The 514,660-nt window shown below is 46.1% G+C and overlaps 4 protein-coding genes and 1 long non-coding RNA gene across 5 annotated transcripts; 1 reads left to right on the top strand and 4 right to left on the bottom strand.

Moving 5' to 3' along the window:
- Positions 1-241: 241 nt before the first annotated feature.
- Positions 242-50,799, bottom strand: LOC119707937 (collagen alpha-1(VII) chain-like). The gene is made up of 55 exons (XM_038153599.1): positions 50,672-50,799; positions 48,963-49,143; positions 48,295-48,454; positions 47,511-47,604; positions 46,340-46,513; positions 45,239-45,399; positions 43,741-43,870; positions 41,629-41,745; positions 40,974-41,129; positions 40,183-40,299; positions 37,021-37,167; positions 36,340-36,459; positions 35,549-35,707; positions 33,196-33,324; positions 32,816-32,965; positions 31,940-32,077; positions 31,414-31,560; positions 30,587-30,706; positions 28,350-28,496; positions 28,002-28,184; positions 27,488-27,627; positions 26,287-26,410; positions 24,952-25,095; positions 23,723-23,913; positions 23,228-23,296; positions 22,571-22,651; positions 22,464-22,490; positions 22,219-22,263; positions 21,540-21,608; positions 21,367-21,444; positions 20,574-20,600; positions 20,364-20,417; positions 19,645-19,716; positions 19,351-19,401; positions 19,134-19,169; positions 18,589-18,624; positions 18,303-18,338; positions 17,730-17,762; positions 16,627-16,689; positions 16,285-16,344; positions 15,539-15,574; positions 14,272-14,334; positions 12,216-12,260; positions 11,918-11,989; positions 10,857-10,910; positions 9,612-9,650; positions 9,425-9,460; positions 8,603-8,728; positions 7,957-8,073; positions 6,436-6,540; positions 2,922-3,006; positions 2,545-2,756; positions 1,676-1,711; positions 839-883; positions 242-307 (listed from the first exon to the last, which is right to left on the bottom strand). Exons 1-55 carry the CDS (start codon positions 50,739-50,741, stop codon positions 242-244), a joined length of 5,373 nt encoding a protein of 1,790 aa, XP_038009527.1. The 5' UTR covers positions 50,742-50,799.
- Positions 50,800-71,792: 20,993 nt separating this feature from the next.
- Positions 71,793-85,710, top strand: LOC119708606 (UDP-xylose and UDP-N-acetylglucosamine transporter-like). The gene is made up of 10 exons (XM_038155181.1): positions 71,793-71,996; positions 76,242-76,355; positions 76,836-76,938; positions 78,107-78,156; positions 78,740-78,821; positions 80,735-80,795; positions 81,189-81,298; positions 81,469-81,544; positions 82,202-82,277; positions 83,457-85,710. Exons 1-10 carry the CDS (start codon positions 71,920-71,922, stop codon positions 83,707-83,709), a joined length of 1,002 nt encoding a protein of 333 aa, XP_038011109.1. The 5' UTR covers positions 71,793-71,919; the 3' UTR covers positions 83,710-85,710.
- A 3,031-nt stretch (positions 85,711-88,741) lies between these two features.
- On the bottom strand, positions 88,742-94,078 carry LOC119708297. The gene is made up of 4 exons (XR_005259020.1): positions 94,019-94,078; positions 92,357-92,476; positions 89,662-89,801; positions 88,742-89,378 (listed from the first exon to the last, which is right to left on the bottom strand). It is a non-coding gene; the product is annotated as an uncharacterized LOC119708297 (long non-coding RNA).
- A 1,027-nt stretch (positions 94,079-95,105) lies between these two features.
- LOC119707938 (leucine-rich repeat and guanylate kinase domain-containing protein-like) lies at positions 95,106-139,359 on the bottom strand. Its single transcript, XM_038153600.1, has 17 exons — positions 139,195-139,359; positions 137,026-137,133; positions 134,725-134,806; positions 132,384-132,484; positions 131,220-131,301; positions 128,420-128,544; positions 125,451-125,594; positions 122,899-122,979; positions 122,214-122,300; positions 119,468-119,574; positions 113,576-113,695; positions 108,534-108,630; positions 106,422-106,535; positions 101,123-101,324; positions 99,896-100,003; positions 95,294-95,433; positions 95,106-95,126 (listed from the first exon to the last, which is right to left on the bottom strand). Exons 1-17 carry the CDS (start codon positions 139,357-139,359, stop codon positions 95,106-95,108), a joined length of 1,884 nt encoding a protein of 627 aa, XP_038009528.1.
- A 7,856-nt stretch (positions 139,360-147,215) lies between these two features.
- Positions 147,216-464,477, bottom strand: EXOC4 (exocyst complex component 4). The gene is given in 19 exon segments (XM_038153051.1): positions 147,216-148,335; positions 148,337-148,490; positions 169,920-170,079; positions 171,755-171,933; positions 176,320-176,461; positions 189,800-189,978; positions 193,933-194,088; positions 201,478-201,614; positions 221,461-221,680; positions 293,278-293,374; positions 359,905-359,993; positions 364,479-364,624; positions 405,963-406,140; positions 411,332-411,575; positions 420,983-421,092; positions 423,603-423,787; positions 439,390-439,584; positions 445,289-445,478; positions 464,355-464,477. Coding segments are annotated over 19 exon segments (3,051 nt in total). The 5' UTR covers positions 464,441-464,477; the 3' UTR covers positions 147,216-148,131.
- Positions 464,478-514,660: the final 50,183 nt, after the last annotated feature.

The following is a 514,660-nucleotide window of genomic DNA, read 5'->3' on the forward strand; positions in this document are numbered from 1 at the left end:
TAGGCTGGAAAATTCCTCAAAAATCATTAAATCCAATCTTTAAATTTTGGATTTCCGCCTGAGCATGGCAGATGTGTGGGAAACTGCTGGAATTTGGGAACAAAACCCCCAGGAAGGTTTGGGGATAAAGGTGGGAATGTGGCAATCCCAGTTTCCATTGATTGTCCTCTCCATGAGTGTATTCTCAACTGCCTTTCCCTTTCCAGACCCTCTCAGCACTGGGAATTCTGGTTTCAAAGGATCAGGAAAGCCCCATCCCTACCTTTTCTCCTTTGTCTCCACGGCCTCCAGGAACTCCCATTTCTCCCTGGAAAACAACCAATCCCAAAAATTCATTATTCCAAGGAATCTCCCCTTCCCTCTTTGCAGCAGGTGGGTGCTGGCCTCATTCCTGCTCCAGTTCTTGGCAAATATCCATGGAGGAATCCCTGAATTCCAGCACTCACATTCCCACAATGGATTGGGAATTCTCCTGTGCAGTGGGAATGCAGAGGGAAGAGCACAAATCCTGAGACAAAGGCCAGGGATAAGTGACAAATCCAGGGTTTCCCTATCCCAGGATACTGTGGGTGTTGTAGAATTCCACAAATTTGAAGGGGACAGGAGGAATAACCCCAAACTGACTGAGAATTCCCAAAACATAAATCCCATGTTTGGAGCAGCTATGAAAGATTCCACCCTGGAATTTCTGCTCATCACCAATGGCAAAACTGGTGATGTCATCTTGATTTTCCTGATTTTTTCCCTGTGATTCCTCAGTTTCCAAAGTGAGACAGCTCTGGGAAAATGGATCATTATCCCGGGAATGCGCATTAAAAAGTGGGATAAAAGCACTGACCTTTGGGCCGGGGGAGGAGGGATCTGCTGGACCACTTCCCTCCTTCTGCAAGGAAAAAAATGCAATGGGATGGGATGGGATCCGTGGGATGGGATGGGATCCGTGGGATGGGATGGCATGGGATAGGATCCATGGGATGGGATGGGATGGGATGGGATCCATGGGATGAGATGGGATGGGGTGGGATGTGATCCATGGGATGGGATGGGATCCATGAGATGGGATGGGATAGGGTGGGATGGGATCCATGGGATGGGATGGGATCCATGGGATGGGATGGGATCCATGGGATGGGATGGGATGGGATCCATGGGATCCATGGGATGGAATGGGATAGGGTGGGATGGGATCCATGGGATGGGATGGGATCCATGAGATGGGATGGGATGGGATCCATGGGATCCATGGGATGGAATGGGATAGGGTGGGATGGGATCCATGGGATGGGATGGGATAGGGTGGGATGGGATCCATGGGATGGGATTGGATCCATGAGACGGGATGGGATGGAATAGGATCCATAGGATCCATGGGATGGGATGGCATGGGATAGGATCCATGGGATGGGATAGGATTCATGGGATTGAATCCATGAGATGGGATGGGATGGGATGGGATCCATGGGATGGGATGGGATGGAATAGGATCCATAGGATCCATAGGATCCATAAGATCCATGGGGTCCATGGGATCCATGAGATGGGATGGGATCCATAGGATGGGATGGGATCCATGGAATTCATGGGATGGGATCCATGGGGTAGGGGGGGATGGGATGGGAGAAAGGAGCAGCTGTGTCCTCTCTGGGATAAGAGCAGGATAGGAGGAATTCCACACCTTAATTCTCCTTGGATGATGAGGGCCTGGATATGCCTTGGATTCAAAAAGAAGAGAGGGAAGTGTGAGAGCAGCTGGAAAAGCTTTTCCTTGAGCCATGGAAAAGACACCTCTGAGGAATGGGACGTGAGAAAGGAAGTGGGGAATCCCAGAGGGAAGCTGGGAGCTTCCAGGGATCTCCAGGATCCTTTGGAGGGTTCCTGGCTGGATTTGGGGTGGCTCCAGGCTCCCCATCTGCTGCAGCCTGGATGGGACATCTGGGAGCTGCCAGGACCAAGGCATTTCTGAGCAATTCCTGAGGAATTCCAGGCTTTTGGCAATGGCACAGGCGTCCCACTTCAGCCCTGGAATTTCTGGAGAAGGTGTGGATGAGCTCAGCTCATTCCTCCTGGGAATGCAGGGCGAGGGTCACTCCCTGCTTTCAAAGAAATCCATTCACAGCAAAATCATCCTGAATTTTCCATCCTTAACTCCTGGGAATAGGATTTTTTGCTCCTAGATTTTATAAAAATCAACTTTTTTTTGTTTTTGTTTTTTTTTTTTTTTTGTTTTTTTTTTTTTGTTTTCCCCATTTCTGGCATCTTGTGTTAAAGATCCCTGGAATGTCCAGGTGTGTCAGGAATGGGCAGGTCTATCACCATCCCCGACATTCCAAGGGGATTCCAGCTGTTCTGGAATCCCAAAACCCAGATTATTCTGTTCCCTCATTTCCCTGGATAAATTAATGGAGAAGGATCTGTTTGTCCATAAAAATTGGTTCCTGCAGCACCCGTTTCCAGCTTTATTTCTGGATATTTATCCCTAAATTTCTACATTTTCATCGTGTCTTTGCCCAGGTGGGAAAATAAGGATCCACTTCCATTGCTCACCGTGGATCCCGACGGGAATTTCTGAGCTCCTGGAGCCCCGGGGGGATGAGCTGGTGGTAGAGCCTCCAGGGAAGGGGCACTGCTTCCTCCTGGATCACAGGGATGGCTCTGGAATGGGATCCTGATGGGGTGAGATCTCCTGGATCTGAGCCTTGGCATCGCGGAGCCGTTGTCGGAATTCCCATTTTCCTGTGGGAAGGGAAACACAGCACCTGATATATGGACAGGGAATGGTTTAAAACCAACGGAGGGGAGAACTGGATGGGATGGGAGGAAAAAACCCCTTGCCCAGGGAATGGGAAAGGTTTCCTGGAGAAATTGTGGATTCCCCATCCCTGGAAGTGTCCAAGGTGAGGCTGGAAGGGGCTTGGGAGAACCTTGGGATAGTGGAAGGTGTCCCTGCCCATGGAACTGGATGGGCTTTAGGATCTCTCCCACCCCATTCCATGATTCCATGAATTTCTAATTACAATATTAACGCAAATTAACCAAATTTATCTTTCCCAACCTTAACAATTCCATGGTTCCGTTTTCCAGTTTATCGCCAGGCCACAAATCCATGACTGTTTCAAAGGAATAAAACCCCACCCAAAATATTCCAAAATTGAAATAAAAATCCCTCCCTGCTCCAGCCATTCCCGGGCAACTCCGTGTTTATTGCACCTGGAGCATCCAATTGGAATAAATGAATGCCAATTAAGGGCCATATGTTAATCAGCCCCTCGGTGATAATTTGGAATACTTAAGGCACACAAGGTAAAGCAAATAATTCCTGACCTAGCTCCTAAATTGTTCCTGCTTTCCCATAGCAACAGTAGGAAATGATCCATTGGAAAAACCACAATATTCCTATCGACAATATTCCCAGCAATTATTTCCTGAGGCAAATATTTGGGGAATATTTGGATCTGGAAGCGAAATTTGAATTTATTGGCCATAAATGTCTTGAGATCTTCCAGGAGCACAAGAAGGAGAAGGAAAAGTCAGGATGTAGCGCAGTTATTTAAGGATATTCCCATTTTTTTTTTCTTTAGGAACAAAGATCTGGATCCACCTCCAATAATTTCATGAATTTTTAGATGGTTTAAGCAGGGAAAATAAATCCCAAACTTCCAGGGAATGTTGGTGAATGCAGTTCAGTGAGGTTCTCAGGGATGTTCATCCTGTTTTCCTGGATTTTCACAAACCACGGGATAATTTGACCTCATGGATAATGAACCCAGCAAATTTCTGGCTCAGAAGGGAAAAAAAAAACCCCAATTCTGAGCCAATTAAACCTGGAATTCTTTACTGGAAGAGGATGAGGGAAAAAGGGATAAAAGAGGGATAAAGGATAGGCTGGCATGGGTAGAACCCATCCCGGGTGGGATTTTTTGGGATAAAGGAAGGAAAATCTCCCAGAGGTGGCACCATGGGATTGCACCACTGCTCATTTCCCAGGGAATGGCTCTAAAATGCTCCACAGATCCTCGTGGAGGCGATTCCAGAGATTCCAGAGGTTGCCAAGACCTGGCTGAGGTTTGGAATGGATCCCATTTGCTGGGAAATTGCCCGGGGAAATGAGATTCCATTAATTCTGTAATTCCGCTGTAATTTTGGCAGTTTCCTGCTCCAGGAATGAGGCACTTCCAAGAAAAATTGGCTGCTGCTTCCTTGAGGAATGATTTGTTGCTGGCAGGAAAAAAAATAAAAAAAAAGGAAGGAAAAGAGGGAAGGGAAAAAAAGGAGGGAAGAGAAAAATGTAAATAAAAGGGAGAGGGAAAAATATTCCTGCAAAAAAGGAAAGGGAAAAACAGAAAAAAAAGGACAGGATTTCAGGGAGGAAAATGAAACCATTGTGGCTTTATCCATATGGAAATGAGGGGGATTTATCCAAATGAACTCTGGAAAGAATAAGCTGAAATCCAGGGATGGAGGAGCAGGAATTTTTGGGATGGTCCCATAACTCCAAAGCAGTGGCTCATCCAGGGATGAGCATCCAGCCCTGCTCTGGACACGTGGATTTGGGCTCATCCTGCTCTTCCCAGCGGTTGCTTTGCTTCCAATTAACTCCTGCCAGGAATTGCTCCTCAGGGATGGAGCTCCTGGCCTGTTCCAGGCTGTTCCAGGTGGAAATTTGTGATTCCTGCTGCTGCTACTGGGAAAACAGACAGGGAAACAGGCAGGAAAACAGGCAGGAAAACTGGCTCCATCTCTCCTTGGCATGGGATGTGGGAGCTGCTCCTTCCCTGCCTTTGGAATCTGCTGTTCCCTTCTCATGAGGATAAATGGGATTTTACTCCAAATGCAAGCGAGGAAAACATCCTCAGGATGCAGATCCCATCCTGCTGAGAGAGTTTGGAGTGTCCTAAAAAATTTGAGGGAGTTGTTCTGTGTTTATAAAGCTCCTGATAAATTTGGGATCATCAGGAGCTGGAGCAAATCCCGAGAAATTCATGGAGCTGCTCCAGGGCTGGAGCCCCTCTGCCCTGGAGTCAGGCTGGCAGAGCTGGGAATGTTCCCCTGGAGAAGGGAAGGCTCCAGGGAGAGCTTCCAGCACATTGCAGGGGCTCCAGGGTCACTGCAGAGGGACTGGGGACAAGGCCTGCAGGGACAGCACACAGGGAATGGCTGCCAGTGCCAGAGGGCAGCCATGGATGGGATCTTGGCCATGAGGAATTCCTGGCTGGGCTGGAATTGCCAGAGCAGCTGGGGCTGCCCCTGCATCCCTGCAGTGCCCCAGGCCAGGCTGGACACTGGGGCTGGAGCAGCCTGGGATGGTGGAAGATTCCCTGTCCGTGGCAGGGGGATGGAATGGGATGATCCTTAAAATCCCATCCCACCCAAACCATTCCAAAACCGATGGATTTGGGCTCCACCCCCTGTGTTCCTCCAGCTTGACCATTCCCAGGAGAGGGAATTGCTGCGTCCAGGAGGGAGAGCAGAGCCCACGGATGCTCTCGGCACATCCCGGCGTCTCCAGAGCCGCAGCTCCCACTCCAGGATTTTCCGATGGAGCCGGGAGCCCTCTCGTGGCTGCTGAGCCATCGTGACTCCGGCTCCGTGATTATCCCTGGAATTCATTTCCCGAGCCAGGGCAGGGACAAAGGGACGGGAGCAGAAGGAAGAGCTCGGCAAACGGGATAAACCAGAGCGGGATTTCCTGGAGCAGGATCTCTCCAGTCACTCCCGTCTTGCCATCCTTAAAAATATCCTTGCTGATGCTGTTCCTGCAGCTCCAAGGAAGTATCCCAGGGATTCTTCCCTCTGCTTTTTAAAGCTGGTGCTGTCCTGCCTCTGGGTATTTCCAAGAATTCCATAGGGATGTCCAAATTGGAGAGTTCTGGCTTTGGAGAAGGATTTGGGAAGGGAATCTCTGTCCAGGAGGGCAGGAAAACAGAGGGAAATGGGATTTTAGGGATCAGAGAAAATCCCCAAATTCCTGCCTAGACCCTAAAATCCTCCTCTTCAAGTGACTCAGATGCTCCAGAGCACAGCAGGAATATCCTGGAATATCTGTGGAATATTCTGAGACAATATCCATGAATTTCCATACCCATGGAAAGTGGGAAGGCAAAGGGAATGCCTTGCAGGAGGCATATTTTAAATTCCCTCTTTGGAGTCTGCATTATCCCTGTTTAAAAAGTCTTGGGAATCATCAACTCATCAGTCAACCAAGCTGGAATAACACAAGGATGGTGTGGCCAGACGGGATCAGATAAAATGGGATTATCCTGGTTTTCCCCAAATAATTGTGGATTTAACCCACAAAACATTTCCCGAGGGATTTTTGTCACTGCTATCAGCCTCCTGCCCATTCCAGGAGCTTTGGTGTTCTCCAGGGATATGGAGAAGCCTCCTCAGGATTAAAATTTGCATCCTAGTCCATCTGAAATCCTTGGAAAAATGTACCTGGCTGGTGTCCTGCTGGGCTTGTCCTCCCAGCCTCTCCTCCAAGGGCTGCAGGAGATCCAGGGAATGGTTTTTTTCAGGATGTGGTGGGGGCACAGCCAAGCTCTGCAGAGAGGGATGGATAAATACCAACAAAATTCCATTAATTACTGGAAAAAATGTAAAAGATGGACAGCAGGACCCTTTCCCCAGCCCTGACACTGATCCATGCAGAAATCCTTATCCTTTAATTTCATTTTCCATTGCAATAAAATAGGGGCAAAACTCAAAATTCCAATGACCTGTCCAGTCAAGCTCTGGGAATTTTAACTCCTTTGCACCCATCCAATCAGCGCCAATGGAAAAGGAAGGATTCCCTGAGGGAATCCTCCCTGAGGGAATGAGGAATGCTGTGATGGTCCCAAATCCTTTTTTCTGGTTTGGATTTGGCTCCCAAAGCTCAACAGAGACAGTTTTGGGGTCTTTGTATCCCAAATCCCAACTTTTGCTGGCTCTGGGGTTGTGTCTCTTGGTGCAAACCTCCCCTCTCAAGCCCCTAAAATGTCCTAATCCAGATTGGAAAAATCTGGGAAGAACCTGAGGACACGAGAGGAGCCTGGGGCTGATGGGGAACATCCTGTCCCACCTTGTCCAAGTCTCTGAGGAACTGGATCATCCTGATCCAGCCAGAGGGAGATGAACCCCCAGGAGATGCTTCCCACAGGAAGCCCAGCAAGGAGAGAAGCCTTAAAATTGTGGATAAATTCCTGATTCCCATAAATAGGAGCTGTTAATTTGGATGCAGGTGGCTGGAATTTGTCTGGTTACTCCAAATGAGGGCTCTGGAGCCACAGAATCATGGAATGTCCTGAGTGGAGAGTGATCCACAGGCATTATCCAGTCCCAGGACATCCCAATAATCCCACCCTGTCCCTGGGAGCGTTGTCCAAATGCTCCTGGAGCTCTGGCAGTCCCAGCAGGGACCATCCCAATCCATCCTGACCATGGGACTGGATCCATCCCTGCCAGGGCAGGAGACACTCCACAGAATCCCAGGATAGAAAAGAATTCCAAGACCATGGAGTTCAACCTATGCCCAATCCCCATCTTTGTCCCCAGCCCAGAGCTCTGAGTGCCACCTCCAGGAGTTCCTGGGACACCTCCAGGGATGGGCACTGCAAACCTCCCTGGGCAGCCCCTGCCAAGGCCTGACCCCCTTTCCATGGGGAAATTCCTGCTGGTGTCCAACCTCACCTCCCCTGGCCCAGCCTGAGGCCGTTCCCTCTCCTCCTGTCCCTGTTCCCTGAGACCCCCCAGCTGTCCCCTCCTGGCAGGGACTCGTGCAGAGCCACAAGGTCCCCCTGAGCCTCCTCTGCTCCAGGCTCAGCCCCTGCCCAGCTCCCTCAGCCTCTCCTGGCTCTCCAGACCCTTCCCAGCTCCGTTCCCTTCCCTGGACACTCTCTGTGTCCTTCCTGATTGGAAGAGCCCAGAACTGGACACAGTAAAAACCCCAATTTCATCTTTCCTGCTGTTTATTTTCACCTCAGGGAATCCTCCAGACAGTGGCACCTCCGGGGCCTCCAGCTCCAGGCTCTGTCCTTCTCCTGTCACCTCTGTGCCGGCCGGGACACGGTGGGAAGTGTCGGACACGAGCGGATCCTGGCACACCAAAACAAGGGATTGGTGTGACAGTGACAGCCCTCAGCTCCCAGAGCCACACCCATCAGGAGCTGGATCCTGGTGGCTTCATCCCAACCTTTCCCAACCTTCCAGCACACTCTGTCCCACTTGGTGACATTTCTGAGCCAAGATAGGGGTAAGTGGGCAGCAATTCCTTGCTGGCCACATCCAAACTTTCCTTCCAAGGAATCCTCCTCCCTCCCTGGGATCCCTTTTGCTGTCGAGACCCCACTCATGACCCCTTTTGGTGCCTCCAGCCCCACACCCACCACTCCAAAAGCTCCCAGAGGGCACAAGGACACTTTGGTGGCTTTGGGAATGACTCCTATGGACAACAAAGCTTGGTAGATTCCTTCATTCCCATTAAAAAAATTAATGTTTTGTATCCCTTTATCCCAAAGATCCCAGATCCTGGTGCCACAGCCTCTCTCTCGATGACAGAGGTGACCCTGATGCCTTTGGTGGCTCGTTCCCATCTCCCTCACTCCCTGCAGGTGACGTGACTCACGGTGACAGGCACGGCTGCCTGGTTTTCCATGGAAGCTTTGCTGGTCCTGGAGCCAGCCCGGTGCCACAGGAGCCCGTCCAGCCCGTCCCGCAGGATCGCGTCGGAGAGGTCCCGCAGCAGCGCCAGCTGGAACCAGTGCACACCAGTAAGGCAGCCCAGTGCCACCCTCCTGTCCCCAGCACGTGGCAATGCAAGAGCAGCCACCCCAAAACAAGCAGGGACAGCTGAGGGATGGTTTAAATAGGTTTGGGATCAAGGAGCTGATCCATGGAGCTTTTGTGGGGTCTGTCCCCATCCTAAATAAAAACCCCACATTTGTGGCCTTTCAGGACTTTAAGGGGACTTAAAGAAGAGGGAGAACCCCTTTTCCCATGGGAATATGGGGACAGGACAAGAGGGAAGGGTTTTGCACTGAATGAGGATTTAGGTTGGGTATCGGGAAGGAATTTTTGGGTGGGAGAGTGGGGAGGAGCTGGAACGGAATTCCCAGAGAAGCTGTGACTGCCCCATCCCTGGAAGTGTCCAAGGCCAGGTTGGATGGGGTTTGGAACAACCTGGGATAGTGGAAGGCGTTGAGGTTGGAATTAGAGGGGCTTTAAGGTCCAAGTGTCACTGTCACAGGGGCCTCAAAGCCACCATATAAAATGGCAGCAAAAAAAATATCTGTCCCAGAAATATTTAAATATAACCTGGAAAAGCAAATGGAATGAACCTTCCTGGGATTGCTGGGGGAGCAAATGCCACCTCCAGGATTCCAGAGGGAAGAGACAGAAAAGCCAAATTACAACCCCTGGTCAGGGGGAAGGACGAAGGATCTCCTACCTTGATCCCGTACGCTTCAAAAAGCCTCTCCAGGTCCTGCAAGGGGAAAGAAAAGTCCCAACTGCTCTCCAGGAAGTTTCTCCTGGAGGTGGCTGATGACCAAGAGGACACACTTGGTCCATCCCAACCCAGACAGAGAGGGAGGTGCTTCCAACATTTATATGGTGATTAATTTTGATTGATTTACCTTCATTTCCACTTCTCTTCCTGGTGGGCCGGGTTCTCCCTTGGAGTAAACGAGATCAGCTCATTAATTCTGTCATTTCCATGAGGAGCAAGAAGAGGAAGGGGGGTAATCCCATATCTGGCCCTTTGTCTGCCACCAGCCCGCTCCATAATCCTGGATAAATCCCATTTAGGGGTTTGAATCCCACCCTGCTCCTTCCCTCCTCCACCGGACACAGGCACAGATGGATTTTTTGGGAAAGCCTGGCCCATGAGCAGCATCCAAGAGAGGTTTGGGCCAGAGCTTTGCTCCGTCCCCTTCTCCGCCTCTTGGCCACAAACGTGGGGGAAAGGAAAGATTGTTGAGGTCCCTCGGTGCCACCAGTGCCACCACTGCAGAGGACACCGAGGAGGATGGTGGCCAAGGTGTCCTCGTGGCTGGTGGTCCCTTCTGGAGGTGGCCGTGGTGCTGGCGGCCCCACACGTGGCTGGGCCCAACATCTCCAGCGGGATGGGCTCCCACAGAAGGTCACAGTGATGGAATTCCATCTCCAGGCGAGAGATCTTGGATCGTGCAGGGATTAAGTCATGGATGAGCGTGCAGGGGTTGGGAAGGTCCAGCCTGGAGGCTCCCGGGGTGAGGAACATCAGCTGAGGTGGGGCTGACCTGCCTCTCTGAGGGGCTTCATTTCACTGAAATCCGGGTTCTGCATCGACAGATTCCGGTGGAATGAAGGGCACCAGGAAGGCTCTGGTGGCATCTCCAGCCAAGGGTGTGCCAGGGAGAACTTGGGATGCCTCTTCCCTGGATAAGTCTTTGCTTTTCCAAAGGTCTGGATCTCGTGGCAACCAGGAAATCTCCCTGTCCCCACCGGGGCTGCTTCCTGCAGCGTTTTCCTCTCCATTAAGGAAGGAGCTGTTCCCACCTCTAAAGATCTTGGATATGTGGGATCGAAAGGCATTCCTCCTTCCACCCCTTTCCCTGTGCTCTTCAACTTGTAGGAGGAGGAAAGGAAGGAACAATCTGTGAACATTCCAGAAATTCATCCTGTTTGACTCCTGAAGAACATTCTTCTTCCCAAAGAAGCTCTGTGGAGATGTGGGACACGGCCCCGGAGCCACCACGAGTTCCTGAGCCCAACCCAGGAGCTCTGCTTTGAAATCCCAAACTTTTGGGGGGGTCAGAGGAGACCTGAGCTGGGTTTTCCTCCTTTCTGACCTGCCCCAGGTGGTGGCACCACCACAAAAGCGTGGACTCAGGACCTACCTTTGGGCCTGGGGGGCCTCTTTCACCTCTCAGGCCGTCCTTCCCAGGATCTCCCTGAAAACCAGCAGGAATGCGTTAGTTCCCCCCTAAAATTCCCACTTCCTGGGTGCTGATCCCAAACTAACGCCACCTTTTCCAGAGGGACCAACCAACCCCTTCTTGTGTCTCCCTAATTCCCATTTTCAGGTTAAATTTGGAGCAATTCTGCTCTTCACTCCAAGTCTGACCTCCAGAAGGGCTCATGTTCCTGGGAGTTTTCCTGCTTTTCCTGGCTTTTCCTTTGCTATCCCACCTGGAATAATGGAATTACCTCTCATGCAACCCAAATTTTGCTTTTATTTCCTTGCCATCACATCTTGGCTGAGGAAGCAACACCATTTCTTTGGGAAAGCCTGGGATTGGGATCTGTTTGGGATCCATGGGGATATTTCCTGCAGCTTTCCTCCCAGTCCCACTTTTCCTGTGACTCAGGACATGAATCCTGCAGGCAAATCAGGAATTTGGCAGGAATGGCTGCAAAGGAACCATCTGAAGACACTTTGGACCTCTGGGAATGAGTTTTTCCTCCCAGCACAGCAAAATTTCTTGGGAATTGCCGCTGTGGCTGCTCTGCCTCGTGCCCTTCCCTGTCCCCACAAAATAAACAGCAAGAATAAATAAAATTTAAAAAAAAAATAAATCATTAAATAGAATAAGCTAAATAATTCAATAAAATAAACAATTAAATAAATTAAATAATTAAATTACAAATTTAAACTTTCAATTCTTGTTGAAATGGCCACAGGAAAAATGGTGGGAGAGGGGGAGGAGTTGCTTTGATATTTTTGGGAATCTCCCAAATAGGATTTAGGTAAAGTCATGAGAAACTTCGTAATATTTTCCCTGATTTTTTTTTCCCACGGGGATGAAAAAAGGATGGAGTGAATCCATCTCTGCTGGATCTATCCATGTTGGATCCATCCAACCCCAATCTGAAGAAATATTTATTTATAATGCTGGGAATAAATAAAAACTCTCCCAAAATCCACCCTCTCCCAGCTGCTCCTTCAGGGATTCCTTACATCCTTTCCAGGCTCTCCTGGATCTCCTTTTATTCCTTGCTCTCCAGGTCGTCCTGGGATTCCAGGAGGACCCTGCAAGAAGAGATTGAGAGAAAAAAAAATCTCAAACAGAGCCCAAGCAGCAGCTCAGAAAAGGAAAATAGCAAGGAAAATGCAATTTTTCCCACAGGAAAGGAATATTTGGAAGTGGATATTTCCAAGTGAGGGCTCCCATTGGGATGGAGAAGGGAAACAGAGCAGCCCCTAAACTCTCCAGGGCAGGAAATGATAATAATAGTGAGAAAAATGGAATTATTACCCTGATTCCTCTCACTCCTGGCTCTCCCGGGATTCCAGCTTCTCCCTAAAAGAGAGCAGCAGCTTTCCAAATGTTTTTTCCATCAAGTGGCAGGGATTTTATTGCACTTAAACCTGAAGGAAATGGTTTAAAGGGAGAGAACCAAGTCCATCAAACATTCCAGGGGCTCTAATGGAGGTTAAATCTCTTTAGCCCTGCTTAATGCTTGGAAAACTGGGCTAGAGGCAGGTTTTGGGATATCTGGGATGTCTTAAATTAGGGATGGTGTTTTACAGCATTCCCATAAATGAGGAAAAAGGGGCACAAGGTGTGGGGTGACCGGAATACTTAAGTTTAGGGAAAGGATGAGGTGATTGCCACCAAACCCCACTGTTCTGAGCCGCAGGAATGTTTGGATAATGATTTCGGGGACAGGGTGGGATTGTTGGAGTGTCTTGTGCAGGGCCAGGGGTTGGACTGGATGATGTTGGTGGGTCCCTTCCAACTCGGGATATTCTGGGATTCCATTCATGGCACTCTGTTTTCAGCATCTCCCAGGGGAAAAAAAAAACCAAACCAAAAAACCATTTTAGTTCTTTTTTTGGCTTTCCCATTCCAGCCTTTTGGAATGTGAAATCCAAGATAAAAGAAAGGTGAAGAGGATTCTCCACAGCCTCCTTTAAGGACAAATAAACAGGAAATAAAACAAACAAGGATCAACTTCAGGACAAATCCAAGGGTTTCATTTTTGAGCTGCTGTTTTCCTGGCACCTTGGGAAGTGGTGGGAGCACCTTGCTCCCAGAGGAGCCTTTCCTCCCTACAATGCAAAAGTGCTGGGTTTTCCCAAGGTTTTTACCATCATTTCCTACTCAAATTCAGAGCTCTTGTTCTGGAATCACAGCTCCAAAGGCAGGGCTGTTGGAATGCAGCTGCTGCCTTTTTCCCCAAGATTTCCCTGCGTGATCCTATTCCACTTGACATCCAGGGATCAACCCAACCCTTGGAGCTGCAGAAAGCTCTTCACTGACTGTGGTCAGGAAAGGTCTTCCAGGAGCAAAACTGGGAATTCACAGGAGGTTGAGAGGACACAGAGGCAGGACAGGTGACCCAAAATGACCACAGGGATATTCCAATCTGATCACGGGGATATTCCAAACTGGCCACAGAAATATTCCAAACTGACCACAGGGGTATTCCAGGTCATGTGACTTCGAGCTCAATGTATAAAAATCCGGTTTTCCAGGAGCCAGTCAGGATCTTTTTGAGAGAAGCCATCCTATTTTTGTGAAGGGACATCTTGTTTTGTGAGGGGCCACCTTGTTTTGGTAAGGGCCCATCTTGTTTTTGTGAGGGGCTACCTTGATTTTTGTGAGGGCCCATCTTGATTTTCGTGAGGGGCCACCTTGTTTTTGTGAGGGCCCATCTTGTTTTTGTGAAGGGCCACCTCATTTGATCCCAGGAGGGAACTCTTAATAGGGTTCCTATTCCATTTCCAGGGACCAACCCAGCCCTCGGAGCTGAGGGAAGCTCTTCACTGGGGTCAGGAGAAATTTCCAGAAGCCTGTTCTGATGTTTTTGTGAGGGCCCACCTTGTCTGGCCATAAGAGGGAAATATTTGGGCAGTTCTGTGGGAGCAGGGAGCTGGGCTCCATGATTTTGATGGATCCTTTCCAAGTTGAGATCATCTGAGGCTCGGAACCAGAAGCGACCCCTCAGGGCTGGTGTGGCTGCACCTCGAGCTAAATCCACGCCAAGCAGATGTGACTCAGTGACAAAAATCCTGATCAAAGAATCCCAGAATGGTTTGGGATGGAAGGGACTTCAAAGCCCCTCAAGTGCCACCCCTGCCATGGCAGGGACACCTCCCACTGTCCCAGGCTGCTCCAAGCCCTGTCCAACCTTTTCTTGGACATTCCAGGGATCCAGGGGCAGCCCCAGCTGCTCTGGGCACTGATGCTGAATAACAAGGAAGAAAAGCTGTCCCTTGTTTGTCATTTCAGGGCAGAGCTGGGGTTGTTGGTTGGTGGGTCCTGAGGGATCAGCAGCTCCATCCCCCTGGATCCTGCCTTTACTCACATCTTTTCCTCTCAGCCCGGCCTCTCCTGGTTTTCCAGGGAATCCTGGCTCACCTCTCTCCCCCTAAAGGAAACAAGACTTGTCACATTCCTGTCCTGCATTCCACAGCCCTCAGGCACTGAGGGGCAGATTCCAGCAGCACATCCATGGTCATGGAGTTGCTTCCACAATCCTGGATGAAGTGTGGGCTCAGAGCATTTATCCTCTGCTAGGAAGGGCTGGGATTGTAGGATTTGTAGCATTAATATTTATTTTATTTTGATTTATTTAATAAAATATGTTTATAGCATTTCAGTTTATTTAATTATAGTGTTATTATTATTTTTATAGGATTATTGGGCTTGAAAGCATCCAGCTCTAACCTCATCTATCCAGACTCCACAGTCATCCCTGGAATTCACTGAGGACAGAATCAGTTGAGGTTCTCCACCTCCAGGAGCAGCTCAGATTAGCAGAGACTCGAGATGGATCCAGTCTTGGACACAGGATCAGTTCCCATTCCACGTTATAATTTTTATTCCCATTTAAATCAGCTGAGCTCTCCTGGATGGGTCCTCATCTGCTCTGTTTGATGTTTGTCCCACAAGGTCGTGGATTTGATCCCATTTCCTTAAGAGCTGGACTGGATGATCCTTGTGGGTTTCTCACAACTCAGAATATTCCATGAAATCTGGGAAATTTGTGACAGCACCTCTCCAGGCCTTCTCCCAACCCAACCACCTTTCCTTGCCTCCACTTTGCAGCCTCATTAACACGTCTCGTTAACAGCTCCTGGCTTGGCTGCATCCCATTTATCTCTTGTGACATCCCATTTCTCCATGCTGGAAGCTGATCTGGTTTAAATGTTCCATTCACTGATCTACGGAACAATCCCCAAACCCAAACCCTCCTCCAGCCAAGTCTGGGTAGATCCCTGCTTGAGGAATGCCCGCCGTGAGACACTCACTGAACAAATTCCACAGGTGGGATCTTTTCCAAAAGTTTCTTGGCTGGTTTTGAACTTTTCCTGGGAAAAGTCCTGCAGGTGAGGATTAGCAGGAGTTTTTTAAGGCCGGATCAAAGATGTTGGAAGGAACCTCTAAGACCACTTGGTTCCACCCCCATCCATGGGCAGGGACACCTTCCACTATCCCAGGGTGCTCCAAGCTCCAGTGTCCAACCTGGCCTTGGACACTTCCAGGGATCCAGGGACAGCCCCAGCTGCTCTGGGAATTCTGTGCCAGGGCCTGCCCACCCTCCTGGGAAACAAAGCTTTCCATGGACTCACCTTCTGACCTGGCTTCCCAGACAACCCCACATTTCCCTGCAGAAACACAGAAGGAGTGACACAGGTAAGATAATTCCAGGTAAAATCAGAGAAGGGGAAAACAGGGAATGTCCCACGAGAGATTGTGGGACACTGTGCCAAGTGCACCCTGTCCAGAGGTGTCTCCTGTCTCCCCCACTTTGAAACCATCAATATTTTGGGCTTCCCACCCCTCTTCCAAAGATATTTTGGAAGTATATTATCCATAATATTGGGATTTGCCAATTTTTGCTGGATTAAAATGAACGGGATTGTGATGTCCCTGGAGAAGGGAACAGCAAGGATTAATCCAACCCTTCCTGGACATCACTGGAGTCATATGGGAGCCACCAAGACCCTCCTAGACACAAAAGTCAGGAAGATGAAGATCAAGGTGACTTTCAGGAGGGGAAATAACTGGAAATTCCTTGGATTCTGGCCACAGAATCACCAGTTGAGTGTTGACCACCTGCGTTTTCCTCCAGTCATGAGGAATTCTCCACATTTTGGGGGATCCCACCTTTGCTACTCTCCTGAGGACAGAGCTCATGACCCCATCACCCCAGACCTCCACAGGGTCACCAGCCTGCTTCCTTGTCACCTCCCCAATGTTCATCTCCTCAGGGCCAAACAAATCCATGGAGGTGATGGAGAGATTTTGTCCCTAAACCTCCTGGTTTGTCCCCTGGGCCCTTCCCATTCCACACCCACCCCACTGTCCCACTCACCCTGTCACCGATGTCTCCCTTCAGCCCAGGCTGGCCAGGAATCCCAAATCCTGGACTTCCCTGAAAAAACAAAGGGATTCAGGGTCTTGCCAAGGCAGCTTTTCCAAACCTCTCCAGAGCAGGAAAAGCCAGAGCAGATCCAAGGTACTTCCATCCCCATGGATAACCAGGGAGCTGAGCATTTATTCCCTCCTTGATTTCCTTTCCAGGAGCTTTGGATTTCTACACATGGAAGTCTTCCCCTGGATTCCTCTGGGAGGAATTCCATCTCCCTCAGAGTTTCCTCGGTGGCCACAAACAAAATAAATCCTTTTATCCCTGAAGGAAGTGCAAGGCCATCACCTTCTCCCCTTTTTCTCCTGGGATTCCTTTGTCTCCTTGTGGTCCAGCTGGTCCAGGATCTCCCTGGGAATAAGAAACACATCTGAAACCAGGAATATCCTGCAGGAAGCCAAGCCCTGCTCCCGTGAATCTTTAGGGCTGCATTTTGCACTTCTAATGCACACTAGAAAAAATTCCTTTGCCAAATCCACCCAGCCATCCATCCATCCTGGATTTATAAGGAATTTTTTCCATGACACCTGCTTTCTGCCATCCAAAACTCATCACAGTTGTTGCCACACTACATAGCACCATAAACGCATTTTTACTGGTTTAAAGTTTTTGTCATTTCCCTGCAGGTTGTCAGTGAAATATAATGAATAATAATAATAAAAAAATTAGATATTCCAGGCCACATTCCATCACAAGGCCACAGCAAAATTCCTAGGACAGCACTTAAGCTCAGCCTAAAAGAAAAGAGGGATTTTTGCCAGCCAAGGTTAAGCAGTCTGGGCAATGGGACCAATAAAAGGAGGTGATTCCAACATCGAATCCCAGCAAAAAAAGTCAAAATCCATTGTGTCTATGGAATGAGGGAGGTCTGAAGCACTGTAGGGAATTTCCATGGAAAAGCCACGGGGAATCAGTCCTGCAGTAAATCCTTCTCACAGAGAGAAGGTTCTTGGCAGGGTGGCAATGAGAGAGCAAGACTGAAAAAAAAAAAGTTTAAAAATTCAATTAAAAATATTCCAGATCATGTTCCACCTCAAAGCCACTGAGAAAGTGATTGGAACTCTCTAGAGCAGCTGGAAAATATGGACAATTCAGCCAGGGAACAGCTGGAAGTGTCTTCTGGGATTGGGCTGGATCTGCACTTGAGTGATGTCTCCCCTCTGAAATCCCAAATTTTCCCCTGGACTAAGGCTAGAATGGGAATACCAGGTACAAAATGTGAATAAAAGCAAGAGAAATATCCCCGGGACAAGACTTTTCCAAGCTCTCCTCTCCTGTCAATCACAATTGGATGGAATTCAGGAAACATGGAACAACCTCTGCTTTTCCTGGAATAGATCTTGCCTTTTCAAGCAGTGTTAATTAATGAATCAATTAATTAACAGACTTACCCTGACACCTTTCTTGCCAGGAGGTCCCGAAATCTGAGGGGGAGAAGAAGAAATCACAGAAATCCTCTGTTTAAAAAATTTAATTTAATTTAATTTTAAAATCTCCTTTTCGTGGTACCTTTTCCAAAGCAAGCAAGGAACCTTATGGGATAAAAATTGCTATGGGATAAGAATTATTATGGGATAAGAGATCTTATGGCACACAGAGGTGGCCCCATGGAGGTTTCTCCTTAAAGCTGGAATTTGGGGGGACACGGAGAGCTGTGGGTGTCCAGCAGGGCTCATCCCTGTGGATGAGGAGCTTGGGCAGGGACAGGCCTGGAGCACAGGGATTCAGTGCTGGGAACTTTCATCCTTGTGTTTCCTGGAGAGCAGTGGAGCTCCTTTGAGGGGACAATGGGAATATTGGGAATACAGGAAGTGGAGCAAGGGAGAAGCAGACAAATTTGGGAGGGAAAAGGTCAGGGTGTTCTTCCCACGGTTCTGTGGGACACAACTCTTGGAATCCTGGCATTTTGGGAATGGAGCTGCACAGCTGAAGGACAAGAAGGGCTCTACACCACTCCAAGTTACCTCCAAGGCTGGAGCACCTGGAAATCCTGGATTTCCCTGCAAGGCAAGAGGAAGGAATGGTGGCCAATGGAATGAAGAATGTGAGCCAGGGGAAACTTTTTTATCATCCCTTTCCCACCATTTATTCCTTAAAAGTGCCCAAAAGTCATCTCAGAAGCACAAGAGCCAAGGAGAGGGGAGAAGTGAGCTCAAGGATATCCCTGCTGGATCCCACAGGGAACAAGCTGGGGGAAATCAGGATAATTGCACCTGAGCTGGTCAAACGTTCTCTGACTGTTCCACTCACTTGGTCTCCCTTCTGCCCTGGAGGTCCTGGAATTCCCTGGAAGAAATCAGAAGGGAATTTCCACCAGAATGGAAACAGATCCAACATTTTTGGCTCCTGCTGCCATCCAGAGGGGGGGAGGGAAGGATGGAGCTCTTCAATCTAATTTTCCATTAATACAGGACAGCTCTTCCAGCCTGGGACTCTGGAGTCTCCCTGGCCACAAAAGTGCCATTTATTATTGAAAATATCCCACCTTGCTGCCATTCCAGGTCTCTCCTTGGCAGCCAGGAATTCCACAGTCCAGGGAGTGGAAAATTATTCCCTTTCTTTGCTTTTGAGCCTGGAAGGCTCCAGGTCAGGCTGGTGTGGTTGAAGATGTCCCTGCTCAGTCCAGAGGGTTTGGACCAGGTGGCCTTGGAAGGTCACTTCCGACCCAAACCATTCCATGATCCAATGATTCCCACAGGAATTATTATAATGATTAATTATGATATTGGTTAAGGGCAGAAAATTTCTTTGGAACCTGAATTCCAGGCCTGAGAACTCAGGATTTCAGCACCCACCTTTGGTCCTGGTGCTCCTGGAGGTCCCATCATTCCCTGAAAACAACAGAGGAAACAGTGAAAGCTCTGATTTTAAACTCCAAATCCTCCCTTTTCTCACCCTTTCCACGAGGAACCATGGGATTCCAAGGAAAACCTAAAAATTGGAGGAGACTTTGGAGACTGAACACTCTGAGAGGATTTTAATGCAAATCTCACTGCAAGGTTCCCAACCCACCTGCTCTCCTTCTTCCCCCTTCACGCCAGGAATGCCAATTCCTGCCATTCCCTGCAAGGAAAGCACAGAATCCTCAGGAATGCTGATCCCAGAGCACCCATCCTTCCCAGATTTCTGCTCCAGAGTCTTTCTTAGCAAAACAGGAGGGGAGAAATTTCCTTTAGAAATGTTTGGCTCTGAGCAGAGCAAGTAAATTCCAGGAATGTTGGGACATCCCAAAATGCCTCCCCACAGGTCTACCCTGCTATTCCTGTCATTTTCCCCCCGGGCTGAGGGATTCAGGAAATATCCAACCTTTTCTCCTTGTGGTCCAGGCAGTCCAGGAGCCCCATGGAGCCCCACAGGGCCTGGCAAACCAGGTTTTCCCTGGAAAGGAAGGAACATCATCAGATCTCTTTTTTTTCCCCTCCAAACTGGAAAGGTTTATTTTTAATTCTGCAGAGAAATATTTCTCCTGATCTGTCCATCCGAGCAGTTCCTTTAAAACTGAGGAATTACAGAGCTGTCTGTGCATCCCCAAATTTCCTTTTCCCGCACAAATAAGTTAGGAATCCCTGGCTTTACTCAGGAAGGGGAAACAATGGGAGACAGAGGCTGGGAGCACACGTTGGTCTGGAATGGTGAATCCAGACCCATGGAAAGGGCTGGTTTATGGGATATGGCTCTCCAATATGCCAAAACCAACCAAAAACAGATCCAGGAAGGATGGAAAAACAGCACAGGGATGTTACCCTTCAGATGGAGCCATTTGTAACATAGAAAATTCCCAAACCAATCCTGGTGTCTTTCATTCCCAGTATTCCTCCATGGACTTCTTCTTGTATTTCCCCTTGAACTCAAACTTCCCACACCCCAAACCTCTTTGTGGGGGAAAAACCTCCTTGCGAATTCTGGGAAAACCACCCTTCCCTGGTTTTGGATCTGCTGCCACTTCAGGCCATTTGCTGTCCCACGCTCTTGGATCCACACTTTTCCCTCCTGCCCCAGTTTTCCCCTGATTTCCTGGGACTCACCGGCTCTCCCGTGTCTCCTCTGTCACCTTTGAGGCCACTCCTCCCACGGGGACCCTGCATGAAGCACAGGAAAGTCTCACTCCATGATCCCTTCATGGATCTCCATGGAATTTTGGGAGGTTTGGAAGCCAGAACTTCCTGGGCAGCTTGGAAGTAATTATAGAAAAAAGGCTTTTCATCCCAAAGGGAAAGCTGACCTCAGGTACTCACCCTGATTCCTGAATCCCCTGGTTCACCCTGAAATGCAAAGGACAAGGAGAATTCCCATGGGATGGGCATTTAGGGGCTCCTCACCAAACTTCATCCCAGAAAAAAAATTCTGCAGTCTGACAATCCAAGAGAGCAAAATTCCCACTCCCACCAAAAGGTAGAGCTTTAGGAGAGGTCTCCAGACACCTCCACCTGCAATATTTGGTGTTGGGTCTCCTTTTCCTGTGCTGATAACTCAGGTTTAGCTTTTCTATGTTTCCCATTCTGTGCTGCTTCAGCGTGTGGGGCTGGGTTCATATTATGGGATGGGGAGCTCTCTGCACAGAGCAGGGAGACAAAACAATTCCTGCTCCAGCTGGGACCAAGGACAAATGAGCCAAAGCTCAGACCAGGAGCACAAACAGCGTGGGCTGCAGAGAGACAAACAAGCAGGGTGGGAGTGCCTGGGCTAAAGCTGGAACGGGACAATGAACTGCAAGGTGCCAATGGAGCAGAGCTGAGCCAAGGGAGAGACCCCGGGAGCGCTCGTGCATTTTGGGACCATGTCAGTCCATCTTGGGTTCATTTTGGGACCATTCTGGTTCATTTTGGTTCATCTTGCGTTCATTTTGGGACCATTTTGGTTCCTCTTGGCTGCAGCCCTGGCTGGGCTCTTGTGCTGCCCAAGGTGCATCCATGGAGGAGATCCTTTCAGTAAATCCCCAATTTATTCTGTAGCTCTGCCCAGCCTCTGTCCTAGCTCAGCCTTCACAGGGCATCAGTGGCACATCCCAGAACTGTGCTGCCAACTCACCTTGATGGAGATTCCTGGTGGCCCTGGAGAACCTGGCGGCCCTGGAACCCCAGGAACCCCTGGTTGCCCCTTCTGTCCCTGCAACAAGGGAAAACAGGAGAGAGAGGGATTTGGGATCTCTCCCAGCCCTTGGGAAGCTGAAGGCTCCTCCACACCTGGGGTTTGATACTCACAGGGGGGCCAGGCTGCCCATTCCGGCCAGGAATCACCTCCACTCCTCCCAGCACATAGCCTGGCTCTCCCTGTGGATAAAGGCACCTTGGGAGATCCAGGAGCAGATGGGGTGATTTAGGGGCAATTCCATCAACCCAAAGCACCTGGTACCCAAAACCACATGGCCATGACCTGAGTTTTGTTTTCTGGCATGGAAAAAAAATTAATCCCAAGGAAAAAATGGAAGTTGGCTTTCAGCAGAATCCATTCCTGATCTTTATTTGCATAGGCAGCTCAGGGGGATGCAAGGAAAGAGGAGGAATGAAGACTGGGAGAAGGGCAGGAAGCTCCTCCTGGGGTCTGCCCCCAGTCAATATTGAAATATTTTAGTGTCCTAAACGGATTAAACCAGGTCTGTTAATAATGGAAACTCAGAAAGGCAGAATGACCCCACCCTCACCTGCCATTAATTAACTAATTAATTGTGCCCAGAACCTGGGATTAGGATTGAGCACTTTACTCCATAAAGACATAAAATTCCTGAGGGAAACTCCCCAAGATGAAGTCTGGCAATGCAGGATTAGGTAGACACAGCTTAAAAATTCACGTTTGCCAGAGATCCCAGTGAAAATGCTTGGAAAAGAGAGGTGACAACAAAGAAATGAATTTTTTTCAGTGAAATCCAGGAATGGAACTCACTCTGTCTCCTTTCGGCCCCGCGGGTCCTGGATAGCCTGGAGATCCCTGGAATGAAAAATAAATTCTGCAGTATTAAACAGACAAACAGCCCCAAGACCATGGGTGCTGATCCCTGTCAGTGTCCCAGGCCAGGCTGGACAGGGCTTGGAGCACCCTGGGATAGTGGGAGGTGTCCCTGCCCATGGAATGGGATGGGTTTTAAGGCCCTTTCCAACCCAAACCACCCCAGGATTCCAAATACTCACAATTTCACCTTGGCTGCCAGGGAGCCCCTGCAAAACAGGACAGAGGGATACTGGTCACTTTTTTCTGGAATGGCCCTTTGGAGGAATTTGTTAGAACCAATCCATACCATGATTCCAGGGGGACCTGGAGGACCCGGCCGGCCCGGCCTGCCCGGCAGCCCAGGAATGCCATCCTTCCCAGGGAGACCCTAAAAACATGGAAAAGAACAGTGTGCGGGGGGGAGACCTCAGACATGCAAACTCAAACAGCTTCAGGCAGCACCCTAACACTTGAGGGCATTCCCAAATCCCAGAGCTAATCCCTTTTCCTGGATTTTCAAAGCCAGCATGGAGCAAGAGGAGCAAAACACCAAGAGAAAAGATCTGAGGGTGATTCTTTGCTCAAACTCTTCCTTGGTCATAATTTGGTTGCATTTACTGCCAGAGGGCATGGATGAATGGGAAGGAACTGGGAAGGAATTTGGGAAGGAATTCCTGGCTGGGAGGGTGGGGAGGCTCTGGAATGGAATTCCCAGAGAAGTTGTGGCTGTCCCACCCCTGGAAGTGTCCAAGGCCAGGCCTGGACAGGGCTTGGAGCAACCTAGGATAGTGGAAGGTGTTGAGGATGGAACTGGATGATTTTTCAAGTCCCTTCCAACCCAAACCATTCCATGGCTTCATGATATTAATTATCCAAGTGGATCATGCTGTAGGGCCATTCCCTCAAGAGCTGGACTCAATGATCCACGTGGGTCCCTTCCAGCTGAGAATATTCCGTGACTCACCCGCTCCCCCTTCTCTCCCTTCGTAGTGTGGGGGTCATAACCCCTGTGAGCAGCTGAGCCCCTGGAGCTCTTCCATGGAAAAGAGAAAAAAAATTATCAGGGAATTAATATCCAGCAAAGGATGGCAAATAAACCAGGGTGACCAGGAAACACAGACTAAAACATTTTTTGGCTTGGGCAAGAAAAAGGGAAAAGCAAAGTTGTGACCATCCTGCAGAATTCTCAGACATTTAAAGTCTATTCCCATGAATTTATAATGTGAATTTTTAAGATATCTAAGTGTTCTGCAGGGGCTTTATCCACCAAAACATTCCCAGCTCTATCCTGGCTTCCCCAGTTCCACTCTCTGGATTTAAAAGGTTTCTTTAGGGCTGGACAGTGAGGTCAGGATGCCCTAAATCTGCTCTGATTCTGCTCTGAAACTTCCCTCAGGGAAGATTTTCCTTGTGTCTGACCCACTCCAAGCTGGATTTACTCCCATGAGTAGGAACTCACCTTTCCCAGTGGGATTTGGGTTCCTGGAAGCTGAGGATCAGAACAAATGGCTTCTATGAGTTCTTGGAGGATTTGGGGGAAGTCATCGAAGGTGCTGACGTAGAAAACGTTCTGGGGGTTCTGCTGCAGCAAGATCCTGTGGAGCTCCAGGGGGTCAGCTCCTGACACCCCCACAGCAATGACACGGAGCCCTGGAATGACATGGATTCCACCACTTTTAATCCCTGGGATCAGAGTTTCCAAACCCCTACCCGGTAAAAAACCTCTGGTGGGATCAGGTAGAACCCACAGAGAACTGGGTGTGAGTCACAGCACACCAAGACAAGTGGGCAAGAGAAAAGAGAAAGGATAAAGGAGGGAAGGAACCAAGAGTGCCCTCAAAGTGGCTCCTCACAAAGTGCACCACCCTCAGCATCCTGGAAATTCATGGAGAACCAAGGGAAACCCAACTGGGCAACCTCAACCCCCTGGAAATTCATGGAGAACCAAGGGAAACCCAACTGGGCAACCTCAAACCCCTGGAAATTCATGGAGAACCAAGGGAAACCCAACTGGGCCATCTCAAACCCCTGGAAATTCATGGAGAACCAAGGGAAACCCAACTGGGCAACCTCAAACCCCTGGAAATTCATGGAGAACCAAGGGAAACCCAACTGGGCCATCTCAAACCCCTGGAAATTCATGGAGAACCAAGGGAAACATAACAGGGTAACCTCAGTCCTCTGGAAATTCATGGAGAACCAAGGGAAATCCAACTGGGCAATCTCAAAACCTCCTGGGAATTCATGGAGAACCAAGGGTAACTCAACTGGGTATCCTCAAACCCCTGGAAATTCATGGAGAACCAAGGGAAACCCAACTGGGCCATCTCAAACCCCTGGAAATTCATGGAGAACCAAGGGAAACCCAACTGGGCCATCTCAAACCCCTGGAAATTCATGGAGAACCAAGGGAAACACAACAGGGTAACCTCAACCCTCTGGAAATTCATGGAGAACCATGGAAACAAAGTGGAGTAACATCAACCCTCTGGAAATTCAGGGAGAACCAAGGGAAACAAAACGGGGCAACCTCAAACCCCTGGAAATTCATGGAGAACCAAGGGAAATCCAACTGGGTAACCTTAACCCTCTGGAAATTCATGGAGAACTGAAGGAAACACAACAGGGTAACCTCAACTCTCTGGAAATTCATGGAGAGTCAAGGGAAACACAACTGGGAACTCCTACCCAAGGCATGGGCTGCTCTGGCTGGGGACACCACATCATCCTGGGATTGTCCATCGGTCACGAGCACCAGGAGGTGAGGAAAACCCGGTCTCATCCCTCTGGAGGGCTGGAATAATTCCTTTAGCACGTAGGATATGGCATGGCCTGAGCAGACAGGGAGAGACAGGGTGGGAGTCTGGATTAATTCCACAGCTTTGGACTCAGCATCTCCTTCCGTTGGTGGAGGATGAAGGGAATTCCTCAAAAGTGGAAAGCCCTGGGTATGGGAAAACGTGTTTTGGAGGATAACAGCAGGAAATCAGCTCGGCTGGAATGGTTCTGGTGGAATCAGGAGATAGCTTTGGAAAAGGGGAGCCAAAATATTCAGGAAATTGAAGCACTTTTCTTACACTTCTGGAATAAAATTCACAGAATTCCCATTTTCAAATATCTTTGGAAAGACCAAGAAAGTTTCATAAAAAAACCTCCCACAGACTGAAATGGTCAAGAAGCTCCCAAACACTATGGAAATATTCCTACACGGAGTAAAATGTCTTTATTAACACAAATTCCATAAAAAGAAGGATTAGAGGCAAGGTTAGCCAGGAACTTCCAGCCTGACCAATTCCATGCCTTCTTTCCCTAAGCAATCCCACAAAACTTCCTGTATTTTTACTTTTCCTGATTTTTTTGTGCTCTTGTCCAATACCAGTGAGACAGGATGAGGGATTTGGGCGCCTCAAATGTGAAAAATTCATTGAAAAATCACAAAACTATGGAATATTCCAGGATGGAAAGGATCCACAAGGATCATTGAGCCCAATTCCTGAATGGTCTATAGGGGGATCAAATCTTGGAGTTACTGGCACCAGTTTCTAACCAACTGGGTTAAACAATTAAATTAAAATTAACCATCTTTAATTTACCATTCCTGGTTGTGTTCCTCCAGGGAACCAGGTATTCCCAGTGCCCAGCTGGGAATGAGCACATGGAAAGTGTCGTCCCTCTCTGAGCTTTTTAAATGAGACAAAATATCTGGATTTCAGGGATGCAAGAATGCTTCAAATCAGCCATCCTCATGTTTATGGTGTAAAAACCTCCCTCAAGTGCAGGCAAAATCATAAAATAATGAGGAAAACCCAGGGGGAAAACCAGGACATGGATAAAGCACCAAGTGGTTGGAAAAACCACTCCCGAAAATCAAATTTAATCCATTCCTAAATTTGAAACAACTTTGAGCACGACATTCCCACCAAGGAAATGGCTCCGAACCACTCAGATGAATGTTTTCCTTGACTTCCAGGTTCTGTCCTGGGCCAGAAGGATCATCCCAGGTGTCCAAGTCCCCTCCCAGACCTGTTTTGGTGTTGCCTCCGGTGTAGCTCAGCCCCTTGATGGCTCCGAGGGCTCCGTTGCGGTCGCGGTGTTGGCTGAAGTGAAAAGCTGCCCTGGGCTCCTCGCTGTACTGAGCAACAGCAACCTGCCCAAAACAGGGGTTAAAATCCCCAAACGCACAGGAATCGGGACAGACTGACTCCAGGCAGAGTGTGGTGCACCGGGAATGGGAAGAGGTTGAATTCTCTGGGAAAAGGGAGTCAGATCCTCACCTAAATCAAATTTTTTTTATGTTCCCTGAGTTATTTGTTGACCCAGGGGGACATCATCATTCACCTAAAACCTCCAAGCAGAGTCCAAGAAATTTCCATTTCCTGCTCAACTTAAACCAAGCTCCATAACTTTTCCTTCCTAATTTAGATTAAATAAATGACCCCAAATAAATGAGGAACTGAGTCTTCCCCTTGGCTTTGCTGTCATTAAATCCTTCAGGCTTCATTTGCCCTGGAGGTGATTCCCATCACGACCTGGAGCTTTGGTTCTCTGTTTGTTGGAGGAGGGAGCTGCTGGGACATCCTGCAATTCCCACTTGGATTTCCAACCATTCCCACTCTGGATTCTTACCTGTCCTCACTCTGGATTTCCCAACCATTTCCCCAACTCTGGATTTCCCAACCATTTCCCCACTGGATTTCCAACCTGTCCCCGCTCTGGATTCCCACCTGTCCTCACTCTGGAATTCCAACCATCACCACTCTGGATTCCCAACCATTTCCCCACTCTGGATTTCCCAGCCATTCCCCAACTCCGGATTCCCACCTGTCCCCACTCTGGATTCCCAACAATTCCCCACTCTGGATTCCCAACAACTCCCCACTCTGGATTCCCAACAACTCCCCACTCTGGATTCCCAACAACTCCCCACTCTGGATGGGGTCAGAAATGGGATCCAGGAGGGGAATATGCACCCAACAAATCTCTGGGCTAACCTAGACAGCATTTCAGGTGTGGAATTTGCTTTATTCCCAACGATTCAGTCTTGGAAAAATAACCAAGAAATGGAAATCTACCCAAATGGGAAAGCTGACATTGAGGAGACTTTAATTCCTGTTTTCTTTTGTTCTGCACAGGTCTTTCCCTGGCCTTTCTGCTCCATAACTCCTGGGCGAGCAGACTCTGCTCCAGGAAAAAAACTTCAGGAAAGGGAATAAGAAAATCTTGCCTGTGTCCCTTCAGGTCCAATCTTGGGGAAATAGGAGACGATCCGGAAGAGGAAATCCTTCACTTTATTGAAGTTGCTCTGGCCGATACTCGAGGATTCATCCACCAGGAACCCAACGTCTGCCTTGAGCTTCCCACAAACTGCAGAGGGAAGAGAGGAATTCCGTAAGCCGAGGGGTCCTGAAGCACACTCCCTGGGTTTTTTGTGTTCAGAGCAACAAAACAAACCCCAAACCTCTTGTGATGGCAATTTTTGGGTGAGCAGCACCACCTTCACCCCTCAGGGTAGTGCTGAGGCCTTCACTGCATTTATGGGGTTTGGGCCTTCCCTGATGTGCACACTCATTATTCAGGGAATAAAACCTAAGATAAGTTTTAGCTTAAAATTAAGTTTTGGCTCCTGGGATCAGAGAAGATCTTGGTCTCTAAGCTTTGGATCAGAGAAGGTCTTGGTCTCTAAGCTTTGACTATTTCTACATCATCATCATCATCATCATCATCATCCCCACACTCACTTGGCCCAGGCAGGGTTGTCAGAGGTGCCGACACCGTGCTGGTCCAAACTGGGGGCTCTGGGAGTTTTGTACTGGTGGGCACTGGGAGAGGAGTGGTCCCCACACTGCTGGGAGATCCAGATGGAGATTTCCTCGTATCCAACGGTGCTGCTGGAGCAGTTGGTGGCTCCCTGGGAGCTCCTGCTGTAGGATCCAAACAGAAAAGGTGAATTTTAAACCTCTTTTGGCCTCTCCAGCAAAGAGAAAAAGGGTATAAACCCCAAAAGTCAGCCTCAAGAGCAGTTTCCCCTGGAAAATCCAGGTCTCCATCCTTTTCCCTGGAAAATCCAGGTCTCCCATCCTTCAGACCTGTTTGTCCAAGCAATGTTGTCTCTGGTCCCTCCGAGTCTCCAAACATTGGTTTTATGGAAAACAAATACGTTTCCTTGGAGCTCAGCCCTGTCACTCGATAGGATCGGGAAGCTGCTGGTAACAATTCCTGGGAAAGAGCAGGAGCTGTGGAAAACAGGAGGAACGTGACTGGGAGCCAGAAAAACACCGAGTAATTCCCATTTCGGTGGCATCACTGTTGGCAAACAGCAATTTGGGGATGATTCCCTGGATTTGGAGAAGAGGCAAAAGCAAATAATTTACAAAGTGCAATGGTCGGGTCCTAAATCAGATGAAATCAGGTTGATTTTGTGCATTGGAAATTTGGAATTTATGCCAAAATTTAGGGAATTTGGTGCAAGTGGTGCTCAAGGCTGAGAGAGCAATTTCTATCCAGTGGTTCTTATGGATAGAAACAAGATTATTTTCTGGGAATGAATGGAAAGTTTGATGAAAAATAAAATCAAACTTGACTGAGCAATTTGGTTGCACACAATTCATAGTTTTGATTTAAAATAATGATAGGGGAAAAAATGTCATAATAAAGATTGACATTTCCTGAGTGCTTTACTTTAGAAATAATAAATTATGAATTTGACAATGTTCAAAGTGGAATTTGTACCTTTTTTTTTATCCTGAAATAACATTTTATGTCAAAAAAAACACCCAAAAAGCTCAGTTTGTACGGCAAGAAATAAAACCAGTGCAAATAATCTGCTCCACTGTCATCAACTCATAGAATTAAGGTTGGAAAAGATCTCCAAGGATCAAATCCAGTTTGCTGTTCTCAATTCTCCACAAAACTTTTTGTAGGGGAGGTTTTCCTCCTTTTAATAAAATGGTAAAATCCCTCTTGAAATTTGACTTAAACTCTTGTGCTTTCCTCTTTTTAGGAAGTCGAGTCAAAATAGCCATAATTGGTTTATTTTGTCTGGTCCACAGGGGGAATGATCCCAAGTGGAATAGAAAGGGATCCAATTTTTTATGGGACAGGCTGGATGGAATCAGCAGGGGAAAGGGCATTAAATGAGCTTAAAAAGGAGCAAGGAAAATGCACAATAAAATAATGTTTATTTAGGGAAAAAAATCAAGTTGTGTGAAGGAAAAATAATCAAGACAAAAATATAGGGAGCAAATTTTAAATTGCTTTTATACCCCAATGTTGGCAGTCGGGATAATTAACCAGAAAAAGTTGGGATTACTCACTCAGGAGCATAAATTTTATCCTATGGAGAAGTGGAGTCAGGATTCATCTGCTGGTGATGGGAAATCAATATTTATGAACCCATTCCAGCTGGATCGATGGAGGGAGGGCACAGGGGGACTGTCAGACATGGGATTATCCACTCCTGATTCCCTGACAACTCTGAAATCAGGGATTTCTGCATCCTTCCAGATCAATATTTGAACAGCACAGCATGGGAAGGGGAACAGTTGCTTGAGATCATTAAAATCACCCCAGAGATCCAAAGGTTCTGTTCCCAAATCACTTTTCCATAACATTTATCCCCAAAAAATGCTGCTGTGACTCATCCTGAGTGACACAACCTGCAAGTACAGAGCTGCCAATCCTGAAATATCCTTGGAATTTAAAAAAAAATAAATTAATGCTCCTGGTAGCTCCAAAAGCACTGCAGGGAGCACAGGGAATTCAGCTGGATTTGGTTTCTTTATTGACTTTGGACATGAACTGACCCTAGGAAAAAAGTTTGTGGTTGAAGCCACAGGGACAGGGAACTTCAAATTCACAGAGGATTTGATTTTAGTCCAATCCAGGAAAAAATCATGGAGTCAGTGCTTTAAAAGGGCAAATCAATTGGGAAAAGGAATGGTGAGGAATGATTAAGGAATTTTTAAAAGCCCTTGACAGCAGAGCAGAGATTTGAAACAGATAAAAATGAGGTTTTATGGATGACAAAAATCCACCTTTTTTTTTTTTTTGGTGGATTTGATGGACAGGAAGGGACACAGATAATGCCAAAATTCCTTTTTCCTGACCTATTCCCACCTCTCCTTTTTTTCTTCCTCCCCATTTGCAATGGCCAAATGGGACATTTTGTGAGCCTCCTCCAGCTCCCATTTTCCCCTCTTTTTCAGCCAAATGGAGAAGCTGAGATGAAGGAACCCACGGAAAAACCCCCAGGGCTCTCCTGCTGAACAGGATCCAGAGGAGCTCAGGAGATGGATCAGGGTTTCCTTCCCACACCAAATGTTACCTGAGGACAATCCCCACGTCAGTAAATAGAGGGATGCTCCAGGAACAGCATCCCAGGACAACAAAATGCTGGAATCCGTGGCCTCCTGCACGGTGAATTCCGTCACTCTGGGCAAATCCACTGTTGGAAAAGCAAGGGACAAAGCTTAGGGGACATTTGTGCCTCCCAAATTCCATGATTCTAGTGAGAGGAAGGAGTTCCTCCAGCGTTTCAGGTGTTTTCCAAGAAGCTGAATCAGACCAGGTTCTCATATGGTGGGAATTGGGGGAGATTTTGTCAGATCTTCAGTCTGGACTTTAAACTGACTGAAACTTGGGGTTTTTGGGATGGGTAATGAAGTTTTTCCTGTGATTTTTTTTTTCCCCAGATGCTCCCTGAAATCCCAGTGTTGGCTCCACATCCCTTATTTTCTCCTTGGTTTGGTCTCAAACCTGCCTGCTTTGGCACAACTCATGAGGGATGTTGGCCTTTACCTGCTGGAAAAGGTCAAGATATTGCATAAAGAGGGAATTCCAAGTTAACGTGCCACAGAAATGGGAATTGTTGGCAGGGGAAGACAGGGAAATCCCAATATTCCTCGGTAATAAGTAGAAAGGATCAATGTCTGTTTTTTGGTGGGATCTCAAAAGAAACAAGGCTGAGTTGGACAGGGCTTGGAGCAACCTTGTCTAGAGATAGTGCTGGAAGTGGAGGATCTTCAAAGCCCCTTCAAGGCCCCAAAACGTTCTGGAATTCCAAGAATAAGGAATCTATCAGCCAAAACTGCTCTTTTTCTTTCACTCCCCTGCAGAGATGCTCTCATCCCAATCCATGAATCCCGTACTCACAGGTTTTGGCCGTGAGGACCGTGGGGTTTCCCTCCTGCCCCTTTCCCACTGCGGACACAGAGACGGTGTAGGTGGTGTTGTCCTTCAGTTTGGGAATTGTGAAGGAAACTGCCTCTGCTGGGACCAGCTGGGAGGATTCCGAGTCACCTGGGAGGAGACATCCCAAAAAATCCATGGTGTCCACGGAAAGGGAAGTGGAACAGCCATTGTTACAGCAGCTTCACACACATCTGACAGGACCTGGCCAGGGAGGAGGCTGAGGAACTCATTTTCCCCACGGGGAAACTGAGGCACAGGCAGCAGAGAGATCTGGTCACAAATGTGGAAAGGAACTAATTCTTGGAATTCCTAACTATATTTATATCCTTGGTTAGAGCCTAAAGCTTAGCTCAGGACTCGTTTAGAGGAGTCCAACCTGTCCCTGTAGGCACTGAAGTCCTCACCTACGGAAAAAGGAATTTCCTGAGCCAAACCCCCCATTTTTATAGGTTCCTTGTGTTCCCTGACCAAGGATTGGGATTCTTACCATTGGATGGCTCCCAGGATATCTTGTAGTGACTTATCCCAGGAAGCCTTTTCCAAGCCAGCTTCAAAGTGTTGACTCCAGTGTCGGTAACCCTCAGGTCCTGGATGGCTGGGATGGGGTTGGAATCTCCAGGAGGAGCTGGAAAAATGAACCAGGATAAGATTTCAGCTCGGTCCCAGAGCAGCACCATGGCTCCAAGCTGTGGTGGAGGAGAAAAATATGGGCATTCATTCAATATCTACTTTCCAAACATCATCCAGGATGCCAGGCTGAAATTCCTAATGGATCCATGGAATCCAAGCTGAGGAACCCCATCCACATCTCTCACCGCCCACACCACACTGGTGAGACACAGAGAGACATGAAAAGAACTCCAGGAGAGGATGGATCATCCAGACACATCTTCAAATTCCATGAAAAACTCACTGAGATGGACTCAGGCGAAGAAGACACGGAAAGGAGCCAGTTGGAAGAGGCAGAGCCACAATCCAAGGATTTCCCAAAACCTCAAGAGTGCAGGCTGGTGAGTGACCTTGGGTGGTGCCTGCGGGGAGGCTCCTGCATTCCTGAGGTCCTTTTGGATAAACAACTCCGGGAATTGTGTTGATAAATCCAGGACTGTCCAACATGCCAGAAGGACGTGCCACTCCCTCCCATGGGAACACCCATGGATTATTGCCACCAGCAGTGAGGGCTGCCAATGCCACCACCATCCACAGGATATCCTGAGCTGGATCCACCAGGATCATGGAGTCCAGCTCTTAAATGGATGAACACGAGGACTGAACCCAAAACTGTGGTGTTTTTACCACCAGGCTCGGAGCCAATCCAAGCTTTGCCTCCCAGCTGGAGGAGGGTTTTTGCAGCAGGACTTACCCGTGTGGTGGGTCAGGGCCACCTCGGGCCCCTCGGTCCTGCTGAACACAGCCTGGACACTGACCCTGTACAGGGTGTTGGGCTCCAGGTGGTCAATCCGATGAGCCAACACTCTGCTGCCCAGGTACCGAGTCCTGGCAACCTGTTTTCCTGGAAAAAACAGGGATATTTCAGAGCCTGGAGCTCACTTCCTTCCTCCAAAGGAAATTGCTGCATTGCCCAGAGCTCTGGGGATTATCTCCGTAAATAAAACCATGAAAACAAAGAAGAGGAAGGACCTCCAACAGGACAAAGTTTCCCAGCTGTGGGATCTCTTTCCTACCCCCCAGGAGCGGGCCAGGAATTTGGGAAGGTGCCTGGAATGTGCTTTCCCTGCTCACCTTTTCCTGCTCCCACGGGGCTCCAGCTGAGTTTGAATTTGGTGGCAGCAGCTGTGGCACTCCAGGCCAAGGACAGGCACGTGCTGGTGTGGGACGTCACCTTGAAGTTGGAGACAGATCCCAGAGGAGCTGCAGGACGGGGACAACATCAGGAGTGTGCTGATTCCTGCCCACAGGCTCTTCACTGACACGTTAATGAGTCAAAATTATATCAAAGAGTTGAAAATGGCCTCTTTGTTTATCTCTGTCTCCTCATTCTCACCTGGAGAAACACCACTTTTTACTCCTTGAGGTTGTGAAGGAGCATGTTCTGCCCTAGATCCAGAGGGAGCAAGGCCAGGACAGGCCAGGGTGATGGGGACAACATCAGGAGCATCCTGATTCCTGCCCGCAGGCTCATCACTGACACGTTAATGGGTCAAAATTGCATTGAAGGGTTAAAAATGGTGTCTTTGCTTATCCTTGGTGTCTCCTCATCCTCACCTGGAGAGACACCACTCCTTGAGGTCATCAAGGAGCACGTTCTACCCTAGATCCAGAGGGAGCAAGGCCAGGCCAGGCAGTTCAGGGATCCATGGAGTCAGGAGATCCATGTCCCAGTTCCCCAGGTGAAACACCCACCCAGAGCTCTCCTGGCTGTGAAATATTCCCTGTTCTCTTCCCCACAAGGGTCAGACCACTTTCTCCATTTGGTATTCCAGGATTTCCAGTCACCTGCTGCCACTTTGGAACCTTTTCCAAGAATCCCACCTCTGCTTTTGGATCAGTGGTGCTGCCTCTCCCGGGCTCCCAGGGCAGCAGAAGTTTGAGAGACATGGACAAGGTTTGTCCATCAACTTTCCCTATTTCACACAAAGGATTTGCAGCTGCTGCCTCTTGTCCAGGGAATCTGATCTCCCAGAAGGATTCCTTTGGAATTATGGAATCCTTTGAGGAAGGAGACAGCCCTTATGACCAAGCAAAAAGGACTGCATTAGGATGTCCCACCCTCTTCATCTTCCTGTAGATAGGAAGCTTAGGTTTCCTACAGCAGATCTTTCCCAGATTTCCTATTCTTCAGATTTATTTTTTTTAATGGATTCTAACAATGTTGAGGACTCAATATTGGTGTGAATTTTGGGATAATTTGGAAGCTCAGTGAGTGCAGATTGGGCACGTCACCACTGGGGAGGGACTTTGGATAAGGGACAGTGGCTTTAAACTGAACACAAGCAGGTGGAGGTTGGATTTTGGGAAGGAGTTCCTGGCTGTGAGGGTGGGGAGGCCCTGGCACAGGTTTCCCAGAGAAGTTGTGGCTGCTCCATCCCTGGAAGTGTCCAAGGCCAGGTTGGATGGGGTTTGGAGCAAGCTGGGATAGTGGAAGGTGTTGGAACAAGATGGGCTTCCAACCCTTCCAACCCTTCTGAACCTTCCAATCATTCCAAACCTTCCAACCATTCCAAACCTTCTGAACCTTCCAACTCTTCCAACCCTTCCAATTCTTCCGAACCTTCCAACCCTTCCGAACCTTCCCGCTCTTCCAATAATTTCGACCCTTCCAACCATTCCGAACCTTCCAACCATTCCAATTCTTCCAAACCTTCCAAACCTTCCGAACCTTCCAACCATTTCGAACCATTCCGAACCTTCCAACCATTCCAATTCTTCCAAACCTTCCAAACCTTCCTACTCTTCCAACCATTTCGAACCATTCCGAACCTTCCAACCCTTCCGAACCTTCCAACCATTCAAATTCTTCCAAACCTTCCAAACCTTCCTACTCTTCCAACCATTTCGAACCATTCCGAACCTTCCAACCCTTCCGAACCTTCCAACCCTTCCGAACCTTCCTACTCTTCCAACCATTTCGAACCATTCCGAACCTTCCAACCCTTCCGAACCTTCCAACCCTTCCGAACCTTCCAACCCTTCCGAACCTTCCTACTCTTCCAACCATTTCGAACCATTCCGAACCTTCCAACCCTTCCGAACCTTCCAACCATTCCAATTCTTCCAAACCTTCCAAACCTTCCTACTCTTCCAACCATTTTGAACCATTCCGAACCTTCCAACCCTTCCGAACCTTCCAACCATTCCAATTCTTCCAAACCTTCCTACTCTTCCAACCATTTCGAACCATTCCGAACCTTCCAACCCTTCCGAACCTTCCAACCATTCCCACTCTTCCAATCATTTCAACCCTTCCAACTCTTCCAACCCTTCCGAACCTCAACCAGTCTGGGATCTTACAAATCTGAAGCTCTTCCCAAGCCCGGAGCACAGGAACGGCCCCAGTCAGGGACACACGAGGTGGAACCAGGTACACAGAGGTTACGTCCTGTAGTAGCTACTCCACCATCCCACCTGCACTCACCGGTCCTGGCCGAGGTGGTGACCCCGGGGCCCTCCCCGGAGCCGAAGAGCACGGACAGAGAGATCACGTACTCGGTGTCAGGGGCCAGGCTGCGGAGCTGGTGGGACGTCACCGACCTGCCGAGGGACAGGTGACGGGGACGGTCCTTGCCAAAGAATTCTTTGGAAGAGAAAATAAAACACAAGAGGAGAAAGAGGCTGGAGAGCAGCTCTGTTGCGTCCTGGGAAATCCACCGTGCTCCCTCTGCTGGAGGACACCTGCTCCAGGACAATTCAGGAGGAATTTCCTCATGGAAAGGGTGCTCAGGCGTTGGCAGGGGCTGCCCAGGAAGGTTGGGAGTCCCCATTCCTGAAGGTGTCCAAGGAACAACTGGATGTGGCACTTCCATCACAAGGTGGGGATTGGCACAGGTTGGACTTGAGGTCTTTTCCAGCCTCAGTGATGCAGGGATTCCATGTGTTCACCAGGGCAAGGGAGAGTTTTCCTGTGGTTATTTAGTTTGGAATTTTAACACCTATAGGATCCAAACCAGTTGAGAGGAACTGAACCCAAACCATCTAACATCCAGGGGCCACAGGAAACTGGGAATGCTCCCTGTCTCCCTCCTGGGGACTCACTGTGTGTGGGGCTGGGGCCAGGTTGGTACCTCAGAGCCAGGAATAATCCCTGGCTGCAGTTGACACTCTGGAATTGTGGGAGAGGCTGCTTGGAGCAGTTCATGGGCTGGACCTGCCCTACCCCCACCATTCCTGAGGTTCTCCCACTCCAGGGAGAGCAGAGACGGATCTCACCTGGTGTTGGACCCCAGGCCACCCTGTACCCGGTGGCTCCCATGACTGAATCCCAGGACACCAGGAGGCTGTTGATGGAAATCTCGCTCACTTTCAGCATCTGGACAGTGCTGGATGCCACTGCAGGAGAGAAGAGTTGCCCAGTTCAATTGAGGTCCCAACAGCTTCAAAGACGTCTGTCACCCTGATTTTTTCAGATTTTCTAAGCCTTCTGATGTTTACATTCTTGTAACGAACTTTCTCACACACTTTCTGTAAATAACTCATTGTTTTGCATTCTTTTATGGGAGAAGAGAAATTTGATAGACTGTTGGTTTGTCCAGTGTCATTGGAGAGGTGGCACTGTCACCCTCCAATCCACTGTCACTTTTAGAAATCTATAAATAATAAATAATAAAATTAGAAATTAAATAATAAAATAATAAATATTATTTTACTAAAATAATAAAATAATAAAAATAATAAAATAATAAAATAATAAAATAATAAAATCAGAAATTAAAGAATCCTCATTTACCTTGAAAAAAACCAGCGTGTCTGCTTTGTGTTATTTCATATCCTATAGTAACAGACGTCCCCAAACCCAATGACGCAGAGAAGTGACAAAAGTGACACCAACTCTGTGCCAGCACCCCCCACGTCTGCAGGGGCTGAATGCCACCCCTGCTGCAGGACACTCACCTGTGGTGGCTTTGCCAGTCACCACCGGTCCCTCGATGTCCCCAAAGATGGGGTTGATGGTCACCGTGTGCTCCATGCCCGGCTCCAGCCCCTGGATCATGTAGTAGCTGTAGGAGCTGCCGAGGGTCACGTCCTGGATGCTGCCCTCTGGGAAGGAAACCGTGTCCTCTGGCTCAGCCCCTGTCCCCTGCCCGTGTCCCCTGGCTCAATCCGTGTACCCCGGCTCAGCCGGTGTCCCCTGCCCATGTCCCCTGCCTCAGCCCCTGTCCCCCGGCTCAGCCCATGTCCCCTGCCCGTGTCCCCTGGCTCAGCCCACGTCCCCTGGCTGTGTCCCCTAGCTCAGCCCGCGTCCCCTGACTCAGCCCCTGTCCCCTGACTCAGCCCCTGTCCCCTGCCCGTATTCCCTGGCTCAATCCGTGACCCCCGGCTCAGCCCCCGTCCCCTGCCCGTGTCCCCCGGCTCAGCCCACCCCACCCTGTGGCACACCGGGACCACCCTGGGTTGGGGAAATAATCCGCACCCACCCGGGAAGAGCTCAGGGATCAGGAGGCAACTCACGGATTTGCAAAGCAAAGGGAATAAACCAGCAAAACCCCAAACCGGGCATGTTGGGGTCTGGGAGGGATCCCATAAGGGGTCCACAGCCTGCCCAGCCCGGGGTGACTCCGTGCTGGAATCATCCTGCCTTCCCTGCACGAACTGAAGCCAGCGATGCCCCAAAGCCCAATTTTAATGTCCTTGTTCTGAGCTAAACCCAGCTCAGCTAAACGTGCCCGGCAGGAGAAGAGCTAAACCCGAATTCCTGCGGATCCACCCCGATTCCCAGTGGCAGGGAGGCGCAGGCAGCAGGATGTCAAGGAAAACCTCTAAAAGAGGGAAAATGCCTTTTCCAGTTTGGTCACTGGATGGTGCCACGTCCCCATTTTCTGTTCCAGCAGCACCCGGAGCCCCATCCCCCTTTTCCCACCTGCTCTCCACATCCCCCACCTCCAGTTTGTGTTCATCTAATCCTGGTTTTAAAAGTCAGACGAGGAAAACCAAACCCCTCCCGTGCTTGGGACCGGCAGCAGGGTCCGGATCCCATCACCACATCCCTAAACCCGGGATGGGGTGGAATTTGGGAACTGGACGAGAGGCCAGGGGGGGCTGCCCTTGGGATTTTTTCACGCCTGGAATTGGGTTCCAAGTGAAAAAGCAGCTGGAAATTCGGGGTGGAGGGGATGTGGTTGTCCCACTGTCCCCTCAGTGTCCCTACTCCCAGATCAAGCTTCATTCCTAGCTGGGATATTGGGCACAGCCTGCTGAGGTTTGGGTTCATTACAAAGCCATAAAAGCTGTTTCATGCCTTCCCTGTGAAGGTTTTCCCCTCCTGGTGACCTTTGGAGCTGTTCTCCCACTAATCCCCACCTTTCCTGGCGGGAGATGTCTCCTTCCACCATAACCAGGGGAGCTGAGGGAGAGGAAAATGTGGTTTTTGTTCACAAGGCTAGAGCCCAGGTGTTGTGACATCCCTGAGCCCCAGAAACATCCATCTCCCAAGGCCAAAATCTGCCATCAAACTGGAATTTCTCACTCCTGCTCCCCCTCCCATGGAAAATACCTTTGGGTTCAGGGCAGGAGAAAAGCTCCAGCTGCAAAGGTGGATCTGTCTCCAAACTCCCAAATTTGCCTAAAAATGAGGATTCTGGGGGATGCAGCCTGGTTTTAGTGCTGCAGAGAGAAAAGCCACGAGCACAGGCACTTACAGGCTGTCCCCCCAAAAATCACATACTCAGTTGCCCCCCGCCCCCCCCAAAAAGGGGTGACCCCAAATACTCAGGGCTGTGCAGCTCTGCAGAGAGGGTTTTCCCAGCTCCTCTCAGCCATTCCAAGGCTCCTCAGGTCCAGTAAATCCATGGAATAATAATTCCATGTAACAAGGCTGGATATCCACCAGCCTGCTCCACGCAGAGCCACAGCAGGAGCTTTTGTATCCATGGCAGAGAAAACTCCACTGGTCACAACCCCCCCAGAAAAACCCCAATTCCCTCTGGACACAGATGGAATCCAATCCAATCCAAAGCGCATCCAACACCTTGGGAATCTCACAGCTCCCATCTTTCCATGCCCTGCTCACTGATACACAGCCCAGCCCTGTCTGTACCTGCTGATGTCCAGGTGAGCCTGAATCCCACCCCATCCCTACCTGCTGATGTCCAGGTGAGCCTGAATCCCACCCCATCCCTACCTGCTGATGTCCAGGTGAGCCTGAATCCCACCCCATCCCTACCTGCTGATGTCCAGGTGAGCCTGAATCCCACCCCATCCCTACCTGCTGATGTCCAGGTGAGCCTGAATCCCACCCCATCCCTACCTGCTGATGTCCAGGTGAGCCTGAATCCCACCCCATCCCTACCTGCTGATGTCCAGGTGAGCCTGTGTCACACTCATCCATTCCAGGTGAGCCTGTATCCCACCCTGTCTGTCCTTGCTGATGTCCAGGTGAGCCTGAATCCCACCCTGATTGTACCTGCTGATGTCCAGGTGAGCCTGAATCCCAGCCCATCCATACCTGCTGATGTCCAGGTGAGCCTGATCCCCACCCTGTCTGTCCTTGCTGATGATGTCCAGGTGAGCCTGCATCCCACTCATCCATTCCAGGTGAGCCTGAATCCCACCCCATCCAAACCTGCTGATGTCCAGGTGAGCCTGAATCACATCCCTGTCCTTGCTGATGTCCAGGTGAGCCTGAATCACATCCCTGTCCTTGCTGATGTCCAGGTGAGCCTGAATCCCACCCCTGTCCTTGCTGATGTTCAAGTGAGCCTGAATCCCACCCCTGTCCTTGCTGATGTTCAAGTGAGCCTGAATCCTACCCCATCCATACCTGCTGATGTCCAGGTGAGCCTGAATCCCACCCCATCCATTCCAGGTGAGCCTGAATCCCACCCCATCCATTCCAGGTGAGCCTGAATCCCACCCCTGTCCTTGCTGATGTCCAGGTGAGCCTGAATCCCACTCATCCATTCCAGGTGAGCCTGAATCCCACCCCATCCGAACCTGCTGATGTCCAGGTGAGCCTGAATCCCACCCCTGTCCTTGCTGATGTCCAGGTGAGCCTGAATCCTACCCCATCCATACCTGCTGATGTCCAGGTGAGCCTGAATCCCAGCCCATCTGTACCTGCTGATGTCCAGGTGAGCCTGTATCCCGTTGCTCCCCGCACAGGGCTCCACCGGGCCTGGAGCGTGTCCGTGGTCTCGTTCTGCAGCAAGAGGCTCTCCACGGGCAGGAGCTTCACTGGAAGGAGGACAGGGAGGAAAATTTCAGAGCATCCATTTGGGAGTGGAGGGCTTTGCCGGCTGTTCACGAATGTTCCTCCAGCTCAGCTGGGTGAAGGGAACACCTGAAAGGAGGTGGCCGGGTGGGACTGGGCTCTGCTCCCACGGAATGAGGGAATGGCCTCAAGCTGTGCCAGAGGAGGTTTACATTGGATTTTGGGAAAAACTTCTTGATGGAAAGGGTGGTCAGGCACTGGAATGGCTGCCCAGGGCAGTGGTGGAGTCACATCCCTGGAGAGATTGCAAAGCCACCTGGATGTGGCATTTGGGGACGTGGCTGGGGATGGTTGGATTCAGGGATCTTAGAGGGTTTTTCCAGCCTAACGATTCCATGAGAGGGATTTCCAGGAGCTCCTGCCCAGGGGCTGAAGGCATCTCATAAACCAGAGCTAGAACAGCCCAATCTGTCCCTGTCCCCTGTCTGGGACCAAACAACTTTGTGAAGTTGGGTGCAAAACAGGAGGGAAAACCATCTCCCACATTCCCCCAAACTGCAGGATGGCACCGAGGGTGTCCATGAGGGAAGAGTTAGGATGGAATTGGGAAGATCCTGGTGCACGAGGGCACCAACTCTGAGGTGAGGACACGACAGCTGGGGACAAAAAGGACCAACCACAGGGTCCCAGCTCTTACGTGTCCTCCCCAGAGCAGCCACGGGCTGGCTCGGGCCCTCAGGATACACGGCGTAGATGCTGATGCTGTATTCCCTGTCCTCCTGCAAGTTTTCCAGCAGGTGGGAAGAGACATCACCCCGCAGGATCTGCTCAAGGGTCACCCCGGGCTTGTTGGCTGCAAAATCAAGGAGAAAAGGGATGGTGAAGCCTTCCCACGAGGCTAAATCCCACAGGGAGGTCTTCACACCATGGAGACGGCTCAGGGGCGTGGTTGGAGTCTCCCAATCCATGTGGTGTTGCTTGGAATTCTGGCTGTGCTGTCTCAGCCCTCAGATCCCACAGAGGGGAGTGGGAGGCATCCTGAACTCATCCCAAATCCCCACCAGAGCAGGCACTTGAGAGGGAAAAGCATCTGGATGTGCCAGGGCAAAGAAGGAATTCACACCGTCATCCTCAGCTTGTTCTTCCAAGGAAAAGTCCTTCCAAGGACTCTCCTCTATCCTGGAAGAACCACAATATTTGGAAAAGTCTATCCTGGACTTTTTCCAGAGTCATGCCAGGAATTCACAGGAGCTTCCCTTGGATCACTGCTCCTTTTAAAGCAAACGCAAAGAAAAAAATAAGAAAAATCAATTAAAAATTGATTAAAATTAATAAAAATTAATAAAACTCACCCCTGGGGATGTAGATCTTGTAGCCCTCCAGTTTGCCCACGGGAGGTGTCCAAGCCACCCTCAGGCTGAAAAGTCCTTCTTCTATCACACGGAAATTGGTGACTGGAGGCACAGGAGCTTTGGGGACACAAGAATAGGGCAGAAATGGAGGTGGCAGTGCCGGAATATTGGAAAAGATCCTTGGAAAATCTTTTGTCTTCAGGGACAGAGAGACACAAAGAGGAGAAGCACCAACTCTGACTCCTTAATACCAACGGTCCCCCCCTACCAACTCTTTTTCCACTTGAAAATAGGGACGAATCATCCCAGGGCAGAAAGTTTGGGAGTTTTCTCTGGGAATGCTGTTGGGATCTGAAATATCCTCTCACAAGCAGAGGAAATCTACCCTGGGCAGGGGAAACTCCGCAGTTCCTGCAGACTGAGCAGGAATCAAAGCCATGAATCAAAGCCTGCTTGGCTCCCACGGCCACAGTTCCAAGGGAGAGGAGCCCATTTGGATCCAGCCAGCCATGGCAGACGGATTTATGGCTCCTGCCTCTGGCTTCGTGTTGGGGATAATAAGAGGAGAGATCAAATGGCTTTATTTCCACCCATAAAGACATTCCATCTTCTTCCTGGCAAGTACAGATGAGTCAAACCTCATTGAGGAGCTTTATTTATTCATCCTGTCAGAGATCTTCCCTCAAGAAGACAAACAATCCCAGACGTCGCAGGGGGTGCGGGGAGGAACAAAAGGCAGGGAAGAAAGGAATAATTCTCTACAAAACCCCTCGGGCAAAGCAGGATTGGAGCTTCATCCAGGCAGCAGAGTGGGATTAGTGAACCCCTTAAACTCTGAAAATCCCTAAAAGCAGAGGTGATGAAAGCCCAGTCTCACTTTCAAATGTTCTCCTGACATATCCCGTATCCCTTCTTGGGAATGGAGATTCCTGCTTTGGGTGGGGACACCACTCAAAGTCACCCCTTGAGGGTCAGCAGAAGAGATCTGCCCCTGGACATTGGTCTGGGTGAGTGACATCAATCTCTACTTCAATAATTGGAGTGTTTTCTGCTAATTTCATTACAATTACTTTAATATAATTACTTCAATATAATTACTATAGTATAATTACTTCGATAAAGTGCATGATTCTGTCCTGTCCTGGTAGATTTGGCTTTTCTGCTGTGCAGTAAATAATTCTGATTAAGATCTTTTCAGCTACTCATTTATAATAAGAAATCATTAATTTTAATATAAATGTTATATAATAGAAATAAACCTGATTTGCCATCTTTAATCCTTGCACAAAGGTTCAACCACACCTCTATAATTCCTTAGATTTAATCTGTTGACAGTCTGGGGTTGGGATTGGATCCAGCCCCATCCAGGCTCCTCTTGGAGGAGTTTTGAAAGCCAAGGAGCTTTCTGCACCTCAGGACTTAATGGAAGCTTCTCTAATAATCTTTGAAGCTCCAAATCCATCCATCCATCCATCCATGCCTCCATCCATCCCACCATTCCATCATCCATCTATCCTGCTATCCATCCCACAATCCATTCCTCCCTCCCTCCCTCATCCATCCATCCATCCAGCCTTCCATCCTTCCATCCATGCCTCCATCCCTCATCCATCCATCCAAGCCTCTATCCATCCATGCCTCATCCATCCACCCATCCCACCATTCCATCATCCATCTATCCTGCTATCCATCCCACCATCCATTCCTCTCTCCCTCCCTCCCTCATCCACCCATCTCAGCATCCCACCATCCATCCCACCATGCTTCCATCCCTCATCCATCCATGCCTCATCCATCCACCCATCCGTCCATCCCACCATTCCATCATCCATCTATCCTGCTATTCATCCCACCATCCGTTCCTCCCTCCCTCCCTCATCCATCCCACCATGCCACCATCCATCCATCCACCCATCCCTCCATCCACCCATCCCTCCTCCCAAGCCTCCATCCCTCATCCACCCATCCCTCCATCCCTCCATCCATCCTTCCTTCCAAGCCTCCATCTCTCAACCCATCCCACCATCCATTCCTCCCTCCCTCATCCCTCCCTCCCTCCTCTCCAGCTCTGGGATGGGTGTTTTCCACAGGGATGGCCCAGGGGACACTCACTCGTTTTCCCTCGGGTGGCTGCTGGCTCCCCGAGGGCCCCTCCGTAGCTGGCCCTCACCGTGAGCACGTATTTGGTGCTGGGCTTCAGATGTGTCACCAGCACCGTGGTTGTGTCCCCATCCACCTCCATCTGTCACACAGGGCGACAAGGGACACTGTTACGCCAAAGATGAACCACAGGTCACCTTCCACACCTGCTCAAGGTGACTTCCATGAGCAGGAGGCTCTTATGACCCTCACCCAGATGTTGTGATCCTCAAATTGTGGAAGAGCCCACGGAATAGCCCAGGAAAAAAAAATATGGAGAGTGCATTAAGGGTAAAGGTGATCTCAAGTTCCTTTGAAGAAAAGGAAGGAAAAACAACCAAGAAAGTTCCTTTTAAGCTCAGAGAAGGAATTTTTGATGTAACCTGAGGGCAAGAGATGGAAACAGAACTTCAGGATCTCATAATAACAGGCAAAACACAGAAGCTGCCAAGGATGATCATTCCAGTTAAATGCAATTTTAATAATTAATACAATTAATAATCTCCACCTTAATAATTTAAGCTTTCATAGCTTTGTTCTATTATTAGGAATCAAAGCTTTTAGGGCAAGTATCTTCTACCCTTCAGTCTAACTCCCAAACTTTGTGCAGTGTGGGATGAGCTGGAGCACACAGCAGCATCCCTCACACAAGGACATGGAAAATCCCGAAATCCATGGAGATCTTACCAGAATGAACAACTCTGGCAGCAGGAGGGGCAGGAGATGATGCCAGAGAGGTTGGATGGGACTGAGTGGTGGCATCATAAAGATAAGGAGAGAAAGGATTGGATATTGGGAAGGTTGAGCGCCATCTCCTAACCAAGCATGACCCCACAACATTGGGAAAGGAAACCCAGCACTGGGAATTGTAACTGGTGGATCCCACGATGGATCCACGCCCATGGTGGATCTACAGCTTCACATCAACCCTCAGGAATTCCCACCAATTCCGTTGTGACCAGGATGGCTGCGGGACATGGTGTCACCTCCTAACTGGGCTGTGCCCTCAACACGGGATGAACCCCCCCCCATCTTTGGGAACTGAAACTGGTGGATCTACATCCATAATGGATCTACAGTTTCACTTCAACCCTCAGGAATTCCTGCCAATCCCGCTGTCCCAGGATGAGGATGAGGCTGAAGGATCCAGGATGGCTGAAGGACATGGTGCCACCTCCTAACCAGGCTGTGCCCTCAACACGGGATGAACCCCCAACTTTGGGAACTGCAATCCAACACTGGGGACTGAAACTGGTGGATCTCCACTTCCACTTCAACCCTCAGGAATTCCTGCCAATCCCTCTGTGCCCAGGATGGCTGAGGGACGTGGTACCACCTCCTAACAGGGGTGTGCCCTCAACACGGGATGACCCCACAACATTGGGAACTGAAACCCAACATTGGGAACTGAAACCCAACATTGGGAACTGAAACCCAGCTGGTGCCCTGGAAAATGGGAACATGACCCTACCAGCCGCTGGTGCTCTGGCTCCGGCTGCCCCGGTGGCAGCGAGGGGTGGACATGGACACGGTACCCTGTCACCCTGCCCGTGGCTGCCACCCACGAGAGCCTCAGGGAGCTGTGGCCGTGCTCGCTGACACGCAGCTCCCGAGGGCCGAGGATCTGCTCAGCTGCAAAAACACAAAGGAAAGAGGTCGGATTGGATTCCACCACATGTGAAGTTCATGCATGGAGTCAACACATTCCACACAGAGAAAGCCATGGGTGTCACTCAGGTTGGGAGCACAGGGACACCTGGGATCTGTTTCCAGACAGGAGATGCTCCAACAGGAAATTTTTTGGCCAGTTTTTTTGACAGCACAAAGCAAGAAACCAAAATTGGTTCTGGCTACACTTTCCCAGTGAACTCCTGGTTAATGCACGGGGCAGCAGCTCCTCCCTGCCCTTCTCCTTCCCAACACTGGAGGAATCTGCCAGGAAGCTTGGACTCTCCATGGAATGTCACAGGAAGCCTGGATTTTCCATGGAATGTCACAGGAAGCCCTGAAGTGCTGCAGAACCACAGAAGAAACAAAAAAAACCCCACCCTTTAAAGTCTCAGGTGAAATTCTCCCCATTTCTACCCCAAGCTTTGAACTCAGCTTCTCATGAGTTGGTGAGACAAAAAGGGGCAGGAATTCAGTGCCATCACCTCTGGATTCACTGCAGTGTCAGGATCTCTCTGGAAATCTCTTTGGACACCTCTTTGGATGTTCAGCAGGGAACGGAGCTCTTCCCCAGACCTCAAGCTGTGCTGCCAGAATTCCCTGTGACAATCCCACAACAAAATACCCCAAGGAGCAGAAGTGCTGCTCCATCCCATTGCTGCTCCTTTTGTTCGATCCAGCATCAAAATCCCAGGATCTGGTATCCCTAAACAAACCATGGAGAGGCAGCCACAAGAAAAACACCCAGGACCTCTGTCCCAAAGCAGGAGCTGCTCATTCCTCTAGGATCACCCAACTCCTCCAGCTGCCTCAGAGGGATGTGGGAAGTTCATCCCCATGGAAGCACATCCAGAGACTGGTTTGAGCAGATGGAAAGCAGGATCAAGGGAGAACCTGGACACACCTTGCACCCTCTGCTTGACAGGACGTGGTGGCTCCGAGGCGGTGAAGCAGAGCCTCCGAGAGAGTTTGGGAGCCACACTTGGGAGCAGCTGGAAATCTTCCACGTAAAGCACGTGCTCCGCAGTGGGATCTGAAGCAATCCTGCCCAACTCGTTCTTATCAGCATCCTTAATCCCTAGGGGAGGGAAAGAGTGGGAAAAGAGGACATCAAACACCATCCATGGGGCAGGGCAGGCTTTGGAAACGGGGAGCAATGTGCTGGGCTTTGAGTTTGACACCAATTTTGGGTGTGCTGCCAAGGAAAAGGAGGGAACAAGGAATGGGGTATCAAGCTGGATGGGGGAAGCACAGGAAGCCTCTCCCACCAGGGAAAAGAGGTCATGATTTCTCCAGAGGTTTCATAGAGATTGTGTCAGTGCTGCTAATGGGCTGAGAGATGGGGAAAAAAGGAACAGGGCACGATCCAGCCTTGTCCTTCCCATTGGGTACAGAGACTTCCTGTGCTGAGCAGACAACAGGATTTGGGGAGGCTGTTTGAAAATTCCAGGGTGTTCCTGTGGTTGAACAAAAAAAAGGGGGAACAACCCACCCAACAAACCAATCCTTCCCCAGTTTTCATCTCACATTGGTTCAAATCTACCTGGTTGCTCTTTGTATTGAAACCCCACCACCATTCCTGTCATTCCCTGAAACATCTGGGGAAGGGAAGGATTTGGCTGGTGGAATTTCACTCTCGGGGATGGGGGAGCAGTGGAACCTTTCGTTGCTCATGGAATTATTCTGAGGGACATTTTTGAGTCAATCTCTGAGTCCCATTAAGAGAAACCTCCAGAAGCAAAAGCATTTTCAATTGTTTGTTTTTTTTTTTCTAAATGTCACATCAAAACATTTTGACTTTTATGGAACCATTTATTGAACCCCTTCTGAATTCCCAAGTGGCTTTGACAGATACAAACCCACAGATTCTTACTGAATAAATCAGTTATCGACAACAACAACAACAACAACAACAATATCCAAGAACACAACAATTTTCCTGGACTTGCAGTGGTTTCCAAAGGCTGACCTGGGGCTGGGAGTGGTTTTTAGGAAGAGGATGTTGTGAATCAGGAGTATTCCCCAGGGAGAAGAACGAGGGTTGGTCACACAGAGGTTTTGGTGGCCACACGTACCCACAGCAAACACTGTCACGCCCCCATCCTGCAGGATCCGGGCTCCCTCTTCCACGGAATCGCTGGATTTCCCATCCGTGATCAGAACCACCACCTGCAAGGGTTGGGATAAGAGCCAGGGGAGAAACAGGCCCAACATCAGGAGGTCATGGTGAGAGCTGTGGGGTTTTGCATCCCTGAAATCCCTCTCTTGGAATTAAATCCTTCAAAAACCCACCACCTCTGGGGAAACTCCCACGGAATCATTGCCATGAGCTGGGAAGGAGCAGAGCTGCTCCTCTGAGGATCTTCTTGCATGGCCCTCCTGCCTTCGTGTCTCATCTCTGCTCAGGACAGGAACCCCAGGAGGAAATTCCTGCCAGCACAGGGAGAGGATTCATCCCTACAAGTCCTCATGAGCAGCTCCCAAGGGAGGACTAGGTTTGGATTGGATACTAGGAAAGAATTCTTCCCAGTGGAGAGGGACAACTTGCAAGATGATGGAGCGATGGGACAAAGTGGGAATGGCTTCCCACTGCCAGAGGGCAGGGATGGATGGGATGTTGGGAAGGAATTCCTGGCTGGGATGGAATTCCCAGAGAAGCTGTGTCTGTCCCTGGATCCCTGGAAGTGTCCGAGGCCAGGTTGGACAGGGTTTGGAGCAGCCTGGGATGGTGGACCGTGTCCCTGCCCATGGCAGAGGGGTGGCACTGGATGATCTTTGAGTTCCCTTCCAACCCAAACCATTCCAGGATTCTGGGATGACCCAGCTGCTCCCTGGACAACACCTCAGGAGCTCACCCACCTTTGCTGCCTCCTCTCCCAGGGTGTCCTGGTGGGCCAAGGCCCGAGCTGCAAAAGCCAGGGCTGATCCTGTTTGGAGGCTGCTGCCTTGGAAGGAGAGATCCTGAACTGCATCCAGCGTTTCTTTGATGGTCGCGTAATCCGTGAGCTCCACACTCATCCTGGGAATGAGAGATGGGGGAATAAAGAGCAAGGGGTGCACTGAAAATGGCCACAACCAGCAGTAATGTTGACATTTAGTTTGCAGCTGCCCAGAGCAGCTGTGGCTGCCCCTGGATCCCTGGAAGTGTCCTAGGCCAGGCTGGACGGGGCTTGGAGCACCCTGGGATAGGGGAATGTGTCCCTGCCCATGAAAGCTGGAATGAAATGGTCTTTAAGGTCCCTTCCCACCCAAACCATTCCATGGATTTAACCCATGCCAAGAAGATCTCCTCACAGTGGTCAGGGAATGCATGGAATGAGCTCCAGACCCTGGTACCACAAGCCAGGATCTAAAACCTGGAATTGGAATGTTAAACCCATCCTTCCTGCCCTGAAAGAATTCCCTGTGGATGACTCTGCTGAGGGTTCAGCTCTTGCTCAGAGGTTCCCCAGAGCTGCAGAAGCTCTTCATCCATGAGCTGGATTCCAGGAATCCAGGAGTAGCTGGAGGAGGATGCTCAGACCCACCTTGGTGTCTCCCCATACAGAGCCAGGCCCAGCTGGACGCCTCCTCTTCCCAAATCCGCATTCTCGAAGGATCTGGCCACGCTCCCGATGAAATCCTGGAGCAGCTGGGAGCTCCCCTTCCCTGCACCCTCCGACTGCCCCACGAGGAACAGGACCTTGGCCACCTCTGCTGTCCTGCAGGCTGGGGGACGAGAGGGACAGGGAGGCTCATCCCACACCACGGAATGAGGGACACCCCCCAGAGCCACCTGAATTCCCAGGATACCGAAGGGAAGGAGATGGAGAGACCACGTTTAGGTGCTGCCCAGAGTGTTGTGCTCTCCTTATTTCTCCTTAATTTCCTCCTAATTCCATCCAATCCTAATTTGGATGTTCTGACCCAGGAGAAGCTTCTCATCCAGAGATGCCCCATCCTGGGAAGTGTCCAAGGCCAGGACGACCCGGGATAGTGGAAGGTCCCTGTCCATGGCAGAGCTTCCTCCATCCATCCTGATTTCTGAGAGTCTTCCTCACCCCACCCTCATTTGCATCCAGAGATAATGAGGAGGAAAACAACAAATAAGGGATTCCAAAGGGTGGCATGGTGCCCTTTTCCCTATAATGAGACAATCCCAGCTCAGCTCATCTGGGGGCTTTTCCTTTTTTTTTTTTTTTTTTTTTTTTTTTGGGCAAAACTTCCCAAAAACCCTGGAATTCCTGCTTGGATCAGGCACCTGGAGCTGTCATGGGAAATGTGGGATGCTGAAGATATTTGGATCAGTACCTTCTGGAGAAAATCCCACCCTGGACAGCTCTATTAATCACAGGGGGATAGGATGGGAGCTGGAATTTTCCATGCACCTCCAGAACAATCCCGTTCCATCCATCACGGCTTTGCCAGAGACATCTCCAAAGGCTGATTTATTGCCCTGCTCCCAGCCCAGAATTAAACAGCATTAGAGTCGAGTTTCTTGGTTAATTGATGGACAGCAGCTTAATCAAGTTAATTTCCGAGCTGATGCTGAAGATTCCATTAACTCCTTGTTGAATTTAACGGATTTAGATGGATTTGCACCTCCAGACCTGGGGGTTGTTGGGAAAAGGAGGATCCCACCCAGCCTGGGACAATTCTGGGAGCTCTGGATTCCCTCTGGAGGATGCTCCCAAGGATCTCCCTCCTGAGACCAAAAATACACCCTGGGTCATCCATGAGGCTCTTCCCTGGAATTCTTTTTCCTCCTGCTTTTTGGATCCAGCCCCTCATCCCCAAGAGCTCTTTGTGGGCTTGCATGGAGCTGGGGAGGTGAACCCTTGTGCCATCCTGACTCCCTAAAAAAACAGGAGAAGGATTCAAGGCTTCCTTAAGGTTTTTCCTCTCCCATTTCCTGCGTGGTGGCTGGAACCAGGTCTTGGAATTCAGAGGGGATTTGTTTTCCCTTTTTCCCTACTTTCCTCTGGAGCAGGAGCTGGAGCAGAGGCAGGATGCTGAGCAGAGCCCTGATTTCTCCATGAATCCCAGAGCAGGGATTCAGGCCCTGAATTCCTTTGGAGGTGCTCTGTTATCCACATGATCCCAACCTAAGAGGATCCAGGAGTTAAAGGCACCACAGCTCCACCCTGACAGATCCATGAGTGGATCCATGCCAGGAGCAGGAAAATCGGCTTGGAAAAGGGATTTTACTCCCCAAAATGTCCCAGGTGCTGCACCCGTGGTGTCACTTGTCACTCACCTTCATGAACAGCTCCAGCTCGGAACAGCCCCGTGGCCACCGCCAGGACGAGGATCTGGGCACACAACATTTCCCTTGGGAAGCAGCTCCCGGGAATTCCTGGAAGTCAGCACAAAGCCTGGAGAGTCCCTCACCTGCAGAGGGAAAGAGGTTGGAGCTGGGGCCACCTGAGGGTGACGCTCCCGCCCACCCTCAGTGCCAGGAAAAGCTTCTGTCCAGCTGAAAAGGCTCCTCCTGTCTTGGAAAATTTGGATTAAGATCCATAAATCCTTGAATTCCTTCATTTCTTTGCTAATGCTGAGATTTCAGCTTTGCCCCTCCTTTCCCAACATCCACCTGAGGCAATGAAGCCCAAACGGGAATATTGGTGGTGAGATAAAAGCAGGAGAAACTTCCCACTTCAGTTAATCCGTGAGAAAAGCCAGGAAAATCAGGAATCACCAGCATCCAACCCTCATCTCCAGGCTCCTAAATCCGGGATGAACTTCCTTGAGGATCCAGCCCACCATGCCAGAGGAGTCTGGAATTTTGGTTATTGCTGGTGGTTTAATGACTCCCCAGAATTGCTGCAGAATTCCCCATCTGGAAAGCAGGGAATTCTCCCTGTGGTGCTGCCAAAAGGAATTTCATTCTTTTTTTTAATGGGCAATCAAATATTCTTCTGCTGCTCTGAGCCTCACCTGTTCCCAGGGAAGCGTGGACAACATCCAAGGTGGAAATTATGGATTCAGGGAAAAAATAAATCTCAATGGCTTCACCCAGCTTTGTTCTTTTCCAGGGATTTCATTCCAATTAACACCAGGGATTAATGAGAATAAGGAGTCTGTCTAAGATTCCTGTGACAAGGAATGTTCCAGGAGTTTGGGTTGGAAGATTTCAGCATGGAAGCATCCAGGGGAAAAGCAGGAGAACACCTGGTGAGTCCTGGGAATGACATCCAGACCCTCCTCTCCTTTATCCCGGTCCATTTGTGGGGTGACTCCCCACAAATCAGATTTTCACACTAAAAACACCTTTTAAAGCCAAATTTCGAGGCTTTTCCAAGCAGAAAATTCCAGCTGGGTGTGTCTTGGGAAGATCATCTCCAGGCAAACCCTTCCTCCCTCTCCAAGAAGCACAATTGGAGGGGGAAAAAAAAGTCAGATTTGCCCGTGCAGCTGCTGCAAACAGCAAGGGAGGGGTTTGGTGCCCTGAGCTGCAATTCCTGCAAGAAATCCCAGTGAAGGTTTGGGGTGGGTGACTCCAGATGGGAATTTTGTTGGGGATCACCGCTCATCAGATGGACTCATGGAATAAGGAACGGGATATCTGCAGTTTTGTCACCCTGCTGCCACGTGGGGCATCCAGGGGGTGATGTTTGTTCATCTGTTTTCCCTTAGAAAAGGTGGAATGGGATGATACATTCTCAAAAAGGAAATATCTCCAGGGAAGCAGGATTCATGGCCAAGGACAGGAGGGGATTTGTGGGAAATCGTTGGATTTGAAGGAGGTGGGGGTTAAAAAAGGGGGTAAAAAAGGGGGTTGGAAAGTGATGGATGAAGAGATTGAGTGCCTGGCTGGCAGCCAGGGCTGCGCTGCTCTGGTTCCTCCAGCTGGAACTTTTCCAGGTTATTCACATTTCCAAGTGCTCCTGAGTGGAACAGGAGCCGGGACAAAGGAAACAAAGATCCCAAAGGTTCTGCATCCCCTGGGAGCCTCCTGGGTTTGGGACAGGAGAATTCTCCCAGCAGCAATCTGCCGCCGTTTCCCTGCCTCCAGATTCGCTTTTGCTGGAATAAGGACATGGAAGGAGGCAGCAAGGAGAGTTTGGGAATGGAATTCCCACATTCCCATCTCCTGACCCAACGCCCCGTGGCCAGGTAGGAATTGGATGGGCTTTAAAGTCCCTTCCAACACAAACCCCTCCGTGATTCCCTGCTTTATGGGCAGGGAATGGGAGAGGCTGATCCAGAGGCATCCCCTGCCCAGTCAGGAAGGGATCCCCCAGTCCCTGAGCTGGAGCCAAATCTGAACCCAAATCTACAACTTTTCCCATTAATTTAATTATTAATTCCACAGAAAGGTGAGGCCTGAGGTGAGAACATCCCAGAGCTTCGGCTCCACCTGCAGATGCCTCATCCCAAATCCCGAAGAGTCACACTCTCCATCCATCCATCCATCCATCCATCCATCCATCCATCCATCCATCCATCCATCCCCTGGGCTTTCCACTCCCAGACAAGCCATGCTTGGGAAAACTGGGTGACCCCAAAAATGACCAAATGACACCCAAAAAACCAGTGATCCCAAAAATGACCAAATACACCCAAAAAACCAGCGATCCCAAAAATGACCAAATGACACCCAAAAAAGAAACAAATGACGCCCAAAAATCCAGTGATCCTAGAATTCCAGTGATCGCCAAAATGACCAAATGACACCCAAGAAGTTTCAAGTGAAAAGTTTCAAGTGACACCCAAAAATCCAGTGATCCCTAAAATGACCAAATGACACCCAAAAAGGACCAAACGACACCCAAAAAATCCAGTAATCTCCAAAATGACCAAATGATATCCAAAAAGGACCAAATGACACCCAAAAATCCAGTAATCTCCAAAATGACCAAATGATATCCAAAAAGGACCAAATGACACCCAAAACCCTAGTGATCCTAAAAATCTAGTGATCCCAAAAATCCAGTAACACCCAAAAAGTAACCCAAATCCAGTAACACCTAAAAAATCCAGTGATTCCAAAAAGGACCAAGTGACACTCAAAAATCCAGTGATCCCAAAATGAGCAAAGGACACCCAGAAAGGAACAAATGACACCCAAAACCCCAGTGATCTTAAAAATCCAGTGATCCCAAAAATCCAGGAACACCCAAAAAGGACTGAATGACACCCAAAAATCCAGTGATCTCCAAAATGACCAAATGACACCCAAAAAGGAGTAAACAACACCCAAAAACCCAGTGAACCCAAAAAGGACCAAGTGACACTGAAAAAGGACCAAATGACACCCAAAACCCTAGTGATCTTAAAAATCTGGTGATCCTAAAAATCCAGTAACACCCAAAAAGGACTGAATGACACCTAAAAAATCCAGAGATCCCAAAAATGACCAAATGACACCCAAAAATCCAGTGATTCCAAAATTCCAGTGATCCCAAAAAAGACCCAAATGATGCCCAAAAACCCAGTGATCCCAAAAAATCCAGTGACACCCTAAAAGGACCAAATGCCACGCAAAAGAGCCAGGACGTGTCCCCCTATCCCTGTGCAAACCCTCCAAACAGAAACTCCAGCCCTTCCCGAGGTTCCTTGGAGCTGCAGGAAAATTGGGAAGCCCCAACGTTCCCTGTCCCTTTCCTCCTTTCCTGTTCCTCCTCCCAGATGCAGCGGTCACAGGAAGCAATTCCTGCAAATTCCACCCAAACCACAAAGAGCCTCAAAGACTTCTGAGACAATCTAGGAATCATCTCCTGGTGGTTGATTTCCTCCTCTCCCTGGATGAAAACCACTTCCCTGCAATTCCTGATTGCAGCAGAATTCCCGTTATTTTGGGCCCGTGATGGAGAGCAGCCAAAAAAACCAACAACAACAAAAAAATTGTGAATCAAAATGAAATTTGAGAACATCATTCCAGCATCCACAGGGGAAGCTGGGAATTGTGAGTGGATCTCAGTCACCACCACCACTGGTGCTCCTGGGGCAGGAAAAGCTGGATTGGGAAAGGAGCAAATCCACAGCTGGATGTGGATTCCAGACACTCAATCCCTGCATCCATTGCCACGATGCAGCAGGAAAGGAGAATTCCACCCTGGAATTTGTGAGTTCTCCAGCCAGGAATGGCCCCAGACCAACCCTTCCTGCTGCTTCTCCCACATCCCACCAATATATCCATTTTGTTGGAATTATAACCATTCCCAGGGGATTTGCTCTGTTGTTGTCCCAGCTTTGATCCAGGACTTGCTTCCAGCCACCTCACACAGAACAAGGTCAGAGGGAAAATCCATCTCCTTATCCCACTGGTGGGAAGTTTTCTGGGATCAGATTCTGCCCACTCCATGCTCAGACCCCCTGGATGCATCAAAGGAGCAACAGGAATTGGCTTCTTCCCAAAAACACTTCAAAAACCCCCAAAACAAACCCATGGGAACTCTGGGAATGCCAAGAGAGCCGAAGGAGCATTTGAGGAACACCCTCAGGAACATGGTGGGATTTTGGGATTGTCCTGGGCAGGACCAGGAGGGTCACTTTGGTGACCCCTTCCAGCCCTGGATATTCCATGATGCTCTGGAATCTCCTTCCCAAGCTCTCCCTGAGCCACGTCCCACCAGGGGAGGTGAAAAGCCATCCCAAAATTCCAATTCCAGACACGTTTGGGGCAGCTCAGGCCCTCCTGGGGCAGCACCAAGGGGTCCAAATTGTGCAGCACGGGAGGAAGCTGGGGCTGCTTCTGCCTCCTCATCCTCTTCATCCTCCTCATCCTCCCCATTGGGAGCTGCTGCTCCTCAACCTCTTCTTCCTCCCCTGTCTCCCCATGTGGTGCTTCCTCATCCTCCTCATCCACAGCTGCTTCCTTCTCATCCTCCTCTTCCTCCCCATCATGGAGCTGCTGCCTCCTCACTCTCCTCATCCTCCCCTTTGGAAGCTGCTGCTCCTCATCCTCCTCATTTTCCTCATCCAGAACTGCTGCCTCCTCATCTTCATCTTCCCCCATCACGAGCTGTGGCCTCCTCATCCCCCTCATTTTCCTCATCTGGAATTGCTGCCTCCTTATCTTCCTCATCCTCTCCTTTGGAAGCTGCTGCTCCTGATCCTCCTTATCCTTCTCATCAGAAGCTGCTGCCTCCTCATCCTCCTCTTCCTCCCCCTTTGGGAGGTGCTGCCTGCTCATCTTCTTCATCCTCTCCCCCTGGGAGCTGCTGCTTCCTCATCCTCCTTATCCTTCTCATCTGGAGCTGCTGCCTCCTCATCTTCTTCATCTTCCCCATCAGAAGCTGCTGCCTCCTCATCCTCCTCTCCCTCAGGAGCTGCTGCCTCCTCTTCCTCCCCATCGAAAGCTGCTCCCTCCTCATCCTCCTCATCCTCCTCATCCTCCTCATCCTCCTCATCCTCCTCATCCTCCTCTTCCTCCCCATCGAAAGCTGCTCCCTCCTCATCCTCCTCTTCCTCCCCATCGAGAGCTGCTCCCTCCTCATCCTCCTCTTCCTCCCCATCCCAAGCTGCTCCCTCCTCATCCTCCTCTTCCTCCCCATCCCAAGCTGCTCCCTCCTCATCCTCCTCTTCCTCCCCATCCCAAGCTGCTCCCTCCTCATCCTCCTCTTCCTCCCCATCCCAAGCTGCTCCCTCCTCATCCTCCTCTTCCTCCCCATCGAAAACTGCTCCCTCCTCATCCTCCTCTTCCTCCCCATCGAGAGCTGCTCCCTCCTCATCCTCCTCTTCCTCCCCATCCCAAGCTGCTCCCTCCTCATCCTCCTCTTCCTCCCCATCGAAAACTGCTCCCTCCTCATCCTCCTCTTCCTCCCCATCGAGAGCTGCTCCCTCCTCATCCTCCTCTTCCTCCCCATCCCAAGCTGCTCCCTCCTCATCCTCCTCTTCCTCCCCATCCCAAGCTGCTCCCTCCTCATCCTCCTCTTCCTCCCCATCCCAAGCTGCTCCCTCCTCATCCTCCTCTTCCTCCCCATCCCAAGCTGCTCCCTCCTCATCCTCCTCTTCCTCCTCATCCCAAGCTGCTCCCTCCTCATCCTCCTCTTCCTCCCCCTTGGGAGCTGCTGCTTCCTCTTCCTCCTCTTCCTCCTCCTCCTCCGGCCCCTCTCCCTCCTTCCCCTCCGCAGTTCTTTAGCTGCAACCCGAGACTGAAGAGTGGGGGAAAAAAACCAAACCAAACCCCAGGGAGCCAAAACCCGGACGGACAAACAGACACAGACAGACAGACCCTGCTGCTCACCCGGAGCCGGCTCCCAGGACCCGGAGCATCCCCGGGGGTCCCTCCAGCGGGAATCCGCGGCGGAGAAACTTCCAGGGGCTGGGGAAAAGCAGGAATTTTGAGGCGGGAGGAGGGGCTGCTCCAGGCGGGTCCCCCCCTTGCAGCTCCCGTTCCTCCCCGCAGCTGGGATGGATGGATGGACGGACGGAGGGATGGATGGACGGACGGAGGGATGGATGGACGGACGGAGGGATGGATGGACGCGGAGGAAGAATGGGGCAGGCAGGGGATGCCACCCCGCACGCTCTGGGCAGGAATGTTGGAATGGAGAGGGGAGAGAAAGGGAGGGAAGAGGGGAAAAATGAAAAGATTTTTACCTCGTGGGCATAAAATGAGGATAAAATAACTGGGATGTTTGCAAGGGAAGGGGCCGGCGCAGGGAAAGGGGAGAAGTTTGTTCCCAGGGAGATAAAAACTCCAGGTATCAGCACCTGGAGAGGGTGGAAAACACCAGGCTTGGGGTGGGAAAGTGATTTATGGTTCAAATGTGGGAGTCTGACATTGCTGGGGGGCTGGAGGGGCACGAGTGGGGACAGCACAAGATAAATCCTGATTTGTCCCCTCTCCCCACAGCAGAGATTTCTGAGGAATTGTCTCCTGGATGGAGAACTGGAGGCAGTGAGAAACTGAGGCAGGGAAGGGAGTGCAGGCTCCAATGTTTGGGAAATGACCCCAAAAGGGACACAAGCACCACCCTTGGCTCCTTGGGGTGGGGACAGTGGGGTGACCCCAAAGCTCAGGGTCAGGTGGGCAGGGAATGTGTGGGACACATTCCATGGAAATTCCAGGGGAGGGAGATCGGCTCCAAACAGGATCCCAGAATTAATTGGAATTCTCACCCTCATGGGACCAAACAGGATCATGGGAATAAATCTGAATTCTGCCCTCAGCTCCAAACAGGATCCCAGGAATAAATCTGAATTCTCAGCTCTGGCTCCAAACAGGATCATGGGAATAAATCTGAATTCTCACCCCCAGTTCCAAACAGGATCATGGGAAAAAAATCTGAGATCTCCCCTCAGCTCCAAACAGGATCCCAGGAATAAAACTGAGTTCTCCCTTCAGCTCCAAACAGGATCATGGGAATAAATCTGAATTCTTCCTTCAGCTCCAAACAGGATCCCAGGAATAAATCTGAATTCTCATCCCCAGCTCCAAACAGGATCCCAGGAATTAAATGGAATTCTCACTCTCCTGGGACCAAGCAGGATCATGGGAATAAATCTGAATTCTCAACCCCTGCTCCAAACAGGATAATGGGAATAAATCTGAATTCTCCCCTCACCTTCAAACAGGATAATGGGAATAAATCTGAATTCTCAACCCCTCAGCTCCAAACGTGGATCCCAGGAATAAATCTGAATTCTCACCCCTGGCTCCAAACAGGATAATGGGAATAAATCTGAATTCTCCCCCAGCTCCAGCCGCCTCCTGCAGCCAAACCTGGAGCTGCATCCCAAGGCAGCTTCCAGCCATTGGGAAAACCCCAATCCAGCCACCCCTGGAGCTCCCACCACACAAACAGAGGAGATTTCAGCTCAAGTAAAAAAAAAAATTAGGAAGAGTTAGAGACCCCATGTCCCAAAAACCCAGCAGTTTTCCTGCTTGGAGTAGGGGATGTGCAGGGAGGATTTCCGTGCCCGGGGTGCCGGGAATTCCAGAGCTGCTGAAGAGCAGATCTCACCCTGGTGGGTCCCATCCATCCCTGAAGATCCTCTGGCCAGGAGCTAAACGGGCCAAAAAGGTCAAGGACAGAGGAAAAAGGAAAACCAGGAGCCTCCAGGGTGAACATGGACACAGTGGCTTGAGATGGAAAAAAAAAAATTCCAGGGAATCCCAGCCCCACCTGGCTCCAGGTGAGGCCAAAGGATCTGCACAGCCCCGTTAATAAATGAGAGCCTCAAACAGCTGTTAAAAGAGATTTAAATCATCCATCAGCTTCCAGGTGCTCAAATATCCACGGGTTTAGAAGTTGGGAGAGGTGGAATGTTGCTCTTCCCTGCAGGGAAATCACTTGAGCTGATGTTCCCCCACTCCAGCAGAAAATCCCAGGAATTAACTGCTTCCTGCCCGTAAATATCCACAATTTTTCCTCCCCTTCAGATCATTTTTGCATCCAAGCTCTCCAGGATTACTCCAGTTTTAGGGATTGATGCCGATCCCAGGCTTCAGAGGAGCACTCCATAAAATCAGGCTTAACAACTGAGCCTAATTAAACCCTACAAAGCTCCTAAAGCCCTGAATGCCTCGTTAGGGAGCTGAATGGGCTTAATTGCAATTGGGTCTGCATTCAGCGAGTTGAATCCCCCCCAGACCCGGAGTGGGGCAATCAGGAGGTCTTTGTGCAGCTCCAACACAATTCCTGACAGGATTGGGCTCCCAAAATGCTGCAGGATGAGGAGTTCTGGTTTTAACCCAGGTCCAGGGGGGGTTTAACCCTCCAGGGGTTGGCAAGAGGTGGAGATGTGGCACTTGGGGACACCCTACAGCAGAAGGATGTGGAACTGCTGGAGCAAATCCAGAGGAACCCATGGAGCTGCTCCAGGGCTGGAGCCCCTCTGGAGCCAGGCTGGGAGAGCTGGGAATGTTCCCCTGGAGAAGGGAAGGATCCAGGGAGAGCTTCCAGCACATTGCAGGGCCTGCAGGGGCTCCAGGAGAGCTGAAATTTGGGAAAGGAATGGAAGGATGGGACCCAGGGAATGGCTGCCAATGCCAGAGGGCAGCCATGGATGGGATCTTGGCCATGAGGAATTCCTGGCTGGGCTGGAATTGCCAGAGCAGCTGGGGCTGCCCCTGCATCCCTCCAGTGTCCAAGGAAGGATTGGAGCACTCTGGGATAGGGGAGGTGTCCCTGGAATGAGCTTTGAGGTCCCTTCCCACCCAAACTGCTCTGGGATTCTGGGATTTGGGACACTCAGAATCCATCCCGAGGGATTTTGATGGGAAATGGGGATGGAAAAGAGAAGAAAAGGGAAGGGAGACCCTTCATGGCTTCCTGAGATTCCAAGTGAAGGCCCTGGGTCCAGGAATGTCTTGGAGAGGAGATGGATCCAATGTCAGGCTGGGAGAGCTGGGAATGTTCCCCTGGAGAAGGGAAGGCTCCAGGGAGAGCTTCCAGCACATTCCATAATAATAATTCCAAAATAACCAGAGCCGCTCCTCTGGGTGAGATTTTAAGCCTCCACTCCAGATTTTATCTTCCCTGTAAATACAAAGCTGCAGGATTTGATTTCATGCAAGGAGGGAGGCAAACTATCCCTAAATTTGCATCATCCTCCTGAATCCAAGTGTCCCAAGGAATATTTAAGGAACTCCCCAGATCTCTTTTTATTTTTTGTCCCTTTCCAGATGTTTTTTGCTCCAAGTCAAATTTGCCAGCCTGGAAATTCATGAGAAGGTCACAGTGTAAAAACCCCAGGAAAAAGAAAAGAATAAATCTCATTTTTCCCCCCTTTGCAGAATTATTTTTTTTTGCACAATTCCAATCAGACCCAGAATCCCAATTGTGTCCTCACTTTGGAGGGCAGGGACTACAACAGAGTTTCCCCCCCATTTTTCCAGAGATTTTTCCCATTTTTCACTCACCTGCTGCATGGGAGACAAAAGGGGAGCACCCAAAATTCAGCATTTTTGGGATGTTTCATCCTCTGAAGCCTCATCGGAGATGGAAAGGGAGCTGAGCACTCTGGGACACGCTGGAAATCCTGCAGATTCTGGGAAAAAGCACCCAAAATTCAGCATTTTTGGGATGTTTCATCCTCTGAAGCCTCATCGGAGATGGAAAGGGAGCTGAGCACTCCAGGACACGCTGGAAATCCTGCAGATTCTGGAAAAAAGCACCCAAAATTCAGCATTTTTGGGATGCTTTATCCTCTGAAGCCTCACTGGAGATGGAAAGGGAGCTGAGCACTCCAGGACATGCTGGAAATCCTGCAGATTCTGGGAAAAAGCACCCAAAATTCAGCATTTTTGGGATGTTTCATCCTCTGAAGCCTCACCGGAGATGGAAAAGGAGCTGAGCACTCCGGCACATGCTGGAAATCCTGCAGATTCTGGGAAAAATCAAGGAGCTGGGAGTCAACCCTGCTGCCTCTCGTGCTGCCAGGGAGCTGCAGCTGGTGCCAGGGAAATATTCCTGCAAAAGCAGCAGATGTTGGGAGCCAGGGATGAGGGAAAGTGATGGGAGGAGGTCGGGGTTTGTTCCTCCAGGGATAATGGGAGTAGAAGAGCAGGAAAAGCTCCATCCTTCCATAATCCAGGGATTTCCTGGATGCACCTTGGAAGTGTTTCTATTCACCACCTTGCAGGAATATTTAAATTTTTAACCATTGATTTTTTATTTTTTTTTTTTACCTTCTCCAAGCCCTGTGGTGATGATTCCCACAGGTTTTTATCCCACTTTTTATCTCCTCTCCTCGGTTTCCAACCTCAACCCTTGGCTTCATTTGTTGCCACTCAATTCTTGCACGAGGGAAAATCCCAAAATTCCCTGGAAGGAGGCTTTGGGTCGGGCCTGTTCTCCCAGGAATCTCGTGATGGGATGAGGGGAAAAGGCCTCAAGTTGTGCCAGAGGAAGTTCAGGTTGGATTTTAGGAAAAATTCCTTCACTGTCAGGAATTGGGACAGGTTTTCCAGGGAAATGGTGGAGTCTCCATCCCTGGAAATGTCCAAAAAAAATTCCGATGTGACATTTGACAACGTGGTTTAGGATATTCAGGGTTGGACCTGATCCTGGAGGTCTTTTCCAACCGAAATCATCCCATGGTTCCATGATTTGGGTTTTTAAAATCCGGGAGAACGGCTTGGGAATGCTGTCTGTGCATCGTGGCAAGATCCAAAACGACATCAAAGCACCGGCGGGGCCACCTGGAGCGCCTGTGGGGCTGGGAAAACCTGGAAAACCCACAGGAAAATGGGATTCCCTGGAGGCTGAGCGCACGGAAACCCTGGGGGCCAAGGGGACAAAGGCAATTTATGGGAAAATTGAGGAATTTGTGGACAACTGGAGGAATTTATGGGAAAATTGAGTAACATATGGACAACTGGAGGAATTTATGGACAACTGGAGGAATTTATGGAAAAATTGAGTAATTTATGGAAAATTGAGTAATTTATGGGAAAATTGAGTAACATATGGACAACTGGAGGAATTTATGGACAACTGGAGGAATTTATGGAAAAATTGAGTAATTTATGGAAAAATTGAGTAACATATGGAAAACTGGAGGAATTTATGGACAACTGGAGGAATTTATGGAAAAATTGAGTAATTTATGGAAAATTGAGTAACATATGGAAAACTGGAGGAATTTATGGACAACTGGAGGAATTTATGGGAAAATGGAGTAAATTATTAAAAATGGAGTAATTTATGGGAAAATTGAATAATTTATGGAAAACTGGAGGAATTTATGGAAAACTGGAGGAATTTATGGAAAAATTGAGTAATTTATCGATAACTGGAGTAATTTATGGGAAAATTGGGTAATTTATGGAAAAATTGAGTAATTTATGGAAAACTAGAATAATTTATGGACAACTGGAGTAATTGATGGAAAAACTGAGTAAATTATTAAAAATTAAGTCATTTATGAAAAATTGAGCCATTCATGTAAAAATGGAGTAATTTATGGAAAAATGGAGTAATTTATTAAAAATTAAGTAATTTTCAAAAAATTGAGTCATTCATGTAAAAATTGAGTAATTTATGGACAACTGGAGTAATTTATGGACAATTGAAGAGGGAAAAAAAGACCGAGGCAAACAGGGATCACCCATAACCCACCCTAAACTCCCACCAGAACCAGAAATAAATCTCAAATTCCTCATTTTAGGGAAATAAAAAGAGGAGGGAGGGGCTGTGCTGGCAGCTGAGGGGTTAAACGTGGAGCTACCCATCCCCAGCTCCATTCCCAGCTCCTTTCCCAGGATTTATCACCTTCAGGAGGCCACCCCTGTCTGGATCCGATGATCCTTGAAGGGAATTCAGGGAAAAATTCCAGGCAATGGAGCAGCAGGAGAATAAATTGAATTTTCTTCCCTTGTTTCTCTCAGCTGAGGATTCTGGGACTGCCAAAAAAAAAAACATGGGAACAAATTCGTGGTGGGACCAAGAGCGGGGGTTTTCAATTAAAGGAAGGCCAATTTAGATTAATTAGGGGTGCTTTAGAATGAGGTGTGAGGGTATGCTGGTCCCAAGGGAAAAGGGAAAGGAAAGGGTCCAAGGAATTCCTGGATGTGGCACTCAGGTCGGGAAAAGTTTGAATTCCCAAATTTTCCAAACCCTCCACGTCCTGCAGTGAACTGAAATTAAAGTTTGGTTCCATGAGATCAGGAAGAGCTGGAATTCCCAAATTTTCCAAACTAAAATTTGGTTCCATGAGGTTGGGAAGAGCTGGAATTGCCAAATTTTCCAAACCCTCCATGCCCTGCAGTGCTCTGGAACTAAAGTTTGGTTCCCTGAGATTGGGAAGAGCTCGAATTCCCAAATTTTCCAAACTAAAATTTGGTTCCATGAGGTTGGGAAGAGCTGGAATTCCCAAATTTTCCAAACCCTCCATGTCCTGCAGTGCTCTGGAACTAAAGTTTGGTTCCATGAGGTTGGGAAGAACTTGAATTCCCAACTTTTCCAAACTAAAATTTGGTTCCATGAGGTCGGGAAGAGCTCAAATTCCCAAATTTTTTAAACCCTCCATGAGGTCAGGAAGAGCTCAAGTTCCCAAATTTTCCAAACCCTCCATGCCCTGCAGTGCTCTGGAACTAAAGTTTGGTTTCATGAGATCGGGAAGAGCTGGAATTCCCAAATTTTCCAAACCAAAATGTGGTTCCAAGAGATCGGGAAGAGCTGGAATTCCCAAAAATTTTTAAACCCTCCATGAAGTCAGGAAGAGCTCGAATTCCCAAATTTTCCAAACCCTCCATGCCCTGCAGTGCTCTGGAACTAAAGTTTGGTTCCCTGAGATTGGGAAGAGCTCAAATTCCCAAATTTTCCAAACTAAAATTTGGTTCCATGAGGTTGGGAAGAGCTGGAATTCCCAAATTTTCCAAACCCTCCATGTCCTGCAGTGCTCTGGAACTAAAGTTTGGTTCCATGAGGTTGGGAAGAACTTGAATTCCCAACTTTTCCAAACTAAAATTTGGTTCCATGAGGTCGGGAAGAGCTCAAATTCCCAAATTTTTTAAACCCTCCATGAGGTCAGGAAGAGCTCAAGTTCCCAAATTTTCCAAACCCTCCATGCCCTGCAATGCTCTGGAACTAAAGTTTGGTTTCATGAGATCGGGAAGAGCTGGAATTCCCAAATTTTCCAAACCAAAATGTGGTTCCAAGAGATCGGGAAGAGCTGGAATTCCCAAAATTTTTAAGCCCTCCATGAAGTCAGGAAGAGCTGGAATTCCCAAATTTTCCAAACCCTCCATGCCCTGCAGTGCTCTGGAACTAAAGTTTGGTTCCATGAGGACAGGAAGAGCTCGAATTGCCAAATTTTCCAAACTAAAGTTTGGTTCCATGAGATCAGGAAGAGCTGGAATTCCAAAATGTGGGAGGCAAGAGCAGAAAAATTGGAGAAAAAAGGAAAAAAAAAAAAAAAAGACACAAAGCCTAGAGAAAAACATTTCAAAATTCCAAATCCAAACGTGTTTGGATATAGATGGCTCTGATTCACTTTCTGGACAAGGAAAAGGAAAAAAAGGAACAGTTAAAAATTATAAAAATCTCTTTTCCTCCTCTTTGCGCGTTTTTAGGGAATTTTAATGGAAAGATTCCCATCAATCACCTCTGGAAAATCTCTTGCCTAAAGCATGGAGAGACAAATCCACTTCAGGGAGGTTTTCCAAAAGGAAAAGCACTTCAGGTTGGAGTTTTTCCAGCTCATTTACAGGGATGTCAAATTTAACAACCTTAAGGAATGGGGAGAGGGTTTAAAACAAACAAACAAAAAAGTTATTTCAAATTTCCCCCCAAAATATGCCTGGAGTTTTTAGGCTTTACTATTTTTGACAAGTTCCAACAGACACAGGCAGTTGGAGCAGCGAGGAGAAATTGGAATTCATCCCTGAAAAAAAAAAGCAAACCAAAAAAAACAAACTTGGCAGAGGAAAAAAAAAAGGAATAAAAAATTCGGGGGGATTTAAAAATTGATGAAAAGAAAGGAGCCTGGAACTTTGGGCCAAGGGAAAAATACAGGAGTGAAAAAAAAAAAAATCTCCTGGATCTCGTGGAAAAGGAAATGTTTGGGATAGCAGGAATTTCTCCTCTCCATCCAGAGAAACAGGGATAATTTCTGGAATGCTGAGCTGAGGAAAGCTCCAAAAATGAGACATATTTTAGCAAATAACTGGAATTCCTGGGAAAAAAAATCTCTGGGAAAAATCCCTCTCTGCTGAGGAGGGAACAGCAGAAGAGTTGGGGGAGCTGGAAGTTTTTGATGGAATAAAAAATCCCAAGAACAATTTAAGGGGAGGAGACTCAGCCTTTCAAAGGCTCCTAAAAATCTCTCTTTTGGTTTATTTTGGTTTTTTTTAAGTGACGTGATAGAACCCCAAAAGGGGGAATTTAAAGCCAAAAACCACAAAATCTTCCCAAGAGAGGAAGGAAAACCTCCTCCAGCTGCAAAATTCCAGGAGCTGGGGCATTTCCAGTGGAAGTGGGGTTGTACCTCTGGAATTCCTGCTGTGCACATCCCCAGAAAAAGGTGAAGGAGCTGAGATGGGAAGTTTTGGAGCTGAGGGATTTAGGACAGGAGGTGGCTCCCACCAGGGCTCCGGGTTGGATCAGTTTGGGATTCAGGCACCAAAAAGGATTTAATTTTCCCCCATAAATCCTCACCCCTGCCACAGCAATAAAACCGACGGGGAGAAATCCAAACCCCTGGATCTGTTCCCTGTTTTCCCCTCACGATGGGGCTGAGTCTCTGTTTGTGTCCTCAGCTTGGCTGTGCTGGAACCCTGGAATGGTTTGGGTGGGAAGGGACCTTAAACTCCTCCAGTTCCACCCTCTGGACACTTCCCAGCATCCCAGAGTGCTCCCAGCCCTGGCCTTGGACACTTCCAGGGATCCAGGAGCAGCCATGGCTGCTCTGGGAATGTTCTGTGAGAGTCTCCTCACCTAAACCCACAAAAAGAAAAAAAAACAAAACCAAATAGCAGGCTGCTGAAGAGCTGAGGGTAGAAATCCCTAAAAAAAACCCCAATCCAACTCAGCCTTCCAAATCCCACAGCTGGCTGTTATCCCACTAAAATCCAGGGTGTTTTTCCCTCTTTTACCCTCCCTTCATTTCCCAGAAATTTGGGATGAAAACCAGGGAATAAAGCCCCCAAAAATCCCCAAGTTCACCCCAAGTATCATTTCCCAACTGGTTCCAAATCTCTTTTTTATCCTCAGGGGAATTCAGCTCCAGGGAACGAGGACAGGTCCAGCCTTGTCTGCAGAGCCCAATCCCACAAGGAATTCCTCATCTTTCCCTGGGAAAAGCAACAGGATTGGACTCAGGAATGGGAAGGAGAGAAGCCAGGTAAGGGATCTGTCTTGGTTTGGAAAGCCAGGTGTCTGCTAAGGAAGGCAGGAGCCTCCCCTGAAATGGAAAATGCAAACGCCCTCCCTCTGAATTATTGTAGTTTTGAAATTAAGGGGCTCTCAGGCAAAGATATGGGAATGGGAATAACAGTTCTTTACTAGGGAAATTAAAAATACAAATATAATAATACAAACAAAAACCAAACCCCTGCCAGAGTGAGAGCAGGAGCTGAGCCCTGTGGGTCAGGGTGGTGGCAGCAGTGCCATTCCATGGTGGCTCAGCCCTCCTGCAGGGCCAGCTGTGCTTCTGCTGGAGCAGGGATCCTGCACAAGGCTGGAGTTTTCCTCTGCAGCTCCAGGGCTGCTGGAGATGGGCCTGCTCTCCCTCTGGCAATGCAGGGCAGCAGAAAGCTGCTCCTCTGGGAATGCAGGGGGCAAAGGCTGCTGTGCTGCTGCCAGGCTCAGGTTGGATCCAGGCAGGAATGCTTGGCTCCTGCCCTGGGCAGAGCATCTCCCATGGGATGATGGAATTTGATCAGCCCTGCAGGGACACTCAGTGGCCATGGACAGCAGAGATCTCCTGGAGGGAGGATTGGCTGTGGGACAGTGTCACTGTGGTATTTTATGAAAATCCCTTTGCCGGGATTTATCTCTTGAGAATCTAAGAATCCACAGAAAAGAAATGCAAACAATAATTAAATAATTATAATAATAATTATCTGATGGCTTTGGAATGTGCTCTGGAGGTTGTTCACCAACAGGTGCATCTTTGACTGGCTCCATGTGAATTTTGTTTTCTGAATGACCAATCACAGCCAGCTGAGGAGTCAGCCAGGAGTTTTCGTCATCATTCTCTTCCAGCTTTCTCATCTATTCTTTTCTCTGATTCTTTAGTATAGTTTTAGTAGAGCATTTTTAATGGAATGTAATATAATGTAGTATAAAATAATGTCATGTAATACAATGTAATATGATACAATGTGATATAATGTATTGTAATATAATATAATGTAATGTAATGTAATATAATAAAATATAATATAATATAATGTAATATGATATAATGTGATATAATGTATTGTAATGTAATATAATATATGATAATATAATGTAATATAATATAATGTAATTTAATGTAATATTATATATTATAATCTAATCTAATGTAATATATTGTAATATATTGTAATATAATATAATATAATGTGATATATGATAATATAATGTAATGTAATATAATGTAACAATGTAATATAATATAATATAATATAATATATTATAATATGATATAATATAATATAATATAATATAATATAATATAATATAATATAATATAATATAATATAATATAATATAATGTAATGTAATATAATATAATATAATGTAATGTGATATAATATAATGTAATGTGATATATATTATAATGTAATGTGATATAATGTAATATGACATGATAATATAATATAATATAATATAATATAATATAATATGATATAATATAATGTAATATAATATAATATAATGTAATGTGATATAATATAATGTAATGTGATATATATTATAATGTAATGTGATATAATGTAATATGACATGATAATATAATATAATATAATATAATATAATATAATATAATATAATATAATATCAGCCTTCTGAGACCATGGAATCAAGATTCTCATCTCTTCCCTTGTCCTGGGGACCTCCAAACACCACGGAAGAGATGAAGAACCCTGTGCCACGAACAGAGACAACTGCCCCACCTCTGACAGAGGGACAGAGCACACAGCCCATTTCCAGCCTGACAGGTCTCACCTCGCTGGGGTTCAGGAAAACCATCTGGAGATGTCTGAGTGCATTTTTTCCGTGCTGTTTATTGAGTTTTTAAATCCCGCCAAAACCCAGGATCAGCCTCCCAACACTGGGAACCTTCAAGGTGCTCCAAACCCAGGAATCGTCAGGATTCATCTCCTCCCAGCTCCTAAAATCAGAGACAGGAAGCAGAAAGTCCAGGTCGTTCCAGGGATGGAATTTCCACAACCTCTCCGTGTCACAAAGCCGAATTTCCTGGTGTTTTATCACATTCTGCCCCATTTTAAATGATTTCCTGGAGATAAAATGAGAATTTTTCACACAGGACAACGCAGCTCTGCCTGCTTTCCCTTACCACTGGGTTTGTACCCAAAGGAAAAACCTAACATTGATTTTTTTTTGTGGAATGGAGGCTGGGAAAAATAGCAAACTACTAAAAAAATCTGGGGTTCTGAATTCCCTGCTCCCATTTTCTCACTGATCGCTCAAACTGTGGTTCTTGGGCAGAGCTGAAGGATTCCTGATCCTGCACCCAACATCCCAAGAGGCCACAATAATGGGGTTTTTTTCCTTAATTCCAGAAATCAGGATCTCAAATTGCTGCCAGGGCTTATCCCCAAAACTTTGGAGTGCCATAAGTGAAGGTGAACTGATTCTTAAATTACTTTATATATATATATATATATATTTATTTATTTATTTATTTATTTATTTATTTATTTTTATATATATACATCTACATATATATATTAAAAACCCCAAAAATATAAATATATAAAATATACATCAATATAAATAAAAATATATAATATATTTTAAAATATATATGAAATATATATAAAATATAAATATATATAAAAATAAATATATTTTTACCAAAAATATAATATATAAAAATAAGTAAAAATATAAAAATATTTATAAATATAAGATATATAAAATATATGTAAGTAAAATATAAAAATAAATATAATATATAAAAATAAGTATATATAAATATTAATTTTTTCCTATTTTCTAACATTATTTTGTCATTTATTTGGATGCCACACAGTTGATGTGAACTGAGCTACATATGAATTTAATTTAAATTTTAATGGCAGAGTATTTTATTATTACATCTCTCTCCACAACTCCCTGACAGGAGGATGGAGTCGGGCTCTTCTCCCAAGGAATAAGGGACAAGACGGGAGGAAACGGCAAAAAAAAAACCCCAAAAGCTTCCTGAGCTGACATTTTGGGGTCATTTTCACACTGGAGCACTTCAAATTTGTTGTGTGGCTTTAATGCAGTTTAGAGCCAAGGTGCTGCATTTTTGTGGCAGCAAAACCACCTCAATTCCTCCCAAAAATTTCCCTTTGAAGCTCAAAAAAAAAAAAAAAAGCAAAATTAAAAGGCCAAAAGTAGCAAGAGCTGGTTAGTGAAGGGAGCAGAAAAAAATCCATCCTGCTGACCTGTGCAGAGCTGAGGAGATGGAAGCAGAAAAGCCTGGAAATGTTAAAAAAAGTGCCAGGAAAGGCCAGAAATTGGCTTTATTTGCTGCTAATGAGCCAAGGTGCTTTTTAATTAAAAAGAAACCATTTAAAAAGGTTTGATGGAAGATCAAGGAAGTCACTTGGAGGGTTTCTACCTAGAGAGAGGTCAGAAAACACCAAATGATTTAATCAGGTGAGGGCACAATGAACTTTTGTTAAATACAGAGCAAGAGCTTTGGGTTTCCAGGGACTCACAGAACCCCCAAAAATTATTTCCTGTCACAACATCCAAGCCAAAATACCTGGAAATGTCACTCAGGAGGCCCCAAATCCCCAGATTTTGGTATGACTGCATCAAGAGACTGCAGGGTTTCTACCTGCAGGCAAAACCCTGGAGATATCCAAAAATTTCTGGCTCTTGTTGCTTCAGTTTCCAGGTTTTCAAGTCCTGAGCTCCAACCAATCTCCGTTTCCAGCCCCAAGGAAAGAATTTGGAACTTTGGGATGTTCGGTTTGGAGTCAGAGAGCTGAAAAAGTCTCACAATGAGCCAAAAAAAAAGGAAATTCTGGGAGTTTCACCCTGTCTTGAGCAGCTTTGAGCAGCAGAGGAGCTGCCAAGGTTTCACTCACATTCCTGGAGGTCAGAAAAATGCAGCGCTTCATTCTTGGACTGAGCTGGGATTTGTTCATGGGATTTCACACCTGTGGAATTCAAAGGTGAAAAAAGAGATGAGGGTCTGATTCAGCTCAAAAATGGATTGAAAATGAATCATCTGCAGGATGGAATTCCCACTCCTGAGTCAGTGTGGTTTCTACTGATCACAGGGGGTTTGACTGATGATTTTAGGAGATTCCACGAAACCACAGAACTGGAAATTTCACCTAAGATGGAATTATGGAATGTTTTGGGTGGAAAGGGATCTCAAAGCCCATCCAGTGTCCAGGGACACCTCCAAGTCACATCCAGCCTGGCCTGGGGCACTGCAGGGATGCAGGGGCAGCCCCAGCTGCTCTGGCAATTCCAGCCCAGCCAGGAATTCCTCATGGCCAAGATCCCATCCATGGCTGCCCTCTGGCACTGGCAGCCATTCCCTGGGTGCTGTCCCTGCAGGCCTTGTCCCCAGTCCCTCTGCAGCGACCCTGGAGCCCCTGCAGGCCCTGCAATGTGCTGGAAGCTCTGCCTGGAGCCTTCCCTTCTCCAGGGGAACATTCCCAGCCTGGCTCCAGCCCTGGAGCAGCTCCATGGATTGCTCTGGATTTGCTCCAGGTGCTGCTGCTGTTGGATCCAGACCTGGATGCAGAATTCCAGCCAGGTCAGTCTCTCCTGTTGCTTCCATCCCTGCCCAGCTCTCCCAGCCAAGATCACTTCCACACTCATCCCCAGCTCTCCACTCTCGGAAGTTGCTCCCTCCTGCATAAAACCAACCAAGTTTTCCCAGAATTTCCTCATCTTGGAGTACAGAGTCCTGCAGCATCCTCGTGCCTCTTGAGTGAACTCAGTGATTGAATCCCACCCCAGTCTCCCTTTCCCAGGGAATTTCCCTCTATTCCCAGCCCTCCCAGCCTGACATTGGATCCATCCCCACCCCAACTCCGCTCCAGGAAGGAATTTTGGGACCTGGGGGCTTCACTGGGAATCTCGGGACTCCAGGAAGGGTCTCCCTTCCCTTTTCCATCCCCATTTTCCATCAAAATCCCTCGGGATGGATTCTGAGTGTCCCAAATCCCAGAATCCCAGAGCAGTTTGGGTGGGAAGGGACCTCAAAGCTCATTCCAGGGACACCTCCCCTATCCCAGAGTGCTCCAATCCTTCCTTGGGCACTGCAGGGATGCAGGGGCAGCCCCAGCTGCTCTGGCAATTCCAGCCCAGGCAGGAATTCCTCCTTGCCAAGATGCCATCCATGGCTGCCCTCTGGCACTGGCAGCCATTCCCTGGGTCCCATCCTTCCATTCCTTTCCCAAATTTCAGCTCTCCTGGAGCCCCTGCAGGCCCTGCAATGTGCTGGAAGCTCTCCCTGGAGCTTTCTCCTCTCCAGGTGAGCACTCCCAGCTCTCCCTTTCAATAATAATTATTATTTTGAACAGCGAGAAAATTCTTTGGCACCGCATCCTTAGGAACTGCCTCTAACTGGCGTTTTGGGGTCACTGAACAACCCCAAAAAGTCAATTACGGGCTGCTCCTCACCACAACCAGCACTGGAGCCGCGCCTCCCCCTGACGCCACCTCAGCGCCGCCATTACACCCCTCACCCCAGAACTACAACTCCCATAGTGCCCCGCGGCAGAGCGCCCGCCGGGAGCCGCACTGAGGGGGCGCGGTGCCTGCCGGGAGTTGTAGTCCCCGCAGCGGCGGGCGGGGAGCGAACTACCGGCGGCCGGAGGAAGCGGGGGCGGCGGGGCCGGGCCGGGATCGGGGCTGAGTCCCGGGATCGGGATGCGGCCGCGGCCCGGGACTCCGCCTCGTTGCCCGGAGCGACACCATGCACCCGGCCGTGGCGGTGGGGCTGGTGTTCGGCGGCTGCTGCAGCAACGTGGTGTTCCTGGAGCTGCTGGCCAGGTGCGGGGCCGCGGAGAGGATTTGGGGGGGATAAAGGGTCAGGGGAGCCCATTGCAGGATCGGGGTGAGGCCTCGGGGTGTGTGAGGGAACGGAGCGGCAGCAGCGGTGCCAGGGTGGGTTTGGGGTGCGGGGGCACCCGCGGCTGGCACTGAGGGGATTTCACCCCTCAGGCCTTGGTGCCCTCATGGAGGAGCCCAGAGCTGCATCATCGCCTTGTGTCCCCTCTGGATCAGGTTTTTGGGGTGTTTTGGGGATGTCCCCTGCGTGTGGGGGACAGCCAGTGTGTGTCGGTGACCTGTGCGGGCACGGGCATGTCCCCTCTCCGCGGCACACGGAGCGGTGTCCCCATCCCGGGCAGCGCTGAAATCCCAGGGACGAGGCAGGAGCTGGCCCTGGGGACAGCAGGGAATGTTTCCACCTGGAAGGGCGAGCTTGGAGTCTCGGAGTGTTTTCCACCTGGCATCGTCACTCGCTGCAAAGTCACCGAATCCCCTTGAATTCCCAGATTGGAGGCTGATGTTCTTGGGGATCTCACCTTCCTCTCCCTGGTGTTTTTGGGGATCCCACCTTCCTCACTCCCCCGATCTTTTTGGGGATCTCGCCTTTATCACCCTGGTGTTTTCAGGGATCTCACCTTCCTCACCCCGATGATTTTGGGGATCTCACCTTTATCACCCTGATGTTTTTGGGGATCTCACCTTCTTCACCCTGATGTTCTTAGGGATCTCACCTTCCTCACCCACCCCAATGTTTTTAGGGATCACCTCACTCACCCCGATGTTTTTGGGGATCTCATCTTCCTCACTCACCCCAATGTTTTTGGGGATCTCATCTTCCTCACCCCCCTGATGTTTTTGGGGATCTCACCTTTATCACCCTGGTGTTTTTAGGGATCACCTTCCTTCCTCTCCCTGGTGTTTTTAGGGATCTCATGTTCCTCACCGTGATGATTTTGGGGATTTCACCTTCCTCAGTCACCCTCATGTTTTTGAGGATCTCACCTTCCTCACGCTGGTGTTTTTGGGGATCTCACCTTTATCACCCTGGTGATTTTAGGGATCTCACCTTCCTCACCCCGATGTTTTTGGGGATCCCACCTTCCTCACCCAATGTCTCTGGGGATCGCACCTTTATCACCCTGGTGTTTTTAGGGATCTCACCTTTATCACCCTGATGATTTTAGGGATCTCACCTTCCTCACTCACCCTGATGTTTTTGGGGATCACCTTCCTCACCCTGGTGTTTTTAGGGATCTCACCTTTATCACCCCAATGTCTCTGGGGATCTCAGCTTCCTCACCCTGCTGGAGTTCTGGCTGGAAGGCTTTGGGAAAGGGCTTGTCACAAAGCTGGCAAAGCCTGACTGGGAAAAAAGTGATGCCTGAACTGGTTTGGTGTGTAAAATCCCAGTGAGTCAGCGTGGGGCTGCACCCCCTGAGCCCTCAGTGCACTCCAGCTCCAAAACCAGCCCTTAATCCCTCCCAGCCCATCAAAATCCCAGATTATTAGGGGGAAAAGGGACTGCAGAATCCAGCAGCTGGCAGATTTGCTCCAAACTGGGATTCAGGTGCACAATCCCTGGATAAATCAAGAAGCAGTTCCTGGAAGAAGAGACCTTGTGTGAGGAGTTGTTTTTCCTCTCAGGGATTACTCCAATCTCTGCCTTTCCTGCCTGAGTGACAGAGGAGGAATGAACCCTTTAGAAGCAAAAGAACCTTTGGATTTGGCTTTTTTTTTGCCGCTCATGTGTCCTCCAAGCAAACCTTAAACCAAACCATCTGGCCCTGTTCAAAGACTGAATTACTCAAAGGTGACTGAAGCCCAGGGGAGCAAATTCCAGAAGCCCAATTGCAGCCATCAAGGAAAAGCTGCTTTTCACACAAAACCTTCTTTCAAGCAGCACCTCTCATCCACTTTTAAAGTTCCTCCATTCCTAACAGCTCGATTCCTGTGCCTTTTACTTGCCCTGCTCACCTTTAGTCCCAAAATTGGGATAACACCAATTATTTTGTCGGGTTTTGGAAGGAAAAGTTCCTCCTGCAGATGGATATTGATATTCCCAGTATCCCAACTCTGATATTCCCATAACAAGCACAATCCTGGAGCGGGATCCCAGGAAAAGGCAGTGACCAGGCCGGTGAGGAGTAGCAAAGGTGATTGGGAAGAAATTTACTCAGGATTTACAAGGAAAGTAAAGGAATGAGAATTGTTTAGTCTGGAAATGCCTGAGGGCAGACAAAAGACTTTAAATGTGTGGAGAGTGGCTGCAGGGGAGAGGAGAGAAATATTCCTGCTGGGCTGTGGAGGCAGAACAAGAAATCTCAAATTTCTTGATTTTAGGGGCTCAAATTGCTGTGGAAGGGATGTAAATCGGGCCCAAAATCAGATTTTCTCCCTTTCCATGTGGTGAAGTGGGAGAGAGAGCAGGGCAATTCCTTGCTGGGAGGTTTCTTTCCAGTTGTCTACAGCTGAAGCAGATCTTGGGTTGGTAGATCCAAATTTATCTCATTTTTTAGGTGGATCTGAGTGAGGATTGTGAGGCAGAGAAGGAGCCCTTTCTTAGCTGTGTCTCATCAGGCAGCACGGAACCCTGAGTGCCAACACTGCTGATAAAATGGGGTCATGTCCAGGGCTCTGGGGTCTGGGAGGAGGCAAAGCCCAGCCTTGGCTTATCCCAGTTTCCAGCTCCTTGTGATCCCCTCTGGAGGTGAAAGGCTGGAGATAAGGCTGGAGATAAGGTTTGCAATCCTGGAGCTTCTGGCTCTGCTTCAAGGTCTCTTCTCTTTCACCCAGCAACTTTTGGACCTTTCAGCCTCTGGGTTGAAGTTTTATGGATAATGAATTTTTATGGATAATTTTTCTTCTGGAAGAATGTGGGAATGGGCAGAGGGAAGTGCCTCAGGGTGGTGCCCATCCCTGGAAAAAGCAGGGAAAAGGGGATTTTTCCAGGTGCTGTTGGGTCAGCCCAGCACACCCCTGGTGCCTGCTGCTCCTGAGAGCTCTGTGGGGTGACAGAGAAGAATTTGGAGGAGACAGCTTGGGAAATTCCTGTTTTCCAGGGCATTGAATCCTACAAAACTGCATCCAGGGCCAGCGTGTTCCATGAGGAGCAGGACTCTCCCAGGAATGCTTGAAAAAAAAGGGAAAGATTCCCTAAATCCCTGCATCTGCCACGAGCTTTCTCATTATCTGCCCTGTCACAGCCTCCTCTGAGCTTCTGCTTCCCAGGAAATCCTTCCCTGCTCCCTGGAGCTCCTCAGGGAGGGTTTGTTTGAGTTCCCTGGTGTGGAATTCCTGTTCCCACTGGATAAACATTTGATTTGCTCGGTGGTGGTGGCATTCCTGCGCTCCTGGGTCCCTCTAGGGGGGACAAAAAGGGACTAAGAGGGTCCCTTTTGAGCTCTGATGCAATTTTGTGGGTTTTGAAGCCTGGTGGAGTTGGTGTCACATTAAAAAGATCCGTGGATGTCACGTGGGATTTACTGCCAGGACTTCTTTGGGCTCCTGGGAGGAGTTTTGGTCACTTTTAGAATTCACAACCAAAGGGTTTTTTGGCATCCAGAAATCCCAGGGGAGCTGAAGCTTTTTTAGAGGAAACTGAGCAAATCTGAACCAGGGACACTCTGCCAGCACAGACCTGACCTTGGCACTCCCCTCCTGCAGCAGGAATGAGGAATATTGAATGAGGAATATTGAATTTCCAGCTGCATTTTCCCCCTGGAAAAGCAGATTACCTCAGATCACCCGACCTCTAACAAACACAGCAGCTTTTAGGGAAGGACGGAGTCCTCCTAAAGCCACTTCCTGTGGGAAAGAGGGAGATCCAGCGGGTTTTTCTTTCACTTCCTGACCTGACTGACCAGTTCCTATTGGGAAATGTTGGAGGAAACACCCTGCAGGTGTTTGCACAAGCTCAGGTGGATAAACCCTGAGTAAAACCCCTCCAGGGTGGGTCTCTTTCTGGGAAAAGGGACGGGATTGTGGGGAAAGGGACAGGATTGTGGGAAAAGGAATAGGATTCTGTAAAAGGACAGGATTCTGGGGAAAGGGACAGGATTGTGGGAAAAGGGACAGGATTGTGGGAAAAGGGACAGGATTGTGGAAAAAGGGACAGGATTGTGGGAAAAGGGACAGGATTCTGGGGAAAGAGGATTCTGGGAAAAGGGACAGGATTCTCAGTCTTTTGCTGGATGCCAGTGTTAGTTCTCATGGATGGCTCTGGTGCTTGTCTCTCCCTGCCTGCAGGCAGTTCCCAGGATGTGGGAACATCGTGACCTTCTCCCAGTTCCTGTTCATTGCGGTGGAAGGTTTCATCTTCGAGGCCAACTTCGGGAGGAAGCGCCCGGCCATCCCCATCAGGTACAATCCCAAGGTTTTCCCAAGCAGGACTTGTCTGGATCTCCTGGATCTCTCTTATCACCAAAAAGCTTTTCTTAAAATGGATTTTCCATTTATCCTCTGGAAATCCCATCCATCCTGCAGCATCTGCAGAGCCACACTGGGAAGCTGTCAGGATAAAATCCACACTCACTTATCGGGAATTTTTAAGGGAAATTGCCATCAGATCCTTCCCTGTCACAGGAACAGGGCAGAGTTTTGCACAGGGAAGAGTTTGTTGTGCTTCGAGAACTTTTTATCCCTGGGATTTGGTGTGGTGGGAGTGGGAAGGGAAAGTTTTCCTGGAAAATCACCCAAATTCACATTTCTCCACCGGGGACGAGCTCGGTGACAGAGCCGAGAGCTCGGCTCTGCTCCAAACCTCTCTGTGCATTCCTGAGGGGTCTCTCAGCATCTCAGGGAGGTTCCTGCACATCTCCCAGGTACTTTTCCCTGTTTCAGGAACTATTTCATCATGGTGGCCATGTTCTTCACCGTCAGCGTGGTCAATAACTACGCCCTGAACCTGAACATCGCGATGCCGCTGCACATGATCTTCCGCTCGGTGAGCACCATCCTCCTCCTCCTCATCCTCCTGGGGCTCCCATTCCATCCTTTCTGCTGGAATTATCCCTGCTCCGTGTGTCCTGAGAGCACCAAACCCCTGTGGAGATCCTGAATTCCAGCTGCTGGGAGAGCAGCCTCGCTCCAAAGCTCAGCTCCAAAGGTTTCACTTGATGGTGTTGATCATTAAATTCCAGCTTAATGGACAGACAGGGAAACAGGCTCAGGCAGGCTTTGGAATTCCAGAGCTCAGGGGGAAGTGACAAAACCAATCCCAGACTCTGGTTGGCCAAAGGGATCCAGCTTTCCCTGCCGCCAAGGGGTTCATGTTATGGTCTTGAACATTGCAGGTCAGAGAGCATGGATTTGGGATTTGGGATTTGGCCTAATTCCACCTGCACAGGTCTTTGCTTTGGGAAAAAAAACCATTAAACTGCATCCAAACTTAAGTGTGGATGAGTGCCGGGCTAAAGGATCTTTTAAACCCCAAGGAAATGGAGCCCCAGCTGTTGGGAATAACAAAATCTCCTGATGGGAGCTCTTTTCCCACAGCACATCCTGGGGGTGGAATATCTGGAATCAGGAGAGGTTCGAAAGGATAAAACCAGCCCACACTGAAGGAGATGTGTCCCACATGAGCTGAGAGGGGTGCTTCTGCTCTGCAGTCAATCCTGGAGCTGGTCCCAGTTAAACCAGTGGGATTTGGCCACCTTCTGGTCACACACTGGAAAAAAAGAAAGGGAAGGTTCCCTGGCCAGGAGATCCAATCCTTGTTCCCAGAGCAGCCAGCTCACCTTCTCCCCTTTTCCTGGAGGAAGGGACTCAGAATCATGGAATCACCGAGGCAGGAAAAGAACTTTAAACTCATGTCCCAGCACTGCCGAGCCACCACTGCCCCATGTCCCAAGTGTCACATCCACAGGGCTTGGAAATGCCTCCAGGAATGGGACAGCCCTTTCAAGGCAGGAGTTTTCCCAATGTCCAACCTCAAGGAAGCTGTTCCGTCTTCCTGTCAGTTTTCCTGCTTCAAACTTGGAGTTTCTCTTCTTGTTCTGGCATCTACCACACTGAGTTTGCAGTGTCCCTTTGGGATGAGCATCCCAGGCTGGGGAATTCTGGCCTGCTGACCTCATGTTTTGGTTTTCTCTTCTCTTTTTTTTTCCCCCCAGGGTTCTCTCATAGCAAGCATGGCTCTAGGGATCATCATCCTGAAGAAAAGGTAAATCACAACCTCCATCTCTTCAGGGAATGCTCTGGATTAAATCCTGCTGAGTGTTTTGTGCCATCACTTTTCCTGTTAAATATTCTGCTTTTAGTGATGGGAAACTGGGACAGAGAGCATGGCATGGAGGCTGGAATAGCTCCTTCTGCATTTCCACCTCTCCCTCCTTTCTTGGCTGGAATTACGGGGCTGGGGAGAGATTTTCCACAGCTGCAGCCTCTTCTGGAAGGGCTCCTGGGGGATGCTGTGCTGGCTGTGGCTGGGGTGGAGCTCAGTGCCTCCCTTCTGCTGGGGATTGTGGCTCCAGCAGTGCTGATAACACGCTGATAACACGCTGATAACACATTAATAAGATGCTGATCACTCTGAGCTGTGCCTGCACAGGGTCAAGGCTGGAGTTGTGGGATAAACTGGGATGAATGCGGGGAGAAAAGCTGCTTCAGGTGCTGAGCTGGAGTCAGCTCAGGGTTAGGAAGTGGCGGTGTGCCTGCTATCCCAGATTTGGAGCAGGAATGCTGGGAAGCAGGGGATGGACACCAGCCAGGCGGGGTTGGTGACGTGTCCCTTGTCCCCTGTGCAGGTACAGCGTGTCAAAGTACAGCTCCATAGCCCTGGTGTCCCTGGGCATCTTCACCTGCACCCTCATGTCTGCAAAGCAAGTGGTAAGCATGGGAAGGGACAGGGAACCTCAGCAGTTCCCTTTGCCTGATTTTTCATGGAGACATGAGGTGTCTCCTGCATCTGCTCCCCAAAAGCTTTTCCTCCTGCTTTTATTTTCCTGTGGGACTTCATTTAATTGCAGGTGTCTCCTCACCTGTTCACACTGCTTTTTGCTGGGAATAAACCTCTGGTTTTTTGCCTCAGAGGTATCCAAAAGAAGCTGCTTTTCCTTGCCTTGTGTGGCAGGCAGGAGCAGGTGAATCCTTAACAAAAAGCCATCAGAAATCTTCCCTCTTTCCATCCCACAAGAGATTGTTGCCTTTCAGGCTGGATTTTTCCTCTTGTCATGCAGCCTGACCCTTAAATAAAGTGCCTGTGCTTGGAGAGCAGCAGGGAGGGAAGCAAATCCATGTGGAACACACTCAGGGCTTTTCCTGGGTCAGCACCCACGGCCTGACCCTGTCAGCTGATGACAAAAAAATGGCTCAGAGTGGTGGCCAAGTGAAAATTGGCTGCACTTAATCCAGCTCAGAGAGGTTGGAAATGAAAGGGAGCTGTCAAAGCTCCCAATTCCCCATCATTTCAGAGCTTTTCACCCTCAGAAGGGCTGAGGGAGGGCTGGGCTCTGCAGCCTTGGCTCTGGTCATCCAGATCAGCTCCCAGCAGGGCTGGAGTTTGTGGCAAGGGGGAATAAATCTGATTTTCCCTGAAGCACGGGCAAAGAGCTGAGGCAAGGCCAGCTGGAGTTGTGCCCTCCGCCTGATCTCCTCAATTTCTTGACCATAAGCCTGGTTTTAGGCCTGGCTTTAGCTCCTGATGGGCTTGGCCAGGGCTCTTACTGCTTCCTAGACAGTCATCTCTGGGAATGGGGACACAGGAACCTGGGAATGGGGACGAAGGAACCTGGGAATGGGGACACGGGAACCTGGGAATGGGATGGGGACACAGGAAGCTGGAAATGGGGACACGGGAACCTGGGAATGGGGACACAGGAACCTGGGAATGGGAACGAAGGAACCTGGGAATGGGGATACGGGAACCTGGGAATGGGGACACAGGGACCTGGGAATGGGATGGGGACACGGGAACCTGGGAATGGGGACACGGGAACTTGGGAATGGGGACATGGGAACCTGAGAATGGGATGGGAGCACAGGAACCTGGGAATGGGGACATGGGAACCTGGGAATGGGATGGGGGCTGGGGACACAGGAACCTGGGAATAGGATGAGGACACAGGAACCTGGGAATGGGGACATGGGAACCTGGGAATGGGATGGGAGCACAGGAACCTGGGAATGGGGACACAGGAACCTGGGAATGGGATGGGGACACAGGAACCTGGGAATGGGGACACAGGAGTCTGGGAATGGGAGTGGGGACACAGGAACTGGGAGTGGGGACACAGGAACCTGGGAATGGGGACACAGGCAGCTGGGAATGGGGACACAGGCACCTGGGAATGGGATGGGGACACAGGAACCTGGGAATGGGATGGGGACACAGGAACCTGGGAATGGGGATATGGGAACCTGGGAATGGGGACACGGGAACCTGGGAATGGGATGGGGACACAGGAAGCTGGAAATGGGGACACGGGAACATGGGAATGGGGACACAGGAACCTGAGAGTGGGATGGGGACACAGTAATCCAGGAATGGGATGGGGGCTGGGGACACAGGAATGTGGGAATGGGCTGGCTTTGAGGGCTTGAAAAGCAACACTGATTATTTTTGTAGTTAAAAACGTTCAGTCTCATCAAACCAGGCTGTTCCTTTCAGGAAAAATCCTGATTTGATCAGACTCTGCCACTTTTTTTTTGTTGGAGTCTCTGCATTCCCTGGAGCAGAGTGGGAAGCCTGGGAATGCTGCAGGGACCTGGTGGCTCTTGGTGACTCTCGTGTCTCCCTTCAGGCATCTGACTCCAGCTTAAATCAAGAGGATGGACCCCAGGCTTTCCTCTGGTGGTTGCTGGGTATGTGAGGGCCACATTCCTGGGATACTGGCAGGATTCTTGGAATTCTCTTGGCAAAATCAGCCCTGCTTGGAGCAGAGAGGGAGAGGGGCTGGGGCTGCTCCAGGTGTTCCTTCAGCACAAGATTTCGTGGAGGAGGCTTTAAAATATTGTTTTCTACCTCCACCCTGGGTCTGTTGGGAAAATGTCTTTGGGAAATCTGGGGTTGATTGTTATCAGTAGTGGCACAAACTGCATCCCTGGTATTTCCAGAGGTTTTTATCTCCTTATCTCTTGGAGAGCTGTAATCAAACCCCAGAATCGTTATCAGTTTTCTTACCAAGCCTGGGTGGATGTTTGGTTTTTTCCCCAAATTTGGTGAGCTGGAGCTGCAGAGCTGTGCTTCCCTTCCAGGTATTGCTGCCCTCACCTTCGCCCTGCTGATGTCTGCCAGGATGGGGATTTTCCAGGAGACACTGTACAAGAAATTTGGGAAGCACTCCAAGGAAGCCCTGTTCTACAACGTGAGTCCCTGGGGCTCTCCCTGCTCCAAGGTCCCTTCCACTCCTGCACTGGGCACAAAAAGGATCCCACACTGCCAGGGTGGAGCAGTGAGGAGCCGGCTCTGATCCAGCTGGGAATTGGGGTGGATTCCCATCCCCTGATCCCACCCTGGATTTGTTTCTCCCCTCAGCACGCGTTGCCACTCCCTGGATTCCTGCTGCTGGCTCCCAACATTTACCAGCACGCCGTGCTCTTCAACCAGTCTGGTGAGTGCTGTGCTGAGGGATCCGTGCTCCTGGGCCTTCCCATCCTCTGGAAAATCCTCTGGGAAGTTCCCTTCCCGCATTTGTGCACGCTGGCACCTTGGGGTGTTCCAAGCCTTTTGGATTTTGAGGAATTTGCAGGAAGGAATTCAGCTGGGGCTGCCCCTGGATCCCTGGAATGTCCAAGGCCAAGCTGGTCGCTTGGAGCACCCTGGGACAGTGGGAGGCGGCTCTCCCCAGAGCAGGGGGTGGAATTTAAGGAACCATTCCATAATTCCATGATTAAAGCCCAAGTTTCTTACTAATTCCCACACACCAGCCACATCCAAGAGTGGTCCCTGGGAAAAGGAACGTGGTAGCTCAGGAATGGGAGTACCAGGACCTAATCCTCAGTAAGGGATGTAAACATGGACTTGCTGGGGTTTTTCTGCTGGTGCTCCCCAGGATTTGCTGTGGGAACAGAGTGGATTCCTTCAGCACTGACACAGGAGAGCAAGACAGAGCTTTTCTCCTAATATTTTTCCTTATTTTCCCTTCTTCCCTCTGGAATGGCAAGCAGAAGGGCTGTGTAAGGCTGCAGGGAGTCCTGGGTCATGGTCAGTCCTGGCCAGGAGAGAGGCTCCTCCAGCAGTGACCTCATCCCATCCTTTCTCCCGGCAGAGCTGTTCCAGGTGCCGGTGATCGGCCTGACCCTGCCAATCATGTGGTTCTACCTCCTCATGAACGTCATCACCCAGTATCCTTTATCCGTGATCCCACCCTTTGTGGGGCGGCACAGCAGGATTGGGGCTGGTTTCCTAAATCCTTGGAGGCTTCCCCGCCCTCGGGAGCAGCTGGTGGTGGAATTCCAAAAATACAGGAAAAGGGAACTTCTGGTTTTTAGGTTGGACTCCATGATCTCAAAGGTCTTTTCCTGCTTGGTTTGTTCTGGGTTTCTGGGACTTCTGCTCCATGGAAATGGAGGAGTTCGGAGCTTCCAACTCGGCCATGGCTGCTCCAGTGGGGGAATCCCTGAGTTTGGGGTTTCCCTGAGTTTGTAGCGTCCTGTTCCAACCCATCTGATCCCAGGAGGGAATTTCCCCCATCCACAGCAGGCTGCCTATCTCCCTGCTCCTTCCCATTCCCAAAGGGAATCCCCAGTCTCCATCCCTGCTGTCCCTTACCTGTTTCTTTCAGGAGGAGCTAAATCCTTGGAGTCCTCCCTGCTCTCAGGAGCTACTGTTGGTGTGACTCCAAAAATACAGGGAGACGGAACTTTTGTTTTCAGGTTGGATCTCAAAGGTCCAAAGATCTTTTCCAGCTTGGTTTGTTCTGGGTTTCTGGGACTTCTGCTCCATGGAAATGGAGGAGTCTGGAGCTTCCCTTGGCTCCTTGGCCAGGATTGTCACCCTTTGCCAACACAGTGGGGAAACCGGGAGATTTGGGATGTCCCTGAGTTTGATGTGTCCCGTTCCAACCCAGGAGGTAATTTCCCCCATGCAGAGCAGGCTGCCCATTCCCAAAGGGAATCCCCAGTCTGCATCCCTGCTGTCCCTTACCTCCTGCTCCCAGGAGGAAAATCCTTGGAGTCCTCCCTGCTCTCAGGAGCTACTGTTGGTGTAACTCCAAAAATACAGGGGAAGGGAACTTCTCTTTTTAGGTTGGACCTCAAAGGTCCAAAGATCTTTTCCAGCTTGGTTTGTTCTGGGTTTCTGGGACTTCTGCTCCATGGAAATGGAGGAGTCTGGAGCTTCCAACTCAGCCCCGGCTGCTCCAGTGGGGGAACTGGGAGTTTTGGGATGTCCCTGAGTTTGTAGCGTCCTGTTCCAACCCATCTGATTCCAGGAGGGAATTTCCCCCATGCAGAGCAGGCTGCCCATTCCCAAAGGGAACCCCCAGTCTCCGTGCCCTGCTGTCCCTTACCTCCTGCTCCCAGGTACGTCTGCATCCGCGGCGTCTTCATCCTGACCACGGAGTGCACGTCCCTCACCGTCACCCTGGTGGTGACGCTCCGCAAGTTCGTCAGCCTCATCTTCTCCATCCTCTACTTCCAGAACCCCTTCACGGGCTGGCACTGGCTGGGCACTGCCTTTGTCTTCGTGGGCACCCTGATGTACACCGAGGTGTGGAACAGCCTCGGGCCCCTCCTGGCGCGCTGCCGGGGCGGGAGGAGGCCCAAGGAGGAGTGAATCCAGGGATTTTTCCGCAGGGACCTTTTTGTTGTTTTCCAGGGCAGAGCAGCAGGGAGCCCCGCCAGGGGGGTGTTTTTATAGCAGGGGAGGTGTTGGCTGTGCCAAGCTCCTGGGAGAACGGGGAGCCTCCACTGGGAACGTGGGGAAGGGATCGTGGAGAAACAATCCGGGTATTTTTTGCGAGTTGGCATTTTTTCAGGTGACCCCTTTTGCTTCCAATTTTTCCTTTTTTTTTTTTTTTCATTGGAATAACCCTTTGTAAGGAGAAGCTGATCCAGAGCTTTGTTGGGAACCCAACTTCCATGCTGTTGCTTTGGATCAGCCGGACCCTGAGCCAGTTTGGTGCCGTGCTTTAGTTGTCCCGATATCTGGAGCTGATGGCTGAGCCCCATTCCAGTGGGAATCCCTGATCCCTGTGCTGGGAGGATGTGGGATACAACCCCAACTGGAGCTTCCAGTCTGCCCAGTGGACCCTGAGAGGGCTGGGTTCCTCTCCCAGTTCTCCTCCCATCCCTTGGGATCAGCGTCCTCATGGCCTTTGTGCCAGCCTGGCACAGGCTCCCTGTCCCTCAGTGTCACCCCCGGCTGGTTTTCCTGGAGCTTCCCTGCAGTTTTCCTGGAGCAGCAGCTTGTCCCCGTGCTGGTGCTGCTGTCCCTGCTCAGCTGGGACAGTTGAGGCATCCAGGAGGGATGAAGGGGGTTTGATAGCAAAGGAAAAACGATGGAAAAAAAAATCCCAAAGTGATGGAAAGGCAGCACCTCCCTGCCAGGCATTCCCTGAGCCAAGGTCACTTTTCCAAAAGTCCTTCTCTCTATTTTTACTGCTGATTTTTATCAGCTGCTTGGGATAATCCCCTTCCCAGCTTTCCATGGCCTCGTCCTTGCTGGGAGGCAGAGTGGGAAAAGGGAAGGGCTCCATGCTGTGCTGGGAGCACTGCTTTAGCCCCAGCCCCAAATCCCAGTGTGGGAAAAGGGAATTCCATCCCACCCAGAGCCAGCGTGGTGCTGCCAGGACCTGCAGCTCCATCCCGACATGCTGAAGGATTTTTTTTTTCCCAGTTCCCATTTTTCCTGAGCCTGAAAAAGCTGAATTTCAAGTGCCATGGGATTTTTCCAGGGGTTTTGAAGATGGGGAGGCTGACCTGGTGTAGGCCAGATGATGTTCCAGCTGTTTGTGGTGGCTTCAGGAAGAACCCAGAGAGAGGCAAAACCTTTATCCCTGATTTTCATCTTCCAGGCTCTTCACACGGAGCTTCAGCTGGGATTGGGGAGGTGGGGAAGCCAACAGAAATTTGGGATGAAGGATTTTAGGAGCAGGGAGTAACTGGTGAGGTTCTTCAGAGATCAGACACGGCGGGGAAACACCGGAGCTGTAACTCAAGGTCCGTGGGTGTTTTATCCAGGGATTGTTTTATCCAGGGATTGTTTTATCCAGGGATTTTGGGATCCAGGGATTGTGGGATCCAAGAACTAAGCAGAGCTGACACAGAGCTGCTCCCAGGTGTAACATTCTGTGCTCCTCTGGGTCACTCCTCCTCTCCAGGACCTTGCACGTTGTCCCTAATTCCCGCGGGACGCGGGAATATTTGGGGGATTCGGGCACTCCTGTTTTTTTTACCGTGTGCTTTTCACTCCCAACACATCAACCATGGGTTGTTTGTTGCTGTCAGGGGCATTTTTTTAACTTCCTGGCGCGATGAGTGCGTCTGGAATATTTATGGAGTCGCAGGAGTGGCAGCAATTCCCTTCCTGCTGGAGGACAGAGGAGGAAAGGTCCAGGCAGAAGGGCCTAATTAGCCGAAATTAATTAAAGCCAGGCTCCCCCTCCAGGCTGGGGCTGCTGATTAGTTTGGTTTTAATGTTTGTGTAGAGCTCAGAGCACCTATTTTTTAGCAGAGGCTGGAGAAGGGAAGGAGCCCGACCGCTTTTGGGGTGGCTGGTTGGGTTCAGGGTGGGGTTTGGGTTGGTTTTTTAAAGTGAAATAAATCTGTATCCTCTTCAAAGGCTGTTGGGTTGGTGTCTCATTTCATGCTTTGCTGGTGGCTGCAAAATTAATGGAATCATGGAATTGTTTAGGTTGGAAAAGCCCTCTGAGATCATCCAGCCATTCCCAGCAGTGCCAAGGCCACCACTAATGAAAGTCCCCAAGTGCCACATCCACTGGGCTTTGGAGTCCCCCAGGGATGGGGACTCCACTGCCCTGTCCCAACCTTTTCCATGAAGAAATTTTCCATGAATATCCAGTCGAAGTAACAACTCACCATTTTTCTCTAATATGAGAGAAAATAGGAGAGACTCGGCCTGGCTGGGTGGGGTTCTGGAGGAGACCCCACCATCAGATCCAAGTTTCCCTAAATCCAGCATCGATGGGAGCCTGGAGCAGCTGGGGAGGAGGAAATTCGGGATTTGAGGTCTTGCAGCAAGAGTCAAATCCTAACAGCTGTCCAGATTTGGGGTCCCAGGCAAGATTCAAATCATCAGAATCTGAGGTTCTCTGAAAAGATGCAAAATCTCAAACCAGAATTTGAGATTCTCCAAAAAGACTCAAAATCTCAAACCATGAGAAATTGAGGTTCTCCAAAAAGGCTCAAATCCTCAAATCGAGTTTGAGGTTCTCCAGGAAACTTTAAATCCTCAAAACATCAGAATCTGAGGTTCTCCAAAAATATTCAAATCCTCAAACCCTTAGAATTTGAGATTCTCCAAAAAGACTTGAATCCTCAAAACAGAATTTGAGGTTCTCCAAAAAGGCTGAAGTCCTTAAACCATCGAAATTTGAGATTCTCCAAAAAGACTCGAATCCTCAAAACATCAGACTGTCAGGTTGTCCCAAAACCTCAAATTCTTAAATCAGAATTTCAGGTTCTCCAAAAAGATTCAAATCCTCAAGCCATCGGAATTTGAGGTTCTCCCAAAAGACTCTAAATAAAAAAGAATTTGAGGTTCTCCAAAAAACTTTAAATGCTCAAAACACCAGAATCTGAGGTTCCCCGAAGAGATTAAAATGCTCAAAACCATCAGAATTTGAGGTTCTCCAAAGATTCAAATCCTCAAACCATCGGAATCTGAGGTTCTCCAAAAAGACTCAAATCTTCCTCGGAATCTGAGGTTCTCCAGAAGGATTCAAATCCCCAAAACATCAGAACCTGAGGTTCTTCAAAAAGTTTTAAATCCTCTGTAAAACTCCAGGCTCAGTTTGACCCTGACCCACTTCAGGTGGGACTCTGCTGTAATCCAAACTCTTCCCTACCAATAAAACCAGAATTCCCGGAAAAAAAATCTGGGAAAAGGAATGGAAATATTAAAAATACAACCAAGGCAGAATTGCCTTCAACCTCAGCCAGATGTTCCACACTTCAGGGTGCAGGGAAGGGCAGCACAATCCAGATGTTTTGGGAAGGAACTTGAATTTTGGGTTGGGAATTTGAATTTTGTGTTGGGAATTTGATCTGTAGCCTGAGAAAGGAGCCTGAGAGAGGGAACAGCAGAAAAGCTGAGGGAGGAAAGGCAAGAAACGGATAATTTGTGGAGTCAGCTTCTCCCTGGTGGTTCTCAAATCCCTTTTCCGATTTCCATGCAAGGGCTGCATTCCCTGGCCCACGTGTGGGATCTCACAGGTGGAAGTTTTGGGAGCTCAGCTTTTTTTGATTGCAAAAGAGGAGATTATTTTCCAACATTATTCTCTGAAACAAATGCAAGCGAGCCCCTGCTCGGGGGAAACAAATAATTTCTTTTTACAGCTGGGAAATAAGATGAATATTTATCCTCCACCTGTATCCTCATCCCTACAGAATCCAAATAAAGACACAATTCCTGCACTGGGAAAAGTTCAACGTTTCCTGTAAATAGGAGAAGATTCAATCACTGAGGTCACTCAAGAGGCACGAGGATGTTGCAGGATTCTGTACTCCAAGATGAGGAAATTCTGGGAAAACTTGGTTGGTTTTATGCAGGAGGGAGCAACTTCCAAGAGTGGAGAGCTGGGGATGAGTGTGGAAGTGATCTTGGCTGGGAGAGCTGGGCAGGGATGGAAGCAACAGGAGAGACTGACCTGGCTGGAATTCTGCATCCAGGTCTGGATCCAACAGCAGCAGCTCCTGGAGCAAATCCAGAGCAATCTATGGAGCTGCTCCGGGGCTGGAGCCAGGCTGGGAGAGCTGGGAATGTTCCCCTGGAGAAGGGAAGGCTCCAGGGAGAGCTTCCAGCACATTGCAGGGCCTGCAGGGGCTCCAGGGTCGCTGCAGAGGGACTGGGGACAAGGCCTGCAGGGACAGCACCCAGGGAATGGCTGCCAGTGCCAGAGGGCAGCCATGGATGGGATCTTGGCCATGAGGAATTCCTGGCTGGGCTGGAATTGCCAGAGCAGCTGGGGCTGCCCCTGCATCCCTGCAGTGCCCCAGGCCAGGCTGGACACTGGGGCTGGAGCAGCCTGGGACCGTGGGAGGTGTCCCAGGACACTGGATGGGCTTTGAGGTCCCTTCCCACCCCACCATTCCATGATTCCATGGTTTGCTGCAGGATTTTGGGTGGATTTTCAGTCCAGTCCAGCACTCACCTCACTGAACTGCCTTGGCCAAAAAAAAACCCCAGAAAATTTTGCAGCTTTGGCTCTGGGCTCCCTGTGCCCCAGGGCTACGGAATCCCTTCTCCTTCTGCCAAAATCCACCGTGAAAATCTGGAGCCTTGGAGGAGCTGCTGATCTTCAGCTTGAGGATCCTCCTCCTTCCAAAAGCTTTGGAATTTGGGGCTCCCTGAATCTGAATTACTCACCCTGAGCTGCTCGGTGCAATTAATCCAATTTAATCAACAAAACCCTTGGCTCTTCCATGGCTCCAGACTGGGACAAAATCCCATTTTCTGTGCAGGGAAAAGGCTCTGAGGAGGAACCTGCTGAGGCAAAAGGCTCTGGAAGTAGAAGGTAATGAAAATTAATCAGGACAAACGTTAATTCAGGAGTTTTATTGTCTTGTGAAAACCCAAATCTTCACTCACTTCCTACCCCTTCGGCTGGTTCTCAATAATTCTCATTTTTGCTGATGACTCCTCTCTAGGTTCTCTAAATCCACTTGCAAATTAAATAATTGCGACTCAACCGCATTTTATTTTTTAAAAAAAACCCCAACTCTGAACTGGTTTTCACTCCCAATTTCCCTCTGAACATTTCACAAAATCCCTCTTTTAAATAATTCACCAGCCCTTCAATACAGACAATATTATCAGAAGCCCTGGTGCTTCCACACCTCAATTAAATCCATAAAATTAATGGAAGATACAATTCCATGCTAGGAAAAAAAAATCTCCACCATTTCCCAGCTGAGAGCGCCCAGGGAAATAATTTCTGGCTTTGGGAAATACAGAAATTACTTTTTAATAAAGTTATAAATAAATAACCCCTTTTTTTTAATTTTTTTTGTTTTGGAGAGTTAATCAGAAATGGATTCAGCAATAATATTTGATAGGTTTTGCAGAGAAAGAGATGAAAAGCAGGGCTGGAAAGAGGCAGTGCGACAGGAACCGGGCTGGAAGTGGCCGTCAGGGGTTGCTGCTCTTCCATCCAGGTGGGATTGGAGGCAGGACAGGTTTGGAGCGGGAGCCGGGCACAGGAGAAGACCCCGAGCTGGCCTTGGTGCATTTCCTCAGGAGGCTCCCACCAGCCCCTTCAGCCTCTGCAGGAATTAGAGAAGGAAAAAGGGTTTATTCCAGTGAAAAGTGAAATTTTACCACAGATTCCCAGTGGTTTTGGGGGAATATCTCCACCTCATCCACTCTAATCAATCACTTTTTCTTTTTTTGTTAAATATTTGGAATTGTGGAAGCATCCAGCATTGGGTGGGGCTTGGAGCACCCTGGGATGGTGGAAACTGTCCTTGCCCATGGCAGGGATGATTTTGAAGGTCCCTCCCAGCCCAAACCCTCCTGGTTCTGTAATTCCATGGATGTCACTCCAACCTTTGGAGGTGGACACTCCTTTCCTGGATGCAAAGAGGTGCCTCTGAGGGATGGGAAGCTTGGTCCACAGAATTTGGTCCGCTTCAGGTGTTTCAGGTAGGACAAAAATGTCTTTCCTGGCATGCCTGCATTCCCTGAACCTGTGGGGGGAAAAGATTCCTGGATTAAAAGAGGAGGTTTAAAAGATTCCTGGTTTAAATCAAGAGTTAAATCAGAATTAAGTCAAGTTTTAAACTTGATTTAAAAGAGGAATTAAAAAGGAATTGTTTTTACTGATGTTGCAGCCCCACAGATCAGCTGAGAAATAAACCCCAGCACCTCCCATCCCACAAAACCCCATCCCAATCCTCTCAGAACTTGGGGAGCTTGCAAAGGCAACACCCACAGCTCTCAATTTTCACTTCCTGATTTAATTAATCAGGGCCAATCAAGAGGCTCAGCAGCAGATCAGGACTACATAGTGTAGCATAGTATAATATACTATAATATAGTATAATGTAATATAATATAATGTAATATAATATATATAATACACATAATAGAAATTATATTATATTACATTATACTATATTGCTTTATACTATAATACATTATATTACATTATATTATATTACATTACATTATATTATATTATGATATACTAATCTCCCAAATACAAATCTCCCAAACGCCACTCAGCAGCAACTGTGCTAATCACATCAAGAGGGAATAACTCTGGTTTAAAATCCGTATTTCCCGCTCCAATTTTGGTTTTAAATCCATATTACTCCAACTCTGGTTTTAAATCCATATTTCCCACTCCAACTCTGGTTTTAAATCCGTATTTCCCACTCCAGTTCTGGTTTTAAATCCGTATTTCCCACTCCAGCTCTGGTTTTAAATCCGTATTTCCCACTCCAGTTCTGGTTTTAAATCCGTATTTCCCACTCCAGTTCTGGTTTTAAATCCGTATTTCCCACTCCAGTTCTGGTTTTAAATCCGTATTTCCCACTCCAGCTCTGGTTTTAAATCCGTATTTCCCACTCCAGCTCTGGTTTTAAATCCGTATTTCCCACTCCAACTCTGGTTTTCCACACCTGCACCAAGTTTCTTTCCACCCCTTTTCCCCTACAAATCTCGTGGAAATCCCTTCCTGCGGGTAAAATTCCCACCTCGTTTGATCCCACGAGGCTGATGAGGATGATGATGGTTGAATTAGCCTTCATCCCACAAGGATGATGAGGATGCTGCTGGTTTCATTACCCTCCATCCCACATGTTTAATGAGGATGATGATGGTTTAATTCACCTTCATCCCACAGGTTTAATGAGGATGCTGCCGGTTTAATTCGCCTTCATCCCACAGGTTTAATGAGGATGATGATGGTTTCATCACCCTTCATCCCACAAGGAGGATGAGGATGCTGCTGGTTTCATTACCCTCCATCCCACATGTTTAACGAGGATGATGATGGTTCATCCCCCTCCATCCCACATGTTTAATGAGGATGATGATGGTTTCATCACCCTTCATCCCACAAGGAGGATGAGGATGCTGCTGGTTTCATCACCCTCCACCCCACATGTTTCATGAGGATGATGATGGTTCATCCCCCTTCATCCCGCATGTTTAACGAGGATGATGATGGTTCATCCCCCTTCATCCCGCATGTTTAACGAGGATGATGATGGTTCATCCCCCTTCATCCCGCATGTTTAACGAGGATGATGATGGTTCATCACCCTTCATCCCACATGTTTAACGAGGATGATGATGGTTCATCCCCCTTCATCCCACATGTTTAACGAGGATGATGATGGTTCATCCCCCTTCATCCCACATGTTTAACGAGGATGATGATGGTTCATCCCCCTCCATCCCGCATGTTTAACGAGGATGATGATGGTTCATCACCCTTCATCCCACAGGTTTCATGAGGATGCTGCTGGTTGAATTACCCCTCATCCCGCATGTTTAACGAGGATGATGATGGTTCATCCCCCTTCATCCCACATGTTTAACGAGGATGATGATGGTTCGTCCCCCTTCATCCCGCATGTTTCATGAGGATGATGATGGTTCGTCACCCTCCATCCCACAAGGATAATGAGGATGATGATGGTTCATCCCCCTCCATCCCACATGTTTCATGAGGATGATGATGGTTCATCACCCTCCATCCCGCATGTTTAACGAGGATGATGATGGTTCGTCACCCTCCATCCCCCATGTTTAACGAGGATGATGATGGTTCGTCACCCTCCATCCCGCATGTTTAACGAGGATGATGATGGTTCGTCACCCTCCATCCCACAAGGATAATGAGGATGATGATGGTTCATCACCCTCCATCCCGCATGTTTAACGAGGATGATGATGGTTCATCCCCCTCCATCCCGCATGTTTAACGAGGATGATGATGGTTCATCACCCTCCATCCCGCATGTTTAACGAGGATGATGATGGTTCATCCCCCTTCATCCCGCATGTTTAACGAGGATGATGATGGTTCATCCCCCTTCATCCCACATGTTTAACGAGGATGATGATGGTTCATCCCCCTTCATCCCGCATGTTTAACGAGGATGATGATGGTTCATCCCCCTTCATCCCACATGTTTAACGAGGATGATGATGGTTCATCCCCCTCCATCCCGCATGTTTAACGAGGATGATGATGGTTCATCCCCCTCCATCCCGCCCCGCGGGGGCTCACCAGCTCTCCGGGGCGGCCTGGGCCAGGCTCAGCTCCCGCAGGGCGCGCCGGGCGCACCAGGACACGGCTGGCCCGGGTCTGGGCAGCGGCTGGGGCTGCTCAGAGTCAGGATCCCACTCCCTGAAACGACCCAAAGATGAACAAAATCAACTTCTTTCAACAAAGCAGGGGAGGGCAGCTTGCTCTGAGGGAAATGGAGAGTTTTTATTTATTTAGCACAGCCCAAGTGGAGTGATTTTAATCAGAAATTGAGATTTTCTTCAATTTAGCACAGCCCAAGTGGGGTGAGGTTCATCAGAAATTGAGATTTATTTTATTTAGCACAGCCCAAGTGGGGTGAGGTTCATCAGAAATTGAGATTTTCTTCAATTTAGCACAGCCCAATTGGGGTGAGTTCATAAGAAATTGAGATTTATTCTATTTAGCACAGCCCAAGTGCAGTGATTTTAATCAGAAATTGAGATTTCCTTCAATTTAGCACAGCCCAGGTTGAGTGATTTTAATCAGAAATTGAGATTTATTTTTTTTTCAATTTAGCACAGCCCAAGTAGGGTGAGGTCAATCAGAAATTGAGATTTATTTTATTTAGCACAGTCCAAGTGCAGTGATTTTAATCAGAAATCAAGATTTTTCTCTATTTAGCACAGCCCAAGTGGAGAGATTTTAGTCAGAAATGGAGATTTTTTTTTTTCTATTTAGCACAGCACAAGTAGGGTGAATTTAATCAGAAATTGAGATTTTCTTCAATTTAGCACAGTCAAAGTGCAGTGATTTTAATCAGAAATTGAGATTTTTTTTAATTTATCACAGCCCACGTGGGGTGAGGTTCGTCAGAAATTGAGATTTATTCTATTTAGCACAGCCTAAGTGCAGTGATTTTAATCAGAAATTGAGATTTTTTTCAATTTAGCACAGCCCAAGTGGGGTGAGATCAATCAGAAATTGAGATTTATTTTTTATTATTATTTAGCACAGCCCAAGTGCAGTGATTTTAATCAGAAATAGAGATTTTATTTTTTTTTATTTATCACAGCTGAAGTGGGGTGAGGTCAATCAGAAATTGAGATTTTTTTTTTTTTATTATTTAGCACAGCCAAAAATGGGGAAGGAACCTAAAAAGTGGAAAGGAACCCTAAAAATGGGGATGGAACCTTAAAAAGGGGAGGAGGAACCCAAAAAAAGTGGGGAAGAAGCCCTAAAAATGTGGAAGGAGCCCTAAAAAGGAGGGAAGAAGCCGTAAAAAGTAGAGAAGAAACCCTACAAAGTGGGGAAGGAACCCTAAAAATGGGGGAAGGAACCTAAAAAGTGGAGGAGGAACCCTAAAAATGGGGAAGAAACCTTAAAAAGTGAGGAAGAAACCCTAAAAATTGTGATGAAACCCTAAAAAGAGAGGAGAAGGAACCCTAAAAATGGGGAAGAAACCCTAAAAAGGGGACAAGAAGCCCTAAAAAGGGGGGAAGGAAACCTAAAAAGTGGAAAGGAACCTTAAAAAGGGGAGAAGAAACCCTAAGAATGGGGGTGGAACCTTAAAAAGGGGGGAAGAAAGCCTAAAAAGGGAGGACGGAACCCTAAAAAAGTGGAGGAGAAACCCTAAAAAGGGGGGAAGAACCCCTAAAAAGGCATTTTGGGTTAATTTTATGGATAAATTGGATTTCCCGGTACCTGTGGGAGTGCAGCCCCTGGCGCGCTGCAGAGAAACGCCTGTGCAGAGACGCTTCTTCCTGGAGAGGAGGAAAGAGAAAAGGAGAAATTGAAACGGAAAATTGAAATGATTCTTGGGTTCCCATGGTTTGGATCCTCCTTTCTCCTGCTAAAATTCCAGGGGGTTTGTATTTATATTTATGTGAATATTTTCTTTCTATTTTATTTTGATTTATGTGAAATTTTTTTATTTCTATTTATTGTGTTTCTATTTATGTGAATATTTTATTTCTATTAATTTTATTTCTATTTATGTGAATTTTTTCTTTATATTTATTGTGTTTATATTTATGACAATTATTAAATTTATATTTATTGTATTTATATTTATGTGAATATATATTTATTTTACTTATATTTATGTGAAATTTTTTATTTCTATTGATTTCATGTATATTTATGTGAATAATTTATTTGTATTTATTGCATTTCTATTGATTTTATTTATATTTATGTGAATATTTTATTTCTATTGATTTTATTTCTATTTATGTGAATATTTTATTTCTAGTTATTGTATTTTTATTTATGTGACTTTTCATTTATATTTATTGTATTTATATTTATGTTATTATTTTATTTATATTTGTTTTATTTTTATTTATGTGATTTTTATTTATATTTATTGTATTTATATTTATGAGAATTTTTATATTTCTTTTATTTATATTTATGTGAAATTTTTTATTTATATTTATAGTATTTATATTTATGTGAATATTTTATTTCTATTGATTTTCTATTTATGTGAAATTTTTATTTCTATTTATTGTGTTTATATTTATGTGAATATTTTGTTTCTATTTATGTAAAATAATTTATTTCTATTTATTGTATTTATATTTAGGTGAATGGGGAAGGAACCCTAAAAATGGGGAAGGAACCCTAAAAATTGGAAAGAAACCCTAAAAAGGGGAGAAGGAACACTAAAAAGGGGAGAAGGAACACTAGAAATGGAGAAGGACCCAAAAAAATGGGAGAAGAAACCCTAAAAATGGGGAAGGAACCGAGAAAGGGGGGAAGGAACGCTAAAAATGGGGAAGGAGCCTTAAAAAGGGAGGAAGGAACCCTAAAAAGTGGAGAAGGAACCCCAAAAAGGGGGGAAGGAACCCCAAAAGGGGAGAAGGAACACTAAAAATGGGGAAGGAACCCTAAAAGGGTGAAGGAACCCTAAAAGGGTGAAGGAACCCTAAAAAGGGGAGAAGGAACACTAAAAATGGGGAAGGAGCCGCTTACCACAGAGCCTGGGGGTGCCGTCAGCAGTTCCAGGAGGTCTCTGGGATAGCTTTTGGTGCAAGGCTCCGAGATGTTGCCGTGGGACGGAGCCTGAGCGCGCGGAGACGGCTTTTCCTCGGGGAAGAGCTGACTTCCGGAACCTGGGGTGGGAAAGACAACCCTCAACAAAAATATTCTGGACGCCGGCAGGAAGGAACATTTCCGTTCTCATTTTGTATCCCTGGGAGAGGCCGAGGCCAGGCTGGATTGGGGGTTGGTGGTGGTTTTGTGTGGAAGAGGTTCTACGGCGACTTCCGTGAGCCAGAGGGAAGTTTGGGAAGAGGATCCATGTTTGATAAAGGGATCCATGTTTGATAAGGGAATCCATGTTTAATAGGAGGATCCATGCTTGATAAGAGGATCCACGTTTGAGAAGAAGATCCATGTTTGATAAGGGAATCCATGTTTCATAAGAGGATCCATGTTTGATAAGGATATCCATGTTTGAAAAGGGGATCCACGTTTGAAAAGGGGATCCACGTTTGAAAAGGGGATCCACGTTTGATAGGAGGATCCACGTTTGATAGGAGGATCCATGTTTGACAGGAGGATCCATGTTTGATAAGAGGATCCATGTTTGATAGGAGGATCCATGTTTGACAAGAAGATCTATGTTTGACACGAGGATCCATGTTTGATAGGAGGATCCGTGTTTGATAGGAGGATCCGTGTTTGATAAGAGGATCCGTGTTTGATAAGAGGATCCGTGTTTGATAAGAGGATCCGTGTTTGATAGGAGGATCCGTGTTTGATAGGAGGATCCGTGTTTGATAGGAGGATCCGTGTTTGATAGGAGGATCCGTGTTTGATAGGAGGATCCGTGTTTGATAGGAGGATCCGTGTTTGATAAGGGGATCCATGTTTGATAAGGGGATCCATGTTTGATAAGGGGATCCATGTTTGGGAAGAGGATCCATGTTTACCCCTGAAAGAATTTCCTACCCAGGTCGTTGACATAGAAACCAAAAACCAAAGAAGGATAAATGAGAGAAACTGCAGCTGCCTGTTCCAATGAGCACCTTGTTTGCCTCTCATGAGCAATGAGTAAAGTGTGAACTGATGAGCTGTGTAAGAATGCATAAAAAGCATGCATGCTGAATAAAAACAGTTTGAAGCCTTCTGAAATGGAGTGGTTTGCATTGTCTCTGTCTCATATATGGCAATTTTGGTTGGCTAATTTGAGATTTCCCCGCTAATGAGCGCTAATTAGTGCTGGCTAATCACCAGTGCGCTCACTGGATGTACTCACCTATTTCCTGCTGGGAGGCAGGAATAGGAAACAGGAAAGGCAAAGCAGCCTTAAAAGTTTCAAAAGGTAAAAAGAGAAATTTATAAGCAATAACTAAAAGGAAAAAAAAAGTAATCAGAATCAAAACAAAACATTTAGGATGCTTTTCCTCCCCCTACAAACTTTTCTTAATGACAGTGTAAAGAAACAAAACCTGAAATTTCAGTTTGCTGCTCTCCAGTTTCTCTCCTCTTTTGTAAAGAAACAAAACCTGAAATTTCAGTTTGCTGCTCTCCAGTTTCTCTCCTCTTTTGTAAAGAAATGAAACCTGAAATTTCAGTTTGCTGCTCTCCAGTTTCTCTCCTCTTTTGTAAAGAAATGAAACCTGAAATTTCAGTTTGCTGCTCTCCAGTTTCTCTCCTCTTTTGTAAAGAAACGAAACCTGGAATTTCAGTTTGCTGTTCTCCAGTTTCTCTCCTCTTCCACAGGTGTTTTTCACAGAAGCGTACACAGCTTTTCAGGAATTAGAAGCTTTCTTCCATCACTTCTGTAAATACCTCCCATACAAAGCCACCACAGGTTTGGAGAAACCTTGGACAGTGGAAGAGGATCCATGGGCTCTGCCCATGGCACCCAACTCCCTCCACACAACTCAGTTTTTAAAACCCAAATGATTTTGAATAATTCAAATTAATTTAAAATTAAAAATAAAATCTGTAAACTGGGATCAATCCTATGTATAAAATCACATTAAATATGAAATTAAAGCACAGAAATAACCTTATAAATATTTTTGTTTGGCATTCTTTCCTCTGGGGGCTCTGGTGTGCCAGGGAAGTTGTGGATTCCCCATCCCTGGAAGTGTCCAAGGCCAGCTGGGAGCAGCCTGGGATGGTGGAAGGTGTCAGGGTTGGAACTGGATGGGCTTTCAATTCCCTCCCAGCCCAAACCATCCCTGGATTTTAACAGTTTCCAATCACTGGACCCCATGGATAAAAGCTGCCGATGGAAGTACAAAGCATTATCAGCTCCAAAAATCGTTCTATTAAAAGTTTTTAAAAAGAATTTATCTATTTTCTCCCTGGATTATTTTTTTTACTCTGTACACCAGCAAAAGATCTTGCCCAGCAGTTCATTAAAAAATTATTATACTTAATATAATAATTATATAATTAAAATAATATAATTAAATATATTATATAATTAAAATAACAATTATAAACCTCCCACAAGGAATCTTCCCCCTCTCCAATTTCACTAAAAAACCTCCCTTTTAAAGACAACCTTGGGGCCAGGTTTGGAAACTAAATCATTCCCCACAGTCCACGAGAAGAGAGGATCTCCAGAAACAGAGGAGTTAAACTTATTTAAACACCCATAAACGGGGCTCTGAGTGGATTTAATGGCGTGCAGTAAATTTAAAAGTTGCTTCATGAGCAGCAGGATTGCCAAAATCTTGCGGTGGTAATGAAGTTTCTGTAGTGACAAGTGACTCTCTGGAAGAGCTGCTGAGGAATAAAAAGTGCTTTAAAGGAGCTTCAGATACTTAAATCTATCTCCAGAAATACCAGCATTATATAAAAATAATTTCCTTTTAATCCTCAGCCTTTTTTTTCTTCTTTTCTAATAATCTCTCAAGGGTTTGGTGGGGTTGGTTGCCTTCGAGACAAAATGTCCCCAGAGTTTTCAAGGCAAGAAAATACAATATTATAGCAAATAAGGCAAGGAAATCACCTTTTTCACTTCAGATGGGCGTGGAAGTTCTGGAAATTAAAATAAAACCTACTTAATTTAAAGCTAAATAAGAATTTTTCAGCCAAGTCCTCACTGCTGGAGCTCTGGGAAGCCACACTGTGTACAGAAGCTTTTCCTGTGTCCGCTGGGAAATTAATATTATCCATTCCTCCATGATCCAAAATTACACGAAATTATCAACTGATGGATATTGCACGGGCCTTTATTAAAATTTCCAGGCATTTTGCCCTTTTTTCAGCTGCTTTTATTCGCAGCTTCCCCAGCCACACAGGCTGTGGATATTGGCTCTGTGCTCCCGAGGGATCCGATCCTCCACCCTGCTCCAGTGGATCTCAAATGGAACCAAACCCACAAACCATGGGAATTCCTGGAGTCAGAGGGAAAAATTCCTAAAAATGAGCTTTTTAATTCATCCTGCACATCCTCTTTTTAACCATAATCTCCTCTTTGTTTGTTTATTTTTTTAATCCACTGAAGTTCTTCTCCCTCCCTTTTTCCTCCTGGAGCAAATTCCCTGGCTGCAGCATCAAGGAATTGGGGGTTTGGGGGTTTTTGGTTCGTTTTTGCTGTGTTAATTTAGGAATTTCCATCATTTAATACATTTAAGAATTTGGTTTTGATTTTCTTGTGTTAATTAGAAATTTACATAATTTCATCAATTTAGGAATTCTAGGTTTCTAAATTTAGGTTTCTGGATGGAAACGCCATCCAGAGCCCAAAACCATCCTCAGAAGAGTTGGAAATCTATTCAGAGGCCAAAAAGGAGCCCAAAACCATCCAGAGCCCAAAACCATCCTCAGAAGAGTTGCAAACTCCATCCAAGCCCAAAACCATCCTCAGGAGTCAGGAAACTCCATCCGAGCCCAAAAAAGCATCAGAAAAGTCAATGTGAGCCCAAAAAAAGAGTCAGGAGACCATCCAGAGCCCAAATCCATCCTCAGGAGAGTTGGAAACTCCATCCAGAGCCCAAATCCATCCTCAGGAGAGTTGGAAACTCCATCCAGAGCCCAAATCCATCCTCAGGAGAGTTGGAAACTCCACGTGAGCCCAAAATCATCCTGAGAGGAGGCAGGAAACTCCATCCAGAGCCCAAAAAAGCATCAGGAGACCATCCAGTGCCCAAATCCATCCTCAGGAGAGTTGGAAACTCCATCTGAGCCCAAAACCATCTTCAGAGGGGTCAGGAAACGTCATCTGAGCCCAAAACCATCCCCAGGAGAGTTGGAAACTCTATCCAGAGGCCAAAAAGGAGCCCAAAACCATCCAGAGCCCAAAACCATCCTCAGAGGAGCCAGGAAACTCCATCTGAGCCCAAAACCATCCTCAGGAGAGTTGGAAACTCCATCTGAGCCCAAAACCATCCCCAGAAGAGTTGGAAACTCCAACTGAGCCCAAATCCATCCTCAGGAGAGTTGGAAACTCCATCTGAGCCCAAACCCACCCTCCTGGAGGAACCATCCTGGGAGAGCCATTGCAGAGCAGCTCGTGGAGGTTCCAGGTCTCCCGGGCTGCATCATTTGCAGATTTCCATCAATCACTTACCAAGACATAGGAATATCCTGCTGCTAAAGCCGCCTTACCTGCCCTGTTCCTGGAGCCTTGCATGTGCTCCAAAACGTCCGGTGGCTCCATGCCCAGGTAGACCCTGACAAGGTGAGTCAGCTCTGTGAATGCCTCCTCCAGCTCATCTGCAGACAGGGAAAATCATTTCATGGCAGGGAGAAAAGAAACGGAATAAAAACCAACTTTTCATCAGAGCGAAGATACAAATCACACGAGTTTGACACAGAAATATGTTTTTAACTTAGCCAGAAAATACAGAAATGCGCTGTTTGTCACAGAAATACATTTTTAATGTTTCTTGGGGAGAAAAAACGTTCATCTTCATAAACAGCACATTGAAAAAAAAAGCTGAAATTCAGGCTCTGCACTCTCCTAAATATTTTCCTGTTGGTTTATTTCTTTAATATTTCAATTACAAGGGGGCCATATTTAAATTGCAAGCTCTGTGCGCCACATTTACAAATTCGCAATATTTACACCACGGTGCTGCAGTTTAATGTGGTGAACAGCAAAAGCCACCTCTGCAAAAGGAATGAATTACAGAGGGATTCCTTCCAGAAAGGATTCTGCTGCTGGAACCCTGGCTGCTGAGAATTCCAGACTTTCTGTGCTCCAGGCTCTGACCCCCAGGAGAACACTGCACTGACCTGAGGCCCTGGAGAAGCTTCCAGAATGGAATGGCAGCACTGGGATTGTGGGTGTGGGATTTGGATAGAAGTGTGTGATATCACAGGGGGAAACTCAGAGTTTAAGGGTTTAGAATGCAGTGATAGATGTAAAACAAGATGGAAGTTTTTGGGTGGAGGCTGCTCTTTCTTATTCTCCTTCTTCTCCATGGGCTTGGGTGGTTTTGTGCAATTGGATAAAAAAGTCCCCATTGCAGGCACGGGTGGTTGGTTATTGGGTTAAAAGATAATTTATAACAATTATTACAATTACTTACAATAATTTGTGATAATTATTATAACAATTTATTATAACTGGGTGAAAATAATTTAGGTGCCATTTCTTAATTGGACAGTTTATCTTTGTAGAGAGAGATGGGGCTCCATTTTTAGTTTGTTATTGAAGTGCTGCAGAACTCAGGGTTTGTGAGACTGTGACACAGACAAGAACTAATAAACTAATAAACAAGAAATATCATCTCACACCTTTAATCCCAACCCTGGCAATAAGAAGATAAACCCAACAACTGCTGTCCCTCCAATCCTAATCATCCCAAAGGAAATCAGCAATTAGCTCACCCGTGTTGATGACGGCATCCAGGTACCCAGGGCACTCCTGGTTGATCTGCAGGTACATGTCCACCCTGTTCACTGCCTCTTCAATCTCTGGCCTGCTGAACAGCCCTGTCCTCCTCAGGTGTTCCCCGTATTTCCATTTGTCCATCGGTACCAACAGGATGTACCTGGGTTTGAAGTGGGTCCTCTTCAAGCTACGGACGCCCTTGAAAGTCAAGCAGAGGAAAAAAGTGGGATTTTCTTGAAACTCTTTGTGGAATTTGGAGCTCAGTTTTTTTCTCCCTGAAAATAAACCAGAGAAAAACAGTAGATATTTTTTTCCCCCCCTTGAAACTGTTGGTGGAATTTGGAGCTCAATTTTTTTCCCTAGAAAATAGACCAGAGAAAACTGTTTTTTTTTTTTCCTTGAGTGTTTGTCCAATTTGAAGCTCAGTTTTTTCTTACTGAAAATAAAGCAGAGAAAACAGTGTTGTTTTTTTTTTTTCTTGAAAATTAGCGTTTGTGGAATTTGAAGCTCAATTTTTTCTGCTTAAAAATAAAGCAGAGCAAACAGTGTTTTTTCTTGAAACTCAACATTTGTTGAAGCTGGAACTGAGTTTTTTTCTCCTTGAAAATAAAGTAGAAAAAACAGTGTTTTTTTTCTTGAAATTGAGTGTTTGTTGAACAAGGAGCTCAGTTTTTTCTCCTTGAAAATGAAGCAGAGAAACACAGGGGTTTATTCTTGAAATTGAGTTTTTGTTGAATTTGGATCAGAAATAAATCAGAATAAAGCAGAAAAAAAATCATAGGGGTTTATTCTTGAAACTGAGTGTTTGTTGAACTTGTAGCTGAGGTTTTTTTTTCCTCTGTTTATCCCAAATTGCTGCCTGGAAGTTGCTCTGCAGGCATTGGTGGCTACCGGAGCAAAAGGGAAGCGCTGCAAACATTTAATTTAATTTAGAACAGAGCTGAGCGTCAGACTCGCAGCAGCCTCCCCGCAAGCGCAGGCTCAGCAAGATTTGAACTTTTAAAAACTGCTGTGAGCCTCCTTTATCAGCCCAAAAAAATCCTCCCGATTAAAGGGAATGAACAGCTCTACATTTTCAGTCTCAGCCCACGGCCCATAATTAAAATTTCCTTTAATGCTGCTAAATCACTTTTGCTCTGAGCCCCGTGGCAGATGATGGACTCAGCACCTCTACTGCCACCCATAACTCACAATTATTGTTTCTCAGAGCCCACAGTGACACAAAACTCGCCGTGGGGTGAGGTTTTAGGTGACAGTGGCTACGAATTAACAAAAACTATGGAAAAGAGCTTGCAAATGGCAGGAAGGGGAGGATCTGTTCTCCGGCCAGGTTTTCTAAATCTCACAAAATCTCACTGACTGGAAGGAGCTCGCTCCAAGAAGGCGACATTTCAGTCAAGTTTGCGCTTGAAAGATTTGTTAATTCCATGGAATCATTTTCTTCATCTACACCCTCTGTCTCTGCCTCTAGATTCCAGCCAGCCGCAATCAAAATTTGCTCGGGAAATTCACGATTTATGCCAATTTATTCAGCAACCTCATTCACTGACCATATCTATTCTTAATATTTAAACAAATACATTATTTTTGATAGTCTGGAGGAATGCCTGGCAGCAGCATCTAAGTGTGCTCCTGTTGACACAAATCCTGAAAATCAAATGTATGCAATGTGCAAGCTGCTGTTTTACGTATGTTGATATTTCTGCTGATTTTGGAATATTTGAGTGTAACTGCATTGCTGTGACTGCATAACTCCTGTGTGACCCCAAAACCTGGGAGACAAAAAGGGGTTTTAGCTGCCTGCTTTGGCAATTCCCTGTAAAAGTTAGTTTTAAAAGGGGTTTTAGTTTTAAAAGGGGTTTTGGCTGCCTGCTTTGGCAATTCCCAGTCAAAGTTAGTTTTAAAAGGGGTTTTAGCTGCCTGCTTTGGCAATTCCCTGTAAAAGTTAATTTTAAAAGGAGTTTTGGTTTTAAAAGGGGTTTTAGCTGCCTGCTTTGGCAATTCCCTGTAAAAGTTAGTTTTAAAAGGAGTTTTGGTTTTAAAAGGGGTTTTAGCTGCCTGCTTTGGCAATTCCCTGTAAAAGTTAGTTTTAAAAGGGGTTTTAGCTGCCTGCTTTGGCAATTCCCTGTAAAAGTTAATTTTAAAAGGGGTTTTAGCTGCCTGCTTTGGCAATTCCCTGTAAAAGTTAATTTTAAAAGGGGTTTTAGCTGCCTGCTTTGGCAATTCCCTGTAAAAGTTCTGTTTGGGGCCCGTGGTGTGGGCTCAGCTCCTCATGAATAAACAAACACCACGTTCCTCTAAGCCCCATCCCCTAAATTATTTGCTAACACATCAGCTCTGGCGAGGAAGTGACAGCTTGAAAAATTCCACCAAGGCTTCATCTCCTATCGTTCTTGATTGGGAATTTAAGGCCAGACAAGGAGCACGCTCTGTGCCCATCAGGGGAGAGCCAGGCTGATTCACACTCTGTCCAAACTGAGGGCAAAGAGGAGCTGGAAATACCCCAAGATGAAGCTTTGTATTTGCCCCGTGGCAGGGAGGAATGATGAATCTGACTCCATGTTCTCAGAAGGCTAATTTATTATTTTATGATCTATATTATATTAAAGAATGCTGTACTAAACTATACTAAAGAATACAGAAAGGATACAGACAGAAGGCTAAAAGATAATAATGGAAAATTGTGACTCTCTCCAGAGCCCCAACACAGCTTGGCCCTGATTGGTCATTAAGTCAAAACAATTCCCATGAAACCAATGGAACAATCACCTGTGGATAAACAATCTCCAACCACATTCCAAAGCAGCAAAACACAGGAGAAGCAAATCAGATAATATTGTTTTCCTTTTGCTCTGAGGCTGCTCAGCTTCCCAGGGGAGAAATCCTGGACGAAGGGATTTTTCCCAGAAAACATGAGTGTGAAAATGAAGTTATTAATTTGCTCTTCAATATCAGCTGAGCCACAGGCACTCCCAAGCAGCATTGCAGCACTAAATTGTCACTAATCTGAGCAAGGAAACACTTATTTTTTAGCGCTGCTGTTATTTGTATATTTAAATGCGAGCCAATGGATGTGCATGGATTTATTTTGGGCCCAAACTCTTCATGAACACCAAAGTACTCAACTGAAAATCAGATTTTTGATCAGTTTCCCAAACAAAATGATCATCCTGTAATTAATGAAATTTAAAACCAGAATGCTTAGCTCAGATTCTTGTACTAGCACTGCACTCTCCTACATTTATTTTTCTCTCTGTTGTTTTTTCAACTGAAAGTGGATTTTTCATCACCAGTTTCCCAAACAAAATGATCATCCTGTAATTTATGACATTTAAAATCAGAATGTTCAGATTCCTGTGTTAGCACTGCACTCTCCTAATTTCTTTTTCTCTCTGTCGTTTCACTCAACTGAAAATTGGATTTTTCACCACCAGTTTCCCCAAAAAAATGATCATCCTGTAATTAATGAAATTTAGTATCAGTTTTTGATCAGGATGCTCAGCTCAGGACCCTGTGTTAGCACTGCACTCTCCTCAAATTCTTTTTTATCTCTGTTGTTTTACTCGGTGCCACATTCCAGGCACTCCGTGGAGCCTCTCATTTTGGAATCTCACCTAGAGGGAGCTTGTTTTGAAGATATAATTTGGAAGGAAATGCAGAATGTCTTTCATTTTTGTCACCTCACCTAGCTAGTAAAGGAAATATAAGGGAATGAGAAATTTAATTAGAAAATTAGCTAAAAATTTCAGCTTTTGGAGTTTTGACTTTTTTTTTTTTTTGGGACCCAGCCTCCTACTGTGGCCCAGCTCCTGAGCACCTGACAAACTCTGAGAGGATAAAGCAACCTCTCAAAAAAAAATAAATTGCAATTTTCAATAGTTCTGCCCCAAATACTGTCCCAAACCCTCTGTGGCTTCATCAGCAAAGGAGAAACAGGTTTGTTTTGTTTTGTTTTTTTTTCTTTAGGGGGGATCTGGACTGGTTCTGCTGTAGGGTGGAGATGGGTGAGAAGCTGGAGGTGCTGGAATGGTGCCTTAGGTTGGAAATTCAGGATGTGGCTGGAGGTGTGTGTTCCATCCCCATCTGTCAGAGCTGGGGCAGTTCTCTCTGTCCATGGGGCAGTTTCTTTATCTCTCCCACAGCCAATCCTCCCTCCAGCAGATCTCTGCTGTCCATGGCCACTGAGTGTCCCTGCATGGCTGATCAAATTCCATCATCCCATGGGAGATGCTCTGCCCAGGGCAGGAGCCAAGCATTCCTGCCTGGATCCAATCTGAGCCTGGCAGCAGCACAGCAGCCTTTGCCCCCTGCATTCCCAGAGGAGCAGCTTTCTGCTGCCCTGCATTGCCAGAGGGAGAGCAGGCCCATCTCCAGCAGCCCTGGAGCTGCAGAGCAAAACTCCAGCCTTGTGCAGGATCCCTGCTCCAGCAGAAGCACAGCTGGCCCTGCAGGAGGGCTGAGCCACCATGGAATGGCACTGCTGCCACCACCCTGAGCCACAGGGCTCAGCTCCTGCTCTCACTCTGGCAGGGGTTTGTTGTTTGTACTATTTCATTTGTATTTTTAATTTTCCTAGTAAAGAACTGTTATTCCTATTCCCTTATCTTTGCCTCAGAGCCCCTTAATTTCAAAATTATAACAATTCAGAGGGAGGGGGTTTGCATTTTCCATTTCAGGGGAGGCTCCTGCCTTCCTCAGCAGACACCTGGCTTTCCAAACCGAGACAGATTGCCACCAATACCCTGACCCACAGGGTGTCAGGTAATTTCTGACTCTGTCAGTGGTTTTTTTTTGTACTATCACATTTGTATTTTAATTTTCCAAGTAAACTCTTATTCCTATTCCCATATCTTGGCCTGAGAGCCCCTTAATTTCAAACTGACAATAATTCAGAGGGAGGGGGTTTGCATTTTCCATTTTAGGGCAGGCTCCTGCCTTCCTCAGCAGACACCTGGCTTTCCAAACAAGACAAATGGGAAGTGCTGAAAAAACAGGCCAGAAACAGGAAATTTCAAAAGCAGACCAACAGAGGCATCCTTCTGACTAAACCAAGGTTGGAAAAGCCCTGTAAAATCATTCCCCCAGCACTGCCAAGGCCACCACTGACCAACGTCCCCACGTGCCACATCCTCGAGTTCCTTTAACAACTCCAGGGATGGAGACCCCACCAGTGCCTGTTCCAATCCTTTATTATCCTTCCCAGGAAGGAATTTCCCCCAATATCCAACCTGAGGCCGCTCCCTTTGTCCTGTCCCAAACCCCATGAAGAAGTTGTCCCCCCCAGGTGACGCTCACCTCTATTTCCAGGTGGACACAGGTGCCCAGGCCCTCCCTGGCTATGGATTCCACCGTGTCTCTTGCCAGTCCGTAGCAGTGGCCGCTGTACTTGTAGGTTGCCAGAAATTTTCCCTGAAATTCAGAACAAGGATAATGCCAAGGGGAATATCCCAAGGGAAAAAATTTCCTCAACAGAGTGAATCACTTTGGAGTTCCCTGATTTCTCTCCCTACAAAGTTTCTTCCTGATTAAATTGGTGTTAATGAGGGCACTGAGAGCCCAAAATCACCATTAATGAGGGCACTGAGAGTCCAAAATTAGCATTATGAGAGAGCCCAACATCAGCATTAGTGAGCCCAAAATCAGTGTTAATGAGGGCACTGAGAGCCCAAAATTAGCATTAATGAGGGAGCCTAAAATCAGCATTAATGAGGGAGCCCAAAATCAGTGTTAATGAGGGCACTGAGAGCCCAAAATTAGCATTAATGAGGGAGCCTAAAATCAGCATTAATGAGGGAGCCCAAAATCAGTGTTAATGAGGGCACTGAGAGGTTAATGAGAGAGCCCAAAATCAGCATTAGTGAGCCCAAAATCAGCATTAATGATGGCAATGAGAGCCCAAAATCAGTGTTAATGAGGGCAATGAGAGGTTAATGAGAGAGCTCAAAATCAGCATTAATGGGGGCAATGAGAGGCCAAAATCAGCATTAATGAGAGAGCCCAAAATCAGTGTTAATGAGGGCACTGAGAGGTTAATGAGAGAGCCCAAAATCAGCATTAATGAAAGCACTGAGAGCCCAAAATCACCATTAATGAGGGCACTGAGAGGGTAATGAGAGATCCCAAAATCAGCATTAATGAGAGAGCCCAAAATCAGCATTAATGAGGGGGCCCAAAATCAGACTTAATGAGAGAGCCCAAAATCAGCGTTAATGAAGGCACTGAGAGCCCAAAATCAGAATTAATGAGGGAGCCCAAAATCAGCATTAATGAGAGCATTAAGAGCCCAAAATCAGTGTTAATGAGAGAGCCCAAAATCAGCATTAATGAGAGCATTAAGAGCCCAAAATCAGTGTTAATGAGAGAGCCCAAAATCAGCATTAATGAGAGCATTAAGAGCCCAAAATCAGTGTTAATGAGAGAGCCCAAAATCAGCATTAATGAGAGCATTAAGAGCCCAAAATCAGTGTTAATGAGAGAGCCCAAAATCAGCATTAATGAGAGCATTAAGAGCCCAAAATCAGCATTAATGAGAGCACTGAGAGCCCAAAATCAGCAGGAAAGAGCCCCCATATCTGGGCTTGTGCCCTGGCCATGGATCATCACGTCCCAAAATCCTGGGAACAAAGTGCTGACAGCATTCCTGGGTTCTCCCTTCCCTCTGGAAAGGAAAACCCAAAGCAAGGAGCTTCCTTCTGGTGGATTGATATCAAAAAAGGGAGATTCCAAGGAAAAGGAAGAAGTGCAACACATCTGCAAGGGGAACGTGGAATTGGCTGAGGCATTTCCAAGCTCTGCAGCCCTGCAGAGATGGAAGCAGATTATTTTTATGGTTTTAAAATTAAACTCCTTGATTTTTGTTCTCATGAAGGGCCAGCTCAGTTGTTCCAGGCTCTGCTGGCTTTCCCCTTTGGTATAAATACAAATAATGGGCTCCGTTGGGGCTTTTCAAGGCAAAGTTTTGTTGCAAAAGGCATCAAAAAGAGCAGCTGGAGGCAGAAATCCTTCAGAGAAACCTCACTCCTTTAGGGGGGATTTGCTAAACTTCCGAGGAATTCCCTGCAGGGTTGCTGGAAAATGTTGAAAAAATAAAAGCAATAAACCCCACGCTACATTTGTGCCTGAAAGTAAGTTTATTTCTACATTATACTGTTATTTAAACGTTCCCCACTGGCCATTTTGCCCATTTAGTGGTTTCTATAAATTCATTTACAGGAGGAAAGGCAGCACAAATCTACAAGAAATTTGTGGTTTCTGTCCATGAACTCAAAACCACAACTGAGAGTGAATAAACATTCACAGCCAGGCACAAACCTAACATTAAAAATAAAATAAATCAGGCTTGGACAGAGAAGTTGAGTTCACTGCGGGAGCAGGAAAAAGCGACAAGGACAGGAGTCAGGTACTTACTGCTTCCACCATTTTGTCAAATTCTTCTTGAGAAATGAAATAATAATCAAATCTGTTTTCTTCCCCATAATAAGCTTTCCTGGTGGTGTGGCAGGGCCTGGGAGATTTATGGGAGAATGAAGAAATAACCTGGTTTCAATCCCTGCAGCAGCTCTGGAATAGCAGTGAGGAGAGGGGGGGGGAAAGCAGGGAAACTGGAAATAATTTTATTTTTAAGCAGCAAAGAAAGATGAGAAATAGAGAGAGGCGCAAATCACACCCCTGAATGCCGTGTGTGGGAAAGATCAACCCATAAATACACCAAAAAAAAGTGAAATGTAACGTGGTGTTTTGGCTATAAATCCCTCCCCAGGCCGGGGTGGCCGGAGCTGGGGCTGTCACAGAGCCTGGGAGTGGGAAATGATGAAGCCATTCTTTTCCCGACTCTGGCAGCTCGGGCATGATATAAAATCCAATCCTAAATGTGGAAAAGGAGCTGGGATGAACTGGGAGGGTAAGAAAGAGCTCAAAAGTCCAGTTTTTAAACAGATGCCTAATGGAGAGGGGGGAGACAATCCTGGAAGTGGGGAGCAAAGTGGGATAAAAGGCAGGGAAAGTTAAAACTCAGCTACCTCAGCTTCACAACAGGATGAAACACTAAAACCCACAAAAATCCCCCCCAAACCAGGTAATTAATGCAGCTAGCAGTTTATTACTGAAGTATTCAGTGGGTCTGGGTCTGTTTGAAAATCAGATTTTTCTCCTCATTTCTGCTTTGCCTTTAAAGTGGGAAAAAAGGGATGGAAGGGAATTCCTTTCCCTGGCACCCCATGAGGATAAACCTCAGCTCCCTGAGCTTCCCAGCAGGATAAAACATTAAACCCACCAAAAAACCCCAAAAATCAGATAATTGATGCAGGTAACAATTTGAGCCTGAAGTATTCAGTGGCTCTGGGTCTGTTTGAAAATCAGATTTTTCTCCTCTTTTCTGCTTTGCCAATAAAGTGGGAAAAAGGGAATTCCTTTTGCAGCCATCCCAAAAGGACACACCTCAGCCACCAGGCCAAAACACTGAAAACCCATTAAACAAACCCAAAAATCCCTAAATAACCCCCCCAAATCCTCAGATAATTAATGCAGGTAACAATTAGAGACTGAAGTATTCAGTGGCTCTGGTTCTGTTTGAAAATCAGATTTTTCTCCTAATTTCTGCTTTGCCATTAAAGTGGGATAAAAGGCTGGGAAAGGAATTTTCTGCCATTCCATGAGGACAAACCTCAGCCACCAGGGTGAAACACTAAAAACCCACCAAAAAACCCCAAAAATCAGATAATTAATGCAGGTGGCAATTAGAGACTGAAGTATTCAGTGGCTCTGGGTCTGTTTGAAAATCAGATTTTTCTCCTCATTTCTGCTTTGCCTTTAAGGTGGGGAAAAAAGGGATGGAAGGGAATTCCTTTCCCCGGCACACCATGAGGATAAACCTCAGCTCCTGGAGCTCCACACCAGGATACAACATTAAACCCACCAAAAAAACCCCAAAAATCAGATAATTGATGCAGGTAACAATTTGAGCCTGAAGTATTCAGTGGCTCTGGGTCTGTTTGAAAATCAGATTTTTCTCCTCATTTCTGCTTTGCCATTAAAGTGGGATAAAAGGCTGGAAAAGGAATTCCCTGCCATCCCATGAGGACAAACCTCAGCCACCAGGGTGAAGCACTAAAAACCCATTAAAGTACCCCCAAAAACCCTTAAAAAATCCCTCAAAAATCCCCAGTTAATTAATGCAGGTAACAATTAGTGCCTGAATTACTGAGTGGGTCTGGTTCTGTTTGAAAATCAGATTTTTCTCCTCATTTATCCCAAGGAGCTGGGCTGGAAATCAGTAAAAATTCAGTGTCAGCCTCAGAGGGTGGCACTTTTTTCCCCCCCAAAACTGAGAGTAGTGAATTCCACACAGGCTCTGTAAAATTCCCTGATTTTTTTCTGGGATAGCACAAAACACGCCCAGCTCCAAAGGTCACCAGCCAGATGGTTGGAGGGGCCAATTTCACTTAATTTCCTGCAATTTTTCCCCATTTCAGCCCTTTTTAATTGCAGGGCCATGTTAATAATCCAGACTGCCAGAGTATCTTGCATAAAATCCATTTTTTAATGAGCAGAATGTTTGAAATTTCCAGGCAGAAAATTGCTCAAATCTCCCCTGAATTATTCAAAACACAACTTTGCTTTCTGGTTGCAATTTTCTGCAAATTTTTTACATTTTCTCCTCATTCAGGGAAGTTGTAGGGAATAAAAGACACAATGTAAAAACGCCCCTTAAAAACAAAAAAATACCCTCACAGAATGTTTGGAAAATTCCAAATGGGGTTGAATTTGTCATTTCTAAAATATGGGTTTGAATAAAGGGGGGGGGAAAAAGGAATTTTTACAGTGGCATAACAGATTTTTTCCCTTAAAATAGAAAATGAAGGGATAAATTAGTGGCATAAATAAATGGGGAAGAGCAGCTTTTTGGTTTTGATTTCTTTAATTCTTTGTTGCATTTTTTTTGTTTGTTCGGGGTTTTTTGAGATTTTTTAAAAGGGTTTTTTGTGGATATTTTAGGTTCTTTTTGGGATTTTGGGGTTTTTTGGTTGGTTGGTTTTGGTTTTTTGGAGGGTTTGGGTTTTAAGGTCTTTTTTTTGTATTGGATTGTGGGTTTTTTTATTTCTGCTTGTGGGGTTTTTTGGTTTTTTATGGGTTTTTTTCTGTTTTGGTCTGTGAGGTTTTTTTGCTTTTGGGTATTTTTTATTACTTTTTTTGTTTGGTTGGGTTTTTCTGTTTTGGTTTCTGGGTTTTATGCTTGTTTTCTATTTTATTTTTTTGGTTTGGTTTATTGTCTCTTGGTTTGAGATGTTCATTTCTTTGTTTTGTTTTCATTTGTTGTTTTCTGGTCTGATTTTGTGTTTATTTACTTTGTTTTAATTTGTTTTCTGGTTTGGTTTGTGATTTTTCATTTGTTTGTTCTGTTTTAATTTGTTTTCTGTTTTGGTTTCTGGGTTTGATGTTTGTTTTCTATTTTGGTTTGTTTTGTTTTTTAATTTTGATTTTAATTTGTGATTTTAATTTGTTTTGTTTTCATCTGTTTGTTTTATGTTCTGATTTGTGTTCACTTGTCTGTTTTAATTTGTTTTCTGTTTTGGTTTGTGATTTTGTTTTTTTATTTTCATTTGTTTGTTTTCTATTCTGTTTGTGTTTATTTGATAGTTTTCTCTTTGTTTTCTATTTTGGTTTGTGATTTTCATTTGTTTTTTTAAATTTTCATTCACTTTCTACTCTGTCTGTGTTTATTTCTTAGTTTTGTCTTTGTTTTCTGTTTTGGTTTGTGATTTTAATTTGGTTTTTTTAATTTTCATTTGTTTGTTTTTTATTTTGTTTGTATTTATTTGTTAATTTTATTTTAGTTTGTTTATTTTCTGGTTTGCTTTGTGATTTTTCATTTATTTGTTCTGTTTTTGTTTGTTTTCTAGTTTGGCTTGTGATTTTCATTTGTTTGTTTTGGTTTTGTTTATGTCTGTTTTGGTTTCTGGGTTTTTATGTTTGTTTTCTATTTTGGTTTTCTAATTTTGATTTGAATTTGTGATTTTAATTTGTTTTGTTTTCATCTGTTTGTTTTATGTTCTGATTTGTGTTTACTTGTTTGTTTTAATTTGTTTTCTGTTTTGGTTTGTGATTTTGTTTTTTTATTTTCATTTGTTTGTATTCTATTCTGTTTGTGTTTATTTGTTAGTTTTGTCTTTGTTTTCTATTTTGGTTTGTGATTTTGTTTTTTATTTTAATTTTAATTTGTTTTCTATTCTGTTTGTGTTTATTTCTTAGTTTTGTCTTTGTTTTCTGTTTTGGTTTGTGATTTTGTTTTTTATTTTCATTTGTTTTTCTATTCTGTATTTATTTGTTAATTTTATTTTAGTTTGTTTATTTTCTGTTTTGGTTTGTGATTTTTCATTTGTTTATTTTGTTTTCATTTGTTTTCTGGTCTGATTTATGCTTATTTATTTATTTGTTCTGATTTACTTTGTTTTCTGTTTTGGTTTGTGATTTTGTGTTTTTTTTATTTTAATTTGTTTGTTTTCTATTCTGTTTGTGTTTAATTGTTAATTTTATTTTAGTTTGTTTATTTTCTGGTTTGCTTTGTGATTTTTCATTTGTTCATTCTAATCTGTTTTCTGTTTTGGTTTCTGGGTTTTATGTTTGTTTTCTATTTTAGTTTTTTAATTTTGATTTTAATTTGTGATTTTCATTTGTTTTTTTTTTAACTTTCATTTGTTTGTTTTCTATTCTGTTTGAGTTTATTTGTTAGTTTTGTTTTCATTTGTTTGGGATTTTAATTTGGTTTTTTTTAATTTTAATTTGTTTGTTTTCTATTCTGTTTGTGTTAGTTTTGTTAGTTTTGTTTTCATTTGTTTGTTTTCTGTTTTGGTTTGTGATTTTGTGGTTTTTTAATTTTAATTTGTTTGTTTTCTATTCTGTTTGTGTTTAATTGTTAATTTTATTTTAGTTTGTTTGTTTTCTGGTTTGGTTTCTGGGTTTTATGTTTGTTTTCTATTTTAGTTTTTTATTTTGATTTTAATTTGTGATTTTCATTTGTTTTTTTTTTAAATTTTCATTTTTTTGCTTTCTATTCTATTTTGGTTTATTTGTTAGTTTTGTTTTAGTTTGTTTTCTGTTTTGGTTTGTGATTTTAATTTGGTTTTTTTTTAATTTTAATTTGTTTGTTTTCTATTCTGTTTGTGTTTATTTGTTAGTTTTATTTTAGTTTGTTTGTTTTCTGGTTTAGTTTATGTTTTCATTTTTTTGTTTCTTTTGTTTTCTGTTTGCTGTTCACCTTCCAAAAGAATTTAATAATTTAAACAGCTTTTCCCTCATTGACTTCATCACGCAAGCCTTGAGAAGACACAAAACCACACCAAAATTCTTTGTTTTTTAACTTCTTCACACAAAAAAAACCCCAAACCAAACCAGCACCAATTCCAACCTTGACCCTTTGGTGCTTTTTTTTCAGCTCGGGGAGCAGAACTTACCCAAATCTGAGGAAATTCTTGAATTGTCTGCAGATTTTGAGGGACAGTTGCCTCCGGCCGCCGGCCACGGGGCCCAGCAACACCAGCATGGGGTAGGGCTCATCAGAGCCAGGCAAAGTGCTGCGAGGAAGGACAAGAGAGGCCCCAAATCACCATAAAAATCAAATTTCAGCAGCTTTTTAGAAAGCCTTGCAGAGATTTTGTCGCCCCTTCAACTCATCTCACCTTGTAGACGAAAATTGAGGGGCTCTAAGTGTAAAAACGGCACAAAAATCTGCATTAAAGGCTCTTTTTTTAAGGGAATAATGTTATTTTTGTTCTGATTTGCAGCCTTTTCTAAAGGGCTGGGGTTTGCTGAGGAGTTTTTTTCCAGAGGTGGGAATATTTTAATGGAATAATTCCGGAATTAACTCAATCCTACAGATTTTTCCACTCTCCTGTATGACCTCGTTGACTTCCATGTCCAGTGAAGGTGTAAAAATTCCTCAATTAAATAGAAAAAACCCCACTCAGATCCTTCAAACTTCGCTGAACAAACTAAAACCACAGAAAAAGGACCCAAAATGCTGCAAAAATACAAAATTCTCTATTTTCTCCATGCTGAGCTGAGGATTAAAGCCTCAGCTTTTCCACTTCCAGCTGTAAGTGGGAGAATGAAGTCAAATAGAATTTTAAATTAATTTTTAATTTTTTTTTTAATTCACCTTTAAATCTCAGGTAGATTTTAAGATTCACTTGGAAGTGTGGCAGGAATAACTGAAATAATTTCAAATGCGGTGGTTTTTAATTGATAAGTAGTTTAAACTGAATTTTAAGTGACAGAAAACTGCCTCTGAGTCCGTTTAATGGGATTTTAAACAGGTGAACAAAGTCACTTGAAAAGAGAATATATGAAAATGAAAATTAATAAAAGAAAATAATATGAGAAAATGAAAATATAAGAAGATAATATGAGAAAATGAAAATATAAGAAGATAATATAAGAAAATAATATGCAAAAATATAAGAAAATATAATATATTTATATTTAATAATATATTTATAAAATAGAATATATTTATTTTAGCATCCCGCTCACAAATAACTCATTCTTTAAGAAATAAGGACAACATTCCAATATAAGCAAGGAGGAAAAAAATTCCCAAAATCATGGCTTTGCTCCTATTTTGGGAGCAGCAAAGCTGCTCTGTTCCCCAGCAGGATATATGGAGATAATTAGCACAAAAAGCTGATTAGCACAATTTGTTAAAATCCTGCAGAAGGTAAAAAATACACTTTAAAAATTCATTCTGAAATAACCATTTCAAAGGTGAGAAAAAGCTGAAGTGAGTAAGGGTCCAAAATTGATCAGGATGTTGCAGAAAGGGGTTTTTTTGTTTGTTTTTGTTGGTTTTTTTTTCTGTCTCAAGTTCATTCTTTTTGTGAATATTCCTGGCAAGGCAGGGCTGGGAAAACAGAACTTTGATTTTCCACATAAAATCCTGGAATGGGGTGGGTTGGATGGGAATTTAAAGCCCATCTCATTCCAAACCTCCCCAACATTTTCCACCATCCCAGGGACGAGCTCCCTGAGCTCCATCCAGCCCAGCCTTGCACACTTCCAGGGATGGGGAATTTTTTGGGAATCCTGTGACAGGGCCTCCCCAGTCCTTAAAATAGAGATTTTTTTTTCCTTCTCCCTACACAGGACATGTTCCAGGCTTGGAGAATGCAGAATTCCTCTGGCATCTTTCCTTCTGCGAGGAAATGTTACACCAAATAAATCATCCCTTGATGAGATCACGCTCAAAATTCAAATTCTCTTCAATCAATTCCCAATTTCCCCCTGTCCTCAGATTGCTGGGATTTAGGATTTCATCAGGAGAACATTTCCATCATCCTGTCCTTCAACACATTGAGAACTCTTTGGTTCTCAACACTGAAAGTTTGAGGTTCCTACAGCTGGGAAGAAGATTCTGGAAGAGTTTTGGGCTCATAATTCAAATTTATTTGTCTTTGTGGGCACTGCTGTGAAAGATTATTAAGTTTTAAGACCAAAAGGGATTACTTTGATGATCTAAGTCATCATTCCACTTGGAATTCCCAAGTTGGTTCCTGTTCCAGGCTTGGAAAATGCAGAATTCCTCTGGCATCTCTCCTTCTACAAGGAAATGTTACACCCAATAAATCATCCTTTGATGAGATCACGCTCAAAATTCAAATTCTCTTCAATCAATTCCCAATTTCCCCCGTCCTCAGATTCCTGGGATTTAGGATTTCATCAGGAGAACATTTCCATCATCCTGTCCTTCAACATATTGAGAACTCTTTGGTTCTCAACACTGAAAGTTTGGGGGTTCTACAGCTTGGAAGAAGATTCTGGAAGAGTTTTGGGCTCATAATGCAAATTTCTTTGTCTCTGTGGGCACTGCTGTGAAAGATTAATGAGTTTTAAGGCAAAAGGGATTACTTTGATGATCTGAACCATCCTCCCCTCATTCTACTTGGAATTCCCCAAGTTAGCTCCTGCTTCAGGCTTGGAAAATGCAGAATTCCTCTGGCATCTTTCCTTCTACGAGGAAATGTTACACGTCAATAATGTCCCAATGAATCATCACTCCACAAAATCATGCTCAAAATTCAAATTCTCAATTTCAATCAATTCCCAATTTCCCCCTGTCCTCAGATTGCTGGGATTTAGGATTTCATCGGGAGAACATTTCCATCAACCCTGTCCTTCAACACATTGAGAACTCTTTGGTTCTCAACACTGAAAGTTTGGGGGTTCCTACAGCTTGGAAGAAGATTCTGGAAGAGTTTTGGGCTCATAATGCAAATTTCTTTGTCTCTGTGGGCACTGCTGTGAAAGATTAATAAGTTTTAAGACCAAAAGGGATTACTTTGATGATCTAAGTCATCATTCCACTTGGAATTCCCAAGTTGGTTCCTGTTCCAGGCTTGGAAAATGCAGAATTCCTCTGGCATCTCTCCTTCTACAAGGAAATGTTACACCCAATAAATCATCCTTTGATGAGATCACGCTCAAAATTCAAATTCTCTTCAATCAATTCCCAATTTCCCCCGTCCTCAGATTCCTGGGATTTAGGATTTCATCAGGAGAACATTTCCATCACCCTGTCCTTCAACACATTGAGAACTCTTTGGTTCTCAACACTAAAGTTTGAGGTTCCTACAGCTTGGAAGAAGATTCTGGAAGGGTTTTGGGTTCATAATTCAAATTTCTTTGTGGGCACTGCTGTGAAAGATTAATAAGTTTTAAGACCAAAAGGGATTATTTTGATGATCTGAACCATCCTCCCCTCATTCTACTTGGAATTCCCCAAGTTAGCTCCTGCTTCAGGCTTGGAAAATGCAGAATTCCTCTGGCATCTTTCCTTCTACGAGGAAATGTTACACGTCAATAATGTCCCAATGAATCATCACTCCACAAAATCATGCTCAAAATTCAAATTCTCAATTTCAATCAATTCCTAATTTCCTCTGTCCTCAGATTCCTGGGATTTAGGACTTCATCGGGAGAACATTTCCATCATCCTGTCCTTCAACACATTGAGAACTCTTTGGTTCTCAACACTAAAGTTTGAGGTTCCTACAGCTTGGAAGAAGATTCTGGAAGAGTTTTGGGCTCATAATTCCAATTTCTTTGTCTTTGTGGGCAGTGCTGTGAAAGATTAATAAGTTTTAAGACCAAAAGGGATTACTTTGATGATCTAAGTCATCACCCCACTTGGAATTCCCAAGTTGGTTCCTGTTCCAGGCTTGGAAAATGCAGAATTCCTCTGGCATCTTTCCTTCTACAAGGAAATGTTACACCCAATAAATCATCCTTTGATGAGATCACGCTCAAAATTCAAATTCTCTTCAATCAATTCCCAATTTCCCCCGTCCTCAGATTCCTGGGATTTAGGATTTCATCAGGAGAACATTTCCATCACCCTGTCCTTCAACACATTGAGAACTCTTTGGTTCTCAACACTAAAGTTTGAGGTTCCTACAGCTTGGAAGAAGATTCTGGAAGGGTTTTGGGCTCATAATTCAAATTTCTTTGTGGGCACTGCTGTGAAAGATTAATAAGTTTTAAGACCAAAAGGGATTACTTTGATGATCTGAACCATCCTCCCCTCATCCCACTTGGAATTCCCTGAGTTCCTGTTTCCAGCCCGATACCTGCAGTTCCATGAGATCATATCTGAATTAAAAACCTTCCAGTTGTGGAGAACTCTTGGCAAATTGTTCCAATGATTAATTATTTTAATTGTCAAAAAGAATCATGATCTGAATGGGTTCCCCCTCAACAGCCAGGTACCAAAAATCATCCTGTCCTGGCTCGACAGACTGGAAATTAATTTAAATTTCTGCCCCCATGTCACTGTTGTCACTCTGAGCAACATTTTGAAATGTCACCTGCATCTCTAGAAGGGGAAAATACCCATAATATTCACTGGTGTGTTACCACAGAATTACAGATAAAATCACAAATTGAGAGAGAGAAGAAAATAATAGGAAATTCAATGTTTTTTGTGCCTGCAGGACAGGCAAGAATAAAAGTTTTTGCTTTGTTTTCAGGTTTGATTTGCAATAATAAAGATATCACTAATTATTAAAATTAATTATAACCTGATGGAGAAAGAGAGATGCAAATGAACTCCCCCCAATCTGGTTCCAAAAAGCATTTTAGGGTGGAAAGGGCAATAATCATTAGGAAGATTTCGTTAATGACTCTGGGGTGCTTTCCAGCTGAGCATGAGCCAACATTGGAGGCATCAGTAACAATTTTTGGGGCTGGGCTGATGTTTTTGTGTGCACAATTCCTGTGGCAGAAGGCAGAATTCCTTCTTTCCATCAATCCAAAATCCACTAAGCAAATATTTAAACACAGCCCTGGAAAAAAAAAATCTGTGCCTTTAGGTTTTTTTGTTTTTTTTTTTTTAAGAAGAAAAATAAGCCAATTTTGTGGGTTTGTTTTAAGAAATCTCCATCCTTGCAAAAATAAATATATCTTTGGGATTTTGGGAAGGCTCCTGTTTGTTGTGGATGATCCCAGAAAACAGAGTCACGGTAAAAATACAAATTCCTGAGTTACTAAATCCTGGATTTTTCCACCAGGTTACTCAGTTGTGAATTGATTCAGCACCAAAACGGAGCATGGGGCACAAAGGTTGATATCAGTGCCCGCTGCAACCAAAATAACAGCAACAACAACAATAATAATAATAACAATAAAAATAATAATACACCTATATTTATAGTGGGTTACATCAAATTATGTGGGAGAATTTTCCAAGAATTCCTCAAGTATCGCAACAAAGCGGCAGAGCAGCAAAAAATTCCATTTTTTCAGAGGAAAAACAAGGCTGGGAGAAGTCACCTGGGAATGGTGAGCCTGGAAAAAGAGCATCCCCCTGCCTCTCCCTTCCATGCTTTTCATGGAATCATCTCCTCCCTCCAGTAAATTTCCCCTTTAGAACACAAAATGTGCCCCAAAACCCCCAAATAAAATAATTTCATCCCAAGAGGATGCCAGCAGTGGGGAGGGAAGGCGTCGGCAGGAGGGGAAGGAGAAGTTTTGCAGCTCTCTGCTGCCTCCAGGGATTTTTCCAGTGCCTTTGGGCAAGGGGAGGAATTCTGCATCTCTCATTTGTGGTGCAAGTGCCCATCTGCTCCAACAGATTGAGGAACGGGAGTGGAGCTGTGGACAAGCTGTCTCAGACTTTAGAGGTGAACAAAGAGCTTCGTTTCGTCATCAATTCGAACCAAATCAGATTTGCCTCGTCTCCAGGCTGCTGGCAGAATCCTGCAAGAGCTCTCCTCGGGAAAATTGTCCCTCTGAATGTGACAAAATCCTGCTTTACTTGAGTGCCACCGTCAGGAGCAGCTGTGAAACGAACTCACCTGCTCAGGACTCCCTGGGGCTGCTGAAGGTTGTAGAAAAGCTGAGTCCTGTGATCTTCGGCAGCCACAACTTCAGGAGGAGGATCCTTACTATTCACAGCGGCCACCTGGTCCCAAAATTTAGGGAGGGGGGAAAAGGAAGGAGAGGAGTGATGGAATTGTTTCCCGGCGCAAAACTCTTGGCTGATCACCGGGAATAAGGATGGCTTTGTACTCCTGAGGGTCAGGATTTGTGCTGGGCTTGGCTGGGATTTTCCCTGGGGATTAAAGGATGATTTGAGGGATGGATGGAGGGAGGGAGGGATGATGGATGGAGGAATGGATGGAGGAATGGACGGAAGGATGGAGGGAGGGATGGATGATGGATGGATGGATGATGGATGATGGATGGAGAGATGGATGGTTGGATGGATGATGGATGGAGGGAGGGATGGAGGGAGGGATGGAGGGATGGATGATGGAGGGATGATGGATGGAGGATGGATGGAGGATGGATGGAGGATGGATGATGGATGGATGATGGAGGGATGGAGGATGGATGGAGGATGGATGGATGGATGGATGATGGATAGATGGATGGATGGATGGATGGATGGATGGATGGATGGATGGATGATGGATGGATGGATGGATGGATGATGGATAGATGGATGGATGGATGGCAGCCAGACACAGCTCACCATCTTTAATGTAGTCAACCTTTTCCCTGAAGAAAACAGGATGCCACATAGGATGCAAAAGCAGGTTTTAATTATCCATTAATTTGCATCCTCTCAGTGCTGGTGGAAGGGGCCAAACTCAAAGCCCTGGGGACTGAAGTCACTCCTTTATCACAGGATGGGCATTACCAACGTGAGCAAACTCCTGACAAGGCATTCCTGTCATTCCTGGGAGGGAGAGCACTCAGACTCCAAGGATTCCCTCCATCCATCCTGCTGAAAGCTCTGCTGACCACTAATGAGCCGTGGATTTGGGGGTTATTAAGGCCACACACTCAGAAATTAAGGTCGAGGACAACTGAAGCAATTCCAGGGGGACAGGAGACATAAAATTCCCACAGTGAGACCAATCAGCCTTTGGATTAATCAAGAGGAGGTTGGAACAAGCTGGGATGGTGGGAGGTGTCCCTGCTCATGGCAGGGGTGGGACTGGATGGGCTTTGAGGCACCTTCCAAGCCAAACCGTCCTGGATTCTGTGAGAATTTCCCCAGGGAAATAATTGGTGGAGTCACCAACTGCTGGATTCCCCAGTGCCGATCACTTTTAGGATTTGGCTGGGCCATTTTGGATTGCCTGTGCTTTTCCCAAGCAAGGTTGGACCAGACAATCCACGCCAGGATGATCCATTTCCAGCCTGGAATGCCCTGGCTGGAAACACTCAGTGCTCAGAGCTCCACGTGCCCATATTCAGGGGGAAATAATTTAATTTTAGCTCTAATTTGGCTTTTGCTCTGAATTAGTGGCTGGGATCCTGGGGCACATCAGCTGGTCAGGGGTATCCTAAAGGAAGGATTATTATTATTAATGTTAATATTATTGCAAGACTGTTCCACAGTGAGAACCAAACGTGGTGAGTCGGACAAGCAGAAATTCCAAACTCCACTCCTGATCTAACCCACGTTCCTGGACATCCATTTTGTGTTAGTGAGACACAGAGCTGCTGCCTCCAAATTCAGTTTGCCGAGGGAATTCTTGAGGCTAGAGGAGGCATCCTAAAATAACATGAGGAGAGGATTTTGTGGAGCAACTTTTGTCACTCAGAAATTAAATTCTGGTCTAAATCAGTCACTCAGGGTTACTTTACAGTCCATAGAAAGGAAAAAAATTTCATTAATATATTCAAACTGATATCGAGAGGAAAACAGGCTGGCACATAGGACAAAGAATGAGATCAACATTTTGGGTAAAGAACACCCTGGTGTCATCATCTGTCTGCTCAGGATGGAGAGAGCCTGGCACTAAACAAGAACCCCAACATTTCTACAGATAAAGTTGAGAGTGATGGATTTCCTGAAGGGGTCATTTTAAAAAGGATAATTCCCTGAATTCCAGCAGTTCCAGCATGGCTTGGGCTCATTGGGAAGGCTCCTGATTTTGTGGATGATCCCAGCAAACAGAGTCACAATAAAAATACAAATTTCTGAGTTATTAAATCGTGGATTTTTCCATCAGGTCACTCAGTAATTAATTGATTCAGCACCAAAATGGGGTGTGGGGTACAAAGGTTGATCTCAGTGCCTGCTGCAGCCAAAATAATAATAATAATAATAATAATAATAATAATAATAATAATAATAATAATAATAATAATAATAATAATAATAATCCACATATATTTATCATGTATTCCACCAGATCATGTGGAAGAATTTTCCAAGAATTCCTCAAATATCACAACACAGCTGCAGAGCAGCAAAAAAATTTCGTTTTTCAGAGGAGAAACTGGGAGAAGTCACCTGGGAATGGTGAGACTGGAAAAAGAGCATCCCCCTGCCTCTCCCTTCCATGCTTTTCATGGAATCATCCCCTCCTTCCAGTAAAACACAGAAATTTCCCTTTATAAAAACACAAAATGTGCCCCAAACAGCACCAAATTCCAGGTCAGGCACCACTGCAGGGAAAGGTTTCCAATCCTACAGAATTTCTGTCCCGCAGGATTTTGGGGGAGGAGGTTTGCTACAACTGCAAGCCTGGATTTTGTATGATTTATTCAGAAAACTTCCAGAATGAAATGATGTTTGCTTACCTTTTCTTCCACTGAGACCTTTTTGAGATCCAGATCTGTGACTTGGAGCAACATGAAAATCGCCGAGAGCCAATACTCATCTTTCTCCTGAGGGGAAAAAGTTTCCATTTTGACAAAAAAAAAAATTACTTAATTTCATCCAGCCAACATTGAATCCAAATCAGCTAAAATTAAATTTGCCTTCATACATTGCAAAAGAAAAGGTTTTTTTTACCCCTGGAGGGTGTCAAGACACTGCCCAAACTGACCCTTGACAACTGCAGCAAGAGCTGAGCTGTTCAAAAGTTTGTAACCACAATATTCAGAAGGCCAAAATTGGAATTTAAAAATGGAAAGGGATTTGATCAGACTTTGCTTAGGAGAAGGAAAAACCTTTCCGATCATGGAAAATCAGGAACAGTCTATTTCAGGTCCTTTTCCCTGCTAGTTTTATTGTGTGCCACGACAGACCAGCCTCGTAAAAGCCAATAAAAACCTGGCAATCACAAGAAAAAATTAACAACTCTTAATATTTTGTTTTCTTTTTGGCGTTGGGAATGACTGTAAAATTCACACGAAATTTAGAAATCACAAGGGTTGGGATAGAATTCAGGAGAAATGACCTGCCCACTTCTAGAGACAGAAACTGAGGCTAAAAGGATTCAAACCAACAGGTTTAGGTTCTCATTTTTCGGTTCTTTCTTACCTGTAGAGGGTTTTTTAGAAGATTTAAATCCCTGAGGAGAGGCAGATCTTCAATCCATTGAAGCTCACTCAGCTCAGCCACCTGAGCAGGGACAGAAACAGAGCATAAATCAGCAGCAACAGAATCCAGGAGAACGAGGCAGGGAAAATGAAATATTTTAATGCCTGCTCTTCAAGTCTGAGCATTAAAAAAAATCATTCTAAATCACAAAAGGGGTTTACATGTTAACTGCACTCAACGAGGCACTTCCAGGCACAAAAGGAGATGACTTGGCTTTTAGCTGGAGCAGCAGGATAATCCACACAGCAATTTCCAAGCACCTGCATTTTTCCAGTTCTTTCAAATGTCAAGCCCTAACACATTTGGCTTTTTATGTGCTGATGTTATTGCTTGAGTGAGGCAATTCTGCAGTTAAATTCATGCTCTGGCTGGGTAGTTTTGTTTTTTTTAAAAAAAAATCCTTTTAAGAGTTTCTTTTCACAGAAGTTCAAGTTCATCCTAAAGAACTTGGTTAAAAAAGGACCAGGATTTTTGTCCTTGGACGTGTCCAGAGGGATAAATCAGGGAATCCAGAGGGTCCAGCCTATTTGGGGTCTCAGCTGTGCACAAAGGAAAGCTGGGCACTCAGTTACTGGGGTTAATCAAGGTTTGTGTGGCTCAAAGCAATCTGGTTTTCTGCTGAATATGGAATCAGGGAATCACTGTGGAATGGGTTGGGTTGGAAGGACCTTCAAACCTTCAAACCCATCCAGTGCCACGGGCAGGGACATCTCCCAGTGTCCCAGTGTCCAGCCTGCCCTGGGACACTTCCAGGGATCCAGAGGCAGCCCCAGCTGCTCTGGCAATTCCAGCCAGGCAGGAATTCCATCCCCAAATCCAATCCAAATCTCCTTTAGTGTAGAACCCTTTTCTCCTGTCTGTGTTTTTCCATGTGAAAAGCCTCTCTCCATCTCTTTCACAGCCCCTTTTAAATCCTGAACCTAAAACCTCCAGATTCTCCCTAATTCACCCTCAATCCTTTTAAAGTGCCTAAAAACATAAACCTCAACCCCAGCCTGCCCTAAACTCACTTTGAGACAAGAAAAACCCCACCCAGGACAGTTTTGATGAAGTTAAATGCGATTTGAGAGAATTTTTTTAATAAATCCCAGAATTCCAGCCACCAACAGTTGGAAAATCACTGAATGTTTCCAAGGGACACATTTGCAGCTGAACCCGTTGTGCCCATTTTGTAAAAAAAATCAAGAATTTAAGATCAGTCTGAGTGGTTGTGAGCTGAAGTAACTCCCTGTGTTAATTAATTAAAACTCCCCTTTAAATTATTCTTCAGAAGGCAACTTTCAAAAAAAAAATTCAAAAAACTCATTGAACAGTTTCAATGACATCATTCAAAGAGGAAAGTTTTGATGAGGTAAAATCAAGGGTGTTTATGTGCTGTAAAGAACAGTGGAAAATAAATAAGGCACTGGAAGTGGGGTTATTAACGTTAATAACAAGCACACCATTAGAGAGTTTCCTGTCTGCTGCAATTGAGGCACCTTTAAATGTCAACCTGAACACAGGCAGAAAAAAGAATGCTCAGTGACTTGAATTAAATCCACTTGCAAGGAGAGAAAAATGACAGAAAATGTTCCGCTGCTGCTTTATATTTTTTGTTTTCTTAGATTATCTTTTTTTTTTTCACACGTCTTTGATGTCAAAGTGATTCATGAATTGATTTTTTTTTTCAGTTAAGGATGCTGGCAGATCAATATCAAAATTATTGTGGATATTTGGCTTGGCATTCAAAATTCCAAAGAGCTGGATGGTGCCATTGTATTTGCAGTACAGAAAATTATGCTGCATAACAAAATCCACTTTTTAACAGAGTTCTTGCAGTTCTGCTTTGCAGGGAGTTTCCAGCTGAGAGCTCAGAAGAATCTGTGGTCATAAAATTGGGCTGAGAGGAATTAACAACCCCGCCTGAGGGCTGGCAGCAGCAGAGCTGTGGTGTCAGTAAAGATCTTCTGGAATAGTCCAGGTGGAAAAGCTGCAGACTCATCCCTGCCTGACCCACCAGGGGAGCACTGCAAATTCCCAGGGTGTGAGAGCACCAAAGTGGGACCTGAGAGAAGAGAAAGCCACCTCAGATGTGAAATAAGGAGGAGAGGAATCAACTTCACCTGAGTGAAGAGAAAGCCACCTCAGATGTGAAACAAGGGTGAGAGGACACCAGGAATCAACTTCACCTGAGTGAAGAGAAAGCCACCTCAGATGTGGAATGAGGGTGAGAGGAATCAACTTCACCTGGGTGAAGAGAAAGCCACCTCAGATGTGAAATAAGGGTGAGAGGAATCAGCTTCACCTGAGTGAAGAGAAAGCCACCTCAGATGTGAAGTAAGGGTGAGAGGACACCAGGAATCAACATGGGAAACGCCAAAAGGAAAGATCTCAGCTTTTCTAATATTCACTTCCTGCACTGCTGGAAGATTTTTTGGAGCCCTTCAAGGAATGGAGTGTTAAAAAATGAAAATATTCTGTGCTGTCAGAAGAAGCCGAGCTCAGTCTGGTACCTGGTTATCCTCCAGGTTGATCACCTCCAGCAGGTCGTGCTCCTCCAAGCCTTGCAGACTGTTTATTTTATTGTTGGACAGATCCAGCCTCTGCAGATTTTTCAAGCTCTTCAGCCCATTCACCTTCTCAATCTGGTTAAAGCTCTAGGAAAAAAAATGAAAGCAGAGAAACAGCAAATAAACCTCTATGAAAAACAACATTTCTGAGGGGGAAAAGGAGTTATTTGTTGGATTTGAGGACTTTTTGTCATGGATAAACCTGTAAAAAATAGGCTTTTATGTATTAGCCTCATGCACATCCTGATATGTCACATTCCTGCTCATGGAAAAAAGGAATCAGCTCTCTCCTGATTAGTTTATCTCCAACTCACCTTGAAGGAACAACAGCAATAAAAAAGAACTCTAACATTTTTTAAAAGCTGCAATTGGCCCAAGAACACGCTTGTCACCATCCAGCTCAAAATTTAGAATGCAGAGATGCATGGAAAATTATGGAATATATATACATAAATACATTGAATTTCCCTCTGTAATCATGGCTCGATTTACACTTGTGATTGCAGAATAAATAATGAAAAAATTAAGGTGGGATAGAGAGGAGCCAGGCTGAGGGTTGGGAATGTTCCCCTGGAGAAGGGAAGGCTCCAGGGAGAGCTTCCAGCACATTGCAGGGCCTGCAGGGGCTCCAGGAGAGCTGCAGAGGGACTGGGGACAAGGCCTGCAGGGACAGCACACAGGGAATGGCTGCCAGTGCCAGAGGGCAGCCATGGATGGGATCTTGGCCATGAGACAAGGATGGGATGCTCCCAAAGATGGGATCTTGGCAATGAGACATCCCTGCAGTGCCCCAGGCCAGGCTGGACACTGGGGCTGGAGCAGCCTGGGACACTGGCAGGTGGCCCTGCCATGGCAGGGGTGGCACTGGGTGACCTCAAAGGTCCCTTCCCACCCAACCCATTCCATGGTTCCATGACTCGCTGATGAGATACCAAAATCTCTCTGGAATACATAAATCCATGTTAATGCACATCAAGTGAAGGCTCCATTTACTGTCAGTGACAGCACAGAAATGTTTCAAAAATAATAATTAAAAAAACCCCAATTTTCCTGTAAATTCTTCCAGACTTTCCCACACAAAACACCCCAAATTTCTGAGAACCAACCCTCAGAGTTTATTCAAACAAGGCCCTGGTTTCTCACTGGTTTCATTCCTCAGGGCCTCACAAATCCAACTCATTTCTGCCACAAACTCCAAGCAGGGAGAACAATTCCATGCTCATCCCTGTCCCACACATTCCCAGATGGCCTCTCCACAGGATTCTTCCTCCAGAACCTTGCAAATTTCATTTTTCCGAATTTTCCTTTTTTCCAAATTTTCCTTTTTTTTCCCCAAATTTTCCTTTTTTTTTCCAAATTTTCCTTTTTTTTCCCCAAATTTTCCTTTTTTTTCCCCAAATTTTCCTTTTTTTTCCCCAAATTTTCCTTTTTTTTCCCAAATTTTCCTTTTTTTTTCCCAAATTTTCCTTTTTTCCATCAGCCTCACCTTGTGCTAGAAGCTTGGAAGCCTCATCTCCTATTAATAAATATTTAGGAAATGTTGAAATAAATAAGCCAGCTGACTCTAATGTTAATCCAGTTGTCTGTCCTTGGCATTTTTCCTGACTTTTAAATGTTTCATTAGGTTATTATTAGCATGGAGGCTTCGTTAGACCTCTGGTTAATTTGGCACAGCTCGGAGCTGGAATTGCAAAATGCTGAGCCACAGAAAATTCTGTGGAAAAAAGAGATTTGGGGGAGGAACACTCAAAAACTTCAGAACTTTCTGCTCTTTTTAACCTAAAAAGCTCAAGGGGAAATGGGAGAGAAAGCTGAATCACTGGGAAGAGAGGGGATAGTAATAATAGTAATAATAATAATAATAATAATAATAATAATAATAATAATAATAATAATAATAAAGTAAACGTTATAAATATAATTATAATATTAACATAAATATAAATATTTTTCACTTTTATTACAAAGTAAAAGCTGTTTAAAAGCAGCCTGTTGCTTTTGGAGCCACTGGATTGCATTAAAAAGGGTTGTGTTTCTGGGCAAGATTTGTGTGATTAATTTAAAAATATATAGTGCAGGTATTTCTGATCATTTGTTATGTGATTATTGCCATAATGATTATATTTTAAAAATAATTATAATACAATAATACACATTAAATATATAATGTATAATGTGCAGTATAAATAATTTATAATATATATATTATATATATTATATATTACATTATTTATATAATATAAAATAATATAGAATATGAAATATATCTTATACAATAACATAGAATGTTAACTATATAATAGAAATAATATAGAATATTAAATATATCATATACAATAACATAGAATATCAAATATATAATATAAATATATAGAATTTTAAATATATCATATACAATTTAATATTAGATATGTAATATAAAGATATATAATAATAAATATATCATATACAATAACATATAATATTAAATATATCATAAAATAATATAGATTATTAAATATATAATATATATTTAGAATAACATAATATTAACTATATAATAAAATAGTATATGATATTAAATATATCCTATAAAATAATAGAGAATATTAAATCTATAATACAGAATAATGTAGAATATTAAATCTATAATATACAATAACATAGAATATCAAATATATAATATAAAATAATGTAGAATATTAAATATATAATATGAAATAATATAGAATATTAAATATATCATACAAAATGAATAATAAATTAAATTTATAATATAAAATAATATATATAATGTAGAAATATTCTCTTTATTATATTCATACTTATTCTGCTGTATTTATTATTTGTTGTTCGATATTTATTATTCCTACCCAGGCGCTGATCTCTGGGTGAGAGGCAGCAGGAAAAGCAGCAGGACGAACGTTCCTTACCAGGTCGAGGATTCGGATGGGCAGGTTCTGCAGGCCCCTGGTGGCCCGGAGCCTGTTGTGTGACAGTCCCAGCTGGCTCAGGCTGTGACACTCCTCCAGCCCTCTGATCTCCTCGATCTCATTGTCTGCGCGCAGCTCTCAGGAAAAACAGGGAGCCCAACGCAAAAGCCGAGCAGAAATCCCGGGATCAATTAGGTAATTAGCAGTAATTAGGTGATAAATTAACAAATTGGGTTTATGGGGCGGGGGCTGGACAGGAAAGGATTTATCCTGAAGGGGTTGAAATCCCACTGCTCCTACAGAAATTATTCCAGTTTTTATTCAAGTTGTAATTTTATGGGGTTTTTCCAGTTTAAATTATACCTGGCCATCTGTCCTGAGAGGAGAAAGTGTATTTTAAATTAATATTCCAGTTAAAAACAGCAGTGCAAGTAATTAGAATTAACAGAACTATTGAAATTCCCTCAACAAATTTGACAACAGATCCAGCTCCAGCTCCTTCTTGAACTGGATCAAGTGACAGGAACCTGCCTTGGATCTGTCCTGAGAGGAGAAAGTGTATTTTAAATTAATATTCCACTTAAAAACAGCAGTGCAAGTGTTTAGAATTCCTCTCGGCAAACTTCAGCATTGACAGAACTCCTGAAATTCCCCCAAAAAAGAACCTTGGACAACAAATCCAGCTCCAGCTCCGCCTTGAACTGGATGGAATGAGAGGAACCTGCCTTGGATCTGTGCTGAGAGGAGAAAGTGTATTTTAAATTAACACCACAGTTAAAAACAGCAGTGCAAGTAATCAGAATTCCTCTTGGCCAACTTCATGAACAGAATTCCTGAAATTCCCAAAAAAAAGAACCTTGGACAACAAATCCAGCTCCAGCGCTCCTCCTGGAACTGGATGGAATGAGAGGAACCTGCGTTGGCTCTGTCCTGAGAAGAGAAAATGTATTTTAAATTAAAATCACAGTTAAAAACAGCAGTGCAAGTAATCAGAATTCCTCTTGGCCAATTTCATTGACAGAACTGCTGAAATTCCCTCAACAAATTTGACAACAGATCCAGCTCCAGCTCCTCCTGGAACTGGATCAAGTGACAGGAACCTGCCTTGGATCTGTCCTAAGAGGAGAAAGTGTATTTTAAATTAACACCACAGTTAAAAACAGCAGTGCAAGTAATCAGAATTCCTCTTGGCAAACTTCAGCATTGACAGAACTGCTGAAATTCCCCAAAAAAAGAACCTTGGACAACAAATCCAGCTCCAGCTCCTCCTGGAACTGGATGGAACGAGAGGAACCTGCCTTGGATCTGCCCCAAATCAGGTGGAACTCTGCCCCAGGGCTGTGATTCGTTGCTCACTGGAATTAGGCAAAAGTTTGAATAATAAAAAATTCAAATTTAAGCCACAAGCATCAACGTGAGGCAGCAAATTGCTCAGCAGTGAACAGAAATAAATGTCTCAAAAAATCTCAAAAAAACTTCAGAAAAACTCCTCAACAAAAGCTCCAAAGAAGCTCAACCAAATCTCAAAAATTCTCTTTATTTTCACTCAACAGCCTTGTCCTGCACAATTAGTTGGGTCTAAGATGAACCAAGAAATTCCTTTTTTATTGAAATGTTCCAAGCTGATTCCCTGGTAACATTTGGGATTTGAAAATACATTATTATTATTATTATTATTATTATTATTATTATTATTATTATTATTATTATTATTATTTATTACCTCTCTAAGGGCCATCTCCCCTTTTCCTGGTAACATTTGGGACTTAAAATTCCTTTTTTATCATTATTATTATTATAATAATAATTATTATTATTATAATATTTATTTATTACCTATCTAAGGGACATCTCCCCTTTTCCTGGTAACATTTGGGATTTAAAATTCCTTTTTTATCATTATTATTTGGGATTTTAAAATCCTTTATATTATTATTATTATTATTATTATTATTATTATTATTATTATTATTATTTTTTTTATTTATTTATTTATTTATTTATTACCTCTCTAAGGGACATCTCCCCTTTTCCTGGTAACATTTGGGATTTAAAATTCCTTTTTTATCATTACTTTTTGGGATTTTAAAATCCTTTATTATTATTATTATTATTATTAACCTCTCTAAGGGACATCTCCCCTTTTCCTGGTAACATTTGGGATTTGAAAATCCTTCTTTATTATTATTATTATTATTATTATTATTATTATTATTATTATTATTATTATTATTATTATTATTATTAACCTCTCTAAGGGACATCTCCCCCTTTTCCTGGTAACATTTGGGATTTAAAAATCCTTTTTTATCATTATTATTTGGGATTTTAAAATCCTTTATATTATTATTATTATTATTATTATTATTATTTTATTTTATTTATTTATTACCTCTCTAAGGGACATCTCCCCTTTTCCTGGTAACATTTGGGATTTAAAAATCCTTTTTTATCATTATTATTTGGGATTTTAAAATCATTATTATTATTATTATTATTATTATTATTATTATTATTATTATTATTATTATTTATTACCTCTCTAAGGGACATCTCCACTTGTCCACGATCCAAAAAGGAGTTTTTGTGTTTTTCTAGCAGGAAAATCCCCCACATTTTAAACTTTGAACCCCATCAATGCTGAAGTAAATGAAGCTCAGTCCCAAAATTACAATTTTCTCTCAGTTCTGAGGACAAACCTGTCACGAAGGGGAAAACACAAAGAAAACTGAAGAAATTGATTTGAAGAAATGGCAAAAAAAATTCAATTTTCTCCCCTTGAAGCCTCCCCAAAGGATACAATCCAGCAGGAGTTTGGTTAGCGAGTGGTATGCTGATAAATCTTTCATTTTTGGGATTTGATTGTGGGAAAAATCGACTTCCTAAAGGAAAAGGAAAAGAGGAATTTGGGGTTATTTCTGCAGCAGTTGCTCTGTTTGTTCCGCCTTCCCAGCACATGCAGGGGCTCAGGGTGGAAGAGAATAAGAGATGGAAATTAAATAGAAATAAATGGAGAAAAATAGAAATAAAATGCACTTAAATGTAGATGTGAATGTAAATAAAAGACAGACCAAAGATGGGAATGGGAAAAAGGGAAAATGGGAAAGGGAAAAAAGGGAAAATGGGAAAGGGAAAAAAGGGAAAAAGGGAAAAAAGGGAAAAAGGGAAAAAAGGGAAAAAGGGAAAAAGGGAAAAAAGGGAAAAAAGGGAAAAAGGGAAAAAGGGAAAAAAGGGAAAAAAAGGGAAAAAAGGGAAAAAAAGGGAAAAAAGGGGAAAAAAGGGGAAAAAAGGGGAAAAAAGGGGAAAAAAGGGGAAAAAAGGGGAAAAAAGGGGAAAAAAGGGGAAAAAAGGGAAAAAAAGGGGAAAAAAGGGGAAAAAAGGGGAAAAAAGGGGAAAAAAGGGAAAAAAAGGGAAAAAAGGGGAAAAAAAGGGAAAAAAAGGGGAAAAAAGGGGAAAAAAGGGAAAAAAAGGGAAAAAAAGGGAAAAAAGGGAAAAAAAGGGAAAAAAAGGGAAAAAAAGGGAAAAAAAGGGAAAAAAAAGGGAAAAAAAAGGGAAAAAAAGGGAAAGGGAAAAATGGAAAATAATGGAAAGGGAGAAAGAAAAAGAAAAGGGAAAAGGAAAAGGGGAAAAATGGAAAAGGGGAAAAGGGAAAAAGGAAGATGGAAAAGGAGAAATGGGAAAGGAAAAAAGGGAAAAGTGGGAAGAGGGAAAAGTGGGAAGAGGGAAAAGTGGGAAGAGGGAAAAGTGGGAAGAGGGAAAAAATGGAAAGGGAAAAAACGGAAAGGGAAAAAACGGAAAGGGAAAAAATTGAAAGGGAAAAAATTGAAAGGGAAAATGTGAATTGAGGTAAGAAAGAAGAATAAAGGAGGAATAAAAATGGACTTTCGCCTGTGCTCAAATACATCTAACCTAGATTCAGAAAATGGGTTTGAATTGAAAACTTGAATTTTTTCCCCAGACTTACCCTGAGGTTTTTGGGTGCTCTAAAATTGAAAAAGGTGCTCAGTTGGTTTCTGGAAGCATTCAGCTCCACTAAATAAGGCATGTGGCTGACACAGGAGAGATCTGGAAAGGAAACAAAGCGTCGCATCCCGGCCGGAATGCAAAAATCATCCCAGCAAATTCAGGGTCACCTGGGAGCTGCACCTTCAGAAAGAGCTGCCTAGAATGCAGAAATCAGATTGATTAACACCTGCTCCTACAGGGGAAATAAAGAGGTTTACTGCAGTTCTGATGTTTGCTGAGGATCCCTGTGCTGGGGTTCCTTCTCCCGAGGAGCCGCAGGGCTCAGCTTCAGCTGGGAGCAGTTTGTGCTGTGCTGCTGTGGCTGCAGCCGCTGCTGCCCCGCTCCGGGTGGGATGTTCCTGCTGCCTGCCCGGCGCAGGGGAGCAGCTCTGGGCTCTGCACCCACACAGCTTTGCTATTCACTCCTTTTGGGCTCTGCACTCACAGAACTTTGTCATTCGTTCCTTTTGGGCTCTGCACTCACAGAACTTTGTTATTCGTTCCTTTTGGGACTCTCTGGACTCACAGAACTTTGTTATTCGTTCCTTTTGGGCTCTGCACTCACAGAACTTTGTTATTCGTTCCTTTTGGGCTCTGGACTCACAGAACTTTGTTATTCGTTCCTTTTGGGCTCTGGACTCACAGAACTTTGTTATTCATTCCTTTTGGGACTCTCTGGACTCACAGAACTTTGTTATTCGTTCCTTTTGGGACTCTGCACTCACAGAACTTTGTTACTCGTTCCTTTTGGGCTCTCTGGAGTCACAGAACTTTGTTATTCGTTCCTTTTGGGCTCTCTGGAGTCACAGAACTTTGTTATTGATTCCTTTCCATTCCTGTCTCACCTTCTGATGAATCTTTCTCTCTGTTCTTTGCAGTACAGTTATAGTGTGGTTTTTTATATAATATATCTCATGATACAATAAACCAACCTTCTGAAATGGAGTCAGGATCTCTCCTTCCCTTCACCAAGTCCTGCCTGCCCTGAGCCCAGCGCATCACTTCATAAACCACAAAGAATAAATATCCAAGTTCAGCATTTAATTTTTATGATGGCAGTTGGTTTGTCTTGAAGCAGGAATTTATTTTTATATTTTTAATTAATTTTATATATTACATTTTATATATTATATTTATAATATATATTATATTATATTAGTATTTATATATTCTTAATTAATTTTATATATTATATTATATATGCTATTATATTTCTAATTTACATATTACATTATATATAGTTTTTATATTTTTATATATTTTAAACTTTTATATATTATATTACATTATATATTATTTTAATATTTTATATAATTTTAAATATTATTTTATATATATTTACAATTTGTATATTATATATTATTTTTCTATTTTATATATTATATTATATAATAAATGGAAAGAAGAAAATATAAAAATACAATACAATAAAATAAAAAGCATAAAGTAAAAAATAATAAAATAAAAAATAAAATAAAATTAAAAATTTAAAATTTAAAGGATAATATTAAAAAATTAAAAGTAAAATAAAGTGGAGAAATTAATTAAAGTAAAAAAATTAAAAATAAATAAATAAAATATGTTAATTGAATTAAAATTTAATTTGTAATTTAAATTTATTTTTAAATTTAAAAAAAATTAAAAATTTAAACTAAATAAATAAAAATTAATTTTTAATTTAAATTTAATTTTAATATAAAAATAAAGTAAAGATTTAAAATAAATTAAATCAATTAGATAAATAAATTAACTAAATAAATGAAATTAAAATTTAATTTTTAATTTAAATTTAATTTTAAAATTAAAATAAATAAATAAATACATAAAATAAACAAAATAAAATAAATATAATAAAACAAATAAATAAATTAAATAAACAGAATGAATAAAATCAGAGAAGAAAGGAGCAGCTGGTGGAGTTCATCCCAGTCTCCATTTGGCACCTTGCTAAATGTAAAAAATGTCTTTTTTTTTTTTACCTTTTGTCCCCCGTGGCAAACCCTGACAAAGGAGAACTCAAACCGAGCAGAACTTGAACATTCTGCCACCTGCACGTGTCACACCTCCACCCTGACCCCGCCATCTCTGCTGGGACTTCATCTCTGGGTGACCACAGAGCTCGAGCCCCACGCTCTCACTGATAACCATGCGCTGGCCTTTTGAAATTTGGGGGTTTTGGAGGGGATCGAGACCATTCAGATGTCACCCAGGCTCTGTGACACTAAAACTCCGTGGTCCAGAGCGCTTCTCATCTGAAACTGCTTCACCAGCCAGGAATTTGTGGTTCATTTACTCCATACCGTGAATTTTATTGGAGGACAGCTCCATCTTCTGCAGGTGGACATATCCAGAGAGAATGCTGACGTCACTCAAGTCACGGCCCTGGAAAAAGGAGAGGATTTTAATCAGGATTTTAATAACTGCTTCATAAGCCAGCTCGCCCCGAGTGCCTCCAGCTGCAGCAGGACAAGGTGGCATCTACAGAAAGCGATGCTGGAGCGGCCAGAAATGGAGAATGATAAGGATAAGGGTCAAAATTCATACATTAATTAATGGTATAGCGAATATAATATAGTTATAAGTATAAAATATATTAGAAGTAGATTAATTAATTATAATTTTTTATAAGAATTAAAGAATTTGGGGAACCTTGTCTGGGCATGTTTTAAGGGAAACCAGGGAAAAACGGCCCGGCAAGATTGAGAAACCGGCGCACACACACACACACACACCACACAGAAAGACCACATTTACACGTGAAACACAACAGTCACTCAGGGTTTCGAGGGTTTGGTTAAGCAAAGGATTACACCATCGACAGCACACCTGGCTGCTCACGACCGGAGGGAAGGAGACAACACTATTCAGACTTGTGTGGGAACCCAGGACTCTCCTCTGGGTGCCCTGGATGGCCAGAGCTGCTGGCAGGGGGCTCTGAGACCCTGGCATGCAGCCAAAGACACACGTGGGGTTTTGATCTTAGCCCGTGGAGCAAATTACCAACTCTGTATGAAGAATTACAAGCCACACACACAAGTTTAGATAGCATAGTAGAGATAATCACGAAGTGAAAGGAAGGATTTTTGAGTGCTGTACAGGGGGGTTTTAAGCCTTGTACGCAGGGGTCCAAGTTTTGTACATGGGGGTCAGGGGTTCTAAGATGGAGGGATTTGGGTGTGCCCTGTCCTCTTCCTTTCTCCTTCCCAGCCTCCATGTCTTTGGTGGTGTTGGCACTCACGGATTGGTTTAGAGTAGAAAGTCACCATTCAATATAGATAGTAGGTATTGGGGAAAAGGTATAAACATGTAACACATAATGTGTGATATAAAAGATGGCAGCAGCCCCTGGGAGGGCAGCGTGCCTTTGTCTGAGCTGCTGAACGGGCCACAGCAGTTCAGGGAGAAGAATCTTTTAGATAACCAACAATAAACAACCTTGAGAACGGACAACAGAAAACTACTGAGTCTTTCTTTGAAGGCACGGGTTGGAGGAGAGACTTTTCCATCTTTTGGGGTCACCACAATCCGGGACGTGAAACCCCACATCTGGCGTCCCTGGGTGGGCAGAAGACCCGACAGACTTGTAATCTGTTTCTGGGAAATCTTAGTATGAGAAGGGACTTCCAGTAAGGGATGGTTATCTTGTATTTGGATTGTTAACAGGGATATCTCTCTCGGCATGGGACGGTGGGGATTGTCAGCATGATTGTTAAGAGTCCTGTCTAGTGCAGGACAAGAAGTCGATGAATTATTCCCGAAGACATCGAGGACTGGACCATCTTCCATCAGATAGCATTCTACTGGACCGGAGCAGCTTTTGGGACTTGTTTGGTTATGAAAAGGACAAAGGACTTCCTAGCCCGCGGCAAGAAAAAGAGGATAAAACCTGGACTCGAGACTGCGATGGCGTGCCACTGCACTCTGGAGCTGCCAGGGCTCAGAGCTGCACAGCGTGTCACCCAGGGGCTATTCCTGGGCTAGACTCTGTCCGATCCATGGCTGACCGAAATTCTGTCATTTGAACCCGGAATAAATGTTATATTTTGTTATTTTATCCTAATTCGGCGATGGCAAATTATTGATAAAATCAGAGTGGCAATTTCATTCATAACGGAGAAAACGCCAAAAAAATAAAAAGACTTTAAAACGACAAAAAGAGAGCTGGGAACAACAAAAAGGGTCAGGAAAAACGCCAGGGAAACAGAGCTGTGTGGAAAAGGGAGAGCAGAGAGCTTTGAAAAGACACAGCTTCCTGAATGCAGCATTTCCAGGTGATTTTCACATTCCTCGATTTTTTTTTTCCCCCTCCAGCTGACTGAAGCAGGAAGATAGATTTTTTACACTTGAGGACTGGATAAGGAAAAAAAAAAATTAAAAAAAGGAAAATCAAAAATCTCACTGCTGGTGGTGAAAAAAAACCCAAATTCCACTCTGAGTCTTATCAAAAACCCTGCACAGGAAACAGGCAGTTACAAAAATCCGCCTCTTGGCATCTTGTTTTTTAACAAGGCTTTTTTTCCCCAACTATTTGCTGTTAAAAATGGAAATATTTGTGGAGAAAAGGGCCTTAAAGTGATTATTTATTTTTTGCTTGTGCTTACTGGAAGTGTCAGATGCAGATAAACAAATTCAGTGCCAGGGGCTGAGCGGCCGAAGGTGTGGAGTCCCTCAGCAGCGGTGTCTTCATCCAATACTCCCTCCAAGCGACCCTAAAAACACCAGGGAAAGGGAAAAATGGATTTAGGGGAGATTTATGAGGGGAAATTCCACAGAAATATAAAAAATGAAATATATAAAAATTAAAAAATGTATGAACATATTAAAATATATAAACATTAAATATATAACTATATAAAAATACATGTAATATTTATATGTATATTTAATATTTTTATATTTTATATATAATATATAAAAATATAATATATAATATATAAAATATAATATATTATCTATAAAAATATATTATATATAATATATTATATATATAAAGTATATTATATATAAAATATATTATATATATATAAAATATATTATATATATAAAATATATTATATAATATATATAAAATATATAATATATATAATATATAATATATATTAAAAATATATATATAAACATATAATATATATAAAATATAAAAATAATATAAAATATAAAAATATAAAAATAATGTAAAATATAAAAATATAAAAATAATATAAAAATATAAAAAATAAAAAATAAAAAATAAAAAATTAAAAATATAAAATATAAAAATATATATAAACTATATGAAAACATAAAAATATATAAACTATATAAAATATATATAAACTATATAAAATATATATAATATATTTTTATGTTTTCTATATTTTAATAAAGTATATGAAAATAAAATAAAAATAAAACCAAAAATAAATATAAATGCTGCTCCTCAGAGGAAAAATCTTTGCAAAGAGGCTGCCTGATGAACCACAGCGTGGGTTTGAGGAGAAGATCAGCCCCTGGTTTGTGAAATTCCTGTCGGCTCCCAGGAGCCACAGGACAATTGCTGATCTAGGGACCCATCTGGGTCCACCCACCCGCAGCTTCTAAACGAAGAGATCTGAGAAACCAAATTAAAACAGATGATAAATCAGAATTAGACAACTTATTTAGAAGAGAGGGGTTTACTCCTTAACTGAAAGAACTTTAGAAAATCGGTTTATATACATTGATTGTTCCAGTGACAATATTAGTGACAGTGCCTTGTGTGCTTCACTGCGCACAGCAAACAATAAACAAAGCCACCAAAGAAGCTTTTTCCATTCAAGAGAGAGGGGAAATGGATTTGTAGGGAATTCTCAAGGCCTGACACACAGCTCACATCTGTGTGCAAACTCTGAGATGAGAAATGCCGACTGAGAAATGGCCTGGCATGGGACAGACATTGGTGAGACAGAAATGGAGCTGGAAACAAGTTCCAGAGGGTGGCCTTGCAAATGAGCCTGGAAACTCTGCAGAAACAGAACTGTGAAAGGTGCATTGTAGTGGCACCCACGAGGGGGAATTTTAGATGATTGGCTTTAGGGCATTCACAGCATGGTGTGGCTAAAGCTGACAGACCAAGAAACACTTAGAATGTCTTGTAATTAAGAAATAATTGGCTTCTACTTGTGATGGTGTGAATTGTAACATCTGTATCGTCTCACCCTTCCCATGAGTCTGAAAATGGAATAAAAGTTTTTAAAACACCTCTCAGCTGCCCCATCTCTGGGTCAGAAAAGGGCCTAATCCAATAAGGACCATGATAAATAATATAATAATTTCATTATAGCACCTACATGTTATAGCAAGGGAGAACACAGAATAATTTCCACAAGGCAAAACACGAGGTGATATTTTGGGGTGTTGGGATTTACAGCCCAGCAGGGCGGGGAGAGAAAATTCTCACGTGTCCATGGGTCTGTTGAAGCTCAGGGCTGGGAATTTAGGCAGGAAATGGGGTTAATTTGGCCACACATGTGCCAGTTTATCCTTAATCTCATGTGGCCAGGAGACTTGGCAGTGCTGGGTTAATGGCTGGAATTGACAATCTTAATTTTTTTTCTCAATCTAATTGATTCTGAGAGAGAGGGACAATCTAGAAAGACCCTGGACACCACTGGGACAGGAGGGACTCTTAAAAGAAGGCAGAAATGAGAGGTGCCGCCCTTCTTTCCCCCACACCCACACCGAGAGGGGAAGGGCAGTTCCCTCCCAAGCACACACCCCTCCCCAAACAGCCGGGGAGCCCTGGGCTGAACCTTTGAGAGCTCCGACTCTTCCTCCTCCTCCTCCTCGCCGTGAGGCGGGCCGGGCCGGGGCTGCTCCTCGGGGAGTCCCTCAGCGAGAGGCTGCGGCGGCTCGTCAGAAGTGGGGAGCGGCTCCCCGAGGCCGCCTTCTGTCCCGATCTCCTCGCCGCCCGCCATGAGCTGTGACAAGGAGGGGGGAGGCGCGGGGGACCCCGCTACCGGCGCCGGCCCGGCCGCCGCCATTTGTTTACGCGTTGCCATGGAGACGGGAAGCGCCGCCGCCCCGCCAGCCAATAGGCGCGCAGAGGGTGCCGCGGAGCATCTTGGGAGTTGTAGTTCGCCTCCCTGAGGCGGCCCTCGGCCTCGCTCCCGCCTCGAGGCGCACAACAAACTTATAAACGTCGTAAATTCATCAATTTAAGGAGATAAAGAGGCGCACAAAGACTCTCTGGAGAAGACAGAGCCTTTACTGCCGCCTCAGTGTGTGGAGGGTGACCAAAGGGTTTTTGGTCAACCGTGAGGTGACCCAGACCCTTATTAAGCCAAATTTGCATATTTACAGTGACACCCCTGAGGATCAAATGGCCTCCAGGTGTGCCGTGTCTCACCTGTATGACCACAGAACGCCACCCGTGACGTGCAATTACATGAATTAAATGGAATTAATTCCCATAGGGAAGGGCCAAAAATAGCATTAAAGAGGAGTTTCAGGGCAAAAAGATTGAGGGGAAAACATTTCTTCTTGTAAGGGATCAGTAAATGGCTGGGTCTCTTCTCCTGCCTGAAGGGATGACTTTAAGTGAGTTTTGTGCCTCCAATTGCACTAGAACAGACATGGGAATATTAATTTTATATCTATGTATATAAATTTTATATCTATCTATATAAGTATAGACACACAGAGAGAAATATAAATTAGATTCCTGCTATAATACTTTCTTTCACAACACACCATTAACACTCCGTAGCTGGTGGTGAAGTACTGTTTTTTCCTTAAGAGAACGGTACAATTTCAGAACTGATGTGGGGAAAAAAATAATCAATATAATTTCGCCAGATTTTTGGGAAATAATGAGAGCTGAGACTGTCACAGCAGGGGAAAGCAAAATTACAGCTTTTGAGATATCTTTGTGTGTTGTCCTGTTTTTATATCACGTGTATCTTACAGACAGCAATCTGCTCCTAATACAAATTTGAAGTAAAGATGCTAAAGATATTTGAGGTTTTGGGTCTAACACCCACCTTTTTTTTTCACATTGCAGAATGGGGTAAACTGAGAATGAAAAGGGAGAAAATAAAGGGGGAAAGGAGGAGGAGATGTCTCCAAAGGCAAATCCCTGCAAGATAAACATGGGAAAAGAACTTATCCACGGGTGAAACAATTTAATCTTGGGGATGGGGTTACTGCAGTGAATTTCCATTGTGGGTAAAGTGACACCGTCTTTGAATGAGGTGGTTATTGCTAAGAAAAAAATTGAAGAGGGAGATATAAGAACTCCTTATGGACATTGCTCGCTGACTTTTATCTCTGTGCTTCAGGGAAACATTATGATAAGTGCAATAAAGCCACCCCAAATTACCTCCTTTTATTATCTCGCTGGTCATAAATGTTAAAACCCTTAATGGGATTGAGTCCTCCTCCACCGAGCAGCCCCCAGCAGCGGAGGGAAAGGCAGGAGGGCTCAGAAAGGACAGAAAACCCTGAAAGGGAAGGGGGAGCCCTGTCTGGGAGTGATGCCTTGAGTTTTAGCTTTCATATTTTCCAAATTCTGCATTAGTGTGTGACTCTGACTCCTCATAAAGTGTCAGCAAGTCCTCCTCACAGCTCAGTCAGACAGAACAATCCTTTTCCAGCCCCAGAACCGAGGACACCATTGCAGCTTCAGCCTGCCCAGCTCTCTCTCCTTAGTCCTGGCTCAGCTCAGGCTCAGCCTCCCTGGGCCAGAGCCATGGAGAGGGTGCTCAGCCAGGAGCAAGAGCAGCAGCTCTGCCCCAGCTGGGGGCCAGAGGTGTGGAATTCACAGAATCACACAATCCCTGGGTTGGGAGGGACCTCCAAGGCCACCGAGTCCAGCCCAGCCAGACCCTGGCCCCCAGTGCCACATGCAGGCTTTGGTGACACAGCCAGGGATGGTGGCTGCAGCACCTCCCCGGGCAGCCATCCCAGAGCTTTATCAGCATCAGTGCCTGGCACCAGCTGACCGACCATCACTCCATCATTCCACTGCAAAACCTTCATACCTTCTCTCTTTGAGCTCTCACAGGCAGCTCCTCACAGCACCAACTCCTTTTCTCGTTATTCCTCACAGCTCACTACCTTCTTTACATGGTCACTATCACAACCACCTAACCCTCACTGTCCCCAGCACAACCACCTGACCCCTACTCCTCACAACAACACAACCAAGTGACTCCACCTCTCCTCTCAACCAGCCAACCCACTCTTTTATGCCACCCATCCCTACTGGACAGGGCTGTGACCTATTAAGGCAGGCCTGTCCCTACTCTTTAGTAATTAGTACAGCTGCAAGTCCTCAGGGGTGGGACTGCCTTCAGCTCTATCTCTATTCTTCAATCCATCCTCCCACTGAGCTTTCTCCCCTTTCTGGAAAAGCTTTTTCCTGCTCTCCAGCCTGAGTTTGCCTTGGCCCAGCTCGAGGCTGTGTGCTCTGGCTGTGTCAGTGCTGCCTGGAGCCAGAGCCCAGCCCAGCTGAGCACAGGCACCTTTCAGGAGCTGGGAGAGCGAGGAGGGCAGCCCTGAGTCTCCTTTCTGCAGGCTGAGCACCCCCAGCTCCCTCAGGGCTCCTCTCAGGGTTTGTGTCCCAGCCCCTCTCCAGCCTCGCCGTCCCCTCTGGACGTGCTCGGTGTCCCGAGGTCCTTCCAGGCTGAGGGCCAGAGCTGGGCACAGCCCTGGAGCCGTGCCCTCAGCAGTGCCCCGGGCAGGGCACGGTGCCCTCCCTGCTCCTGCTGGCCACAAAACAACCCTGATATTAATTAAAGTCACCACAGGCCTTTGGGAGTGCTCAGCACCAGGATTCCACCTCCTTTGTGTTTCCCTCTCTTTTCCCAGCCCTGCCTTCTCCTCGTGACAGTGGCTGGGTGCCACAGGATGAGCTGAGGCAGCCCCAGGGGGGATCTGTCTGTGCCAAACACATTTCATGCTGCAGCTCAGTAGAGGAAATTACAAACACCAAAGTCCAAGGCCTGACCAGTCCAATTTTCTCCCCTGACTGCCACGGTGCCTCAGCTTAGCAGAGTAAATAATGAACACCGATGCAATGAACTTCCCAGTAAATGGCTCCTGATGACTTTCGCACAGGTCATCCAAAAGCAAATTTAATGATTATATGCTGGCCGCAGCCACCTCGGGTTTTTTGTTGCTGGCTCGGTGGTTAGATCCAATCAGCAAAGGAAGGAGTGGAAAATAAAGTAAAACAGCTCATTTCTGAGCACGCACCCTGCTCAGTGCAAAAGCCAGAACTTGAACTGCAGGCGCGGGCAGCTCCAGCTCGGATTAGGATGGAATCCTAAATTCCCAGCCAGGCATGAAAGAACAGGGCCAGCCCACCAAGGATTGAGTCCTGGAGAGCAGCATTTGGCTTCCCTGGATCTCGGCTTCCTTTGGAACTCATCATGTTTGGAGCACAGAGTCCTCAGGGCACCACAATCCCTGTTCTGCACTCAGCCTTGGACATCCAGGCCCTGGTTGCTCCTGGGATAGAACTGATGTGGGTATTTGCAGTGTGGTGGGATGAATCCTGGGGAATGAATTCCTGGAATTACAGCACAGGCAGCTTTGTGGCCGAGGTCTGCGGTGGTGAGTGGGGCTTGTGAATCACAGGGATCCCAAAGCCTCAGATGGGTGTGCAAGTGGCCATTTGTGGGATTTGCTGTGTCTCAGCTCTGTGAAACGACTCCTTTCCCCTTCCAGCAGAGCTCCCTGCTCGTCTGTGAGCCACAGAAGTGACATTCCTGCAGTGCTAATTTCCTCTTGGCACCTCTTCCCCGCTCCTGTCTGAGTGCCCTCCCCTCGCTGCCATCCACCACAGCCAGAACGAGATTTGCAATTATGATTCATGCTAATAAAATAAAACTGCTGCAGTCAAAGACAAAGAGAGAGCCTCAGCGGAAAGGCTCCCCAGCAAAGCTGTCTGTGAATGGCAGGTGATGAGTTTGGGGGGGATCCACACCTTGATACCTGGGTGGTCGGTCCATCCATCCCTCCATCCATCCATCCATCCATCATCCATCCATCATCCATCCATCCATCCATCCATCCATCCATCCATCATCCATCCATCATCCCTCCATCCATCCATCATCCATCATCCATCCATCCATCCATCCATCATCCATCCATCATCCATCCATCCATCCATCCATCCATCGTCCGTCCATCCATCCATCCATCCATCCATCCATCATCCATCCATCCATCCATCCATCCATCCATCCATCATCCATCCATCCATCCATCATCCATCCCTCCATCCATCCATCCATCATCCATCCATCCATCCATCCATCATCCATCCATCAATCCATCCATCCATCCATCCATCCATCCATCCATCCATCCATCCATCATCATCCATCATCCATCCATCATCCATCCATCCATCCATCCATCATCCATACATCAATCCATCCATCCATCCATCCATCATCCATCCATCATCCATCCATCCCTCCCTCCCTCCATCCATCCATCCATCCATCCCTCCATCCATCCATCCATCATCCATCCATCCCTCCCTCCCTCCCTCCATCCATCCATCCCTCCATCCATCCATCCATCATCCATCCATCATCTCTGTCCTATCCGTGCCTGTGTGTGTACATCCAATAAATGAATTTATATCTGCCTGGCAGGTTTGTATCATCCTTAATCAAGAGGATAAAAAAGGGGAAGAAACCCTCAGGAGAGGACGTGTTGGAGGCTGACACTCAAACTATGAAAGGAATCAGAGCAATTTGCTTTTCCTTCCACCTTTCCTATTGTGTCTGGCACAGGCTTCAAGATCGTGGCGTAATTAAAACCCAGTAAAGATTATGAGGCTGTAAAAAGGAAACTGTGAAACCCTCATGAACATTTACAGCCCCCGTGGAAACATTTCGGGTTTGTGGTCTGGAGAAGTATTTCCTTGTCTCTTTAAGCACCAAGGGAGCACTTGCCTGGAATGATTTCTGGCAGAGCTGCTGGCATTTCATGGGGCTCTACAAAACAGAATCTCCAGGCTTTGTCTGTGGCCTGCTGTGTCCTGCAGGGTCGTGTCAGGGCAGCAGAATGATTTGTGGGGAAGGACTGGTGCAAGGGAACAGAATCCTGGAATGCTTTGGGTGGGAAGGGACATTAAAGCCCATCCAGTGCCACCCCTGCCATGGCAGGGCCACCTCCCACTGTCCCCTCCAGGTTGCTCCAGCCCCAGTGTCCAGCCTGGCCTGGGGCACTGCAGGGATGCAGGGGCAGCCCCAGCTGCTCTGGCAATTCCAGCCCAGGCAGGAATTCCTCATGGCCAAGATCCCATCCATGGCTGCCCTCTGGCACTGGCAGCCATTCCCTGTGTGCTGTCCCTGCAGGCCTTGTCCCCAGTCCCTCTGCAGCGACCCTGGAGCCCCTGCAGGCCCTGCAATGTGCTGGAAGCTCTCCCTGGAGCCTTCTCCTCTCCAGGTGAGCACCCCCAGCTCTCCCAGGCTGGCTCCAGCCCTGGAGCAGCTCCATGGCCTCCTCTGGACCCTCTCTCCAGCAGCTCCAGGAGCTGCTGCTGTTGGATCCAGCACTGGATGTAGAACTGGAGATGTTCTGTGCTCTCGTAAGAGATCCCAGAGCGAGGACTGGGTCCCTCCTGCGGGGCAGATTTGGGGCAGGTTGTGCTCTGCACAGCTCAGGTCAAAGATAAAGGAGGTTCCCAGGATTTTTGCAGAGTTTCCAACACCCTCTCATGTTTTTTTCCCCGTGGGAAACCATCTCCCACTGCCAATGTGTTATAAATGCATTTTGTGCCTGATTTCCATGGGCTGGGATGGAGAAACAGGAACCAGAGAGCAGGAAAGGAAAAATCAATGCTGGGAAGGCAGAAAAGTTTCCCAAGGGCTGGTGCTTTCAGGAGCCTTGATCTTCTGTTCCATCCCTCAGAAGTGACAAATTCAGGACAGCCAGAGCCTGGTGAAGCATGGACAGGACCATGAGGACACCTGAGCACCAATGAGGGGCGGTGGGGCTCAGCCCAAACCCAAAAGGGTGGCGGCTCCTCTGTGGAGAGTCCAGGACCTCAAACACCTGGTGACCAAATGTGCCCTCAGGGGACTTTCCAAACACCTCAGGAGCCTCTGGGGGCTCAGAGCCACCCTGTTCTTCCAGAGGGAGCCCCCCGAGGGTGGCTGCAGAGGGATGCTGAGGGGGCTGTGTGGACACGGGGGGGCTTGTCTGAGGAGTTATTTCCTCCCAACCACAGCAGATTGTCTCAACCCACCACCCAGCTCTGTAAACAAAAATTGTTCCCAAAATCTCTCCCCCACACCCACGGTGTATCTCCCGTTAGTGAGAGAGGGTTTGAAACAAACACCAACACCCAGAGACTTTGCAAGGGGATCTTTTCCCTCATTTCCAGTCTAAACCTTTCCTGGTAAAACTTGAGGTCGTTTCCTGTTGCTCAGGGGAGAAGAAGCCAAATCCCACCTGGCTACAACCTCTTCTAGGGGAGTTGTGGAGAGTGAGGAGGTGCCTCCTGAGCCTCTTTTTCTCTGGGCTGAACCACTCTCGGTGACAAACAACCCGACTGCTGTGCTTCAAAATCACAGCATCCATGGTGTGTTACACTCACGGTGGGAAGAAAATGTGCTCCATTCCAAAACCACCTTCCCGGGAAAAAAATATTCCACGAGGATCCTCTGATGAGGATTCTAGGATGCTGCTGCAAGGAAGAATCCTGGAATTAGGGTTGGAAAAGGCCTCTAAGATCACGGAGTCCAACGTTCTTGTGTGTAGAGAGGAAGCTGGAGCAGGGAATGTCTGTGGGGGGCTGGAATGAGGTGCTTGGGGTCTGGATTCCCACATTCCACACGCTGCTCCTGCCTTTCTCCTTGCTGTGATCTCTGGAAAATTCACTTCCCTTGTGAAGGTTTGGAGAGGACTGAGAGTCTGAGCTCTTGAGGAGACACCAGTTAATTGCAAACTCTAATTACCTCAATGGAAAAATCTTCTCTTTCCACCTGCTGCAGGTGAGTCCCTGAGTGTCACTGCTGCTCTGTTCACACCTCGTGGGGCTGTGATGGACAACGTGAGGAGCAGCTCAAGGAAAAATCTTAAATAATTTGTTTTAGACTCAAAAATACTCCCAAAGATGAGATTTCCCTGATTTTATCCAATCTGTCCTGGCCCCCACCAGCACAGCTGCTGGGTGGGTGGGAAATGTGGACTGCAAAGCCTGAGATCAGCAAAGCAGGGGCTCAGGTTATTCAGAAATTAATAATGAACCAGTTGCACACCGGGCCACAGCAGCCCCGTCTGAATTCAGAGCTCCTCACACATCAGTCCCACACCTCACAGGGTCTCAAATGGGATTTCCTTGTCCCAGGCAGCTCCTTTTCCCTTTCCCAAAGTCTGGGTAGGGAATATCCAGCATTCCAGGAGCTCCACGTCGCAGGGTCTGAGCAGGTGAACACAGATCTGTGACCCCAGGAACATCCCATCACCATCCCGCATGGAATTCTCCCCACTCCTGCAAACCCATCAGGGGAAGGGAGGAACTCCTGCAGTTAATGGCCAATATTGGCATGAGAAAAAATTGGATTATGAGTAAAATGAGGGGAAAAAAAACCTCGGAAGATTCCTAACAACAAAAAACGGATGGGTTCTGTGCGTTACGTGGATGGTGAGAGTTGGTCTGTGGTAGCTGAGGGTTGGACTGAGTGACTCAGAAAATCATTTCCACACTGATGGAGCCTTGGAGAAAACTGAATTTGGGGCTGGAAAGGAATCTTTTAAACACCTCAGGAATGCCAGTTATTAAAAACAGCCAGACAAACCTCCAGGGATTTTAAACATCCTTTAATTCTGCAATTTCAAGGTTGACACACAAAGCACCTACAGCTCAGAGAGAACCTTTCTCAGCACAGGAAACCCAGCTGGGTCCCCACTTTTCTTGGCAATTACAAGTGCAGTGGATTCTGATTTTGGAGGAATAAGAAACCTTTTGCCAGGTGAATTTAGAGGGTCAAGGCAGTGCAGAGTTGGTGCCCTGGGTGTGCCTCAGACCCCGGATTTGGTGCCCTCCTGCCTTTGCTGATCATTGGTGCTGAGCTACACAACTCTGCCTGTCCTTCCAGTGCATCAAGTACAGCCACAAAATATCTCTGGAGCTGGAGGGACTCAAAGATAACATTCAGGACAGGAGAAGGAAGCTTTTTTTGTTATTTTATATTGGCAATTTTCTCCTGCATCCACCCGGCGCTGCAGGAGCGCCAGATGGCTCCGGGATAATGAAAGAGGAGAAGTGGAAACAAATGCTCCCGTGTTACCTCCCACGTGCAGAACTGGCTGATCACCACCTGAAGGGATAAACAATCCCATCTTTTAGCAGTGGAAACAGCAGGAAACTTCATGTGGGAACAACCTGGAGAAAGCACTAGCAGAGCTGAGCAGGCTCCAAAAAAGATCTCCAAACCATCACGATCCCACTTGTGATCAACAGGTCTGGGATTGACTGGCAGGGTACTGATTATTTAGTGTGGTCTGAACTTCCAAGACCCAATTCTCCCTTTTCCCACCCCACAGCTCCCTTTACATCTCAAGGCAAAGCAGCAGCAACAGAGCAAAGCTGAGTATCCCACCCCAAACCCCACTGGGGTTCCTGCTGTGGAATCACTTTTGGGAGAACATTGAAGAAGCATTACACGGATACCCACCAAAACCACCCCAACCCCACATCTCGAATGGCATTTCCCTCCTCACCACAACACCCAGAAGATTCCCACTTTTTCTTTGATTAAAACAGAACAAAACCAACAAAAAAAACAAAACTTGGAGTCGCCACCCGCCAGCCGCGGGCGACGTGGGTGGCAGAGGGGGTCACACGGTGGTGATCTTCTTGTCCTTGGTGGCCTGTTTGATGGCAGCCTGCTCGCAGATGATCTCCTTGAGGCGCTGCAGCCTCATGTTCTGCGTGGTCTGGTCCCCCACGCCCGTCTGGCTGCGGTGCAGCAGGTTCAGGGCGTAGATGTACTCCAGCTCCGTGTACTTCACGCCCTGGTCCACCACCAGGTTCAGCAGCTCGTCGGCTGTGTTGTAGAGCATCTCGTAATACTGCCTGCAAAGACAAAAAAACACCCTGCTTAGCTGTGGTGCTTGATGGTCCAGACCTTTGCTTTGGCAGAATTCCATGAGCTCTTGCTTTTATGCATCAAGAATAAAATTTATTTTTTATTCAGCCACGAGCAGAGAAAGCTCTGAACAAAGCGCAGACGTCTTCCTGCTGAACGTCATCCTGAAATCCCAGAGTGGTTTGGGTTGGAACGGATCTCAAAGCTCCTCTTGTTCCACCCCCTGCCATGGCCAGGGGCACCTTCCACCACCCCAGGCTGCTCCAAGCCCTGTCCAGCCTGGCCTTGGACACTTCCAGGGATGATCCAGGGGCAGCCCCAGCTGCTCTGGGCACCCTGTGCCCAACGTGGGCAGGTCTTACAGTCAAAGTGACAGAAATCCCCTTTATTGAGACTCACAGAATGGTTTGGGTTGAAAGAGACCTTAAAGCCCATCCAGTTCCACCCCTGCTTTGACCTCCTCTCTCCTCCCCCCAGATATCCCATGGCGGAGCCCTGGGAGCTTTTCCTGCCCAGGCTGATGATCTGGGAAGGGTCAATCAGCTTCCCTGTGCTTGACCATGCCCATGTTGAAGCCAAAAGAGATCTTGGGGGGCTAAATTTGCTCTTTGGTTAGGTTTGCTAATCCCACATAATTATTTATTAACCTGTTTGTCAGATGACAGACTGAGCTTTTGGTGACTTTTAGTTATTTTCCTTGGTTTTAAACCTCAACTTTAAAACCACAAAGCAGTTGGCCAGCATTCCACGGGGCAGATTCCCCTCACCTGCCCTCCATTTATTTATTCCCTCCATCCTTTACAACTCAGCCACCTCTTGATAATCAAAAGAGGGTTTATAATGGCAGGGACAAACACACTTGTGAAAGGAAAATGAAGAGCCTAAATAAAAAATCACAGAACAAGAGGCTCATCCCACTCCCTCTTTCATATTTCATTATTTGATAACATCAGAGGCTGAGTCCATCAGAGCTGCTTGGGCGAAGGCAAACAGGAGAGTGTCTGATCAATATTTATTAATACTTTCAAAGACAAGGAAGGCAAAGTTGAGCAGACTCTGTAATGGAGTGAATAATTACTCATGCAAATGGGGCTTGGCCGCGGGCGCTGCCATGCCGGAGCGGCAGGTTTTTAATTGCACCCAATTAAAAATGCACACCTTGTGCTCCTTCCCTGCTGCCTCGCTCGCTCCCCTTTTATTTTAGAGGAAATTTTTTAATTAAAAAATAATCTGATCCTGAGAAGAGCGACAGATGAATCCTGTGTTTGTGAGGTGCAGGAATTCTTCAGTCAGCCCGGATTTAGGACAGGTGAGGAAGGAGCTGTGAGGAGAGGAGGGGGCTGTGCTGCTGGGCTTGTCCAGCCATCAGTTTGGGCAGATTTAGCCCTTTTTTGCCTTTTTTTCCCTTTAAGGTGCTCTGTCACCTTGGGAAGGCCATGGATTTTTTGCTTTGGAGCAAAACTTCCCTGCCTCTGGATCCCTGGAATGCCCAAGGCCAGGCTGGACGGGGCTTGGAGCAGCCTGGGATGATAGAAGGTGTCCCATGGCAGGGATGATTTTGGAGGTCCCTTCCAACCCAACTCATTCTAGGATTGTGGGGAGTGCAGCTGATGGGAACAAAGTGTCCCAGGGACTCATCCCAGCACAGAAATCCTTTTATTTCCATGTTTACTCTCTTTATTTGTGTCATGCTGAAAAGCACCGATGGGATTAGTTGGGCTGATCTAACAGGAGAGATTTTACACACAAAACCATGGAACAGGTTCTTAGGAACCTGTTCTTCTTAGGAAGGTTCCTCTTATTCCACAAGAATTCTTCTCCCAGATTCCTGTGGAATAAGAGCTGCTCTTTACAAGAGAATTAATCTGCTCCAGGCCTTCAGCTCTTCAGCATGGTAAAAAAACTTCTCCACTGGCATCCAGCCCCAGTGTTGATGGCACATTTTGGGGAATGAGGAGTGAAGGACTGCCTGAGGGATCCCAAATCATTAATATCCTGCTCAAACAGGATAATTAACTAATTTTGATGGTTCGGATGACAAAGGTTTGTTAATTTTTTTTAAAATAAAATCAATTTTTCATGTGACGAGCTCACATCCCAACTGAGACACCCATGGCCTGTTCCTCTGACCACTGGCAATGGGATTGGATCCAAAGCTGCCTTAAATATTTTTGGGCACTTTTTAAGGACAAAACTGAACTCTCCCTGCTCCCTTTGTCCATCTGGAATTGCGCCTGAAGATCCACCACGACAGGAGGAACAGCTCTGTGCTAAGAGCAGACAGGGAAGGTTAAATATCCCTTTAATGGGATGGAAATGGTTCCCAGCCGCAGGAAAAAAAGACATCCCGTGGGCAAACCAAAAGTGCAGAATCCACCTGACCCCCAAACCAGTTTGTTTTGTTGGCTTTTGAGCAGCACTTTGGAAAGAAGCTACAGCAAATTGCCAACCATGAACCCGTTCTGCAAGGAGGCATTTGGAGCTTATATATCTGGAGATACCCGTATTAAAAAACGGTCTCTTGAACTCTGTTCCTGGAGAAAGAGAATAAAAATTAAGAAGCTTTCTCATTTAGGGGAAAAAAAGTCTCGGGAAAGGCAATCAGGATGAGCCCAGCTCCTCTGAGGGCTATTAATACCATTCTCCATTTAAATGCTAATGTTCACCTCTAACCCAAAAAAAAAAAAAAAAAAAAAAAAAAAAAAGTTTTCAAAAGGTGGCCAGGTGAATTCCAAATGAAATCCTGATTTCCCTGAGAACGACTTGATCTCCTCTTCAGAGGAGGTGATGTTTCAGAATAAAGGATCCCACTTTAATTATCCCTTCCTGATGTAGCTGGGCGCCTGCTCAGCATCAGACAGGGATTGTCTGGGCAGGAATTCCAGTCTGGGCTCTGAACTGGCCAAAGGGAACAAAAAAAAAGAGAGAAATAGAAATTCTGTCCCTTATCTCCCTCTCTTTTGGGGGATTAGGGAGGGGCTTTGGCAGCCAAAGTCAAAAAGGTTAAGTAGGAAGCACTTATGGAAAATCTGGATAAAAACCAAATGAGGGGACAGGGAGACAGGATAGAAGGAGGATTTTATGGTGAGGGTGGGGAGGCCCTGGAACAGAATTCCCACAGCAGCTGTGGCTGCCCCTGGATTCCTGGAAGAGTCCGAGGCCAGGCTGGAGCACCCTGGGATAGGGGAAGATGTCCCTGCCCATGGCAGGGGGTTGGGATGATATTTAAGGTCCTTTCCAACCCAAATTCTGTGATTTTATGAAAAACCACCGGGCGGGACAAGCAAGAAGCTGAAGATGATAAAAAAGAACAAAGCTGTGGTTATAAAATCACTCAGTTTTGATATCTGAAGATCATGGTGGAACCACGACATTTAAATATAGAAGGGGATAAGCGAGTGCAAAAAAAAAAAAAGGGAAAACCAGCAAGAAATTAGGTGACTTCAGTCAGGTAATGCAGAAGAAATGGATTTTCAGGCCTGGCTGAAAGAAGAAAATCCCATGGGGCATTTTTCCCTTTGGAGTTATCAGAGGTGGGAATGGGGCAGAGTTGGGAATGGTCATAGGGCACTGGATATGGGGCAGCAGAGATGCTCCAGGCAGGAGTTTGCCAGGGTAATTTCGCGAGCTCAGAACACCAAAGGCAAATCCAGGCGAAGCAGCAATTCCTGTAATCCCTGCACCGGGTGAAGGCTGGGGATGTTTGCACACACACATCAGTGAGCAGCACTGGAAATCAAAGATCTGCAAATGTGGGAGCTGCTGGTTCCAGCTCCAGGGCTTCTGATGAGGAGATGGAAAATTGGGATGGGAGGGGACAGCTCCATCAGGGCTTTTCATGGAATCACGCATGGGTTGGGTTGGAAGGGCCCTTAAGGATCATCTAATTCCAGCTGGGACAACGTCCCCATCCCAGGTTGCTCCAAGCCCCATCCAGCCTGGCCTTGGACACTTCCAGGGATGGATCCAGTTCCTCTTTCCAGCCACTGCTCATCCTGAACTGCAGCTACAACCCTAAAATAAGGGACACCACCCCGAGGACACCATTCCACGAGGGAATGTAAATCCTGATTGACTTTTCTTCAGATGTCTTGCTTGATTTTCAACCAACCTGGAGCAGTTCTGGGGACACCACCGGGAATGTTCCTTCTGTGCCTCCAGAAGAACCCAAAGGGCTTCAGGGGAGTTCACATCAGAGATGGTTTTGCTGTTCTGGTCGACCTCAGCTCCTCTCAGACACCACACCAAGACCTGGACGCTTCTCCTGCCTGCCTGGGCTGAGGAAGAAGCCCCTACATGGCTACAGGAAAAACCCCAAAATGAGGCCAAAAATGTTCCTGTCACTGTGATCTCCACGTTCTCTGTGCTCACCTCATCCACAGCCCCTTGCAAGCAGCTCCCCATCACCACACGTGGCACAATCTGGGGCAGAAGGCACAGGTGGCCTCACAAGAACATAAAAAAGCACAAGAACGTGAAAAAGCCCCACTTAAAAACCTAAAATGTGCAAAATTCCAAGATGGGAAATGGTTTGGGAGAGGGAACAAAGCAGGAGAGGAAGAAATAAAAGTGAATTTGGAGTACAGTGGTGCTCCACGCTCCTGCGGCAGCTCTGCAAATCACAGCCCTTATTAAATAATCAAGGGGTGGAAGGATAATATTGGGGTTTTTTAAAAAAAGCTGGAAGAATAATTAAAATTAAGTCATTTATCCAAGGCAGGGAAAAGTATCAGAGGTGGGAAGCCCTCACCCCTTGCTCAGTACCCACACAGAGCTGTGATCAGGTACGGAGCCAGGCAAGAAAAATAAGTGTATTTATTCAAAAGGGCACAAGCACAGCCTTCTAATTAGAGACAACCTCGTTAGAAAATCCAATTACTTTCCCTTTTAAAGTTTAAACCACAGAGACAACGTATGAAGCCCTACATATAAATCAGCTCACCTGGGGGCTGCATTTTATACAGACGAACCCATTTAGGATTAAAACCCCCCAGCCAACACCTCTGGGTGCCACGTGCAGCTCTGTCACTGGGTTTGTCACCGCTGCCGAGCTTTTTGTCAAACACAGATGAGAAATCACCTCTTAAATGCAGAATTAATTGCAGAGGGAAGGGTAAGGGACGTGCAGAACAGCACCACGCTTCCCAAAGCTCTCTCCTGTTCTCCCTCCTCCTTTTTATCCTGATAGTTATCTATTATTTTCTCCTTAATATTTCCTTCTTGTTTCCTTCTCCCTTCCCCCCGGGGTTCATCACTTGGACAACGCTGCCCTGCTGGGAACACGAGCTCCAGGGGAGGCTCAGGTGGGAGATCAGAAGGAATTTCCTCATGGAAAGAGTCGGTAAACATTGGAAAAGGCTGCCCAGGGAGGTCTGGAGTCCCAATCCCTGGAGGTGTCCAAGGATGTGGCACTCAGGGCTGGTGACAAGGTGGGCACAGCTTGGATTCCGTGACCTTGGAGGGCTTTTCCCACCTCAACAATCCTGGGATTCTGGGAATGGGGATCTCTGAGGATCCCCACGTGCACAGAGCACTTAAACCCATCCCTGAACACCTCAGAGCCCCCTCCCAGCGTGCAGCGAGACACAGCAATTACACAGCTTTTCAAAGGAAGGATAAATCCATTAGAGCCCATTAAATAATTCTTCAAAAAACAATGTCTGAGCCACTCCTTGGAGCTCCAAACCGGCTGATCCTAATGAAAGATGGAAATTCTCCCTCTCCAAACGGAACTTTATAGGGTATTAAACAAGCACCCTCAGCACTTATCTAAATCTTTAATTAGTTCTATAATATACTGATGATATCAAGGCTAATTAAATTTATACAGATAAAGAGCAATGAAATTCTAGCCAAGTGAGCTGGAAAGTACATATTAAATAGTAAATTTAATGGCTCAGGAAGATAAATGCAATTTTGTATAAAAAAATTAAATTCAATTTACATGTTGTATTAAAATTGATTTTGAGTGTGCAAATGATTGGAAAAGAATCTTTTTAATAGATCAGTAAAAGTGTTAATCTGACCTGTTTAAATATCAGTCATTAATGCCAGCATTTGCAAATAAGCCACACACATTTGCATTTTACTGCATATAGTAAAAAAAAAAATAAATTATCTATACCATCTGCCAGTTTATAAGGAATATTAAGGGATTTTTCCCCTTGCCTCATGCATAAATTGGAGGGAACGTGGAAATGAATGTAGCCTGAAAGAAGAGGGAGTCAGCACTTCCACAAAAGTGCAGCAGAGATTGCTCCAGTCAGCAAAAAAATCCCACAAATTTCCCTTCCCTTTGGGAACAACAATCACTGTGTCAACCCCCCGGCTTTATTTAGGATCAAGTGATGTGGAACTGGACGCGGCTGGGGAGGTGCTCAGTGGTGCCAGCTGAGCTCTGATAAACCAAGAATGGCTGGGAGCTGCTGACGGGTGAAGGACACGATGGGATCTGCCCGATGGGGACAGAACAGTGAACTGGGGCAGAAGCACAAGCAGGGCCCTCAAGCCAATTTCTGTAGGTCATGGTTGGGTTCCACAAGCCAGTTTCTGCCTGTGGCAGGTCATGGTTGTATTCCCAAGTGAATGTCTGCCTGTAGTAGGTCATGGTTGTGTTCCCAAGTCGATGTCTGCCTGTAGTAGGTCATGGTTGGGTTCCACAAGCCAATTTCTGCCTGTAGTAGGTCATGGTTGGGCCCAACAAGTCAATGTCTGCCTGTAGTAGGTCATGGTTGTGTTCCACAAGCCAATTTCTGCCTGTAGTAGGTCATGGTTGGGCCAAACAAGTCAATGTCTGCCTGTAGTAGGTCAAGGTTGTGTTCCCAAGTCAATGTCTGACTGTAGTAGGTTGTGGTCAGGCTCATCAAGTCAATTTTCCTGCAGTAGTTGTGGTCAGTAGTTGTGTCCCATGCTCCAGCACTAGGCTGGGTCAGGTGCATGAAGCTGTAGTAGCTATGGTCAGGTCCATAAAGCCGTAGTAGCTGTGGTCAGGGCCATGAAGCTGTAGTAGCTGTGGTCAGGTCCATGAGGCTGTAGTAGCTGTGGTCAGGTCCAGCCCTGGGCCGTGGCCAGGTGCACCAAGCCACAGTGTAGCAACTATGGCAGAAAGTCACCAGGATGGGTTCAGTGCCAAAATTTGAGATGGCTACAAGTGGTGGCCATCAGCATGGAACTGTGGGTCTGCTGGATGAGGGATTCAGAGCTTCAACCCTCTCTTCCTTGCTTTCTCTGCTGGCCACTTGCCTGAGGAACATGTCATCCCAACTTCTCCCGATGCCTGGAAACCTCCAGGTTTGAGGCCACAGGTTTTTATGGGCAGCTGCTGCTCATGTCCAGCATTTTTGGTTGAAATTGCTTCTCCCTCTCTATCATTCTGCAGGCAAAAGTCATGTTTAGAGGGATTGAAACCCACCACCACTAAAAGCAGCTCCCACACTGCTGGGTGCAGTACAGCTGTGGCCTCTTCTGGCCATTCCTGGAGGGTTTACCTCCAATTATCCCAACTTTTTCATCCAACAGAGCTTCACTACAGTATTTTTTTTGCCAGACAGCACGAATCTGAGTGTTTTAAATGAAAATATTATCAAGGCAATGTCAGTGGAAGGTAAAACCCAGAATACATGGGGCTTCTATCTCCACTCTCCACTGCATGGAAAAAACGGGTTTCACTCATGGAATATCTTGGAGTTGCATCCCTTTGCTCATCACTTTTTATGGACAGACTCCACTGCAGTGCAACAGCAGCTCCATGGAAACAAAACTGGTCCCCACCAGAGTGAGAAGAGAGTCTCTGCACTGCTTCTGGATGGTGGAGTAGTTCAGAGCCATCAAAAGCCCGGCAATTCTCTGAACTGCTTTTCATCTCCTCCCAGAGAGGCATCTTCAGCGGCACAAAACCTCCAGGCTCTCCAAAGGACTCTGCTGCGAGAGCTGAACCTGGAGTTTTCTGTAGTAATTTATTAATTTTTCAACCTCTTGGAATTCCCCTTTGAGAATTTCCTGGGGCACTTTGGAGAGACACTGCATCCAGAACTTCTCTGTTCTCTCAAAGGCAACTTTGAGGGTGAGAAGGACCAAGGACCCCAGCATGGTCCCCTCCAACCTCATCCATTCTGTGATTACGGGGCCAGAGGGGATCTCCTTGTGTGTCCAACGGGGTGGATGCCACCCAACAAAATCATGGAATCAGGGAACCGTTCGGGTTGGAAAAGCCCTTTAAGATCATCCAGTCCAACCATTCCCAGGACTGCCAAGGCCACCACTGACCATGTCCCCAAATGTCACAACCACATGGCTTTCAGTCCCTCCAGGGATGGGTATTCCAGCCCTGCCCTTCTTTGGCTGAAGAGATTTTTCCTAATAGTGATGCTCCTGGAGTAACCAATCCCAGATTCCACCCCTGAAAGCCCCTCTGGGGACTAAAAGCACATTTTCCTGATGATCCCCAAAATCTTACTTTCTCCATGAAGGGAAACTGAATTTCCCCCAGCACTTATAACAGATGGCAGAAAAATTCACCCATTTCCCATGTTGGGCTGGGCTTAGGAAAACAACCTGGGATCTGAAGGCACTGAATCCTATTTAAAAAGCCATATTTTATATCTTGCTTCTTCCCAATCCAAGCTGTTCCCCACCAAAGCATCAAACTTGCTCTTCTTTGCACTTCTTTCCTTCCCCTCTTTGTTTTTCCACACATGACAAGGTGGAATCCGTGTCTGATTTACGACTTCCCTGGAAGAAGATCTACCTGAGAGACCCATTTCAGCTTTAGGTGTTAACGCGCCTCTGTGACGTGAGGTGGCAGCTGAATTTTAGAGCTTCTCTGTATTATTTGAGCTCAAATCGGGAACACAAATGATAAAAGGGGAGCTTTACAGCCTTCAGTAAAATTGGAGTAAGACATGATACGCCGCACACAATTTCCTGAATATATCTCAGTGTCGACATCATCATAGGTGCGCGCATTCAATGCAGTGCTCCGGTTGTGATTATTCAAATATCTCCCTCAAAAATAAGAATCGAGGCATTTGGACTTTCTCTGAAGGTGTGGATTTCTCCTGGCTACGAGGCCCAGGTTCATCAGAGGACAGATTTAATTGCTACATCAGAGTTTGTGTGTTGATATTCGACATCTGACGCGCGAAAGTTCAGGGACGCCAATCAGGCACGGCGCAGATGCCACTCTGCAAAATGTTCTCAGACAGTCTCCATCTGTCAGATATGGTAATCCCTGCTCCCCATCAATAATTCACCCCCTTCACTCCACGTTTCCCGCATTTGAGTCGGAATTTTTAATGTCAGAGGCTCCACCTTGGATAGACGGCGTTGCCTGATCTGCATTCCCCGCTCGTTCCTGCCCCGGGGCCTCTCGCCTTTGGCACTTCAAGAATAATTTCTCAGTTTATTTGGGGTTTTTTTTGGTGGGTTTTTTTTTACTGCAAAAATCACAGCTCTCCTTTTGGGCCGCCTCATCTCGCTCGAGGGTGGAAGTCAGAGGGTAATTATGGCAATCGCACCGAAATCCAGCTCGGATGGAACACGCCTTTCCCGGGAAAGCTCCTGGGGAACACCACGGGGGAGGCTGAATCCCCCAAATAAGATGTTACTGCACAGCTGAAGAGGGAGGAAAGGGGGGCAAGGGAGGGAAGAAGATGATGTGGAGCTGTTCCTCCATGGGTCAGAAAAGGCTGAGGGGAATCTTGTCCCCAACTGACTCCACAGAGCCCATAAAACCTTGGTTACATCCCAAACTCTTTGGGATGCAGCCTTAAATCCTTAAAGAGAATTAATTAAAAAAAGATGGAAAACAACTTTTTACACAGGCCACAGACAGTGACAGGACAAAAGGGAAGTTTTAAACTGAAAGAGGTCAGATTTGGATGAGATTTTAGGAGGAAGGGGTTTATTGTGAGGGTGATGAGACACTTGGAGCACCCTGGGATAGGGAAAGGTGGTTTAGGGTCCCTTCCAACCCAAACCATTCCATGATTCTGTGATCCCAGAGCCAGGAGATGGCTGATTGTTGAGAACATTCCCTGGCATGAGAGCAAATTCCCCCCATAATCATCAATCAATCCTTCAGTAACAAAGGAAGGTCCTGGGGTGTTCCCAGCAGCAGCATTTGAAAGGTGGAAAAAACCATCTTGGGACTTCTTTTGGGGAATAAACCCTGAGGATAAGAAGTGATAGCTGGGAATGTTACAGATCCCACCATCTGTGCTGGAATGACCAGCACATCCCCAGGCATGGATCCTCAGCAGAAGGTGAAGGATGAAACTCCTGGTTGCAGAATGCAGATGGTGGAAATCCTTATTTAGGATCATTTAGGATTATTTAGGATCATTTAGGATTATTTAGGTTCATCAGCTGAATGTGTGGCTTTGCACCTGGACTCGCCAGCAGCCCTGAGTTGGCTAAAACCTCCAAGCCTGACCAAAACTCAATGAATGAAAAGATCTTGTTGATTAAACAGTAATTAACTATAGAGGAACTGGAGGAATGTGTTTCAACCTGCCAAAATTCAAGCGTCCACTGCAACCACTTCACCACCATGGTCACCACTAACCCTTATCCCCAAGTGCCACATCCACATGGTTTTGCACTCTTCCAGGGATGGTGACTCCACCACTGCCCTGGGCAGCTCTGCCAGTGCTTTATAACCCTTTCTGGGAAAAAAAAAAGAGTTCCTAAATCCAGTCCAGACCTCCCCTGAAGAATTTAAAGAGCTGGAACCCTGCTGTTCCTGGGCTACACCTGCTGCCATCGCTGCTCTACCCCAATGCTGTGTCACGGCTTGAGCCTGTTGGTCCTCTCAGTTCTGCTACTCCTGTCCTTTCCTCAGTTTCCCTTTCCCCTCCTCTATCCCACCAGGAACTGGCCCTTCCCTTCCCTTCCCTTCCCTTCCCTTCCCTTCCCTTCCCTTCCCTTCCCTTCCCTTCCCTTCCCTTCCCTTCCCTTCCCTTCCCTCTTCCCTTCTCTTTTCCCTTCACCCTTTTCCCTTCTTCCTTCTGCCTTTTCCCTTCTCCCCTTTCCCTTTTTCCTTCTCCCTTTTCCCTTCTCCCTTCTCCCTTTTCCCTTCTCCCTTCTCCTTTCTCCCTTCTCCCTTTCCCCTTCTCTCACCTCACCAGCCCTGTGCCCAGACCTGGCCACGTCCTCGCTGTCCCTTTGTGTCCCAACACCGACATTTCCCTCCCTCCTTCCCAGCCCTCCCAAGGGACACATTTCTGACTGCAGCGGTGGGAAAGCGTCACCCCTGCCTTCCTCTAATGAAGAGAGAGGAGGGAGCAGTGGCAGCTGTGACTGCAGTGACTCCAGCAGCAGCAGCCAGCCCCGGGATCAGCAATTCCCGAGCTGATAAGGGCTCTGCGGCTCTGCAGGCCCTAATGAGAGCTGGCTGACAGGGCAAAGCCATCTGCTCCTCCGGGCCTGCCCGAGCCTCTCTGGCTGCTGGGAAGATGCTGCCTCCTGTGAAAAAGGCAGGACATTTTCCTAATTGCTGCCATTTGCAGGTGGGAGCCAGGCAATAGAGACGCATCTCCAGCTGACAATCTGATATTTACCTTCCCTTCAGCTGCAGACAAACGCCTGGGATGGCTGCTCCTGACACGGTGATGGTTCTTCCTTTTATTTTTTTTTTTTTTGTCGTTTCTTTTTTTGTATGTGTCACACAAAATCTGTCCTTTCCCTTCAAGCTGCTTGTCGGGAATTTCATCAGAACCTCCTGGAACAGCATCCAGACATTCTTCTCCCAAGAACCCACCTTTTAAGCACAGGAGAAAAAAGCAGTTTCTAACCCAAACAGGAGATCCAAGGTCATTTGGGGGAGCTCAGACATGGAGGTCACATTCCCATACACTCACAGGGGGATCTGTTCCCATGGGATGGCTCTGGGGGTTGGCTGAAGCTCAGTCTGAGGGTTGGGCTCTTCTCCCAAGCTGACCAAACAAGAGGGAACAACCTCAAGTTCTGGGAGATGTTTAAGTTGGGTACCAGGGAAATTTTCTTCCCCAAAAGGGTTTTCCAGGCTTGGTGGAGTCCCCATCCCTGGAGGGATTTCAAAGCCATGTGGATGTGGCACCTGGGAACAGGGTCAGGGGTGGCCTTGGCAGTGACAGGTAAAGGGTTGGGCTGGATGATCTCAGAGGGCTTTTCCAACCCAAATGATTCCCTGATTCCAAACAAAGACAATCATTCCACTGAAGTTCCTTGTGCTGGGAGGTGCCACTCTTGGCTACTCTAAAGCAAAAGAAAACCTTTTAATGAAGGAAAACCAATGTGACTCCCTCTTCTTCCTCGCCCAGATTCCACTGGATCCCATTTCCAGTTCCACTGGATCCCATTTCCACCCCTGCAGCTGCTGCCTCCGTGTCTGCAGCCCAAGCCCTTGTGTGATGCTCGGTGGGATTTCCAGAGCCTGGGGCTGTGGAAGTGCAGGGAATCAGGGAAAGGTCCTTGGATGGGACAGAGAGGAGAGGATTTGCTGGAATGTTCCTACGGAAGTTTTAGAGCAAGCCCACAAATAAAGCTGCTCTCTGTGCACACAAAATCCTGCTAAAGCCAGTGGCAGATCCACCACACACACAGAGGCTTTGCCTGGACCTAAAAGTGAGCTTTCACACTCATCCTCATATTTCTGTGGGATGAAAAACTTATCAGAACCTGGACACCGTCTGGAGCTGCAGTTTTGGCCTCCTGATCCAGACTTTAGACCTGGTCTAAGACTCTGCAGCCCGGGGGGGCCTGTGGGGAAAGCCCTGTGGTCTCTTCCCAGCCAAAACCTCTTCCCAACAAAACACCTTCCATGTTTCCTGTGGAAAATGAAGTGCAGGGAGAGACTGGAGTCCCCTGCAAGGCTGGGAACCCGACAGAACCCCTTGTCACACCCCCTGAGCTCCCACCAGCGTGTCCTGGGTGGGTTTCCCAAGGATCCAGAGCCCGTGGGGAGCCCACCCCACCCCACTGCCAACCACGGACCATGCGGGTTTGCTCCACCACCCACAACCCAAATTCTGTGCAAATAAAGCAAATATTGATGAGTTCTCCACGATTTCCCAGAGCCACCACAGAGAGGACAGTGGCCACCAGGACTGACACCTCCAGGATGTGCTGAAGAAAACAATGCCCGCCTCCCCTTCCACAGGCCTGGATAAACAAAACGATCCAATTCCAGCCGGGCAAGCAGAGTTTCCTGAACTCAGACCTTCTATTAAAGCACTTCCACAAGTGACTGGCCAGTGGCAAAGCATCGTCACCGAGGCCAAAATCACTAAATGTGAAAATAAGAATAGAAAACTTCCAGCAGGAAAAATCCCTTGCCTTTAATTACCATTAGCAATGCAGCATGACAGAGGGAGATAAACACACAGGCACCTACACAAATAAGGAGCTTGGGAACACAAAGTAATTACTTTGATTTTTTTTTTTTCCTCTCCCCCCACCGACATTCAGAACTTATTAGTCTCCAGAAAGCACATATCAGCAAAAGACTGTCACCTCGGGGATAAATGAGGGATTTGTTTGTAACTCATTTCCAGGAGAATATATCCTGATGGTTTTAAGGCAGAGGAGGAATGTGCTTTGGCCAAAACAGACTTCTTAAAACTGTTTATTCCCATTTTCCCGAGCCTGGAGATGGGAACACCAGGTTTCTGCTGGCTGAGAAGTTCACCCCATTGATTGTTTCTCTCACACGCCACGAGCCGAGCGAGGAAAAGTCAATGAAGCCTCTCAGTTTTTCAGTCCATTTCCAGTTTAGGGAAATTGAATTAATCTCTTTACTCGGAGCAGCTCAGACATCCCCGTCCAGGCAATGAAAATCATTGCAGAGGCCACGGAAAGCTCTCTCTTTAAAGGTTACAGAGCGAGGATTAAAAGTGCCTCGGGGAAGGGCTGGAAAGCCTGATCAAAATAAAACACTGAGTCAACACTGGAAGGGCTGGGCAGGGCTGGTGCCCCCCCAGAGCCTGCTGATATTTTCAGATGATTCCTTCTGGCACTCCCCATGGAGAGTGGACGCTCTGTGACCTCCCACAGCCAGGGAAGAGGAGTGCTGTGTGAGTTTAGCCCCTAATCCAGTTACTCTGGGGATGCTACGGGGTGTAAAGCCTCAAGAGTTGTGCTGGGGAGGACTATTTGAGAGCAGCCCTGAGGAGAAGGATTGGGCACATCCATGGAGAAGAGCAGGGTTTCCTCAGAGCAGAGTCACTACTTCCAAAATCTCCAAAATATTCCAAAATCTCCATCCTGGGCTGAGAAGTTTCAGCAGAGGACTTTGTAAGTAAAATACAACAGGATTTGGCCACGCCCCAGCTTCCAGGAGCTCCTGGAGGACAGGAAAAGCTGAAAGTTTGGGAAACCTGGAGCAGGCACTCAGCTGAAAAGGCCAAAAGAGCTGGGAAGGGTCTGGAAAACCAGGAGAGGCTGAGGGAGCTGGGAAGGGGCTGAGCCTGGAGCAGAGGAGGCTCAGGGGGGACCTTGTGGCTCTGCACAAGTCCCTGCCAGGAGGGGACAGCCGGGGGGGTCGGGCTGTGCCCAGGGAACGGGGACAGGGAACGGCCTCGGGGTGGATTTTGGGACAATTCCTTCCCAAAAAGGCTGCCCAGGGCAGGGGTGGAGTCCCCATTCTGGAGGGATTTAAAATCCACGTGGATGTGGCACGTGGGGACATGGGGCAGTGGTGGCCTGGACTCAATGATCTTGGAGGGCTTTTCCAAGCGAAACAATTCCATGATTCCAAAGGTACTGAAAGCAGGGAGGCACCCCAAGGAATGCTCTAGGGAATGCAGGGAAGGCACAGATTGGTGCCCTCCTAAAACTCCTGGCAGCTGCAGATTAACTGGGACTGGAATCCACGGATGGGGGATTTGTTCTGGGGAGCTTTAATGACCCCAGAAATAGGGGGATCTTTGGGATGCACCCCTCTGGGGAAGGGACCCTCTGATCCCCTAAATCCCCCTGGGGCAGCAGGAGCAGGAAGGTGAGGACGAGGCCATCAAGCTGAGGGGTGGTTTTTAATCCTCTGATTTTCGGTTAATTACAGCTAATTAAACCTGCACTGAGATCAAAGCTCAGCAGAAACTACAGGGGGGAGCAAACAAGGCGGAAAGGAAAGGGAAAGAAAATACAGATTTTGTTGCGAGCGAGTCCTTAATTGAAAACTAAAGCAGCTTCGTTAATTAAAAGCTGCAAGCCCAAACGGGGACACACTGCAGACACAGGAGCCCTGGGATGGAGACAGCACAACCTTCCACAAGCTTTTGCTCCAGAGCCTCTTCTGGCCCTCATCCCCTGTAGGGAAGGGACTTCCTGGGATCCAGGCTGTGAAGATTTGGGGATTTTTTACCTTTCACAACTCAGCTGTGAAGAGGGGGAGCAGAGTGCCCTGTGTACTCAGCTGATGTGGGGTTTACTCAAACTGAATGGTCTTCATCACCCCAAATTTAGTCCTGGCTCGAGGGCAGCCCCAAGGAGAACATCTGAGATACTTCCCTCGCCCACAGGCATCTCAGAGCTCTGCAGAGGCTCCTGACTCTGAACAAAGGCATCCAGGTCAGGATTTGCTGGACCTGATGCTCTCCACACACCGGTGGAGCTCAGAGATGGCTCTCAGAGAGGGAAGATTCCCTCCACCAGCTCCACCCTCAGGCAACCTGGGCACCCAGGCACAACCACGGTATTTATCAAGAGTAAAATCACACACAGAATTAAGATTTGGCAATTAAAAGTCTTCCTGCAGATCACGGGGATGTTTGAATGCTTGCCTTTCCCTCGGCAGCTCCCAGTAGATGGCAGCAGGTCACTGCTGATTCCTGCTGCCAGGGAACAGCAGAAATCTGGGGAAAATCGAACAAAAAAACTGCCCAGCCTGGCAGGACAGGAGCCCTGAGCGCCGGGGATCCCAACCTGGCAGCACAGCCCTGGTACCCAGCCCAGCAGCGATGCAGGTTTGATGTGGGTTTGAGAAAAGCTCGAGCTGCATCCTCCACCCTAAACCTTCCCATCCTCCCCTTTCATGGATCATGGAATGCTTTGGGTGAGAAAGGACTTTAGGGATCATCCAGAGCCACCCCACGCCACAGCCAGGGACATCTTCCACTATCCCAGGGTGTTCCAAGCCCTGTCCAACCTGGCCTTGGAATGAAGATGGGTTTTGAGTAACAGGAGCATTCCCCAGCCCCATGGAGGGGATGGAGAGGCTCCAGGGAATGGAGGTGGGAAAGGTCTGGAGCAGCTGAGGGAGCTGGGCAGGGGCTGAGCCTGGAGCAGAGGAGGCTCAGGGGGACCTTGTGGCTCTGCACGAGTCCCTGCCAGGAGGGGACAGCCGGGGGGGTCGGGCTGTGCCGCAGGGAACAGGGACAGGAGGAGAGGGAACGGCCTCAGGCTGGGCTCAGGGTGGATTTTGGGAAAATTCCTTCTCCATAAAGGTTGTTAAACATTGGCAGGGCAGGTTTGGAGTGCCCATCCCTGGGGGTGTCCAGGGAACACCTGGAGGTGGCACTCAGGGCTCTGGGCTGGGAACAAGGTGGGGGCTGCCCACAGCTTGGACTCCATGGGCTGGGAAATCTTTTCCATCTTCCATGATCCTGTGAGTCCATGATTTGGGTTTCTTGACGGCCAAACCAGGAACAAGTGGAGCTCTGATGGCTCCTCCCCCATGGCACTCCATTTCCCCAGGGAGCCACCGGCAGTGCCAGTGGGGTGCCACATCTGCTATAGGGACATGTCCCAGCCAATACCCCTGGAAATGTCCCAGCCAATACCCCAGAAATGTCCCAGCCAATACCCCTGGAAATGTCCCAGCCAATATCCCAGAAATGTCCCAGCCAATATCCCAGAAATGTCCCATCCAATACCCCAAAAATGTCCCAGCCAACCCCCCAGAAATGTCCCAGCCAATATCCCTGGAAATGTCCCAGCCAATACCCCTGGAAATGTCATCAGCAGCAGGAAAAGATTCCTGGTCCCTGCAGGAGGAGTGGCCATGGGAACAACCGGGATGGCAGCACAGGGAAAGCTCCAACTCACTCCAGGTGTGGGGACACCTCTGGATCCCTCTGCTGCCACCCCCTGAGAGCCAGGGACAATGACAGTGCTGCTCAGAAACCTTCATTTCCGAGGTCACAGTGACACTTGTTAGAGAAAATGTTCCCATTTCATCCCTGCTCGCTCTGCTCCCTTCGCAGCCACCTCAGTGCACTCTCCAGAACACTCAGCTTTAACACTTGTATGACTCAGAAAATCACTTTTGTCAGTGATTTTTTTTTATTTAAGGGTGAGTCTGAAGCAGAATCCTCACCCTTTGTGACCACCTCTGATGAAATCTTCATAAAATCCCCGAGAATTTCGGGTGGGGATAGAGGGAGAGGAGGGAAGAAGACACAAGGGAAAGGACCTGAGTAGGAATTCAAATTTGAAGCTTTTATCCCTTCCATGCTATAAATCTAATTCTGGGTGTGAAACTTTGGTAATTTGGAGGTATTTGGAAGTCATGCTCAGTCCCAGACTTTGCAGCACATGCCTGGATATTCCACAGGGAGAAAATCCTCCTTTTTCCTTAATAAAGCAGTGGAAGCCCCCAACAACCTCGTGCATTTTTGCTGCCCTAGATACTGAACACACAGGAGTGAAAAACCTATTAATATTTGCAGGAAATTTAGCAAATGCCACAAATCCTTTGTGACACCTCAGCAGTCAGAACCAGCCTGTTTCACCCTTTCTCCTGGTGGAAAAAAACTCCTCACACCACTTGGCAATTTAATTTTTTTTTCGGTGGAAATGTGCTCTGTGATGCTCTGCTGAGACTTTCCCTGCCTTGAACTGAGCATCTGAAAGCAAAACTCATTTAAAACACATTTTCCCCTTGCCGTGGGACTGCTCCCAAAGCAGCAAATGTCACCTGCAGGTTACAGAGCTTTGGAAAAAGGGGGTTTAAACAGCAAGAGCCTCGCCAGGATCAACAAGTGTTACCTGGGCTTGCTCTGAATCCTCCGCCTGATTTTTGATTCAGAGGAAAAAGGGTTTCCCCTTCCAGCTTCCCTGGCTGGGATTTCTACTGCCTGAAGTCACTGTGCAGAGAAGAAAGGGATGCCCAGTGTCCTCTGAGGCCTCTAAAAAGCCTTGAAGACCATATCAGAAATGAAAAATAAAAGCAAAAAATCAAAAGCTCAGGAAAACCTTAAAAAAAAAACCTTTTGGTCCTTTCTCACCTGGTCTGGTCTTTCCTACAAACTGATTTCAAACAGGTTCACTCTGAGAAAAGGGATCTGCTCCAGAATTCAGATTTAAGGCGTGGAGAGGGGCTGTGTGGAGAGCGATGCACTGATTGTTAATTGTGGCTAATTGCTGCTGAACCCTCAGTGTCACGGACACAGGAATGTCCAGGCAGGGCTGGGGGTCTCCTGTCCCACCCATGACCCCCCATTTCCCTGGAGCAGTGAGGCAGGGAGGGAATTGATCCCAGGAGGTGCAGGGGGAGGGAGGATTTCTCCATCAGCTCTGCCACTGCTCCTGTACATAAAAAACCCCACTTTATCTTGGAAAAGGCCAAAGTGAGAGTTCTCCACAGCACAGAGCGTTCACAGATTCCTGCCTGAGCTGTAGCACAGAGGTACAAATCACTTTTATCCAGCCTGATGTTGTTTTATGCTTTCTGGAGGGGAGCTGTTATGTTTATTTAATAGTTTGAGTAGACCTGGCTACCGTGGAGTCCCTGGGGTGACGTGAGAGCCTTGCTCAGGTGACTGTGAGTCCAGGTGAGCAGGGCAGGCCTTGGATGCACCAGAGCCTTGTTTGTGTCAAAGGAGGATCTGGGTAATAAACATTTAAACATTCAGGAGTCATCTGAAGAACTAAAGAATCAAGCAGAGCATGAAGGAAGAAAAGAGGGAAGTGATGAAGCTGTGAAAACAATAAAGGAAATGTGGCTGAGTTGATGTGACGGGAAGAATTCAGCACAAAGCTGCTGTGGGAGGGTGGGGGTCAAGCTCTGCCCCCAAGGAACAAGGGACAGGACACAAGGAAATGTCCTCAAGTCGTGCCGGAGGAGTTTAGGGTTGGATATCAGGAAAATTCCTTCACCACAGGATGGGCATTTAAGAGAGAAAAGATTAAATTTGGAAGGTTTATTCCTTGCAGAGTTTCTAATGGATCTTCCTCCTGCAGGCCTCAGCATCCACAGCTTCCTCATTGTCAGAACTCAGAATGTCCCTCAGACATTCTCGGATGTTCCAGACCCAGGTCAAAAGCATCTGAGACCCTGGCATGCAGCCAGAGACCCCTGTGGCTTTGGATCTGACCCATGGAACAGTTTACCAACTTTGCAGGAAGAACAAGAAGTCACAAAAGTTTAGGTATTGTAGTAGAAGCAGTCACGAAGTGAAAGGAAGGATTTTTGAGTGCTGTACAGGGGGTTTTAAGCCTTGTATACAGGGGTCCAAGTTTTGTACATGGGGGTCAGGGGTTCTAAGATGGAGGGATTTGGGTCTGCCCTGTCCTCTTTCTTTCTCCTTCCTAGCCTCCATGTCTTTGGTGATGTTGGCACTCACAGATTGGTCTAGAGTAGAAAGTCACCATTCAATATAGATAGTAGGCATTGGGGGAAAGGTATAAACATGTAACACGTAATGTGTGATATAAAAGATGGCAGCAGCCCCCTGGGAGGGCAGTGTGCCTTTGTCTGACCTGCTGAACGGGCCACAGCAGCTCAGGGAGAAGAATCTTTTAGATAACCAACAATAAACAACCTTGAGAACAGACAACAGAAGACTACTGAGTCTTTCTTTAAAGGCACGGGTTGGAGGAGAGACTTTTCCATCTTTTGGGGTCACCCCAATCTGGGGGTGAAACCCCACACCTCATGCCAATGGTGATCTGAAGGAATGAATTCAGTAATGATCCAGCCCCAGATGAGATCCCAGAGGAATGAGGCACTCAGTCACACTCCTCATCCAGGGAGATCAAACCTCCCTCCCAGTTCAGTTCCAGCAGCAGTGGCCAAGTGATGGCACCAAGAGTTTGTGGTGGCTCAGATCCAAGTTTCACACAAACCTCTCTCATTGGACCCCATTCCTCCGTTTCCAAGTTCCAGATGTTTCTTTTGGCAGTTCCTGGCTCAGCTGTCCCCTCCTGACCGTGGCAGGATCAGATGAGGAACCCCCTGCAGCCAGCCCTGAGTCCAGCTACCAAAACCACTGCTCAGGGCTCACCTTCACCTGCTCATCCCTCCATCCTCCTCGAGGGAAGGAACCCCAGAATGTGGGAGAGGTTTGCAGGGGCTCTGTCACACCCAGTTTTGGGCTTATTTTGGGTTTATTTTACTGTTCCTGCTATTTCAAGGTAACAGAACTCGAGGGAGATGTCCCTTCAAGCCAACCTGGATCTGGTGACACTGAGCCTTCAGCAAACCAAAATATTTCTCACCTGGGAGTAAATCCAAGCCCCAGTTTCATCCTGTTTAAGTTCTATCCCCCACCTTTGGAAGATTTTCCCTGCCTGGGTTTTGGTCTTGGAGGAGCCCCAAGGAAGCACCAAGCACAGACACTTGGTGGGACCTCACACCAGCCTCAACTCATCCACATTTGGACTTGATGACCGTGGAGATCTTCCCTAACCTTAACAACCCCCCTGATTCCATGATTCCACGTCCCTCTGAACCTTGTTCAACCCAAGGAAAGCCAAAATTGCCACCAACACCTCCAGCTGTTGAACTTGCCCCTCATCCGGCCACCTGAGACTTCTGGAATGTCGCAACCCAGGGCACAGGGAATATTTCTCTGCCTGTCCTGAGATGTCCTGACCCCCAGGAGAACACTGCTTTTAACCTCTGTCCATGGAGAAAGCTTCCAAGACTTTGGGATGGATTGGCATCTACTGAGAGTGAAATAGACAGTAGTGGAGTTTATCACAGGGTGAAAAACTTCAGAGTTTTGGGTTTTTAGTATGGAGAGGAGACAAGATGGAGGATTTGGGACATTGCCTGATCTCCTTCTCGTTCTTCATCTGCTCCATTTTCTGTAGAGTTGGTGGCACAGGGGGATTGGTTAGAAAGAACCACAATGTAGATGTTGCACAGACAAACAAATAATTAGTTACTGGTAGAAAGGCAGAAATAAAATACGTTCTACGAGTTAACTGGAGAAAACAGCTCTAAAAGACCTCGAACCTGTGTGTCTGGTGACTTTTTTGGTGCCCACTCTTTCTCGCACCCTGTCTGGTGTGCAGACAGCATGCTGAACTTTTGATAAGAGAAAAACAAACAACAACCTGAAGACCAAAAAAAAAAAACCAAAAGCCCCGTTCACCTCTCAACCCTGGCACTGAACTTTCTAGGGCTCTCCCTACAAACCTCTTCCACACTGGAAGGGGCCACCTGAGCTCCCGTGGGGCCCAGAAGAGCGGCGGAGGCCGAGGTTTGTGCTCACCTGGCAAAGTCCAGGTCGGCCTCGCGGGACATGGTGATGTTGGTGAGGTTCTGCTGCAGGATGAAGATGTTCCTGCACATCTTCTTGATGCCCGACTCGCTGATGCGCTTGAAGTAGTGCGCGCCGTTGATGAGGATGCAGGAGATGAGGTGGCCCAAGCCTGCAAGGGGGAAGAGATTTAGTGCCAATAATTATTGGCAGGCCTGATGAGGGGAGACAGAATGATGCATCTGACTCCATCTTATCAGAAGGATAATTAATTACTTTATTATATTATAATATTCAATATTACATTACATCTAAAGTGAATCTGCCCAGCACTCAACCCTGCACACAACTGCACTCAACTCGTGACTGTCCCCCGACAGTCCTGACACAAACACACACTTGGCCCTGAAGGAAACAAAACACCATCACTCTGGGTAAGCAATCTCCATGTTGCATTCCACTTTGGCACAAACACAGGCACAGCAAATGAGGTGAATTGTGTTTCCTTTCTCTGAGGTTCAGAGAATGTGTAACCCAGAAATATTTTTGGGAAGAACTGTGCCTTGCTTTTCTCTGTGAAGAGAAATGTGGGGCTACAAATAATCCATGGTAAAAACCCCAAAATGAGCACTGTTAGGTGGTGCCTGTGAGCTGGATCAAGGGATAATTGGATTTTACCTGGAAACCCTCAGTAACCTTCATGGTGCAGTTTAGGACTTTCCATCTCTTTAGTAAAAACACAAAACTGCCCCAGAACTTAGAGCTGTGTTATCACAACCAGTGATTTTTAACCAGGCTTTGCACAACGTCCCTTCCAGTCCCTCTCCCTGTCTGGGCAGAGCAAGGGTCACTGCAGCTCCTGTAGAACCACAGGATTTTAATCTGCTCTCCAGGGTGGTGGTTTCCCTGTTTTTCCTGGTAAATTCAGTCTCTAGGAGCAGGAATAAGCTGTATCCCAATGCCCCTGATGCACAACTCCTCTCTGATCAATCCTGAACAGTTTCCTGAGTCTGAAGGATGGCAGAAGGGCACAACTGGGGGCTAAGGGACACAGGCACCCCCAAAATGATGCATCTACTCCTACCACATTACAAAGAGCAAAAACCCAGCCTGATTTGCACTGCACAGGTCTGGGCAAGCCCAGAGGCCAATTAAAAGTCTAAATTAAGGATTTAGCTCATGTACAGGGAGCCAGGGTGGGGCATCTGTAAATCCCAGATCTGGGCTTAAGAGGTGCCTGTGCTTAAGGGGGACCATGAGTGTGACTTTAAACTTCAACAGGATGCGAATGGTCCCCGTGGCTCCGTGTGGAGCCATTTCCCTCTTCTTGAATAAACAGGGAATCCCAGAATCCCAGGATGCTTTGGGTGGGAAGGGACCTCAAAGCCCACCCAGTGCCACCCCTGCCATGGCAGGGCCACCTGCCAGTGTCCCAGGCTGCTCCAGCCCCAGTGTCCAGCCTGGCCTGGGGCACTGCAGGGATGCAGGGGCAGCCCCAGCTGCTCTGGCAATTCCAGCCCAGCCAGGAATTCCTCATGGCCAAGATCCCATCCATGGCTGCCCTCTGGCACTGGCAGCCATTCCCTGTGTGCTGTCCCTGCAGGCCTTGTCCCCAGTCCCTCTGCAGCTCTCCTGGAGCCCCTGCAGGCCCTGCAATGTGCTGGAAGCTCTCCCTGGAGCCTTCCCTTCTCCAGGGGAACATTCCCAGCTCTCCCACACAGCTCTCACTCAATGCTCTGTAGGTGACAGCAGCACCTCACTCTGCTTCATCCCCGAAAGGAATCCCGTGGAGCTTTGGGATGAGAATGGAAAACCCTTTATTGAGGAAGGACTGGGAAGAGCCTGACCTTCAAAGATGTACTGGAACTTGTGCTGCTGCAGGCTGGCACTCATGGCCTCCTCGATGGCGCTGATGTCCTTGTTGAGCCGCACCACCAGCGGGTCGTAGTCCATGCTCTCCACGTTGGCCACGATGGCATAGTTCCCTTGCTTGGCCAGAGGGATCAGGTAGTGGAAACAGTGAACCCTGTGAGGCACAGGGAGGAACATCACAATGCAACGACCCCCCTTTTAAAGAATTCATGGGATGCAAAGGGGTTTTTCCCTATCCTCAAGCTGGTAAAAAAAATAACTTCAGGAGATGGGTGGTGATGTCTGTGTTAAAGGCATCCTCCTCTTGTTGTTGTCCCATCTTCAGGGATGGATCCAACAGATCCTTGGTGATGGATCTGACCTCCACCATCCCGCTGAATTTTCCCAAGATTCCCGACCTCCCATACAATACCAGTCCTCCAACAAGAATTCCTTCCACGAAAACCTCATTAAAGGGATGACTACAGGACCAGCGAGCCAGGGGTCATGGAATGGTCATTAAAATTCCAAGACTGTGCCTATTCCCAAGCACTTCACACTACTGCAACTCCTTCCTGTTCACCAACGTGCCCAACCATCATCTCTCCATGGAAGGAGAAATTCCACGCAGTCAAATTCCAACAAGAACAACCATCATCCTTCCATGGAAGGAGAAATTCCATGCAGTTAAATCCCAACTTGCCCCACTCCATGGAAGGAGAAATTCCATGCAGTTAAATCCCAACTTGCCCCACTCCATGGAAGGAGGAATTCCTTGCAGTTGAATCCCAATGTGCCCAACCATCTCCATGGAAGGAGAAATTCCATGAAGATAAATCCCAATGTGCCCAACCACCATTCCTCCATGGAAGGAGAAATTCCATGCAGGTAAATCCCAATGTGCCCAACCATCATCCCTCCATGAAAAGAGAAATTCCATGCACCTAAATTCCAACATGAACAACCATCATCTTTCCATGGAAGGAGAAATTCCATGCACTTAAATCCCAACTTGTCCCACTCCACGGAAGAAGAAATTCCATGCAGTTAAATCCCAACTTGCCCCACTCCATGGAAGGAGGAGTTCCTTGCAGTTGAATCCCAACGTACCCAACCATCATCCCTCTATGGAAGGAGAAATTCCATGCAGGTAAATCCCAATGTGCCCAACCATCACCCCTCCATGGAAGGAGAAATTCCATGCAGGTAAATCCCAACTTGCCCCACTCCATGGAAGGAGGAATTCCTTGCAGTTGAATCCCAACGTACCCAACCATCACCCCTCCATGGAAGGAGAAATTCCATGCAGGTAAATCCCAACTTGCCCAACCATCACCCCTCCATGGAAAGAGAAATTCCATGCAGTTAAATCCCAACATGAACAACCATCACCCCTCCATGGAAGGAGAAATTCCATGCAGGTAAATCTCAACTTGCCCAACCATCTCCATGGAAGGAGAAATTCCATGAAGATAAATCCCAACGTGCCCAACCACCATCCCTCCATGGAAGGAGAAATTCCATGCAGTTGAATCCCAACTTGCCCCCCTCCATGGAAGGAGGAATTCCTTGCAGTTGAATCCCAACGTGCCCAACCATCATCCCTCCATGGAAGGAGAAATTCCATGCAGGTAAATCCAAATGTACCCAACCATCATCCCTCCATGAAAAGAGAAATTCCATGCACTTAAATTCCAACATGAACAACCATCATCCTTCCATGGAAGGAGAAATTCCATGCAATTAAATCTCAACTTGCCCCCCTCCATGGAAGGAGAAATTCCATGCAGTCGAATCCCAACTTGCCCCCTTCCATGGAAGGAGAAGTTCCATGCAGTCGAATCCCAACTTGCCCCCTTCCATGGAAGGAGAAGTTCCATGCAGTCTAAACCCCTCTTGGGACTCTGCAGAAAGCTGTAATGAAGTTGTTTCTCTCAAAGCCAGAGAGGAAAGTGCTGTGTCCAGAAAAATCCACATCAGAGCTCCTTCTGCTTTTGTAGCCACCCAGTGGGAACAGGTTTGGGTTCTGCTTCCACCAGGAGAGGTTCAGGTTGGATTTTAGGGACAATTCCTTCATGGAAAGGGTCATCCAGCCCTGCACAGGCTGCCCAGAGCAGGGGTGGAGTCCCCATTCCTGGAGGGATTTAAAGCCATGTGGAGGTGGCACTTGGGGACATGGGTGGCCTTGGCAGTGCTGGGAATGGTTGGACCTCATGATCTTAAAGGTCTTTTCCAACCTAAATGATTCCATGATTCTGGAATTCACCTGCCCGGGGAACAAATCAAGGCCTGAGGGAGAATCCCTGGAATTTGGGGCATAACTCAGGGTCAGCACACGGGGACAGGAAGCTCCCACCAGGGTGGCCCAAAGCTGAGACAGAGATGTGCTGGCTTCCATATTCCCTGGAAAACACCCCTGAGGTGGCCATCATGAGCAGGTCCAGTTTAGGGTAATCCCCAGAGCAAAAGCATCTTACATATAATTTTATATATTGTTTTAAAATATGAAAATCCTGTAACAGACATTACCTAGTCTACAATTTCATGGTTATTCAACAAAAGCTGCTTCCATTCCCAGGCTGGACAGGGCTTGGAGCAACCTGGGACAGGGGAAGGTGTCCCTGCCCATGGCACTGGATGATCTTTAAGGTCCTTTCCAAGCCAAACCTTGCCAGCACTGTAGGATGTGATTCCATGGCCTGGTGAATGATCTGGGAGTGCCAAATGTTTCCTTTAAGGAAGCACATCCAAATCCAAGGAGCAGGATCTCAGTGACCTCAGGGTCATGTCCAGGGGCACTGGAGGAGGAGAAGACAACACCAACCTGCATTGGAGTGAACGGGGGCTCTGAGGCAGGAGAAAATCAGGGGATAATTGTGTGGAATTCCCAAAATTCCTGGAGAATTCAAGGAGACAATTCCCAGATTCCTGGCTGTTTTGGTGTCTCCTCAGGTAGCACCTGCAGCAGCCGGAGGTGGGATAAATTCCCAGGCTCTTCCCAAATGTGCTCTGAGTGTCTCTCAACCCACAGTGGGTGGATTCCCACTGTGCTGTGCACCTTGGACATGGCAGATGCAGGGAATAGGTGCAGGATCAGAGAATCCTGCCAGGAACGGGCACCAGAGTCACTGCAGGGGGTTGGAAATGCAGAGTGAGGGATCCAGGGAAGCTCCCACCCCGCTGGGGTTTTCCTGATGTGGCTGGAGATGCAGAGTGAGGGATCCAGGGAAGCTCCCACCTCGCTGGGGTTTTCCTGATGTGGTTGGAGATGCAGAGTGAGGGATCCAGGGAAGCTCCCACCCCGCTGGGGTTTTCCTGATGTCAGCACCTCTCCTCAATCCCTCCCACCCTTTGGACACAGTGACGTGGTTTGGTGAATTCACGGCTCCAAACTCGGCTCCTGTTGGAAGCACGGGAGGAGCTGGGCAATGCTCTGCTCTAAATTACAGCAGAATTTATCCCTGAAGTAAATTTTAGGGATTTTTGCTTAACCCAAGTGTGACAAAAAGCCACAGAGGCCAGACACCTGTACCAAGAATCTGGGTTCCTTCAGCCCAGCTGGAAATCTGCTCCATTTCCATACTTCTACCACCTTTTCATCAAATCCTTCCAAGCCCAGCCGGTGATGGATGGCAGGATGAAGGAGTGCTGACAAGAATTAATGTGGATTTTTTTTTCCAGAGCTCCACGCTGACTCCAGCAGAGCACACAGGGACACGACATGGCTTGGGATGTGTCACCAAAGAACAAACTGATGATCCATCAAATCTCTGACATTCCCCTTCCGTCTGATGCCTCAGAGCAAAGGGAAGCAATGAAAATACACCTGGCCTGAACAGTTCTCCAGGGAAAAACATCTTCCCAACACTGGAGTGGGCAGCTGGCAGCCTGAAGAAAGGGATTTGCTGCCTTTGATCTTTGCATGTGAAGGCAGAGGCTTCATGAAATTACCCAGCCCTTGAAGGAAATCCAGCTGGTTCCCCAGTTCCTCTTGCTGTTTGAAAAAGTAGCAGGAGAAGCTCCTATTTGCAATCATAAAAAACAACCTGTGGAGACACCTCTCAGACTGTGAAAACACCATTGTGTTGTTTTGGAAGGACAAAGTCCCACAAAATCACATTTTTTCCTGGTCAAAAACCACATTATTTCCATAATCATGGAATCACAGAGTGGGTTGGGTTGGAGGGACCTGCAAGATCATCCAGTGCCACCCTTGCCATGGGCAGGGACACCTCCCATTGTCTCAGGCTGCTCCAAGCCCTGTCCAGCCTGGCCTTGGACACTCCAGGGATCCAGGGGCAGCCCCAGCTGCTCTGGTAGGACCTCACCACACCCACATGAAGGAATTTCTTCCTGAATTCTCTTTTAGTGAAGACACAAACCTCCTTAGGAAATTCCACTTTTGGTGCCCGGCCTCCATGCCACATTTGGCCACCCACGATGTGGTGATCTGTCACACCTTTGATGCTGTCATGGAGAAGTTTATTTGTCTCCTCTGGACACGATCTTCACCTGCAGCCTCCCAAGATCCCCCTCCACCCCCAAAATTGCAGGTTTTTACCTGACTTCCAGGTGCAGCACCAGCAGGCAGCGGTCAGCCATCTCCTGGAAGGACCTGGCCAGCTCGCTCAGGCTCTGCAGGATCTGCTCGGAGGCAGGAAGGTGCTCCAGGCTGGTGTGGCTGTCCTGGCCTGGGGATGTGGCTGCCAAGAGAGAAGAGTTAAATTTGGGATGTTCCCCATCCCATCCAGAGCCTCCTGCGCGTTCCCATCCCAGCTCTGGGTGATCTCTCCACTTCTAATTCAGGAGTGGGTCAAGGAGCAAAGTGTTCCTGCAGTGGGTTGAACTCCCAGGTGGATCTGAGGGGTTCCATCAACCACCAGGAGACATTTTCCTGGGAAAAGATTGCTCAGGCTGAGAATTCCCGTGGCTGCAGAGTCCAGGAGTTCAGCTCAGGGCCAGGTCCAGGGATAATTACCTGGTGACAGGAAAGCAGAAAACCCCACCTGTACCATGCATGAAGAACCACCATTTTTCAAAGCCCAAAATCCTCCATTTGGAGAAGTTTTCATCCTCCTGGAGATGCACTTGGGGCAGGAATCATCTCTCTTTAGCAGAGCCAGCTCTGCCATCCTGGAAGTGCTGGAGATGGATGGAGCCATCACAGAAAAGCAGGAGTCAGCTCCTTGCTGCTGCAGGCAGATGCACACACCATTTTTCTCCTCTCCACAATTCACCTGCAGCACTTTCAGTGAAGCTGTAATTATATTTGTCAGTGGAGGTAAGGGGAGGAGGGAGATGGGCACAATCTGCTTCCTGTTTAAAGCACTGAAATCCTTCTGGGGCCCCCTGGCAGGGAGGAGGCTCAGGTGGGGTTTTTTTTTGGGGGGGGGGGATGAATCTGATTTTCTCCTGTGTGTTTTTGCTCTTGGAGCTCAAAGGAAGCCTTTCAGAGCCCATCAATTTTCCTTTCTTCTCTGGACATCCGGAAGAGAAAATCCCATTCTTTTAAGTCTCACTCCAGATAGTTTTACTCCATCATCCTTGGCAGCACGAAGCCAACAAATGAGCTGGAGCAGCAAAAAATAATCAGAGCCTAAATTATTAAAGGTTTTTGAGTAGGAAATGCCATTTGGAGCTCGCTGTGGAGTTGGGCAGCTCTTTGGACAAAGGCTGTGGCTGTGGACCCACCTCACTCTGAGAAAGGGAGGGATCTCTGCTTGCTGGAAATGCTGGAAAAAGGGAAAAAAAAATCTGGAATGCTGGAAAAACAGACCAGCCAAACAATTCTTCTTCCCCTTCTCCTTCCTAACCCATTTCCACCCAGCTGAGCATGAGCCCACCTGGCCACCACAACCCCCTGGCCAATGCCCTGCTCCACTGGCCCCTGTCATCCTGGAGCCTTCCCAGATTTGAAGGTGAGTTTTCCATGCTGCTGGAGAAAAGTGCCAGCTTTGTTTGGGGTTTCTCCTCCCTGGCTGAAATCACAGCTAGCTGAGTCCTCTTCCTCTGAGGAAAAGGAATGTTTCATTCCAGCAAAGCTGAGAAAAATCAGCTCAGCCCAGGCCTTGTCACCCAGGGGTTCTGCAGGTGCCTCCTGGCAGGTTGCAGATGGATGGATGCAGATTGCCATATTCAAATAAACAAAAGAAAGATTAATTGATCAAATATATTTATGGAATATTAAACAAAATATTAAACAAAGGCCCTGGAGCCACTCAGGCGTGAGCAGAGTGACCACTGACACATCCCAGTGGTTTAACAGCACCAGGAGACAAACTCTGCACCCTGAACCTGAGGAAGGAACCTCCAAAACACTCAGGATTTGCACAGCATTCCCTAACTTCCTCTGTGGGGGAAAGGAAAAGCTCACAGAGACATTTTGCAGCTCTGCTGGGGGAAAATTCCCTCCTCTTTGGGAGAGAGATGCAGCAAGAAACTCCTGCTGAATTTAAGGACCAGTTCACAGCTCCTTAAATTTGAATTTCTTCCTCCCTTCCTCTCCAGAAGAGGCAACTCCAAAAATCACAGGGAAAAGGGAATTTGTCACGGGGTAGGAGCTGGATTAAGGCTTTAGAGAGTCAGGGTTAACTCTTCTCTCTGCTGGAGACTTTCCTGGGGATCTCAGGCACCACTTTCCCTTTCAGTGCTTGAGTCCCCAGCAGGTAAAAATGTGGATAATGAGATTTTATCCATCACTGCCATTCCAGCAGTGTCTTCTGTTCCCACAGCTTTTAGCACCACGAGGAGTTGATGCCACAAGGACACAAAATCGCTGCTGAAACACCTTCAAAAAGGAGAATATCTGGTATTTCAAGGGAAAAGCTTTGGGTGAAGCCAAGCAGAATTAGAGATGTGATTATTTCTTAAAGGAGGAAGGTGTGAACATCAGATCCAACATCAAAGACTTCTTTCAGTGGGATTTCTGCCAGGAAACCTCTGACTTCTACACCCAAAAAGTATGAAAAAATTAATAATGTTTTATTATTTCACTATTTAGAAGCCACCTCTGTGTTAAGCCATGGTCTGTCCTCTGGGACTGAGCAAGAGAAAGGTGCTGCTGGTGAGGAAAACTTTGTGGGGGGACAGGAATGTCCCCAAGGTGTCCATGCCCACCAAAAAGGGACACCAAAGTACAGATCAGTCACTCCTTCTCCCAAATTGGTCCATTTGGGAATTCCAGCTCTCTAGGAAAGGATTGGAATGAGCCATAAAAGCTGGAGCTGGATTTTGATTCTCCCACAGTTCAGTGGGACTCCTGCCAGGAAACCTCTGACTTCCACACCCAAAAAAAACCATGAAAAAATGAACAATTAAAAAATATTTCACTATTTAGAAGCCACCTCTGTTTTAAGCCATGGTCTGTCCTCTGGGACTGATTAAGGGAAAGGTGCTGCTGGTGAGGAAAACTTTGTGAGGGGACAGTAATGTCCCCAAGGCGTCCATGCCCACCAAAAAGGGACACCAAAGTACAGATCAGTCACTCCTTCTCCCAAATTGGTCCATTTGGGAATTCCATCTTTCTAGGAAAGGACTGGAATGAGCCATAAAAGCTGGAGCTGGATTTTGATTCTCCCATAGGAGTCATTTTAGGGTGATGGGAATTCAGGAAGCAAAGCTGGATTTTGGGGTTGGCACCTTCCCTGTGCTTCTTCTCTGAGGTGTGAATGTTTGGGCCTCTTAGATATGAACAAACACTTCAAATATTCACCCAGATATTACTGCTTTTTTACCTAAATTGTTTTCTTTTATAGGTTTTAAATCCAGGGAAATAAATCACTCAAAGGAACGCTTTCTCCCAAAACTTCCAAGATCATGGAATGGAAGAGAACCAAGAATGTTGGGAGGCAACTTTAAAGGCCATCAGTCCAACCTTCAAGGTATCTGGCACCTCCCAGCTGGATTTGGGATGCCAGCTGTCTAAATTGTCCAAAATTCCCAGCATTTTATTGGGAATTCACCTTTTCTTGGGATCAATGGCAAGGGCACTCACTGGTGTCAAAAGGACAAAGCTACACTTGTAGGACAGACACAAGTGAAGAGGAAACGAGCTCAGGGACAGCTGCTCATTAATTAATCTCCAAGCAAATTTCTACTAATGAGTCCTGTTTTCCCAGAGAAAAATTAAGGATGTGCTGGAGGAAACTTAAGGAAGGGATTTCCCCTTGCAAAAGGTCCTGAAGAAGGGAAGAACTGCGAGGAAAAAAAAAGCAAGAAAGAAGGAAAAGGAAAGCAAGAAGATAAAAGCAAAGGGCTGACACTGAGAACTTCTTGTGTCCTTAAAATCCAAGAGCAGGAGAAGGGACAATTTGGGAACCCAGGACATTGCTCTGGCTGCCCTGGATGGGTTGAGACCCTGGCAGGGACTCAGAGACCTTGGCACGGAGTCAAAGACACCTGTGCCTTTGATTTTAACCCATGGAAAAAATTACCAGCTTTGTGTGAGGATTTACAAGCCACAAGAGTTTGAGAAGAATGACAGTGAATTTGTCACAGGGTGAAAAAGTAGAATTTTGGGGTTTTAGATGAGGGGTTCAAGAGGCAAGATGGAGGAATCTGGGTGTGTCCTGTCCTCCTTCTCCTTCTTCTGTCCTCCATCTTCTGTGTGATGGTGGCACTTTTGGATTGGTTTAGAGTAGAGACAGACTGTCTAACATAGGTGACAGGTATTGGAAAATTATTGTAAATAAAGTACACGTAGTTCTTAGTGTAAAAAACTAACAGCACCCCCAGGGCAGGGGTTGTGCCACAACGCGACCTGCTGGACAGAGCTCAGCAGGGCAGAGACAGAATATATTAGATAAGAGAAAAGAAACCCTGAGAACCAGAACAGAAGAGTCTCAGCTTCTTCTTCAGTCTTGGGGCTGGGAGAGAAAGGATTTTCTAACACCTCGGGAGTCATCACAGGCACAGAATCCCGACAGGACAAAGCTGGATAAAAAAACCATCCCCACCTTTGAGGTGGCGAGGAAGAGCTGCAGCCCCCATCAGCTGGGTAAACACTAATGATGAGCAAGCCCAGGCTGTCACCGGTGATAAAGAGCAGCCTAAACACTCTATTAGTTTTTCATTTGGGGAATTAATGTTTTTTACAGCCGTGTGTACTCTCGGCGCTTAATGAATTGTCTCGTTAGCGCTGCCTGCCTGCCGAGCTCCTCGCCTGCCTCCGCTGCCGCCGGGCATAAATTTCCCCAGGAAATTAGCACTTTTAAAAAGGCAATAACTCCTCCAAAAAGTGGGTTTGTTTGCTGGTTTTCTGTAAAGATGCAGCCTTGGGGGAAAAAAAAAAAAAAAAAAAAGGATTATTGGGGGGTGGAGGAAGGAATTTGTTAAATAAAATAGAGGGGCAGCAAAAGAGGTTCAAGTTCCACCCTGCAACTCCTGGAAGGTTTGGTTGATCCACACTTGTCTTTAAGGTATGACAAAGAGTCTGGAAAAGGGATGAAAACCTGTCTGGAAATTCTGGAAAAGGCTTGAAAACCACCCCAAAACAATTGGTTCATTAAAAAAACCTCCAAAGATCAGGTGTTTTTCACTAAAAAAAAAAAAAAAAAAAACCTTTTACTGAAGGAAGCAAAATTGTGCAGGGAGAATGAAGAGCAGGATCCTAACAGGATTAGGAACAGAGTTGATTTCACTATGGAATGAGTCTCTAAAATGTCCAGGATTTGCTGTTCCAGTGCTCCTCAACGGGGAAAATTCCTCTGTTAATTTTTTCTGTTTTCAGTCATTCATGATGTAACTTTCCCAGAACTTGCCCTTCTCAGAATTATTATTTCCTGGGCTGAATTCGATTATCTCAGAAGTGACTTGATTTTAAAAAATCCTTTCAGCTTCTTCTGAGCTCTGGGAAGGATTTTTTTTTTTTTTTGCCTGTTTGTTGTTTCCCAACGTGGTTCACCAAATTATCCTTAAAAACAGGGAAAATCACAGGTCAGTGGAGACACTTCCACCAATCTGCAGCAAACCAAAAACTCAGCCCCCTTTTCCTCAGAGTCCTCCAGGATACGGAGCTGCACCTTCCCCAAAAATGCCCTCCAAACCTCCCTGCAGGATTTCTCAGGGCCTCAGAGGGATGGATTTGCAAAAGAACCTTAAATCTCCCAGTCTGTTGGACTTAGTGGATGAGAAAGGAATAAAATTCCTGACGTTAATCAGTGTCCTGATGCTCAGGAGTAAAAGCATAATGAAAATAAATGCAGTGAAACAGATCCTTAGCAGTAATTTTTTGGGACAAAAAATAGATTATTATAGATAAAATTAATTATAATAATCAATTATAGATATAATTAAAGATAGAATTGATCAATTGTAGACAGAATTAATCAATTATAGATAAAAGTGGGTTTTGGAGGGCTGTTTGTTTTTAAGAGATTGGTTTGCAAAGCAAGAGGAGCAGCCCAGAGGTCTGGAAGACAAAGAAGGAACGAGTTTTGTCCAAGGGAATCCAGAGGAAGATGGGAATGGGAACATCCACGGGAAATGATGAAGAGTTCTCAAATTCAGGGTGAAGAATGGGAAAGAAAAGGGGACGAGCACCAGGATGCTCAGACTCAGCCTGATTTCTCCACAATTCCTGGTTATTTATGAGTGATTCTCCCAAATCCCAGAGGAATTCAAGTGCTGGTGAAACCAGAGTGACCCAATGGTGATGTCAAACCCTGGCTGTGATTTTGAGTCCCCATCCCATAATTCTGACAATTATTTCACCCCCTCCAGAGCGGGACAAGGTGTCACCTCTGTCCCACCCAGGAGGAGCAGGGAGGACTTTGCCATCAGGGAATCAATTTCCTCCAGAAGAGATAAAAGGATTTAACTGGGATGAACCAACAGGAGCGGCCAGCAGGCTCCTTGGAGCCATCCCCACAAAAACCCCATTTCCTGGCAAAAAGGAAGAGCTTTGGACAGCTCTGCTAATTGGGTCGCTTATTTACATGACCATGCCCTGCCTTTAGGGCTGCTGGGTGGGAGGAAGGAAGGAGCAATGAGAGTAATTAGCTTAATGATGATGGTGAGTTAAGTGCTGACCCCACCATCGATCCAGGCACGGATTCCCGGTGCTGGCTCCCTCAGAAATGAGCAGCCAGGCCAGGGAAACAGCAGCTGAGTCCTTCATCCCATGAAATATTTGATGGGAACAAAAGCTGAGGCTGGGGAAGGCTGTGATCCATGGGAAGAGCTTCACTGCAGGTATTGCAGAGGGGGGAAAAAAGTTCTGGAAGGCACCAGGAGATCACTTTGATGGGAAAACAGGGGTTTTTAGGTGACTGGGGACTGGTGTGGTTTCAATCCCCAAGCTCCAGCAAAGCAGAGCCGTTTATAAGCTATGAAATTTTCGTGCAGAAATTCTAAAATAAACCAAAATAATCTCCTCATGCTCAGTTAAATCAAACCAGGCTTTTTATCTCTGTGAAGTCAGCAGGTCCCTGCTGGTCTTGAAGGTGTTTTAACACTTGGCTATCCCAAATTTTCCATGATTTTAGTCCTCCAAAAGTCAACTCAGCCAAGAGGGACCCAGCTGGACTCTTGTCCTCTGCCTGCATTGCTCTGCTCAGCTCTTGGCTGCAGAATCCTGGAATGGTTTGGGTGGGAAGGGACCTCAAAGCCCATCCAGCTCCAATCCCATGGGCAGGGCCACCTGCCAGTGTCCCAGGCTGCTCCAGCCCCAGTGTCCAGCCTGGCCTTGGACACTGCAGGGATGCAGGGGCAGCCCCAGCTGCTCTGGCAATTCCAGCCCAGCCAGGAATTCCTCATTGCCAAGATCCCATCCATGGCTGCCCTCTGGCACTGGCAGCCATTCCCTGTGTGCTGTCCCTGCAGGCCTTGTCCCCAGTCCCTCTGCAGCGACCCTGGAGCCCCTGCAGGCCCTGCCAGGGGCTCTGAGCTCTCCCAGCTGTTTGCAGCAGCTTTGCAAAGTCCGAGTACATTTGCAGTTCTCTCCAAGCTATAAATGGTGATTAATTAGCAGCTGATCACCCCTGGTTTGGTTTGGATGTGACAGACCCCTTTTCACTCTGGGTGAGGGTGGCAGAGCTCCCTGTCCTTGCTGAAGGGCATTCCCACCTGGGAAACCCAGGAGACCAGGCAGGGACCTCATTCCTTCATCAAACACCACCCCAAGCTCGCTGAGGACGTGCTGGGCTTTGGAGAAGCCAAAACTGGGCACAGGTTTGGAGAGATTCAGAGATGCCCAATGTTTGTGGAGAGCATCCCAGAGCAGGAACAGGATGAGCTGTGGGATGGACAAAAAGATCTGTGAGTACCAGCCATGGCCAAGCAGATAAAACACCCAAAAAGAGCTTTTCCTTCTTTTCCTCTGCTTCTCCTCAGAACCAACGAGGCCTGAGTGACTTTGTCCAGCACCAGCAGCTCCCAGGCCAGGTTGGTTCCTGTCCCCAGGCCAGGGCCATCCACGGGGGCACAGCAAGCTGGGGATGATCACACAGAGGAGGTTCAGAGCACCTGGGAAGGGCAGCTGGCCAGGACTTGTGCTCTTCCAGAAGAGCCCCAACTGCTCAGGCACTGGGAAAGAAGAAATATTGGAGAACAAGGCTATTTATGGAGATTAAATAAAAAACTGGCATTTAGATTAAGTCATATTGAAGCAGCAGATATTCACCAAATAATCAAAGCACTCAAGATTTACCTTGTTAATTTAATGGCAGATGGTTTGCATTTGGTGGAAATGTGCAGCTTTTTCTGGTTTAGACAGAAATTGACTTTTGTTGCAATAACAAAGCCACAGCATTCACCAAGTCCTTCCTCTACCCCAGGGCAGGCCCGTGTTGATCATCTTTAATCTGGCTTTCAAATAAGGTTTTCTATTAATATATCTTTAAAAAAAAAATTTCTCCATGAGCAATCAGTACAGCAAGATGTGCTACAAGTTCAGTGACAGGGAAAAAAAAATCGGCTGCAGCTTGAGAGAAATAGAGCCCCATTTAAGAGCTGAATTCAGTTCATTAGGGGGTCAAACACAAAGCCCTGCCTGAGCTCGGCACTGCTGGGTGGCCTGGCTGTGAAATGAAGGCAGCAATTTCCCCTCCACACCGGGCCTGATTTCCATTTGCGCTGAAACCCACTCTGGAGGGGCCTGAAAGTGACTTTAAATGCCAGCTCCGTGTGGCAGAGAAAGGCTCCACTGTCCATTTCCAAGCCATCGTTCCTGGAGGGGGGCAGGATGCTCCTCTGAGCCATCAGAGCCCATTCCAGGCTCGGGGAAGCCAAGGAGAGGCTGATGATCCTCCTGGGACAGAGTGGCCCACGATGCTCTAATGGCCCTCAGTAAGCTCTGAAAAGCATTTTGAGATCTGTGGCTGGAAAATGAGATGCAGATGCTCAGTGATATCGTTAATAAAGCCAGGCAGTGGCAGAGAAATGCAGGAATTTGGTAAAAAGCTGTAGAAAACCTCATTTTTTTCCTTCCCCTGCTTTGGGTGGAAGTCGTAGCTCACCCAGACTGGGACTGTGGGGGAAGCGCTGCCCATCTGCAGAGGGAAAGGGGAAAACATCTTCCACAGCCCCTTGGACTTTGGGGAATTAGAGGGGAAAATATCTGCTGTGGACATGGAATACAGCAGTGAGGAGGCTGAACGGCCTCAGGGTGTGCTCCTGAAGAGATTTTCTCTCTGGGGAGAAGCCAATGACAGGACAGGAGGTCAGTCCCTCCTCAGGCTGGTTTTTCCAGTTAGAACTGGAAATGCATTAAAATGCTGCTTTTACTCATCAAGGATGAGCCAGGCAAGGCCCACACAGGGAAGGTGAACACGACACACTGAGCAAATAAAGATTCCTCCACGTGAAGGGGCTGAGGGAAGGGCAGCCACGGAGCTGTGACAGCCATGGACACGCGGTGCACATGTAAGAAGTTTAATTCCAATGAACCTTCTGGAAGAGAAAGACACTGGAAGAGGTTTTAGAGAGACTTCTGTGAGCCAGAGAGAAGTTTGATAAGAGAATCCATGTTTGATAAGACGATCCATGTTTGATAAGGGGATCCATGTTTGATAGGAGGATCCATGTTTGATAAGAGGATCCATGTTTGATAAGGGGATCCATGTTTGAGAAGAGGATCCATGTTTGATAAGGGGATCCATGTTTGATAGGAGGATCCATGTTTGATAAGAGGATCCATGTTTGATAAGGGGATCCATGTTTGAGAAGAGGATCCATGTTTGATAAGGGGATCCATGTTTGATAGGAGGATCCATGTTTGATAAGAGGATCCATGTTTGACACGAGGATCCACGTTTGGGGAGAGGATCCATGTTTGAGAAGAGGATCCATGTTTGATAAGAGAACCCATACTTGAGAAGGGGATCCACGTTTGATAAGAGGATCCATGTTTGATAAGAGAAACCATATTTGAGAAGGGGATCCATGTTTGAGAAGAGGATCCATGTTTGATAAGAGGATCCATGTTTGATAGGAGGATCCGTGTTTGATAAGGGAATCCATGTTTGATAAGAGGATCCATGTTTGATAAGGGGATCCATGTTTGATAAGAGGATCCATGTTTGATAAGGGGATCCACGTTTGGGAAGAGGATCCATGTTTGATAAGAGGATCCATGTTTACCCCTGAAAGAATTTCCTACCCAGGTCGTTGACATAGAAACCAAAAACCAAAGAAGGCTAAATGAGAGAAACTGCAGCTGCCTGCTCCAATGAGCACCTTGTTTGTCTCTCGTGAGCAATGAGTAAAGTGTGAACTGATGAGCTGTGTAAGAATGTATAAAAAGCATGCATGCTGAATAAAAACAGTTTGAAGCCTTCTGGAAACGGAGTGTGCTGCTTTGTGTTGTGACCATCTCAACTACGACAAAGGACAATCCTGATTTAGCTGAGCTGGAGGAGCTCAGGGCCTGCAGGGGCTCCAGGAGGGACTGGGGACAAGGCCTGCAGGGACAGCACACAGGGAATGGCTGCCAGTGCCAGAGGGCAGCCATGGATGGGATCTTGGCCATGAGGAATTCCTGCCTGGGCTGGAATTGCCAGAGCAGCTGGGGCTGCCCCTGCATCCCTGCAGTGCCCCAGGCCAGGCTGGACACTGGGGCTGGAGCAGCCTGGGACACTGGCAGGTGGCCCTGCCATGGCAGGGGTGGCACTAGATGGGATTTAAGGTCCCTTCCCACCCAAACCATTCCAAAGCAATTCCAAACTCCAAATTTAAGCCTGTCAGTCATTCCCTGGTGATCACAGCAATCTGAAGTCACGTGCCAAGAATTTAAAGGGCAGCTCCAACTCCAGATGCCAACAGCTCATCTCTCATCCTCCTCCCTGCAAACAAGCAATGGTCTTAAAAACGTTCAAAATCTTAAAAAAGATTGTCCCAACTCCTTCGTGGCTCATAATAATTCCTTTTCTAAAATATTCAGGGAACCTCAGGAGGCTGAAGCTCCACAAAGGGAAAGGATGAGGTTGTGTTCTGTCTGCAGCACAGAAGATGAGGAGGGGAACCCAAGTTCCATTTTCCTATAAAACCCCTTTAAAAGTGACTCAATTTCCTCAGCAAATTCACCTTCTCCATCAACTTTAATCCTTAAATGGTTATTGTTAAAAAGGAGTTTGCATTCCCTCGAAAGACAAGGAAAGAAGGAAATGGCTTTGTCATGTCTGACTGGTTTGGGAAATAAAAAATCCAATTCTGAAGGGGAGCAGATAAGGGCAGAGCCATGGAAGAGCCATCAGCTCAGCAAACACCAAATAATGAACAGTGCAGAGACTGCCCAGCGTGATAAAACTCTCCAGCAGCAAGGCTGGGTTCAAATGAGGGATAATTGTGGCACGTCCACAGCCAAAGATTATGGAATTCTTATCTCTGGGAAGGGGCCTTTGACAGCCTCACCCCAAAGCCACTATAGGGTTTCCCAAAATCAGACCTGCCCAGCTCCACCTTGTGCTTTCTGGATGTTCAGAGCTGTGCCTGAGGGAATTTATTATTTATAATTTTATTAAATATGTTTATTATAAGATTATTAAATTATAAAAATATTATATATAAAACATAGAAAATATTATAAATATCTTTATTATTTGCTTGTATCCAAGGAAGCTTTGCTGGAAAAAACTGCTGCCTTCCCCCAGGGCCACCACCTCCACGTGGGCTTGTTGGGATTAGGGAATTTCTGGCATTGCACCAAAAATTCAGGTCCTGATCACTCACTGAACACTTGGGTGATGCCCTGAGTGGGAGGAGGACTGAATCTCAAGTTGTTGGGGCAGAAAAGAGAAACGATCAAAGGATGAAAATTTCATTTATAAGCAGGAGGTCGGGACAGCCTCTGCCATTTCCTACCACTGCCCCTTCTTCCCCTTGTCCCAGACACTCCTGGCATTTGTGTACAGACATTTTAGGATGAAGTTATTACAAAGGAAGATGAATTTTTATTGTCAGGAGGACGCTGCCAAGTGAAATATTACACTTTGTGCTTTTATGTTTATTCACCCCCGTGTGGAACGTCCTCTCCGAGGCCTGAAAGTCATGCTCGTGCCCTTTAATAGCTGGAAAATATTGATTTATTAAAAAACCTGAGTTTCAACCAGACCTGAAATTAGAAATGATGTTTTATTTTAACAGCTCTGACTGTTAGAACATAAATCCACAGCCCCAAGAACTCTCCTAGTAACTAAATAAATATTTGGCTACTGAACTTTGATAGCATTTCCCGCTGGGTTTTGTTCAATTTTGTTGTTTGTTTAATAACAAAAAAAAAGCTAGAACACAGCAAGTGCTGTCACCCAGGTATTGAGAAGTCAAAGTCTGGGTTACAGGAATATTAAAGCTACCTGGAGTAATTTGGGTTTTAATTGTATAACCTTAATTATCCTTCTGGATCCAAGGGATCTGAGGATGGAAAGCTGAGGGCGGAGTTTAAAGTCCTGCTCTAGAGCAGAGTTAGAAACCACAGGAAGGATTTCAGTCACCCAGAGAGGCTCTGCTGTCAAGAATGATTTAATGGACATAAAACACTGTGACTTTGTTCAACACCAGCAAATTTCCCTCATGAAATTCCCAGGAAAAAAAAAGTCTGAGCTGATTTTCAACTCCCAGCTCCCAGGACAGCTCAGCTGCTCAGTCCTGGGCACCTTCCCTCAGGATTCTGCTCCAAATTTCCAAACCAAACTGCAGAAATTCCCTGTATCCTCACCCATTCCCCTGAGTCCCGGGCTCCCCTCGAGCTGTGTGGGTTTTTTATTCCATGCTTTTCCTTTTCCAGCTGTCCCCTTGCACCCCCTGAGAGAGCAGGGGATGCCCAGGATTTGTCAAACACTCAGGATTTAATTCCAGGGATGCTGGGCAGGAGGAAGAGCTCAAACCAAGACAAAGGCTGCTGGAACGCTGGCTGCTGAGAATTCCAGACTTTCTGTGCTCCAGGCTCTGACCCCCAGGAGAACACTGCACTGACCTGAGGCCCTGGAGAAGCTTCCAGAATGGAATGGCAGCACTGGGATTGTGGGTGTGGGGTTTGGATAGAAGTGTGTGATATCACAGGGAGGAAACTCAGAGTTTGACCTTCAGAAAGGTGAAACTCTAAGGTCAAAGACCTTTGTGCTCCAGCAGAAGCACAGCTGGCCCTGCAGGAGGGCTGAGCCACCATGGAATGGCACTGCTGCCACCACCCTGACCCACAGGGTTCAGCTCCTGCTCTCACTCTGGCAGGGGTTTGTTGTTTGTACTATTGCATTTGTATTTTTAATTTTCCTAGTTACAAACTGTTATTCCTATTCCCATATCTTTGCCTGAGAGCCCCTTAATTCTAAAATGATAATAATTCAGGGAGAGATTTTACATTTTCCATTTTAGGGCAGGCTCCTGCCTTCCTCAGCAGACACCTGGCTTTCCAAACCAAGACAGAAATGATGTTCCTGGAGCCCTCCCAGTGCCCCCACAGCCCCCAGAGGAACAAACAAACAAAGCTGCTTCACCTTCTGCTTCCCTCTGACACAAACCAGCTTGGGGAGCAGGAACCAAAGCTGCTAAAACCCCAAATTTCTGCTGTGCCAATGGCCAGGCAGAGGTTTCCCCTGGGAGTTACTCACTCTGGGCTGCTGAGAGGCTGGAGAAAGCTGCCTTGGTGCGTCCTGCCAGCCACTCCAGGCTCTCGTGCAGGTTGGCCAAGGCTTTGAGGTCGCTGACGTCCCGCAGGATCTCCTGCTGAGGGATCAGCTTGTCTCCCAAATTCCCGATCAGGACTTCGGATTCCTTGCCAAAGGCAGCCCTGGAATGGAAAGCAAACCCCCCTGAGGAATGTGGATCAGCTTGTCTCCCAAATTCCCGATCAGGACTTCGGATTCCTTGCCAAAGGCAGCCCTGGAATGGAAAGCAAACCCCGCCCTGAGGAATGTGGAATCAGGGACAGCAGGAGAACCTTTTCTGTTGTGAATCTTGGAAGTGAAGAGTGTGTTTTGATATGAGAAATAAAATACTACTTAGTTGTCACCATCGTATTTTCTGGAAAATCCTCTTTGCCCAGGATTCTTCTCCTGGGGAGCTGAGAAGCCTCAGAGAAAAAGGAAAACAATATTATCTCATTTGCTTCTCCTGTGTTTTGCTGCTTTGGAATGTGGTTGGAGATTGTTTATCCAACAGGTGATTGTTCCATTGGTTTCATGGGAATTGTTTTCACTTAATGACCAATCACCATCCAGTTGTGTTGGGGCTCTGGAGAGAGTCAGGAGTTTTTCATTATTATCTTGTTAAGGCTTTTTAAAGTATCCTTTCTCTATTCTTTAGTATGGTTTAGTATAGCATTCTTTATAATATAATATAATATAATATAATATAATATAATATAATATAATATAATATAATATAATATAATATAATATAATATAATATAATATAATATAATAAATATGATATATAATATAAACACAATATAATATAAAATAATATTATATAATATAAACACAATATAATATAATATAATATAATATAATATAATATAAACATAATATAATATACTATAATATAATATAAACATAATATAATATACTATAATATAATGTAATGTAATGTAATATAATATAAACACAACACAATATAAAATAATATAAACACAACATAATATAATACAATACAATATAATATAATATAATATAATATAATATAATATAATATAATATAATATAATATAATATAATATAATATAATATAATATAATATAATATCATAATATAATATAATATAATATAATATAATAATAAATTAGCCTTCTAAGAACATGGAATCAGATTCTCAATTCCTCCTCTGTCTGCAGAACCCCAAAAATACCACAGTTAGTTTTGTGTTGTAGAATGCTATAAAGGTATGGAAGTCAGTGGTATATGGTATTATTATTGATATTTTTATAACTGGTTTTTAAATTTCTATAACAATATTAGTAATGAAATTTGAATCCATGCTCTTTTCCCTCTCCTGGGCAGAGCTGGGAACATCTTTGGGGTTTATCAGCAGCACCTGTGCCTGGGGAATGAGCTGTGGGATGCCCTTTCTGCTCCAAAACCCAATTCCAGCAGCAGAGGCTGAGCTTGCTTCCCTGCCTCCCCTCACTGTTGCGGTTTAATGGGAGGAAATCCAGTTTCTTTTGATTCTTACTACTTTTTTTTTTTAATTTTAGTTACTTTTAATAAAATTTTCTTTGTACTCTTTTAAATGTTTTAAACCTGCTTTACCTTTCTCCTAATCCCATCTCACAACATGAAAGAAGTACGCTAATAATTAACCAACACTAAAGCCCACCACACTCATTAGAAAATGTTAAAACTGAAAAAATCTTAAATTAGCAAAGCAAAACCACCAGACACACCAAGCTCTGAGCTCCTCTAAAACGCCCCAGCAGGTCCCTCTGGCTGCCCAAGCCCACTGGAATAATAATAATAATTCCCAATTAATGGGGAATTCTGCTGGTGCCTTCTGACATCTCCTCACTCAGGAGACAGTGAGGGGTTAAGACAACAAAATCATTCTCTGTCCAGGCTGAGGATTATTTTTTGCAGAGATTTTTTTTTTTTTCTTTTTGTTTGGAGTCTTTTTAGTTAAACAAACGAGTTACAGGAAGGCTGGGGAGGGAAGGAAAGATGGGCCTGGATCTCTTCTGCTGCCAAAGGATAAAAACTGCTGGTGAACTTTCAGGATTTGTTTAATTTTCCAATATTCATAAAGGGATGCTGCTGAGTAGTTCCACGTCCAAAAAAAAAAAAAAAGAACATTTCCCCAAATTTCATCAGGCTTGAACCTTCTTTTCCAGGAAGGGATGTGTAGTCCTGCCCTGCTAGCCAAGAATCAGGGCCCATGAACACCAAATATTGAAATTTTAAACACTACAGAGGTTAGGTGATCATGAAATGAGCTCTCCCCTTCTTTCCTAGTCCACAGGACCTGCTTCCCTTTAGCTCCACTGCAGTGTCCAGGCAGAATTATCCCCAATTCATCAGCAGTGCCAAGAGAAAGAAGCAGCAGCAGCAGTGAAGAAATCATGTTCCTTTGTATTAGCAGAAAAGGCTGCTTCAATGGGAAGAGGATGACAAAAAATTGGATGAGCAATTAATTTTATTTTGAAGCTTTCAGGAGGGATCTATTCAACCACCACCCATCCTGGAGGAAGTTTCTAAGCCATCAACTGGCTAAATCTGGCCCAGGGCAATTATTCTGATTTAAATGAATGCCACGGGAGCATTCACACTGCACTGGGAGGAACTGGGGCTTAGCAGATGATGCTCTGTGCAAGCAGATACTGAGAAAAGATCTTTGTCCCGAAGCCCGGGCTGAAAAAAGCCACAGCACAGGAGCTCTTCCCAGGAAATTCAGTGTGGATGGTTTAACAGGCTTTTCCCAAAGGCTTGCCATTGGAGCTGCTCTGATCCGGTGTCACAAAATACTTCAATGAATGGCCAGGAGGATGGAATGAATGGAATTAAATGCACATTAGGGTGAAAATGTTGCTTGTGTCAGCATCAGCCATCCATTTTTGCCTGGCCAGGAATTTCCACTCAGCCAGCAGAGCCCACTGGAGCTTTGCTATCCCACACTGATGGAGCAGGAATCACAGCGAGAGCCAGGAGGGGCTTCCCAGGTGAGGAAATGAGGGATAAATGTGAAGGCAGGTGAGGGCTGAATCCATGGAATTCAACTCAGGGGGTGCACAGAGCTCTCAAGGGCTCTGCAGCCTCCCCCTGCTCCCCTGGGGATGTTTCAAATCCCTGCCCAAGCTGCAAACCCTTCTGTGACCCCACAAATCCCATCCTCTCCGGGCTGCACCCTCCCTGTCACGGGGCTTCCAGGCAGGGAAGGAGGAAAATGACAATCTGGGCAAATTAGACTTGTTATTTTCAACAGCTTCTCCTCCTCCTCCTCCTGCAGTTTTACAGCCAAGTGCCAATCAAGGAAGTGATGAATAGGGATGGGAATGTGCAGCCTTTGGAATCTCACAGGAGCTGAGCCATTCCCAGCGTGCAGGGAAAGGGAATCTGCCCCCTTCCAGGCTTTCACTGGCATGGGAGGTAGGAACAACCTGGTTTGGGCACAGGGAGCTGTCTCCAAAAGAATTCCTGCTGGAAATATTGGAATTTTTCATTTGCTCCCCTGAGTTAGTTCCTGGAGTTGGGATGGAGGGGAAACTCCACCAGGTCATGGCTCAAATTCAAGATTCCTTTGACAGCACTGATTTTGGGAATTCCTGCCCAGTACAACCAGCTGGCCCCTCCTTTAGATCAGAAAATGCTGCTCCTGTCACCATGGGAGTGATCAGAGCAGCACCAACCAGCAGGACAGGGATTTGCCTGGATTCAAAACAATCCCAGCCACTTCCCTGAGTTGGATCACAAAGACAACTCTCCAAAAGGCCTTGCCAGAACAACAGAGGGAGCAGAAATTGCACCAGGAAAGGCTTAGGTTGGATATTGGGAAGATTTCTTCCCCAGGGCAGGGGTCGAGTCTCCAGCCCTGGAGGGATTTAAAGCCCCGTGGGTGTGGCACTTGGGGACATGGTCAGTGGTGGCCTTGGCAGGGCTGGGAATGGTTGGAGTTGATGATGTCCAAAGCCTTTCCCATTTCCCACACGATTCCATGGTTCTCCTGTGGACACGACAGCTGTGAAAACACCATAAATCTGTTCCTACTTTTTGCTGCTGCTCTCCTTGAAACCCTTTCCCAACTTCCCACCATCTTTTACCTGATGAAATCCTCCTCCTCCTCTCTCTTGGGCCTCAGCTGCTTGGGCTGAGCCATGTTGCTCCAGTTGGGCAGGGATTTCAGGAGCCTGCTGATGTCATCGTCCTTGGCCCACGAGGCGCTGATCACCAGCTTCTCATCCGACTGCACGATGCTCCTGCAGGGAGAGCAGCAACAACCACCTCAGGGAGGAGCAGATCCTGCTTTTAGGGCCGATTTCATTTAATTCTGGGCTGTTCATTACATCCCACATCACAGGCATGGGGACTGAGCAGTGAGGAGAGGATGCAGGGAGGAATTCCGCATGTGGAGGGGACAGCCGGGTGGGTGGGCAGGGTGGGACATTCCCTTAAACTCAACTCCTGATGGACTTTGAGATATCTTTCAAGGGAAAAAGGGCCATTTTCCTAAATTCTGCAGCCCTGGGAATTCAGTTTGGCACCCAGCTGGAGGAGGTCGCCCTGCACTGGTGTCTCCACGGATCATTTCCCTCTGGAATCTCAGTGGAGCTCAGCAGCCTCTGCCCATGGTGGGGACACTGCCAGGTGGGACCAGCCCAGAACACCTGGCTGGAAGCCACCACCTCCCTCCACAGCTGGCCCAGGCTGGGGACCAGGGTTGAAGCAAGGAAGGGGAATGAAGGGCCCAGGATCTTCTTTCCAAGTCATCCAAAGCATCTCCTGATGGAGATTCCAGCTAAATCCTCTGTGGGAAACTGAGTCGGGGATGCAGCGTGTTCCAATGGGGAAGAATTTGCCTGTTTTGTGTTTTTGGCAGGGAAACCGATCTGAATTCCTGACTGGGAATTTCAGGAGACAAACGGGATGCTGTATTTGGAGGAGCCAATCCAGGACCTTAAAGATTCTCATTTCTACCCCTGCCATGGGCAGGGCCACCTGCCAGTGTCCCAGGCTGCTCCAGCCCCAGTGTCCAGCCTGGCCTGGGGCACTGCAGGGATGCAGGGGCAGCCCCAGCTGCTCTGGCAATTCCAGCCCAGCCAGGAATTCCTCATGGCCAAGATCCCATCCATGGCTGCCCTCTGGCACTGGCAGCCATTCCCTGGGTGCTGTCCCTGCAGGCCTTGTCCCCAGTCCCTCTGCAGCAACCCTGGAGCCCCTGCAGGCCCTGCAATGTGCTGGAAGCTCTGCCTGGAGCCTTCCCTTCTCCAGGGGAACATTCCCAGCTCTCCCAGGCTGGCTCCAGGCTGGCATGGCCTGAGCCAACAGAGACCCCCCACACCCCAGCACCCCCTGACATGGACCTGGCAGAGCTGTTCCAGCCACACTCTCCCAGATCCAGGCTGGAATTCTGAGGCAGAGATGAGGTGTCAGCAGCATTCAGGTGGTGGTTTGGGGAATAAATAGAAATAAAAACAACACCACCCCGAGCATCTGCGTTTTGCAAAGGAAAACACGAGAAAGGCACCGAGACGGGAGCCAGCTCTGATCCATCCTGAAGAGAACAGCTCATTTCTCATCCCACCCTTTCCCCATCCAGCAGGAAAACAAGCTCAGCTCAGGAACCACGCAAGATTTGTGAAAACGAATTTGTCACACGCGCTTACAAACAAATTTTCCTTCCCTTTGAGTTTCACGTTCAATCTGTCACACACAAAAGGCTGAGTTTTGTTTCCAGCCACACAAGACCTCAGCATCAACATTCCCATTTGGCCTTCTGCTGCTGGGAGGGAGGTGGTGTTTTTCCACTCAGGGGGAAAAAAAAAAAAAAATTAAAAAGGGCTTTTATTTTTCATCCTGTAAAAACTGAGGGGGATAAAAGAGCTCCACCAGCAGCTCTGACATCTGAGATGGAAAAAGGGGGTTTGATGATATCTGGGCATTGCTGTGCCAAGGCAAGACAACTGTTCCAGGGAACACATCAGCCAGGGCTTTGTCCTCTGCACATTTAAATGACTGCAGTAATACTCTCCTTCCCTTGGGAGTCTATTTCACACTTGAACAAATCCAACTCTTGGATAAAAAAAACTCCTGATACCGAGCTCGTGTTTTATTTTCCTCCATTTCATCCCATTACTCCCCGTTATTTCCCCTCTCAGCTCAGCTCTCTCCACGTCCACTATTTGCTCTCTTCAATTATTTCCAGCCTTATCGTGGCCCTTCAGGCACCCACGACTCCAGAGCATCTTTGGGAGGGTCCTGATGGAGTTCCACAGAGCCACCTCTCTGTTTTATGATCCTTATTATCCTCAAAATCCCAGTTGTTTGTGGAGTCAGAGCTGGGGAGGATGTTGGGATGCTCTGACAAACTCAGCCTGCTGTCCTTGCTTTTCCAGGGTCAGAGTTTTCCAAGAGCCTAATCCATGATTCCTGCTTTCCTCGCCTTTTGGGGGTGCCCATGGAATCGTGGAATGGTTTGGGTGGGAAGGGACCTTAAAGCCCATCCAGATCCAACCCCTGCCATGGACAGGGACACCTCCCACTGTCCCAGGCTGCTCCCAGCCCTGTCCCACCTGGCCTTGGACATTCCAGGGATCCAGGAGAGTCCTCTCTAGACAAGATCCATGGATCCACTGAAAGCAGCGAGCTCCAAAGTAATCCATGGAACAGCCCCAGCACTGCCTGGATCCCTTGGGATTCCACCCCCACTCTTTCCAGGGCTCCAACACCTCCAGATTTTCATTGGTGTTGGTTTTACCCCAACCACCCCCTCATCAAGAGGATGCTGAAGAGGGTGGAACATCCCCGAGCTCCATTGGACACCCAGCTTTTCCCTACTCCTTTTTCCCACATTTTTTTCCCTGGAGGTGCTCAGCTCCAGGGTTCTCAGCCAGGGTTCCCCCTCTGTACCTTCAATCCAATTCTGAGTGAATTATCCCTGGATGGGGTCACATCTTCTAGTACAGCTCAAAACTCTTCCTTCCACTCCCCTAATCCCAAACTCCTCCATAATTTTCCTGATGCTGCCATAGGGAGCTGACCTCGGCTGGATCCAGGCACCCACCAAGCTGCTCCATCCTCCTCAGAGGACAGAGGGAGGAAAAAATGATGGAAAAAACCCTTTATTGTGGAACAGACACCACAAAACGTGGAATATCCATCTGGAACAGCTGTCCTGGACATGTCTTTCCCAAAATCCTTCCCATTCCCAGCCTGCTGGTGAGGGAGAGACAGCTCTGATGCTGTGGCCAAAATCCTGGTGTGTGTGTCACACCTTCCCAGGTACCAATCCTGCACTCTGAGGAATCATTTCTCTGATGGGAAATAATATGGGAATACCCCTGGACACAACTGGGGGCCGTGGCTTTCCAGCAGGAAACATCTGGAAGCCCCAGGGGCTCATTGGGCTCCTCTGCCTTGTGCCAGGTGGAGTTTTGGATGATTTTTCCCTCTTCCCACAGCCAAGGTGATGTTTCCATGCTGAGCTTGTGCTGCCAAGGGTTAAAAAGCAGCTGGGCCAGGCACCCACAGCCTGAGGGGACACCCCTGCCCCCAAAAAAAGAGTCCAAAAGGCAACTTAAACCCCAAAATTCATGCAAGGAGGGGAGGATGCCACTAAGAAGCAGCAAAAGGAGTGGTAAAAGCACTTCCTGGGAAATCAAAAATTCCTGCTTGGCTGCCCCATTTTGGCTGAATGAATCTGCTCTTTCTCAATAAAAGAGGGGCTTGGATTTGTTTTGCCTGGCTGGAAAGCAGGAGGGGTTTCTTTTCTTCACCATTTTGAGTGATCCAAGCCCGGTTATTTCCCATTCTTTTTCCCCCCAAATTTAGCTGAGAGAGTTCAGCCAGAGGAGATTGGTCACCAGAAGCTGCCTCCAGAGAGGGAGCTGAGCACCTCCAGCGGATTTAATCAGATTTAACCACTTTTTAAACTCTCTGAAGCACATTTTGGGGACGCCCATCTCTTTTTAAGACTAAAAGGACTCATTTGGGTGAGGGATTCCTTTACTCAGAGCCTTCGGAGAGGTTCCAAAATGAGCAAGGTGAGGATGAAGATGGGGAAGAAGGGGGTGGACGCACAAGACAGAGCTTAGAGTGGACAACAAAATAAAAACGTGCAACTTCAACGTGGACATGAATAATATTGGCAAATTTATGTAGAAAAACATGGAAAGAGATCAATTTTTGCATTTGAGGCAGCAAATTTTATCAGAGAAGGGTGCTGGCAGAGGATTAAAAAGAAGGGCTCCTGTTCAGGGCAGCAGCTGTGAACTGGGCAGGTTTCTCCTTTCAGCATCTCCAAAAATCCTACAAAAATGGTTTTATACTCAGATTTTTAGCATAAAATGGTTTTTAACTCTGGAGTTGAGCTGCTCTCCTGGAAATCTGCTGGAGACGGGGGTTGGACACGACTGGGAAGTGCTGCCAGCACGGCAGGAGGTTTGGGGGCTCCATCTCCCATTTTATTTGCATTTCCAGCCCCAGCTCCTCATCAATTAGTCAGGAATCAGAGCTGACGTTTGTAAACAGTTTGGGTGGCAAACTGGAATTGGAATTTTGGACAAAAATGCGATTTGCAGGAGGCACCTCACCTACGCTGAACTTCCAAAATTCGTCATCAATTAACACACGAGAGCTGCTATTTATAGGAACGTCCAATCTCATCCAGCCCCCTTAGGTTTGGTATTTTTCTTTTGAAATCCCTGGAAAACACGAGCCAAACGGAGCTCAGACATGAACAATCTCAGCTGTGCATTTCCCAGTGCTGACGTCCTTCCTGAGCTGTTCCTGCAGAGAACTCCGGATCAAATCCTGCCTGGAGGAGCCTCCCTTTGGGTGCTTTTCACCCACATTTGCTCACATTCCCCCTGAAGGAACAAATCCTACAAAACACCTCTCTGCCTTCCCAATTTCTCACTCTTTGCCATCCCAAGAGCAGCCCTTGCTCCGCCAGCTTTGATGGGATCCACTCCCAGCTCCAAGGAGTTCATCCTGATTTTAAGGAGCTGTAAACAATCCCGACTCCACCACCTTTGCCAACACCAGGATTTATCCATCCCAACAGCCCAGGGAAAACCCTGGAGCAGAGGGCAGGGCTGTGTGGAGCCCAGATCCCTGCAGAGGGCATAACATCCCCGTGGATGGGAGCGGGAAGGCCGGGAGCTGCTCCTCTCCCCTGCATTCCCGGGGATGGATTCGGGTTTCTATTTCAGTCCTTTGCCAGCAGCAAAACGAGAACGTTTCCTGTTTTTTCCTCTCGCTGCAATCAGGAGATGGCCAAATTAGCGTTGTCCTAATTAGCCCTCAGCAGGTGCCAAAGCCAGGAATGGCAAAGGAAGGAAGGAAGGACTGTCAAGTTCAAGCCAAACAAATCAAATCCATTGTCTGGCTCCAGGCAGGGAAGTTTTGGGTGAAAAAAGGAATATTTTGGACAATAGCACACGAGCAGTTCCTGATTTAGGGGGGTGTTGAGGCAAAGTTTGGCCTCTGCTCATTGCTATTGTCAATAATAATGATGATGATGATGATGATGATGATGATGAGCCTGTTTGCCGGATGAAGTTTTTCCTGATTAAAATCAGGCAATGGGAAGTAATTTCTTGGTCAGGAAGCAAAAGGGCTTTTTCAGGCTCAATAGCCATGGAGGGGATGATGTAGAGCAGCTATTCCAGCCCACATTCCTGCAGCATCTTGTAGTGGTTTTTAATGGAATTATTCATCCCCACAGGATGAGGCACGATCCTGGTTTCCCTGTCCAGGAGGGCCGTTTTACAGATGGATAACTGGGCTGTCCTTAGAAGTTATTTATTGATATTCACCCAGGAAATCTCTGATAAATCAAGTACTTGAAGGGTTTAAACCCAAACACATCCATGGCCAGTGGGGTTGTGGTGCCTCGATCTTCCATGCTTTGGCTGGGGAATGTGAGGGATGGATCATCCCAAAATGCCAGGGGGACAAGGAGAGAGCATTTGGTGACTCCCTGTCAGTTTACAGAATTGTTCTGGGAAACTCTCACCAAAGCCAGTGTGTGGATTCATGTGGTTACTGATTCCTTAAATCACTGAATCATTTAGGCTGGGAAAGAGCTCTAGGATGGAATCCAACCATTCCCAGCACTGCCAAGGCCACCCATGTCCCCAGGTGTCACATCCACAGGGCTTTAAATCCCCCCAGGGACAGGGACTCCACCCCTGGGCAGCTCCTTCCAATGCCTGACCAACATTTTAGGGAAGAAATATACCCAAATCTCAATAGAATTAATTCAAATAAAGCTGAAATCCTTGCAAATGTTCAAATGAAGAATCTGAATTACTTTACCAGAGAGCAAAAGGCACATTCAGCCATTTATTTTTAAAGGGGACACTTTAGACTCTCAGTGGCCAACTTGAGGTAACGTTTAATAATGGAATTATGGAATAGTTTGGGTTTGAAGGGAACATCCAGTGCCACCCCTGCCATGTAGGGCCACCTGCCAGTGTCCCAGGCTGCTCCAGCCCCAGTGTCCAGCCTGGCCTGGGGCACTGCAGGGATGCAGGGGCAGCCCCAGCTGCTCTGGCAATTCCAGCCCAGCCAGGAATTCCTCATGGCCAAGATCCCATCCATGGCTGCCCTCTGGCACTGGCAGCCATTCCCTGTGTGCTGTCCCTGCAGGCCTTGTCCCCAGTCCCTCTGCAGTGACCCTGGAGCCCCTGCAGGCCCTGCAAGGTCTCATCCTACCTGCCTAAGGGAAGAACTGGAGTAATTTCTAAGCTCTACCACCTCTACTGCCATCCACATCTCAAGACCCTCAACCACTCTGTGCTGTGGATAAATCCACTGGGAAACCACAACTCCCCATATTCCATCTTTTTTATCCCTAGAAGGAAACACCCTCGACCACTCCAGCAGAGAAAATTCAAGAAGCAACTCCTGACCACTGCTGGCAGAACAGCTGTGCTAGGTTGGAAATGGGGGTGTGTGCTCTGTTCCTATCTGTGGGGCAGTTCTCTCTGTCCATGGGGCAGTTTTCTTTATCTCTCCCACAGCCAATCCTCCCTCCAGGAGATCTCTGCTGTCCATGGCCACTGAGTGTCCCTGCAGGGCTGATCAAATTCCATCATCCATGGGGAGATGCTCTGCCCAGGGCAGGAGCCAAGCATTCCTGCCTGGATCCAATCTGAGCCTGGCAGCAGCACAGCAGCCTTTGCCCCCTGCATTCCCAGAGGAGCAGCTTTCTGCTGCCCTGCATTGCCAGAGGGAGAGCAGGCCCATCTCCAGCAGCCCTGGAGCTGCAGAGGAAAACTCCAGCCTTGTGCAGGATCCCTGCTCCAGCAGAAGCACAGCTGGCCCTGCAGGAGGGCTGAGCCACCATGGAATGGCACTGCTGCCACCACCCTGAGCCACAGGGCTCAGCTCCTGCTCTCACTCTGGCAGGGGTTTGTTGTTTGTACTGTTGCATTTGTATTTTTAATTTTCCCAGTAAAGAACCTTCCCATTCCTATTCCCGTATCTTTGCCTGATTTCCCCTTAATTAAAAATTACAATAATTTGCAGGGAGGGGGTTTACATTTTCCACTTCTGGGGAGGCTCCTGCCTTCCTCAGCAGTTCTTTTCAAACCAAGACACCAGCCAAGCCCGAGGAGCAGCAGTTCCCCCCTGGGCTGTACCTGTAGGCCAGGGTGCAGGTGTCCTTGTACTCCTGCAGCTTCACACACACCATGTTGAGGAACTGGTCTGAGTATGCGCTCAGGTCGTGCATGAGGTCCATCAGGTCCTGCACAGTCTTCTCCACGATCACCGTGCTCTGGGGAGGGGACAAAAACCCAGGTGTGAGCAGCAGACTCTTTATCTTGGAGAACCTTTATCTCAGCCCTCTCCTGCTTTGCTAATTGTTGTCACAAACGTGCAGCTGATGCTGTGCCAGCGGCTCCTGCGAGGCTGAACAAATGAGGGAAAGGAAAGAACTGGGCAAGGAAAGGAGGAAAGTGGTTTAAGAGTTTCTCAGCTCGGGAAGTTTGGGTTCCTGAGCCGCTTCCTGAAGTTCACCAGGTCTTTTCTTTATTAGGTGAAACCTCAAAAGGCAGAAATGTGATTTTTAGCGGTACACACAGCCCAAAGTGCTGCTCCACATCCCACAGATCCTGGAATTTCTGAGGTTGGAAGAGACCTCCCAGACCATCCAGCCCAACCTTTGATCAATCCCCACCTTGCCACCCCAAACACAGCCCAGAGTGACACTGAAACCCCTGATGAGCAGGTTTGGTTTCCTCCAGCCTGCAGGAGGGCCCATATATCCAACCATGTCCAAGATTTCAACAGCTCCATAGGAATTCTGGGATTTTGGAGCCCCCCCAGGTGACTTGGCACACTTTGTATTTATTTTGCCCACTGTGTTTGATTTTGTTGCTGCAAACAAGGCAGAGGGGAGGTCATGGAAGTCCCAGGTTGATATAAATTGAATTATTAATGGTCTCAGTGGAGTGAAGGGTTATTCCTGAACTGCAGCAAAGGAAGATACTGAAGCCTTTGGGATCCCTGGTTGATTGGAGAAATTCTGAACTCAAATTATATGGGAGGATCCCAGGGGTTTGGAAAGAGCCCCCCTTCCTTTGTGTTCAGCAGGACTGAGGAGAAGTTGGTGACTCACAGCACAACCTCATCAACCCCCAGGTGGCCACCTCTGCCACAGCCTCCAGCCCAAATCCCACCTCTCCGCTGAAATCCCGATTAAAGCGCGGCAGCACCACCCTGATCCCTGATCCTGAGCAACCTGAGCAACCCCTGAGGGGCAGGAACTGATCCTGCTCTGCTCCCTGTCCCTGACTTGGCTAAAAAGCACCTTCCAGCCTTGTCCTCTTTGGGAACTCTCCCAAATCCTTGGGATAGGCGTTCCCTGAGGGCTCAGGCACTGCCTGTGCTGTTCCTGGGACGTTCTTGGCTCCCAACTGCACTTGGAGAAAAAAGCTCATCCCATTCCACCCCTGCCATGGCAGGGCCACCTGCCAGTGTCCCAGGCTGCTCCAGCCCCAGTGTCCAGCCTGGCCTGGGGCACTGCAGGGATGCAGGGGCAGCCCCAGCTGCTCTGGCAATTCCAGCCCAGCCAGGAATTCCTCCTGGCCAAGATCCCATCCATGGCTGCCCTCTGGCACTGGCAGCCATTCCCTGGGTGCTGTCCCTGCAGGCCTTGTCCCCAGTCCCTCTGCAGCTCTCCTGGAGCCCCTGCAGGCCCTGCAATGTGCTGGAAGCTCTCCCTGGAGCCTTCTCCTCTCCAGGTGAGCTCTCCCAGGCTGGCTCCAGCCCTGGAGCAGCTCCATGGATTGCTCTGGATTTGCTCCAGGTGCTGCTGCTGTGTCCCCAGGGCTGGGGCAGCATTCAGGTGGGGTCTCACCTGAGCAGAGCCTGATGTGGTTTCAGGTTAAAGCCAAGCCCAGGATGGGCTGAGAAATGTGCTGAGGGATTCAAGTCACCATTGATCCCTCAGGAATAAAAAAGGGAAGAAAATCCTCCCCAACTCACGTAGCAACACAGAAGACAACAGCAATTCCTTTCCTTTTTGCCTGGATAATCAGATTTTTCCTTTTCCACCAGGATTTCAGTGGTGGGAGGAGGCTGGGGTTTCCAGCAGATCCATGGTATTAGCTGATCTCCTGCAGCTTCCCAGAGTATGATCTGTCCTGCCAGGGATCCTCCTGTGACCCCTCCTGGGTTGGACACAAAACCACACGAGGAGGAATCAAACCTGCCCTCAATCCAGCTCATTTCAATTTCTTTTCCTAACTCAGCATTTGGAAAATAACAACAACCCAAACCCCCACGAGTGGATGTTAAAACAGAAAGTATTGTGGTTTTTATGGAGTTCTTCCCACTTATTTTCCTCCACAAGATTAAAATTCCAGCAAAGCTCCTGCCGGTATGTGGATTTTAGAATAAACCCTACTGATTTAAAGGGAACACAAAGCTACTTGAATGATTAAAAAAAAATAAAAATAAAAAGGAGAAGAAAGGGAATTACCATATGAAAGAAGCCACTGCCAGATACGTAATGGCCATTTCCCTGAGCCATCTTAACCTTTCCCAAAGCCCTGCTGCCACCTCTGCAGGTGTCCCTGGGGACACCCTGTCTGAGGAGGCATTTGGGACAGCTGGATTCGTTAGCTGGGCCAGCCCTGGAGCTTCTGAAAGTCCCCAAAATGAAAGGCAGCTCACACATTATCCCAGAGCCACCATCCCTGTGCCTCTGCCCCATCTGGATTTGTTAACAGCAGACGGATGTGATCAAAGCTTAATTTTATGGCGAGGCACTTCAAGGGAGCCTTTAAAAAAAAAAAAAACCCACACTAACAAGGAATCTCATCCCGGGAAGAATGTCCAGCCCCTCGCACCTGGATCCCAACACCACCGAGGGGATGCTTCATTACTCCTCCAGCAAGCTTTTCAAAGGGGCTGCTAAAAATGAAAAGAAATTCCTCCTGACGCCCTCGTGTCCCTCAGCCGTGGCCGGGGATGGGGATGAAACAGAGAGCGCCGCTTGGTGACACGGTGGGGTTTGTCTTCCAAGGGTTTTTAACGTTGCCCACCAGCCCTTGATTTGCTCCCTATTCCCAGCTGGGCTGCAGCTCCAGGTGATGGAAGGCAGCTCCAGGCAGGCAGAATTCCTTCTCTGACTGCGGAGCCACACAACGAGCGGGTGTTGTTCCAGCAGGGTATGGAATTTACATTGGCCGTGTATAATATGGGATAGATAATATGGATATAATAATATCTATTCCATTTATAATGTGGATATATAATATGAATATAATAATATATATTCTATATATAATGTGGATATATAATATGGATATAATAATATATATTCCATATATAATGTGGGATATATAATATGGAATATATAATATGGATATAATAATATATATTCCATATATAATGTGGGATCTATAATATGGAATGTATAATATGGATAGAATAAGATATATTCAATATATAATATGGAGTATATAATATGGATATAATAATATATGTTCCATGTATAACGTGGGATATATAATATGGGATATATAATATGGATATAATAATATCTATTCCATATATAATATGGATATGGATATAATAAGATATATTCCATATATAATGTGGAATATATAACATGGATATAATATGGATATATTCCATATATAATATAGGATCTATAATATGGAATATATATTATGGATATAATAATATATGTTCCATGTATAATGTGGGATATATAACATGGGATATATAATATGGATATAATAAGATATATTCCATATATAATGTGGAATATATAACATGGATATAATATGGATATATTCTATATGTAATATAGGATCTATAATATGGAATATATAATATGGATATAATAATATATATTCCGTATATAATGTGGATATATAATATGGATATAATAATATCTATTCTACATATAATGTAGATATGATAATATAATATGGATATGATAATATATATTCCATATATAATGTGGGATATATAATATGGAATGTATAATATGGATATAATAAGATATGTTCCATGTATAATGTGGGATATATAATATGGGATATATAATATGGATAGAATAAGATATATTCCTTATATAATGTGGGATATATATTATGGATATAATAATATATATTCCAATACATATATATAAAAATATATATTTATATATATATAAGATATATATTATCCCAATATATTGGAATATTTATATAATATGTATACATATGATCCCAATATATTGGAATACATATTTTTTATATATATATATATATAGACACCCCCAATATATGTATAATCCAAATATATTCCTATATATATCTATGTGAATATATGAATTCCATATATATTCTGGAGATATTATTCCAGCCATTCCTTTGGGATTATTGCCCTGTGGAACCCCAGCGAAGAGGGTTAAAAATGACTGGAGGAAGAGAGCACTGGAGGTAAAACAACAGAGCTGTCTTTTAAAGGCTTCCTTAAAACCACAATTTCAGGACAATAAAAGTGATTTTTAACGAGTCCTCGACAGGCAGAAATTCAAACCTCCAGAACTTTCAGCTTTGCATAGAATCAGAGAACAGTTTGAGCTGGAAGAGGCCCTAAAGTCCCTCCAGTGCCACCCCTGCCATGGGCAGGGACACCTCCCACTATCCCAGGTTATTCCAACCCCCATCCAACCTGGCCTTGGACACTTCCAGGGATGGGAAGTGCATAATTTTATTTTCTAGCTCGCTGGTGAGGAGTACTTGGATCAGAGGAACAATCTTCCCCCTCGATTTTTTTTTTTTTTTATTTTAATTTTTTTGCAGAAATCACAGCTCTTCCCATGCCTTGGGAGGGAGAACCTCCATTCCCTGGGGAAAGCAGACAAAAGATGGGAATATCCTGCTCAGAAATGTCTTCACCAAAACACAGCAGATGGAGGAAGAGACCTTGGCACTGGAAAAGTTGTCCATTTTTCCTTCATTATTGCCCGTCACAAAATATCTCCTTGAGATGCCTTGGCAGAGGAAGGCACCAGATGAGGGCTGCCTTAAAGAAGAATTAATAAAGCCTGATCTCATTTTTAAGCTGGAGTTTAGCTGACCCCTGATGATTTCTAAGCACCAGGCAGAGCCCAGCTGTAATTAAAGCAGGACAGGAGAGAGGGAACATTTTCAAAGCTCTTCAGGCTCAGTGCTGAGCCACAGCTCTGGATTTGGGACCATTCCCAAGGGAAAAAAAATCCTTAAATCTAAATACCTGCCCAGGTGTTTAATAAATAAATACCTAATAAATATCAAGTGCTGTCAGTGCCTTGGAGGGCAATGGGAAAGGGAGATAAAAACTGGAAATTTTGCCCAAATTTCTCCTAAAAAATGGAAGAACTGTCACTAAATGAGCAGAGTCAGAGATGGGAATCACTGAAACCTGAAAAGCAGGAGTTAGGGAGCCAGTTTGCCTGGAATTTTGGGATAAATGGGCTGTTGGATGCTCTTTGGTGGCTCTAAAATAGCCAACACCAGCCCTGAGGCCGCAGGAGTGGGAATGGGAAGAGTTGGATCCATCAGGGCCCTGGGGAGCCAACCAGCACCAGCACTCAAATAAAAGAGTAAAACAGTAAAATAGAGGAGTAAAACCAACTAAATTCATATTTTTTAGCTAACAGAGGGAAGAGAAGAGTCTAAATTCCCTCTTCCACTGATCAGTGGTGATCCCACGTGGAGTGATAACATTGTTTTCCCACCTTTCTTCCTGGCACACCCAGATTTTACAAAGGGCTGCAGTTTTTAGAATGCATCAGCTCCATTCAAACCCGTGTTTAGCAGCAAAATCTCTTTCTGCAGTCTCCAATCTGACAGCCTGCTTTCCTCTCCCAACCTTTTTCCAGGGAAATCCATTATTCCAGTGTCATTTTTTTGCCCATTACTATGGTTAAACTACAACTTTGCTTCCCAAATGCTCCTAACTCCAAGGGATTTTTTCTTTTTTCAATGCAGGTGATAGTTTAATTTTTATGGGATTTATCCTGAGAGGTGCTGAGTGAATTCACCCCATGGATGGGAGCCCAGGGTCTGCTGGAATTCTCTCCCTGCTTTAAATGTGATGTTGCAGCAGCCAAATGAGTGCACAAACAAGGTCTTGGATAAATCTTATTTACCTGGCACTGTGTGATCCAGGAAAGCTTTGCTCCAGTGAGCTGGAATATTGATGAAAAGCAAAATGTACATTTGTTTTTGTTGTTGTTTTTTTTTTTTTTTTAAAGGAGAACGTGAACCATAAAATCTGCTGATTGCTGTATTACTGTGGCCATGCAGAAGAGTTTCCCTCCTATAAACATTTGGGACACAAAGTTAACATTTCCTGGGGCCAGCCCAGTAAATGCAGAATAAATCAGACCCTGTTAAAGCACAGAGATGGGAGGCTGCCACGAGGGTTTGCAAACTCTGCAAGGATTCAAAAATCAATCAGCAGCTCTGTAATTTCAAGTTCAGCCCACAGAGCTGAAACACTCGTGGCTTTTCTGGAATGTGAGAGGTCAAATCCCAAAGCTGGGGAAGAGTGGAGAGGAGGCACAAGGAAGGGATGTGGGTGAAGGGGGATTTTCATCCCGTTCTTTGTTAAATTGTAGATAAACTTTTGCTCCAGATTGGGCTTCACTGCAAGGAAAAGCTTCCTCAGGAAGATTTCATGGAATCATGGAATGGTTTGGGTGGGAAGGTGTTGGAACGCTGGCTGCTGAGAATTCCAGACTTTCTGTGCTCCAGGCTCTGACCCCCAGGAGAACACTGCAGTGACCTGAGGCCCTGGAGAAGCTTCCAGAATGGAATGGCAGCACTGGGATTGTGGGTGTGGGGTTTGGGTAGAAGTGTGTGATATCACAGGGAGGAAACTCAGAGTTTAAGGGTTTAGAATGCAGTGATAGATATAAAGCAAGATGGGGGTTTTGGGGCAGAGGCTGGTCCTTCTTCTTCACCTTCTTCTCCATGGGTTTGGGTGGTTTTGTGTAATTGGATAAAAAAGTCCACGCTGTGGGGCAGAGGTAGTTAGTCATTAATTTAAAAAATAAAAATATTTAGGTGTTATTTCTTAATTAGACAGTTTATCCTTAAAAAGCCTTGTGAAGAGAGGGATACGACTCCATTTTTTTAGTTTATTAAAGTGAAGTGCTGTGGAATGCACACTTTGTGAAACTGTAATATAGATAAAAACTAACAAACATCTGAGTCTGAACAAACAATACACATTGAATCCTGACCCTAACAAAAAGAAGTTAAGACTCAACAGGAAGGGACCTTGAGGATCACGCAGTGCCACCCCTGCCATGGCAGGGTCATCTGCCAGTGTCCCAGGCTGCTCCAGCCCCAGTGTCCAGCCTGGCCTGGGGCACTGCAGGGATGCAGGGGCAGCCCCAGCTGCTCTGGCAATTCCAGCCCAGCCAGGAATTCCTCATGGCCAAGATCCCATCCATGGCTGCCCTCTGGCACTGGCAGCCATTCCCTGTGTGCTGTCCCTGCAGGCCTTGTCCCCAGTCCCTCTGCAGCTCTCCTGGAGCCCCTGCAGGCCCTGCAATGTGCTGGAAGCTCTCCCTGGATCCTTCCCTTCTCCAGGGGAACATTCCCAGCTCTCCCAGCCTGGCTCCATTTCCCCAATTCCCAATTAAACCGAGTCCCTTCCTAGAGAACCCCAGAGCCGCCCAACCTCTCCCTCATGGATTTTCATGCAGGACATGGATTTCACCCCTGGGCTGCAGCTCAGCTCTTCCCCACTGCCCTCAGTGGGACGTGTGATGTTCACTCCCATCAACTTCCCCTCGTTTGTCCTGGCAGAAATGAATTTTGCCACTGTCAAGACAGAAAAATGGAGCTGGAAACTCCACACGGAATGTTTTTCCATGGAGAAATGCTCCACCCAACTGCCTGTTCTTCACAGCACTGATGACCTGGAGTTGCCTCTCATGACACTTTGATGATATTTGCACAGAAGAAGGTAAAAACCCCTTTCCTTTGTTACCTCCTGAACGCCTGTGACATTGGAATGACGGGACATTGGAATCCTTTCCAGCTCCTCATTTTTAGCTCATTCCAGACTTCCCAGCCAGCCATGAGGAGATCCAGCAGATGGGAGCTGAAGCAGGACCACAGGAGAGCAGAAATGAGCTCTGTGTCTCTTAACTAACCACAGGAACAGCTGGGTGAGCTGGATCCTCTGTCTCTGAAAGGCTCAAAATCAAGCCCAGGTGCTTTCCTGGGAGAGCTGCCACATTCCCCATGGAATTATGGACTTGATGAAGAAATTACTGGGTGGAGAAGTCACTGAACTTTGCTGGCAGATCTGGTGAATTTATTCTGATTTTGAGCTCAAATTCCACAGGAAAAGACGCCCAAGCTATGCTTAAAAATCCCAATCCACCAAAAGCCCCATCCCAGGAGCTCTGACCTTGGAATGTCTAAAAGTGGTGGCATTTTATTCTCCAGCACCAGCAAAGTCAATCTCTCCAAACAAAACACACCCGAACTGTTCAAATCTCCTGAATTCCCCACAAAATGGGAATTCTCAGCACATCAACCCTTAGCCAGCACCCAGGAGCTTCCCAGCATCCCAAAAAGGAGTTGGATCTCAGCAGGATCAAGGTTAAGGTTGGAAAGACCTCTCAGGTCACTGAGTCCAGCCACCAGCCATGGCCACCACCAAACCACGTCCCCAAGTGCCACCTCCACATGGTTTTTGAAGCCTTCCAGGAATGGGGACTCCATCACTTCCCTGGGTAGCTGTGCCAGGGCTGGACAATCCAAGAATTCCCTGCCAAGGTGGTCTCAACACCTCCAAAAATCCCAGCTGGGCTGGAAGTGTCCACGTGAGGAGATGCCTTTCCATAATCTTCAAACCAATAAATCCCTGATCCCAAACTGGCTCCTAACCCAGCTTTGCTACAAAGCAGGGAATAGGAAATTCCTAAGGAAATTCCTAAGGAATAGGAATTCCCTTAAAAAGCAGGGAATAGGAAAATTGTCACTTGGACAAGGGTTTTTTTTTTTTTTTTTTTTTCCATTTATTCCTATTTCACCTGCAGTGCAGAGGAGCAGGGAAGGGAAAATGTGGTTGGACACAGATTGTGACAGCCCCAACTTCCAGCCCTGACATCATTCCCTCACTTGAGACACCAAAATCCTCCTGGAATGATGCAGCAGCCCCAGCACGATCAGGAATATCAGTGCCTTGGCAGGGAGATGGACGGGATAATTTAATTGGTCTTTTGTATCTCTCCCTTCTCTGATCCCGCTGAGTTCTGGAGCTATTATTAAAGGCATTTTTTAAGGTATTTTAATTTACTCCTCCAAATGGATTCCCATCCATTCACTCCCACCAAGTGAATGTTGTCAGGGACATTAGTGAGGTGATAAAATAGCTGCAGCTTCCTGCTGCTTTTAATGTGTTACATCCACCAGAAAAGTCATTAGCTCTTAGCCTTTAATACACCCTCTGCACTGCTGCAGAACTGTTTATCACTTACAAGTGCCAGCACAGGCCAGGCTCCCCCTTTATTAATCAATATACATTTGTGCAGGGGAAAGGGACTCACAGCCAGTGATTCCCAGCCTGGTTTGTGCTGCAGGAGCTGAAAAAACCATCCCTGACATTTTCACCCCCATCCCTGAATATTCCTAGAAGTGTCTTTTAGTCGGGTTTTTTTACACAGCTCCCCCAATTACAGGTGAGCTGGTGGCAAGGTGACAAATTTCTTTCACCAGTGGTGAGTGGCAGCTTTCCCTCTCCTTTGTCATCCCTGCTCTAGAACATCATTAGCAGCTGCAGCAGGGCACAAATGGAACGTGGAGCAGGGAATTAATGATGCTCGGGAGCAGAGCCGTCCGTTTGGGAGCTCGTTTTTAATAAATGTTTTCATACAGCTGGCCCAGTTTGGAGAATAAAACCCCTCAGTGGTATTTTTATGTGCTCTGAGATCTATTTTTTTTTTCTTTTCACGGTCTCAAAACGCCAGTATTTAAAATATATTTATCTATTAAAAATGTCCTGATGGAGATGGTGAATATGAATGTTCAGTGGTGCTCTTGGGAAGACACAGTGACCACGGTAAAGGCAGGTGGATGATGAAAAACCAAAAGAAACTGGGAAAAAACCAATTGAGAAAGGTTTAGGAGGGCTGAGCTCCCGAAAGAAAACGTTGTTGTGCCCCTGGATTGGTGCTGTCCAGTGCAAAGGCTGTAATTATGATTAAATTCAACAAAATTAATGAAAGTGCAAGAGACCACTGGAAAACAAAGGGTGACATCCAGGAATGAGGAGTAAAGGCCTAAGAGGGACCCTGAGCTAAGCCAGGCTGAGCTCCTGGGCTCACAAAGATATCATTGCACTGAAATGAGAAACCAATTTGTCAGATTTTGGCATAAGTGTCTAAAAGTCTCATTTGTAGGGGTGAGAGAATGCAGAGTGACCAGGCCGGTGTCACCAGCAGTGACATTTTGCTACAGGGGGGATCCCAAGAGACACTCAAACCTCACCTTTATGCACCAAAATTCACCTTTCTGTTTCAGCCTTTGTTAACCCAAGTCTAATTAATGAAGAATTCCTTGCTCACCAAAGCAACCCCTGGCAAACATGGGCACAGAGCAGAGGCCTTGCAGCCCAGGCAGTCATGGATGGCGGGGAAGGAGCGCCGTGTTTGATCGCCCGCTGTTTTCCCGCGGCTAACGACGCTGCCGTGACTGTCCTGTGGATAAATCCATGCAGGCATTCAGTGGGAAGGCGAGGCAGCCAAACCTGGCTGGGATGGAGCCATCCACAGAAAACATTCATCTGTTAACCAAACAGCAGCGCTTCCAAACGCAGCGGGGTCACCGCGGAGCCCTGCTGGGAAACGGGAATTAACTCGGAGCGGAGATCGTTTGTCTCTGGAATGTTGTCATTTCTGTTGTCATGTTTGTTGTCATATTTGTTGTCATATTCACGGATGAATTCCAGGCTTTACTGGGAAGGCAGGTGGCACTCAAGATCGCTCATGGGAGAGCCCTTGGAATGCAAAGAGAGTCGAGGAGAAATGGATCTCCCGCGGATGGAATGGCGGGAATTCATCTCCGATGTTGTTGCAATTAACGGCAGTGAATTTCACTCAGTGCCACTCAGAAGGATTAACTGGACTGGCTCAGTTACTACTGGGTTGCTACTCAGTTACTACCAGGATACTACTCAGTTACTGCTTTTTGTTTTATACCTATGTAGAAAAAAAACATTTCCTGTCTTATCCAGAAAAACACAGGGCCTGATGGGGAACATGCATCGAACAGGGAAGTGCTGGAGAAATGGGATAATCATCCCCTCTGGGATCTGTAGTGCACAGGAAACAGACAATTTGGGTCCATCACTGGGCAAAAAAAAAAAAAAAAAAAAAAAAAGCAATTTTTGGGGAGGAAAGAGGAATTTTAAATATTCAGTGGTTGCTGCAACACGAGGTCAATCTATATTTACAGATTCAGCAGTACAGAAGTGGCTGAGGGATGTGGCTACACCAACTTCCCAAAAGGAGTTTCCTGAACTCTCTCCAAGTGAAAAGCCAATTAAATACCCTTTAGAAAGTTGTTTGGGTTTTTTTTGGCTAAACTCTTCCACAAGCTCCTGTCTGTAGGAATGTGCGCCCTATGCACAGAGTGACAGAACTTTCCTCTGTCCCCCAAAAAGGAAAGAGCCCAGAACTTCCTCCCAGTGATCAGGTAGAAAAATCACTGATAGGACCTTGGGGACTTCACCTCAAGTTTGGGGACAGCTAATTGGCCATGAGCCAAAAGGTCCCGCCTGGGCCATTGAGTAGAAAAGGACAGAACAAAGAAGCCAAATTGCTTTTGTGAGGTGTCTTTACCAGGAGCACAAACCTGTTGCACCTGGGTCGATTTTGAGTTTGTTATTTTGCCTTTTATTAAACCTTTTTGTTCCTGACGCTGTCACATCAGCCTCCTGCTCCTTTTATGCCTCCCAATGAATGCTGAGCTGTTCTGGGGTGTAACATTTGGGTGTTGAGAGCTCATCAGATCAGCTCAAAACCCCAGGCAAAAATGTTATACCCTTCCCTCAGCAGAATCACAGCAGTTGCACAGAGCACCCGCTGTGAAAAGGGAGGATTTTTCACCCCGAGTCACACAGATCCCATCCTCACCTCCACGTCCCACTCACCCATGTCCCAGGAGCCACTCCCTCACCAAGAGGAATTCAGAGTTGAGGATTTAGAGAGAATTCAGAGGAATTCAAAGAGAGTTTTCTGGGAGACCTCAGGGTACAAAAGTGAGGTGAAATGCTCGAGGTGGTGCTGAGCAGCTCCGTTCCCACAAAAGTAAATCACTGCTGACTGCTAGATCCCGAGTCCTTCCAAACCATCCCTGCTGAGACCACTCTGGGTGAGAAGAAGTTGGAAATGGCTTGTGGTAAACCTGAGTCCTCTGAAAAACAGCTCAGCTTTCTGCTAAATCAATTTGACCTTTGTTGGTCCAGTACTTAACAAAAATAATAAACTGGAATTCCAGAGCAAGACACAAAGTTTTTGATCAAAACAAGTCGAGGGAAAGCCAAAATTATTGCCACTGAGTTTTTATTTTCAGGTCCATGACTTGTCCAGCACTTGGGAGTTTTAAACCCCCAGCTCCTGCACATTTTGGCAGTTCTTATTCCAGAAAAATGGGTCATAGAATCCCAGAAGGATTTGGGTTGGAAGGGAAATTAAAGATCATCCAGTTCTGCCCCACTGCCATGGGAGAGACACCTTCCACTATCCCAGCTTGCTCCAAGCTGGCCTTGGACACTTCCAGGGATGGAGCATCCCCAACATCTCTTTGCTAACTGGGAGGACAGGAATTAACAATATTTTTCATTTTGTGGTGGAAAATGACAGAGCAGGAATTAAACAAGGGTTCAACCTGTCCCTCAACACCGTGTTTGACACCACCCCTAAATGATAAAAAAATAGAGTTAAACAGAGAATTCATTAATTAATTAACCCAGCCCTGGCCAGGGCTCTCCTACAGAGTTGTAGCATTTGCTCGATTTTCACACCCTCTATCAGTTTTCTTTACAGGCACAAAGTCCTTCAATATTTGAATGAAAGAGCGCATCCCAATGGTGTGAATTCCCCAGGAAATCCTGGATCAGCCCCAGGATGACCAAACCTGGTACAATTTCATGGGGAGAGGGAAAAGCTTCTCCCTTCTTTAAAGGGCAGCTCACACAAAGCAAAAATCCCAGCACAAAAGCAAAATATTGGCCAAAAAAAAAATACTATTCTGACAGCTTTGTGTGTGTGAGACTTTATCTGTTTATTTTATTTTATTTTATTTTATTTTATTTTATTTTATTTTATTTTATTTTATTTTATTTTATTTTATTTTATTTTAATGGAAAGGCTCTATTTACAGATTAGAACCAGGAGGGGAAACTTTTAATTTACGTTCTTTCAGATGGAAATTAGAGCGCTTTGAGCCTTCCAACTGCAAAGTTTATCCACTTCAGGAGGAAGATTCCAGAGGCAGGGTGCCAGCAGGAATATTCCAGAGGAATGGCAGCATTCCTGCATTGTTGTTCCTTTTATAATTCTCCTGTTGACAAGTCCCTGCCTCCAAAATCGCAACTACTCCCACTGAACGCTGCTTGTCAGGGAGGGGCAGCCCCTGCCACACACAAAAAAAAAAGAGCTTTTTTACCTTCCTTTTCAACAATAGATTAATGTCTCTTTTGTTCTGCGGCAGAGCTGGGTGTCATATTTCAAAATGCACTTTTAAAACAGGTATAATTAAACCTCTGCGAGAGGAGGGAGGCAGAGAAATGAGAAGCCAAAGGAGGAATAAAGGCATTTTAGAGGGTGCTGGAAGGTGCCTCATCCCTCCCTCTCAGCTACAATTACATTCCACAGTGGGGGAGGGAAAAAGGAAAAAAAAAAAAGTGATTATAAAAATGAACTTTTCCTGGAAAAAATGAGCACGTTGTGAAAGGATGACTCCTTTGAACGTCGCAGCACTTCAAAAGGAGGATGAATTAGTGCTGACAACTCAATAAAGTAGCCATCAATTATTCAAAATGTGATGGCTCTTCTCAAGCAGCACTTGTGATTAGGAAAACATTTCCAAACCTGGCAATGAGAGTTATTCTTCCTCAATGAAATGGGCCCAGGCTTCAAAATGCGAGGGAAGAAAAATAATGGGACTTTGGAGGAGCCTGGCAAGAACACAGGGAAGGTTCTTCTCCTGGAGCCATCCATCAAGTGTTCCATGGGAGACTGTTCCAGGCTGGATTTGGGATTTATGGAGTGGAACAAGGAGAGGGAAGGGAAAAATACCTGTGATGTGAGAGGGTACCCAAACCACAGCTGATGGGTGCAGAGAGCCCTGCCCAACCAAGGCCCCAGATTAAACTTTTGGTGTGCTTTGGTACAGCAAATATTAAACTTTCCTAGGGAAAAGTGAGTTATGGAAATGCCAGATTTCCCAGAGAAGTTTGTGGAAGGTGTGATGTCCCAGCTCTGGAAGTGTCCAAGGCCAGGGCTTGGAGCAGCCTGGGATGGTGGAAGGTGTCCCTGGCCATGGCAGGGGTGGCACTGGGTGGGCTTTAAGGTCCCTTCCAACTCAAACCATCCTGGGATTCCATGGAGGACATTCCTGGAGGAATGTTGGTGATGGAGCAATACAGCTTCCTTTAAATGAAGTTCATCAGACTTTGCTTTTCCAGTTTTTCCTGGAATTCCAGCTTATCCATCACCAAAACAATCCCAGCAAAGGCAAAGCACTGGTTTAAAATTGCAGAAATCCTGGGGAAAAAAAAGGAGCTGGAGGAAAAAGGAAAAACTTGGTGAGTGTCCCTCCTGTGGCACTTGGATCTGTGACTTCACGCTGGATTTTCAGCAGGGAGGAGAAGCTGCTCTGCCTCAGCATCCCAGGGCCCTGCTCTGCTGCCAGGGACTCTTAATGAGTTTGCAAATGAGGAATGTGCAGCTGGAGCTCTGAACAAGCAGGAGGGTGGCCAGGCTAAAAGGCTTCTCCTCTGGCCAGGCAGGTACCAGGGGCTGGGGCTGACACCAGCCCTGAGAGGCAAAATGAGGATTTATGAGAGCAGTGCTGCTGCTGAGGGAGCCTGACAGGGCTCTCAGGGTAATTAAAATAATCAGTCAAGGCCTGGGATGGAGGCTGGGGGCAGATATGTGTGGTTTACTCACAACTTCTGAGGAAAAACTGAATGCAAGAGGGGAAAAAATGAAAATAAAGTAAATTACAAGGAAGTTTTAGTGGTTTTATGGGTCTAGGGAGTACTTGATGAAAAATAAGCTGCACTTGCTGAGTGAGGGTGAGGTTCCTCCATGGACTCCCAGGATGGTTTGGGTTGGAAGAGACTTTAAAGCCCATCCCATCCCACCCCCTGCCATGGGTGGGGACACCTTCTGCTATCCCAGGGTGCTCCAAGCCCCAAGATCTCAGAGGGATCTTTGGGATACCAAAGAGTGGGATGGTTAAACCAGGAACCCATGAACAGGAAAAAAAAATGGGGGAGAGCTTCATTCACCACATTTCCATCATATCCATGGGTTTAGACACTTCCAGGGATCCAGGGACAACCCCAGCTTCCCTGGGCACCCCGTGCCAGGGCCTGCCCACCCTGCCAGGGGAGAACATGGCAGAGTCATGCTGAGGTGAACAGAACACGTGTTACAGACAGATTTTATGAAAATCCTTTTTGCCAGGATTTTCCTCTCCTGAGAAGCTGAGGAGCCTCAGGAAAGAAATGTAAACAAGAACTATCTGCTGCTGTGGAATGCAACAGGGGCTTCCTTGATTGGTCCATGGGAGGTGGTTTTACTTAATAACCAATCAAGGATGCAGCTGGGTCAGACTCTCTAGTCAGTCAGAAGACTTTGTTATTTATTCTTTTTTTATTTTTATCCAGCCTTCTGATGAATCTTTTTTTCTCTATTTCTAGTATAGTTTTAATATAACATTTTTAATATCATATATATCATAATATAACAAATCATCCTTCTGAAACATGGAATCAAGATTCTCATCTCTTCCCTCGTCCTAACTGCCCTACAAAGACCACAAACACGTTGGTGGCCTCAGAAAGGACCAGGAGCAACATTTTGCACCCAACTCTCAGTGGAAATCCTCCAGGTCGGGTTGGATGGGGCTTGGAGCAAGGATAGTGGAAGATGTCCCTGCTCATGGCAGCAGGGCTGGGATGAAAGGCTTTAAATGTCCCTCCCAACCCTTTAAAGGTGCCTTTCAACTCAAAATATCCCCCAATTTAATGATTCATCACTGAGCAAACGAGCGTTATCCAGTTCCTGACCAACTCCAAGGCACGGCATGGAAGAGGCATCCAGTGATTTGAGGGATTGAGGGGATCCAGAGCCCTCAAACACGGGGCTGTTCCCTTCAGGCCAGACGTGACTCACATCTCTGGGATGCTTTGTGAAGCGTGACTCTGCTTCTGCAGATCTGAAGAGGACAAAAATAATCCTAAAATAATTCTGCCTGCCAGGGGCACCGCTCGAAAATGTCCACACGCAACTCCCCTGCCCTGGGATGCGCTGAACGTGCGAGCGAAAGTTGAGTTTTTAAAATAAATTAAAACTCTGACACTCTGCCTAAAGCAGTTGCTTTTGTGCAGCTCAGAACTCCTCGGTGGAGAACTGCAGCTGACTTACACGGGAGCCTTCTGAAAGCTTCCACAAAAGGCAGGAACTGCACTCAATGTTCCCCCCCAAGAGGAGAAATCATCTGAAGAAATATTGGAAGCAACAGGGAGAGCCAGGCTCCCACCAAGAGATAATTTTGTCTCTCATTTTAAGCTAGGAAAGGAGATTTAGCACAAATTCTGCAGTCGGTGGGTTTTACCCTCTTGACATGAAACACATAAACAAGAGCTGAAAACATCTTGGTCGTAACACCACGCCACTGCAAAAAAACAATTGAAATACGAGGCTCAGAACCATTAAAATTGCTTTAAAATTATCCTTGAATGGGAAAAACCCCCATGGATCAGCCATGCCTGCTCCTTAATGGATGCTGCTGGCAGGGAGCCAGCCTGGAAAGACAATTAATTTGTTTACAATAATAAATAATAACATCCAGCCTCCATCAAAGCGTGGAGCCATCAGCAGTGGTGAGCCACCGAAAGCTGCTGGCTGGGACCATCCTTCTCCTTAATAAGCACTCATTTGATGGGAAGAAAACATTCCAGAAGCTCTCAGGGATGTCTCCTTGGAAAGCCACAAGTGAGTGACTCCGTGGAGTGGGTGCTGTGGTAATTAGCTCCAGCAAGTCATTATCCTCCAAAACAGCTGCACACCCTGACTTTTTAAGGAGGTTTTTTTTGTTGTTGTTTTTTTGGGGATTTTCAGCTGCTGGAGTTTGGCCAAAAAAGTATCAGGAGCATCATCCACACCATGCTGAGATAAGAAGCGACAGAGGCTTTGAAGGAAAGGAAAAAATCCCACTCTGCTGCTCCAGAGAGAAGCAATTTGCATTTTTTTGGAGATGGAGCAACAGGTTTTTAAGGCCGGTGACCACCTGGGTGGGAAGATTTATCACCTCGTTGAGAGCCCTACAAGAACAGGCTGCAAGAAGCTGTCGAGGCACTTGTAGCCTAATTTAGGATCGATTTAAACAATTACAGCCTGAAATTTAATGCTGAATAATTTTGAGACAAATGAGTTTCACGGTGATTCAGTCGCTCTGCAAAGGAAAAGGGTTTCAAGTGTTTAACATTTGAGGAGGGAAGAATGGAAAACAAGGCGGTAAAATGGAATATTTTAGAGAGGACAATGTTTTTTTTTTTAAAGGATAAATCTTTACAGGAGTGGGTGATTCATCTATGAGGACACAATGCTTGAAAACCTTTTATCTCTCATCTAATTCAGCTCAAACATGTGCTGATAGTGATCCCAAGGCAGCTTTATCGGTGGGGGCTGATAAATTCCCCAGTCCTGTTCCCATCCCAGCCAGAGAGGCTTCAGAGAGATCTTTGGGATAGCAAAGAGTGGGGTGGTTAAACCAGGAACCCACAAACAGCAAAAAAAACCAAACCAAAAACTGGGGGAGAGCTTCATTCACCACATTTCCATCATATCCATGAGGTGACGGGGGCAAAGACTCCAGGCTCCAGCACTGTCACGCAGAAATAGCTTTTTTTTTTAAAACCCCTTTAATGGAAAATCAATAGGATTATTTTAGGGAGCTATTTGGATGAGTTGGTTCAAAGAGACAGCAATTTTTCTTCTCTATTCAGAGAATTACCCTTCTCTGATGTCGGGAACAAGGAGACCTCCTGACCACAGACAGTTTGACCAAGAATAATTCCAGTTCAAAATAATTTCCATCCATCAAGAGAAACAAATTGTAGGAACGGGACGAGAAAATTCCGAGCCACTCTGAGTCTTCAACCCCAAATGAGCTTTAAGGAAATATATTGATATTATAGAACAAATTTTCACTTGAAATGAAGCCACCAAAAATACTTTATCCATATTAAGGCTGGTAAAGCTTGGGAAAGAAACAATCCAGGGATTCTGCGCAGCTCCAAAACATCATTTCAGCCTGCAAAGAGAATTGTGACCCCTTTCTAAAGAAGCTGTCCCCCCCTCCAGGGACTTCTGGAAATGCTGTTCTGGAATTTAATTTTGTTTTGTCTCTGAAAGGACAATCCCAGCCCTGCTGCACCCAGACAGGCACAGAGTTAGTGACCATTCATCCTTTAAAAATTCTGGAAATGGTAACAATAATACAGTTATTCCTATTATTGCATGGCATTACAATATCCCTGTGTTTTACAGATCTAAACTGGGATAGAAAATGGCCACCTAAACCTTGGGATAAAGGTGCTGCTTCCTAAGGACTCTGCCGGTATTATCCATCCCTAACAAGAGGATTTCCCAGGAAAGAGGGAGTAACTTCAAAGGATTAAAAGAGGTTGACATGACCAACAGCCAGAGTCAGTTCATTCCGTGCAGTCCCAGTCAACCCATGAAATATGGAATTTTGGGGTGGGATTCCACACTGTCCTCTTCCCCGTGGAGCTGGGGTGACAACTTGCTGCCTTCATCACCGCTTCACACTGGAGTTCAAAAGAGGTGCTTCAAAGGAGACTTCTACAAACACTCTGCCCCCAACCCAAATCCCCCACAGCTGTTTCTGATGGAGGGAGCCGTGGGGCTCCACATCCATCACCAACGTCCTTGGGAGGACTGGATCCCAGCCCTGCTCCTCCTGGGAGCTTGGAATGAGTGTTTACCCTGATGGCACCGCTCTGTGACTGGCAGGTGTCCCCAGAACTTCTCAGGGAGACACACATGAAAATATTCCTTCCCAAGATCCCATCCATGGCTGCCCTCTGGCACTGGCAGCCATTCCCTGTGTGCTGTCCCTGCAGGCCTTGTCCCCAGTCCCTCTGCAGCTCTCCTGGAGCCCCTGCAGGCCCTGCAATGTGCTGGAAGCTCTCCCTGGAGCCTTCCCTTCTCCAGGGGAACATTCCCAGCTCTCCCAGCCTGACATTGGATCCATCTCCTCTCCAAGACATTCCTGGACCCAGGGCCTTCACTTGGAATCTCAGCAAACCATGAAGGGTCTCCCTTCCCTTCTTCTCTCTTTTCCATCCCCATTTTCCATCAAAATCCCTCGGGATGGATTCTGAGTGTCCCAAATCCCAGAATCCCAGAGCAGTTTGGGTGGGAAGGGGCCTCAAAGCTCATTCCAGGGACACCTCCCCTATCCCAGGGTGCTCCAGTTCTTCCTGGGGCACTGCAGGGATGCAGGGGCAGCCCCAGCTGCTCTGGCAATTCCAGCCCAGGCAGGAATTCCTCATTGCCAGGATCCCATCCATGGCTGCCCTCTGGCACTGGCAGCCATTCCCTGGGTCCCATCCTTCCATTCCTTTCCCAAATTTCAGCTCTCCTGGAGCCCCTGCAGGCCCTGCAATGTGCTGGAAGCTCTCCCTGGATCCTTCTTCTCTCCAGGGGAACATTCCCAGCTCTCCCAGCCTGGCTCCAGAGCAGCTCCGTGCACCTGCTCCAGCAGCTCCACATTTTTCCCTGTTGGATCCACAACCAGGTCATGGCTGGACACGGACAACAGGGATGTCCTGAGGGCTCCCTCAGCTCCTACCTGCAGCAGAGGCCTCTGCACTCCCAGGATCTTCATGGTGTCCGCGTTGGCCAGGATCTTCAGGGGATCCGAGGCCTTGGTGACACCCTCGATCTCCTTGTTGATCTCGGCCAGGACCTGGTTGAGGAAGATGTTCTTGATGTACATGGTGAGGAACTCCCTCAGAGGGCACTGCTTGGCTGGGCCCAGCTCCATGGCCAACTCGATCTCCTGGATAAACCTGGGACACAGGAAGGGGAAGATAAATTGTAATTAAATCACGAAGGTGGTTTAGATTTGTTGGTGTTGCCTTTGCCACTCCAGCATTTCAGACCCGAGCACCAGCAGAGTGGGAGTGACCATGGACTGTCCCAGCTTGAGAAATGAAGAGGAGAAAATGTCCACAAGGTAGTTTTAGGAAAAAAAAAAAAAAGATAAAAGACAAACAGTTGGTGAGACAAACACTAAATTGCTGGAGAAGGACAGATAAAATGAGAGGAAATCCACATCCCAGACACAATTCCTGTTTGTTTGTCAAAAAAAAATGTGGCTTTTCCATGTGGGACATGCTGGGAAGATGTCCTTATAGAAAAATTTGGCTTTTCCATGTGGGACATGCCGGGAAGATAACCTTATTAAAAAAGTGGCTTTTCCATGTGGGACACACTGGGAAGATGTCCTTATAAAAAATTTGGCTTTTCCATGTGGGATATGCTGGGAGGATATCCTTATAGAAAAATTTGGCTTTTCCATGTGAGACACGCTGGGAAGATGTTCTTATACAAAAATATGGCTTTTCCATTTGGGACATCCTGGGAAGATGTCCTTATAGAAAAATTCGGCTTCTCCATGTGGGACACGCTGGGAAGATGTCCTTATTAAAAATGTGGCTTTTCCATGTGGGACACGCTGGGAAGATGTCCTTATACAAATAAAATCACCATTTAAAAAGCTAAGATGCCACAAAACCCTTTAAAAAGCCAAGCTTCCTTCTGGGCGTGGCCACTTGATTCCCACAGGTGGGCTCCCCCACCTCTAAACTGAACAACAGAATATTCCAGCTCAAAATCCTGAAAAAACCATGAAATAAAAGCAATGTCTGTGCATGGTGCCATTATCCTCCTGCATTATGGATGTCTGTGTTATGGTGTATTTTTATCACCCTTTATTGTTCCATCCCAGGATCCCATTCTTGAGCACACAGAGCAGCAGGATGACTCTGGGAATATTTTAGCACCAAATGTTTGCCATCTCCTGCAAACTCTCTTTATTTCTGTGCTGCCATCTGCTTCACCACAGAGTGGTTTATCCCAGAAATTACCTCGTCACGTCTTTAACCACATCTGAGGCAGTGGAATTGGTATTCCTCTCAAAACAATTAGGGAATGAGCATCAGGAGCCATAATGGATTGAGACATGCTGTCCTGAGTTGTGCTGAGGAAGGTTTAGGTTGGATATTAGGAATAATTTTTGCAGTGAGAAGTGGTCAGGAAGCAGAGCAGGGAAGTGTGGAGTCACCATCCCTGACAAAAAACCAGGGATGTGGCACTTAGGACGTGGTTTGGATTTGATGATCTTAGAGGTCTTTTCCAACCTCAAGGATTCCATAATTTTATTCCTTATTTCTTCCTTTTATTCCTTATTCATTCCTTTTATTCCTTTATTCCACTGACCCTATTTCCAAACCCTTCAACGAGATCTGCTTAATTATCCATAATTTTCTACCTCCACGTTCCTCACTCCAGAGGAAGTGCTTCCCTTCCCAGCACTGACAGAGGAGCCAATTCCCATGGATGATTTCTTTCCAACCTGAGCTTCTTTCTCCCTAAATCCTCTCCCTGTTGGCTCCATGGGTCTGGAGTGACACTTTGGACAATGCAGCTTCCGTGGGGGGATCCCTTTGGAGCTCAGCTGGAAGATTGGCTCTCCAAAGGGAGAGATGCTGCAGGGAGGGAATCACAGGGCCAGGCAGCTTCACTCCCTGGATTTCACAGGGTGAGAATGGGAATCAGCCTTGTAAAACAGGGAAACAGGGGAGTTTCCTGGGAAGGGAGCAGAGACTCCACAGAAACATCAGAGCTGATGTCACCAGCTCTGAGTGACACTTAAGGGGACATTGCCAGGGTTGATGGGACTGTGCTGAACTCATTTACTGTGTCCTTTCATGGGTGTCAGTAAATCTCTCACTTTTCCTTTGCAAGTTTATTTACAGAGCACAAAACCCCCCCAAAATGTGAATATTACTATTAAACCCCAACCAGGTGAGAAGGAGAAGCTCATAAGCTCCAACTGGCAATGAGGATCATCCAGCAAAGTGACAGGAACAACTTTTAAAATCCAGAAAATGCTCAAAAAATGGCTAAACCAAGTAAAAGAAGCCTTTTAGAGGGAGAATGACCATATGCAAGCCACCAGAACTCAGATGTGCTGACCTACAACAGGAGCGGCATATCCTCACCCCACAACATCCTGATGGATCCCAAGTGTCTTCTGCACCCCACACTATGGTCAGCACTGGAAAATGCTGTCACCAAGAATTTTTGCTTCCCAGTGCCTGGCATTAATCACCATTCCAGATCCTTCCTAAAGATCTGTGCCTTCATCTCCAGAAAACTTCTCCTTGATGTGTCCTATTAGGTTTTAACGTCTTGGCACGGACGAGACAGGAGTTCACCTAATGCTGGTCAGGATCAAACCATATCCCTGTTTTCCTTGATAGGAACCATAAAATCATCATGGATTACGAGGGAGCTGCCAGACAGCACTGACTGAGAGGGGATTTGTGAGTGCTCAGCATCTCTTGTGATAAAGAACAAATGATCAGGAGCTTAGGAAGCAGATTTCAACTCGACAGCAGCAGGGAGTTATTAAGAATGAAGCCGTGCAGGGCACGGAGAACTGGAGGATACGGATGGGAGACCTTCAGCTGGGATGCTCAAGGATAGTTTGATGAAATGATTATGGGAATGGAAACCAGTGAAGTCTTCATTTAACCCCAAAGATCTCAGCCGAGGGAAATGGGAGCAGAGAAAAGGTAAAGAAAAAGGAACTGTGGATGTCAGAGTGTGGCTTCCAGCAGGGAACGGCCCAGGAGTTCCTGGATTTGATACTCCAGTAGGACAAGTTACTTTTTACAGCCTCAGGGGACAACTGGAATCCCATTTGCTGGGGTCTGCCGTGGTTCAGAGATGACCTTCTCCAAATTTCCAGCAGGCAGAGTGAGTCCCACACTATTGTATTTGCTGGGATGCCCTGATGAAGGCAGGAATGATGAATGTGACTCCATGCTCTCAGAAGGCTAATTTATTATTTTATGATACTATATTATATTAAAGAATACTAAACTAAACTATACTAACAGAAAGGATACAGACAGAAGGCTAAAAAGATAATAATGAAAACTCGTGAGTCTCTCCAGAGCCCTGACACAGCTTGGCCCTGATTGGCCAAAGAGTCAAAACAATTCCCATGAATCCAATGAACAATCACCTGTGGATAAACAATCTCCAACCACATTCCAAAGCAGCAAAACACAGGAGAAGCAAATGAGATAAGAATTGTTTTCCTTTTTCTCTGAAGGTCTCTGTTGCTGCCTTTCCGCTTCCCAGGAGAGAAACCCTGGGAGAAGGGATTGTTTCAGAGAATGTGAATGCCTCACCACACTGCTCTGCGCCCCAGGCAGCCACTCTGGAGCTTCAGCCTTCAAAATCCCGCTGGGCACAGGACCAGGGGGCTCAAGCAGGAGGCACAAAGTTCCAGGTGTGGAGATTGGCACCAGGAATCCTTCTGGGACATTGAATGGCAGTACTGCTGCACCCTCCGTGTCCTGGACTGGGAGGGTTACTCAGAATTCCAGTAAGAACAGATTCAAAATGGAAAACATGATTTTTTTTTTTTGTATTTAAGAGAAGTGAGAGTTGCCCCTGGATCCCTGGAAGTGTCCAAGGCCAGGGTGGATGGAGCTTGGAGCACCCTGGGATAGTGGGAGGTGTTGAGGTTGGAACCGGATGATCTTTAAGGTCCTTTCCAACACAAACCATTCCAGGATACCATGAATTAGGGATGCAAAGTCTGTCACCTGAATAAATGTGACACCGAGAGTGACTCTTGTGCCACAAAGTCCCACAGGGCTCTCTGCTTCCCAGCTTCCCTCTTCCTGCCTCCTCATCCCATCACACCCCTCCTGTTTGTGGGAATTTCACCATCAGTTTGTGGGAATTAGAAGAGGTAAGAAGACTTTTAGAAAGCTGGGAAAGCAGGCTTTAGAAAGAACAGAAAATTTAGAGCTAGCTGCAACTAAAGTAAAAATAGCTATAATTTAAAAAAAACCTCTTATTTTCCATGGTTCCCAATCCCACTTGGTCATCCTGTGTTTGTCTACCAGGAGCCCAGCAGGTTTGGGAGCCCAAAAAACACCACGAGGGGAGAGAGCTGTCAGCTCAGGAGCCAGCTCTTCCCTTTGGCTGGTCTCGCTGAGCTCTGGCTGGAATTGTGTCCATTAGGAGTTTCAGCTGGAATTGTGTCCATTGGGAGTTTCAACTGGATTTGCGTCCATTGGGACTTTCGGCAGGAATTGTGTCCATTGGGAATTTCAGCAGGAATTGTGTCCATTGGGAATTTCAGCTGGAATTGTGTCCATTGGGAATTTTGGCAGGAATTGTGTCCATTGGGAGTTCCAGCTGGAATTGTGTCCCTTGGGAATTTCGGCAGGAATTGTGTCCATTGGGAATTCTAGCTGGAATTGTGTCCCTTGGGAATTTCAGCTGGAATTGTGTCCATTGGGAATTCTGGCTGGAATTGTGTCCCTTGGGAATTTTGGCTGGAATTGTGTCCATTGGGAATTTCAGCTGGAATTGTGTCCATTGGGAATTTTGGCAGGAATTGTGTCCCTTGGGAATTTTGGCAGGAATTGTGTCCATTGGGAATTTCAGCTGGAATTGTGTCCATTGGGAATTTTGGCAGGAATTGTGTCCATTGGGAATTTCAGCTGGAATTGTGTCCCTAGGGAATTTTGGCAGGAATTGTGTCCATTGGGAGTTCCAGCTGGAATTGTGTCCCTTGGGAATTTCGGCAGGAATTGTGTCCCTAGGGAATTTTGGCAGGAATTGTGTCCGTTGGGAATTTTGGCTGCCACGAAGCAGAAGTGTGAGCCCTGCACTTCTTTCAAGGGGTCCAAATAAGCCAAATTTGGGGTTCTTTTCCACGCCCTTTATCCAACAGTTCCTCTTGCTGAGAAGTGTGGAGATAGAAATTCCCAGCCAAAGGAAAACTCACCAGAATTCAACCAGAATTTCTCCTCCTTCTCAGAAAAAAAAAAGCAAGTATCTCAGATATATTTCTCAAAAAAACAGCCCCAGTTTGCAATAAAAGATCAGCCAAACTACAAGGAACTGAAAATGAGTGTTTGAAATGGGAAATGCTGGGTGGCATTAAGGAGCCAACAGATATTCCCTATTTTCTGCCTGGCAGACGCAGCCACACACTGTGCTATTTATTTATTTCAATTTCAAATGCTGCTGGCTGCCTTATTCCAACAGAATTCAGTCTCTATAAAGAACAAGAAAGTGTTTAACAGCATGGGAAAAAATACATCCGAAGAGTCCTCTCCAAAAACGGCGTGTTCCTCATCCAAGCCATCCGTGGAACTTTTAGATGTCAGAAAAAAAAAAAAAAAAGGCAATTTGACAGATATCCCATAAATCAATATTTATCCCAGAATGGTTTGGGTTGGAAGAGACCTCAAGGATTTTATTCCACCCCATCCATGGCAGGGCCACGGCCACCTGCCAGTGTCCCAGGCTGCTCCAGCCCCAGTGTCCAGCCTGGCCTGGGGCACTGCAGGGATGCAGGGGCAGCCCCAGCTGCTCTGGCAATTCCAGCCCAAGCAGGAATTCCTCATGGCCAAGATCCCATCCATGGCTGCCCTCTGGCACTGGCAGCCATTCCCTGGGTGCTGTCCCTGCAGGCCTTGTCCCCAGTCCCTCTGCAGCTCTCCTGGAGCCCCTGCAGGCCCTGCAATGTGCTGGAAGCTCTCCCTGGAGCCTTCCCTTCTCCAGGTGAACATTCCCAGCTCTCCCAGGCTGATTTCAGAACCATCAATTGTGTCCCACCTTCAAAAAGCAAAATGCTTTGTCAGAATAAAAATTCAGATTGAGGGGTGTCACCAAATTTTGGATCATGGTCTCTGTAGATATTCCTGGGAATTGCCTGAAATCCTAAAAAAAGGCTCGCAGGGATGTCCCTGCTCTGAAGGACACTTTTAGGAGATGTCACAGTGAGGATGGAGTTCCTCAACAGAGCAGCCAAGGGAAAAAAAAAAATAGAAATTTGCACCTTATCCTGAATTCAGAACCTGCATTTTTAAAGTGATGCACAATTTTCAACTTGTTTTATCCTCCTATAAAAGCATTTGAGGTGATTTGTGGCTGCAATTAAGCATTCCCCTTAGACAGAAAAGCACTTTCAGGGAAATGAAGTAGCTTTTGGTAAATGACAGTCATTTGGATTAAAAAAGAAAAAAAAAAAGCGCTTCATTTCAGGAAATTTAATTCATTCTAACTCACAACTTAATTGGCTGTGAGCGCTGTCTTACCTAAGCTGAAAGTGTGGGATAAAAAGCATAAAACCTAAAAAAGCTGCGTGGATTGATTTAGAAACCTACAACTCCTGCCTTCCCAAGGCTTTCTTCTGACTCCCTGTTCTCAGATGTCTTCTGAAAGATCATTAAAAGAAACAGAAGGCGCTGGAAGTGCAGAGCATCAAGGACTCCTCGCCTTAATGATGATGGTAATAATATCTGAAATCCTCTCCTCAAACAAGTGAATGACAGGAAAAAATATCAAATATTCCAGAACCTTATTAAGACAATTTTTCCTGACGTTCAGCCCAAATTTACATTTCGTTTTTGTGTGATCCTGAACTGTTCTCTGCCTTAGTCAGGAGACATCCAAGTACCTGGGATGAACCTCCTGGGGAGCTTCCACAGAGCAAGGAAATATTAAAAAAACATCAGAAATCCCTTGAGCTGCATCCCAGTTGCTGACAGAACGGAAAATTCCAAAATGGTTTTCCAGATTCAAGGAAATCGGGGATGAAATCACCAGGATTGTGAGTTCTGGAAAGTCTGAGGACACGTTAAACCAGCTGAGGAACCTGGAAGATCCCACATTGTCCATGACACACTCAGGAAGCCGCCTCACCTCAACAGTGGGAATTCTGGGAGAGGGTCAATGGAATCATGGAAAGAATTGGGTTGGAAAGGACCTGGAAGATTCTCATTCCACCCCTGCCTTGGGCAGGGCCACCTGCCAGTGTCCCAGGCTGCTCCAGCCCCAGTGTCCAGCCTGGCCTGGGGCACTGCAGGGATGCAGGGGCAGCCCCAGCTGCTCTGGCAATTCCAGCCCAGGCAGGAATTCCTCATGGCCAAGATCCCATCCATGGCTGCCCTCTGGCACTGGCAGCCATTCCCTGGGTGCTGTCCCTGCAGGCCTTGTCCCCAGTCCCTCTGCAGCGACCCTGGAGCCCCTGCAGGCTCTGCCAGGGCAAAGCGAGGCCTGGAGATGCTTCCAGACCAAAGGATCCTGATCATGACACAAGTGCAGAACACAATAAATGCAATTAAATTCAAATAATCCACGGCAGCACATGGACCATGGATCACTGCCACTGAAGACCAATCAATCAGATCCTAAAGGAACAAAAATCACATTGTTTTGCCTACAAACTTCACTGCAGGGGTTTATTTTGGTCCATGATCAACCGCCCCAGGATTGATGTTTCACACCTTGCTGATAAAGATCATGGCCATGCAAGGTAACAGAGCCGATTCTCTACAAAGTCTCCCCAAAGAGAGGAAAAAAGGTTCAAGATCATTTCTGGGTGACCCCAAAATGTGATTAAAATTAAAATTATCACCGAAAGAAGTGTACACAGCTCTGGGAGACTCAAAGGAGGTTTTGCTACTTTAAGTTTGTTTTAAATATTAGCAAAACTAGACCAAAAAACCCACCAAATACCAGACAAAACCCATGAAATTTCTGCTATTTTAAAATATTAAATAGCCTAGAAACCATCCAGGAAGGTGACAACCAGAGGAATGACTGCTGCTAACAGCAAACATGACATTTGGGGTGTTTTTCTCTAAATTATTAATTAATAATTAATTACAAGTACCTGGCAGCACCAGCCAGAGCTGTTCCCATAACGCCAAGCTGAGTTTAATGGGTTATTTTGGATAAATCACCAAATTCAGCCCTTCCCCTGTACAAACACAAATTCCCAAACCATAAAGAGGCTCAACTAGTCAAGATAATTCTTTTGGTTACTGTAAAAAGGTTCTGCGTCCCCACAGTGCTGAGAGCTTTAGTGCTGGAAGATGAAAGAGCCCAGGACTTCTCTTTTTTAACAGCAGCTAAAAAAATACAAGATTTAAAGAATCGATTTCTGTGTTGTGCTTGCTCAGCCATGAGATTGAGGTAAGAAATGCCTCCTTCCCCTGCAGGTGTGTGACAGAAAAATCAGTGTTTCGTTGTCTCTGAGGTCCTGCAAAGGCCCACAAACGCTCTGGGAAAAAAAAATTAAATTAAAATTTACCTCTCAACTGCTGCTAAAGAGATTGTTTCTTTAATGCTCAGCTGCCACCTGAAGGACACAAATTTCTGATGTAACAGGACTCTCTCAAGGTGCAATTTCTTCTGATGTCTCCAGAGGGGAATATTGGCTTGTGTTTGGGGCCAGGAGATGTAGAGGCAGAATTAATCAGATTGGAGAAATGTTCACCTCGTGCCCTCAGATCCCTCCCTCATCCTTCCCAAATATCCCAAAACCCAGCCAGTGGAAGTTTCTGGCATGGTTGGATGGATGCTCAGACCTCCTGCTCTCCATCCTCTCATCTCCTGTGAGGGCAGGAGGGAAATTCAGGAATCAGCAGCAATTCCATGCTTTGCCAATCCTCAGGTGGGATTTTCCCAAAGTGGGGGGAAATGTGACCGAGGAGCTGCCAGGAGTTTGGGGACCCTGTTGGAGAAAATGAGTTCCAAAAGGAGCAGAATGGTTCCACTGGGAGTTGTCACTGTGAGAGGAAGGCTGTGAAATGTATCAGGACCACAGCCCTGGGCAATGGGAAAAAAACCTGGGGAAATATTGTGTGGGGCAAGGAATGGGGCTGCTCTACTGAAGGAACGGCTTAATGGGTTTGAGCTGACAGTAAATGGGGGGTTGGGAAGGAATTCCTGGCTGGGAGGGTGGGGAGGGGCTGGGATGGAATTCCCAGAGAAGCTGTGGCTGCCCCTGGATCTCTCTGGCAGTGTCCAAGGCCAGGTTGGAGCAGGCTGGGACAGTGGGAGGTGTCCTTGCCCCCGGCAGGGGTGGCACTGGATGAGCTTTAAGGTCCCTCCATCCCAAACCATCCTGGGACTGGTGTTGGCTTTCACCTCCCTACAGCAGATGGCTCCACATCTCTGCAGAGGTTTTTGATCAAACCTGATAAAACTCAAGCTTTGTTTGGACCCTAAAAACTCTGTGAGCCAAACCCTTGTCCCTGGTGAGCAGGGACAGCACAGGGGGTGACGTTTGCTCCCTCCAGGAGCTGCATTCCAGCAGAGCTCTGGGTGTCTGTGTAAAATCCCCCAGTGTGGAACAGCACCACCAGCCCAACTGTCTCAGGGGGTGTGTGTTCCATCCCCATCTGTCAGAGCTGGGGCAGTTCTCTCTGTCCATGGGGCAGTTTCTTTATCTCTCCCACAGCCAATCCTCCCTCCAGGAGATCTCTGCTCTCCATGGCCACTGAGTGTCCCTGCAGGGCTGATCCAATTCCATCATCCCATGGGAGATGCTCTGCCCAGGGCAGGAGCCAAGCATTCCTGCCTGGATCCAATCTGAGCCTGGCAGCAGCACAGCAGCCTTTGCCCCCTGCATTCCCAGAGGAGCAGCTTTCTGCTGCCCTGCATTGCCAGAGGGAGAGCAGGCCCATCTCCAGCAGCCCTGGAGCTGCAGAGGAAAACTCCAGCCTTGTGCAGGATCCCTGCTCCAGCAGAAGCACAGCTGGCCCTGCAGGAGGGCTGAGCCACCATGGAATGGCACTGCTGCCACCACCCTGAGCCACAGGGCTCAGCTCCTGCTCTCACTCTGGCAGTGGTTTGTTTTCTTGTTTGTATTATTATATTTGTATTTTTAATTTCCTAGTAAAGAGCTGTTATTCCTACTCCCATTTCTTTGCCTGAGAGCCCCTTAATTTCAAAATGACAATAATTCAGAGGGAGGGGGTTTGCATTTTCCATTTCTGGGGAGGCTCCTGCCTTCCTCAGCAGACACCTGGCTGTTCAAACCAAGACACCAGCCCACACAGAGCCTTTGGAGAGGCTTTGACCCTGCTCACTCCTACAGACTCCTGAGGACACCACGAGGCCTCTGAGCTCACCTGGAGATCAAACAGGGAGCACTTTATTCCCTCTGTGCCACGAAGCTGCTTTTCATCCCCCAAAAGAGCTGCAGGTTCTTTACAAGGTGAACCTGGAAGCAGGAAACTTGTGAGAGAATGGTTTTGTCTCTTCCTCATTTATGGAGGACCTTTTTGGGGGTGTTCAGGTACACAGGCCCTGAGTTTCCCCATGAATGAACGTTTGCAAAGCCAGAGATGCTCCAAACTGCAGGGGGGGATGGGATCATTACCAAAAACCCAACTGTGCACATCCAGGGAATAGGGAAATGTAAAATACTGCTTTTCCAGGGACTGGGGAGCAGAGCTGGGATGTCCAGCCCAGCACAGCACCAGGCTTCACCTCCAGCCTCAAATCCAGCTTTGATGAGCTCCTACTTCATCCTTTGTCATCAATAAAATAAATTAATAATTGATACAGCTTCACTTTATCCAGGGCATACCCAGCTCCTATTCCAGCCACCTCTTTGCTTCTCTGTACCAAATTTCTCCTCTCCCATCCTTGAATCCCTAAATTTCCAGCCCCAAACCAGACTGAGGTGGAGCCGAGTTGCCGGCAAGTGACAAGATTGCTCTGAGATGGGGATGATAACCCAAAATGACCACTGGATTAAATCACTCTCCCTTGATCCACTTGTAATTTAAATCCAATCCTCCAGAAGATAAATGCCCCAAGTTCTCCATCAATCCCTCTCTTTAAAGGTCTGAGATGTCCTTTTTTATGTGAACCCAGGGCACGAAGCCAAAGCTGGAGGATTCCACCATTTCTCCTTTTTTAAAGTTCTATAAAAGCAAAGTCAAGGCTTTCTTCCCCACAACAGTAACACCATTTCTCCACTGCTTTTCTCCGTGCAGGGTAGAAAATTCACCCAGCCCTGCTTTAAAACCACTGTAATTTTAAGCAATCCTGACAATTCCACAGGAATTCCTGCCCGTCACACAGCAATGCTGTGAGGCAGCATTAAATGTGTGTAAAACACTGGGGTACCACAGCAATAATTATGTTAACAGAGCCACCATATAATGTCACCCTATTAACCAAGTGAAACATGAAGTTCACTAACTTCAGCTTTTCCTATTATTAAATCCCATTTCCTTTAATGTCCCATTCCATTCAGTTTGTTGACCACCACTGGAATGTAATGATACCCCCCACAACTTCACATTTTCTCCTGAGCACGACAGCTCTGTAAAAATTAACTTGTTATTCCCATTATTTCTTTTTTTTCTCAATCGGATCTGGCGGCTCGTCCTTTGTGCTCCAACCCCCCCAGCTCTCAATCTGGCCCCTTTTAAAAAGCAACATATGCTGAGGATAAATCTTTCCAATGGCTCTGTTAATAGAGGAGCTGTAGCGACAGCTTTACAAATGGGCAACCTGGGGGTTATTCCATTGTTTTATTCTGATTGGGAATGGGAATAATGCGGGGAAGGCTTTGGAAGAACAACTGGGACCAGCCAGAGGTTTCAAAGCCCCTGGATTTGGTGTGGCACATTCTGTGAGCCTACAAGAGCCAGGATCAGACCAGATTTGCTGCCCCATCAGAGAGCAAAGAGCCCCATCACTGTGCCTGTGACAACAATTAGTGCTGTCTGCCTCGTGCTGACATTCCAATAAATCAGTGGGCAGATGGCACAATCCCTCATTAGCATCCCACTGACTCCTGAGAGGGGAGTGGGGACAGCCAGTTAAATCCTAAAAACACACCAGGGCAAAGGAAAATCCAAACGAAGGTTGTAACTCCAGAGCCCACCTGGAGACAGTGCTGGAGTGCCTTGGTGGAGCTCCAGGAGGACTTGGGACAGGCTGAGCTGTCCTGTTAGGGACACCACAGCCTGTGGCATCACCAGGGCAGTGTGAGGAGTGATTCTGGCTGTCCTCTCACAGCAGTTGGATTTTCTATCACCCAACATGGAGAAAAGGCCAGGAGGGCCAGCTGAACATTCCATAACTTGTGTTGGTGGAAGAATTTGGAGAAACAGAGTTCTATGGGCAAGCCTGTGGAATTCCCAGACTGTTTCATTTAACAGCTGGAAATAAGACACCATCACTTCAAAAATCTCTGGCAGAGCATGAATTCCCTCTATCCCAGTCAACATCAAGTTCATTCTTTCATCAAGTAACCCTATTTTTCACGTTTTAGTCGTGTACCCAAAACTGTTGGTGTGGCCCTGAACCACACTGGATGGAGAAGAAGAACAGAGATCCCAAATAATTTCCATACCTTATTGCCTGAATTGAGACAGGACAATCACAGAATCATTCAGGTTGGAAAAGCCCTCCAAGATCATCGAGTCCAACCATTCCCAGCCCTGCCAAGGCCACCACTGACCATGACCCCAATGCCGCATCCACAGGGCTTTAAATCCCTCCAGGGATGGGGACTCCAGCCCTGCCCTGGGCAGCTCATTCCAACGCTTTAATGCCCTTTCCATGAAGGAATTGTCCCAAAATCCCCCCTGAGGCTCCCTGGCCCAGCCTGAGGCCGCTCCCTCTCCTCCTGTCCCTGTTCCCTGGGCACAGCCCGACCCCCCCGGCTGTCCCCTCCTGGCAGGGACTCGTGCAGAGCCACAAGGTCCCCCTGAGCCTCCTCTGCTCCAGGCTCAGCCTCTTCCCAGCTCCCTCAGCTGCTCCTGGTTCTCCAGACCCTTCCCAGCTCTCTTCCCACTCTCCAGCCCCTCCAGGTCTCTCCTGTCCGGAGCTGTCCCCAGGATTCCAGGGTATCCCTCAGGGGACAGTCCCTGCCCTGAGGCTGTGCCCACACTGGGGCTGGCACAGCCCAGGTCTCTTGCCCACCTACCTGGGCACAAGAGTTTGGTTTTAGCCACACTCAGTCCCATGGAAATGATGACAGAAGAGTGAGGACAACCCAAATCCAGGACACCCAGGTAAGGAATCACACACTCCAATGGATCAATGGGAGCACGAGGACTTTCTCACCAACCCTGGGCACACAACACCAAAGAGGAGAAACAACAGGTTTTCCAGAGCAGCTGGGGCTGCCCCTGGATCCCTGGAAGTGTCCAAGGCCAGGCTGGAGAGGGCTTGGAGCACCCTGGGACAGTGCAAGGTGTCCCTGCCCATGGCAGGGGGTGGCACTGGATGAATTTTAAGGTCTCTTCCCAGCCAAACCATTCTGTGGTGTTCAGTTCCAGGTGTTTGCACAGCAGCACAAAGATCCTGTTTATAAAGAGCTGCCAGGGTAACAATTCTGCACTTTTGAGGTCGAGATCACAAATCCAGCCAGGTGACTTTAACCTACTCACAGCTCCAAGCTAATCACTTTCATTAGTTAATTGGCTGAAAAGCTGAGCTCAGTGGGGATACACCAATATTACCATTTAGGGAGGCAAGAACCAGTGATCAAAGACCCAGCTGTGCTCCAGGCTCTCCTCATTAATAAATTCCCACCTTGGCCACAGATGGCTCAAAATGCTCAAAAATACGACTGGAGGTTTCCCACAGGAAGGAATTTATGGCAAGGAAACACCACCAGGATTTTGTTGCCCCTCTGGAGGGTTGAGAGGAGGCTCAGTGGGCTCCTTTTACAAGGAGGGCTGTTTGCAGGACGTGTTTGGGGAAAACAGAACCGGCTTCCAGAGGAAACAGAGATGAGAAACTGGGATCTGGGATTGCCTTGGATCATCCACCTCATTTGGCATGCAGGGTCTGGGCCAGGCTAATGAGGAGCACGGATTTGCAACAGCCCTGTGCTGCTGGAGGCAGCAAATTTGGACAAATTGGATGCTGTGCCTCCATTAAGGATCCCATTCCTCCTCTCCAAAGAGTGAAGGCATTTGCTCCAACGGCCTCCGCACCAGGAGTTACATTATTCCAAATCAAACTAATTTCATTAATTCCCATTTGTGGCTGACTTTTTTTTTTTTTCCCCCTCCAACTCCTGATCCTCAAACCTGGAATGAGGAATTCCTGACAGCTGCTGTCTCCTGCCCAGACGCTTGGCTTCTGCCCACAGAGTGATCCTTACAAATCACACTTAATTCATTACCTAATAAAGCTGCTGCAAACAAGAGCACAAACACATCCAGGGCTGTTACTGCCAGTGGGAAAACGATTTCCTGCCCCTGGGAAATGCCACTGGATGTTCATGTGTGTGTCAGGTTGATTATCCCATAATTACAGTGCACAGCTGACATGTGGCACACGAGGAGCAGATTTGGTTCTTTCAACAGGGAATTGTGGCAAATGGGGCTGGAAGGACAGAGTAAGGCACACTCTGGCTCTTAATTACACATTATCAGATCAAAGGGTGGTGTTTTGGTGTGACAAGAAATTCTCTTCACACACAGACTCAGAGCAGACCCGAGGGCAGGCTATTGACCAGGAATATTCCTCTCAAATCCAGCTGGAAGAGGCTGCTCAGGTGTTTGTGAGGTTGCAGAGAATTCCCATCCCATACTGAGAGGCACAAAGTGGTGACCCCGCCACTGTCCTCCTCCTCCCCCTGTCACAAGTCAGTGCTTGGAAAGGGACAGGTCCCATCCTTTCCCACGTTAAGGTCACGCAGACAGCACTTCCCTGCATCTGGGAACCCTCCATGGGATGATTTGGGTTGGACGAGATCTGGAAAATCATCTCATTCCATCCCATCCATGGGCAGGGACACCTTCCGCCATCCCAGGCTGCTCCAAGCCCTGTCCAACCATTCCAGGGACACTTCCAGGGGTGCAGGGGCAGCCCCAGCTGCTCTGGCAATTCCAGCCCAGGCAGGAATTCCTCATGGCCAAGATCCCATCCATGGCTGCCCTCTGGCACTGGCAGCCATTCCCTGGGTGCTGTCCCTGCAGGCCTTGTCCCCAGTCCCTCTGCAGCGACCCTGGAGCCCCTGCAGGCCCTGGAAGGGCTCTGAGCTCTCCCATCATTACACACTGGAAGAGGAACCCTCCAGTGAAACGTCTCCATAATTACACCAAGGATGGGGAATCCCCCATTCCTGACAGGATTGACACTAATTAAGGACAGGAACAGATGGGCTGATTTAACAGGATTTCATCCACACCCTGCCCTGCCAGGCAGCACCACTGCTGCTGGGATGGGATGGCATTGGGGGTCACACTCAGAACTTCAGGATTTTCCAAAGGGAAGCTCCAGAGGCACAGTGCCAGGAAGTCGTTAGCCTAATTAACTCTTCACTGTCAATCAAAGACAGCTCCTAATCCAATCCCACAAGCACAGGGTCAGTCAGAGCTCCTGGTTTTCCAGAGGGATGGCAAACTCCGCGTTTATTGGGGTACAAGGATTTTACAGCACACAGCACTGAGGGTGGGAATTCCTGCAGCCTGAATTCACAAGGCTCCCTGCAAATAAAGCCCCATGTTTGTGTTTATGTTCCTTCAGGGCATGACAAAACTCTGAGCTTGGGAAGCTGAAAGAGGTGGGAATAAATCCTGGGAACCACCAAGACATTCAGCAGCAATCTGAGAAAATATGAGTGGGTTTTTCTGACATAAACCCTGTCTTTGTGGCCACCTGCACTGTAAATTGTGCTCAGCTTCCTTACACTCTCTCCTTACAACTACCAGTTCTTTTCAATTACCAAAAAGAGGGGAAAAATATGTGTACAATGTAGCAATGCAGCTTCATAGATATGATGGATGTTGCAGCAGTTTTAGTTTGGATTTTTTCCATGAGTTTTTCTTGCCCTGCACTGTAAAAACTGCACCAGGAATCTTAATACTTGTCCTAACTCATCCAGCCCCGTGTGAATCATTTTAGTCCTCTGCATATTTCATCTTTTTCCTCTAACTAATAGTGCTTGAATGCTGTGAATAATTTATTATTCAGCCAAATTTATGATCACGTTGATTCTTTTTCTTGTAAAGAATTATATTTTCAGAATATATTGATTTTAGCTGGAAGTGTTCCAGGTTGGACAGGGCTTGGAGCAGCCTGGGATAGTGGAAGGAGTCTCTCCCCATGGAATTAGGTGATTTTCAAATTCCTTTATTTTAATGGGACGTTCCAGCCTTCAGCTGATGGATTTAAACCTCTGTGATATTATTTAATTACAGAATTTAGGGGAGAGAGCTGAACACAGACGGAATCCCAACCTCTGCCATATTCCTCAGACGGAGGAGAGCAGGAAGAGGAATCCAAGAGCTTTGTTCTCCTTGGACTTTTCCCCTTTAAAATCAGCATGCAGCACTCAGCCCCTATAAAATAACACTGAAAAAGCTCCTCTCAGTTCCTCCCTCTCTCTATTTATTTACACCCCCATCCCCTTATCAATGAAATCGTAATTGCACTGATAGCAGCACAGCAGCAGCAGATGGGCCCATGGAAAATGTTAAATAAACCCCAGATTCTGCCAATTCAAAGAATTCAATGGTTTATAAATATTTCCTCCCCTATCACAAACGTGCATTATTTGAGATAGGCTCTACCTAAGTAGCTCCAGATCTCAGCTTATCTGAGAAAGCTGAGGGATTTGGGAGACGTGCAGTTTTCAGGAGGAGTTGTTGAGGGGAGCAAAAAGTGGGAAGAAATGGGACAAAAAGTGAGGAAAAAGGAGAAATGGCAGGATGATAATAGAACGTTTCTGGTCAGCGGCAGTGGAGAAAATAAAGAAGGAAGAAAGGGCCTGGGGAAGAGACACCTTTGGCATTTCCAACAGATCCAGCTGTGGAGGGGTCTCAGGGATCCCTGGATTTGTACGAAAATAGGGACAGGAGGAAGGAAAATCCCATAAATCACCAAGAAGTTCCATCCAGCAGTGAGCACAAACCAGAGTCCCCCAGCCCTGTGGGAATTAGACCAGTGGGGATGTTCATGGGATGTGAGGTTGGAGCGATGGGATGGGGATGAGGAGAGAGAATACAAAATACAGAATACGTAATTCCATGGAAGAGCAGTGTGGGAAGCAGATTCCTAAAGTGATTAACAACATTCAGCAGAATTAGATGAAAACTGAGGACGTGCAGAGCTCAGAGATGCTCTGATTAAAAAATAACTGCAAAAGTTTAGGATCAAGTTAAAGAAATCAGCCTAAAATCTGAGTCCTGGACCAGTGGAGGACCTAAGGAAAAAAAAATTGATTTGATTGGAGGTTTTAATTAAACAGAAAAAACCCAAAATAGAAAAAAAAACCTTCTGTGTTTCTTTACCCATTTAATTAATCCCTGCTTTAGGATCAGAGTATGGAATATGGAAAAGTCATGGATTTATATCTCGACAGATGCACTCAGCATGAGAAAGGCCCCACATTGGATCTCCATCCAAAAACATCCTCAGCGCTCCTTGGATTTACAAAACCTTGTGTTAACAGTAGAGGAGGGTCTGAATGCAGTCAAGAAAAGTTAATTAAAAACTAATAATGCCCCTTGTACTTTAACCCTCCTGCTGTGCTCTCCTCTCACCGCCTTCGTTTGCCACGGCCTCAAAGAACTGAGCACCCAAAAATTAAAGTAATGAGACAAAAGGCAAGGAAAGGCATCCTCGGGAAAAAGCAGAGAGGTTTCCTTCCATTATTCCACCTGAACAGGAAGTGGTGACGTGGTTAAAATAACTGAGACCCCACCAGAGCTTGGTCAGACGTCAAAGGAAGGATGGGAAGAAGGATTGAGAAGAGACAACTTCCACTACCCCAGGCTGCTCAAAGGCCTCTCCAGCCTGGCCTGGAACATTCCATGGAGTTACAGGAATTCCTCCACTTCCCAAACAGGATTTCTAAAGGTTTCATGAAGGTCAAACCACCAAAGCAGGAGGAAAAACCAAGATCCTTGAATCTGTTCCCAGCCTTCGGGGTGGTTCTACGTGACCAGCACAAACCCTGAGTGCGTTTTCTTCTTGGTAACATTTGAGCATTAACTCCTTTCCAAAATATCTCATGGATTAATGATTATTAGGAAAAATAATGAATGGATGAAAGGCAGACAGGGGTCCCACACAGCACAGATGCCCTAAATAACAAAAAAGCAAAGACAGACGTCTGGAAGATCCAGCACTGCCAAGGCCACCACTGGCCGTGTCCCCAAGTGCCACATCCACATGGCTTTGAATCCCTCCAGGAATGGGGACTCCCCACTGCCCTGGGCAGCTCCTTCCAGTGCTTTTCAAAACTCTTCCAGCCCTTTCCATGAAGAATCCAGCAAAAAAAAAACCAGACCTCAAATTTCTTGCTTTATCTCCCACTCTTTTATATTCCAAATAAACCCCCAAGTGAGTGACGATGACAGAGCACAAGGGATGAGAGGACGTTGAACAATGCCCAGAAAATCAATTCCCAACTGCTGTTTTTGTTATTTAGATTTAAGAAAAACACCCCTCACATAAAGGACTGGATGTCTGAGCTATCGAGAAGCCAGAGACAAAAATGTAAAATTCAGCAGCATCGAGTAAACTATTACAAAATATCAATTTATAGACAAGCACATTAAATATTCTGTATTCAAGCTTGTTGCTTGTACAGTAAAAGTGGCAACTGGGTATAAATTTCAAGCAGGAACTCACAGCCTGCAAAAACAAAAGTACAATGCAACTTTGGAATGGAAATTTCAACTCCAAAGGTAATTTCCCATTGCTGGCGCTCACCGGTGCCTGAATTATCCTCTCAGAGATGCATAAATAGGATTTCTTTGATTATTTTATCAGCTCTCCATTTTATCAAATCTTCTGGAGCAGTGGGAGACATCCCAGGGATATTTGGAGATTCCTTGTTTGAAGACACAGCGGGGGCAAAATTGCATCACTCCTACGGAGGAGCAGGGCCCGACCATGAAATCCTAATTAATGCCACAACAATCTCTGAAGCAGCCAGGAAAGGGACAAATTAGAAGGAAAATATTGCCAGCATTTTATTTAAATGAGCTTTGGAAAAGTCTGACACGACAGGAGCAACATTAGAGCCTAATAAGGGATTAGATGGAGCAATTACAGTGAAATTTGACGCAAAAAGACACAAAGTTTGTCACCATCACTGCTCTGGAGCCACAATTCCAAGTGACCCTGAGCTGCAGGACACTTGCCAGGAGTCCTGGTTTTCAAGAGTGTTGAGAAATCCAGCCAGGTAAATTTTCCTGCTCTAAAATTCCTGGGAGAGATTTTCCAGTTCAGTGTCTTCCAGATCCAGCTGTGATCTCCAGGTCACTCTGGATTCCCAACCAAACCAAGAACCTTTCCCACTCTGGGATTCCTCCACTTAGGCCTTGAGAGGCAACTGAGGGTGAGGATTCACAAATATTCTGAGTTGGAAGGGACCCAACAAGGATCATCAAGTCCAACTCTTAAATCAAAGGCCCAGAAGAACTCTCTGAACACCCTGACGGTGCCTCCAGAACATCACCTGGAGGTGACAGCTTTGTCCCACCAAACCTCAAGGTCAGCAAAAACCAGACAAAGAGCTTGGTAAACAAGGATTTGACACAAACCCAGGGAAACTCCCTAAATTATGAAATCCCAACACGAAACTTCACTTCAAAGGACTTCCAAGTGCGGTGTGGGGCTGAGCAAAGGGCCAATACTTCCATAAATAGGTGGGCAGTCTGGAAATTCTGCCCTGTGGGGAGGCCCTGGCACAGAGTGCCCAGAGAAGCTGCCCCTGGATCCCTGGAATGTCCACGGCCAGGCTGGACAGGGCTTGGAGCAGCCTGGGACAGCGGGAGGTGTCCCTGCCCATGGTTTGGGTTGGAACTGGATGGGATTTAAGGTCCCTTCATCTCATTCTGGGATTTATTGAGATAAAAATGAAGCGGGAGGAGAACTTGGTTCTGCATTCCAGCTGCTCCAAAGCCAATTTTCCTGAAACACCAGAGTGAGCACCAGGAATTGCCAGGAATCAGGATTTCCAGAATTCCATAAAGGCTTGAATGAGTGACTACAGGATTACCTCCCTCCTGGACCCACATTTCCCAGATAATGGGATAATGATGACCCAGTGCTGGAGAGGAGAGGAGCACCACTGCAGAAATTGTGTGGGATTAAACATCTCCCAGTTTTTATAGGGAATCCTGAGAAGCAATCCCTGAAAAAGGCTGGAGATGGGAGAAATTAGGAATTATCCCAGGAAATCATATCCCTCTCACCATGCCAAGCCCAGCAGGAATTCCAGCCCTGCCTACCATGTGGGAAAGGCTCTGTTCAGTGTCAAAGCAGCTCCTTGGATATTCACAATGAATCCCAGCAAACCACTCCAGTTAGGGGAGGAGGGAGGAGGCAGCTCTTGTGTCCCTCACGTTTCCAGCCCGGATGAGGCCTGACAGCCCATGATTGCTGCAGACAGCCCCTAATTAACTGTCATCAGCAAACACATGTCAGGGCCTGGGCTGGTGCTGGATCTGCTAATTTTCCTCCGGAATACTAAAAACCACCCTGAGAATCACAGAATCCCAGAATCCCAGAATAACGAGGCTGGAAGAGACCTCTAAGATCATCAAGTCCAACCCGTGCCCCAACACCTCAACTAGACCACAGCACCAAGTGCCATGTCCAGTCTTTTTAAACACATCCAGAGATGGTGATTCTACCACCTCTCTGGGAAGACAATTCCAGTATTTTATTATTCTTACGGTGAAAAATTTTTTCCTTATATCCAACCTCTGTCTTCCCTGACGTAGCTGAGACTGTGTCCTCGTATTCTGTCACTTGCTGCCCAGTGGAGACGAGCTGGTGAGTGAATTTTGTTGTCTTATTAAACATTCCCTACCTCCCCAATTCCTAAACCCTCCTTTTTTGGAATCAATGATGGATTAAAAGTGTTTCCTTTCTTCCTCCTCGCTGTAGGCCGCCCTAAGGAGAAGGACTAAAACACGTTTAAACACAGGGGAAAGTGGGAGCTCTGCAGAGCCAGAAGGTGACAAATGAAACAATTCCATCCAAACAACCACACTGAACGTGGAGCTGAGTTTGGTGCAGCCCCCTGCACAGTCAGGCCTTAGTTCTGTCTTATTTTCATTAATTAGAGAGGGCTTAAATTAATCCAGCTCTGTTTCTGCGAGCGCAGGGGGGAGCGCAGCAGAGGAGCTGGATGGAAACCTCCTCATGGAATTCCTGGTGACATCGACCCCTTTGCTGCACAAAGTCACCCAAAGGAAGACAAATTTATGGATTCAGGTATCAATTTAAGGGGGTAAAAGCGAATTCTTCCCTGTGAGGGTGAGGAGCCTTGGGAGAGAATTCCCAGAGCAGCTGTGGCTGCCCCTGGATCCCTGACAGTGTCCAAGGCCAGGTTGGATGGGGCTTGGAGCAACCTGGGATGGTGGAAGGTGTCCCTGCCCATGGCAGGGGTGGCACTGGATGATTTTAAGGTCCCTTCCCACCCAAACCATTCCATGATTCTTTGGTATCTGTTTTAACCCTTCATTCACTGTGATGCTCATGGGAAGTTCTGACCTTACTGCAACTGCTCTGGAAATAGTTCCAGAATTGGAACGAATGATTGGGATCAATCACTCCCTCCTGAGGGTACCATCAGCAAGATTCCACCAAAGAAATCTTTATTCAACTTTCCCTTCATGCTTATACACTGAAATATTCTCATCCCCTGCTCCAGGTGGACAGCGGAAGTGCAAAGGGACTGAGGAAGCCACCTGATGTTTTTCACACAACCTCTGTGAGAAAAACACATCGAGGTAAAGCAGAATCCTCCGATGAACCACGGTGGTTTTGGGAATTTTGGGAATTGTTCACATCCCTGAGGTGCTCCTCGTGTGGGAAGGCAACAGGGCTGATGGCTGGAAATGATTCCTGAAACAGTGATTCCCACTAATGGGCATTTCCAGCAGTTCTCATCAACCTCATTAGTGATTCTTCCACTTCTCTGTGTTTTCTCCTGTGGTTCTTCAAGTTCCTTTATTTTTTTTCCCCCTGTGATTTTTCAATCACAATATCCAACAGTGCCCTCGTGCCCATCGCTCTGTACAGAGGAGTAAATCCCTCAATTCTGTGAAATCCCCGTTTCCCAGCACATTTTCCATGGTGATTAGGAACAGACAAGGTGCATTTTGAACATTTGCTCAGCAAAGCATTTCAGGCCATGCCGTGGAAGCACTTTGCAATTCTTGCTGCTTTCACTCCTCTAGTCCCAAGGTAACTCAGTCACGGGGCAGAATTCAAACCACAGGTGAAAAATGCCACAATTGGATGCTCATGACCAGGAGCCAAACTCTGGATTTGTCTTTTTAAACAAAACCTTTCTGCTGATTTTGTGGCAGAGTTGAAAATAACTGCAGTAATAGATTGGCTCGTGTGTGAATTACAGAGGGCTCCAGGAGAGTTTGCATTTCCTGCCTGGTTTAATTTCAGAGTTTAGGAAGGGCTTTTTAGGTTCCACGCCCTCATTAATATTCTGCTCCTCTGCTGATAAAGTTCCCATTGAATGCCACATTTCTTGAAAAATGCAAAGAAACATCCCCAACCTTCCTGGGATGAGGACAAACCCTCCCTATCTCCCTCCATAATCCTGGCCATGTTTATATTTTCCTTCAGGAGAATTATTTCCTCCACCTGCTCCTCCTGCAGGAGCTGCTTCCTCCTTTTCCTGCTGTCCTGTTGTTCCCAACTAAAACACATTGATCCAGGGTGGTTCCCCTAAATACCAAACACATTTTGCAGAATTGATCAGCTCCTCAAATAAACAACAACCTGCAGAATCAAAGCTCCAAAACTTCCCAGACAGAGAGAAACACGACCCAGATGGGTGTGGGAGTGTGGATGAACACCAACCCTACTGATAAATAACAATACCTGGTTATTAACTCCCTTCTGGAACATGATTAGGGATATTTATGGCATCGCTTTCCTTTCTGTTTTAGGAACTGAACAGAAATTCTCCCCTGAAATGGGCACAGCACTAAAACCCCGACAGGGCTCTGGCTGTGTAATGTGTTTATGGCTCTCTGCATTTTAAAAAAAAATTAATTAAAAGCTTGGTAAAAGGTCAGAAGTTGCACAGGGTTACATTTTTCAAGCATGAGAAAGCAGTTTCTTTCCAAAGCCTGAAGACAAACGTGCTTTTTCTTTGTCAGACAGAAAAAGGTCTTGGAGGGTGATAAATAGCAGAGCTGTCCAATTTTGTAATCCAGTCAGAAAAAATAGACATCTTTGTGCCGAGGTACAAATCAAACCAGCTTTTTCTTTCTTTGCTTAATCACCAATTAAAAATACAATATATTATGTGAACTTTCAGGTAATCTAAATTGAATTTCATTCACATTAAAGAATGCAACCTCTCATTTGACAAAAAATGGAACAACTATTCTTTTGGAGAGCCCACGGAATCAGTAATTTAGTTGAACTGGAAAGTGTGTGGCTTCTCAGGAAAGAATTACACTGCTGATTGTGTTAAGCAAATAATAATTAACACAAGTACATACAGCTCTAATTAGCGAGGAACTTAATTAAACAAATACACCAGCACAGCAAAATGCATAACAAAGTAATTGTACAGCGCCCTGCCAACGTGGCTTTTATTTTTACATGGTGATGGTAATTTTGGGTAGAGAAGAGCAAAAATCAGTCTCTGCCCAGCCCCTCTGAAACACACACAGACCCCAGGGAATGATGTGGAATTCCCTGCACTGCCTGGAATTCCCTGCATTGCCCCATCCCTGTCTTTTTTTTATGACACGGAAGAGCTGTGCACGAAAACTCTGAAGAGCGCTGGCTTTCGGGGTTATGAAGGAAAATTCCTGATTCCCTAAATTAAAACAATATAAAAGTTCAATTTGTCATCTCTAACACTTGATCTTGTTCTGGCAGCCTGGAAAATGCACCCGGATGTCTAGGCATGGAGTCAGGGAAGAGATGAAGTTGGAAGATTGTCCACGATTGTCCAAGACTGACTCCAGGTGGGTTTTGGGGATCTTCAAGGATAAAAATTCCACAGCCTCCCTGGGCCACCTGCCCTCACAGGAAAACCACATTTCCTGATGCTCACAGCATCCCAGGATGGAGGGGACCCCAGTGGGATCATCTGGTCCCACTCCCTGCTGCAGCAGGGCCATCCCAGAGCCCTGGCACAGAATTGCATCCAGACAACTCTGGAATATCCCCAGGGAAGGAGATCCCAACCACTCTGTGGGCAATCAATTCCAGTGCTCTGTCACTGCACAGGAAAGATTTTCCTCATGTCCAGGTGGAATTTCCTCATGTTGAAGGGGAAAGTCCTGACTTCAATCACTGATTTCAGGCCTGCAGATACCAGGTCCATGGTATTGAGCATGGAAAACTTGGATTTTCCTGGCATTTTTCCTCTGACAGTCAATATGCCTGGAAAGTTTGCATGGAGAAGGATTCTCCCATCCTTCTTCCACCACAGCACGGGATAATTCCCAAAGCCATATCAGTGCTTGTGGAGACACAAAAGGTGTCTCCAACAACCCCAAAAAAACTTGGAAAGCTCCCTCACAAAGACTGCCGCGACCAACTGGAAGTGGTTTCTTCCAGGAAAAAAAACATATTTTTTCTGAAACACACCTCGAATTTCACCAGATGGGTCTTCCACAAATCCCTGGAGTTAAGCAGCGGTTTGTCCATGACTCAGAGTCCTTCACCCCAAGGTTTGGAAGTTCCTACACCTGCCCCACTCCCAGCTCACTCTCATTTCCCCCAGGGGTTTTATCAGTCCCTGTGTTTGTGAGCAGAGAGATGAAGGTGCAAAATTTATCTGCAAATTCCCAAAAAAACCCCCTCTTGTCCCTGTGGAACGAACTCCAGGGAATTCAGGATCCCTGGTGGGTCAACAGCAATCTGAAGGAAGATCCTCCCACCCCAAATATTCCCCAATATCTGGATGGACACCTTGGCCATTGGCACCAACATAGATCCTCCAGAGAGGAGAACAACCCCTTTTTGTTTGTTCTCAATCCCATTTTCCCCACACCAGTTTCATCCTCAGTCTTTTAAGGTTGTAATTTCCTCCTAAATAATTTATGCAGCTGAGAAATGAGGATTTTCTTGCCTCGTTTTTGTCCCTGTTTAGTTATTTCCAGCCAGTAAAGACATTTTTAATCGGTGAAAACAAAGGGAAAGGAATAGGGGGAAGCTCTTTATGGCTGAGGAGTTGTGGGCATCTTCGAAACAAAAATGCAACACCCCAACTGCATCTTTAATATCTTTTATGAGTCTGTCTCTGAAGCAGCAGCAGCAGTGTTGATACAGTCTAATTAAATCAATTCATCTGTGGAACTTTGCAATGCTTGGACTTTTTCCAGGAGGGCTCCTTGGAGCATCTTTTTTCCATTCTCAATCTCTTCCCAAATTTTCTGAGGTAAACAACAACAACAAAAATGGTAATTTCTTTCCTGACACTCTACAATCACTGAAGGTTGAAGCCCCAAAGGATTTTTTTCCTTGATGTTAAACTCTGTGTTTATCAATCCTGTTCTCAGCCCGAAGCTCCTCACCACCACTCTGCTCTTCATTATTTCCCAATTTATTATTTGTATTACCGTGGTGCCTGCAGGCTTTGAGAAGCACTGATTTAGCCACGGTTTCCCCTTCCCCTTTTATTTTTTATTTCATTTCTGGGTGATAAACTGGAAGATCAGGCTTCCTGCTGGCTGAAAATTCACGGAGTAAGGACCACAGGAACTCAGGGTGTGATTTGGAATTGCAGGCACTGAGTTTGCTCAAGGTTCTGGGGGTGTTTTCCCACCATGGGATGTTTTTATTCCCCTCTGGCACAACAGAAGCACTTCCTTGTCAAATATCTTTTGATCTGAAGCTGGAAAGTTGGGGTTTTATTTCATTTTAACCTTTTTTTTTTTTTTTGTGTTTTGTTGGCCACATGTGCCACGTCAGCATCTATATGATTAAGAGGATGGAGAATCTATGAAGAATTTAATGAAATTAAAAAGCTGCTGAAATGAAAGGCTGCTGTCCATGACTACAAGAGCCCCAACACCCCAGAGAACTGAAGCAAGAGATGGACACACATCCCAAAGGCAAAGACTCTGGAAGTTCCTGTTCCAGTCATGTTCCACCCACAAAATCCCAAAAAAAGCTGGGTCTTAACACAAATAATCCCTGGAAAACCACCCTGGTCCCAAAGAACTTGGTCATTAAATCCAGAAATGAGGATTGTGGAGGTATTTTCTAATCTGTGGAATCACAGAATGGGTTGGAAAGGACCTTCAGAGGTCTCCTGATCCAACCCTTTTGCCACGGGCAGGGACATCTTTATCAAGATCAGGTTGCTCAGAGCCCCATCCAACCTTGAAGGAAAACAGGGAGGGAAAGGGAAAGGGAAAGGGAAAGGGAAAGGAAAAGGAAAAGGAAAAGGAAAAGGAAAAGGAAAAGGAAAAGGAAAAGGAAAAGGAAAAGGAAAAGGAAAAGGAAAAGGAAAAGGAAAAGGAAAAGGAAAAGGAGCCTGGTGTGGAGGAAGAAAGGAAATCTTGCAAATAAGCCTCCCAAAGAAATGAGAGATTAAACAGCAGAGAATTCATCTGAGGCACAACAAATATTCCCAATAAAAGTAGTAAGTTGGACAATATAAACACAGGTGCAGCTGTTTAATCCATGCTGGTTTAGAGGGAATCTTCTCCAATTAAATTAAAACAGCAGCAGAAATGGGATATAAAACTCCTTTTTATGATATTTTAATATGATATTGGACAGTCCCATTGGGTAATTTAGCATTATCACTGCACCAAGGTTCACCCTCCATCCCATCTGATGGAAACAGAACCTTTGGAGGATGTTTTCTTTCCCCCACCTTAATCCTATCCTGCAAAAAAAAATCCTAAACTTCAGATTATTCTACAGAACAAGTTTTATTCAGCAACATAAACTGAATCAATTTCCAACATCAACCAACCTGCCTTGGGCACAGGTTCAGGTGGACCCTAATTTCAATTTCATTGACTTTGGTGAAAAATTGTGATGCACACCAAGAATATGGGGGGGGAAATTGCACATTTTGGGCAAAGCCCCAAATGTTTTTCTTAGGTTTTGTGTGCAGAGAGGAGATTTCCTCTCCAGTTCTTGGCCTGGAGTTTTCCTCTCCTGTTTCTGGCTGGACTTTGGAGCTTGCCCAGATCCAACCTTTCCTTTTTCCTAACAGAAGCCACTCAATATTTTTATTTCATTTCACTCTGCTCCTGCAGGAGCTTCTGCTCTTTCCAAGAGCTCCTCTCACCCCTTTTGTGAAGCTGAACAACCAGAACCAGCCCCAGGTACCACAGGGAAAGTTCCAAACGAGTCCAGAGCAACGACATGAACCCTTCTCATTAACACTTCGTTAATTTCCTAATGAAACTCCTCCCTAGATCCCATTTGCCTTTTTCCTTCCCACCTCACCTCACCACCCCCTCTTCCCCTCGCTTTTCCTTCTGTCAAAGCCTCTGCAAGAAACTCCGAGCTGCTTAAAAAGAGCAATAAAATGTTATTGCGCTCAATAACTTCCAGCAGAATCAAATCTTATCTCGGAAACAATCGAATTCTGGAAGCAGCATCCGCCACCTTCCCTGCAAAGCACAAAATATTGGGAGCAAAAAACCAACCTCAGCCAGGCTAAAGCAGGATTTTAACGCTTGCTTATCCTGGGAGAAATCTCTGACAGGGAATTTGAAACGGGAAAATGCACAAAGGATTTCTGGGATGGCGTTCAGCCTTTTGTTTTACCCACTGTGAGCAAACAGATGATCAGAGGACGGGATAAAAGGCTTTTTCTTTGGATCAAGAATGCTTTCTGAAGTGATGGAATAGAGGTGATCAGAGGAAATCCAGCTGCAGCAGCGAGGAAGGGCTTGTATAATGGATTATAAAACCTTAATGCATTCTAAACACACAGAAAAGCAGTTTAGTTTGGCTTGCAGGAGTCTAGGGCAGCGTGGAGAGACATTAGCAAGTCAAAGCAGCAGTGGCATTACTGAGGGATCAAACAGAAATGCCTTAATTTTGGAGTATTTTGCTATTAACAGTCTGGCTAAACAAGTTCTAGCCAGGTTTTCCCAAGGAAAATGGGAATTTGCACGAAATTTTGCTCAGCAGCATGGTGACATCTGCAAATCTGTGCTAATTCAAAATGCTGTTTGGTTCCAGGGCCCCAAATCCTCACCCAGGTGGGACAGGGAGGTCTGTGAGGCACATCTGGACTGTCCAGCTGTGGCTCCTCAGCACAGCAGGCACCTGCAGCTGCTGGGGCAGGGCCACAGGAGGGATGTGAGGATGGCTCAGGGCCTGCAGCATCTCCAGCCCAGGGGAGGCTGAGAGAGCTGGGGGTGCTCAGGGCAGGGGGACACGGCTGAGGAGCCCATCCATGGGGATCCATGGCCACAGGAGCTCCCAAAGGGACACGGCTGAGGAGCCCATCCATGGGATCCATGGTCACAGGAGCTCCCAAAGGGACACGGCTGAGGAGCCCATCCATGGGGATCCATGGCCACAGGAGCTCCCAAAGGGACACGGCTGAGGAGCCCATCCATGGGGATCCATGGCCACAGGAGCTCCCAAAGGGACACGGCTGAGGAGCCCATCCATGGGGATCCATGGCCACAGGAGCTCCCAAAGGGACACGGCTGAGGAACCCATCCATGGGGATCCATGGCCACAGGAGCTCCCAAAGGGACATGGCTGAGGAACTCCAGGCTCTGCATGGGGATCACGGCTGAGGAGCTCATCCATGGGGATCACGGCTCACAGGAGCTCCCAGGAAGACACGGCTGAGAAGCCCATCCATGGGGATCCATGGCCACAGGAGCTCCCAAAGGATGGAGCAGGCTCTGCAGCTCAGGAGGACACGGCTGAGGAGCCCATCCATGGGATCCATGGCCACAGGAGCTCCCAAAGGATGGACACGGCTGAGGAACTCTGCCATGGCACAGGGGGGACACGGCTGAGGAGCCCATCCATGGGGATCCATGGCTACAGGAGCTTCCAAAGGGACATGGCTGAGGAGCCCATCCATGGGGATCCATGGCCACAGGAGCTCCCAAAGGGACACGGCTGAGGAGCCCATCCATGGGATCCATGGCCACAGGAGCTTCCAAAGGATGGAGCAGGCTCTGCAGGGCAGGGGGGACACAGCTGAGGAACCCCATCCAGAAGTGTCAAGGCCAGGCTGGACATTGGGGCTTGGAGCACCCTGGGATGGTGGAAGGTGCTGAAGTTGGAACTGGATGATTTTAAGGTCCCTTCCCACCCAAACCATTCCATAATGCCTTTGATACATCTCACTGGTAAATGTGACAAAGGTGTGCAGAGGGGAATTCACCTGGTAAAACCATCCCCAAATCCCACATTTTGTAATTACCACATGAAAACCCCAGAAAAAACCTTTGCAGAAATGTTCTTAGCTGGGATGGGGTTGGCTCCTTGAGCTGGGGAGGTGAATGTGAGGAGGGAACAACACTTGCACAAACTCCTTTCCACATCAAAGGGGAATCACTGGAGACGAGCTTGAAAAGGCTTCATCCCGTCCTCACTAATGCAAAGAGCACAACAAAGCTGCAGCTCAGCCTGGCCACTGAATTCACAGGCAAAGAGCAGAGACTGGGGTGGCTTTGAAACCTGATTTGCATCAAATAGCCACTCCAAAGGGAGGCACAGGCTGGGAAGCACTAATGAAGATAAAGCTGCTACATGAGAACGATGCTTTTGAAGAGAATCCCCCCGTGTCCGCCTTCTCCTGCAGGTCCTGCCCACAGAAAACCTCCTCTGGTTTCACAGGAAACCTCCTCTGGGCAGGAACCCAGCTGGAAGATCTGCACCAGGCACACTCTGCTGCCTCAGGAGAACACTGGTGGCCAAATCTCACCCCTGGAGGTGTTCAGCCATCCCTGGAAGCGCTCAAGGCCAAGCTGGACAGGGTTTGGAGCAACCTGGGATAGGGGAAGGTGTCCTGTCCATGAAGGTGTCCCTGCCCATGAAGGTGTCCTTGCCCACGAAGATGTCCCTGCCCATGAAGATGTCCTTCTCCATGAAGATGTCCTTGTCCATGAAGGTATCCCTGCCCATGGAAGGTATCCTTGCCCATGGAAGTGTCCCTGGCCATGGAAGATGTCCTTGTCCATGAAGGTGTCCCTGCCCATGGAAGGTATCCTTGCCCATGGAAGTGTCCCTGGCCATGGAAGATGTCCTTGTCCATGAAGGTATCCCTGCCCATGGAAGGTATCCTTGCCCATGGAAGGTGTCCCTGGCCATGGAAGGTGTCCTTTTCCATGAAGGTGTCCCTGCCCAAGGAAGGTGCCCTTGCCCAAGGAAGGTGTCCCTGGCCATGGAAGGTGTCCCTGGCCATGGAAGGTCTCCTTTTCCATGAAGGTGTCCCTGGCCATGGAAGGTGTCCTTTTCCATGAAGGTGTCCCTGCCCATGGAAGATGTCCTTTTCCATGGAAGGTGTCCCTGGCCATAGAAGGTGTCCCTGGCCATGGAAGGTGTCCCTGGCCATGGAAGGTCTCCTTTTCCATGAAGGTGTCCTTGCCCATGAAGGTGTTCCTGGCCATGGAAGGTGTCCCTGGCCATGGAAGGTCTCCTTTTCCATGAAGGTGTCCCTGGCCATGGAAGGTGTCCTTTTCCAAGAAGGTGTCCCTGGCCATGGAAGATGTCCTTGCCCATGAAGGTGTTCCTGGCCATGGAAGGTGTCCCTGCCCATGGAATGTGTCCCTGCCCTTGGAACATGTCCCTGCCCATAGCAGAGGTTGGACTTGGATAATCTTTAAGGTCCTTCCTCCCCAAACCATTCCAGGAATCTCTGCTTGGTCCTTCAGACACCCACAAAACCAAACCTCGTGGTAGGAAAGTTTAAAACGAGGTTAAACAGCCCAAAACCAAGCTCAGACCATGTAGTAGCATCAAGGGCCTCACCACCAAATGCCTTAATGTCCAGATTTATCCAAACCAAGATTAATTCCTTGTGGGAACTGAGTGTCCCACAGAAAAGCAAAAGGAACCATGGATTTCTGTCATCGTTTCAGCGACAGCTCAGAATCTCATTTTATTTTCATGTGCTCAGAGAAGCTTTTCTTTCTTAGCACAAACACTGATGTTGCCTTTTTTTTTTTTTCAGTTTTAAACCCAACAAATGAGAATCAGACTTGGCATCAACACTGGGCAACAAGAAGCTTTTAGAGAGAGCAACTTCAAATTTCTGTCTGTTCATCAACAGCAAAGATGATCCTAAAGGGAACTGGGAGGAACTTTAAGGACCTTGAGATCAGTGGCCACAACACGACAAAAATATTGACCCAGGATTTTCTTTGTGTGCCTCATCAATAGCCAAATATTTGGCAACTTTTGTCTCAAAATAAACACGTAACTGAATTTCCAGGATGGGGGGAAGGGCCCATCCTTCTCCCTCATAAAAAAAAAAAGCAGCTACAGACACTGAGATTTGGCTGATTATTGAGGTTTTCAGACCAAGGGGAGAAAATTGAGGGCTGCAATGATGTGACAATCTTACAAATCACACCTTGGATGCCACCTTTCAAGGGTTCAGTCTGTTAGTGGCCTGTGCCTTGGGGAGAGCAGGGGAAGGAGGGGGCAGCTCCTCGTTAAAAATTCCATGATTCCACCTCCTTCCCTAGGAAGAAGCCACGACTGGCACCAAGCAGGGACACCTGGGTCACCACCATATGGCAGCACAGCAGGAGCACAGCACCCAGGACGTGGCAAATGGAGATTTTTTAAAAAGCTGCCTTGGAATCGTGAGAAATGACAAAAAGCTTCTGCACATTTGGGGGGAAAAAAAAAAAGAAAAAATATAAATTTTAGATTTCTCCAGTGAGAGCCAAGCTCTGACAGCTCTCTGGGGGCTTTTGCAGGTCCTGGTGCTTTTACAGCTGTGTCTACCAGGACTCCTCAGTAACACTTCCAAATTAATTCCGACACTTCCCACATGAAAAGCAGAACTTTTGGAAACGGGGGTAAAAGGAAGTGTGATAGATTCAACTATTAAAAAAAAAAAAAGCCCCAACAATCCAAGAAATCATCCTGCTCCTTTCTCCTTTTTCCAAGGCTGTGGTGAGAGCTCTGGTGGGCAGAAGGTGCTGCTCAGGGCCAGGATTGTGTGGGATCCATATTCTGGTTCCTCTGGATGCGGGAGTAACAGAGGGGACATCTCCATGGCTTGGGAGGATGGAGAGAGGCTGCAAAGGGCTCTGAGTCCCTTTTGAACCAGCTCAGGTCATTCCTCCAGCTCAGGTCTGCTCCTCTCCTGCACAGCTGGTTTGGAAAAGGACATTCAAGGACACCAGAGCTTTTACTGAGCCCTGGGGTAAAAAGTCAATTTATGGAGAAGGGGAGAGAGTGCAGGACAATGGAACAGATTTTTCCCTGTTGCAGAGCAGTGTTTAGGGCAGAAAGTCTTCCCCAGCCTGGCCAGGGAAGGACCATTAAAGTGCCTTTACACACTAAAACCGAGAAGCAGCTGGGGCTCCTCCTCCCTGGAAGTGTCCAAGGCCAGCTTGGAGCACCTGGCACAGTGGGAGATGTCCCTGCCCACGGTTTGGGCTGGAATGAGATGATCTTTATGGTCTCTTCCAACCCAAACCATCCTGTGGCTTTCCCCCACTTTAATTCTGGGTTTACCATGACCTCTCCCAGCCACCCAGACTGCTCCTCTGGATGTTGGGTGCTCCCTGTCCAAGTGAGGCAGGATCTGGGTGGGAAAGGTGGCACCTGACCCCAGCCCTGCTCTGCACCACCTCAGAGAGGCTCTGTTGGCACAGTAGTGAAGATCTCATCCCTCACCCCCCCTGGCTGAGCAAAGGAGGGATCAGAAAATGCCATGGGACATTTTTATGGATGATTCAGCGCTGCAGCACGTGGGTTTGTGGAGTTTCTTCCTCCCATCCCCAAAAACAAAAACCCTGCCGGGATTTTTCTTTCTTTGGGGTGGACAAACCATCAGCTCTCCCTTCCCTTCTGGATCTCAGATAATCCAGGAAATAAGTGGCCTCAGAAATCCACGGATGCCACAAAACCAAGGAGAAACGAGCAACACATCCCTCAAAACTTTTTGTCTTCCTCTGTTCCCAGAGATCTTCCCAGACATCCAAGCTCTGAGCTGCTGCCAGGGCAGCTGGTGTTCAGGGGCAGGAAAATGAGGCCAAACAGGTAAAGAGAGAATGGCACAGCTGCTCTGTGGCACCATGGAAAAATAAAAATCAACTCCACTCTTCCCCTGTCTCCTTGAGAACCCCTTCATGTGCTGAAACAAAAAGCCTCCATTTCAGTTCCCTCTTGGGTTTGTGGAATTCTGACACGTCCTCAGTCAAGCAAGATCCCCTCCTTCAATCAGCCCCCATTTTCTGGAGATGCTGGAGAAGGAGGAAGCTGAAGGAATTATTGAAAAATCATAATCAGCAGCTTTGCCCTAATTACCAGGATTCCTTTGCCATTTTTTTGATTGATTATGCAAGTATTGACTGAACTCCCTGAGTCTTGTGCTGCCTGATAGGAACAGCAGCCAGAGAAAAACAAAATGCAATTAAATGACCCAATATACTGCTGGACGTTTGTGACTGGGAACAAAAAAAAAAAAAAAAAGAAGGAAGGGAAGAAGAAGAAGTAAAGCCTGGAAGAAAATCCCCATTGGTGTCATCCACAGTCAGCAACAGCTGGATCTCTGTGATGGGAGCAACGTCCTTGCCCAGAAAAAGTGAATGTTTTATCTCCTACATTCCCAAAGGGGTTGCATTTAATTCCTTATTTTAAAACATGGAATGGTTTGGGTGGGAAGGGACTTGAGAGATCATCTCATTCCACCCCTGCCATGGCAGGGCCACCTGCCAGTGTCCCAGGCTGCTCCAGCCCCAGTGTCCAGCCTGGCCTGGGGCACTGCAGGGATGCAGGGGCAGCCCCAGCTGCTCTGGCAATTCCAGCCCAGCCAGGAATTCCTCCTGGCCAAGATCCCATCCATGGCTGCCCTCTGGCACTGGCAGCCATTCCCTGTGTGCTGTCCCTGCAGGCCTTGTCCCCAGTCCCTCTGCAGCTCTCCTGGAGCCCCTGCAGCCCCTGCAATGTGCTGGAAGCTCTGCCTGGAGCCTTCTCCTCTCCAGGTGAGCACCCCCAGCTCTCCCAGGCTGGCTCCAGCCCTGGAGCAGCTCCATGGATTCCTCTGGATTCACCTCAGCAATTCTGGCCAAAGGGATTTTTGTGGATTTGTTTTGGTTTTGTTTCTCTCCTCCACCTGGCTCTAACTGATTTTTTTACCATCTCGACTCCAATCACTAACCCAAAACGAAACCGCTCTCTTTTCCAGCTGTTCAATGCCCATCTCACTGAGCTCTGCCCTTATCACCAAAAACTTTTATTAAAAAACTGCTTTGATTGAACAATTTAAAGAGCAATTTTTATCACCCTTCTTCCGTGGGAAAAAAACCCCTCAACTTCATTCCACAACATCACCTGCAAGTGTAGCAGAAGAAAGGGATTGTATCCCAGTCCTCAAGATCCATCTGCTTGCAAGCAGACAAGAGCAGCTTCCAGGAGGCTCCTGTTGATAAGCCTGGTTTGACGTGGATAGGGATTGCAGGAATTGATTTCCTAGGTTGTTTCAGATATGATAAGAAGCATAAATAGTGCAGAAGAACTCCTGAGTTTGCAGATACCACTCTCTTCATTTCTCTTCTAGCTAATCATGATTTTTTTGAAGAAAAAAACCCCACATTTTTAGTATTGAATTTTCAGCATTGAAAAATAGTGTTATTTTTCAAGCAAGATCTACAGTGTTCCGGGACAGGGCAGGTAAGGTGCAGCTCAAATACACTACTCCACTTTTCAAGATGAACAAACATTAATGAGATAAAGAAAAAGGACAAATAGAATATTAAAATATGTTTACAGCATTGTTCTCAACTGTTTGACCAGGGGAAGAAATCAGCAGGTGTAGTGAGATGGTTCAATAAATATCTGTGAAGATAATTACCAGGTACAATCACCTCTCCAGGATTATTCAGAGATTTTAAACACAGGGGATGGGATGGGATGGAATGGAATGGAATGGAATGGAGATGTCAGCACTTAGAACTTTTCCATGAATTCAACTCCAAGTAATAAAGTTTTACAATAATCCGCACTTTGAAGATGAAGAAAACCCTTCCAAGCAGAGTTTTCCCCTCTGTTTCACAAAGTATCGACCTGCTCTTTCTGGTTATGAAACCAAATTAAAATTTAATTTAACACTGGTTTGTTTCTTGCTTTTTTAGTGAGGCTGGACAAGGAAAGTGGATGGTCAATTTAAGGCTTTTTGCCTGCAAAAAACCCCCAGCATTTACACCCCAGCTCAATACAAACAACTTCACCCTCTGCAATGAGTTGTGAAATGAAATTCTACGGTTTTTCCACAATTCCCTGCAAAACTTTATAAATGGTGTCAGCTGAGAAAACACAAAACCACGACCACAACTGCAGGAAAGAGCACCTTGATGGTGGAACTCAGCCCTGCTCCCTCACTGGCCTTGTTCATGTCCCATGGCAGGGCCACCTGCCAGTGTCCCAGGCTGCTCCAGCCCCAGTGTCCAGCCTGGCCTGGGGCACTGCAGGGATGCAGGGGCAGCCCCAGCTGCTCTGGCAATCCCAGCCCAGCCAGGAATTCCTCATGGCCAAGATCCCATCCATGGCTGCCCTCTGGCACTGGCAGCCATTCCCTGTGTGCTGTCCCTGCAGGCCTTGTCCCCAGTCCCTCTGCAGCGACCCTGGAGCCCCTGCAGGCCCTGCAATGTGCTGGAAGCTCTCCCTGGAGCCTTCCCTTCTCCAGGTGAGCACCCCCAGCTCTCCCAGCCTGCCTCCAGCCCTGGAGCAGCTCCATGGGTTCCTCTGGGCTCTCTCCAGCAGCTCCAGGTGCTGCTGCTGTGTCCCCAGGGCTGGGGCAGCTCTGCAGGTGAGGTCTCAGAACAGTTGAGGGGGAGAGCAGCAACACACACATTCATAAATCCTATAATTATTAATTACTATTAACATCATCACTAAAATAACATTTGCTTCAAAGCTGCTGCTGGAGAAGAAAGTAACCTTCAACTCTGAGAAATATTAAAAATAGAGCAATCTGCAAGGAAATGATGATTGACAGAGGGAGAGGTAAAGAGCAACGCTTAAATAATATATGGAAACCTGTAATTCAGCCTGACACAAATTCATTTTTCTCCCTCTGCCACTCCGAAGCATCCAATCAATGAGACAAATCTCCATGGCAAAGCCATTATTTAAACAAAGCTGGCTTGGCTTAAAAACACAATAATTTGGGCCAATTTAGGACTGTGATATTATGCACCATTTCGCATTGTGATGCGCTGAGAGATCCCACATTGATCCGGGAATGAAAAGCCAACAACATTTTGATAGTTCATAGATTTCCCCCTTTCTCTTTGCCTCGCAACCCCCAGATGCTGAATAGCCCAGCAGCCCCCGGCTCTGCTTTCCACTCTGGGTTTGTTATCCCTGAAAGCCAAACTGGAGAGACTTCTTGAAAGGAGCAGCAGTAATAGGAAGAGATAACGACTTAAGTGCAGCTTTAACAATGCTGCTTTCTTCCCTTTTGAAATCAGCGTCCGGGGCTGGTTTCTTTTCCCCCAAAATATGCTCAGTTGCTGCCTCCAAACGCAGCAGCAGAGCTGAGAAATGGGAGGAAAACTACTCCTTGAGTTGGTGGATGGGATCGGAGTTTAAGGACCTGACAGGAATTTTGGTTCAGCTCCTGATTCCCCAAAAATCCCAGGAATGAAAGATCCAGAGTTGCTCCAGCTGTTTGTTGGATCAAGGCCAGGGGTGTGCAGAGCTCTGCAGGATTGAACAGCCCACAAGGGTAGGAACAGGAATTGGAAGAGGCTGCCCAGGGAAGCGAGGATTCCAGGATGGAATCAACTTCCCTGGGAGTGTCCAAAAAAACCTCTGGATGAGGCACCTGAGGCTGTGGTTTAGTGATGAACGTGGTCCTTAATGATTCTTCAGTCAATCCCTTCATCTTCCTGGGTGTTCACTGCCCATCCAGAAAATGGGAGTAATTATCCTTCTATTCTCTCATCCCTTGTTTGCCCACTTTAGCCACATTTCATCCTCTTTTCATCTGCCTGTGCCCCGCTGGGCCCCCACTGAGGCTGAAGGGCTGATTCATCCCAGAAATGCTCATAACAAACAGAGATATTGCACCCAGAGCATCTAAAATGCATTTTCACCTCTGGCTTTTGTGGTTTTGCTAATCAGAAGACATGGAATGATCTCAATTTAGCAGCTGTCACCGTGCCACCCACCACCGGTTAAACTGGCTCAGAACCACGGTGACTGTGCAATGAGCAGACAGCGTTCCAAGAGAGCTCTAAAAAGGTGATCTGATGCAAAAACTCTGACTTAAATGAGAATATTCCCTTTTTTTATTGCCTCACAATGGGATTTCAGCACAGCAGTTACAAGGGAGAGGAAGATGAATTGTCTCTACAGACTGTAAAAGTTGCCAAGAGCTCCTCGTGGCAAGGTGAAATCCATTCCTCGGTGCTGCTTCATTTTCAGAGATTCCAATCCAAAGTCCTGGGGGTTTATTGCTCTGTGAATCAGCAATTGCAAAAGCACTGCAGAACAACAGCAGCCAAAACATGACAGCTCTGAGGCAGCTCTAATCCAGGAGGGATTTGGGAGTTTACACTGGAAAGCTCTGAAAGAGACATTCCAAAGTGAAAAGTTTTCTGAGGATGTTTGTGTTCAGAAACTCTGCCTGCTTTGAAGTGTCAGTGCTGGCTCACGTCAAATAACCACAGGAAACAGCCCAAATTTGCCTTTTTTTCCTGCTGTGATGCAACCAGGAATCCCCGGGCTGGTTTTGTGGGGGAGCTGGAGCACCAGAACAGACATCGAAAGCACGGGGAGAAAATGCAGAGGAGGAACTCCAGAGGAGTCCGGTCCTTGCTGCTCCTGCCAATCCTTTGGGGGTTTGGCCATGCTCAAAATTGGGATAAAAGCCATTTAGTGAGGTCAGGGCACTGTTCTCTCAGGAAAGGGTCTCCCCAGGACTTACAGGACTAAGAAGAACAAGAACAATAATAATACTAATAAATCGCTCTGATCCTTCCACATCCACCTGATGCTGCTGCCACCAAGCTTCCAGCCTGCCTGGTCAGGAGCAGAATTAGGGAGTATTAAAAAGACCTGAAAGCCTCAATGCTGCTGGCAGGAGTCACACAGGAGCTGTATTTACTGAGCTGTCTGGGTTGAAAAGGAATTTAAAGTCCACCCAGTTCCTTCCACCACCCAGGGTACTCCAAGCCTTGTCCAACCTGGACTTGGACACTTCCAGGGATCCAGGATCTTAACAGAGGCTGGATTTTAATGCTATTTCACATTTCTCTTGAGGGAACTGAGGAGCTTTTTCATGTTCAGGAAGAAAGTTAATAGACAAACACTGTTTTTATTAAACTAGATTAAACTTGGAACTGCTGCCCTTGACAAGGAGCCCTTTACGGTGTAGTTTGAGAATCACAGTAGGTGAAAATGAGAATTAAAATAAAAACCAAAATAAAAACCCTGGCCTTGATGATATTGTGAAGGTTATAACAAGTGAAAGACAGGAATGTGACCTTTTGGGATGAAGGAGCAGAATCTGGCTGATCCTTAGGAAAGACAGCACATGAAGCATCTCCTGTCTTTCACAGCAATGATAATTCAATAAAAATACACCCAAATCATTAAAATCCATCATCTAAAACCAACAAAATGTTCTTCAGTGGAACAACCACTGTCACCATCTGAGAATTCCAGATCATCACTTTAATTCCAGACTCTGCCTGTTCAGCTCTGATTCTCACATATTTTATCATTGCCTTGGCTGTTGCTTTCCCCCCCTAAAAAAATCAGAATCTGGGAGGCCAAATGGAGCTCCTCACCTAACAAGACAAATGGATTTTATTGACTTAATCAAGGAGAGTAACACTCCATAGCTCATTTCTTCAGAGCTGGCTGGAACAAGCTCTGGGGGCACGGGGAGGAGATGTAAAACACAGCCCATAAATTATGAGTTCATTAAAGAAATGCCACAGGAGCTGCTTCAGAATGGAACCTCCATGTTCTGCAGAGCTCCCACGGCTGGTGGGCAAAATATTGACTCCCAGCAAATGAGGCAGGAGATCTCCACATCATAAATCATGGGAAACTCCATCATTTTTCTCCTTCAGCTGATGAGATTGTTCTGCTCTGCACTGGATAGGAAACCAAGGGTTATCCCAATTTTTTGCTGCTGTTGTTGACATTCAGCTTGGCTTTGTCACAGTCTTTTCCATGGAACTGTCGTGTCTCTGCTTCCCTGTGGAAGGAGCAGCTTGGGCTCAGATTTGCCAAATTTGGGGCCTGATGTTGATGGATTATTCCTTTGAGACCTACAGACAGCTCTTGCGGTGTCCTGTGCAGGGCCAGGAGCTGGACTCAAAGATCCTCGTGGGTCCCTTCCAACTCAGAATGTTCCCTGAAGGGGCAAAGTCTCACTTTTCCCCCTTGGATGGGTGAAAATCCTGGGAGAGAGGCTTTGCACAGCATTATTGAGGGGCACAAACACACAGGGAGAGGCGCTGAGTGAGATCGGCGAAAAGAGGATAAAGCGACCAAGTACAAATTGCCCAAATTGCTAAATATTATCAACAAGCCTCCAAATTACCCAGCTTCTCTGAGGGAACTCAATTCCTGCATTCAGAGCTGAAAAAAAATGTTAAATCAGGACCAAAGAGTGATTATATTGATCTGTACAGCCTGAACCACAGGAATAGGAAATAAATGAGGGGGGAAAAAATCGCACACATACACAAAAAAAGGAGAAAATGTTTCTAACAATGTCATGTATTCCTCTCAGGGGTCCACAGCCATCAAGGCGCAAGAAACTTCTGTTCCAAGAGGGAATGATCAGGTTTTATTTCTAGATGAATACACGACAGATGATTTCTTTCTTTGTTTTTTAACTAACCAGCAAAATCTCAAACTGCAAGTGAAGCCTGCAGTGGACTCGGATATTTACTGCTCCTAATGGGCCAAATCAGGCTGCTGGTGATTAAGACTCAAGCCTGGAATAATGAATGGGCTCCTCACCCCCCAAGCCTCTGATCTCCAGGGCTTTGGACTGGATCCAAATGAAGTGAAAGCACTGGGCAGCTGATGGGATGTGGCCGCTGGGAGCTGATTACCTTGAGCTATTTTTAGCCCCTTTTAGGATGGGCTGGGCTGAAATGGGGCCCTGCAGACCTGAGATATCTGGGAGAGCTGTGTCACCACTGTTTCTGCTCTACTGGCACAGATTTCTGCTTTGAAGAGGATTTTCTGGAGGCGGGAAGAGCTTCTGCCTGATGAGCAGAGCAGAAGCAATTGAAAAAAAAAAAAAAAAAGTATTTTTCCAACAGTTTGAGGAAAGATGCTGTCAAGACTTCCCTCACTCACCTCTCCTTAATCCCATTTATTCCCCTCTTGCCTGTTAGTGCTGCCCTTAGAGCAACGTCCTGCCTTGAGGACTTTGGACATCACTGCATGGGCAGAAGGCAAAGCAGCTCCAATTCATCCCACTCCCCACGTGAAACAGTCACAATCCAAAGGAGAACTTGTTTCTGGGCTCCTACAAGTGCACTGGAAATGAAGAGGAAAAGCCCAGAGAGCAGAGAATGTTTCCGGCTATAGTTAAATGGAAAGGTCACCTCCTGGACTGTGTTCCTGCTATAAACCAACAAATGATTTCTCTTATTGCTGCCATTGTGTTCAAATCAATTGGAGAAGCCTTCAGAGGCACAGAGATGGGGGAGGCATGCAGAGGACACATGGGGGGAGTGGGGACAAGGACATGGAGCTTATCTCTCTCTGTGCCAGGTTATTCATGGCTTCTCCTACACCTCTGCTTTTCCAACCATAAAAACAGGGCAATGACCCCTTCCAAACACAGAACCAGCCAGGTGCTTCTCGATCTTCAGGCAGAAGCCTTCTTGGAAATCATTGTCCCAATTTAAGTCCCAGCAAGCTCATCAGCTGAGATGGAAATTCTCAGAATTGGAAGAGGAAGCTCCAGGGAAAGCTCAGAGCCCCTGCCAGGAGAGCTGCAGAGGGACTGGGGACAAGGCCTGCAGGGACAGCACACAGGGAATGGCTGCCAGTGCCAGAGGGCAGCCATGGATGGGATCTTGGCAGTGAGGAATTCCTGGCTGGGCTGGAATTGCCAGAGCAGCTGGGGCTGCCCCTGCATCCCTGCAGTGCCCCAGGCCAGGCTGGACACTGGGGCTGGAGCAGCCTGGGACACTGGCAGGTGGCCCTGCCCATGGATGGGGTTGTGTGGGGATTTTTGAAGGAGTTTTGAATGAGTTAGAGATGGGACCTCTGAGTTTTTTAGGTGATGTGGTTTATTTTCTGATCTTCTGCACAGGCAGGAAGGGTGAGCTCAGCTCACATCTTCACTGCTTGGCTCAGAAGGTCACAAGACCCCTAGTTAGAAGACCTTTTAAGGATTTACTGACCAATAAAACACTGGCAACAAGGATATTTATGTTTTTGACCCAATCCTTAAATATTTTGTGTTATGGACTCATGCTACAGTGTAAACTTTCTAAGCCAATCATGTTATGGCACACAAACCTACAGTACTGCACTCTAAACTCCTTGTTTACCTCTGTAACTCTTTTTTTTTTCTATATCTTAAACTCTAAACCTCCTTCTTAGCTTAATGTATCTCTGCTTTAAAATATAAATGCACATTCTTGCTTCTAGCACCTAAGTTTGGAAGCCTTTTCCAAGGTCTCAAATCAAATCCAGTGTTTAATGCTAAGCTTTGGCTTACAGGCCCAAAGTTCTGAGAATTCCTTACAGTTCGGATGCCAGCTGGATTGGAATGATCTTTCAGGTCCCTTCCGACCCAAACCATTCCATATTTCTGTGATGATTAGCAAGTGATTGTGAGGACACCCAGTGCACTCGCAGCTTTAGGATGAACACGAGTGACGGACACTGAAGGAACAGCTCACACCACGTCCCAAAACCAAGCTCTGCCAAGCACAGGAGCCAGAAAGTCAAACCCTACAACGTGAAGGGAACCCAGGTTCACACGGGCTGAGACATCCACACAATGCCAGAGTGCTCATCAGCACCCAGGGAGAATATTCCACCACCAAACCCCATCCTGGCTTTGTGCCCCACCTCAGGAGCCCCGTGCCAGTGGAATCGTGCGAAAACCTCTGTGCCCAGCCTCACCCCGAAGCATCTCCCTGTTGTGTTTCAATCCCACTCCAAGGCAGCACATTTGGGATGCTGAGGGTCTGGTTGCTGGGAGATTGGGTGTGGAAGGCGAGTGCAGCAATCAGGACGAGCCAGGCACCAGCAGCACTCGATGGAGTCTCACTGACGGCAGCCCTGATGCCGAATGAATGATTTAGCACTTGTTAAACTTCTCCCATTGTGAAAGCAACCTATTATTTTCCTGCTTGTGCTCTGCAATGCCTCAATCACTGACAGAAGGAGTGAGTGAGAAATAATAGAGTTCATTTTCGATTGCTGTCGTTCAATAGCTCGTTCTGTGTACCCCATCTGCCATTGTTTCAGCAACAAGAGAGCTGATGGCTTTTTCTCATCCCCTTTTCTGAGCCCACCTCTGATGACTCCTCTGTCTTTAACAGCCCCCAATAACATCCTGTAACATCACGAGTGCTCAATCCAGTTGTTTTTGTAAAGAAAAACACCGTGGTACAGCACTCAGGGGAGGGGAATGTGCATCAGTTACAGCAGGGCAGCTTCCAAATCCGAAGTTTAAATTCCTGTCATAGCAGTTACTCATTAAAGCTTTGGGGTTTTGTCAGCTCCAGGAGTGGGGAATTTGATCCCTGAAGAAGGGATTGAGAGCAGCCCTGACCAGAGGGACTGGTGCTGGTGGATGAAAAGCTGGACATGCCCTGGCCACGTCCACTCAGCCCAGAAAGCCAAGAGAATCCATCGTGGGCAGGAGCTGAGGGATGGGATCACCCCCCTCAGGTGAGACCCCACCTGCAGAGCTGCCTCCAGCATCAGAAGGACGTGGAGCTGCTGGGTGAGTGCAGAGGAGGCCACAGAAATGAGGAGAGCAGGAAGCCTGGTGGGAATGCTGCTGTCCAAGGGGCAGCTGAGCTGCACCCCAGGCCCTGCTTTGCCTTTGCAGGGAGCTGAGAGAGAAGAACTGAGATTTACCTGGCCCAAGGTGTCCTAATGCATTGAAGGAGCAAATAAGCCAAGAGAACAGACTGGACTGATCATCAAAGCTGCAGAGTCAAGAGCTGCCTCTGGACTTTGTCCTCCCAGGATTTTTTCTATCACTTCCCAAGACCCATAACCTCTGGATGTGCAGGGGTAACAGCAGCACTTGTTCAGCTCAGAGGAGATGTGGCCACTCAGAGCTGCTCCTCGAGTGTCCCTAAAGACACATCAATCCCAGCTTCCAGCAGCAGGATGGAACAACAATCACATGAGGAGGAAGACTGGCTTAATATTATGCCCTGTAGAAATCTTCAGGAGGGAAAGAAATCTCGTGGAGGGTTCTCTGCCCGTGGCAAAGGGGTGGAACTGGATAATCAGGAAGGTCCTTCTACCCTAACCCTTCACTGCTGATTCCATGAAGGTGGAGCTGGAATGAGGATGGAAAGACAGGAATGAGGATGGGCAGGAAAAGGGATTGGAGGTGGGAATGGGAGATTTCAGCACACTGAGACCAATTCAGCCAGGGAATGAGAAAAGCTAAAGCAGAGTGTGAGCTTTCACTGTGTCTGGACACAGAAAAACAAAAAAAAAAAAATGGAGAAAGCAGAAAGCTGCAGGCACTCCTGACTCTACAGATGGGACTGAATGTTTCCTTGGGAGGAAAATAAATCACCACAGAACACACTGGAACTGCTTGCAAAGAGCAGCTCAGGAAGAGGGGGAGCTCAGGAACACACCGTGGATTTGTGCAAAACCTCAGAAGAGTGATGACTTCCAACCCATGGAGCAGCAAGGGGTGGTTTTGGGAGTCTGAGAGGAGCTGGCCTTTGGGGGAACACCCCAGGTGAATTCAAGAGGAGTGGACAACCTCCCTAAGAGGAGACACAAACCAGAATTGCTATTTCTGTCTCAGCTGAGATGAAAACAAATTGCTGCTGTCTCTCTGCAAGGATTCACTGAGATCTGGGATCTCTTCTTGGGGGGTCACACGAACTCTGGTGCCAGGTCCTGAATCTCTCCCATCCCAATGTGCCTGTGGGGAGGCAGCAGCCTGGGATCCAGGGAGGAGGATCCATCTGTCCCACTGCCTGGTGGGAACACACGTCCCCTGAAAAGGCAGTGCTGCCTTTCCAATAATAAAAAAAAAAAAAGACACACTGGAATATTAAAGCAAAGATTTTTTGAGGCAGCCCCACTCCAGCCAAAAATCCATCTAAATATAGTCGGGTATGATATCCCAGCCCTTCACCAGGAGGTTTCCTGGGAGCAGAGCTATGGGTAGAGCAATTCAAAATCCCTGTTAATGTATAAAAACAGTTGTAAGAAGCTGGGGGTTTCCACGATTCCAGACTAAAAAGCCATAAACGAGAGCACATTAAGAAAATAACTGCTGTGCTGGTCTTATCTTTTTTTTTTTTTTTTAAACCCTTCTAATAGCGTGTTTTGTCTCCATCAGCAAAGAACTGCTCTCAAATAATTGCTCTAAATGACTCTTTGAAGGCACATCTCTATTTGCAAAGCCCATCAACTCGCAGACAAGTCCCAAATCTTCCTTTCTTAATTTACTGTAAGGATGAACAAACAGAGGGAACTTAACTCGGTAATTACTGCCAGCACAGCTCAGAGAGAGCCCAGTTACCATGTTCAGAGGGAGCTGCTAATCTCCCTCAATTCTGCTTTTAGATGGGATTTAAGGAATCCAGACAGGGAATTTACATTGATGGCAACCAGCAACGCTTCTGAGGGCATCTCTCATCAAACAGCATCAATCTGAGAGAGCCAAAATGTCTTGGTTTGAAAAGCCAGGTGTCTGCTGAGGAAGGCAGGAGCCTGCCCTGAAATGGAAAATGTAAACTCTCTCTCCCTGAATTATTATATTTTTGAAATTAAGGGGCTCAGAGGCAAAGATACGGGAATAGGAATAACAGTTCTTTACTGGGAAAATTAAAAATACAAATGCAATAGTATAAAAAACAAACCACTGGCAGAGTCAGAGTATAACCTGGCACCCACAGGGTGGTGGCAGCAGTGCCATTCCATGGTGGCTCAGCCCTCCTGCAGGGCCAGCTGTGCTTCTGCTGGAGCAGGGATCCTGCACAAGGCTGGAGTTTTGCTCTGCAGCTCCAGGGCTGCTGGAGATGGGCCTGCTCTCCCTCTGGCAATGCAGGGCAGCAGAAAGCTGCTCCTCTGGGAATGCAGGGGGCAAAGGCTGCTGTGCTGCTGCCAGGCTCAGATTGGATCCAGGCAGGAATGCTTGGCTCCTGCCCTGGGCAGAGCATCTCCCCATGGGATGATGGAATTTGATCAGCCCTGCAGGGACACTCAGTGGCCATGGACAGCAGAGATCTCCTGGAGGGAGGATTGGCTGTGGGGGAGATAAAGAAACCTGCCCCATGGACAGAGAGAACTGCCCCAGCTCTGACAGATGGGGACAGAATGCACACCCCCACTGACATCTTTCAACCTAAGACACAAAATCTCACAGTTCCTTCTCAGCACGGCGTTTTCTGTGAGTTATTAAAGCCAAAAACGACCCGACTGCACTCAGCTCAATCCTCCTCAACGAGTACAAACAAATTACCCAGACCTTAAAACAGCCCCCCTGTTTATTCTGGATGCCAGCTAAACTCCTACAGGTTGTAAAGTGCGCCTGATCCTGTAATTTACAGGGAAGGCTGAATCATCCCAGGACATGAATAAAGATGAGAACATTTAACAACGCAACAGACTCTTCGCCATGTAAACCGTGCCACAGATCAGAGTTAGCTCAGAAGTGTTTATTCCCCATAAAAACCAAGAGAAATATTTTCACCACAAGGATATACTTACCTGCAGCAAGCAAAGAATAAACTGGAAGAGTTAAAAGATTTAAGAAAGTCATAATTCCCCTTAAGTACATGTTAGGGCAGAAAATAAAACACAGGGCGCTCATTCGAACCTCAGTCACTGTCTAATACAAACTGAAATTACATTGCACTTTGGCAGACTTAGATGCTGTAAATATTATTTTACAGAGGTGGCAGAGAGAGTTTGAAAGGTTTTCCCATTTTATGTTTTAATATGAACTTCTCAACTCTTCACAGGTTTGTAAAGAAAGCTAGGATCTTTTCCAGAGGCCCAACCCCAGTGACACCACAGGGACAGGAAGTGTTTTTGGAAAAATTGCATCGTTTGGGTCCCTACAAACACATCAGCACGTTGGGTCTTTCTTCTTTACAGAGCAAGCCTCATATTGTTCTTATGGAATAAAAATTCCCTCTCCAGGATTTGCAAACTGACCTCACGTGCATAGTGAGATCTGAGAAAGCAGGTCTTCAAAAAATAGGATTTACGGTGAAAACACCAATGTGCACCTGGAGCACGAGGTCCAGGTCTGTCCAGGCACACCTGGAGCAATCCCAAAGTCTCCTCATCCACACTGAGATGGAGCTGGCACGCGCCTGGCAGGTCCCTGAGAGCTGTCGGCAGCTCGTCCCCCAATTTGGGGCAAAAGGGGCTGGCAGAGCTTCAACGAGCTCCTTTCACAGCTTTTTGATTGATGGGTGATGCCACGGACCTGAAGAGACCCAGAAACACAACCAGCTCCAGCCCCTTCCCCAGACTGGGCTGACAGGATTGGGAATTCAGCCATGGATGCCACAGGTGATGATGGATCATGTAAGGCAGGGAGGGTTGGGAGATTTGTGAAGAATTACAGAGCCCCCCGTGCTCCAAACACTCTGAAATTCCTGAGTGAATATTCATGAATTTGGAAGCACAGAAGAACAACTTCCTTCCAGTTTGGAGGGAGAGGAAAGCTCGATGTTAAGAGAGAAGGGGGAACATTTTACAGAGTGGGAAAAAAGACATCAATTCCATGATCTAAAGGGATGTTTTTGGCCTTTCATGTAAGGTCACGGGATGTTACTCAAACCCCTGCAGTAAAGATACCCAGAAAGCCACTGCTGAGTGTCAGAGGAGGGAAATGCAGCAACTGTTCAAAATAACCAGGGGGGAGCAGCCCAGTGGCATCTCCCAGCTGTGGGGGTGGATCTATGAAGGCCTGATGGAATTCCTTGGAAGAGTCAGAAAGAATCATGAGCCAAGCCTGTCAAAATTTCAAGCATCTCCCCTGACCATCCTGATCATTTTCTTACCCTGTTTTGCCCAGAGAGACCGTTTATTAAAAACCGAGAGATGCAAAGTTCAGGGAGAAAAGAACTAAAAACTCAACCACCAATTCTCTCTCTTCCAAATCACTGTTTCCCTCAAAAAAACCTCACAAAACCTCAGCTGGTTAAAACCACACTCGCTCAAACTTGGGCTTAGGCGCAAATTTGACACGGATCAATGACACCTTGTCCTGAGAAATCAAAGGACCATCAGGAAACAAACTGTTGACCCAGAAGAATTGGTACCAGTTCCCCCCAGTCCGAGTGCTCTGATCTGCCTGATAAAGCTGACAAAAGGTGTCAGCCCCAGTCAGAGGCAGCTGGAGGAGGAGGAGGAGGAGGAGCGAAGGCTCACAAAGGAAGAAAGGCCAGCTCAGAAGAGAGGAGATCCACAAGGGAAAGGAGGGGAGAGGGAAAAGCTTTACAGTTGGAAAAGAGCCGATGACATTCAAGAGGGTCACGGAGTACAGAAAATGAGCCGGGAGATTGAAAGGTTTGTGGGGGGAAGAGATGACTTTGAAAACGTTCCTTGATCTCTTTCCCTTCATTGAAATGTTTTCTTCACAAGGCCCAAACAACAAAAATATGAAGGGAAAGCTGCATCTACCGGCTGAAAATGAAGGAATGTTCAATCCAAAGTTGTATTGACTAATTCTCCTCCCGGAGCCACAAATTTGATGGCACATCCATTTGTTTCCTCCCCAGTTCAATGGCACAATCATTTGTTTTCATTCTTATTAGGAAAATGAGGCATGAGGTAAAAAACCAGCCTGGTATAAAGCTCTTTCCCTTAAATTCCACACATATTCCACTCATGAGTTTCCTGCTCATTATAATGCAACTCAGAACCTGATCCAACACGCAGCCTCTTAAATCCCCCCAGGCAAAACCGTCCTCTGGTTGAAATTTGTTTAAAACCATGGAAGTACATTTATTTTAACTAAATGAGGATCTGACTCCGAGTTCATTCTACGGCGAGTTAGCAAATATGAGGCAACGCTGGAATCTTAATTCATTCAAACAGTAGCCAAGGGCGACTCTGGACATCAAAACTCATTTTGGATTAGGAAGGGACGGCCCTGGGTTGATTCCCAGCGTTATGGGATCTTTAGCACCATGTGCACAGAGCCACCAAAGATGTGGATTTGGATGTCACACGGTACTCTCGTGTAGGGATGGAAAGACAAAGATGGAATATTTGGATGTCCCAGGCTGAAGAGCAGCACTGTTACTGGAAAAATCTGTGAGAAGAGTCAAACGCTCCCCCCGCCTCCAGTTATTCTCCCACAGCATCAGAAACTGGGATTTCTTCCTAGCACAGGATTCCACCTGCAGTTCAGGAGTGGGTATTCTTCTTCATTATTCCTTCTATCCCCTCATTCTGTTTTTTGAGTGTCCTGGAAAAGCCTTTCCCAATCCTGCATATCCCAAAAGATGCCTGTAGAATCCCAGAATGGTTTGGGTGGAATGATTCTGGAAAATCATCTCATTCCACCCCATCCATGGGCAGGGCCACCTGCCACTGTCCCAGGCTGCTCCAGCCCCAGTGTCCAGCCTGGCCTGGGGCACTGCAGGGATGCAGGGGCAGCCCCAGCTGCTCTGGCAATTCCAGCCCAGCCAGGAATTCCTCACTGCCAAGATCCCATCCATGGCTGCCCTCTGGCACTGGCAGCCATTCCCTGGGTGCTGTCCCTGCAGGCCTTGTCCCCAGTCCCTCTGCAGCTCTCCTGGAGCCCCTTTAAGCCCTGCCAGGGGCTCTGAGCTCTCCCTGGAGCATTTAAACATCTTATATTGGTAAAGCAACTTCTCCATTCAGCCCAGAGCTGCCCCCAGGATTCCAGAGGGTCCCTCAGCAGGGCCAGCACAGGGACAGTCCCTGCCCTGGGGTTGGGACAGGCCAGGATGTTGTTGATTCCCTGTTTCTCAAACAAAAACCAGAGAGAAGCTTCCTCCAATGCCCAGTTTGCCAGAAATACAAGAATTTCTTCCAACACAGGAAGTTCTCTCCTTGGGGATTCCTGCTCTTTGTATCCCCTTGTCCTACCCAGGAGGCCACAGGGATGCAGAGTTTGTGATTCCAGAAATGAGAGAGGGGCAGATGCAGACACACAAATCAACCTCGCTCACCCAGAGCAATTAGAGCTGGCTCATCCCTACACTTCCCCAAACATCCAGCACCCATAAAAGCGCTGGTAGGGAAGCCTGCCATGTCCCTGAACTAATTTACTTCATCCAGCAGTTATTTCTGCTCGCTCCTGCCCTCCACACACAATTCCTGGAGCTTTCTGCAGAGAAATGAGAGCAGATTTTGCCCGGGAAGGTGAAAATCTTGGCAGAAGTCGGTGCCAGGCTTCCAATTCCTCTTTGCATGAGGCAGCAACCAGCTCATTTTATTCCAGGATGTGTATCCAGAGGCAGAAGAGATGTCTCTAGTGGTTTCCTGATGCCATCCTCCCCCTCCTAAAAATATCCAGTGGAGGCTGTTCCTGCTAGATTCCATTCAAGCACTGTGAGAATTGTGATGGGAAGGAGCTCCGGCATACCAAAGCTCATGGAAAGCTTTATTCTCCCACACAGGGAAAGGATTTATTTCACCAGAGTGAAAAGGAGATGGAACACAAGACACGTATCCTTCTGTCCACCTGGGAATTCCAGCCGTCTCAATGATATGTAAATTATATTTGGATTTAATGCAGGCCTGGTTGGAAAAGGGATGAGTCTGTAGAGCCCGTTCCTAGTCCAGCACATCTGCTCTGGGTGTGCCTGTGGATCCATGGAGCTTCCATGACTCAGGGTGGTCACAAATCATCTCTGCAATTTTTTCCCTGGAATTAATTACCTATTAAATAAATGGTTTCGTTCCCGTTAAAAGAATCCATTTGCCCCATGCAAAGCTGGTGTTTTGCTGAAAACAAAAGACAGCACCTGAAAATAGAAGTGGTTCATCTAGCTGGAAATTGAGGCAAAGTCAGTTGGATTTTTACTGTTTCTAATTGTCTGGATGTCTCCACACACGTTACAGCTTCCATGGTGAGTCCAGTTCTGGGACCCGCAGGACAAGAGAGATCTCAAAGAGCTGGAGCGTGTCCCGGGCAGGGAATGGAGCTGGGAAGGGGCTGGAGAGCCAGGAGAGGCTGAGGGAGCTGGGAAGGGGCTGAGCCTGGAGCAGAGGAGGCTCAGGGGGGACCTTGTGGCTCTGCACAGTCCCTGCCAGGAGGGGACAGCCGGGGGGGTCGGGCTGTGCCCAGGGAACAGGGACAGGAGGAGAGGGAACGGCCTCAGGCTGGGCCAGGGGAGGTGAGGTTGGACACCAGCAGGAATTTCCCCATGGAAAGGGGGTCAGGCCTTGGCAGGGCCTGCCCAGAGAGGTTTGGATTCCCCATCTCTGGAGGTGTCCAAGGAAGGCCTGGATGAGCAGAAAGCTTGTCCTGGACTGGATTTTCCAAGCAGTAAAGAAGCAATCCCAGGTATCCAACAGCCAGCAAATCCCATGTGGTTGGGACATCAGATCCTCCAAACTCCAGCTGTCCCCAGCTCCGATGGGACACAGATTCTGGTGATCCAGCTGTACATTCCCCCCTGCTGGTCTCAATCCACCCCAATCCCAGTGCCAGGCATGTTGTTAACACTGTAATTCCTCCTTTATCAGATTCAGGTTTATAAACAGCATCCCTGGGAGCCCCGTGAGTTTCCATCATTATTCCTTCACTGGAGCTGTGCTCCCTGACCTGCTGAGACGTTGATCACCAGCTCACCCCATGCCCTGGTGGGACCCATTATTTATCTTATTCCATTTTACAGCGTGGAGTAAATAAATAGCATCAAAGTGCTAAATTTATTCATGGAAATGGGGCTGCGTTTGCATCCTGGAGCCATTCCTCAAATCAAGGGAATGCTGTTAATGGGCTGCAATGAAGATGTAAAACATCCATTTTAATATGGCTGTAATAAAGGCAGATTGCAGGAGCTGATGATGGCATTTCACATGTGGGGACAGGGATGGTGACACTTTAATATCTGCAGTTCCTGGACTCAATTCCATGCCATGCAGCCCAAGAGGGCTGTATTAATTATTACGGTGTCATCTCAAAGAAATTAATTCCAGTCGTTATCAGAGGATGCTCATTAAGCAACAATTGCTTGGCTGCTTGAGCAAATCCCACACCCTGGGAGGGGACAGGAGCACGGTGACAACCAGCTGGTGACACATCCGCTGCCATCCCCAAACCTTTTGTGATGGCAGGGTTGGGTAGGACACAAGATGATCTCCACCAGGCCGAGGGGCAGAGCAGAGGCAGCAAAGCTGTTCTGTGCTGCAGGAGCACCTGGCATCAGTGGGAGAGCTGGGATTGAGTGCTGCAAGGAGCAGGATCCCATTTTTTGGATCTTCAAATCGGTTATAAATGCTTTTTGATAAAGGTTTGATTGCTTTAATCAAAACACTGCTCCATCCCTGGAAGAGTCCAAGGCCAGGTTGGATGAGGTTTGCAGCAGCCTGGGATAGTGGGAGGTATCCCTGCCCATGGCAGGGCTTGGAACTGGATGAGTTGTAACATTCTGTCAGCCCACACAATTCCATAATTCTGGGATTTATATCAAGTCTGCACTTTCTTTAAAATCTCTTCTTATGAATTAAAACCAAATTAAATTTCCCCAAACTGATCCAGAGCAATAACAAAGTGTGAGGAACCTTCTGCTGCACCAGACTTACTGCAAGGCCAAACTGAGGTCTCCTCTAACTCCTCCTAAATTCTACAAGTCAGTTTCCCTGAGATGGACTGTTTAAAGCTCCATGTCCTGTGCATAAAGACATTATTATGTCATTCTCCTTTGAAGAAAATATTCAAGAAATGTGTGTCTTCCAAGAATTAGGCACCAGAACCATGGAAACACAGAATGGTTTGGATTGGGCAGGATCTTAAAGATCACCTCATTCCAACCATGGACACCTTCTCCAAGGATACCTCCTGCTCTTCCCCATCCATTCTGGGGAATACACCAGATTCAGACCCCAAAACTGACATTTCATTTTTCATCCTAATTTTATTTTAACCTCTAAAAGTCCAGTGCTGAAACCAATGCACAGAACAGGTCACTCCACACAAACACCTGTCCCTCATTAGCTGCATTCCAGAGCTGTCCTTTAGAGCACGTCGATGCTTTGTTTCTTAGGCCGTTTTTATTAATTTGCATTCTTAAAGCAAGTCTGAAACCAAAAATTACTACACAAGTGCCAGGAGTGTGAGCACAGAATTCAGATATCTGAGTTCACAGTGAGGAAAAAAGACAACAAACTGTGCCTTACCAAGGGATGGAAAGGGACAATTACATCCATTTATTCCTTAGCCAAATTGCCACTTGCATTTCTTCATGGGATGTAATTATGGATGGCAATCACATTTTCCCCTCCAGACTCAGTTTTGGTTCATAATTAAATTCAGGAGAGGCAACAAGAAGTGAAAGTTAAAGTTTGCCACTACTGAGCCAAACCCAAAGAGAGCAAGCTCTAAATCTCTGTTTCTCTTGTGGGAGAAAACTTCAACTTAGAGCCAGAACTTCAACTTAGAGCCAGAATTTTCCAAGATTTGCTCAGAAATAGGCAAGGATCATCCTAAGCCCCACCAGGTACCTCCATCAGAAACTGGATTAAAACAACGAAGAAAAGTCCTCCTTCCCAAAGACACCAAAAATCAACCACAGAAGGTCTACAGAAGCTTTGCCTTTAATCTGTCTTTGATGATGGCCACACAAAGTAGAAAATATCACAAAAACCAATTTAGTAAAGCCAAAGACCAACAGGCACGGACAAAAAGAAGCATGGAAGAGTGGATGGGATGAGAAAGGGATGCATTGGGAATGTGCTGCCACATCCCCTCCTGTCCACCTGGAACCATTTCCCTCCACAAGCCACAGGAAAATAAAATTTATAAATGTTAACGTGTTGTTTGTAAAGGTCAGGTCAGTATTTGCTGTGACACGAGTCGGGGGGAAGCAAACCCATCTCAGCATCAGGTCACTGTGGGACAGCAGTGACATTAAAGAGAGGAGGATCTGAACCCTTCCCCAAGTGAATTTGTTGCTGGGATCAGGTTTGATCCCCTTCCCTTCTGCTCTGGTCTCTGGGAGGTGGCAGCAAAGTGAAAGAAAGTTTAGAAAAATGGGAGTTTTGGTATCATTCTGATGCTGATTTGTACAAAAATGGTCAGAAAAAGGAAGAGTCCTTAAAAAAAAAAAAAAAAAAAGCAAGATGAAAGTGAGGTGAAATTTCCAGGATTTATCCACAATGGGCCATGGCAGTGAAAGAAGGCATTCCTATTAAAGCAGGTTTAAAGGTCATTAGGGGAGAGAGGAGTTGGTGCTGCCACTTCAGCTGGTTTCGACAAGAGGTTCATCTTTTGGAAGGAAATTATAGAAACATGGAATTGATGAGGTTGGAAAATTATATGGAATTGATGAGGTTGGAAAAGACCTTTAAGTGCACCCAGCACCACCATCACGTTCACCACTAAACCACGACCTCAATCGACACGTTTTTTGAATATTTCCATGGATGGGACTCCACTGCTTCCCTGGGCAGCCAGTTCCAGCACTTGACAACCCCTTCCATGGAGAAATTTATCCTAATATCCAATCTAAACCTCCTCTGGCACAACTCAAAGTTCTTTCCTCAAACGTCCAACCAGCCTTGATCTCAACCCTGAAATCCTTTGCTTCCACCCACCCCATCTCCTTTTAGAAGCTTTTAAATGGAATATTCAACCCAAGGGGAAAAGGGAAAACAAGGATTTGATTCATCCAAATTTAGAATAAGAGAAGAGCCACTGATGTCTCAACCCCACAGGGCTCTTCAGCACTTTCTTCCCGGAAGTTTCCCTCTGTTAATTAATTGTGGTGAAATGCAGTCAAGAGAAATGAAAATCACCCACCCTCACTGTAATATGTGACTTAAAAGATAAAGCATTAAAATAACGATAGTAATTATTCTAATAATAAACTGTGCCAGTAATTCAAGGAAATGGGGTCGCTTTGGATATTTGACTGGAGAGGTCTAAGGAAAAGCTGTGAACTCAGCAAAACCAAAAGTCATGGGATTTAAAGCAAGGAAAATCATTACCCTGACACTGCCACAGGCTGAGTTTAACCAAAAAGGTGTTTTAAAACTTTTTATCAGTAACAGAATCCTGGGTTCTTCACCTAGAAGACATCATTTGCATGTCATCATATAGTTATAATACACACATGTACTCCATCACTTCCTTGGTGAATGCTGCAATTATGGAAATCTAGGGTCAATGGCAAAATTTGAACAATACCCACAAAGCTGCCAGAGTCCATGTGGATGGAAAAGAGGATAATGAGGCCATGTCCTTTCTGACATTCATTCCAGGAAGCAGAGAACTGGATCTTGCTCTCCCTTTCAGGTGTAACTCAGAAGGTGAAAATAAGTATCTGTTCACACTGTCCTCACCCCCGATGGAATTTGTCTGTAGGAATTCATATTCCCACCTATCTGACACGCAAAGCAAGAGGAAATTTCTCACTGTGGTTATAAATATCCTGGAGGAAAACGTGGACATTTCATTACCAGCTGTGCTTTGTCCTTGACCATGAGATGAGGAGGAGCTTGAGGAGACCTTGGAAGGCTCCGACCAACCCAGGCCCCCCCAGCACCAGCAGGACCTGGAGCTGCTGGAGAGAGTCCAGAGGAATCCATGGAGCTGCTCCAGGGCTGGAGCCAGCCTGGGAGAGCTGGGGGTGCTCACCTGGAGAAGGGAAGGATCCAGGCAGAGCTTCCAGCACATTGCAGGGCCTGCAGGGGCTCCAGGGTCGCTGCAGAGGGACTGGGGACAAGGCCTGCAGGGACAGCACACAGGGAATGGCTGCCAGTGCCAGAGGGCAGCCATGGATGGGATCTTGGCCATGAGGAATTCCTGGCTGGGCTGGAATTGCCAGAGCAGCTGGGGCTGCCCCTGCATCCCTGCAGTGTCCAAGGCCAGGCTGGACACTGGGGCTGGAGCAGCCTGGGACACTGGCAGGTGGCCCTGCCCATGGATGGGGTGGAATGCGATGAGCTTTAAGTCCCTTCCAATGCAGCCATTCTGGGATTCTGTGACTGCAGGAAAAAGCTGTTTTTCCTCTCACACTAACAGCTCAGCACCTCCCAATAACCCATGAATATCCATCTTTTTAATTCATCCTGCTCTGGGTCCCATAAAAACACACCAGACTGCACCAGCGCGGAGTTGCTGCAGTGATTTCTATTAGAGTGAACAGGATCTGATAATCCTCACGTTGTGCCCCAAAACCTTCACAGCACCCTCAGTGCAAGTGAGAGAATTTTGTACAGAAATACAGACAAAAAAATAGATCAGTGATGTGTGAAAAGTGAGGGGCACCGTTTTGCTGTGCTTTTTGTTCCACAGCGAACAGCTGAACAAAGAGAAAAACACCCCAAAGCAGGGAAATTGAAGAAATTTTCCAGTTGGGGATTGTCCAGCTGCCCATCCCTGCTGGCACCACGGGGGAGCTTTGCTGCTGCAGGATGCCATGCCCACATCTCCATCCCAGCACGAGCCAAGCCCAATCCCACCCCCCTGAGGCAGCCAGGCTTTGTCTCCCCCCATAAAACAACATTCCCTGCTAAACCCAAAGTGACACCAGAGTCACCCACCCCTTGCCAAGCACTGGGCACAAATCCCTGCTGGGCCAGCAGTGTTTTCCAGATGCTGCACCAGACAGACAGCCCCGGAGCCTGGAACCTTCCTTCCTTCCCCCTTGGCCACCTCTGGGCCCCATGAACAGAGGAAAAGCCAGGCTGAGCTTTGGGAGGATGGACATTAATGGCCTGTGACACAGCTGCCCTCTCTGGGGTCACCTGTCACACGAGGTGGGAATTTTCCCCCCTGACTTTGTTGTGACACGGATATCAAAAATGTCAAAAGATTTACTGTAAAAAGCACCTCCAGGCCAGGTTTAAGGTGACTTCTATGCTCTTGTTTTGTTTTTCTTTTTTCTCCCTTCAATATATTTTGCTCCTAAAAGAGGATTTTACACAAATCACTGTAAAAATACACATAAAACTCTTTTTTACACCTCCCCAGTTACTCTGCTACTGGGGAATTTGAGCCTAAAAAGAGTAATTAGAAGGAGAAAAGCTCCTGGCAGAGCACTGAACTCAGCCTCAAACTCCTAAGTTCACCACTGTTTTGCAGGCATAACCAAAAAAAAACCACAAACTGGTTAAATTCCAGCCCCAGCTGGGTCCTTGTTCTCAGCCCACCTGCAGCACCACAGTTCCTATTCCATCTCTTTGAGGGAATGCCTACAGCTCCTGTGGCTTTCCAAAAAAAAATAAAATTTAACACTGGAGTTGTTATTGTGCAATTATTTTGCAGAAGTTACATATCAGTGCTAAGAAAAAGAGCAACGAAATGACAAGGCACAGGAGCTGGAAGAATTCAAACATATGTTGGAAATGTCACAAACAGCAAAGATTGGAGCAGCAAAAGTCACCAGAAAGAGGCAAAAACCCCTAAAACTGCTAAATATAATTAGGTATTTAATTAGGAAACCAAAGCATTACTAATATATGCTTTAAAATTTGGGAACTCCAAGGCATACAAACGAAAGCACAACCTTTCTATTTTGGGATGACTTTGTGCAGAAAATGATTCTGTAAAAATAACTTCCCACGAAGCACAGCTCAGCAGCCTTGGGCAGCAGCAGCACTTTGAGAATCTGGGAAAAAAGAAGTGTAAATAAGGCTCCCCAAACCCACTTCTCACTGTCAGAGGGACAGAAAAGGGATTTATTTAAAGAATCTCCCTCTCAGACTTCTGCTTCAGTTGGTTTCTTTGCAGCAGGGATGTCCTGGAGGAGTTGGGATCAGAGATTTATTGTGGCACAGCTTCAACGTGGACCTGGAGCAGAGGAATTGGGGAATTTGAGAAAAAAATAATAATTAGGAGGAGAAAAGCTCCTGGCAGAGCACAGAACTGAGCCTCAAACTCCTGAGTTCACCACTGCTTCACAGCCATAACCAAAAAACCACAAACTGGTTACATTCCAGCAGCTTTGTCCAACATTGTCCTACTTATTTGAAGTGGAGGAAAAACAAAACCACTCCAGTGAAATTCCAAAGGGGGAACTGCAGTGTGAAGGTCCACGAAGTGACAGCCACTAATGACTTTTGACAATTTGACTTTTTTTTTTTCCTTGTGGAGCTGCTGGGAGTTGCCAGCAAACCCAAGGAACTCTTTGGAAGTGGCCTTGGGGGACAGGGACACACGGACATGGATCATGTCCTGAGCTTGGCTTGTCATTCCCCAGGCTGATTCCAGCCAGAGAGAGATTTATGGCCATTAAACTCTATAAAAATTCACTGTCACTCCCAGTTATCCCAACTGGATTTGTATGAAAAGGAGAGGGAAACAATGCATTTTAAATTGCCTTTAAAATTCAACACCTGAAGGTAAAGATAAGTCTCCAACAGGATCTACCTGAGCTTTGGGAACTGGAAAGAATTCTTGGAAAGATTTTATTTGAACTGCTGTTTGAAAGAAGAAAAATGTCCCTGTTGTCACAGCACTGGACTTTTCATCTCTGTTTTTTGCTAAAATACATTAAATTAGGGAACAAGTGGTTTTTAAATGCCTGGGTTAAAGGACATTCTAGATCATGATTTTAGGGAATTTGTAGTGATGTCATTCCCATCATGAAACTACACATGGACAAATGCTTCCCTGGAGACAAATAAAATATAATCAATTTACACCTACTCATCCAAAATCTAGGCTAAAAATACAGAATATGCACAAAATGCCTTAATTCAGCTTTCATTTGATGCTTTGTTACCCCAATAAATTCCATGTCTGAGAGGGCGTGGAGTTTGGTGTCCCAATGCTGGATTATTTATCAGGGAATTATTGAATAGCTTCTGTTGGAAGGGACCTTTTCAGGTCATGGGCAGGGCCACCTGCCAGTGTCCCAGGCTGCTCCAGCCCCAGTGTCCAGCCTGGCCTGGGACACTGCAGGGATGCAGGGGCAGCCCCAGCTGCTCTGGCAATTCCAGCCCAGCCAGGAATTCCTCATGGCCAAGATCCCATCCATGGCTGCCCTCTGGCACTGGCAGCCATTCCCTGGGTGCTGTCCCTGCAGGCCTTGTCCCCAGTCCCTCTGCAGCTCTCCTGGAGCCCCTGCAGGCCCTGCAATGTGCTGGAAGCTCTCCCTGGAGCCTTCCCTTCTCCAGGTGAGCACTCCCAGCTCTCCCAGCCTGACATTGGATCCATCTCCTCTCCAAGACATTCCTGGACCCAGGGCCTTCACTTGGAATCTCAGGAATCCATGAAGGGTCTCCCTTCCCTTTTCCCCACTTTTCCATCCCCATTTTCCATCAAAATCCCTTGGGATGGATTCTGAGTGTCCCAAATCCCAGAATCCCAGAGCAGTTTGGGTGGGAAGGGACCTCAAAGCTCATTCCAGGGACACTTCCCACCATCCCAGAGTGCTCCAATCTTTCCTTGGACACTGCAGGGATGCAGGGGCAGCCCCAGCTGCTCTGGCAATTCCAGCCCAGGCAGGAATTCCTCATGGCCAAGATCCCATCCATGGCTGCCCTCTGGCACTGGCAGCCATTCCCTGTGTGCTGTCCCTGCAGGCCTTGGCCCCAGTCCCTCTGCAGCGACCCTGGAGCCCCTGCAGGCCCTGCAATGTGCTGGAAGCTCTGCCTGGATCCTTCTCCTCTCCAGGTGAGCACCCCCAGCTCTCCCAGGCTGGCTCCAGCCCTGGAGCAACTCCATGGATTCCTTTGGGCTCTCTCCAGCAGCTCCTGCTGTGTCCCCAGGGCTGGGGCAGATTCAGGTGGGGTCTCACCTGGGAGTGGCACAGGGATAGAATCCCCCTGCCCTGCTGTGGGATCAGCCTAGCACTCGGGGGGTTTTGGGCGCCTGGTGACATTTTTTCCATCTTAAATGGAGCTGAGGGCTGGAAGGAATTTGAAAAGGTGACAGTTCAGCAGTGTTAATCCTCACGAAGCCGGAACATTGCTCTGAATCAGAGTTAATTCCTGCAGCAGTAATGGCACTGTGACATGTCCTTTCATCGAAATTCAACTCTGCTGATTAAACATCTCCAGGAATTTGGTCGTTCTACATCAGAATTATCACAGTAGGTAAAGGTCACGGGGAGCCCACGCTTCTGCTCACGACACTCTGGGGTGTTTCACTCCCTCTCTGTGTCTTTGCCAGACGAGGCTCGGGCCCTGAGCCAGGAGAATACAAATTGGGGAGCTCAGCCTCCCCTGCTTCGTTCGCATCTGTTGATTCCTTTGGGTGTGGAGAGGAGGGCAACGCAAATGGGCACCTCTGCCTCCCCAGGGAGCTGTGCCCCGTTCCCCGCTTCTCACCAGCACTTCTCGCACGCAGTCAGGGGCAGCAGCACCTCAGGGAGATTCTCCCTCCTGCTGCAGCAGAGCCAGAATGAATAACAATCCCCGGGGCATTGGCGCGGGGAGGTTTTTCTGGATAACACTTTATTCCAAGCACACAATGCTTCTCAAAGCCTGCCTGCTTTGAGGAACTCTGCAAAAGCTTTGATTTATCAGCACTCCAGGCATGTTGCTTATTCTGCCAAGATTTTTGGGAAGGTTTAGGGCACTGGAAGGGTTTGTGGAAAAGCACCTTTGTTTTGTTTACCTCACCGAGTTGATTGACAATCTATAAATGATATTGTGCTCTCGAGAGCTGCTGCCTTCCATTCAAAGGACTCAGTTCCATTGCTTCAAAGATTGTATTTTGAGCATTGTAAAGCTCCTGATGGTGGGTAATTACAACAAATTATCTGAATAATTCTAATACTGCATCTACTCCATTACAAATGACAACCAGCAATTAAACCCATCCCAGCTTTTCAGCAAACTAAACAGAAAAAACCACTTCACTCTTGACCTGGGCGTGTCCATAACTGATAATAAGCACCCATTCTGCTCACTGCAACAATAGTTCCCCATCCTTGACAACTTCTATTTGTTTTTTTAACAGGGAACAGAAAAAATTTTTTAACCAAAATTTTCCCTAGGAGGCTCCCAAGGGATGCAGATGGCAGATGGGAAAAGTGGGTTTTGAGTGGTGGAGTGAAGAACCCCACAGGTGATGGGGTCAGCAGTGGGGACGAGGCAGCTGAGGGGAACTTTTCTATCAGAAAAGTAAAAATTCGAGAAGAATGATTGACCTGGAAGCAGAAAACACAGAGAGGTTGTGGTTGTTCCATCCCTGGGAGTGTCCCAGGCCAGGCTGGACGGGCCTGGAGCACCCTGGGATGGTGGGAGGTGTCCCTGCCCCTGGCACTGATGAACTTTAACTTCCCTCCAACCCAAACCATTCCATGATTCCATAATTCTGTTCTATTCCAAACACTCAGCGCCACGAAGAACTTGGAATAACTGCCTGGGTAGGAGGTAAAACAACACTTTGGGAGCCAGGCAAAGGCAAGACATCAAAATCCCAACGTTAACATGAGACAGCAACCAGCAATCGAGGGATTCCCTGCAATTAATCAACTTTTATTACCTTTCATCAACAACTTTATTTCAGTCCAGATTAACGACTGCGCTGCAGGTCCAGCCTGGGCACATCAAGAGGAATGATTGTCTCAATGATGGTTTGCAGTGACAAACTGCACAACCCCAAGGAATAAGACGAGGAATTCTCCCAGACTCCAGACTTGCCTCCACCTTTTGCAAAGATGCAGCACAAGGGGATGGTTTTATTTCCTCCCTGTAAGACTGTAAAGCTTTAGAGTATATAAATTTCCCTACTCTGTGGAGCAGTTCTGAGTTTCTGGCCATCCACCAGACCAGGCTGTCACTCATCTGCCTCCAAAATCCACCAGGATTTCCTCTGGGAGAGCTGCTAGGAAACAACACTTGCCAATATTCTCCCCTTCTTGTTGTAATTACTGTTATTTCCAGAAGGTCTCCAGTTTTTCTCTGTATAAGGAACAATTCTGTCTTGTATCCCCTAAATGAATTCCATGGCTCAGGTAAAAAATACCCAACTTGGGTATCCCAAAACCAAGCAGCTTCTGAGGGACCTGCACTTATTTAGCAGCATTATTTCACCTTAGAGTGTGTATAAAGCTTTAATTATTAAGGACTCCTGGAGCTGTCTCAGACCTGTCACACCTCCAGAGCAAATCCATTTGTAAAAATACAACTTGGAGAGACAAAATTGCAATAAAATGGGAAATATGGAGCTTGATTATTAACAGTGGGAATTTAAGACTTCCAGTTTTCCCCATTTATTCTAAATCTGCAAGAATTCAGGACCATTCAACTCCACACTTCACCCACAACTTCTTCCCTGGCAGCTCCAGCACCAAGATTTCCATGGACAGAGCAATTTCACACTTAGGTGTGAAGGAATTTTGTCTCTGAAAAGTTTGGAAGTTACCAGAGGAAAGGAACTATGGAAGTGCTTTTCAGTGATATACCACTAAGTGCAATTCCTGCTGAGCCACCCAAAATTCAAGATTTCTGGGACCCAAAATAAGCGAACTAAAGGCCAACTTCTGGCCTGCAAAATGTATTTATGCCTATTCTGCAGATCTCTAAAAGTCAACAGAATTGAAAGTTAAATCCCTCAGGAATATCCCACCAAAAAGTTATTTTGTGTCACGACCTGGTGCTTGAAAAACCTGTTTTTCCATGGGCTCGCATCCCTAAAAGGTTTTTCCCAAGGTTCTGCCAGGACTTTTCTTTTGCCACGTGCCCATGAAAACCCTGCAAGTGTTTGTGGAGCCACATCTGATGTGTCTGAAGCAAATAATCCCAATAAAACAGGAATAAATGAGGGTCCTGCACTGTAATATCCAGGAATTCAGCAGGATGGGAAAATGCAGCTTATTGGTGGAGGAACTTCAAATCCATTTTTTGTAGCTCAGCTCAGGAAACTGAAAAGAGGGGAAGAGTTGAAATAAACAGTTCAGATAATCTTAAATGAAAATTAAACAATTTGAAAATCTCCTTTCTCTTTTAGCATGTATAGAGGAGACAGAAATCCACCTCCATGCTCTGAGGGGACAGCTCTGGTTTCCCCAAACTACAACACTTTAAACTGTACCAAAGCTTTTAAAGAAAAAAGCCCTGCAAGAACAATCCAGGTAAAACACAAAGTGAGAGCTCCCACACGAGGTGCCCAGCTCCAAGGGAATTCCAGCTCACCACCAAAGGCTTTCCCCAGAAAACCCTTGAGCTGAACACCACCACGCTGATGTAAAACACGATCATGACAAAAAATTAAATTATTAATCTTTCCTTTCATTGCTCTGATGGCTCCATGGGGGCTGTGGGGTCCGAAAGGCACCGTCATTCCAGGCTTTAGATCTTTGCTTTTAACAGCAAATCCTAAATACAGGAATCACCTTTTTTTGTTCTCATCCAGCACCAGCTCTCCTGCCTTCAATCGAAAATTCATAAAGCTTGATGAAAGCAACCACAGGCATTGTGTAACAATTTTTAAGGTAATAGTACCATGAAGTGGACTTAAACCACACTGTGTTTTCATCCTCGCATTTCCCCCATTCAGGGAAAACCCTCACTGAAGTATTTTTTGAACAGCTTCCCTAGACAGATTACAAATTTAGAATTTGTCAAGCTCTTTTTCCCTTTTCTTCCACCACAAAAATCAAAGATGCTTTTCGGGTTGTGCCATGGGAGCTCTTCCGTTGCTCTACAGATTTTTTTTTTTAGCAATGTCAGAGAATGATTTCCTGTATTTGAAATGAGTTTTGGGGCTATTAAAGCAAGTTTTAGCTACTACTGGAAGTTCATTCCTCAATAGCAAAGGAGCTGCTTGGAAAGCATCAGCTCTCACATGGCAGGATCTCACTTGTGATTGAGATTTTAAATGTTTGATAATTCTTGTGGCACTTGGGGACGTGTGGTGGCCTTGGCAGTGCTGGTTAATGGTTGGACTTGATGATCTCAAAGGGCTTTTCCAACCTTAGTGAGTGTTAAACAGGGATCTCAGTGTGGAACTCGGTTTTTTTTCAGGAATTTTGTACCTGAGATGGTTCAATTGAATCGATGGATCCGTTCTGCCCTTCCAGAACTCCTCTGGCCATGTGGTGAGCCCTGAGCTGCTCAGGGGATTGATGGAGCCATCATGTTAGAACCCTCCTGACTGAACTCTGCTCCCAAGGAATAAATAAATCCCTGGAAATTCACATGCCATCATCAATCCTTGTGACAAAATCAGAACACCAGTGCTCAGCAAGGTGGGGAAGCTCCATCCTCCCCCATGAGAGCACGAGTGAAATGCTGGAAGTAAATTTAATGTTTCCCAGAGCAGCTGGGGCTGCCCCTGGATCCCTGAAGTGTCCAAGGCCAGGCTGGGCACTGGGGCTTGGAGCAGCCTGGGATGGTGGAAGATGTCCCATGGCAGGGGGTGGATCTGGGCCATCTCTAATGTCCCTTCCAACCCAAAGCATTCTGTGATCCCGTGAAGGAAGGAGCTAATCCTGCTTTGTTGGCTCAATGAACACAAGCCTGGTTCAAAGTGCCTCATTACCATGGAATTACATTAACACTGTTTTCAGCTATTCAGCCCCAGCTCTTGCAAATGTCAAAATTTCTCTGTTCCTTCAGCTTGTATTTCATCCAAAGGGAAGGAGGAGCTGGAGACATGTGAAATTTCTGACAGGCTGTTGATTTTCCCTTTGGATGAAGCATGTTTGAAAACTCCAAACTTGACTGATCTGCTGAAGCACATTCTCTGACAGACAATATAAAATCAATGCCTCACATATTAAGAGGGTTTTTTTTTTTGGGGTTTTTTTTTTCTTTTGGCGTGTGAGAGTTTTTGTTTGTGTGGGAGGTGGTTGGGGGGGGTGGGGATCGCTTTATTTTCTGTCATGGAAAATGAACAGCCTCACCTTAAGGTTTTTATAAACTGTCATCTTTAATCAGACACACACAGCAAGACTGTCAGTTCTCATAAAGCATCAGGGAGAAAAAAAAAAATAAAAGAGGCACAAAATGTGAAGCTGTTCCCCATCCCCTCTCCATGTGAGTCCCCATCCCTGTGATGGCCCCAGTCAGGAGGAAACCTTTCCTTAGCAGTGTCACAACAAGGAGCTCTGCTGAGCTGTGTCTTTATCCTTCAGCACTGCTGACTTTGTGAGGGCTTGGCAGGGAGGAAGAGGGTTGGGATTCGCCCGAGAGGAACATCAATCCCTGCTGCAGGCAGACAGAAAGTACTGAACTCAACAGCAGCTAAAAGCTTCCTAAACACTCATTAAATAGGGACGGGGAAGGAAAAACATTCCCAGAGTAGGTGTCAAATTGCTCCCTGGAGATCCCGTTCTGGTCAATGCAAAGAAGCAGTTGAGGGGATGAGAAGTTGCACCAAGAGTGGAACTTCTAAAATAAAGCTGGGAGTATGCAGGGGAAAGTTCCCCTGGTGGAAGGTGGCATGACTGTGGTGGGGGGCTGGAAATAAAAGATCTTCAAGGTCCTTTCCTCATTTCCAGGGTTGAATTTTGTGTTTCTGTAATAAGGATTTGAGATCTCTTGGTGCTGGCACTGCTGAGGTCCTCGAGGACAGTGCCCAGTTTGGGGTCACTCAGGAGTGTCCAGTGCTGGGTCCCTCCTGACAGAGAGACCTGGAGGGGCTGGAGCAGGTCCAGGGCAGGGAATGGAGCTGGGAAAGGGCTGGAGCAGCTGAGGGAGCTGGGCAGGGGCTGAGCCTGGAGCAGAGGAGGCTCAGGGGGACCTTGTGGCTCTGCACGAGTCCCTGCCAGGAGGGGACAGCCGGGGGGGTCGGGCTGTGCTGCAGGGAACAGGGACAGGAGGAGAGGGAACGGCCTCAGGCTGGGCCAGGGGAGGGTCAGGGTGGACACCAGGAAGAATTTCTTCATGGAAAGGGTTGATAGGAATTGGAAGGGGCTGCCCAGGGAGGTTTGGAGTGCCCATCCCTGGGGGTGTCCAAGGAACACCTGGATGTGCACTCAGGGCTCTGGGCTGGGGACAAGGTGGGCATCGGACACAGCTGGGACTGGATGACCTTGGAGGGCTTTTCCCACCTCAGTGATCCTGGGAATTTGTGATCTCCTGATCTGAGCCTCATCTTTCTCATCAGAGGCCCCATCTCACAGCCCCAGAGAGCAGGAAGAGATTCCCTGCCTTGCAGAAGCAAGAATTCCATTAACTAAGTGATATTTTCCCACCCTTTGAAGGGGATCTGTCGAAAATGCAAGACTTGCTGAAATCTGGAGGGTTCTTTTCAAGGACCCACTACCTCTAAAATTTTCCAAATCATGTTTCCTGTGCACTTAACAGCACCTCGGATATGTTTTTTTTTATTTTCCCCGATCGTCTGCACATTACTCAGACTCAGACACAAACTTTAGGTGGCCAACATTCTAAGTTCCCTCTCCCAGCTCGAGTCAGCCTTATTGATTTCTCTGAAATCAAGCATTTTAGGTTTGACTCAGAAAGCTAAAGGCATCAGCTCTCATTATTTAGCAGAATTTGTGCCACAGGAGAACTTGACATTTTCTATCTACTTCACTACTAACAAATAACCCTTACACTTTAAAATACCACATATTTTTCTTAACCTATTTGGTGTGATTCAGCATAGTTTAAGTGTAACAAACTCATCTAATTTTCACACTCCTCTCACTTCCCAAGACCAACAGTCCCTGTATTATCGAGCATTAATTTTATAGTGTGCAACTACAAGATATTACAGAATATTTTAAAATAAAATGAGATGATTATTGTTATTATTCTAACTGTACAGCTGTAAAAGGGGTTACTGGTGAGATGCACAGGGGTTCTGAGTTGCACACTGAGTTTTAGACCAATTTAGTGATGTAGCTTTTAACACCAGCAGCAGTTGATGCTCAAAGGATTTTGACATCCCATGACAACTTTGCTGTCCCCTCCCAACATTTTCAAAATAAACAGGATTTAAATTCTACATCCAGCACCTTTTATCTTGACATATCCTGATTTCAACAGCAGCTTGGCAGGGTTACTCCCACAGAACATCCCTGCTGCACTCGTGCACCTGGGTGGATGCACTTGTCCTGCAGCTGGTGCACTTCCCTCCCAAGGACAGGGAATTCCTGGCATCTGACACTTGACCATCAGCAGCTCAGAGCCACCACTGGAAAGGAACATTCTGATATCAACAGGCAGCAAAAGTCCATCCCCACCCTCCCCAGTTAGTCCCTGAAGGGTTTTTTGATTTAATAAGAGCAATCACTCTTTTATTTGCATTAAAATAACTGGAAGAAACTGTTAATTCCAACTTTGCTGTCAAGCCTGCTGCTTCCAGTGATGGAGACTGTAGAAATGAACAGAAATGCTTCATCTTACATGAAAAGGTCAAACGACTGCTGCTCTCTTCCCCTCACCCCCAACAATCCCAAAAAACAAAAGGCAGACATGGAACACTAGTGCACACACAGAGCACTAAACTTTCCTCTTTGCATCCCAAACCATGTCAGCAGTGGCAAAGTGGGAATTTTGATTTTCCTCTTTGTTTTCCTCTTTGTCTGCAGACTCTGAACCCCAAGGCAGTGATCAGGACACCACTGGCACAGAACAGTCCTGCCCACCTGGCAGAGGGGAAATCCCTCCCCTTTATTCTTTGCATCTCAAACCATGCCAGCAGCAGCAAATTGGGAATTTTGCTTTTCCTTCTTTCCTCTTTCTGCCTACTCTTTGTTTTCCTCTTTCTCTGCACACTCTGACCCCCAAGGCAGTGACACCACTGGCACAGCCCAGTCCTGCCCACCTGGCAGAGGAGAGATCTCTCCCCTTTATTCTTTGCATCCCAAACCATGCCAGCGGCGGCAAATTGGGAATTTTGCTTTTCCTTCTTCCTTGTTTCCTTTCCTCTTTGTTTTTCTCTTTCTCTGCACACTCTGACCCCCAGGGCGGTGACACCACTGGCACAGCCCAGTCCTGCCCACCTGGCAGAGGGGAGATCCCAGCAGGCCCCGTGGAGATCCCAAGGGTGCCAGGATAATTCCTCCTCCCCACTCCTCCTTCCCAAGGTCACGTCCTGTTGGGAAGTGACTCTTCCTTCCGAATCAATGAGCACTTGCCTTTCTCCTCCATCCTCCAAGCCTTTTAATTGCTGCTTGATCCTAATGAGGTGTGGCTGATGGTAATAAATGGAAACCCTCCCGGCCTCACTCTCCAGCATCCAGCACTGCTCAGCTGCGTTTGCCTCGGCACCACCACCCATCCCCTCCATCTCCCACCCTTCCCATTCCTCCCCCTCCAGCCTCGAGACTGCAGACATCTGTTCCTCAATTGTCTGGTAATAAACACACTCTATAAAGCATATGTAAAATGATTATTACCCCGAGGAGCCAAGTGCCTTTCAAATGCCAGCTGAAACAAATAAACATTAAAAAATAAAATAAAAGACATTTCAAAAAAAAAAAAAAAAAAAAGATATCCCCACCAAACAAATGGTACGACAGACATCGCTCAGGCTGCTCCATGTTCCAGAATGAAGGGCGTTGGGATTGCTCCTGTGATCACTTCTTCCAAAGGGAGATGTTATTCCTCAGCCCCGTAACTCCAGCGAAGGATGAAGGAAGCAACTGGACTCCTTTGGTAACTTTTATACTGTGGCACCTCCCATGAAATGTAATTAAGGAAAATCAGAGGTGGGTTCTGCCTCAATTTCCAAGTGCAATTAGTTTCCAGATGTAGTTAGGAAAACCTATTCCCAGGAATCATCTCCTCTAGAACACCCCTTGTCTCTCAGACATACACTCTTCATTTATTCCATGTGTGTGGTGGTGTCATTAAGGGCTGGTAATTAATCTGGGCCTCGGTGTGTCTCAGCTGTCCTTGTGGAAATTAGGGACCCACATCCTGAACAACACAAAAATCTCACTTCCCAACTCTGGCTCCCTGCTCCAAAGGAATTCAAAGGCAAGGAAAGCTTTGAAAACCATTTTTAGGTATTTTTCCTTACACTGCCCATGGTTTTAATTAAGAGTTTCTCTAAACTTTGATTATTGGGAATGAATTCATTTGCACCCTAACCGAAGTTTGACGCTGTATTCTTCAAGAGGATCTGGAGCCAAGTTCCAGCCTCAGTTTGTAAATAAAAAAGGATTAAAACGTGGCTTTATAAGCAGCAAATCTGTCCCTGTGCTTGCGCACCTGTGATGTGATCAGCACTGACACTTCTCATAGCAGGAGTACAAAAGAGACAAGTTCCCACTGGTGAATGCTCTGCTTCCAACTCTCCCCTCAACATTCCAGGGCTGAATTATACTTTAAAGCCATCACTTGATGTGATGCTCAGGCTTTAAATCAGCACACCAGGGTCTGCTTTCTCAGTGAGCCAGTTTGTTTAATACTTTCAGAAGCACTCAGCTGCCTCGTCAAATCAGAGAGTCCACGCAGTGCTGAAGCTCCTCTGGCAACGTATTTATGGGACTTGAATAAAAACAAGGCGAGGGGGAAAACCCTTGTAAATACAATATTGATCATTTGAATTCAAACCAGATCCATTTCAAGCACAAACAGGGGACAGGGATGAAAGATGAGGGGGGCAGGTCATAAAGAACCTCCAAAAGGAAACTAAAACAGGTGGAAACTTCACAGCTCTGCAGGAATGACCTCCAGGAGAGCTGGACATTTAGAACAGGAACATCTGGAATAGGGCAACAAGGATCTAACCAAGAGATGATGATTTTATGATTTCACCTGCCAGAAGTCACTGCAAGCATCAATATTTGAGCAAATTTAAAGATCTAAAAAGTCAACAAGGATCTAACCAAGAGATGGTGATTTTGTGATTCCACCTGCCAGAAGTCACTGCAAGCATCAAGATTTGAGCAAATCCAAGGATCTAACAAGTGAACAAGGATCCTAACCAAGAGATGGTGATTTTATGATTCCACATGCCAGAAGTCACTGCAAGCATCAAGATTTGAGCAAATTCACCATACTGAGCATTTCAGCTGCTGGTGGGACAGGCCATGGCTATCCCATCAGGAACAGAATTCTCTGTAGGGAATTATTGTCAGCTAAAGAAATCCTGTGATCATCCCAGATTCTCTGCATCCCATCTATCCCTAAATCATCATGAGTTAAATCTCTCAACACATTAAACATTAAAATGAATAAAACCACATTAAAATGGGTTTTAGTCCCAAACTCTCCCATCCTGCAGGGAGAAAAGGGCAAACGGGGTCATTCCACGTTTTCCTTGTTTTCCTGGAGTTATTGATGAAATCCTCAGTGCAAGGGAGTGAAGATGTTGCAGGTGGTTGGCATGAAAAATACACTGTACACAGACACCTTCATCTCGATGCAATTATTTTTTATGAGGCAAATGATTCCTCCTGCCTGACTTGCAGGCTGGGAATGCAAAGTGAAGTGTTTGGGAGAAGTGCTATTTAAAGCAGAGCACTCGTGTTCTGCTCAGATGGGAGGGAAAAAAAGTGGGGGGAAATAAAGCAGGAAGGCAAAGAGAAAGAATTTCAATCAATGGGAAAGATCTCATCAATAAAAATAGGAGCATCACCACTCTCTGGGCTTGCAAGGTGTCTGTAAATTCATTAATGGTTTAGAAATTGAAGTCCACATCATCATAGTCACATCTGGAAGAACACTGAATTTCAGTTGTCCATCTTTTCCCATCATAAAATAGCTGGAAACTACAAATTGCCCTGTAGCAGATTTATTTTTAGCACATTTCTTCAGTTTAAAAGAGACAGAGGTGGAAATGAAATGTGCTTATGGAATTCTCCACTTTGTTATGGGCACATAGCAAGAAAGGAACTCTTTTTTTCAAGGCAAGATCTTGCACACCATAACACATTTCAGCTTGTTCTCGAGATCATTCCAATCCCTGCTGTTTTCACACCAGAAATTCAGGTTTGGAGGCGCTTATGTCTCCAAACATTTCCATTTTCAAGCCCTGAGAAGTCACAAATAAACCGAGCTCTCAGCCACGGAGGTGCCAGGAGGAGATTCCCTCCTCTGGGGATCAGATCCCAATCATTTTTTTATGACTATTTTTTATTACTGTTTTTCCATGACTATTTTGTGATTTCTTGGCTTCAGCACTGGAGAGAAGCCCCTGCTGTTGAGTGACTCAGGGCAGTGAATTCCTACAAACACAGGCAAGGAGGGAAATGCTCTCCAAAGGTGCTGGGGAGAAAGGAAAACCCTCGCAGGAAAAAAAGAGGTGGGAGGCTGACATGAACCCAGCCAAACCTTGTGTTATTGAATTTCCACAAAACCAACAGCACAAACTGTTAGAAAAGCAGTAAATGCAGGTCCCAGAGATGAGCAATACAGTGAGAAGAGGTTCATTCAAGGCTTGCTCTGTTTAAAGCTCCAGCTGTGACAATTTTGGTAATCACAGGCTCACTCTGGATCAGAGATTAATTTGCAGTCCCCAGCCCACAGTGTTTTATCAATGAACTCACCTCACAGTTCCTCTGACTTTTTAATAAGCACAAAGAACAGCAAGAAACAATTTGTGGCAGGTTGCAAATAAACTTCCCCAGCTTAGGTCAATAAATGACACTGGTAGGTGACACAGGGTCACCCAGCCAGGAAATCCCACCTGACATCACAGTTCAGTTTGAAAAGGATTTGAAGATTAAAAATATTTAAAGAAAAATATTGATTTTTCTTTAGATAAATATTTTAAAATATATTTTTAAAATAAATATTTAAAAATATCTATATATAAAATTCAAATATTTTAGAAATATTAAATATTTCTAAATGATTTAAATAATTAGTATTCAGAAATAAATATTTAAATATTTTATAAAATAATAATAGAATTAACAAATTCATTTAAGAAAAAGATTTATCATTAAAAATTTTAGAAATAATAAATATTGCTAAAATATTTAAATAATTAACTGTCATAATTAAATATTTAAATAGTTTAGAAAAATAATAACGACAAAATTAATGAATTAATTTTAAAACTATTATTAAATATTTAAATATTTTAGAAAAAGTTAATCTTTTTACACACAACAACTTCCCAACATCAACAACCTCAGAGCAGCCCCTTTGCTCTGGGATCTCAGAACTGGAATTTGCCCAACATCCCCACAAATCAGAGGTTTAATTCTACTTCTTCTAATGCTTTTGCAGCTGTAGAAATGTGCAGAAAGGCAGATTTTACCTGAGCAGGGGGTGAAAGATGATGGTGATGTTCCTGGCTCCCGGTTTGCACACAAACTTGGACCCGCCACCTTCAATTAAGTTATCATCTGGTCCTCCTGGAAAATAAGGTGGAACAAGTTGTCTAACAGATCTCGACATCCCTTGATTTTCAGAGAGCAAGGGCTAATTAAACATTTAGCAGGCGATGATTAAACAGGAATTAAATGCCTATTTCCTGGTGAAAGATCAGTAATTAACGCCAGGCTCTGCTCTCCGTGCCCTCCCAGTGCAGGTGGTGTTGGAGGTGACTTTGGGCTCCTCATTCCCGAGGAACTGGGACATTTGGGCACAAAACCCATCAAATCCAGGTCCTTCACCTCGGGCCAGGTGGCTCAGGTGTGTTTTGAAGCCCACAGTGCTTGGAAAGGGTCTGGAGAGCAGCAATTCCCAGAATTTTCCTGGTTCCTCTGACTGGGCATGGCACAGTTCCAGCCCTGGTTTGGGTTCCAGTGACATTTTAACCCATTTATTGTATTCAGCATTACTGGCTCTCCCAGGAGTTCATTCCCAACTCTGAGTCTTGTCATTCCTGCCTGGAACTCTCCCTTCTCCGAGTTCCACCTGGGTACAAACGGGCTCTCAGCTCCAGGAAAAAGAAATTTCCTGCATTTGGCAGCAAAACACAACTCAGGGAACATCATTTACACACTGCAGGCTCCAGGGTTTGGAGTGACAATAAAACCTGACCAGTGTCACTGTGTCACTCCAAAATCACTTCCACAGGCAGCTCCTGACACCAAAGTACCTTAAATTTGGATATTGGGAGAGAAAGGAGAGGGGAGGGAAAATATCAACTTCCTGAAAGCTCTGCATGTCCTGATAGCAACAAAGTCCACACGGAACCATTCCTGAAGAAAATATTTTTAGGACAACAGAGACACCCCACACATAAACAAATCATCATGGAATAGTTTGGGATGGAAGGGACCTCAAAGCCCATCCAGTTCCAATCCCATGGAGACACCTTCCCCTATCCCAGGGGGCTCCAAGCCCCATCCAGCCTGGCCTTGGACACTTCCAGGGATCCATGGGCAGCCACAGCTGCTCTGGGAATTCATTCCAGGGCCTCCCCAAAAAGGAACTTGGGCAAAGTTTGAATATCCCAGGTATTATCAAGCCCTTTCCATGTGAAATCTCCTTAAAGATTGATAATAAATAATAAATACAGAAGCCAACCACAGTATTGGGACAGCTTTAGAGGCAGGGAAATGACAAAGTTTTGAAATCAAAACCACCCCAGCAGGTCATTGAAGGTTTTGACCCTGACATCTCCTCTGCCTCCAACAAAAAGGATTTCTCTAAATGGAAAAGAGCAACACAACTGATGAGGAAGTGACTCCAACCTTCTTTTCCAAGGGAATTTTATGTGCTTTAGAACAATCAATCTACAGAAAACGCTCCTTGGTGACTGAGTTTATTTGACCCTTCTGCAGCAATGTGCAAGGACTGAGCAGGTCACCAACACCAGAATTTCTTACCCTAAAAAATCCCTGTAGGTCAGGAGTGTTTCCTACAAGAATTCCCATGGATTCAAAGGTAGGAGAGTAAAAGCTCCAGCTCTGAATTCCCCAGGAATGGGAAATCCTGGGGAACTGGAAGTCTGCAGGCACAACATTTCCAGAGCTGATTCAGCTCCTCGAACGAACCCTGAGCACACAGAGCTTCTTCATAAATCCTACCCCGACATATGGACTTGGGAAGCACAGAGCAACTGAAGACAGAGTTTTTTAAACTTTCCTGGTGGTATTTACAAAGAGGCAGCTCTAAAAAAGAAAAAATCCAGAGATTTCAGCTGGCAGCTTAAAGAGTGAACTCTCACAAGGTGGCAGTTTAATCGGGGAAGAAAAGAGGCGTCGAGTTCAAGGAAAAGAAAATTATTCACTTCCCCTGTTAATGTCAGATCCTGCAATTTCCAGTGGGCTCTGTGTCTGAACAGAATTATTGAAGAAGCCAGCCAAGCATGAGCTGCTGAGGCAGGGATGAGGAGATGCAGGCTCCAATTAAGAGAGGGGTGTTATTCTTGTTCCATCAAGTCACCCTGCACTAATCAATATTATTGACTGGGACGAACTCCACGGCGAGGAATAAAACAATCTGTCTGATCTGCTGGGCCAGATGATGATGGATTTGAGGAGAACAGAACCCTGTCACTGAGAGAAAAATGTGCTTTTACATCTCCTTGGCTCTCAGCCCTCCATTAGTAATCGTGGGTGCTCTGCAGGTAGCTGCAGGTTACAGGAGGGGAGGGATTGTGCTTGTATTTAAATATTTTACCCCCCAAAAAAAGATGCTGAGGTGTAAATCTTATTCCTGGTGATGCTTTGGACATCCCAACTACACAGCAGTGCAACTTTAATGCCACTGCTCTCCCACCTGCACTGCTCTGAACACTGGAGTTTTGTTATGGAAAATCCCTGAGAGTGAAGGATTCCTTTCCCCGTGAATTGGAGATCTCCACAGGGGATTCCTCTGATGGGATCAAGGTCTGAAATGTGTTAATTACATGGACCAGCCATGGTTCCTCCACTGCAGCCAATTCCCTGTGCTGGAGAGCCACCAACATCTCCATAAAACACACCAGGAATATTCCTTCAGCCTGACTGATTCCACCAAGAGCATCTCCTGCAGGGAGGTGAAGGATTGTTCATCCAAACAACCCAGAACTGGCAGCTCTGGAGAAAACAGGGAGCAGAGATTCCCAGAATGGTTTGGCTGGAAAAGGACCTTAAAGATCACCCAGTTCCACCTCCTGCATGGGCAGGGACACCTCCCATGGGCCAGGCTGCAGAAGGTCCTTGACATGTGGGAAAGAGTCCTGAGGAATCCATGGAGCTGCTCCAGGGCTGGAGCCAGGCTGGGAGAGCTGGGAATGTTCCCTGGAGAGGAGAAGGCTCCAGGGAGAGCTTCCAGCACATTGCAGGGCCTGCAGGGGCTCCAGGGTCGCTGCAGAGGGACTGGGGACAAGGCCTGCAGGGACAGCACACAGGGAATGGCTGCCAGTGCCAGAGGGCAGCCATGGATGGGATCTTGGCCATGAGGAATTCCTGCCTGGGCTGGAATTGCCAGAGCAGCTGGGGCTGCCCCTGCATCCCTGCAGTGCCCCAGGCCAGGCTGGGCACTGGGGCTGGAGCAGCCTGGGACACTGGCAGGTGGCCCTGCCATGGCAGGGGTGGCACTGGATGGGCTTGAAGGTCCCTTCCAACCCAACCCATTCCATGATTCCATGAGGAGTGGAAATAATGCCTTTTTTGCTCTCCTTATCAATGACTAAGAGATCCAATAAGAGATGAATAAGTGATCTGATTTGGAGCCTCCCAAACCAGAGCTGAGCTGGCAAATTCTGCATTGCTGGTGAGCCAGGAAAACATCCCAAACTTTCCCATCTCTCTGGAAGCACCGCTGTTGTAGCAGTTTCACTTCACTTCACATCAGGAGTGAAGTTTGCTGGTTTAATCTCCCCGGTAATAAATTATGAGGAACAAAAGAAAAATAAGGAAAACTTGGAGATGAAGTGAATTTGTCACAGAGTTAATGACACCCTCCTGCCGTGCTGGCAATGAAGTGTGCCCACCTGAATGTCACTGCAAGTGGTGACAGACACAGGGCCATTAGTGACAGAGCTTGGTGTGTCTGAAATGGAGCCTAAAATGTCAGGCTTCAACATGAAAAAGGAGATGAGCAGGGAAACTGGGTTCTCTGCAGGTGCTGAAAGTCAGAACAAACATTAGGAAAACTTTAGTCTTCCATTCTGCTCAGTACAAATTCAAATGTTTGCATGGAAATCATCCATGTTTACAGAAAATGCAGGGAATCTCAGCATGGGAAGGGACTTTAAGGATCACCCAGTGCCACCCCTGCCATGGCAGGGACCCCTCCCAGTGTCCCAGGCTGCTGCAGCCCCAGTGTCCAGCCTGGCCTGGGGCACTGCCAGGGATGCAGGGGCAGCCCCAGCTGCTCTGGCAATTCCAGCCCAGCCAGGAATTCCTCATGGCCAAGATCCCATCCATGGCTGCCCTCTGGCACTGGCAGCCATTCCCTGTGTGCTGTCCCTGCAGGCCTTGTCCCCAGTCCCTCTGCAGCGACCCTGGAGCCCCTGCAGGCCCTGCAATGTGCTGGAAGCTCTCCCTGGAGCCTTCCCTTCTCCAGGGGAACATTCCCAGCTCTCCCAGCCTGGCTCCAGAGCAGAGGGGAGGGGTGGAATGGGATGATCTTTAAAGTCCCTTCCCACCCAAATAATTTTGGGATTCTTTTCTCTCACTCTTCCAACGTGCCAAGGAGGAATCACACATTTCTTTTTGTATTTATCTGTTCCTTGAAAGACCTGAGCACAGCAGAGAAGAGGTGGCTCAGCTCCTTGAAACATTTGTGTTTCAGGTTCTAAAATTCATTGGAAGTAATGAAGTAACTTTTTCTTTTTAACAACATACTGAGAAAAGCTCTGTGTCTCTCACACAAGAGCTAAAAAAGGGCGAGATTTCTTATGCTGTCACTTCAGGAGCCATCAGACATTACCTCATTGTTTCAGAGTTTTATCTGTCTAAAGGAGTTTTATCTGTCTAAATGAGTTTTATCCTCAGTCCTGCCACATTTTCAATCCTACCAGTCACTAAAACTTTTCAGACACAAAGGTATTTGCCTGATAAGTAAATCTCTTTCCAAAACATCCAAGAAATATTCATTTGGGATCAATGGAAGCAGCAACATCCCAAAATCATGAGGAGCACAGGGAATCTTCTGCTCCCTTCCCATCCCTGTGTTAGCACAGGACAGGTTCACTGATCTCTCTGTAATTCATCTAAACATGTTCCAGGCATAGCATGAAGAATTCCTGGGCCCTCCTCCATGATCAGAGCACCTTTCCTAAGGAGCCACTCCATGTGAATCTAGGCAGAACAGAGGAATAAAGAAGAATAAAGGATGAGGCTTTGAAGCAACAACTGAGCAATCAACACATCCTGCAAATGCCAGCAGCTCTGAGGGAGCAGCACAAGCTGAGAGCAGCAAAGGAGCCAGTTCCCATGGCATGGTGCTTCCCAAAAGGTCTTGATTGTGTGGGAATCAACACCACAGTCACTGCCTGCACATCATCTTCAAGGCAGGGAAATTCAAATTTCATTCAGTGTGAAAAGGAGAAAGCAAAGGATGCCCAGAGAGAGCAAAGCAGGTGATCATAAAACAGCTCAGCAGAGAGAAGGGATTGATCTGTGAACAGCAACTGTGGAGTTTTATAATGGAAATCCCCTGGGGTTTCATATTTCTGTATGTTAGACCACCCAAATAAATCTCAGAATTATCTGGGTTGGAAGTTCCAAAAGTTCCAAACCCCTTGCCTTGGGCAGGGCCACCTGCCAGTGTCCCAGGCTGCTCCAGCCCCAGTGTCCAGCCTGGCCTTGGACACTGCAGGGATGCAGGGGCAGCCCCAGCTGCTCTGGCAATTCCAGCCCAGGCAGGAATTCCTCATGGCCAAGATCCCATCCATGGCTGCCCTCTGGCACTGGCAGCCATTCCCTGTGTGCTGTCCCTGCAGGCCTTGTCCCCAGTCCCTCTGCAGCGACCCTGGAGCCCCTGCAGGCCCTGCAATGTGCTGGAAGCTCTCCCTGGATCCTTCTCCTCTCCAGGGGAACATTCCCAGCTCTCCCAGGCTGGCTCCATGACCCACTCAGGACAGGAACACCAGGTTCTGTTTCTCCTGCACTGATTCTCAGCAGAGATTCACTGCACTGGCACTCACACATTTCAATTATTTTCACATGGAACCAAACAGAATTTATCATCTCCCAAATTCTTTTGCTTGTCTCGTATCCTCAAAGTTCATTCCTTTCAGAGAATCCCAGGATGGTTTGGGTTGAAGGAACCTTAAAACCCATCCAGTGCCACCCCTGCCATGGGCAGAGACACCTTCCACTGGATCAGGGTGCCCAGAGCACGATCCAACCTGGCCTTGAACACTTCCAGTGGCATTTTGGGAATTATTCCAGGCACATTTTTCTGTCTGTTCTTCTGTAATGATGATTTTAGTTCCTTCTCCCCTCTCCACTCCCAAAGTGGCAGTGAGTGACCCCTGCTCTGACCAGCACGTGGGGCTCCCATTCCCTCTCTTGGAACAGGAATGAGGGAACGGAGATGCACCAGATAAAAAAAAAATCCACCTTATCAGGATAGACAAGAATAAGCTCCAGCCAATACTTGATTACTTCCTTGCTTGAGGGGAGAAGCAATTTAGCAGAGGTTTCTGACAGAGGAAAGACTGCAGTTCTTGCTTGCTTCTCTTAATCACCAGCTCTTCTTTTAATCGTGGCAAGTGGAATTTATACATCAGACCACCGGGAAGAATGGGCTGATGGTTAAAAACACGCGTGCACCCACATTTTCCCAAAATAAACGGAGATCAGAGTGACAGGAACTGCAAAAGAGCCAAAATTGTTGGGAATTAGGTGGTAACCGCTTGTGAAGCACTGGCTGCTGTCAGACCAGGGGCTGGAAGGGAGCTGGGAGGTGACTGAGTGACTCCAAGAGCTGCTCCAGCTCCCAGTGCTTTGTCACCAGCCTGAACGGGGCACAGGGGACACCAAAGTGGCACAGCCAAGGGCAGGAGCACCCTAAAGCCACAGCACTCCCTGCTGATCTCTCTGCAGTCACTCTGGAAATGAAGCTCACCCTGAAGGTGATGAAGTTGATCCCATTTCAGTGTTTCCATCAGTGATAAATTCCCAGCCATTCTCCCAAGAGCAGGGTTTGGGGTGATGGTCCCCAGAGTGGGAGGTTCCAACCTAAAATCTTTCAGTGAAACATTAAAAATGTACGGCAGAAATTAAGGGATGGTCAAATCAAGAAAAGTCTAAGGGCTGAACCTTCACAAATCCTTTACAGGTATAAAAAAGGGAAAGAAGGAGTGGAAAAGGATTGGGATAAGATGCTCCAGGGCTGGAGCCCCTCTGCTCTGGAGCCAGCCTGGGAGAGCTGGGAATGTTCCCCTGGAGAAGGGAAGGCTCCAGGGAGAGCTTCCAGCACATTGCAGGGCCTGCAGGGGCTCCAGGAGAGCTGCAGAGGGACTGGGGACAAGGCCTGCAGGGACAGCACCCAGGGAATGGCTGCCAGTGCCAGAGGGCAGCCATGGATGGGATCTTGGCCATGAGGAATTCCTGGCTGGGCTGGAATTGCCAGAGCAGCTGGGGCTGCCCCTGCATCCCTGCAGTGCCCCAGGCCAGGCTGGACACTGGGGCTGGAGCAGCCTGGGACACTGGCAGGTGGCCCTGCCATGGCAGGGGGGGCACTGGAGGGGCTTTGAGGTCCCTTGCCACCCAAAGCACTCAGGGATGCTGAGCAGAGCTGGAGTTGCTGTTCAGGTTTGCAGATCAAACTCAAACCTGCTTCAACCCTGAAGGAAAAGTGATTTCCCAAAGCAGGGGAGGCAGATCTGGATTCCAGCCACAGGACTGATGTGGCCTCTCTGACCCTGCTCAGGTTTCTGCATTTCAGTTCCCCAAAAGGGGAATTGAGATTGTGGCTCCAACTTTTCCCCTGGCAAAGCTGTTCTGAGAAATGTCACAAAAAAGGCGCCAGCGTTTTATTCACTCTTTTAAATTCACTCTTTGACTTCAGCCTTCCATTAAACACAGAATAATGTCCCCAACTGACCAACAATTCCAAAACCCCTGCCTGAAACAGCTTGTCCAGCACATTCCCGTGGCACATCCCAGGATTTGGTGCCTGATTTGGACGCAGCCCCCGAGCCCCTGCTCTGCCATATTGCTGTGCTGATGTTCCCAACCCCTCCCCGCTCCCCTATCCCGCCTTGTCTGAGATCCAACACCATATGCATTTAAATAAGTTGCTCTTTAATGTTTCGAAACCTGATTTATTAGTTGCTCACACTCCATCTGCCTTGAAAAACGGCGCCGTGCCTCGGCTTTCACAGCCTGCACAAAAGGTTGGGGTTCAATTTGAGGCTCCTTTATCATTTGATCACCGTGTCAGCCACATATGTAAAGTCTCCTTCCAGCTACAGAAATTGTTTAAAATGCATATTTCTCCTCTTTTTCTTGTTGTGATTTCTTTTTTCTTTTTTTTTTTTTCCTCCCCCAGGCCACACGACTGAGCAGCAGGCACTTTGATTAATGGATTTGTCAACTTGCATATTTAGGATTTTGTTGGTTTGCCTAAAACTCCCCGTGTACAAATCTGAGCTGTTCCAAGGCATGGCTGCAGCAGAATTCCTTATCCCGAGCTGGAAAATGCACTGGAGCTAATGAGCTGTGATTACTCACACCCTGCAACCACTTTTCCACTGTTCTCTACTCAGAGCTTTCTTCCTTTATCTTATCTGCTGTAGCAGCAAATGGCTCCTACCTGAATTTTTTATATCCCTGACATGTTTTCTATTCAGTTTTAATGTCAGAAAGGAAAAAAACCCAACCCACCGTGAGGTAACAAAAAGCAAGTGAAATAAAGTAAGATATTTCCTGTCACAGTGTCATTTGCTGGTTTATTTTCTTACAAGCTGTTTAACTCTAAAATCCCCATTTTGTCTTTTTTTATTATTTTTTTTTAATATTTAGAAGCTCCAGGACATTTCAGACAAAGGAATTGGCTGCAATTACAGAAGAACAAAATGATTTGGGTAGGAAGGGACTTTAGGGATTGTCCAGTTTCAATGGGCAGGGCCACCTGCCAGTGTCCCAGGCTGCTCCAGCCCCAGTGTCCAGCCTGGCCTGGGGCACTGCAGGGATGCAGGGGCAGCCCCAGCTGCTCTGGCAATTCCAGCCCAAAATCCCACCCCAGTCTCCCTCTCCCAGGGAATTTCCCTCCATTTCCAGCTCTCCCAGCCTGGGATTGGATCCATCCCCACCCCGACTCTGCTCCAGGAAGGAATTTTGGGATCTGGGGACTTCACTGGGAATCTCGGGACTCCAGGAAGGGTCTCCCTTCTCTTTTCCATCCCCAACTTCCATAGAAATCCCTCGGGATGGATTCTGAGCCTCCTTGATCCCAGAATCCCGGAATGTTTTGGGTGGGAAGGGACCTCAAGCCCATCCCATTCCAATCCCACCATCCCAGGCTGCTCCAGCCTGGCCTGGGGCACTGCAGGGATGCAGGGGCAGCCCCAGCTGCTCTGGCAATTCCAGCCCAGCCAGGAATTCCTCATGGCCAAGATCCCATCCATGGCTGCCCTCTGGCACTGGCAGCCATTCCCTGTGTGCTGTCCCTGCAGGCCTTGTCCAGGTGACAAGTAAAATGTTGTACAGTCTTCTGGAAGGGGCAGACAGGGAATGATGGAATTGTTAAGGTTGGAAAAGATCTCTGTGATCAATGAGTCCAACCAAGAGGTCTAAAAATGCTTCAGTTTTTTACCATGATGGTAAAAGAGAGGATTTTTGGGATCCAGCAGCCCCCAGGAAAGCTGTCATGGGCTTGTTTTCCATGTATTAATGAAGGAGTCTGTTCTAATGAAGATAAATTCACCCATCTTTTGACAAGTCTGGAGAATGTTACAAACCTGGCAGGTAACACAAGGCAGAATAAATCCTCCTGGGTGATTCCACACCGGGATGCCTCCATAAATCCCCACCAACAAAGGAACCTCCTGACTCCTCATCTGCCCCTCCACGGCTGGGAATGAATTCATTTTCCAGCAACGTGCACAATGATCCCCAGGAATAACCCAGCTTTTCCCCCTGGGAATGGCACTGGATTGCCCACAGAATGCACAGAGCCACTCCCTGCACGGGCAGGAGTGGGAGCTGTCAGGCAGCATCCTTCAACCTGCTCATCCATAATCTCTTTCGGATGGCTTTCCCCACCTCCTCATCCCCCTCGCTTTGTCTGGCCTCTGGAATTCAATCCAAGATGAATTAAGACTTGAGGAAGCAGCCCCCACCCACCGTGGTGCCTGGCAATTGGTGAGCTCTGTGTTAATTTTGTTACAGCTTTTCCTTCTTGCATTTTCATGCAGAGTTGCTCCCCTTGAGATTGTCACTGATATTGGCACCAAACCCCAGGGGCTGCGACCAAACTCAAATGCCAATAAAGAGGAGGAGACTCGGCCCTCGGAGACATCAGAAATTGCAGGAAAACAGCCAGAATTTTAATCACAACTCTTTCAAACGCAGCCAGGGATTTAGAAACGCTGTTATTGTAGGATATGACCCTAATTCAGTGTTAATCAAAGCCACCGGTGGCACAAGAATAACCTGGTGATTTAATAAAACACCATTTCACAGCAGCCACTGTGTCAGGATCAGGATGTTTCCAATATCACAAATTCCAGGGAGAAGGCTGACCAGCCTTTTCCATATGTTCCTGTACATTTCTGTCACCGGGGAATTTGACATTTCTACTACACAACAACCAAGAACTCGATTTAATAGAAAAATCTTAATTGATTTCTGTATTTTTGTTTCTTTTTTCATCTTTGCTCCTGCTGCAGAGGTATCAGGGATAAGAAAACTGGAGCAGGTTGTGCAGAGAAGCTGCCCCATCCCTGGGAGGGTCCAAAGCCAGGCTGGAGCACCCTGGGATAGTGGAAGGGGTCCCTGCCCATGGCAGGGGTGGCACTGGATCATCTCTAAGATCCTTTTTCAATCCAAACCATTCTATCCATTTATGAAAAGCTCAGGAAGTACATGTGGAAAAAAAAATCGATTATTACAAATTTCCTTATTTTTAAATTCATTAAAAGCTTCAGCTTAGTTAAAAGCTAAAGAAACTAAATTTGAATGTTCCGGCTTCACTAGAAAAAATAACTCATTTGTGATTTTTGCTGATTCAGCAGCTCCCAACTACAGGAACTGAGCAGTTGGTAAAGTCTGAAAATCTGGAATCTTGATCTTATAACTTCAAAATGAAAGGAAACCTGTGCTCTCGTGCTCAGCTGCAGGAAGCAGGAGCACCCACTGGCACAGGGCAACCAGAAATGGCAAAAGCAAAAAAAGTCAACTTGACATCAAGCAGATATTTTAAAAGAAGGGGGAGAAACGACACAACCTAAAGTTATTCTGACACCTCGGAGAAGATTCCAGGCTGTCCAAGCTGGGTTGTGGCTGCAGCCTGAAAATCCAGCGTTCCCTCTTTAGGGACAGACGGACGTCACTCCTCGCTGGAGCGGGGTGGGGAGCTCAGAGGTTCCCCTGCTGGGATGCAGGGAACAGAAGCCTCTCTGAGTCCTCCAGAGAGAGAAAGAAATGCAGGCCTTGCGTTAGAGCCTCGAGAGAAGCTGAAATACATTAAGCCACACAAACATGAAACAGAAGTGCAAGTTTTAGCTTTAAGTAAATAGAAATATATCCATAGTGCCTTAAGGGATTTCATAGCTGGTAAGAGGCCCTAAAGCCTAGTTGAAAGTTCAGTTAATTCAGTTCCAGTCATAACAAGAGCAAAGCAGAACTTCGCTTGTGTTTCTAGATAAAAGAGATAATATTGTATGTGTAGGTTTTGTGTAAGAACTGACACTACTTTCATACATCAGAAATGAAGCTCAGATTGGTGTAGAAAGAAGAAGAGGAAGGAGAAGGAGGAGGAGGAGGAGGAGGAGGAGGAGAAGAAGATGAGGAAGACAAGGAAGATGAAGAAGACAAAGATGAGGAAGAAGACAAGGAAGGAGAAGGAGAAGAAGATAAAGAAGAAGAAGAAAGAAGAAGAAAAAGAAGTAAAAGAAGAAAAAGAATAAAAAGAAAAATAAGAAGAAGAAAGAAGAAGAATAAAAAAGAATAAAAAGAAAAAGTAAAAGAAGAAAGAAGAAGAATAAAAAAGAATAAAAAGAAGTGAAAAAGGAGAAAAAGAAAAAGAAGAAGAAAAAACTAAGAAGAAAACAAAAGAAGAAAAAGAAGTAAAAGAAGAAATAAGATGAATAAAAAAGAAGAAAAAGAAGTGAAAAAGGAGAAAAAGAAAAAGAAGAAAAAATAAGAAGAAAAAGAAAGGAAGAAGAAGAAGAAGAAGAAGAAGAAGAAGAAGAAGAAGAAGAAGAAGAAGAAGAAGAAGAAGAAGAAGAAGAAGAAGAAGAAGAAGAAGAAGAAGAAGAAGAAAAAAACTAAGAAGAAAACTAAGAAGAAGAAAAAGAAAATAAAGATGAAAAAGAAGAAAAAGAAGAAGAAGAATAAGAAATACTGTCTGTGGCTTCTGCTGGGAACATCAGACTCTATGCCAGGGAGCAGCTGTTGCTGCTTTTGCTCAGGACTTTACACCAGAAAACTTTTAGCAGGGACTTCAACACCTTGAACTCTTTGCCTTCGAGACTGGTGAATTCAAGCAATAAATAACTTTACAGCACCCAAAAACTGCTCTGGTCTCCTTGAAGACCTAAGACCCACCGACAGTCTCGACATTCCCCCGTGCTCTGCTCCTCACCCTTCAGCTTCAAACAGCCACAAACTCGCTCTGAACACCTCAGTGCATCAAGAACAATAAAAACTAGAAGAGGTGGAATCTGAGGGAGGGAGGATTCCAAGAGCTCTTCCCCCACAAGGGCCACTCACGGGTTGGAAAGCAAACAAACGCGACACAGGAAAAGGGATGGGCTGGTTGAGGCAACACTTGGGAATAAAAAGTCCCAGAGGACAGCAGAACCTAAAGTTTCCCACCTCCTCCTGAATTCTGAGTTTGTATCAAACTCCCCTGCAAGGTGCTCATGGGCACTGAGGAATCAGAGCATCACTGATAATCAGAATATCCTGAGCTGGAGGGGATCCATGGATCCAGGGGCAGCCCCAGCTGCTCTGGCAATTCCAGCCCAGGCAGGAATTCCTCATGGCCAAGATGCCATCCATGGCTGCCCTCTGGCACTGGCAGCCATTCCCTGTGTGCTGTCCCTGCAGGCCTTGTCCCCAGTCCCTCTGCAGCTCTCCTGGAGCCCCTGCAGGCCCTGCAATGTGCTGGAAGCTCTGCCTGGAGCCTTCCCTTCTCCAGGTGAGCAGCCCCAGCTCTGCCAGGCTGGCTCCAGCCCTGGAGCAGCTCTGAGACCTCCTCTGGACCTCTCACCCCCAGCCAGCTGCTGGAGTAAAGATCTTTTTCCATTTGCAAGAAAATATCCGGGTGAAATATTAGGAGGAATCAAAATAACGCTGTGAACAAGATGGTGCCCAGAGAATCAATTTAGGCTGGTATAAAACAGGTTTCTAGCATTAAAACTGTGCCATGCTCTGCAAAGGAGCCACATTGAGTGCTGAATTCCTTGTCTGTTGAGCTGGGATTACAGCTGGATTTTGGTTGTAGTGATGCTTCAGGTTTGGCTTTTCTGTGTTTCCCATTCTGTGCTGCTTTAGTGTGTGGGGCTTGGCTTCATATTATGGGATGGTGAGCTCTCTGTACAGAGCAGGGAGACAAAACAATTCCTGCTCCAGCTGGGACCAAGGACAAATGAGCCAAATCTCAGCCCAGGAGCACAAACAGCGTGGGCTGCAGAGAGACAAACAAGCAGGGTGGGAGTGCCTGGGCTAAAGCTGGAACGGGACAATGAACTGCAAGGTGCCAATGGAGCAGAGCTGAGCCAAGGGAGAGACCCCGGGAGCGCTCGTGCACTTTGGGACCATTTGGGTTCCTCTTGGCTGCAGCCCTGGCTGGGCTCTTGTGCTGCCCAAGGTGGATCCATGGAGGAGAGCCTTTCAATAAATCCCTGCTTTATTCTGGAACTCTGCCCAGCCTCTGTCCTAGGTCAGATTCTCAAGGATCAGTGGCGGGCAGGGAGCTGAGGGCTCTGCCAGGAGGCTGCTCCCCATTCCCAGAACACAGCAGGACACATCCCCCATGGAATCACCAGGGCTGGAGTTGGAAAAACCCTCCTGGGAACGAAGGACAAACCTTCCAAGGCACTGGAGGAGCTGCCTGGCTTTGCTGCCACTGAACTCAGAGACTGCAGGAAAAAACAGGGAAGGGAAGCAGCTGAAATCCAAGAAACCATTGTCCCAACATCCATTGTTCCTAAAATAATGGGCTCCAGGAGCAACCCTGCCTCAGGTGCTGCTTTTGACAGACTTAACACACCTCAAGCCAGAGCTCTGAGCAAACTATGCTATTTTTACATCTCTTTTTACCACATAACATCCTTCCTTAATGACAATTTTACACATATCCCTGTTCAAGAGACTTGTGCTTCAGTTTATTTTATTTCATTTTTTTTTTTTTTGGCAATAGATCACATGTCCCAGTGCTCCACACTTCCACACAGGCTCCTTTCCCAACCATCTGCTTGTTGAACTAATTCAAACTATTATCAGTTTTACCTCCAAGAAAAGAGACACACCTAGGTTCAAGGAGAGCTCCAATTGCACCAAGGGAGGGGAAAAAGCAGCACAAAAAAACCCCATCTAACAATGAGAGAAATGTCAAGAAATAGAAATGTCAAATCCCTTAGGGTGGGGAAAAAAAATAAATTCCAACTCCAGCTCATCTCCAAGCACTGTATTTTGTAATGAAATTACCACTCCATAGTCTTTCCTCAGGGAAAAGCTGTTCCAACTAATCAGAGCATTGGGTTTTTTTAAAGTTCAAAACAAATGCAGGGTTGTCTATGCAGAATTCATGCCCTGGCTGTCAGGAGCTGCCTTTAACTCTTTGCGAGCAAAAAAACCTCTGAGTCTTGTCACCAGAAGCTGTAAAATGGCTCAATGTGGAAACAATTCAGAATATCTCAGGGTTCTCATGGGTTTGGGTTGGAAAGGATCTTAAAGATCATCTCATTCCACCCTCCTGGTGGAGCATCCACACGGATCCATAAAGCCTGTCTCTATTTTCCATGTAAACCTTGGAGAAAAGGGGCTTTAACAAAAACAGGAACATCCTTTTCAGACAGAAACCTAAAAGTAGTGTTTTAAATATTAAATAAGATTTAATACAGAACTGTGACACTGAAGCTCTTGGAGTTCAACTCCTTCATCTGTGATCTCCTTGTGTCATCCAAGGGATCTTTCCTCCTTCCTCACCCTCTGCTTGGCAAACTCAGCCAAATTCCAAGAGACTTTTAATTCCAGGAGTTTTGTCAGTGTCCCTGGAACAGCCAGGAATGGAAAAATGCACCAGGCAGAGATGGAAAAATGGAAAATAGTTTTTGTTGGATAAATGAAACGCATCATTGGAATGAAATCATCAAATGCCTCTCCTCCTCCCTGCAGATAAACCCAGAAGTGGTGCATCTCTCCTGACTGGTTTTTCTCAAGGAATTGCTTTTTATTAGCAAAATCAGATTTAAGAGTGAATAGAATTCCTTTGGAGTAGTCCCTCATTGGGTTTTTACCACCTCAAGATCTCAATTCTCTTCTTTAAAACTATTTACACGCTGGAAATTATTTTTTTTGCCTGCGACTGGGTACATTTAATTATTGATGAAACCTTCAACTTCCTTAATTGAAAGCCAGCAGGACGGTTTAACTTCATTTCTGGGATGACACCAAACATGTTCGTGGTGGTGGCACTGAAGAAGTGAGACAGCTACAGCTGCAGAGGCTTCCAGATGTGGGGGCAGAGCACAGGAATCCACAAAAATTCCTTTCCAAAACCATCCCAAAGCAAATGTGGAGCAAATAAAATCCTCCTGCCTTCAAGGAGAACAGAAGCCTCTGCACCCAAACCCAAAGAGGCAGTTCCTTTTTGACCTCCACTCCTCACTGCATTTAAATAAATCTGTTTATGGCTGTTTGGAGACCTGAAAACCAAAGCCTCAGCCTGCCATTAATATTTTAATTGAAGCCATGAATATTCATGGTCGGTTTGCTTCTTTAGAGGACAAGATCGGATAATTAAATAATTCTAATATGTAAATGTGCTCCTGTCATGACACCTTGCCTTCATCTACATTACAGAACGGAGGCAATTTTAGCTCTTTCATTATTTATGTAATTTGGGTTCTACTGGCTGATTTTTTTTTCTTCTGGGCTAACTCAGGCTCTTGACACAGAAGGCAAATCTCAGTGACTGGATTATGGACTGTTTCAGAGTCGTCTGCCTCCCCTGACTTTGGCATTTTGGGAGGAATTCCATTTATCATTATTTTGATACGATCCAGCTTCTGTTTCCCAGCTAATTCCAACTGTGAACACCTGATATTTTCCACAAAGCCAGGAGAAGGCAGCAGCCAAAAAGTCTTTTAGGATTTCAACACTTCTTAGACTTCAGTACCAATAAAAAGTACCTGGGTCAGGCTGGAAAGGGTTTGGAGAAACCTGGGGTAGTGAAAAGTGTGGGGTGGGATGAGCTTTGAGGTCCCTTCCAACCCAAATCATTCGGGGATTCTGTGAAAAATGTTTGGTTTCTGTGAGAAACAGAAACAGAGAAACAGAGTGGCAGCTATTTTCTAAAATAAATCCGTTTCTTCCCTTTGCAGCTGCGACCAACAAACTGGATGATTCCAGCAAGTTTTCCTTGCACTTGCTTTGAAATCCTCCCGTTTCCATACAAACTAAAACCTAAAGGATTTCAAATGAGGACAAAAAGCTTGAAAGGGCTGCCAGGGCCATTAATTGTCCCTTCAGCTCCTCCACACAACCTCCAAGTTCTGCCCTTCACACCTACCCCAAGCTCAAACCCAGTTCTTGCCTTCACTCTTCAGACCTCACTTCTCTACTTGTTAGAAACATTTTTTTTTCCCCATTTCCAGGTTAAAATTCCTTTTGGCCACTTCATTCCTGTCTGTGGCAACTCCAGTTTTGAGTCTGGAGCTCCTTCCCAGCCCTCTGAGGCGTCTGATACCTTTTGTAGGCAATGGGATCAAATTCCAGCATGAAACAGTCCTTTTTTCCCCCCAATATAAACAGCCAGAAACTGCTTCCAGCACTTCAGAGGATTTGTACGGTGACATTAAAACTGTCCAGTCTCTGCTGGGCAGCTTGGAGTAATTCTGGAACCAAAGGTTTCCCTCATCCCCCACCATTTCCAGTGGGTTAGCTCCAAGTTCAGCTCAGCTCAGTTCCCAGGTGCATTCAGGATTAGATTTCATCCCTTTTCCTTGGATTCCCAAGATCACCCAGCTCCTGGAGGTGATTTCATCCTCACCATCACTGTGGCCATCACTACAAGGACTGACAGTCATTAAAACATCTCCTAAACCAAACCCAATGAGAAAGCAGAGTCCTGAAGGGCAGTGAAAGGCACCAGGTGACAAAATGCCAATTAAACACCGACATCATTTGAGAACAATATTTGACACGACTTGTGCTGATTTTGCATAATGTGACCTCTTGGAATGGAAGACTCTGAAGGACAAAGCAAGGGAAGGAGAATTCAGCACCTCAGACTGGAGTGTGTGGCTCCTGAGGGAAGGAACCATTCCCAAAAACACACTGCCACTACAAAAATCCTCACCAACAGCTAAAAAATAAATTCAAAAATCAAGTTTGGCATGAAGAAATCCTGCAGTAAAAGCAGGGCTGTGGAAAGAGCTCCTGCTCCATCCCAGCTCCAAACTGAACACAGAGAAAAGCAGATCCTTCAGAGCTCTGTGCTGTCCTTGGCTCACCTGAATGTGACCTTCCTGCTTGGAACATTTTCCATCTGAAGCCACTTCCCCACCCAGATGTTCGAGGTGGTTGCCACACATTTGGAGCACTTCAGCTTTGGACTGGTGTTACTGGGCTTTTTGGGGGTGACAGTTTGACAACGCTGATGCCCTGCCAGCTGAACCTGATGGGTTCATTCATTCCCTCTCCTTGGCTTTATTTGCTCCCATTCCCACGGAGAGGGGGAAAAAAGGAACTTGGGTAAGCAATTAATGTCTCTAATTACCTTAGAAAATAACGAGCCGTGTGCTGGAACAGAGCAGTCCTTGCTGGAAGTCAGTCCCAGACAATCCCAAAGAGTTGATCAAATCATCTGGAACACCTAAACTGGGAATCTCAAGTCCCTGAGGCAGCCAAACCACAGAGGCTTTGCCAGAAGTGCTCTGGGAGTTTTGCAGTCTCCTCCACCACAGAATCATGGAATGTTCTGAGCTGGAAGTGACCCACAAGGAGTCTTGAGCTCCATGGAAAGAGGCCAAGAGCCGCCACGTGCTTGTGTTGTCTTCACAAAATCAGAGAAAACCTTGAGTTGGAAGGGACCCACAAGGATCAAGCCCAACTCCTGTCCCCACAGGACCATCCCAACAATCCCAGCCTGTGCCTGAGCATTGTCCAAACACTCCTGGAGCTCTGTCAGCCTTGGGAATGTCACCATTCCTACTCCAGTGCCCAACCAATGACTACAGTCATTGCCACCACACTCAGGTGGTTCCTGGGGAGCTTCACCAGCTCTGGTTTGGTTCTCAGGGTACCACCAGGACAGACCCATCCTGGAGCCTCTCAATCAAGCATCAACCTGCACAGGGTTTACTCAAAGTGAGTATTTTGATACATCCCTGCTTTCCCTGAGGATGAAGATCATCCTTGATAATCCCAGCACATCTACAAGCCTTGGAAGGAGCGATGAAAACCATCCTTGGAGTGACACAGGGTTTTAGCAAAGCAGGGTATGGGATGCCTGCGCTCCTCAAATCAGCTGAAACACCAGGAAAACAAAAACAGTTTCCATATCTCAGGGTGTTTAATTCCAGATTCCCTTCAGGTGATGAAATTGCTGCTGATTTAAGTCTCCAGTTCTGGGCTGAGGCACTTGCTCAGGAGCCACTTGGAAAGGCAAGTCCTTCATTTCCAAAATAGAGCTTCAAAAAAAAAAAAAAAAATCAAAAAAAGCAGTGGAGAGGAGCACCAAAGACCATTTCCACCTGCTCCAGTATTTTCCCACTGAATGAAGAAAATGAATGCAAGGATTGAAAATTCCAAGCCAAAGATGAGGAGGAGCAGCACCGAGGATTTCATCAATGAAATGATGTGAGAAACAGAGAAAAGGAGCCGGAGGAACCAGAGAATTATTTAGGGTGGCAAAGACCTTTAAAATCATCTAGTCAAACTATTTCTATATAAACACTACAATAAGCAGGGAATATCGAGAAGCTCATGGATTCTTCACATGACATTTTAATATAAACATTCTATATAGAAACAGGTAAAAAACACCACACAAATCTTGGACTAAATCAACCAAATGAACGAAAAGAGGCGCTTAATACAAAATAACCAAAGAAAAACCTAAAATAACATGGCTGATACTGCATTTATGGCCAGGGGTCTGTTCAAAACAGCAGAACCCCAAAAAATTCACCGAGGAAAAGCAGTGAGAGGTGCAGGTGTGCTGTGGGCAGAGACATCTCCAGCTCTGAATCCACCTGCATCTCCCACTGCCAGCTGCTGGGGGAAAACTCACCCTTCCTTGGCCTGCTCCCCTCGTGTATCCCAGGCAATCCCACAGTCCGGTCATATTGAACCATTCCTCCAAACACACACGTGTGTGTATATATATATATATTTATATATATATTTATGCACACATCAGTTCCTTTTTCACCTAATTAAATCCAGCACTCAAGGCTGGATAACAAGATGTTGATTAATTTACTGATTTGATTCCAACACATCCTGGCTGCGTCAATCCCCTCCCTCCAGATCTCCAGAATAACCTTCACTCCTTGGAGCTGGCATCATTTCCTTCTCCTTTTCACATATGCAGATAGGACAATTATCCAGACATCCATCAGGAGGGATTGCAAGAGCAAGGAACTCGTTTCCAGCCCGTGTGCTGTGCACACCAGCTGAATGCACAAAGGGATGAACCTGGGGAAGGTTATTCCAGCCCTCGGTGAACCTCAGCAGAGCAAGGGAGAATCTGAGATGTCAGCAAAGATCTGACCACGGTGCAAAAATCCAGCTGGGCAAGGACAGAAATGTGCCACGAAGTCATGGAATCACAGAATATCCTGAGCTGGAAGGATGGTTGAGTCCAGCTCCCGGTCCTGCACAGGACAATCCTGAATTTGGAAACAGTCACAGAATCCCAGAATAGTTTGGGTTGGAAGGGACCTTAAATCCCATATAGTGCCACCCCTGCCATGGCAGGGATACCTCCCACTATCCCAGAGTGCTCCAAGCCCTGCCCAACCTGGCCTTGAAAACACAAATAATAAATCACATTCTTCATCAGAACACGAGGGGACTGAAGGAATCTATAGGAAGCCAAACATTGTTTTGCTTTTAGAGTTTGTAGGATTGAAAACCTACTTAGAAAAAAAGATGTCCAACATTTTAAACCCGGGAAAATTTGAGAATTAAGGATATAAGACCTCATAATTTTTGTTGTCCTTATAATTTGGATTTGCAAGTCTTGTGAATAAAGATGCAGGAGATAAAGCACCAAACCCTGCAGGTCAGCCAAGCCACCCTAAACCACGGGCTGTGGTCCATGAAATTCCAATGGGCCTCATAAACCAACTTCCCTCCTTTGCAGCTACTCAAGTTCAATAAAGAGAGGCCGTAAATTAATTGGCCACTTTCCCACCACTTCTTTTTTGCAGCTCTGGAGCTGTCACAGGACTGTGAAATGATTGAAGACCATCAGTTGAGGAAAAAAAAAAAATTAAAAATTGAGAAGTCCTTCCAGCAATAAAAATGAAATTTATGACTGACCCAAAAGCTATTTTTTTCCAAGACAATATCTGCCAGCCCTCACAAGGACCACAGACCCCTAATATTTCCGCTCTGGGCCATATGTGCCATTCTCAGGCAAAAATAAATTTGTTAACAAGTCTGCAACAGCAGTTGGCACTTTCTGCTGCCAGTCTGTACGAACATCTTGAGACTTTCTTTAATAGGAAAAAAAAAAGGGGAAAAGAGAACGTTTTAGAAAAGCACAAACCCAGCAAAACACGCCTGAAACGTAAGGGGAAAAAATAGTAATTCGAGCAAACATTTTAAATTAATAGACAACAGAAATGCTGGCAAAGTTTGTTGTTCATAAGCTCCGGGATCATGCAGGGGTCCTGAACATTTTAAACATTCAGTGTGACCATCTGTCACCAACACAGGCACCGAACAGAACGAGCAATTACCAGAGCCCTTCTCAGACAGAATCTGTCAACCACAGCCAGCCCGGCTGCCAGCAGAAATCAAAGTGATGAGATGGAGCTGCTGAAAGCAGCTCATCCTTCTGGGAAAGGGATGGGCTCCACCTGAGCAGGGGAGCAGTGGCTGGGGGGAAACAGCAGCCAGAAACCTCCTGGTGCTTCCTGGTGCTCAGGGAATGGGTGGGAGGGTGGTGGCCACAAGGATGTGGTAAGAGCTCCCACGGTGCTGGAGCAGAAAAGCAGAGAATTCAGAGATTTAGGGCTGAATTCCTTCTGGAATATGATCCATCAGAATGACTTGGCATGGAAGGAAGCTTAAATATCACTTAGTTCCTCCCCTGGACACCTTCCACCATCCCAGGTTGCTCCAAACCCTGTCCAGCCTGGCCTGGGACACTTCCAGGGATGGGGCAGCCACAGCTGCTCTGGTATTTGAACCAAGTTTCTTCAGTAATACATTCAATGACTTAGTAATTGTAACCAAAGTGCCCAGGGAGAAAGGAAACACCAGGAGAAGGGAGGACAGGTAACAGGACTGTGCAGGAGTTAATGAATTTAAGGAACAAAACAATAATATTTATACTGAAAGAACAACTTCTGCACTACAGAGAGGTTCCTAATCAAAATCCATGAGGATGAGCTAAGGAGATAATGAATTTAAGGAATAAAAAAAAATAATATTTATACTGAAAGAACAACTTCTGCACTGCAGAGAGGTTCCTAAACAAAATCCATGAGGATGACTTCCTACTCATTCTTTGATCAGAGGTGAATGTGCAAAAAGCAGGTGCTGATGAAACCAGAGATGAAGTCATCACCAACACCCAGGAGAATTGGATACTCCACGCCTTGGCCACTGGAGCAAGGGAATATCATTTGCTCCTGCCAATTTCAGTGCATCCAGGTACTGAGAATGTTTGCCATGAGGCAAACACTGCAGGACTTGGAATTGCAGAAGACAAATTCAAGTGTTTCCATCAATCACAGAAGTCCTGGGGCCACACAGACCATGGAGCCATAAAAGCAAACACGATCCAAGAGACAGGAGACTGTTTGCAGTAAGGTCAGGATAGAAATCCTATTAATATTTAAGAAACTCCTGAGATGTCAGGAGAAGCATTAGCTGATCTTACAAGAAAAAAAAAAATTAAAAGATGAGATGAGAAAACACAGGAGAGGAGAAGAAAATACTCTGAGACTGTATTAAAACATGAAATGCAGAGTGACCATGATAAAATCCAGATGGGATTATCAAAATAACATCAGTAAATGTCAAAGCAGTGAACTCCCGGGCTGGTTCTTCAGTAGAAGATCAAGGAAAGGCCAAGTTTTGATAGAAGTGTTCCTCTCCTTGAGTGATTTGTTGTCTCAATGACTGAGTGACTCCAGCAGCCTCTCCAATGCTGTCATGCTGTATTTAGAGATGATTAATGGAAATACAGCCTCCACTCAACCTCGTTCCTGCAGAACTTTCCTGCATCCCTCCAAGCCAATATTCTTTGACAACTCTTACACCACATCAGCTCTGTCAGGATCAAATATTGACAGGAGCCTGGCAAACACTACACGAGAAACAGTGTTTTATTTAATGAAGTAATTAAAAGCTGCACTATCGATATCTGGGAGCGGAGATGTTGATCAGAGCACGAGCCTGCTTTTCATAATGACAAAATGTCTGTGATCCCATGGAGCTCACAAAGGAAATGGGATTTGAGGCAGGAACAGATGGATACGGAGGGGAAAGGATGAACAAGGGAACTCAGCTGCTTGGCTTGATAGGTGGGGTGCTCAGAACAACACAGATCCAGCAATTTCCAGTGCCTTTTTTTTTTTTGTGGCACCTGATACATCTCCTCAATTGGCTCATTTATCACAGAATCGACTTTAAAACAACTTTCAAACTCTTTTTTATTTTTTTCCCCAAAGAGACTTGCATTTTCTGACTGCTAATCTGCCTTATGGAAGCTGGATTTTAACTGAAAAGTACATCAGTAAATTGGCATCCCCTACTGAGACAGATAAGAGCTTCGAGTCACTGAATAAGGATGCCGAAACTGTGACAGGTATCTCTGAAAGCTCTTTTGAAAATTCCTTTATAAATAGTATTTATTTGGCTAAAATACCTGATCAGTGCAGCACTTCTGTAATCTGACTGTTTGCAAAGTGCTTTAGTTCTTGAGATAAAAAGCTGCTACAGAACTCTGAGGATCATCTGGAGGAGCAGTTTCCACGTACGTGTCAAACGCTTTTGTCCCCAGCCAGGTCTAATTTCATGGCAATTGGGCTCATTTTGAAATCGTTATTTTTTTTTTTTTTTTTCAGCTTTCCAGCTACATGTGAAAAGTGCATTAGGTTGGGAGAAGTCTCCAAAGCAGCAGAAAAATCCTTGTAAGAAAAAAGCAAAAAAAGCAAAATTTCAAGCCATTAACTGCATTTTCAGGGACCTGTTGACCAGGAGACTGAGATTTTATCAGGATAAAGGCACAGGGACACAAAGAATTCCCTTTCCTTCATGTGCCATCCTCTGCCTGGGCTTTGTCCCCGGGGTATTTACAGCATCCTCTGCTCCCACCGGATTGTTTTCCCTACATTTCAGCTGTTTCAACTCTCAAAGAGTTAACGAGTCTTTCCCAAATGAGATCCCTGCAGGTGTCAACTCCTTGGAAGCAGATAGGTCCAAAGGGCAGCCACATCCTTATAATGAGAGAAAGATTAAGAGGGGGAGAGAAAAGGAGCCAGCATGAGGCATAAGAAGTGCTTTGATGAATGATAGAGCCCGGCATTAATGAGATCTGGTAATTTTACATTTCCAGAAAGCTGTGGTCGTTAGGACTGGGAGGATCGTTGCTTTATTCAGCTGGAACAGAGGAAAGTTTAGGACAAAAGGCGGCTCATCAAGGAATCCTCTCCCCTTTGAGGGAACACAGCTGGGATTTGCAACATTCCCCATCCCCACCAGTGCCAGGTTTGTTTGGTTGCTCTTTTAAAAGCCACCGGGCTCCAGTTGCTGCCACCCTCAGCAGACCAGGCACACCTTGGCCAACAACAGTCCGAGGAAAATCTTCGCTTTGGAAAACAAAAAATAAAATCGTTGGAACCTCCCCTGGATGGGAAATTCGCTCCAAGCACGTTCCTCATGAGCCAAACTCTGCAGCCTCTCGGTTACTCTGCACCAGCTCCCTTTCAGCCTGGATTCTGAAGTAGCTGAGCTACTTCAAGGTAAGAGGAGAAACAACTCAACAACAGGTTTTCCCTCTGTTTAATCTTGGTGCAATTTGATTTTTAGTTTTGTAGCTTAAACCAGTAAAAGCTGCTGTAAACAACAGCAACACAGAGACAAGATGTGGCACGTGAAGGGTCAAGGTGTACAAACCCACATTGAGATGAATTTATTGAGAGCAGCCACGATGAGAAAGACTTGGGGGTGTCCCCCAGTGTGGGCAGCAGGAGAGGGAATTCTGTCCCTGTGCACCTCTCAGCCACCTGCAGCCCTGGGGACAACTGCAGCAGCACCTGGAGCTGCTGGAGAGATTCCAGAGCAATCCATGGAGCTGCTCCAGGGCTGGAGCCAGGCTGGGAGAGCTGGGGGTGCTCACCTGGAGAGGAGAAGGCTCCAGGGAGAGCTTCCAGCACATTGCAGGGCCTGCAGGGGCTCCAGGGTCGCTGCAGAGGGACTGGGGACAAGGCCTGCAGGGACAGCACCCAGGGAATGGCTGCCAGTGCCAGAGGGCAGCCATGGATGGGATCTTGGCCATGAGGAATTCCTGCCTGGGCTGGGATTGCCAGAGCAGCTGGGGCTGCCCCTGCATCCCTGCAGTGCCCCAGGCCAGGCTGGACACTGGGGCTGGAGCAGCCTGGGACAGTGGCAGGTGGCCCTGCCCATTTTTGAGGCATCTTTTGAGTGTCTGCTCCAAGCCCTATGAAAGGTCTTGCCTTTACATCCTTCAATTCCCTTTTATCCCTATACTTGCCACCATAAAAAATCGAGTTCTCTTTTCCCTCAGCCATGGCACCAGACGAATCAGTCTGACCGATTTCCAGCCCAGTTTTTCTCCTTCTTTCCCCACCCAAGCAGGCCCTGAGCTGAGCTGCTTCTACCACGTGTCCCCCTCTCACCAGCCATGCCACAAAACTCAGCACTGACCCAAGAAGAATCACCAAAACCCCCAAAAAGCTGCCCTTTCTCAAATCTTGATGCTTTTTCCTGCCCTCACTCCCTTCAAATGGGAGATTTATTGTCAATGATCCACCTTTTGAGGGATTTCAATCATCTCAAACGTATCTGGGTGTTGTGATTGACAGGAAGCCTCCTGAGGTGGCTTTGCTCCCTCACCAGCACCGTTCCTCCTCATAAATATTTACACACAATTTTCAGTTTTTAACGAATTCCAGATATTCAAGCTTCTTCTCGTTGAAGCTTCCTCGTATCTTTAGAAATCATTTTAACTGATTTTTTTTTTTTTCTGCTGAACGTGTTGGTTTTGCACGTGGATAATGATCAGCACTGAGGAACAGTGGAGTCCTCACATCACCAGTGCCCTATACACGGATTTGCTTCTCCATTCCCATCATATGCAGCTGATAAAACCCCAGGGGATTTTTAAAAATGATAAAATAAAATACAGAAAAAGCAGATACTACCAAAACCCAGGTTATTCCTTTTTTTTTTTTGGTGTCTTTCTCGTTGTTTGACCACTTACAAGTTACAGTATTTTCTTTGGCTACTGTTCCAACCCAACCCTAAAAAAAATCTAATTATTACCAAAGGATTAAACCAGTCTCTGTTTCTCTGAGGCTGGCTCAGCTCCCATCCCACTTTCACACTTCCCAATGTGGTCTTTTAGGAGTTCAGCCAGATTTCAGAAATCTGCCACATCTGATCACCTGTTCTGGTGTTTCCTTCCATTTCTCCATGTTCTTATGCCCCCCTTGGGATTTGTTCCCTCTGACATCTGTTCCTTCCACAACATTAAGCCAAATCACTTCTGTGATGATTTGCTAAATATCAACCTCATTCTTACTGATATTTTACCCTCCTCCCTAGACTTTCCACCTTCTCCTGATGGTGGGAGCGTGCTGGAAGAACATCCATATCCATGAAAACATTTACAGCCTCTCTTCTCCAGGCTGCTCCTCTGCTTTCTTTTTATTCCCTCAACTTCATCCCCAGTCCCAAACTGAAGGAGGGAATGTTGAGATTGGATATCAGGAAAGAATTCTTCCCTGTGAGGGTGGGGAGGGGCTGGGATGGAATTCCCAGAGCAGCTGGGGCTGCCCCTGGATCCCTGGAAAGTCCAAGGCCAGGCTGGATGGGCTTTGGAGCAGCCTGGGACAGTGGAAGGTGTCTCTTAAATGGCAGGGGTAGAAATGAGATGAGCTTTAAGATCCCTTCCAATCCAACCCCTTTTTTCTGCAGTCATTCTTCTGTTCACTTGGGATTTATTCCACAGCCTGTCCCTCACCATTCCCTGCTTTTGCCACAGCCATTTCCCACGGACCTTTCCTTGCTTGATTTTCCCTTTAAAAGAGACATGTGGGCCATAAAAAGGCCAGATATTATTTAAATCTCAACTTATTTCACCTCCCTTCTCTCTTTATTTTGTAAGTTTTTTTGATTTCTAACCCGCCTGCCATCCTTCAAAGCTATAAATACATACTGGACCATCCTGGCCTCTTATTCAGAAGCTCTGCAGTCATTCCTGCAATAATCCCAACAGCAATTCCAAAATTAAGCCTTGAGCTGCCTCCAGACAGGAATTCCTTTGGAGATCACAGCCACCAGAGTGGCCCAGCTGCTGTGGGGTCAGTGCCACCGAGCGGAGCGTCCCTAATCCCGCGCCTTCCCACCGCTTCCTCCACTGAAGCCACGCCAACATCCCCCCACAGAGCTTCATCCATCCAGCCCGCCTCGTATCCCACAGCTCCCGAAGAAAAAACCCCAGCTGCTCCTCACAAACAGCTTAATCCTTCCTGGCACAGGGACAAGCTGCAAGGAAAACGGGTCGTTAACAACTTTTCCCAACAGCAGCGATGTGGCGGTCGTATTTTCTGGAAAAATCCTCTTTGCCCCGGATTCTTCTCCTGGGAAGCTGAGAAGCCTCAGAGGAAAAGGAAAACAATATTATCTCATTTGCTTCTCCTGTGTTTTGCTGCTTTGGAATGTGGTTGGAGATTGTTTCTCCAACAGGTGATTGTTCCATTGGTTTCATGGGAATTGCTTTGACTCTTTGCCAATCAGGGCCAAGCTGTGTCAGGGCTCTGGAAGGAGTCACGAGTTTTCATTATTATCTTTTAGCCTTCTGTCTGTATCCTTTTTCTATTCTTTAGTATAGTTTAGTACAGCATTCTTTAATATAATATAGTATCATAAAATACTAAATTAGCCTTCTGAGAACATGGAGACAGATTCATCTTTCCTCCCTTCATCTGGGAACCCCACAAACACAAGAGAGCGACACCGGGATTTCCCTTCCTGTGGAATTGAGAGGTCACACATCCCAGCCACTGCTGTCCCCACAGGGTGTGACAAGTTTAGGAGCAGCACTGAAGGATTTCCCTGCCTCAGGAACAGGCAGGAGCTGGATTTGGTGACGCAGGCAGCGCTCCAAATGCTGTAATCCTAATTGGAAATATCCATCTCCAGCAGGGAAGGCTGTTAACAGGATTTTAGAAAATAATATATTCTGCTCTGGATGCAATTATATCCCAGCCCCAGACACACAGAAGTTTGTTTTCATTTTGTAACAGCAAATATTTTGGCTGTTTAAAATATTTTTTAACAATGCCACACACTTTGCCAGATGTTCCATCAAATGTTACTGAGTTTTTAACACGCCTTTATTTAATATTAGATGTAAATACATATTTGGCTCCCTCTCTGCACAGATTTTCCAGTGATTCTGTGATTCCCTCCATCCACCCCCTCATAAAATATTAAGTTTTGTAATTATTGCTGCTCTTTACTAAATTTGCTGATTCAGGTTTTGCAAAATCCGGGTTCTGTGATTTACCAGTGTTAATAGATGTTAAACTACTGAGCCCTTTTCCAGTATAAAGTGCAACTTTATCTTGGAAGGGGAAAAAAATGGACACATTCTAAATCTGCAGAGCCAGTTTTAATGTTCTAAGTTCAACAAATGGAAAACAATAATCACAGGACTGACTGAGCACCAGAATGGGTTGGGTGGGAAGGGACCTTAAAATTCATCCAGTTAAAATTCATGGGCAGGGCCACCTGCCAGTGTCCCAGGCTGCTCCAGCCCCAGTGTCCAGCCTGGCCTGGGGCACTGCAGGGATGCAGGGGCAGCCCCAGCTGCTCTGGCAATTCCAGCCCAGGCAGGAATTCCTCATGGCCAAGATCCCATCCATGGCTGCCCTCTGGCACTGGCAGCCATTCCCTGTGTGCTGTCCCTGCAGGCCTTGTCCCCAGTCCCTCTGCAGCGACCCTGGAGCCCCTGCAGGCCCTGCAATGTGCTGGAAGCTCTCCCTGGAGCCTTCCCTTCTCCAGGGGAACATTCCCAGCTCTCCCAGCCTGACACTGGATCCATCTCCTCTCCAAGACATTCATGGACCCAGGGCTTTCACTTGGAATCTCAGCAAGCCATGAAGGGTCTCCCTTCCCTTCTCCTCTCCTTTCCATCCCCATTTTCCATCAAAATCCCTCGGGATGGATTCTGAGTGTCCCAAATCCCAGAATCCCAGAGCATTTTGGGTGGGAAGGGACCTCAAAGCTCATTCCAGGGACACCTCCCCTATCCCAGAGTGCTCCAATCCTTCCTTGGGCACTGCAGGGATGCAGGGGCAGCCCCAGCTGCTCTGGCAATTCCAGCCCAGCCAGGAATTCCTCATGGCCAAGATCCCATCCATGGCTGCCCTCTGGCACTGGCAGCCATTCCCTGTGTCTTGTCCTTCCAAGTCCCTCTGCAGCTCTCATTAATAACAATAATAAAAATAAATTTAAGATCCCAGTTGCACTTTTGCAGCCCCTTGCAGTCCCCTAATTCTGTCTCTTCTGCCAATGACAACATTGTTTCCAAAAGACAACAATAGCCAAACTCATCTTTTATATTATTTTAAGGGACTCTGAGGGAGCAAAGAGCACTAAAACCCCACTGTTTTCTTCACAGCTCAGCTGGACAGAAGAAAAGTCAGGTGAAAATTGTTTGTCCTTCCAGTTCTTGCCATTCCCAGCTGAACTCTGCTCCATGAACCATCCAGCACTGCCTGTTAACTTGTTAAACACCCAAAACAGTCCTGAGAAGAATCTAAAAATGGAGGGGAAAATCAGAGTGGAAAGTAAACAAATCCAACAAACCAAGTTCCCCAAAACCTTTCACTCCCAGCCTCCTTCTCCCAGCTGGGAGCAGCTGGAACCCATTGATGCTCCAGCAAGCAAGAGATGCTCCTCCAGCCAAGCCCTCTTCTCTTCAGGGCTCTTTCAAGGAGCTCTGTTAGTGTTGTTATTTATTTTTTACGTTGAAAAAAAATCTCCCAAAAATGAAGGAATGACACCGGGAGTGCACAGGGAAAAGGAAATGAGAGACTGAGTGAAAGGAAACAAAAATCCCCCCCCAAACCCCAACCAGAGGCAGCTGCAGGGCAATTAAACTCAACAGTTTACAGATGTTGCTGGAGAATGCTCAGTCACAATGGCACCAAATTGATCTCCTTTCTTCAAAACTTAGTGAACAAAGCTTACTTTCCTTAAAGGGCTCTCAAAATGAAGTTTACAGCCCTTTTTATTCCCATTTATGCCACCAAAACGCTTGAACTTCACGTTTAACCCTTCCCTGCTGGAGCATCTCTGGCTCCTCTTCCACACTTTTATGTCAGAGTTTTGGGAATTTCGAGTCAAATTCAAGAATTTTTTTTTCTTTCTCATCATCCTCAACCATCTCTCCCAGCAGAACCACACACCTGACTAATTCTTTCTATTTTCAAATTTAATTAGGAATTTTGTGAGGCCACGGGGAGCCAGGGAGCAAATTAAGAAAAAAGAAAAAAAAAAGGGAAAAAATAAAGAGAGGGAGGTGTCAAGGAATTAGAGTTGTAACAATTAATTTATTTTATTTTCTTCCTGGAGCCCTTTAACACTTCGTGCCACATCTGAACTACTTGGTGCAAATACAGCTCTTCTTTTCCAAGAGTTTTCCTGATTTACTCAGGATTATTGGAGTTCAGCTCAGGAATTGGGTTCAATTCTCTTTTTCTCCCTCTTAATTTTTTTACAGAAATGCTCAAGTGTGGCCAGTGTTTTCCTTCACAGAAGGAGCCAAATAAATATTAAATAAAGATTCCTGTGAAGTGTCAAAGGAGAGTGGAGCCAGGTGGGGGTCCTGCTCCTCTCCCAGGAAACAAGTGACAGGAGGAGGGGAAACAGCCTCAAGCTGTGCCAGAGGAGGTTTGGCTTGGATATTTGGGAATTTTTTTCATGGAGAGGGTTGTAAAGCATCAGAATAGACTGTCCAGGGTGGTGGTGGAGTGACCATTCCTGGAAATGATCAGTAAATGTGTGGATGTGGCTGACCCCACCACTGAGCTCAACCTACCCAGAGGTGAAGGAACTCCTAGAGCCAGGTCAAACTAAACCACATTAAACACGTGTCCCTTAATTACATTTACAGCCAGCAGGACACAAATGTGCTCAGTGCCTCTCACCAGAGCTAATTAACCTCAGCACCCCCCGTGCTCATTCACAGCTTTGTCCTGCTCAAATTCCACCTTAAATTCTGCTCAAAGCAACACGAAAATCTCACTGCTCTCCACCAAATATTTCACTGACGACCATTCCAGAGGTGCTGCAAGTCCCCAGGGTGCTCCTGTCTTTGGGAGAACACCAGGAAGTTCTGCAGCCTCGTTAAATCTCTCAAAATGAAGATTACTGAGGCAAAGGTATCAAGAAGCAGGAGTTAATTTTGATATGTTAAACTACATTTAATGAAGAATCCTGGATCTGGGGGAAAGAAGTGTCCATGAGGGACTCAATTCCAACCTGAGAAAAAGAAACTTTCACTATTTCCAGACAGGATGAACTCTTGTACCCCTTGTTTTCAGTTTGAGCAGAGTGGAGGATGTTGAACACAAAAATCAAGCCCAAAGTCTGGAATAAAGATGCCTGGGAATAACTAAATCCTATTTGCACTTCCAGTTCCCCAAAAAAACCTTTGAAGGATCACCACTTGGAGAACCAGATGTGCTGCCTTTGTCCCTTCAGCTTCCACACTACAACATCCATAAATCCATACATCCATATCCAAAAATATCCATTTATTCCATATATCCATATCCATAAATATCCATATATTCCATATAACCATGACCATAAATATCCGTATAATCCATGTATCCATAAATATCCATATATTCCTATGGCATTTGCCCAGGAGACACCAAACAGGGGTGGTTTGAAGCTCTGCCTCTCATGCCTGGCCAGTGGCTTCTGCCAACCACAGTGGCCCAATTTTCTTTGTTCTTCCCTGTTTTTATTCCTCCTGCAGCTGCTCATGTTCACAATTTTCTTCCCCCAGAATTTCACGTCTTTCCACCTCCTGCCCCTTTCAAATTTGGCTGATATCAATCCCATTAGTGGGGAGGGATGGACAGAACAAACCTAAAGGACTCATTTCCTTTAGGATGGGATTCATTTCCTAGAAAATCAAGCTAAAACCACAATAGAGCTGCTATCAAGCGAATTTTAAATCTGCATTCATCTCATGGTACGATAACATTCATTCTACTCACTTCTGAAGAGACAGGGTTATTTTTTCCCCCAAATCAAGAGGATATTGAAGAAATTATCACTCATAAATACCTGGAAGCACAGCCAGGATCAAGATATCAATTTCTACCTCCTATCAGACATCTTTCATGTAGCAGAAAATTATTTCTTCAACACCACTCGGAGAGGGACGAGCAGTTCAGGAAGAGCACAAGTAAATGATGGATTTATAAAACAATTGCATCCAAGAATACAAATAACACAGGAAAAAACTTGTATTCCCTCAAGTTCTACACTAAAGGATCATTTCTCTGCTTCTCTGCATGAGAGATTCAAGTCTCAGCACTTCCAGCCTTCCTGGAGATTCACACTCTGCAGAGATGAGGATTATTGGGATAACGGAGTCAAGGAGGAAAAGGAACAAATCCCACGAGCACCAATCTGCACTGCTGGGAGACTTGGTTTTGTTTAAAGACTCCTTAATTCCATAAAATACTGAGGATGTGCAAAATTTAGCATCAGTGTGAAACAGTGAGAGTTGGAAAATATCTGTGAGACCATTGAATCCAACCTGTGACCGATCTCCAGCCTGTCCTTGAGTGCCACCTCCAGGGGTTCCTTGGACACCCCCAGGGATGGGGACTCCAAACCTCCCTGGGCAGCCCCTGCCAATTCCTATCAACCCTTTCCATGGGGACATTCCTGCTGATGTCCAACCACATCTCCCCTGGCCCAGCCTGAGGCCGTTCCCTCTCCTCCTGTCCCTGTTCCCTGCAGCACAGCCTGACCCCCCCGGCTGTCCCCTCCTGGCAGGGACTTGTGCAGAGCCACAAGGTCCCCCTGAGCCTCCTCTGCTCCAGGCTCAGCCCCTGCCCAGCTCCCTCAGCTGCTCCAGACCTTTCCCAGCTCCATTCCCTGCCCTGGACCTGCTCCAGCCCCTCCAGGTCTCTCTGTCAGGAGGGACCCAGCACTGGACACTCCTGAGTAACCCCAAACTGGGCACTGTCCTCGAGGACCTCAGCAGTGCCAGCACCAAGAGATCTCAAAACCTTATTACAGAAACACAAAATTCAACCCTGGAAACGAGGAAAGGACCTTGAAGATCTTTTTTGGCAGGGACTCGTGCAGAGCCACAAGGTCCCCCCTGAGCCTCCTCTGCTCCAGGCTCAGCCCCTGCCCAGCTCCCTCAGCCTCTCCTGGCTCTCCAGACCCTTCCCAGCTCCATTCCCTGGACCCTCTCCAGCCCCTCCAGCTCCTTCCTGAACTGAGGAGCTCAGAAGTGACCCCAAGATTCCAGGGGGTCCCTCAGCAGTGCCAGCTCAGGGGACAGGCCCTTCCCTAATCCTGCTGGCCACTCCATTCCTGCTAAAATCCAGGTGCCAGCGGCCCCTTGCCCCCCTGGGCACACCTGGGGATGTCCAGCTGCTGTCACCAGCACCCCCAGGGACATTTCCAGCCCCTCTGCCCCAGCCTGTGGAGCTCCATGGGGTTGGTGGGACACAAGGGCACAACACTTGGCCCTGGTGAACCTCATCCAGCTGTGCCCAGCCCATGGATCCAGCCTGTCCAGATCCCTCTGCACTGTCCAGCAGATCCACACTCCCACCCAGCCTGGTGTCCTCTGCAAAGTTCTGTTGACCTGAAGATGGAATCCCACAAATGAGAGATCTCAGAGGGGCTCTGCACATGCACAGACCTAAAGATGCTCACCAGACTCACAAACTTGGGTTTGTGGGGAAATGCCATAATAAATAACCCAGAGTGCTGGGAAAATGAACGGATCTGGGATGAGATGGAGTGACCCGTGCAGGCTGGGGAGAGGTTCTGCTCATTTCTGCAACACCAGGGATTTTGGAGAAGTTTCTTTTCCAGCAGATCTTGGGTGAATCCCCTCTGCTCCCAGCAGCTCTCCAAGGGTGCACCCATGTGGGGTCCATGAGGAGCTGGAAAACATCCCTTGGATTGCACAAAGTCTCAATTAGTTTAAGTGAAAACAGAATAATCTCTTCAGGTATCAAATAAACACCCACAGCAAGACTCTCTCTCCACTTCTGTAACACAAATTTCTACTAAATTTTTATGTCTAAATGAATTTTTCAGACATGGCAGATACAACATCCCATTAGGACTAATGTGGGAAAAAATTAGCAGAAACTTCAGCAGATTTTTTTTTCCTGCAAGCTGTTTAAATTAGTTGCTATAAATGTGAAGTTTTTTTTTAAAAAAAAGAAGGAAAAACGAAGATTTCTAATTTATTTCCACATTGCAGGCCTTGATCCCAGCAACAATTAGGCATAAGATGTGTGATTAGTCAAAATCACTGCCATACATTTAGAGTATGGAAGTATTTACATTTTTACTCTAAGTGGACATATGGCAACATTAAAAGATTTAAGATCTGTCAATATTTTAAATACAGCCTTGTCTCTTGAGAAAAGGATGGAGAAAAGCCCTTGATTACCACAGGCAGAATAATGAAAATTCACAATGTTTTTAGCCCTTTTGGAACCATTTTATTCAGCCTTTATCATAATCCTTCTTAAGGGCACTTTTAAGCTCCAAATCAACATCATGAGGATTTTCTGATAATGCTCAAATTTAAATGTGACACCTCCAGATGACCACTGAGGTTATTTCACCTGGGTGTTTTCCTGTGATATATCAATTTCTTCCCTTTTTTTTCTGCTGTTTAACTTCAATACCTGCCCAGAATGGTCCCTGCCTGTCGAACAACTGGTATTTTAGAGCTGATAAAAATGCATGAGGTGTAGGAAAGCTCTGAGTACAACTGCACAGTGTGAAGAGATCAGACCCAGAGACATTTGCTTCCAAGGAAAACACAGTTGCAGCAACTGCATAATACATAAAATATTATCTATAACACATCCTCCTCCTCTTCCTGGGCGCAGGAGGAGAAAGCTCCTTTGGATGTCACAAGAATTAGCTGCAGACACGTATGGAAATTCCATTTAGGATAAGAATCAGTGACAGGAAACAGCCAGGAGGGACTATTTGTACTGAAATACAAGCCATTAACTTGAGCCAAGCTAACAGCAAACGACTGCTCAGGCAAGTGCCGGCTGCAGATAATTAGTTTAGAACCTATTGGAACATGAATATTTTATCGTGCAGCACAAAACTCGTTAGGGAGAGGAATTAGAGAGCCAGGACGTCTGGAAGCACGGCAGAGGTGATCTGTCAGGTCCCTGGGAAAAGCTTTTCCGGGAGAAAACAAGTCCAGTCATTAAAGCCACACCAATCCATTAGGAACTGAGCTGGGGGCACACCAGGAGTGCAGGGAGCTGGCCTGGATTTAATGGCTTCACTCTGTGCTGCTGGACACACAGGGAATTTTGGGAACCACTCCAGCCAGCATCTTCCTCAGGGAGTTTTGGGATTCACCCCAGCCAGCATCTTCCTCAGGGAATTCTGGGATTCCCCCCAGCCAGCATCTTCCTCGGGGAATTTTGGGATTCACCCCAGCCAATGCCTTCCTCAGGGAATTTTGGGAATCACCCCAGCCAGCACCTTCCTCAGGGAATTTTGGGATTCACCCCAGCCAGCACCTTCCTCAGGGAATTTTGGGAATTCCCCAACCAGTGCCTCCCTCAGGGAATTTTGGGATTCACCCCAGCCAGCACCTTGTCCAGCCTTCTCTCTGTATCATTTCTTTCTATTCTTTTAGTATTTTTAATATAATAAATATCATAATATAATAAATCAGCCTTCTGAAACATGGAGACAAGATTCTCATCTCTTCCCTCGTCCTGGGACCCTCGAACACAGCCACAAACACCTTCCTCAGGGAATTCTGGGAATCACCCCAGCCAGCACCTTCCTCAGGGAATTTTGGGATTCACCCCAGCCAGCACCTTCCTCAGGGAATTTTGGGAATCACCCCAACCAGTGCCTCCCTCAGGGAATTTTGGGAATCACCCCAGCCAGCACCTTGTCCAGCCTTCTCTCTGTATCATTTCTTTCTATTCTTTTAGTACAGCGTTTTTAATATAATATATATCATAATATAATAAATCAGCCTTCTGAAACATGGAGACAAGATTCTCATCTCTTCCCTCGTCCTGGGACCCTCGAACACAGCCACAAACACCTTCCTCGGGGAATTTTGGGAATCACCCCAGCCAGCACCTTCCTCAGGGAATTTTGGGAATCACCTCAGCCAACGCCTTCCTCAGGGAATTTTGGGATTCACCCCAGCCAGCACCTTCCTCAGGGAATTTTGGGAATCACCCCAGCCAGCATCTTCCTCAGGGAATTCTGGGATTCACCCCAGCCAGCACCTTCCTCAGGGAATTTTGGGATTAACACCAGCCAGTGCCTTCCTCAGGGAATTTTGGGAATTACCCCCAGCCAGCACCTTCCTCAGGGAATTTTGGGAATCACCCCAGCCAGCATCTTCCTCAGGGAATTTTGGGATTCACCCCAGCCAGCACCTTCCTCAGGGAATTTTGGGAATTCCCCAACCAGTGCCTCCCTCAGGGAATTTTGGGATTCACCCCAGCCAGCACCTTGTCCAGCTTTCTCTCTGTATCATTTCTTTCTATTCTTTTAGTACAGCGTTTTTAATATAATATATATCATAATGTAATAAATCAGCCTTCTGAAACATGGAGACAAGATTCTCATCTCTTCCCTCGTCCTGGGACCCTCGAACACAGCCACAAACACCTTCCTCGGGGAATTCTGGGAATCACCCCAGCCAGCACCTTCCTCAGGGAATTTTGGGAATCACGCCAGCCAGCACCTTCCTCAGGGAATTTTGGGATTCACCCCAGCCAGCACCTTCCTCAGGGAATTTTGGGATTCACCCCAGCCAGCACCTTCCTCAGGGAATTTTGGGAATCACCCCAGCCAGCACCTTCCTCAGGGAATTTTGGGATTCACCCCAGCAAGCACCTTCCTCAGGGAATTTTGGGAATCACCCTAGCCAGCACCTTCCTCAGGGAATTTTGGGAATCACCCCAGCCAACACCTTCCTCAGGGAATTTTGGGAATCACCCCAGCCAACAACTTCCTCGGGCACACGGGGCTCGTTTGCATCACATTCACTCCTGGAATGTGAATTCACTTCTGAATTCTTCCTGGCAAATGGAACAATTTGCTCCTGCTCCCCAGCACGTCAAAGTTGGATGGGGCATGGAAACCTGTCCTCTCCGTGCTTAGTGAATCCCTAGGAAAGGGGAACATTCAAAAAGAGGATAAATGAATAATTCAGGGAATCCCAGAATGGTCTGGGTTGGAAGGGACCTTAAAGCTCATCCAGTTCCAGTGTTTATTTGATACACTGGGTGGAAAGAGAACCAAAAAAAGTTAATTTTATGGCACTTTTCTATTCTTTCCCCAACAGACAGAAAATTAAATAGAGATGGCCACGACCTTGAGGACACTGAGCTGTAAAAAATGTCCTGATGAGCTAAAAAATGCTGAATTTTCAGTCCATGACTGAAACTGTTTTGGCTGGATCTGAGCAGGAAAGCTTTTAAATAAAACAGCAGGTAACAAAGTAAATTCACACACATCTGAATTTTCCCATTCCACATGGAGTGCCTGGGGAAGGAAAGCCCTCAAGCAACATCCTTGTGTCGACAAATCTCTTCTGATTTGTCCTCAAGTTGTTCCCTGTTACATCCAACTCCTTAAATCCATCGTTTCCTGCCTGAACACCATCCAATATACATTAAAAGTGTCTCTGATGCGCACACTGGAATGATTTAAATCCACCTCAAAAACTCCTGGAAAGACCAGAACTTCAGATCTCTGGTGCTGCTTCCCTTGGATTATAAAATATTGCACACCTCTCACTGCAATCCTGGCACCAGAACAAAGCCTAAGAAATATAAAACAGAGCCCAAATGACAGATTATTGCAAAATCACACATGATGTTAAAAATCCCCAAACTGTTAAAAGTTATATATTTATATCTATTTTTTAAAAAATCCCTACTAATACAGGATCCACCTCCTACAGAATATCCGAAGCAGTAACAGAGCTGCTTGAAAAAGAGCAAAGAAATGTAAATTTAGACATCGTATTTATGTTGTAGAAAAACCCCACATTAACAGAATAAATCTATGGCAAATCATTCATAGCATGTAGTTCCCTGCTTTTTTAAAATTCAAACCTGCTCCTATTAATCATTAATTGGAACATCATTATTTCTGGGACATGAAGACATGCTTGAATCAGCCAGCAGCAATACTTTTAATGACAACCAACTTGTTTAATTCCATTTTTTCTCCCCAAAGCTGTATCAAAACAAATCATTTTGTGTTTCTGGAGACAAGAACGTGTAGAGCCCACCTCACCCCAGCAAGGGGGTGCTGGAAACACTTGTTCCTGGATTACTGAACCACTCATTAAATCCATTTGTTTATTTTTTTTGGTTGTTCCAGTAATTGCTGTGACAACAACAAGCCCCATAAAAACTGGAGTGGTTCCTGATTTCCCTGCTGCACTCCCTTTGCTTCATCTCCTGGGCTAAGCCCAGCCTGAGTGCAGGTGGCAGAGCCCCAGTGAGTGTCCATATGGGGATCCATCTGCTCTGGCAGCCACGGGAACGACGGAACGCTGCCATGGGACCGTGGAACAGCCCCAGGATGCTGCAGTCCTGCCTCCCCTGATGCCTTCAGTTTCAGCTTTTATGTTTTCCAGCTCCTGTCCTGCATCAGTGTGTAGCTCTGAACTCCACACAGTGTTTGTGAGCTCTCTGCACAGTCTGGGCACACAGAACAATCCCTCTGCCCTGAAAACCAGGGACACCCCACAGCCTCAGGCCCAAAAAGTACAAACAAAAGTGAACTGGGAGGAGCAAACTGGGGGAATGGGACTCCATCACCTGAAGCTGCAATCGGACAATTCACCCCTGATAGGCAAATAACCAAACTTGTATCTGCCCAAAAAACTTGTGACCTTGTAACTCGTGAATCTTGGGAACCCTCATTACAAAATACTACCCAAACCCGTGAAGAAGGTGCAGAAGAAGGTGCAGAAGAAGGTGAAGAAGAAAAAAGGTGAAGGAGAAAAAAGGTGAAGGAGAAAAAAGGTGAAGGAGAAAAAAGGTGAAGGAGAAAAAAGGTGAAGAAGAAGAAAAAAGGTGAAGAAGAAGAAAAAAGGTGAAGAAGAAGAAAAAAGGTGAAGAAGAAGAAAAAAGGTGAAGAAGAAGAAAAAAGGTGAAGAAGAAGAAAAAAGGTGAAGAAGAAGAAAAAAGGTGAAGAAGAAGGTCCAGCTACTGCCCTCAAACCTCCATCTTAGCTTTGTATCTATTACTACATTCTAAAATCCCATACTCCAAGTTTCCACCCTGTGATATCACACACTTCTAATCAACTACACACTTGTAATCCCAGTTCTGTCATTCCATTCTGGAAGCTTCTCCAGGGCCTCAGGTCACTGCAGTGTTCTCCTGGGGGTCAGAGCCTGGAGCACAGAAAGTCTGGAATTCTCAGCAGCCAGAACTCCAACACTGCCTCTGCCAGGCTCTTGCACTGCCCAGGGTGTATCTATTTAGGCCTTTAATAAATCCCCACTCTAGCTCTGTCCAGCCTCTGTTCTAGGCAGCCTCTCAGCACATCCAGGAATGACAAATCCTGGGATGGGATCGTGGAACAACCCCAGGACACTGCAGTGCCTCCCCCTCTGCCTGACCTCCAGGAGCTGGATTTTCCACTCATGCTGCAGCAGTTCTCTGTGAGCCACTGAGTGCAGAGGAGCCAATTCTGGATCCTTCCTGAAATCTCTGGAGTCAGGAAGAAGGGATGGAGCCGAACCAAGGCGGATTGGAACGTGCTGCCAGCAGAGAGCACCTACTACACAGATATTACCACCCAGAGCGGGGGCTTGCTGCTGGGAGGAGCCACTACAAAGCCACCCCTGCTCCCAAAAGGGGTCCAAGCTCAGCTCTTATGCAGCAGCTCCCAGGAAATGACTGCGTGGAAGAGCTGGGACAGTGCCCCTGCAAAGATCCGTGTCCAACTGCACTACAACCCATTGAAACTCCAATCAGGAACTCGGCTCGCTCGGGCTTAACACATCAATGGTTTTGATGCATCTGACTTTAATCTCAAATAGGCATTTAACAGGAACCCTTCCCACAGTTAAAAAACTTCCAGACAAAGCTGGGCCTCAGATCCTGCCGCTTTTATCAGTGGCATGAGGCAGGATAAGAAAGCAGCGAGTGAAGCACAAGATTTATCCCTCTAATAACCTCAATCTGATCTCCGCGTTCTTTCAGGCCGCTGAACGCAGAGGTAACTGAAACGTGCTCCTCCAGAAAAATAAACCAGGAAGAAAGATAACAGAGCAGCTCTTTTAAAGACTTCAACCCAGCGGATCAATATCCTGTTGCTTAAGAAAAGGAATGTAAAAAAGATGGGGCTTTCATTTCCATTTCAAGACCAGGGTTCAGCATCACCCACCATTCAGCAGCAGCTAAAGTGCTTTTTAATTTTGTCCTCGTGCCAGAGCATTCAGGGAACAACAAGCAAAAGGACAAAGCCAAAGTTCAAAGATTGAAGACACAAAGGCGAGCTGAGGCTCTCGTGCCAAGCTGTAACCTCGTTTAATTTGTTGCAAGGAGATGTATTCAGAAATTCCTGTTAATGGCAAAGAAAGAAAAGTGGGACAGGCACTCGGAAATCAAGATGTTGGAACGGGAGAATTCAGGGGAACGGGTTTCACACAGAAGGGAATGAGTGTTTGGTGGGAATCACAGGACAGGTCGCTGTGCCATCAGAGTTGTGCAAGAAATCCATTTCTGCATGTGCTGAAAGGATTAGAGAGAGACTGGGGAGAAGAAGTGAAAAACAAAGAGCAAACAAAAAAACGCTCATTTGTCAGGTCACTTGAGCTTTAAGAAATTCTCACCAGTCCCAAAATGAATAGTTGGGACTGTCCTATATTCTCACCCAAGCACAGACAGGAGTTACATCCAGCTTCTCCCTAAAAACCATATTTGGGACAGCAGAACAGGACCGAGGCAGAAAAGCACACCCCAGCTGCTGGCTCCCCCTCCACAGCTGCTTTTTGTAGTGACTATAAAACAGCTCCAGAGTACTCACAGAGCGTAATTTGAATTTTTCAAGGCAGCAATAGCAAAAATAGGTCACAATCCTACTGAATCCATTGGGAAAGGTTTCAAAGGGAATTGCAGAAATGGAGTGCAGAGCCAGGGGAGCCCATCCTTTCACATTCGCTCCGTGCTGGCTGGAGCAGGGATATCCAGGGATCCTCCTCCAGCAGTGGAGGTGCCATTGCAAGGCGAGCTGCATTCTCCTCCTCCTCCTCCCCAAAATGGGATACAGGTTAATCCTTGGCTGGGAAACTGGGATCCTGGATGAGTGACAAAACCAGAGGGAGAGGGGGGAGCACTGCAAGGTGGAATGAAGCTCAATCCCCTTGCACTCTCCAGGCAAAAGGAAGCCAGAGAAGGCAGGAACCTTCCCAAAGGAAGGAACTGCTGGCTGGGAAGGTGGGGAGGCCCTGGAACAGAATTCCCTGAGAAGCTGTGGCTGCCCTGGAAGTGTCCAAGGACAGGTTGGACAGGGCTTGGAGCACCCTGGGATAGTGGAAGGCGTCCCTGGCATGGACTGGATGAGCTTTAAATTCCCTTCCCACCCAAACCATTCCATGATATCCAAGAAAGGTAAAACAGTCAGGTTATAAAATACAGCCTTTGGTGCTGCACAACAGTGAGGAAAATCCCTCTCTGCTCCTTTGATTACTCTGGAAAATCAACATTGAGATACTTCAGACAAGGCTTATCCTGAATAAATAAGAATATTTCTGTAACACTTCCAAGCCTTACATGAGGATGGCATTTAAGAACAAAGTATTTTGTTAACTTTTAGTATTGTTCACTTAGAAAGCTGGAATTGGTCTCAGGCAAACAAGGATGGTTTCCATAATATGTGGAAACCTGGAGACTAAATGAGTTTAAGAAGAGATGAGAAAAACAGAGCATAACCAGGAGGATGAAAATACACAACTAAATCGAGATGGCAGTGTTTGCAGAAAGCCTTGGGAGTTTTCAGTAATAAACACAACTTCAGCCTGGCAATTAAAAGAAGTGTTTATAAAAATAAAGCTGTTCTTAGGCTTACAATGTTCCTTCAGCAGTTTCCTTGGGGAGCAGAGATGTAATAGTGTCTAAACAGCTGAAATTACTCTTGTTTGTAAATTGTGTCGTTGCTTTTCGTTTCCCCTGTCTTCCAGGAAAATCTCAGCACCAATTCATTGATAAATGATCCCAAAAAATTGCTGTTTTTTCCACCATAGGTGGCTATCACTGAAAAAAGGCAAAATTACTTCAGTTTTATCAAGTTCCAGCTTGCCAAAATAAAAAAGTGTATCGCAATGCCAGCCATAACTGAGTTTGAGATCAGTTGTAAAGGATCCTTGTTCAATTAAAGCCTTACAAAAATATATCAATAATCCTATTATTTATCACACAACTCTAACAACATGAAAGATATAAAATACTGAGAGAGGAAAACACTTTACACCTACCCACAGCTACTCTGATTTTTATGCCTTCCAGAGTCCACTACAGCCTTAAATTGCTGCTGATAAACCCAAACCTGAGCTGATTTTAGAGCCAGACATGAACTTCATAACCTGCCTTGGGATCTGCTGTGCTCCAGGGTAAAGTTTCCACCTCAGATGCTGCTGTGGCCGTGTGGATGATAAAAATAAATCCAGATTTTAAAAGTCCAGTTGGGTCTGCAAGCAGCTTCTGTGATCATTTGCAGTGTGGATCTTGAGTCCAAAGGCTTTCCGTGGCTCCAGAATCTTCAGGGGATAAAACAGGCTTTGCCACCTCCCAGATCTCCTTCCAACATCCCTTTTCTCACTCTCTTCCAGCTGCCCAGTGCTGCTAAAGCTGAGCTTTGATTCAGCTGCTGCTCCAGAGGGGAGAATTCGGAGGCAGGAGATGCTGGACTCTGACAAATCCCACCCGAGGAGCACGGTGTTTGAATGGGATTTTTAATATATCCTAAAACCAGAGCCCAACAAGAGAAAAGCACAGGAGGAAACAAGGGGCTGAGCTTCTTCCTAACAAGTGGATTCTTGGACAAGTGACACCAGGGTAAAGAAGCCACCAGGGCTTTTGGTTTAAGGAGTCCAATTAAATCCAGGCCTCACTAATGAAGAGTGCACACAGGAATTTGTTCTTTCCAAAGCACGTGCCCTGCTACTGGGTTGTTTTTAAGATGGAACCTGCATTTTCTTTATTTTATTTGCTTTTTGGTTGTCTTTTGAAGGTGTAGCTTGGAAATCAGACCGTGGGTGAGGTGGGCTCTTGGGAAAACAAGAGTGCCCTGGCAGGATCCTGGTGCCAGAAGCAAAATGCTGACCTTTAACCAGGCCTGGAGACAGCTGAAGAGGATGGAAGCACCTTTTAGCTGCCATCCAAACCAGTGAAAGCTTAACTGTAACTCCCCTTGACAGACTGACAAACACCCTAGGACAGCCTTTTGTCTTCCCTTTAACGAGGCTGGTGCTAATTAAGTCTAATCCTAGTGAAGTCTGTGGCAGGGCTGACTCAGTTATGCACTAAAAGTTGGGCCAAAAATCTGGGGAAAGTGCTCAGTGCACACAGAAACTGAGGCAGGGAAAAGATGTCTTGGAAATTCAGCAGCTCAAGTGGCTTCAGGCAGAAAGAGCCTGGGCAGAAAATGCATCACTAACCCCTCTGCTCAAATCTTACTCCTTTATTGAGTCTAAAATGCTCACACATCCATGGAGATTGGTATGGAATTCTAGCATAAATATACTGTTCTAAGCGTGGGGAAACCCAAGGGATCACAGGAATTTAATTTGGTGCCTGAGCAGCTTCATCCTGTCACCTCTCCTGTTATGCTGCTGGGCACCACTGCTGGTTAACTTGCAATTTCAGCTAATTACTAATGAAGTACCAAAATGCTCCTTGCACTGGACTGGGATCTTTTGTGCCAACTGGGGAAAAGCAAATTATTCTTTAATAAAAGGTCAGGTAGGCAAAAACCTCAAGGGAATTCAACAGAGCATGGAATGAGTTGAAGAATAACAGAGCCACAGGGTTTTTGTGGTGGTGCTTTGCACTCCTCATGGAGTCATGGAATGGTTTGGGTTGGAAGGGACCTTAAAGACCACCTAGCTCCAACCTGAGCATCATCTGTGCTTCCAAAATCACATCCCATGTTCATTCCTGTCAAAACACCCATTCTGCTGAAACGTGGAAGTTTCTGTCTGGTCACAGAGAAAACAAAAAGACAAACAGAGCCCACAGAAGTAACAAAGGTTAGGCTGGATTAAAAGCCCAAAGCTTTACCCTGGACCTTCAGAGCCAAGTGAGGATCACCCTGCACAAATTCAGGCACAGCCAAGAGTTTGTAGTTGTACCAGACAAAACTGGGACAAACTTGTGGGAATGGGGCAAGGCAGAGATACAGGGAGAGAGCACAGGGTGAAGGGAAGAAACAGAGACAATAATCAAACAACCCCAGGTTAGTGAGGCAGTGAAGATTTATCCCAGGGATAAACAGGCAGTGCTCTGCCCTAAACACATTTGTTCATCCTCCCTCCCTAACAACTCCCCACCTTCCCAATCTTCAACACCAATTCTTAATTCTGTCTCATTACCACCGAGGGCTTAAGCTGTTAATTCCAGCACTGCTTCAGCTGAAATCCAGGTTTCTGCCCCAGATGTGAGTGGAAGAGGAATAGGGAGGGTGTGCAGGTGTTAATGTGACTCCACAGCACGAGGATAAACCCAGCAGAACAGAGAGTCCTTGATTAAGGCCTGAATGAAACCATCAGGGCCCATCAAGCACCCTGCTGATGAGCAGCTATTTGGCCACACACAGAGCTGTGATTTCCATCCACTTTAATAATCAGGGAGTTGGGGTTTACTGTTAATGTGACATTGATGAAGAGAAATGACGCTAATGTGACATTGATGAACCGGAATGACAGTTCAGGCTTGATTAAAATCAGCCACAGTTCCTCAGCACAGGACCAACCAGAAGGGCTTGACACAGAACTCAGATCTTCCAGAGAGGGTGAAACAAAGGCCAAGGTGAGGGGAAAGGAGTAGAAAGGTGCTAAAGAAGCCAAGAAATATTGTCTGATTAAATCCAGGATAATTCAACAAGGTTCAGCATCTCAAATCTTCCCCCTGCTCAATTCCCTGAATTCACAAACAAAACAGTCAGGGTTAGAACTTAAAGTGGAGAGCAGAAAGTGCCCACCAAACTCATCCTCATCTTTACAGCTCCTGGGGACACCACTGGGCACCAACATTCTGCTTTAGCAGGTTCACAGCGGTGCCTCAGGTTTGGCTTTTCTATATTTCACATTCTCTGCTGCTTTAGTGTGTGGCTCTGGGTTCATATTATGGGATGGTGAGCCCTCTGTACAGAGCAGGGAGACAAAACAATTCCTGCTCCAGCTGGGACCAAGGACAAATGAGCCAAAGCTCAGCCAGGAGCACAAACAGCGTGGGCTGCAGAGAGAAAAACAAGCAGGGTGGGAGTGCCTGGGCTAAAGCTGGAACGGGACAATGAACTGCAAGGGGCAAATGGAGCAGAGCTGAGCCAAGGGAGAGACCCCGGGAGCGCTCATGCATTTTGGGACCATTTGGGTTCCTCTTGGGTGCAGCCCTGGCTGGGCTCTTGTGCTGCCCAAGGTGGATCCATGGAGGAGATCCTTTCAATAAATCCCCAATTTATTCTGTAACTCTGTTCTAGGTCAGCCTTCTCAAGGCATCAACAGAATCTCAGGATGTTTTGGGTTGGAAAGAACTGTAAAGAACATCTTGTTCCACAGCTTCCACTAGAGCAAAGCTCACGAAGCCAAGGCTGAAAGTCCAAGGCGTGGAGACTCCTCAGGAGCCCCAGAGGAAGCCAGCATTGGATGTGGAATCAGCAGAGCAGTTCTGCTTGGGAAGCAGGAAAATAAAGCTGTGACATTAAATGAACTAAGCCCAGCCTTTCAAAATCAGAGCTGTAACAGCAAACGGCAAATCCTGTTCCTATAGGGAAACACACACTGGCTCAGCAAAACTGCCTGAAGGATGTTCTGAGGAATGCTAAGGAAAAAAATTAAGGAAAAATATCAAGACACAACTGCTCAAGTCTGGATTCTGTTCACCAGAACATGTTCATGAGGTTTACACTGACAATGGCCCCTCATGTGCTTTCACCATTAAGTCCATCTCTTAAACTCTCTCCATGGGGAAGTTCCTGAATGCTGGAAATACTCCCAGGATAAGAGCCTTCTTCAAACCCCTCTGCACGAGCTCAGAGCAGCCAGCACTCACACAGGAGTAACAGCAATCACCCAGATTTTCCTTCCAGCTGTGAATGAGTTGAAATGGCCCCAACCTTCTGTAGTTACACTAACTGTTCCTTTTATAAACAGAATATTCTTTCATTCATGATATAATTTCCTAGATTATCCATTATTAAAATTCCCCCTCTCCAAAACGAATTTACATCTGAGTTATCTCATTACTTCTGAACAAGCCAATTATTGCCTCTAGTGAACAAAATAATTAGACTTGTGCTCCCTGCATTTGAGATCTTCTCCAGCAGTCCCAGAACACAGGAGTACACAATGCAAAGACACAAATACACACAACACATTCTCCTCCTGAACATTATTTACCAACTGAATAGGTTCATTTTTTTTAAAATATATACACTCAGGTATTGAGGGCACGATACAGACCTGAAATTTAAACTCTGCCCATCAGTCAGGTCTGAAAGAGCAGAGAACTTCACTTGGTTTGTTTTTCCACTGGAGTCAGAAGTCTCCCCTCTCCTATGACATCTGTGTTGCCAAAAAAGATCATAAAACACTGCCCAAAGCTGGGAAATGTTTCCTAGAGGTTGGTGATGTGATTCATGGAATCTCAGGATGATGTGGGTTGGAAGGGACCCTAAAATCATCCAGTGTCACCCCTGCCATGGCAGGGACACCTTCCACTATCCCAGCGTGCTCCAAGCCCTGTCCAGCCTGGCCTTGGACATTCCAGGGATCCAGGGGCAGCCCCAGCTGCTCTGCGCACCCTGTGCCAGGATCTCCCCACTCTCCCAGCCCAGAATTCTTCCCAGTATCCCATCTAACCCTGCCCTCTGGCACCAGGAATCCATTCCCCCTTCTACTGCCCCTCCAGGCCTTTGTCCAAAGTCCCTCTCCAGCTCTTTCGGAGCCCCTTGTCTTGGGCTCCAAAGACAATTTAAAGAGGTGGACACACTCTAAAATAAAGTTACCTCCACTTAAACTCAACCAACCCCCTTCCACCAACAAGCAACGATTAGGAGCTGATATACGTGAAAAAACAACAAGCGAAACGGCAACAGGCAAAAATGGAAAAGTAAACAATCATGAGATACAAAACCACTAAATCTCAGGAAGCCCACGGGAACAAAGAGACCCCAAAGTGGTGGCATTGCCCTTCCCAAGACGGCGCCCACGGACAGGGAGGCCAAGGGGAAATGGCGGCAGGGCCCCTCCCCAAGATGGCGGCGTCCCCTGGCAACCACGGGGCCCCAAGCGATGCCTTAGGAGTTTAGCTTTTCTATTTTTCACCTATTTGTAACCCAGCAATTCTTTCGTGTGTTATTCTAAACTCCATATTCAGTGGGAGCTGCTGCTTCCCACTTTGGGCAGACACAATTCCCCTCCAGGCCTGGCAGTGAAGGACTGCCTCAGGCCCTGAGAGATGTAAACAAAAGTGCATTGGGGGCGAGCAAACTTGGGGTAAATGACTTCATTACCTGAAGCCGTAATTGGAATATTAACCCCCAATATGCAAATGGACCAAATTTATAAAAGTGTGAAAACCTGTGGCCTGTGGTCCATTTTTTGGGTGTAGGCCCTGGGTGGGCCTTGTCTGCCCTAAATGTACCTGAAGGCACTTCAAAAAAAATATTATATATATAAATTATATAAAAATAAATATATCCATTTTTTATTCCCCTTAACTTTGCCTGGCCTCTGGTTTTAGGTAGTCCCAATAAGGTGTCAGAAGGACAGTGGGGAAATGGCTCTTCCCTCAGGACGGCGCTCCCCTGCCGACCACACAGGCTGGGAGATAAAGGGGAAAAGATGGTGGCCAAAAGAGCCCTCATGGTAAGGCTGAGGATGGCAGAGAAGTTCCAGTGGCAGATAAAGCCTCACCAGGGCGTGTGGGGTCAGCACTTCCTCAGGTTACCAGGACAAGATGCATCCCAAACAGGAAAGAACATAAGGGACAGAGAAAAACAAGGCAGGACTTGCCATAAAACGTGTCCACTGCTCACATAAATCCTGGGAGAGAGGTATAAAACACCTCCTGTCTGAAGGAGTGTCCTGCTCCCAGATGAGGACAAGAGGAATTTTATCAATTTTCACACCTCGGTGCCCTGCACGTGGCCCTGGAGGAGGAAGGGGCGAGATGCTGCAGCAGCCCGGCTCACAATTCCATTAAGGACTCTCTGCCAGCTGTCAGGATGAACCCACGGCCTCACCCTCAAGAATTTCTGAAGCAAAAAAGATTCATTTTAATCTTCTGTATATGAGTTAACAAGCAGAGAAAATCAGATCCCTCACATCTGCTTCTGAGGCCTCTTGGATACTTCAGCGATTCCCTGCATGAGCTTGAGCAGGAATTTCTCCTGCCACTGAGCACTAACAGCACAGCAGACAACATATTGAGGGTAATAAAAACAATGCAACCCTCATTTATCAGCTTGAGGAGAAGCTGTCGAGGCAACCAGCTGAGAAGGACCCACCAGGAAAGTCAGAAACACAAGATGAAGACGTTTGGGGTTTTGCCCTTTGGTTGGACATGATGCTCAAGTCCAGCATGAAGTGCAGAGAATTGAGGGAAAGCTTTGCCTCCCCTTCCTTCCCCCTGTCCCCAGCACTGTTTATGTGCAGTGTTTGACAGGACTTCATGGTCTGATTTTGCTGCCAAGTGAGGTTTGAACTTCTCTCCTTGGCTTGTGCCCTCCGCTGCACAATCCAGATCAGTGCACAGCCTAATGCATCACATTTCCCAATATATAAATATATCTACATTTAATGTATTATCTGTCTCGATAAGTATATTTTTAATTAATGAGCTATTTCAAGTGGAAGATGAAAAGCAAAATCTCCTTTTCTTTTTGGAAGGGTGATCCAAGAACACTGACAGTACCAGATGGCTTCCTCCTTAGAAAGCCAGACAAAGCAAATACATCCATAAATGTCCAGAATGTCAGAAGCAAGCATCAAATAGAAAAGGTCCAAGAAAATACACACAGCTCTTGCTCCTCAGAAACCAGGAACATTTGCTAGTCCTGTCAAAGAACAGATTTATTATTTTTTAATGATACCTCCCTTCTCCAATACACTGAAATTTCTGAGTAAGGCTAAAACATGGAGGTGCTTTGGTTTCACTGGGGAAATAATTCTGCACAGCTGTTTTGATCTGTGAAAACCTTCACCCAACAGCAGCAGCTGTGCTTAAAAAGCAGAGGATTTCTCTGTAAAAACCCAGCACTGACCATCTCATGTTAAAAACCCTAAAAAACCTGAACACCTTTAATTTGTGGAGTGGAGAAAAGCCAAGAACACGCTCAAGCAGTGAATCCAAGTGTCAATTTAGGGTTATGGACTGGGAGCACAAAACACCTGCAGGTTCCTAACCTATCTCCATGGATCAGGTTATTCCTAAATAGTTCAGGTGCTCCTGGAGATGGTTCAGGGCACAACCAAAACCATTCCAGACCAAGGCAGGCACCTGTGTCACTGCCATCTAAACCACCTCTGCCTCCTGACTTAATTGGCTGTGAGTACAGATAATTTCTTGATGAGTTTTCCTGAGTAACCCCTAACAGCAATATCCACTCAATTTAATCTGAAACCCACGTTGTGGGAAGAAATCTGGTTCTGCCTAAGGCCACTTTTAGGGAAGAGCAGAACACACCCCACAGCTGTGAATGGCTTGTGCTCCATGACCTCCTCTTCTCCTTTCCTGCTCTACAATACCTCTTTCTTGCTCCCAAATACCTATTTCTTTCCCTGAAATACCCATTTCTTTCCCAAAACCATCAATTTCATGCCCTAAAATACATATTTCTCTGCTGTCTCCACTTCTCCCTTGTGAATGCTGACCAAAACTTACTAAAAGCATATTTATGTGTTTTGCATAAAATTTTTTTAGGTAAAAAGTCGTAACATTACCCTGGATTTTGAGCAGATTTCTACAGAAAGCAAAGCAGATGCAATTCCATTTATTGAGGCTCCCCAGTCTCCAAAGTCTGTCAATCCCAACAAATTCTGGGTCCTCAAAAAAATGGTGAGACCTCCAGGCCATGAAGTTGCATGAAACACTTGACCACTCAATGCCTTCACCCAGGGAAATTCAGAGCCTGTCTCTGTATTTCTTAAAAAATCAGGCAGCACAACTGGAACAAAATGATTTCCCCCTAATTTTGAGGGCTCAGCCCAAGCTGAACACAAACATCCCAGCCTAAGAGCTGCTTTGGGACATTTCTGAGACACTGAGGAGAAATGGAAGCATTTTAAAGCAAAAATAGGTCAGTTAAGGGACACTGAAAGTCAAGTTCCACTTTTAGTGAAGAAACAGCACCTCCAAGTATGCATCCAAATTTTCAGGATTTGTTCACTTTCTCCAAGTCCCTCTGCAGCTCTCCTGGAGCCCCTTTAGGCCCTGGAAGGGGCTCTGAGCTCTCCCTGGAGTTTCCTCTTCTCCAGGCTGAAAACTCTTGGAGGGGAAGGAGGAAGCTTAGCAACAAATAAAATAAAAAAGACCACACTGAAAAAGAGTCTGGAAGCCAAGCAGAGCCCTTTTCTCCAATTAAATATTTCAAATTAAAACCCTCTTTTGCCCTCCACGGGAACATCAGCAACTGGACACTGAATGTGCCATATGTGGCTATTTTCATATTAAAAACAAAATCCCTTTTTCTGCAAAAACAAAACAAAACAAACAAAAAAAAAAAAACAACATGAAGTTAAAACACTTCCATCCTCTGATTTTCTGCATAATCACGATCCAAAAACATTAAGTGGGTTAAACAGATTAAATAACTGCAATAATCTGCTCTCAGAGTGCAGAGTAATGGAAATCTTGCAGCAAGGCTTGGCATTAACCTGCTTAATTTCCCTGGTATTACATCCACCACATCCATCCCCTCATTCTGCTTCACAACTGCATCATTAACTTCCCATCCAGACATCCCAACCTCTCACTCCAACTTGCCACTTCTTCATCCAAATGGATTATAATTTGCTTATCCACTGCCATTTTCATCAAGTTCCTATTAAAACAGAGAGAAAGAGGTTTAAATCTTCTTCCTCCACATTTAATTCAATTGTCTGGCATGACTTTGTTTTAATGACTCACTGCACAAGACATGGTTTATGCTTGGCTTGGACTAATTCAGAAGTTTCTACATCCAGTGAGGGGGAAAAAGAGTGAAAAAATAAAGATAAAGTGAAGCATTTTCGGTCCTGGCAATAAGGTATTTATGGCTGTACCCCAATACAAGTGATTTCCTACAAGCTGAGGAAGAGCTGGCTAATGCATCATCCAACTCACCAACCCAACAGGGCTGTGCTCAGAACACTTCCAAGAAAACCTCCCAGACCAGTAAAAAAAAAGGAAATCAGCTGGGATTGATGTGGATTTCCTTTATTCCAGTGGGAAAGGAGGGAAATCTATCCTATTTTCCTTCTGTGGTTTAATTCTATGTGGTTTTATGGGCTCCCTGCCCATGCCAGAGCTTGGAACTTGAGGATCTTTAAGGTCCCTTCCAACCCAAACCTTTCCATGGTTCTCTCTCTAATTTTCTGTATCTACTAAATACAGAATTAACATTAAAAAAACCCCAACACAATCATTGTGGTTCCAACCTAAAGCAGATTTTGTGTAGCCCTGAGAGATCAGATTCAATTACTAAACCAGGCCAGAAAGGCAGCCTGGGACTGTTTTTTACTAATGAAAAGATGGTAAACCAAGTGTCCCCTGGATGAATTACACTAATTACATTTTAAGATGTTTTTAAGGTGATAGGGATTGTGCTATTATAGCATGGAATTAAAAAATACAAAAAAAAAAAAGAAGAAAGAAATTTTCAACTAAAATCTATTTTCTTCGGTCTTTTACTGGTGGGTTCACAGTGCACTATTAAACCAGGAGAACATAATATTCCAATTAAATTGGTTTTGATCACTCCTGGCTGAGGAGAATGTGAACAGAGTCAATAAAAGAGGAGGTATCAGAAATGGCACCTTGGGTGGAGGATGAAGCTTTACCTACCACACTCCAAATGCTTCACAATTCCCTTGAGATGTCTCGCAAGGCTGGGAATTTTTTCCCTGGGACAGATCCATCCTTACCCATGCCAGAGATCCCCAATGCACAGCAAACCCTGAGGAATTTGCTGGCAGTGTGTTAAATCCATCCTAATGAGACCCACACTGTTAATTCCCTTAATCTGTTGTCCACTGGGGGGGTCTGCCTTGTCCTTTTGGTCTCTGTGGAAATCATTCCAAAGCGATTCTAATTCCCATTTCCCTTGGGCTGTTTCACCCACAGAGCACAAGAGTAAACCCTAAATGTCAATTCCCATTTTTATAAATTCAGATTGTGTCATTTTTGGCTGATACCTTTGATGGTGATTCTTTGAGTGAGCAAAAACCACTCCTTCATGACAGATACTTCAACTACTACAAATCATTTTTTACTGTTTTACCAAGTTTTGGATGCAAAGATTCCAGTTTTCCAAAGGAGTCAAAGCAGAGGCAGAGGACACAATCCTGAGTCCGGGATCTCCTTCATCTCCCTTTTTGTAGCAACTTTGAACTGGGACTTGGAATGGAGGATTTGCTCCTCAAGTTCCCAGACAAGAGATGCCATACTTTTTTCCTGCCCCAAGCAGGATTTATCTCTGCATTTCAAATCTCTATCACCCCTCAACAGAAGAAAAAATAAAGTTATTCTCCCCTTTCTGCTTTTTAGCTGCAGTACCTGTAATAGGAAAAGCATCTTTTGTCATACAAAGGTAAAGGCCAAGCTCCAGCAGGTGACTTTTTGTTAAATTCCTAAATTGGATCCTCCAGTTACAAAAGTCATAAAGTCTTTAGAGACACAAGCACTTCATAGCTGCAGGAGACCAGGTGGATCTGAGGTGTGCAGGTGGCACAGGAGCATTTTTACCCAGTCCAGTGGCTCAGGGTACCCCCACCCCAAAATCCCTGTGCCGGTGAAAACACAAAGCCCCGTGGTCTGAAGAGTTCAGACACACAAACGTGTGAACAGGTCAAAAATTCTGGATAAAAATCACAGGCTCTGATAAAGAATTATGGATTAATCAATAAAATCAATTATATAAACTTCCATACACAAAATGAGTTCTTGAAACAACGAGAAGGATAACAAGCTATAAATATTTGAATAAACCCCACCCTGGCTTTTCTCTGTATTCTATATTCCAGAGAGGCAGGATATAATGACAGAGACAATGGGAGAGCAGAGAGAAGTTCTGCTGGGATTGATGGAATAATGCCAGACTGGTCCATCGAAACTCCAAGTGAGACCCGAGGTGTTTGTGGGAGGAGCTCACCCAGGCTCCTAATCACACCTCTGGACAAACATTTGACTTCTTCACTTATCAAGAAAGGGATTTTGGTTGAGGCATAAAATACCAAAAGCCTCACCAAATTCCTCAATTAGGGTTAAGAGACATGAATTAAATGTCAGATATTCACAAGGAAATGCATCTTGAAAAGCATCATCTCCTCTTTACACACACACTGGCCCCAGCCATTACCACTGATAGAGTTCCAGCACTCCCCTCTTCCAGGGAACTAATTAGGAAGTAAAGATTGCAAAGACTTCCTTTTAATCCTCATTTTAACGTGAAAGTTGCAGTTAGGAATATCTTGAGGTTGGTTTAAGTCAGAGAGGGGAATCATGTAAGAAGTTGTTGGTGGTGAATTATTTTTGTTTTCTTCATCAAAATGCTTCACTTACAAATTAACTCGCATAGAGAAATAATAAAGATGGAAACAATGCACAGAACAGCACAGCCTGTTATTCCAGAGATGGAATCCCAGGATGGGTGAGGTTGGAAAGGACCCCAGTGGGTCACTGGTCCCACTCCCTGCTCCACCAGGGCCATCCCAGGGCACAGGGCAGTGTCTGGGAATGTCCTCAGGGAGGAAACTCCAGGGCACTGCCCAGGGCAGCACTTCTGGGCCCCTCAGTTTGGGAAGGACATTCAGATGCTTGAGCATGTCCAGAGGAGGGTGAAAGGCTTGGACTACAAACCCTGAGAGGAGCCCTGAGGGAGCTGGGGGTGCTCAGCCTGCAGAAAGGAGACTCAGGGCTGCCCTCCTCGCTCTCCCAGCTCCTGAAAGGTGCCTGTGATCAGCTGGGCTGGGCTCTGGCTCCAGGCAGCACTGACACAGCCAGAGCACACAGCCTCGAGCTGGGCCAAGGCAAACTCAGGGTGGAGAGCAGGAAAAAGCTTTTCCAGAAAGGGGAGAGAGCTCTGGGATGGCTGCCCGGGGAGGTGCTGCAGCCACCATCCCTGGCTGTGTCACCAAAGCCTGCGTGTGGCACTGGGGGCCAGGGTCTGGCTGAGCTGTTGGTGCTGGGCTGGACTCGATGGCATCAAAGGTCTCTCCCAAACTGCTCATTCTGTGAATTCTGTGAAGTTCTGCCTCATATCCAGGGGGAATTCCTGGCCTCAGTCCCTGCCCCTTCCCCTGGTGCCACCGCTGGGCCCAGAGCAGAGCCTGCTCCATCCTTTGGGAGCTCCTGTGGCCATGGATCCCCATGGATGGGTTCCTCAGCTGTGTCCATCCTTTGGAAGCTCCTGTGGCCATGGATCCCCATGGATGGGTTCCTCAGCCATGTCCCTTTGGAAGCTCCTGTGGCCATGGATCCCCATGGATGTGTCCCTCAGCCGTGTCCCTTTGGAAGCTCCTGTGGCCATGGATCCCCCATGGATGGGCTCCTCAGCCATGTCCATCCTTTGGAAGCTCCTGTGGCCATGGATCCCCATGGATGAGTCCCTCAGCCGTGTCCCTTTGGGAGCTCCTGTGGCCATGGATCCCCCATGGATGGGCTCCTCAGCCGTGTCCCCCCTGCCCTGAGCAGCCCCAGCTCCCTCAGCCTCTCCTGGGCATGGAGATGCTCCAGGCCCTTCAGCACCTCGGTGGCCTTGGCAGCTCTGGAGGAACACTTGGACTCTATGATCTTGGAGGGCTTTTCCAAGTTTATGATTCCATTTCACATCACGGCTCCTGAACTCTTTAAGACTTTAAATTTTGTCTGCTTACAGTTCCGATAACTTGAAGCCAGCTCCAGCTAAATCCTCACATTTCCACAGCAGCTCAAAAGGCACCCTCGCTGATTTCTGTACAGCCACCCACTGGGCACATCCCTCCTCACCCTGGGGTCAGGCCAAAGGGGCATCTCCCCTTGCTCAGGGCTGTAAACCACTTTTTACTGGAATTACAGCTTTACCCCATCATATGAACACATCCCCCATTTTGGAAGTCTTTCCAGACTCCTCCCTGTGTGAGGGAAGAGGCCATTTGAAATCACTTCCACATTCATTAAGCAGACAAAGGGAGTGCCATTGGTTGCCACAAAAATCCCATTCCTCCATGCCATTGAGGTGCAGTGAATGCAGGGCTTGGAGGGAGCTCATCCAATAACTCCTGATGACAATTAAGTCAAACACAACCACATGATCAGTGCAATTAAAATCCCTGAAGAGGAGCACAGATGTACTCGAGGCCCCCAGTCACTTGCAGGATTTTTTGATATTATGTAAAAATCCAGCTACTGAGCAGCAAGGCTTTGGTATTATATTATTAAGTAATTACAATGAGATATGAAAACGCTAATGAGATCTGTGGTGAGGATTTGCTACACCCAATGTTTCGAGGAAAATGAATCAGTCTGGCTTTCTCCAGCACACTTGGAACAACCTCCTGCAGGCAGCTGCATGAGCTTTATGTGGAGAAAACACAGAAAAATCTGGTTTCAACAACTTCTCCGCCTTTGTGGTGACTGCAAGGCTCAAAAGGCTGGCAAAGGAAGCGAGAAAATTTGGGAAATTGATATCCAGAACATGAATTTAAATGCAGGCCCCGGTGTGCACATTGATGTGGGGAATGCAAACACCACTTGGAACATGGAACACCCTCCCTGTCCTCTTTGCTTTAGGAAATCACACAAATGTGGCACAGTAATGACTATACAGGGTGACCAATCTCTGCCTGCTGTATAATCCAATGAATTCTTGGGGAGGAGGCTTCACAGGAGCACCCCTCTCCCAAATGGAGCCAATTAATGCAACCCTGGTCACCAATGGAGACACAAAACCCAAGGACTCTGTGACAGCACCAGACATTTGCTGAAACTCTGAACCCACTGATGAAAAGAAACCCCTTCTCATAAGGAAAAATATCCATAGAAGAAAAGCCATGTCAAGGCAACGATCCTGGGGCTCCTGAGAAGCCCTAACACTCCAAAACACTCTGGGAAACCAAGGCAGAGAAATGTCTCTCATTTTGCCCAAAATCACATTTTCTGGCGACAGTTAACTTGGAAAGAACAGCCTTGGAACCCTTCCAAGGCACCTTTCCCTCCTGCTTCACTCAACCCAGATCCTCCTGGGAGCCAGCTGCCAGCTCTGATCACTCTGGGATGTGCAGCTCCACCAAATTTATAGGATTCAGAAATAACTTTTGAGGCCTGGAATAACTCAGATGGATCCCAAAGCCCAGCCTTGCCCTTTGGAGAAGAAAATGGATTCACCCAGGCCACGTCCCAAAGGAGCTGACCACAGGGATCACCCCTCATGGAGCCTGCACTCCTCACGTTATTATTATCCAGCTGGAGAGGTACTCAGGGCCACTTGGAGAGGGAGGTTCCCTTTTCCCAGTGCTAGGTGGTCCATTGCAAAACTTTTCAATTAATGCATCCAAGTTCACACCTCTCAGGCCAGTTAAATTGGAATAATCACCAAAATGAGCCCCTTTAAAGATGGATTCAACAGGCACATGATGGCCTTCTATGCCTTCACCTGGTGGACCTTTGAATAAAATTTAAATTATGAGGCTGCCATCCCAAACCATCATAGGGAGCCACCCACTCTGGAATGGACAATTCCATTCAAGCTTCAAAACCAACAAAAATCCAGGAGATAAGAGGTTTAAAAACCCATTTTAAATATCAGGAGGATTCAAAGCTCAGGGAAAAAAAAAAAAAACTTCCCTGTGAGGGTGGGGAGGCCCTGGCACAGGGGGCCCACAGAAGCTGTGGCTGCCCCTGGATCCCTGGAAGTGTCCAAGTCTAGGCTGGATGGGACTTGGAGCAAGCTGGGATGGTGGAAGGTGTCCCTGCCATGGCAGGGGTGGCACTGGATGATTTAAAGGTCCTTTCCAACCCAAACCAGTCTCTGATTCTGTGATTCTCACAGACATTTCTTTTCTCCACACCCAGCCTCCATAAAAACGCCCTTTTCCCTGCCCATTTCCTCACATTATTACTGATGTAAAACCCTATTCAAGAGTTTTACCTGGAAAGTGTTCATATTTCTGTGTTTTGATAAGAAAATACTCTAACACTGTTCATGACATATTAAACAAAAACTCCAACACCAATCGATGCACTTGGCCCACAGAGCCCTTGAGAATTTGTCAGCTTTTGTATCTTCAGACCCCTAAATCACATCCCTTCATTGATTAAAGTTCCATCTTCATCCTGCAGAAGAGAATCACCTCCTCAGCACGCATTTATCTCCTCACAAGAGGCAGGGAATAATGGAGCCACGAAAGCTGCTGCCTTTTTTTTGGCAATAATTTCCAATCTATGATACACACATGGAAACACGGGAGAGCAACACCTCCAATTCCTGTGCGTGTAAAATGGATAACGACCAACATAAAATCAAACGTGTGGCATTTTAATCCTTTAATTAGGTAAAAATTACTTTCTCCCCAACAGTTCTTCCTTATTAGGAAAAAAACTCAAGACATCTACAGATCCTCCAACTGTTATTCCAACTCGAAGCCACAAAAGTCTTTGGAGCATCTGGCGTGTTTTGTGCTCCGTGGCAGCCTCGTTCTCTGTGAATTGAGTGATTTATTACCACCTAACCTCAGCCTCTGATGAGATTATGCTGCCAATTTGTGCCTCCTTTTTGGAGAGAGGGCTCTGCAAGCCGGGCTTCGGGCTGAGCGTGGTGAATCTCAATTAAAGGCTGACCTTTACAAGACGAGGGAAATGTTAATTCATGCTCACCTAAATGGCTTTAGCCCTCTTTAAAAGCAGAGTTTTCTGAGCCTGCCCACTCTTCTGGCACTGAAAAGTTCCATTTCAACATTATTAAGATAAAAAACCTCTTGGCTGCAAGGGAAAAACCCCAAATGCTAATACAGCTGTCTGGGGTGCATTTGTTATGCTCCTTGAAAAACAATGATGTCGCATTTTGAAGGGATTTCAGACACAGATTAGAGGCAGCAGAATGACAGGGCCAGAGATTAAACACTGCTTTACCCCCCGAACAGGTACAAGAGCAGCAGCAGCTCCCTCCACGCTCACCCTGAAGGTCTCTGCTGGAATTTGCCATCCCCTGTGATGTGGAATTACTTCCTGGAGAAGTCCCAGCTTGAAAGGGATAAAATTTGCAGAAGAGGCAAGAAAGTGGCTCAGCCCCCTCAGATAATTGCGTTGGGCTGTTTTTTAAATTAGGATTATACACTTCATCAAACGGGAGAAAGAACAGGAATGCTTCAGCAATGTATTTATTGAGGTCTTGCTAAGCAAGCTGGTGAAAACAAAGAAATTTGACCCACCAAAATGTGGAGAAACTTCAATATGAAAAGAAGAACTTGATGAAAAATTCAAATGTCAGCAAGATTTCAAGAGGAAACAAACATCCATGAGCATCTCAGGACTCTACACTATCTAAAAGGCCAGAAGAAACAAAACAAAACAAAAAATATACAATGCCAACATAGCAATTAATCACTCTAGAATGAAGATGAAATCATAGAATATCCTCAGCTGGAAGGGAACCACAAGGATCAGAGTCCAAATATATATTGTGTGTAAATATATATATATATATATATAATAAATCTATTCCCAACACTATGTATAAAGGAAATGTACTGCAGTTTTGGCCAGTCTGCTGACTCAAGATCCCCCCAAAAAAATTAGGATCAACTGATCAACAACCAGGTTGAATCCTGACCCAGCTGATCTGAACTCCCATGGAGATTTTATTCCTCATTTCCCAGCCTAACTCTGTGGTGTTTAAATAAATGGTTCACTACTGACATTTAGGCAAAAAGCACAAATTCCACGGCTCAGTACTTCCAAAAGCATGTTCCTCCTGGAAAAAACTCCAGTAATTGATATAAAGCAGGGTATTATAGTTCACAGGCGTAAACATTCTCCACCTATTCTGCTCTAATCTGCATAATACAAGATAATTCCATGTTGTCTTTGTAAATTCACCACAAAGCCCTCAAATGCTTCAGTAATCCAGATTCAAAGCTGGAAAAGAGCTGTAAATAAGTGCCTTGAAAATCAAGGATTGCTTTGCAAGCAAGGCACTGGGACACAGCGAGTCCCGACTGTAACAACTCAACCCAGCCAGTCCTGCTGGAGCAGCTTCCAGCAAAATCAGTGAGAGTGGAGAATTCCAGGGATTTTCATAAAAGGAGGATGGTGCTTCCTCACATCAGCAGGGGAGAGAAGCATGGCAGAGGTGGGAGAGTTGTGAGCATGGAGAATCCAGACTGGCAACAGAAATCAAAGCTGATTCTGATGCCCTGTGAAGACTGAGCTAGAGCAGAGGCTGGGCAGAGTGACAGAATAAAGCAGGGATTTATTCCAAGGATCTCCTCCATGGATCCACCTTGGGCAGCACAAGAGCCCAGCCAGGGCTGCAGCCAAGAGGAACCCAAATGGTCCCAAAATGCACGAGCGCTCCCGGGGTCTCTCCCTTGGCTCAGCTCTGCTCCATTTGCATCTTGCAGTTCATTGTCCCGTTCCAGCTTTAGCCCAGGCACTCCCACCCTGCTTGTTTGTCTCTCTGCAGCCCACGCTGTTTGTGCTCCTGGCTGAGCTTTGGCTCATTTGTCCTTGGTCCCAGCTGGAGCAGGAATTGTTTTGTCTCCCTGCTCTGTGCAGAGAGCTCACCATCCCATAATATGAACCCAGCCCCACACACCGAAGCAGCACAGAATGTGAAAAATATGAAACCTAAACCCTGAGCCATCATTCCAGCATTTATTCTCCATCACTATTTGAGAAGCTCCCCTCCTCATACACCACCCCGATGCCCGTCTGTTTGGTTTTCCTGTTCCAAAAGGACCCTGTGGCACCTGAGGGGTGTTTGGGCTCTGAAGTGAGAACAGTGCAAGGGTTGAAGACTCAAGAAGAGGAGCCTGAGGTCAAGACCCAGGTGGGCAGGCCCAGAGAAGCTGTGGCTGCCCCTGGATCCTTGGAGTGTCCAAGGCCACGCTGGACACTGGGGCTTGGAGCAGTGGGAGGTGTCCCTGCCCATGGCAGTGCGCTTGGAACTGTGTCATCTCTAAGGTCCTTCCAAATTTCCAACCCAAACCATTCCATGACGGCGACGCTCCCGGCGCTCCCTGGCACCAAAGATTGCCCTGACACCAAAATTCCTTCTCCCGCCTTACCTTGCTCAAAGTCCTGGACACAAAGCAGAGATTTCACAGCCGGAGCCTGACTTTCAACACCTCCCATATCCCTGGGAAGTGACAAGAATTAAGTGGGAAATTCATCCCCCCCCCCCAAAATGTTCTCCAGGATTAACCAGAGATGCCCTGATCCTTTTTCACAGACTCGACTGCTGGCTGAGGTCAGCCTTTAATAAGCAGCAATACACACATTTAGACACCTGGAAGGGATCAAAAACGTTGTTCAAAAGGCAAGAAACAAACCCACATGGATGGGAAAAGGAGGGCTGACCCCACCTAGCAATGGGAACCTGTTGCTGTAGATGAAATGCCAAACGTGCTCTCCCCAACACCAGGAGCTCTTTGCACTGACAAAGCCAAGGGACCCTCCTGCCTCCTTTTTTTAGCTATCTCCCTCTGAACTGTTGTGGCTTTAATAACAATCTCCGAGGAAAAATCAAGAAACAAACGATTTTCTTACACGTAATCCCCCTTTTGCTGTCAAGGGCCCGACCCCAGTTTGATAATCTCATTTCCCGAGAATCAAAACGCTGGAAATTTAAGTTTCCTAGAGTGTTAATTGCAACCCTGCTCCATTGCTAATCAAAAAATTGGATGTTTTGCATGAAAATGCTGCTCTAATTAATTCTCAGTCATAAAGCAGCCTGGCTTTAATAACCCCTCCTTGATTGGGCAGCCTTTGAAGAGGCCGTGTCGCTAATCCGCTACACCGGGACAAACACACGCCGAGGAAATCAGGAGTGTTTGCAGGGGCTGGGGGAGCTGATCGCTTCAGAGCTGGCAAAACCCTGAAAATCCCTGCTCGCCCCTCTCCCCCAGCCCTGCCCAAGCTCAAAGCCAGCTGTGATCCTGCTCATCATGAGACAAAAGCAGTGGTGTGACAGGAAATTCGGGATATCACATCAGCTCCCCCTTTCCCAGCTGATTTTTCTGCTGGTTTATTCCCCGTCCTTCCTTAAGGAATATTTTTTAACCAGCCCAGGCCACTTGTCACCACATCTCCTTTAACCAGACACGAATCCTGTTCCCTCTCCCCCTCCCCAGCGCCTCTGAGTGACAACACATTATCATCCACATCTCGCAGAGGTGCTGAACCGAGTTTTCATTATCCCAAATGTCAGCTTTGCTTTCTGTCACCGCCGAGCACAGCTGGCTCCCTGCAGCAGCCCTTGGGTGAATCCAAATGGAACAAGGCACCTACAAATCACTGCATTTTCCCTGGACCTGGCCTTACACGGTGCCCTTGTCACAGCGGATCCTCCGTGCCTCTGCTGCTATTTCTTGGCGTCAAAATCTTAATTAGCAGAGCTGCTCGTTGATTTTTTTAATTGCTTGAAACCTTATGGTAAGGAATTTTTCAGGCTTGGGTGGAGAGTGGATGAGCAGCAGAGTGAGGAGTAACACAAATCCAGTTCTCAAATTTAGACTTGTGTCTGAAGGGTATTCAAAGCTTTCCATTTATCACCCAGCCAGAAAGAAAAAAAAAAAAAGTGGATTTTTTTCAATTCTAAAAATTATCCACTATAATTTATTGTGTCGTTATCTCAGAGCTTTGTTTTACTGCCACATTTGCCATCCTTTGCCAGAGATGAGCAATCTGGAAGGTTCCTAAAACCCCAGATTGGTTTGGGTTGGGATTAAAATCATCCAGTGCCACCCCTGCCATGGCAGGGACACCTTCCACTGTCCCAGGCTGCTCCAAGCCCTGTCCAGCCTGGCCTTGGACATGCCAAGGTGTGGAAGTGCTCTCCACTTCCAGCAAAACTCCTGGTCAGCTTTTAGATATTTGAGTGCTGCATATTGACAATTCACAAGAGCCTCTTGCATTAGATTTTTAGTTTATAAATACATTGATACAATAGTCTTGCTACTCCCAACAAGAGGGAAAAAAAAAGCTAGGCAAAAGTTCTGGGTATTTAAAATCACCTCTGAAAAACAAACGTCAGAGTCCCAGAATGGTTTGGTTGGAAGAGTCCTTAAAAATCACCTCATTCAATTCCCCTCCTGTTCCTTAACACAGAAGCAAGGGGAACTTATCCAATTTTTGGTTTTTGCTTTTTTAAGTAGGAACAAGTGCACTTCATCCCTGGAATCTCTGGACAGAAACTGCCTAAATAACTTCATGAATTAATATTTGAGTTTTTGCTGTTTCAGTTCAGCACACAAAGTGTGTCCAGCAATTCGGAGGATTCAGCTTTGAGGCACAAATTTCATCCTTTGTTCTATCAAACACTTTCTCTATGAAGTCAGGGGACATTTTTCCTCCTTTCCTTGTACAACAAGCCCTGTCCCAAATTCCAGTGCCAGCACAAACTCATCCACAAGCTGCCAAAGCAGCAGGATCAGAGAAAGAACTCATCATAAAATCCCCAAAACAAATGGAAACTAGAAAAACAAAAGGCATGACAACAATCCAAGAATATTTTTTATCCTTAAATGGAACACAAGAATTTGTAGGAGTGATTCCTCAAGGAACAGCACCTGAAGCATCCTCCTGAGTGGCAGGGCAGCCACTGTTTGTCTGTCTGTAAATCAATACCTTCAAAAATCCATAAAAACCAGTGGGATCTGAGTGTTGACTCTGGAATTCTGATGTTACTCTTGCTCCCATCATCCTTCCCTGGACAGTCCATCCCACACTCACATTCCCAATAAAATCCTGCTCCACAAAGCCATGGAGAAGTTGAATTACTGCAGAAGTGCACTGAGCTTCCAGGGGAAAATTCCAGGAAAAATTCCAGGGGAAAACAAGCCTAAACTCTAATTTCTGAGGAGAAAAAAACAACACGTCTAAATTTTTGGAGGTGCTGAGCAGGTGAGGAGTCCATTCACATCCCTGGGAACCACCGGAGCTCTGGAGCACTGCCCATTCCATGGTCATCCCCAGCTGCAGGACAGGGCAGAGCTGACCTGGCTGTGACACTGACAGAGTGGCACCTGCTTGGAATTCCCAACCAAACCCAGCCTAAACAGAGCGCACAACTCCTGAATATTCCCCACTGAATAGAAATCTGCTCTGGAAGCCAAGTGCAAAACCAGAAGAGGGGCAAGTGATGAAGTGGCAGCTGGGATTCTGTGCCATTCAGAGAATCCTGGAACGGTTTGGGTGGGAAGGGACCTCAAAGCCCATCCAGTGCCACCCCTGCCATGGCAGGGACCCCTCCCACTGTCCCAGGCTGCTCCAGCCCCAGTGTCCAGCCTGGCCTGGGGCACTGCAGGGATGCAGGGGCAGCCCCAGCTGCTCTGGCAATTCCAGCCCAGGCAGGAATTCCTCATGGCCAAGATCCCATCCATGGCTGCCCTCTGGCACTGGCAGCCATTCCCTGGGTGCTGTCCCTGCAGGCCTTGTCCCCAGTCCCTCTGCAGCGACCCTGGAGCCCCTGCAGGCCCTGGGGGCTTTGAGCTCTGCCTGGAGCCTTCTCCTCTCCAGGGAACACCCCCAGCTCTCCCCAGACTGCATCAGTCCAGAAGGAAATATTTCACTTCTCTACTTGCCCCCACCTTTATTTTTTTAATGACAGTTGTCAGGGAACTTGTGTGGCCAACTTCAAGGGAAACCACATGGCCAAATCTTTCTCCTGCAATTTCAGTGGAATGAGACAGAAGAATTCCAGCCCTAAACCACTTGCAGCAGGTCCCCTTCTCCCACTGAGGGATAATGTGAGCCTCAGGCTCTGCACTATTTCAGTCCAAATCAAAGGGGTTAATGACAAAGCATCACTCTGATCTTCACACATTTTTAAGGCTATTTAAATTAAATTCTGATGTCGAAAAGTTAGCGTGAGCTAAACTTTTATAAATTCCTTTCTTTTCATGCATATGTTTCTTTGAAGATCTTTTCAGGAAAAAAGATTCCCTACAAGTCACCCTCCCCCTGCTGCCACTGAAAAATCATCCCTGTGGATAAGGCTGTTGGGAACAGAAACTGTGCAGTGTTCACAGAAGACAGTGTCACATGCCTGCTTTCCACTAACCTGATTGAACAATTAAATTGTATTTCTCTTTAAAAGGGATAAAAAAAATAATAAAAAAAATATATATAAAAAATCCAAATGCAGATCTTGCTGTGGTCTGGGATTCAGGAAGATTAATGAGCAACCTAAAAGGGAACAGCAGCTCATAATAGAGACAGAGGTTACTGCATTTTTAACATGAAGTTCAAAGGGAAACTTTTCTTGATGGTTCAGCTGCAAAGAATCTCAGCAAAGTCATCTCATCTATTGTCCCCACTGCCTCCCCACACTGACTTTCTGTCACCTATTGCATCAGGTCCAGGCTCTTCCAATGGAGCTGCAAAGGGCAGTGGGATCTTGGCCCTCTCCACACTAAGTCCTGCTTTGTCCTTTACTTCTTTGTCAGCTCCAGGGCTTTGTTCTTGCCCACCCAGGCTCCCTGAGCAGCTCTGCTGCAGCCTCCTCTCCTGGAAACGCTCCCAGTGTCCTGCTCATCCCAAATGCTGCCCCAAGATTTGTCTTGTATTCCTAAGGAATTGCTCTTCCATGAAATCTGGTTCTGAATGAGCTCCAAACCCAGGACAGGAGCTCCTTAAAACCCTCAGTGTAACAGCACTAACCACAAAAATCCCAAATCTCAGCCACGAGGCACCTGGAGGAGGACAGGGATATGGAGGAGGTCACTTCTGTTCTCTGCTTGTTTTTAAAGCCACATGGACATCTGGGAATGACAGAAGGCAACAGGACTCATCCCAAAGGGATGGGAAATTCTGGAGCAAGTGCTGCAGGCTCCCTGATAGCCCCAAAAAGCTCAACATTCTCAACGGCCACAAAATTCTTGGCTTTGAGCCCACACTTGTCCCACACAGTTTGTAACAGAGAGCTCAAAACTATGGAGAAGGAACTACTGAAATCCTCCTGGAATAAACCCTGATTATGGGATGGAACATTAGCCTCATCCCCCTGAGCCCGGGGACATCTCCCAGCCAGTCCTGGCCATGTGACACTTCTGAAGGTGAGAAGGTGAATCCCAAAAGGCAGAGAGCTGTGAGCTCAGCACCTCGCAGGTGTGTGAAAGGTGGCAGGTACCTCCACATCCCTTCACTCCCCCACGCTGTGGGATCGGGGGTGGGCAGCTGGCACCCTCAGGTTCTTCCTTCTCAGCCCACCCAAAAGGGTCTCAGAATTCACCACAGAGCCATCAGAGCCCTGCTCATCAGTGCTGAGATCACCTCTGCAGTCACCCAAGTGAATCAAGCTGTCACAAGAACAATCTCTGCCTCTCGAGGCTTTTTTTTCCACACCCTTGTGGGTTTGAGTTGTCACTGAGGACAGTGACAGGAAAGGAGGAAGGGAACACAAAGGCATCCAAAAATTCTCCCGCAAACTATAGAACATTCTCAATTAAAAGCCAGCTGAAAATGATCACAGACAAAAGTTCCAGGAGAAATTCTGCCCTTGGTCACTGCTGTTAATATTTGAAGAACAGAAATTATTTCCTTGTTATGATTATCAATTAAAAGCCAGCTGAAAAGGATCATGGGCAAAAGTTCCAGGAGAAATTCTGCCCTTGGTCACTGCTGTTAATATTTGAAGAACAGAAATTATTTTCTTGTTATGATTAGCCCAGGAAGAAACTGGAATAGATGATACAAAAGAACTGAGCCCTGCTGTAGATGATCATGGTAGTCTTGGGATATTCCCTTGATTCTGCTGCCAAACCCAAGCACTGGATCATCCAGGAAAAACAAGGGAAACGATGCCGTGCAAGAGCAGGGAACACTTCCCTGGGCACACACAGCACTGCCATGGGCAATATCAACCAGCAAAAGCCCCAGGTTCACCCTCTGCAAATGCTCTGCAGCTCCTCGAGTGTGCAAAACACAAAGAATTGGTCACTTTAATCCATCTAGCTTCAAATTTGAGCTGCCTGAGCTCAGCTGCCACAGCAATGCAGGGGAAGCATCACAGTAAGGACACAGATAAATATCCAAGGTAGCTCCAACGCCCAAACCCAGTGCTCAAGGTGAGGTTGGTTGTATTTCACCTTTTGTTTTGTGTATATTTTTTAAGACCTCGACCTCCAGCTGAAAACGCTCAGAGAATAAAGAGAAGCCCTTCACAACCTCATAATAAACAAGAGCTTAAATCCTGGAGAGATTCAGAGCAGAGATCAATAGCTGCCAGAGGCTGGGCAGGATATTCCAGCTCCTGCAGAAGGGAATTGTGCAATTACCAAGGATCCTTTTGCATACCTTGCAGCTCCCCACTCCTGCTGTACAGCTCCCTCCTCTGCTCCCTCAGGTAGGCACTCATGCTGATGGCATGGGATGAGGATTCAAACCTGGAATTTAAAGGAATTCAGTCAATTTCAGGCACTGGAAGCACCCTTCAGCTCTTAATAGCATAAAAATGTAAATTTATTGTACTCCTAGAAATTAAGGACCAATCAATTATTATTTATTGTATGGTTTCAATAATCCATAAAGACCAATCCAAGTATTTTCCAGCTATTTCTTTCCCATCAACAGGATTTTTGGCACTTACAGTCAAAGGCCCCAAACTGGCCTCTGATCTGACACCTCAGTGGTTGGGGACAGCTCAATATCCCTGTGACCACAAGTGTCCCATGGCCATGGGCTTTGTGCCTGACCTAAGTGCTGGGAACACCCCCACGGCCAAGGACTGTTGCTTCAGGCAGGCACTTCCTAAAAAAACCCACAAAAAACCAATCCTGGGTGTTGGAACCCTGGCTGCTGAGAATTTGAGACTTTCTGTGCTGACAGGCACTGGCTGCCAAGAGAACACTGCACTGACCTGAGGCTGTAGAAAAAGCTTCCAAAAATGAATGATAAAACTAAGATTATAAGCGTGTAGTTTGAATAGAAGTGTGTAATACCACAGGGTAGAAAACTCTGAGTTTAAGGGTTTAGAACATAGTAATATATAAAAAGCAAGATAGAGGTTTTAGAGCAGAAGCTGGTCCTTCTTCTTTACCTTCTTCATAACTTTGGGTGGTTTTGTGTAATTAGATAAAGTCTGCATTACAAGCCATGAGTAGTTAGTTATTGGGTTAAAAGTAAAAATAATTTAAGTGACATTTCTTAATTAGACAGCTTATCCTTAAAAAGCCTTGTAGAGAGAGAGAGAGATAAGTCTTCATTTTTAGCTTATTAAAATTAAGGACTACAAAACTCACAGCTTGTGAGAGTGTAATATAGATAAGAACTAATAAACATCTGAGTGCAACAACACATACCATCTCATGCATTTAATCCCAACCTCAGCAAAAAAAAGAAGCAAAAAATCCATTTCCTGGGAGTGCCTGGATGGGCTCTGGGGACCGGGGAGCTCGTGGTGGGGACAGAGCACCTCCAAAGAGCCCCAGTGAACAAAATGCCTTGTGGAGGCTGAGCTAGAGCAGAGGCTGGGCAGAGTCACAGAATAAAGCAGGGATTTATTGAAAGGATCTCCTCCATGGATCCACCTTGGGCAGCACAAGAGCCCAGCCAGGGCTGCAGCCAAGAGGAACCCAAATGGTCCCAAAATGCACGAGCGCTCCCGGGGTCTCTCCCTTGGCTCAGCTCTGCTCCATTTGCCCCTTGCAGTTCATTGTCCCGTTCCAGCTTTAGCCCAGGCACTCCCACCCTGCTTGTTTGTCTCTCTGCAGCCCACGCTGTTTGTGCTCCTGGCCTGAGCTTTGGCTCATTTGTCCTTGGTCCCAGCTGGAGCAGGAATTGTTTTGTCTCCCTGCTCTGTGCAGAGAGCTCACCATCCCATAATATGAACCCAGAGCCACACACTGAAGCAGCAGAGAACGTGAAAAATATAAAAGCCAAACCTCAGGCATCAGATACCAGTTGCAGAAAGGAAACTTCTGTCACAAGAAGACCTCGAGATGTTGAGGATTTGCTGTAACACCCCTCACTCCCTCCCCAGTGCCACAGCTCAGGAAGGTGGAATCAGCCTCAGTGCTGCCCAGAGGGACACTGGCAACACAAGTATCACACCAGGGACAGGGAAAAGCATTTCACAGCTTTCCTGGGCACTAGTGTTAAGATTATTACTATTAATGAGGCTTTTCTGCTTTAATTTGGACTCTGAGTGTTGGTGTTATCGCAACTAAACTAACAACGATTTACCAAAATACACCAAACCCTTCTGATTTTCATTAAAACAGCTGTAAATTCTTGGCTCTGTGTTACCCACATGTTCCTTTCTGTTCTTAGTGAGACAATAAGAGCAGCATTTTCCCACAGGTCATTCCAGGCACCAAACCCAGACCTCATCCCTTCTCCTCCACGACCATCCAGGTTTTCATCCCTTATTTCCCTTCTCCTCCACGACCATCCAGGTTTCATTTCCTATTTCCCTCCTCCTCCACGACCATCCAGGTTTCATCCCCTACTTCCCTTCTCCTCCACGACCATCCAGGTTTCATCCCCTATTTCCCTCCTCCTCCACGACCATCCAGGTTTCATCCCCTACTTCCCTTCTCCTCCATGACCGTCCAGGTTTCATCCCCTATTTCCCTCCTCCTCCACGACCATCCAAGGTTTTCATCCCCTGTTTCCCTTCTCCTCCACGACCATCCAGGTTTCATTCCCTATTTCCCTTCTCCTCCACGACCATCCAGGTTTCATCCCCTATTTCCCTTCTCCTCCACGACCATCCAGGTTTTCATCCCCTATTTCCCTTCTCCTCCACGACCATCCAGGTTTTCATCCCCTACTTCCCTTCTCCTCCACGACCATCCAGGTTTTCATCCCCTACTTCCCTTCTCCTCCACGACCATCCAGGTTTTCATCCCCTATTTCCCTTCTTTTCCACAACCATCCTGGTTTCATCCCCTATTTCCCTTCCTCTGCCACCTCCTCTAGCTGCCCTTCCCCAAATTGTTCCCACTCAACTCCTTCTAACTCCCTTCCCAATGCTGATCCTCCCACAGTGCTTTCAAAACACATTTGTTTTCTTTAGAATGACACAGAATTACAGCCAAGTCTGGGACTGATTTCTTGGGTGTTCAACTCCTGCCTGTACAATTCACTCCTGCCTTATTTCCTGATTTCCATCTTGGAGAACTGAGTTTGCAACCTGAGCGTGCACTTGGCTACTTTTGGGAAGAGGAAAAAGTCAAAAAAAAAGAGAGAAAGTTTATCATGGCATGAATTATCCAAATTCCTCTTCACCTGAAGCTCTCTTTTTCAAGCAAACATTGCAACTAACTAAATAATTTTTTATTACACTTATTTTAAAGGAAATAAGGATTCAGAGTTTCATCTGAACACCAGCTCCTGATTTCCAGAGAGCAGGACACAACTACCTTCAAGTCCTTGAAGGCATAACTAGCAGACATATTTAATATTAATTAAATTAGCTCAGTATTTTATATTAATTAAATGAGCTCACAGCTACCACAGGACACAGCACCTACACCTGCATCCCCCTGTGAGCAAAACACGAGGTGGAGGAGAGAGACTGCTGAGGAATGAAATGCAGATTTTGTGGTGACAAGAGGAAAGATTTGGCCAGAGCTAATGGAAAGGCAGGGAGAGGAGCCTGGCACAGAAAGCACTGAAGATGGGAGAGGAGACAAGAGCAACACTCCATCAAACGGCTACAAACCTCAGTGGGCTGAGAAATTCCATTTCAAGGGAGATTTCCAGAGATATGGTGACAGCTGACAGATAAGCAAATGAGAGATCCCAACAAGTGCTGCTGTCACTGCAGGGACGGCATCACCTGGTGACAGCACCAGGGGTGGGGAGACATGCTGCTCCCACGAGGTGATTCACCCTCCTTTGAACAATTACAGCCACCTCCTCTCTGCTGACAAACTCTAGCCAGCCTCAGCCTGCTCCAGGTGAGCCACAGCATCCTCACTCCTCCAATTTTAATCCCAAACTTAGTCCTCAAACCCCCGGGGACAGACATGGCATGAGCTCCAATGTCCATCTGCAGGTCAGAGTAAACTCCAAGTGGAATTCTCAGCCCAAAACAGCCATGGGGGTGGGGTTAAAAAAAGGGTGAGGGGTAATAATCATGGGGTGACAGGGGAAGGAGGCAACATTTAACCTCTGGTAACAGGAGGTTGCAGGAGAGCGCATCCTGGGAGAGCAAAGTGGAAGACTTGGATTTCTAACTGGGATCTCAGGTACTGTGAGAGGACATCTACTGGGAGCACAAAACAGCACTTTTAGGCCCTCTCCAAAATCCTCAAGAGGCCCAAGAGAATGGCCAGCAGAGGCAGGTGGTGGAAGAGAAGAAAATTCCAGCACAGCTCCCCCAAACCCAGGTGTGAATCTCCTGTCCCACCAGCGCTGCTCAGCAACTCCTCACTCCTTACTGCTGCACAAATTTGCTCTCCCAAATCCTGCTCTTGGCCACCCAGCCTCTCTCATCCTCCTCTCCCTTACACTCTCCTCCAAAGCACTTAATTCTTTGCAGCCTGACCGCTGAATTAAAGGAGTTAGTGACAGGATTAAGTGCTTAGTCTATGCAGTAATTACACAGTTATCTTAATTCCCTTTGTCCAGTGCCCTTTATCGCTCCCTCTAACAGCTCCTGAATTTACCATGGACAAAGAGAGGCAGAATGGATCACTCCATGCTCTGCAGCAGCTCCTCTAATGGGATTCCCAGTCCTGGAATGAGCCCTGGGAAGAGCTCAGCTCTAAAACCCAGCACTGAAACCGTAACAGATCTTCAGCTGCGGGCATTAAATCCCCACCCAGGAACTTGCACACCTCTCACTGTGAAACTGCCATTACCAGCAGCACTCCAGGGACCAAAGGCAGCTTAGGCACAGCTTGAAAAACCCCTGCACTTACTTGAAGAGAGGGTTCTTGGGTCTCTGGGGTTTCTTCTTGGCGAAGAAGGCGGCGAAGTCGCGGCCGGAGCTGGCGTAGCTGAGCTGGGCCGAGGGCTCCGAGGCCGCGCGCGTGTTCTTCATGTCCAGGTACTCGGTCAGCAGCATCTGAGGGGAGGGACAAGGGACAGAGCTCAGCACGGCTGCACGCCACAGGGCCAGCACACACACAGAACCACCAGGCAACTTCAGAGGGCTTTAAGCATTTCCCCCGTACAGAGCAACATCATGCCACTTCAGAGGGCTGCAAGCATCTGATCTTGTTGTCCAGCCCAGCCTTTTATCCCCTCGTGTTCATGCCCCACACCTGTGTGCCCTCTGCTCCCTGCGTCATTGATTAGCACACCCGGGCACTCCATTAATCCATCAGCTCATCACCTTCAATGCTGCTCACCTGCTGTTCACAGCTGGAGCAAATCAGGGATGAGGCTGGGGCAGCTCCACTCCCAGTCACCACAAACTGTGTGCCTGCACCTTCCCACCCAACCATTCCAGGATGAGGCTGAAGAACATTCTGGTGATGCCTTAGAATTTTAGCTTTATTATTTTTCAAATCCTGCACTGCATTAGTGTCACAGCTGAGACAGCCACCACGCCCAGAGTGTCACCATACAATATCAGAAAGCTTCAACCCATCCAGAGTAACATCAGGCCACTTCAGAGGGCTGCCAGCATCTGCTCTCGTTCTCCAGCCCAGCCTTTTATCCCCTCGTGTCCATGCCCTGCCCCGTGTGCCCTCTGCTCCCTGTGTGGTTGCTCAGCACACCTGGGCACCCCATGGCTCATGGCTGTCAGTGCTGCTCACCTGTATCCACTGAGGATGAGGCTGGGGCAGCCCCACTCCCAGTCACCACAAACTGTGTGCCTGCACCTTCCCACCCAACCATTCCAGGATGAGGCTGAAGAACATTCTGGGGATGCCTTAGAATTTTAGCTTTTATATTTTCCAAATCCTGCACTGCATTAGTGTCACAGCTGAGACATCCACGACACACAGTGTCACCCACAATTTCAGAGGGCTTCACCCCATACCCAGTAACACCACCCCACCTCAGAATGCTTCAAACTTTGGCCCTTCTTGTTTTTTAGCTCAACCTTTTACAGCTCCCATCTGCTTTTCACAGCTGTGCATCCCCCCTGGGGATGGGGCAGCCCCACTCCCAGTCACCACAAACTCTGTGCCTACAGGACAGAGCTCAGCAGCTGGGCTCAAACAGCCTCAGTGTGGCCCTGGAATGCCTGGGATTTTTAGGTTCTGCGTGGGAAAACAACCAAAACTCACAAAAATTCTAATTAACAGAAATGCAGCTTTATTTTTAAAATTAATATCCTGAGGACTGGCTCCAATTTGGTAAAAATTTAATTTATATTCCTTAGAATGGTTTGCATGGGAAGGATCTTCAGGATCAGCCAGTCCCAGCCCTTGCCATGACCACAGACCAGGCTGCTCCAAGTCCTGTCCAGGCTGGCCTGGGATACTTCCAGGGATGGGGTTTTTGACCAACTCAATCTGCTCCAGGTCCCAAAAGGAACCTGTAAAAAGTTCCCAAAAGTGATTCCATCCATGGCAGCCATGGGAAGAGGGTGGGTGAGTTTATACAGTGATTATAAACATAATTAATGCTCTCAAGAACAAAGGGTTGCAATAGTGAGCAGCACAGTTAAAATACATTGGTTTATAAATGTATTTATGTGCTTAGATACTTCCAATATATTTATATGGAGAAATAGGAAACATCCATGTGTGTGCTGGGGGGTCCCATGTGATGGAAAATACCCTGGAAAGCTGCAAAAATTGTCCTTTAATCGCTCCCAACCCAAACATGCCTCTTTCATCATCAAAAATATGAATTCCTGCAGCTGCCAGTGGATTACAGGATTGATTTTCCAACCCCAAATCACTCAGTGAGGGGCTGGGGACTCCCTTTGTGACACGAGGGTCCCCCTGGGAAACCTTTGCAGCCCAATATTTGATATTATTCGAGGTGCAGAAGTAAAACCAGACTCCGAGTGATTCCATTTGAATTTCCTTGCGTCTGAAGATGAAACGAAAGCCCTCAAAAATGAACTTTTGTCAGTGTATTTCAAAAGTCTGTTTATTTTCAGGATTTTTTTTAGGCTGTTGGGAATGTGCTCCGTGTGAATAATTAGCCAGTCAAAGCCCATCAAAGAGAGTTGGAGGTAATGAAAAGAATTCATCACTCCTGTGCTGCCTAAGTTGAAACAAATTACACAGGAATAAATATCCAGGCAAATGGAATCGTGCCCCTAATTAGAAACAATTTGGGATGGCTTGGGAAAAAAAAATAATAATACAAACACACAGAGAAAATCTGATTCCTCAACCATCTCAATTAAAACTTTACCTGAGCACAGGCTTTGAAAATTCGTGTTTATTGGTAAAAATAATCACCGTGCTAATTTTTGACACTAATTTAACAAACCTGTTTGTATTCACCTATTTGCATTTCATCTTCTCTACTTAAATTAACAACCTGAAAATCGCCACAAAAATCTAATTAAACCCTCAAACTTAATCAAGTTGGGGGAAAAAAAAGGGAAAAAATTAAGCAATTTGTTCCTCCATTATGGCTGAAACCTACTTGTGATGGATTCCAGGATTCTGGTGTCACTTTGTATCCAAGAGTGGGGAATATTAACTGTGAAATCCAGGATTACAATGAGCCAAGACAGGTCTGGGTTGGGAGCAGAATGAATTATCCCAGTGGGTAACAGGAGAAACAGAGAACTGGGATATGAGTTTGCTCTGAGATACTCAGGAAATGCCAAAAATTAGGAAAAATGAGGGGAAAATGTTAATTTATTGTTAATTTACTCTGTGAAACTATTTACTAAACAAACAGGGGAGGATGGCTGGATACAAGGTTATGAGATAGTCAGAAGCTGTAAAAGCTGATTTTGATAATTATCCTTAAAATTCATCAGATTCCAGAATGGTTTGGATTGGGAGCAATCTCAGAGCCCACCCAGTGCCACCCCTGCCATGGGCAGGGAGCCTCCCACTGTCCCAGGCTGCTCCAGCCCCAGTGTCCAGCCTGGCCTTGGACACTGCAGGGATGTGGGCACCTCTGAGAAGATGAAAGCAGGGAGACAGGAATTGGGAGTTCATTTTTGAGTTAAAAATTTCAAGTGTAGCAGAAACTGGGCCAGGAGGATCAAAGCTCTTTCTGCTCCAGTGCCCTGAATTCAACAGTTCCAGAAATTCTTTGGGATGAAACAATTAACTGGAAATGTGGCTGAGCAGTGACAGGACACAGCCAAGGGGACAGGAGAGATCTCCAGAGAGGATTCAGAGAACCTCAGACCCCCTGGCAGGGCCTGCAGGGGCTCCAGGAGAGCTGCAGAGGGACTGGGGACAAGGCCTGCAGGGACAGCACCCAGGGAATGGCTGCCAGTGCCAGAGGGCAGCCATGGATGGGATCTTGGCCATGAGGAATTCCTGGCTGGGCTGGAATTGCCAGAGCAGCTGGGGCTGCCCCTGCATCCCTGCAGTGCCCCAGGCCAGGCTGGACACTGGGGCTGGAGCAGCCTGGGACACTGGGAGATGTCCCTGCCATGGATGGGAAGTGGAATGGGATGAGCTTTAAGGTCCCTTCCCACCCAAAACCATTCCATGACTCAACACAGCACATTTGGCTTCAAACTGGAACATGACATTGAAATCCCTTCTCATTTTCAGCAATATTCACTCACGGGCCAGGCTCAAAATCCTGGCAGCACTTGGCCTCCAAAAACAGCCTCAGGTTTCCCTTGCTCCCTCCCTGAGAGATCCCTGGTGCTCCCCAGGAATCTCCCTGCATTCCCCGTGGCTGCACAGCCCCAGCTCCCCCCTTGTTCTGCTCTCATCATCCTCCTGGAGCATTTTCATCAATCTCAAATTTCACTGCTACAAGTTGTGCTCTGGCCCTGTGCTTCTTAAACACCACAACCTGAAAATCCACTTGAAAGGCACGGAAACCCAGATATTAAAAATATCCACTTAAAAGCCACCCAAACCAGGCCCTTCCTACCTGAGTAAGCCAAAGGAACTTTCCTGAAGCAGCCAAGTAAGGGATTTCCTGATTTGATCCCACAACACCTGCTTAGGAACTGCTGAGGCATCCATCAGAAACCTCGTTAGACATTAATCACGTGGCTGCACAGCAAGATTTATGAGGGACTGTGAAGTTTGCAGCATTTCCCTTCATCTGGAACAAGGATTTCGAGTTTGTGCTCCGTGGCTGAATCCTGCCATCCCTGGGCTGTGTTTACACCCCTCAAACAAATAAAGCTGTCCATGAATGCAGGGCCACAAAGCACCCTGCATCCAGCTGCTCTCTGCGGATGAAAATGAATAGAAAGTGGTTTATTAAAAAAAGCAATTTTTATGGATTTGGAGGTGTAATTCAATTCTGAAATTCCAAAAGGTCGGGGCAGTGTGTGTGGCCTGTCTGTCACACTGAGCTGGTGACACTGGCTCTGCTCTGTCTTTCTGAACTGCCACGAGGACAAATCTGCTCCTGGGACACTCCACACCCTCATTTGTGGGAAATGGATTGGTAGGGAATTCTCAAAGCCTGACACACAGCTCACATCTGTATGCAAACTCTGAGATGAGAAATGCTGACTGAAAATGCCCTGGAAGTGTCCAAAACCAGGCTGGACAGGGCTTGGATGTCCTGGGATGGTGGAAAGGTCCCTGCCATGGCAGGGCTGGCACTGGGTGGGCTTTGAGGTCCCTTCAAGCCAAACCTGTGAACCAAAGTGCTGTGAGGTTGGATTGAGCCCTTTTGTGACCCAGAGATGGCGCAACTGATGGGGCAACTAAAATAATTTATTAAAGAAACTGAGTTTAATGTTATAATGACATTGATTGTTCCAGTGACAATATTAGTGACAGTGCCGTGTGTGCTTCACTGCGCACAGCAAACAATAAACAAAGCCACCAAAGAAGCTTTTTCCATTCAAGAAAGAGGGGAAATGGATTTGTAGGGAATTCCCAAAGCCTGACACACAGCTCACATCTGTGTGCAAACTCTGAGATGAGAAATGCTGACTGAGAAATGGCCTGGCATGGGACAGCCATTGCTGAGACAGAAATGGAGCTGGAAACAAGTTCCAGAGGGTGGCCTTGCAAATGAGACTGGAAACTCTGGAGAAACAGAACTGTGAAAGGTGCATTGTAGTGGCACCCACGAGGGGGAATTTTAGATGATTGGCTTTAGGGCATTCACAGCATGGTGTGGCTAAAGCTGACAGACCAAGAAACACTTAGAATGTATTTTAGTTGGTAACAGTAACAGTAATTATGAATTTACTTTGGAGATATAAGGTAGTTACAACTACACAATTTTGTTTTTCTGATTGTGATGGTGTGAATTATAACATCTGTAATTGTCTCACCCTTCCCACGGGACTGAAAATGGAATAAAAGTTTTTAAAACACCTCTCAGCTGCCCCATCTCTGGGTCAAAAAAGAGCCTAATCCAACACACATTTTCCTCCCCTGGCTGAGCCCAGGACAAGCTGGATAGGTTTTTATGCCTTATCATGCCCAAGATTGACCTGGACAAAGCATGGGCAGTAAAACACCTGGCCAGGGTGACAGATAAATTCATTTGGGTTTTTTTTTGTACCTTTTGTGAGGTTTCAGATAGGAGGGCTGAGCTCTGAGTAAATTCTATTCTATAATTAAAAGCTTTAGTTGGTAATTCACACCCTCACATCCCCTGAATTCAGATGGAAGCTGCAGTGTGGACACTCTGCTCCATCACCAAACCAGTTTCTAACTCCACACCATAAACCCTGATTTTCCACATCCTTCCTGTACTTGGGGGGGGTCCAGAAAATCCAAGGAAAACCAACACACCATGGATTTTTCAAGGGTGAATGAGAAGACCAAGTAATTATTGGCCTCTCCTCCTCATATTGATCAGGGGCAATATCACAGAACAGATGATAGAAGATTCTATTAAAAAAGAATTAAGGGGGAATAATAGAATTCATGTCCAGCAACAGGGATTTCCAGAAGATGAAAAGGTCCTGGTTAAAGTATTCTTATGATGGTGACAAATTTAGCTTTAAATAAACAGAAAGAGATAAAGATTTATGTCCACCAAGGATGTGACAAAAGCCAAAACACCCCAAGCCAACAAAGAAATCCAGGCAGGTGCAGGACAATGTTCAACTAGAAATGAGAAAATCACTGACACTGGCTTTTACAAGCTCCCAGAAATCTTAATTCCTCTTTTTGTCCTCTGTATTCCAAGAGAAATACCAGATTATTCCAGCTTCCTTTTCTTTTGTTGGATGGAAACCTTCCCATTATATATATAAATATATATATATATAAATATATATATATATAATATATATAAAAATATATAAAAATATATAAAGATATATATAAAGTATATTTTATATTATTATATAATATATATAATTATATAGATACTTCTCAATTAAACTCATCTTCATTTTTAAATCAGCAGTAATTAGAAGGTGAACCAAGGATAGCACATGAAAAGGGTTTTTCCCAGAGCAGCTGGGGCTGTCCCTGGATCCCTGGAATGTCCAAGGCCAGGCTGGACACTGGGGCTGGAGCAGCCTGGGATGGTGGGAGGTGTTCAGGTTAGAACTGGATGATCTTTAAGGTCCTTTCCAACCCAAACCATTCCATGATTCTTCAAATGTGGCTTAAAATGTTAATTAAATTTAAATTCTGTAAATGTCGCTTCAATCCCTTTCTGGGTTGAATGGACCTGGCTCACATTCCTATGGAAAATTACTAGAGAATGGTTATAAATTATAATGTCTGGGGAGAAAAATGGCAAGCAATACAGTGAACACAGAAAATGACATCTCCTGTTGGTGCTTTTTATTCCTATTTTCAAAAATGAAATCAATGTACTGGGAGGATTTCAATGTCAGCAGAGGAAAATTTCTACTTCTACAGAAGTAAAATATTTCTGTAGAAAATTTCCAGAGAAAGTAAAAGGAAGTCTTGATCTATGGGATTATTGTGTAAAGTTGAGTCTGGAAAATGTGGGGATGTTAAAGGCAATGGGCATTAATCAGTTCACTGGAAATGGCTGCAAAAAGCAGAGCTTTGATCTCACATCTGTAATGCCAAATCAAACCCCAGCCTGACAAACCAAGAAATCAGGGAAAAGAGATGGAAGGGGCACGAGAGCAGCCTGGACATTTAATATTAAAAGTCCCATTAAACGGTGGCTTCAGTCACCACCCTGACCCGCAGGGGGTCAGGTCTGTTCTGGCTCTGGCAGTGGTTTGTTTTCATTATTTGCATTTGTATTTTTAATTTTCCTCATAAAGAACTGTTATTCCTATTCCCATATCTTTGCCTGAGAGCCCCTTAATTTCAACATGACAATAATTTGTAGGGAGGGGGTTTGCATTTTCCATTTCTGGGGTGGCTCCTGCCTTCCTCAGCAGACACCTGGCTTTTCAAAGTGAGAGACAAGCTCTGGAGACAGGAGAGCTGCTCACAAAGTGCCAGAACCAGGCAAGGAAAGCTCGGTGAGGCAGCAGTCTGTAGCTAATTACCAGTAATTTGCTGTATCAAAAGCCTTGATAATTAAAATGCTGCAGGAATTGTGGCATTTCAATAAAATAAAAAAAATTTAAAAAAAGAGGAAGAGATAATTGAATTCAAAGAGCTCTGAGCTTCCTGTGTCAGTTTTATCACATGGAGAACATGGGCTGAGCACGTACCTGGCAAACACCAAAGGGGAAGCAAGAAGGGAACTCTGAAGGAATAAAATTTAAAATTTTTAGGGGCTGTGAACACCTGTAATGCAGCTCAACCTGTTACCTAATCTTCTTGTTGCTCCTCCAATTCATTTCACTGAAGCCTAATAATAAAATCCCTTCCAGAATTAATTCTTTAAAGGCACCTCACAATTCTACTCCTGTACAAGAAGAATTCCTTTTTTTTTTATCTTTTGGGAAAGAGTAAAAAAAAAAGTCCCTCCCAAACTCTGCAGATCAGTGCTCCCCTCATTATCAATGCTAATTGGGAATTACTGCACATCTGGGAACTTCCATCCCCCTCCAGGGAGGGAGGAAGGGAAGGAACAAAGCTCAAAATTATCTGAAAAGCCCAACTTGCATCCAAACTGCCACAGAGAAGGGACCAGAGCAGCTCCCAGAGAAGGAACCCTGGCTCAGTAACAAGTGACCAGTCTAAGGATTTAAATGGAAGTGGTTTTCATGGCTTTTAAGTGGATATTTTTAATATCTGGGTTTTCGTGCCTTTCAAGTGGATTTTCAGGTTGTGGTGTTTAAGAAGCACAGGGCCAGAGCACAACTTGTAGCAGTGAAATTTGAGATTGATGAAAATGCTCCAGGAGGATGATGAGAGCAGAACAAGGGGGGAGCTGGGGCTGTGCAGCCACGGGGAATGCAGGGAGATTCCTGGGGAGCACCAGGGATCTCTCAGGGAGGGAGCAAGGGAAACCTGAGGCTGTTTTTGGAGGCCAAGTGCTGCCAGGATTTTGAGCCTGGCCCGTGAGTGAATATTGCTGAAAATGAGAAGGGATTTCAATTTTATGTTCCAGTTTGAAGCCAAATGTGCTGTGTTGAGTCATGGAATGGTTTTGGGTGGGAAGGGACCTTAAAGCTCATCCCATTCCACTTCCCATCCATGGGCAGGGACATCTCCCACTGTCCCAGGCTGCTCCAGCCCCTGTGTCCAGCCTGGCCTGGGGCACTGCAGGGATGCAGGGGCAGCCCCAGCTGCTCTGGCAATTCCAGCCCAGGCAGGAATTCCTCATGGCCAAGATCCCATCCATGGCTGCCCTCTGGCACTGGCAGCCATTCCCTGTGTGCTGTCCCTGCAGGCCTTGTCCCCAGTCCCTCTGCAGCGACCCTGGAGCCCCTGCAGGCCCTGCAATGTGCTGGAAGCTCTCCCTGCAGCCTTCCCTTCTCCAGGGGAACATTCCCAGCTCTCCCAGCCTGACATTGGATCCATCTCCTCCCCAAGACATTCCTGGACCCAGGGCCTTCACTTGGAATCTCAGGAAGCCATGAAGGGTCTCCCTTCCCTTCTCCTCTCTTTTCCATCCCCATTTTCCGTCAAAATCCCTCAGGATGGATTCTGAGTGTCCCAAATCCCAGAATCCCAGAGCAGTTTGGGTGGGAAGGGACCTCGAAGCTCATTCCATTCCACTTCCCTGCCGTGGCAGGGACACCTCCCACTGTCCCAGGCTGCTCCACACCCCACCCAACCTCATCTCTATAAAAGGGAAGAAGATCTGAGCTGTCATTTTTCCCTCCCATCTTTCCCAGTAGTTCTTCTGGTTTATTTATATATTTTAATGAAAGAAGAACAAACACTGGTGACAAATTTATTTCAGCTACCAATAGTCAATTTGACTAACTGGGTCATAAAACAATTGGACAGCATTTATTTTTCTCCAGGCACCTCAGCTGTTCTGCAAACACAGATTACAGTGGCAGAAACCATCCGAGTAACAAGGCCACTTCCTCATTTTACTATCAGCCTCTTGGCACCCAAACAAAACACAAAACAAACAAAGAAAAATAAATCCTTTTGGAATATTTGCCAAGTGAGCCCAGTCAGCTTCAGGGTGGTAGTTTGTAATTGCTATGGTTTTGATGAACAAATAAAAATATCTTTGTGTTTGAGTGTTTTTACATATTATGTCTGCACATATATTTACACACAAGGAAGGGAGATTTAGATGGGATATTGGGAAGAAATTCCTGCTGGGAGATTGGGAAGGGGCTGGAGTAGAATTCCCAGAGAAGCTGTGGCTGCTCCTGAATCCCTGGAAGTGTCCAAGGCCAGGCTGGATGGGGCTTGGAGCAGCCTGGGATGGTGGAAGGTGTCCCTGCCCATGGCAGGGGGTTGGAATGATGATTTTTGAAGTCCTTTCCAACTCAAACCATTCCATGGTTCTACAGTTCTAGTCCATGTATCTCTTCAGCACGTGGTCCTTCTGATCTGAGTGATAAGCTGGTGAAATAAACCTGGCCCAGCTATGAGCCAAATGCAGCCCAAAACGCACCAAAACAAGGAACCTGATCAGAAAGGTGCCATTGCCACCTGCTTTGTAGATGGCACAAAATAAAGCAGTTCCCTGGAGGATGAAATCCCCCTCTCAGCTTGGCTGGACTTCCTTTTGCTCGTGCAGCACACAGAAAGGTCAAGGAGGAGTGGAAGAGTTGAACAAGTAATTGAGTACAGATTTCTGCTCTGTAATTATAATTTAGCCAAGCTCCAGTGGCTCTGCACAATTTGGAGGTGGGGAAGAATACAGACAGAAGTTTATACCCGTAAGTGAAGTACAGCTAAACATTTTTAAATCACAAAGAAAGGAGCTTCCTCCACTCGTGTTTAGTGCAGGGAAGAATTCTAATGCACAGCAAACCCAGGGCTGTGCTGAACCCACCTGAGCTGAGCTTCTGCAGCTCAAACTGCCACAGAAAATGCAGCGAAGAGAGGGGCAAAAAGTAAAAAAAGAACAAAAAAAAAAAAAAGGCAGCATGTTGCTTAAATACCAAGCATGTTAATACAGCACACTTTGTGCATCCCATGCCTTCAGCTAATTGCTGAAGACATCCTGCTCCAGTGTGGATGGTAAGAGTAGTGTGCCCTCAGTCTTCATTAAATGCCAGCTCTTAATAACAGACTCCACAAGGGCTTTAATTGCATTTAGCCGCAGCTTCTGAACTTTAAAAGTTGTTAATCAGATTTCTATGTAAATGGAATGATGAGGAAAGGTTAAGTACAGGTTTCTGAAATTTCAGCAGTTGCAGACGTATTGCCCTTAACAGGAAAGAGAAACTACCAACCTTGACAGGAACTAAACATCTTAATTAAATACTCACAAGTACAGTACTTATTTCGGCGTGAAGTTCTATTTTCAAATGTCAAACTTAATCAGGCACTTGACAAAAACATGTGATATCCCTCCAGCACACGGGAACAAAAATACCTGGGGCTGCTTCCCTCAGGAAACACCTGCACATCTCCCAGCCCTCGGCCCCCCAGCTCTGAGCTGCTCGTCCCAAACGCCAGGAATTCAGGTTTGACGGCTCTGGAAGTGCAGGGTTCCAGGGGAGAAAGAGGATCTCCCATTTTTCAGCGTGTCAGCTCTCCCCGCTCGCTCCATTTATCCCTGGAACGAGCCTCACGCTGCCAAACAAACATAAGGGTCCTCATAAATCTGACTCGCAGAGATTGATGCCCCTCCAGGGCACAGCCCATCAATTAGCACCAGTCAAAAGTACACAAACTTCTCCAGCAGGAGGAAATTTAGTGTGTCTGCAGCAGGCTCTGGTGCCAGACTCTCCTGAGAGCAGCCAGAGTGCTGCTTGCTGCTGCCCAGCTCCAGCCCTGAGCCACCCACGATGCTCCCAGTGACCAGGTCGAGCCCTGGGCTCCTTCCCTCGTGCTGATAATTTATTGCATTTGCACATTTATAACCTCCAGACCTGCTGGAACCAATATAAAAACTGAATATGGTGCTCAGACATGAGTCCAAGGCCTGTTTTAAATCTGAGTTAAGATTTTTTTCTCATAAACCAGGAGGATTTCAGTCTCTGGTTTCAACTCTCTGGCAGGGACATGTGGATTTTGTTATCAGTGAGTGCATCCTGCCCAGCAGCCACCACAGCTGTGGGATCCACCAAGGATCCTTTATGGCAAACTATTGTAAAATTAACATTTGTTCCAATCCTAATCTGAGGGAAGAGCAGCTGCACCTGGGATTAGCTCAGAGGCTGAGCAAGGGATTTGAGGAGCAGAGACTTTGGCCTTGGAATAGCAAATAGCGAGAGCAGAGTGCAAACAGAGAGAAAACAGTGAGAAAGAAATGGTGGAAGGACAATGAAAGTTAATTGAAGTGAGCAAGAGAACTAAAGAGCCACCAGTTGCTTCATCTTCCTCCAGATCAATTAAAAACATCATCAGAGTGACTTGAAAAAAAGGAGGATGAGCAAGGAAACTTCCACCCCAGGAAACTTCCACCCACTTCTTCCTAATCTGCTGCTGTAACAGCAGACATCACCCAAAAAGGGAGTTACAGACTGGTGTGAAGGAGGAAAAGTGGAGTAAAAAAAGGAAATCTGCTATAGTTAAACTCGGGGTTGTTGCCTCATTATCTAGAAAAGGTTTTTAAACAGATGTCACAGGAAGAGATTTCATCTCTTCCATGCCAGAACTGATTTCAGATCTCACCCTTTTCAGATTTAAGACCCTGGCACCCACCATCCCCCTTCAACCAACCCCAAATGCTTTCCTGACCCCTTTTAAACCCACACTGGCATTTTCTAATTGACCAAACCCTCCAAGATCCAACCACATCTGAACTCACAGCCCAGAGGCAAAGCACCTAAAAGAGAGACACGGCCCCGAAAATTAGAGGCATGAAGAGTTCCTACAAAAGAACAGCCAAATTCCAGGGCAGAAATGGAGCTTTCTGTAGAACAAGCCCAGTGCCACCACGAGGTTGATGAAAGGCCACGTTCCCCTTTGACACCAACCCAGCAGCCACCATTTCAAGCCCAGCTTTAAGGCCACTGAGGTCTTTGAAATGAGAGCAGAACTACAGAACCTCTTTGTCAAACCTACAATAGCCATGGCTTTGTATTCATCCCCTTCCCAAACGGGTGGGAGTTGTAGCAGTGCTGGCAGCTGCCTGGTTTTGGAGGTTTAAAAATCACATTTTAACAAGGAGAGTGCCCCTGAGCTGGCTGCAGAAATACCTGTTTCTGTAAGGCTTCGGGGTCTTTGACGTTATTCCAAATATTGTGAAGCCAGAGGGGGGAGCTCACAGCACAGACAAAATTCCCATTTTTAGGTTTGGGGAAAAAAAAAATAAATAAAAAAATTCCAGCTGTTTCCAGCTGCTGTGCACGAGGCATTCCAGCTTTTAAAGCCTCCATCAGGATTGCTCCCTTCTGCCTTTTATGCTGCTCTCTAAAGGTGCAGCACCACAATGCCAGTGTTAAGCAGATTATAATGTTTGTGAACATGTTCCATTCCAGCAGATCCCTGAATGCCTTTCTGCATCAGGGAGCCTTTTCCTCCCCCTTTCATCAGCTTATCAAATGAAGCTCAACAGTACCAGCTCCATCTAATGATACCAGGGGCCTTGTAATGGGATTAGGAAAAACACCATCATTACTTTCAAGGAGGAATGTGACCTTCAAGACACTTCTGACTCCTTTAAAGGGATGGAGTAGGAACAATGAAATTAATTCCTACATAGGGACGAGGAATGGGCAGGGAGAAGCAAGAGGCTTTCAATTCCCAGGTAAAGATTATTTTTCCTCCTCTATTATTGGCAGGCAAAAAAAAAAGCCCATTGATTATGACAATGGAACTGGAACTTAGAAGGAAAAGGCAGAGCTGGGGGTGCTCACCTGGAGAGGAGAAGAATCCAGGGAGAGCTTCCAGCACATTGCAGGGCCTGCAGGGGCTCCAGGAGAGCTGCAGAGGGACTGGGGACAAGGCCTGCAGGGACAGCACACAGGGAATGGCTGCCAGTGCCAGAGGGCAGCCATGGATGGCATCTTGGCCATGAGGAATTCCTGGCTGGGCTGGAATTGCCAGAGCAGCTGGGGCTGCCCCTGCATCCCTGCAGTGTCCAAGGAAGGACTGGAGCACCCTGGGATAGGGGAGGTGTCCCCGGAATGAGCTTTGAGGTCCCTTCCCACCCAAACTGCTCTGGGATTCTGGGATTTGGGACACTCAGAATCCATCCCGAGGGATTTTGATGGAAAATGGAGATGGAAAAGAGAGGAGAAGGGAAGGGAGACCCTTCATGGCTTCCTGAGATTCCAAGTGAAGGCCCTGGGTCCAGGAATGTCTTGGAGAGGAGATGGATCCTATGTCAGGCTGGGAGAGCTGGGAATGTTCCCCTGGAGAAGGGAAGGCTCCAGGGAGAGCTTCCAGCACATTGCAGGGCCTGCAGGGGCTCCAGGGTCGCTGCAGAGGGACTGGGGACAAGGCCTGCAGGGACAGCACACAGGGAATGGCTGCCAGTGCCAGAGGGCAGCCATGGATGGGATCTTGGCCATGAGGAATTCCTGGCTGGGCTGGAATTGCCAGAGCAGCTGGGGCTGCCTCACCTGAGCCTCCAGCTGGAAAGCCATGAATCCTCCACTGAAATTCCAAAGCACTCCCCAGCCCTGAGAGCACTCTTGCCCTGCTGGATCACACTGGATTTAGCAAGTGTTCAAATGATTTTAGATGAAATTCCTGCAGCCAGAGCTACAGCCACCACTTCTGTTTGCCCAGAAGAGTTTAAGTGCTGCTGGATTCACTCTGTGGCTTCCCAACCACACACATCATTGTTCCCTTCAGTAAAAACAGTTCCTCAGACTGCCAAAAGGAAGTGTAAATGCAGTAGAAACAGGAATCCACTTTAAAGCTAAAAGCCTCACACAAAAATCCCTCCACTTTGTGTTCTTATAGGGTTTAAGCAATGTATTGGTGCTGCTGCTCAGGAAAAGCCTCTCCTGAACAGCAGCCTGGCATCTCCATCCTGCCTTTGACTGCAGAACACCTCTGTCATTGTTTGAGGTGTCAATTCATCCAGATTGTCCCCAACAGGAATCCCAGAGCCTGGGAATTGTCCCCAACAGGAATCCCAGGTCCTTCCTGCTGAAATTCCATGTGGTATTTTCTGAGACCCCCGTTGTTGGAGGGAATGATGAGTCTGACTCCATGTTCTCAGAAGGCTAGTTTGTTATTTTATGATCTATTTTATATTAAAGAATGCTATACTAAAACTATACTAAAGAATACAGAAAGGATACAGACAGAAGGCTAAAATGATACTAAAGAAAACTGCTGACTCTGAGGAGTCTGACACAGCCTGACCCTGACTGGCCAAAGAGTCAAAACAATTCCCATGAAACCAATGGAACAATCACCTGTGGATAAACAATCTCCAACCACATTCCAAAGCAGCAAAACACAGGAGAAGCAAATCAGATAAGAATTGTTTTCCTTTTCCTCTGAGGCTTCTCAGCTTCCCAGGAGAAGAATCCTGGGCAAGGGGATTTTTCCAGAAAATATGAATGTGACAATTCCACACAGGCAATTTTTAATGATGATCTTCTTTGCCTTCACTGCAATTGCACGAGAGAGGAGGGGACAAATTTGTTTTGAAAACTGAAGGAAAAGAGGTAAAATGTTTCATGTCAGCAACTAATGTGGGCCAGAAGGCTGGATATTTGAATTCAGGTTCCAATGTCCCTGAATATTCATTTTTTTGGTACACAGCACTGAACAACAAAGACAGGAATGGATCATTCCAAAATGGAGAATTCCAAACAAAACTGACCCTGCCTGCGAGAGGAGCAGGAAAACAGTGCATGTGTTTAACACCTCAGCCCTTACAAAACACCAAATCCTGCACTGGCACCAAGCCCCAGGTCCAGGCTGATGCAGAATTCCTTGGAATGTGTGTGCCACTGGCAGGGGAATGCCACAGGGTGGAGCCAGGACAAAGCAGATGGCTGAGCATCCACTCCTGCACTCTGCCAGTTTTCCAAGCACTGAAGTGCTGCTTGCTGAGAAGAAAAGCTGCCACTGCCACGGCAAATTCCATCCTTTGAGATCCAGCCACTCCCCCTGCCCCAACTCCCTCCTGCTCCGAAATTTCTGAGGTGAAAAGTGCATTTATTTACTCAGGATGCTGCACAGGCGTCACCCATCACTTCAAGCTAGCACAATTATTCAAAAAACCCCTTCTTGCATCCCTTGTAACTCAAAAAAAAAAAAAGAAAATCAAGAGGCCTGTCAGTCCATCAGTTTACATGTCCAGTTGTGTCACGGTACATTTAACATATATAAATATAACTTCAATAAAAAAACCTAATTACTACATGGCAGCTAACCACGAACAAGAATTAGAAGAGACAAACCTACATTAACTTGTCTCCATTTCAGATAATTACTTGTGAGGTTTTTTAAGACATTTGTGACTCACGAGGGAGTCTGTGAATTTACTGTCTCCCGCAATCTAATAACGTTGGCAGGCAGGAGAGTCACCTATTTATTGGTGTGTGACACCAATCCCTTCCCAAGGATTAAAAAAAGCTGTTAGGCTGGAGTTCTCCATCCCCCTCCCAGCAGCTTCCAGCAAACAGGATTATTTCAAATCAAATAAATTTTTAAAAAAAATCAGTTAAAAATCCCCACAGCAACATTTCATGGAGGTTGAGAGACAAGGATGGAAGAAGTTCCATTACTCAGATGGACACCAGGACAGAGAGATTGGTCACTTTTATTTACAAGGGATAAAAGGAAGAGGCTTAGGAGAGACCACACAGGGTGCAACAAAGCTCCAGGCCCAGGAATCCAAGAGATCCAGAGTGCATTCATTAATATCTCTGAGATGCAAACAAAAATGGCATCGAGAGGAGAAGGATCCAAGGAAGGGCTGTGGAATTTTTGGTATTTTCTGGGACCCCAGACGAAGGCAGGAATGATGAGTCTGACTCCATGTTCTCAGAAGGCTCATTTATTATTTTATGATATTATATTATATTAAAGAATACTAAACTAAACTACACTAAAGAATAGAGAAAGGATACAGACAGAAGGCTAAAAGATAATAATGAAAACTCGTGACTCTTTCCAGAGCCCTGACACAGCTTGGCCCTGACTGGCCAAAGAGTGAAAACAATTCCCATGAAACCAATGAAACCATCACCTGTTGGATAAACAATCTCCAACCACATTCCAAAGCAGCAAAACACAGGAGAAGCAAATCAGATAATATTGTTTTCCTTTTTCTCTGAGGTTTCTCAGCTTCCCAGGAACAAAGTCCCGGGCAAAGGGATTTTTCAGAAAATATGATGGTGACAAAGGGCAAAAATAAAATCCGGGCCCACAGGTTGCAGCCAGACAAAGGAAAGGCAACAGGCACATTTTAAACACTCTGAGCACTTGGAAATCCTGCAGACACACAAATCACTGTCAAGGATGAGCCAGCAGCTCCCAAGTGCTCCCTTTATTCCCTTCCATTAGTCTGCTGCAGCTCCCCCGCTCCTATCAGTCAGAAATGCAGCACTAATACCCACCTTTATTTTCCAAAAGTTTCAATGCATTACAGCCCAAGTGTAAATAATTGATAAATCAAGGCAAGTAGGAGGCTGGGGCACGGCTGCAGTGAGGATAAAGCTTTTAAGAGGAGGAGGAGGAGGGGTGCAGATCCATATAAAAACACACAATTCCCCTCTGCCAACGGGGAGTTTGCAGGGAAACCACCTCCTCCCCTCCTCCTTCAGCTTCCCCTGATTTTAATATTGCCCCTTCAACCAAAAGCTCATTTTAATCCAATTTTAATGTCACTTGAGTTCTTACAAATAAGGAGACCACACAGGGAGCTGATGATTTTAATTCTGGCACTTAAATCACGAGTGTGAAGTTAAATGCAACACATCCCTTCCCCCTCCTGTAATTCCACATTTAATTGCCACGTTCCTCCCAATCCCAACCTGCAGGGCAGCCTTTGGAACTGAATCCCACAGGAAAACTTGCACAGCTCTGGCACCCCTGAGCTGGTGGATTTGCTCTCTGGTGTTTCACCCATCCCTGTGGGTCGTGGGGCTGTAATCCCAGAGGTTTTCCAGGAATTACAAAAAACTGGAGGAGATCTCAGGAGATCCATCCCCAACACCTCCCAGGAATGTTGTCCTGTCTGAGAGATGGCTGGAAGTTCTTAAGGGGGATACAGAACCACAATAAACATCCCAAAATCACTCCCTGCTTACACACACTCTCCACTGGGACAGACAGGAAAAAAGGAAAACATTTTTTTAAAATTGAAATGAAACAGCTTTTCCTGCTGGCTGAAAACAAAGCCAACCAAAGAGACAGGGATGCACAAGTGACCTCAATAAAATGACAATTCCCCAAAGAAGAGTATCAAACTCCCACAAATCAGGCTGCAGAAGAGATTTTAAACAATCTTCTGGATCTTAGGAAGCCCAAACCCTCAGTCAGTTCCAGTCTCCCTGGCCAGGCTTTAGCTCAGCCCTTCCTACAGGATCACACCCTGGAAAACACAATTTCACTTTCACTCCCCTTTCCAACCCTCTTGATGGTTCTGAAGCCAAAGGCCTCCCTCCACCTTAGGTTTTTTCCTAAATACTTCATCAGAGAATCCTGGAATCATTTTAGGCTGGAAAAGACCTCCCAGATCATCACATCCAACCATCACCCTGTTCACCATTAAACCCCATCCTCAAAAGCTGATTTTAGACATTTCCAGGGATGGGGACTCCACCACTGCCCTGGGCAGCTGTGCCAGGACTTTAAAGGACTTTAAAATCCTTTCCATGAGGGAATTTTCCCTGATACCCAACCTAAACTTCCCCTGGCACAATTTGGCCACCATTGCACTACAGGATTTCATAGTATTCCCAGTATTTCATGTATTATTTTCTTCAGATAATACAATAATCCCAGAATATTCTCAGTTGGAAGGGACCACATAGTGATAATTACACTTTATATATTTATATGTACACTTGTATATTTATAAATATTTATCTAAATTTTTATTAAATACACTTATGTATTTATAAATATTTTCTATTTCTGTTTTATATAGATATATTCTGTATCTCTTTCTATTTCTAGATATAATATATTGATATATTTCTACATACATATTTTTATTTTTATATAAAATAGTGCTATAATAATCAGTGGGTTTCATAATATTTTCTTTAGATTTGTCCAACTTTTCAGCTTATTTTGATTCCCTCAGACCTGACCTCATTTCTGGTACTACAGAAAGGGAGAGGAGGGTGACAGCCCGTAATAAAATTCTCTGCAAGAGGAAACAAAACCCACAGAGAAGCACCTAAACCCCGTGGATTTGATTTATCTCCTTAAATCTGACATTTGTCAGGCAGAGCAGACAAGGAGTTTCATTCGCTTCACCTGTAAATCTGCCCATAATTCCTGTGAAAAACAGATTTTTGGAACCTATTTCATGCCTGAACATCTCCCCACTTCAGTCCATTTCTAGTTGTAAATTTTAAACCCAGTAAACGATGAAGAAATGGTGGAGTCACCACCCCTGGAAGTGTCCAAAAAGCGTGTGGATGTGGCATTTAAGGGCATATTTTAGTGGTGACCATGGTGGAGGTGATGGTGGGACTTGGTGATCTCCAAGTTCTTTTCCAACCATGGTTCCCAGAACATGGATCTTGGCACAGGGAGTTTGATTCAAGCAGCAGCTCCTCCATTCAGCTGCAGTCCCAAAAACCTTCCTCCAGCCATTCCCTGCCCCACAGCCCTGCTGGTGGCCCCTGTCCCACCCCTGGAAGTGCCCAAGGCCAGGTAGGATAGGGCTTGGAGCACCCTGGGATGGTGGAAGGTGTCCCTGCCCATGGATTGGGTGGGAACTGGATGAGTTTCAAAGTCCCCTCCAACCCAAATGATTCTGTAATTCTGTGTCTTGGAGCAGGAAGAAGCAGGAATTGCCACTTCCCCTTCCCACCCATGATTGTATCATTGCTCCTCATCTGTTCTGTTCCTAAGGGAATCCAACCCAACTTTTCCAGCCTCTCCTCCCAGGGCAGAAGGTTGTCCTGGGTTGTAAGATAAGTGTGTGCTCCATCCCCATCTGTCAGAGCTAGGGCAGTTCTCTCTGTCCATGGGGCAGTTTCTTTATCTCTCCCACAGCCAATCCTCCCTCCAGGAGATCTCTGCTGTCCATGGCCACTGAGTGTCCCTGCAGGGCTGATCCAATTCCATCATCCCATGGGGAGATGCTCTGCCCAGGGCAGGAGCCAAGCATTCCTGCCTGGATCCAATCTGAGCCTGGCAGCAGCACAGCAGCCTTTGCCCCCTGCATTGCCAGAGGAGCAGCTTTCTGCTGCCCTGCATTGCCAGAGGGAGAGCAGGCCCATCTCCAGCAGCCCTGGAGCTGCAGAGGAAAACTCCAGCCTTGTGCAGGATCCCTGCTCCAGCAGAAGCACAGCTGGCACTGCAGGAGGGCTGAGCCACCATGGAATGGCACTGCTGCCACCACCCTGAGCCACAGGGCTCAGCTCCTGCTCTCACTCTGGCAGTGGTTTGGTTTTTGTTTGTATTATTATATTTGTATTTTTAATTTCCCTAATAAAGAGCTGTTATTCCTATTCCCATATCTTTGCCTGAGAGCCCCTTGATTTCAAAATGATAACAATTCAGAGGGAAGGTTTTTTTTTCCCTTTCAAGGGAGGCTCCTGCCTTCCTCAGCACACACCTGGCTTTCCAAACCAAGACAAAGGTGAATGTGCTCCAAGCACCCCTTGCCCCAGTCCTAATCCCTTCCTGTCCTGCAATATCCTTCACGGTGAGCCCAGACAGTTCCTGGCAGACACCAGTGAGGCTGCCAGCATTCCTTTCTATAAAATAAAATAAAATTTCCTTGGATATCCATCCTTTAGGCTCCTCACCATCTCCCAGTGTGGGTCACACTCTGCACATTCACAGCAGCTGCCACTGAGCCTCCTAAAAATGACACTTTCCTGCCTTTGCCTCTTTCAGAACCATGGAATCTCCACAAATAATTTTATTTTCCCCCTCACCACACTTATGTAAACACCTCACAGATGCATCAGTCCCTTCCTGTCCCAAATAACACAGAAGATTTTGTGGCAGGCATCAAAATTTGCTGACACCCTGCACAGCTCTTTCTGAAGCCCTGCTCAGCACACAAGGATCATCACCAAACCAGAATTAACCTTTCTTCCTTCCTTTATGATAGTTTTCCATCAATTCTTAAGTTTACATTTCCTGGTCAGGTTTTTTTTTTTTTTTTGCATTTAAAAGAAAAAACCACCAGCACCAACAAAATAACCCCACTGCAAAGTTCTTTATCCATTTCAAGTGTTCTGAGTGATTAAATAAATAAATAAACCTCACAAGAGCCAATTTTTCCACTACATAAATAATTTGCAGGCTCTTTTGTAGATGTAAATAAGACATTTCTGCTTGTTCTCCAATCCTCAGCTGGAGGCTTTAAGGAGAGGCTGCTGATTTTTCCTGGCTCCTCAGTGACTTCAGACTCCTCCTTCCTAAAAAAGTCTTCTGACTTCGTGCCTTGGAGCTTAAATTCCTTTTTGAGTTCTTTCTCAAGCCTCCAGCTCTGCCTGGTTGTTTTTATTATCAGAAGGGAAACTCTTATTTAAGAGTTTCTGGGTTCTTTCCTCGTCTATGCTCTCACAACTCCAGACTGGTTTCAAAGAAATCATTTCTCTTTCCCACAACGTTGATTTTTTTTTTTTTTCTTTTTTAACACAAAATCTTGTGCAATTCAACAAACCCACGATGCCTTCTGCAGGTGTCTTGTTTTTCAGGGTCTAAAGATCCATCAAATAGATTTGCTCCACAAAACCCACAACAGTCGTCTTCCCTCCTACAGCCTCCTCTCAAAAATATCTCAGCTTATCAGCTCTCCTGGGGCTCAATTTCTACATTTTAGGTTATTTGTGCCAAATAAACACAGCTCCAGCCTTGGCAGCTGCAGTGTTTGCCTGTTTGGTGCTTTTCTTTTCTCTCCAAAGCAAGATCATTCCAAGACTGGACAACTGAGAAGCAGCAGCCAACGAGGAATTTTGCTTTCTTTGCCTGTTTAGGACTCTGGAATTTGGTTTTTTTTTTTTCTTTACCTCCTTTTCTGTTAATTTTATGAATTGATACTCAGCCTGCTGCTCTGGATGTTTAATCACAGAATATCCTGAGTGGGAAGGGACTCATCCAGCCCAAACACCCTAAAATCCCACTCTGTGCATCCTTGAGAGCTTTGTCCAAATGTTGTTGGCAATCTGCCCTTTCCCTGGGGCAGCCTGTTCAGTACCCACCACCCTCTAGGGAAAGAAGTTTTCCTAAAATCCAACCTGACACAGCTTCATTCCATTAAATAAAAGGAAAAATTCCACTCCATTCCCACTCCTCGGTCCCCAGACAGAATTCCTGCCTACACCCTCCAGTTCCTACAGCACAGGGGTTTTGTCCCTGGACGTGGCTCCCTCTTACTCTGAATTTTTCTCTCCCTAGACAGAGGAATTCTTTAAATAAAGGCATGTTCCCCCACCTCCTACAACAAGTCTGTCTTCCGTGCCTGGTCTGCAAACAGCTTTACAGATTCCCACTGACATTTGTCATCCCAGCACCTTTGCATAATGCACTCTATAATTTGGCTTTCTCCATCACAAGGGAATCCATCCACCTCGTTTTGATTTAACTTTGAAGGTTTATTCAGTGTCTCCTTTTCATTCAGTGGCTTCATCTTTAATTTTTATGCCATTTTGTTCCTCCTCCTTGCAATATGGTGTTGTTTGCAAGCGATTTGCTCACTGATGGGGACAGGTAGATGGCAAATATTTACTTTACCACCCAGGACAAATATTTGACATCTATCACCACCCAGCTTTCAGATGGATAAGAAAATGGTCCCTCTTGAATTATCATGACAACAAGATGCAGCCACATAATACCCCTTCATCCACCTCTGACTGAAGAGCCATCACGGATTTGAGACATTTCCATTTGTAAAGATAAAACTGCAGAAAGTCTTTTCTTTGTCACTGTCCTACTACCTTTAAGGTATCTTATTTAAGTTAGATTTGCAGAAAGGACCTATTATTCATTTTTGCTCTCTTAAAAGAAACAAAACAAAAAAAAAAAAAAACCCACCACTTGTTCTGTCTGAAAACTAATCAGTAAAAAAATCTCCTTTACTCTGTGCCCTGAAGCTGCTGGGTCACTGAGCTGTCTTGGATTTTATTAGCAAGAAGGTGTCTCCTGCCTTCTCTAATTGCTCCCTACACTCTGCAGCAACTTCTCTGCCAAAAAAAAATTCCACTTGAATCCAATTCTCTCAACCCAGGGCAGGGTTTGAAACTGAGGATTTCAGAAGTGCCTGAAACATGAACAGCAACCTCTGGACTCAAAAACTCTTCTCTTTTTTGGGGAAGAGTTGGGAGAACAAGGGAAGGAAAAAACCCCAACACAACCAAAACCCCAAAACTTTTCTACTTTTCCCCACCTTGTTCTTCCTCTGATGACAGGCTGAGGGCTGGACAAGGTCACCTGGATGATTCTGTGATTTAACTGGAGCTGTAAATCAACCTTGTCTGTTTAGGCTTGGGATGTCTTGGGAATCTGTTCAGCAGGTCAGGAATGGAGTTTCAAAGGTTTTGGTGAGGATAATGCAGGAATACAGAACACTCCAGTTCCTGGAGCAATTAGATGCCCTGTCTTTAGAAAAATGTCAATTCCCCCTTTTCAGTGCAGGGCAGGGCAGGAAGCAAGGAGAAAATGCTGTTATCCATTCCCACGTGGAAACACAACAGCTCTGACACAGGTGCCTGGCTCCTGCAGCACATCCAAGCCCTCCATGTCTGGAGAAACGACGTTTTTAATCCCCAACGTGACAGATTTTGTTAAGTAAATAATGAAGTGTTATCCCCAGAACCCCCTGTTTGCAGGTTGACAAACAGCAGAATACAAATGACAATTTTATTTCCTTATCCTCCTGGTCCAGAAGTGCCAGAGATACTCAATAAAAGACACTTGATATTCCATAAAACACACTCTGAACCTTGGGAGATTCAGGCTGGGCCATTTCCCAGTAAAGATATGAAAATGAGCTGCCACCGCCTTCTGAAAAAGGCTGGACTTGTGCTTATTTATTATAAAATATTTATAATAGTCACAGAATATCCTGAGTGGGAAGGGAACCACCAGGATCATCCAGCCCAACTGCTGGCCCTGCTCACACACCTTAAAATCTCTGAAATTTTAGGAATTTTTTAAAATTCAAATTCTACAAAACTCAAATTATATAAAATTTAGAATTAAAGAATATATAGTTTTTATTATAAAAATATTGTCATTATCCTGCAGGGTGCTGGGCAGCCTGGCCAGGAGCCAGCAGAGCCCTCAGGCACCACTTCCAGCCTGGGAAGGGTCCCTCCATCAGCCCATCCCATTAAATGCTCCTCTGGATCAGGGCCAGAGCTCCCCACCCCATAGATCCAACCTCCCTGAAAACCCTGCAAATGCAGGAAAACCCAGCTCAAACATCAGAGAGGAGCAGGTGATTTCTAAACTCTTGGCTCAATCCTAGAAATAGAACATTTTGCAAGAAGCTGTTCCAATTCTGACAGATTATGGCACGCGGATTATTCACCTCTCCAACTACTCACACCTTGCAGGGCAATATTGGAAATAAATCTCTCTCCACCTCAAAGTGCTCCTTTTTCCCCTCAAGTCCCCACTAGACTGATCTGACAGTGACTAAATTGATTTTTTTTGCTGTTTTTTGCTCTCAATAAACAGTTTGGAGAACCCCAAATTGGAATAAGAAATTTAATTCATAACATAAGGTTGTTTAAAATTAAACGGAACAGCTTTTCCTGCTGGCTGAAAACAAAGCCAACCAAAGAGACAGGGATACACCAAGCAGCCTTAATAAAATGACAGCTCCCCAAAGAAGAGTATCAAACCCCCTCAAATCAGGCTGCAGAAGAGATTTTAAACAATCTTCTAGGTCTTAGGGAGCACAAACCCTCCTCTGAGCAAATGACTTCCAATTCCTCAGAACTGTGCTCAGCAGAGGAAATCATCCCCAACACACACAATCAATACAAGTATTGCAGACAATAATGCAGCAGAAAGGAAGGAGCAGAGCAGGAAATTCAGGGAAGATGGGAGTTTGGGGAGTGAGGAAATCACACCAGGCAAGCAGTGAACAGCTCCTGAGCATCCGCTCCAGAATAAGCCAGCCTGTTCCATCAACCAGATCACAGGAGAACAAGGATCTGAGAGGATATTACAGCACCAAAAGAAAACAAGATTTAAATCCAAGATGTTTTCAATCTGTGCAGGAAAGCAGCAGCATTGAGCTGTACAAATTCTTTTACAACTTGTGTGAGTGTTTATAGAGCACAGTCTGACCCTCCAGTGAAACGGTATCATGGTTAGGGAAATCACTAAAATAGGAACAGATGATCCCAGAAAAACTGATCCTAGTCTGATGCCTCAGGTTTGGCTTTTCTATGTTTCACATTCTGTGCTGCTTCAGTGTGTGGGGCTGGGTTCATATTATGGGATGGGGAGCTCTCTGCACAGAGCAGGGAGACAAAACAATTCCTGCTCCAGCTGGGACCAAGGACCAATGAGCCAAAGCTCAGCCAGGAGCACAAACAGCGTGGGCTGAACCTCAGGTGGATCCAGGTCTGGGTTTTGTTGTGTCACATCCCTGGGTGACTCTTGGAGCCCATGGAATGTCCAGGTGGGACTGGCCCAGCACCCCTGGCCCCAGGGACAATGCAGCTCTTGGGGCCAGGTTTGGCTTTGGTCCCACCTGGATCCTGGTCCAGAGGCTGCTGGGAAGGCCGAGCTCCGTGGGGAGCACGAGGTCAGGCTGGGGAGCTCCACGGCCAGGACGAGGGACAGGACACGAGGGAGCAGCCTCGGGCTGGGCCGGGGCAGCTTTAGGGTGGCCGTGGGGACAATTCCCTCGTGGAAAGGGTTTCCAGGCAGGGCAGGGGCTGCCCGAGGCAGGGCTGGCATTCCCATTCCCGGAGGGATTGCCAAGCCCGGTGCATGTGGCACTCGGGGACGTGGCTGCCGTGCCTCAGGGTTGGCTTTTCTGTGCTCCACATTCTGTGCTGCAGAGAGACAAACAAGCAGGGTGGGAGTGCCTGGGCTAAAGCTGGAACGGGACAATGAACTGCAAGGGGCAAATGGAGCAGAGCTGAGCCAAGGCAGAGACCCCGGGAGCGCTCGTGCATTTTGGGACCATTTGGGTTCCTCTTGGCTGCAGCCCTGGCTGGGCTCTTGTGCTGCCCAAGGTGGATCCATGGAGGAGATCCTTGGAATAAATCCCCAATTTATTCTGTGACTCTGCCCAGCCTCTGTCCTAGTTCATATTTACAAGGCATCAACCCAAGGATGGGATGGTTCAGAAGCTGAAGGAGAAGCCAGCAGGAGTTTGGGTGAGGCAGAGGCCACACCTGGAGCATCCAGCACAAGGGACAGCCTGGAGCAGGGAAGGCTCAAAGCTACTGATGTGTGCCAAAATCACCCATTCTATGATTGTGTAAAAATTCAGATCCAAAATGAGGCAAATAAAGCAAAAAATTAATGTTTTCAACCCAAAGTCTCCTTTGAAACAAACACAACTACCCAGGGCCACTCTAAAGGAACAAGTCAGCTCTACTTAAGAGAAACTCTAATTTGGCCCCAACTTTTGTGGTCCAAAGGGATGCTCAGGCTCCCAGCAATTAATGAGCCGTTTTCAGGATCGCAAAAATAAGCTGATGTTCAGCAAATACAAGGTGGAAATGATTTCAGATTCATTAAAGTGCACTGGGCCCTGCTGTGCCACGCCAGCACATCTCTGCAGTGGAGTCTCCCAGGCAGCCTCGCTGGCCTCCCCTGCAAACCCAAATTAAGCAGGTGCAGAAATGCCAGCATCATCAGCATCTTCCCGAGGTGCTGGGCCTGGGGTTATTTTCACACAGCCAGGCTATTTAGCAAGGCAAAAAAACCCTGCAAATCCAAATCAATTACAGCCCAAAAAAGATCAATTTTTCCCCTACAATGGAAAAGCCATTGCTTTTTTTGGTTTTTTTTTTTTTTTTGTTCCTTAATGCCACATTAGCACAACATCCCCAAAAACCCCAAACATGGCACTGTGAAGCTTAAAAGGACCAACAACCCCTGCAACCACATTTCCACTCAGCAGCTCTTTCAATATCATGCAGAGCCTTTTCAAGCAGACACCCAAAAATCTCCAAAAGTTTCAGTTCTCTGCTCACAAAGGTATTTTAAATACTCTCCACACCCTCAGGAAGTTTTGCCTTTCCAATATCTCAGCCAGGACGACGGTGGAAAGAGAAAAGACTTTTGGAAAGATAAAGACTTTTTCAGGAATTCATGGATGCTGGATGACAGGGAAGGTGGAGGTGTGGAAGAGCCTCCTGTCTGTTCCTCAAATAGAAAAAAAAAAATCAAAATTACTGAATTCCCCCTAAATTTAACTGTATTGCCCTGCCCTGGATGTGTTTGCTCACTGTGCTGCTCCTGTTTGCCAGCATCTACTCCTTCAGCAGACACCGAGTTACAATTTTGAGGGGGCTGTAGCTTGGAAATGTCAAAGGGATTCACATTCCTTCTACAGCACCTTTCAAAATAAAGCCAAAAGCCCTCAGGATCATGAACACAGCACAAAATTATGCATGCAAAAGAACAATTCCCTACCAGATCACACAATAATCTTACGCAGGCCATGAGGAAATATCACAGGAGGCTGGTTTTAGACCATCAATTAATCTGTGAACCCTCAACTTGATCTTTAAGGAAATGGGTAATTTTATAGCTCACAGCAAAACGAAATGTAAAAGGGAAGAATGTTTAAGCAAACCTTCAATTTGAACTCCTGGCCTTAAAAAAAGCACTCCCACAAAATGCCAAGGCTGGCACCTCCCAGGGGGCTGAGCAGCACACGAGGAGTGACCCACCCAGTAAAGATTCCTGGAAAGGCAGAGCACATTTTGGTGACCTTGGGGATAAATCTCATAAAATCCTCAGTCTCCCCTGCACCTGCAGAATCCCTTCAGTCCCTGTGCGATGCTGGGGTTTTCATCCAAGTGACTTTGCAGCCAGTCTCAAAGGGTGTTTGGGTGGACTGTGAGCACCCAAAATCCTTCTGCTGCTGCTGGGGGAGCACAGAGCACGCTGCAGGCTGTCAGTGCAAAAAATTCAGATTAACATCTGGCTGGCTCTCCGAAAACACAGCTAGGAGATAAAGCAAAGGGAGCAGAGGCAAAACAGCAGATATGAGGCACAAGTAACAAAGAACATCGCTCAAACTCGGTCTCTGAAGAATATTAAACCAAAGAACATTATGCTGAAAGAATCGCTGCTAAGGAAAGCGGGATTTGGGAATAGCAGGATCAAATTCTAACCTGCTTTAAGCAAGCTGCAACCTCAGAGAATTCAAGGAATCGCACAGGTTGCCATTAAGGGAAGGCTGAGTGTACAAATTCCTGCAAATCACATCCTCTGATCTGCATCAACCCAGATGCACTCAGGTGCCTGTTGCACAAAGATCACAAAACCACTGAATGGGCTGGGAAGGGACCTTAAAGATAACCCAGTTCCAACCCCTTCATCCTTCCAAACAGCTCCAAAAGATTCAGATTTGAAAATTACAAGTTAATAATGAACAGAAAGAGAGTCACAGTTCTGCTCCAGGCAAAGGATTGAGTGTGACAGCCCAGTCCTGAACCACGCATGAAGGCAGGGATGGAATTCTCTCCCCTCCAATCCCACTCCCCACTAAAAACCTGGATCAGGATGCTCAAGTTTTGCTTGCAGTGTGGTGTTTTCCAGGGGTTTGGCCTGTTTGAAGAACCAAAACCTCACCATGCACTGGAAATTATTTTCACAGCAATTTTCACCAGAAATTATTTTCACAGTAATTTTCACAAATGTGTCACCCTCTGGAATCCTTGTGCTTCTTCCACTGCTCCTCTGAGTGTGAAAAGTGCAGATTCCCTGAGAAATACTTTCAAATCTCTGTTTTCTAAATGCCCAGGCAGTCCTGGTGAGCACTGAAGAACTGCAGGGCAGGCAGGACACTGAAAAATCAGGGTGGGCTTGGCAGAGATGAACCCTCCCAAATCCACACTTCAAAACTGGTCCCACTAAAAAGAAAAGTGTCCTGTGGGAGAGCTGCAATCCCTCTGCAATGCAGGATCTGATTCTGAGTTTGGTTCTGATTTTTGTAATAGTTGTATGCTTTTAGGTATAGATATTGAATGGTTGGAAAGGTTAATACAGTATATTTTATTAATTTTTTATATTTATGTATTAATAAATTAATTAGTTTATTTATATATAATTTTATATATTTTTCTATTATTTTTATAGTTATTAAAGCTTTTCTATTTATGTTTATGTATTAATAAATTAATTACTTTAATATATTTATATATAATTTTATATATTTTTCTATTATTTTTATAGTTATTAAAGTTTTTCTATTTATGTTTATGTATTAATAAAAGAATTAATTGTTGCTTTGGTTTGGAGAGTAATATGTTTTGTATTTTGAATATTAGTTAATAACTTGTTTAATGTGAGAGAAATGGTATGAGACTGTTTACTTAGTTAATAACTGTTGATTTAATTGTTTTAAGGTTGTTTTTGAAATAGTTTGAGGTAGAAAGAAGGCTGTAATTTTTTTAAAAAATTAAGTTTAAAATGATTATTATTATAGCTAGGTTTATATTGATTGATGAACTTATTTTTTTATGCTTATAGTTTTTTAATTATTTTTATGCAACAGGAAGGAATCAGCATCACTTTTCCTGAGCGATCACAAAGTTTTGGGAGCATTCTCCACCACAGCTGTCACATGCACAGAAACCTCTGGGAACATCTTCATTTTTCCACCTTTAGCAGCACGATGGCTGAGAGGGAAAGTCACCCTCGTGAATTAAAGCAAATCATCACGAGAGGAGCAATTCAGAGGCACCATCATTCATCACTCTGGCAGGAAAAGGGGCTGGAAATGCAGTTTTTCTAGGAGGGCACCACCCTGATTAAGCAGCGAGGGAATGAGCACCAAATCACTGTAATCAAGTGGAATCATCCCTCTGCTGTGTCCCAGATAATTCTGTGTTTTCCCAGTAAAACCGGACAGATTCCGGATGTTACACTTAAGGGACAGCTCTGATTTATTTATTTACTGACCTGCTGGGAGGTGTAACTAATTTGGATTATTCTCCCTGTCACGGGCAGCAAATTCCAACTGTTTGAGCCCAGGAGAGAAAATGAATGACATAATTAACCTCTGTGCAACTGGAGTGCATCAGACAAGAGTTTTCATCTCAGGTGTTGCACAGGGCCACGGGTCAGCCCTTGGAAAAGGCAGCATCCAGCCCATCCATCCAACCTCCTGCTCCAAGCCTTTTCCAAAGGAGCTTCAACGCAGGAGAACTGGCCAGAAAAATAGCTCTAGTGTCTATTAAAAAAAGGAAAAAAATTACAACAAATGATATTTTTCTTGCAGGTTTACCTTCCTTTAAAATCATGTTATTATAATATAAAATTAGATCTGGGATTTTCCAAAGAATCCAAAGTAATTAGTTGTCCAATTCCCACTAGACTGCCAAGGGAGTTAGATCCTAAATGCCTTTGGCTCTTTTGGAAAACCTCATCCATCACAGAAATTCACAGGGTGGCTCACCAGGAGCTGCAGACCAGCAAGGTCTGAGTTAGCACATTGAGAATTAATTTATAGCACTTCCCAGGGCCCCTCAGTCAATGCTGCACTGGGAATAGTGGGCACCACCACCACATTTTCCACTGCAAAATAACATTTCACCCACAGGAGCCGTGGCAAGAAGGGATAAGGAACATTCCAGGGCACTGGAACACTAAAAATAGAGGGCAAAGCTCCACTCAATAAAGGCACTGGGACCACAGAGTGGAGCACACAGGGATTTTCCTTCTCTCCTGATTTTTTCCTTCTCTCTTCAATATTTTGGGTTTTTTTTCTCAAGCCGATGCAAAACTGAGGGAGTGCAGCTTTTCTGGCTGGAAAATATGGATTAACAATGCACTACTGCTGTTTTATAATCAGATTGCAGCTCCCAGCTCCACCCAGGGCTCACCCACAGCCACAATGCTTTGGTCTCTGCCAGTAAATGAAGACCCCAAGGAGCTTTCCAAGGCATTTAAACACATTTAGGATGTCAGGTCTATTCTGACTCTCTTTTCTTTTTTGTACTATTGTATTGTGTTTGTGGGGTTCCCAGACGAAGGGAGGAATGATGAATCTGACTCAGATTCAGAAGGCTCATTTATTATTTTATGATACTGTATTATATTAAAGAATGCTGTACTAAACTACACTAAAGAATACAGAAAAGATACAGACAGAAGGCTAAAAGATAATAATGAAAACTCGTGACTCCTTCCAGAGCCTCAACACAGCCTGGCACTGATTGGCCGAAGAGTCAAAACAATTCCCATGAAACCAATGGAACAATCACCTGTGGGATAAACAATCTCCAACCACATTCCAAAGCAGCAAAACACAGGAGAAGCAAATCAGATAATATTGTTTTCCTTTTTCTCTGAGGTTTCTCAGCTCCCCAGGAGAAGAATCCTGGTCAAAGAGGATTTTTCAGAAAATATGACTGTGACAGAAAATTGCAAAACTGAATGAATTGATGTCAACGAATGGATGTGTAAAAACTGTCCCCTGTTTTGCCCCCAGGTGTCAGCAGTGGATTCCCTGGAGGGTCTCCTCCTGCAGGTGGAGGGGCTGAGCGACCTGAGGAAGCAAATCAGATAATATTGTCTTCCTTTTGCTCTGAGGCTTCTCAGCTTCCCAGGAGAAGAATCCGGGCCAAAGAGGATTTTTTCCTGAAAATATGACTGTGACACTATTGCATTTGTATTTTTGTTTTTCCTAGTGAAGAACTGTTATTCCTGCTCCCATATCTTTGCCTGAGAACCCCTTAATTTCAAACTTATAACAATTCAGAGGGAAGGGTTTGCATTTTCTGTTTCAGGGGAGGCTCCTGCCTTCCTCAGCACACACCTGGCTTTTCAAACCAAGACACAGCACGAACTGGGACTTTGCCATTTCCCTTAAATCACACAGGCTTGGAGCTCTGCAGCCTCTCTCAGCCCTGGGAACACCAGTGAATCATCAGCCACTTGCTGCTGGCCTCTACAGACACATTCACATGAGTTATCTGGAAGTAAAAACTACATTCTTTGGGAGCTGAGTGGCTAAAAGTTGGTACAGCAAATATGGCTGAAGCCAAAAAATGAATTTAAAGTAATGAAGAAAGAGTTTTGAGGCATTTTAAAATATTTTTTCAGTGCCCTCAAGATTCACAATCCCACTCAAGTCTTTATTTTCCATTATTTATTATCAATGTTTTATCTACTGGAACCCTTGTGTACATAGAAACCCAATGATCTGCTCAAAATCCGCCAACAGATATTTGCAAAATTCCTGAATAAAACCACCTCAAAAGGCAGCTGGGCAGACACAACCATAAATAAAAGTACAAAATCAGATAAAAACCCCTGCAGATACACTGTGGATGGGGCTTGGAGCAGCCTGGTCTAGGGGAAGGTGTCCCGGCCCATGGCACAGGGTTGGAATGAGAAGATCTGAAAGATCCTTTCCAAGCCAAACCATTCTATGATTCTGGAAGAACTTTGCTGCTTTGGTGCTGCAGCTCCCTGACTGATGCCTCAGGGTTTAGCTTTTATATTTTTCACATTCTGTGCTGCTTCAGTGTGTGGTTCTGGGCTTCATATTATGGGATGGTGAGCTCTCTGCACAGAGCAGGGAGACAAAACAATTCCTGCTCCAGCTGGGACCAAGGACAAATGAGCCAAAGCTCAGGCCAGGAGCACAAACAGCGTGGGCTGCAGAGAGACAAACAAGCAGGGTGGGAGTGCCTGGGCTAAAGCTGGAACGGGACAATGAACTGCAAGGGGCAAATGGAGCAGAGCTGAGCCAAGGGAGAGACCCCGGGAGCGCTCGTGCATTTTGGGACCATTTGGGTTCATCTTGGGTTCATTTTGGGACCATTTTGGTTCATCTTGGCTTCATTTTGGGACCATTTTGGTCCATCTTGGGTTCATTTTGGGACCATTCTGGTTCATCTTGGGTGCAGCCCTGGCTGGGCTCTTGTGCTGCCCAAGGTGGATCCATGGAGGAGATCCTTTGAACAAATCCCTGCTTTATTCTGTACCTCTGCCCAGCCTCTGCTCTAGCTCAGCCTTCACAGGGCATCAGAAAAAGTCATTGCCTTTAAAGGCACTCACACAGGGACAGAGTATGAGCTCAGCATATCGAAAGAGAGGTTTATAGTCCTATAAAACATGTTCACAAATGCTGATGAACTCCTTGTAGCACCCTCCTAATTCCAACTGACAGCAGGGGTGAAGTGCAGCAGACACTGACACAAAACAGAGGGGAAAAAATCCACATCAGAGCTGACAAAATGGTTCAAAAATGGTGTAAATGAAAGATATAGTTCAAATCTGCAGCAGAATTTCCATATTTTTTTCCACATCATCCCAATTTTTATCATCTCCAAGAAGGTGAAGCCTAACAAGCCCTGTACAGGCTGGGAATTCTGCATCCTTTATTTCCAAAACTCACATTCCTGTTGGAATCACAGAGTCACATCAGGTGTGATGGTCACTTCACACCCCTCTTAGTCCTTGTCAGAGGATCTTCCAACTTGAGGATAAAAAGCTTCCAAGTGGCATCATTGGGAAAAAAAAAGCTGGAAAAAATTCTGTGTTCTCATGTTGCATCAATTAGAAAGAATTTAATGATGGCCCAGGGTTCACAAGGCACAGGTTTTGTGCCAACTGCCAAATATCAAAGTAGGGAATGTGTCATTCCCTATCCTGCATTCCCAACCCTTTCCTCTCAGCCTAACACCCAGCAGAGCTGACTCTGACTTTCACAACTCCACCAAACAGCTTTTTGAAATTATTTCTCTCTCCAAGAATTTGGGCACCTTTTTCAGCACCTTCAGCAGAGCTGCAGTTGCTTTTAACTCACATGGGTTGAGTTACATGAATATTTAGGCATAAACTCTAAAACCCACTTAAAACTAAAAGATAACTAAATGTGATGAACAATTAAAAGGAAAATCCCCCTCAAATGAAGTTCAGAGCAGCTTGGTGCTCTACAGCATGGAACAAAGATGATAATTTTTTTCCTTGCTCATAATCTGCAAATATTTCATAAAAGGAGTTACTATTTCTTAAAATCTCCCCAAAGCCCATTGACCTCCTCTGCAATGAGCTGCACAAGTGACTGTGCATTATTCAAACAAGTCATTTTTATTCTGGGCTTGATTTCTTTGAACTTCAGCATAAATGTTGGTGTTTATGAAATGCATTGGATCAACAGCTCCAGGATAAAAAGTGTCCAAACAAAAGGTGTTAATGCAGGAGAAGGGGAGAAGAATTCTGCTTTGTCACCCTGCTAACAGAATATTAAATCAAATATGGCACAGCTTGGTCAACAAGGGCCATCCCTGGGAAAGAAAAGAATCCAGTGTCTGCAGCCAGCTCAGCTCTGGACCTCGTCCAGGTACCTGTTACCACATCATTCAGTTAGTCTGGAACACAGCTCAGCCAGGATCATCCAGTCAAAGAGAAAACACATCAATCTGAGGCATTTCTACTTCAAATTCTTTGTTTTTAAAAGGTTAGGACGCCATTTCCATCTCCTGTGCCCTTCCAGTGATTCCATGGAATCTCTCTGCACTTCCTAAAACTTGACATGTTTTTTCACCTTTATCAAGGCCGTTTCCACCGTCCCAAATTCCAATTGCATTCTTCTTAAGAGCTTAACAAAAATACCAATTTATTTGCTGTTTGAAATTGCAAAAATTTGAATTTTAGGCAAATTGGAGTAAATCTAAAAAACATTTTAATAGAGAGGGGAGACAGGACATTAGAAACCTTCTTGGCAAGGTCTAAATGTAAAGAAATGCCTTCCTGCAAAATCAGCTTGTCCTTTTCTTGATCCAGAAAGATGAAACTCTTCCTGGGCCATAAACTTCCCCAGAAATTCTCATGTTCTTAGCAGCACATATTTGCAGCAAACACTGTAACACCCTGCTGGATTTATTCCTGCATGTGCTGAGCTCATGTCAAATAACAGGGGGGAGGGAAAAGTGTCAAGTGACCTACTCTAATTATTTAAATTCCATTTTTAAATATCAGCATTCTGAGGAACGGAACTCTCCCTCCTCACTGTCTCCTGCTAGAGACTGAGTGAAGCTGTGTTTGTTTTTTAAAGCTGCAGACAAATCCCTTTTATGACCAACATTCTCTCAAGGAGATGAGCATTAATGAGCCAAACCAGCCAGGAGTCCAAGGGCAGCAGTTCCACACACCTCAGACCATTTGAAAAGAACCACAAAGATTGTCAGGCCCGTTATTTGGAGGACGACCACAAAGCCATTAAATATCTGTGGAGCCACTTTGTGGAAAATAACTGCTTTGGGTTCAAAACATCACCTGGTGAACTTCCCAAAGGCAGCAGCAATTTCAGATATTGCTCTGGCATTCCAGCCAAGATTTATGGCACATTAACAGCTCTCATGCAAAGAGCTGATTTGACTTTCTGAGCACCAACTGTGGCACTAACAGCTCGTTCAGCTTTTAAATGCAAGGGTTCAGACCTGTGCTGAGCCACCCAGCAAAAACCACTTGGGTTTTCCATGAGCAGCTCCAGGGAGGAGCTTCAGCTGATAGAAGAACCCTTCCCTTGCCAGAAAAAATACCTTTTCCCTTCCTTTTTCCACGGTGCCTTCCCTCCCTCACCTGCTGCTGTGCCAGCCCTGCCACAGTTCAGGGACCTGAGCGAGCAGGAAAAGCAGCCAGCAGCAAACCTTGGCCAAATCGACCCCTTCAAACCAGATTCCTGACAGGAGAATCCTGCCAGAGCAAGGAGAACATCCTGGGCTGGGGAAAGGAAGCAGTGGGATGGCAGCACAGCTGGCAGAGGCTGGGATGGAGCTGAAACCTCTGCACACCTTTCCCGAGTAACTGAGGTTGCTGTGATACCTCAGGGTTTAGCTTTTATATTTTTCACATTCTGTGCTGCTTCAGTGTGTGGCTCTGAGCTTCATATTATGGGATGGTGAGCTCTCTGCACAGAGCAGGGAGACAAAACAATTCCTTCTCTAGTTGGGATCCAAGGACAAAATGTCGCACTCATATTTTCTGAAAAATTCCTTCGCCACGATTTCTCTCCTGGGAAGCTGAGAAGCCTCAGAGAAAAAGGAAAGCAATATTATCTGATTTGCTTCTCCTGTGTTTTGCTGCTTTGGAATGTGGTTGGAGATTGTTCCATTGGTTTCATGTGAATTGTTTTGACTTAATGACCAATCAGTGCCAAGCTGTGTCAGGACTCTGGAAAGAATGACAAGTTTTCATTATCATTCTTTGTAGCTGTCCGTCTGTATCCTTTCTGTATTCTTTAGTATAGTTTTAATATAGTATTCTTTAATATAATATCATAAAATAAAAATGAGCCTTCTGGGAACATGGAGTCAGATTCACCATTTCCTCATTCATCCTGGGGACCCAGCAAATACCACAACAAATGAGCCAAAGCTCAGCCCAGGAGCACAAACAGCGTGGGCTGCAGAGAGACAAACAAGCAGGGTGGGAGTGCCTGGGCTAAAGCTGGAACGGGACAATGAACTGCAAGGGGCAAATGGAGCAGAGCTGAGCCAAGGGAGAGACCCCGGGAGCGCTCGTGCATTTTGGGACCATTTGGGTTCCTCTTGGCTGCAGCCCTGGCTGGGCTCTTGTGCTGCCCAAGGTGGATCCATTTGAATAAATCCCTGCTTTATTCTGTATCTCTGTCCAGCCTCTGTTCTCAGCCTTCTCAAGGCATCAGCTGAACTGCACAGACATTCCCCTGCTCACCTGGCTGCCCATGGGGACCAGCATTTTAAGCCATTAATTCCCTTAAAATCCAGACAGGGACTCAGGTTCCCGCAGCAGAGCCCTGAAATTCATCTCCACGTGTTCTCCCAGGACTCCTGGCCAAGTGTGACCCAGGAAATGCAATTTCAGTGCAGCTTTTCTGCAAGATCACTGCACTGCCCAGCACCAGGCCCAGATGTGAGGCACAAAATGATCCCATTTCCCTGCTCCCTCCCTCAAATGCCATTCCTTTGGATAAGGAAGGATATGAGGATGGTGGAGCATCCTTAAGAGAGGTTTCTCAAGGCTCAGTGTCTGCTATCCCCAGCTCTGCAGTAGCACAACAGGAGTGTGTGGGCAGAGAGGAGGCTTCAGTTCCTCCCTCCCCAGTTTCCTTATGGTTTCAGCAATGTTTGGGCTGCTAAATGACACCAATTTTGGAAAACACAGGAAAGCATTAGACAGAAAAACCCCCAGAAAAGGAACATATTAGCTGTCAGTGTCTTCTCAGCAGACAGCCCACCAGAGAGCCTGCTAAAGATTTATGTCCCAGAGAAAATGCGTGTGATTTTCCCTCTCTTCTGTGGGAGGGAGAAAAATATAGACCCCAAAAAATTGAGAATCATCAACTACAAATTCACCACTAAGAAAGGAGAGAAGATGTCTTCCTTGGAGGCAAACAGCTCCAGCCTGAACTGTTAACTGGTCATGTCACCAACAGGACAAGTCACGGGTGGCTTCTCCTGCAGCAGGGTCCTGCACCATTCCCTGGCTCCTGTCCCTGCAGGCCTTGTCCCCAGTCCCTCTGCAGCTCTCCTGGAGCCCCTGCAGGCCCTGCAATGTGCTGGAAGCTCTCCCTGGAGCCTTCCCTTCTCCAGGGGAACATTCCCAGCTCTCCCAGCCTGACATTGCATCCATCTCCTCTCCAAGACATTCCTGGACCCAGGGCCTTCACTTGGAATCTCAGGAATCCATGAAGGGCCTCCCTTCCCTTCTCCTCTCTTTTCCATCCCCATTTCCCATCAAAATCCCTCGGGATGGATTCTGAGTGTCCCAAATCCCAGAATCCCAGAGCAGTTTGGGTGGGAAGGGACCCCAAAGCTCATTCCAGGGACACCTCCCCTATCCCAGAGTGCTCCAATCCTTCCTTGGACACTGCAGGGATGCAGGGGCAGCCCCAGCTGCTCTGGCAATTCCAGCCCAGCCAGGAATTCCTCATGGCCAAGATCCCATCCATGGCTGCCCTCTGGCACTGGCAGCCATTCCCTGGGTGCTGTCCCTGCAGGCCTTGTCCCCAGTCCCTCTGCAGCGACCCTGGAGCCCCTGCAGGCCCTGCAATGTGCTGGAAGCTCTCCCTGGAGCCTTCCCTTCTCCAGGGGAACATTCCCAGCTCTCCCAGGCTGGCTCCAGAGCAGAGGGACTCATTCCAGCAGTCCTGTATGACCCAGCACAGACATTGAATTGTCCCAGGAACCCTCAGAGTTCCCTCACTCTTCATCCTGACACGAGCACTGACACCAGCACATGGCTCCCAGCTCTCCCCAGCCAAGGTCCTGGTCCTGCACTAACGAGGCTCTTCAGGAGGATGTTCCACCCACTCCTGCATGAAGAGCTCAATTAGCTCCACACAAAATGCCAAACTTTAAATTAAAATTTCAACAAATTTCCCCCCTTCTCCCACTGATGAAACAACATGACCAAGGGCTACGCTGGCTGTGAGACAAGGAAATAACTTCAAATGGTGTTTTCCTGAACAAGGCTGCTCTAATATTTTGACAAACTGCTTTTGTTTGTTTGTTTCTTTTCTAGCTCTCGCCTACCAACTGGAAAAGGTCACTCTGTCTTCTGTGTTACTCCTCCATTCTCAAAGAAGGTCAAAAATATTTCATATCTGCATGTTTTGTACCTCAGCACTGCTCAGCACTGAGCCACCTCTCACACTACACCAGAGTGCCTGGTGCAGTTATTAGGGAGCTCTCAGAAATCCAGCTCCAAAAATGAGCTGCAGAAAAGAACTCCTCCCCCATGAACCCCAATTTGCAGCCCACCACGAGCTCCAGTTACTTCCTGTTATTTATTTGTGTCCATGTGAAGACATGGAGAGATAACCCTGCTGTAACATGAATCTTCCTGAATTTCACAGGCAGAGATGCACAATGCACACGTACAGAACATTATCCCTGTCAATTCCACTCATGTGAGATTGTTCTGCTGAGCTGATTAAATTCCATTCATTGGGATTTCAAGGAATTCTATCACTTCCCTGAGCAACTTCCTCCAAGTTTTCAGCCTCCCCCAACAGCTTTAAACACTTTTAAAACTGAGTTTTCTGCTCCCTCTGCTGCAAATATAAGATCTCCCCTCCAAAAATTATCCTTACACAGAAAAGCAGGTTAGAGATAATTTAGGCTTTGGGATCAAAGGTTTTCTTACACTCTGAGGTAAAAATATTTTAAGCCACTCCAGTGGAACTAAAGTACAAACACCAACAAGATTTTGAACAAAGAAATGCAGCATTTCCTCCCTTTCACGCCAGTCAATGCTCATCTCTTACCTTAAACCAGCAAGAGATTATGGATCTTGAAGTGCTGCTTTTATGCAATGTAAAAGCTCTTCTGGAAGCTTTTCTGACTCCCCCTGGCACCCAAGAACAATGAAACCTTTCCAAGGGGGTTGGCTTTGTTTTTCTCGGCACACTTTTCTCAGAGATCTTGGTCAGACGTTGTCTGCCCAGCACACAAAGCACTTTCAGTGCTCACACCTCCACAGGCTTTGAGTTCCAACAGTGCTGTTCAGGAACAGCCAATAGACATCACTCCAAATTTCACCACACACCAGGGCTGAGCCCATCCAAACTCCCACAGAGGACAGGAATATCCAGCCTTGATGGTCTGCTACACCAGAGGAACACTCTCAGGAGTGTTCTTACTCCAAGGTTTTGTCTTTCTGGAGCAAAATCTGCAGAGCTGCAAGCTCAAAGTTTTTCTGGGCCTCATGGATCACAGGAGGATGGCTGCAGATTCCTCATCCCAAACATCCTTAAATTCAATTCTTCCCTTTTATTCTTTTATTCTTCCCTTATTTATTCCCACTTCAGTTGTGTGACATTTTCTGTTGTTCAAAAAACCCCTCATGAATCTCTGGCTGGACATTTCCAAGCAGATTTTTTCAAGAACAGTATCTCAAGCTGTGCCAAGGGAAATTCAGGGGGGAGAGCAGGAAAAAGCTTTTCCAGAAAGGGGAGAAAGCTCTGGGATGGCTGCCCGGGGAGGTGCTGCAGCCACCATCCCTGGCTGTGTCACCAAAGCCTGGATGTGGCACTGGGTGCCAGGGTCTGGCTGAGCTGTTGGGTTGGACTTCATGATCTTGAAGGTCTCTCCCAACCTGTTCATTCTGTGAATTCTGTGAAAGGAGCTGCAAGTTTGTGGCATAGGGAAAAGTGACAGAGATTCCTTTGATAATAATTCCTCCAGAAAGACAAATATGTGGGTAAGGAGTCAGTGAAGGGGACTGAAGGCCCACACCTTGCATTTGTCATCTCCAAGTATTTAAAGTCATTGGGATATTTGGGTAAGGAAAAAAAAAAAACTGCATCACTGCACAGTCAAACAATCCTGCAGAGCAACAGCTACAAACCAGCCCAAAACTGAAAAAGTGAGTTAGGGCAGGAGGCAGAGAGCATTTTCCATCAGCAGCTCAGAGCTGGAATGACCAACATAAATCCTTCCACCTCCTGTAAATAATGCCAGGCTCACTTCTTCGACCTCCTATTGTATTCGTGGGGATTCCTGTGGCAGGAAGGAATGATGAATCTGACTCCATGTTCTCAGAAGGCTAATTTATGTTTTTCTGATATTATATTGTATTAAAAATGCTATACTAAACTATATTAAAGAATACAGAAAAGATACTTATAAAAGGCTAAAAAAATAATGAAAACTCGTGGCTCTCTTTCCAGAGCCCTGACACAACTTAATACTCATCAGCCATTGAATCAAAACATTCACATCAAAAATCTAATGAAACAATCACCTGTTACTAAACAATTTCTAAACACATTCCAAAAAAGCAAAACACAAGAAAAGTAAATCAGATAATATTGTTTTCCTTTTTCTCTGAGGCTTCTCAGCCTCCCAGGAGAAAAATCCTGGGTAAAGGGATTTTTCCAGAAAATGTGAATGCCACAACCTCCTCTGTCACATGGCAGGTGAAGTTCCACATCTGTGCACTGTGTATAAAGCTAATCTCCAAATAAATAAATGAAAAAAAAATACTAAAGACGTGTTTAGTGTAACACAAAACATACAACACAGCAAGAATGGAGAACAGAGATGTGACAGATGAGAGCTCTGCTGCTGGAGAGAGCCTCAGATCCCTGGGTGAGAGGCACAGCACCTGAATAAAGCCTAAGCAAGGCACAGCTTTAGTCTCTTGCAGTTAAGAGGAAGAATCAAATAAGAATTTGCTGCAAACACGCCGGCAGCAAGTGTCTGAGCTGCCTAAACCCAGCCATAATGACAGCAGAAGACAAGCCATTAGAGCTGTGACACTTTATAAGACAGGCATGACATGGTAACACAGAACAAAAATGTCACTTTGAAAGCTGCTGATAAATCACTTGGTAGGCAAAAGGAATCAACCTTTCCAAACACCATAAGGATGAATCCACGGGTTTGTTTTTTTTTTTTGCTGATATTTAAGCTCTTTGGAGTTTTACAGTCTGTTGTAAATGTGGCCACTTACCAAAAAAAAAGCCTAAAGATAAATTCCAGCACTGCTGAGTGTTGAGCACGACAGGTATTCTCTGGCATGGTTCTGAAGGGTTTTTGCTTTTTTTTTGGTATTTTATGGGGGTTTTTTTTGTATTATTTTGTATCAGTTATAGCTGCAAGCTGAAAACATGCCCACCTGAGGTGTTCTTACCTGCAGGACATCCTGGATCTTCACCCACACATCCACCATGTCATAGAGCTTGATGTCCCCGTCGTGCTGGCTGCAGGGGGAGGCCACAGTCTGCTGCAGGTGGCCCAGCACCACGGCGTGCGCGGCGGCCACGGCGTTGAACTTGTCAAAGAGCAGCTCCAGCAGCTCCAGCAGCAACCTGGCAAGCACAGAAACAGCTCTGCTCAGCCTCTGGAACGTTCCACAGGCTCGCAGCAGGGCAGGGGGACAGGGCACTGTGGTTTCATGTCCTGTTTTGTGACATGCTGAGGTCACCTCTCTGTGGGCTCAGGGGGCTTATTCTATTTGTGGGGTGCCCCCGTGGCAGGAGGGAATGATGAATCTGACTCCATGTTCTCAGAAAGCTAATTTATTATTTTATGATCTACATTATATTAAAGAATACTAAACTGAACAAAAGAATACAGAAAAGATACAGACAGAAGGCTAAAAGATAATAATGAAAACTCGTGACTCCTTCCAGAGTCCTGACACAGCCTGGCACTGATTGGTCATTAAGTGAAAACAATTCCCATGAAACCAATGGAACAATCACCTGTGGGTAAACAATCTCCAACCACATTCCAAAGCTGCAAAACACAGGAGAAGCAAATGAGATAATATTGTTTTCCTTTTTCTCTGAGGCTTCTCAGCTTCCCAGGAGAAGAACCCTGGGTGAAAGGATTTTTCCAGAAAATATGAATGTGACAGGGACTCACTTCAGCTCAGGTTTGGTATCTGAACATTCCTGAGGATTTTTCTCCCCATTCCCTTCCCTATATCAGCATTGCTCACTTTAAAAGTGTCCTGTTTAGGGCTATAGGGAAGACAAACCCATTAATATCTCCACAGTAATTCAACTGGACTAACATAATATTTGAGCCCACTGTGAGACCTCAGGCAGGGAGGGAAACAACCTGCTCTTCCCCCAGAAAAAAATATGACAACAAAAACTGACTTAGCCACACGACCAGCATAAAAGGAATTCTTTTTGAGTTATTAAATAATTATGGCAGGTTTCAAATGACAGGAAATAGCAGAAAGCTAAACTATCAATGCTCATCACTTGCCATGATTTTACTCCTATTGTACTGCTATATAGCTTATATTGTTTTACTCCTATTTGTTAGAGCTATAACATCATCCAAATGCACTGCATTGTACCTGCCCCCATGGTTCCTTACAGCCTAATTATCATAATTAAAGCACCTTTGCAAAGTGCTGAACAGTTTGTGATGAGGCAGCACTGTGGCAGTCATATTTTCTGGAAAATCCCTTTGCCCAGGATTCTTCTCCTGGGGAGCTGAGAAGCCTCAGAGAAAAAGGAAAACAATATTATCTCCTTTGCTTCTCCTGTGTTTTGCTGCTTTGGAATGTGGTTGGAGATTGTTTATCCAACAGGTGATTGTTTCATTGGTTTCTGCTGTGAGTTGTTTTAATTCAATGGCCAATTGGGGCCAAGCTGTGTCAGGGCTCTGGAGAGAATCACGAGTTTTCATTATTATCTTTTAGCCTTCTGTCTGTATCCTTTCTGTATTCTTTAGTATAGTATAGTTTAATATTCTTTAATATAATAACATGTCATAAAATAATAAATTAACCTTCTAAAAACATGGAGTTAAATGCATCATTCCTGCCACAGAGCACCCTGCAAATACAACACAGCACCATCACACTTTTTACTGGTGGAGAACAGCAAAATCATGCTGGAACTCCTCACCGCTTAATGAGCAACTCCAGTCCCCACATAACCCCACCAAAATGTGAAGATAACACTTCCCAAATCCATATGTTAGGCACTTGTGGCTCTGACAGACAGGCTCCATCTCGTTTCCTGCAGCAGCTTTGGAGCCACCACATGCTCTGAGTCTGCCCAGCAGAAGCTGCGAGCCCCAGGGCAGGGCAGGGCAGGGCAGGAGCTGCTGCCTCTGCTTCAGTGCTCACAGGAGCAGGGACTGGGACTGGGGACACCCTCAGGATCATCCCTGGCCACCACCCCAGGCTGCCCCAATTCTTCCTTGGACACTGCAGGGATGCAGGGGCAGCCCCAGCTGCTCTGGCAATTCCAGCCCAGGCAGGAATTCCTCATGGCCAAGATCCCATCCATGGCTGCCCTCTGGCACTGGCAGCCATTCCCTGTGTGCTGTCCCTGCAGGCCTTGTCCCCAGTCCCTCTGCAGCGACCCTGGAGCCCTGCAGGCCCTGCAATGTGCTGGAAGCTCTGCCTGGAGCCTTCCCTTTTCCAGGTGAGCACCCCCAGCTCTCCCAGCCTGGCTCCACCCCTCTGAATTAATTTCTCAACTCAAACTTCTCGACTCAACTTCTCTTAATTTTTATTTTAATGATTATAAATCTTTACCACGTTTTGAGGCCAAGTATTACAGCAGGATTCTGGCCACTTCCCTCTGAAGTGTTAAGAGCTTCTATTATAAGGGACAAAACACTCACTACAGAAAGGCTGGAACCATAGAAATCATTGGGCTTACTTTCTAATCACATCTGGATATTGAAATCTTTACATCTTAGCTCTGATAAGAAGTGCTGGCTTTCCAATAAAAACTGTTTTTTCTCAAAATCTTCAGAATTTCACTTTTTTTTTTTTAAAGCTGACATTTCCCTAATTATTTTTATGAAGGTTACCTTTGGCCCTGAGCCACAACACCTGTAACAAAAAAAATAACAGAGCCACAAAAATAAAGAGCCCCTGGAATCAAGATAGCTTGATTCAAACAATACTCAGTAAATTGTGTATGGATCCCTTTTCTTCATACTTCAGAATATGTATTCTCACATCTCCCTGTTTTCAGCTAAGCCAGCACCTCTTACCTTATTTCCTTTTTCCCTAGAAGTCCTATAAATCTGCCAGGTCATTTTTGAAAGAAGGTGACCCACAAGAGACCCAGGCAATGAGACAAAACCCACCAAATTGCATTAATAAATATTGCAAATATAAATATTAATAAATATTGCAAATTGCATCAGATGGCCGGGCCTGGATGGGGCTGGAGCAGGGAGTGCCCTGAGCTGAACAGGGACATGCAGTGACAGGAAAATTTGTCCCAGGCACCTCTGCAGCTAGAGAGAGGGGAAATGTTTTGGGGACAATGACACACAGCCAGAAGGGACTTCCATGGTCCAGGCAATAGAGGGAGTGAAGTGATGCCCAGGGACTGCTGCCACCTGAGAGAGGACATTAGTGACAATTCAGGCATTGCAGGCTGTGCCTGGTCAGAGGGGTGGCCTGGACATAATTCCTGTGTTTATTACAAAGCCTGGAGAGGAGGGCAAAAGTCACAATGCAATATGGGTGTGTAGGGAAAAGCCCATGGAATCCAAGCATGAGGATTTAGGAGCAAAAGTGTCAATCTCCCATCTCTCCATGGACTGGATTTGTAATGTTTCCTTACCGAAATGTCCCATAAATCTGCCCCTCAAGTAGGCATCCATCCACATTGTTATTTTAAGTGCAAACTCTTCCAAAATTCAGGAGAGCCCCACAGGTGTGTGCAGCAGCACCCCAAGGTGCACAGCACAGCCTCTTCTGGGCCACTCTGTCCCCCAGAACTCCAGATAAGGATTCCTAAATGTGACTGTGTGCCTAATGAGCCATTAATTAAGGATAAGGCAGTGGCAATTCCTACAGTTAAGCTTTTCTCCATAATCTTCTTTCAAGCACAGAGATCTAAAAATGTTAGAGAATTTATCTAGACTTTAAAATTGTCCACTTAAAGCTGAGCTGAGCTAGAATGTGGTGAGATTCAGGCAGAGCTTCCAAAGTTATCTTCCCCCAGGGACAAGGAGCTACTTGGAACCTGTTCCTGCCCTTCCTGAAGCTCTGAGGATCTGAGAGAGCACCCAAAGAGTCATCACAAGCCAAAAAAAATCTGCAGTTTAAAAATCTGGGAGTAATTAACCATATTTTTATACACAAATGTAAAAGATGGCAGCACAAAGCTACACGGAAAAGCTTAATAAAGAAGGAAGGAAGGGAAAGAGAGTCAAATTTAAAAAGTACCAAGAATGAGATCAGCAGTGGCTGTTATCAGATCTGCAGCTTTTCTGGCCAGGTTCTACAAATCATTTCTGTCTTGTACAACAAGAGATACTCTAAATCATTGCTCCATGGGGTCTCAAAAGGAATTACACCACAATTTCCCCAAGCAGATCATCAGCCTCATCCTTGGTCACAGAATGGTTTGGGTTGGAAGGGACTTCAGGGATCATCTGACAGCCTAATGAACAGTTCAGCAGTTCTGGGCACTGCATTGAGCTCAAATTTGGGCTCTTACAGAGCTCTGGTGAAGCAGCAGGGCCTTGTTGCTCAGGTTTACTTTCCCCTGACAGCAGGAAAGTCTCTGAGCTTTGATTTAAAAGTGAAGCTAATTTAAGGGGTGGGGACACCCTTCCATACTGTAATTTATCCTTTTCAGTATGAATGAATTCACCTGCTTGCTGTAAACTTCAGGCGTGATTTAGGTTTAGAACCAGTTCTAATTATGTCTGTACTCCACAAGAATGCAGGGCACTTTGCAAGAGCATCTTAAAGGCTCACCCTCTCCAACAGATGCCAAAACCCATTAAACCTTTGTGTGCCTCACTCAACCCTCTGGGCAGGTTAATGGCATTGATATATGATCTGATCCAATTTATCAATTCCAGCAGACAACCAGGAGCCACACAACCTCTCCAGACTGGTTCATAAAACAAGTATCAAGAATATGTTACACTCCTGGCATCAGAAACTAAAATTCTGCCTTGTGACCCATCTAAAAAAAGCTCATTTTCACTGAGTTATCAGCACTGTAACTCTACAAAGTCTTCAAAACACAATTGTTTCCCCAGCAGTGCTAATGAGAGGAATTAAGAAAGGAGTTTTTATCAAGCTGATGTTTTCCTTGGGAGTGATTTTCCAGTACAAATATTGCACATAATGAAGATACACACTTTACTTTTCTGCCATTAATTCCCTTTGGAAAATGATCACGACAGTGTGGAGATGAATATTTCAGCTGGAAGAGATTCCTGCTGGAATCCTTTTGTTCCAGAGGCCACTTCCAGTGAATTCTGTGGAGCAGCACAAACACAGTGCCCAGCTGGCTTCCACACCTTGCTGTTAATGTAAATGGAGCTGCAAAACAATTAGAGACTTGGCCATACATTTGTGATGGAATTAGTTCCATACATGATTTCAAAGCTTTGCACCTGCATCAGCTTAATTGGACTCTGCTACACTCGAAATCATCGAGCTGAATTTTCTCATTTCAACTCATATTATCAATTAGGACTTTTTTTTTTTTTTTAATTTTTTTTTTTCTTTCAGCAATCAGGGGCTGGGAGTTAAAATCTCCTTACCTAGGCTGATTTTCCTGGGAAAGGTTCTCCCCTCTCTGGTAGCCATTGTCAGCCACCTGAGTGGTGGAGCGCTTGACAATCTGCTTGAGCTCCTGTTCCAAGCGATCCTGGATGGCTTTCACTGTTTCTGGGATCTTCTTCAGCTTGGCCAGCCCCTTGATGAGGATCCCCATGAAGACAGCACTGTTCTCCTCTGGATCCAGCTCTGTGTCCTCTTTGATTTCCAGCAGGCTCGCGTCTCGCACTGGAAGAGATTTTAATCCCACGTTTTAGCAAGAACCCAACATCAGCACCCTGAAGCAGCACGGGAGCTTCTCTGGCTCCACAGAACTCCCAGAACATGGAGGAACCAAGGATGAACAAGGAAGCCAGAAACACTTGGATTTAGAGGGGAAGCAGTGGATGTTTCTGTTTGCTTGAGGGCTTCCCTGGACATAAACACAGCAGTCTGCTCACTGGATTGATTTAGGAACAATTCATGGTGAAAATTCCATGTTAGGACACAGAGGAAGTTATTGTATTTGCAGGGTGCCCCGTGGCAGGAAGGAATGATGAGTCTGACTCCATGTTCTCAGAAGGCTAATTTATTACTTTATGATACTATATTATATTAAAGAATGCTATACTAAACTATACTAAAGAATACAGAAAGGATACAGACAGAAAGCTAAAAGATAATAATGAAAACTCGTGACTCTTTCCAGAGTCCTGACACAGCCTGGACCTGATTGGCCAAAGAGTCAAAACAATTCCCATGAAACCAATGAAACAATCACCTGTTGGATAAACAATCTCCAACCACATTCCAAAGCAGCAAAACACAGGAGAAGCAAAGGAGATAATATTGTTTTCCTTTTCCTCTGAGGCTGCTCAGCTTCCCAGGAGAAGAATCCTGGGCGAAGAGGATTTTTCCAGAAAATAGGACTGCCACAGGAAGTCTGGTGCAACCAAAGATATTCATAAATGAGAAGGTACAACATCCCTACAAATCCCATGAATGTGTTTCAATGAGCTAAAACCCCCTCAGTTTCCCCCCCCAGCTGGTTTTCCTTGCTATTTTCTTCACAGGAGAGGAATTTTCATTACAAACACTATCAAGCTTAAGAGACTGCTGATGAATTCAGCAAAGTTTACACTGCCCAAGTGACTGATCGTTTGATTTTATCTTTTTCTGCTTTATTACGTCTGTCAAGGGGTTGATGAAGTTCCTCAAATCTTCCAGCAAGGCTTCTAGAAGGGTAAAGTGAGAAGAATTAGAGAGGATATTGCAGATATGGTCCTGAAGTAACAGGGATTGCACAGGGAGAAATCCTGTTGCTAAGCGACAGGGGATGGGGAAGCAAGAGAGACTCTGCTTGTTTTAAGTAGGTTCATTAAGCAACATTTCTTAATTTACAGATAACACCCAGCAACAACAAAAGCATGGCTCTGTTAAAGACTGGGTGAAACATTTAATAAATATATTTAAACACTTATGTGAAGTAAGTGTCTTCAAGGCAAACAGAATTAAAAGCATCTTGGAAGATCTACAGCCACTCTGTGCCATCCACCACTCCAGATCCTTGGATCAAAATTAAAACCCAAAGGCTGTTTCATCTGACTGGGGCTGAGCCCTGGAAAGGCTGCTGGGTGACAGATGACTCCCATGGTTTCAACTCCTCACCAGATTTTTTTACTTTGAAATTTTTCCAAGAAGCTGAAGAAATGTCAAAAGATCCAGCAGAGGGCTTGAGGAAAGGCACAGGGAGCTGGGCACTGACCAGAGGAGCAGCACCACTGCTAAGGTAGAGAAAGATCAAGAAACAAATGGCCCAAGCATGGTGCCAATTTATAAATAATCCAAATAAATGGGTGCCAGTTTACACCAACCTCAGGCTCAATCAATCAATCAAGAGGCTGCTTTCTTCCTGCAGTGTGATCCCAAGCTCTGCACCTCTGGCTCAAACCAAGCCCATGGTTCACATGGTCACACATCTGAACCCAGAGCAGCAGGTGAGAGTGAAGAGAGGAAGGATCCTGCTCTGGAGCCAGCCTGGGAGAGCTAGGGGTGCTGACCTGGAGAAGGGAAGGCTCCAGGGAGAGCTTCCAGCACATTGCAGGGCCTGCAGGGGCTCCAGGGTCGCTGCAGAGGGACTGGGGACAAGGCCTGCAGGGACAGCACACAGGGAATGGCTGCCAGTGCCAGAGGGCAGCCATGGATGGGATCTTGGCCATGAGGAATTCCTGGTTGGGCTGGAATTGCCAGAGCAGCTGGGGCTGCCCCTGCATCCCTGCAGTGCCCCAGGCCAGGCTGGACACTGGGGCTGCAGCAGCCTGGGAAGGTGTCCCTGCCCATGACAGGAGGGTTGGACTGGATGACCTTTAAAAAGACCCTTCCAACTCCAAACTATTCCATGATCCTCTGGCAATGACCACCAGGAAGATCAAACAGTGCTTTTTTCTCTCTCCCAGACGCTCCTTTCAATTAAATGTGAACAAGTTGAAGTACAAGCAACTAGAAACACCCAGAATGTATTAATTTAAAAAAAACAAAACGGCAAAAAAAGCAAAGATAAAACAAAGACATTTCAAACACCAATTGGAATTTAACAACTGGATGCAGAACTGTTCCTGCTCAAAGCTCTGCTCCATCACAGACCTTTCACCCCACAGAGCTGCCAAAGACTTTGTGGCTGCAGGCCTGGTCTCTGCCCACTCTGTTCTTGTTATTTATTATTCTCCAAAACCCACAGCAAAACTCAGGCACAGACACAGCACATGAGCTCTTTGGAACCAGAGCTGTGAAAAAACACTGGAAATGCTACAGGAAGAAAGGTTTAGCCTATTCTTTTTTTTTTTTTTTTAACCCTAAAGATCTTGTTTCTTGTTTCTCAGAGTTCAGTGCAGGTATTTCCCAGCCTCCCAGAGGACAGGTCCTGCCATAAGGCTGCACCCCCTCTGTAAGGAGCTTGTAAATTATTCTTAATATCACACAATGAACACCCGAGAGGGAGGAAATGGAGCTGTAGCCAAATGTGAGGACAGCATTTAGGAGGAGTAAAAGCAGCAATCTTGCTGAGAACTCTGCCAGCACACTGAGACAAACTCTTCCATTTTCGAAAGAGCAAACCAATTTCCAGCATCCTCAAATAGTCAGGACATTGATTTACATCTCTCACAAACAAGAGCCAAGTGAGCAATTCGATATCTGGGAGCTGCACACGGGTCTGGAGGCTCTGTCAGACCTGGGTGTTTGGTAAAACAGTGGGAACCTGTTTTTAGTGTCTTCCCTGCACATTGTCTCTATTAAGCAGGAGCCCTGGGCAGCTTTGGGGGCCCATTCATCTGTGAGATCTGACAAGATCCCAACCCTGGGTAACTGTCCTGTGCTTTCCTCGTGTCTTTCGCACTTCAAACATCCTCTCCTGCTATTTAATGTCATCAAGGTGTCATTTGACTACAAAGCTTTGCCACAGGAATAAGCTCCTCCTGTCCCCTTCCTCATTGTATTTGCTGGGAAATGTCTCCACGAAGGCAGGAATGATGAATCTGACTCCATGTTCTCAGAAGGCTAATTTAATACTTCATGATACTATATTATATTAAAGAATACTATACTAAAGAATACAGAAAGGATATTTACAGAAAGCTAAAAGATAATAATGAAAACTTGTGACTCTCTCCAGAGTCCTGACACAGCTTGGCCCTGATTGGCCAAAGAGTGAAAACAATTCACATGAAACCAATGAAACAATCACCTGTGGGTGAACAATCTCCAAACACATTCCACATGAGAGCACAACACAGGAGAAGCAAATGAGATAAGAATTGTTTTCCTTTTCTCTGAGGCTGCTCAGCTTCCCGGGAGAAAAATCCTGGGCGAAGGGATTATTTCAGAGAATGTGAATGCCACACTTTCTCTTCCAGAAAGGCATCGAAGCACCCAGGCATTTATTAAGGAGTTCTCCTGGAAAATTGCAGCCCTACATTCTGCTCCTTGTGGGCAGAGGAGTCCACGGGTGAGGAAAGCTGTCCCTAAAGATCAGCTCTCAGAAGGGAGAGCTTTGTCTGCATTTACTCCTGAGCTGGGAATATGAATAACTTTATTATTCTTTGGGATTGGAAAGTTATTCCTTGCTTTGATTCTTGGAAGGAAGTGAGAGGAGAGCAGATCTGCCACCTTGGACTGTCAGAGGACAGAGTGAGCCTGTGCAGGAGCCTGTCCTGCAGGGCAGAGTGTACCGTTTTGCCCGGGGGTTTCGAGCTGATCTGATGAGCTCTCAACACCCCAACGATACACCCCAGAATAGCTCAGCATTCATTGGGAGGCATAAAAGGAGCAGGAGGCTGATGTGACAGCGTCAGGAACAAAAAGGTTTAATAAAAGGCAAAATAACAAACTCAAACCGATCCAGGTGCCACAAGCTTGTGCTCCTGGTAAAGACACCTCACAAAAGCAATTTGGTTTCTTTGTTCTGTCCTTTTCTACTCAATGGCCCAGGCAGGACCTTTTGGCTCATGGCCAATTAGCTGTCCCCAAACTTGAGGTGAAGTCCCCAAGGTCCTATCAGTGATTTTTCTACCTGATCACTGGGAGAAAGTTCTGGGCTCTTTCCTTTTTGGGGGACAGAGGAAGGTTCTGCCACTCTGTCCATAGGGGGCACATTCCTACAGCAGAGGAGTCCAGGAAGGCTGGACATCCTTCCAGAAGGAAACCCTAAAGGCAAAGGAGCAGTCTGTCTCAGTGAACCACGGCAGGAAAAAGACCAGCCTGGCTGGCACAGAGCTTTGACTGGAATTCAGGGGAAAAGGAGAGTTCCTGGCCTTTGGAAGAAGCAGAAGGCAGCCCAGGAGGAACAGAAGGATGCTGTGAGGTTGTGAAGGGAGAAAATGAGAAGGGCCAAAGCCCAGCTTGAATTTAACGTGGTTATTGCTGTAAAAGATAATAAAAATATTTCTATAAATCCATCAGCAAGCAAAGGTGGGCAGGGAGAATCTCCCTCCTTTGCTGGATGTGGTGGAAATGGTGACAAAAGGAAGAGGCTGAGGCACCAAATGCCTTCTCTGTCCAGTCTTCAACAGCAAAACCCTGTTCTCAGGGCAGCCAGGGGAATGCAGGGATGGAGAGCAGAGCAAAGCCCCAGAATCGCAGGGAAATGGGCATTCCACACCCCCTGGACACTCCCAGGTCCCTGGGGCAGATGGGATCCACCCAAGGGCTCTGCAGAGCTTTTCAAGCCTCCATGTCCTGGGCTGTAAGATATGGTTTGGGGGTGTGTGTTCCATCCCCATCTGTCAGAGCTGGGGCAGTTCTCTCTGTCCATGGGGCAGGTTTCTTTATCTCTCCCACAGCCAATCCTCCCTCCAGGAGATCTCTGCTGTCCATGGCCACTGAGTGTCCCTGCAGGGCTGATCAAATTCCATCATCCCATGGGGAGATGCTCTGCCCAGGGCAGGAGCCAAGCATTCCTGCCTGGATCCAATCTGAGCCTGGCAGCAGCACAGCAGCCTTTGCCCCCTGCATTCCCAGAGGAGCAGCTTTCTGCTGCCCTGCACTGCCAGAGGGAGAGCAGGCCCATCTCCAGCAGCCCTGGAGCTGCAGAGGAAAACTCCAGCCTTGTGCAGGATCCCTGCTCCAGCAGAAGCACAGCTGGCCCTGCAGGAGGGCTGAGCCACCATGGAATGGCACTGCTGCCACCACCCTGAGCCACAGGGCTCAGCTCCTGCTCTCACTCTGCCAGGGGTTTGTTTTCTTGTTTGTACTATTGCATTTGTATTTTAAATTTTCCCAGTAAAGAACTGTTATTCCTATTCCCATATCTTTGCCTGGGAGCCCCTTAATTTCAGAATGATAACAATTCAGAGGGAGGGGGTTTGCACTTTCCATTTCAAGGGAGGCTCCTGACTCCCTCAGCAGACACCTGGCTTTCCAAACCAAGACACTTCAGCAGATCATCTCCCACCCAACCCAGCATCACTGCTGGGGGTGCCCTGGATCCCCTCACCCAGGGCATTGATGAAGGTTAAACAGGAGAATGTTCTGGGAAACAAAAGCTTGACCAAAGTCTGGGTAGACCTGCCACATGCCCAGCCTTTCCCTCATCCTCCAAGGGCGTCACTTTGTCCAGAGAAAGACAAGCAGGACCTGCCTTTCCTGAACCCCTCTGACTGGGCTGATCCTCTTGTCCTAACAAAGCCTGCAAAGCTCTTGTGAAGCAGAACATTTAAATGCATCTTATCAAAAGCCTTCTAAGACAACAGCTTGAAGGAATGATGATTTTGCCACATTCTCTAATAAAATTGCAGCCACTTTCACAAATTTTTCATCACCAAACCATTTTTCCATCTGAAAATGCTCAACTCTGTGTTCAAGCAGGCAAAAGTTGAGCTGTGGGTTAAACCCCTAAAAGCTGAGCCATGTCCAGAGTTACAGAGGGGGGAGTTTCCTGATCCCTGCTCTGATGGTGCCCCTACAAAAACCTCTGCTCCAGCTGGAATTCCTGTGCTCAGCCCTGCCATTTCCCAAGGAACCAACCTGCTGCAAGGAGCTTTTTAACAGCTCCATTCTGATCCCTAAAAAGCCAACTCTGGGAACTTATTTAAGCAAAGCAGCTGAAAAAAAGGCTCTTGGGTCTTGTTTTTCATTCCAGTGAACAGCCAAAACTTGCTGCTCCTCATTATGAAGGTTTCATTATCCACGAGCTTTTATGGGAGTCTTGTAAAATGTACTGTACTATTTCCCATGATTTATGTCCTTCTGGTGATATCCTTTGTACCTTCAGTCCTTCCAGAGAAAAGCACACGAGTTCCTGGTGGCCCAAAGGCATAATTTTGGATTTGAAGGAGCATCACCTGCTCATTCCTGGTGCTGAATCCTTGTTCTGACATGTTCATGGAGCTAAAATGGCCAGTTCCTGCAGAAATGGGTTCTTGGAAGATTTTGGGAATTTTCTGCTGTGCATCACTACCAAACCCAGAAGAAAACCCACTTCAAAATCCCCCTAATCTACACAAGCATCAAAATTAAGTCTCCAAATAAAAAAAAATAAGTGGACTGTAGCCAGTTATTTGAAGTTGGGGCCCCACACAGGAACAACTCGTGAAATTACACAGAAAGAGCAATTATCTGTTACTTCCCTTGCTTTCACCTCATGGATCTAAAATCTCTTTGATTTTCCCTTCCCGAAACACATCCCCAGATCATTCCATTCTAAGAAAAAATGATAAAGGCAATTTCCCCAGGCCATAAGAAGAGAAGAAATCTTCTGAAGATTTATTGGGCACGTTTGGAGTAGAGGCACCTGTGTCAACAAAGTGGCACGATGGCATTTTTTAGATTCACCTTGAAAACTGGATATCCCAAGCTCTGGCTCCTGGGAGCAGCTTTGGAGGTCTCCACACGTGGAGAAGTCTCTGGTTCTTGCAGAAAAAGAAGCAGGAGCAGTTCCTAGACCTGACCTTAGAACCAGCACGCTGCCTGCCCATACAAACTCCAAAAAACATTGAAATAAATTAGCAATTCAACATAAATCTACATATGCCACTCACAGCAGTGTTTATTGGCACCACCAGCTCATCTTCTGCTGGATTTCTAAGAAGTACTGTCCCAGATTTCCCAGGAAAGGGCACTCTTGGGTTTGTGAGCACATTTTAGAGTTCCAGGAAGAGCCTGGCAAAGCAAGAACCTTCCTAAATACCCTTCAGAAAGTACAGAAAGTTCAAGCAGAAAAATATAAATTCATTTCTCTGAACTGGCATGAAGGGAAAGTGTCACTGGTGAAGTGCCACATCTCCAATCCTCAGGTGAGCGTTTCCAAAGGGGTCTGTTTGTTTTACGTGCAGCAGGAACAGCTTTAATTTCCTTATAAAGATTCTGCAGCACAAGGTAACATCTCCTCTGGGAAGGGAGAGCAGGAAGGACTCCAAATTTTGGCATCTTTGCTGGGATGGGATGAATGAGTCAGTGCTTTAGAATGATGCCCATTAATATGCACAGACACTTTGCTTCATCAATAAAAAACCCAAAGAACTTAAGTGACTGCAGGCAGAAACAGCTTTTGTTATGCATAGGCATAAGTTTGAAATTCTCTGCTAGTTGTGCAGTCCTGGAAAAGGCTACTTTTAAATAAAATTACAGGGAAAAAAAATCTACATAAGTACATTGTGCACTTGAAGCAGAACCATATGCATATTTTATGCAGATCAAATGTTTTCTGTTAGAATCCACATCTTTGCCAGGCTGAGGGACACTTGCCCAGCACTTCACTGAGTGATGCAGAGCACGAGGAGGAGCCAAGGAAGAGATTTTCTGGTGCACTGGGTGAGAAGAGCAAGAAGAGATCTGCTGAAAAAAAGATCAGGAGGGGCATCTCCTGCTCTGCTACCCTGCTGTGAGGTAGGGGACCCCCATCAGCCCCACAACTTCAGAGTTTTGGGTTTTATTACTACACAGAAGAGCAACATTTTAGGGGGAGAAAGCAGCAGACACTATAAATATCACTGAAAAAATGAGAATTTTAACATTTAGAGGGGCTGGAACTAGATGGTCTTTCAGGTTCCTTCCAACCCAAACCATTCTATTTCCAGGGGTGAGGCTGGGATTCAGGTTTTTGTGGTTTATTTCCTCAGTTCCTCAAAACCCTGTGATCTTTTGCAAGAAAACTGAACTGAACCCACTGATCATGGAGCAGAAGAGGAATTCTTGAGTTTTCCTCTCAGAATTTTCATATGGTTCTTCTCTTCCAGGTTCTGAGTGACCAGGCTGCAGTCTGCAGCTCTGGAAGTTTGTGACTCCTCACAAACCTGCAGGACACAGAAAAGCAGCCCCAGGCTCCAAGACCAGCCTGGCAGGAGCAGAGCTGAACAACAAAACCCCTCCAGGAGCAGAAGATAAGAGTAATCAGACAGAACAATCTGGGAGGCAAGTGTGACAAAACTAGAAACAAAAGGACAAAAGAATTAATAAGGCTGAAAAGAGAAGGAAATCTTCTCTGCATTTGAGGAATACTGAAACAGTCAGGTTTGAAAGGGGGAAGAGACTGGAGGTCACTTCTGTATTATTCATCAAGGACAACCCCACTTATTAATCTCCTGAAACAATACAAAGATTAATTTCCCCTCTCTGCAGCCCTTCCAAAAGCTCAGACAAAAGCCCCAGTGAAAGAGTTTTTCTTGGTGTTTGTTTCAGTAACAGGAATAAAAGATCAGCCCCAGATTATTCCTATGTACAGCCAGACCTTTAGTCAAAGTTACAAAGCTCCCACAAGGAACAGATTTGACCTTCTGGCTCCCACACAATAAAAAAACTTCAGTAATATCTACACAAACCTGGCTGCCTGCAGTAAATAATGCTGAGGAAACCACACAGAATGAACCCACTGCAAATCTCTGCTGCTCAAGAGATCAAGAACACCATCAAGGTGAGAACAGGCACAGGAAACTCAGTGTATTTAAGAAGCTGGTGGGGGCTAGGAGAAGGGAAAAGATGATTTTCCATGAGGAAAAAAAGCTAAGTTCTGGCCCTGGACACAACACCCACTCGTTTTGTGACACTCCAAAATCACCTCCCAGGTTTTTGTCTCCTCTGAGCCAAGAGGGGATGATTTGCCCCCTCCTGATCAAGCAAAATCAGCTGGAGATCTACAAATGAATATATATGGCTTAAATACTCACTGCTGCAGCTTCCAGGAGTGCTGAACTGGGAAGTCTCAAGGAATTTCCGAGGTGTGGATAAATTAGTGACATCCATCAGAGGCACAGGAGAGGAGTCTTTCACAAGGGACCTGTGGGAGGGGAAAGAATTAAAGCAAGCAGATTATTATTTACAGTATTTGTTCACAACAAATAATCCACTTATTCCTTACATTTCAAGCCTAAGAAACAGATTAAGCCTAATAGATGTTCCCATTTCCATGCCTTCTGTCAACTTTTTAAACCTCCAAACTTCTTCATTCCCACCAGAAACCTCCACCCTTTTCTCCTGCCCTCCACATTCCTGTTATGAGCCCACCCATCCATGCACATCACCTCCCAAATGAACCTCCTTACTCAAAATGAAAACATTTTAAAAATTCACGTTGTATTAGTTGCCAAAATGTGTCCCACAGCCCCAGCTGTTGGATGTGGCAGGGGGACACAAGCAAGAAATAATTTTTAGGAGAAAGAAATGTGGAAGGCTCCTACAATGGAGCTCAGGATGTTTGCTTAGAGCTCAAAATGCTCATGGAAATGTGAAAAAACAGGGTTAGGCTTGGTATCCTGCAGAAGAACCACCCAAAGCAACGAGGCACCCTTGCTGCAAGAGCTCCTGTTATCAAATATCCACAATGTGCATCAGGGAAAGTGAAAAAAAGAGAATCCAGAGTGAGAGGAAGGTCCCTGTAGCAGCCACACAAAAGTGCAGGTAATTAGCAGTCCCCCAGTCTGGGTACACCACAGCTTCGTGGCTGTTTTTAATGAAGATGAGTAAGGAGGAGACTGATGACTTGCTAGCAACCCTCCTTCCTAGAAATTGCAATTTAAACCAATCCTTTCTTCCCTGAATTCATTTAATGCAACTGGCTATCATGCCTTGCATTTTTGGCATGCAGATTTTTATTCGTTCTCACAATAAAATGCAGATTTACCTTTTCTTTGTATCTCTATCAAGTGCTGGCTCCCCTTTTCCTCCCCCCCTCTCCTGCTGTAAAAAAATTATCTCCCAACACTGTGTCTCTCTTTCCCAACCACTCTCCTCCTTCCCTGAAGCAACTCAGAATTAGCAAAATCAGGAAAAAATAGCCTATATTAACTGAGTTCCACTGACCACAGGCACCAACCAGATAAGAAGTTTCAACACCTTTAAAACACCTTGGGAACACAGCAAAACCAACACATGTCAGCTCAGACACTGAAGAATTGTGGCCTCCATCCCATCACCTTATGGCTGGATGGAAGGCTTTTAAAACTTGGATATTTCCTACAAAATGAGCAGCTTTTCCCTGACCTGAGCCTCATGAGCATGACATTTGAAGGAGAGAGATAAGATCAGGGAAGGGAGAGAATGCACAAAGGAGCTGTGGGAAGCAGCAAAACCCCAAGAGAAACGCTGAGAAAAGCAAAAGAACAGGAACGGGCTCGGAGGTGCATCAACAAATCTGAATTTTCTGCTCTCCAGAGCCACAGCGCTGAGGGATTTGCATGTGTCTTGGCTTGGAAATGGGGTGTGTGTTCCATCCCCATCTGTCAGAGCTGGGGCAGTTCTCTCTGTCCATGGGGCAGGTTTCTTTATCTCTCCCACAGCCAATCCTCCCTCCAGCAGATCTCTGCTGTCCATGGCCACTGAGTGTCCCTGCATGGCTGATCAAATTCCATCATCCCATGGGAGATGCTCTGCCCAGGGCAGGAGCCAAGCATTCCTGCCTGGATCCAATCTGAGCCTGGCAGCAGCACAGCAGCCTTTGCCCCCTGCATTCCCAGAGGAGCAGCTTTCTGCTGCCCTGCATTGCCAGAGGGAGAGCAGGCCCATCTCCAGCAGCCCTGGAGCTGCAGAGGAAAACTCCAGCCTTGTGCAGGATCCCTGCTCCAGCAGAAGCACAGCTGGCCCTGCAGGAGGGCTGAGCCACCATGGAATGGCACTGCTGCCACCACCCTGACCCACAGGGCTCAGCTCCTGCTCTGACCCTGGCAGTGGGATGTTTTCTTTTTTATATGATTGCATTTGTATTTTTAATTTCCCTAGTAAAGAACTGTTATTCCCATTCCCATATCTTTGCCTGAGAGCCCCTTAATTTCAAAATTATAATAATTCAGAGGGAGGGGGTTTGCACTTTCCATTTCAAGGGAGGCTCCTGCCTTCCTTAGCAGACACCTCTTTTCAAACCCAGACAGAATGTTCGATGAGCTCTCATCTGCGTTACTCAAGGAAAGGATTTTTCATGTGCTCCAGCAGAAGCACAGCTGGCACTGCAGGAGGGCTGAGCCACCACGAATGGCACTGCTGCCACCACCCTGACCCTCAGGTGGTCAGCTCCTATTCTGACTCTGGCAGTGTTGTTTTGCACTACTACATTTGTATTTTTATACTTTCTTTTAATTTTTTTTTCCTAGTAAAGAACTGTTATTCCCATTCCCATATCTTTGCCTGAGAGCCCCTTAATTTCAAACTTATAACAATTCAGAGGGAGGGCGTTTGCATTTTCCATTTCAGGGGAGGCTCCTGCCTTCCTCGGCAGACACCTGGCTTTCCAAACCAAGACAGCATGCCAGAAATGCAGTTTGGGGTGCAGGAGGTGGCTGGGGCAGGCTGTCCCACCCGAGGCGGGCTCTGTCCTTGCCGCGCTGCCCCACGCGGTTGGTGGATCTGATGTAGAGGTGCCGGTGCAGTTCGTCGATCAGCACCAGGTGCAGGTTCATCTTCTTGCTGTGCAGCTCCAGCCTCAGGTCGCTCAGCCCCTCCACCTGCAGGAGGGGACCCTCCAGGGAATCCACTGCTGACACCTGGGGGCAAAACAGGGGACAGTTTTTACACATCCATTCGTTGACATCAATTCATTCCGTTTTGCAATTTTCTGTCACATTCATATTTCCTGGAAAAATCCTCTTTGCCCGGGATTCTTCTCCTGGGAAGCTGAGCAGCCTCAGAGGAAAAGGAAAACAATATTCTCTCATTTGCTTCTCCTGTGTTTTGCTGCTTTGGAATGTGGTTGGAGATTGTTTATCCACAGGTGATTGTTTCATTGGTTTCATGGGAATTGTTTTGACTCTTTGGCCAATCAGGGCCAAGCTGTGTCAGGGCTCTGGAGAGAGTCACAAGTTTTTATTATTATCTTTTTAGCATTGTGTAAGTATCCTTTCTGTAGTCTTTAGTATAGTTTAGTTTAGTATTCTTTAATATAATATAGATCATAAAATAATAAATTAGCCTTCTGAGAACACGGAGTCAGGTTCATCATTCCTCCCTTCGTCTGGGAACCCCGCAAATACAATAATTTTCCTCTTGGATTAGAGGAGTGTCTGAATCCCAGGATGACTCCAGCCTTAAAACCCTTCTAAAGCAGAAAATCTTGAAGTAATATTTCTTTATTTCTATTCCCAAATAAATTCTATAGAAGGGTCCAACATCCCAATGATTCAGATTTAATGCGCAGCCTTCAAATATGAAGCCTATGTATGAAACAAGTTAGTGAAAACACAGTTCTTAAATAAAAATCAAAGCATGGTTTATCCCCAAATAAGAGGATTATTAAGTAGAAAAGTGTTAGAAGAAGATAGTGACAATGCTGTTTGATGGTTGCTATTCTTTCCATTACAGAGACACCAAAAAAACCCCACCATTATTCCAAATTCTACAAATGGGGAGAAAATGGCTTAAATTTAATTTGTTTAAAACTCATGACTGAAAAAGCTTAGGAGAGCTCATCCTTTAGTCTGCACAAGGGCTATATCCTGTGGCTACACCATTAGAATATCTGAAATAATGACCAGCTGACATCCCATGGGCACTGAAATTCCCTAATTTTCTTTTCTATCCTAAAAATAAATGTGGACAAAACCCAAACACAGACAAAACCCACCAGGAATGACAAATCAGTGCCTAAAAGGAACACTCTCACTGTGCATCCCTCCCACTTGGTTTTCTATTTAACAGATATTTCCAGTTCCTAATAAATAAATGATGGCATCCCTCTGCAGCTTCCAGACTCTCAGAGCTGATGTTGTAAGAAGCTGGAAAGAGCATGTTTGGCATGCAGAGGTTTAAAATAAAATTTAAAAACCCATTCCCTGCTAACTGAGGATGCTGTCAGTGAAATAAGACATTTGCTTGCACTTCAGGATCTGGGTTCAGAACAAACCTGTCAGCCAAACATTAAAAATTAAAAGCAAAGATACAGTGAGCAGCCAGCCCAGCCAAGGGCTGCTCCCTCAGTACCAGTAAATATTAACTCTGCTGAAAGAACATCCATCACCAGTGTTTTCTTTCCTGGCCCCCAAGCCCAGGAAAAACTGGAATATCCATGGGACAGCCAAGCTTTTTGTATTAATTTTTAAATCTCCTCACTGGCCACACTACACTGTCCATCCTCTTCCTTCCCAGTATCCATCTGGGAACAGCTGGGGAAGTTTGGCCATCACACATCATAAAACCACCCCAAAAATGAAGGAAAAACCCAATTTCCTTCTCTCCAGAGGAGGTGGCAGAGCTCACACGAGTGGAGGAGCTCAGCAGACACCACGTAGGAAACTCTGGATGAAGTGGAAGCATTAATTCCTCTCCTTTTCCTTTGGCAGGAGGAGATTTTTTTCCCCAAATTTCCCCATCCCAAAGGCACCCAGTATACTGAAAGAACATCCATCACCAGTGCTTTCCTTTGCTGGCCTCCAAGCCCAGAAAAAAATGGAATATCCATGGGACAGCCAAGCTTTTTATATGAATTTTTAAATCTCCTCACTGGCCACACTACTCTTTCTTTCCCATGTCCATCTGGGAACATCACACATCACAAAACCACCCCAAAGATGAAGGAAAAACCCAATTTCCTTCTCCCCAGACAAGGTGGCAGAGCTCACACGAGTGGAGGAGCTCAGCAGACACCACGTGGAAAACTCAGGCAGAAGTGGAAATGTTAATTCCTCTCCTTTTCCTCTGGCAGGTGGAGATTTTTCCCCCAAATTTCCCCATCCCAAAGGCACTTGAACCCCTCCCAGTTGCTTCAGGGGAGCTGCAACTGCCCTGGGAGCTGAGCCAAAAATCCCACCAGAGCAAGGAGCAGGAGCAACATTTGTCATGCTGAGAAACTGAGAGATGAAAAAGCAGCCAGAAAAGAAGTGAAAAATGACATAAAAAAAAAAATTTCCAAGACATCTAGGAAAAGTATTCTCTGAAACACAAAGAATGGGAATTTAAATTTTCCACTCAGCGCTGGTTTTGTTTTACCAGTTCCTAAAGATTCACTGCTCACCAAAAATACTAAGGCCAAAATACAGCTCTCAAGGATCTTAAAAAAAAATAAATAAATGGAATATTCGACCATTTATTGTACTCATGTTCATGGAAATCAAAGGAAGGTCTCCAGCTGGTTTGGATGGCAATAGAAATATTATGCTAAAAACCAAACCAAACATTTTTCCTTTCTGCAGTTTTGCTTACAGAAAGATGATTTAGGTCCTGGCAACAAAGCAGCACCCAAGATTATATTCCAGAATAAAAAATATGAAATTAAAACCTTTGTGTGCTAGATAAACCAGCCCAGAACAGCACAAGCAAGCAAAAGGAAGCAAAAACATCAGTAAAAATGCACAAAATTGAATATACACTAAAGGCAGATCAACAGCAGAACTTTAGAAGGAACATTTTTGACTTTATGGCCCCACTCAGCTCCTAACACACCAAAACCTGGATTATGCAAGAGATGCCAATCAGCTAGCCCTGGTTTTTAACACTCCCAGCAGCTGCTGGCTGCATCCAAAAGCACTAAAAGATGTGGAATTTGATAGAGAGAGGAAGAGTTATCCTGCAAGACTCCAGCTAATACTGATAAGGGAAAAGCAGCCCAAGAAAACCTGGAAATGAGATGTACAGAAGGACTACAAGTGGTTCCAGGCTCCAGAAAAAGCAGCTGATGATGCTTGCTGGGTCTTTTTTCTACACATACAGCCCAGTTAAATGGAAATAAAGTGATTTTTGTTTGTTTTTCTGCAGGGGGATCACGGCATTGTGTTAGACTAGCTGGACACAAAAGATAATTACAGGTAAAAGAGCTTCCCCACATTAATCTTTTGGCAGGGGCTGGGGTGCAGAGAGGAGCCACAGCAACACAGAGCAGCTGGAAAAGAAATCAACAATAAACAAGTTGTTATTCTTGTGGAAAAAAACTGCTTTACAATGAACAAATTGTACCAAAAGAATGGGCAGTGCCCACCAGCACCTCCTTTAATCCCTGAATTCAGCTCTCCCCCCCATTGAAAGCTGCTCGTGAACACACAATAAGTGTAATTTAGTCAAACACTAATTAAAATATTGGCCTGGATTAGCAGAGAATTTGGCTTAGATGATCTGATAGTAATTCCTGATGTTCAAATCTTCTTATCTCTCTCTCTCTACTTATTAGTACCTACAAAGAGCAAAGACCCTTTAGGAAACAGAGATGAAATAAGGCTGAAAAAAGAGCTGTGCTTTGTAGAAGCTAAAAATTGCAAGTTTATAGAAAATAACCATGGCACCAGCACCATTAGGCAGCTTGTTTAAAGGTCACAGGCAGTTTGTAGCAGGACTTAATTGCCTTAAAAAGAAAACACAGCTAAACACTTAGTGAAAGAGGAAATTTGGAAGGGTTTAATTCAGCATTTTACAACAAATGAGAACCTAGGTGCTAACAAGGTATTTGTCAAAATTCTTTCTTTCCTGACTTCAGCCGAAGTTTTCCAATCTGCTTACAGTGAAATCTGTTTATTCCCTCAAGGGTTCTCCTGAAGCCCCACAGGCCTGGAAGTAAGCAGAGATAAAGAGACAAGTCTCAATTTTTTTTTTTTTTTTTTTTTTTTAGGGAGGGGAAAAAAACCCCAAAATAATGATAGAATCATAAAATCATGGAATGGTTTGGGTTGGAAGGGACAGTAAAGATCACCCAGTCCCCATGGGCAGGGACACCTTCCACTGTCCCATGGTGCTCCAAACTTCATCCAACCTGGCCTTGGACACTTCCAGGGATCAGGAATCCACAGCTTCTCTGGGCACCCTATGCCAGGGCCTCACCACCCTCACAGAGAAGAATTCCTCCCTCAATTATTAATTATTTTACTAAAAAACCAAATCTTTTCTGTCTGGGAAACCAGCCTGTTCTGAATTTGGACAACAGCTATAGAAACATGAACACACAACTGAGAAAGGTTTAGAGGAAACAGTGTCGTGGGTCATAATTTGAGATTAAAAAAGCTGTACACAAACACAATGTGACAAAAGGGAAAAAGCTGAGCCCTCAGAATAAAAGACTAAATAAACAAGCAACAACCCAGAAGGTTCCAGCTGCCTTGCTGGTGAATACAACAATGCTGACATTTAAAAGGAGAATTGATCTGCTGCTTTTACAAGGGACTCACTTTCACAAGGTACAGGAGAGAAAAATTATTGAAAACCAGCTTAAATAAGTGCAGGCAGATCTAAACAAGCAGGTCACTGAATTCCATTTGCACCTGACGTGCAGGAGATAAGGACTGAGCCTGGAAGCTGCTGGGGAACAGGAAAGTCCTCACCCTGCAGCTTCTGGGACTTGGCAGTGGGCAGAGAGACACAACACCCACAAGTGCTGATCCCTCTCTTCCCTGGAACAGAATTCCCAGAGCAGCCCCTGGGTCCCTGGAAGTGTCCAAAACCAGGCTGGACAGGGCTTGGAGCAGCCTGGGATGGTGGAAAGGTCCCTGCCATGGCAGGGCTGGCACTGGGTGGGCTTTGAGGTCCCTTCAAGCCAAACCTGTGAACAAAAGTGCTGTGATGTTGGATTTAAGCCCCAGAAATGGGGCAACTGAGAGGCCCCATTAACATTAAACTGAGTTTAATTTTATTAAACTTGATTGTTTAATAAACAATCAAGTTTAATAAAATTAAACGTGAAAGTTTAAACAATGTTTAAACAATGTTTAAACTTGATATTGATTGTTCCAGTGACAATATTAGTGACAGTGCCGTGTGTGCTTCACTGCGCACAGCAAACAATAAACAAAGCCACCAAAGAAGCTTTTTCCATTCAAGAGAGAGGGGAAATGGATTTGTAGGGAATTCTCAAGGCCTGACACACAGCTCACATCTGTGTGCAAACTCTGAGATGAGAAATGCTGACTGAGAAATGGCCTGGCATGGGACAGCCATTGCTGAGACAGAAATGGAGCTGGAAACAAGTTCCAGAGGGTGGCCTTGCAAATGAGACTGGAAACCCTGGAGAAACAGAACTGTGAAAGGTGCATTGTAGTGGCACCCACGAGGGGGAATTTTAGATGATTGGCTTGAGGGCATTTACAGCATGGTGTGGCTAAAGCTGACAGACCAAGAAACACTTAGAATGTCTTGCAATTAAGAAATATTTGGCTTCTGATTGTGATGGTGTGAATTATAACATCTGTATTGTCTCGCCCTTCCCATGAGTCTGAAAATGGAATAGAAGTTTTTAAAATGCCTCTCAGCTGCCCCATCTCTGGGTCAGAAAAGGGCCTAATCCAACACTGTGAGAGGCAGAACAGCAGCAAGAAACACTCCCAGGTGCCACCCAATCCCTGTGCCACCCACTGCCTGGCACAGGAGTGTGACAGATTGAGCAAAAGCCATGGAAAAAGCAACTTGAGAAAAGGGAGGGGAATAAATAAAGCTGTTGGACATGAGCTGTACCTGGAGAGCAGTGAGAAAACGTTGACTTCAGCAGGGTTTGTTTGTGTTCTCTATTTTTACCCACCTCAAACCTCCAAATCACTCGTAAGTTTTTTAGTAATAAAATAAACAAGGAGCTCCTGAATTTCAGGCTGCAAAAGTCCCACATTTTTGATGGACAATGCAGAGAATCACAGAATGGCTGGAATCACAGAATTCCAAAAAGCAAAAGCCTGTGAAGCACTTGCAGCCTCCACTGCTGGCAACACTTAACAAGTACCTGATTAAACCTGCTTTCAACTGCATTTACGTCTTTGAATTCCAACCTTGACAAGTTTTATCAAGGCTGTGGTTTTAATTCCGATTTCTTTTGGATATAATGGTTTTTAATTCTAGTATCTTTTGGATATATCTTTTGGATGTAATATCTTTTAATTCCAACCTTGACACAAGTTTTATCAAGGCTATCAAGTTTTATCAAGGCTGCGTTTCATCTGTAGATTTGTTGCAGTATTTTGGTTGCAAGGTGAATCAGGATGAAGCTGAAAAGTGATGGCCTTTAAGGATGGGCCAGCCAAATAATGGGATAAAAAGAAAACTTAAAAAATAATAAATTCAAGGGTTGGGAGTTGTCTGCTACCAAATCGCCACAGCACAATGTGAGGTGGCATCAAAACAAATCAGTGAATAGGAATTATTAAGATGACCCTAAACTTAAAAACCACCCTGGTGATCCTAAAGCAGAGAATCTTCAGGAAAACAGGAAAAGCAACAGAGATCGGTGATGATATTCCTGAAAATTCCTGATATCCCTAAGAACAGGAAAAGGAGCAAGGGAACGCAGGGGATGAGGATTAACGAGGAGCTGATGGACAGCACTGGGTGGATTTTGAGGTGAGGGAAGAAATTGCTCCCAGTTTTGTTCACCTTTCAAAATCTTGGAAGAATCAACAAGCAAAAAGCAAAGAAAGAGCTATAAATTACAATTATGGTTCTTTTGCAATATTTTTGGGAAGAGCTGAACTCGCTCCATGGCATGAAAGGATTTGTGAGCAAATGATGCACAAAAGGGGGGGACTGACCCAGAAGACTGAAGCTGAGAGGGTTGGAAAATCACTTTGAAAGATTCTGAGCTACACACACAAAAAAGTGCTCAGTTTGCAGGAAAACAGCTCATCCTGGGACAAGCAAACTGATCTGAAGGAGGAAGGAGAGGAAAAAATGTACAAACAAAAGTAAAAGGGTTATTTTGGGCAAACCTGGCTGAAACACCTTAAAACAGAGGGCAAAAACCAGCTTTTATTTTTCTGAAGTGTTCCAAAGGCAATGACCAAACACTGGTTTCCCTCTGCCAACTTTTAAATATTTATAAAATTATGTTCCTCACTTGCTGTCCTTTCCTCCAGCTACAGAAATTTAATTCTTTTGCATTTGCCTCAGTCACCCATCAATCATTCTCCTTCCTCCTCCACTCCCTGCAATTCATCAATGTCTTTCTAGCAACAAAGTGCTGGAACCAAAAGTGGAGCTCAAGGAGGAGAGGGGCTAAAAACAAGAGGTTTATCCAACTGCTCACTTGGACCCGAACACAAATTCTGCATTTCTCCACCAGCACGGACAAATGACTTCCCTGAAATGGCAGAATTGTCTACTGGCATGACAGAATTACCCAAGACTTTTTCCTTTCACTTCTCATTTCCATTTTCATCCCAAATGTTTCCAATGCTTTAGTGAAAACTGAATTTATTACACCTTTCTGCCAGCTCGAAAGCTGCATTTTCAAAGGATTCAATCAGATTTATAGCTGATTTATTTATCCAGATTTATTCAATCTGGATTTAGTGTCCCATAACCCTTCGACAATTTTTTCATGGTGTTGCTGCAGTGTTTTACTGGGGATAAAATTCTCTCTTACACCTCAGAGTTTAAAAAGGAATTCCTGGACAGCCCAGTGATTGCTGGAAAAGCATCCTCTGTATTCCAACTCTGCTCCACCTCCATCACAGCCTGATTTCTTATTAAATTTCTTATTAAATCAGTTTTTACCAGCTGAAATGAAGGGTTGTTATGAGCAGAGCCAAGAGCCCCCCTGTGATGCTCTGGAGAGGCCCTGAGGAGAGCTGGGGTCAAGCACGAGGCCTTGTAAATGAGCTTTAGGTACTAAAACTTCATGCAAGAGACTGCCCTGAAAATGCAAATTACAGCAGGAAAAGAGTGAGAGCAAATCACTGATAACTATGCCCAGGGGAAAAGAAAAATAAGATGTTTTTAAGGGACAGAAATTCCATGTTGTGATGTGTTTAAAACGCACCTAAAGTTTCTTTAAAAATAATCAAAGCAGTAGTTAAGGAAAAAATGAAATTAAAAAAAAAAACCTTAAATATAAAAACATTTAAATTTCTTAAAATAAAGAAATTTAAGGAAAAAGTGTGAAAAAATTACAGAAGAGAGGTAAAAAGTGATCTAAAAAATCTTATATATAAAAACATTTAAATTTCTTCAATTTAAGAAATTTAAGGAAAAAACAGGAAAAAATTACAGAGGAGAGGTGAAAAGTGATCTAAGAATAAACCCCCCCAATCCTTCTGCAAAAAGAACTTACCAGTATTCGACCAAACTCAACCTGGACAAACCAAATGTCCTCAGATCCTCCTTGTGTGGCCTCAGACCTTTCAGACACACAAAGCCCACGATTTCCATGGTTTTTGGAATCACCAAAACATATTCCATCAATAAAATTAACAAAAAACAAGGTGCCTTTCCCTCACCTTAAGAAATCAGCTTTGTCATTGACAATTAATAGAAACCTCACACGAAATGAGAGAGATCTCACTTCTCAAAAGAGAATTTCCAGCAGAGCCAAAATTTCAATTTACCTCTAAAAACATTTCTACAGAATCCCAAACAAACCCAGCTCTCTTATTTCCACTTACTTAATCCCAAAATCTAAAACTCTTCCACGGCAGCAGCTGAATCCCAGGGCTGCACTAAGGAATGCAGAAACAAAATGAAAGTGTTTTTATTGATTTTCCTTGTTCCAGCTGAAAGGCAGGCAGTAAATAAAATGCAGGCTGAGAACTGCGTTGTTATTTTTTATTTATTTCATTATTCCAGGCTACTTAAGGTGTAAGAACTCTGCTCACCACAAAGCATTTTTAATTGAAAGGCTCTCCTTGTGCCATCCTGAGGACAGCCACAGGTGGCAGCTGCAGTCAGGTGATAAAAATGATATTTTTACATCTCAGCCATGCCCAGGGCTACAAACAGCCTCTGTTTTCCAGGGAGGTGTTGGCATTCCAAAGGCTTTTCCAGAGGATTAACCTGGAGTGCACAGAAAAGTGAGGAGCACTGGAGGTTGTTGAGGAGGACACAGAATTTGGGTTGAAGGGACATTAAAGCTCATCCAGTGCCACCCCTGTCATGGCAGGGACACCTGCCAGTGTCCCAGGCTGCTCCAGCCCCAGTGTCCAGCCTGGCCTTGGACATTCCAGGGATGCAGGGGCAGCCCCAGCTGCTCTGGGAAACAAATGAAGGTGGCACAGGAAGAGGAGATAGAGGAGAAATTCAGCAGGGCAGGGACATCCTGGAGAGCAGTGAGGACAAGGAGCCCCACTTGCTGTGGGAAGAGGGGGTCAAACAAGGGCTTTAAAATACTGAAATGGTTTTCCTCCGTGTGCAAAATATTTACTCATCCCATAATGAGCATCTCATTCTAGAGCAGCTGGGGCTGCCCCTGCATCCCTGCAGTGTCCAAGGCCAGGCTGGACAGGGTTTGGAGCAGCCTGGGACAGTGGGAGGTGTCCCTGCCATGGCAGGGGTGGCACTGGATGGGCTTTAATGTCCCTTCCAATCCAAACCATTCTGGAATTCCATGATTTCTGCACAGCATTTCCACGTATTAACACCCCTTCCACTTCTGCCCCTGCTGTCACCCACTTACAATTTTCTTTTTTAATTTAATTTTTTCCTTAAACACTGCTTTGATTATTTTTTTAATAAACTTTAGGCTAGTTTTAAACACATTAGAATGAGGAATTTCTGTCCCTTAGAAACATCCGTGTTGTAAAGTCCTGCCTTTAAAAACACAAACACATTTTTTTTGTAAAATGCCAAATGTGCAGGGAGAAAGCAATCAGCTCCAAAAAATCCTCCTGCTATTACTCACATCATATTGTTATTTTCCTGACATTAAAAAAACTGAATTTAAGTCTTTACACTGGAAAAGAAAGAAGAGTAGGGGCTGGAGGCTGGAGCATTCCTTGCTCCTGGAGAAACAAAATATTGACAGCTTTTTATTTCCTGGGAAAAGACACAGGAGGAGGATGTGCCCATGAGGAAAACACCAATTCCTCACTCCGTAACACAAGGGTGGGGGAAGTGAAGAACAATCAAAGGGCTCCATCCTCCCTTCTTCCCACCTTCATTCCCAATCCTTCTTGTCTTCCTAATAAAAAAATTCAGGTGGAAACAGCAATGATCCTCCCTCTTGTGCCATGGATAGGTTTCTGCAGGTTCAGTGTTTATTACCTGCCACAAGGGCAAATCCAGACACAAAACCAAAGCAGCCTAAAGAGTTTTTATGTAATTATATGGCATGACCTTAAATTGCTTTATTCAACAATACTTCTTCACTGTTTTCAGCATTTCAGCTCTGAAATTAGAGAAACAAATGGCAAATACTAAGTTTTCTCTACATGGACCTCATGGGTCAACAGTGGAATCAGAATTAAAATAACAGCACAGATCTCTACGATCTTGAGCTAATTAATTTATTAATTACTATGCAGAGCATAACCAGTGCACAGCTCAGTGCTGGGAAGGCTGGGCATGAAACTGTTTCCTGCAAGGGTCAATCTCCTGTCCTGGACTGCTGCTGATCTCTGCTCCCCCCAAACCTCTCCTCTGGAAGAACTTGGATTCCTCATTCCAGCTCATTCCTGAGCCAAGCTCAGGCTCCCAGGGAAGTGTCATCAGTGTCCCTGATGTGACAGTGGGAAGTGACAGTGTACCTGGCCCTGCTCTGCTCCCCTCTCTAGGCACTGTCCTTAGGAAGCTCCTCCTGCTCAGAGTTTCCCCTCAGTAGCAGATCACAGAATCATGGAATTGTTTAGGTTGGAAAAGAGCTCCCAGGTGATCAGGTCCAACCATTCCCAGCCCTGCCAAAGCCACCACTGGCCCATGTCCCCAGGGCCACGTGCACCTGGCTTTAAATCCCTCCAAGGATGGGGACTCCACCACCACAGCCCTTTCCATGAAGAAATTCTTCCCAAAATCCCCCCTGAGGCTCCCCTGGCCCAGCCTGAGGCCGTTCCCTCTCCTCCTGTCCCTGTTCCCTGCAGCACAGCCCGACCCCCCCGCTGTCCCCTCCTGGCAGGGACTTGTGCAGAGCCACAAGGTCCCCCCCGAACCCTTTTCTTGTTTTACACTCAACAAAAACCACCCATAAATGGCTGCACGTGCACTTCAGTGCCCATGAAAGTGAATATTGCTGTCAGTAATTCGGTGTGTGAAAAACCAGCTCCATTTCAGGCAAATGCACAAACTCACTCTATCAAAAAGGCACATAAAGAAATGGAAGATAACTAAAATGCATTCCAGCTCAAACAGGCATTTTATCTGTTCCGAACATTCCCAAATTCTCCAAAGCTTCACAATTCAAAGGATGCTGGAAATGGGTTCTTTTAGACGCCCTGTAATGTGCAATTATAGGACAGCAAACCTGATCCTACTGCCTGTGCTCCTGGAATTATCAAGATGCTGGAGGAACACACAACAGGAACACCTGATATTTGTGTGCTGCTCTGGCTGGATACAGAATCAGAAAGGAAAAAAGCTGTCACTTAAAAAAAAAAAAATTAACTTCATACAAATGTAAGCTGTCACAAAGTACCTCTGCATTGTGTTTATCCAACTGGGAAAAGCTGCCAGTCTTTTATTAACAATCCTTGCCTGCATTACTCAGTCACTGCACATTAGAACCAGCAGCTGGAGAGTTTTGAGTGATAATGAAACCTGTAACAAGCCATCCTCAGCCCTCTTTTCCAAACAATAAGGGAATTAAAATTTCAATTTAAATGCAGAGGTTTGAAACACGCTTCAGTGGCAAAATTACTTCAATTAATGTGAGCGGAATACAAAGAGCAGGCTGCAGGGATGGGATGCAGCAGGCTGATGCCTTCGGAGGGGCTGCAAAGGTCTGGTTCTGACTGCTGGATCACAGGGCTGCAGGAACAGCATCAATCAGGGCTGCAAGTGCAGGCTGAGGGCTACAAACTCCTTGTCAGAGCACTCTGGGCTTCTCCTGAGCCACGAGCAGCTGTTTACCTTGAGGAATGAAACCGAAGGACAGGCAGATCTATGGACACTGTGCCTCCCTGACAGATCAGGAATGATTTTACATAATGTTCCTATCATATCAAAGGAGAAGGGAATTATCCCCGGCCAGTGAGTGATTACAACATCACAGCCTCGCAGAGCCGTGCTAACACAAGGTGGCAAAAGCCAATGAGCCTGCAGTGATTTTTGGCCAGGGAAATGCTCCAAAAGCTCCAAATGAATTACTGTTTCTTTATACAGGCACATTTGTCTTCAAATGAGAATTGCAAGTGTCAATGAGTGGCTGAAATTGAGTGTTCAATTTCCACTTGAGGTTTCTCTGCATTCCTTGATATATATTCAAAAAAAGCCCATGAACTAACAGCTGCTTTTTGTATCATTACTATTTGATTTATTAGAAAATATTTGCTATGCTGAAAACAAAAAAAAACCAACCAAACAGAGCAGCAGCAGAAATGCTGCAGAAGTCTATAAATCAGAGAGATCTAATGCTGTCTCTCCCTCATAGCCACAGGCAACTTTACCCAAGCACACATATTTATATATACCTAAGTGTTTATATTTAAAATAACCGTAAACAAAATACTGCAAACCAGCAAATATCAAATACACAGGTTGAAAACCATTTCTAAAGCATAATGTATGAGAAATCTTAAGCAAGGTTATTTTTCTTCTTACACTTCCTAACACAGATTTCAAATAGGAAATAGGTAACTTGCCTGGCATTTTGAAAAGAATTTTTTTTTTAAATTCAAAAAGGAACCCATAAAAAAAAAAAAAACAACAAAAACAAAACACCAAAAATAAAACTAAAAAAAACAACCAAACCAAGCAAACTGCTGAAAAAACCACCAACATTTCAACTCATACTGGTGGCCACTGTGAGTGTCATATTTTGATACCTACACTGGACACCCTTAATTTCCACCTCCTTTTTCCCATCTGACAATTGAAAATATCAGGCAAATGCCACATTTTGAGTCTCCCATTTCTGGAGCTGTCCAAGGCCAGGCTGGACAGGGCTTGGAGCAGCCTGGGACAGTGGGAGGTGTCCCTGCCATGGCAGGGGTGGCACTGGCTGGGATTTCAGGTCCCTTCCAACCCAAACCATTCCATGATCCTGTGACTGCAGCAGGGCTGGTACAGGAGAAGAGGAGGAAGAGAAAAAACAAAGGAAGGTGACGGCAGAGTGACACCAGACACGAGGATGTGACAGCAACAACAAAAACCAGGTGGGTTCCACAGGCCCTGGGAGGGTGGGATGGGATAGTGGCATCCAGCTGTGGGAAATGCAGCACAGGGAACAAGGCAAGTTTTACAAAGTCATGTTTAAGGTGAAATAAGATAAAGCAAAAAGGAGGAAATTAAAGCTCAGGGTGACAATTTCCACCTCTTTCTCTTGTTGGGTAATGACTTATGAAAAAGAAGTGAAGAGGCACAGCTAAGAGAGACAACAAAGGGCAGTGAAGGGGAAAAAACCAACAAAATGAGGCAATGAACAGATGGCCTTAAAGGCACTGTCTGGCAAAGAGGAGTAAGAACTGAGGTAGAAATTTTGCCTCTACTTTTGTGGTTCAGGATGGAAAGGACCTCTGTAGAATATCAAATCCACTTCCCTGCCCAAGCACGGGCACCTAGAGCCATGTCCAGTCTGGATTTGGAAATTTTCCACAGAGGGAGACTCCAAAACCTCTCTGGTCTGTAGAGCTTGAACTTGTTCAAGTGTTCAACCATCCCGACAGTAAAACAGAGCTGGTTTAAGGTCAAACTGTTCCTTGGAGGAATGTTTCAGGCTGTGCCCATTCCTCTTCTCCCATCCCTAGGCACTACAAAGGAGAGTCTGGCTTTGTTTCCTTTGCACCCTCCCATGAAATAATAACCATCAAGAACATCTCCCTGAGGATTCTCTCAGCCTCTCCACATGTGAGATGCTCCTGAGCCATCCCTGTAATCCCCCACTGGCCTGGACCCAGTAACTCCACCTGTCTGTACTGGAGAGCCCAGAACTGCACTGAGCACTCCACATGTCAGGACTGAGAAGAGAAAAATCACCTCTCTTGCTTTTAATTCCTAAAGACAGTTCCAGGAAAGGAAGGACTGGAGCCTGGTCAGGAAATGTACTTGTTAAGTTTAGAAAAAGAAAGATTGTTATTAGAGAAGTCCAGGAAACTCCTGGACTGTGGCACTCACATTCTCTGAACAGAGAGACATAATTCTCTCTCCCTCAATTTTTTTTCCTGGAGAAGCACAGAGAGAAGAAGAGAAAAACAATTCTTATCTCTATTCTCTGCTCCTGTTGTTTTTGCACATGCGGAATGTGTTAGGAAGATTGTTTACCTGAAGTGATTTGTCATTTGGATTCTGCTGAGAATTGTTTTCTTTCCTTGGTCAATTGGAAAAGCTGTGTCCTGACTGCTGGGAGACAGGAGTTTTCTTTAGTGTTCTTTGAAGTACAGCATCTCTTTAATATAGTGTAGTAAAATGCAATATAATACAGTTTAATAAAGCAATTGTTCAGCCCTCTGATCAATGCAGTCAGATGCCAATCATTCCTTCACTGGGGGCACCCTGATGTTACTGCACTGGACAAGAGTGGAACTGCAAAGCAAGCTAATAAAAGAGATGGAACTGAAGAGAAAAAACACTTGAAGGAGGGGAGAGAAAGAGATGAACCAGGAGCTGGAAGTAAGCAGAAAGGATCAAGAGCCCTGGGAAAAGAATCACAGAGTCACAAAACCAATTAAGGCTGGAAAAGATGTCTGAGATGATCCAGTCCAACCGATGGCCAACGCCCCCCACTGAGTGCCACATCCAGGATTCCACGGACACCTCCAGGAGTGGGGACTCCAAACCCCCCTGAGCAATTCCTTCCCACCTCTGATCACCCCTTCTCAGAGGAAATTCCTCCTAATGCCCCACCTAAACCTTAAGCCTTTGTCCTCTCATGCAGACAATGAGGCAAACCCACCTAAACTGTGGCCTGTGAATAATGACCAAAGTTGTGGGTGCATTCTGGGGATGAAAGAGGGACACGGGACAGCTCCTTCTATTTATAAAAATGGGTTTGAAATAATCGGTAAGATTCTAAGAAAGATGATGATCCAGGTAGGTGTCTGGAAAATTAATTTTGAAATAAAGCATGAGACCGCAAAAGAAGGGGATGGGAGGGGAAAGGGGATGGAAAGGGGGCAAAAAGGGGATGGAAAGGGGGCAAAAAGGAGGGGGACAAGAAGGGGGGACAAAACAGGGGGATGGGAGTGGGGCAAAAAGGGGGGGACAAAAAAGGGAGGGACAAAAGAGGGAGGGGGCAAAAAAAGGATGGGGGCAAAAAAAGGGGGGAGAGGGCAAGAAAGGGGGGACAACAAGGGGGCAAAAGGGGGGACAGAAAAGGGGGACAAAAAGGGAGTACCAGCATGTCGGTGGCGTTGAGGTAGCGCTTGCTGGCCATGCACTGCTCCAGCTTCTGAGGGACCTGCTTGATGTTCTCAATCTCGTCCAGGAGGTTCAGGACGTGCTTGTGCTCGATGCCCTCGATCCACAGCTTGCGCAGCTCGTCCCGTTTGCAGTGCAGCAGCATCTTGCAGGACAGCAGGTTCTCCTTCACCTGCAGCAGCACAGCAAGGGTTAATGACATCTGTCCCTGCAACTGACAGCTGCCCTTCTCCCCTTTTGCTTCATTAGGAATTCCAAAAATACCACCGGGGTAAAACCATATCTGATTTCCTTCGTGCTGCCTTGGCTGAGGAGAACTTTACAGACCCTAAAACCTGAACTTTTCTCACACTTAAATGTTCTTTAATGCAAGTTTTATACCACCCGTGAAAATTTAAGTGAAGTACCACAATGCAGTGAAACCCAGATCCTGTTAGCCACAACCAAAGCCATTTCCCAAGAACCAATTCAGTATTTTGGCAAACAGCAAGAATCCAATTTTCTGTGGAAGCAAACAAGCCACCACTAATTTTCCTGCTGCAAACATTTTCCATCTGCCTATTAAATCTTTTGGCAGTCTCCTCCTTTCTTCAAGTTTGGTGTTTTTTCTCTGAAACAAGACCAGCTAAGAGTAAAACCATTTTCCCAATAACTTGAGCAATACCAGATTTTTTGGAAGAGAAGATTTAATCAGAACATTTATGAGTTCAAATCAGCATTTCCATTATTTATCAAGCCATTACAAACCTTTTAGCGCTGCCATGCAGTTTGGTTCTGAGCCTCATGCCATCATCCAAGTGGCAAAATCTCTAATTTTTCTCCATTTAGGCAACACCAAGAGTTTTCCTTCTCCATTCTCACAACTCACAGACTTCCCTGCTTTCAGAGTCTCCCTGGTAAGGTCAGTGTAACCTAGCTTTTCCTGCTTAATGCAAATCAACAATCCATACTAAAATGTGGAAGCAATTAGCAGCACAGCTTCACACATTGCCTTCACACCACTCTTGTTTTGTGATAAGTTATGAATACTTGGGGCCCAACCTTTTCTCAGGCTGAACTCTCACTGAATTACTCATGAAGAGAGACACAAGAAGGAGCCCTTCAATTTATTTTTAAATAATGAGCCTTTAAAGCACTCCACAAATCCCACTTCAGCTGCACTTTCTCCTACCTTGTTCACCTGAAGGCAGTTTAAAAAAAATCTGTGTGAGAAAGACATCAATGGACCAATACTGGACACTGGTAAATAAAAACAGCTCCATAAAACAGCCTCTGTCTAGAGGCAGCAGAGTTTGAGATTTCAATACTGCACTCCAAAATGTCCTTTTGAAAAGAGAAGCACGGGAAAATCCTCAGCCAACAAAAAAACCCTCATCTAGGAGTGTCCTAAAAAGCAGAGGCAAACTAAAACACACACAGAGATCATTTCACATCTAATCCCTGTTCAATACATTAATTGGAAATGTTTCACTGGCCTGGCACAGCTTCATCAGTGGACTGCAGCTACAGAGAGCAAAATTAGGTCAGCAAAACAACAATGGGGCCAGGAGGAATCCCACCAGACATTCCTGCTCCTGTCCTTGCAAGAAAGATCAACTCCATCCACATCTGGGTGTGGGAATCCATAAAATCAGAGGGTTTTGGGAAAGATCCAAAAGGCAGGCCTCAGAGACAGCAGAACTGTGATTAGAGCTCAGCAGCAGCCATGAGAAAAGTCAGCAGAAAAATTATGTAAGAAGCAGAAAAGTAAGGACAAATGGAACAATGGTCTGTGCATTAATGCTTGTCTAGAATAACTCCCTAAGCTGCAGAAAAGTCTATCTAGTGAGATATTAGGAAGTTCTAAGCTTAATAATGCAGCTCTGTGCATTGTGTTTGAAGGCTTACAAGCAGGTATTGTATTGGAAATAAGCAAGCATTGTTTTAACCAGAGGTACGTGTGCTTATAGTGCTTGGATGGAACCACTGTCAATATGCTTTTGCTTTGTGTGATTGGGCAAAACACTTAAAAAGTAAGTTGTAACATTAAGTTCTTGGTCTGCTGCCTGGGATGTGAGCTGGTGGCATCTTCCCATTGAGATAATCATGTAATAAAACTGATACTAGAAAATAAAACAGCTCAAGATGCGTTCCTAGCAGTCCCATCCTGTTGGTGATTTGTACGTAGCCCCAGCCAGCAATACTGGGAGCAGGGCAAGGAATGAACAGCAGATCTTTAAAAAATCCTCCCCCTGGGAGCCCAAACTGGTTCTGCTTCGTAATTCAGTTTTACAGAGGCAAGACCTCTGTAGCAAAACCCAAAACTAAACATTTCCCACCAGGAGTCCACACAAGAATTGACTGCAAAAGGCAGATCCACAGAAGGATCTGGAATATCTGTCACTTGTACAACTCCCACCTTGCACAGAGGGGAACACGAGGAGCAAGCCTGGGAGTGTAACACAGATTGATGACAAACCAGATCTGGGGCCTCGTGTGAGATCAGCTCAAAACCACTTCAATACATATTGACCAAAACCAATAAGCAAACTTAAATACCAAAAGGTCCCTCACCCTCACAGTCATTCTTCTAGGTGGGACCCAAAGGTCACACCACTCTCTGCTTGTGTTGACCTCTGCAAAGCTTTGCACACTGTGTGAAGCCAGGCCTCTGCCTACAGTTGATTTCAGATTTAGTGGAATTGATCTGTGCTTTCAGAGTGCTGAGCTTTGTCCATAAATCCTGGAATGAACTCTTACCCTTGGAAAGCAGCAGAACGCTCTCATTTTCTTTGGAAATGTTAAATGAATTTTCAAAGCCAGAAGGGTCAGTATGTAAGCCACCAAGGGTAGAAATCTGCTGCTCCTAAAGCACTTCTGGGAAAGGTTTTCAGCTGAGACTTCCACAGAGACAGGAAACAAATTGAAGCAAGAAGAATTTGTTGCCTGTTTTGCAAAGTTTAGGTACAGCAAACTGCACAGGAAGGGCAAGATAGGAGCCCAAAGAACTCATCTGCTGCTGCAGGGACAGAGCAGCTCAAACAAGTCCCCAGCCACGAGTGCCAGAGTTATTTACTGGCACCAGACCCTAAAGTGTGAGCACTCAAAATGCAGAAAGATTCAGGGGCACAGAGTTCATGGGCATTCACACAACACAGCTGAGCTTGGAAATAGCATCAAAATTCATATTCTGTGAGCAAAAAGCAAAATGATGAATCACCCAGACAATTCAGGAGGTGCTTGAAGGCCAAGATAGCAAAACATGAAAAGATGAGATGGAAAGGTGTGAGCTCAGCAGCGCTGGAGACATCAAAAACCTGAGAGCAACATGCCCAGACAATAAATGAACAGGGGCACTGCAGAGCTTTGTGCTTCACATCCACCTCTCAGTTTGGCTTTTAACAACTCCTGTTCTCAGGGAGATCCTACAGAAAATGCTGCCAGTAAGGCACAGCTTGGGACAATGGCAGGACAGGATGTCCTGTAGTGACAGAGTCACTGCTATTCAGACCTAGCTTAGAGTCATGCCAAGATGTGAGGTTGAAGGGAACTTAAAAAGCATCTTTCACTTCCCTGCCATGGCAGGGCCACCTGCCACTGTCCGAGGCTGCTCCAGCCTGGCCTTGGACACTGCAGGGATGCAGGGGCAGCCCCAGCTGCTCTGGCAATTCCAGCCCAGCCAGGAATTCCTCCTGGCCAAGATCCCATCCATGGCTGCCCTCTGGCACTGGCAGCCATTCCCTGGGTGCTGTCCCTGCAGGCCTTGTCCCCAGTCCCTCTGCAGCGACCCTGGAGCCCCTGCAGGCCCTGCAATGTGCTGGAAGCTCTCCCTGGAGCCTTCCCTTCTCCAGGGGAACATTCCCAGCTCTCCCAGCCTGCCTCCAGAACTGAGGGGCTCCAGCCCTGGAGCAGCTCTGGGGCCTCCTCTAGACCTGTTTCAACAGGGCTGGACACAGTAGTCCAGGTGGGAACTTCGTGGTAACAGCACTTCCTCAATCAATTTTCATTCCATTCAAAATGAAGATGAGAAGCTGGAAAAACAGAGGGAGAAACAAAAGCTTAAAATGGGACATTGGAGCTTCCATCACTGGGTGTTACTGGAAGCAAAACCACCAATAAAACAGCAGCAGCCAGGAAAAAAGGAGATTTGCAGATGGAACAGAGCCTGTGGAGCTCATACATGTCAGATTATGGTCTTTTCTGACACAGAGATGGGGCAGCTGAGAGGCATTTTAAAAACTTTTATTCCATTTTCAGTCTCATGGAAAGGGTGAGACAATTACAGATGTTATGATTCACAATCAGAAGCCAATTATTTCTTAATTACAAGACATTCTAAGTGTTTCTTGGTCTGTCAGCTTTAGCCACACCATGCTGTAAATGCCCTAAAGCCAATCATCTAAAATTCCCCCTCGTGGGTGCCACTACAATGCACCTTTCACAGCTCTGTTTCTCCAGAGTTTCCAGTCTCATTTGCAAGGCCACCCTCTGGAACTTGTTTCCAGCTCCATTTCTGTCTCAGCAATGTCTGTCCCATGCCAGGCCATTTCTCAGTCAGCATTTCTCATCTCAAAGTTTGCATACAGATGTGAGCTGTGTGTCAGGCCTTGAGAATTCCCTACAAATCCATTTCCCTTTTCTCTTGAATGGAAAAAACTTCTTTGATGGCTTTGTTTATTGTTTGCCATGTACAGTGAAGTACATAAAGCACTATCAATAATATTGTCACTATAGCAATCTGTCTTAGGTTGAAAGATGTCAGTGGGGGTGTGTGTTCCATCCCCATCTGTCAGAGCTGGGGCAGTTCTCTCTGTTCCTGGGGCAGTTTCTTTATCTCCCCCACAGCCAATCCTCCCTCCAGCAGATCTCTGCTGTCCATGGCCACTGAGTGTCCCTGCACGGCTGATCAAATTCCATCATCCCATGGGGAGATGCTCTGCCCAGGGCAGGAGCCAAGCATTCCTGCCTGGATCCAATCTGAGCCTGGCAGCAGCACAGCAGCCTTTGCCCCCTGCATTCCCAGAGGAGCAGCTTTCTGCTGCCCTGCATTGCCAGAGGGAGAGCAGGCCCATCTCCAGCAGCCCTGGAGCTGCAGAGGAAAACTCCAGCCTTGTGCAGGATCCCTGCTCCAGCAGAACCACAGCTGGCCCTGCAGGAGGGCTGAGCCACCATGGAATGATGTCATAGACATGTTTTATGAAAAATACTTTTTTTAGTATTTTTCTCCTGAGAAGCTGAGAGGCCTCAGGAGCAAAATGTAAATAATAACTATCTGCTGCTGTAGAATGCAACAGGTGAATCTGGGATTGGTCTCATGAAGTTGTTTCTAATTAATGGCCAATCACAGTCCAGCTGTCTGGACTGTCTCAGTCAGTCACAAGATTTTATGATCATTCCATTCTTTCTCCTTTGCTTGCAAGCCTTCTGATGAAATCCTTTCTTCTATTCTTTTAGTATAGTTTTAATGTAATATACATAATAAAATAATAAATCAAACCTTCTAAAACATGGAGTCAACATTCTCATCTCTTCCCTCATCCTGGGACCCCTGTGAACACCACCATGGAATGGCACTGCTGCCACCACCCCGACCCACAGGGTGTCAGGTCTATTCTGACTCTGGCAATGGTTTGTTGTTTGTACTACTGCATTTCTATTTTTAATTTTCCTAGTAAAGAACTGTTATTCCTATTCCGATATCGTTACCTGAGAGCCTCTTATTTTCAAAATGATAATAATTTGTAGAGAGGGGGGTTGCATTTTCCATTTCAGGGGAGGCTCCTGCCTTCCTCAGCAGACACCTGGCTGTTCAAACCGAGACACCATGTATCTAAACTCTCCACAAAGTCGTGTGGAGAGTCTCCACACGACACAGAGCCCTGCGGGCTGGCTGGCACCTGCTTGATCTTGTTGCGGGAGCTGGTGATGCGCTCGGTGATGCTCTGGTAGGTGCGGATGGCCGTGGTCAGCTCCGTGTAGTGCTGCACGATCAGCTCGTCCAGCTCGCGGTCGCACTTCTCGTACGCCTCCTCCAGCCGCCCCTTCTCGTTCTCCCGGTCCTCCACGTCATCGCTGGTGGACAAAGTCCTGAGGGCACCGAGATGGCAAAAGTTATTTGGAGTTCATTTGTTAGAGATCAATGCACTGTGAGGAAATAAACGCCATCAACGCTGCGGTTTGTTACTCTGCCAGTTTTCAAACCCCTCATATTATTACCGTCGCCGCTTGTAATGAAGGGATGGGACTGTTTTGGGGCTGAGAACGATTTATTGCTCAGATAAACATCAGGCTCAGAGGCGGTGAGATTTTAAAGGAGCAAGCAGTTGGCCACAGCTCAAGAGTAGTCACAAGTTTCTTTGTCACAAGGCAATATAGAACTTTTTAAACCAATAAAACAGCTGCTACAGGGTTTATTTTGGTTTTCTAACCTATCACCTTTACTCACTTCTGCTGGACTGCAGATGCTTTTGTCCAACAGGCTTCTGTCTCACATGCACAAATATAATTCTATTACCACTTCTAAACTCTCAGCTTATTCCGTACAACCACACCCCTACATCATAAACCCTTCCCTGCCTTATCAATATGGTTTCTCACTTATTTAAGGCATATTCTTACTTACATCTATAGAAATATAAGTTATTTTTCTGCTTAATATCTGTGTATTGTATTTTTCCATCAATCCAAGCTTCTCTCAAGGCTGCAAACCAAACCCCTCCATGTCTGTGAAAGTTTCTATTTTTCTGATTCCCACACCTTCCGAGTTTTTCTTTTCCCTCTTCAGGGAAAGTTCTCTGTTGGTTATCACATTGCCAGACAGTCATTAATACAGGCACCATGTAACATCTGAAATATTTCTTGATTTATTATTTATGAAGAGCTATAAGGAAAAAATCCTAACTTCAGTCTTGTTGTGCAATGTTGCAGTTCCTGTAACTCATCTGCCAAAGGTAAGGGACGTCACAGGGACACAGAGAAATCCATCACAAATCCATCCAGGTCTTCCACCAGTTTTCAAACATACACCAATACAACAAGAAAAGGCCCCATGACCCTATTTCCCCCCCTCAATTACTGAAACCTCTAACTTCATGTAGTAAGATTCTTTTTATTGAAATCAATTCATTCTGAGATTGCAACAAAACTGCTGAAAACTTTGTGAAACCGGACATAGCTCAAAGCTTCTTGATGTCACTCCATATTTCTATTCAAGAACCAATGCAATCTTCTCCTTCTGCCTTTGAGAGGATAAAAATCCCAGAAAGAGCAGCAAGAACCTTTTCCAGATATCCAGCCTCAACCTCCCCTGACACAGCCCCAGGTACCTCTGAAGCACCTGCACATAACTGAAATAAAGTCCCTCAGGACCTGTCCCTGTCACAGAGAGCAGAGACCAGAGCTGCCCCTCCTGAAGAGGCTGCACCCCGCTAAAGTCTCCCCTCAAAGCAGCTTCTTCCAAAGCATAAAACTCATTGCATTTCATGCTCCATGGTAGCTACAGAAACAGGAATCCTTTCTCATGCTACCACATTAATATTCTATTCCTAAACCTTTTAATTGTGTCTTAAATCAGCTTTCCACAAAACAAAATTAAATTTTAGCCAAAGCTCTTTACAAAGGCTCTGAGATGGACGAACACAAGACAAGGTTGCTCAGGGCCCAGAAAAATATAAATTTCAGTGAAAGGCTCCCTGCCCACAACCATCTTCGAGTCCCTTCCAATTCAAACCACTCCACGACTCTAAAATGAAAATCACGTGCAAGGCTGGCAGAAAGTCATCCTCTGTTAAGAGCCCTTGCAGATAAATCCATTTTCTTTGTGAAGAACAGCTTGTTTCTGTGGGAAGAATGCTCTTCAGCATGGCTACACTGGCCACAAGGAATATCCAACTCAGGAATTGACATTTTGTTGGGAGTTTGGAGCTGCCTGTCCCAGGAGTTAATGAAAACATCCATCCTCTGTGACCTGCGGCACAGATTGCAGGAGAATCCTGCATGGAGACAGACAAGGGAGCAGCAGAACCAAACTGGCCCAGAGCACAGACCAGGGAAGTTGGGAGTTTTAATCAAACCAAATTCAATTTCACAATTCTGGATTCGCCACAGAATCCATCTGCAGTGCCAGCAGTTGGTTACAAAAGCTGAAGATCTCTCTCCAAAGCTAAGACTCCATTGCTCATGTCAGAGCATGCCACGAGGATTCCACTGCTCCAGCAAATTCCCATCCAACCCAGGCTTCCTAACAAATCCCAGCCACGTTTTTAAAGCAGACTTAGATTGTGTTGCCCAGTCTTTTTGTCCTTGCATTTGAATTTAGCTGGTCCTGTCTGTAGGAAAACCACATTTTGCTAAAAACATCAGCCCAGCAAAGCAGAGCTGCTTGTGAAGCCGAGAGGTCCCAGCGGCTCCTACCTCAGAAACCCCAAAAGTGGCAGAAGGACAAAGCCAGGACAGCTGGAAAGCAGAAACCTTGGAGATCCCACCAGATGATTCCTACTGAGGTCAAAAATGAGCATGCACAGTTCTGGTCTCCTCTCACCCTTGAAAGGGCAAGTAAACCAAGATGAACCAAAGTTTCAGGCTCAGTCAATTGTCACATTCCAGGATTTGCAGCTGCCTCTGTTGGATGCAGAATAAACACCTGTACCGGGAACATCCTGCTTTTAATTCTTATTACTCTTTTAGTTACTATTAATAAATTTTTCTTTATACCCTTTAAAATTTTAAACCTACTTTACCCTTTCTCCTAACCCTATCTCACAACAAAAAATAAGTACATTAGTAATTAACCAACATCAAACCCAACACACTAATTAGTACATTAACTAAGAAATCTAAAAATTAATGAAATCTCAAATTAACAAACCAAAACCACTACACTTAATTACCTGGTTTGGGAATATACTGTGGAAACAACCACCACTAAGAATATCACACTCACATTCTGACCAAAAATCTCGTGTTTGTTTACAGTCCTTTAATCTGTTCTGGTTCAAACCATCACAGAATTATTAAAGTTGGAAAAGACCTCTAAGATCATGGAGTCCAACCATTAACCAGCACTGCCAAGGTCACCACTAAATAATGTTCCCAGGCACCACATCCTACACCAAAAAGGATAAAAAATTCCACACAACAACAGATTTTCCCCAACAGGTTTTTTCTTAGCCTTCCACTCACTTGAATTTGCCTTAAACACCTGTAGATGATTTCCTTACAGACAGGGTAAGAGTTTAAACCAAAACCCAAATGGAAAAAAGCAACAGAGATTTTTTTCCCCCCTTCATTTTACTGAAAAACACAGTGAGTTTCAGAAATGTAAGGTTTTAGGTTTAAGATCTGGTTATTTCCCCTGGTAATGAGTCTGGATTAATCACTTGGAATTTGCAACTGTACACCTGAATTTCCCATCTAAGTCTCATGGTACAGGAGCCATTTCTTCTTGCTCTACACAAAAAAAAGGAAGAGAAAAAAAAGCAAGGAATACTTAATATTCTTGACATTATCCATGCTCCTGCTAACACTGCAGAAAAGTAAGCCAAGGGCATCTCTGCTTATTTTAGTCCTATTAAAATGTGTTGCAAGGAAGAAGAAAAGTCAACACACTGTTTGTCAAACAGAAAGGATCCAAATTGTTTGGGAAAGGAACTTTGCAGGAAAAACTTTGAAGGGGGAATCACAAAACAGGACAGGATTATGAAACAATGATAAATATATATCAGCATTTCAGAACTCCCTGAAAATATTCCAAACAGAGGACAAACAGAAGGAAAATCAGTTTAGATCACGAGTAGCAGATGATGAACTCGGTGGGGGTTTCCAGGAGGAATTCCTGAGCACTTCACTTGATTTTTTTTCAGTTTGATTTTTCCAAATGAAAATCCTCCTTCTCTGTCAGATACCTGGAATTTGTACTTGGCAGCTGGATGGCTGCAGATGCCTGTCTCATTAGCAAGAGCTCAACAGGATTACAATAATTCCAACTGGCTGTGGGTCTGCTGAGAGACATTCTGATGCTACGGTGAAAGAGAAATTCATTGAGCCAAATCTCACAGGCTTCTGATTTTACATAGTTAAAAATACAGATTACACAAAAGCAAAATGCTTCATTCACTGGAGTCACTCCCACAGATGGAAGAAGATGGTCAGACACAATCCTGAAATGTTTTTGTCATGGGATGTACAGCACTTTCCTCGGGAGAAAATAAATGAACCTTGTTATTTCCCTGAGGTCACTGAATTTACACTGGAATTAGATTAATAAAAAAAGTCCTTTGGGACTATTCATTTTCATAGAAGTTGATCTGTAGGTCACAAGCATTTTTCATCTCCTATTTCCAGCATCCAACCCAAGGAGTAGAGGGAGGAGATGGAAAGATTTTTTCAGGAGTCCTGAAGCCTTGTCATTGTGCAAACACCCAAAGCCTTCAACTGCTTCCTCCCACAGCTCACATGAAAGCCAGGAATAGCTCATTTCCAAATGTAAATACGCAGGAAAAAGTACTCACATTTATATATATTTTTATATACATATAACTGCCAGCCATACCACTTCTGCACGAGGCTGCAGCTCTCCTCAAAACTGAATGAACTCCAAGCTCTCCAAGAATCTTCCTGCCTCAGCACCTCAGGTGAAGGGACAGAGTGCCACAACCCAGAAGAAGTCTGAATTTACTCTCACCCGTCCTCTTGAAGCAGCTGCACAGACCATCAAAAGCTACAGGGTAATTCACATTTTAGTGAAGAGAAAGGTAAGATTTTTGATTTATGTACTTATTATAAATGCTCAACTAACTACTCAGGAGCAGTTGAAAAACCCACTTGTGTATTAAAGCTTTTTTTTTTCCCCTTCCAAACCTCAGAGTCGCAAAATTTTCCTCTGAGAAGCAAAATGAAATGGTTGTCTTAGTAAAATGCTCAGTTTTGAGAAGACAGGCTGGGAGAGCTGGGAGAGCTCACCTGGAGAGGAGAAGGCTCCAGGGAGAGCTTCCAGCACATTGCAGGGCCTGCAGGGGCTCCAGGAGAGCTGCAGAGGGACTGGGGACAAGGCCTGCAGGGACAGCACACAGGGAATGGCTGCCAGTGCCAGAGGGCAGCCATGGATGGGATCTTGGCCATGAGGAATTCCTGGCTGGGCTGGAATTGCCAGAGCAGCTGGGGCTGCCCCTGCATCCCTGCAGTGCCCCAGGCCAGGCTGGACACTGGGGCTGGAGCAGCCTGGGACAGTGGCAGGAGTCCCTGCCCATTGAACTGGATGGGCTTTGAGGTCCCTTTCATTCCCAGCTGTTCTGTGCCTCTTGAAGGAAGTCACACTGTGCCTCATTTTTATAAGGTATAAAACTGTGGTGTGTATTTACCACAGAAATACAGACAGAGCTTCAAAAATGCCATACATTCTGCAGGGATAAAAGAAATTTTTCTCTACAAACCAATGTAATTTATCTGGCCCCAGCCACATCTAACACCAGCACACTGCATACACTCTGCAGGAAATTATTTCACACTACAGGCAGTGTTGGATATCTCTTTGTGCTCTGACAAATCAATGCTTTCCATAGATCTGGCCCAGATGTGCATGTGCCCAATGAACAGCTACCACCCAGTCTCATCTTCTGTCCAAAATTACTCCCGCACTGTGATACACTAATTTGGGGAGGACAGGAAGAAAAAGGAACCTCTCCAGTATTCAAACAACACAAGAGAACAACAGGCAGATGCTATAAAGGGACAGAAAATAAGTTATCATTTCTCCACAAGCCAATACACTTCTGTTATTGTTGGGAGATGAGAGAACACGATGTTTACTGAGCTATTGAGCAGCAAAAGAAAATAAACACCATTGTACCACTCATCATGTGGCACAACAGATAACTCCAGGAGCACAGCAATGCTAGAGGGATGATCAGCTGCAGAACTATGAAACCACTCATCTCCCTCCGCAAAAATGCTGTCTTCCAGCCTCAAAAGCACCCAGCCTCAAACCAGGATTTAACATCGTCAATCCCACCAGAGAACACACATCACACACAGGTTAATCTTGATTCTGTGTATCACTCCTGTTCCCACAAATGTGGGCAGCTTATCTGCACCCAACTCCTACAAAAAGAGCTTTGATGTGGATGAAATGCACACCAGATCTGTCTGCTCAGTCTGCAGACCAAGAAGCTCAGCACAAAGTGAGAACCACCACAGGAACTGGAATGAAGTTTAATGAGTCCAAGTGCCCAGTCCTGCACTCTGGCCACAGTAACCCCTGCAGTGCCACAGGCTGGGGATGGCGTGGCTGGGCAGTGCCCCGGCAGAAAGGAACCTGGCAGTGCTGGTCCCCAGCCAGCTGGACACAGCCAGCAGTGTGCCCTGGTGACAGGAAGGCCGGTGACACCCGGCCTGTGCCAGGAACGGTGCGGCCAGCAGGAGCAGGGAGGGCACCGTGCCCTGCCCGGGGCACTGCTGAGGGCACGGCTCCAGGGCTGTGCCCAGCTCTGGCCCTCAGCCTGGAAGGACCTCGGGACACCGAGCACGTCCAGAGGGGACGGCGAGGCTGGAGAGGGGCTGGGACACAAACCCTGAGAGGAGCCCTGAGGGAGCTGGGGGTGCTCAGCCTGCAGAAAGGAGACTCAGGGCTGCCCTCATCGCTCTCCCAGCTCCTGAAAGGTGCCTGTGCTCAGCTGGGCTGGGCTCTGGCTCCAGGCAGCACTGACACAGCCAGAGCACACAGCCTCGAGCTGGGCCAAGGCAAACTCAGGCTGGAGAGCAGGAAAAAGCTTTTCCAGAAAGGGGAGAAAGCTCTGGGATGGCTGCCCGGGGAGCTGCTGCAGCCACCGTCCCTGGCTGTGTCACCAAAGCCTGCATGTGGCACTGGGTGCCAGGGTCTGGCTGAGCTGTTGGGGCTGGGCTGGACTCGATGGTCCTGAAGGTCTCTTCCAACCCAGGAATTCTGTGAATTCTGTGAAATGCTTTTCCTGGCACCATGGCAGGTCCTACAAGCAGTCACGGGCCCAAAGAGCTCAGCTGGTGTTGCCAAGCCACAAAGTTTCCAGAGGATGGAGTATTTTGTTCACATAGATGTCCACAGCAAAAGTGGAAAAAAAACAGGTTTCTAAACAAATCTGGAATTTCCTCCACCTCTATTTGCAAGTCTATTTCCTGTTTGATGGGGAAGATTCAGTTTTAGCACACAGTACCCTGTGGATGTCCCTCAGATTGAAGCACGGGAGAAGCAGCTCTATTTCCATGGAATGGTTTGGGTGGGAAGGGACCTTAAAGCCCATCACTGCCACTGACACCTTCCACTGTCCCAGGCTGCTCCAAGCCCCAATGTCCAACCTGGCCTTGGGCACTGCCAGGGATCCAGGGGCAGCCCCAGCTGCTCTGGGAATTCCATCCCATCCCCTCCCCACCCTCCCAGCCAAGAATTTCTTCTTTTAACTTAATCTAATTCCAGCCTCCTTTACCTTAAAGCCATTCTCCTTTGTCCCATTTCCCCCTCTCTTTTATTCTACAAGGGTCAACAGCAAAAATAGCTCAGGTAGAGACAAATCCATGGATTTTCAAGCTCCAAATGCCCACAATCCATCCCCATTTAGTTTGGGAAGGTGCTGAATACCTTTGGAGCACTCACAAACTCAGTGCTGTGAACCTGAATTTGCGGTGCCATCCGCACCCCCCCTACTTCAGCTCATCCCCTGTCACTTCATTCCCTTCACAGGAGTATTTCTGCCACCAAATCCTGCATTTTGCTGGCCCCCACCCCCTTATATTTTGCACTGTGGCAAAAAAATTCAGCTACAACCTTTAAGATGATCCATTTACAGGCATCAACTTCACAATTGCACTTTGAACAGCAATCAGATTTGAGATTCAGCAAGAATTTCACTTTACACTGAGGACTCATTTTCCCCCACACAGTTTGTATTTAATTTTTTCTCTGTTTTCTAGTGCAGATGAGCAATTCCTTTTGCCAGCCCGCTGTCAGCTTCCTACCTGCCCAATAAAACAGCAAGAAAATTAGATTATGTCAATTTTTAAGAGAAAACTGTTAACATTAATGAATAATAAATGTTTCATTTCTGTAAATTTGCTTTTCCTGATGCCTCCAGCCAGGCTGGGTGGATAACTGCCTGCCTATTTTACCTGCCCTAGGGCCAGCCCTGTTAGGTGTGATTACTGCTAAGCTATGGATGGCAAACTGAGGCTTAATTATCCATTTCCTGACTAGAAAATTTGTTTCACAGGAAGAACATTGCAGGAACAGTATGTGGGCATTATGCTTCTGCAGATTCTTTCTTGTGAAGCAAAACTGAAGGAGCAGATAATGCAAATACAAGTTTTAGGGAATTAATGCTCAGTTAGGACCAGATAATTATTACAGGAAAGGAGAGTTGAAGACCCTGCTGGTTTTGACCACAACTGTGGGTGTTCAGCGTCTTTGTGTCTCTATAAAAGCCTTTTTTTTTCTGCTCCCCAACATCAGAGCAGACTTATGTAAATATTTGTGGTTAAAGGCAGAAAAGAGGATGCACAGGTGCAGCTTGGAAATCCAGGAATAATCCTCTTTTCCTTCTGGATCAGGTTTTTTTGAGCATGCAATTCACTTTTCTTCACTCAGACTCACTCATTCAATGAAAATATTCATTAAAGAGTATTTATGAGTAAGGAAACAGTGGGAAATAGTGGGAAACACCACACACACACAAAAAAAAGGCAAGTTGATCAAATTAAAATAGTTCTCATCTGATCAGGAAAAAGAACATTTTAGTGAAGTGCAATTGAACTGAGTGCTGAATCACTGGGGGGGAATCAAACAAAGCTTCAGTTTTCACAGGAATCCACAGTAAACTTCCCACCACCTGTTCCAAGTGCTCTGTGCTGTATCACACACCTTGTTGAGGCTCCCAGTTCCTCACTTTAAAACACCTTTGAAGCTCCAAACACACAGTTTGTGGTACCAACTGCTCAAAGCAGCGTGGCTGAAAGCTTGTCCTGCTCAAAGCTCCAGCTGCATTTCATGTGTGGCCAAGGCAGGACTCACTGATGTACTGACCCGTTCCTCCAGCAAAAACACCAGAAATCTGTTTAACAGCAGCAGCCCTGGGCAAAATCCAGAATTTCTGGGATACACAAGATCCGTTCCTCTCAAAGAAACTGGGTGAGGTTTTCACTGTTTTGTGGTTTGAGTGAGAGTTAAAGGATAATTCCTTTACTGCTCACTCAGAAATCTGCAGGTAACAAATGCTGGGGAGATACGGCACAAAAGTATTGTAAAACTCTGCTGAATATGTTTCACAATTTATCACATTAAGGCTGGAAAAGACCCATAAATTCATCAACTCAAACTGTTCCTCCAGCACTGCCAAGGCCACCACTGACCCACATCCCCAAGCGCCACATCCACAGGGTTATTGAATCCCTCCAGGAATGGAGGGATTTAAAGTCCTCCTGGACAGCCCTTCACAGGAGGAATTTTTCCTGTTATCAAAATTTAAACCTCCCCTGGCCCAGCCTGAGGCCGTTCCCTCTGCTCCTGTCCCTGTTCCCTGGGCACAGCCCGATCCCCCGGCTGTCCCCTCCTGGCAGGGACTTGTGCAGAGCCACAAGGTCCCCCTGAGCCTCATTTTCTCCAGGCTCAACCCCTTCCCAGCTCCTTGAGTTGCTCCTGGGGCTCCAGACCCTTCCCAGCTCCCTTCTGGATCTGCTCTAGCCCCTCAATGTCCTTCTTATCAAGCAGGGCCCAAAATTGTCCTCAGGATTTGAGATGGGACCTCAGCAGTGCCCAGCACAGGGGGATTCATGTGATATGCATCACACAATTATCATACATACTTCCACCAGTCCAGATAATAATATATACAGTACAGCATTAAAAAAATATCAAATTCACCCCTCAGGAAAGAAAATTAAGGGGATTATTTTGTGTTGTTATTCTCCATGTTACACCACACCAAAGGACCTAGAATACAAATCAGAGTACGACAAGGTACAGAAAAGTACAGCCTTAGCCAAAAGACAATTGTGAACAACAAAGGATTTGTGGAGTTAAACAAAGGAAGCAGTTGCTAGAAGCAACAAATAATAATTTCAGCAGAGCATTGTGGATGTCTAGAAAGCTCAGTCTCCCTGCAGGAAACAGCTGCAATGTGCCAAGGAAACTTCAGCATTAAAACGTAGGAGGAAAAAAAAAAAGCAGAGTAAAAAGAAACCTATTAAAATGCAGTTATTCCCATTGCTGTTGGCCGTGGCCGCACAGCAATTCCAGCATTTGCTTTGTCATTTGGGTTGGAGCCCTTGTGATCGCTGCATTTGTGGTGCTCCGACAGCCGAGGCCGAGCACGGCCACAGAGGAGAGCGGCACCGAGCCCGAGGGCAGCGGCTCCGCCCGGCGGGAACAGCACCGGGGAAGGGAAGAGAGGTCAGCCTGTGAGGGGAGGAACAAGGTACCGAGAATGGAGGAGATCAGTGTGTGAGGGGGGGAACAAGGTACCCGAGAATGGAGGAGATCAGTGTGTGAGGGGGGGAACAAGGTACCCGAGAATGGAGGAGGTCAGTGTGTGAGGGGAGGAACAAGGTACCCGAGAATGGAGGAGGTCAGTGTGTGAGGGGAGGAACAAGGTATCCGAGATGAGAGCAGAGGTCAGCGTGTGAGGGGAAGAACAGGGTACCCGAGAATCCGAGAACGGAGGATAGGTCAGTGTGTGAGGGGAGGAACAAGGTACCCGAGAATGGAGGAGGTCAGCGTGTGAGGGGAGGAACAAGGTACCCGAGAATGGAGGAGAGGTCAGTGTGTGAGGGGAGGAACAAGGTACCCGAGAATGGAGGAGAGGTCAGTGTGCGAGGGGAGGAACAAGGTACTCGAGAATGGAGGAGAGGTCAGCCTGTGAGGGGGGGAACAAGGTACCCGAGAATGGAGGAGGTCAGTGTGTGAGGGGGGCAACAAAGTACCCGAGAATGGAGGAGAGGTCAGTGTGTGAGAGGAAAAAAAACACTGAAAATGGAGGAGAGGTCAGCATGTGAGGGGGGGAACAAGGTACCCAAGAATGGAGGAGAGGTCAGTGTGTGAGGGGAAGAACAAGGTACCCGAGAATCCAAGAATGGAGGATAGGTCAGCGTATGAGGGGAGGAACAAGGTACCCGAGAATGGAGGAGAGGTCAGTGTGTGAGGGGAGGAACAAGGTACCCGAGAATGGAGGAGAGGTCAGCCTGTGAGGGGAGGAACAAGGTACCCGAGAATGGAGGAGAGGTCAGTGTGTGAGGGGAGGAACAAGGTACCCGAGAATGGAGGAGATCAGAGTGTGAAGGCGGGAACAAGGTACCCGAGAATGGAGGAGAGGTCAGCGTGTGAGGGGAGGAACAAGGTACCCGAGAATCCGAGAATGGAGAGGTCAGCGTGTGAGAGGAAAAAAACACTGAGAATGGAGGAGAGGTCAGCATGTGAGGGGAACAAGGTACCCGGGAAGGGAGGAGAGGTAGGGGGTGGGGGGGAAACAAAACACATGAGAAGGTAGGAGAAGGTCAGTCAGTGTGTGAGGGAACGAACAAGGTACCCGAAAAGAGAGGAGAATAAGGTACATGAGATGAGAGGAGAGGTTGGCGTGTGAGGGGAACAAGGTACCCGAGCAGAGAGAGATCATCTCCCACATTCACTGCCCAGCACACGCTGCCCTGAGCCGAGAGCTCCTCAGGTACCATCAAGCTGAAAATGATCCCAGGAATTGCTGCAGTGAGGGAGTTTGAAGTGCATGTTGTTGGGAGGATCAAGTGTTGACTTCCCAGAGGTGTGGAAGATGTGTTTAAGTGCTCTGCAAGCAATAACCCGTGACAAATGCACTCATTTGTTACTGCCTTCCCCTCCTCAAAGCTGGAAACACATCACACAGTGGCTTTGACACAGATCATTTCAAGGACTGGGCCTTGCCGTGAAAATGTCAAGTAACACCTGAGATCAAAGACACATTTTGAACACATTTACCTTATCAGTATTTAAGTCCCTGTGTTAATCAGAATAAAATGCCTAAGTGAGGAAACAATAAGATCTGCTCCTTTCTGAAATTCAGGGGTTTATTCGTATTTCCCCCTGCTTCCAACCTTATTTTTATGGGTGTAAAAACATCCTCTCTGGGGAAAAGAGCCTGTCCAGAGCAGTTCACAAATTCTTCCTCCTGACTTCCACCCCACAAGACATCACCAGCAGCTCCATTTCAAGAGATCACATTGAAAATGTTTTATAAAGCTCCCTGGGACAAGAAAAACTCTACTTCAACCCACTGTGTCTCCACTGAGCTACAAATTTCCACAGGTTCATTAAACTAAATGGACTTATTTGAATTTTTTAATTGAAAACTGTTGTCTTAAAGACAAGTCCCAAATGGGGTGATCTACAGCTTCCAGCACTATTTAACCTCAAAGTGTATAATCTGATAATTCATGTTTTGAAACCTCTCCAGAGGCTCATGGAAACCACTGTAAAAGTTGGGTCCTTATAAAACAAAGCCAGACAGAAGGAAAAAAAAATAAGACTCCAAAAGGTATTTAACAATTTAACTTGGCAGCAACATATTGAATGTTTTCTCATTATTTTCATAGGTTAATGGATTATTCCTGTGAAATTCTGGATTTGTGGAAATGAATTAAAGCATTCAGGAAAGATATTTCTTCACAGAGACCATGAGGGGCTGGAAAGCAGGTAATCAAAAATCATAGGGTCCAAGTCAATGGGCATGGGAAATGAGGTATTCTAAAGACTGATTGAACAATTATAAATAATAAATTAAAAAAAAAGAAGTGAAATCCTGAGGCCAGCACCTTCCACCCTCACCAAGGGGAACAAAGGTACTCAGCCTGCAGGGAACTCCCTCTCCCTTGTGCAAAGAAATAACTCACTACAAGAACGGCAGCACCAAGTCTGCTCACAATCCTGTTAAGCACCCAGAGCAAACAGAGCATTTGAAAACATTTTCCTCCTCTACTTACATTCCATTAATCTTTCATGCTGTTTACACAGTTGGTTAGAGCATTTTCAACAGAAGCTGGTGATCTTTTTATCATTGAGGACTTGCAGATGGGTACAGGAGAAACGCAGCAAAAAGGCTGAGCAGCCTCCAGCCATCTAAATAAACACCAGCAGGGAATTCTTTATTTTGCTAAATTAACCAACCTTTAATCAAATTTCCTCACCCCAATACAAATAATGCAAGGAGAGTGAGCGATCAGCTGGTTTCTGAAACAGAGACTGGACTGCAGTGGCTTCAACAGAATTGCCCTCCTTCAGATGGCTCCAGCAGCAGCTCAGGAAGTGTTTCAATCCCACGCACAGGAAAACCCCAGGGACACCAGGCAGCTGCACATTTCCCAGGTAGGAACAGGGATGGAGGCAGCAGACAGCCCCAGGAGATGGCACTTATACCTCCAGGCACAAGCAGAGGGACTCGGCTGCCACTCCACTGTGCGAGACCCTGTCCAGGACTGTCTCACATACAGGAAACCACGGGGAGCAGCTCTTCTTTTGGCAATTAACTTTAGATCCAAAAATTAACCCAACCATTCCATGTATTGCCACATTCTCAGGAGAAAGTCAAAGCCCTAAGGATCAGTATTTCCAGATCTGCAAGAGAAGAGGCTGACAGTGCTACTCAGCCCTGTCACCTGGATCATTAAAGCATAAAGAATATTGTGAGAGCCACTGCCCCCCTGCACCATGAACCCATCCTTGGTATCACACCTGCAGCAGGAGGCTTGGGGAATTTCATCATTCACCTGAAGGTTTCAAAGCAGCGCCAGAACCGCTTTGAACCTCTTGGCAACACCTCTGGAAGAGTTAAAAGCACAATAATTTCTTAACAAAACCCAGTATTTGCACTTCCTAGTTTTGCCAGGGTGGGTTCAACTCCAGCTCTGCACTGGCTGTAGCAAAAATAAGAGCTGAAAAATAAAGTACTTTGAGCTTTTAACTTGGCACAGTCACATCTGTTGTCCTTTTCTATGTGGTTGTGTATTCACATGTGCTCCTTTACTCATTTTTAAATGCAACTAAGGGTCTGTATCAATCTACAGCCCAACACTTGCAAAATACCTAAACATTTTATACAAGTGTCTGGAGATCATTTCAAGGAAATTTATAGTTTACAACCACACTCTGCAATACACAATTTATTTTCAGGGAATTTCTGAAGTACTTTTCTCATAGAAGAACTGCTACCTTTATAACACTGGAAAACACCATTTGCAATAAAAGTGGTTTTAAGAGACCATTACAGATCAGAATAACTCGAGTTTATTCCTTGTAGCAGCCATTTTCCAAATGCAACAGCTCCACATCCCCGTTCCTCACTCTCCATCACAAACTGGAATCTCACCTCTGCTGTTTTACACACAGAAAAGACCAAATGCCAGGCCATCAGAAAAAACCATTCAGCAAGTTCACTTATAATGAAAATAATGGCCACAAGCATTAAAGCAAAAGAATCCCACTTGTGAAAAGTGAAGTATGGTCAAGGTTTTTTGCCTGCAATCTCAGCTTCTGCAGAGATCTGTTGAGTGTGTCTGCTTCTGTGAAAGCTCAGCACAAAAATTTCACTGAGGTCTTATGAAGTCACTGCTAAAGTTTGTTTTCCCCCAATTAAAGAAGCTATTAAAGACCAGTTTTAAAAAATAGCAACCTTTAATTGGGAAGAATAACGCCCAACAATAAATAAAAAGCAGACACATTCACCAATTAAAAATCTGACAAGATCTCTCTGTTACAAAAAAAAAAAAAAAAAAGCATTTGCTAAATGCCAGGTTGCTTGTTTCAGAATACAAAAGCTGCTTCAACCAGCTACCAACAAAACAAAAGGTTAAGAAAAATCAATATACAAACACGTGTTTGTCCTCTGAGTGATAAAAGAAAATATTCCCCGAGTTGTCCTCCAGCAGGAGAGCCAAATTTGCTCTGTTATCTGCATGGTTTTTACAAAGACATTCCCAAAGCCCCTGGGATCAGCAGATTTCTGTGACAGCCTCTTGACCTTACAAAGTATCTTTTATTTAAGGAAATGGAGGGATCTTTCTCATCCACAAGGAATGAGCAGGTTTTGGAGGTGGGTGTGCTGAGGAATGAGCACAAGTGCAGCAGCACAGGGATAGATGCTGTAAAGCCCTGACATCCAATATCCACTTTGCAAGACACCATCCCAAGAACTGTTTTCTTGTAGCAAATAATGCTCATTTCTTCCCAGCACTCTGAGGACGAGAACAAATTGAAGACACTTGCAATAGCTCTGAAGGCACAGGGGAAAGAAGGAAAGCTCCCTGGAGCTGCAGCAAAAGTGGGAATTTAAGGGCAGACTTTGCAAACACTCATTAAGCTTCCCAGACACTCTTTACTTCCAAAAGATTTATTGCTGGGGACAATCCTTTTATTTCTCCTTGAGGAGAAACAAGAGGGGAATTAGCCAAGAACTCAGTGTGACCCCAGCACTGCTGGGGGTGGAACTACACCTTCCTAAATCTGGGAATTCCCTGGGAGCTCCTGGCTCTTCTGGGATGGATCAGTCCTGTCCTGGGTCAGCCGCACACTCCTGACAGTTCCAAATTAATCCATCCTCGAGGCTGCCTTTAGTCTCTGTTCTTGGCAACAACCGGAAAACCAAGGTGAATTCCATGAGCACATGGATCCTCCTACAGGAAACAACTGGCAAAGAACAAATGTGTTCCCTGACACAACAGGAAAAAGTGACACTTCAGAGGGCCAGAAAGGAATCACCAGGACTCTCTTTCCTGTTGGGTTTTTCTTCATCTCAGAGCTTTCTGTATCCAGAGCTGCTGAAAAGCAGCACCACAGAGGGCAGGGATAACTTAAAATTCCCAAACCAGAGCCCATAAAATTCCATTTCTGACTGGATTTTAGTGCTGCTAGGCAAGTTGAACTTGGTCATGGATCTCGCCCCAAACACCTTCCCTGGAAGTGACACGCTTCCTCCTGGGAAATCCAGTCACAAAACTACAAGAACTGCTAAATCAGAGATCACAGAAAAGGGAATTATTCAGTCTCTTGTGAGTGAGAGCTGCTGAGCTCAAGTAAATATCAGAAATTATCCCTTCATTAATAGAATAATTTCTATTTCCAGAAAGCCTTTCAGCTTCACACTTGAAAGCATTTCATAGACAATACGAAGAGATTTTGCAGACCTAAACAATGTTTATTTCTTGGAAAACATCCCTGTCTTTGCTATAACCAAGTAAAACATCAATACTTGAAGCAGCTCCTCTGGTTTTGTTTGTTTACAGCAGAAAAATGCAGTCAAACTTTTGCTATTTTTCATCCACTGTTCCCTTTATGGACCTTTCACACAGCAACAAGGGAGAAATAAACACCCTACATAAACAGGGACATGCAAGTGTAAAACCACAAGGATTGGCAGAAGCCTCTATTGTGCATAAATGTTTTGGAAATAAAGGCATCAACAAAAGGAAACTCAGCCACATTTCAAACGAACAGCTTGCTGTTAGGATTTGTAATATTTTTCTGAAGCTGAGTAAAATTACATTTAAGCCACACAAGTTTAAATTTGTCTGCACTGGTATTTTATGACCGTACAAACCACTAAAAAAATTCACCTGTTGCTTGGCAAGTGCATCCTCACCTGAGCTCCTACACAAAAACAACATCTGGAGAAAAGTGATTTAAATTCCTTTTCACACCATTTGCTTTCTGCACTTGGCTAAGCCTAAGAAACATCAATATTATTACCACAACACTTTTTCCTTCCTCTGCAATCAGTTCTACCCTCAGGTTTTCATGGTCTGGCTCAACCTGACACGTCAAGCTCTGCAGAGAATCTCTGCATCCAAACCAAGTTCTAATTAAATTCTGGAAGTTTAGTTATCAGGCGGTTCTGTTGAATAACTTTAATTTCATAAAGTCAGTAAATCAATGTTGTGTCTAAAACCCAGGCCTAAACTAACCAAGGTATCAGTGCCTGGAAGCCAAAGATTATAAGACAAACATTTCTTTTTATTTGGAGAACAGAACACTGTGAGCTCACTCTTCTGGTTTTAAATAAATTTAATAAGCCCGGATTTATTAAAATACAGGTACAAAAGGAAGACCTTAAAATACTCTTGGAAATTACAGGAAACATGGAAAAAGATGATTATAACAGGAAATGCTGCGCAACCAGTGCATGTTTATTATTCTTCCACTGACAGTGGCACCAGATGTTTTTTTTGTTTATAGAACCAAAATCTCCCTCAAGTTTTGCAAGATTTCAAAGGCCAGAGCAATGAAAAAAAATCGAATTTTGTCCTAAACATTTTCACAGAGGATATTTAAATCGTAACTTTTCCTAGATACAGAATTTGTGCCATAGTAACTTATCCAAAGGAACAGAATGACTACAGATTCTGTCCAAGACATTGGAGTAGGTGACAAAGTTTGGGACTCGTTACAACTGCCAGCACCCTGCTGGTGTGACTGCAGCTGCCCACACCTGCTGTGTGAGAACATTCAAAACACACAAGGACGTTTAAAACACGTGAGAACATTTCAAACCTTCAGCATGGGCAATCAGCTGCCAATCCTCCGGTTTTAAGCAGCACAGAAAATATTTACAAGCAGTTACAGAAAATACTAGAGGGGAAACAGTGAATTCACATCCAAGTCTTTCACAGAACCATCCTCCAGCAGAGCCAGGAGTGTGGGCAGACAAAAATCAGCGGCTAAACATGACTGGACACAACTCTTTCTTTTCAAGGCCCACAAGACAGACATGCAAGCGGCAGCACTTGGCCCACTCTGGCATTCCCACACAGGATGGAGTCTACCCACTGGACTTCCTGGTCCTCCAGATTTCCAACCAGATGAATTTTACTCAGTTGGAAGGTGGGGGGTCACTTATGGACCCTAATAACATGACAGTGTCCTGGCCTTCATGAATGGCATTAAGCTGGTACTACCTGCAGGGTTTACTCACAGCATCAGTGAATTTGGAAAAGATATCCAAGACCATTGAGTCCAACCTGTGACAGATCCCCACCCAAGCACTGAGTGTCACATCCAGTGTTTTCTTCAAAATCTCCAGGGATGGGGGTCCACCACTGCCCCTGGAGTGATGGAGTCCCTGCGGTGTTTGAAGACCTATCTCGTGTAGAAATTCCTCCTAAAATCCCCCCTGAGGCTCCCCTGGCCCAGCCTGAGGCCGTTCCCTCTCCTCCTGTCCCTGTTCCCTGCAGCACAGCCCGACCCCCCCGGCTGTCCCCTCCTGGCAGGGACTCGTGCAGAGCCACAAGGTCCCCCCTGAGCCTCCTTTGCTCCAGGCTCAGCCCCTTCCCAGCTCCCTCAGCCTCTCCTGGCTCTCCAAACCCTTCTCAGCTCCACTCCCTGTTCCCTCTCCAGCTCCTCAATGTCCTCTGAGTTGAGGAGCTCAGAACGGGACACAGCACCTGAGGTGTGACCTCATCAGTGCCAAGGACAGGGGAAAATAACTTCTTTGGTCCTGTGGCCACACTATTTTAGACACAGACCAGGTGCCATTGCTCTTCCTGCCCACCTGGGCTCGTGTTCAGCCGCTGTCAAGCAGCAGCCCCAGGTCCTGTCCTGCTGCACGAACTCCAGCCGCTCGGCCCCAGGCCGGAGCAGTGCCGGGGGTCACAAAACACGGCACCCGGCACTTGGCCTTGCTGTCACCGCCCCCAGTTGGTCTCAGCCCCTCTGAGCGCAGGATGAAGCAAAGCACCGGGAGCAGGAGGAAGAGCGCCGGGCAGGGCGGCAGGACAGCAGGACAGCCCTCAGGACAAGGCTTTCTCCAGCACTGCAGCCTCCTCAGCGCTCCAGGGCCGGCAGGGACCCATGCCTGGGCTCACCCCATGCCCAGGAAGGACCCTGCATCCCGGAAGCCCGAGCCGGGCAGGCCTCCCCAGCACATTACGGCCCGCACCCGGCCCTGGGGCACCCTCAGAGGCCCGGAGGATGCGGAGCGGGGCCGCCCGTACCTGATAACGGAGATGAGCAGCCCCGAGGGGTCCTTGCTCCTGCCCACACTGCTGCGGTACCTCCCAACCGCGTCGCCCGACGCCATCTTGCGCCCCCTCAAACACGGCGCAGACACACGTGCTGGCGCGCCGCAGCCAATCAGAAGCGAGGAGGGTGGCCTGTTGCCCAATAGAAGGCGATGAGGGCGGGGCACGCGGCATCAGGGCGGGGTGCAGCGCCGCGGAGCCTCCTGGGAGTTGTAGTTTTTATGCCGGCAGCGCTACAGATTCCCATGCAAACCTTCGACAGGTGGTTAAAAATGAGTCAAAGGTTAAAAAAGTATCGACCTGACAAGAGACACCTGCAAAGACACCTGTGCCCAAAAGCCGTCATTCACTCTGGGAGCGGTAGGAAATGGGGTGGGGGTATGTGGCACCAAAGCATCCCCTCAGAGCCTTCATGGAGCCGGGTCGGTTGAACAGTGAGGGATTTAAATGTTTATAGCGTTAAAAGTGGGTAAAGTGCGTTAAGTACTTAAATTAACTTGTTCGATGAATTAGTAATGCTAAATACTCACAGTGTGTCACAGCCTGAATGAGTCTGATCACAAATACACCCACAAGAGTTGCTGAAGCTTCCCTAAATTTAATGTCTTTAAGATACAATGTTATTAAGAGGAATTTCCCCAGTTTTCCGTGACAAGGCAGTGAGGTGACCAAAGATGAGCCCGCCCAGGGGGTCCCTGAAGTGAGCTCTGGAAGCAAACTGGAGCGTTTGGCACAGGAATTGCAGTTTTGGAGCAGATGGAGGTGACGGATTGGAATCTGTTCACAACCTCAAAAATGCTGCGACACCCAACCCTCACTGTGTGGGTCTCTTCCAACACAGGATATTCCGTGATCCTACAATGCTGGCATTCCATGATACTGAACACCAACCTCCTTGCCCCCAGTCCTTGCTTTACCACGGACACACTCCATCCCTTGCCAGAGGGGAATGAGCCCCAAAATGAGACCAAAATGGCCCCAAAATGAGCCCAAAATGAGACCAAAATGGCCCCTTTGGAAAAAGGAAAGGTGGATGTTGCTATGTCCAGGGCTGGAAATCCAAAGCTTGTTTTTCACCAACCATCAAATAAACCTCTCCCAAGAGCTGCCTTGCTTTCCCCATTTCTAGGTGAGGAATAAGAACACTTTTCCAGTCACATCCTTTGAGAGCTTGTGTTCTAAAACACCACACAAACCCCAGGACTGTTGTTACGGAGGGAGAATTCCTTAGGAAAGGCAGGAACAACCATCATTTGCATCACTTGGAGCTGTTGGGTGTTTTCTAACCCAGGTTCACTCCATCACATCAAACACGCTGCTCTTCCAGAAGTGTTTTTACTGCCCAAAGCTGCACCTTAACGATTTAATTGCATGGAAATTGCTGAAATCTGTAGGTGAGTCAAGAGTACCCATTTATACCAGCTGTATTTGAAACACAAGGTAATTGGAAGCATGATAATTCCTTATTTACAACGGGAGGAATTCCACCGTAGCTGTTAAGGAAGAGCCTCTATTTATTACAATCAACAGCTGTATCTGTGATCATTAGCAGAAGGGCAGAGCATGGGCCCTTTAATTCTGAAATAAAAGATACTTTATTCCTGAATAAGCAATGTGTTTTCAGAACAGGAGAATTACTCCAAAGTAAAGTGATTTTTATCTCCAGGTAGGGTGCGTGCTTCAGTGTGTTCCTGTGTAGCTGTTCTGCCACATTTTCCCTGTGCAGATGAGCTCTCAGCTCCATAATTCCCTACGCAGCGATGCCAAAATAAAAATCTCATTTTCCTTGTTTTTCTGAGCAGGTTTGCCAATGCCTTTGCCCAAGGACTGTGATTTGAATGGCGAGAGATTTGTGCACTGGCTGCAGGGAGTTTTTCCTCAAACTGCCGACTTGCCAATATTGTTTTTGTTAATTGGCAATTCCCATTGACTGCTCTGGACCAGCAGGGCCTGGAGCCTGCAGTGGGGGTGAAATCGATGGGTCCCACCTTTTCATTCCTGACAGCTGCAATAATCACCTCATTTAGGAGGAACTTCATCAGGACAAACAGCAGCAAATCTGCCCCAGAGCTGTGACCTGGCTGCTTTTCAGTTCTGGGCTCTAATTGCTAAACCACTGCCTGGTTTCATTGACTGGCCCTTTCCCTTCACTCCTCACCCAAGCAAAGCCACAGGTGGGAATTTTTGTTTTCTTTAAATGAAAGGGGAGAAATCCACAGAGGCCTGGCTGATGCAGCACGTGAAGGCTGAGGTCTCTCTTGGTTAATAATATATGATAAAATGAGGCTGTAGGGTCTTGAGAACATCATTTTTCCTTACACAATTTACAATGAAGGGTCTCAATCTGAAAACTGGTGGAAGGAAAACAGGGGAAAGAATTTTTTTTTTCTTTTTCACATAGTATTTTAGTGCTCTGAAGTGTATCTGGTAAAATGGGTCGTTCCTGGATTACTCAAACCAAAGAAAGTCCAAACTGATGAACAAAATGCTCATGATGAGGAATGAATCCTTGTCACAACTTGTCAATAGAGATCAGGTTGGCTCAGCAGAGGATCCCCCATTCAGAAGGGACTGGGAATCACAGATGGTTTCACTCGTCCTTCCAATCCATCCTCCCTTTAATAATAAAAAAGAAAAGGAGAAGCGAGCTTGTACTGAGCTATTCCTCATCAACAGGGTCGGTTTCTCACATAGTGCAGAGTTCTGCCAAAGAGAATTCTGAAGAGGCACAGACAGAGCACTTCTTTCACAAATATGGTTTATTCCTTTAGGTGATGCCTTGAGAAGGCTGAGCTAGGACAGAGGCTGGGCAGAGTCACAGAATAAAGCAGGGATTTATTCCAAGGATCTCCTCCCTGGATCCACCTTGGGCAGCACAAGAGCCCAGCCAGGGCTGCAGCCAAGAGGAACCCAAATGGTCCCAAAATGCACGAGCGCTGCCGGGGTCTCTCCCTTGGCTCAGCTCTGCTCCATTTGCCCCTTGCAGTTCATTGTCCCGTTCCAGCTTTAGCCCAGGCACTCCCACCCTGCTTGTTTGTCTCTCTGCAGCCCACGCTGTTTGTGCTCCTGGGCTGAGCTTTGGCTCATTTGTCCTTGGTCCCAGCTGGAGCAGGAATTGTTTTGTCCCCCTGCTCACCATCCCATAATATGAGCCCAGACCCACACACTGAAGCAGCAGAGAATGTGAAATATATAAAAGCTAAACCTGAGGCATCGTGGGAGGTGTTTTACAAACTCCACCGGCCTGAGTTCCATTCCTCATGTGACTTGTGTGACACTAAGGGATTGCTTCCCTCCTTTCCTGAGGTAATTTTACCTGCAATCCCTTTCCATAGTTTATTCCCTGATATTTTCTAAGTGTTTCCTAGGAATTCTTGGGAATTCCTAAACCTAAGAGTTTTGGGGCTGACGTACACATGGGGTCTCTCAACCGCAGCTTTAACAATTGGAAAAAATACCACAAGTGCTTTGTTATTTCATTTCAAACATTAATGAAAATGTCAGACCAAAGGGTTCAGCCCACACCACCTTCTTACAGGTGCAATTGCCTTGTGTGTAATGCCTTAATATTGGTTATAGTGAAAACCCTTTTGACTTCCAGCAGTGTAGATGGGAGCAGAGTGAAGACCAGAATTTCTATCTAAGCTGGTTCTGCCTGTAGAAAGTGAGCCTAATCCTGCTGGCATCTCTCAGTCAGTTTAATAAAATCTGTTTTACCCTTCTTACAGAGCTGGTCACCCCCATCAGCTGCATTAAGCTGAAATTGGTGCATAAAGAATCAGGCTCCAGTCACCCTTTTCTTACAAATAATTCTGGTTTTCTTATGAAGCTTTACCGAGCTTTGCCGAACTGCCTGAGTAAAGAATTGATTACAAGTGTGCTGAAACATCAGGATTTGGCTCTAGGATTATTCACACACCTGGATGACCTTGTTATTCCTATTTACCATTTAATAAGTGTGAACTAAAGCTGGTTCATGTTGTTTTTTGGATTTTCTGCACAGCAACAATCAGTCTCTAGCACATAGCTGCCATCATTCTTTGTGTCTCTGTGAACAAGAAGAAACTCCTGGGGCAGGAGAAGAAGTTGCCCGGCTCAATGCTGGGAATCAAGGCAGAGATATGATTCAAATGTCTCCTTATTGTTTTTTGCCTCCTGACATTTCCCACGTTGCGCTGTGTTCTGCTGCTGCAGAAAAATAATAGCTAAGATTAAGTTAAGTGGAAAAACACTGCTGCTTTTCCAATGTCAAAGCCACAGAACCTCTGGTAATGCAGTCCCTGAAGGAAAGCAGAGCAGGTGTGAGGCGTTGCTCTTCACAGGCAGGTAAAATGCTGTAAGAGAGGATGTTCTCCTTCCATTAACCATTAAAAGAAACTTCCAGTTATTTGGTTTATTTTTCCCCCTTTATTTTACTTACCCTCACTAAAGGAATACTGTTTCTACCATTGTCCATAGGCATTTTCCAAGTCCTCAGGTGAACGGGCGCAGGCTGCTTGTTGGCTTCTTGAAATTAAAATCCTAAAGTCCTTATCTTCCTTTGGAACCATGAAAAACCTCAGGTATATGAGAGACATAAAAAACAACACTCCCATTCCAACTCGCCCATGTTTAATTATGTTTTTTCCCCCCCTTCTGTAAAGAAGTCTTTAGATCCCACCCAGAAACTTCTTCTTTTAACCCAGCTCCATTAAGTCCCTCATGACTTGAAGATTTGTTGGGCATCAGCTCTTGCCTCATGTGAATTCCAAGCCTAAATTCCTACAGTTTTGGGGAAAACAGGTGGCTGGATAGAAAAGAAAATCCCAGAAGTCCTGCTGGCACTGAGAGGGAATTGGAACCACTTGGATCATCTATCCCAGCAAATCCATTTGGGAGGAAGAGTTAATGGATGCCTCAACCCCAGGAAAAACCCTCAGACCAGAGCTCCACCTCATTAAAGCACAGGCAGCTGAGCACAACAAATGCTGCAGATAAGGCTTCAGAAATTCCAGTGCTCACAGAAATATTTCATCCTGCTGAATGCAGCTTTGGATATTTTCTGGCTTGTGTAAGTAGAAGCTCCAGGCAAGAGAAACAACAAGAACTTGAACTGAAGTGAGTAAAACTCCCGGTACCGGCAACGCGCTCTTGTATTTGCAAGGGAAGCAGCAGTGGTATCAATCCTCCTGAAATGAGACATCAGCCAGCCAATTTCAAGGCTTGTCTTGCAGAAAATGGGGCACAAGATTCAGCAGCTGAACAGTCCTGCTGGCCTCAAATTTAATTTGCTCCGAGGTGATATAAGAGCAGGATAATACGATGGTTGTTGTACTTCTAGAGAGCTTTTGACAAAGTAAATCTATCACTGACAGGCACCACAACCCCCGTTTCACAGGAGGAACTGTGGCCCAGGAATGCTAAAATCAAGCACACAACAACAGTCCCCACTTACCTGACAATCTCAAGGATTTGCTGCCAAGAGGGGAAGAAACTGGAATGATCTGTGCTCGGTCTGCAGCTCAACACAGGAGCTTTGATGGATATTCAAAAGATCAATTGCCTGGTCAGGTTCTGCTCCCAGGGAACAAGTGATGGCATGAGAGGAAACGGCCTCAAGCTGCACCAGGGAACATTCAGTTTGGACATCAGGAGGAATTTTTTTCATGGAAAGGGCTGTCAAGCATTGGAATGAGTGCTCAGGGAGGTGGTGGAGTCCCCATCCCTGGAGGTGTCCAAGGAGGTGGCACTCAATGCTCTGAGTGGGAGACAAGGTGGGGATCAGTCACAGGTTGGACACCATTGTCTTGCAGGTCTTTCCCAACCCAAATGATTCCGTGATTTTACAGAGAATGAGAGGTGTCTTTGAAAGGGCTTCCCACACTGCTGTTAGAAATCTGAGCCACTGTTTGACCAGCACCTTCTTGCCCTTCATTTTCACTAAAAAACAAAAATCAGGCAGAAAAGGGGTTTGTTTTGGGGAGTTTCTTTAAGCAAAAGCCCTTCAGACCTTCTGTACTGTAATATCCCACTCTGAGCTTCAATGATCCTGTGTCTGTCCCATGGGGCGGATGGTTTTGGCTCTGTTGCCTCTGGTGGTGCCAGTTAAATTCACCCTGACCACTGTTGTGATCCCTCCCCTGCCCGTGCCTGCGACAGTGTGAGGTCAGGACGAGAGGAAACATCCTCAAGTTGTGCCAGGGGAGGTTTATATTGGATATTAGGATTTTTTTTTCTATGGGAAAGGTTGTAAAGAATTTGAGCAGGCTTCCCAGGGCAGTGGTGGACTGACCATCCCTGGAAGTGTTCAAAAAATGTGAGGATGGGGCACTTGAGGGCATGGTTTAATGGGGAACGTGGTGATGCTGGGTTGACAGTTGGACTTGATGGTCTGAAAGGTCTTTTCCAACCTTAACAATTCCATGATTTTATGTGCCCATACTCAGCTCTGCAGCTGAGGTGATGGAGAAGGGTTTGACTTTCCCCTCACCCAAAAACTTTACAATGCATCACGTTGGAATTATTCCAGTTTGGTGAGGAAGATGAACCCTGAACTGCCCTGACTCTCAGGCTGGGCAAATCTAAAATTTCTGGACAATCCCATCAGGCAGCCTCAGAGCTCCAACTGGAACCTGTTGAGCAGCAACCAATCTAAAAGAGGTCAGTGATGGCGATTCCCAAATATTTGGTGGTGTGAACGGTTTGTGGGCAGAGCGAGGATGCTCAGAGAGCTGCAGGCTTTTAAAGCCTTGTGATAAAGGGCCAAGTGAAGCACCAAATCTACAGGAACAGACTTAAATCAACTTTATTGCACAGCAGTGTTCTGTGGGCACTGAATAAGGCTGAAGACGGATGGTTTCAATTTTTTCTGTCAGCAAGAAGGACAAAATCAGCAAGACAGATCCTTGCAGATGAACCCCACGACTCCTTCACCACTGCAGGGTTGGAGACACGGCAGAGTGGGAGATTTTGGGCTGTTTCACCCATAATCTTTCAGTCACCAAAAGATCTGACAGCGCTTTAAAAGATGTCAGTGGAGCAGAGGTGACATTTGAGGTCCACATGACCTTTGGAACACAAGAAAGATGATTCTCTTGCGAGATTCACTTGGAATTGCAGGAATTTAAGCTGTCAGTACACCTGAAAAGTTCCTAGAGGTGGTGGTGTATCCAAATGATTCAGCAGAGGTTTTGTGATTCCCATTGAAAGTCTGGTCAGGCAATAGTAAATGCTCAGCAAGAAAATGAAGTGTTACCTGCTGTACATCTATAAAATGAAATGTAATGTGATAAAATGAACTAAAAGGTCTCCTCATCTCCACGTTAAAAATGGCATTGGTGTGACTGCTGTTGCTGTGTAACAATTCCCCTTCAGGAAAGGCAACTCCTACAAAGTAACATCAGGTTTTTTTCTCATGATCTTTATGGGTTTGGGGAAGAAAAACATTTCAAGGAGTACCCAGCTGCAGGGGTCTGGTGAAATATTAGATCAGCACAGGTAACAGGTATTTCCCACAAACTAAGAGGTGTCTGTCAGGGCAGGTGCTGGAGATGACCGGGCACTGAAGCCCATTCAGCTGCTCTTTTTGCTGTCTTTCATCACCCCTTTACTGCCACCCTCCATTCCCCATCCTTCTCCAAATCATCTCCTGCTTCCCACTGTGTCCCCTCTTCCTTCATCTTCACATTTTCCTAATGTCTTCCACTAAACAGCACTGATATTTTTAAAATTGTAGTGACACAACCTAAATTCACAAATCATTGTGCTGCTGGTTCCAGTGTTAGATCTTTCTCCTTAACTCATGTACCTCATCTATTTGAATTATAAACTCATCAGGGCAGAGGCCACATTTTAACTGTAGCATAGTGGAGATTGATGTAGCATAATTAAGCAGGATAATAAAATACACCTCAGTGAAGGCTGAAATGGAAATTGTGGAACCCACATTGGTTTCATCGCTCTTAAAGTGAACATGTGATGACTTTTTCTTACTTCTTTCCTAATTTAGATGAGGGGACTTTATGCAGTGAAATTGTTACTGAGAAAGATCTGCTGATGGGCTGCTCACCCAGTCATACCCTGTCCCAACAGGACTGAAATTGTGTCCCATGTGTCCTGTTTTACCTTCCTCAGGCCTTCAGCCATTTCCTGGGCCTGCAAGAAAACTGGAGAGGGATTTTGGACAGGGACATGGAGTGTTAGAATAAGGGGGAATGGATTTACTCTGCCAGAGGGCAGGCATGGATGGGATCTTGGGAGGGAATTCCTGGCTGTGCTGGAATTCTCAGAGCAGCTGGGGCTGCCCCTGCATCCCTGCAGTGTCCAAGGCCAGTTTGGACACTGAGGCTTGGAGCACCCTGGGATGGTGGAAGATATCTCTGCCCATGGTAGGGGGTGGCACTGGATGGGCTTTAAGGTCCCTTCCCACCCAAACCATTCCATGATTCTGTGATTTGGTGCCACCGTGGTAGAAGATCTCCAGACCTCTCCACCTTTTTCTGTCCCTGTGACAGCCTCATGAAACTGAGATCAGCATCTTTCTGGTGTTGGGGGCTACAGAACCTGGACATGTGATAACAACAAATATCCGTGCTAGATCTGTGTTCTCCTGAAATTCTCTGTATTGCTAGCAAGATTCCCTCATGGATCACTGTCCCAGGGAGCAGAGCGGCCCCACCCAACCATGCTCATGGCATTCAACAGGGCAGCCATGGATTCAGGCAGACAAGAAGAGCTGAAAAGTGTGGGACAGTACACAGCCTTTGCTGTGTGCTTCTCACACCGAGGTAGAAAGGAACCAGAGGCCATAAACACAGCCACACTTTCATTTTTCCAAGGGAAGAAGCAATAAGTTTGTAGCCTTGGGTTATGAGCCTCTCGGTCTCTCAATCACAGTCTCAGCAACCAGCTGTGTTCATTATGAGTTCAGTAAATTTTGGGAGCTTTGCAAAATGCTGCAGCCTCTTCAGCAAGAAGCTGTTTGTCTGAAGTGGGTTTAGCTCAGTGAATACAGAAGTTGCAGGAAAAGCCATGGGGGTAGAGATATTCCTCAGTGTAATTTTTCAAAGTTAATGCTCCCCTGCTTCCATGGAATAAGAAGGGGCTGGAATATCTATGAGAACTTTATTCCCACCACAGCTGGAAATATAAATCAACATGCTGCAGAAGGAAAACAAAATCCAGAGATTATTTTCCCTTGTTTGGGTTCCTTCTTTCCATGGTGTCTCCACGTGCTCAGTTCTCCCTGAGCTGGGAAAGAGCAGGGAATACAGAGAGAGCCTGGAGCCACCATGGATCACAGCAAATGGAGCAGCTGGGCTGGCACACACCTGGAACCTCTGGGTCCAGCTCTCTCCTCTGGAAGGTGTCCATGACAATGGATCTTGGGAATGCAGCAAAAAAAAATTTTTAATCCCTCCAGGCTCTCTAGATGCCAACATTTTCACCAGTAACCATCCCTTGAGACAGAAAGTTTTCATTCTGCAACTCAGAAGCTTCTTTACCCCAGCAGAGCTGCTCACTGTCCTCATTCTCAGCCAGAATAAGGCAAGTCCTGCCTCCTGCTTCAAAGAATGTGATGTTGTCACCCTTTCTCCATCCAATCCATCCAATAAACGCAGAGATGAACACAGCTCACTGTCTGAACCCCTGTCACAGGAAGGAGTGGCCTCCTGTGGTGGTAGCACAGGGATTAGAGCACTCATCCTTGAGCAGTTCCTCTCACCCCTCTCCTCCTGGGGACCACACAACCCCACACTGAAATCAGTAAGGCTCCTTCAGTCCCAGGCTGAAGTTCTTTGAATTGCAAAACCCACCCAAAAAGTGAAAATGATCAAAACAAATTAAAAAAAAAAAAAAAGAAACAAAAATTTGAGATCTGGCATCAAGCCAGGTAAAATTGAAGTGTTCCAAACTCCTGCAGGTATCAAAGGAAAAGGGAGACAATTCAGGCTGAGAATGAGAGGTGCAGAAAGCCCTGATTAGGAGAGTGGCACTGTGGCCCTGATGAAGGAATGAGAGGGGACAGATGGAGTTAAACATCAAAGTACAGACAGGTGAGATTATAACAGAATGAAACCCAAGCATAGGCTAATGTTCTGCTGGGAATTTGCTGTGCTGCAAGGAGCAATTTTCCCATTGTCTCTGCTTGAAAATCCTCTGTGCAAAGAAGACCTTTGGCAACTCGGATCTGGATTTGGCATTGCAAAACAACATTAATCCTCAGCAATTACAAAGTGTTTTCAGGCTGACCTTCTCCTGCCACATGGAAGCTGGGCAGGAGGAAGAGCCAGAGGTTTGGAATGTGTCTCTGAGGCTTGGATCATAATGAAAACATTCATGCTGCAATCAGAGAGTGGCTGCAGACCGTGTGGATGTGCCTGGGAGAGCTTTAAAAGCTGTTTGGGGAGGCAGAGAGAGGGGCAGCATCCACAATGTGATGCTCAGAGCCAGCTGCAAGCCCTGCCCGAGACGCAGCAGAAATGAGTGTTTAGCTCAGCATCCCTCTAATTAGTGCTGCTGGTAATTGACTCTATGGGTTAAAACTACAGCCTGGCAGCTGGGGCTCTTTGTAGGTCATGACCCAGGTGAAGCCAAAAATCAGCTGGCAGCAAAAAGTGGCATCCTTAGCTGGAGGTATCCACGTGTGGTTGCACTTCCCAGGACACACTGGCCCATGTGGGGACTTGGAGCTGCCTCAAGTGGCCTGTGGTGTGGGAGCCTTTGGAGAAGAGATGGATCCACAAAAACGCTGGGATCAGGAAGTTAAGACAAGTGCTTGGCTGATTTTGTAAGGAAGAAGGGAGATTGTGGTGTGAGGGAAAGACTCAGCCTGGATTCTGGAATGCTCCATGGATCGTTCCCTGCTGTGTTGAGGGAAAGAGCCAGCAGCCATTCCAGGAGACCCAACCCTCCTCTTTTAGGACTTGGCTTAGCCTTCCTCCCAGGGACTGGCCAAATACCAATGGGAATGGGGCTCTGTGGGGCAGGAGGCCATGTGGCAGAGTGAGATTTCTTAAGGCAGTTTGAGTTATTAAGGAGTATCTCCAACAAGTGGCTGTGTTGCTCTCCCACCTTCCTTCTACCACTTCCAGATCATTCCCTGGCACTTCAAGACATTCCTGTGTTTTCCTCATTGTCAGCACTGAATCAGGAGATGTGCAGCTGCTAAAGTTTTCTGGAGCATTTGCCCAGCTACTCACAGCACTCAGGTCCCAAAATGACTTGGGCCAACAGAGGGAATTCAGGATTTTAATGAGCTATCACATCCTGAGGTTGTAGTAGAACTACACCAGCAGCAAATCCTATTTGCTGTCCCATTCCATGGTCCCTGCTCGAGGGTGCTGACACACTGCTCACTTCTGCTGGAGGAGAAAAGTCTTTTTGTGCTGAGAATAATGAATGGCCTGAGCCAAAGTGTGGCCAGATGGTCCCAATCAGCAGTTGTTTATAGCCAGACCTGGGAGAACAGGTCAGGCAAACCCCCTGACCCTAATGCTGTCTGCAGAAAAATAATCAATTTACAAGGCCAGGCAGAGTGACCTGTGAGCCCTGTTTGTTGATCCAAGACATAATGGCTCAATAGCTTTAATTATTAAAGCCAGAACAGACAACCATTGATCCTCCCACTTAGTGCCATCTCTCAGCCTCAGGGCCAGGGATTCAGAGCAGGGGAATTTGCAGGGAAAGAGAGAGAACTTTGAAAGGCTGATCCACTGGATCACCAAAATTTTGGACCCTGATTTTGAAATCTGGCTCCCACCTGTCCATCCATTCCAGCACCTCAGAGCAACCAAGTGATGACCCTTCCCTGAGAACACAAGTTCCTACTTCTCAGCTTAACAAGGCATTGAAAAAGTCATTTATAGAGTTGACCCAGATCATCTTTTCTCTCCAACAGTTCACAAAGCAATCGGTGTAAAGGACATTAATCAAGTTGGCGCCAAGAGGTAATTGAAGACAGTAATTACTCAGTTTTTATAGAGCTGGAAATGTAATAAGGATTTTAAGAAAGTAATAAGTGAAGCTTTCTGCTGAGAGATCCCCTGGTGCACACAGTTTAGCCAAGGGCCCATCTTTTTGAAAATACATTTTCGTGTAGTTATTACATCACTGTCTTGCTGGGACATCTCTCCTGAGCTTTTGTAAATGTAATGGGCTTTGCTGAATCTGAATCCACCATCTCTGCATCCCGAATTTTTGTGGCAGATTGACACCTCTAATGCAGCAATAATGCAGGAAACAGCAAACACACATTTTTGTGCTTTACCTTCTCCCAGCTCCTGCCTTCCCTGCTCCAACCTGGTAGATTTCTGTCAGGCGCCCAATTTTTCGTTCTGCTTTGGAAGCCATGACAAAAAGGATCTGATTAAATTTCCCAAAGGCACATTCAGCTTGTGCAGCAGCTCTGAGGCTTTTTGTGGTCAGAAATGGAGGCAAATTTCCTGGCAGGCTCAAAGGCCATTTCATCTGCTTCCACCACAACATTCCGCAACAGAAAGAAAAGCTGGGATGAAACGGGAAATTCAACTTCACTTAAACCTGATGAAAAGTGACAAAAGCTCCCTGTTTATGCAGAATACCCCGAGTTCTGTGAGATGCTGGTCCAGTCTTTCCCTGATTCCTTGGTCAAATTTGGGATCCATCCCACTCCTGAGTCCTCTCCTTACCTGGTGCTGGTTCCTTACGGGCTCTGAAGCACAAACCTAAATTGCTCCATGCCTTTGTTTCTCTACCTTTGCTTACTTTCCTCTGAATAACCTCCATAATCCTTTGAAAATGGAATTGCTGCTTGTTGGGCACCTCTTCTGTCCAGACTTGTCCCTTGAGTTACTGATGGGGACTGTAAACTCTTCAAGGCAAGCAGCAAATACGCTTTAATTTGCATATTTGCAAATCGGTTTGCACAGCGTGGTGGCACTAGCAGGTGCTGCTGGAATAAGAAGCCTCAGTCTTGGCTGAATGGGTTAATTAGGGAGAGGTGACAAAAAGCTGGGGTGATGTCCCATGCTCACACTCTCAATTTGGTACTAAGGCCTGGCATGACCCTGGTTCTTTTAAAATTATTTTACCGTAAGTTCCAGCTGCATCTGCATTCAGACATTCTGGGCTGGGAGCACACATTCCATCACTCCAGCAGGTAGCTGCAAGAGGAAGCTCAAGTTGAAGAATTATTTGGGCTATGTCTGGTTCTGGCTCTCCTCCAAGGCCAGACAGCTCATTACTAGCAAAGCACTTCTGTCCTACAGGGTTTTGTGGCTTTCTGGCTCTGATCTTTGATGAAATTTCATTTCATGGCAGGTCTATTCACAATATCTCCTCCCTAACAAGGACCACTCCCTCTGGAGGGAGAAATCTTACGTGATGTTGCTGGGATGGGATCCACCTGGCTCTGCTTCAACCTCTTCCCTGCCTTGCAGCCAGCAAAGTCCTCTGAAGCTCCAGGAAGAGAAAACTGGGGTTGAATTAATCACCTGTGGTTCTAGATGCATTTTCTGCATCGTACAACTCATCTCTGCATTCACTTGTTGGTCTCATTATGTTTGATTAAAATTTGGTAGGGGATTCTAGGACCTTCCAGTGACCCATTGTGGTGTATGCTGGAAATTTATTCAGGTCAATTAGACATCTGCCACGTTCAGCCTCAAAGGCCATGACATATGTTTGCTCAACAGGGTATGGCAACAAGGAGAAATTGAATTTGCATGCCGAGCAAGGTGCCACGACAGCGTATCAATATCGGTTTTTAATGAGGTGTGCTGGCTTTCACAGGCAGCAAAAAGTGTAAATGCATGCTGCAGTGTCAACAAATGCCAGTCAAAGGAATCTCTGCGTGGTGCCTGAATGCAAAAGACATAGAGAGATAGGAGGGATCATTTGGATCAGCTTGTGGACTCCAAGAATTGAATCAACTTGCATTTCTTTGGCTGCACTTGCCCCAGGTAAAATCCCCTTCCAGCTGAGGCACCTCAAAACCTGGGGGCTGTTTTGGGCCCCTCATGGCAAGAAAGCCACTGAGGGGCTGGAGAGTGTCCAGAGAAGGGAGTGGAGCTGGTAAGGGGCTGGAGAACCAGGAGAAGCTGAGGGAGCTGGGCAGGGGCTGAGCCTGGAGCAGAGGAGGCTCAGGGGGGACCTTGTGGCTCTGCACGAGTCCCTGCCAGGAGGGGACAGCTGGGGGGGTCGGGCTGTGCTGCAGGGAACAGGGACAGGAGGAGAGGGAATGGCCTCAGGCTGGGCTAGGGGAGATTTAGATTGGATATTAGGAAAGATTTCATCCCTGAAAGGGTTGTCCAGCCCTGGCACAGCTGCCCCCGGCAGTGGCGGAGTCACCATCCTTGGAAGTGTTAAAAAAATTTGTAAATGTAGCTTTTTGTGATATGGTTTAGTGGGCATTCAAGCGAAGGTTGGACTTGATCTTTTGAAGAAGGTGATGATCTTTTGAAGACCTCTTGAAGGTCTTTTCCAGCCTTACTGATTCTATGGTTCTGACTTTCCCAAGCCAAGGGTGGTTGCAGAGGGAGAAAGAGAATCCAGAATTCCTGAGTGTCCGATGATACCAGACTAACAGGGACCCTCCCATTTACTGCCATGTGTAAAGTGAGTGCAAACACAGACACAGCCTGTAGCCAGGCATGATCAAATGTAAAAATATGTAATTTATTAATGCAGCTCCCTCAAAAACACATGGCTGGTTCACTCAAAGAATCCCAGAATATTTTGGGGTGAAAGGGACCTTGAAGATAATCTCATTCCAGCCCCCTGCCATGGGCAGGCACACCTTCCCCCAGACCAGGCTGCTCAAATACTGAATTTTGGGCACTCAGGATATTAAAGAGGCCACTGATTGATTTGAATGTTTCCTTTATTTCTAATTTCTTTGGTCTGAAAAGTAACTTCTTCACCAGTTTAGCTGAGTAGCTGTTCCCTGCCAGTTGTCCCAAATGGAGAGTATTGTACACATTTTCCATAATTAGCTAATTTAACCAGCTAATTTAACATCAGTAGCAAATCTGTGAGTTGAACACCAGCAAATGAACTCATTAAAGAGAAAAGGACTAGTGCTTTCTCCTTTCTTGATCTTTTTTTTTTTTGTGTTCCCTCTAGTCTTGCACTTTTAGCAAGATGCTCTGGGGAAATCAGGATTTCAGGGAAATTTGGATGATCAAATAAAGAGGGATTTATTGATGAATTAAAAAGGATGCACTGCAATGACAAAAAGCTTTTTCAGGAAGATGCCAGCATTGTCTGTCCTGTTTAGGAGGGACCCAAGGCTAGAGGACCCCACATGGGCTTCTTTTAATTTATTCTTCTCAGCCTCCTCAAGTGCTGCACCCCCCAGTAACCTCTCCAGCCCCAGGGCTTGCTGTGAACACTGATTATTTCAGAGATAAATTTGAGGACTTTACATTATTGTAAAGTTACATTTTTGTGACTCACAATAAGTCCAATTAAATCCCAGGACACAGGGATTTAATTGTCTACTCACCCAAAGGCTTCCACTAATCCTTCACTACTCCAGACACTGCAGTTGGACCAGGTGACATCCAGAGGTCTCTTCCCACCTCAATCATTCTGTTTCCTTCTTTTTTTGCTGGTGTCTGTAAAATTTTGGGGCTAATACAAGGCATGAGTGTACGCAGGTAAAATCTTACAACACTCGAGTAGCTCAGCCATAGAGTGTGAAAATTCTGTTATCTCCAGACACCTGTGGCTAGAGATAACCTCTGTGTTATCTCCAGGTACCAGCTCTGCTCCTGATCTCTGCCTGGACAGACTCTGCAGCTGTGCTCAGGTGCAGATGTGTTTCTTCTGAGGGTCTGAGGCACACCAGAAAGTGCCTTGGGTGAGAAAATAGCTGGGAGGTTCAGGGATCAGGAGAAGTTTAGGATGGATATTGGAAAAAATGTCTTCACCAGAGGGTGATTAGGCATGGAACTGGCTGTGGTGGAGTCACCAGAGAATCACAATCATGGAATGGTTTGGGTTCTAAGGTACCTTAAAGCTCATCTCATTCCAACCTCCTGCCATGGCAGGGACACCTTCCACCATCCCAGAGTGCCTCAAGCCCCATCCAACCTGGCCTGGGACACTTCCAGGGATCCAGGGGCAGCCACAGCTTCTCTGGGTACTCTCTGCCAGGGCCTCACCACCTTCACAGACAGGAATTTTTTCCTAACAGCCAATCTATTCGTACTCTCTTTCTGTTTGAAGCCATTCCCCCTTGTCCTGTCTCTCCATCCCTTGTAAACAGTCCATCTTGTTGCCTCCTTCAGGTCCTGGAAGGCCACAAAGAGATCAACCCAAAGCTTCTCAGTTTTGTCTCCAGGCTGAACAATCCCAGCCTTCCCAGCCTTTCCTCCCAGCAGAGCTGCTCCATCCCTCTGCTCATCCTGGTGCCTCCTCGGGACTCTCTCCAACATCTCGAGGTCCTGCCTGTGCTGGGAGCAGAGCTGGAGGCAGCTCTGCAGGTGCAGCCTCACCTGAGTGGGCAGAGGGATCCCACTGGAAGGGTTTAAAAGCCATGTGGCACTTGGGGACATGGATTAGGGGTGGGCATGGCAGTGCTGGGAGGGATGGTTGGATTCTATGATCTTAGAGGGTTTTTCCAACCTCAATGATTCCATGATTCCATGATGAGACCTTGGGCAGGAGGGTTGGCAGGAGAGGGCAGCTCCTTCTCACCCCTCCACAGGGTTTAACAAAACACAGCCACACCCACAGCTACCAGAAAAAAAGCTGAAGGAATTGTTCCAGGAACAATTGGATGTGCTCTGGTGTGGCTGACAAGGTGGGGATCGAAGGTTGGACTCGATCTTGGAGGTCTTTTCCACCCTCAGTGATCCTGTGGTTCATCCACCGGGATGCAGCACCTGGAAGTGATGTCAGCCCTGCTCCTCTCCAAAGCTGACCCAACTCCCACCCTGTTCCTTCAGCTGGAGGTTCCACTCTTGGCTTGGACAGATTGGAACATCCTTGCACAACTTTGAAGCCCCATTAATCCTCCCTCCAGTGTGTGTGTGTATGAATAATAGATTTTCCGTGCTAAAACTATCAAAGCTCCTGCAGCAGCTGCTCGGCTCCCTTGGGCAAATCTCCTGGAAAGGAGCTGCAGCAGCAGAGCAGATTTGCATGTTTGATGCATTGCTGTGTCTCAGTTTCAAAGCAGACAATCTGTTGGCTCTCAGCTCCTTGCACACTTGTTGAAGCCAAGGTGCTGGACTGCAGCACAGTAGAAAGTGTGGATTTTTTTTTTTTTTTTGAGACACTGAGAAGTTTTTCACTCCCAGGAGTGCAATTTATATCTTGATTAATCTAAAAAGTTTGGGGCTTTTATGCTGAGGGGTACAAGGGGATTTTTTAAGGAGTGTGGGTAAGTAAAGAGGAAAGGGAAGACGTGTGGAGTTGCTTTCATCCTGGAAAATCAGCTATGCTGGAGGCAAATGCTGTGCCTCAGTGGAGCAGAGACAATTTCAGGTAATTAATGTTCTTCCTTTACCAGCACTGGGAAAATCAGGGATTTTAGTGGGAGATTTATACAACTTTATGTCAAAGCTTAGAGCAGCTGTGGAGAGGGGCTGATTCATAAGGGAAGGTTCAGAATCTGCACACAGGAGCTCAGCCCTGAGTCAAGGATGCTGGGCTGGAGCTGAGGAGGTTTAAGCCTCTTTCTTCCATAGCTAGTGAGTTTTTCAGCCATCTTTCTGATCCTGACTCAGGTATTCCCCTAAAAAACCTCACATTTGGCAAATAGAGGCAGTAAATCCCTCACACCCCCAAATAGTAGGGAAGAAAACCCCCACAAACATAAACTGACAGCAGTGCAAAAAGAGATTTTTAGCAGCTCTGTGGACAGCTTGACCAGCCAAGAAAGTTTCATCATGGAGTTCAGAAAGTAAGAACTGCCAAAAATTGAGCTGACATAAAAGCAGTCATGGACATGAACCCTAATATCAAAAAGTCCCTATGAAGAGGCCTTGCTGTGGCATAAGGATGAGGATTTAGATTGAAGATTAGCAAGATTTTGATCACAAAATCCTCTTTCAACCAGCCTGGCCCACCACGGCTCACTGTGGGAGTTTGCATCTGATTTCATTTCACAACTGCCCACCCAGACACAGCTGCCAGTCCATGGTGAGCACTTGGCTCTGCTCAAGTATGGGATGGAGTCATCCTTGAACTCTTCTCCTGTGTGCAAAGTCTTTGGCCTTACAAAGTCCTTGGCTCTACAAAGAATCCTCCAGAAATGTCCCGCTAGAAGTGCAGAAAAAGGCAGAAAAAAAATTAACGTTGTGGTTTCTACACCTTCCCCGGTTCTAATACAAACAATTTAATTCCTAGACTCTAATATAAAGAATTTAATTCCTGTCTTCCACCTTCTAATGTGCTATCTGTCCTACATTTGATTATGTGGGATTAGAGTGAGAAGATATTATCTTTATCCTTAACAAGAGGAGAAAAGGAAAATATTTACTTTTGTGGCTCATGTATCATGAGCTGGAAGACCTGTGAAGGTGCCTATTGATATTCAGAGGTGACTCCTCTACTCTTAAAGCAACCCTGAATGTGAGAAACCTCTTCCTCCAGGTTGGAGCTCCACTCCCAAGCTGCTTGACCTTTGGATTTGCATTCTGTGAGTTCAATCAGTGCCACAGCCCAGGAGCTGTGAGGGTGCCCTGAGAGGAGCACAGAGACCTTTCACTCCTGGTTTTCATGCCTGAAGATGATGCCTCAGGGTTTAGCTTTTATATATTTCACATTCTGTGCTGCTTCAGTGTGTGGGGCTGGGTTCATATTATGGGATGGTGAGCTCTCTGCACAGAGCAGGGAGACAAAACAATTCCTGCTCCAGCTGGGACCAAGGACAAATGAGCCAAAGCTCAGCCAGGAGCACAAACAGCGTGGGCTGCAGAGAGACAAACAAGCAGGGTGGGAGTGCCTGGGCTAAAGCTGGAACGGGACAATGAACTGCAAGGTGCAAATGGAGCAGAGCTGAGCCAAGGGAGAGACCCCGGGAGCGCTCGTGCATTTTGGGACCATTTTGGTCCATCTTGGGTTCATTTTGGGACCATTCTGGTTCATTCTGGTTCCTCTGGGGTTCATTTTGGGACCATTCTGGTTCCTCTTGGCTGCAGCCCTGGCTGGGCTCTTGTGCTGCCCAATGTGGATCCAGGGAGGAGATCCTTTGAACAAATCCCTGCTTTATTCTGTGACTCTGCCCAGCCTCTGCTCTGGCTCAGCCTTCACAAGGCATCAAAGATCTTACTGCTCCCCTAAAAAGCAATTTGCACTCCCTTTCCTGGCAATACCTCGGAGCAGCAGGGAGGGTTTGGCTCTCCAGGGGCACAGGAGATGGTTTTGTGCAGGGTGAGATCCTACAGGCAGCAGAAGGATCAACCAAAACATGAGGCAGAGACTTCTTCTCCCCTTTACCACCTGCAATTTGCAAAGCCATTGCTGGGGGCAGCCGACAAAGCCCAAACAAATCCCAAGTGCCTCCCAAACAAAAGGCTAATTTAATTTCAAATTGATTTGCGCTCTCGGTACAAGACACTTGATTTTGTACCTCTCAGCAGTAGCACAAAAATAAAAAGAGCATCTAACACTGATTAACATCTGAGTCATGGCTTGCTGGGTATGTCACACCAGCTGAATTCGAGTGTTCCACTGGCACAGGAACTTCCAGCATTAAACTTTCCTGGCGGAACTCAGCAGCCCTCCTTCATTTGTGCAGATGCTCAGCACATGGTCCCCGAGCTCTCAGGCTGGCTTTGCCATCTCTAAAAGGCACGCTGACTTTCCATCAATAAGATGCACGTTGCTGTTTGACAAGAACAATGTGCTCAAAGCACGGGCTCACAATAGCTCCTATCAATCAAGCGCTCTGTGGAAAATCAAAGATGACAATGAAACCCACAGCATTAAATAACCCACGGTGCTGGAAATTAATCAGGAATCCTGGGTGCTGGAAAAACAAATGTGTTTTTAATAAATTGGATTTGAGCATCACTTAGAAGCCCTGGATTACCAGCTGAGTGGAGACTGGTTTGATTTGCACTGATAAACTCCAGGGGAGCTGGTGCCTCTCTATATCCAAGCCATTGATGTCACCCTGAGCCTGCTGGGCTTGGTGACATTTAAGCAATGTAGACACAATTCTTTTTAATACATACAGAATAGATTTTATCAAAAAAAACCAAAACAAAACCCAACCCAGGGTTCGGATCCTGCTCCCAACAATCCCCAAACAATCCAGGGGTTAATAAGAACCTCTGAGCAGAATTTCAGTAACAGTTCATCCCTTGATGAAAGAGAATGAAGAGTGTGTGACATAAATTGGAGAGGGACTGGGGACAAGGCCTGCAGGGACAGCACACAGGGAATGGCTGCCAGTGCCAGAGGGCAGCCATGGATGGGATCTTGGCAATGAGGAATTCCTGCCTGGGCTGGAATTGCCAGAGCAGCTGGGGCTGCCCCTGCATCCCTGCAGTGCCCCAGGCCAGGCTGGACACTGGGGCTGGAGCAGCCTGGGACACTGGCAGGTGTCCCTGCCATGGCAGGGGTGGCACTGGATGGTCTTGAAAGTCCCTGCCAACCCAAATCATTCCATGATTCCATGGTCCTATAATTCAGTGGTGCCACTGTCTGAATGACTTACCTCTGTTGCCATTGCTTTTCCTTCCTGCCTCAAAGTTTCCAACGTCCAAAAAGCAGAAAAGGTCTTTCCGTTGTTTTCCAACAGACTCTTTCACTCCTTTCCTCCACCCTTTCATTCCAAGAAAACCAGATTATTTCAGAGTCTCTTGCTTACCAGACTGTGGACTGAATCCCCCCTCCCATATCCCTGGTCAAACACAACACTCTCCAAGATCAGGGAAACACTGAATATAATTCCTGCCTTTGGTTTTTGAAATGAACACCTAAAAGAAGATTTTCATCTCCCAAGGACTAGTTTTTCATACCACAAAACATAGGAATTTAGCTGGAATTTGGGAAAGACTTGAGTTCCTTATCTATTTCACCAAGTGATGTCTCTTCTTAGGTGACTGAAAATGCAGAAGACAACTGTACCTCAGAATTTTAATTTATTTAATTGACAGAAATATGCAGGAAAACATGAAATTTATGAAGAGCACAGTGAGACTTCCAGTTCTGTTCTAACCTGGGAATGGTGAAACAAAGCTGAGAGGTGACAAATTAAAAGTTAATATAAAAATATATTTTATCAAAGATTGTTTAATTAATCTGCAAATCTCACTGTCCCAAAATAGAGCTGAGGTTTGGAGACTTGAAGGACTGAAAGCAAAGGTGTGGATGCTGTTTTATCAAATTCAAACAGGCAGCTGAAACAAATTCAAAAAGAAGAATTTCAAAAGAGCTCAGAGCAGACAAAATACTGCCAAGCTTCAAGGTATAAACCACATCTGGACTGTCAGAGGCTGGGGACAAATTCCTCCCAAGACACAGAGCAGGGAAGAGCTGAGCCAGCTGGGAGTCAAATGGCACTGGCTGCCCTCGAAAACAGCACCAGGAATAACCCAGCCCCTGCTCTGCTCATCCATGGACATCCCCACATGCCTATCAAAGCCTTCTGATCTGAACAGGAAGCTCCTTCTTTGCCAGGATGAGCAGCTCCAGCATCATTAGATGCACAAATGGGAACATTATCTGAGTGGGTCTCATCTGTAACCAAATTCCCATTGATTTCAGTGGGAACTATCACTCTAATCCACACAGGACTAGCAGACTTCAGAAAAGATTTGAAAGCACAAAGCTTGAGTGTTTAAATCCCACTGATCTCAGCTGGAGCTGGGAGCAGATCCAAGGAGAAAGTGCTGAACCTCTCACTTGTGTGGCTTCTTGTCCAGCCCAGCCAGTCTCATCCATCTTGGACTCTTCCCTGCAATTAAGCTGATAATTAAGAAATAACAGCATAATATAAACGGAGAGTTGCTGGCTAGCCTGGTTAACATCAGGGATAAATTGAGCAGTAATCTGCAAAGGATGTTATTGCCATTATAAAAATAAAGATCTGTCTCCCCAGCCAATCAATTCAGCAGATATATACCAACAATCAAATTGTTAAAAATGACTTCTATAAATTACCCAGTGCTCCCATCTAATGGAGCCAGAAACATCTGTGAGACAATTTAGAGCTGACATAACCATACGCCGGGAGTGCTTTTTCATCCTGCTGCCTTTCTGCTCTCTTCAGAGCTGCTGTGCTGCAGCAGGCAGCTTTGTTTAATGCACCCGTGTGGAAACAGCCTGGATTTTCACACCAGACTCAGTTTGGCTTGGAGAAACCCCCAGAATATATGCATTTAATACGGGTGGAATAACTCGATTTCCTCAGTATTATTTCAGCTATGCAGTTGCAGTCTCCTTAATTCTTCATTAAACCCTCTGGGCTTGGGGGACGTTGCTGGGTTTTTATGATCTGCCATAGTTCTTTCGAATGAGTGCGGAAAGACACACAGAGGAGCAGTTCTGATCATGTATTTTTTAGTCAGATATAGTGGTGATTTCAGATAAATCCGAGTGATTTAGCACCTTGCTTTGGCCAGGGGAGCCCTGGGTGGGGCCCAAGTAGGGGCTCTGAGAACCTGCTCTAGTGGAAGGTGTCCCTGCCCATGGATGGGTCTTGGAATGAGGTGATTTTTAAGGTCCCATCCAACCCAAACCATCCTATGATTCTATGCTTCCATGGCTGCTACCACGTGGGCTTAATCCCAGAAAGGATAAAGGGATTTAAAGGTGGAATGTTCTTCCATTTGCAGCTTTGTCCTGCCCGTGCCCCAGCCCAGCCCTCTCCAGCTGGAAGCCACCAAGTGGCACCACTGAAAACCACCAAGTGGCACCACTGAAAGCCACCAAGTGGCACCTCTGTACCTGCAGGCTCCTGCCAGGGTGTGATCTTTGGGAAGGGACAGAGTGAAATGAGTGATGTCCATGCTGGCTCCTGGGCTGAGCCATTACTGAAAGAAATGAGGAAAATCCTGGCTGGAAAGGGTGTCGTAGTTGAGATGGTCACAACACAAAGCAGCACACTCCGTTTCCAGAAGGCTTCCAACTGTTTTTATTCAGCATGCATGCTTTTTATACATTCTTACACAGCTCATCAGTTCACACTTTACTCATTGCTCACGAGAGACAAACAAGGTGCTCATTGGAACAGGCAGCTGCAGTTTCTCTGATTAATTCTTTGTTTTTTGGTTTCTATGTCAACAACCTTGGCAGGAAATTCTTTCGGGGTAAACATGGATCCTCTTCTCAAACGTGGATCCTCTTCCCAAACATGGATCCTCTTCTCAAACATGGATCCTCTTCCCAAACTTCTCTCTGGCTCACAGAAGTCGCTGTACAACCTCTTCCACAGAAGGGTGGAGATGTCATTGTTTTCCATGTGGGGCGATTTCAGGGTCAGGACTCACACCTCAGGCAATCCTGTGAGTTGCAGAAGAGATGGTTTTTCCCAGTCCATGGAAAGTTTGGACACTGTTGTCCAAGAATCCCTCAGTAACCTTTGCTCTGCATCAGGAATTAAATCCCTGCCTGGCTTCCCAAGGCCCTGCTTCTCCACAGCTGTCAAACCAGAGCTGGTTTTTAATGCAGACAGCAGAGGAGAGCTCATTTCTCTGTCTGGGCACTATGTGTGATAATCCAGGCTCTGTAAATTAAATTTGGGCTGCAATTTAAGTACGCAGGGATTTGGCAAGACCCAGAGCTGCCAGCAAGCAGACGTTGCCATGATCAGCTCAGTGCAGAGCAGACATGGAATGGGAATAAAGCTGGGAACAGTTGGGTCTAAAATCTCATCTGTGTGCAAATGTGGCTGTTCCTAATTTTTCAAATAGGACGTGCACAAGTGGGACCTGCTCCTTCTGAAGCTTTGCAGCTCTCGTGTTGGTTTAAATTAATTTTGCATGAAACTCACTTTCAAATCTTAAAATTAGCTCCAACTTCCCTGGCTCCCTCTCATCTGCTCTACGGGCATTTTCTTCTCCTTTTCATACTTTAATTCCTCTTTCAAAAACACTCTCCTCCGCACAAAACACACTCTTCTAGATTCTTCTGTGATTCCAGTTATTGTCCCATCTCTTTTCACTTCTTTTATCCATGTATCTCTCTTACATTCATTTTTTCCCCTCTCCATTCACCTGCTTCCACCCAGCATCATCTGTCTCCATGGGAACCACTTCGGAATGATTCCTACCTGAACAAGTGGCCAAACCTTGCTTTATTTTTATCCCACATCCTGACCTTTCCCTTTGAGTCCTTGCTTTCTCTTGACTTTCATGGTTTGGTGGCGCTGTCATCTCTGTGGATATTCCCTGAGTATTTCTCTCTCTGCAGCCATCCCCCTCTTCCTCCCATTTTCCCCTATATTTTGGAATCCTCTGGGGTTTTGCTCTCATCGAGTGGTAGTTTCAATCCAAGGCAGGTTTGAAACTCTCCTGTTCATCAATGGCTTGCAGGGATCTGCCTTCTATTCTCCAGTCCATCTCTTCTCATTTGCATCTTCCCCCACCTTCTCGAGGCCTCAATTTGCATATTCTTTCATCTGGGGAGCACAAATTAGGTGACATTAATCTGCTTTGCCTGACCTCACTTGATATTCAGGATCTTGTTTATCCCATCATTCATTTTCACCTTCCACTCATCTGCAGTTGTTTACAGCTTTATCTGAATTTCCACTGGGGCACTCCAGGAGCTGCAGAATTCAGCTCCATCTTCCCAAAGGAGTCACTTCCCTCTAAACTCCCTCTGTTACCTCTGTTAACTGAACACACTTAATGACACCATTCTTCTTCTTGCCTTCTGGCTGATGAAACCCAAGATCATGTTTGACTTCTCTTTTCTCCCCTTTCCTACCGAATACTGCAAAAACCCACCCCTCCCTTATTTGTCCTGACAGCTAAATTACCTTCCCACCTTTCCTAAATCAATATGCCACTGTCTATCTCTGCTTCATCAGTCCCTAAAATGTTGCTCCTGTGGCACTGATGACAACGCACCGCTTCTCCTGGAGCCAAGTACCTTGAGATACTCAGCTGATGCTCAGTGACTCCTGAGGCCCTGGCACAGGTTTTCCAGAGAAGCTGTGGCTGCTGTGGATCTCTGGAAGTGTCCAAGGTTGGGTTGGATGTGTCTTGGAGCACCCTGGGATGGTGGAAGGTGTCCCTGCCCATGGCAGGGGTGGCACAGGATGATCTTTAAGGTCCCTTCCAACCCAAAGCATTGTGAGATCTGTGATTAATAACTGATAAACATCCCAATCTCTGTCCCATGTTTCCCAGACCCTCCAGACACGCTGAGATGCTTTACTTGCTTTTCGTGCCCCCTGAGGAGGGCAAAATTCACAGAGCAGGTTAATAAATGCTTAATTCTCTTCTTAATTGCTTGATATCCTCAACCAGGGAAAACCCATCCTGTAGTGGATGATTTCATGGCAAGGTGCGTCTGTTTTGGGCAAACTCTGTACCTCTGTACCTCATTTTCTGACTGGGAGAGTGACAAATAGCAGCAATAATAATTCCAAATGTCAACAGGCAGAGAGCCCTTGCTCCTCACACCCTCATCCCCACACAGTTGCTTATCCCCAAGCACAGGAGGTGTTCCCATCCTTCCCTGTGTCATTCCCAGCATGGAATTTGCTGCTTGCACCAGCAGGCAGTGGGAGCAATGATGATGTAACCACAGCAATCTGCCTTGGATTATTTGTGGGCTCACAGCTGGCCTGTGAGTCAGAGTTAGTTGGAGAAGAGAAGCTGATAAGAGTCACCTTTGCCCCTGAAAGGAGTTCTATCAACATAGAAATGGAAGAGGAGATAAACGAGGGGCCTGCAGTGAGATTTTGGTGGAAAACAGTGGTGGAGACTGTGGCATTCACATGCTCTGAAATAATCCCTTCGCCCAGGGATTTTTCTCCTGGGAAGCTGAGCAGCCTCAGAGAAAAGGAAAACAATTCTTATCTCATTTGCTTCTCCTGTGTTGTGCTCACATGTGGAATGTGTTTGGAGATTGTTTACCCACAGGTGCTTGTTCCATTGGATTCTGCTGTGAGTTGTTTTCACTCTTTGGCCAATCAGGGCCAAGCTGTGTCAGGACTCTGGAGAGAGCCACGAGTTTTCATTATTATCTTTTCAGCCTTCTATAAATATCCTTTCTGTACTCTTTAATATTGTATAGTATAGTATTCTTTAATATAATATAGTATCATATTGTAATAAATTAGCCTTCTGAGAGCATGGAGTCAGACTCATCATTCTTGCCTTTGCCAGGGTGCCCTGCAAATACAGTAGGAGACCACGCTGCACCAATGAACATTATGTTGATTTACTGTGGCCAGTGAATAGGTATAAACTTTGTGAGGGGGTATAGGAAGACAGCATGGTGCTAAAAAGGAGAAGGAATTCTTAAATACATGGCGTTCTTCTCTTTGTTACAACCGTCTCAAGGACACATTTGAACCTGAAATTCCAGCTTTGCCCACATGTCTGCCCATCCGAGCTGTCCTTCTGGGAGCAGCTGGAGTGGATCCAGGGGGCAGTGGGATCCTGCACAGCAGGGCTGTCCTACATGGACATGCTGGAGATGCCCAGAGAAGCAGCAGGGACGCTGTGCTTGAACTTTGCACTTCTGCAGCAGCACAGCAGTTCAGAAACCCGGAATAATGACAGTGGGATAATGAACTGGATGGGATGAGGAAGGGAGGAGGAAGACCCACAGCATTCCTGCTTCTTGCGTTGGTACTGAGCCATGGGAATGCTGGTTTAGTACATATTTGATAATGCTGCATGTCCAAATGCTGCAAAGCCCATTGAGGTGAGTGTTTATACACTATTCCATTATGGAGACAGGCTGGGAGAGCTGGGGGTGTTCACCTGGAGAAGGGAAGGGTCTGGGGAGACCTTACAGCCCCTTCCAGTGCCTAAAGGGGGCTTCCAAAAAGGAGGCAGAGGGAGATTTTATACAGGCAGAGAGTGCCAGGACAGAGGGAGTGGTTTTAAACTGACAGAGAGCAGTTTCAAACCACTGAGACCTTTTATATTAGGAATAAATTATTTATTCAGAGCGTAGTCAAGCAATAGAACAAGGTGCCCAGAGAAGCTGTGGCTGCCCCTGGAAGTGTCCAAGGCCAGGCTGGACATGGCTTGGAGCAACCTGGGACAGTGGGAGGTGTCCCTGCCCATGGCAGGAGGTTGGAATGGGATGAGCTTTAAGGTCCCTTCCCATTAAATTTGTTTTTGTGGTTCTCTGGTTCACGTTGGCTGATTTGTCTCTGCAGGCAATGGAGAGAGACTGGAGCTGCTCCAAAGGCATTGCTGAGCAGGTTAAGACAGGTGAAACAGGGAACAGCTCCTGCCCAGGAGAAACCAAAGATTCACTCCCCAGCTAGTCTGGTTTAATGTGGAGCTGCAGATCCCTCACAAGGAATCTTTGTTGATCCCACAACCATCCTGAGTCTGGTCTCACTGGAGATGTGTCTGTGTGCAAGGCTGAGCACTCCAGGGTGGGATGAAGCGCTTTCTGTCATAACCTGTCATGTTAAACACCTGTGGGAGCCAGGCTGATGTGATCCAGCCCAGCAGACTGTGCTACCCTCGTGTTACGTGCTGGGAACACGTGCAATATGTCAGAGCACTTAGTCAGGCAAGGCAGTGACATAAATAAAATAAAATAAAACTCAGCTGTTCTCTTAGCATCTATTTAATTTTTCCATCTGCAGTCACAATTGGGGAATAACTAATTTAAATCAGAGCGTCCCCAGCATGGATTCAGTACTGCTGCTAAATTCCATGTCGTGCTAGCACCACTTTCAAACCCCAGCAGGAAAACACCAAGTGAAATCACCTTTGGGAGAAAAAGACAAATGAAGCATTTCCTAGACAGAGGAACACATCACATCAAGAACCCGAGGTCTGCATCAGATGCACCACGACAATTCCCCTTCAGAAAATATCCCAGTGGTTCTATTACTCCAATTTATTCTGTGAATTGTGGATTTGCTTCCAAATGAAATGGAGTTGCCAGGTTTAAAGCAGCTACAGAAAATATTGGAAAAAGGAGGAAAAAAAGAAAACTTTGGACCCAAAGAAAAATTGGGTCATTCCACTGAAATAAAAAATGCAGGCAGGTGTGACCTCTTCTTTAATTTAAGGACCTGAATTTTACAAATTCACAGACAGGAACATAAAAAAATATCCCAGCTCACCCCAAAGGTGTATTCTATTCCGTGTCCTGCTCAAACACCCAAACAGACTTTCTTGGTGTGCTCTCCCAGCCTCCAGAAATTTGTAGACAATGAATTCTGTATGTCTTAATTGCCATCTTAGTGTTTAATAACTTTTGGGGGCTTTATCCACTCATGTTTCTCTGAGCTGCTGGGGTCATTTCAGCACCCACCTCTTGCAGTAGGGAGGCCTTTCCTTCTGTGCTCTGAACCAATCACCTCCTCATTTCACTGATGTTCTCTTAGTCCTTGCCTTCAAAAGTCAGTGAACAACTGTTTCCAATTCACTTTCTCCAAGACCTTCATATTTTTATGGATTTCTAACATAATTCTCCCTTTCCCCTTATTTTTTCCCCATTTTCCCTGTGGTACCTCTATGACCATTCCTGCTGTGGGAGCCACTGATCCCCAACCTTCCCAGCTATCCTTTTCCTTCCCAGATATCCTTTTCCTTCCCAAATAACCTTTTTCTTCCCATATGACCTTTTCCAGCTCCACTTTACCCTTCCCAAGACCAGGAATCCAGTGTTACACACAGTGCTCATGGCGCACACAAAACCCAAGGAAATGTTGGCAAAATTAGAGCTGTGTTGACCTTCTGTGGCTGCCCAAAGAAGTGAAGGAGAGGGAATGGTGATAAATTGATCAAGAAAAAAAAGTTGGAAAACACAGACAAGGGCTGAGAGCCCCCAGCTTCTCTAAAGATCATGAAAAATCATATAAAAAGCAGCAAAGCATCCCAAAATGTGTCTCCTAGGGAGGAATCAGTTGTCCTGATTAAGGACATTGCCCTGCCAGGCCCCATACAGACATTTGGTGTAAATTAGGATGTCTCTGGTGATATTGCAGAAGGCAGGAAAACCTTCAGCACCTGGTCATTCATTTGCCAAATGTTCAGGGATTTGCAGAGGTTAAACAGACTCCATAAATGTCAGATGTCGACAGCACCACTTTCAGCAATAATAAACTTGAAGCAGAAGAAAGTTCCCTTAAAATATCGACCTTTCACCCAGCAGGGCTCCTTCCAGGCTTTAAAAGATGCTGCACGTTACTGGCCCATAAATAATGGTAATGAAAAGGTCAAGCAACCTGTTAGGAAAATCTCACTGCTCAGTGAATGAGCTTGGAAAATCACATCTGGAGTGAAAATCCAGTGCTACAGCCCTGCTTCTTTTGTGTCCAGCCTGTCCTGCTTCACAGAGCTAAACCCTGTCCTTGCTCTGAAATGATCTTGAAGTTGCAGTGACTGCGCCATGTGCCAGAGTTGACTCAGGCTGAACTTTAAACCTATTTTTCCTGATGAGCTTAGCAATGTCTTTCAGAAGAAAGTTTTGCTGTTTAAAGTATCTTTTTCTTTCAGGGGAAATTTAAAAAAAAAAAACAAACAAATATTTTATCTTGAGGCAAAAAAAAAAACCAAAACAAAAAAACCACAACCAAACAACCAAACCAAAAACCAGCCAAGAAAGGATAAAAGAAAAGAAATGTAGTAAGGAGGATGCAGCACATGGAAGGTCAGGCTCTGCTCCCAGGGAACAGGGACAGGAGGAGAGGGAATGGCCTCAGGTTGGGCCAGGGGAGGCTCAGGGTGGATATTGGGAAAATTCCTTCCCAAAGGGGTTGTCCAGCCCTGGCACAGATGTCCAGGGCAGTGGTGAACTCCCCTCCCTGAAAATGTTCAATAAATGTGTGGATGTGGCACTTGAGGACATGATTTAATGGTGACCATGGTGCTGGGTTGACAGTTGGACTCAATGATTTTTGCCAACCTTAAGAATTCTGTGATTCTATAAATAAAACCACATTACTCAATATAGATCACCCAATATATTTTCCCCAACACTGCCAGAAAGCAGCATCTCTTTTTTTTTTTTCCTCTCCTTTTTTTCCCTGTTGTTTCCAAACACTGAACATCCCTGGGAAAACAAGAAGGGAATTTACAGCAGGCTTTTTATTTCCCCTCTTTAGATTGCAATAAAGATTAGGTAGGTCAGCTCTGTGCTGCTCAAAAGTTTATTTACTTCCCACTGTGGTTTCTCCTTGAAAGAGTAAGGGCAGAGTAACCTTTGGATCTTCAAAAGCTCTGTCACTGCTGTGATTACTCCAAGAGAAATTTGTGTGTTGTTGGGCTGGCAGCGAGCGTTCCATGCCACCAGAGATTCCCGTTACCAGCTCAGGTGAGCCGAGAGGAGCTCCTTGGATGTTTCTATCCTGCATCTCATTAATTAATCTACTCCAGCCAGCTCTTCCTGATCCATTTGTATATTCCCTGCTTATGCAGCCTTATCGACCCGACCCTGGGGAAAATCAATTCTTGTAATCTATCTTATTACATTTAAATATATGTACAGAGCTTGATACGGTACAACAGCAGCGGGGCTTGCGAGAGGCAGGGGAAAAAAAAAGTCTGGGAAGGAGGAGGAAAAGCCTTGCAGATCTGCCCCAGTTTAGGGTTTTTCCAAGTTCAGGCCAATATAAAGTAAGAACAAGGACTGAGGGAAAGGGATCATTTTCATCTCAGGTGAGGACAAGAACAACCTGGGATATAAATTCCCAGAAATCCATGGTGGTGTTCCCAAGGCTGCCAGAGCCCAGGAGCATTGGACAGTGCTCCCAGGGACAGGGTGGGATTGTTCAGGTGCCTGTGCAGGGCCGGGAGCTGGGTCCTTGTTGATCCCTTCTACCTCAGTGTATTCCATGATTCCATAAAAAGCCCTCGGAGGTCATGCTTTTAACCCTGGATTTCTCTGCTGTTTTAATCAAAATACAATGTCTTTAAAAGCAAACCTGTTTTTATTCATCAGTCCAATAAAAACTGCATCATTGTCCTTCTTTTGTTGTTGTTAAAACTGTTTAAGTTTTAATTTCTAATATTTAAGTAGATCTTGACAGATAAGGTGACCTGAGTTTCCTCAGAGGTTGTTATCCACAGAAGCTGTGGCTGCCCCTGATCCCTGGAAGTGTCCAAGGCCAGGTTGAACACTGGGGCTTGGAGCAACCTGGGACAGTGGGAAATGCCCCTGCCCATGGCAGGCGGTGGCACTGGATGAACTTTCAGGTTCCTTCCCACCCAAACCATTCCCTGATTCTGTGATTAGGATGACAAAAAATATAAAAGGCCAACAAAAAATGATCTGGGGATGTAAAGAACTCACTTTGATCCCTGGGAAAACCATGGTGGGATTCTTGTAATGTATCCTTGGGGACAAGAAGGAGATTAAACAAGCAGGAAGGGTTAGCATGGATTTGCCAAGCAGAAATCATTCCTGACCAGTTAAACCAGGCTCTTCATGGTGATGTTTGGTGGGAGTGATGCCTCAGGTTTGGCTTTTCTGTGTTCCACATTCTGTGCTGCTTCAGTGTGTGGGTCTGAGCTTCATATTATGGGATGGTGAGCTCTCTGCACAGAGCAGGGAGACAAAACAATTCCTGCTCCAGCTGGGACCAAGGACAAATGAGCCAAAGCTCAGGCCAGGAGCACAAACAGCGTGGGCTGCAGAGAGACAAACAAGCAGGGTGGGAGTGCCTGGGCTAAAGCTGGAACGGGACAATGAACTGCAAGGTGCAAATGGAGCAGAGCTGAGCCAAGGGAGAGACCCCGGGAGCGCTCGTGCATTTTGGGACCATTTGGGTTCCTCTTGGCTGCAGCCCTGGCTGGGCTCTTGTGCTGCCCAAGGTGGATCCATGGAGGAGAGCCTTTCAATAAATCCTCAATTTGTTCTGTAACTCTGCCCAGCCTCTGTTCTAGGTCAGATTCTCAAGGCATCAGGAGGACTTGGAGAGAGTGGACACTGAAGCAGGAGAGGTTCAGACTGGAAATAAGGACAAATTTTGATATGAGACTGGTCAGGCATTGGCAGAAGATTCCCAGCAAGGCTTTGGTCAGTGCTGTCCAGGACAAAAGGATGATGTGTGGATAACTGAAAGTAGGAATTACATCCAGAAGGGAAATGATTCAATCTATTTTCTTTATTTTGACTTCCAGCAGGGGAGAAGCAGAACAGACCCATCATAGAGTCAGAAGTTGATGTGCAGACACCACAAAAACCCTCCTAAGGCAGAGGGTGGGTACATTGAGGCTGATTTGAAGAACAGATGGAGCTGTTGTGAGCTAATTTTTTGTTAAAGTGAAGTGAATGCCTTTAGAAGTGGCCAGTAGAAGCCCTGGGGATTATCCACCTAAGGAAAGGCAGCACAGAGGGCTGTGTCTGGTGCTGTTCCATTTTTCCTACATGCTCATTTGGCACTGAAAATGGGTGAGTTTGCTGAATCCAGGAAAGCCTTCCTGTGACCCAGAACTGTTGAGTTTTATTTTCTTTTTATTCTAGGGTTGGGATTCAATGTGTGAGATGGTATTTCTTGTTTGGATCTAGATGTTTATTAGTCCTTATTTACATCATACTTTTACAAACTGTGAGTTTTACAGGACTTCACTCTTATAAGTTAAAAATGGAGCTGTGTCTCTCTCTCTCTACTAGGTCTTTTAAGGATAAACTGTCCAATTAAGAAATGATACTTAAATTATTTTTACTTTTAACTTAATAACTAACTACTCATGGTTTGTAACGTGGACTTTTAAATTTAATTACACAATACTACTTAAACTTATGAAGAAGGTGAAGAAGAAGGATTAGTTACTGCTCTAAAACTTTTATTTCGTTATATATATGTTACTATATCTTAAAACCTTAAACTCGAGGTTTTCTACTATGTGATATTACACACTTCTATTCAAACTACAGACTTGCACTCTTGGTTCTATTATTCCATTTTGGAAGCCTTCCCCACGGCCTCAGGTCAATGCAGCGTTCCCTTGGGGGTCAGTGTTAGTACAGAAAGTCTAAAATTCTCAGCAGCCAGGGTTCTAACAGAGAACCATCTGGGCACGGACAGAAATGGGTGAAGTGCACCGAAAACAACGTGAAAACACCATTTTCTAATGGGAATCTGCAGGGCCTTCTCCTTTTTGCCCCTCTCCTTTGTTTTTTATTCCTAAGCCGACTTGAGAGAGAAGGGACAGGAGGATGTAAAGCCCTGCTCTGGCTGCCTTCCCTCTGACAACAGAGGCAATGACAAACCCGAGATGCTGCCAGCCCTCCTTCAAGGGCTGCATTGATGTCCCTGCCTCGTGCTCAGACCCAGCTGGGAGAAGGGGAATTAGGCCTTGTCTTTCAATTACTGCTGTTTTGCTCAGGGCCGCACACTGAAGCCTCCCAGCGGAGAAGTCCCTCTTACCGCTTATCATCTCCGGATTGTATTTGAAAATAAAGCTTTTAATTAAAACTGGCATTTCTCAGCTTCCCACTGGCAGCCAACATCTGCCTGAGAAGGAATATCTTTTGTGACACTGGCGGTACAGAAGGCCAGTGTTAAAGAGAGTAAATAATTCGCCCCTCTCCTGCCAGCAGAGGAGACGAGCTCCTCTGCACTTCGGGCCATGAAAGAGCCCTCAGCATTTCCCAGCAGCCAGGGGGTTAATCCAGTGACCTGGCTGGATTCCAGCTCGAGTGATCTCTGTCTCAAATCCCCCACCCCGCAGTTCCACGGTGATATAATCCCCTGCCCCTCTTCTGTCATTACAGAATCAGAGGATCACGGAATATCCAGAGCTGGAAGGGACCACGAGGTTCATCCACTCCAGCTCCTGCACAGACACCCCAACAATCCCACCCTGTGCATCCCTGGGAGTGGTGTGGGAATGGGAATTCCCTGGGAATGTGGCCATTCCCTGGGCAGTGCCCAGCACCCTCTGGGGGTAGAACCTTTCCCTAAAATCCAGCCTGACCCAGTTCCACAGGCGCTGTCTCAAATCCCCCACCCCGCAGTTCCACAGTGATTTAATCCCCTGCCCCTCTTCTGTCATTACAGAATCAGAGGATCACGGAATATCCAGAGTTGGAAGGGACCACGAGGTTCATCCACTCCAGCTCCTGCACAGACACCCCAACAATCCCACCCTGTGCATCCCTGGGAGTGGTGTGGGAATGGGAATTCCCTGGGAATGTGGCCATTCCCTGGGCAGTGCCCAGCACCCTCTGGGGGTAGAACCTTTCCCTAAAATCCAGCCTGACCCAGTTCCACAGGCGCTGTCTCAAATCCCCCACCCCGCAGTTCCACAGTGATTTAATCCCCTGCCCCTCTTCTGTCATTACAGAATCAGAGGATCACGGAATATCCAGAGTTGGAAGGGACCACGAGGTTCATCCACTCCAGCTCCTGCACAGACACCCCAACAATCCCACCCTGTGTGTTCCTGGGAGCGGGGTCCAAACACTCGTGGAGCAGCCTTGGGAATGTGGCCGTTCCCTGGGAGTGCCCAGCACCCTCTGGGGGAAGAACCATTCCCTAAAATCCAGCCTGACCCAGTTCCACAGGAGCTGTTGATGCTCAGAGTGAAACAGACCTCGGCTGGCTCATGCACAACAGTCTTTCCTAGGTGGGCTCTTCCCCAAAATCATGCCAAGGCATCTTTTCCCAACTCCAAGATGCCGCTCCTGCTCTGAAGACAAACCTTGTGAAGAATATCAACCCCAAAGCAATATTTTGGCAGAGTTATCAGCAGCTGACAGGGACCATTTCAAACACTGCGACCTCAGGAATGGCACAGCACTGCCTGCATTATCTCACTTAATTAACACCCAAGGATGAAGAGAGTCTTAACAATTTTGGCAAAGTTCTTTAAGGGCTTGAACTGCACAATGACACAACCGAATCCTCTTCTGACATCTTTTAAATGTGATGTGAATCTTTTTGTGTTCAAAGCGAGGATCTCGACATGTAAGTTAATTTTATTACGCCTCTCCTGAGGGCAAGGGTTTTTCCTCTGCTCACAGTTGCATATTCTGATGTAGGGCAATCGTCTCTCATGCTCCTCCCTGCACTTCAGGCGCTTTCTGTACCAAATCTGTCATGTTCAGAATAATCCTGGTGAAGGAGAATGGGGAGAGGGAAGATGGGAATGACTTCTAGACAGTATCTCTGATGGTCACGTTAGAGGTCTGTGCTCTGACTTTGACAAGTTTCACGATATTCTAGAATTCCACCAACCAAAAAAAAAAAAGAAAGAAAAAAATCCCAAATCCAGGTGGGAAATGCTGATGACAAAACACCAGACAATAAAAATCAACATCAATTATCCTCCAGCACTGGCAACCCTGGAGTTATGAAAGTCAGGGAAAAACAATAACTAGAAAATAAATGTGGCCTCAGGAGTTTGTTCATAAATTTCCATGGCAATAGCTCTGCATGTTCCCAAACCTGGAACAGTCTCAACTCAGATATTAAAGCTCACAATCACCTCTGCTAATGCACCACTTCTGTCTGACACAACTGACATCACCCTGTAAACACTTCATGGTTTTAGCAGCTTTTCCCCTCCCATCATTAAATATTTAACAGTTCTAATTTAACATTGGGTTGTTTTGGCCGAGCTGTTCATGGACTGAACTGTGCAGATGAGAGGAAATTATCAGTCACACGCTGAGGAAGGACATTTTGTGTTTCCATCTCCAATCCCTGTTATTCCACAACCTCTTCTATCAAAGTTGTGGCTGCCCCTGGATCCCTGGAATGTCCAAGGCCAGGCTGGACAGGGCTTGGAGCAGCCTGGGACAGTGGGAGGTGTCCCTGCCATGGCAGGGGCGGCACTGGATGGGATTTAAGGTCCCTTCAACCCAAACCTTTCCCTGAATCTGTGATTTAGCTTTTCCATCTTTTCTGCTGACTGGATACATTTGCAAAAGAGAAAATGTTCCTCCAAATTCAACCGTAGCAAAGCGTGGCCTGTGACCTATTTTGGGATAATCCTGACAAAAAAAAAAATATAAATGTCTGGTTTGGGCACTTCCCAAAAGGAGTCGAAAGAAAAAGAACTGCATTCTCCACAGGGTCTTTTGAAAAATCTTACCCTGAAAGCATTTTAGGCCCTGGAACAACAAATGTGACAGAAGTGGACATTTCCCTGAGGATGTGAGGCCTCAGGCCTTGGCTGTCTTTCAGGGAGGGTCATTTAATTAATCCAGCCCTGTTCTGCTGCCTCCAGAGCAGAGCCCTGCCACGTCCATGTGCTGGACAACCATTAAAAGATAAGAACTGCAATCCAAATTTGTATAAAGATGTGAATAGACAGGGCCCAAGTTGCATGAAAGAAAGAAAAGCACAATCAGCATTTGTGCTACTGAAGAAAAAAAAAAAAGCAGGCATGGGGTCTGAATCTTTGCACAGGCTCGGTCATCTGTGGATGTGGCACTTCTGCAAGCTCTCTGACTGACTGGCAAGTGAAAATCAGAGCTGAGGACTGGCCTGAACCCGCTTTGTCAGGTGGAAAATGGATGTCGGAGTAAAACTTGTCAAATACTTTGGTTACAAGGGAGTAGGAACAAATCACTCTTCTATTTCTTCCTATTTACAAGGAGAAAATCTCTGCAAAACTCCCTGCAGGAAAGATGTCCTTACGAGATTAGACTGGAAAATGAGCAGAGACCTGAAACAGATCTTGGCTCTTCATCAAAATTTACTTTTTTTTTTTTTTAATTTTAAAATGGAATCTCCAGATCCAAACCTGCCAGTGGTTCAGAGTCTGGGCTGAAACTGCAGCCTGGTAAAGGGGATTTTGGCCATCACTTGCAGAAGTCTGTGGACTGATCCAACACCAAAAGGTCTCAGGTCTTAGGACAGCTCTGGACTTGCTGAGCCGGGTGTCCCTGTGACCACAAATGTCCCCTGAACAAGGGCCTTGTGCCTGAGCTCATCTCTGGGGACATCCCCATGGCCACTGCCCAGTAAAAACCAGCCCAGGGTGGGGACAGGAGGATGGACACATCCCTGGGAGATGTGGAGAAGCCCCCCCGTGGACATGACACCCCTGACAGGGAAGAAGAGCTCAGGGTGGTGGCAGCCCCCCCACAGCAGAGTCTGGAAGGAGAACAAGGTGTTCTGTTATCTTAGGGCTGAGATCTCAGGGAGCTCTGTCCCTTTTCCCTCGGAGAATAATTCCCAGCTCTGATTTGGATTTGGGTTCTGCCAGGTACAGATCAAGGGTATCTCAGAGCATCTGTGCTCAGCTCAGCTGAATCAGAAATATCACACCCTCATCTTGCTGAGCAGAATTTTCTATTATAGGCAGGAGTGTTATTAAGAAAATGTTCACCTCCTGACATTCCCAAGGGAATGAACCACCTCTCTCACCTCTCTCACATCTCAGCAGCCCTGCAGGCTGAATAGATGCAGGAATTTCACTGCCCTTGGGAACAATCCTTCCCTGAGAACAAAACCCAACAAACTGTAATTTGGCAGCCAATGTCATCTCCAGCATAATCAAGTATTGACTTAATTAGAAACCCTTTTAAGTGATGCACTGGGAGAAAAAACACTTTTTTTTCCAAAGTATTCCTCATTTGTAATTATTATTTCACTTGTGAATCTTCCACACTCCATTGAAAATGCCATATGGAAAACAAATTAGTTTGCTACAGTGACTAATGTTTATTGCCTCTGCTGCTCTGAAGTTTTGGGCCAAGTTTTTAAATCACCAGTGCTTTCTCTGGCAAAAGCGCCCGAGAAATTGGTGAGGATGAGCAAAGTGTGGAGAGGAGTGGGAGCAAGACTCCAGGGAACAGCAGCATGTCCCACCTGGGCACTGGGAGGAATCCAGGAATTTCAGAGCAGGCAGTCCTTTATTTCAGCAGCTGCCTGAAAACGTTGGATGTGCTAAATAGGTGAGAACTGAAATGCTTCTGCTTTCTCTGAGAGAGGGATGATATCCCCGGGATGCTGGTTTTGGGAAGGTTATTCTGAGCTGCACGGCTGTGCAAGGCCTTTGCACCTTTCTGTAGATGAGTCTCTCCACTTGGAATAATATAATAAATATAATATAGCATTATATTGTATTATATTATACTATTATATTAAATACATATTATTATATATACCATTTTATATAATATATATTCTTTTATACTATTATATTAAACATAATGGTCTATAGTGTATTATATCATAATATAATATATTATGACGTAATATGATATGATATAGTATAATGTAACACAGTATAATGTAATGTAATGTAATATAACATTATATCATATTATATAATTATATTATACTGTATTATATAATAGATTAGATAATAGATAATAGATAATATGTAATATATGTAATATATAAAATGTAAATATAAATATAAATATAATATATAATAGATTAGATAATATACAATATACAATATACAATATACAATATACAATATATAATATATAATATATAATATATAACATATAATATATAACATATAACATATAACATATAATATATAACATATAATATAGTATGGTATGATATAATATAGTATAGTATGGTATGTTATAGTATAATATAATATAATATAATATAATATAATATAATATAATATAATATAATATAATATAATATAATATAATATAATATAATATAATTTGCATTTTGCTTGTACTGCACCTGCCATTCCAGGCTCGAGTATCTCCGTTTCGCTTGGCTCTCCCGGATCTTTCCGGATAACACTGAGTGCTTTTTTTCCTTCACATTTATTCTTCCCCTTCATTTAAGTGCAGGCATTGCTTTTACAGCACAGTGGCTTCCAGGCTTGTCCTGCTTCCCTTGTTTGAAGCCTGGCCACACGCTGGACTCCGTCCCACCTTCTGCTGCGTTTTCCATGTGCTCTGTCCTGTTTCCAGACAGGAACACAAGAAGCTCCTTTGCTGGGAGTGTTTGGCCTTGCACCACTCACCCACTCAGGTAGAAATCACTGGCTCTCCTTCCAGCCATGTCCAGGTTATTGCAACAACCATAAAAGGTGGGATTTCACTTTTCCTTTCCAATCCTTCCCCTGGAGTTGGAAGGGACCATCTGGATGCGAGCGCTCAAAGCCAGCGAGAGCTTTTTGACTCCCGTGCTGTGGGAATTTAACGGAAGCTCAGATCAAAGTTTCCATGGCAGAGTCCTGCATGAGCAAGCTCTGTTCCTGACAGCCATATGGAATTCCCACAGGAGAGGCGGCATCTGGAGGATGCCCATAGGATGTGTGTTCATAAAAAGGAGGATTGGGAATGCGGATCGAGCGAAACAACTTTGGCACCCAAAGGCAGGAGCACAAAGTCTCGGAGAGTGTGGGAGTTGCTCAGGACTAAGGACTCCAGGGTTTGGACTGTTTGTATCATCATTAGGTATTATTTATTACTAATAATATATTAATCACTGCTTGGAGGACAGGACAGTTGGCAGCAGTGACTCTATTAGCCAAAATTATGAGTGTTTCAAAACACCATCTGTTGCTGGTTACCTCGAAGCCACGAAAATAGAAACTCAATTTACATACTGGACTCTGCTGAGGACACACTGCTGGGCACAGGCTCCGTGATTGAGAAGGAAATTGCCTCTTGCTGTTCCCATCCGTGTCTGTCTGGACCTCCTGCCTCCCTCTTCCAAAGGATTCCGATGCTCTTGTCAGCTTCTGCATCTCTGCAGCGTGGAATCATTTATTTACTAACCCTAGATAGAAACAGAGGACAAAAATCTTCCCAGTTGTCAGAGGCCACCACATCATCTGGAGGGAAAAGCACTCTGCTGCTGCTACCTCAGAAATCTTTGGAATAAAAAGGACATGTACAAATTTAAGCTTCCCATTCAGGACTCAAATCCTGCATTAAAAACATACAGGACACGACACACGTCCTTTAACAGGAAACCCTGTTAATGTGGCAAAGTAAAGCACTTGAAAATTAGGGAATGCCAGATTGATTGTTGCCATGGAGAAGTCCTTGAGAGCATTAATCACTGCCTGGAGAGCTGGGATTGAAGAGCGTGCAGAAAATAAAAGTGTGGGGCCACACACGGCTCCAGGGTGTGGAAACAAACCCTCCTGTGGCTGCTGCTCAGAGCCACCCCGTTATCCCAGCAGGGATGGGATGTGTCCTGCAGGAGGAATCCCTGGGGGATCGGGGGTTGACATTCCTGCAGCACGGACACTGCCAGGGATCAGCAAATGCTCCCCTGCAGGGTCACAGACCTTGTGGAGCACGGCATGGAGCTGGAAATAAACGTGGAGCAGGGATGGGATTGGGACGGGCGTCACAGCGGATGTTCAGGATGATCCACAGAGTGGATCCTGGTATAGTAAATATATATTATATATTATATATATATTTATACGTGTATTATATATATTTATATGTGGTGGATCCAGAGCGTAATCCCTGAGGAGCTCTCAGCTCTCTGCCAGGGGCTGTGTGATCCTGAGGCAGACACTCTCCTGCTCTGTACCTGTACAAGAGGGATAAAAGCGCTTCACTTGCCAAATGCCTTTGTGAGCAACATGTTATTCAATATAAATTAACAATTTATACATTATAGAATATAGAATATAGAAGAATATAGAATGTAGAATATGGAATACATTATACTATTGTATATTATAAATTACATATTATGTATTATATACTACATATTACATATTATATATGATTGATATCTGGTATCTGATAGCATAATATATAATATATAATACATAATATCTTACATCTTACATAATTTTACATATGACATATGGCATATGATAATGATACATGATATATGATATAATATATAATGTATAATATGAAATATATTATATATAATATATTATATATATTATATTATAATATATTATTAAATAATTATATTATCATATATTATGTTATATATTACACATTATATATTATATATTATAATATATAATATATAATATATAATATAATATAGTATATAGTATATAGTATATAGTATATAGTATATAGTAAATATTGTATAGTGTATATAGTATATATTATAATAATATATTATATATTATATATTATATATTATATATTATATATTATATATTATATATAATTAATATATATTCTATATTCTATATTCTATATTCTATATTCTATATTCTATATTATATGGGTGCATTTCTCAGTGTAAATTAAAGCTTTTTGAAACTATAACCATAGAAACAGAGAACAGTTTGGGTTGGAAGGGAACTTAAAGCACTTTTAATTCCAATCCCCTGCCACGGCAGGGACACCTCCCACCATCCCAGGCTGCTCCAAGCCCTGTCCAGCCTGGCCTTGGACATTCCAGGGATCCGGGGCAGCCTCAGCTTTGATAGAAGAGGTTTTGGGACAGCAGGGATTGGAGATGGAAACACAAAATGTCCTTCCTCAGCGTGTGACTGATAATTTCCTCTCATCTGCACAGTTCAGTCCATGAGCAGCTCAGCCAAAACAACCCAATGTTAAATTAGAACTGTTAAATATTTAATGATGGGAGGGGAAAAGCTGCTAAAACCATGAAGTGTTTACAGGGTGATGTCAGTTGTGTCAGACAGAAATGGTGCTTTAGCAGAGGTGATTGTGAGCCCCAGACCTGGGCACAGCACCCCAGGTTTGGTCAGAACTGCGTTTTGGGTGCCTGTCTTTGTTCCCTCTCCCTGCTTTGTTATTTCTTCCCCATTCCAGCTGATTAAAAAAGATCTGTCTCTTTCACTGCCCTTTGATGTGAGCATTGGCTGCCCTTTAGTCACCACTCAGGTTTAATATTCCCAAATTTTATTAACCAGTTATTTACAAACTGCCAAATCAAACAGATTAGCAAGCAAGACCGAAAACAAGACAAAAGATCCTGTGTTAGTGTCTGACTGAGTAAATAATCTGCCTGGGTCATGCATAATTAATCAGTTTGCTGTTTCACCATTCCTGATCATTCTGGCAAATAACACACAACTCTGGGTTTTGCTTGGATTGCCTCTGTTGCACACACAGGCAGTTGGCTGCATGATTTCTTCCAGAAAGGAAAAGAGCAAATTTCACAGAACAAACCTCGGGAGGAGCTGGTGGCCTCCCCACACAAACCTGAGAGCTCTGGGCTGTGTGAGTGCAACTTTAGAGATAAAAACCTGCCCCAATAAGGGACCAAACTCTGCAGAACCATGGCATGATCCAGCTTTCCCCAGTATGTGGCCACAACAGCTGCCACAGACAGAAATATTCATGTTAGGTGGTTTACTGTGTCTTAATAAGAATCTGATTAGGAAAATGATTAAGGAATATGTTTAGTTTAATCTGTTAGATCTGCTGAGGTGCCAGCAAAGGCAGGAGGTCCACGTCAAGGCTGTGCCAAAGGAAAGGACAACCAAAGTTCTTTTCCACTTTGATTCTCCCAATCCTTTTTTATGCTGTTTCCCATTTCAGGCTCATCATGGAAGGGCGCTGCTCCCTCCTTTTTAGGGTGAGGCAAACTTGGCCATGGAGCAGAGACCTCATCCAGCTCACACTGAAAGCTCTGGCCTTGCTGGAAGGAATTGTATTGAACAGAAAATTCAGCAGACTCAGGGAGGCTCAGCCAGCTCCCATTTCCGGGGATCACAGAATGCCAGGATGGTTTGGGTTGAAGGGACCTTAAAGCCCATCCAGTCCATGCCAGGGACGCCTTCCACTGTCCCAGCCCTATCCAACCTGGCCTGGGACATTCCAGGGATCCAGGGGCAGCCACAGCTGCTCCGGGCACCCTGTGCCAGTGTCACCACCTTCACAGTAAAGAATTTCTTCCTAAAATCACCTCTTCAGCAGACTGAGGTGTCTGACACAGCAGTAAGACAGGACAGTTCCCCAAACTCCCCCTGCTGTCCCCAACCCGATCTGAGCAGACACCTGAGTTTTCCTAGCAATGCAAGAATCTGTTCCTCATCTTGATCCTCCACGTGCCCACAAGATGCAGAATAATTGATGATTTTGAAATCCTTGGCAGCTCCAGGGACAGGATTTTTAACACCAGTTAATCCACTTTGCCCTCCTGCCATGTTTCCTTCCCTTGCCAACACTCCTGAAGGAGAACCTGCTCCAGGCACCCAGGGTGGACACAGGGGGTTTCCTTTCCTTCAGGTTTGTCCCAAATCCTTGCAGATCTGTCTCATGAAATGTGTTTCTCCTCCTTTAACACCCACCCTCTGTTAGAATTCCTCCCGTGAGGTTGAAAAGCTCCGATATTTGCTCCTTGTGGAAGCGTTTCAGCTCAGTGATCAAATAACCCGTCAGTCATCTTTCACTCAAGGCACAGACGCTGAACTCCCTGCCTCACTGTCGAGCTTTCCTTCCACCACCGAGTCGTTTCCTGGGCTCGTATCCGCAGTGCACCAACCTCTGGAATACATTTTTGGGGCAGAATGTCATCACCGGTGTCCCTCATGCTGCATTCAGAGGGAAATGCACCTCTTTCAATTAGTCGCTGTTCTCCTGAATTGTTTCATCCCCTCTTTAATTATTATGGCACTTTAACAACGGAGCTGTCAGCCTGTTGGAAAATTTACTCCTGGAAAAGCAAACAGTGCCAGTGGAGTAACCTGGATGGCAAATAAAGGACTTTTCCCTGCTGATTCCCACAGAGTGGGTCTTGTTTAAAGCTCCTGTAATGAGCTGAAGGAAATACAGGCACATTTCAATTAAAGAACCACGATCTCCCTGGGGAAAGCTCTCCAAGAAAATTGTGTAAAGAAACAATCTGACTGCTCTCCATTTTGGGTTTGGATACACGGAATTAAGGTCTCTTGAAGAATAAAACATTTCATTAGGCAGTGTGGAGCAAAGTGATGTTGATCCATTTTCCTCTAATAAACTTTAGGCCACTGCATTGAACCAAGGGTTTCGCTTTCCCCCAAAGATCAACCCTAAGACTGAGGCTTGAATTTCCCTGTAGAAATGGAGGGGTTTCAATGAATGCATATCCAGGACTGCTAAGAATTGCTTTTTCTTTTGAACAGTAAACTAGCAAAAATGCTGAAGGATTTTACAAGAATCCTATTCCATTTTCAAGCTGTATCCTACACCATTTTTAAGTTGCATCCTTCACCATTTTTAAGTTTCTTACTTAGTTTGAGCTGCTGTTTCACGTGATGCTGGATATTGGATAAGCTCTGTTATAGGAAAAAAGTCTATTTTAGTGACAGTGGAGGTGATGTCCCAGCATGGGATGATTCCTCTCATGTCTGCTGGAAGGACTGGAATGGGATTCAGAGCAAGGGCAGTGTGGAAGTAGAAGGATCCTACCCATAAACAAAGAGACAAGGCACAGAAGATTTAATTCCAGGAGGGTGAAAACTGTTGTATTTGCATCCAAGCAAATGTTTGTATCCTGATTTTTTTTTGTTTTATCTTGTATTACTGGGGGACAGTAAACACTTTCCCATCCTTTGTGACTTCAGAGCTTTACCCCACGTGCTCTCTCAAGGAGATCCCGCCTAGCACACTGGAAAATTAATTTTTCTTCTAATTTTTCCTTTCTCTTCATTCCCTGTTGAGCATTTTTCCTGGTGGCCAGACCATCCCCAGGTTGAGATTGAGCTCCTCAGCAATCTCCACATCCCCATGGACACCCAGTGACCCTTCCACGTTTCCATGGAGCTCACCATGACCACGCTGCTCTTTCCCCAGGGCTCACACCAGACGTGGCCTTGCTTGTGGCAGAGGTTTTACAGTGACTCCTGTAAGCCAGAGAGAAGTTTGAGAAGAGGATCCATGTTTGATAAGGGGATCCACGTTTGATAAGGGGATCCATGTTTGAGAAGAGGATCCATGTCTGATAGGAGGATCCGTGTTTGAGAAGAGGATCCGTGTTTGAGAAGAATATCCATGTTTGAGAAGAGGATCCATGTTTGATAAGGGGATCCATGTTTGATAAGGGGATCCATGTTTGATAAGAGGATCCGTGTTTGAGAAGAGGATCCGTGTTTGAGAAGAATATCCATGTTTGATAAGAGGATCCATGTTTGATAAGGGGATCCATGTTTGATAAGAGGATCCATGTTTGATAGGAGGATCCGTGTTTGAGAAGAGGATCCACGTTTGAGAAGAGGATCCATGTTTACCCCTGAAAGAATTTCCTACCCAGGTCGTTGACATAGAAACCAAAAACCAAAGAAGGCTAAATGAGAGAAACTGCAGCTGCCTGTTCCAATGAGCACCTTGTTTGTCTCTCGTGAGCAATGAGTAAACTGATGAGTTGTGTAAGAATGTATAAAATGCTGGAATAAAAACCGTTTGAAGCCTTCTGGAAATGGAGTGTGCTGCTTTGTATTGTCTCCATCTCAACTACGGCACTTTCTGGCTGCTGAGGAAGCACAAAAAGTAAACAGAGATATCAGATATTGTTTTCCAGAGAGGAATTCTTCGGCTCAGCCCCCACAAAAATAAAAAAAAAATGAGGGAGGGAGAGAGGGAGGGAGGTGTTTAATGATGCAGTGAAAGAAGTGAATATTAACAGAGAGAACTTCAAATCTCTCTCTCTGTTCAGACAGAGCAGAAAGGACAGAGAATGATCAAAACCCTGATGGTGAAAGCTCAGCTCCCAGGCCTCGTGACTCAACAGCAGCAGCTGCCTCCATGGAAGTGCCGAGCCCTTGATGCTCCCTGCAGGAGGCTCTGGGATGTGGCCTGGATGATGCTCCAGCCCAGCCAAGTTCTCTGATGAAAAACTCCACGGGGGGCAGAGCCTGGTGAAGGTCAGGGAACCTTGGGGCTGACATTGACGTTAAACACCAAATCCTCCTGCTTGTGTGCCTGAGCAGCTGGAGCCCAGCTCCGTGCTCAGCCCTGCCCTCCTGGATTTAGCCAGGCACTGGAGAGCAGCCCTGAGAGGCAATCCCTGTCCTCAGGGATCGCCTGAACCCACGGAGCTCCTTGTGGCATCCATCACTCTGCTGGAAACAGCCACTTAAAAATTCATTTTTTGAAGTCCCTTGGTCGTTTCTGTCTGTTAACAAGACAAAAACCCCAACACACAACGAGCTCTATGTGACCACAACCATCTTAATTTATATTTTATTTGTACAGAGGAAGGGGTGAGAAGTCATCCCTAAAGTTCAGGTTTTGGGTGCTGGAACGAAGCCTAATTTAAGATTAGAGAAGCTTTATCTGTGCTTGGGAAGGTCAGGATTATTCACACAGTGATTGCTTGGAATGGATCAAATCAGGTCCTTTTTTTTTTGGTCACTCATTCAGTAATTAGGCCTGAGTTCATCAGCTGAAAACAAAGATAAGAAATGTTTGGGAAAGAATTTTTATTGCTCCAAAGATTTAATATTCAGACATTATAGACTTGAGTAAATTCTAATTGTGTTTCTAACTCTACATTTAATAAATGGACCATGGAAAAGGAAAGAAGAAGAAAAAGGTCTGTGAGCAGTGGGAGGAAAAAACAGGAAATGAGACTATGAATCAAATGTGGACTTGGAGATGACAGTCGGGCTGGCTACAAATCCCACAGCTCACTTGCTGCTGAAGGGAACCACACCAGTCAGATAAAAGGATATCAACATAAATTATCACAGATTAATGTGACATTATGGTAATACATCACACTTTGAAGTCCACAGGTAAATCCAAGGGTCCTGCATGTAACACATCAAGCACTGAACTCAGCTTTTTCTTTTTATTTTTTCGGTCAGAAAAAGAAAAATTCATCATTGATCAGTGTGAACCTGACAGGAACTGAAAGTTGTGCCAACAGCACCGACAGCACCAGGGTTTGGCACAGCAGGGGAGGGTGCCAAGGTCCTGCACAAGGGTCAGGGCAACCCCAGCACAAATCCAGGCTGGGGGGACAATGGCAGGAGAGTCCTGGCAGAAGGACCTGGGGGCATTGGTGGGTGAGAGCTGGACATGCCCTGGTGGGCACTGAGAGCCAGAATCCCCGTGGGCAGCAGCAGAGAGAGGGGGGATTCTGCCCCTCTCAGGTGAGACCCCACCTGCAGAGCTGCCCCCAGTCCAGCATCAGCAGCACCTGGAGCTGCTGGAGAGATTCCAGAGGAATCCATGGAGCTGCTCCAGGGCTGGAGTCAGGCTGGGAGAGCTGGGAATGTTCCCCTGGAGAAGGGAAGGCTGCAGGGAGAGCTTCCAGCACATTGCAGGGCCTGCAGGGGCTCCAGGGTCGCTGCAGAGGGACTGGGGACAAGGCCTGCAGGGACAGCACACAGGGAATGGCTGCCAGTGCCAGAGGGCAGCCATGGATGGGATCTTGGCCATGAGGAATTCCTGGCTGGGCTGGAATTGCCAGAGCAGCTGGGGCTGCCCCTGCATCCCTGCAGTGCCCCAGGCCAGGCTGGACACTGGGGCTGGAGCAGCCTGGGACAGTGGCAGGTGGCCCTGCCATGGCAGGGGTGGCGCTGGATGGGTTTTGAGGTCCTTTCCAACCTAAATAATTTCTGATTGTGTGCATGTCCTGAAGATACATTCCATGAGTTACTCATGGTGATGCCTTGAGGTTTAGCTTCCATATTTTCCTGATTCTGCATTAGTGTGTGGCTCTGAACTTCATTTAAAGTGTCAGCAAGTTCTCCTCACAGCTCAGTCACACAGAACAATCCTTTTCAGGCCCAGAACCAAGGACTTTAGACTCAAGAAATACAGGGAGTATTCCAGCTTTAGACTCAAGAAATACAGGGAGTTGAGGAGAGCAATCTGGGAGGATGGGACTGCATAACCTGGAGCTGTAATTGGACAATGAACCCCAATATGGAAATGGGCCAAAACTTATTAAAAAGTGTGAAAACTCGTGACTCAGAGTCCATCTTGGGTCCACCTTGGGTGTAGCCACGGCTGGGCTCTTGCACTGCCCAAGGTGTGTCCTTTGAAGGCCTTTAATAAATATCTTTATTCCTGTAACTCTGTCCAGCCTCTGCTCCAGGCAGCCTCTCCAGGCATCAATGGGATCCCATTTCCAGCAGAAGGCTCCGTGTTCTGTGCCACAGGAAAGAGCTGTTCCCATGCTCGGACACCTTGCAGATGTTGCTGTGACATTCAGTGGCTGCTGGGGAGGAGCTGAGGAACAATCCCGGCCCTTCCACGCTGAACATTTCCATGGAGCACACAGGACAACCAGGGGACACCTGGCAAAGTCACCCAGTGTGACAGTGACTGAGCAGCAGATGCTCCACAGAGCAGAACCTGACAGCAGGAGTGCAATGAGCCGTGAGCACCTCACCCACCCAGGGTTTCCATGGCACTTGAAAATTCCTGACACGAGAGCCTGAATTTTAATTGTCATTTGTTCACTAGGATTTATTTGGGAATGCCTGGCAAGGCTGTCCTTCAGTACTGGTTGAGTACATCGGAAAAAATTGAGTGTTGAGTGGTGGAAGAAAAATTTCTGCCTCAATGGAATATGTTCACACAAGGACAAACAGGATTGGACAAGTGTTGTGTCTTCACAAAGAATCAGGCATTTATAACCTGGCCATAAAAATGGAAAAATGGCCATAAAAATGGAAAATGTGGAAAAGCACGTGGCAGCACAAAGAGTGAAAGCTTTTAACCTAAAAATAAAATAATAATAATAATAATAATAATAATAATAATAATAATAATAATAATAATAATAATAATAATAATAATAACTTAATCATTGTTCTGGGCACTGCTGAGGCCCCACCACAATTCCTGTGCTCAGTTTTGGTACCATTATGACAAGAAGGACATGGAGGGGCTGGAGAGGGTCCAGGGAATGGAGCTGGGAAGGGTCTGGAGCCCCAGGAGAGGCTGAGGGAGCTGGGAAGGGGCTGAGCCTGGAGCAGAGGAGGCTCAGGGGGGACCTTGTGGCTCTGCACAAGTCCCTGCCAGGAGGGGACAGCCGGGGGGGTCGGGCTGTGCCGCAGGGAACAGGGACAGGAGCAGAGGGAACAGCCTCAGGCTGGGCCAGGGGAGCTCAGGGGGATTTTGGGGAAATTCCTCCCCAAAGAGGTCATCCAGCCCTGGCACAGCTGCCCAAGGCAGTGCAGGTGGACCCCCATCCCTGCAGGGATTTCAGAGCCCTGTGGAGGTGGCACCTGGGGACATGGCTCAGTGGTGGCCTTGGCAGGGCTGGCATTGGTCAGACTTTATCTTAAAGGGCTTTTCCAAACTTTTCTGTGATTCCCTGATTTGAAGCTCCTGCTTGTTTTCCAGATTCTTAGTTCAATACCTGGAGTTCTCCAGTTTGAGGTGGATTTTCTGCTTACCCACCTCTGAAGTGGGCTCAGATCAATCACCATCAGAAGCAATTAATAGATGGATATTGATTGCTACACTTTTATCTGCCACTCTGCTTTTTTGTTGTTTTTCTCCCTGGTAGAAATGCACTCTCTGCTAACCACTGAAGGGAGCTCCTGCAATCCCATGTACCACAATCACACTACTCTTAAAACCAGCCCATTATTTATGTGAACATCTAAAATGTTCCACTTTCACACAGCCCAGCTCCCCTTTCTGTTTGCAGATTGCTCCTGAGAGTCGTGAGCTGGACACGAGTTTATTTGCCAGTAGTTAGCCAATGATTTTTGGACTGCAAATTTGTTGTAGCTTTTCCCAGCATTAATTTCTAACAGTATTTTATTATTATTTTTTTTTTCCCATCTAGCAATACCCTCCAAAGAGCTCTCCAACAGTCCACAGAGAGAAGCTCCTGACATACAGACAGCCCTGGCCTGCAGCAAAGAGTCTTTCATTTCCACCTATTAGAGGGGAGCCATAAATCCTGGGCTACCTCAGTCCTGCTCTTTCCACTGCCACTGAACTTCCCAGACACAGCAAAACGACCCAAAGCCATTTTTGAGATTTAATTCTGCCCATTTGTCCCTTTTTCTTCTTTCCTTCCCCCCCCTGCTGAAATCTCTGCATATGTTCTGTAATTTCCAGCCACGGAAAACAATATCATAAAAAGCCCCTGGTAGGAAAGAGCTGTTGTTAAAACCTTAATTCCTAAATATAAATCTTTCTGTTCAGCGAGGCAAGGGCTGTGTCTGGACTCTGCCAAATATATTGAGAAGAGCTGCTTCTGATTTGGAGCTGAGCATTTCCACAAGTGCCATCACTCACTGGATAAACACAATTTGACCCTTTAAAAACATTCCCAGAGGGGAAAAATAAAGAAAACTCATCGCTATCAGTTTGTTGGTGCTCAGAATGAAGACAGAGAGATCCACATTTATTCTGTTAAAAAAAAAAAAACCCACAGTTGCAGGGATGGTGAATTCTTAACAGTGCCC

This window comes from Motacilla alba, chromosome 1A (assembly GCF_015832195.1).
Source record: "Motacilla alba alba isolate MOTALB_02 chromosome 1A, Motacilla_alba_V1.0_pri, whole genome shotgun sequence".
In the NCBI taxonomy this organism is placed as follows: Eukaryota; Metazoa; Chordata; class Aves; order Passeriformes; family Motacillidae; genus Motacilla; species Motacilla alba.

Bases quoted from the DNA above. Each gene is read 5' to 3' on its own strand.
- LOC119707937 (XM_038153599.1), bottom strand. From the start codon at position 50,741: ATGTTGTGTGCCCAGATCCTCGTCCTGGCGGTGGCCACGGGGCTGTTC. The intron at 41,746-43,740 runs GTGAGTGTCCCC...GTGTCCCCAAAG, and splicing joins AGCCACCCGAGGGAAAACGA to CTCCTGTGCCTCCAGTCACC. The intron at 20,418-20,573 runs GTGAGTACCTGA...TGCTTCATGCAG, and splicing joins CAGGGGATTCAGGAATCAGG to GGTCCCCGTGGGAGGAGTGG.
- LOC119708606 (XM_038155181.1), top strand. From the start codon at position 71,920: ATGCACCCGGCCGTGGCGGTGGGGCTGGTGTTCGGCGGCTGCTGCAGC. The intron at 71,997-76,241 runs GTGCGGGGCCGC...CCCTGCCTGCAG, and splicing joins TTCCTGGAGCTGCTGGCCAG to GCAGTTCCCAGGATGTGGGA. The intron at 81,545-82,201 runs GTGAGTGCTGTG...TTCTCCCGGCAG, and splicing joins CGTGCTCTTCAACCAGTCTG to AGCTGTTCCAGGTGCCGGTG.
- LOC119707938 (XM_038153600.1), bottom strand. From the start codon at position 139,359: ATGGCGGGCGGCGAGGAGATCGGGACAGAAGGCGGCCTCGGGGAGCCG. The intron at 128,545-131,219 runs GTATCCTTTGGG...AGCTGCGCGCAG, and splicing joins AACCAAACTCCTGCTGGATT to ACAATGAGATCGAGGAGATC. The intron at 95,127-95,293 runs GTAAGCGGCTCC...TCCACTTTTTAG, and splicing joins CGGCACCCCCAGGCTCTGTG to GGTTCCTTCCTCCCTTTTTA.